Source organism: Brienomyrus brachyistius, unplaced genomic scaffold (assembly GCF_023856365.1).
Source record: "Brienomyrus brachyistius isolate T26 unplaced genomic scaffold, BBRACH_0.4 scaffold63, whole genome shotgun sequence".
NCBI lineage: Eukaryota > Metazoa > Chordata > Actinopteri > Osteoglossiformes > Mormyridae > Brienomyrus > Brienomyrus brachyistius.
The window spans coordinates 1,085,358-1,660,030 of NW_026042338.1; the positions used below are offsets into that span (position 1 = coordinate 1,085,358).

The 574,673-nt window shown below is 44.9% G+C and overlaps 16 protein-coding genes and 5 long non-coding RNA genes across 56 annotated transcripts; 11 read left to right on the forward strand and 10 right to left on the reverse strand.

Annotated features, from left to right (window-relative positions):
* Positions 1–7,302: 7,302 nt before the first annotated feature.
* Positions 7,303–50,397, reverse strand: LOC125725228 (NACHT, LRR and PYD domains-containing protein 3-like). 5 transcript variants are annotated; one of them, XM_049001988.1, is made up of 10 exons: positions 50,250–50,397; positions 43,157–43,258; positions 42,515–42,628; positions 35,239–35,302; positions 34,827–35,055; positions 32,184–33,903; positions 23,358–23,531; positions 9,923–10,096; positions 9,762–9,808; positions 7,303–8,142 (listed from the first exon to the last, which is right to left on the reverse strand). In XM_049001988.1, exons 2-10 carry the CDS (start codon positions 43,216–43,218, stop codon positions 7,625–7,627), a joined length of 3,102 nt encoding a protein of 1,033 aa, XP_048857945.1. In that variant the 5' UTR covers positions 43,219–43,258; positions 50,250–50,397; the 3' UTR covers positions 7,303–7,624. The 5 variants fall into 5 exon arrangements, with proteins under 5 accessions (XP_048857945.1, XP_048857944.1, XP_048857947.1 ...); XM_049001987.1 differs by lacking the exon at positions 50,250–50,397 and adding an exon at positions 49,505–49,874; XM_049001990.1 differs by lacking the exon at positions 50,250–50,397 and adding an exon at positions 43,758–44,019.
* Positions 50,398–77,400: 27,003 nt separating this feature from the next.
* Positions 77,401–96,605, forward strand: LOC125725245 (interferon-induced protein 44-like). The gene is made up of 4 exons (XM_049002021.1): positions 77,401–77,559; positions 88,410–88,527; positions 94,751–94,946; positions 96,536–96,605. Exons 2-4 carry the CDS (start codon positions 88,433–88,435, stop codon positions 96,548–96,550), a joined length of 306 nt encoding a protein of 101 aa, XP_048857978.1. The 5' UTR covers positions 77,401–77,559; positions 88,410–88,432; the 3' UTR covers positions 96,551–96,605.
* A 1,166-nt stretch (positions 96,606–97,771) lies between these two features.
* LOC125725232 (uncharacterized) lies at positions 97,772–99,565 on the reverse strand. The gene is made up of 4 exons (XM_049002000.1): positions 99,550–99,565; positions 99,273–99,483; positions 98,869–99,151; positions 97,772–98,748 (listed from the first exon to the last, which is right to left on the reverse strand). Exons 2-4 carry the CDS (start codon positions 99,353–99,355, stop codon positions 98,098–98,100), a joined length of 1,017 nt encoding a protein of 338 aa, XP_048857957.1. The 5' UTR covers positions 99,356–99,483; positions 99,550–99,565; the 3' UTR covers positions 97,772–98,097.
* A 12,104-nt stretch (positions 99,566–111,669) lies between these two features.
* LOC125725259 (interferon-induced protein 44-like) lies at positions 111,670–113,685 on the reverse strand. Its single transcript, XM_049002028.1, has 4 exons — positions 113,567–113,685; positions 112,906–113,101; positions 112,060–112,212; positions 111,670–111,849 (listed from the first exon to the last, which is right to left on the reverse strand). The coding sequence occupies exons 1-4, from the start codon at positions 113,653–113,655 to the stop codon at positions 111,670–111,672; spliced, it is 618 nt and encodes a 205-aa protein (XP_048857985.1). The 5' UTR covers positions 113,656–113,685.
* Positions 113,686–115,719: 2,034 nt separating this feature from the next.
* Positions 115,720–318,398, reverse strand: LOC125725260 (uncharacterized). The gene is made up of 16 exons (XM_049002029.1): positions 318,286–318,398; positions 317,726–317,826; positions 315,343–315,499; positions 312,703–312,814; positions 311,888–312,083; positions 311,048–311,200; positions 310,665–310,836; positions 310,207–310,307; positions 131,290–131,446; positions 127,417–127,528; positions 126,605–126,800; positions 125,759–125,911; positions 125,375–125,546; positions 122,463–122,563; positions 116,747–116,985; positions 115,720–115,735 (listed from the first exon to the last, which is right to left on the reverse strand). The coding sequence occupies exons 1-16, from the start codon at positions 318,341–318,343 to the stop codon at positions 115,720–115,722; spliced, it is 2,196 nt and encodes a 731-aa protein (XP_048857986.1). The 5' UTR covers positions 318,344–318,398.
* On the reverse strand, positions 138,849–145,959 carry LOC125725266 (interferon-induced protein 44-like). The gene is made up of 5 exons (XM_049002033.1): positions 145,780–145,959; positions 140,146–140,298; positions 139,564–139,729; positions 138,976–139,076; positions 138,849–138,863 (listed from the first exon to the last, which is right to left on the reverse strand). The coding sequence occupies exons 1-5, from the start codon at positions 145,957–145,959 to the stop codon at positions 138,849–138,851; spliced, it is 615 nt and encodes a 204-aa protein (XP_048857990.1).
* LOC125725222 (NACHT, LRR and PYD domains-containing protein 3-like) lies at positions 197,211–251,055 on the forward strand. 8 transcript variants are annotated; one of them, XM_049001965.1, is made up of 12 exons: positions 198,554–198,826; positions 201,872–201,973; positions 206,818–206,931; positions 208,935–208,998; positions 209,146–209,374; positions 209,555–211,406; positions 228,339–228,512; positions 229,159–229,332; positions 229,783–229,956; positions 247,982–248,155; positions 248,273–248,319; positions 249,709–251,055. In XM_049001965.1, exons 2-12 carry the CDS (start codon positions 201,912–201,914, stop codon positions 250,230–250,232), a joined length of 3,588 nt encoding a protein of 1,195 aa, XP_048857922.1. In that variant the 5' UTR covers positions 198,554–198,826; positions 201,872–201,911; the 3' UTR covers positions 250,233–251,055. The 8 variants fall into 8 exon arrangements, with proteins under 8 accessions (XP_048857924.1, XP_048857922.1, XP_048857925.1 ...); XM_049001968.1 differs by lacking the exon at positions 198,554–198,826 and adding an exon at positions 199,559–199,738; XM_049001966.1 differs by lacking the exon at positions 198,554–198,826 and adding an exon at positions 199,559–199,697.
* Positions 263,009–265,582, forward strand: LOC125725239 (uncharacterized). The gene is made up of 2 exons (XM_049002014.1): positions 263,009–263,118; positions 264,652–265,582. Exons 1-2 carry the CDS (start codon positions 263,111–263,113, stop codon positions 265,415–265,417), a joined length of 774 nt encoding a protein of 257 aa, XP_048857971.1. The 5' UTR covers positions 263,009–263,110; the 3' UTR covers positions 265,418–265,582.
* Positions 273,990–275,394, reverse strand: LOC125725234 (G-protein coupled receptor family C group 5 member B-like). The gene is made up of 2 exons (XM_049002002.1): positions 274,349–275,394; positions 273,990–274,051 (listed from the first exon to the last, which is right to left on the reverse strand). Exon 1 carries the CDS (start codon positions 275,205–275,207, stop codon positions 274,392–274,394), a length of 816 nt encoding a protein of 271 aa, XP_048857959.1. The 5' UTR covers positions 275,208–275,394; the 3' UTR covers positions 273,990–274,051; positions 274,349–274,391.
* Positions 282,024–284,054, forward strand: LOC125725253 (uncharacterized). Its single transcript, XR_007387390.1, has 3 exons — positions 282,024–282,095; positions 282,269–282,291; positions 284,002–284,054. It is a non-coding gene; the product is annotated as an uncharacterized LOC125725253 (long non-coding RNA).
* LOC125725237 (uncharacterized) lies at positions 287,961–291,076 on the forward strand. The gene is made up of 2 exons (XM_049002006.1): positions 287,961–288,660; positions 290,188–291,076. Exons 1-2 carry the CDS (start codon positions 288,623–288,625, stop codon positions 290,951–290,953), a joined length of 804 nt encoding a protein of 267 aa, XP_048857963.1. The 5' UTR covers positions 287,961–288,622; the 3' UTR covers positions 290,954–291,076.
* A 147-nt stretch (positions 318,399–318,545) lies between the features above and the next one.
* LOC125725251 (uncharacterized) lies at positions 318,546–335,269 on the reverse strand. Its single transcript, XR_007387388.1, has 3 exons — positions 335,117–335,269; positions 332,463–332,493; positions 318,546–319,101 (listed from the first exon to the last, which is right to left on the reverse strand). It is a non-coding gene; the product is annotated as an uncharacterized LOC125725251 (long non-coding RNA).
* Positions 335,270–342,972: 7,703 nt separating this feature from the next.
* Positions 342,973–344,573, reverse strand: LOC125725250 (uncharacterized). Its single transcript, XR_007387387.1, has 3 exons — positions 344,096–344,573; positions 343,776–343,878; positions 342,973–343,285 (listed from the first exon to the last, which is right to left on the reverse strand). It is a non-coding gene; the product is annotated as an uncharacterized LOC125725250 (long non-coding RNA).
* Positions 344,574–354,971: 10,398 nt separating this feature from the next.
* LOC125725220 (histone-lysine N-methyltransferase SETD5-like) lies at positions 354,972–368,149 on the forward strand. 10 transcript variants are annotated; one of them, XM_049001955.1, is made up of 15 exons: positions 354,972–355,420; positions 356,544–356,667; positions 356,811–356,973; positions 357,113–357,305; positions 357,482–357,535; positions 357,964–358,050; positions 360,229–360,300; positions 360,510–360,596; positions 362,034–362,105; positions 362,248–362,356; positions 363,594–363,664; positions 363,750–366,006; positions 366,183–366,269; positions 366,391–366,453; positions 367,604–368,149. In XM_049001955.1, the coding sequence occupies exons 2-15, from the start codon at positions 356,550–356,552 to the stop codon at positions 367,855–367,857; spliced, it is 3,687 nt and encodes a 1,228-aa protein (XP_048857912.1). In that variant the 5' UTR covers positions 354,972–355,420; positions 356,544–356,549; the 3' UTR covers positions 367,858–368,149. The 10 variants fall into 10 exon arrangements, with proteins under 10 accessions (XP_048857912.1, XP_048857911.1, XP_048857910.1 ...); XM_049001954.1 differs by lacking the exon at positions 357,964–358,050 and adding an exon at positions 359,238–359,324; XM_049001953.1 differs by lacking the exon at positions 357,964–358,050 and adding an exon at positions 359,875–359,961.
* Positions 368,150–372,775: 4,626 nt separating this feature from the next.
* On the forward strand, positions 372,776–395,491 carry LOC125725226 (NLR family CARD domain-containing protein 3-like). 9 transcript variants are annotated; one of them, XM_049001979.1, is made up of 10 exons: positions 372,789–372,900; positions 376,122–376,223; positions 376,753–376,866; positions 378,592–378,705; positions 385,239–385,302; positions 385,486–385,714; positions 386,334–388,179; positions 393,368–393,541; positions 393,873–394,046; positions 394,753–395,181. In XM_049001979.1, the coding sequence occupies exons 2-10, from the start codon at positions 376,162–376,164 to the stop codon at positions 394,934–394,936; spliced, it is 2,961 nt and encodes a 986-aa protein (XP_048857936.1). In that variant the 5' UTR covers positions 372,789–372,900; positions 376,122–376,161; the 3' UTR covers positions 394,937–395,181. The 9 variants fall into 9 exon arrangements, 8 of the variants coding, with proteins under 8 accessions (XP_048857939.1, XP_048857936.1, XP_048857937.1 ...); XM_049001986.1 differs by lacking the exon at positions 372,789–372,900 and adding an exon at positions 373,507–373,638; XR_007387379.1 differs by lacking the exons at positions 393,873–394,046; positions 394,753–395,181 and adding an exon at positions 390,126–390,218 and having other exon boundaries at positions 372,776–372,900; positions 393,368–393,474.
* Positions 395,492–448,501: 53,010 nt separating this feature from the next.
* Positions 448,502–449,629, reverse strand: LOC125725261 (granzyme K-like). The gene is made up of 3 exons (XM_049002030.1): positions 449,513–449,629; positions 448,804–448,954; positions 448,502–448,670 (listed from the first exon to the last, which is right to left on the reverse strand). Exons 1-3 carry the CDS (start codon positions 449,565–449,567, stop codon positions 448,502–448,504), a joined length of 375 nt encoding a protein of 124 aa, XP_048857987.1. The 5' UTR covers positions 449,568–449,629.
* Positions 449,630–475,747: 26,118 nt separating this feature from the next.
* Positions 475,748–513,340, reverse strand: LOC125725224 (NACHT, LRR and PYD domains-containing protein 12-like). Of its 5 annotated transcripts, XM_049001972.1 has the most exons (14): positions 513,236–513,260; positions 512,511–512,575; positions 512,355–512,425; positions 507,299–507,400; positions 506,656–506,769; positions 495,370–495,433; positions 494,962–495,190; positions 492,613–494,332; positions 488,946–489,119; positions 488,032–488,205; positions 487,411–487,584; positions 478,766–478,939; positions 478,605–478,651; positions 475,748–476,972 (listed from the first exon to the last, which is right to left on the reverse strand). In XM_049001972.1, the coding sequence occupies exons 1-14, from the start codon at positions 513,243–513,245 to the stop codon at positions 476,455–476,457; spliced, it is 3,636 nt and encodes a 1,211-aa protein (XP_048857929.1). In that variant the 5' UTR covers positions 513,246–513,260; the 3' UTR covers positions 475,748–476,454. The 5 variants fall into 5 exon arrangements, with proteins under 5 accessions (XP_048857929.1, XP_048857930.1, XP_048857931.1 ...); XM_049001973.1 differs by lacking the exon at positions 488,032–488,205; XM_049001974.1 differs by lacking the exons at positions 512,355–512,425; positions 512,511–512,575 and having other exon boundaries at positions 513,236–513,340.
* A 7,742-nt stretch (positions 513,341–521,082) lies between these two features.
* LOC125725262 (uncharacterized) lies at positions 521,083–530,661 on the forward strand. The gene is made up of 6 exons (XM_049002031.1): positions 521,083–521,204; positions 521,395–521,564; positions 521,656–521,706; positions 529,292–529,755; positions 530,070–530,394; positions 530,536–530,661. Exons 2-6 carry the CDS (start codon positions 521,475–521,477, stop codon positions 530,659–530,661), a joined length of 1,056 nt encoding a protein of 351 aa, XP_048857988.1. The 5' UTR covers positions 521,083–521,204; positions 521,395–521,474.
* On the forward strand, positions 523,768–532,732 carry LOC125725236 (uncharacterized). 3 transcript variants are annotated; one of them, XM_049002005.1, is made up of 5 exons: positions 523,768–524,453; positions 524,563–524,737; positions 524,848–525,224; positions 525,423–525,678; positions 532,634–532,732. In XM_049002005.1, the coding sequence occupies exons 1-2, from the start codon at positions 523,795–523,797 to the stop codon at positions 524,708–524,710; spliced, it is 807 nt and encodes a 268-aa protein (XP_048857962.1). In that variant the 5' UTR covers positions 523,768–523,794; the 3' UTR covers positions 524,711–524,737; positions 524,848–525,224; positions 525,423–525,678; positions 532,634–532,732. The 3 variants fall into 3 exon arrangements, with proteins under 3 accessions (XP_048857962.1, XP_048857961.1, XP_048857960.1); XM_049002004.1 differs by lacking the exon at positions 532,634–532,732 and adding an exon at positions 525,783–525,881; XM_049002003.1 differs by lacking the exon at positions 532,634–532,732 and having other exon boundaries at positions 525,423–525,869.
* Positions 532,733–539,609: 6,877 nt separating this feature from the next.
* On the forward strand, positions 539,610–540,816 carry LOC125725252 (uncharacterized). The gene is made up of 3 exons (XR_007387389.1): positions 539,610–539,656; positions 540,056–540,124; positions 540,612–540,816. It is a non-coding gene; the product is annotated as an uncharacterized LOC125725252 (long non-coding RNA).
* Positions 540,817–565,987: 25,171 nt separating this feature from the next.
* Positions 565,988–571,260, forward strand: LOC125725265 (uncharacterized). 2 transcript variants are annotated; one of them, XR_007387396.1, is made up of 6 exons: positions 565,988–566,036; positions 566,802–566,914; positions 567,508–567,723; positions 568,430–568,585; positions 569,869–570,493; positions 570,738–571,260. It is a non-coding gene; the product is annotated as an uncharacterized LOC125725265 (long non-coding RNA). The 2 variants fall into 2 exon arrangements; XR_007387397.1 differs by having other exon boundaries at positions 570,752–571,260.
* The last annotated feature ends 3,413 nt before the right edge of the window (positions 571,261–574,673 follow it).

A 574,673-nucleotide genomic window follows, 5' to 3' on the forward strand; every position in this document is an offset into this window, starting at 1 on the left:
TCCGACGGGGGAGCAACCAGACCTTTTACAGTGGGGTGGGGGTGGCAAGGCTGCCTGGGAACCTGCCTGTTCTGTCTGACGGGGAGTAACCAGACCTTTTACAGTGGGGTAGGGGTGGCAAGGCTGCCTGGGCACCTGCCCGTTCTGTCCGACGGGGGAGCAACCAGACCATTTACAGTGGGTGGGGGTGGCAAGGCTGCCTGGGCACCTGGCCTTTCTGTATGACGGGGGCATAACCAGACCTATTACAGTGGGTGGGGGTGGCAAGGCTGCCTGGGCACCTGCCTGTTATATACGACGGGGAAGCAAAAAGACCTTTCACAGTGGGGTGGGGGTGGCAAGGCTGCCTGGGCACCTGCCTGTTCTTTCCGACGGTGGAATAATCAGACCTTTTACAGTGGGGTGGGGGTGGCAAGGTTTCCTGGGTACCTGCCCGTTCTGTCCGATGTGGGAGTAATCAGACGTTTCACAGTGGGGTGGGGGTGGCAAGGCTGCCTGGGCACCTGCCCGTTCTGTCCGACGGGGGAGCAACCAGACCATTTACAGTGGATGGGGGTGGCAAGGCTGCCTGGGCACCTGCCAATTCTGTCCGACGGGGGAGCAACCAGACCTTTTACAGTGGGGTGGGGGTGGCAAGGCTGCCTGAGAACCTGCCCGTTCTGTCCGACAGGGAGTAATCGGACCATTTACAGTGGGGTGGGGGTGGCAAGGTTGCCTGGGTACCTGCCCGTTCTGTCCAACAGGGGAGTAAGCAAACCTTTTAATGTGGGGTGGGGGTGGCAAGGCTGCCTGGGCACCTGCCCGTTCTGTCCGACGGGGGTGCAACCAGACCTTTTACAGTGGGGTGGGGGTGGCAAGGCTGCCTGGGCACCTGCCCGTTCTGTCCGACGGGGGAGCAACCAGACCATTTACAGTGGGGTGGGGGTGGCAAGGCTGCCTGGGCACCTGTCCGTTCTGTCCGAAGGGGAGTAACCAAACCTTTTACAGTGGGGTGGGGGTGGCAAGGCTGCCTGTGTACCTGCCCGTTCTGTCCGATGGGGGAGTAACCAGACCTTTTACAGTGGGGTGGGGGTGGCAAGGCTGCCTGGGAACCTGCCCGTTCTGTCCGATGGGGGAGTAATCAGACCTTTTACAGTGGGGTGGGGGTGGCAAGGCTGCCTGGGTACCTGCCCGTTCTGTCCGATGGGGGAGTAACCAGACCTTTAACAGTGGGTGGGGGTGGCAAGGCTGCCTGGGCACCTGCCCGTTCTGTCCGATGGGGGAGTAATCAGACCTTTTACAGTGGGTGGGGGTGGCAAGGCTGCCTGGGCACCTGCCCGTTCTGTCCGACGGGGGGGCAACCAGACCATTTACAGTGGGGTGGGGGTGGCAAGGCTGCCTGGGCACCTGCCCGTTCTGTCCGACGGGGGAGCAACCAGACCTTTTACAGTGGGGTGGGGGTGGCAAGGCTGCCTGGGCACCTGCCCGTTCTGTCCGACGGGGGAGCAACCAGACCATTTACAGTGGGGTGGGGGTGGCAAGGCTGCCTGGGCACCTGCTTGTTCTTTCCGACCGTGGAATAATCAGACCTTTTACAGTGGGGTGGGGGTGGCAAGGCTGCCTGGGTACCTGCCCGTTCTGTCCGATGGGGAGTAATCAGACCTTTTACAGTGGGGTGGGGGTGGCAAGGCTGCCTGGGCACCTGCCCGTTTTGTCCGACGGGGGAGCAACCAGACCTTTTACAGTGGGTGGGGGTGGCAAGGCTGCCTGGGAACCTGCCTGTTCTGTCTGACGGGGAGTAACCAGACCTTTTACAGTGGGGTGGGGGTGGCAAGGCTGCCTGGGCACCTGCCCGTTCTGTCCGACGGGGGAGCAACCAGACCATTTACAGTGGGTGGGGGTGGCAAGGCTGCCTGGGCACCTGGCCTTTCTGTATGACGGGGGCATAACCAGACCTATTACAGTGGGTGGGAGTGGCAAGGTTGCCTGGGCACCTGCCTGTTATATACGACGGGGAAGCAAAAAGACCTTTCACAGTGGGGTGGGGGTGGCAAGGCTGCCTGGGCACCTGCCTGTTCTTTCCGACGGTGGAATAATCAGACCTTTTACAGTGGGGTGGGGGTGGCAAGGTTTCCTGGGTACCTGCCCGTTCTGTCCGATGTGGGAGTAATCAGACGTTTTACAGTGGGGTGGGGGTGGCAAGGCTGCCTGGGCACCTGCCCGTTCTGTCCGACGGGGGAGCAACCAGACCATTTACAGTGGATGGGGGTGGCAAGGCTGCCTGGGCACCTGCCCATTCTGTCCGACGGGGGAGCAACCAGACCTTTTACAGTGGGGTGGGGGTGGCAAGGCTGCCTGAGAACCTGCCCGTTCTGTCCGACGGGCAGTAATCGGACCATTTACAGTGGGGTGGGGGTGGCAAGGTTGCCTGGGTACCTGCCCGTTCTGTCCAACAGGGGAGTAAGCAAACCTTTTAATGTGGGGTGGGGGTGGCAAGGCTGCCTGGGCACCTGCCCGTTCTGTCCGACGGGGGTGCAACCAGACCTTTTACAGTGGGGTGGGTGTGGCAAAGTTGCCTGGGCACCTGCCCGTTCTGTCCGACGGGGGAGCAACCAGACCTATTATAGTGGGGTGGGGGTGGCAAGGCTGCCTGAGAACCTGCCCGTTCTGTCCGACGGGGGAGCAACCAGACCATTTACAGTGGGTGGGGGTGGCAAGGCTGCCTGGGCACCTGGCCTTTCTGTATGACGGGGGCATAACCAGACCTATTACAGTGGGTGGGGGTGGCAAGGCTGCCTGGGCACCTGCCTGTTCTTTCCGACGGTGGAATAATCAGACCTTTTACAGTGGGGTGGGGGTGGCAAGGTTTCCTGGGTACCTGCCCGTTCTGTCCGATGTGGGAGTAATCAGACGTTTTACAGTGGGGTTGGGGTGCCAAGGTTGCCTGGGCACCTGCCCGTTCTGTCCGACGGGGGAGCAACCAGACCTTTTACTGTGGGGTGGGGGTGGCAAGGCTGCCTGGGCACCTTCCCGTTCTGTCCGACGGGGGAGCAACCAGACCTTTTACAGTGGGGTGGGGGAGGCAAGGCTGCCTGGGCACCTGCCTGTTCTTTCCGACGGTGGAATAATCAGACCTTTTACAGTGGGGTGGGGTTGGCAAGGTTTCCTGGGTACCTGCCCGTTCTGTCCGACGGGGGGCAACCAGACCATTTACAGTGGGGTGGGGGTGGCAAGGCTGCCTGGGCACCTGCCCGTTCTGTCCGACGGGGGAGCAACCAGACCTTTTACTGTGGGGTGGGGGTGGCAAGGCTGCCTGGGCACCTTCCCGTTCTGTCCGACGGGGGAGCAACCAGACCTTTTACAGTGGGGTGGGGGAGGCAAGGCTGCCTGGGCACCTGCCTGTTCTTTCCGACGGTGGAATAATCAGACCTTTTACAGTGGGGTGGGGTTGGCAAGGTTTCCTGGGTACCTGCCCGTTCTGTCCGACGGGGGGCAACCAGACCATTTACAGTGGGGTGGGGGGTGGCAAGGCTGCCTGGGCACCTGCCCGTTCTGTCCGACGGGGGAGCAACCAGACCTTTTACAGTGGGGTGGGGGTGGCAAGGCTGCCTGGGCACCTGCCCGTTCTGTCCGACGGGGGAGCAACCAGACCTATTACAGTGGGGTGGGGGTGGCAAGGCTGCCTGAGAACCTGCCCGTTCTGTCCGACGGGGAGTAATCGGACCATTTACAGTGGGGTGGGGGTGGCAAGGCTGCCTGGGCACCTGCCCGTTCTGTCCGACGGGGGAGCAACCAGACCATTTACAGTGGGTGGGGGTGGCAAGGCTGCCTGGGCACCTGGCCTTTCTGTATGACGGGGGCATAACCAGACCTATTACAGTGGGTGGGGGTGGCAAGGTTTCCTGGGTACCTGCCCGTTCTGTCCGATGTGGGAGTAATCAGACGTTTTACAGTGGGGTGGGTGTGGCAAGGCTGCCTGGGCACCTGCCCGTTCTGTCCGACGGGGAGTAATCAGACCTTTTACAGTGGGGTGGAGGTGGCAAGGCTGCCTGGGCACCTGCCCGTTTTGTCCGACGGGGGGGCAACCAGACCTTTTACAGTGGGTGGGGGTGGCAAGGCTGCCTGGGAACCTGCCTGTTCTGTCTGACGGGGAGTAACCAGACCTTTTACAGTGGGGTGGGGGGTGGCAAGGCTGCCTGGGCACCTGCCCGTTCTGTCCGACGGGGGAGCAACCAGACCATTTACAGTGGGTGGGGGTGGCAAGGCTGCCTGGGCACCTGGCCTTTCTGTATGACGGGGGCATAACCAGACCTTTTACAGTGGGTGGGGGTGGCAAGGCTGCCTGGGCGACTGCCCTATCTGTCAGAGGGGGGCATAACCAGACGTTTTTCAGTGGGGTGGGGGTGGCAAGGCTGCCTGGGCACCTGCCCGTTCTGTCTGATGGGGGCATAACCAGACCATTTACAGTGGGGTGGGGGTGGCAAGGCTGCCTGGGCACCTGGCCTTTCTGTATGACGTGGGCATAACCAGACCTATTACAGTGGGTGGGGGTGGCAAGGTTGCCTGGGCACCTGCCTGTTATATACGACGGGGAAGCAAAAAGACCTTTCACAGTGGGGTAGGGGTGGCAAGGCTGCCTGGGCACCTGCCTGTTCTTTCCGACGGTGGAATAATCAGACCTTTTACAGTGGGGTGGGGGTGGCAAGGTTTCCTGGGTACCTGCCCGTTCTGTCCGATGTGGGAGTAATCAGACGTTTTACAGTGGGGTGGGGGTGGCAAGGCTGCCTGGGCACCTGCCCGTTCTGTCCGACGGGGGAGCAACCAGACCATTTACAGTGGATGGGGGTGGCAAGGCTGCCTGAGAACCTGCCCGTTCTGTCCGACGGGCAGTAATCGGACCATTTACAGTGGGGTGGGGGTGGCAAGGTTGCCTGGGTACCTGCCCGTTCTGTCCAACAGGGGAGTAAGCAAACCTTTTAATGTGGGGTGGGGGTGGCAAGGCTGCCTGGGCACCTGCCCGTTCTGTCCGACGGGGGTGCAACCAGACCTTTTACAGTGGGGTGGGTGTGGCAAAGTTGCCTGGGCACCTGCCCGTTCTGTCCGACGGGGGAGCAACCAGACCTATTACAGTGGGGTGGGGGTGGCAAGGCTGCCTGAGAACCTGCCCGTTCTGTCCGACGGGGAGTAATCGGACCATTTACAGTGGGGTGGGGGGTGGCAAGGCTGCCTGGGCACCTGCCCGTTCTGTCCGACGGGGGAGCAACCAGACCATTTACAGTGGGTGGGGGTGGCAAGGCTGCCTGGGCACCTGGCCTTTCTGTATGACGGGGGCATAACCAGACCTATTACAGTGGGTGGGGGTGGCAAGGCTGCCTGGGCACCTGCCTGTTATATACGACGGGGAAGCAAAAAGACCTTTCACAGTGGGGTGGGGGTGGCAAGGCTGCCTGGGCACCTGCCTGTTCTTTCCGACGGTGGAATAATCAGACCTTTTACAGTGGGGTGGGGGTGGCAAGGTTTCCTGGGTACCTGCCCGTTCTGTCCGATGTGGGAGTAATCAGACGTTTTACAGTGGGGTGGGGGTGGCAAGGCTGCCTGGGCACCTGCCCGTTCTGTCCGACGGGGGAGCAACCAGACCATTTACAGTGGATGGGGGTGGCAAGGCTGCCTGGGCACCTGCCCATTCTGTCCGACGGGGGAGCAACCAGACCTTTTACAGTGGGGTGGGGGTGGCAAGGCTGCCTGAGAACCTGCCCGTTCTGTCCGACGGGCAGTAATCGGACCATTTACAGTGGGGTGGGGGTGGCAAGGTTGCCTGGGTACCTGCCCGTTCTGTCCAACAGGGGAGTAAGCAAACCTTTTAATGTGGGGTGGGGGTGGCAAGGCTGCCTGGGCACCTGCCCGTTCTGTCCGACGGGGGTGCAACCAGACCTTTTACAGTGGGGTGGGGGTGGCAAGGCTGCCTGAGAACCTGCCCGTTCTGTCCGACGGGCAGTAATCGGACCATTTACAGTGGGGTGGGGGTGGCAAGGTTGCCTGGGTACCTGCCCGTTCTGTCCAACAGGGGAGTAAGCAAACCTTTTAATGTGGGGTGGGGGTGGCAAGGCTGCCTGGGCACCTGCCCATTCTGTCCGACGGGGGCATAACCAGACCTTTTGCAGTGGGGGGGGGGGGGGGGGTAAGGGTGCCTGGGAAACTGCCCGTCTTGTCTGACGGGGCTTTAACTAGACCTTTTACAGTGGGGTGGGGGTGGCAAGGTTTCCTGGGTACCTGCCCGTTCTGTCCGATGTGGGAGTAATCAGACGTTTTACAGTGGGGTGGGGGTGGCAAGGGTGCCTGGGCACCTGCCCGTTGTGTCTGACGGGGGCATAACCAGACCTTTTACAGTGGGGTGGGGGTGGCAAGGGTGTCTGATTAGCTGCGCCTTTTGCACGATGGGGGAAAACCAGACCTTATTCAGTGGGGAGGGGGTGGCAAGGTTGCCTGGGAAACTGCCCGTCTTGTCTGACGGGGCTTTAACCAGACCTTTTACAGGTGGGTGGGGCTGGCAAGGGTGCCTGGGCACATGCCTTTTTTGTCTGACGGGGAGTACCCAGTTCTTTTACATTGTGGTGGGGGGGGGGGGGGGGGGGGGGTAAGGGATCCTGGGCACCTGCCCGTTGTCTGACGGGGGCATAACCAGACCTTTCACAGTGGGGTGGGGGTGGCAAGGTTGCCTGGGCACCTGCCCCTTCTATCCTACGGGGGAGTAATCAGACCTTTTACAGTTGGGTGGGGTGGCAAGGGTGTTAATTATTTAACAAATCAAATTTCTTTATTTATTTAAATATATTAATAATAATTTTATTTACTTTAATTCACTGAACCAGGACATAATTATATTTTCCAGGTTTTTTCAGTCTGTTATGTCTCTAGTTAGATGATTATTTTATACACTGATTGACAGTCATTGTGTCAGCTTTGTTCAGCTGCAGTAATACAGTGAATTTAACTTAATCCAGCAGACTGTGGTTTCATTATGTTACTCAGTTATGCTTTGGGTGACGCTGAAGCAGGACATTAATAGGACAGAACAGAAAGCCTTTATTGTCACTGTACAGGGAGGGAATACAGTAAATGGACATAAATATATAAAATGTACATATACAAGAGAAGGGGATAGCCCCCCCGAATCAGGATTACATTTAATTACATTTTAGTCAGAGAGAAAACGTATAAAAAACTATATTTTTCATGTTATTCAGCTCACTGAACACAGTCATTTATTTTTTGTCAAACATACAGTCCTGTGCAAAAGTCTTAGGACCAACAGCTGAATTAAATCATTAAATATATCAGTTTAAAAAGTCAGTGAGAGATTGACTAGCTGTATGAGGTGTGTTAGTGGCCAAGTCAAAAAATGCATGGCTGCACTGGACGGTCGCTGCAAATACTGGGATGATTTTAGCAGAGGTTCTGAAATGGTGAAGCTGACACACTTTGACAGGCATCATATCATAGTTTCACACCAACAGGAGGATAATCTAAACATCATTTTCTTTGCCTGCCTCAGACTTTTGCACAGTTCTGTACATTTCAGAGTGAAAAGGATTATAAAGGTTAAAAAGCAGAGATTTTACCTTTTTGCAGGAGAACCAGCAACACGTCACAGTGACACTGAGGAGTTTCTATAAACCCCAAACCCTGGATAGAGGGACTCAGTGAATGAGGAGGTGAATCTGTGCAGGGGGGTCAGTCCATCAGAGGAGACTCTGTAGAAGGACAGAGCACCAGCCCCCCAGTCCAGATACACTCCTACTCTGCGGGAGCCTGAGGGCTTTATGGGTATGAGAGTCTGTTTATTATTGTGCAGGACAGAGTATCTGTCAGTATTACAGCACAGACTCCATGACTTGTCATTGTATCCAAGCCCACAGCCCCTCAGTCCTTTCCTCCCGATCCCTTTATAAGTCACTCCTATCTCAGCTCCATATCCATCCCACTCAGCCTCCCAGTACCAGCGACCAGTCAGACTCTCTCTGCACAGAACTTGGGGCCAGCTGTCAAATCTCTCTGGATGATCAGGATATGGCTGCTCTGCCCCCCATGTCACCTTCCTGTTCCCCCCTGACAGAGACAGGAATCTGTTTGCTGTGTTGGGGTCCAGCGTCAGCTGGCAGGAGTCTGTAGGCAGGAGGAAGAATTATTAATCCCATCAGGCCGCCTGTACTTTATGTTTCTGTACGATATAAAAACAGCACAGCTTCCCCTAACGAAGCGGGAACTGAAGTTTATGAAACATAAAGTGGGCGCGCGACGGCGGCGGGAAGAGCCGCCAAAATGGGCACGAGCTAAACTAACAGCTTAATTAATTTAATTAAAAAATGACAAAGCAGCGACATTCATCAGACATATTCATCACAAGCATATTTACCACAAAACGGCACCAGAGATCAATACTAAAGTCAGTGTCTTTCCTTCAAACCGCTAATTCCGGCGCATCCGGCTCGAAAATGGCCATCAATAACAGAATATTTAAGTAATATTATTACACGTTTAAAGTGATATTTAATAAACATTTGGATCTGGATTCTGATATAAACGATAATTCCGGCACAGATCGTGCGCGCATCATAAAAAACAGGAAGGTTTTCATTAATTCAGAAAAATATTGCTCTGAAAAACGGGATTATTATCTCATTAATTCGGAAAAACAGAATTAATTTCCCCCAGATGAATGCAATACGCTTCCATAGAGAACCGCTTACCGCGCGCGTGACTGTAGATGCTGCGCCGCTGCCGCGAGGCGTGAGCCCCGCATCTCGCGCACGCACGCGGCCGCTCTAATCTGTTAACATGGGCGCCGAAATGAAATTTGATATTTTCCGCCGCACATCCAGTGTGTCCTGGGCGCTAATTTCTTTTAGCACCGTGGATCAGCAGAACTTTTTAATTCATGAGTGAAGCCCTACACGATTGGCTGGCTGATTAATATTTATGAGAGGGGCACTACCTCATTGGCCAGTTAACATCGACTTGTGCTGCCTGTTTCTTCTACCTAAAGCAGGGGTGTCCAAATCCAGTCCTGGGGGGCCGGTGCCCTGTGTAGCAAAGTTCTTTCCCTGTTCCACCATAAATAATTCAGCTCAAGAGCTGTGTGGTTATTAGCACAAGGAGATGAATCAGGTGTGTTAAATGAGGGGAAACGCAAAAATGTGCAGGACTGGATTTGGGCTCCCCTGGTTTAAGGGATTCAGTGACCAATCAGTAATATTCTCTCATGAATTTTAAGGAATGTTCCAGAACCACCCTGTAAAAATGCAAATTCACATTTTGCACTTGAGGAGAGAGTCCGGTCTCTCTGCCTACAGGTGCCTCCTTAGGACAATACTAACGAATCTCTCACAGAAAACACATACACTCACGGCATCCGCAAAAAGAACAAATGCAAAGGATTCTTTTTTTGTGAAATTAAATATGTATAACTAATTCAGAATATATTTAACCATCCTACACTCCCACACAAACACGAAGATAATACAAGCAGCTTTGCAAATAAAGCATTTGCAAAAAATATTTTAAAAACCGATTAAATTAATTGATAGTGTTTTGGTGATGATTTTGATTTTAAGTTTCGCGTTTGGATTTTTGTCTAAAATGACATGAAACTCACCTAAACACAAACATGGAAATCCATCTACACACAGTGCAAAAAGCCACTCATCACAACAATTGTGTGAATACAACCAAAACATACAGTAGTATTCATGGTATTATTAATAAAAACATGCAAAGACACTTACATTTCTGTAAGCCTGGTCTGGTCCTGCACTCTCCACCGTGATCCACACTATAGGAGAAGCAGAATGACATAGTACTGCTGTATCCATTTATTTATTGGTGCCTCTTCTTCACATACATGCATAAGTATCTGTAGCGTGTCAGACACACACTCTGTACTCACTTCAGCTTCTCCAGTTTACAGCTGGGATCCTCCAGTACAGCAGAGAGCAGCTTCACTCCTGAGTCTCCTGGGTGATTGTAGCTCAGATCCAGCTCTCTCAGGTGTGAGGGGTTTGACCTCAGAGCTGAAGCCAGGGAAGAACAGCCTTCTTCTGTGACTCTACAGCCTGACAGTCTGCAGAAAGATGGGAAAAAAATCTACAATAAATAAGATCACCTGACCATTACAAGCATTACTTTTAAGCAAAAGTGACTCCTCTAATAAATATTTCAATAATCACGCAAAATTAACATCTTTTGAACATTTTATAAGAACCTATACTTCTCAGAACCAGATCCAGTTGATATAGAATCATTTAAAAATAATCTAGACTTACCCATATTAACCAATGAAACAGCAAATGCCCTTGATGCCAGAGGTGGAGATTTCAGGTCCAGAGAGTACAAATCCAGACCAAGATTTTGTTTCAACCAACCAGATGAATATAAAGAGTCACAGTCACAGAGACTCAACTGGTTTGTTGAAACAAAATCTTGGTCTGGATTTGTACTCCCTGGACCTGAAATCTCTACCTCTGCTTGATGCACCATTAACATCAAAAGAACTCCATAAGGTCCTCAACCAAATGCCTAACAACCAATCGCCAGACCGGATGGTTACCCTGCAGAAATGTATAGGCCATTACAGTGTTATTGAAACCTGATAAAGACCCAACACAACCCTCCAGTTACCCGCCACTCTCATTAATGAATAACTTGATGAAATCTGTCTGATCAGGATGGATTATAGTAGGAATGACTGTCTGTAACTGAGTGGCGAGAGCTTTTGTAATGATTTTCAAGACAAGACATGCCTCGGACAACATCCATAGATTATTTAATTTAGTCAGTACTGCTCAGCATACCCATACTAAAACCATGATTACATCATTAGATGCAGAAACGGCATCTGACAGTCAGTTGGACATTCCTCTTTAATACATTGCATAGATTTGGCTTCGGAGAGTCGTTCACCCACTGGGTTAAAATACTGTACACCTCAGCCAAAGATACAGTGTCACAGATGGGATCACATCACCTGCATTCACACTCCGACGGGGAAGACGGCCTGCATGCCCACTCTCTCCTTCACTGTTTGCCATCTTCATAGAAACAATTGTGGCAGCAATACGACAGAACAGTGAAATAAATGGAATTCATACTAATAACAACACAAAATTAATCTCTATTCAGATGATATCTTGCTGTTTTTATGAAACCCTCAAAATATGAAATATTAATTTTATTAATACCTTTTCAAATCTATCAAACTACACAATAAACTGGAAAAAAACCCATAATATTCTCACTGTCTGACGATGCCTGGGATTCAGCTGATCAGGATGGTCCATTTCACACTGGAAATATCCGGTACTTGGGTATCTACATCTCCCACAGGCTGTCTGACTTGGTTACCCTCAACTATGCCCCCTTATTCAAAACAATAGATGAGTCTCCCACTTAAATCAATAAAAATAAAATTACTCGTCCAGAATAAATTCAGAAAAATTCTTTCAAACTCATTAATGTCACATTTTTGCTGGAAAAACAAAAACTCAAAATCAAACATTCCACATTACAGAAAAGTAAATCTCAAGTTGGATTACAAGCTCATTTTTCTTAATTATTACTTAGCAAATCAACTGCAAGACTTAACTAAATGGTCACACTACAGCAGTAACAGCAGCTCATGGTTACAGCAGGAGCAGCTGTACTGTAAAAATCTCAGACATGCAGACTTACTCAAAATGTCATTAAAGAAACAAAACTGCTTTAACAACACAGTGCTGCCATTTCCACAGCACTGACAGCCCAGAGGAAAGCCATTAAAATCACTAACTGTACTCTCAGACCCTGTAAATACACGCCAATCTGGAATGATCTGGCCTTCCTACTTCACAATATCACTATTCACTATCACTCACGGGAACAGAAAGGGATTACACATCTCCACCTCCTTTTCAGTAACAGTCATTTCATGACATTCGAAGACTTAATCCATAAATACGAGTTCAGAATAAGCAATTTTTCTAATATTCACTAACTGAATCCAGCATCAAAACCAAAATGGACCTCACACATAATACACTGAATCCTCCTCAGATGAGACAACATTCTGCAACTTAAAAATAAAAAGAAACCTCTAGAATATATAATCCTCCATCTGCGACAGACACATTGATATTTGTACCAAAAATTAATTGGAATAAGGACCTTATCTTTTCCCCCAGCTCTGATTTCTGGATGGACGTCTGCAACAACATATTCACAGTGACAAATACTGGCCTTCAGTTCAGTACAAAGTAATTCACATAAAACATGTGACTCAATATAAAAAGTAGTCAGTACTGATACCTGCTCACAGTGTACAAGGGGTGTCACAGATAATTATCTGCATACTCTGTTGGCCTGTATACCTGCTCACAGTGCACCATGGGTGTCACAGATAATTATCTGCATGCTCTGTTGGCCTGTATACCTGCTCACAGTGCACCATGGGTGTCACAGATAATTATCTGCATGCTCTGTTGGCCTGTATACCTGCTCACAGTGCACCATGGGTGTCACAGATAATTATCGGCATGCTCTGTGGGCCTGTATACCTGCTCACAGTGTACAATGGGTGTCACAGATAATTATCTGCATGCTCTGTTGGCCTGTATACCTGCTTACAGTGCACCATGGGTGTCACAGATAATTATCTGCATGCTCTGTTGGCCTGTATACCTGCTCACAGTGTACAATGGGTGTCACAGATAATTATCTGCATACTCTGTTGGCCTGTATACCTGCTCACAGTGCACCATGGGTGTCACAGATAATTATCTGCATGCTCTGTTGGCCTGTATACCTGCTCACAGTGCACCATGGGTGTCACAGATAATTATCTGCATGCTCTGTGGGCCTGTATACCTGCTCACAGTGCACCATGGGTGTCACAGGTAATTACTGTATGTTCTCTATAGGACTCTTCTCCGACGAAGCCATGTGGTTGTAATAGCTGCAGTATGTGGTTTTGCATTGTCCTGCTGAAATACACAAGGCCTTCCCTGAAACAGACATCCTCTGGAGGGGAGCATGTGTTATTCTAAAACCTTTATATACCTTTCCGCATCCATAGTTCCTTCCAAAACATGCAAGCTGCCCATACCGTATGCACTTATGCACCCCCATACCATCAGAGATGCTGGCTTTTGAACTGAACACTGATAACACGCTGGAAGGTCTCCCTCCTCTTTAGCCCGGAGGACAGGGCGCCCTTGATTACCAACAAGAATGTCACATTTGGACTCGTCTGACCATAGAACACTTTCCCTCTTTGAAACAGTCCATTTCAAATGAGTCTTGGCCCACAGGACACGACGGCGCTTCTGGACCATGTTCAGATATGGCTTCCTTTTTGCATGATAGAGCTTTAGCTGGCATCTGCAGATGGCACGGCGGATTGTGCTTACCGACTGTGCTTTCTGGAAGTATTCCTGGGCCCATTTAGTAATGTCATTGGCACAATCATGCCGATGAGTGATGCAGAGTCGTCTGAGGGCCCGAAGACCACGGGCATCCAATACAGGTCTTCGGCCTTTGAACATTTGTAATATTATCTATGTTCTGTTGTGAATAAAATATAGGCTCATGTGATTTGAAAGTGTTTTATTTGTTATTTCATTCAAATATTAAGTACTTTTCTAGAATTCTGGTTGTTTGTATGTTTGCTGGGGGTGGCAAGGTGGTGCAGTGGTTAGCACTATTGCCTAACACCTCTGGGACCTGGGTTCGAGTCTCCGCCTGGGTCACATGTGTGTGGAGTTTGCATGTTCTCCCCATGTCGTTGTGGGATTTTCTCTGGGTACTCCGGTTTCCCCCACAGTCCAAAAACATGCTGAGGCTAATTGGACTTGCTAAATTGCCCAACTGGTATGTGAATGTGCCCTGCGATGGGTTGGCCCCCCATCCTGGGTTGTTCCCTACCTTTTGCCTATTGCTTCCGGGATAGGCTCCGGACCCCCAGCGACCCAGTAGGATAAGCGGTTTGGAAAATGGATGGATGGATGTATGTTTGCAGCAAACTATTTTGTGAATAAAAGCTACCTCAACGCCCACCGCCCCCTTACTTTTTTGCAGTTATTTTTATTAATTATTATTATTACTGTTTAATTCATGTATTGTATGTTTCAATCATTACAGATATGTATGAAAGTGTGTCTGTGTATGTATGGACATTCATATCTATGTATTAATATATACTGCTCAAAAAAATTGAAGGAACACTTTTTAATCAGGGTATAGCATCAAGTCTATTAAACTTCTGGGATATTGATCAGGTCAGTTAAGTAGCGGAGGGGGCTGTTAATCAGTTTCAGCCGCTTTACTGTTAATGAAATTATCAACAGGTGAACTAGAGGGGCAACAATGAGACGACCCCCAAACCAGGAATGGTTTAACAGGTGGAGGCCACTGGCATTTTTCCCTCCTCATCTTTTCTGACAGTTTTTTCACTAGTTTTGCATTTGGTGACGGTCAGTGTCACTACTGGTAGCATGAGGCGATACCTGGACCCTACAGAGGTTGCACAGGTAGTCCAACTCCTCCAGGATGGCGCATCAATACGTGCCATTGCCAGAAGGTTTGCTGTGTTTCCCAGCACAATCTCAAGGGCATGGAGGAGATTCCAGGAGACAGGCAGATACTCAAGGAGAGCTGACAGGGCCGTAGAAGGTCCTTAACATTTCAGCAGGACCAGTATCTGCTCCTTTGTGCAAGGAGGAACAGGATGAACACTGCTGGAGCCCTACAAAATGACCTCCATCAGGCCACTGGTGTGAATGTCTCTCAGCAAACAATCAGAAACAGACATCATAAGGGTGCCCTGAGGACCCAATGTCCTCTAGTGGACCCTGTGCTCACTGCCCAGCACCATGGAGCTCGATTGGCATTTGCCATAGATTACCAGAATTTGCAGGTCTGCTACTGGTGCCCTGTGCTTTTCACAGATGAGAGCAGGTTCACCCTCAGCACATGTGACAGACGTGAAAGGGTCTGGAGAAGCCATGGAGAACGTCATGCTGCCTGCAGCATTGTTCAGCATGACTGGTTTGGTGGTGGGTCAGTGATGGTCTGGGGAGGCTTATCCATGGAGGGACGCACAGTCCTCTACAGGCTAGACAACGGCACCTTGACTGCCATTAGGTATCAGGATGAAATCCTTGAACCCATTGTCAGACCCTATGCTGGTGCGGTGGGTCCTGGGTTCCTCCTGGTGCACGACAATGTGGCAAGAGCATATAGGCAGTTCCTGGAGGATGAAGGAATTGATACCATTGACTGCCCCCCACGGACATTATGTTTCGTGCCACCAGGTTGCACCTCAGACTGTCCAGAAGCTCAGTGATACCCTGGTCCAGATGTGAGAGGAGATCCCCCAGGACATCATCTATGGTCTCATTAGGACCATGCCCCGACATTGTCAGGCATGCATACAACCACGTGGGGACCATACAAACTACTGAGTATGATTCTGAGTTACTGTAATGAAATTTCAACAAAATGGACTAGTCTGCCACATAATTTTTCACTTTGATTTTCGGGGTGTCTTTGAATTCAGCCCTCTGTAGGTTGATAATTTCATTTCCATCAAACGATGTGGCATCCTTTCGTTCCTAACACATTACCCAGTCAACATCAGTATAGATATCCAGCATGATTTTTTTTCCCCCATTGATATCTGATGTGTTTTCAAAGTGTTCCTTTAATATTTTTGAGGAGTGTATATGTGTGATAATTTTTTATTTACTAATTTCTTTTTGACAATTACGGCTCCAATCATCCACAATCATCATATATAAATAGAATCCTTCGTTTTTTACTTTTTTGCATTTATCTCCTTTTCTTTTCCTCTCCCCTCTACGACTGCTCACATTAAATACTGACTTCATTCGCCCCCCCATTCCTGCCACTTCAACTAGCCTCTACTTTGGGGTAGTGGTTCTTTTCACCTGTGCCTCTGGGTGGGGCAGGTCACCTAATGCACTGGGGGTGGGGTGTCACAGACACTCTCACAGACAGATACCCTGTCACAGACACTCTCACAGACACATACACTGTCACAGACAATCTCACACATGCGTACCCTGCCACAGACACTGTCACACACACGTACCCTGTCACAGACACTCTCACACACACGTATCCTATCGCAGACACTCACACACGCGTACCCTGTCACAGACACTCTCACACACACGTACCCTGCCGCAGACACTCTCACACACACGTACCCTGCCTCAGACACTCTCACACACTTACCGTCACAGACACTCTCACACACACGTACCCTGCCACAGACACTCTCACACACACGTACCCTGCCTCAGACACTCTCACACACACTTACCGTCACAGACACTCTCACACACACGTACCCTGCCACAGACACTCTCACACACACGTACCCTGCCACAGACACTCTCACACACATGTACCCTGCCTCAGACACTCTCACACATACGTACCCTGCCACAGACACTCTCGCACACACATACCCTGCCTCAGACACTCTCACACACGCGTACACTGTCACAGACACTCTCACACACGCGTACCCTGCCACAGACACTCTCACAGACACGTACCCTTCCACAGACAAACTAACACACACATACCCTGCCACAGACACTCTCACACACGCGTACACTGTCACAGACACTCTCACACACGCGTACACTGTCACAGACACTCTCACAGACACGTACCCTTCCACAGACACACTAACACACACATACCCTGCTGCAGACACTCACACACACATACCCTGCCAGACACTCTCACACACACATACCCTGCCAGACACTCTCACACACACATACCCTGCCGCAGACACTCTCACACACGCGTACCCTGCCTCAGACACTCTCACACATGCGTACCCTGCCACAGACACTCTCACACACACGTATCCTGCCGCAGACACTCTCGCACACACGTACCCTGCCTCAGACACTCTCACACACACTTACCGTCACAGACACTCTCACACACACGTATCCTGCCGCAGACACTCTCGCACACACGTACCCTTCCACAGACACACTAACACACACATACCCTGCCACAGACACTCTCACACACACATACCCTGCCACAGACACTCTCACACACGCGTACCCTGTCACAGACACCCTCTCACACACGTACCCTGTCACAGACACTCTCACACACACATACCCTGCCAGACACTCTCACACACACGTACCCTGCCGCAGACACTCTCACACACACGTACCCTGCCGCAGACACTCTCACACACGCGTACACTGTCACAGACACTCTCACACACATACCCTGCCAGACACTCTCACACACACATACCCTGCCAGACACTCTCACACACACATACCCTGCCACAGACACTCTCACACACACGTACCCTGCCGCAGACACTCTCACACACGCGTACACTGTCACAGACACTCTCACACACATACCCTGCCAGACACTCTCACACACACATACCCTGCCAGACACTCTCACACACACTTACCGTCACAGACACTCTCACACACACGTACCCTGCCACAGACACTCTCACACACACGTACCCTGCCACAGACACTCTCACACACATGTACCCTGCCTCAGACACTCTCACACATACGTACCCTGCCACAGACACTCTCGCACACACATACCCTGCCTCAGACACTCTCACACACGCGTACACTGTCACAGACACTCTCACACACGCGTACCCTGCCACAGACACTCTCACAGACACGTACCCTTCCACAGACAAACTAACACACACATACCCTGCCACAGACACTCTCACACACGCGTACACTGTCACAGACACTCTCACACACGCGTACACTGTCACAGACACTCTCACAGACACGTACCCTTCCACAGACACACTAACACACACATACCCTGCTGCAGACACTCACACACACATACCCTGCCAGACACTCTCACACACACATACCCTGCCAGACACTCTCACACACACATACCCTGCCACAGACACTCTCACACACGCGTACCCTGCCTCAGACACTCTCACACATGCGTACCCTGCCACAGACACTCTCACACACACGTATCCTGCCGCAGACACTCTCGCACACACGTACCCTGCCTCAGACACTCTCACACACACTTACCGTCACAGACACTCTCACACACACGTATCCTGCCGCAGACACTCTCGCACACACGTACCCTTCCACAGACACACTAACACACACATACCCTGCCACAGACACTCTCACACACACATACCCTGCCACAGACACTCTCACACACGCGTACCCTGTCACAGACACCCTCTCACACACGTACCCTGTCACAGACACTCTCACACACACATACCCTGCCAGACACTCTCACACACACGTACCCTGCCGCAGACACTCTCACACACACGTACCCTGCCGCAGACACTCTCACACACGCGTACACTGTCACAGACACTCTCACACACATACCCTGCCAGACACTCTCACACACACATACCCTGCCAGACACTCTCACACACACATACCCTGCCACAGACACTCTCACACACACGTACCCTGCCTCAGACACTCTCACACATGCGTACCCTGCCACAGACACTCTCACACACATACCCTGCCCCAGACACTCTCACACACACATACCCTGCCGCAGACACTCTCACACACACGTACCCTGCCAGACACTCTCACACACACATACCCTGCCAGACACTCTCACACACATGTATCCTGCCGCAGACACACGGCAAATGACAAATGGGACCAAACTGTTTGTCCGTTATAAGCGAAATTCCATTGTATGTGAGTTCGCTATATGCGATGCTTTTTCTGCAGGTTCTTAAAGGCGCACGGCCAGCGGACCTTGTCTGTTACAGATGATATTCCGTTATAAGCGAGTTCGTTATAATGGGATTATACTGCACCTCCAACTCCACCTAGCAGACATACCTATGAGGGGATTGAGGTATGGATTGATTCTGACAATGTATGGACTAAACACTCCGGGATTCAAATACATCGTCCACCGTGATTCACCCACATTGTTGTTGTGCCACAGGTGAACTGCACAAACATGTTTTTTCATTGATCACTTATATAACTTGTTTCTCACAGAAAGAGCTAGAACACCTATCTCGCCTTTCCCAGCGGAAAGGGAGGCTTATCTTTTCTCTCCCAGGGGAAAAGGGAAAGCCTTGCCCAAAATGCTTCATAACCGCAAGCGCAAAACAGCCTCACCTGGACAGGAATTGGAGAATAAAGAGCACATTCCCTGAGGGGAAGGGTGAGCCTGGCCAGCTCGCCCCCTCCCCGCACGCGTACCACTCCAGATTTAGCATAAAGGAAGGGGGAGAGCTCAGCACTGACCGGAGATCAGCCATGGGATAGAGCGCGCATCGCCCGGAACTTCTCAGGAATCACGTGTTGGTCTCCTGCCAGGACTGAAAGGGGCTCCCCGGTCCGTGTGTGAAGGTGGGTGATTATAGCACATCCGAGTGTAGATGGCTTGTGGCTACTTTTTCATTTTATTAATTAGTGGGATTACCTATCATCCATCCATCCATCCATTATCCAAACCACTTATCCTACTGGGTCGCGGGGGGTCCGGAGCCTATCCCGGAAGCAATGGGCACGAGGCAGGGAACAACCCAGGATGGGGGGCCAGCCCATCGCAGGGCACACTCACACACCATGCACTCACACACGCATTCCTATGGGCAATTTAGCAAGTCCAATTAGCCTCAGCATGTTTTTGGACTGTGGGGGGAAACCGGAGTACCCGGAGGAAACCCCACGACGACATGGGGAGAACATGCAATCTCCATACACATGTGACCCAGGCGGAGACTCGAACCCGGGTCCCAGAGGTGTGAGGTAACAGTGCTACCCACTGCACCACCATGCTGCCCCCGATTACCTATCAATGCTTATGAAATATATCATAATTTTGTGTATATTTTAAGAAATATTTCTGAACGGACCAAAGCGAACCTGATTGTTCCTTCGACATCCCTATATCCCCCTCTCACATTAAAACAATATTCTAGGTGGGGTCTTACCAAGGAATTGTATAATCTTAGCATCACCTCATTTAAATTAAACTCCACACACCTAGAGATGTAACCCAACATCCTATTGGCCTTTTTAATTGCTTCCCCACACTGGCGAGAGTGGAACATGGAAGCATCAACATACACACAGAGGTCTTTCTCATAATCAGCTACCTTTATTTCAGAGGAACCCATAAAAAATCTGTACTTTATATTTCTGCTCCCTGCATGGATTACCTTACATTTATCTACATTAAATTTGATCTGCCAGGTATCAGCCCAGTCGCTAATTAAATCAAGATCCCGTTGTAGCCTCTCCGCTGCTAGATCAGTATTTGCTACGTCCTCCACCTTGGTGTCGTCTGCAAATTTAACTAGTTTACTGTATGTATTGGTGTCAATATCATTAATGTAAAATAGGAACAATAGTGGTCCTAAAATTGAACCCTGCGGTACCCCACTATGAACGTAGGCCCACTGTGACATTGTGCCTCTAATAACTACCTGCTGCTTCCTGTCTGTTAACCAGTTTTCAATCCAAGATGCTACAGTTCCTAAAATCCCTGCAGCTTTGAGCTTAAGCAAGAGCTGTTTGAGGGGGACAACATCAAAGGCCTTCTGCAAATCTAAGTACATTTTGTGACCAAGTTCTATTTTTGCTTCCTCAAAGAACTCAAGTAGATTAGTTAAACAGGATCTACTTCTCCTAAATCCAGGTTGGCTACCCCTCAGAATGTTATTTGTATCCAGGTTATTTGTATCCATAACTTTTCCAGTTATGCAAGTTAAAGTAATTGGCCTATAGTTTACTGGATTACATCTATCCCCTTTTTTGAATATGGGTGTTATATTAGCATACTTCCAATCATAAGGTACCACACGTGCAAATAAGGATTTCGGAAACAGTAAAGTTATAGGCTGGCTAATAATATCCCTCATCTCTTTTAAAACTATAGGTAAGATGCCACCAGGACCCTGTGATTTATTTATTTTGAGCTTAGCCAGGCTTTGTACCACATCAGCCTCAGTTATACATACATGCCCTCTGCAATTATTGGCAGCCCTTTGTACAAGGGGTAAGAAAAAATCCACCTTCTGGTGAAGTTGCTTCATCTCACATGGAAAAAATGAGAAAAATCCAACCTTTACTTAAAATCAATTTATTTGAAGGAAAATCAAATCCTTCATCAATAACTAATTATTTTTAACAAAAACACATGAGCCACGATTATTGGCAGCCCTGCAAATTATAGTGAACACTGTGACGCCCGCTCCGTCCGCTCCTCGTGTGTGCCACGCCCCTAATTACCCACGTGTGATTCCCTGATTGTGCCCAGTCGCGTCATGTTCTTTTCTGATTAGTTCCCTGTATTTAAGTCTCTGTTGTACACTAACCCGTTGTCTGTCATTGACGTTATCTGCCGTTTGTCCCTGCCTGCGTTTCCGTCCTGCCCTATTCCCAATTAAACCCTCGTTTGCCCCGTTTACCGCCTTCCTGCCTGGTCCTTCCTGCCCACCTGCCTTACCCGAATTTACGTAGCGTGACAAACACAATGTAACTGAAGCATGTTTCCCATGTAAATTATACATATTTGAGTTGATTGAAGTGAATAGGAACCTTCAAGCTGTAATCCATGACTTCCTGAGTAACTGGGGTACAAACATGAGGAGACACAGAGCCCAAATTCCCTTAGTCATCCATGAACATGGGAAAGATAAGAGACACACAGACCAAATGAGGGAGAAGTGTGCTGACCTTCAGAAGTCAGGGAATGGGTATTAAAAAATAGCTACTCGCCTTAAAATGCCCATTTCTACTGTTAGGGCAATAATTAAAAAGTGGACATCAACTGGAACTGTTAGAAACCTGCCTGAAAGAGGACCCAAGTTTATTTTGCCCCCACATACAGTGAGGAGGATCGTAAGAGAGGCAAAAAGTCCCCAAGGATGACTGTTAGTCAATTACCAGACAAAGAAAAATCTTGGGGTTACCACGTCTCCAAAAACCATCAGATGCCCCCTTCATGCTAACAGACATTTTGAAAGTTATGACAGAAAGAAGCTTTTTCTGTCGGTTAATTAAAATGTTAGTGCCAGGAGTTTGCAAAACATTATACAACTTTGACTGGAATGAAATTCAATGATCAGATGAAACAAAAATGGAGCTTTTGGGCAATAAACATTCAAGGTGAGTTTAGCATAAAAAGAAGGATGGTTATAATGAAATGAACCTTATCCCAACTGTAAGATATGGTGGAGGTTCTGTGATGTTGTGGAGCTGATTTTCCTCCAAAAACCCTGGAAACCTCGTTAGGGTACATGGCACTATGGGGTCCATGAAATACCAGGACATTTTATATCAAAATTTGGCTGCTGCTGCCAGGAAACAAAAACTGGGCCTTCATTGGATCTTCCAGCAGGACGGTGATCCTAAGCACATGGTCCTAACCAAAATGGTCAGCTGACCGCAGAATCAAGCTTCTGCCATGGCCATCTCAGTCCCCTGACCTGAACCCCACTGAAAACCTGTGGGCTGAGCTGAAGAGGAGAGTGCACAAGAGAGGGCCGAGGACCCTGGGTGATCTGGAGAGATTCTGTAAAGAGGAATGGTCTCAGATGCCCTGGTCTGTATTCTCCAACCTTATAAAATGTTATAGGAGACTCAGTGCTGTTATACTGGCAAAGGGAGGCTGTACAGAGTATTAAAAGCAGGGCTGCCAATAATCGTGGCTCATGTGTGTTTGTTGAAAATAATTATTTCTTGATGAAGGATTTGTTTTTCTTTGAATAAATTTATTTCAATGAAAGGTTGGATTTTTCTCATTTTTTTTCAGTGTGAGATGAAGCTGCTTCGCCAAAAGGTGGATTTTTTTCTAACCTTTTTACAAATCTTTACAAGGGGGCCAATAATTGTGCAGGGACTGTATATTGTTTATATACGACACTGTATTTGTACTAAATGGTGGTAAGTTAATCATGTCCTCTACTGTGAACACCCGTGTAAAATAATCATTAGACTCATTTACTATATCAATTTTCATTTTCAATTATAAGGCCGTTACTATCCTGCAGATGAGTGATTTCAGCTAAAATATTGGAAGAAACTTTTAATGTCATCCTTAACATCCAATGCAGTCTTACTTTCGACATTCCACTTACTGTAGCAAGTCTAATGTTATTTTTTAAGTCAACCCCTAGACTTAGATACTCCTGCTTTATTTTGAAATCATTAGTTATTTTCTACCTTAGTATTTCCAGCGTACAGTGTGAAATACCCAGTAATACTCACCTCACTACCCCCAGTTTACAGTGTGGAATACCCAGTCAGACTGACCTCAGTATCTCCAGGTTGCAGTGTAAGTCCCCCAGTCCAGCAGAGAGCAGCTTCACTCCCGAGTCCTGCAGGTCATTGTCACTCAGGTCCAGCTCTCTCACAGGAGACGAGTTTGATCTTAGAGCTGAAGACAGCACTTCACAGTGTTTATCTATGAGATCACAGCTGTTCAGCCTAAAACAGGAAACACTTTAAGACACAGACATATACACATCCTACACATTAGTAAAATACAAAGCATTACAATAAGCATTTGTTTTCAGTATAATTAGCAGCACAGCTTACACTTCAAAATGAATTATAGTCTGCAGAGTGTTCTGTGCGTCCTGACAATCTGCTGCAGTCATATGATCACTAATTGTGAGTCAGTGCATCTTTGCTCAAAACTAGAGGTAAAAACATTAAGTACAAGCTACAGCCAAAAATCACAGAATATACAGGAATATATAGGAACACATGAACAGCAAGATGGACGTGAACCTCCCATAACAGTCAGACCAGTGCTTCCAGTGCAGTCCTTAGCCATCTTTCTGCCAGGTGTCCCTACACTCGACACGTATCACTGAAAGGAGGAGATGTGAACTTTCCCAGCAGCTAATGCAGCAGCAACTGGCACTTGGATTCCTGATCCCATGAGTAAAATCCTTTTTCTCCCTGTATTGTTATACCTGGGAACATGTCAAATCACCAATTACGTCTGGGTGATATGACGATATTGTCGGTAATGAGCGTAATCAGACAAGTATGCCGGTGTCGATATCTGACAGTGACTAACCGGCGATTATCCTCTTTGCTGAGGAAACGCGCTTAGGCTACATACAAAGCAAGATAACAAAAGGATTCATGATTTGCTTTCAGTTCAGCTTTTTAGCCTAAGATTCTGAAGCAGTTAAAAAGAAACATTGCACAGAATTTCACAAGCATTGTCCCTTGCAGTAACCATGCGTTCGCCATTCTTGTAAGTTCAGTATTGTCACATCACAAACTTCTATCTCTGAGTCAGCAGCCAGAATGTCAGTCATTCAAGTGCAGCTTTCTGGTGGGAATTTTGAGCTTCCCAACTCAGTTTTTCGTATCTTAGTCTCAGGCACGGCTTTAAGTGTGTCCCTGACCCCGCCAGGGCTGTGATTAGCATTGGTTGCTAACTGTTTAATAAAGGTGGTAAAAAGTAAACTCTCTCTCATCTATCTATCTGAATCAATCAATCATTATTTATATAGCGCATTTTAGCCACAGCGTTTATAAAGAATTTTGCAAACATTTAAAAAGAAGAAAAAGAAATTCAAATAAGCTCAGAATAAATAACAATAAGCGCAAAAGAAATAAAAATAGAGTAAAAATGTTTAAAAAAAATAAAATTAAAAACCATCATAAAGGACTTTAACCACCCATGTCCTCTTTAAGGGCCCCTCCTCAAAGGGGCCTCTAGCCCCTATGTCTTCTGGGGGAAGCGACCGCCCCCCCACAATTACTGATATTAATAAAAGCTTAAAATAATAAAACTGATTATCATAGATTATTATATGCGTTGGTGAATAGATGCGTTTTCAGCCTAGTTTTGAAAGTACTGAGACATTCAGTAGCTCTCAGGTTTTCTGGGAGAGAGTTCCAGAGTTTGGCCCCATAGTGACTAAAAGCTGCCCCCTCCCTCCCCAGCCGGGTTTTAGGAATAATCAGTAAATTACTGCCGGATGATCTGACTGATCTGCCTGGGACATACCTTACAGTCATATTACTGAGGCAGGACAGAGCTAATCCACGTAAATATTTACAAATTAGCAAATGAACTTTAAAATCAATCCTAGAAGACAGAGGAAGCCAGTGCAGGGATGTGAGAGCAGGTGTGATGTGATCCCTGTGCCTGGTGCGTGTTAACACTCCGCCAGCGGCAGTCTGGGCCTGTTGTAGATGTGATCCCTGTGACTGGTGCGTGTTAACACTCCGCCAGCGGCATTCTGGGCCCGTTGTAGATGTGATCCCTGTGACTGGTGCGTGTTAACACTCCGCCAGCGGCATTCTGGGCCCGTTGTAGATGTGATCCCTGTGACTGGTGCGTGTTAACACTCCGCCAGCGGCATTCTGGGCCCGTTGTAGATGTGATCCCTGTGACTGGTGCGTGTTAACACTCCGCCAGCGGCATTCTGGGCCCGTTGTAGATGTGATCCCTGTGACTGGTGCGTGTTAACACTCCGCCAGCGGCATTCTGGGCCCGTTGTAGATGTGATCCCTGCGACTGGTGCGTGTTAACACTCCGCCAGCGGCATTCTGGGCCCGTTGTAGATGTGATCCCTGTGACTGGTGCGTGTTAACACTCCGCCAGCAGCATTCTGGGCCCGTTGTAGATGTGATCCCTGTGACTGGTGCGTGTTAACACTCCGCCAGCGGCATTCTGGGCCCATTGTAGATGTGATCCCTGTGACTGGTGCGTGTTAACACTCCGCCAGCGGCATTCTGGGCCCATTGTAGATGTGATCCCTGTGACTGGTGCGTGTTAACACTCCGCCAGCGGCATTCTGGGCCCATTGTAGATGTGATCCCTGTGACTGGTGCGTGTTAACACTCCGCCAGCGGCATTCTGGGCCCGTTGTAGATGTGATCCCTGTGACTGGTGCGTGTTAACACTCCGCCAGCGGCATTCTGGGCCCGTTGTAGATGTGATCCCTGTGACTGGTGCGTGTTAACACTCCGCCAGCGGCATTCTGGGCCCGTTGTAGATGTGATCCCTGCGACTGGTGCGTGTTAACACTCCGCCAGCGGCATTCTGGGCCCGTTGTAGATGTGATCCCTGCGACTGGTGCGTGTTAACACTCCGCCAGCGGCATTCTGGGCCCGTTGTAGATGTGATCCCTGTGACTGGTGCGTGTTAACACTCCGCCAGCGGCATTCTGGGCCCGTTGTAGATGTGATCCCTGTGACTGGTGCGTGTTAACACTCCGCCAGCGGCATTCTGGGCCCGTTGTAGATGTGATCCCTGCGACTGGTGCGTGTTAACACTCCGCCAGCGGCATTCTGGGCCCGTTGTAGATGTGATCCCTGTGACTGGTGCGTGTTAACACTCCGCCAGCGGCATTCTGGGCCCGTTGTAGATGTGATCCCTGTGACTGGTGCGTGTTAACACTCCGCCAGCGGCATTCTGGGCCCGTTGTAGATGTGATCCCTGCGACTGGTGCGTGTTAACACTCCGCCAGCGGCATTCTGGGCCCGTTGTAGATGTGATCCCTGTGACTGGTGCGTGTTAACACTCCGCCAGCAGCATTCTGGGCCCGTTGTAGATGTGATCCCTGTGACTGGTGCGTGTTAACACTCCGCCAGCAGCATTCTGGGCCCGTTGTAGATGTGATCCCTGTGACTGGTGCGTGTTAACACTCCGCCAGCGGCATTCTGGGCCCGTCGTAGATGTGATCCCTGTGACTGGTGCGTGTTAACACTCCGCCAGCAGCATTCTGGGCCCGTTGTAGATGTGATCCCTGTGACTGGTGCGTGTTAACACTCCGCCAGCAGCATTCTGGGCCCGTTGTAGATGTGATCCCCGTGACTGGTGCGTGTTAACACTCCGCCAGTGGCATTCTGGGCCCGTCGTAGATGTGATCCCTGTGACTGGTGCGTGTTAACACTCCGCCAGCGGCATTCTGGGCCCATTGTAGATGTGATCCCTGTGACTGGTGCGTGTTAACACTCCGCCAGCGGCATTCTGGGCCCGTTGTAGATGTGATCCCTGTGACTGGTGCGTGTTAACACTCCGCCAGCGGCATTCTGGGCCCGTTGTAGATGTGATCCCTGCGACTGGTGCGTGTTAACACTCCGCCAGCGGCATTCTGGGCCCGTTGTAGATGTGATCCCTGTGACTGGTGCGTGTTAACACTCCGCCAGCGGCATTCTGGGCCCGTTGTAGATGTGATCCCTGTGACTGGTGCGTGTTAACACTCCTCCAGCGGCATTCTGGGCCCGTTGTAGATGTGATCCCTGTGACTGGTGCGTGTTAACACTCCGCCAGCGGCATTCTGGGCCCGTTGTAGATGTGATCCCTGAGACTGGTGCGTGTTAACACTCTGCCAGCGGCATTCTGGGGCCTTTGTAGATGTGATCCCTGTGACTGGTGCGTGTTAACACTCCGCCAGCGGCATTACAGTAATCTATTCTACTAGAAAGAAAAGCAGGTATTATTTAATTCTGCCAAGACCCCCTCCACTCTGCAAACAAGTAAATCAGCTTCCTTTCATTCTAACAACCTAAGCAGTTCTGTTAACCTGCTTTATGACTTTATGGTCGTGTTTCCACAAACTGTGCTTGCTTTGCAGAACAGTATTTCCCTTTTAAGGTTACCCATTTTAAATCTGGTGTAGGATCACACTTGCACATATCACAAAGCTTAAATTCCAGGTGGCCTGAGACAAGGCCTACCCTGGTACGAGAGGCACACATTGGCCTAGGCCTCAAAAGGGGGGTTTGTGACCCCACACACATAGATAACAAGGGAGGCCAGCACTCCAACTTTTATTGCTCAAAGTTTTAACGACCTACAGACAGCAGAGTGGACCCCAAGGACAGGGGTCCCTCGACTTGTCACACAACCCCCTCCCCATACATCCTGCCTTACATACCACTCACCCAACACCCTAAAGAAAGTTTCTTTTAAGTTTGGCTGTTGTACAGTATATCTGTATATTTATTTACCCATGACTACTAGTCTCAATATACAGACAGGTTATGTTTGTAATGTGTCCTAACTTTCAAAGATTCTTTTTCTTTGACTGACTAACCTTCCCCCCCTTTTCTTTTCCACATTCCTCAGCAGCCCTTATCTGATCTTTGTATTCTACCACGCCTATCTAAGGGTAAGATGTGCTGCTGACATGAGAATATGTCATATAATGTCTGTATAAAGGGCAACCTCTGATTGAGGTGCAACCTAGACCACTTAGACCAGGGACTGGTGTGAGTAATATAACATAATGACATAATATAGTAATCATTAATTAATCATTACAGATGGTATTCGGTGTGAACCGCTAGGCTGGTACGGCATGTTTGGTATCAAACCGATGGAAAATCACTCCAGTTTTACACCACTTCAGCCTCTGTTCACTGAGTGCTCACAATAGTCCCTGCCTCTGTGCGATTTGGCTACTAAGCTCTAAAACCTCAAACTCGACTGAAATATTGTGAGACTCTCTCATCGGCCGTGAGGGGAGCTTCACTACCGATCGTTTACATTACCTGCTGATGCAGCTCGCTGGACGAACCTTCTAACCCAGGTTACTAAGCGATACTGGTAACTATTGAATCCCATGTAAGTCTCACATTAACAGACTCACGGGGATTCGTAATTGAGTTTGGAGGAACCAACCATTCGGCATAACAATTAGTTCATAAACATCATTAAATAATGATTAATTCAAATGTAATTATTTTCAAAACATATTGGTGGAGATATTAAAATTTACCTGAGCTAAATATTCCTACAATGGTGTCCCTCAGGGATCAGTGCTGGGCCCACTACTGTACACTGTATATATTGGTCACATCAGAAATCATGGTGTTGGGTTTCATTGTTTTGCTGATGATACAAAGTTATATATATCTGTTACGCCGGATGATGCATCACAGCTCTCGGTTAGACGACTGTCGACTAGATATCCGGTAATGGATGGCAAATAATTTCTTTATGTTAAAGACAGAAAAACAGAAGTACTGTTAACTGGTCCGAAGGTGGCTCAAAATAAGTTTGACAACCTCAACCTTGGTGGTCTTCCTACCCAACCTAACACAGTGGTCAGAGATCTTGGTCTTCTGGTTGATTCAGATTTATGTTTCGATGTTCATATAAAAAGCATCACTAAAGCTGTGTTCTATCCTGTACGGAACCTAGCCAAGCTTCGGAAGATGCTCTCCTTTCATGAAGCGGAAACACTAACACCTTTATAACTTCCAGGCTGGATACTGTAATGCCTTCCTTTCTGGGTGCCCATCTGGTGCCTCACATAAACTTCAGCTGGTACAAAATGCAGCAGCCAGAGTTCTTACAAACACTAATAAATGTGATTATATTAGCCCTGTTCTATGCTCCCTTCACTGGCTTCCAGTTAAGTCTCGGATTAACTACAAAATACTGCTATTGATTTATAAAACACTGAATGGCCTTGCACCAGAATACCTTAGTAACCTGCTGGCCTTATACAACCCTCCTGGCTTTCTTCCATCATAAAGAGCAGGATATCTGTTAGTACCCAAGGCAGAAAGAGCTATAGCAGGCTGCAGAGCTTTCTCTTATAGAGCTCTTCAGCTGTGGAATAGTCTTCCAGAGGATGTGCGGGATTCAGGCTGACTTTCAATATTCAAGTCTAGACTAAAATCACACCTGTATAGTTTAGCTTGTAGGGACTCTAGTTCTAGCTCTAGCTAACTGCTCACTCCCAGTCAGACCTATAGTGTGAGGTGTAGAGCTGGGTGGGGATCGGTGCCATTAGCTTTGGATAAACTGAACTGTCAGTCTGTCACTTTAGCTTCACACCCCCTTGTGGAACTGGAGTGCTGACATTCAGGGACTCCCAATGCCTGCGTTCCCACCTGCCTCTCCCTCCTGCTTATGCTGCCATAGCCATATCTGCCGGAGCTTACATACTGCACTCACCTAACTGTTTGCACTGCCTCTAGTCTCCCCTACTTTGGCTAACTGCACATTTTATTTCCCCTACTCCCCCTGGGCTGTGCTGCCTGGAGACCCCACATTTTCAAGATATTCTGCCTACCCTGCTGCCTGCGACGTCTCCACTACCTGTGACGTCCTTCTGGCCTGCTGCTGCCCCCTGGAGGATGGGCTCCCCCTTTGAGTCTGGTTAGGGTTAGGGCTTCCTCTGCTGCCCCCTGGAGGATGGGCTCCCCCTTTGAGTCTGGTTAGGGTTAGGGCTTCCTCTGCTGCCCCCTGGAGGATGGGCTCCCCCTTTCATTCTGGTTAGGGTTAGGGCTTCCTCTGCTGCCCCCTGGAGGATGGGCTCCCCCTTTGTATCTGGTTAGGATTAGGGCTTCCTCTGCTGCCCCCTGGAGGATGGGCTCCCCCTTTGTATCTGGTTAGGATTAGGGCTTCCTCTGCTGCCCCCTGGAGGATGGGCTCCGCCTCTGAGTCTGGTTCCTCCCAAGTTTTCGTCTTTCTAGGGAGCTATTCCTTGCCACTGTCCCCTCTGACTTGCTCACTGGGGGCTTTGGGCAGGGATGCTGTAAAGTGCTTTGAGATGATATAATGTTGTGAAAATACACTATACAAATAAATCTGAACTGAACTGAAATTGCACTCAGTGTTTAAGGGGAGGACTCAAAATGATTGTTTATTACGATATTTTTATACTAAATGACACATACACATTTTTTAACATCACCCAGCCCTAACCAACTATACACTAATTGGAGAGCTATCAGTCCTGTGAAATAGGCTTTTAGAAAAATGTTTGTTTGAATGATTTATGAATAATGATACTTCATTCAGGGGCGGCATGGTGGTGCAGTGGTTAGCACTGTCGCCTCACACCTCTGGGACCCGGGTTCGTGTCTCCGCCTGGGTCACATGTGTGTGGAGTTTGCATGTTCTCCCCATGTCGTTGTGGGGTTTCCTCTGGGTACTCCGGTTTCCCCCCACAGTCCAAAAACATGCTGGGGCTAATTGGAGTTGCTGAATTGCCCGTAGGTGTGTGTGTGTGAGTGGATGGTGTGTGAGTGTGCCCTGCGATGGGCTGGCCCCCCATTCTGGGTTGTTCCCTGCCTCGTGCCCATTGATTCTGGGATAGGCTCCGGACCCCCCGCGACCCAATAGGATAAGCGGTTTGGAAAATGGATGGATGGATGGATGGATACTTCATTCACCCCCATTGGGAAATTGTCTTTTCGCCCCTCCCATCTTGCTCTCCAAGAGACACACAGACACATATACAGGTGAGAGGAAGTTTGGGGGTCGCAGCGCAGGATCGGCCAGCACCCCTGGAGCTTAAGGACCCAGCGATGACATCACTCTGCCGGCCAGGAGATCTGAACCAGTGACCTTCCGCTCATGGACACAGAGTCCGAACCCAAAGAGTCACACACCACACCCAGTATTTACAGAAATGCTTCCTACAGCATCCAGAACTGAAACAAATATGAGTGGTTTTTCCACTATTAGTGAAAACCGGACCATTCTGTATGATGTTGTATCTTTGGTTATTTGTTACACAAAGGATGGTCGTGGAAATCTTGTCTTTTTGTTTTTACTACATCACTACCTTCAGTTAATATAAACCAGATTAAAAAGGAACCTTGTTGATAAAAGACGGGAAATAAATTACATATATACATATTCATTTTATATTTTAAACAATGTTTATTTATGTCTGCCAGACTACATGTGTCGTCACATCCTCAACAAGGTGCAGCTGAGGCCAGCAGAGGGCGCCAGTGAGCAGCCAGAGACAGCAGTCATACGGAAGCTCCCAGCTCTGGGCTCCATCACATGAACACGCCTGCTGACAATAACACTCACATACCACTGATACACCCTGTGGATAAAGAGCCCTCACTGTTTCTATAGCAGGTTAGGATGCTGTGCCTGTGATCAGAAGGCAGACTGGATGGGAATGGAAACGTAGTAACAAACAAAAAGTGACATCACTACCTTCAGTCATTATAAAGTCTGTGGTCAAGATTAGCTACTGCTATACAAACAGCTATAGCTGTGATTATCAAAATAAAACCCACTTATTAATCCATGAGGAGAAATATATAATATATATTACACATTTCAAACAATATTCATGTATTACTACCAGACCAGACATGATTTCCCATCCCCACGTCACTTACAGAGCCGTCCTGGAGTTCTTGACCACAGGCAGCAGCCTGCAGTGCTGTTTATCTCGTCTGATGTATTTCTTCAGGTCAAACACATCCAGCTCCTCATCTGACATCAGCATCACAAAGGCCAGAGCTGAGTACTGTGCAGGTGAGAGGTCATCTGCTGAAATGTTTCCTGAATTCAGGTATCTTTGTACTTCCTCTACTAGAGAATTGTCACCCAGTTCAGTCAGACAGTGGAAAAGATTGATGGTCCTTTCTGGAGATAAATTCTCCTGTATTTTCTCCTTGATGTATTGGGCTGTTTCCTTAATGGTATGTGAGCTGATTCTTGTCGGCCCCAGTAGCCTTTGTAACAGAGTCTTACTGGAGTCTGTTGAGAGGCCCAGGAGGAAGCGGAGGTAGAGGTCCAAGTGTCCATTCTTGCTCTCTAATGCCTGATTCACTGCAGTCTTCAGCAGGTCAGCTGATGAGTTTGACAGAAACACATATAAAGCAGCGAGATATTCCTGGATACTCAGATGCACAAAGCAGTACACCTTCTCCTGGTACAACCCATACTCCTCTTTAAAGACTTCTGTGCACACTCCAGAGTAAACTGAAGCTTCAGTGACATCAATGTCATTCTCTGAAAGATCTTGCTTATAAAATATGAGATTGCCTTTCTCAAGGTTGTCAAAAGCAAGTTTACCAAGTGTCAAAAGAAATTCCTTGCTGTATTCCTTAAGCTTAGTTTCATGGTTTTTCATATACTTGTCATTTTTTAAACTTATCTGAAAGATCAGGAAGTGTGTGTACATTTCAGTCAGAGTCTTTGGAATTTCTCCCCTGTCAGTCTCACTAAAAAGCCTCTTAAGCACAGTGGCTGAAATCCAGCAGAACACAGGTATGTGGCACATGATGAAGAGGCTCCTTGATGATTTCACATGTGTGATAATCCTGCTGGCCAGGCTCTGATCATTAAATCTCTTCTTGAAATACTCCTCCTTCTGGGCATCACTGAACCCTCGTATCTCTGTCACCTGGTGGACACACTCAGGAGGTATCTGATTGGCTGCTGCTGGCCGGGAGGTTATCCAGAGGAGAGCGGATGGCAGCAGATTCCCCTTAATAAGGTTAGTCAACAGCACATCCAGTGACGTTTTCTTTGTTACATCAAACCAGCTCTCATTGTTCTGAAAATCGAGAGGAAGGCGACGCTCATCCAGACCATCAAAGATGAACAAGACTTTGTACCTAAACAGGTCAGTGGATTGAAATGATTTCAGTTCTGGGACAAAGTGGTGAAGCAGTTCAATCAGACTGTATTCTTCCTTAATCAAATTCAGGTTCCGGAAAGGAAGAGCAAATATGAAGTGAACATCCTGGTTTGCTTTTCCTTCTGCCCAATCGAGAATGAATTTCTGCACAGAGACTGTTTTCCCGATACCTGCCACCCCTTTCGTGAGTACAGTTCTGATCGGTGTCACACGCCCACATAAGGGTTTAAATATATCATTGTACTTGACTGTAGTATCTTCTGTTCGCCTTTTCTTGGATGCTGTTTCAATCTGTCTCACTTCATGTTCATCATTGACTGCTCCAGTCCCACCTTCAGTTATGTAGAGTTCTGTGTAAATCTCACTGAGAAGTGTTGGCTGTCCTTCCTTAGCTTTCCCTTCAAATACACACTCAAATTGCTTCTTAAGTTTACATTTCATTTCCTGTTGATGTTGCAGCATGAGCTGTCCTGAAAAGAAATGAGAGAAAAATGCACTAATTCTCACCGTGATCCTGACCAATATGAGAGGAAGAATATTTTCCAAAAACACACTTTTTTGCACATACATATCCAGATATTTCCCTGTGACTGTGAATGTGAAACTGAAAGTTTTATCATGCAAATTTTACTGGAACACCGCATACAGGACCGTGAATAAGCCTTAGGCAGCCAAAGGAAATGTTTAAAGCCATTTATCTGGGTAGTAAGTGTATATCTGCTCAGAACCAAAAAAAACACAAAACCCCTTTTCATTTCCCAAACCTCTCCTCAGGGGCACCATGTCATGACCCGGCTCGTCGGCTCCTCGTGTGTGCCACGCCCCCTGATTACCCACGTGTGCTTCCCTGATTGTTTCCAGCGTTGTCTGATTACTTTGCTTAGTCTTGTCCTATTTAAGTCCTGGTCTGACCTGTTCCCCTTGTCCGTCATTGTGGATTCGGTGTGGTGTGTGTTTCAAGCTCCTGTCCCGTCGTAAATAAACCCCAGTTTAGCCCTGATCACTGCCTGCCTGCCTCTCCTTACCTGCCGACCCGCACGATCGCCACTTCCCGCGAACACGATCGTGACACACCACAGCCAGTCCATGTATTTGTTAAATTTCACCACCAGCTCACTTCATTAATTAATTGAATTAGTTTAAAACTCAAGAAGATATTGATCAGCCACATGAGGTGTGTTAGTGGTCAAGTAAAAAAATAAGTGGATATACTGCACGATTTCTGCAAATATTAGGGTGATTTTGGGAGAGGTTCTGAAATGGCAAACACAGTTTGACATACATATTATAGTAGTTCTACACCAACATGAAGACCATTTAAACATCCTTTTCTCTGCCTGCCTAAGGCTTTTGCACAATATTGTACATGTACATAATGTTATAAAGCTCTTACTCTTCTCCAGCAGGTCAGCAAGATCATTTTGCTTCATGGTCCTCAGGATGTACAGTGTGATCTTCAGAGCTACCTCTCTAACACTGGTCTTCTGCATCTGACCATCACAGTCCAGGTCATTGTCCTCCTCCAGCTGAGGCTCAGAGCATTCTGGGTAATTCTGATCTAGGTGCCTCACAAACGTCTTCAGTTCCTCCTTTAGGAACTTCATGGCTTTTTCTTCTAGCGACTAAAATAAACAGTCAGAGTTAATTATTGCTACTTACACCAAACCTTTTCAGAGTCTCACTTGTGAATCATAGATTAAAACATATTTTCTTTAAGATGATGAATTTCTTATTATACAGCTATATAAAATATAAGCTAATTGCCATAACAGCCAAGAAAATATATATCAGCAATAAATACAAACCTTCAATATGGATGATAAACCTGATTTATCATGTAGATTTGAACTGCATTCTTCCATTTGGTCTCTGTGAATTAGGCAGAAACAAAAAGACCTCAATTCATCTACAGAAATGTAACAGAAATACCAAAAAGTTCCCCATTATAATTGCTGTTACTGCAGATAAAGAATAACATTGTGCTATATTACAACACCTATTCCAAAAAGTTGGGACACTGTGCAAATTGTAAATAAAAACAGAATGTAATGATATGGAAATCTCATAAACCTGTATTATATTCATAACAAAGTATAGAAAACATATAAGACGTTTAAACTGAGACATTTTGTTATTTCATGAAAAATATTGGCTCATTTTGAATTTCATGACAGCAACATATCTCAAAAAAGTTGGGATCAGGGCAATAGGAGGCTGGAAAAGTTAGTGGTACAAAAACCCAACAGCTGGAGGAACAATTTGCAAATAATTATGTCAATTGGCAACAGGTCAGTAACATGACTGGGTATAAAAAGAGCATCTTAGAGCTGCAGTGTCTCTCTGAAGTAAAGATGGGCAGAGGGTCACAATCCCCCTAATACTGCACTGACAAATAGTGGAGCAATTTCAGAAAGAAGTTCCTCAGTATAAAACTGCAAAGAGGTTGAATATTTCATCATCTACAGCACATAAATGAATTCCCTTGTATTCTTCTTATTCCTATTTATTCTATTTATCCCTTTTGTATATTTTATTTGTATTTGTATCTATATATGTGTATATATATATAACATTTGCTCACGTTGTGTAATTTCTGTCGGTGCTGTGCTCTTGGAAACCGAATTTCCCAGAGGAATCTACCCGAGGGATTAATAAAGTTTCTATCTATCTATCTATCTATCTATCTATCTATCTATCTATATATCTATCTATCTATCTATCTATCTATATAATGTAATCAAAAGAATCTGAGAATCTGGAGAAATCTCTGTGAAAAACCAGACTAGATGCCTGTGATATTTTGGCCCTTAGGCAGCACTGCATCACAAACAGACACGATTCTGTAATGGAATCACTAAATAGGCTCAGGAATATTTCCCAAAAACATTGTCAGTGAACACAATTCGCGCTGCCATGCACAGATGCCAGTTAAAACTCTATCATTCAAAGAAGAAGCCGTATATGAACATGATCCAGAATCACCGACGTCGTCTCTGGGCCAAAGCTAATTTAAAATGGACTGCGGCTGAGTGGAAAACTGTTCTGTGGTCAGTCGGATCTAAATTTAAAATTCCCTTTGGAAACGAGGGACACCATGTCATCTAGACTAAAGAGGAGAAGGACCACCCAGCGTGCTATCAGCACTCAGTTCAAAAGCCAGCATCTCTGATGGTGTGGGGGTGCATTAGTACATATGGCAGGGGCAGCCTGCATATCTGGAAAGGCACCATCAATGCTGAAAGGTATATCCAGGTTCTAGAGCAACAGATGCTCCCATCCAGACGACGTCTCTTTCAGTGAAGACCTTGCATTTTCCCACATGACAATGCCAAACCACACACTGCATCAATTACAACATGATGGATTCGTAGAAGAAGGGTCCCGATACTGAACTGGCCTGCCAGCGGTCCAGATCTTTCAGCCTTTGAGAACATTTGGTGCATCATAAAAGGAAAAATATGACACAGAAGATCTAGGACAGTTGAGCAACTAGAATCCTGTATCAGACAAGAATGGGACAACATTCCTCTCCCAAAACTCAAACAACTGATCTCCTCAGTGCCCAGGCATTTACAGACTGTTGTTAAAAGAAGAGGAGATGCCACACAGTGGTAAACATGGCCTTGTCCCAACTTTTGTGAGATGTGTTGCTGCTGCGACATTCAAAATTTTTCCTTACAATGATGCATTTTCTCAGTTTGAACATTTGATATGTTTTCTGTTCTGTTATGAATAAAATACAGGTTTATCAGATTTCCATATCACTGCATTATGATTTTATTTACAACTTGCAGAACATCCCACCATTTTTGGAATTGGGGTGGTAGTTTGGAAAGATGTATCTGCCATGTTAAGCTTTATTCACTGGGGCGGCTTCCTGATTCTCTCATGACAGCAGAAGAGAACCAGTGACATCAGGCTCCAGCACATAGAGACACAGCAGGCAGGAAGGACAGTTTTCTATGCAGCCCTTTGTACCCAGTGACATTTACAGTGATTCACTTGTTTAGCAGAGCTAAATACCAGCATTTGATTCACAATCCTCAGTCAAGAAACTGGTTAAACTGGTTGTAACTGGTTGGTTAAATTCAGCACCTACGGGACTAATGGGCCGAATCTGTCCTTCAGCACCCACAGGGTTATCCCCCCCCCCCCCCCCCCCCAGAGTGATCACACAGCTTCCTATGCAACCAGCAAACAGTGAATCTCCCCCGCTACCCCACCCCTCAATAAGGCTCTGCTTTGCTTATCAATGGAGCTGCCTGCTCTGTGAGCGACTGGCCCACAGCCGCACCGGCCTGGGACTCGCAGGTGAGCAGGGAGCGTCAAACGGGGGGGGGGGCGCCTATCAGCTTGTTGCCCGCATCCCTGCCTCCCCGCTTCTGTACCAGCTGGTCCCCGGGCCCCCACTAGCCGGGGTGATACTGCTGCCTAAATATGATGAAACATTACGCATCATCATCCTGCACCTGTTCTCCATCCCAGTGGACATAATGTGCATGATGTCATCAGCGTGCGCCACTCAATCTAGTATGTCCTACTGTCTTACAGAATAGTAACCGCTTCAGGGGTCATCGTTTGTCTGTCAGCCAGCAGCAGTGAGGGAAAACACACACACAGCTGTCCATGAACTCAAGTCCTGATGATGCTGCCTCAAACCTTCAGAACGTTCTTATCCCATTAGGATGTGATGGGGATTTGCTGACCAGGGACAGGGGGAAGCGTGAGAGCGGGTGAGAAGGGGAGTGAGCAGTATGAGCGGAGGCAGGCCTCTCAGCTTACACCACCCAGCTGTCGGGGCCCAGCGCCCCCTGGTGTCCATTACCACAAGCGCAACCCAAGACAAACACAGTATCTGCCGGTGCTATAGCGCCCCCCGGTGTCCATTACCACAGGCGCAACCCAAGACAAACACAGTATCTGCCGGTGCTATAGCGCCCCCCGGTGTCCATTACCACAGGCGCAACCCAAGGCAAACACAGTATCTGCCGGTGCTATAGCGCCCCCCAGTGTCCATTACCACAGGCGCAACCCAAGGCAAACACAGTATCTGCCGGTGCTATAGCGCCCCCCGGTGTCCATTACCACAGGCGCAACCCAAGACAAACACAGTATCTGCCGGCGCTATAGCGCCCCCCAGTGTCCATTACCACAGGCGCAACCCAAGACAAACACAGTATCTGCCGGCGCTATAGCGCCCCCCAGTGTCCGTTACCACAGGCGCAACCCAAGACAAACACAGTATCTGCCGGTGTTATAGCGCCCCCCGGTGTTCATTATCACAGGCGCAACCCAAGACAAACACAGTATCTGCCGGTGCTGTAGCGCCCCCCGGTGTCCATTACCACAGGCGCAACACAAGGCAAACACAGTATCTGCCGGCGCTATAGCGCCCCCCCGGTGTCCATTACCACAGGCGCGACCCAAGGCAAACACAGTATCTGCCGGTGCTATAGCGCCCCCCGGTGTCCATGACCACAGGCGCAACACAAGGCAAACACAGTATCTGCCGGTGCTATAGCGCCCCCCGGTATCCATTACCACAGGCACGACACAAGACAAACACAGTATCTGCCGGTGCTATAGCGCCCCCCGGTGTCCATTACCACAGGCGCGACACAAGACAAACACAGCATCTGCCGGTGCTATAGCGCCCCACGGTGTCCATTACAACAGGCGCAACCCAAGGCAAACACAGTATCTGCCGGTGCTATAGCGCCCCCCGGTGTCCATTACCACAGGCGCAACCCAAGGCAAACACGGTATCTGCCGGTGCTATAGCGCCCCCCGGTGTCCATTACCACAGGCGCAACCCAAGACAAACACAGTATCTGCCGGTGCTATAGCGCCCCCCGGTGTCCATTACCACAGGCGCAACCCAAGGCAAACACAGTATCTGCCGGTGCTATAGCGCCCCCCGGTGTCCATTACCACAGGCGCAACCCAAGACAAACACAGTATCTGCCGGCGCTATAGCGCCCCCCGGTGTCCATTACCACAGGCGCAACCCAAGGCAAACACAGTATCTGCCGGCGCTATAGCGCCCCCCAGTGTCCGTTACCACAGGCGCAACCCAAGACAAACACAGTATCTGCCGGCGCTATAGCGCCCCCCGGTGTCCATTACCACAGGCGCAACCCAAGACAAACACAGTATCTGCCGGTGCTATAGCGCCCCCCGGTATCCATTACCACAGGCACGACACAAGACAAACACAGTATCTGCCGGTGCTATAGCGCCCCCCGGTGTCCATTACCACAGGCGCGACACAAGACAAACACAGCATCTGCCGGTGCTATAGCGCCCCACGGTGTCCATTACCACAGGCGCAACCCAAGGCAAACACAGTATCTGCCGGTGCTATAGCGCCCCCCGGTGTCCATTACCACAGGCGCAACCCAAGGCAAACACGGTATCTGCCGGTGCTATAGAGAGATCAGCACAAGTCATACATACTGTGATGAGCTATTACACAGGCAGTAACTCTGCCAGGGGCTGATCTGGGCAGCTAGAGGCCCATTGGGGAGGAGCAAAGGAAGGGGGGGCAGTTAGACTTCCTCCTGACCTGGCGGGGCAGAGTCTGGCAGAGGAACACACCTGACCTCTTATCTGCAGCCGCATAACTGGCCCGGCTGCGCATGCAGGGCAGGCAGCCTGAGAGCTGACAGGGCCTGGGGGGGCAGAGTCTGGCAGAGGAACACACCTGACCTCTTATCTGCAGCCGCATAACTGGCCCGGCTGCGCATGCAGGGCAGGCAGCCTGAGAGCTGACAGGGCCTGGCAGGGCTGCGCGCTTTAGGAGCTCGATGGCTACCTCCAGGTCAGAATTCCGACTCTTGCGGCCCCCTCCATCCGCTTAATCGGATCGGATGCTAGTGAGCAGCAGCACAGCCTCAGTCGGAACACTCTGGGTCGCCCTCCGCGGCCGTAACGCTCTGGGTCGCCCTCCGCGGCCGTAACGCTCTGGGTCGCCCTCCGCGGCCGCAACGCTCTGGGTCGCCCTCCGCGTCCGTAACGCTCTGGGTCGCCCTCCGCGTCCGTAACGCTCTGGGTCGCCCTCCGCGGCCGTAACGCTCTGGGTCGCCCTCCGCGGCAGTAATGCTGTTGGTCACGCCTGCTGGGGGGAAAGTATGACTTATTTTGACAAGTCTGGCTCATTTAAGTGGGAATTCCGTTCCATCAACGTGTCTTAAATTAATCCCTGCTGAGCTGCCATGGTAACTTAGGTGAGTGAACAAGTTTGGTCCGGACCAGGTTAACTGTCTCGCTTAGTTAAACGGTGTCTCAAAGAACGTCCGACGTGTGGGAACAGATTCCCAAAAGATTGTTTCGTCGGACGAGATCATTGGCTTCCGCAAAACGTCGAAAAACAGGGCGCAATTTTTCACGCAATCCGAGCAGGACCTTTTATTAGAGGGTATGACGAATTCAAAGATTTAGTATCTACTAAAGGAAACGCATCAAAAGCGACGCAAACCAGAAAAGACGGCTGGCAAAAAGTGTCCGACAAATTAAATGTGTAAGTAGATTTTAGTTATTATATTTATCACTTGAATGTAGTATTATGGTTCCAATGTTTCATTATTATTTTATTATCAAAATTACAGATAAAATAGAAGCACAATCATGCAGGACATAGGAACAAGTTAAAGTGAAGTACAAACACAACATTTCATTCATATATATATATGTTTGTATGTATGAGTTTGTGTGTGTATGTATGTGTTTGTTGATTTTACGTATATGAATGGTGAGGCCATGACTGAACGGATTTCCATGCACGGACACCATTAAGTCTGTGAGCTAATCCTAGTTTACACAGAACAAACCTGCTCTGAGCAGGTCTGAGGATTTGGATGTGCTGCTATGACAACACATCCAGCAAGAGTTTCAAAAAACCGCGCCAAGTGCCCTAGGTGGCTGGCATGTACCAACTACCCCAGGCAGCCGGCGTATACCAACTACCCCAGGCGGCCAGCGTGTGCCAAGTGTCCCAGGCGGCTGGCATGTACCAACTACCCCAGGCAGCCGGCGTATACCAACTACCCCAGGCGGCAGGTGTGTGCCAAGTGCCCTATGGCCTGACTATAGACCCAGAGAGACATGCATGCTAGTGGGCTGTAACACTGTTACCTCTCAGGGCTCTTTCTCTTACACCCCACAGGGGGGCGCATTTCATGGTTTGCACTATAAATGTTGCCACTCACAGCTTCTAATGTCCTGAGGCCCCAGGGCACTGGCCCCACTGTCCCGGTCCATAACCCAGCCGAGGCTCCAGGGGGCGCTATCTTGGGGCACCTTCAGCCACCGGCTCATTCCCCCACCGTGAGCTAAGAAGCGCTACTGGGGATCTTTCCTGCCTGCTGCCGTTAGACACCACAATGCCTGCTGTCGATGTGCAGCCCCCACAGCCAGCCTTAACGTCCCATTTTTAACTATTTAAAAAAATATATATATTTATTGATTGAACTATACTGTATGGAATTTTCAGGATTTTTTCTGTGTGTACTGTGTACTTTTTAAACTTGTTATCCTACAGAAATTTCATTTACTTCTAAAAATCTTTAATTATATTTGCACTGAATCAGCAAAATTTAATTGTCACCTTTGGCAAACAAACCAGTAGTCTTTCTCTTTTTTGTCTGATGATACTGCCTCATTATTAAGCCACATTGTTCCATTAAACATGTTAAACTAAAGCCTTAGTCTGAGCATAATCTAATGAATTCATGAGAGTGAAATTATTTATTAAAACAAGCATCCATCTCGCATGTTGACAATCTATTGTTGAGTCATTCTTTAATGGACATGCAGGGGGGAAACACGCAAGCCATTTTTTTCCAACTCTGTGCTGAGGACTGAAATTTAAAATCCACTTTGCAATTAAATAACTTCCAATTCGAGCTCGCAGAAAGTCAGGTTTTACAGTAATCCTCATCCATTTACCTCGGATGTTATTTATATAGAAAATTGGTGCGTTCATTATAAATATGTTATTTCCATATAGCTTGTATGTGTCTCTGTGCCATTTGACTGAGAGTCTGATTGTCATTAACAGTGTTTGTTTAAATGCACACTTACCTTTGATCTATATGAAAAGGTCCCTCTCTGAATTTGAGTGGTTCATGCATTGATGCGTCACTCTTCAGGGAAACGCAGCTGGGTACAGGGGAGTCTGCTCTCTTCACCAGGACACTGTGGGCAGCGAGAGGAAACAAACCCTCATGGTATAAATATAATTCATACAATGGGGACGACATCACACTGCTGTTTAGCCTTCTGCTCTGCCTTCATGTACTTTGATATGCTGTGAAGCTCTTGATGTAAACAGACTTATTTACAGTCAGCTTTTAAGGAAATTGTCTCACCTAAAATTTAGATATTATATGAAACTTTTAGTATGACCGTTAAAAACCTCCACAACTAGACTTGACTGATGTTCCTTTTTACCTGTTTATATATGTTTTTGTTTGTTTGTTTAGTTCTGTTATGTGGTCATTTTGGTAGGAGGGATGGTCTGTTGCTCGCCTCTAGTATAAAAGAACTGGCTGATTGTGGAAGAAGACGGTGAAGACAGAAGATGGCGAGGTCTTTTTATTAAGCTACACATATTAAAGTGCTGCCCACTGACCAGCCCTAGCTAGGAGCCCAGTTTACTTTTATGTTATGGCCTGACTATAGACCCAGAGAGACATGCAAGCTAGTGGGCTGTAACACTGTTACCTCTCAGGGCTCTTTCTGTTACACCCCACAGGGGGGCGCATTTCAGAAGCAGATCCGTCCATTTCTATGCTGATCCAGACCAGATGATTCCTGCTGGGGCCTCTGTGAACATGAAGGGTAAGTAGATACATAGATAAATACACAATATCGAGGACTCAGCATTTTTACATCAAACTGATGAATTGTGTCTCCATTCTGTTATGTTCCATGTGTAGAATTACACATAGTAAAGAGGTTTAATGCAAACTTTCAATGCCACATTTTTTATAAATAATTATATGTATCAACATCCTCTCCTGGAGATGACACCTTATGGTGGTGGAGGGGTTTCGTGTTCCAGTGATCCCAGGAGCTAAGCTGCCCGGGGCTTTATGCCTCTGGTAGGGTCACCCATGGCAAACAGGTCCTGGGTGAGGAACCAGACGAACTGCGGCTCATTAGACCCCTTATGATGAGTAAAACATAGATTTACATTTTCCCTCCCCCGGATGTGGGTCACTGGGCCCTCCCTTCCCCCCCACAGCCAGGCCTGTACCCATGGGGCCTGGTCGGGCTAAGCCTGAAGAAGGCACGTAGGCTCCCCCTCCAGTGGGCTCATCACCTGTAGGAGGGGCCAAAGGGGTCAGGTGCAGTGTGAGTTGGGCAGTGGCCGAAGGCAGGGACCTTCGCTTGGATCCTCAGCTGCAGAAGTTGGCTCTAGGGAGATGGAATATCACCTCTCTGGTGGAGAAGAAGCCTGAGCTGGTGTGTGAGGTTGCAAGGTTCTGACTAGACTTTTATGGATGGAATTTCTAGGCACAGCCAGGGCACTGAGGGTTTGGTGACCTCAGGATTGGGTCTCTGCTTTTTGCAGATGATGTGGTTCAGTTGGCTTCACTGAACTCTGACCTTCGGCTCTCACTGGAGCAGTTCGCAGCCAAGTGTGAAGCGGCTGGGATGAGGCTCAGCACCTCTAAATCCGAGACCATGGTCCTCAGCCGGAAAAGGGTGGAGTGCTCTCTGGGTCGCGGAGGAGGTACTTCTCCAAGTGGAGGAGATTAAGTATTTCGGGGGCTTGTTCATGAGTGTGGGAAGGATGGAGTGGGAGATCGACAGGCAGATCAGTGCAGAGTTAGCAGTGATGCGGGCACTGCATCGGTCCGTCATAGTGAAGGAGTTGAACCAAAAGGCGTAGCTCTCGATTTACCAGTCAATTCACTTTCCTACCCTCACCTGTGGTCATGAGCTATGGGTAGTGACTGAAAGAACGAGGTCGCGAATACAAGTGGCTGAAATGGATTTCCTCTGCAGGATGGCTGGGCTCTCCCTTAGAGACAGGGTGAGGAGCTCGGTCATTCAGGAGGGACTCAGAGTAGAGCTGCTGCTTCTCCGCAGGGTGGCTGGGCTCTCCCTTAGAGATATGGTGAGGAGCTCAGTCATTCGGAGGGGACTCAGAGTAGAGCCGCTGCTCCTCTGCATTGAGAGATGACTGCAGTGGGTGCATGTATACAGCAGTGATATTCCAGCAGACCAGGGGAGGGCAGATGTACTTAAACAAAGTACATCTACACAGTACAGTACAAAAACAATGACCTCCATCACACCTATCACCCCCCTACCCTCCCCCCTGGAACTCAGAATACATGAAGCGGATGTGAGCCGGCTGTTCCAGAAACAGGAATCCAAGAAGCCCCCGGACCAGACGGTGTCTCCCCCTCCTGCCTCAGAACCTGTGCTGATCAGCTGGCTCCCATCTTCACCCGCATCGTCAATAGATCCCTGGAGCTGTGTGAAGTTCCCTCCTGCTTCAAACGCTCCACCATTATCCTGGTCCCCAAGAAACCCACCATCACAGGACTGAATGACTACAGACCTGTCGCCTTGACGACTGTGGTCATGAAATCCTTTGAACGTCTGGTTTTAGCCCATCTGAAGGACATTACAGGACAGGTCGGTGGATGATGCAGTGAATATGGGGCTGCATTATATATTGCAACATCTCAACCGTCCAGGAACTTATGCCAGGATCCTGTTTGTGGACTTTAGTTCGGCTTTTGACACCATTGTGCCTAATCTCCTCTCCTCCAAACTCTCCCAGCTCAGTGTGTCACCAGCTACCTGCCAGTGGATCACCAGCTTCCTGACAGACAGGAAGCAGCAAGTAAGGCTGGGGGGGTCACTTCTGAAACACGGTCCCTCAGTATCGGTGCCCCTGAAGGATGTGTCCTCTCCCCACTGCTCTTCTCCCTCTACAGCAATGACTGCACCTCCAGGAACTCAGCTGTAAAACTCCTGAAGTTTGCAAACGACACCATCATTGGACTCATTCAGGATGGTGATGAGTCTGCATACCGGCAGGAAGTGGAGCGGCTGGTACTCTGGTGCAGTCAGCACAACCTGGAGCTGAACACGCACAAGACTGTAGAGATGACAGTGGACTTCAGGAGACGTCCGTCATCATTGCTCCCCCTCAGCATATCAGACAGCCCGGTGTCTACTGTGGAGTTCTTCAAGTTCCTGGGTACCACCATCTCCCAGGACCTAAAGTGGGAGACCAACATCTCCTCCATCCTCAAAAAGGCCCAACAGAGGATGTACTTCCTGAGACAACTGAGGAAGTACAGTCTTCCACAAGAGCTGCTGATCCAGTTCTACACTGTAGTCATTGAGTCTGTCCTCTGCTCCTCCATCACAGTCTGGTATGGAGCAGCCACCAAACAGGACAGGAAGAGACTGCAGCGGACCGTACGGACAGCAGAAAGATCATCGGTGCCCCCCTGCCCTCCATCACAGTCTGGCATGGAGCAGCCACCAAACAGGACAGGAAGAGACTGCAGTGGACCGTACTGACAGCAGAAAGATCATCGGTGCCCCCTGCCCTCCATCACAGTCTGGCATGGAGCAGCCACCAAACAGGACAGGAAGAGACTGCAGCGGACCGTACGGACAGCAGAAAAGATCATCGGTGCCCCCCTGCCCTCCATCCAGGACCTGTCTCTCTCTCAAGATCCAGGAAAAGGGCAGGAGAATCATCACAGATCCCGGACACCCTGGACACAGACTTTCTGAGCTGCTGCCCTCTGGCAGACGATATAGGAGCCTGCAGACCAGGACACCCGACACAGGAACAGCTTCTCTCCCCTCGCCATCTCCCTCCTAAACAGCTGATCTGTCACAGTGCTAAACACCTACAGCACTGCAACTGCGCTTTATGTACAGTCTGTGGCAGGGCTCGCAAAATCGCTAGCCCGACGTCCCGGGGCTACTGTGTCTTCCAGTCGGGCTACCAAAATCTATCTCAGCCCTGCCCGTCGGGCTATCATATGAATTCTTTCGCAAACGTAGCTGGGTAATTATGTCATTTTCGGGCATCGATGAGCCACTGTCAATATGTGATATATTGAAATCGCGTTTGAATTCGCGTTTGTTTTTTACTTTCACTTTGCGATCGTGAAACTGTGTATAGAGAGCGGCAGTACAGATTAGTCAGTGACGGATTAATTGCGCACCAATTCCACTGACATCGTTTTATCATACATTAGCTTACTATTAAAACGTGACAAGTGAAATCTCCCGCAGCAAGCTTAAACATGTGATAGAGGTTGATTGCGCAGAGAAAAATAATAAAAATAAATGGATTTACGCAGGTATTTTCGTTCTGCTGAACCAAATAAGACAGGTCAGGGTGAAGAAGGGACAGCCAAAGAAAAGCCTACCACAGAGCAGAAAAGTTATGGCAAATCAGACTATGAGGCAGAAAGAAAGCGCAGCCTTTTGGTTTCATTGACAAAAGAATTTCTGTGGCTGGAATATGACAAGCTAAATAACATAATGTTCTGCCGGGTGTGTCGTGAATTTCCCTCGATTTCTGACTCGGCAAGCGCCTTTGTTACTGGGACCAGTAATTTTAGGAAAGACCCCATCAGAACCCATGAGAAATCTCTGCATCACAAGAAATGCATTGGTGCTCAGTCTGCAGCATCTTTCCCAGAACAAACACAAATTGCAAAAAACATACTAAAAATAAACCAAGCACAACAAGAAGTCCTGAAAAAGCTGTTTAGAACAGCGTACTATGTTGCAAAGAGTGAACTACCATTGGCAAAATTTAGCAGCCTTTGCAAACTTCAAAAAGCAAATGGCCAAGATCTTGGTTCCACTTACATCAATGACCATGCTTGCAGAGAGTTTATTGGAGCAATAGCACAAACTTCAAGAAACCAGATCGAAAAGGAAATTCAAGAATGCAGGTTCTTATCCATTCGTGCAGATGGCAGTACAGAGACTGGTATAATAGAACAGGAGTTGGTTCATGTCAGGTATGTGAGAGATAATGGTGACATATCCACATACCTGATCAAATGTCAGCCAGTCAAGAGTGCAAATGCTGCAGGTATTTTAGAGGCTATTGATGGAGCAGTGAACACCATGGGTATAAGAGAAGACATATGGAAAAAGAAAGTAGCGTGTGCAAATTTTGATGGTGCTGCAGTGATGATGGGTGAGAAAACAGGAGTAACTGGGAGACTGAAACAGAGGATACCCCACATCATAACAATCTACTTTGTGGTACACTGAATGACTGCATGCAACTCTCCATTAATGGGGAAACAGTTCAATCTTTTTGCTCTGAGAAGTCAATTAGTTTCTGGATGTTTTCTGGAAAAGGTTCAAGACACCTGGATCATAAAACCCCGACAAGAACAAAGAGAAATGAAATGGAGGCCAATGCACAGAAAGAGAAAGCTGATGAAGGAGATGCTATGCCCTCAACGTCGAGTGGCATTTTCTCATCCATGACTTCAGTGGAAATTTCAGATTCAGAATCTGACAGACTGATTCATGTTCTACACAGTTCTTACAAGTTCATAGAAATTTCTGTTTAATTAGAACCAAATATTTGAGTAATTGTAATTTGTGTTTTAACAATTTTTTGATTGATGTTTTGTTTTACAATATTATACATTAAAAATAATCTATTATTTATTTGGGCTACTTAAATTTATTTTGGGCTACCAAAAACTAAAGAGTGCCTGCCCGAAGGACTACCAAGGATTTTGAAATTTTGCGAGCCCTGTGTGGGATATATTTCTGTAATCTTGTCTGTATATAAAATTTACGTTGCTTACTATATCGTATTGTTCATTTACACACTTTGTGTATATGTGTGTGTGTGTGTATATATATGTACATATGTACACATGTATATATGTATATACAGTATCCATAAATATATTTACATTTATAAACAGTATAAACATATACATACAAATAACACTTTTATACATTTTTTTAACATTTACCTTTATATGTATAAATATAAATCCATAATACATATTCATATTGTAGATTGTTGTTGGTTTTACACTGTTGTGCTTGAGACCATCGACCGGAATCTAATTCCTTGTATGTGTTCGCTCACATACTTGGCCAATAAACCCGATTCTGATTCTGAGACTGATTTCCAAGGGACCTAAAAGTATGACAAGTCCAAATCGCTATTACAATAGTTCCGAATATACTTTAACCATGTCGAAGTCACAAAGATTTTCCCATTTTTTCCTCAACTCGTTCTCACTGACAAGAAAAAAAAAATTAATTAATCAGCTCGACAAGTATCCGCTGGTCAGGCAGACGATGACTCCCATTCTATCGTGGGCGGTGCCGATTCTGTGCTGACCGGATTTTGGCTCGTATCAATGGTATTGAAAAATCTCTAAACACCTTGGACGATATAAAATCATCAGTTTCCTCCATTGAGAGATCTCTTTCTAGCTTATTACTGTTAATGATTTGTTGTGATTGGTCGGCTCCACTACTCACGGTTTGGCGGAGTAAGTGACACCACCTTCAGTCATTCAGCTGCGCTGTGGGTTGCGTTTGACTTATTCTTTACCGATTATTAAAATCAGACTTGCGTACTATTTGCATTAAAGAGTTTAAATACGACTGCAAAGTATGACTACAATTAAGATCAGCACATTTCAGATTGGAGAACACAGAACAGATCCGTAGTAAAACCTTTGATTTAATAAAATGTTAAACATTTAGTTTAACCCGGATGTTTCGGCACACTGGCATTAATCCCCAACACTTAATAAAAGAAAAACTTAATATAGCTTCAAAACATTACAGCCTACGTCCCGGTACATAATTACGCAGCACAGCATATTAGGCCAACTCATGGCTGAGCGTAAGTAATTAAATATTATTGATGTTAATTTGAAAACTCTTCTGATACGCGTACAGTAACCTACTGTGCTGTACGGACGTATATTTAATGTTCAATTATATTGAAAATTTTAAATTTCGCTGTATATGTAGGCTGTGTTAAACATATCAATTTTATTATTATTAATTTAATCTTACCTTGAAACATAGAATATCTTTACATTATTCCAGAATCTTGATAAAATGTTTCTTGATAAAATGGCGACTCTGCCTTTAAAATCCCGACACTTAATTTCACTTTCGTTTACAGGCAGGAAATGATCAGCTCCGTCTCATGCAAAAAAATGGACACGGACTCAGCGGCACTTCGTAGGGTTTTGGGGGGATATTATCTATGTGTCTATGTTGCACACTTGGACAAGGTGAATAAATTCCAGGCATGCATAGGGTTTTTTTTACAATGATGTGATGATTTTTACTTCACCGGAAAAACACTGAAACACAAGCACAAAAACCCGCTTGTTAAACAGGACTGTATGCGGCGATCCTTGTCAAGTGTTCTGCATGACGCATGCGTTCTTTGCACTCCACTCGCACTCATTCCATTTTTACACATACAATTACTTTTAAACATTTATGTCGATTTAAACATTTATTCGCTTCGAAACAACTTAACACAGAGATAAACACATTCGTTCTTATACATATAAACAATCAATAATCCCACAATTTACTTTCCTCAATACGCACACTGATAATGTTCGGGCGAGCTCGTACAACTGTATGGTCTGAGTAGCTACAGGTTTTCCCTTACTGATATTCATTAATATTTCTGTATTACTCATTCGTAACTGTTCTGATCGATTTACATTTATCCTAAAACAGTTACGTGAGTATCACACAGTACGTTTCACTTTGCTTTCTTTTGAACAGTTTCGCTCACCTGAAACACAAGCACAAAAACCCGCTTGTTAAACAGGACTGTATGCGGCGATCCTTGTCGAGTGCTCTGCATGACGCATGCGCTCTTTGCACTCCACTCAGTGGACCCCCCCGCGAGCTGGCCAAAGTGCCTGTGTGTGCTCCGCTCCTGTTACCCTGCCTGCCTGAATCGCACCACAGTTGTCCCTGCCTTAAACCCATCAGCCACGCAGTACATTGCACTAGAGATGAACACAAGAGATGTTCATCACAAGAGATGAACAATGCAAATAACAGTGCAAAATAATAACATTGAACACAATATTTATCATATGGGAAACTAACAAGGGGTCCACATCTATTAGTAACAATAACCGTAATTCGGTTAGGCCACTTAAAAAAAATGGTTCTCGTTCCCTCCCGACCCGCCGAAATGCCTCTGACCCGAATTTTTTCAATTTCGTAAAAATCGCATGGAAAATGCCCAAGAATGACGAAATTTGAATTTCCCGCGCATTCCATATCAACGATTGATCCACATTGTGTAATCCTAGTCTTGGAATGGTTTCATGAACCTAAATTTGTCTCTACCTGAGATGGGCTGGTGCAAAGATTTAAATCTGGGGAAGTGATGTGGTACATGTTCTTAAGTACATGTTTGTAGAGTTGCATTTCCTTGTTCAACCATTCAGGTTCCTGTATTTTGTAAATTCCTCGTGTTTTAACATGTTCTAATACACTTTCTTTCTAGATATATATTTTAAAATCTTGGTTGTTCATTTAGAATGGGAATGACAAACAGAATATTGGTTTCAAATAGTATCATTTTTATATTCACGAATGAAACATCCGCATAAAGTATCCAAATCAATAGTTGGGAAGGCATTTATGAGATACACATGGATCAAGGAATTTACATTCTTGTATTTTCTTACATTTAATATATTTGAAACGCAACAAACTGGAAGAACTGAGGAGGCGTACTAAGTAGGTCTGCTCTCTTCGGTATGTATTTTCAAATATGTATTTTCTTACATATTTGAAAGTCCAAACAGTCAATCAAAATTTGTAAAAAAAAAATAATAATAATAATAATAATAAAAAATCCCTCCACCCCCCCTCCCCGACAAACCCCCTCCAAAAAAAAGGACGAGAACCAATTTTTTTTTTAAGTGGCCTTATAACACAGATTAAGGATGATCTGTAAAAAGCGGTACTTAAATCATTAACAGAGGCGATTTGAGAAATTTAGAAATGGAGGAATCCAAGGTATTTGGGGGGGGGGGGTCAAAGACAAAACTGTGTAATTTTATAATTTCATGAAAATATATTAACTGGTGTAGCGAAGTAAAGGTCAAACTAAACACTTGAATCACACTTTTAAAAAAAAATTCCAATACTCAACAAGTACAGGTAATATATTTTACAGACAGAATATTAAACAAAACAAAAACAAAAAATTATATTCAGACAGAGTTATTACAAAGTAAAAGATACCATCTCAATACCAAATATGACAGAACATTTTAGCACTATGTCTATACATCAAGTAAAAACGCATCAAATCAGGATACAGTTCTGATTGTTTTTTATTTTTAGACTTTCTGATTAGATTAATATAATTTATTAGGTCTAATTTGTGAACAAGGAAAAATAGGTTAGATTTATTGTATTTACATTTATGAATATAAAATTTGTAGTATTAAATTTATCTGTATTGTCACGCTCGGCTCGTACGATCTTCCTGTGTGCCGCGCCCCCTCGTTAACCTCATATGGAACCCCGATGTTATCAGATGTTTCTTGTTTCATTCATCCATCCATCCATCCATCCATCATCTCCCGCTTAATCCGGAGTCGGGTCGCGGGGGCAGCAGCCTCAGCAGGGAGACCCAGACTTCCCTCTCCCCGGCCACTTCGTCTAGCTCCTCTGGGGGGACCCCGAGGCGTTCCCAGGCCAGCCGAGAGACATAGTCTCTCCAGCGTGTCCTGGGTCTTCCCCGGGGCCTCCTCCCAGTGGGACATGCCCGGAATACCTCCCCAGGGAGGCGTCCCGGAGGCATCCTGATCAGATGCCCGAGCCACCTCATCTGGCTCCTCTCGATGCGGAGGAGCAGCGGCTCTACTCTGAGTCCCTCCCGAATGACTGAGCTCCTCACCCTATCTCTAAGGGAGAGCCCAGCCACCCTGCGGAGGAAACTCATTTCGGCCGCTTGTACCCGCGATCTCGTTCTTTCGGTCACTACCCAAAGCTCATGACCATAGGTGAGGGTAGGAACGTAGATCGACTGGTAAATCGAGAGCTTCACCTTTTGGCTCAGCTCTCTCTTCACCATGACAGACCGATGCAGCGCCCGCATGACTGCTGACGCCGCACCGATCCGCCTGTCGATCTCCCGCTCCATCGTTCCCCCACTCGTGAACAAGATCCCGAGATACTTAAACTCCTCCACTTGGGGGAGGACCCCATCCCCAACCCGGAGAGAGCACTCTACCCTTTTCCGGCTGAGAACCATGGTCTCGGATTTGGAGGTGCTGATTCTCATCCCAGCCGCTTCGCACTCGGCTGCGAACTGCTCCAGTGAGAGCTGAAGGTCACGGCTCGATGAGGCCAATAGAACCACATCATCCGCAAAAAGCAGAGACCTAATCCTGAGGTCACCGAACCGGACGCCCTCAACGCCCTGGCTGCGCCTAGAAATTCTGTCCATAAAAACTATGAACAGAATCGGTGACAAAGGGCAGCCCTGACGGAGTCCAACCCTCACCGGAAACGAGTCCGACTTATTGCCGCCCATGCGGACCAAACTCTGGCACCGGTCATACAGGGACCGAACCGCCCTTAAAAGGGAGCCCGGTACCCCATACTCCCGGAGCACTCCCCACAGGACCCCACGAGGGACACGGTCGAATGCCTTTTCCAAGTCCACAAAACACATGTAGACTGGTCGGGCAAACTCCCATGAACCCTCCAGAACCCTGCTGAGAGTATAGAGCTGGTCCACTGTTCCACGGCCAGGGCGAAAACCACACTGCTCCTCCTGAATCCGAGGTTCGACAATCCGGCGGACCCTCCTTTCCAGGACCCCCGAATAGACCTTACCAGGGAGGCTGAGGAGTGTGATCCCCCTGTAGTTGGAGCACACCCTCCGGTCCCCCTTCTTAAAGAGGGGGACCACCACCCCGGTCTGCCAGTCCAGAGGTACTGCCCCCGATGTCCACGCGATGCTGCAGATGCGTGTCAACCAGGACAGCCCCGCAGCATCCAGAGCCTTGAGGAACTCTGGGCGAATCTCGTCCACCCCCGGGGCCCGGCCACCGAGGAGCTTTTTGACCACCTCAGTGACCTCCGCCCCCGGGATAGGCGAGTCCACCCCCAAGTCCCCACACTCTGCTTCCATATTGGAAGGCGTGTCGGTGGGATTGAGGAGGTCTTCGAAGTACTCCCTCCACCGACCCAAAACGTCCCGAGCTGAGGTCAGCAGCGCACCATCCCCACCATAAATAGTGTTGATGCTGCACCGCTTTCCCGCCCGGAGCCGCCGGATGGTGGACCAGAATCTCCTCGAAGCCGTCCGGAAGTCGTTCTCCATGGCCTCACCAAACTCCTCCCACACCCGAGTTTTTGCCTCAGCGACCGCCAAAGCCGCATTCCGCTTGGCCTGCCAGTAGCCGTCAGCTGCGTCTGGAGTCCCACAGGCCAGAAAGGCCCGATAAGACTCCTTCTTCAGCTTGACGGCATCCCTTACCACCGGTGTCCACCAGCGGGTTCGGGGATTACCGCCGCGACAGGCACCGACCACCTTGCGGCCGCAGCTCCGGTCAGCCGCCTCCACAATGGAGGCACGGAACATGGCCCATTCGGACTCAATGTCCCCCGCCTCCCCTGGGATATGGGAGAAGTTCTGCTGGAGGTAGGAGTTGAAACTCTCCCTGACAGGGGATTCCACCAGACGTTCCCAGCAGACCCTCACTATACGCTTGGGCCTGCCAGGCCTGGCCGGCTTCCTCCCCCACCAGCGGAGCCAACCCACCACCAGGTAGTGATCGGTTGACAGCTCCGCCCCTCTCTTCACCCGAGTGTCCAAAACATGCGGCCGCAAGTCCGACGACACGACTACAAAGTCGATCATCGAACTGCGGCCTAGGGTGTCCTGGTGCCAAGTGCACATATGGACACCCTTATGCTTGAACATGGTGTTCATTATGGACAATCCGTGACGAGCACAGAAGTCTAATAACAAAACACCGCTCGGGTTCAGATCGGGGGGGCCATTCCTCCCAATCACGCCCCTCCAGGTCTCACTGTCGCTGCCCACGTGAGCATTGAAATCCCCCAGCAGAACAAGGGAGTCCCCAGGAGGAGCGCTCTCCAACACCCCTTCCAAGGACTCCAAAAAGGGTGGGTATTCCGAACTGCTGTTTGGCGCATAAGCGCAAACAACAGTCAGGACCCGTCCCCCCACCCGAAGGCGGAGGGAGGCTACCCTCTCGTCCACTGCGGTAAACCCCAATGTACAGGCGCCCAGCCTGGGGGCAATAAGTATGCCCACGCCCGCTCGGCGCCTCTCCCCGCGGGCAACTCCAGAGTGGAAAAGGGTCCAACCCCCCTCAAGGAGACTGGTTCCAGAGCCCAAGCCGTGCGTCGAGGTGAGTCCGACTATATCTAGCCGGAACTTCACAACCTCGCGCACCAGCTCAGGCTCTTTCCCCATCAGAGAGGTGACATTCCATGTCCCTAGAGCTAGCTTCTGTAGCCGAGGATCGGACCGCCAAGGTCCCCGCCTTTGGCCGCCGCCCAGATCACTTCGCACCCGACCCCTATGGCCCCTCCCATGGGTGGTGAGCCCATTCATTCAGTCCTGTGTATTTAAGTCCACGTCAGAGTACGTATCCCCAGTTCCGTCATAGACGTCGTGCTCCGTGTTTCGCCTCGTCTGTTTGTTCTACCTAATAAGCCGGAGTTCCTGATTCTCCGCTCCCTGCTCGCCCGACGCCGATCGTGACATGTATTCTTCCAGTCACAAAAACCCGCAAAAAACATCTTTACAAGAAAACTGAAAATTATGACATACATTTGTTTGTATCATGTTAAGCATATCAGAGCAGAATTTTTCAGCACAAGGGCAAAACCAAAATAAACGAACATTAGTTTTGCAGTCACATTCACAGAAAGAACAGCTGGTGTCAATCTCTCTCATCCTTTTAGATTGAAAATATTTGGACGGATAAACTTTATGTGACAATTTAAAGGTGACTTCTACATTATTTGTTAATAAAAACTTAGAAGGTAAAGTCCACATCTTTTTCCAAGGTATATTATCCACTATGCCATTCCAGTATGAAACAACATATGGAACGAAGGTGTAGTTTTGGGTAAAGAATGTCCTGATTTTTTTATTATTTCTTGAAAAGCATGTATAGAAAAACACACCAACAGCAGATTCAACAGGATCCATAGATGGAACAAAATTCTTCAACAACATAACTACTCCATCAGGGATTGTATCAAAAACAATGGCAAACTTTAGCGCTTATTGGGATTTCAAAAACTGACAGAAACTCTGAATAGCTATAAAGCTGCCCAGCTCTGCTAAATAGTTGACTTATTAAAAGTACACAGCAAATGTGCCAGTGATAAATTAACACTGCATGGTGTCTATATGGGTTCACACCATACCAGGAGCTGCACAGAAAAGGGCATCACAACTGTCCTAACACCTTTCCACATATGCTAAACATTCAAGAGCAGGACCGGCAATCAAATACACCCCCACCCCATTAAAACATACACCACTCTGGAGACGTGTGCTGTCGGTTTCCAAGAGATTTTTGCTGACTTCACACCAACATACTATAAAGCCACCAGCACCACAGCTCTCTAACCTTCAGGATCAGCCAGAACTGAGCCAGCAAACCTTCAATATAAACCAAGAAACAGCTGTAAGGTCCTGTTTGGTCAGAGTCTTTCTCATGATGGTGGGTAAATGTGGGACGGCTCTTCTAATCCTCATGACTTCTTGTGCGCATATTAAAATGGGGCAGATATGTGGGGATGGAGACTCGGTGACTTACAGTAACACCCTATGGTGTAAATTGAACACTATAAGAGTTAATAAAGATTAACACTGTAAAAACAACACTAAAGGCACTCTGTAAAGTGTGAAAGATAACACTGGACCCATATAAACACCATGCAGTGTTAATTTAACACTGGCACATTTGCTGTGTAGTGAGCGGCATTTAGCAACCAGCATCAAAAACATTTTAGCTGTATTTTGTTAGTGTATTTTAAATAAGTCGCCCCCGGTTTATTTAATTACATGTATTAGCTATAGGAACTAGTGCCCGGTATTTACAGTAGTGACATACATTAAAAACATTTTAAAACTTTGGTAGAATAATGCCTTAGTTATTTTAATAAACAAGCTTTTTCAGTAAATGTTTGTTCACACTCATGCGAGCGCACACACACACACGCACACACACACAGACACACACAGACACACGCACACACACAGACACACGCACACACACAGACACACACACACACGCACAGATAAGATAAGATAAGAAAAAACTTTATCCCGAGGGAAATTCTTTTGTCCTTTACATGCTCAGTGCAACAATAGGAATAAAGGTAAGGTAAAGAAAATAACAGTGCAAATAACTATGAGTAATACTTTGTATTATAACTATATAAATACTCATAAATACTCATACTCTGTACAAAGTAAAAAAAACTGTAACTAAGCTATAACAAATATAAAATAACAGATTATTAGTGCATGTGGTAATGAAAAGTGTCTTAGTGTTGTGCCTTGAATAATTGAGATAGCGGCATGTGATGATGGATAAAACAAACATTCAATACCAAACAGACGTGTAATATTGCACAATCCAAATAAGGATTAATGACAGTTCTGAAAAAGATCACCTACAAAAAGAGGAAGAGTTATACAGTCTTATTGCCACCGGTAGAAAGGATTTCCTGTGTCGTTCGGTTCTGCATTTGGAGGCAGTTAGTCTTTTGCTGTGGGAGCTCTGATGACCCATCATGGCTGCGTACATGGGGTGGGAGGGGCTGTCCATGATACTGAGAAGCTTTTTCAGCATTCTCCTCTCAGACACCTCCGCCAGGTTCTCCTGTTTGACCCCCAGGACACAGGCACAGACACACACACACAGACACACACGCACACACACAGACACACACACAGACACACACACACACACAGACACACACACAGACACACAGGCACAGACACACACGCACACACACAGACACACACACAGACACACACACACAGACACACAGGCACAGACACACACGCACACACACAGACACACACACAGACACACACACACAGACACACACACACAGACACACACGCAGACACACACGCACACACACACACAGACACACACGCACACACACACAGACACACACACACACAGACACACACACACAAAACCCCAGACACGCACACAAGTGCACACCCCAAGGACTGACCTTTAGAGTTTGATAATCAAACTCAATCAAAAATCACCAGGCATATATACAATGTACTGTAGTTAAAATTTTTTCTTAATATGTATAAGGATCATTTTGTTAAAGCAAAAAGAAATGCTGTAGGTGACGTCAGACGCCGGAGACTTGGCGGAAAATCGGAATGAACAGCGAGGACAGCAAGGGGAATTTGGAATCTCTTCAGGAATACATCGACTGGTACTTCGACATTATAGTCATGAAGAAGAACGCAAATGCATCTTCTCCAGCCAAAAGTGAGACGCCGTCCTCCAAAAGAAGTCGCCCGGCAGACTCCCCCGGCACAGCATCGCCGACTGGTAAAGACTTTGCCGACATCCTGGATTCAATCGACAAGCGATTGTCCAGCTTCGACGCGAGGTTGGCTCTGGTCGAGATTCTACATCAGGAATTCAAATCCCTGAGGGAATCTTTGGAGTTCAGCCAGCAGCAGGTGGAAACTCTCTGCTGAAAACGGTTAAGTCTCTAACTGAAAATGTGACCCATCTAAATGAAGAAAATAAAAAACGAAAGAGACTGTCATTGATCTACAGGCCTGTAACATGAGTGATAACCTGGTGTTTTCAGGCATCTCGGAATTTGCCGAAGAGGACGCAGAAGTTACTGTTAAAACCTTTATGAAGACCCACCTGAAAAACATCTGCTTTGAGAGAGTCCATCGGCTGGGAGCCAAGAGGCCTGGTGCACTGAGACCGCGTCCTATTGTGGCTAAATTTGGACATTTTAAGCAGAAGGAGCAGGTGAAGAGCCGCGGCAGGGAGCTGAAAGGAACGGACTTTGGCGTAAACGACCAGTTCCCCAAAGAGATCCTGGAGCGACGCAGAGTTCTGTTCCCAATCCGACGTAACTTCATTCAGAAGGGCTCCCGAGCTGTCATCGCCGTAGACCGGCTCTACGTGGATGGGCAGCTGTACCGCGACCCCAGTACCACTCCCTGGTTATATTAATGCCAGTCCAGATAAGAACCCGTTATATATTTTTCTTATTTCCTCTAATCCTCTTCCATTAACATCTCTCTAGCTTATACATGTCAATCTGCTAATTTAACGTGATGTCATACTGAATACATTCCCGTCAGTCTCCGCAGCACTATAGTACTAGCGATGTTTACGCTTTTCTCTTGTCCCCATGTATACCCTCACCAACTTGCCCCTTTGTATGTCTCTCTTACCCCTTTGTATGTCTCTCTCACTTCCCCCTTCTTTCACTACACCAATCACCTGCTTTTCTACTCTGTCACACACAATACCTTCAGTCGTTACGCATCTGCACGGCACGACCACGTACATATGCAGTCAGCGTCAACACAACCACTCCGACCTCATAGCGCACACAGACACATAGGACACACACACACACAAGCGTGTACACGCTCGCTTATACCTCATTCATTTGCATGTGCAAATGTCAGTTTCACAATTATAGATCCAGAGGGTAGATTTATAATCATTAAATTATCTATACTTAACAAAAAGTTATGTATTGTTAGTATATATGGTCCAAATGTTGATAACCCCTCATTCTTCCACATTTTCTTTACCAAACTCTCTGAATACCAAGATTGCACACTTGTTCTGGGGGGCGACCTCAACTTCGGACTAGATAAAGAAATGGACAGGCTCAGTACAGCTGCTCAGCGCAATTGGGAATCCATAAATATAGTTAAACAGTACATGAGCGACTACGGACTTTGCGATGCATGGCATTCTCTTCATCCCACCCGTAGGGAATATACTTTCTTCTCACATGTCCATCATTTTTACTCTCGTCTGGATTATTTCCTAGTCAGTAGCTCACTGCTGAGTGACATTTCAGACTCAGAGATACACCCTATAGCTGTCAGCGATCATGCTCCTGTTTCTTTAACCCTAATAAATAGGAAGGCCACTCCACCAAGTAGAAACTGGAGATTTAATACATCATTGCTTAAAGATGGAGACTTTATTAACTATTTTAAAAAAGAGTGGGCTTTATATTTAGACTATAATGACCTGCCTGGAACATCAGCATCTGTTCTCTGGGAAGCAGGCAAAGCTGTGATGAGAGGTAAAATAATCTCATTCTCATCACATAAAAAGAAAAAAGAAAACAAGTGTATCCAGGAATAATAACAAACCATCAAATCCTTAGAAGAAGCCTACGTATCATCCCAGGAACAGGAAATGCTGAATAAAATACGTAAAGCAAAACTAGAATTAAATGAAATTATTAATAAAAAAACTCAATTCTTAGCACAAAGGCTTCGCTGACAAAATTATGAACATGGTAACAAATCAGGTAAATTTTTAGCTAATCAGTTAAAAATAAATAAGAAAAAACAGCTATATGTGCTGTTAAAGACTCAAATGGGGATACAGTATATGATCCTGACAGAATAAGCAACACTTTCAGGGACTTTTACAAATCTTTATATTCACCACAGATAAACCCATCTAAAGACGAAATTGATCAGTTTCTTGATAGTGTAACCCTTATTTCTTGACACTGGGTAGCGTGTGCCAGTCTCTTCTGTGGGCTGTGGGTAATGAGCGGGCTACAGTTCCTTATTACAATTCTCTTTAATAAGCACCACTCGGCAATACAGTACTGACAACCTTCCAGCCGCGCTCCACTCTCCGTCTCCACTCCGCGCTACACTCTAAACTGTCCCCCGTGTACCAGGGCAAGTAGGAACTAATATTACAATTAACTAAGGGAACATACTGAACGATAATGTAATACATGAAATAATACAGTACTGTAACTGAGAATAAATAAGATAATAATTAAATCTAATCATTCAACACAACATTGTAAATAAATATTAACATTAAATAAAATTACTGTAAAGCATAATAATCATATATAACATAAATCAGTGACACACTTAATTGAAATAATCCAAAATATCATGTGCACAATAACTACGATTACAGTATTTCCCTGCTGGGCTAGAAATGTCCTCATTTCAACACAACACGTACAAACAGAACAATGAAAGATAAACCCTATATACAGCCATCAACGACTAACTATCCCGTACCTAACAACTCAACATACATACATTCCGTGGACTTCATTAAAGTAGGTCTTGGTTGTCTAACACAACACTACAGAAAACATTGATAACGAAAACAGAGCATCTGCGCTGGAGGAAAAAAATAATAATAATCCACGGCCTGAAACACACGCAAATATTTCCGGCATGTGCAGACGGTACAATATGTAACCACAACACAAAAAAACATGTAGGGACCATACGTGTCCCACCAAAACCTTCTAAGTAACAAAGGCCTTGTATTTAGCTGGTCGTCGAATCCAGCGTCCACAGCGGGACGTGACGTGCAGGGGCACCTGAGGTGATGAACTGGGCGTACTACCATCCATTGGGGCAACCGATGATGCCGGGACAGAGGGGCAAGGACTGGGGGGTTGCGAACAGGAGGGGACATGGTTCAGAGGAGCAGCCCTGGGCAGATTGGACACTGGCTGCCTTCTGGCCGAAGCAGAAACCTGTGGGGAAACAGGGGGGCAAAAAGGCAGGGCACCTGACAAAGCAGTAAGAGGAGGAGCTGAGATCACTGCCCTATCCCCATCAGTTGGCACAGAGGGTGCCAGAGTACCGGTAGGAGGGGTTGGCAAAGTCCCTTTGTAGGCTTTTAGCCGATTATGATGAACAATCCATGTCCGGGAGCAAGCGTTCCCCGGGTTGGTGATCTCATAGGTGACACCGGGGTGTCTGTTTCGGCTCAACCGACGCTGGACCACAAATGGCCCCTTCCACCTGGGAGCAAGCTTGTTCATCTTCTGCGCTGGGTCATCCAAGAGAACCAGGTCACCCGGCTGATGAGGATGAAACACCACTTTCCTGTCATACTGAGTCTTTTGGTGCTGTTTGTTCGCATCACTGTTCAGGGCTGCCTCCTTGAAAGCACATGACAACCGCACAGCAATCAGCTTGGCATATTCTGCTGGTGAACCAGGTGTGGGGGAAGTCACAGCTGGACTACAGTTCAACACAATATCGAGAGGCAAATTTAGTTCTCTGCCATGAACTAGGAAGAAGGGGGAAAATCCGGTGCTTGTATGAACACTTGAGTTGTAAGCGAGTTCAGCTTGTGGCAAATACTGATCCCATTCACCACCAGAATGCGATATATACTTTGCAAGCTGATCTTTCAGTGTCCGGTTCAGTCTCTCTACCATACCATCGGACTGCGCATGATATGGAGATGTGCGTGTTTTGGTAATACCCAGTAAGGAACAGAGATGCTTAATGAGGTCTGATTCAAACTGCCGTCCTTGGTCTGTGTGGATAGACTGCGGCAAGCCATGTTGTCTTATGTAGTCCTCAAAAATGCACTTTGCCACGGTAGTTGCACGCTGATCCTTTAATGGGAAGAGGTTAACATATCGTGTGAAATAGTCCATTACTGCCAGCACATACCTGTTACCTTGTGTGGTGACAGGCAGCTCAGTGATGTCTGCAGCAACCTTCTGGAAGGGTCGCTCCACTTGAATGGGCTGTAGTGGGGCTCTTTCACGTGGAACAGGAGATCCTCGTTTTTGGCATGGCAAGCATTCTGTGCAAAACTTTTGGATGTCACGGGACATATATGGCCAGTAGCAGAGGCGTCTGGCCCTCAACAGTGTACGCTCTGCACCCTGGTGACCACTAAATGGGTTACCATGCAACGTTGCGAGAGCTGTGGGGATGAGAGTAGCAGGCAGAACAACTTGGAAAGAAGCAGGTGCGTATGGGCCTGTTTTAAACTTCCTGCACAGGATCCCATGCTGAAGTACCAATCTAGGGAACTCATGCCAAAGTTTCCGCAAGGTGGGAGAGGAGTGTCTCAAATGGCCTATCGGTGGTTTGGACTCACTTCCCTCTAACCATGCAATAACTTCCATGAGACATCTATCCTCCCTTTGCTGGTCCCGCAACTCTGCGAAGTCCACTGAAAAGGTGTGACGCACTTCAGAGAAAACTGAGGCAGTGTTGTCATTCCTGTCACTCTGAACAGGGGGAATAATCCTGTCTGTGGAGGTGATAGTGGAGATGACACACTGAACAGCTTTGCTTTGAGTTTCAGTGTTGGGACGCCGGGACATGGCATCTGCATTGGCGTGTTGTTTACCTTCCCGGTGTACAATGTTGTAGTCATATACGTCCAGCTCGAGTATCCATCGACTGCGTCTGCCAGTCGGATCATTATCCACTGAAGCTTTCTTCAGACTCAGGAGGGGTTTATGATCCGTGACCACTGTGAAAGAGCTACCGGACAAAAAGTGTTTAAAATGCCTCACAGACCAAACAACTGCCCAAAGTTCACGGTCAAAAGTAGACCATCTTCTTTCAGAAGAGCTGAGCGTGTGACTTGCATAGGCTATAACACGTTCCTTATTGTCTTGTCTTTGAGCCAGCACTGAGCCAATATTGTCCTGTGAAGCATCAGTGTACAGCAAGAAGGGCTGAGTGAATATGGGGTGTGCTACAATAGGCGGTTGAGTGAGAGCATGTTTCAGCGACTGAAAAGCATCGTCACATTCGACAGTCCAGTTGAATATTGCCCCTTTTTGGGTGAGAGCATGTAGTGGGGCAGCAATGGAAGAGAAGTTCCTGACAAATCTACGGTAATAGGAACACAATCCAATAAATGCTCTCACCTCTGTAGTTGTTCTGGGTGTAGGCCATCCACAAACCTTTTCAAGGTTCCTTGCATCCGGCTGGAGTCCACAGCTGGAGACCACGTGTCCCAGGAAGGTGACTTGTGATCGTGCTATTTGGCACTTCCTGGCTTTCAACTTGAGACCAGCAGCACGGAACCGGCTGAACACCTCTCCAAGGCTGTGTAGATGGTCCACAAAGGAACGACTGAACACAAGGACATCGTCCAGGTAAATTAAACATTCTTTCCAATGCAGACCCTGAAGCACTAACTCCATCAGTCTTTGGAAAGTAGGTGGGGCATTAGTAAGACCCATGGGCATAACTTTAAATTGATATAGGCCACTTCCTGTGTTGAATGCAGTTTTCTCCTTGTCATGTGGATCAAGCTTGACCTGCCAATACCCACTTGATAAGTCCATTGTGCTGAACCAGCATGCGCCGGACAGGCTGTCAAGTGCATCTGCCGGGCGTGGCAGGGGGTATGAATCTTTAATGGTCACTGCATTCAATTTTCTGTAATCAATACAGAATCTGTAGCTGCCATCCTTCTTCCGGACAAGAACAACTGGCGAGGACCAAGGGCTACAACTTTCCTCAATGATGTCCTGTGAAAGGAGCAGCTGCACTTGCCTGTCTATCTCTGTTCTCATGTTTGGAGAGGTTCTGTATGCTCTTTGTTTGATAGGTGGAACCTCCGCGGTTTTGATGCGATGTTGGACTACGTCAGTGCGTCCATAGTCATGATCATCAACACTGAAAATGTCACTGTAAGTCAGCAGCAAAGCGTCAAGCTGTTGTCTCTGCTCAGGAGTAAGTTCTGTCTGATTCAGGTCGACATTTGGCACTGACTGCTGAAGGGAGGGTCCTGTTTTTGAAGTAACTGTGGCTACTTTAGCTTCTACTACACAGTAGTCATGATCACTGTCTGTTCCCAGCGGATGGAAATCTCCTAGCCTAGTTTCACCTGGAATCTGAAGGTCAGTATTAGTTGGATTCATCACTCTGACGTAAATCAGTCCTGCCTGTACAGGAGCAAGCGTACGTGCCACCAACAGACCTTGGTAGCCTGGTGGTTCTGGCTCTAGAATACCCGTATAATCGGCTTCAACATCAGACATGCCAACAGCTGGCCGAACCTTAGCTAGAACGGTCATCTGTGACATGGCGGAAACTAAGACAGGAGCTAGGGTGACAGCACTGCAGCTCAGAAGAGCTGTCTCTGTATCGCACAGGAGGGGGACACTAGTGCGATTCCCTACCTTAAAAACAGCTGTACGCAAGTCAATAACAGCATGGTGCAGGAGTAGGAAGTCCCACCCTAAGATTACCGGCTGTGTAATGTTTCTGATTACTTGGACTGAGTGGGTGAAAACCTCATTACAGAGTCTGATCGTGATGGAAAGCGTGCCAAGGTTGTCTAAATAGTCACCAGTCACCGACCGGGGAAAGAGTTGAGAGCGCTGCATGGGCTTTGTTCGGAGAGATGGAATAGACATTCTAAAGGCCTCACTAATCAGTGATATGTCTGAACCTGTGTCCAGGTATACTCTAGTGGCAACGTTCTCAATAACCGTCATCACATAACGTGTTGGAGTCCTGCATTCGGAAGGCAACACCTGATGTTGGGCCTTAACACCCGTAGTAGCAGCCACTTGGCCCTCAGTACCTGCTACCAGTCTTTTCCCGACTCAGAGGGATCTTCCGTGAAACTCACACGACGGCTCCTTTCCCCATTCACAAGGTATCGTTCTCTAGATGAGCGTGCCTGGGGTGAGTCATATCTGGGTTTCCTAGCGTAACGTGGAGGAGAATAAGAGGCATATCTAGAGGAATCGCCTCGGGGTGCTTCCCTTTCCCTGTAGGGGTCAGGAGAGCGATGCCTATCTGTGCTGTAGTTTCTGTAATAACTATGGCTGTTGGTAGAGCGATCGTCATATTGATGATATGGGGAAGGTGGGGGTGTAGGAGAGCGATGTCCATCACGGCGCGAGTACCTGGGGTTGCGATGTTCGCCGTATGATCCACTGGATCTATGGTAGTTAGATGCAGAGGAGTAGATACCCCGTTCAGGAGACACAGATGGGGAGCGTCGAGAACGTTCTCTTCCACGCTCATGCCTCAGTTCAGATGCCAGATCGTACTTGTGTCTGGGAAAATCAGCATGGGGACCACAAGGACTGGCCGAGAAGGGACGATATCTCCCAAGCTGAGTGACTTCCAATTTAAGTGCACGGACATCATCTGAAAGTTGTTTAACAACATTAAAAAGGTCTGCAGATTGGTCTGACTGACGATGGTCATGTTTGGTATGTACCATAGCTGAGAGTGGTTCCCCTTGAGATGCAAGGGAGGTGGTAGGAGATGAAGGCGTTTGTGAAACCATTGGTGGAGGAAGGAGTTTTAAAGCTTCCTGTGCACGTTCCCACTTACATGCCACAGCTAATGCCTCTTCCAGAGTAGCAGCACCATGTTCATGGCATTTAGCTTGAAGGACCGGATCCAGACCAGCGACAAATCTTCTAAAACGTTCCATAGTAACAGCTGGCTTACCGTAATTAGGAAATGCTTCCAACACCAGCCTTGTGATTTCTGCAGCGTAGACCTCTAAAGGCTCCTTAGGCGCACGCTGTCGGGCATTCACAAAGGTCTGGAAGTGAAGCAAAAATTCCTTCCGGCCAAAAACCTCATTCAGCTTAGCTGCACACTCCTCATAGTCCTGCTGTACGTGTGGTGGCAAAGATAGCCAGTAGGCTAATGCGTCCCCACTAAGACGAGTGGGAAGAATAGTGGCAATATCTAGGGGTTGTCCGTCTGCGCAAGCTTTAACGGCTAGCTCCAGCCTAGTCTTCCACAGAGAAAAACTGTCCTTGTCCTTACCGTCTCCATGAAAACATGGCGGCAGCTCCACCCTGTAATGTATCGCAGCCTTCGGTGTCGCGCCTCGCTGGGCCGCTCTGTGCGCGCCGTCGGTTCGAAGCATATCGTCGTCCTCGAGATCATTAACCAACGACTGCAGCGACATAGTTCAGTACTACGCAACTCAAGATTAACGGGAAAAAGAATACGTTCCACTTTTTGTACTACAGGCGGTGCCCGATTAACTGCGCAAGAGTCCGTGTCACTACACAAACGACTCACAAAATACGCGCGTACACCGCGGCCATTTTCCGCGCCAAAAAAAAAAAAGAGTTGAATGCCTTGGCGAATTATTCTGAATTACAGAAACACCGCTGCCACCAGCCTGTAACCCTTATTTCTTGACACTGGGTAGCGTGTGCCAGTCTCTTCTGTGGGCTGTGGGTAATGAGCGGGCTACAGTTCCTTATTACAATTCTCTTTAATAAGCACCACTCGGCAATACAGTACTGACAACCTTCCAGCCGCGCTCCACTCTCCGTCTCCACTCCGCGCTACACTCTAAACTGTCCCCCGTGTACCAGGGCAAGTAGGAACTAATATTACAATTAACTAAGGGAACATACTGAACGATAATGTAATACATGAAATAATACAGTACTGTAACTGAGAATAAATAAGATAATAATTAAATCTAATCATTCAACACAACATTGTAAATAAATATTAACATTAAATAAAATTACTGTAAAGCATAATAATCATATATAACATAAATCAGTGACACACTTAATTGAAATAATCCAAAATATCATGTGCACAATAACTACGATTACAATAGTATAACCCTTCCGAAATTATCAGACAATCAAGCGATGGCACTGGACTCTCCGCTGACTCCAGGTGAACTCCAGGAAGCCCTGAACGGTATGCCCAATAAAAAGGCTCCAGGTCCAGATGGATTTCCAGCAGAATTCTATAAAGAATTCTGGACAAATCTGGCACCAACATTCTACAGAATGTTGCAAGAAACCAGGGAAAATGATAGGCTACCACCAAATATGAATTCTGCTAACATTAGTCTCTTGCTAAAACCAGGCAAAGACCCTACATTGCCTACCAGCTATCGTCCAATATCCCTTATTAACGTTGACCTTAAAATAATCTGCAAAGCTCTCTCAAAAAGAATAGAGAAGATAACCCCTCTCATAATTCATCCTGACCAGACTGGTTTCATAAAAGGGAGGCACTCATCAACAAATACACAAAGATTACTTAATCTGATAGACTATTCATGCAATAAAAACCTTCAAAATACAATATTGTCTCTAGATGCAGAAAAAGCATTTGATAGAGTTAACCATTCTCTGTTATTTGCAGCTTTACGCAAATTTGGTTTCGGAAATTCTTTCATAAACTGGTTAAAAATATTATATAGTTCCCCAACAGCATATGTCAGGACGAATGACCAAACATCCTCCAGTTTCTGTCTCAAGAGGGGCACCAGGCTGGGATGCCCTCTCTCCCCCTCACTATTTGCAACTTTTATTGAACCACTAGCAGCAGCAATTAGACAGGCTATAGTGATCAAAGGCATTAAACGCAGGAATGTAGAACATAAGGTAAGTCTTTATGCGGATGATGTGTTACTTTTTCTCTAGCATTCACAAACCACTCTTTCTGAGGTAATTACATTAATAAACTCTTTCTCAAGAGTCTCAGATTATTCGATAAATTGGTTAAAATCTACAGTTCTCCAATTAATTGCTCCTTCCAGAATAATTCTCCCACTCTGGAGATATTAAATATTTAGGTATTAACGTTTCACCTAGGCTGGCAGATTTAACTAAACTAAACCATACCCCACTTTTAAAAAAGTAGAGGATGATCTGGTTAGGTGGAAGTCCCTACCCATATCACTTATGGGAAGGGTCGCCTCAATAAAAATGATGGTTTTGCCAAGAATTAATTATTTATTTGCAATGATCCCGAGCAAACCACCACCTGACTGGTTTAGATCTCTGGACTACGCCATCTCTAAATTCCTCTAGAAAGATAAACCCCCACGTATTAGCGTAAAAACACTGCAAAGGACTAAGGACAAAGGAGGACTAGATCTGCCTAACTTTCACCACTATTTCTTAGCCAACAGCCTCCAAAACATCTCAGGGTGGTTAAAACATACCCTCCTAGATGAGCCTTGGCTAGACGTAGAACAAGCACTATGCAATAATATAAAGATTTCGGATCTACCATTCATTAGCTCAAACATTAAACGACACGAATACTTCAAAAGCATCAGTATCAGCTCTAGTTTCTAAAAGCGACTGAGTCTTCATTAATCCCATGCAAACGTACTCCCATCTGGAACAACCCTGATGTACTACTAAATAATAATATGATAAACTTCCCAGATTGGAGTTGTAAAGGTATTAAATACTTGGAACATATATTCGAAGGAATAGACTTTATTCCCTTTGACATATTAGTTAAACAATATGGGATTAACAAGAATAGATTTTTAGAATATCAAAAAGTTAAATCTATAGTAAAAAAGAAATTAAGGTCTAATCAAATCAAATTACAAATACCACCAAGTGTGGCAGAATTCCTTAATCTGAAAACCCCCAAATTACTGCCTAAAATATACAGGACACTTTCTGAAATGTACCATTCCAGCCTCTCCTTCAGTCATGGGCGACCTAGATCGTGTCACTACAGAGATTAACACAACCCACATGGCTTTCACCACCTTATGCATTGCTAAGAAGACTGTCCTTATCCATCCATCCATCCATTTTCCAAACCGCTTATCCTACTGGGTTGCGGGGGGTCCGGAGCCTATCCTGGAAGCAATGGGCACGAGGCAGGGAACAACCCAGGATGGGGCCAGCCCATTGCAGGGCACACTCACACACCATTCACACACACATGCACACCTATGGGCAATTTAGCAAGTTCAATTAGCCTCAGCATGTTCTTGGACTGTGGGGGGAAACCGGAGTACCCGGAGGAAACTCCATGACGACATGGGGAGAACATGCAAACTCCACACACATGTGACCCAGGTGGAGACTCGAACCCATGTCCCAGAGGTGTTAGGCAACAGTGCTAACCACTGCACCACCATGCCGCCCCTGACTGTCCTTATGAACTGGAAAAATAAAAATAATCTTAATATCAACCAATATAGAGACAGTTTGTTGAACCATATTAGTCTTGATACAGCTTCTGCCGCCACATTAGATCAATCTCTCTGGGCTCCTTTGATCAGCTCCATCACCTAGTGGGGGTGGGGGGGTCACGGTTTTGTCCCGCTCTGGTCATTGCTGTTGGCGTGGGGGGGGGGCATATTGGCTTGGGGCGTCTGGGGGTTCCCTGGGGGTGGGTTGCTGGGGGGGTTCGGTGCTGGGTCTGTGGTCCTGGCCTGGATGGGGCTTTGGTGGCTCTTGGGTGGGGTCCTTCTGGCGGCTGCAGGCGGCGCTGCTGGGGGAGCCTGTGCCGGCGGACGTAGGTTACCGGCCTGGTGGCCGTGCTGCTGCTGGGTAGATCCGGGGCGGGCTTGGGGTTCTGGGGGCGCTCTGCCTCCGGGCTGGGGTTCCGGCTGGGCTGGGGGGGCTTGGGTCCTGGTGGGTGTGTTGCTGGGGTGTGGGTTGGTGCGTGCACGGGGGCATCTGTCCGCAGGGGGTCCCTGCTTTTGGGGTATCCACTCTGCGGGGGGGGGGGGGGGGGGAATCCAATAGAGGAGGAGGATGGACTCAACCTGGATGTCTTTTGTCTTATGCAATCTGGGAGTTAACAGACTGTTGGGGCGGGGGTAGTTTTTCCTCTGTGGTGGGTTCTGGTGAGCTGCCCTGGGCCCCGGGGGGCCCGGTGGGGCGCCTTGGGCTCTGTGGGGCCCGGTGGTGCCGCTGCCTTGGGCCACAGTCTGGATGGGCCTGGGCCCCCCGCCCTGGGTGGATTTCAGGGAATGGGGGTGCCTATGGGGGTCAGCGGGGGGAGCTGGCTCCGGGGGGGGAGGTACTTTGCCCCCCCCCCCATTCCTTTCCTCCCCATCCCTAAATGCTTCCCTCCTCCCGCTCCATCACACCACCACACATGTAGGGCTTTGAGGTGTAGGTGCGTTGCTGGGATGCAGGGTAGGTATTCCTCCTCTGTCCCCTCGCGACCACCTGTACCTCATTCATACACTACAACGTAGACACTCTCATTACTTACTCTCTCATGACACATACATTTAGGGCGTTGGGGATGGGCACACAGAATGGCATCCAGAGGGCGGTCTGTTCATTCAGCCTTACCTCTGGTGCCAGGGCCCACATCTCAATTTTAATCACACATAGACATTGAGGGCTCTGGGGAGAGGCCGAGCTAACACCAGCTGTTGGTCGGCAGGGGGTGGTTAGTGCCATGCCCTTCACCTGTTTTAAAAGCACTTTAGAACAACACACACCAACACCACATCTGAGCGGGCGAAGGGGGGCATGGGGTCTTTTCACACCCCTGTTCTCTGTTTGCCATTTGGAGCTGGGGGCTGAGAGGAAGAGCTGGCCGTCTGGTCGGGGTCTGGGCTGGTGGGCTTCTCGGCTGCGGGGTCCGGGGTGATCTTCTGGTCTCCTCGCCAGAGGAAAAATAGGGGTCCACATAGAGTATACATGGGGAGTGAGAGTATGTGTACAGCGTTCATTTCTGTGTGTCTCTGTGTTTGGTGAATGTGTGAATATTTGTTTATGTGGGAACATATGCTTGTATATGTGTGCGCCTGTTTGTCTATACGCATATGTCAGATTGGGTCCTAGACTCCACCTGAGAACATCTCGGGCTCCATTCCCCCCCGCCACACTCCCTGCCGGTGGATGGGGCCACCGGCCGCTGGTGCGTTGGTGGTTCTCGATGTCCGGGGCTGGATGCTCGGGTGGGTGCTGGCTCACCCTCGACAGTTGCCTGACGGGGTCCGGCCCTCCTGGCTCTGTCGAGCCCTTGCTGGGGGGTGGGGGGGCCCTTGGATCTCTGGGCCCGGGGCCCGGTCTGCCCTGGTGGGGCCGGCTGCCGGCAGAGCCTGCGGGCTCGCCGCCACGGCCCCCTGGGGCTCCTGCACTGTGGCTGCCGGATGGCCTCCCTCCGGAGCTCTCCTCTGCCCTTTTCTGGGTGAGGGGCTGCTATTCTCCCTGCGGTGGTCCTCTGGGGGCTCCCATGCCCTGGGGGGCCTCTGGATGTCTGGGGTCCGGGTTCACACTCAGGAGTACAAACAGGTTCTCACAGACACATACAGGAGTACAAACAGGATCTCACAGACACATACAGGTCTACAAACAGGTTCTCATAGACACATACAGGTGTACAAACAGGTTCTCACAGACACATACAGGTGTACACACAGGTTCTTACAGACACATACAGGTGTACACACAGGTACTCACAGACACATACAGGTGTACAAACAGGTTCTCACAGACACATACAGGTGTACACACAGGTTCTCACAGACACATACAGGTGTACAAACAGGTTCTCACAGACACAAACAGGTGTACAAACAGGTTCTCACAGACACATACAGGTGTACAAACAGGTTCTCACAGACACAAACAGGTGTACAAACAGGTTCTCACAGACACATACAGGTGTACACACAGGTACTCACAGACACACACAGGTGTACAAACAGGTTCTCACAGACACACACAGGTGTACACACAGGTACTCACAGACACACACAGGTGTACAAACAGGTTCTCACAGACACACACAGGTGTACACACAGGTACTCACAGACACACACAGGTGTACAAACAGGTTCTCACAGACACACACAGGTGTACAAACAGGTTCTCACAGACACACACAGGTGTACAAACAGGTTCTCACAGACACATACAGGTGTACACACAGGTTCTCACAGACACATACAGGTGTACAAACAGGTTCTCACAGACACACACAGGTGTACACACAGGTACTCACAGACACACACAGGTGTACAAACAGGTTCTCACAGACACACACAGGTGTACAAACAGGTTCTCACAGACACACACAGGTGTACAAACAGGTTCTCACAGACACACACAGGTGTACAAACAGGTTCTCACAGACACACACAGGTGTACAAACAGGTTCTCACAGACACACACAGGAGTACAAACAGGTTCTCACAGACACACACAGGTGTACAAACAGGTTCTCACAGACACACACAGGAGTACAAACAGGTTCTCACAGACACACACAGGTGTACAAACAGGTTCTCACAGACACATACAGGTGTACACACAGGTTCTCACAGACACACGCAGGTTGTCACAGACACACACTGTCTTGTTCTGCTGTTGCTTCTGTTCATTGTGATTCGTACAGATGTTGGTTGTTGTTTTCTCTCATCAGCAGGTATTAAAGCAGATTATCTGTGTTTTTTTTCTCTTTTCTCTCCCTCTATCTCTATCTCCCCTCTTTTCTGTTTTCTTCCTTCTTTCCCTCCCTCTCCTGAGGAAATAAATAAAACTAAATAAATTAATAGAAATAAAGCAGTCCTCCGCAGAGGGGGGAGGGGAAAAAAATCTTTTAACTGAACAAGTAATGTTATATTTTAGAAGATCCATTTTTCAAACAGCTTATCCTACTGGGTCGCGGGAGGTCTGGAGCCTATCCCGGAAGCAATGGGCACGAGGCAGGGAACAACCCAGGATGGGGGGCCAGCCCATTGCAGGGCACACTCACACACCATGCACTCACACACGCACTCCTATGGGCAATTTAGCAAGTCCAATTAGCCTCAGCATGTTTTTGGACTGTGGGGGGAAACCGGAGTACCCGGAGGAAACCCCACGACAACATGGGGAGAACATGCAAACTCTGCACACATGTGTGTGAGGCAACAGTGCTAACCACTGCACCACCATGCTGCCCCATGCAGTTACATGACTTTGTGAATTCAAAGAAGTTTTTCGACGTGTTGTCAGTTCCAGACTCATTTTGTTCAAAGTGCTCCTGAGACTTGGATAACCAACGACGACTATTTGAAGGCTGAGGAAACTGTATGGGTGCTGTGGGTGACAAATGACACTGCAGAGAGAGGCATGTCTATGATACAGGAGTACAGTGATTTACTGACAAATAGTGAAGAACAAACACAGTTTGTTTGCTGAGCATGGAAAGCTTTTCCCAGACAGTAACAAGATGTCTGTACTTCAGGGATTTTCTGCGTCTACGAGTAAACCATCAACCCTTGCATGAATGACAATTATGACGTCGATTACTTTAGTTAACACTAGCTACCTCAGATTTCTGAATAGAAATGTAGCCTGACATAATAAATTGCACAATGTAGCAATGACATTACGGAACAGTTGTTTGTTAGTGACTTTCGAATTTACCGCTTAATGCCAATCATAGCCTATTAATCGGGTTTTTGGGAAAAAAATGAATATTTCAGAATGCTTCAGCACACCCTAAATGTCAACTGAACTCAATAAATTTTTGCACATCTTTTTTTTTTTGAGTTGATTGACAGGGTTGAAAAAATGATCACCCTATTAAACACATTTTTTTTAATAGACCAAACAAGAGATTGGAGGAGCTGGGCCTTGGCTGCGGCAGCGTAGCTGTAAACATGTCCATCCCCACCCAAACCTCCTCCTCGTCCAGCATTCACCTCTACGCCCGAACACGCTTCATCCTCTTCTGAACAACCTCCTTCTTCTCCTACTGCTGCATGTTCAGAGTCTCCTCAGCCAGCAGTAACTGAGCCACCAATGACTTCTGTGACAGCAGTATCACAGAACAGTCAACGTTATTCAACCTCAGAGCTCATTACAGGTACGGTTGCAAATGGTTTGTTACAAAGTAATCCCATCCCATAATGCACAAGAGGTGGCTATATTGTTATTGTACAATAACCCTAAAAACAACAACAACAATAATAATAATAATGATGCTAGCAAAAACAGTAGTGTTCTAAAGTAGTACGTGTTAGATGTCCAATTTTGTTACGTGACGTGTAGAATAGTTATGGTTTTGGCTATTAAGACTGAAAACGTTCATACAATTTAAAGGTTTACTATGTGCATGTCATAATACTTGCATACCATGCACTTATTTCAACCTCTGTGCACTAAATTTAAAAAGTCAGCCAACATGAATGATCAGGCCAGAATTAAATAATTTCTTCATCAATAGACAGTAGTGTATGTTAAATGTCTGAATACACATCGCAGTCCTATACTTTCACAGACCTAAGTTAAATTCTAAAGCCCCCCAGGCCACCGGTATGTGTGTGTTTGTGCACATGAGCGTAAACAAACATTTACTGAAAAAAAAGTGTGTTTATCAAAATATCTAAGTCTTCATTCTGTCAAAGTTTTAAAAAAAATAAATAAATAAATAAATAAAGACCAGCGGTTAAATCGGGCATATAGTCACTGTCTGGTCTCACTGCATAGTGGATGACTAAGTTAGGGTGCTTTTGGGTTTGGTCACACATCGCGATCACCAACCTAAAGTTAAACTCTAAAGCCCCCTGACGGTTGTCGGTTACCTTCCATATTGGAATGTTGAAGATATTTTTGATGAATGTTGCTAAATACTGCTCACTAGTTCCTACAGCTACTAAATCAATAATAAACTGGGAGCATCTTATTTAAAATAAAACTAACAAACTACAACTAAATTGTTTTATTCCTTAGATCATATTGGTTTAAAATTTATACTAAATTGTCATACAACCGTTTAAGTTATTGGACTTTATCCCTCCGATTAAACAATTGTAGTTAGATACTTCATCCAACGCCCCAGGCCTGCAGCGGGGCGTCCGGGCCCATGCCAGAGCCCCAGAGCTGTGGTGTTAGAGATTGACCTTTATTTAAATTTGAAATATATTATGTTATAATATTTACAAATAAGACAGATTGATAGTGGTAATGTGCTTTCTGACTGTTTGGGGGTGCTGGCTGTGTGCTTCTCACACCCAGGACCATCGGTTAAACGAGATGTTACAGTCACTCTGTAGACACCCCGCAGCCATTTTGTTTCATTGACGCTTCCTTCTCATAGGCTTATCGCTCACGGCTCCAAAAGCTCTTGCGCCGACGCCCTGTTCCCCAAGGCCACGGACATTAGCAGACCGACATGTCTAGACATGCAATATGCATAAATCCCCCTAAAAATAGGATGGCAGTGTTTTTACCGATATAAAATAGTGCATTTTGTTTAAAAAAATACCCCGTTAGCAAAACACAACTACTGCTTTTACCATTCAAAACTGCCAGACCCTCTTTCCTCTCTAGCTAGAAAAGCTTGATGCATCCGGTGACCCCGTAAAAATTATTGTTAAAAATTGTATTATGCCTTAAAACATATTTAAAATATCGCATTAATAAATCCATGTAATGTATTTTATTCTTTTAAAGACTACTGATTCCAATTTGGTGCCATATGCTTTTATCTTGTAGGCCGTAGGATAGTTCCATTTCTACCAGCTATAGGCCATGGTACGTCTGGGATATTTTGCTTAAATTCTTTATTAATTGTCGTTGGCTATATGCTTTATAACACATTTTATACTTATTTTACATGTTTACTTATTGTATACACACTTTAAAGTTCAGAAAACGACTTGCCTCAGCTGTTTTCAATAAAAGACAGTGGTGTGTGGGGATCGTGGCTCTACGCACAAGTGCGACATGGCGAGAGAGCGACAGTTATTTTAACAAGGATCGCCCGCGAAAAAGGGATATGTCCCCCTCCCGCTTATGACATCATAGACGGGGAGAGAATTAAGCTCCGCCCAATGTACCACCTAATATTTTTTAACCTTCCACTCATAAAATACTTTTTTAATGAAATCAGTTAATCATAAGTTGTTAGTACAGTTTGACTGAGTTAAAAAGTGACATAAAAAGTTAAGTGAAGTAAGACTACACAGAAAATGTGCCAGTGTTAAATTAACACTGTTTATATATTGGAGTGTTTATATGGGTCCACAGCATTCGGTGTTACCTTTAACACTTTACAGTGTGCCTTGAGTGTGTTGTTTTTACAGCAGTTATCTTTATTAACTCTAATAGTGTTAAATTTACACCATAGGGTGTTAAGTCAATGAGTCTCCACCTCCACATATCTGCCCCATTTTAATCCTCTGGGGTCTAAGGGTAGGGGACACACTTTCACTGACTGGAGCATTTAACACTTTACAGAGTACAATGAGTGTTGTTGTATAGTTTTAAATTTATTAGCTATTTTAGTGTTCAGTTGACACCATAGATCAAGTGAGTTAAATGATGAAAAACCCAAAAGTGGGGTGCAGGGCTCATACTGCACATAATGCAGTATACCATCTAATGTGCCCACATCATTCCCATATGTGGCATTGGGGGACTGCTTGCTTCAGGTTCATATAGTTTTTTATTATTGTCTTCCTACATTTATCCATACATTCCATTTTCATCCATCCATCCATATAATAGAATAAAACTGGATGCCGTGATACTTGTATTGTTATGTACTGTGTGCGGGATGAGTGAGCGGGAAGCGAGGAAATCAGGATCGGGCTCACGGAAATCAAAAAGACGGGGTGTATTGCAAGATGAACACCACACAGTAGGACAATGTTAATGACCGGACTGGGGAAAGTAACTGGAACGCGGACTAAATACATTGGACTAAGGACGGCAACAGGAAACAGCGGGTGGGCACGGGGAATCCACACGGGGTTAATGAGGGGGCGTGGCACACGGGAGGAGCGGACGATCGGGGCATGACATGTATGTATTTTTATTCAAAGATCAACAGCATGTAATACACAGATGTTTTCTGTACCAGACAAAATGGCTACAATTAACAGTGCATGTATATGACATGATAATAAATATATATGATCTTGCTTAATTTATTAAAATGATTTCTTGACACACCTCTGTGGAGAGCGATATCTGCAGGGGACTAAGGACATATAGGGAGGCTCTCTGCACACCAAAGTTAATCTATTCACGCAGGCTGTGGTGACAGTCGCTAGGCAAATGATATAGGGGTGACGCAATAACTAGGAACATACAGAACAACATGTTGCAGCAGATAAGACGAAATTGCCTGAAAGTGGAAAAGTATGGCCAGGGGCGGGGGCTGCTTGTAGAATGCCCCCGGGTGATCTTCTCATCCACGGACCCGGTGGAGACGGCGAACTCCAACAATCTGGGGGCTCGGGTTCGAGATAGAGGTCGGCATTCGGCAAATACCAGACGAGACCTGAATGGGCACGGAAGGCTGCAGGCGCCACTAACAAAAGGTAAGCAGAGCCTGTTATATCAAAATCTGCATATATGGCTATACTAAATAAAGTAGTCCGAAGTGTCCATCAGGGCCGTCAGTACATTGAGGCGGCGAATGAGGGTAGGTAAAAGAATATTAAGGCTGGGTTGGAGTCCCACTGTGGTGTCCTTGGTGTGGCAGCCCCACTATTCGCTGACGAGCAAATAGAAGCACTGGGTTAGAGTCCCAGTGAGCTGGGTTAGAGTCCCGGGGAATTCAGGTTACCGGGTGGGAGTCCCGGTAAAGGTTGGGTCAGAGGCCCAGGGTCAGGGACCCCGGATTCTGAGGTTTTATTTTGGGTTAGAGGCCCAGGGGTCAGGGACCCCAGATTCTGAAGTTTATTATTTTGGGTTAGAGACCCAGGGGTCAGGGACCCCGGATTCTGAGGTTATTATTTTGGGTTAGAGGCCGAGGGGTCAGGGACCCCAGATTCTGAAGTTTATTATTTTGGGTTAGAGACCCAGGGGTCAGGGACCCCGGATTCTGAGGTAATTATTTTGGGTTAGAGACCCAGGGGTCAGGGACCCCGGATTCTGAGGTAATTATTTTGGGTTAAAGACCCAGGGGTCAGGGACCACGGATTCTGAAGTTTACTATTTTGGGTCAGAGGCCCAGGGGTCAGGGACCCCGGATTCTGAGGTAATTATTTTGGGTTAGAGACCCAGGGGTCAGGGACCCCGGATTCTGAGGTAATTATTTTGGGTTAAAGACCCAGGGGTCAGGGACCACGGATTCTGAAGTTTACTATTTTGGGTCAGAGGCCCAGGGGTCAGGGACCCCGGATTCTGAGATAAAGGTTGGGTCAGAGGCCCAGGGTCAGGGACCCCGGATTCTGAGGTAAAGGTTGAGTCAGAGGACGAGGGGTCAGGGACCTTGGATTCTGAAGTTTATTATTTTGGGTTAGAGGCCCAGGGGTCAGGGACCCTGGATTCTGAGGTAATTATTTTGGGTTAGAGGCCCGGGGACCGAGGGCGAAATTGGCCCTGTTTAGGCAGGGAACAGATCATTTACATCGTGAGGGTCAGAGCAGAGGAGAGGGCCAGCCGGAACCCGAGAAGGGGGAACCGAGAGAGGGAGACAGGCCCTCTGCCTATACGTGTAAAAAGGTCGCTCCTTCTGCCCCGCCTGCCCATATGTGCCCTATGATCACAGTTACGTCCGGGGCGATAAATGTACAAGGGGGGCATCCGGCTGGGGGGGAGACCTCGACTCCCTCAGACGCTGGATTAGGTGGGAGACCGGAGGCGGACTCGAACGTAGATACAGAGTGTAGGGAACCCAAGGAGAGACAGGCAAGCAGGGAGGAGAAAAGGAAAAAGCAAAAAGCGGCGGGGGCGGAAGGCAGACAGGACCAGGTGGCGTTTGCAGCTCGAGTAAGGAGGGAGCAGTTAGAGGAACAAGGGGGAGTAGATTCGCCTGGTCAGCGGGCAGGGACCAACACAGGGAAACTAGAGGAGGGTAAAAAGGTGGAAATGTGGGGTCACGTTTCGGGGGTATGGAAGGACGACCCAGAGGACAGGGCTCGTAGGGCCCTCGCAGACCAGGTAGAGGAGCGGATGGCCGAAATAGAGGCGGCACTACAACGGGAAACCTCACTCTTAGAGGAAAGGGTGAGGGCTCAGGGCTTTGCCCTCGATGAAGAGGGAGAGAGCGAGGGGGAGTGTCATTGCAAGGTCTCAAGGCCCCCAAAGCATCAACTACCTCTGCTAAGAGGGACGGGCCAGACACCGGATAAATATAGACCTTTCTCGATAGGAGACGTGCAGGCACTGGCTGATAAAATGTTACCCCCAGCAGAAGGAGGGGGACCGTGGATGGATAAGCTAGACCAGCTCACTCAGGGGACGATGTTGGCACTGGGAGATTTCCGGGCAGTGGCAGCCAGATGTCTGACTAAACACTCATTGCTGGAGGTGGAAGAGAGGGCAGGGACACTGACGCATCCTGATGACGTTAGCTTGACAGCTGTAGTACTGCGCATTGGGAACGCCATGAGAGAAATGTTTCCTCCTCCTACTGGAGCAGGCATCCCGAAGCTGGCGTGGGATAAAACCCTGCACCCCAGGGAATACCTGGATAAGTGTAAGGAGGATTGGACGGCGAACCGGGTGTCACCCCAGACAGGAGGGGGTGCAGCGAGAATGGAGGGGGTTCCAGAGGGGGTGTGGGCTGCGATCCTCGACAACCCAGACTTACCAGGTGCGGACTCCCACGTGTGGGATAGGCATGTGATACACCACCTACAGAGGGCCAAGGACGAGGCAGGGAAGGAGGAGAGTGACCTTAAAGAGCTCCAAGCCCAATTGCTGAAGTTGCAGGTGGGGGAGGCTAGACAGAGGGCCAACGAGAGTAAGAAGAGGGGGGCTGGGAAGCAGATGGACGATCTGTTTTAATATGAAACTAATATATATATTAGTTTCATATTAAAATGTATAACAGTCCTATATAACAAAAATCAGTGGAATAATGTGTACATTAACTATGGTTACATAACATAAACCGGTTTATTTTAAAATGTCAACTACAAAAAGAAGATTCCATTTGACATTTTTTTCACTTTTAAGCAATTTATACGACATGTAAGTGCTTTTCTGTTTACATTAGGCTGTTGTACAGCATTTTAAGTCAATAATTGTACGGCAAGCCGGAAATGAGAATTGCTGCAATATTCAATATTCATGAACTGTGGTGTGGCCACCAATATCTGTGACTATATAAAACGCTGTGAGCTCATACTTTCATTTTTACAATTGTCTGTAGAACTGAAGCTTTCGAAGGTCATTTGGAAAAGGTGAGTTTGGTTAATGAAAAAGGCAAATATACCGTACAAACCGTAGGCTAGTAATCCTAATAACTCGTTCATTTTGTCCGTCTGTGGAAATAACTGTTAGTTACTCTTGTTCTCGAATCATGTTATTCCCAGGAGACTCATGCAGATGTACAGAAGATGTCAATTTCTGTATTAATATATAAGAACTTATTCTAGTAATTATATAACTGGTAAATCACAAATGTATTCATATTTTACCATTTATCACTGTTGTCTGTGTGACTAAAATGCTTTTGAACTTCTTTCACTTTCACAATCGTCTATAAGAACTGAAAAAAGTGATTTTGTCTGACAAATACAGTGCTTTCCCTAGGTATACAGCTTGGGGGGGGGGGGGTTCATGTGTTTTTTTTAATGACAGCAGTCAATATAACAACTGAACTAAACATCAGAACGTTTCTTTTTATGACAGTTACCCACAAAGTGTGCAGCTTTTGTCACTGCAGTGCATCTTACTGGGCTTCTGGAAGAACATTTCTAGAGCCTCTTGATATGCAAAGTCAGAGACGTCTGGCTATACTTTATCTTCAGGACTTAACAAACACGTACGTGCCAAACCGTAGTGATGGACAAAATGACGCTTTCGGACCATTTTGCTATTTTTTCTGTGCCCACTAGATGGAGCTCTCTATTCAAAAAGGGGCTCAAAGTATCCCGCAAATGAAACAAAAGCGCCGCGTCTAACAAATAGCATTTCGCATTTCACAAGTCTGAGATAGAAGATGAGCAGGTCATTTTAGCCATCGGAATGCTGCAGTCTCCCTTCCTCCTATCCTTTCTTAATTCTCTGTGGATTATTACCAGAGTTGGGTAATTCAGGTCCAGAGAGTGTGCTCATCTGTGTGTGACAATGCATAGGCCTGTTCTATAGGAAAGGTAACCTTAAATGACTTCTGTTGTGATCTGGCACTGTATAGAAAATAAAATAAAATTAACTTGACCTTCAAGGGAGGCGGGAGGCGCCGTTGGGGGGGCGGGGCGCCCCCTAATATAATGGTAGGGGAAACACTGAAATATCTATAGAATATATCTCAGTAGCGTACAAAAAAACTCCATAAATAGTTAATTTACTGGGTTTGTGAAAAGTCCTAGTCAACAATGTGTATTGAAACACCTTTGGCTAGAATGAACAGTAACCGACCTTCTCAGGGGATCTTCCTGGGGAACTCATAAATGTGAAGTAAGATTTCAGCAGCTGTATCAATATTATAATTTAGGCTCAATTCTAGAAATTCTTTCACTATTAAATATCCACTGTACTTATTGTTAGGTTTGGGGATTGGACGGGCGAGCAGGAAGCGGGGAAAGACCAGGCGGGCAGGATCTTCGGGAAAACGTGGGTTTATTTGGGAACGGGAGAGCCAGGGCAGACGGTGACAAACTGACATCAACTGACATCAACTGACATCAACTGACATCAACTGACATCAACTAACATTAATGACAAGTCTGGGGAAGAAGGACTCAGACACGGACTAAATACACAAGACAAGCCGAAAATAACAGGAAACAGCTGGGCATGATCGGGGAAGCACATGTGGATGATCAGGGGGCGTGGCACACACGAGGATCGGACGAGCTGGGCGTGACACTTATATTGTTCCTTTGTAAAAAGAAAGAAAAAAGAGTTCATTTTAATATACCAGATACAAAAACAGGAGAATCCACTTGTCAAGTGTTTTACTTTAAGGCAGTTTATAAGATAATGTGTATATGCCTTCATGTTCATAGCACAGCGTTTTAAGTCAACGACTGTATGACAACTCTAAAATGAGATTTGTTGCAATATTTACTGTGGTGTGGCCACAGTAATCTGTTTGATTAAAAAATTCTGATGTAAAAAAAACCTATCAACTCCTAAATTCACTTTCACAATTGTCTGTAAAGAGGCAGCTTTTGTGGGCCATTTGGAAAAAGTGAGTTTGTTCACAAAGATATACAGACACGGAGTGGGACTAATTTTCAGCCCAGAATTTTTATGCCAAAGACCAGGGCCCACTTTCTTGATATCGGTGACTCTTAGCATCTTACAAAGACTCTAAAGAGCGCAAGGATGAAATCTAATGAAGATTGTAGTCATGTATCAGACAAAGTAATGTTACCATATAGACCAGTAATTTTTTAATTAAGTGATGTTTGGTTATGAAACTGTACCCTTAATGATTTCAGTCTTATTTTAAATGAGCAATATGAGTCAATAACAGTGATAAGAGACTAAGAGAGACTCAGACCATCTTCACGGAAGATATACTTAATTAAAAATGTTTCGGGAAACACAGTGGAGCTGTAAGAGAATTAATGTAGAACTTATGAACGACGTAGCATTAAGGGACTAACATACTAAGGGGTAACGAGACTAACACTGGACAGGTGAGGCTAATTAACAGACTGAGAAAACAAATGAAAACTAATTAACTCAAAGGAACTAAAACAGGGAAACTAAAAACTAAGCAAGGAACAGGGAAACAGAATCTAACACTGGGGAATTAGGCAGGTAGGAACACAAGCAGGGGCACAAGGAACGAAAGCAAAACCAACTACAAAATCACCAGACACAGGAACTAGAAAAACTCACACAAATGAAACACTATGGAGTGAAATACAAACAAAGAGGAAGCAGGATTTGAACACATGACAAAGGGATTTGCAAGTAGTCACATGCTCAACATGTTGAGCCATGCGGCTGACAGAAAACAAGGGAGACAAAGACTGACAAGAGGGACAGGATGGCCAGCGATGCCGGCTGGCCAAACGGGGAAGGGACACAAAAGACTGAGACAACAGGGGCTGAATCTGACAGTTAAGAAGGTTTCAGGAAACTGGGCCCATCCAATTTTGTCTTTGTTCTGGGGGAACTTTCATAAATGATGCTACAGTATTCTGATATTTCAAGAAGAAAAAAAATAATAAATAGCATATGGAAATAAATAATTGTATACTGAACTGGGGTGGCTTTCCCAAAAGTTTTGTTACGCTAAATAGTTTATCTATTACTTAAGATTGATTACACTGCACAACAATTTTTTTTTTTAAGTTTTTCTTCCTGAAAAGTTTTTGCTGATTGTAACAGGTACCTGGAGGGCATGCACAAATATAGTTTTGGTTTTGTTGTTTCACATAGGAAATAGACAGTTAACTGTTTTCTGGCAATAACGTATTTAATCGCATTTATGTTTCACATATGCTATTGTGTTTACCATAGTTAGAAATGTATTGCTCTTGATTTTCATTTGTATTCAATGTCAGGTGCATCACATTGCAGTGTTAAACAGTAGTCAGCAGAAATATTTGTATCTGGTGACAGCATTCCTGCAGTCTCGAACCCAACAATTCGGCTTTGCTTTTGACATATCCAAATCTCTGACCAGGTCATTTAATTCCGACTGTGTTATGAGATGTGGATCGCCTGATGAGTACGGTTCAAAATCCGGATCATTGTCCCTGCCAGTTCCTGCATTGCAGTTTTTTCATCTGGCTTATCTAAGGTCCATTCCTCTGGTGGTTTCGGAATTGGAAGACTGTGGTCATGTGGCACAGGTCTCATTGCTGAACGCAGATTAGGGTATTCAATTGGCTTCATGTTTTTGGCAGAGAAACCAGAGACATTAGTCAAACAGTAGTAACAGTCTGTTACCCGGTCTTTCTGTTCTCGCCATATCATTGGGACAGCAAACGACATTGTCTTTCGAGTGCCTCTGAGCCAGGCTCTCAGACAGACAACACATGTCACACAACAAATGTGAGGCGGTCATTCCTTGTCTTGATCACCGATTTTACAGCCGAAGCACAGATTATATGCTTTATTCACAAGAGCAGTCATTGAGCATCTTTGAGGAGCAAGCGTATATTCACCACAAATGTAGCAGTGGACGAGAGGGTAGCCTCCCTTCGCCTTCGGGTGGGGGGACGGGTCCTGACTGTTGCTTTTGCTTATGCGCCAAATGGCAGCTCAGAATACCCACCCTTTTTGGAGTCCTTGGGAGGGGTGTTGGAGAACGCTCCTACTGGGGACTCTCTTGTTCTGCTGAGGGACTTCAATGCTCACGTGGTCAATGACAGTGAGAACTGGAGGGGTGTGATTGGGAGGAATTGCCCCCCCAATCTGAACCCGAGCGGTGCTTTGTTATTGGACTTCTGTGCTCGTCACGGACTGTCCATAATGAACACCATGTTCAGGCATAAGGGTGTCCATATATGCACTTGGCACCAGGACACCCTAGGCCGCAGTTCAATGATGAGCATGACCTCAGGATTAGATCTCTGCTTTTTGCAAATGATGTGGTTCTGTTGGCTTCATCAGACCGTGACCTTTGGGTCTCACTGGAGCAGTTTGCAGCCGAGTGTGAAGCAGCTGGGATAAGAATCAGCACCTCCAAATCCGAGACCATGGTCCTCAACCAGAAAAGGGTGGAGTGCTCTCTCCGGGTCGGGGAGGAGGTCCTTCCCCAAGTGGAGGAATTTAAGTATCTCGGGGTCTTGTTCATGGGTGAGGGAAGGATGGAGTGAGAGATCGACAGGCGGATCGGTGCGGCGTCAGCAGTGATGCGGGCGGTGCATCGGTCTGTCATGGTGAAGAAGGAGCTGAGCCAAAAGGCAAAGCTCTTGATTTAACAGTCGATTTACGTTCCTCACCTATGGTCACGAGCTGTGGGTAGTGACCGAAAGAACGAGATCGCGGGTGCAAGCAGCCGAAATGAGTTTCCTCCGCAGGGTGGCTGGGCTCTCCATTAGAGGGTGAGGAGTTCAGTCATTCGGGAGGGACTCGGAGTAGAGCCGCTGCTCCTCATTGAGAGGAGCCAGATGAGGTGGCTCGGGCATATAATTAGGATGCTCCCTGGACGTCTCCCTGGTAAGGTGTTCCGGGCATGTCCCACTGGGAGGAGGCCCCGGGGAAGGCCCAGGACACGCTGGAGGGACTATGTCTCTCGGCTGGCCTGGGAACGCCTTGGGATCCGCCCAGAGGAGCTGGATGAAATGGCTGGGAAGAGGGAAGTCTGGGCCTCCCTACTGAGACTGCTGCCCCCGCGACCCAACATCGGATTAAGCGGGAGATAATGGATGGATGGATGTAACGCAGCTGCTACGACATTGACAAGACATATCGACTGACACAAATCGTCCTGCAAATGTCTATAGCATCTAGCTTACTTGTTACATTGCTATTGAGGCAATGCTATATTATGAAACAATACATACACACTATCAGGTCAATTTTAACCCAATGAGCAGCATCTGTGTATGCAAGTCGCTTTTTTGGACACAAATATAACAAAAATATATGACAAACCTGAAGATTTCACCCATCAATCACCGAGCAAAGCTGCGAGTAAAATGTCCCCCTCAACATGACATCACTCACCGTAGTCAGAGCAAACACTGAGACAACAGATAAGACACCCAAGGAGGGCCTTAGCCTGAGTCTCATGATACGCTCCTTGAAAGGAGTGACGTCAGACACCATAGGGAAGAGCCGTTAGCAATAGCAACACCCTGAGTATGGCAGCATTCAGAATGACCAGACCATCAGCAGGTATCCGCACGTGCAGAGATCTGGCCACTTCCTGGTCTGCATGCTTCAGAGTGCCACCACCGAAATGTGGACTTTACGACGCTTCCCCGACAGTAGAGTAAGATGGACATCTTGCCAGAGAGACAACCCAGATAGCGAAATGATTCGGTGCCGGATCCAGCAGGAGGATCTGGAACAGATCCGCAGAACTGGTCTGGATCGGAGTCCACTTGCTCAGCAGGACGGATCCAAAACAGTTAAAGATCACTGGATCCAGGCCAGACTCTACCCATATTTGCCAGTATCATAGTTCACCCAGCCTTACAAATAACATGTTAAATATAAGGAAATTTAATAATTACCTTCTGGTCTTACGTAACGTTTGTTGTATGTATTAAATAAAACTTACATTAATCAAATCAAGCCTATTTTTTAAGGTCGTGGAATCTTACATGATATAAATATATTAATTAATAATTATTTGTGATTTCTAATTAATATTTATTCCATCCTCTCCACCTATCTACCTACCTACACTAAAAATATATTGTTGGATGGATTGTTGGAAGTACACAAAGTTAAATTATCTAAGAACGGATGTACATTTTGAGTTCACAGTTCAATTTTATGTTATATAAACTAAACAAATTTTAGAAGACTGGGATTAATTATTTTAAATGAATTCAATAGCACTCATGTTCAGTCTACTTAAATCTAATTTGTATGTGGGGTTGCAATTTATCTATGAATTTTAATTATCTAGTACTGAATCATTTTGCTACCTGAGAAGACGTTCTACATACCTACCCGGATGGGCCGCCTCAAATTGGGACCCAAGTACTGTCATGCAGCAGGTGACGCCCCAGCACCACACCAGCCCCAATCCCCAGTAGGCCTGACACTATTAGCTCTCCGAAGGTTTCGACTCGCCCGGGGATGAGGCTCACGAGGGCTTTGCTCCCCCATCCACTTTATGATGCATGCAGTCTACCTGTGGGCGGCTGCAGCAGAGCTACGCCTGTGCAGAGCAGAAGGGTGTCGTGTCTGTTTAGACTGAGCTGCTGTGAAGTGTTTTATAATGACTGGAGTGTCAGTCCCACCACTAACCTCCGAAAATTTTTCCCTGCAAGTTGAAGATCCACTCGCAGGTCCGGATGCAGTTTAACGTCAAACCCAGGACAGTAGCTACTGTACTATAATACACACCCAGTACTCTACAGCAAATAATAATGTAAATATAAAATCATAACAGTTTATAATAAAAAGTGATACATCCATTAACATCCTGCTACATCCTCATTTAGTCGTCTTTCGATTGCTGTATATAATTTACTATGAACCTTGGACGTAAATGCAATCAGTCGCTACTCGATCAGACATAAGGCGACAGATACCTGTCTTTTTTAATACATTTATATTTATGAAGTAGTATTATGACTTGTTCACGTTTAGTCTTTTTGTGAAAAGTTCAGCTGAATGATGGTGTATGAGGCCTGTGAGTTTAGAAATGTAAGTTTACGATTTTCTCAAACCATTGGGGTTGGTAGTAATATATTGTAAGTAGCCCAAAGAAAGAACATGTTGCTGTAAATAAAATAAAAAATATCATTCAACTAATATGTGCCAGCAAGCTTGGCAAAATTCACCTGAAGAAGTAGCAGAAGCAGACTGGTCCTCACCATACCGGCCAGGGGTGGATTTCCAAGTTCCCCTGACTGACAGGGGCCCTGAAAATCTTCAAACATAATTGGATTGGTCTGTGTTGAGCAGCTGAAATTATATGCTTTCATGGGGCCCAAAGTCTCTAGCAGCACCCCTGATACTACCACTTCTTGAAAATTTGTACATTGGTAGAACTGGGGGGCGGCATGGTGGTGCAGTGGTTAGCTGTTGCCTCACACCTCTGAGATCTGGGTTCGAGTCTCCGCCTGGATCACATGTGTGTGGAGTTTGCATGTTCTCCCCATGTCGTCGTGGGGTTTCCTCTGGGTACTCCGGTTTCCCCCCACAGTCCAAAGACATGCTAAGGCTAATTGGAGTTCCTAAATTGTGTGAGTGTGCCCTGCAATGGGCTGGCCCCCCATCCTGGGTTGTTCCCTGCCTTGTGCCCTTTGCTTCCGGGATAGGCTCCAGACCCCCCCCCCCCCCCCCCCCCCCCGCGACCCAGTAGGATAAGCGGTTTGGAAAATGGATGGATGGTAGAAATGGTCAATATCAATGGATAATGCGGCTGTGTGTGACTCACCAGTTAGGACTCTGTGCCTGTAATTGGCTGGTTGCCGATCCTGTGATGGGTTAAGTGTTTTTCCGCACTGGAGCCTTACGCAATAGTCTTAACCCTAGTTTCACCAAGGAATGGCTGATCATGCTTTCTAAACTGTGTCACTTTGGATTAAACCATATGGTAAAGAAATGTCATTTATAATTTGTTGTTAAATGTAATTTGCGTTTAAATGGATGAGGAAAATACAATGCATTCATTGAACAGGTCTGGAAGTTGGTGTTTGGAAAATGGGAGTCGGCAGCAGTACTGAACTTGTGGTGGAACAGGAGAGGAGACCAGAGCTCCTTAAAGACCCATGGAGGAATGTTGAGTGGAACTCTAGGTATGAAGCCCGTTTTTGTTCAATATAATCAACTGATTTGTTTTTTTACTAGTATCACGTAATTTTATGCATGAGTCTGACTTGTTTGTGTGAACGCTGGCGCGAACTGACTGCCGCTGCTCGCCGGTAAATTCTAACCTTTGATTTCTAATTCTAACTCTGGTAATTTGTTTTATGTGCATTTGGTCTCGACTGGAAGAGTTATTTTTCTGCTTTTACTGATCTTACTTTTTTGCAAGACCGATGTTTTAGCCCTCCTGTTCTGTTTGGGCTATTGAGTCTTCCCTAGATCTAGATCTACCCACTGGACATTTAAGTTGCCCGAGTCCTCACCCACAATGTGGATCAGTTGCATTTTTGTTTGGTTTGTGTTTATCTGGACTCCACTGTCGCTTGTTTTCCAAGCTGCGACGGGTCTGCTCCAGTATTCAGCAGCTGAGCTCCTCCAACTGCGTTTCCACCTGTCTGAGCATTCGCTGACTGTACTGCAGCTTTATCCGGACATCGCTTTCTGCTCTCGCCGGAAATACATTCACTGTGGATCCCGCAGGGGTTTCCAGACTGACACCTCGAAAACAATAAACTCCATCTAATCCAGCTCCCGTCATCCTCCACATAACTCCAGCAGGACTGTCGACCACAGTGTGCTAGCAAGCCAAGCTCGGTCGACTGACACTTCTACTCTACGTGAAACTTCAACTGTCAACTTCGGTCTGTTAAACATCCACTCACTTAAGAGCAAGGGACATCTCATCCAGTAGCTCTTGATCGACACTCAGTTGTGTCTAACTGAAACATGGCAACTACCTGATGACTTTTCTCAGCTTAATGAATCTACTCCTGTGGGGTTTGCTTACATCTCTGAACCCCGTGGCTCCGGCCGTGGAGGAGGTCTCACGATAATTTAGCATGAGAAATGGAGAGTCTCGCCGGTGTCTGTTCAGGCATTCGGCTCTTTTGAATCCACTGTATGCCAAGTGTCTGGACCTACTCCTACCATCACTGCAACTGTTTACCGTCCCCCTTAATCAAATATTGACTTTTTAAATGACTTTGCTATTTTTATAACTCACTTATCTACATTATCATCAAATATAATAATATAATAGTTGTTGGGGGATTTTAATATACACATGGACAATAATAATAATCCTTTTACAAGATTCAATTCATCCATTCAATTTTATTTATATAGTGCTTTTAACAACAGTCATTGTCACGAAGCACTTAACTTAGTACTACATTTAACCGGCCAGAACCCCACCAAGCAAACCTGAGACGACAGTGGCAAGGAAAAACTCCCTCTAGCAGGAAGAAACCTTGAGAGGAACCTAGGCTCGGAAGGAGACCCCATCCTCCTCTGGGCCACCGGGGAACATGGAACTGCATTTATACTGAGATTCATTAGAGTTCATATAGTTATGAAGTCCCAGTTGGTTTCATGTTGTTCTCTCCAGGAGTCCAGGTGCGGGATCACATGGTGTAGAGTCGGCTTGGTATCAGCTCAGAAAAAGAGAAGATGGAGAAGAGTTATTGCCCTACACCTAACCTAACCTCCAGCAGGACTAGAGTAACTATGGCAGCCTGGCTAAAAGAGAGACCTGGAAGGAAGCACAGACATGAGGGTTTCCAGGGGTTTTGGCGTCAAGCCAACCCGCCGTCCACAGCTTAAGTGATCGGCGAGAGTGGCAGGACGACAGCACCAATCCCCCCTTTCACCTTTAATATCAAATGACTATGAATCTCCAGATTTCCCTTCACCTTAGAAAAGGGGATTTAACTATTCAAAAGACTGGCTAAAGAGGTACGTCTTAAGCCTTGACTTAAATGCAGAGATTGTGTCTGAGTTCCGAACACTAATAGGAAGTTTATTCCATAGCTGTGGTGCTTTATGAGCAAATGCTCTTACCCCAAAAGTAAAGTTCTTTATTCTGGGTATGGATAGAAGACCTGCATCTTGTGATCTAAGCGTATGATTCAGAATGTAGTTGCAAATGAGGTCACTCACATACAGCAGTGCAAGACCATTTAAAGCTAGGTTAAGAGCAGTATTTTGTAATTAACACGAAATCTAACTGGCAGCCAGTGCAGTGAAGATAAATTTGGGGTAATATGATCACATTTTTTAGTTTTGGTGAGGACTCTGGTTGCTGCATTCTGGACTAGCTGGAGTTTATTTAATGACCTCTTTGGACAGCCGGAGAATAAGACATTAAAGTAATCGAGCCTGGAGGTAATAAACACATGAACCAATTTCTCTGCACCTTGAAAGGAGAGCGTGTTTCTTAACTTGGCAATATTACGCAGGTGAAAGTAGGCGGTACGGCTAATGTTAGAAGCATGTACATCGAACAAAAGATCAGAGTCTAGAATAACACCAAGGTTTTTAACAACAGTACTTGGTGTAATAGGTAGTCCATCCAGATTGACTGTGATGTCCGATAGTTTACTTCTGGTGGCTTTAGTGCCAGTAAGAAGAACCTCAGTCTTGTCTAAGTTCAGCTGGAGGAAGTTGTCTGAGATCCACTTTTTGATATGCATTAAACATTCTTCCATTCTCTGAAGTTGCTGTCTATCTTCTAGTTTGGCTGATATATATAATTGTATATCATCTGCAAAGCAATGAAAGCTAATTCCATGCTTACGAATAACTAAGCCTAAGGGTAACATAGTGAAAATAGTAGGGGAGTTAGAACTGAACCTTGTGACACTCCGTATCTGACCATGACATGTTCTGAGGAATCACTATTTAGATTCACATACTGATAGCGATCTGTCAGGTAAGATTTAAACCAAGAGAGTGTCACTCCCCTTATGCCTACAGTATGTTCAAGCCTATGTAGGAGAATGGCATGGATTTACTTTTTTCTAGCATTAACTCCCTTATGGACATTCCCAATATATCCACCCCAGAAGAGTTAGTTTCCTATTATAACTCTGGGCTTCACGACATTCTTAACTCTGTTGCCCCATTAAAAACCAGATCTATCTCTTTTTGTATTTCTGCTCCCTGGTTTACATCTGAACTTCGGCTTTTGAAAGCCAAAGGTTGCCAACTAGAGAGGCTTTACAGAAAGACTGGACTCACTGTTCACAAAGAGATGTTCAAAGACCATATATCATACTACAGGGATTCAAATGCTTAAACCAAATCCAACTATTATTCCCATATAATTTCATCCGATAAGGGTAATACTAAGGCATTGTTTTCGATACTCAACAATATTATCCAACCCCCAGATTTTCTACCATCCCCTCTTTATTCAGCTAATCGCTGTAATTCCCTTATGTCCTTCTTTAATGAAAAATACAGAGGATCCACTGGGACCTTGGATCAACCTCATTTGAACTCATTTGAGCTCCACTCCCCTACTCTGACATTTTCATCCTTTCAGCTTCCCACCCTTTCAGAAATTTCAAGTCATCCACCTGTCAGTTAGACCCTCTGCCCTCAGATTTGGTTGAGGCCTGTCTCCCTTCTCTGGTTCCCCTCATTTCGTCTCTCATTTACTCTTCTCTCACCACTGGAACTGTTCCTCCATCGTTCAAAACTTCTGTCATAACTCCAATACTGACGACCTGGTGCTGAGCCTACTGACTTCAATAACTTCCGTTCAATTTCTAACTTACCTTTTATCTCTAAAATTCTTGAAAAAACAGTAGCTATTCAACTTCATTCCCACTTATCTCACAATAATTTGTATGAACAGTTCCAGTCTGGTTTTTGCCCTCTTCATAGCACAGAAACTGCACTTATAAAAATCACTAACGACATACTTATGGCTGCTGACTCTGGTTTACTAACTATTCTCATTCTTCTTGACCTGAGTGCAGCCTTTGATACTATTTGTCACAACACCCTTGTAAATAGATTATCTTCCATTGGTATCAGAAACACTCCATTACACTGGATCAAATCTTACCTCTCTGGCCGCACTCAGTTCATTCAGCTCAAATCTTTCACATCTCAGCCCTCCACTGTCACTTCAGGTGTGGCCCAGGGCTCTGTCCTGAGGCCCCTCCTCTTCATTATCTACCTCCTTCCCCTAGGCAAAATCTTTCACATCTCAGCCCTCCATTGTCACTTCAGGTGTGCCCCAGGGCTCTGTCCTGAGGCCCCTCCTCTTCATTATCTACCTCCTTCCTCTAGGCAAAATCTTTCACAAGTACAATATCAATTTCCACTGTTATGCAGATGACACCCAGCTCTACTTCAGTAGCAAACCCAACTCTTCCATTTTACCTTCCTCCCTCATTGATTGTTTAGCAGAAATTAAGTCCTGGTTCTCTTTAAACTTTCTCAAATTAAATAAATTGGATGTCATCCTCGACAGAACCTTATCCTTCCAGTCTCATATCAATAACATCACTCATATTTCCTAGTATAGTACCTATGTAATATTAATCATTTACGTCCTTCCCTTACTCCACATACCACTGCTATTCCTGTTAACAGTCTTGTTACCACTCGCTTACATTACTGCAACTCTCTCCTCTTTGGTCTCTCTAAGAAATCCCTTCATAAGCTTCAATTGGTTCAGCTGCCCGTATTATCACCCGAACCTCCTCCATCCACCACATCACTCCCGTTCTGCAGCAGCTTCACTGGCTGCCAGTTGAGTTCCGTATTAACTTTAACATCTTGCTGTTAACATTTAAGGCCATCCACAACCTTGCTCCTCCATATCTGTCCGACCTCCTACAAATTGCCACTCCCCCTCGCACCCTCAGATCCTCATCCTCCATCCATTTCACTGTCCCCCTCGCTCGTCTTCCCACCATGGGGAGCAGAGCTTTCAGTCGCTCAGCTCCTCGCCTCTGGAACTCATTACCATCACAGCTCAGAAACACTGACTCACTTCCACTCTTCAAATCGAAACTTAAAACCCATCTGTTCAAGCTGGCTTTCTCTCTCTGCTTTGTCTAATTTAACCTATATTTTATATTCTTGTATTTTTTTGTATTTTATGGTTTTATGATTTATATTGTTTTTTTGCATTCACTGTACAGTGTCCTTGAGTGTCCAGGAAGGTGCTTATAAATAAAATGTATTATTATTATTATTATTATTATTATTATTATATACCTGTATTTGTAAAATACTGTAAACCTTCTGCTATCAAACACACCCAGACACACATACAGCCTGCATATGGTGGTGTGTGGCACTGCAGGTTAGGTCTCTGCACCCATGATAAAACGTTCACTAGTTGTAATCCCATGGCTGGTAGTGATTTCACCAGTGGGCCCATGAGTATGGCTATTATTGTAGCAAAATTATTTGCAAATGCGTGTGGAGAGTACATTTGTGTGTGTAATGAGATTTGTAAATGTGCAAAAAAATCTTAATGAGATTTAAAGTTTTAGTTCTGGAAGCATATTACATTATTCTTGGAAAAAAAGATCTGTTTTTCCAAAATAAGGACATAAGAACCCTGTTTTTATAAGTAAAATTTTCAGTTTTTCTGAAATAATGAGATAACCATCCTGTTTTTCTGAGTAATATTTTCTGTTTTGAAACCAATCACTTGAAACAGTACGCCATACTTCATGGACATAAGCTGATGCATCGAAAAAGCATTCAGGTTTATGATTCCACATGCCATAAAAAGTTTGGACCTATATTCTAATACAAACATCTCTGAAGATGATTCCAGCACCAGAGTTGCGTTCCATGAGGATCCAGTAGGCTTATTTTCAGGAATTGTCTTGAGTCACAACAAAGCCGGCCTGAATGCATTTTATATTTCCATGCAGCATGTCATATTGTTTCAAATGATCCAGGATAAACACTCCATGGTTTAAATAAATAATCAAGCAAGTATTATTCGTTATGGCTTATTGGTGTTAACCTACAAATGCCACTTGGAATGTTGTATAAAAGCAATATCATACTCAAAGTTGTGTGTTAGTACTACATTATATGACGGCTGTGATTATCTTCAGCACTCGGCTGCATGACCGAATCATAGCGATGATATATTGGAGTACAACCACATTCCTTCTCATATGTTATTGCTTAATGGTTTTTAGATACACCTGTAAAGCGGAATGATACATCTGATGTGAAATGTCCAAGTGTGGTTATACTCTAACAGCACTCATAAAAAACATTTTGTCAAATCAGATTTCTTGGTCGAAACTAACTGTTGTATATTAGATATAGGAAGGACTATTTGTGTTTCTTATAAATTTTGACTAATTCCCATTTCCATTCCTATAGCACAAGAAAGGACCTTGTGAAATACATACAGGATTACAAGCCCCTTATTGATTCAGTGCCTCAGGCTCGGATTCTTCTCATTGGTCAGATTACAGCTGGAAAATCAAGCTTCTTCAACTCCATCAACTCTATCTTCCGTGGCAACATAACAAGCCAAGCTGACGTAGGATTTGTAGGAACAAGCCTGACCTTGAAGGTAATGTGATTATGCGAGTCTTCATTTCACATGAAAGACTACCTTATACAGCTGTCCACCATTCTGGTCAGTGTTTGTTCCACATCTGCTATGTTTATTTGCAGTTTGTTACTCGTTGCTCTTTGTTGCCCTCATTTAGGACAGTACTGAATCCCTTGAATGAAATTTAGTTTGAGCCCATTGTCACAAAAATTTTACCCAGAGACATAGTTCTGAAGTGATGGGAAATTATTTCTTCTTGCAAAAGGGAAGCAGAGTGATACACAAGGGATGATCACAGACAGCTTCAATGAAAAGGAGGTGCAATGTTCTAATTTATACAATGGGACAAGCTATATATAAATGGTCTACTCTCCATAAGTATTCCAGTCATTCTTTCTTTTCTTTGCTAAGTTCAATTCTTTGTGTTGTACACCAGGGCAAAAGACTTGGGGAGCAGGTGGGGAGGGGGGGGGGGCAAAGAAAAGGTGGTTGACTAATAGAAATGGAACTGGCAAACAGGATTACAGGGGAAGAAACAGGGAGGTGTGGATATGGACAACAGGCAAACAACGTTAATGATGGAACTGGGGACCACAAGACTGGGAAGCAGTTAAATACTGAGTTAATGAGGGCCCAGACAAGAGGCAGTTGGGAATTGCTAACCTGAGGGCAAGAACAAGAGGTGAAAAACGTGCACCAGTTGTGGTTTGTTAGAGCAGTGGCAGGGAGGAAACTGGAGGATTAGGCAGACATCATGGGCAGGGAAGGACTGTACCCCACCCCTCCCCAGAATCGGGATGGGACAGGACAAACACTGACAGGGGCACAGACCAGGCAGGGACCAGGCCAGGAATGGACAGCAAATGACCAAGGAGACCCAGGAAAGAGATGGGGGCAAATAAAACAGGTCACACCTGGACAGGACAGATTTTGCTACAGAGGGGCAGAACCCATGGACAAAACAGAACTGGACAGGAACACACCACCCTAGGGCTTTGACCGTGGAGTCTACAACCAGGATAGACATACAAAGTCCCCAGATACAAGGACAAGATCAGGGACACAGGACCAGACACCATTAGGAACACAGAGCAGACAAAAAGGACCACAAGGGACACAGATTAGGGAAGAGCACGGTTGGGAAGGGGCAACAGGGCAAAAGCAGGGCAGAGCAGAAGGGGCTTGGCAGGGGATCATCCAGACCCTGTGATGTGGGGGGCAGACTAAAGGACGCAGAGCCTCCTGGGGTTGGAGAACTTGTGGGACCAGGTGGCACTGAGGGGTTAGAGTGGCTAGGTGGCACCAAGAAGACAGCAGGGCCAGGGTCAGATGGTGCTGCAGAGACAGTGGAACCAGACCAGGGGGGCACTTAGGAGACAGGATAGGAACAGGAGGATAAGGGACCTGCAGGGTGAGAGATGGAGGGACAGGAGGGCATTGAGGAGCTTGAAGGGCATGACGACTGGGACAGCTGAAGATGAGCAGGACATGCTGGAGGGAACCTGGAGGCCTAGACACAGGCAGAACGGATCCAGGACGTCCAGATATGGGCAGAACAGAACAGCTCTCACTGGCCTGGCAGCTGAGAGTGAAGCTATATCCAACAGGACACCATGCAGTGAGCGGGGTAGAACCAGGCCTTCCAGAAATGGGCAAGGCAGATGACCTGGCATGTTGGGAGCATGGGCAAAGTGGCGCCCTTGGAGCCGGGAGCAGCAGAAAGCTCATCTGTGGTGGCCACTGCGGGTGCAAGGTGGGCAGCCCTCTCGGGGCTGGAAGCCTTGGGCCAGGTGCTAACAGAGTGGGCAGGCCTCTCCTGGGCTGGGGGCTAGTGGAGCGACAAAGGCCTCTCCTGCATCTAGTGCAGTAGCAACTTCTCCTGGCCCAGGCATGGTGCAGGCCTCTCCTGGGTTGGGAGCTTAGGGTGCTCCCCAGTAAGGATCATTACATGTACATCTGTATATTCTATTTATTGTTATTTATTGCCACTCAACTCCTTATTCTTCTATACCACGGCATTTTTGCACAGCATTTTTGCACAAATAACCCTCGCTGCTACCATACAGTAACTCAAATACTGTATCCAGACTGATACCACCATTAATTCGGCGCTTATGATGTTGCTCGGTCTTTGTCCTACTCTGTGTTGCATCATTGTCCTGGAGGAACGGTAACTCATTTCTCTATATACTGTGTGTATGGCTGAAATGACAATAAAACCTACTTGACTTGACTACTTGACTTGATCCGCAAGGAGGCCAAGCCAGGTACAAAGCAGCAGCGTGTCCAAGCAATAGAGTTATTATGGGAGAGGAGAGTGACCCAAGATATGTGTAACAGACTAATTACAGGCCTAAACAAAGTAATAAGATTGATTGTGGAGAATAAAGGTGGACAGAGTGGAAAATGACACATTCCTTAGTGTGTTCTGTCTGGCTAACAGTCTGAAAGGCTGCTGATGGCTGCATATTCACGGGGTGGGGGTGGGGGGCAGTCACAATGACGTGTGAATGTGTCATTACAGTTTTTTACGATTGTTTACACACAATTTTGAAAAGCAGGTTCTTTTTGTCAAAACCTAATCACAATTATCCAAACACCACACTCAATTTGCAGAATTCCTAGATTGTTTGCAAAATGACACACTTCAGTCAAAACATACACATATCAGTCAAAACATAAACACATATTTGTGAAAATGCTATTAGTTTTCATTTAACCAACACAGTCCTCAATGATCAGACACTATTTCAGACAGTTTCACACTGCTGTGATAAATAAAAAACACATGTGTAGAAAAACTAATTTTAGGAAATAGCATGTGCTAGATTTTTGGGCAGATGTTATGTAAGGGATCATTTCGATGACAAAAAATAGTGACAAACCCACAACATTCTTCATGATTAGTTTGAGATATAGGGAGAATGTACACAAATAGGCCTACTATAAACTTACCAAGCACTGCACAACACTGATGCTGCAGACTGAATATTTCAAGTACCGGTATTTATTTCAATTCAAGAAATACAGTATTTCTTACCATAATCAGTTACAGTAATCAACCAACAATGAAATCAATGAAACAAATAAAATCTGTAGACAAATAAAAATTACTGCCTGAAGTACATACAGTTTGACTCTGGAAAAAAAAGCAACACAAATACTGTAACTATTCCTCATCTCTCCGTCTGGCTGGATCAGGCCATAAGATTTCATCCACATCACAGGCTATGTCTTCATTGGCAAGGCACCGTTGGAAGAATCGCCTTGAGTGACGAATCCACCCCTGCACAGAAGCTGCGTCGATTTGATCACATGCCTGCTCCATGGCCTGAATGAGGGGCAAACGGTCATAGGGCCGCAGGTCGTATACCTTCCACCGCCACGCTGAAAAAAACTCTTCGATTGGATTCAGGAAGGGGGAGTATGGGGGAAGGTATAACACTTCAAAATCAGGGTGACCATGGAACCAATTCTGGACCAGAGCAGCCCGATGGAATGAGACATTGTCCCAAACGACAATGTACCGCATCTGGTCCACTTTGTTTAATGCTGTGACAATCTCGTGCAATCTGTCAAGAAATGCAAGTATTAGATTTGCATTATAGGGTCCCAGATTTGCATGGTGGTGGAGGACCCCATTTTGTGTGATAGCAGCGCAGAGGGTGATGTTACCCCCTCGCTGCCCTGGCACATTGGTGATTGCCCTGTGTCCAATTACATTTCTCCCTCGTCTTCGTGTTTTTGCAAGGTTAAATCCAGCCTCATCCACATATATAAATTCATGCTGAATTTGTTCTGCATCCATTTGCAAGACTCTCTGAAACACAGTAAAAGACAATAGGATGCTATTCAATATCTATTGCACATTTTTTTTGTGCCAGAACATTATGAGCAGTGCACAATACCACACCATAGCAGTAAAATGAACAATACATACCTCCACATATTCAGAGCGCAGATGTTTCACTCTCTCTGAATTTCTGTCAAATGGTACCCGATATAGTTGCTTCATGTGTACTTGCTTTTTCTTGAGGATTCGAGCTAATGTTGACAGAGAGACTCGGTGGATGTTATTGAAAATACGGTCATCGTTGATGATATTGGCTTGGATTTCTCGCAGCCTGATACAATTATTGGCCACAACCATGTTCACTATGGCGGCCTCTTGTGCACGGGTGAACATAGGGCCCCTTCCACCTTGGTGTCCTCGACCCTCAATCCTATGTGAAAAATATACTGTATATATAAAAAAATACACATGCAGCCTCAAATGTCACAGTAAACAATATTGATGACAAGTACAGCAAGCTTAAGTTTCAATGTACTGTGTGGTTAGCTTACCTGTTTTCTCGATGAAATGTCCGAATTACTGACGCAACAGTATTTCTGCTGAGATTTGGTTGAACTCTTTGTCCAGCTTCCATCAGTGTCAGTCCATGGTTGAGAACATGGTCAATAAGTGTTGCACGGATTTCTTGAGTCAAATTTGGTCCTCGTCTTCTTTGTTCAGGTTCTGTCAACTCTTCAAGTTCTTCTCTACCTCTTCCTCTATCTCCTCCTTCTCCTCTTCCTCTACCTAGGCCTCTTCCTCTATCTCCTCCTTCTCCTCTTCCTCTACCTAGGCCTCTTCCTCTATCTCCTCCTTCTCCTCTTCCTCTACCTAGGCCTCTTCCTCTATCTCCTCCTTCTCCTCTTCCTCTACCTAGGCCTCTTCCTCTATCTCCTCCTTCTCCTCTTCCTCTACCTAGGCCTCTTCCTCTATCTCCTCCTTCTCCTCTTCCTCTACCTAGGCCTCTTCCTCTACCTTCTTCTTCTCCTCTTCCTCTACCTAGGCCTCTTCCTCTATCTCCTCCTTCTCCTCTTCCTCTACCTAGGCCTCTTCCTCTACCTTCTTCTTCTCCTCTTTGAGCTCCCCCTCTCATTCTCACTCTTCTTCTAGCTCCTTCCATTTTTGATGAATACAGGTGAACTCACCTGCTGCCTTTTATAGCACACCTGAGTGCTGCGTTTTCTAATTAGCACATGTGTGCTTCCACACCTTGTGGATGTGCTTATCCAATTAGTTCATTAGTGTGGTCATTGGCAATCTGGGGCTTTGTAATGACAAGGAAGTAACCTCACAATCCTTATCTGTGTCTAAGCTGTCGAAATGTGTGTAGAGTTTTACAAATCACTGTGTGTAATGTTTTGCAAAAAGAGTGAAGCAGACATTGTGTGTAATGTTGTGCAAATCTGTGGCGGTGTTTTGCTCCTTGGAGTAGACCTTTGCAAATTGTGTGGAAATTTTTATTTTACAGTGTAAACAATCGTAAAAAACTGTAATAATCTGTAATTGATGATTTTAACTATTTGTGTGTTTTAAATGCACGATAGCGTTAAATTCATAAAATATAAATTATCGTGTTTGGGGGGAGCTTCATGTTCATCCCCTCTCTCTTAGTATGTCTTCTGGGGCACTAAAGAAAACGGCCAGTCAATGCAGCAGCGCCTAATTGCTGACACAAGATAGGCACATAGCAACATGAATTCAGCCAATCATGGGTAATGGCCACAATCCACTCACCTACAGTAGAGGGGAGCTTCTCCAACTGCAGTCGTCTATCACCTCATGGCCGGCAGTTGCTCTTCCTCCGGAGTTTCATCTGAGGAAAAGAGGTAGGTGAGGAGGTGTACGCTCCAGACTGGGGAGGTGACCCTTCAGACCACCGCTACTCCCCATCATACTGGCCAATGTATGTTCACTCCAGAATAAAATGGACTTATTGCATGCCAAGTGTCGGGTGGAGCGGTATCACCTGTGTTATTGTCCTGACTGAAACCTGGCTTGATGACACCATCTCAGACTCTGAGGTTAGTCTCTATAATTGTATGATCTGGCGGACTGACAGGATGTCTCAGTCAGGTAAGAAGTGGGGTGGTAGGGTCGGCATCTTTGTCAACAAGCAGTGGTACACGAATATTAAAGTACACCGCATTGTTTGTACACCTGACAGAGATGCTGATTCTATCTATACGCCCCTTCTACCTTCCGTAAGAATTCCCTACTGTAGTAATTAGCTGTGTCTACATTCCACCAAGCGCCAACACCAAGGCAGCGGCGGAGCTAGTGTGTGAATACGCCAGGCACATGACGGCAAGATATCCCGACGCCCCAGAGTTTACTGTGAGTGATTTTAACAACTATGATCTTAACGCTGTTTTGCCATCTTTTTATCAGTATGTGGATATTCCCACTAGGAAGCTTAATACTCTGGGCTTACAGTAACATCTCTGACACCTTCATCGCGCGTGTACATCCTCCACTTGGCCACTCTGACCACAATGTTGTGTTCCTGCTACCTCACTGCAAACCAGAACTGAAGCGCATTAAACCGCATGTGCACCTGGCCACCCTCTGGTCGGAGGAGGCAATTGAACGACTATAAGGTTCACTTGCATGTACAGATTGGGACGTTTTCCAGGGTGATCAGAACCATAAAGTTTCTGTAATTACAGACTACATCAAGTTTTGTATTTATTCCAATATTCCCACCAGAACTTTCTGGAGATATCCTACCTACAGACCCAGTATCACTTCCCATGTTAAGCACAGCTTGAAGGAAAAACACAAAGCATTTCTATGCAAGGATTGGTCTTCTGTCCAGTCACTTAGTAGACAAGTAAAGAATGAGATAATCAATGCCAAAGTCAAATATAAGGGTTGGCTGGAGCAGGAGTTCAGTACAATGAACACCAAACAGGCCTTTTGGTTACTCACTGGTCAAATACCTACCATGACCTTCATCCCATAGGCACTGATCTTACAACTTTTGTTGACTCCTTAAACTCCTTCTATACAATGTTCGATAAGCAGGACTACTCTGCTGTCTGTGAGGAGCTGCTCAATGGCCTTCCCTCTGACGATCCTACAAACCCTCCCTTTACTGTAGAGGACGTGAGGAAGCAGCTAAGCAGATGCAAAGCTGGCAAGGCTGCCGAGCCTGATCGTGTACCAGCTAAAGTTTTGAAGCTATTCGCCACAGAACAAGCTCCCATCCTTCATTCCATCCTCTGAAACTCATATAGATTGGTGATCATTCCTACAATTTGGAAAACTTCTACCATCGTCCCGGGTGCTAAGAAACCTCGTCCCTCTGAGCTAAATCATTACTGGCCAGTAGCACTCACATCGATAATAATGAAATGCCTAAAGAAAATTATACTTCATATCATCCAGCCAGCTGTCAGACCGCAGCTGGACTCATACCAGTTTGCCTCCTGTGTGAAGAGCGGAACAGAGGGTACTGTAGTATGTCTCCTCCACTCCCTTCTCCAACACCTTGAATCTCCAGGCATCTTCGCTACTGTCCTCTTCATTAACTCCAGTTAAGCTTTTAATATTATTCAACGGCACCAGATGATCAAGAAGCTTCTTCAATGGAACATATCCCCATCTCTCATCCGTTGGGTCCATAATTTCCTCAGCAATAGACCACAGGTTGTAAGGATAGGCACAGCCAAATCAGCAACTGTGATCAACAACACTGGACCCTCTCAAGGGTGTGTCCTCAGCCCCTTCCTCTTTACACTCTATACCAATGACTGCATTATTTTTCTAACTTTTTCAGTGTAAGATGAAGCTACTTCAGAAAATGTACATTTTTTCTAACCCTTTTCACAAATATTTACAAGGGGTGCAAATAATTGTGGAGGGTGCTGTAGCTTCTCTAGCTATATTTTTATCAGTGAGCTACCTTTCCTGCAAATTTTCTTTTACATATTCTGCAATACCACCTCCTTTCTTGCTTATCTGGTCCCTACTATGTAAATGATTCTCACTGACTGAACAACATTGAAATAATTGCTGTAGTTATGTTACAGTTTACTATGAAATGTTTCTGTGCAACAGGTCAGCAAAAGAAATGGGTGTGCAGAGGCCTAACAGTGAGGATACGTAAAGACCACCATCCTCAGCCTCAGCAAGTGGTCCATCAATGTCAAGCGGATGACAGTGAACAGCAAACCCCAGTTCTGCCAACCATAGTTACCCCATCAGCTTGGAGGGAATCAGTGGCTGAGGAGATGAGGAGATCCACGGGGCAGGAGGACCCATTCTCTGTGCCTGAGTACGAGATCCACCACTGGTCCGGAGTGAGATACTGGTCACGACAGCCAGAGAAGACATCTGTAAATGAAAAATCCATTCTGGACCTTTGTAATGCCCTGCAGTCGTTTACTCTCTCTTGAGGGGGAGCATTATAGATTTCTAAGCCTAACAAGATGTCCAACACCCAGAATTGTATTTAAACCTTTAAAATTATAAAATAAATTCAGTCTGATATTGTGTCAGCCAAATAGTGTCATCAATGTGCATCATAAATAAAACACATAGCTTATGGTGGACCTAAATTTTCCAAACAAACCAGAAATCATATGAATCATGTCAGTGCACTTCGTACTGAATTGCACTAGTATAGTGATGTATGCAGGGTTTCATCTATTCCCTTACATAGTCATGTGTGACGTATTGCTGTAATGCAAATGTTTTTTTTTAAACTTCCCATTCATTTGTGTTCCTGCCACTCTATAGCTAAGTACAAACATTAAATGCCAAAGGCATAGCGGAAACTCGATTGCCGCATTTGAGTGAGATCCAGTGATGGATGTCATCTTCTCCTGGACTGTGAGTGTTAATGTCTCGGCACCAAGATGCATTTTACCATAGATTACACAGATCCATTCATGTCACTTTTGCAGACTTGTTTATAATTTGCTGAGCTTCCATTGTGAGTCAAGTGTCCCGGTCATAAGCTCAGGTCTGCCGGTTGCCCCACTGGCCAAACGCCCACGGCCCTGACTTTCTGAGCTGGATATCGTGGTTTTAAGTCCCATCTGGGGTGATTCTTTTTTTACTTTTCCCTGCTGCCTTCTACTCTGTGATATAATAAATATTGCAATAACTTTCATCTTCATTTTCAATTAATCAAACTGTATGAAAACTATATTTGCAGCAATTACAGCTTTGCAGTCCTTTGCCATTAGAGCTGTCCGTTTATGACAATATTAGGGGAAATTTCAATCCTGCTATTCCCAGAGGTGGGACTGGCTTGGTATTTTCTCTGACCTCAAGGTGAAGCTGGTCTCACATGAGCTTGATAGGCTGGAGATGTGATGATTCTGTAGGCCAGTCAAGCAGGACAGTTCTCTGGATTCCTCACCTTTCACCAGTGTGCTTTGAATCAGCCTTGCTGCTTGATAGAAGTGCTGATCACAGAGGGTGGCATGAGTTGTAAAACAGAGCGGTAACCTTGCAGGTTCACTGCACCTTGTACTCTGTGTAAATCACCCACCTTACCAGCACCAAAGCAGTCCCATACCATTTTACTCCCTCTGCCATGCTAGACAGAAGCATGGCAGCTATTCTTTGAAGTTGTGATTCTAAGGCCAGCATACAAGTTGCATTTTCCCTGTTGAAAAAAACAATGGTAGAGATGGTACGAGGCACTGAAGGTTTGAGCCTTTTTAACCATTGTATTGAAAACTGGTTCACTACTCGAAGACACAGTGCACATGGGTGACATTTCGTGGTGAAAGTACCACTCCTGATATATATATATACAGGTATGAATGCATTTGACTGTGTGTGTGTGTGTGTGTGTGTGTGTGTGTGTGTGTGTGTGTGTGTGTGTGTGCGTGCAAACTGACAGACTGGTAAAATGAATTCAGAAGTTTTGTTCTGCTAAAAGTAAATTCTTTTTTAGAGAAAATTAGTCACAAACGAAAACAAAAGAAACTGATGGATTTTTCTCTCTTTCCTATCAAGAGAAACAATAATAAAAGCAGACTTAGTTATTGAATTTATATAAAGAATAACAAACTATCCGCCATTCTTTACGGTCACTTTTGCCAAGTTTAATGCCCTTTCTTATCAATGACCATCATGAGCCTGCAAGTATATAAGATTCTAACAGGTCGAGATGCTGTTCAGCCTAATGGCTGCTTCAATATTAGTTAAAATACTAGAAATCATGGCCATAGGTGGAAATTAGTGGGAGAACATTTTAAACTGAACTTGAGAAAACACTTTTACACAGCGTGTAGTTAGAGTATGGAACAGTCTTCCTGTTCATGTAGCGCAAGCTAAAACCCTGGGTTCCTTTAAATCAGTGCTAGATAAGATTTAAAAAATTCTGAGCTATTAGTTAAGTTCTCCCCAAACGTACTTGATGAGCCGAATGGCCTCCTCTTGTTTGTAAATTTCTTATGCTCTTATTATTTTTCAGTCCAAACTTGGTACCTATTTGGAATAATAGATATATTACCCACAGAAATCAGTCTCCGTACCATGAACGTTGGGTAGAGAAGAACATCTGGTCAGTTTTGCATCTATTGGACATCACAGGAAATGTTATGTTTTTTGAAAACTTTTGTTTAAAACATAATACAGTTTATTAAAAAAGAATTTGATATTGTTCTAAAAGCTATTCCAGCTGCACATTTAATGTTGGTCAGGAACCTTTTAAACAATTCTCCCCTTGTCCTATTTCATAGCCTCCCTCCTCTCCAATACAATGGTATTATTTTTAAGGAGGGTAAATTCCTAAATAAAATTATTGGACATAATTTTATTAGACATTACTTATGAACTATTTCGTCACCTTTCCAATAAAAATTCAAATTAACCAGTAAACACATTTGCACTAAATATATTTATTATCCAATACCCCCCAAAGTCAGAGTTACACTTTAAAGTATTCAATGCTATATATCCCTGTAATGAATTTCTTCATGCTAAGTTTAAGTTTGATAATAATACTTGCACCTTTTAAAATAATAACATAGAAACTTTGGACCACTTGTTCTTCTCTTGTTGCTTCTCAACAGGTACAAAATTTCATTTCTTGACTTCCTTTACTTGTAATGATATTATCTTTGGTGTTGTCCTAAATGATGATACGCTTTATCTTTTACTCAATAAAATTATATTGTTGGGAAAATCTATATTCATAAAACAAGATTCTTCAAAACTCCTCCAAACTTTTTTTATCTTCAAAAAAGAACTTTCTCAGGTCTTCACAGTTTTGACGTTAATGAGGAGAAAAAGCTGCAGTGAAACTTTTGCAGGATAAGGGGCCAAACTTTTAGTACGTAGTACATTTTACCGATTTTTAGGACTCTCCCCCCTGCCCCTCCACCGTACACACACATACGCTGGGTAGTTGACCCCCCCCGCACGCACGCACGCACGCATAGGCAATCGTCAGTGCACTGCTTTTTGGAGCTACAAACATTCCTATTAACTTTAGGGATAAGAAAAGAATGATGTCATGAGATTTACTGTAATAAAATCACTTTCAAATATTAACGAAATGCAACAAATAAGACTTCTTTAATTCTTATACATGTATTTCAGTCGGCACTTGGAGGAATAATCTATATGGACTAACGTATTCCTCTAAAGGAATGGCAGATGCACTTGTCAAGAACAGTTGTTACAGACATGAATAATAATGGTTAGTGTTGCATGCTTCTGCTTGCGTGTTGATTCGATGTTGACGTACTATCCGCCGGCCGGCCGGCTGATGATCGGGAGATGAACTAAAGACGTTTTGAGTTGTATGCACGTATGGAATGCAATCCAGCAGGTCAGGTATCGTGAACGAAACACTTAATTTTGAAATTTCTCAAGTTGATTCACCCCCCCCCCCCCCCCCAGCATACGCACACGTACGCAAAATTCTGTCAAATTTTTAGACCCCCACCCCTTCCGTGCAGTAATGTGAATTACTGTTTATGTTTGGTTCCACATAGGATTGTGTTACAGCACGGACGGTTTAGTGTGACACACAAGAGAGCTGAAGCGGGATGTTTTGGCTGTATGTTGAGATTGCACGTGGTGTAAGACCAATCTGAGTCGCATGACTTACTAATAAATCTTACTACCCCCGTTGGGTAGGAAATAGATATTCTGGAGTTGTCGTGAATGAGACCAGAATATAACATTCCGTGCGGAGGCACTAAAATGTGTGGCCCCTAAAAGATCTGGGTTTTCCTTCATTTTCTGTTATTTCTTTTAGTTAAAAAAAGTGCTTCGAAGCTCTATTTTGTATGTTCACCATCGTTTGTCTTTTCTTTATTTTCCCCTTTTATATGCTCAGGGTTTTGTGATACTGCTACTTATATATTAATTGTTGCATCGTTTGTACATTTCTAAAAAAAAAAAGAAAAGAAAAAAAAAGTGGCCGGAGTTCTAGAACGCATTGCGTCAAACTGTCACTCACGTCTTTGCCCCTTCCTATACATGCTCTCTTTCTCTGGATGTTACCCATTATTTCCACACCTCTTGAATGACATTCATGACTGATACATTGTAGTAGATGGTGGAGTGTTATATCAAGAATCAGCCCAGACTGTAGGGGGCAATATTAATATATTGATAGAAAGGTAAACACGGTGGAGTTAATCTATGGCTGTTAAAAAGTGTATCCATGTTCAGTGACAATGTGGTCTCGATATAAAGTTGGATTATACCTCCATACTCTGGGGTCCGCATTATCCTTAAATGAAAAGAATATTACAAATAATTAATTGTTGGTGGTGTATTTGATTGCCAGTCCTGCCCTTGGATGATTAGCATATGTGGAAAGGTGTTAGGACAGTTGATACCCTTTTCGGTGTAGTTCCTGGTACCACCCACTCCCCTGTAGACCAATGGTGCTGGATGTATATTTGCATAACATGACACAGTACTGTTTTTGACTTAACAGTTTTTTTTTAATTCACCACGATTGTGATGAATAGGGCAAGAGAACAAAAACCACAGAAATGGCTGTTATATGTTAGCCAGTGACTACGTGAGACGGTATAGCCTCTATGGTTTAACTAGAGAAGCTGGGAGGAAAATGCTGTGGAAAACCAACTATTTTGTTTCTCTTGTAAGACTGGGCTCTCTAGGAAAAACATCAAGTCCATATGTACTTCTATAATTGAGGAGATTTCTTTGGGGATACACATATATAAAGGATATATTGAATTTATATTATATAGATTATATCTAAGCATCATTCATACTCAATTGAGAAGACAATTATAAATCCAGGTTATGAAAAGTTTTCTGTGTCAGAAAGGTACAGAAAGAGCCTAACGCAGGTTTACAGGAAACAAATGTGTGGTGTAGAACACAAGGACATGGACAGAGAAAGGCAACGGCACAACCCCTCAATATGATCAATTCATCTACTCTGTGTTTTCCTCCCAGCTGTCAAAGTAATTGTCAGCAAAGTCCAGCATCTGCTTCATGGCCTTGAGGAGCAGGATGTCACAGGTGTCACTCAGCTCACTCTCATCATGGTAATTCTTCACTGGAATCACATTTGATGGTAGGATGCCCAGACACCCGCTAGCTCTGTAGATCTGCAGAGAGACACATACATTCATGTATATATTATATAGCTGCTGTATCACAAGATTAGTGTCAAACAGGGTTGTAATAACTCTCAACTGAAATGGTATAAATCTGCCTTTAGCAGATGCTGCCGAATGTGAATGTACAGTAGAACCTCGGAACTCGAATAACTCTGATATCAAACGGGTATTTTTTTTCAATGCAATGTCTTGGATCTCAACCTTTCCTACTAGAACTTCTATGAGTCGAGAAGCGTTCAACTGTACAAATTCGGACCTCGAAAGGGTCTATGGCGTTTAATTAGTCTCAAAACTCACACACATACAAACCACGCTTGCATATGCACTCGCCAGCAGAAATATCATCCTCACTATACGCTTGACTCTACACAATACTCACTTGCTCAATCAGTATTAAATTATTACTCTCAAAATGTGAGGCACGCGTGTATGCGCTCGTGAGCAGAAAACCCATCCTGTCTACGCGCTCGCTGCACCCTCTTATGGAAGCCCTTTAGGGCCAAAACGTCTCAAACTTTTCGCATAGAGACGGAATTATCTCACGGCTACAGACGTTATATTTTTATCTCTAAAGACAGATATATAACTTCACATACAGATGGCATTTTGCAACGTGTCTTGTTGCCAACAAACTGATCTTTCAAAATAAAAGCACCGTTAACTTCTAACCACAAACAACATAACAAAATCAAATTCTTCACCCTTTGGTTATTATTCTCTGTGGCTTCTCTTATGTGCAATGAAATAGACCAGGGTGACAAAATAAGTATTATATACAATGTTGTCATGGAAATAAATCAATACTTATGTTTAATCAATTAGCCTATGATTACGGTTTAAAAGAAAATTGCGAAGAGCCATTTTCCTTTGCGTCCTAATAATTTTGATTTCATACATCATAAATAAAACCACATATTTGTTGATAGTGATGTATTTGTGATTTTTTTCTACAGATCATCTGCAGTATATGGAGTCAGGGTGAGAAAATATATTTTTTAATTGTTTTGTGTTCCCTCACAATGCTTTTCCACTACTAATAATAACTTTACTATGTCCATTTAACGTACAAAAGATAGAATCAATGGATTAATAAGTACAGTATAAACCAAAATAATACAGACATGTCTAGTTAAATGTACTTTACTGTTTACAGCAACTGGCAGTCATTGGGCACAGTGCAATTATTATCATCATCATCATCATTATTATTATTGTCATAAATAATAATAATAACAATAATGATGATGATTATAATAATAAATATGTATATAAACATAATATTAAAGTTGCATGGTGTACATTGTCCCCCATAGTTTAATGCTGAAAGCACACAGGACATGTCTGTATTACATTACAGCAAATCACAAGTGGGCAAGTGCAGTGGGATCACAAATCTATTGTGTGGCAACACTAAAGTATTGTGAGAGAACAGAAAATTACTTAGGAAATATTTTCCCACCCTGACCTCTTAGGGGCAATTTACACAGAAATCCACAGATAAACAGGATGGAAGCCAGAAATGTAACGGTCTAAAAATAGGCAGGACGTGAAGCACAAATGTGCAAAACACATTTCATGTGTACAAATCGCTCTGTATCTTTCTGGATATGATTTTAAACAACACAAACTTAAAAAATACAAATGTGTGGATATTTGTGGCTCACGGTACATATCTGTCAGTTGTCTTCTGTGGGTTACAAATGATAAAGTCCCATAAAAACTTCCATAAAAGTGCCACATCCCATGCGGTGGCGTGTAACAACTTATTTAAAGCAAACTGTCATCCAAATAATGAATAAATGCCACCATAAACAGTGCATTTCGTGCCACCAATATGGCGTAACATGAAATGACAGACATTATTGTTTCGCCATCCGATATATATATCGTCATATCACACAGCCATATATATAATAATGAAATGCATTCTGTTTATGCATTTTCAACATATATAAGTATGTATGTGGAAGGAATACAACTGCGAAGTCTCTCGCCAATGTTGTTTCAACAAAATGATAAGGCCATAAATTGTCATTTATTTCATGGTTATTGCTTTTGTATGTGTGGTTTTTCACGTCTGTATGAGTTCATCAGTTGTTGAATGATTGTATCATTAGTTTGCTAGGTTGATGGTTTTAATAGGTAAACATGGGGCTTCTGCAACGTATTAAATTCATTTACATCATTTCTTATGGAGAAATTTGACTTAGAACTCAACTAAATCCTAAGTCGACTAGCCTTCTGCAATGAAGTAAGTTTGTGTTCCAAGGTACCACTGAATAACTAAAGTTCTAAAGCTCCTGAGGGAAATTAAATGTCAAAAAACTGTACTACTTGCCGATAGAGTTTTTTAGTGTGATAGTATTCATAACCGACTTCTACTGAATCAGTATCAGAATGTAATCACTGATAAGACTTCTACCCACTTATGTAAGTCGCTCTGGCTAAGGGCATCTGGCAAATGCAGTAAATGTAAATCTAAATTTTGGACACAAATTTGTCATCCATCCATCCATAACCCCCAATCCCAGGAAACAGAGGACCTGAAGAAGGAGACACCCAGGCCAGCATCCTGGTTTATGGAGGCGTGAGGCCACAGTGCTGCCCAAAGGGTCATTTTGCTGCCTGAAAATATGTTTTAGAAAATAAAATTGAGATAAAGGTTTGTGAGCCATTGGAATATAATAAACCAAAGGTTCAGACCCCCCAGGGCTGTGGGCTCGATCCCTGCCGCTGGTTGCATGTGTGACGTTTGCTTGTTCACTCTGTTTCCTCCTACAGCCCACAAACATTCACCCAGATGAACTGCTATCTCTCACTTGTTTACTGTGTGTGTGTCTGCTGCAAGCTTTTAGTACTGATTCCAGTGTTAGACCCTGAAACTTACCATATCCTTTATGTAGCAGCTGTGATACACCTTCTTCAGGTCCTTTGCCACATGTGGGCACGCTCTGTCCACCTTGGTCAGTAGCACCAATAGAGGTACGTCTACAAACAGCAACAGAAACGTCTCACTAGTTACATGTTACATGTTCTATGCCAAAGGCACGGAAAACATTCAGCTTGCCATGTTCCAGTCCGGTAAACTGAACTTATCTGTGTTCATACTGAATATCCAAATACATTACTAAAGTCATTAGTTCGCAGGGGTGAACTTACATTACTTTCCCGTATGATTGTTCAGTATTATTCATGGTTCAGGAAAAGCAGGTGTTAAAGCATATTACAACATGTATATAAATAGTTGCTTGTGAATTGTGACCCCCAGATCCACCCCCTCCCCCACTGACACACACTCCGTCATAGATGCCACCTCCCTCCCTGTTCTCCACACTCACTGACCTGCCGAGTTAGTTCTCTTTCTGATTTCATCAATTTTATTCTTCATTTCTTGGTCCACAACTGCAATTGTGGAGGCGTCTATCACATACACCACACAGTGGATCCTGTCCTTAAGAGCCAATGTGCTCCATGCCTGACAGTTATCAGCTTTCATTGGCTGCACAGGGTTGAACTAAACAAACAAAGAGGTGTGAATTACAAAGACATGCATTGACTGTGAGATCATAAGAAACTAAAGCGAAAAGCAATGCGAGTCCTTTCATATGACACTTATGTAACAACAGTACATTATTTATGCCAAAAACAATCAGTGAATGAGATTTAATTTCCTGTATTCATATAGCAGTAGTTTTTGAGGTGTGGTTAGATACACAGTTCTTACCTGGTACTTGTCTGGAACGTAGCCCTTCAGGATGCTCTCAATATCTTCAGTTCTCACCCCTCCATCCTCCCTTGCTTCCAGTCCCATGGTGTCACACAGTAGGAATCCCAGAGGCTGTCCGCCTCGGCCCGCTTTCACCTGGTAAGTGCGATACTGGAAGAAAACACATGATGTCATTCACCTTCTACCTGCTTATCCAGTTCAGCAGGCATCTCAAAATGATGTAACTTGGTGGCCACTGGTGAGGAGGTCTTCAGCTCAGGCCACCCACTTTATTTAAACAATACAAGGATAATGGACTTAACAACCAGCATTAAAATGGGGGTGTGGGGAGATTCACTAAGCTTGGTGACACTGCTGATTAGTTTTTTATTTTTCAGGGAGACCAATCACTTGATTGGTGGGCTGGATTTAATAACCATTAAGAATCACATTATGTGCTCAGCCGGTACCATGTGATTTCATATCACGGAAAATACATTTCAGCACCACATGTCCTGTAGGTAATGGCAATAAGAACATGATGAGGGCGGGACAGTGGCTCAGTGGATGGTGCTGCAACTTCATACTTCTAGGGCTGGAAGCTCAAATCGTGCCTCTGTCTCTGTGTATATGGAGGTTGCATGTTCTTGCTGTGTTATGTGGGTTTTCCATAGGTTCAAACTAAATATCCTGCCATAGAGTCAATCCCTTCCTAAATCACAATGAGGATAACAAACAGCAACTGAAACAGAGTGAAGCTAAAAATAACAGAATATTGTCCTTCCTCTCAAGCAAGAACATCATATAAAGACATCTGGATACACGAATGTTATACCAGGAAATGAAGTTAGACAATCACATTACCTTCAAGGTCAGGCTGGTTTTCATTTCTCCTACTGCAGCTTGGCTTGTAATGTTGCCACGGAAGATAGAGTTGATGGAGTTGAAGAAGCTTGATTTTCCAGCTTTAATCTGACCAATTAGAAGTATCCGAGCCTGAGGCACTGATTCGATAGTGGGCTTGTAATCTTGCAGGTATTGCATGAGATCAGTTTGTGTGCTAAAAGAACAGACATTGGAATTGGAAATAGGAATTAGTCAGAATTCATAAGGAATATAAACGATCCCATAATAGCATATTACTATGGCTTCCTTTACATCTCATTAGTCATCTGCAACTGAAACCACTTAATGAAGTATCATACATGCTAATTAGAAAGTGTTTGTTTATTTTTTATTTACAGGTGCTAACCAAAGCTATGCAAGGGTCTTGTTCAAGGGCCCAATGGTGACATCACTCTGCGGAACATAAAATCAGAATCTTCAAAATCTTTATTGCAACATAAAATAAAACTTGCCTTGGCACAGCTTGTTACAATTGGAGACGCCCATTACAATAGACCATTAACAATTAGGGTATAAGCCTAAATTCATATTTTAAATATATATATCCATAAAATTATGTGATGCTAGTAAAAAATTAACAAAACAAGTTGATTATGTTGGATAAAAACGGGCTTCATACCTGTGGTCCCACACAACATCCCTCCAAGCTTTATCAAGGAGCTCTGGTTTGTTCTCCTCTGTCACTGGGGTACTGCTCCCACTTCCCATTTTCCAAACATCAACGTCCAGACCTGTTCAATGAAAGCATTGTGTTTTCATTATCGGTCCACCAGTCCCTGGATAAACTGGGGTTAAGGGCCTTGTTCACAGGATCTGAACCAGCAACCTGCTGACTACAGACACAGAACCCTAACCGACTGAGCCACACAGTGACCCATTACCCTTTTGCATGAACCTTTTTAACAATATACTTTATACATTTTCAATATGCCTTATGCCACAGCTGGCTTTGGAGTTTCTTAAATGGATTTTTACAGTGCTTGAAGTAGGGACAATCGGGTGCCGGTTCTCCCCTTGTTATCTTTTACTGTTACTAGCAAATCAAACATGGTAGAAATGTTGCCGGTTCTCTGAAAAGAGAGACAGAGGTGCTGGTACAGCCTCTCTCTGAACAGCCCACTTCAAGCACCGAATTTGTACTAATACCTATTATACCTGGTACATTCAGGGCTGGTCCTCACTCATGTGGCGACCTGGGCAGGAATTACCGGCAGTGCCCCCCCTCCCCAGTGCAAACTCCAAAATAAATGCATAAATAATAAGGTGGAGAAATAAAGATGCTGGTGACTAAACAGTGCCTAAAGCAATCCACAACAATAAATAATGGCATTTTTTATTGTGAAGGGAAATTTGAATGTCAGATTGAACAATAAATTAACTTAAATATATAAATATATATAAATACAGAACATTTAACAAATTTACACAACACGATGCATCCATTTGCTTTTAAGTGTATTCATGCAATGCCAGATGCGTCATTAAATTTGAGGTGCAGTGATGCTTCTGCTGTCTGAGCAAAAGTGGGCAAATATTTCAATAAACAGTTCAGGCATTTAAGTGACACCAAAATAAGGCAACGAAATCTACACTTCAGTACCGGTACATACTGATCGGTACCCATCCCTATTGTTCATTGTTTAATATTGATTAAATTTGTCTGCCTAATGCAATAAGTGATTTGCAACATTTGCATATTATATGAGTAGTGCTGCACGATGAATGGTTTTTGAATTGCAATGTCGATCAATATCATTATGCTTTACAGGAGAACAATTCTGCCACTCTCTTCTCAATATCATGGAAAATTCATACTCCTATAAAATCTGATATTAACATGACACAGATTCTGCTGCATTTGCAGTAGCAGGGTATTCACTGCACCAAACCAAGTGCTCCCTTTTGCAGGGCCTGAATAAATCATTTGTTCTCCACTGCATATAATGGCTGGTCATTCAATCCAATCATTTCATTTTACGTATTTCAAGTGTTGTGTCTAACTTTGAAAACTGATACAGTTTAAACTTCAACGGACTGATATTGGACTAATGCTGATTTCTTGATTTTTAACAAATATTAGCCAATACCGATTTGTTAACCAGTATATTGTGTATCATTACATATTGTTTGTTCAAAAAAATATTTTGTACAATGGTAATCAAATGCATCAAAGATCAAATGATCCTGTGTGATCCTGTTCACAATCATCTCACCCATCTCTTTGTTGTCACTAAGTACCACTGCCTTAATTTTTGGAGCAGTTTGTCTCAAAATTTGATCAGGTTCAGATCTTCCACCTTACAATATGTCTGCAAAGTTTTAAAAGGGAATTACTGTTTCAGTTATCGCACTACTGGGATCAAATTCCAACTACTACTACTGTTTTTTTTTTTGCTTTCATTATGCTGTTTGAAAAAGATCCATAAAATCAAATGTAGTCTGCTGTTGTGACGCCCGCTCCGTCCGCTCCTCGTGTGTGCCACGCCCCCTAATTACCCACGTGTGATTTCCTGATCGTGCCCAGTCGTGTCTTGTTTCCTGCTGCCTTGTTCCATGTATTTAAGTTCCTGTTTTGTACTAACCCGTTGTCTGTCATTGATGTTAGTTGGCGTCTTCTGTTCCCTGCCCCGTTATTCGTAATAAACCCCTTGTTTGCCCTGATTACGGCTTGTCTGCCCGTTTCTGCCTGCTCGCCCGCACGATCGCCGCTCTGCCCGCGATCGAGCGTGACAGCTGTCACCCTTCGTTTTGCTGCCACTAAGCTGAATTGCTTCAAATTTGGGGTGATCTGTGTCAAAATTTAATCAGTGCCAGTTGGCGCCCAAAATTTGAACAACACCCAGCAAATAGTTTTTTAGTTATCATCTTAAGGGGATGAAATGTCAAGACTCCCTTTTTTCTTACCAAATGAACGCTAATGAGGAGCCCAAGGTAACATTTTGTCAGATGTCGCATAATATCTAGGTATCCCCTAGATGTAGCATATTAAATAAACTCCTCATCTGTGATAAATACAATTGAATTTGACCAGCATATTTTTTAAGACTGAGACAGACAGTGACCAATGCTGGAATGAGCAGGTCATTTTATTAGCATAGCATCTAATCTAGTGCAGGGTTAAATGTGTACTTGAATGTGAAATTATACAGCTCTGTAAAAAATTAAGACCATTCTATATTTTTTAATCTGCATTTTTAAATCCTGATTTATTCCTGCTTCTACTGCAGAAGGCTATACTACGAGCCAGGTTACTTCCAGGCTCAAAGTTTGTAAGACAGCAGTAAACAAGAATAAGGTGAAGTAAGAGGCAATAACCAAAAACTAGACAGTCAGAAGGTAGAAGCTACTTTCTATCGCCAAAGTTGGCCGTCAATTAATCCGGCAGTGCCTCATAAATCGGAGGATGACCTCAAGTGACCTTAAAAAGGAATGGGAAAAACATTAAGTATAGGTGTGAAGTGCACTGCTAGGGTTAGGATCATATCAGGCTCCTAGAAGCAGGACTGAAGTCCCATAAAGCAAGGAAGAAGCTCTTCATTAATGAGAAACAGAGAAGAACCAGGCTGGAGTTTGCAATAAAATATGTATATTTTATACAGGCACGTACCCATAAATTGAGAAATGAGTGACACACAAAATTTTGCTGTGGTCTCAATTTTTTTCCAGGGCTGTATATCAGATTATATTTAAGCATTATTCATCCTCATGTTAAAAGACAATTATAAATTCAGGTTATGTAAAGGTTTGTGTGTCAGGAAAGATCCCAAAACAGCCTAATGCAGGTTTATAGGGACCTAACCTGTGGCGTAAAACACAGGAACATGGACAGATTGAGGCAACGGCAAAACCTCTCAGTATGATCAATTCTGTGTTTTCCTCACAGTTGTCAAAGTAATTGTCAGCAAAGTCCAGCATCTGCTTCATGGCCTTGAGGAGCAGGATGTCACAGGTGTCATTCAGCTGACTCTCATCATGGTAATTCTTCACTGGAATCACATTTGATGGTAGGATGCCCAGACACTCGCTAGCTCTGTAGATCTGCAGATAGACACATACATTCATGTATATTTTCCAGCTGCTGTATCACATGATTTGTGTCAAACAGGGTTATAATAAGTCACAACTGAAATGGTATAACTCTGCCTTTAGCAGATGCTGCCAAATGAGAATGTACAGTAGAACCTTGGAACTCGAATAACTCTGATATCAAACGTGTCACGCTAAGTACCGAACGGGTGATCGCTCAGGGAGTGAGCAAGCAGGAACAGGCAGGCAGGCGGAAAACGGGGCAAACTGGGGGTTTATTAGGAAATAAGGGTCGAATTAAACACAGGCAGTGACAAACACCAGGTAATATCAATAACAGACAAGGGAAACAGGTAAGACCAGGACTTAAATACAACAGGACTAAGCAACATAATCAGACAGGGCTGGAAACAATCAGGGAAGCACACGTGGGTAATCAGGGGGCGTGGCACACATGAGGAGCCGACGAGCAGGTCATGACAGAACCCCCCCCCCCCCCCAAAGGCGCGCTGCACCGGGCGTGCCAGGGAGGAGGCGACAGACGGGACATGGGAACCGGGACCTGGAACAAAGGAACAGAACAATTAACGAAGGACAGGAAACAAAACAGAGACGCAGAACAAGGCAAGGGATAAGACAAAAGACAGGGCATGACAAAGGGCAGGGAACGCAGAGAGACAGACCTGAAAGGGCGGAACAGAGGGAACAGGCGGAACAAAAGGAGCGGGAGTGACGGGAGGGAACGTCGGGAAACCAGGAGCGGAGCGGGGCAGAATAAAGGGACCAGGAACAGAGGACAGCGGGACATAGGTGGGAAGAGGAACGAACACCGGAGGGACCGGGGCAGGAAAGGAGGGAGAGAAGGAGGGGGAACTAAGGGGAGCCCGAGGGAGCCCGAGCGGGTGACGGGAGGCAGCCGGAGGGGCTGCAGGCGGCCGGGAGGCCGGAGCCGGAGGGGACCTCAGAGGGGCAGAGGAGGCAGGGCGGGTGGGACCCCGGGTGGGACCTCAGCCCTGCGTCTGTGTCCCCTCCCCTTACGGGACACAGACATTACAACCCTCGGTCGGGGTCGAGTCCGCCAGAGTGAGGGCGTCGGAGTCACAGGGGTTATAGTCACACAGGCACGTAGTGGAGGGGGCACCAGCCCGGGATCTGCAGACTGCTACAGAAGGGGTGCCTCGGGCGTGGTAGTTGCAGGCAGGGGCGGCTGCGCAGGGGGCAGCGGAGGCGGCTGCACGTGCTCTAAAGCCGCTGGCAGAGGAAGCTGCGCAGACTCGTCGGGCAGCGGAGATAGCTGCTCCGGCCGCGCATGGTTGCAGAGGGGGTGGCTGCGCTGGTAGCGCAGGTTGCAGCGAATGCGGCTGCGCTGGTAGCGCAGGCGGCAGTAGCAGCGGTTGCTCCGGCGCGGGGTCCGCCGGCAAAGGCGGTTGCTCCGGCGCAGGGTCCGAAGCCCTCTGAAGCCGGCGTAGCTTCTGCAGGTCCGAAGCGAGGCTCTCAAGGGCCGCTCGACCAGAGGAGGGAGCGAAAACCTCGAAGCCTCCCTTGAGCCGAGCGATGAGCTGCTCGGCCTCAGGTCCTTTTGATGCCGCTGGGTCCTCCATCACCCTCAGAAATAGCCCTTGGAGGGTGAAGAACTGATTGGCCAAGGTTGCTGTTTCCTTGGGTAGAGACGAGGGGAGCGTCTCTGGGATGACTGCCGCGGGAGGCGGAACTGGCAAATCCCGGGAGGGGGAGACGGGCGCGGTCCTTCTCGGGACCCGGGGCACTCGAGGGATCGAGTTCCGTACAGCCCTAAAACCTCCCCAATTACACAGTCTCTCGGGCCGGTAATCGTACTGGTCAAGGGGCGGTAGCTGCTCTGGGGGAACGGGCTCCCTGTCCGGGAAGTAGATAGGCTCTTCCTCCTCGTCATCACTGTGAGGCCCTAGCCTAGCCAGGGAGCAGGCTCCCAGACAGGGAGCAGGCTCCCAGACAGGGAGCAGGCTCCCAGACAGGGAGCAGGCTCCCAGACAGAGCGGTTCTGGGTAGCCGCCCGGAATGAATTCCTCCTCCTCGCCCTCTGTGAGAAGCCACGGGTTGGCAAGCGAGCAGGAGCCCAGATTGATCGGCTCGTCCGGGTGCTTCTTCCTCCTCTGCTTCTTCTTCTTCCTTTTGGGGTCTGTCATTCTGTCACGCTAAGTACCGAACGGGTGATCGCTCAGGCAGCGCGAGCGAGCAGGAACAGGCAGGCAGGCGGAAAACAGGGCAAACTGGGGGTTTATTAGGAAATAAGGGTCGAACTAAACACAGGCAGCGACAAACACCAGGTAACATCAATGACAGAGAAGGGAAACAGGTAAGACCAGGACTTAAATATAACAGGACTAAGCAACATAATCAGACAGGGCTGGAAACAATCAGGGAAGCACACGTGAGTAATCAGGGGGCGTGGCACACATGAGGAGCCGACGAGCCGGGTCATGACAAAACGGGTCTGTCAAAATTTTTTTCAAGGCAATATCCTTTCCTATCCTTATGTGCAATGAAATAGACCAGGGTGACAAAATAAGTATCACTATATATACAATATTGTCATGGAAATAAATCAATACTTATGTTTAATCAATTAGCCTATGATTACAGTTTAAAAGAAAATTGCGAAGAGCCAATAATTTTGATTTCATACATCATAAATAAAACCACATATTTGTTGATAGTGATGTATTTGTGATTTTTTTCTATAGATCATCTGCAGTATATGGAGTCCCTTAGATGTCAGGGTGAGAAAATATATTTTTTTATTGTTTTGTGTTTCCTCTCAATAGTTTTGCGTTCCCTCACAATATTTTCCGCTACTAATAATAACTGTATAATAATAATAATAACTGTAGTTTAATGCTTAAAGCACACAGGACATGTCTGTATTACATTAAATATCATCCTCACTATGCACTTGACTCTACACAATACTCGCTTGCTCAATCAGTATTAAATTATTACTCTCAAAATGTGAGGCACGCGTGTATGCGCTCGTGAGCAGAAAACCCATCCTGTCTACGCGCTCGCTGGACCCTCTTGTGGAAACCCTTTAGGGCCAAAACGTCTTAAACTTTTCGCATAGAGACGGAATTATCTCACGGCTACAGACGTTATATTTTTATCTCTAAAGACAGATATATAACTTCACATACAGATGGCATTTTGCAACGTGTCTTGTTGCCAACAAACTGATCTTTCAAAATAAAAGCACCGTTAACTTCTAACCACAAACACCATAACAAAATCAAATTCTTCACCCTTTGGTTATTATTCTCTGTGGCTTCTCTTATGTGCAATTAAATAGACCAGGGTGACAAAATAAGTATTACTGTATATACAATATTGTCATGGAAATAAATCAATACTTATGTTTAATCAATTAGCCTATGATTATGGTTTAAAAGAAAATTGCGAAGAGCCATTTTCCTTTGCGTCCCAATGATTTTGATTTCATACATCATAAATAAAACCACATATTTCTTGATAGTGATGTATGTGTGATTTTTTTCTGCAGATCATCTGCAGTATATGGAGTCCCTTAGATGTCAGGGTGAGAAAATATATTTTTTAATTGTTTTGTGTTCCCTCACAATACTTTTCCACTACTAATAATAACTTTACTATGTCCATTTAAAGAACAAAACATAGAATCAATAGATTAATAAGTACAGTATGAACCAAAATAATACAGAAATGTCTAGTTAAATGTACTTTACTGTTTACAGCAACTGGCGGTCATTGGGCACAGTGCAATTATTATCATCATCATCATCATCATTATTATTGTCATAAATAATAATAATAATAACAATAATGATGATGATTATAATAATAAATATGTATATAAACATAATATTAAAGTTGCATGGTGTACATTGTCCCCCATAGTTTAATGCTTAAAGCACACAGGACATGTCTGTATTACATTACAGCAAATCACAAGTGGGCAAGTGCAGTGGGATCACAAATCTATTGTGTGGCAACACTAAAGTATTGTGAGAGAACAGAAAATTACTTAGGAAATATTTTCCCACCCTGACCTCTTAGGGGCAATTTACACAGAAATCCACAGATGAACAGGATGGAAGCCAGAAATGTAACGGTGTAAAAATAGGCAGGACGTGAAGCACAAATGTGCAAAACACATTTCATGTGTACAAATCGCTCTGTATCTTTCTGGATATGATTTTAAACAACACAAACTTAAAAAATACAAATGTGTGGATATTTGTGGCTCACGGTACATATCTGTCAGTTGTCTTCTGTGGGTTACAAATGATAAAGTCCCATAAAAACTTCCATAAAAGTGCCACATCCCATGCGGTGGCGTGTAACAACTTATTTAAAGCAAACTGTCATCCAAATAATGAATAAATGCCACCATAAACAGTGCATTTCGTGCCACAATGAAATAAACAATATGGCGTAACATGAAATGACAGACGTTTTTGTTTCACCATCTGATATATATTGTCATATCACACAGCCATATATATAATAATGAAATGCATTCTGTTTATGCATTTTCAAAATATGTAAGTATGTATGTGGAAGGAATACAACTGCGAAGTCTCTCGCCAATGTTGTTTCAACAAAATGATAAGGCCATAAATTGTCATTTATTTCATGGTTATTGCTTTTGTATGTGTGGTTTTTCACGTCTGTATGAGTTCATCAGTTGTTGAATGATTGTATCATTAGTTCGCTAGGTTGATGGTTTTAATAGGTAAACATGGGGCTTCTGCAACGTATTAAATTCATTTACATCATTTCTTATGGGGAAATTTGACTTGGAACTCAACTAAATCCTAAGTCGACTAGCCTTCTGCAATGAAGTAAGTTTGTGTTCCAAGGTACCACTGAATAACTAAAGTTCTAAAGCTCCTGAGGGAAATTAAATGTCAAAAAACTGTACTACTTGCCGATAGAGTTTTTTAGTGTGATAGTATTCATAACCGACTTCTACTGAATCAGTATCAGAATGTAATCACTGATAAGACTTCTACCCACTTATGTAAGTCGTTCTGGCTAAGGGCATCTGCCAAATGCAGTAAATGTAAATCAAAATTTTGGACACAAATTTGTCATCCATCCATCCATAACCCCCAATCCCAGGAAACAGAGGACCTGAGGAAGGAGACACCCAGGCCAGCATCCTGGTTTATGGAGGCGTGAGGCCACAGTGCTGCCCACAGGGTCATTTTGCTGCCTGAAAATATGTTTTAGAAAATAAAATTGAGATAAAGTTTTGTGAGCCACTGGAATATAATAAACCGAAGGTTCAGACCCCCCAGGGTTGTGGGCTCGATCCCTGCCGCTGGTTGCATGAGTGATGTTTGCTTGTTCACTCTGTTTCCTCCTACAGCCCACAAACATTCACCCAGATGAACTGCTATCTCTCACTTGTTTACTGTGTGTGTGTCTGCTGCAAGCTTTTAGTACTGATTCCAGTGTTAGACCCTGAAACTTACCATATCCTTTATGTAGCAGCTGTGATACACCTTCTTCAGGTCCTTTGCCACATGTGGGCACGCTCTGTCCACCTTGGTCAGTAGCACCAATAGAGGTACGTCTATAAACAGCAACAGAAACGTCTCACTAGTTACATATTACATGTTCTATGCCAAAGGCATGGAAAACATTCAGCTTGCCATGTTCCAGTCCCGTAAACTGAACTTATCTGTGTTCATACTGAATATCCAAATACATTACCCAGTGTTTTAGGAAACTATAGACCTATCTCAAATCTTCCTTTCATTTCAAAGATCATGGAAAAGGTTATAGTTCGTCAGTTGTCCTCTTTCCTACAAAAAACTAATGAATTATATCAGTCTGGCTTTAGACCAAACCATAGCACAGAAACTGCTCTAGTCAAAGTAATGAATGATTTACATTTGGCTTCTGACCGTGGCTGTGTATCTCTGTTGGTATTGCTAGATTTAACTGCAGCGTTCGATACTGTGGACCATAATATCCTCTTGGACCGGTTAGAAGGTGTAGTTGGCATTACAGGGACAGCACTTTCTTGGTTCCGCTCATATTTGTCTGATCGCTATCAGTATGCCCATGTGAACAATGAATCATCCAAGGCCACTAAAGTTGAATATGGTGTCCCACAGGGATCAGTCCTGGGCCCGCTACTGTTTACCCTATACATGCTACCTCTTGGTAACATTATTAGAAATCATGGTATTGGGTTTCATTGTTATGCAGATGATACACAGTTGTACATATCTGTTAACCCTGATGATATATCACTGCTATCTCGGTTAGAAGACTGTCTATTAGATATCCAGTGCTGGATGGCAAAAAAATTCCTTATGTTAAACACAGAAAAAACAGAAGTTCTGGTAATTGGTCCCAAAGCTGCTAGAAATAAGTTCCACCACCTCAACGTTGGTAACCTTCCTACACAACCTAACATGGTAGTTAGAAATCTTGGCGTTCTTGTCGATTCAGATCTATGCTTTGATGCTCACATAAGAAGTATTACTAGAACTGCATTTTATCATCTACGGAACATAGCCAAGCTTCGTAAGATGCTCTCACTTAATGATGCAGAAAAACTAATACATGCCTTCGTAAGTTCCAGACTGGATTACTGTAATGCCCTCCTATCAGGTTGCCCGTCTGGATCCTTGCATAAACTTCAGATGGTACAGAATGCTGCAGCCAGAGTTCTAACAAACACTAAAAAATTTGATCATATTACACCGGTCTTATCCTCTCTTCATTGGCTGCCAGTTAAGTCTCGAATTGACTATAAAATACTGCTATTAACTTATAAAGCACTAAATGGCCTTGCGGGGCAGCATGGTGGTGCAGTGGTTAGCACTGTTGCCTCACGCCTCTGGGACCCGGGTTCGAATCTCCGCCTGGGTCACATGTGTGTGGAGTTTGCATGTTCTCCCCATGTCGTCGTGGGGTTTCCTCTGGGTACTCCGGTTTCCCCCCACAGTCCAAAAACATGCTGAGGCTAATTGGAGTTGCTAAATTGCCCTTAGGTGTGCGTGTGCGAGTGACTGGTGTATGAGTGTGCCCTGCGATGGGCTGGCCCCCCATCCTGGGTTGTTCCCAGCCTCGTGCCCATTGCTTCCGGGATAGGCTCTGGACCACCCGTGACCCAGTAGGATAAGCGGTTTGGAAAATGGATGGATGGATAAATGGCCTTGCACCAGAATACCTTAGTGAACTGCTGACCACATACAACCCTCCACGCTTGCTTCGCTCTCAAGCCATGGGATATCTGTTAGTGCCTAGGGTAGAAAGAGCTACGGCAGGCTGCAGAGCTTTCTCCTACAAAGCTCCTCAGCTGTGGAATGGTCTTCCACCGGATGTGCGGGTTTCAGGTTCACTCTCAATATTCAAGTCCAGACTAAAAACACACCTGTTTAGTTTAGCGTATAGGGCCACTAGTTCTAGCCCTAGCTAACTCTTCACTCCCAGTCAGACCTGTAGTGTGAGGTGTAGAGCTGGGTGGGGATCGGTGCCATTGGCTTTGGATGAACTGGATTGTCAGTGCTGTCACTCTAGCTTTGCAATCTCTTGTGGAACTGGAGTGCTGACATTTCAGGGACTCCCCATGCCGGCATTCCCACTTGCCTCTCCCTCCTACTGATGCTGCCATAGCCATATCTGCCGGAGCTTGCAGATTGCACTTCATATTGTACTCACCTAGCTTTTAGCACTGCCAATAGCCTCCTCTACTATGCCTAATTGTACATTTTATTTCCCCCACTCCTCCTGGGGGGTGATGCCTGGAGACCTCAATCTATCAAGATATCCAGCACACCCGGCCACATGTGACGTCGCCACCACCAGTGATGTCCCTGCATCCAGCTCGCCGTTCTGATATTCCATGTATGACCCGCTGCCTTACATCTGGTTGCCTGGCAATTGGAAGAAGACTCGGCTTCGGCATTGGCTTGTCATCTTCCTTGCTCTCCTCTCTCTATTTGACTATCCCTGCCGGCCCCTGGAGGATGGGCTCCCCCTTTGAGTCTGGTCCCTCTCAATGTTTCTTCCTTCTAGGGAGTTTTTCCTTGCCACTGTCGCCTATGGCTTACTCACTGGGGGCTTTGGGTGAGGATACTGTAAAGCGCTTTGAGACAATGTAATGTTGTGATAATGCGCTATATAAAAATAAATTTGTTGTTGTTGTATTACTAAAGTCATTAGTTCTCAGGGGTGAACTTACATTTCTACTTTCCCGTATGATTGTTCAGTATTATTCATGGCTCAGGAAAAGCAGGTGTTAAAGCATATTACAACATGTATATAAATAGTTGCTTGTGAATTGTGACCCCCAGATCCACCCCCTCCCCCACTGACACACACTCCGTCATAGATGCCACCTCCCTCCCTGTTCTCCACACTCACTGACCTGCTGAGTTAGTTCTCTTTCTGATTTCATTAATTTTATTCTTCATTTCTTGGTCCACAACTGCAATTGTGGAGGCGTCTATCACATACACCACACAGTGGATCCTGTCCTTAAGAGCCAATGTGCTCCATGCCTGACAGTTATCAGCTTTCATTGGCCGCACAGGGTTGAACTAAACAAACAAAAAGGTGTGAATGACATACAGACATGCATTGACTCTGAGATCATAAGAAACTAAAGCGAAAAGCAATGCGAGACCTTTCATATGACACTTATGTAACAACAGTACATTATTTATGCCAAAAACAATCAGTGAATGAGATTTAATTTCCTGTATTCATATAGCAGTAGTTTTTGAGGTGTGGTTAGATACACAGTTCTTACCTGGTACTTGTCTGGAACGTGGCCCTTCAGGATGCTCTCAATATCTTCAGTTCTCACCCCTCCATCCTCCCTTGCTTCCAGTCCCATGGTGTCACACAGTAGGAATCCCAGAGGCTGTCCGCCTCGGCCCGCTTTCACCTGGTAAGTGCGATACTGGAACAAGACACATGATGTCATTCACCTTCTACCTGCTTATCCAGTTCAGCAGGCATCTCAAAATGATGTAACTTGGTGGCCACTGGTGAGGAGGTCTTCAGCTCAGGCGACCCACTTTATTTAAACAATACAAGGATAATGGACTTAACAACCAGCATTAAAATGGGGGTGTGGGGAGATTCACTAAGCTTGGTGACACTGCTGATTAGTTTTTTATTTTTCAGGGAGACCAATCACTTGATTGGTGGGCTGGATTTAATAACCATTAAGAATCACATTATGTGCTCAACCGGTACGATGTGATTTCATATCACGGAAAATACATTTCAGCACCACATGTCCTGTAGGTAATGGCAATAAGAACATGATGAGGGCGGGACAGTGGCTCAGTGGATGGTGCTGCAACTTCATACTTCTAGAGCTGGAAGCTCAAATCATGCCTCTGGCTCTGTGTATGTGGAGGTTGCATGTTCTTGCTGTGTTATGTGGGTTTTCCATAGGTTCAAACTAAATATCCTGCCATAGAGTCAATCCCTTCCTAAATCACAATGAGAATAACAAACAGCAACTGAAACAGAGTGAAGCTAAAAATAACAGAATATTGTCCTTCCTCTCAAGCAAGAACATCATATAAAGACATCTGGATACACGAATGTTATACCAGGAAATGAAGTTAGACAATCACATTACCTTCAAGGTCAGGCTGGTTTTCATTTCTCCTACTCCAGCTTGGCTTGTAATGTTGCCACGGAAGATAGAGTTGATGGAGTTGAAGAAGCTTGATTTTCCAGCTTTAATCTGACCAGTTAGAAGAATCCGAGCCTGAGGCACTGAATCAATAGTGGGCTTGTAATCTTGCAGGTATTGCATGAGATCAGTTTGTGTGCTAAAAGAACAGACATTGGAATTGGAAATAGGGATTAGCCAGAATTCATAAGGAATATAAACGATCCCATAATAGCATATTACTATAGCTTCCTTTACATCTCATTAGTCATCTGCAACTGAAACCTCTTAATGAAGTGTCATACATGCTTATTAGAAAGTGTTTATTTATTGTTTATTTACAGATGCTAACCAAAGCTATGCAAGGGTCTTGTTCAAGGGCCCAATGGTGACATCACTCTGCGGAACATAAAATCAGAATCTTCAGAATCTTTATTGCAACATAAAATAAAACTTGCTTTGGCACAGCTTGTTACAATTGGAGGAGCCCATTACAATAGACCATTAACAATTAGGGCATAAGCAGACAGATTAAATATGAGGCAAAAGATACCCAGCAGAGATATATAAATGCAGTGTAGGTGATAAATGCAGTTACCAGCTGGTGAGCTAACCTGCAGGGCTGCACACTGCCCAGTGTTTATATGTGTGTTTGTGTGGGAGGGGAAGGTTATAGAACTTATTCATATTTTAAACATATATCCATAAAATTATGTGATGCTAGTAAAAAATTAACAAAACAAGTTGATTATGTTGGATAAAAACGGGCTTCATACCTGTGGTCCCACACAACATCCCTCCAAGCTTTACCAAGGAGCTCTGGTTTGTTCTCCTCTGTCACTGGGGTACTGCTCCCACTTCCCATTTTCCCAACACCAACTTTCTGACCTGTTCAAGGAAAGCATTGTGTTTTCATTATCGGTCCACCGGTCCCTGAAGAAACTGGGGTTAAGGGCCTTGTTCACAGGATCTGAACCAGCAACCTGCTGACTACAGACACAGAGCCCTAACCGACTGAGCCACACACTGACCCATTACCCTTTTGCATGAACCTTTTTAACAATATACTTTATACATTTTCAATATGCCTTATGCTACAGCTGGCTTTGGAGTAAAATGTTTCTTACATGGATTTTTACAGTGCTTGAAGTAGGGAAAATCGGGTGCCGGTCCTCCCCTTGTTATCTTTTACTGTTACTAGCAAATCAAACATGGTAGAAATGTTGCCGGTTCTCTGAAAAGAGAGACAAAGAGGTGCTGGTACAGCCTCTCTCTGAACAGCCCACTTCAAGCACCGAATTTGTACTAATACCTATTATACTTGGTACATTCAGGGCTGGTCCTCACTCATGTGGCGACCTGGGCAGGAATTACCGGCAGTGCCCCCCCTCCCCAGTGCAAACTCCAAAATAAATGCATAAATAATAAGGTGGAGAAATAAAGATGCTGGTGACTAAACAGTGCCTAAAGCAATCCACAACAATAAATAATGGCCTTTTTTATTGTGAACGGAAATTTGAATGTCAGATTGAACAATAAATTAACTTAAATATATAAATATATATAAATACAGAACATTTAACAAATTTACACAACACGATGCATCCATTTGCTTTTAAGTGTATCCATGCAATGCCAGATGCGTCATTAAATTTGAGGTGCAGTGATGCTTCTGCTGTCTGAGCAAAAGTGGGCAAATATTTCAATAAACAGTTCAGGCATTTAAGTGACACCAACATAAGGCAACGAAATCTACACTTCAGTACCGGTACATACTGATCGGTACCCATCCCTATTGTTCATTGTTTAATATTGATTAAATTTGTCTGCCTAATGCAATAAGTGATTTGTAACATTTTCATACTATATGAGTAGTGCTGCACGATGAATGGTTTTTGAATCGCAATGTCGATCAATATCATTATGCTTTACAGGAGAACAATTCTGCCACTCTCTTCTCAATATCATGGAAAATTCATACTCCTATAAAATCTGATATTAACATGACACAGATTCTGCTGCATTTGCAGTAGCAGGGTATTCACTGCACCAAACCAAGTGCTCCCTTTTGCAGGGCCTGAATAAATAATTTGTTCTCCACTACATATAATGTCTGGTCATTCAATCCAATCATTTCATTTTATGTATTTCAAGTGTTGTGTCTAACTTTGAAAACTGATACAGTTTAAACTTCAACGGACTGATATTGGACTAATGCTGATTTCTTGATTTTTAACAAATACTAGCCAATACTGATTTGTTAACCAGTATATTGTGTATCATTACTTATACTACGGGACCGTTGAATGCTTGAATCTGATTGGCTGACGAACGTTCTCAGGTGTGCAATTATTTACAGATAAACGCACGGCGAACGTAGTTCCAGGCAGCTCTCTTGACCGCATTACAGTTCCATATCACTTTGCATAGTTAACTGTAATAATATTGCAATAAATAGAAAAATGCAACGAACGAATAAATAATTAAATGAATAAATATACATGCACAAGCTTTTCTGTCTCATTAGTGCAATCACACGTCCTTGCACTCGCACACTACTGTTGCACACTCACACAAAAACGTTTGGTCAGCGCTGCCCTGACGATTTTATCAGTTAGCCTAGTATAGCAACTTAAAGGCTACACATGACATTTCTCACTAGCGAGGTAATAACAGCGCTGCATCTTAAAGTAGACTTACAGTTTAGAGATGGTGCTTCAGAACACTGTTGAGGGACACACAGAGGTAGCCTAATTCATACAAGCTCTCTCTCTCTGTTTCTCTTTCTCTGTGTCTCTGTCTCTCTCGCTCTCTTTCTAATAACTTCAGTATTAACTGCATTAGTCTGCTATCAACGACTGAAGCCTCCATTGCCAGCTTTAAAATGACGTTTTGGAACTAGCAAAAGAGTCGTTGGATGAGATGCGGAAGAAATAATCCTACTCACAATAGCGATTTAAGTAGAAAAACCAGACGAATCCCTTGAAATATATCATCTGATCGATGTCTTGAGGTGTGGCAACCGTAGTATAAGCGGAATAATTGACTCCGGACCGTTGAATTATTAAAAAATAATGCACACCCGAGGTGTAACGGCCACGACGCGAAGCGGAGTGCACACCTCGGGTGTGCATTATTTTTTAATAATTCAACGGTCCGGAGTCAATTATTCCTTACATATTGTTTGTTCAAAAAAATATTTTGTACAATGGTAATCAAATGCATCAAAGATTAAATGATCCTGTGTGATCCTGTTCACAATCATCTCACCCATCTCTTTGTTGTCACTAAGTACCACTGCCTTAATTTTTGGAGCAGTTTGTCTCAAAATTTGATCAGGTTCAGATCTTCCACCTTACAATATGTCTGCAAAGTTTTAAAAGGGAATTACTGTTTCAGTTATCGCACTACTGGGATCAAATTCCAACTACTACTACTGTTTTTTTTTTTGCTTTCATTATGCTGTTTGAAAAAGATCCATAAAATCAAATGTAGTCTGCTGTCACCCTTCGTTTTGCTGCCACTAAGCTGAATTGCTTCAAATTTGGGGTGATCTGTGTCAAAATTTAATCAGTGCCAGTTGGCGCCCAAAATTTGAACAACACCCAGCAAATAGTTTTTTAGTTATCATCTTAAGGGGATGAAATGTCAAGACTCCCTTTTTTCTTACCAAATGAACGCTAATGAGGAGCCCAAGGTAACATTTTGTCAGATGTCGCATAATATCTAGGTATCCCCTAGATGTAGCATATTAAATAAACTCCTCATCTGTGATAAATACAATTGAATTTGACCAGCATATTTTTTAAGACTGAGACAGACAGTGACCAATGCTGGAATGAGCAGGTCATTTTATTAGCATAGCATCTAATCTAGTGCAGGGTTAAATGTGTACTTGAATGTGAAATTATACAGCTCTGTAAAAAATTAAGAGACCATTCTATATTTTTTAATCTGCATTTTTAAATCCTGATTTATTCCTGCTTCTACTGCAGAAGGCTATACTACGAGCCAGGCTACTTCCAGGCTCAAAGTTTGTAAGACAGCAGTAAACAAGAATAAGGTGAAGTAGGAGGCAATAACCAAAAACTAGACAGTCAAAAAGTAGAAGCTACTTTCTAACGCCAAAGATGGCCGTCAATTAATCCGGCAGTGCCTCATAAATCGGAGGATGACCTCAAGTGACCTTAAAAAGGTATGGGAAAAACATTAAGTGTAGGTGTGAAGTGCACTGCTAGGGTTAGGATCATATCAGGCTCCTAGAAGCAGGACTGAAGTCCCATAAAGCAAGGAAGAAGCTTTTCATTAATGAGAAACAGAGAAGAACCAGGCTGGAGTTTGTAAAAAAATATGTATATTTTACACAGGCACGTACCCATAAATTGAGAAATGAGTGACACACAAAATTTTGCTGTGGTCTCAATTTTTTTCCAGGGCTGTATATCAGATTATATTTAAGCATTATTCATCCTCATGTTAAAAGACAATTATAAATTCAGGTTATGTAAAGGTTTGTGTGTCAGGAAAGATCCCAAAACAGCCTAATGCAGGTTTATAGGGACCTAACCTGTGGCGTAAAACACAGGAACATGGACAGATTGAGGCAACGGCAAAACCTCTCAGTATGATCAATTCTGTGTTTTCCTCACAGTTGTCAAAGTAATTGTCAGCAAAGTCCAGCATCTGCTTCATGGCCTTGAGGAGCAGGATGTCACAGGTATTATTCAGCTCACTCTCATCATGGTAATTCTTCACTGGAATCACATTTGATGGTAGGATGCCAAGACACTCGCTAGCTCTGTAGATCTGCAGATAGACACATACATTCATGTATATTTTCCAGCTGCTGTATCACAAGACTTGTGTCAAACAGGGTTGTAATAAGTTACAACTGAAATGGTATAAATCTGCCTTTAGCAGATGCTGCTGAATGTGAATGCACAGTAGAACCTCGGAACTCGAATAACTCTGATATCAAACGTGTATTTTTTTTCAATGCAATGTCTTGGAACTCACCCTTTCCTACTAGAACTTCAATGGGTCGAGAAGCGTTCAACTGTACAAATTTGGACCTTGAAGGGGTCTATGGCGTTTAATTAGTCTCAAAACTCACGCACATAAAAACCACGCTTGCATATGCACTCGCCAGCAGAAATATCATCTTCACTATACGCTTGACTCTACACAATCCTCGCTTGCTCACTCAGTATTAAATTATTACTCTCAAAATATGAGGCACGCGTGTATGCGCTCGTGAGCAGAAAACCCATCCTATCTACGCGCTCGCTGCACCCTCTTGTGGAAGCCCTTTAGGGCCAAAACATCTTAAATTTTTTGCGTAGAGACGGAATTATCTTACAGCTACAGACGTTATATTTTTACCTCTAAAGACAGATATATAACTTCACATACAGACGGCATTTTGCAATGTGTCTTGATGTCAACAAAGTGATCTTTCAAAATAAAAGCACCATTAACTTCTAACCACAAACATCCATCCATCCATCCATCCATCATCTCCCGCTTAATCCGGAGTCGGGTCGCGGGGGCAGCAGCCTCAGCAGGGAGACCCAGACTTCCCTCTCCCCGGCCACTTCGTCTAGCTCCTCTGGGGGGACCCCGAGGCGTTCCCAGGCCAGCCGAGAGACATAGTCTCTCCAGCGTGTCCTGGGTCTTCCCCGGGGCCTCCTCCCAGTGGGACATGCCCGGAATACCTCCCCAGGGAGGCGTCCCGGAGGCATCCTGATCAGATGCCCGAGCCACCTCATCTGGCTCCTCTCGATGCGGAGGAGCAGCGGCTCTACTCTGAGTCCCTCCTGAATGACTGAGCTCCTCACCCTATCTCTAAGGGAGAGCCCAGCCACCCTGCGGAGGAAACTCATTTCGGCCGCTTGTACCCGCGATCTCGTTCTTTCGGTCACTACCCAAAGCTCATGACCATAGGTGAGGGTAGGAACGTAGATCGACTGGTAAATCGAGAGCTTCGCCTTTTGGCTCAGCTCTCTCTTCACCATGACAGACCGATGCAGCGCCCGCATGACTGCTGACGCCGCACCGATCCGCCTGTCGATCTCCCGCTCCATCGTTCCCCCACTCGTGAACAAGATCCCGAGATACTTAAACTCCTCCACTTGGGGGAGGACCCCATCCCCAACCCGGAGAGAGCACTCTACCCTTTTCCGGCTGAGAACCATGGTCTCGGATTTGGAGGTGCTGATTCTCATCCCAGCCGCTTCGCACTCGGCTGCGAACTGCTCCAGTGAGAGCTGAAGGTCACGGCTCGATGAGGCCAACAGAACCACATCATCCGCAAAAAGCAGAGACCTAATCCTGAGGTCACCGAACCGGACGCCCTCAACGCCCTGGCTGCGCCTAGAAATTCTGTCCATAAAAACTATGAACAGAATCGGTGACAAAGGGCAGCCCTGACGGAGTCCAACCCTCACCGGAAACGAGTCTGACTTATTGCCGCCCATGCGGACCAAACTCTGGCACCGGTCATACAGGGACCGAACCGCCCTTAAAAGGGAGCCCGGTACCCCATACTCCCGGAGCACTCCCCACAGGACCCCACGAGGGACACGGTCGAATGCCTTTTCCAAGTCCACAAAACACATGTAGACTGGTCGGGCAAACTCCCATGAACCCTCCAGAACCCTGCTGAGAGTATAGAGCTGGTCCACTGTTCCACGGCCAGGGCGAAAACCACACTGCTCCTCCTGAATCCGAGGTTCGACAATCCGGCGGACCCTCCTTTCCAGGACCCCCGAATAGACCTTACCAGGGAGGCTGAGGAGTGTGATCCCCCTGTAGTTGGAGCACACCCTCCGGTCCCCCTTCTTAAAGAGGGGGACCACCACCCCGGTCTGCCAGTCCAGAGGTACTGCCCCCGATGTCCACGCGATGCTGCAGATGCGTGTCAACCAGGACAGCCCCGCAGCATCCAGAGCCTTGAGGAACTCTGGGCGAATCTCGTCCACCCCCGGGGCCCAGCCACCGAGGAGCTTTTTGACCACCTCAGCGACCTCCACCCCCGAGATAGGCGAGTCCACCCCCAAGTCCCCACACTCTGCTTCCATATCGGAAGGCGTGTCGGTGGGATTGAGGAGGTCTTCGAAGTACTCCCTCCACCGACCCAAAACGTCCCGAGCTGAGGTCAGCAGCGCACCATCCCCACCATAAATAGTGTCGATGCTGCACCGCTTTCCTGCCCGGAGCCGCCGGATGGTGGACCAGAATCTCTTCGAAGCCGTCCGGAAGTCGTTCTCCATGGCCTCACCAAACTCCTCCCACACCCGAGTTTTTGCCTCAGCGACCGCCAAAGCCGCATTCCGCTTGGCCTGCCGGTAGCCGTCAGCTGCGTCTGGAGTCCCACAGGCCAGAAAGGCCCGATAAGACTCCTTCTTCAGCTTGACGGCATCCCTTACCACCGGTGTCCACCAGCGGGTTCGGGGATTACCGCCGCGACAGGCACCGACCACCTTGCGGCCGCAGCTCCGGTCAGCCGCCTCCACAATGGAGGCACGGAACATGGCCCATTCGGACTCAATGTCCCCCGCCTCCCCCGGGATATGGGAGAAGTTCTGCCGGAGGTAGGAGTTGAAACTCTCCCTGACAGGGGATTCCGCCAGATGTTCCCAGCAGACCCTCACTATACGCTTGGGCCTGCCAGGCCTGGCCGGCTTCCTCCCCCACCAGCGGAGCCAACCCACCACCAGGTAGTGATCGGTTGACAGCTCCGCCCCTCTCTTCACCCGAGTGTCCAAAACATGCGGCCGCAAGTCCGACGACACGACTACAAAGTCGATCATCGAACTGCGGCCTAGGGTGTCCTGGTGCCAAGTGCACATATGGACACCCTTATGCTTGAACATGGTGTTCATTATGGACAGTCCGTGACGAGCACAGAAGTCCAATAACAAAACACCGCTCGGGTTCAGATCGGGGGGGCCGTTCCTCCCAATCACGCCCCTCCAGGTCTCACTGTCGCTGCCCACGTGAGCATTGAAGTCCCCCAGCAGAACAAAGGAGTCCCCAGGAGGAGCGCTCTCCAACACCCCTTCCAAGGACTCCAAAAAGGGTGGGTATTCCGAACTGCTGTTTGGCGCATAAGCGCAAACAACAGTCAGGACCCGTCCCCCCACCCGAAGGCGGAGGGAGGCTACCCTCTCGTCCACTGCGGTAAACCCCAACGTACAGGCGCCCAGCCTGGGGGCGATAAGTATGCCCACGCCCGCTCAGCGCCTCTCCCCGCGGGCAACTCCAGAGTGGAAAAGGGTCCAACCCCCCTCAAGGAGACTGGTTCCAGAGCCCAAGCCGTGCGTCGAGGTGAGTCCGACTATATCTAGCCGGAACTTCACAACCTCGTGCACCAGCTCAGGCTCTTTCCCCATCAGAGAGGTGACATTCCATGTCCCTAGAGCTAGCTTCTGCAGCCGAGGATCGGACCGCCAAGGTCCCCGCCTTTGGCCGCCGCCCAGATCACCTCGCACCCGACCCCTATGGCCCCTCCCATGGGTGGTGAGCCCATTGGAGGGGGGACCCACGTGCCTTGTTCGGGCTGCGCCCGACCAGGCCCCATGGGTGTAGGCCTGGCCGCCAGGCGCTCGCCATCGAGCCCCACCCCCAGGCCTGGCTCCAGGGGGGGGCCCCGGTGACCCGCGTCCGGGCAAGGGAAACCGTGAATCCAAGATTTTTCTCATCATAAAGGGGTTTTTGAGCCGTACTTCGTCTGGTTCCTCACCCAGGACCTGTTTGCCTTGGGTGACCCTACCAGGGGCATAAAGCCCCAGACAACATAGCTCCTGGGATCATTGTAACACGCAAACCCCTCCACCACGATAAGGTGTCGGCTCAAGGAGGGGCTAACCACAAACACCATAACAAAATCAAATTCTTCACCCTTTGGTTATTATTCTCTGTGACTTTCCTTATGTGCAATGAAATAGACCAGGGTGACAAAATAAGTATTACTGTATATACAATATTGTCATGGAAATTAATCAATACTAATGTTTAATCAATTAGCCTATGATTACGGTTTAAAAGAAAATTGCGAAGAGCTATTTTTGTTTGAGTCCCAATGATTTGAATTTCATACATCATAAATAAAACTATATATTTGTTAATACTGTAGTGATGTATTTATGTATTTTTTTTCTATAGATTATCTGCAGTATATGGAGTCCCTAAGGGTGAGAAAATATATTTTTTAATTGTTTTGTGTTTCCTCTCAATAGTTTTGCGTTCCCTCACAATACTTTTCCGCTACTAATAATAACTGTAGTTTAATGCTTAAAGCACACAGGACATGTGTGACACCTGACCCGTCCGCTCCTCATGTGTGCCACGCCCCCTGATTACCCACGTGTGCTTCCCCGATTGTTTCCAGCCCTGTCCGATTATGTTGCCCAGCTTTGGTGTATTTAAGCCCTGGTCTCCCCTGTTTCCGTGTCTGTCATTGTGATGTTACTGGTCTTAGTGGATGTCCGTGCCTGTCCTGAATAAACCCCTGTTTGACCCGTTTTCTGCCTGCCTGCCTGTTCCTGATCGCTCGCGCTGCCTGAGCGATCTTCCGTCCGGCAATTCGCGTGACAACATGTCTGTATTACAGTACAGCAAATCACAAGCGGGCAAGTGCAGTGGGATCACAAATCTATTGTGTGGAAACACTGAAGTATTGTGAGAGAATGCAAAATTACTTAGGAAATGTTTTCCCACCCTGACCTCTTAGGGGCAATTTAGTGGTACGAACTGTACAGAAATCCACAGATAAACAGGATGGAAGCCACAAATGTAACGATCTACAAATAGGCAGAACGTGACCCACAAATATACATATCTGTCAGTTGTCTTCTGTGGGTTACAAATAATAAAGTCCCATAAAAACTTCCATATAAGTGCCACATCCCATGCGGTGGCGTGTAACAACTTATTTAAAGCAAACTGTCATCCGAATAATGAATAAATGCCACCATAAACAGTGCATTTCGTGCCACAATGAAATAAACAATATGGCGTAACATGAAATGACAGACGTTTTTGTTTCACCATCTGATATATATTGTCATATCACACAGCCATATATATATAATAATGAAATGCATTCTGTTCATGCATTTTCAAAATATATAAGTATGTATGTGGAAGGAATACAACTGCGAAGTCTCTCGCCAATGTTGTTTCAACAAAATGATAAGGCCATAAATTGTCATTTATTTCATGGTTATTGCTTTTGTATGTGTGGTTTTTCACGTCTGTATGAGTTCATCAGTTGTTGAATGATTGTATCATTAGTTCGCTAGGTTGATGGTTTTAATAGGTAAACATGGGGCTTCTGCAACGTATTAAATTCATTTACATCATTTCTTATGGGGAAATTTGACTTGGAACTCAACTAAATCCTAAGTCAACCAGCCTTCTGCAATGAAGTAAGTTTGTGTTCCAAGGTACCACTGTATAACTAAAGTTCTAAAGCTCCTGAGGGCAATTAAATGTCAAAAAACTGAACTACTTGCCGATAGAGTTTTTTAGTGTGATAGTATTCATAACCGACTTCTACTGAATCAGGACAGCGTTCCGATGTCCTGGTCTCCCCGTAGCTGTCTTCCCCTTAAGCCCCAGTTTTCCCCGACTTTCGGCTACCTATTTCGATCTTCCCTGCCTGCCTACCAGTCCGCACCCACGAATCCTGACAACTATACACTGATGACGGTATGAATGTTAATAAACACGACGCGATATTTCACGGCCCAGCCCAGTCGGATGCCGTTTCATCTCCACCGTATTTTCCTTAGTTAACTAGGCATATCATACTTTCAAAAAGTGCTATTAAGGTCCCTTCTGGTGTCTTCGCCGACATCGTGGATCTGTCAGTCTCCAAGTCGAGTACTATCCCATCCCAACTACCTAGCTGGCCAGCTTGCAAGCTAGCGGACCTTGTAGGTGCCCGCAGGCATCTTACGTTAGCAAGATAAGTTTGGTGATAATTAGTGCAGCTAGCGAATTACATACATAAAAACTTATTACTTGGGGGTGCATATATATATATATATATATAAGATATATAAGTTATCGGATTGACTAGTAAACGACAAGAAACATAAATAACACAATCAACGAAAATCTGCTGCCAAGTCAATCAGTACTTGTATTTCCCGCTTGCTCCATTTTGTACAGCAGTTAGACGAACTCTATCTGCAGTCTATTAGCCATCCTGCTAGTCCCGGATGTAGAGGGTTGAATTTCGGACCGTATTTTAAACCACTGGAATTCTGGCAGCGTATTTGAAACAGCGAAAACAACGGGACTGAATATTGTAAAGCACAAATAAGACGACTGAACATTACTGCTTGAATAATAAAGATGCGAATAAAACACATGGAATATTTTCAACTGAATTTCTTCTTTTCAAATTTATTTTGAGGCGAAATTAAATTAACTGAATTCATGTGGTTGAATTATAAACATGCACTTTAAAATACGTATGTTTTGGAACTGAATTCTGGAAGCCGAATATTTTTCTACTGAATATTTAAGTAATGAAATTACAATTGGAATGTTTGCAGTTGAAATGTTCAATGTTTAAATGTATACACATTTTAAATTACAGTCCCCAAAAATTCAAAGCATCAATAATGCAATGCTTTTTTATTTGATAAGTGTAATTCAACGTGTTTTTTTTCATCAACGACTTTTGTCATTAATTTACTTCCATAGGTACCACTGTATAACTAAAGTTCTAAAGCTCCTGAGGGCAATTAAATGTCAAAAAACTGTACTACTTGCCGATAGAGTTTTTTAGTGTGATAGTATTCATAACCGACTTCCACTGAATCAGTATCAGAATGTAATCACTGATAAGACTTCTACCCACTTATGCAAGTCGCTCTGGCTAAGGGCATCGGGCAAATGCAGTAAATGTAAATCTAAATATTGGACACAAATTGTCATCCATCCATCCATAACCCCCAATCCCAGGAAACAGAGGACCTGAGGAAGGAGACACCCAGGCCAGCATCTTGGTTTATGGAGGCGTGAGGCCACAGTGCTACCCACAGGGTCATTTTGCTGCCTGAAAATATGTTTTAGAAAATAAAATTGAGATAAAGGTTTGTGAGCCATTGGAATATAATAAACCAAAGGTTCAGACCCCCCAGGGCTGTGGGCTCCATCCCTGCCGCTGGTTGCATGTATGACGTTTGCTTGTTCACTCTGTTTCCTCCTACAGCCCACAAACATTCACCCAGATGAACTGCTATCTCTCACTTGTTTACTGTGTGTGTGTCTGCTGCAAGCTTTTAGTACTGATTCCAGTGTTAGACCCTGAAACTCACCATATCCTTTATGTAGCAGCTGTGATACACCTTTTTCAAGTCCTTTTCCACATGTGGGCACGCTCTGTCCACGTGGGTCAGTAGCACCATTAGAGGGACTCCTAAAAACAGCAACAGAAATTTCTCATTAGTGACATATTATATGTTGTATGGAATAAGCCATCATCAGGTGACAGTTTCTTAAGCAAACTCATAGCAATCAGCACACTGATGTCTGTCTTACTCAGAAGCACCTGCCAGCATCACTCTGCTCTTCCTCAATCCACATGTGTTCAGCTCAGCTCATGTTCATACCCTAACCTTCAGTCCCAACCCTTTAAAAGTGGGCCCTATGTGACAGAAAGCCCTCCAGCTTCTCACAGATGGAGCGGCTCTGTGTGGAGGAGCATCCAGGAGCTCCTTCAGTTACAGCATGAATACTGTTTCTGCCAAAGCCCCGGAAAACATGGTTTGCCATTTTCCGTTCCAGAAAGCTGCTCTTGTTTTTACTTTGTCAGGTTCCTGTGTGATTATTCTGTGTTATTCATGTACCCCTGCCCAACAACACACACTTAATAACAGATGCCACATTCCTCCCCACTCACTAACCTTGAAAACTAGTTTTCTTTCGGATTTCCTCAACTTTCTTCTTCATTTCTGTAGCCATGATTCCTAATGTTGAGCTGTCTATCACATACACCACACAGTGGATCCTGTCCTTAAGTTGTAACTCTGTCTGACCATCACGAGGTTGCCATGGTGATGCAGGGTTCAACTAAACAGACAAAACGTTGTTAATGACACATACAGACATGCACTGACTGAGAAACTGAAGCAAAATGTTGTGTATCTCATATGACATCTGTGTAATACCTTATTTATGTCAGAACAAATCAATGGATAAGATTTAATTTTGTCATAAGAGAATGTAGGGAGAAGACGACCAGTATCTGTAAACATGTGACTGTTATAAGCCATTAATGGGATCAGACATGCATGCATTCATATGGCAGTTGTTACTGAGGCCTGCTTAGATACACAGCTCTTACCCAGTACCTTTTTTTTAATGCAGCCCTTCAGGATGCTCTCAATATCTTCAATGTTCACCCCTTCGTTTGCTTTTTTGAGATTTAGTTTCCTGTATTCATATGGCAGTTGTTTTTGAGGCCTGGTTAGATACACAGCTCTTACCTGGTAATCGTCCGGTATGTAGCCATTCAGGATCCTCTCAATATCTTCAATTTTCACCCCTCCATCCTCCCTTGCTTCCAGTCCCATGGTGTCACACAGTAGGAATCCCAGAGGCTGTCCGCCTCGGCCCGCCCTCACCTCGTAAGTGCGATACTGGAAGAAGACACATGATGTCATTCATCTTCTTGGTGCTAATACACTTCAGCAGGCATCTCAAGCTCAAATAACATGGGGGCACTGATGTGGAGGTCTTCAGCTCAGGTAGCCCACTCAGATTTGCTTAAGAAAAACACCAAATGCAGATAATCTACTACAGTTTTTTACAATCGCTATGACAGTTTTTGCAATACATTTAACAAGTTTTCTAAACTCTTAACACAGTTAGCACAACATCCGTCATTGTAGGCTATACAATTAACACATTTATTGTTGCTATCATACAAAATGCATAGTTAACACCAATTTAAAATGCTTGAACTTCTTTTACACACAAGCTCAACCAAGACCAAAACAATGTAATTTTACAGTCAAATCTACAAATGCTTTCACACTGTATGTCAGAACAGATAACATCATGTTCTAAACATAATTTATATAGGCTAAAGTCAAAGTGAACAGCTGTTCATATTGTGAATTGAAACACAAATATATTCCCTGTATTTTATTCCATTGCCAATTAGAAACAGCTTATTGCAGTTATGGAAATATATAAATCACAGCTGATTCCCATCTAGGAACCACAATCAGGTGTTGAGGTTTTTCCAATCACATGATCATATGTTCTAAAAGAGGACTCTTTGGGCTGATCTTGTATGGAAAAGGAACAATATAGAGCAACAGAAAGAAAGAAAGAAAGAAAGAAAGAAAGAAAGAAAGAAAGAAAGAAAGAAAGAAAGAAAGCCTGCACAAGGGAGAGGAAGACGAGTACCAGGACAATTGAGAGGAGTGGGGCAAGGTAGAGGGAGAGGAGTTAGAATGCAAATAAAAGTCTGTACTGCAGCAGTTCTGTGTCTGTATTTCTTTTACATAAACTGTACATTTTATAAAGCTACTCTGAGATGGTCATTAATTTTTTTGTATTGAATTTCTGCAGCAAAGGAAACAAAATGCATGCATTTACTAAACCCAACAAAACAAAAATGTAGAAAGGCTTCAAATATAAGGGCAGACCTGACACATAAAATAATGCAGCTGATGATAGTGTTTTTTTGTCAGTATGTAATGATTGACTAAAAGTTCTGGTGGAAGAGAACATGTGTTAGTGTTTTCAATAATTATTTGATTTTAAAACATGTTTGCAGTGTTTTGCTAGACATAGTGTACTGTGGTAGTTTATTATTGTATTTTGAAAATTAGTTTTGAGGTTTAGTTTACAACGTGCGATTTTGAGCATGAAGTTAACCGTTTTACCAATTGTGTGTTTTAGGTGTGTTGGTGCGTTAAGAGTTTAGGGAACTTGTTAAATGTATTGCAAAAACTGTCATAGCGATTGTAAAAAACTAGTTATCAGTTATAACTGTACAGTATACAAATATTTTGGGTAATCGACCATACTTTTTTTTTTTACTATAGTCTTGCGGTATCTAATTTACAATCCAACAACAGTTTTGACTGGTAGTGTTTTAATTTTTTTGTGAGCTTGAATTTTGGCATTGTGCTTAGTGATTTGATTAGTTTTTCCCAATTGTTTGCACACATTTCCTGAAAGCATGCCCCATATTGTCAGAACTCTACACACATATAAAAAAACACACACACAATGGGCAAAACCCTTCAATTCTCTTTCAAAATGAAACTTTACATTCATAACAATGTAATTTCTTCTCAAAATGGTATTTTGTTTTCAAATGACACACACAAACCATCATATGAATAGACATTTATAAGAACCAGTTGATTACTGATGTGCTTAATGTAAAACACTATGACAACTTCTTCTCCATTCATCATAATGACTTTATGTGACTGTAAGACTGTAAGTCTTTTTTTGAATTTAAATTCCAAGAATTTACTGAATACAGTAAAACAAACAAAAAAAACAACTCTGCTGCATCCTCTCTTCTGTTTCGGTCTGGCCACAGCACCTCATCCACATCACAAGCAATGTTTGCCCTGGCCAAGCAGCAGCAGAAACATCGCCTAGCATGGCGAATCCAGCCATGAAAACCATCAACTGCCATATCTCCACATGCATCTTCCATAGCTTGGAGAAGGGGTATACGTGTGTGGATTTCAGTCATATACTTTCCATCTCCATGTAGAAAAAAAATCCTGAATAGGATTGAGGAATGGAGAATATGGAGCAGCCCGGTGGAAACTTATGTTGTCCCAAATGACAACATACCTGAGCTGCTCTGGGCCATCTATCTGATCTGGTGGAATGAGTGTGTTGTGTAGGATTTCCAGGAATGTGATCAGATGGGCAGTGTTGTAGGGGCCAATTACTTCACACATTATAATTACTGCACACATTGTGATGTTCCCACTAGGCTGGCCAGAGACTTCAACTCTCTTTGCCCAGCCTCCCTCATTGTTAGACCATGGTTGACCACATGGGCAACCAAAGTGGCTTTGATCTCATCAAAGATTACGTTCCATGGCCTTCCTCGTCCTCCCTGTCCTCCTTCTCTTACTCTCACTCCTCTGGCTCTGCCTCTTTTTCCAACGTTGGCATCCATTGTTCCAAAACAGAAAAGCTCACCTGTTGGCCTTTCATAAAGCTCTGATTTCTAAATTTCAATTATGTGTGACAGGTGTTTACCCATGTGATGAGTTAGTATGCAAAGTAGGGCAACTGCAATTTTCAATGACAGTGTGTTCCTTGTGAAAACAAGAGATTTTCTTCATGAAAATTGTGCCAAATGCAGAGAATTGTGTGTAGTGTTTTGAAAAAAGTATGTTTTAAAACTGCAATTTGAGTGTAAAGCAGGAATTGTGCTTGTAGTTTAGCAGAATTGGTTCAGGAGGTTGGTGCATCAGTTACATGTTGTAGTCATTGTGTCTTAAGTACAAGTAATTGTGTGTAAACAACTAAGAAAAACTGTTTAAGGAGAGGAATTCAGAAAAACTGCAAAATGTCAAGGCATGTCAGACTACTTTGAAAGTGGGTGAGAGGCCTCAGACTCCAAAGGGTTACAGTAAATACTTATTACACTATGTTTCTTTTAAATTCCTCTTTTCCCAATTCCCAATCTATCTATCCAGTGCTACTTCATCATTCCATCCTCTTTGTACAATGTAGTGATGTACAGTAGTGTCAGCAAAACAGCATGATACTACCACCACTCTGCTTGACCATTGGTTCAGTGTTCTTAGGTTAAGAAAACAACCTCACCTTGACCCCTGCAAACATATCTCTTTTCATTGTGGCCAAGCAGAGAAGATAATGATATATTCACACGTCATTGTGACTGCCCTCCACCCCCACCCCGTGAATATGCAGCCATCAGCAGCCTTTCAGACTGTTAGCCAGACATAACACACTAAGGAATGTGTCTGTTTTATTCAAGCACAGTACAGAACCATATGTTTTTTATTTTTCATTTTCCACTCTGTCCACCTTTATTCTCCACAATCAACCGTATTACTTTGTTTAGGCCTGTAATTAGTCTGTTACACACATCTTGGGTCACTCTCCTCTCCCAACATAACTCTTGCTTGGACACGCTGCTGCTTTGTATCTGGCTTGGCCTCCTTGCAGATGAAGTATTTCATCATGTGCCAAACAATCTTAAAATCTGTTTAATTTTCATATACCACACTGTTCCTCATTACTGAACAATATCAATCTTATTACTTTGTTTAAGTCTGTAATTATTATACTGCACACATCTTGGGTCCGCCTCATCTCCAAAAAAATACAAAATCCTAATTTCATCAATCAACTGACTAAAAACACATTTTTGCTAGTTTTAGGCCATCTATGCCTCACAAGAGCAACAATTTCTTAAATTTCACAGGCCATTTATTATATTATATATAGTCAGTTTATTAATGAAATTGGAATTTTGTTTAAATATAAGAAAATTATACTTGCTTAGATTTTCATTTTTTGTAGTGAAGTTGGTGGCATGGTGGCATGGTGGTGCAGCGGTTAGCACTGTTACCTCACACCTCTGGGACCCGCGTTCAAGTCTCTGCATGGGTCACGTGTGCGGAGTTTGCATGTTCTCCCCATGTCATCGTGGGGTTTCCTCCAGGTACTCTGGTTTCCCGCCACAGTCCAAAAATATGCTGAGGCTAATTGGACTTGCTAAATTGCCCATAGGTGTGCATGTGTGCCCTGTGATGGACTGGCCCCCCATACTGGGTTGTTCCCTTCTTTGTGCCCATTGCTTCCGGGATAGCCTTTGTCCAGCCAAGGACCAGCCAAGGCTCCCTCATGGAAACAGGGGAAAATTCAAGTGGCTGTAAGTGTCTTGTTTTTAGACATATTTACAATTACCCATGGTATTGAAAACAATAAAAAATAAGGTAAAGGTGTCATGTCCTGCCCACCATGCTGCCTGTTCCTCTTGTTTCCTCCCTGACGTGGTTCTAAAAAGCCATGTTTGGTGCTTGTTTGAGGGCCGGCATGGTGGTGCAGTGGTTAGCACTGTCGCCTCACACCTCTGGGACCCAGGTTCGAGTCTCCGCCTGGGTCACATGTGTGTGGAGTTTGCATGTTCTCCCCGTGTCGTCGTGGGGTTTCCTCCGGGTACGCCGGTTTCCCCCCACAGTCCAAAAACATGCTGAGGCTAATTGGAGTTGCTAAATTGCCCATAGGTGTGCATGTGTAAGAGTGAATGGTGTGTGAGTGTGCCCTGCGATGGGCTGGTCCCACATCCTGGGTTGTTCCCTGCCTCGTGCCCATTGCTTCCGGGATAGGCTCCGGACCTTCGTGACCCAGTAGGATAAGTGGTTTGGAAAATGGATGGATGGATGGATGGATGGTGCTTGTTTGTCTCACCTCTCGTTCATGCTCTCCTATTAACCTTTACTAACTGCCTCTTGTCTGGGCCCTCATTAACTCAGTATTTAAGTGCTTCCCAGTCTTGTGGTCCCCAATTCCATCATTAACGTTGTTTGCCTGTTGTCCATATCCACACCTCCCTGTTTCTTCCCCTGTGATCCTGTTTGCCAGTTCCATTTCTATTACTCAACCACCCTTTCTTTGCCCCTCCCCACCTGCTCCCCAAGTCTTTTGCCCTGGTGTACAACACAAGGAATTGAACTTAGCAAAGAAAAGTGCAATGACTGGAATATTTATGAGAGTACACCATTTATATATAGCTTGTCCCAATGTATAAATTAGAACATTGCACCTCCTTTTTAATTGAAGCTGTCTGTGATCATCCCTTGTGTATCACTCTGCTTCCCTTTCGCAAAAAGAAATAATTTCCCATCACTTCTGACTTATGTCTCCGGGTAAAAGTTTTGTGACAATGGGCTCAAACTAAATTTCATACAAGGGCTCAAACTAAATTTCATACAAGGGATTCAGTACTGTCCTAAATGAGGACAACAAAGAGCAACGAGTAACAAACTGCAACTAAACATAGCAGATGTGGCACAAACACTGAACCAGAATGGTGGACAGTTGTACAGTATAAGCTAGTCTTTCATGTGAAATGAAGACTCGCATAATCACATTACCTTCACGGTCAGGCTTTCTCCTATAAATCCTACATCAGCTTGGCTTGTTATGTTGCCACGGAAGATAGAGTTGATGGAGTTGAAGAAGCTCGATTTTCCAGCTGTAATTTGACCAATAAGAAGAATCCGAGCCTGAGGCACTGAATCGATAAGGGGCTTGTAATCCTGTATGTATTTCATGAGGTTGTTTCTTGTGCTATAGGAATGGAAATGGGAATTAGTCAAAATTTATAAGAAACACAAATAGTCCTATATCTAATATACAACAGTTAGTTCCGACGAAGAAATCTGATTGGACAAAATGTTTTTTATGAGTGCTGTTAGAGTATAACCGCACTTGGACATTTCAAATCAGATGTATCACTCTGCTTTACAGGTGTATCTAAAAACCATTAAGCAATAACATATGAGAAGGAATGTGGTTGTACTCCAATATATCATCGCTGTGATTCGGTCATGCAGCCGAGTGCTGAAGATAATCACAGCCGTCATATAATGTAGTACTAACACACAATTTTGAGTATGATGTTGTTTTTATACAACATTTCTGGAATTTGTAGGGTAACACTAATAAGCCATAATGAATAATACCTGCTTGATTATTTATTTAAACCATGGAGTGTTTGTCCTGGATCAGTTGAAATAGTATGCATTCAGGCCGGCTTTGTTGTGACTCAAGAAAATTCCTGCAAATAGGCCTACTGGATCTTCATCAAACGCAACTCTGGTGCCGGAATCATCTTCAGAGATGTTTGTATTAGAATATAGGTCCAAACTTTTTATGGCATGCGGAATCATAATCCTGAATGCTTTTTCGATGCATCAGTTTATATCCATGAAGTATGCCGTACTGTTTCAAGTGATCGGTTTCAAAACAGAAAATATTACTCAGAAAAACAGGATGGTTATCTCAGTATTTCAGAGAAAAACCGAAAATTTAACTTATATAAACAGGGTTCTTATGTCCTTATTTTGGAAAAACAGAACTGTTTTTCCCAGAATAATGTAACTTGTAAATCTCATTAAACATTTAGAGATTTTTTTTTGCACATTTACAAATCTCATTACACACACAAATGTTCTGAATACACATTTACAGATTCTTATACACTTTTGTAAATCTCAGTATGCATTTACAGATTCTTTTACATTTACAAATCTGATGACGCACACACTGATTGAGATACAGTCACACAACTCTCCAAACACATTTGCAAATAATTTTGCTACAATAACAGGCATACTCATGGGCCCACTGGTGAAATCATTACCAGCCATGGGATTACAACTAGTGAACATTTTATCATGGGTGCAGAGACCTAACCTGCAGTGCCACACACCACCATATGCAGGCTGTATGTGTGTCTGGGTGTGTTTGATAGCAGAAGGTTTACAGTATATTACTCATGAATATTTTTAAAATACAGGTATATAATAAAAAAAATAAAAATAAATAATAATAATAATAATAATAATAATAATAATAATAATAATAATAATAATAAGCGGCATGGTGGTGCAGTGGTTAGCACTGTTGCCTCACACCTCTGGGACCCGGGTTCGAGTCTCCGTCTGGGTCACATGTGTGCAGAGTTTGCATGTTCTCCCCATGTCGTCGTGGGGTTTCCTCTGGGTACTCCGGTTTCCCCCCACAGTCCAAAGACATGCTGAGGCTAATTGGAGTTACTAAATCTGCTCCCCATGGTGGCAAGAGGGGCAAGGGGGACAGTGATATGGATCGAGGACGAGGATCTGAGAGTATGGGAGGGAGTGGCAACTTGTAGTAGATCAGACAGATATGGAGGGGCAAGGTTGTGGATGGCCTTAAATGTTAACAGCAAGATCTTAAAATTATACGGAACTCAACTGGCAGCCAGTGACGCTGCTGTAGAACGAGAGTGATGTGGTGGATGGACGGGGTTCGGGTGATAATACGGGCAGCTGAACCAATTGAAGCTTATGAAGGGATTTCTTAGAGAGACCAAAGAGGAGAGAGTTGCAGTAATCTAAGCGAGTGGTAAAAAGACTGTTAAAAAGAATAGCAGTGGTATGTGGAGTAAGGGAAGGACGTAGATGATTAATATTATGTAGGTGGAAATATGAAGGAAATATGAGTGATGTTATTGATGTGAGACTGGAAGGGTAAGGTACTGTAGAGGATGACACCCAATTTATTTAATTTGAGAAAGTTTAAAGAGAACCAGGACTTAATTTCTGCTAAACAGTCAGAGAAGGAGGAAGGTAAAATAGAAGAGTTGGGTTTCTTACTGAAGTAGAGCTGGGTGTCATCTGCATAACAGTGGAAATTGATATTATACTTGTGAAAGATTTTGCCTAGAGGAAGGAGGTAGATAATGAAGAGGAGGGGCCTCAGGACAGAGCCCTGGGGCACACCTGAAGTGACAGTGGAGGGCTGAGATGTGAAAGATTTTGCCTAGGGGAAGGAGGTAGATAATGAAGAGGAGGGGCCTCAGGACAGAGCCCTGGGACACACCTGAAGTGACAGTGGAGGGCTGAGATGTGGAAGATTTTGCCTAGGGGAAGGAGGTAGATAATGAAGAGGAGGGGCCTCAGGACAGAGCCCTGGGACACACCTGAAGTGACAGTGGAGGGCTGAGATGTGATAGATTTGAGCTGAATGAACTGAGTGCGGCCAGAGAGGTAAGATTTGATCCAGTGTAATGGAGTGTTTCTGATACCAGTGGAAGATAATCTATTTACAAGGGTGTTGTGACAAATAGTACCAAAGGCTGCACTCAGGTCAAGAAGAATGAGAATAGTTAGTAAACCAGAGTCAGCAGCCATAAGTAGGTCGTTAGTGATTTTTATAAGTGCAGTTTCTGTGCTATGAAGAGGGTGAAAACCAGACTGGAACTGTTCATACAAATTATTGTGAGGTAAGTGGGAATGAAGCTGAATAGCTACTGTTTTTTCAAGAATTTTAGAGATAAAAGGTAAGTAAGAAATTGGACGGAATTTATTGAAGTCAGTACAATCAGCACCAGGTCGTTTCAGTTATGGAGTTATGACAGAAGTTTTGAACGATGGAGGAACAGTTCCAGTGGTGAGAGAAGAGTAAATGATAGACAAAATGAGGGGAACCAGAGAAGGGAGACAGGCCTTAACCAAATCTGAGGGCAGAGGGTCTAACTGACAGGTGGATGACTTAGACTTACAGATAATATCTGAAATTTCTGAAAGGGTGGGAAGCTGAAAGGATGAAAATGTCAGAGTAGGGGAGTGGAGCTCAAATGAGTTCAAATGAGGTTGATCCAAGGTCCCAATGGATCCTCTGTATTTTTTCATTAAAGAAGGACATAAGGGAATTACAGCGATTAGCTGAATAAAGATGGGATGGTAGAAAATCTGGGTGTTGGATAATATTGTTGAGTATCGAAACCAATGCCTTAGTATTACCCTTATCGGATGAAATTATATGGGAATAATAGTTGGATTTGGTTTAAGCATTTGAATCCCATGTAGTATGATATATGGTCTTTGAACATCTCTTTGTGAACAGTGAGTCCAGTCTTTCTGTAAAGCCTCTCTAGTTGGCAACCTTTGGCTTTCAAAAGCCGAAGTTCAGATGTAAACCAGGGAGCAGAAATACAAAAGAGACAGATCTGGTTTTTAATGGGGCAACAGAGTTAAGAATATCACAAAGCCCACAGTTATAATAGGAAACTAACTCTTCTGGGGTGGATATATTGGGAATGTCCATAAGGGAGTTAATGCTAGAAAAAAGTAAATCTAAGCTGATACTTTTAATATTGTGAAAGGAAATGAAATGAGGGAGCTTATGACCGGAAAATGTGAGTTCAACTGCTGTACAATCAGAGGGGCTAACACCAGAGCAGCAAATTAATCCAAAATATGCCCTTTAGAGTGAGTCGGAATATCAGTGTACTGCTGAAGTCCAGAACTCTCAAGACAAGATGTAAAGTCTCTTGTAAAAGGGCTATTATTATTGTCCATGTGTATATTAAAATCTCCCAACAATATTATATTTGATGATAACATAGATAAGTGAGTTAGAAAAATAGCAAAGTCATTTAAAAATTCATCATTTGATCTAGGGAGACGGTAAACAGTTGCAATGATGGTAGGAGTAGGTCCAGAAACTTGGCATACAGTGGATTCAAAAGAGTCGAATGCCTGAACAGACACTGGCGAGACTCTCCATTTCTCATGCTAAATTATCGTGAGACCTCCTCCACGGCCGGAGCCACGGGGTTCAGAGATGTAAACAAACCCCGCAGGAGTAGATTCATTAAGCTGAGAAAAGTCATCAGACAGTTGCCATGTTTCAGTTAGACACAACTGACTGTCGATCAAGAGCTACGCTACTGGATGAGATGTCCCTTGCTCTTAAGTGAGCGGATGTTTAACAGACCGAAGTTGACAGTTGAAGTTTCACGTAGAGTAGAAGTGTTAGCCGAACCGAGCTAGGATTGCTAGCACACTGTGGTCGACAGTCCTGCTGGAGTTATGTGGAGGATGACGGGAGCTGGATTAGATGGAGTTTATTGTTTTCGAGGGGTCAGTCTGGAAACCCCTGCGGGACCCACAGTGAATGTATTTCCGGCGAGGGCAGAAAGCGATCTCCGGATAAAGCTGCAGTATAGTCAGCAAATGCTCAGACAGGTGGAAACGCAGTTGGAGGAGCTCAGCTGCTGAATACTGGAGCAGACCCGTCGCAGCTTGGAAAACAAGCGACAGTGGAGTCCAGATAAACACAAACCAGGTAAAAATGCAACTGATCCACATTGTGGGCGAGGACTCGGACAACTTAAATGTCCAGTGGGCAGATCTAGATCCAGGGAAGACTCAATAGCCCAAACAGAACAGGTGGGCTAAAACATCGTCTTGCAAAAAAGTAAGATCAGTAAAAGCAGAAAAATAACTCTTCCAGTTGAGACCAAATGCACATAAAACAAATTACCAGAGTTAGAATTAGAAATCAAAGGTTAGAATTTACCGGTGAGCAGCGGCAATCAGTTTGCACCAGCGTTCGCACAAACAAGTCAGACTCATGCATAAAATTATGTGATACTAGTAAAAAAACAAACCAGTTGATTATATTTAACAAAAACGGGCTTCATACCTAAGGTTCCACACAACATTCCTCCATGGGTCTTTAAGGAGCTCTGGTGTCCTCTCCTGTTCCACCACAAGTTCAGTACTGCTGCCGCCTCCCATTTTCCAAACACCAACTTCCAGACCTGTTCAATGAATGCATTGTATTTTCCTCATACATTTAAACGGAAATTACATTTAACAACAAATTATAAATGACATTTCTTTACCAGATGGTTTAATCCAAAGTGACACAGTTTAGAAAGCATGATCAGCCACTCCTTGGTGAAACTAGGGTTAAGACTATTGCTTAAGGCTCCAGTGCGGAAAAACACTTAACCCATCACAGGATCGGCAACCGGCCAATTACAGGCAGTCCTAACTGGCTGAGTCACACACAGCCGCATTATCCATTGACATTGACCATTTCTACCAATGTACAAATTTTCAAGAAGTGCTAGTACCAGGGGTGCTGCTAGAGAGTTTAGGCCCCATGAAAGCATATCATTTTGGCCCCTCAACACAGCTTGCTGGCACATATTAGTTGAATGATGTTTTTTATTTTATTTACATTTACATTTACAGGATTTGGCAGACGCCCTTAGCCAGAGCGACTTACATAAGTGCTTTGAGACATTGCAATGAATTTCCGATGCTAGCTCAATAAGGACCCAAGCTATGAATACTATCTCTGAGAACTCCGTTGAGTAGTGCAGAATTTTATTTATTTATTTATTTTTTAAAACACACACCAAAAAAAGAGTCGAGTAAGAATACAGAAGTCCAACGTCAGGTATTTCTGAAAAAGAAAAGTTTTGAGTCGTCGCTTGAAGACATTCAAAGATTCAGCTGTTCGGACATCTAGGGGGAGTTCATTCCACCAATTACACACGTGGACAAAATTGTTGGTACCCTTCAGTCAATGAAAGAAAAACTCACAATGGTCACAGAAATAACTTTAATCTGACAAAAGTAATAATAAATAAAAATTCTATGAAATTTAACTAATAAAAGTCAGACATTGATTTTCAACCATGCTTCAACATAATTAATAAAAAAAAAAAAACTCATGAAACAGGTCTGGACAAAAATGATGGTACCCTTAGAAAAGACTGAAAATAATGTGACCAAAGGGACATGTTAATCCAAGATGTGTCCACTAATTAGCATCACAGGTGTCTACAATCTTGTAATCAGTCAGTGGACCTATATATAGGGCTCCAGGTAGTCACTGTGTTGTTTGGTGACATGGTGTGTACCACACTCAACATGGACCAGAGGAAGCGAAGGAAAGAGTTGTCTCAGGAGATTAGAAAGAAAATTATAGACAAGCATGTCAAAGGTAAAGGCTATAAGACCATCTCGAAGCAGCTTGATGTTCCTGTGACTACAGTTGCACATATTTTTCAGAAATTTAAGATCCATGGGACTGTAGCCAACCTCCCTGGACGTGGCCGCAGGAGGAAAATTGATGACAAATCAAAGAGACGGATAATACGAATGGTAACAAAAGAGCCCAGAAAAACTTCTAAAGAGATCCAAGGTGAACTTCAAGCTCAAGGAACATCAGTGTCAGATCGCACCATCCGTCGTTGTTTGAGCCAAAGTGGACTTCATGGGAGACGACCAAGGAGGACACCATTATTGAAAACAAGTCATAAAAAAGCCAGACTGGAATTTGCCAAACTACATGTAGACAAGCCACAAAGATTCTGGGAGAATGTCCTATGGACAGATGAGACAAAAATTGAACTTTTTGCCAAGGCACATCAGCTCTATGTTCACAGACGGAAAAATGAAGCATATCAAGAAAAGAACACGGTCCCTTCTGTGAAACATGGAGGAGGCTCTGTTATGTTCTGGGGCTGCTTTGCTGCATCTGGCACAGGGTGTCTTGAATCTGTGCAGGGTACAATGAAATCTCAAGACTATCAAGGGATTCTAGAGAGAAATGTGCTGGCCAGTGTCAGAAAGCTTGGTCTCAGTCGCAGGTCATGGGTCTTGCAACAGGACAATGACCCAAAACACACAGCTAAAAACACCCAAGAATGGCTACGAGGAAAACATTGGACTATTCTAAAGTGGCCTTCTATGAGCCCTGACCTCAATCCTATTGAGCATCTTTGGAAAGAGCTGAAACATGCCGTCTGGAAAAGGCACCCTTCAAACCTGAGACAACTGGAGCAGTTTGCTCATGAGGAGTGGGCCAAAATACCTGCTGAGAAGTGCACAAGTCTCATTGACAGTTACAGGAATCGTTTGATTGCAGTGATTGCCTCAAAAGGTTGTGCAACAAAATATTAAGTTAGGGGTACCATCATTTTTGTCCAGGCCTGTTTCATGAGTTTTTTTTTTTATTAATTCTGTTGAAGCATGGTTGAAAATCAATGTCTGACTTTTATTAGTTAAATTTCATAGAATTTTTATTTATTATTACTTTTGTCAGATTAAAGTTATTTCTGTGACCATTGTGAGTTTTTCTTTCATTGACTGAAGGGTACCAACAATTTTGTCCACGTGTGTAGGTGCCAGGACAGAGAAGAGCCGAGATGCGTGTCTTCCTTGTGCCTTGAGGGGAGGTGGGACCAGTCGAGCAGTGCTGGAGGATCGGAGAGATCGTGGTGCAGAGCAACATGTTCTTTCTTTGGGCTACTTACAATATATTACTACTAACCCCAATGGTTTAAAGAAATCAGAAACTTCCATTTCTAAATTCACAGGCCTCATACACCATCATTCAGCTGAATTTTTCACAAAACGACTAAACATAAACAAGTTATGCGGTTTACTAGACTTTGCACACATTTGAAGTATAGATATATTCAGGCTGGAGTTGCCAGTCAGGAGGCTCCGGAGAATTCCGAGTGGGCCACTAAAGCTTTGCAGTTACATTTCACAGGTTTTACAAATATTCACTCTCATTTCTTGTTTAGACTGTCTTGCTTCCACAAGAATAATAAGTTAACAACAAAAAAAAAATTTTAACCAGCTGAAACAACTCGACCACCCAGCATCCCTGCATTAAGAGTCCGTTAAGAGCTTGTTTGTTTCACCTGTTTCCAGCACACGAAATTTTTGCCCATATACAGTCAGGTCCATAAATATTGGGACATCGACACAATTCTAATCTTTTTGGCTCTATACACCACCACAATGGATTTGAAATGAAACGAACAAGATGTGCTTTAACTGCAGACTTTCAGCTTTAATTTGAGGGTACTTACATACAAATCAGGTGAACGGTGTAGGAATTACAGCAGTTTGTATATCTGCCACCCACTTTTTAAGGGACCAAAAGTAATGGGACAATTGGCTGCTCAGCTGTTCCATGGCCAAGTGTGCGTCATTCCCTCATTATCTAATTTACAAGGGGCAGATAAAAGGTCTAGAGTTCATTTCAAGTGTGCTATTTGCATTTGGAATCCGTTGCTGTCAACTCTCAATATGAGATGCAAAGAGCTGTCACTATCAGTGAAGCAAGCCGTCATTAGGCTGAAAAATAAAAACAAACCCATCAGAGAGATAGCAAATACATTAGGTGTAGCCATATCAACTGTTTGGAACATTCTTAAAAAGAAAGATCGCACCGGTGAGCTCAGCAACACCAAAAGAGTTGCAAGACCACGGAAAACAACTGTGGTGGATGACCGAAGAAATCTTCCCCTGGTGAAGAAAAACCCCTTCAGAACAGTTGGCCAGATCAAGGACACTCTCCAGGAGGTAGGTGTATGTGTGTCAAGGTCAACAATCAAGAGAAGACTTCACCAGAGTGAATACAGAGGGTTCAACTAAAGATGTAAACCATTGGTGAGCCTCAAAAACAGGAAGGCCAGATTAGAGTTTGCCAAACAACATCTAAAAAAGCCTTTACAGTTCTGGAACAACATCCTATGGACAGATGAGACAAAGATCAACTTGTACCAGAGTGATTGGAAGAGAAGAGTATGGAGAAGGAAAGGAACTGCTCACGATCCAAAACATACCACATCATCAGTGAAGTATGGTGGTGGTAGTGTCATGGCGTGGGCATGTATGGCTGCCACTGGAACTGGTTCCCTTGTATTTATTGATGATGTGCCTGCTGACAAAAGCAGCAGGTTGAATTCTGAAGTGTTTCGGGCAATATTATCTGCTCATATTCAGCCAAATGCTTCAGAACTCATTGGACGGTGCTTCATAGTGCAGATGGACAATGACCTGAAGCATACTGCGAAAGCAACCAAAGAGTTTTTTAAGGCAAAGAAGTGGAATATTATGCAATGGCCAAGTCAATCACCTGACCTGAATCCGATTGAGCATGTATTTCACTTGCTAAAGACAAAACTGAAGGGGAAATGCCCCAAGAACAAGCAGGAACAGAAGACAGTTGCAGTAGAGGCCTGGCAGAGCATCACTAGGGATGTAACCCAGCGTTTGATGATGCCTGTGCATTCCGGACTTCAGGCTGTAATTGACTGCAAAGGATTTGCAACCAAGTATTAAAAAGTGAAAGTTTCATTTATGATTGTTAATTTGTCCCATTACTTTTGGTCCCTTAAAAAGTGGGTGGCAGATATACAAACTGCTGTAATTCCTACACCGTTCACCTGATTTGTATGTAAATACACTCAAATTAAAGCTGAAAGTCTGCAGTTAAAGCACATCTGTTCATTCCATTTCAAATCCATTGAGGTGGTGTATAGAGCCAAAAAGATTAGAATTGTGTCGATGTCCCAATATTTATGGACCAGACTGTATATAAAGGTAAATAATAATAACAGCAATAATAATATATAATGCATTTATTTCAGACCCAAGTAACATACAAATTTAGGAGGGGCCACAGGGGGGCCATGCATGTTGTCACAGTGGCATTTTATTATATATTGATCGTAATACTACTTCATAAATATAAATGTATTAAAAAAGACAGGTATCTGTTGCCTTATGTCTGATCGAGTAGCGACTGATTGCATTTACGTCCAAGGTTCATAGTAAATTATATACAGCAATCCAAAGACGACTAAATGAGGATGTAGCAGGATGTTAATGGATGTATCACTTTTTATTATAAACTGTTATGATTTTATATTTACATTATTATTTGCTGTAGAGTACTGAGTGTATATTATAGTACTGTAGCTACTGTCCTGGGTTTGACGTTAACCTGCATCCGGACCTGCGAGTGGATCTTCAACTTGCAGGGAAAAATTTTCGGAGGTTGGTGGTGGGACTGGCACTCCAGTCATCATAAAACACTTCACAGCAGCTCAGTCTAAACAGACACGACACCCTTCTGTTCTCCACAGGAGTAGCTCCGCTGCAGCCGCCCACAGGTAGACTGCATGCATCATAAAGTGGATGGGGGGGCAAAGCCCTCGCGAGCCTCATCCCCAGGCGAGTCGAAACCTTCGGAGAGCTAATAGTGTCAGGCCTGCTGGGGATTGGGGCTGGTGTGGTGCTGGGGCGTCACCTGCTGCATGGCAGTACTTGGGTCCCAATTTGAGGCGGCCCACCCGGGTAGGTATGTAGAACGTCTTCTCAGATAGCAAAATGATTCAGTACTAGATAATTAAAATTCATAGATAAATTTCAACCCCAAATACAAATTAGATTTAAGTAGACTGAACACGAGTGCTATTGAATTCATTTACAATAATTAATCCCAGTCTTCTAAAATTTGTTTAGTTTACATAACATAAAATTGAACTGTGAACTCAAAATGTACATCTGTTCTTAGATAATATAACTTTGTGTAACTAATGATCTTAATAAAATTACTTACATCCAACAATATATTTTTAGTGTAGGTAGGCAGATAGGTGGAGAGGATGAAATAAATATTAATTAACATATTTATATAATGTAAGATTCCACGACCTTAAAAAATAGGCTTGATTTTATTAATGTAAGTTTTATTTAATACATACAACAAAGTAAATATTACATAATTATTAAATTTCCTTATATTTAACATGTTATTTGTAAGGCTGGGTGAACTATGATACTGGCAAATATGGGTAGAGTCTGGCCTGTATTCAGTGATCTTTAACTGTTTTGGATCCGTCCTGCTGTGCAAGTGGACTCCGATCCAGACCAGTTTTTTGACTCAGCTCCTTTTTCACCATGACAGAGCAATGCAGCTCCCGCATCACTGCTGACACTGCACCGATCCTCCTGTCGATCTCCCACTCCATAGTTCCCTCACTCATGAACAAGACCACACTGCTCCTCCTGAATCTGAGGTTCGAGAATCCGGCGGACCTTCCTCTCCAGAACCCCCGAATAGACCTTACCTGGGAGGCTGAGGAGTGTGATCACCCTATAGTTGGAGCACACCCTCCGGTCCCCTTTCTTAAAGAGGGGGACCACCACCCCGGTCTGCCAGTCCAGAGGCACTGCCTCCGATGTCCACGCGATGCTACAGATGCGTGTCAACCAAGACAGTCCCGCAACATCCAGGGCCTTGAGGAACTCTGGGCGAGTCTCGTCCACCCCCGATCCCAGCCACTGAAGAACTTTTTAACCACCTCAGCAACCTCCGCCCCAGAGATAGGTGAGTCCACCCCCAAGTCCCCACACTCTGCTTCCTCATTGGAAGGCATGTCGGTGGGATTGAGGAGGTCTTCGAAGTATTCCTTCCACCGACCCAAAACTTCCCGAGTTGAGGTCAGCAGCGCACCATCCCCACTCTGGATGGTGGACCAGAATCTTCTCAAAGCCGTCCGGAAGTCATTTTCCATGGCCTCACCAAACTCCTCCCACACCCGAGTTTTTGCCTCAGCAACCACCGAAGCCCTATCCCGCTTGGCCTGCCGGTAGCCGTCAGTTGCCTCTGGAGTCCCACAGGCCAAAAATGCCAGATAGTACTCCTTCTTCAGCTTGACGGTATCCCTCACCACCGGTGTCCACCAGTGGGTTCGGGGATTGCCGCCACGACAGGCACCGACCACCTTACGGCCGCAGCTCCGGTCAGCTGCCTCCACAATGGAGGGGGTCCTGGTGCTAAGTGCCCATATGGACACCCTTATGCTTGAACATGGTGTTCATTATGGATAATCCGTGACGTCAACAGAAGTCCAATAACAAAGCACTGCTCGGGTTCAGATTGGGGGGGGCATTCCTCCCAATCACGCCACTCCAGGTCTCACTGTCATTACCCACGTGAGCATTGATGTCCCCCAGCAGAACAAGAGAGTCCCCAGGAGGAGCGCTCTCCAACACCCCATCCAAGGACTCCAAAAAGGGTGGGTATTCTGAGCTGCCGTTTGGCGCATAAGCACAAACAACAGTCAGGACCCGTCCCCCCACCCAAAGGCAAAGGGAGGCTACCCTCTCGTCCACTGCTACATTTGCGGCTAATATACGCTTGCGCCCAAAAGATGCTCAATGACTGCTCTTGTGAATAAAGCATATCATCTGTGCTTCGGCTGTAAAATCGGTGATCAAGACAAGTAATGGCCGCCTCACATTTGTTGTGCGACATGCTTGGCTCAGAAGCACTTGAAAGACAATGTCGTTTGCTGTCCCGATGATATGGCGAGAACAGAAAGACCGGGTAACAGACTGTTACTTCTGTTTGACTAATGTGTCGGGTTTCTCTGCCAAAAACATGAAGTCAATTGAATACCCTAATCTGCCTTCAGCAATGAGACCCGTGCCACATGACCACAGTCTTCCAATTCCGAAACCACCAGAGGAATGGACCTTAGATAAGCCAGATGAAGAAACTGCAATGCAGGGAACTGGCAGGGACAATGATCCGGATTTTGAACCGTTCTCATCAGGTGATCCACATCTCATAACACAGTCAGAATTAAACGATCCGGTCAGAGATTTGGATCTGTCAAAAGCAGAAGCCGAATTGTTGGGTTCAGGACTGCAGGAATGCTGTCACGAGATACAAATATTTCTGCTGACTACTGTTTAATACTGCAACGTGATGCACCTGACATTGAATACAAATGAAAATCAAGAGCAATACACTTCTAACTATGGTGAACACAATAGCATATGTGAAACATAAATGCGATTAAATACGTTATTGCCAGTAAACAGTTAACTTTCTATTTCCTACATGAAACAGCAAAACCAAAACTATATTTGTGCATGCCCTCCAGGTACCTGTCATAATCAGCAAAAACTTTTCAGGAAGAAAAGCTTAAAAAACAATTGTTGTGCAGTATAATCGATAAACTATTTAGTGTAACAAAGCTTTTGGGAATGCGATTATTTATTTCCATATGTTATTTATAATTTTTTTTCTTCTTTAAATATCAGTAATTTATCAGGATAATTTCGACACAATAAGACTTTAAACTGTAGCATCATTTATGAAAGTTCCCCCAGAACAAAGACAAAATTGGCTGGGCCCAGTTTCCTGAAACCTTCTTAACTGTCAGATTCCGCCCCTGTTGTCTCAGTCTTTTGTGTCCCTTCATCGTTTGGCCAGCCGGCATCGCTGGCCATCCGGTCCCTCTTGTCAGTCTTTGTCTCCCTTGTTTTCTGTCAGCCGCATGGCTCAACATGTTGAGCATGTGACTACTTGCAAATCCCTTTGTCATGTGTTCAAATCCTGCTTCCTCTGTGTTTGTATTTCACTCCCTAGCGTTTCATTTGTATGACTTTTACTAGGTCTTGTGTCTGGTGATTTTGTAGTTGGTTTTGGTTTCGTTTCTTGTGCCCGTGCTTGTGTTCCTACCTCCCTAATTCCCCAGTGTTAGATTCTGTTTCCCTGTTCGTTCCCTTTTCAGTCTCATGACCCCTTAGTATTTTAGTCCCTTAATGCTACGTAGTTCATAAGTTCTACCTTAATTCTCTTACAGCTCCATTGTTTCCCGAAACATTTTTAATGAAGTACATCTTCCGGAAGATATCTTTCGTGAAGATGGTCTGAGTCTCTCTTAGCTGTCTCTTATCACTGTTATCGACTCATACTGCTCATTTAAAATAAGACTGAAATCATTAAGGGTACAGTTTCGTAACCAAACATCACTTAATTAAAAAATGACTGGTCCATATGGTAAAATTATTTTGTCTGATACATGACTACAATCTTCATTAGGTTTCATTCTTGCGCTCTGTGCAGCGAATTGGTCTCAGTAATGTGCGGATTCATAATGAAGATAAGGAACGTGCTGTTGATTATGTATTTATTTATTAATTTGGAAGGAAGGGGGAGTTCCGCCGATACTGGAGTGGATGCATTCCCCCTATTTCCGATGCCCCTGGAATGCACACACCTCTCTAAATGCACCAAAGTCACAGTATATCAAAACTTTGGTTCATGAGGTTAATAAGAGCCAACACTGCAGGTTCATTTTCATGCAAGTCTATTAAATTTTCTCCCAAAAATCTCCCTGGAATAGAACTTAGTAGGTAATACTGAAACACATAAGACTTTATTTTATATTGAGACAGTAACGCAATAATAGCTTTTCTTTTGGCTATTGTGCCATTGCTCACCCCAATATCAAGGACATGCACATATATTGGTGCATGCAGGAGTTTTATAAAACAAATAACCATAAACTGGTGATACTACAGTCTGGGGAGGTGGGTTCATGCACCCATTTAGCAAAAGCCATATTTACAGTTAGATGATTCAATTTGTTAATTGTGTATTTTATTTTTAGGTTCACCCCAGTTCTGATTAATGCGATATTTTGAAGCATTCCTGCAGTGTAATATTGATAAAGAACATCACTTTCTCTCAATCCAAGCAGTTGCTGCATGGAGAGAATAATCAATTCTCCAGCCATCGATGTCAACCAATCAGGTGTTCCAGTGCGTATTAAGGTTGCACTTAAGAAGCTCTCCCTTGAGCAATTTCTTAAGCGACTTTTTGGGAAACATACATAGGAAAACAAATACCTTCCAAAACATATACCTTTAGAGTCTTTGTAGGATGCTAAGAGTAACCGATATCGAGAAAGTGGGCCCTGGTCTTTGGCATAAAAATTCTGGGCTGAAAATTAGTCCCACTCCTGTATATCTTTGTGAACAAACTCACTTTTTCCAAATGGCCCACAAAAGCTGCATCTTTACAGACAATTGTGAAAGTGAATTTAGGAGTTCATGGTTTTTTTTTTACATCAGAATTTTTTTATCACACAGATTACTGTGGCCATACCACAGCAAATATTGCAGCAAATCTCATTGTAGAGTTGCCATACAGTCGTTGACTTAAAACGCTGTGCTATGAACACGAAGGCATAATACACATTATCTTATAAACTGCCTGAAAGTAAAACACTTGACAAGTGGATTCTTCTGTTTTTGTATCCGGTATATTAAAATAAACCCGTTTGTGTTTCCTTTTACAAAGGAATAATATAAGTGTCACGCCCAGCTCGTCCGATCCTCATGTGTGCCATGCCCCCTGATCATCCACGTGTGCTTCCCTGATCATGCCCAGCTGTTTCCAGTTATTTTCGACTTGTCTTGTGTATTTAGTCCGCGTCTGAGTCCGTCTTCCCCAGACTTGTCATTAATGTTATTTAATGTTAGTTGATGTCAGTTTGTCGCCGTCTGCCCTGGCTCTCCCATTCCCAAATAATCCCACGTTTTCCCGAAGATCCTGCCTGCCTGCCTGGTCTTTCCCCGCTTCCTGCTCTCCCGTCCAATCCCCAAACCTGACAGAATGACAAGTCTCTGTGAGAAGGTACCCCTGCTGGCCGATGACGTCTACGTCGGTCTAGTTAACATGGTCCTTTACTGGCTGGCCCAGCCGGAGGTCCGAGAGGACCCAGAGGCAAGGAGATTAACCAGCCGCAGCAGGGACATCATGGAGGGAATGTCCCTTGCTGAAGACGCGCATTTAGCGGAGGTTGTGCGTGAGAACTTCCGGCTTCTGGTGCAGCGCATGTCTGAGAGGAGAGCTCAGCTGGACGCACTGCACTATGAGAGGGTTGCAGAGCCGCTGTCTGTCGCTTCGGAAATGGCCCGACCTCCGCAGACAGCCAAAAGCCGGAGGAAGAGAATGAAGAGGAGAGAGGGGAGTTCAGGAGAGGATCTGACGATCTTCCTAGGGGCTGTCTCCCTCGTCGCTTCTGACTCTGCTGGAGATCGGGAGGAACCCCTCTGCCTCCGCCCGAGCTGCCACCTTCGCCCATGACTCCACCCGAGGCCCCTCTGCCTCCGCCCGCGGCTCTGCCCACGTCTGTGATCACTGTTCCTGTGGGCCAAGTCCCAGTCCCTGACCCTACTCCAGTTCCCCCCAGCTCCAGCCCTCGAGGAGGTCCCGGACAAGCTGACCGTCACTCCTTCCTCCTTGGAGGAGGAGGAGCTCGAATGGGACCCCTCAGGGACCTTCCTGATGAAGCCTCTTCCCTAGCCCCGGTGAGGTCAACCCCGGCGTGAACCTCGCATGTCTGTGTCCCAGAAGGGGAGAGGACACAGGCGCAAGACTAGGATCCCACCGGGTCCCACCTGCCCTGCCCCCTGGTTTTCCCTCGCTCGCCTTGGCTGGGGGTCAGGGGGAGCCTACGGATCCTGGGGCTCCGGGTCGGCGGTTGCCTGCGGGTTCCCCTCCGACGCCTCGTCGCACTGCCTCCGTCCCGCCTCCCCCTCCCTCCTTGCCTTTGCCGGTGTCCCCTCCCTGGCTTCCTCTTCGCCTCCCCTGGTGCCCCCTCCAACTCCCTACTCATCCCCTTTGCCTGTCCCTCAGCCTGTCTCCTCAGCCCCTCCGAGGTCCCCTCCTGCTCTGGCCTCCCGGTTGCCTGCAGCCCCTCCAGCTGCTGCCCGTCAGCCGCTGTGGCTTCCTCAGGCTCCCCTTTCTCCTCCAGCCTTTCCCATCTGGCCTCCCGTCTCTGTTCCTCTTGTGTTTGTTCCTCCTCCCTTTGCTCCTCCTGCCTCTGCTCCTTGTCCCTCTGTCGCCTCCCATGTTCACTCCCGGCCCTTTTGTTCCGCTTGTTCCCTCCATGTCCCCTTTCCTCATCTGTCTGTCTGCGTTCCCTGTCCTGTCCCTGTCAGGTCATGTCCTGGTTTTTGCCCTTGTGCCTGTTTTGTCTGTCCGTTCTGTTCCCGGTTCCCCGTTAATGGTCTTGTTCTTGTCTTCCAGATCCTGTATCCCCAGCCTCATCTCGTCCGTCACCTCCCCTATTGGGGGGGGGGGGGGTTCTGTCATGGCCAGCTCATCCGATCCTCGTGTGTGCCACGCCCCCTGATCATCCACGTGTGCTTCCCAGATCATGCCCAGCTGTTTCCTGTTATTTTCGGCTTGTCTTGTGTATTTAGTTTGCGTCTGAGTCCGTCTTCCCCAGACTTGTCATTAATGTTAGTTAATTATTTAATGTTATTTAATGTTAGTTGATGTCAGTTCGTCACGGTCTGCCCTGGCTCTCCCGTTCCCAAATAAACCCACGTTTTCCCGAAGATCCTGCCTGCCTGCCTGCCTGGTCTTTCCCCGCTTCCTGCTCGCCCGTCCAATCCCCAAACCTAACAATAAGTACAGTGGATATTTAATAGTTAAAGAATTTCTAGAATTGAGCCTAAATTATAATACTGATACAGCTGCTGAAATCTTACTTCACATTTATGAGTTCCATAGGAAGATCCCCTGAGAAGGTCGGTTACTGTTCATTCTAGCCAAAGGTGTTTCAATACACATTGTTGACTAGGACTTTTCACAAACTCAGTAAATGAACTTTTTATGGAGTTTTTTGCACGCTACTGAAATATATTCTATAGATATTTCAGTGTTTCCCCTACCATTATATTAGGGGGCGCTCTGCCCCCCCAAAGGCACCTCCCGCCCCCCTTGAAAGTCAAGTTAATTTTATTTTATTTACTATACAGTGCCAGATCACAACAGAAGTCATTTAAGGTTACCTTTCCTATAGAACAGGTCTATGCATTGTCACACACAGATGAGCACACTCTCTGGACCTGAATTACCCAACTCTGGTAATAATCCACAGAGAATTAAGAAAGGATAGGAAGAAGGGAGGCTGCAGCATTCCGATGGCTAAAATGACCTGCTCATCTTCTATCTCAGACTTGTGAAATGCGAAATGCTATTTGGTAGACGCGGCGCTTTTGTTTCATTTTCGGGATACTTTGAGCCCCTTTTTGAATAGAGAGCTCCATCTAGTGGGGACAGAAAAAAATTGAAAAATGTTCAGGAAGCGTCATTTTGTCTTTCACTACTGTTTGGCACGTAGGTGTTTGTTAAGCTCTGAAGATAAAGTATAGCCAGACGTCTCTGACTTCTCATATCAAGAGGCTCTAGAAATGTTCTTCCAGAAGCCCAGGAAGATGCACTGCAGTGACAAAAGCGGCACACTTTGTGGGTAATTGTCATAAAAAGAAACGTTCTGATGTTTAGTTCAGTTGTTATATTGACTGCTGTCATAAAAAAAAAAAAAACACATGAACCCGTGTCCGTTTGCCCCCCCAAGCTGTAAACCTAGGGAAAACACTGTATTTGTTAGACAAAATCACTTTTTTCCCAAACGACCATCGACCGCTTCAGTTCTTATAGACGATTGTGAAAGTGAAAGAAGTTCAAAAGCATTTTAGTCACACAGACAACAGTGATAAATGGTAAAATATGAATACATTTGTGATTTACCAGTTATATAATTACTAGAATAAGTTCTTATATATTAATACAGAAATTGACATCTTCTATACATCTGCATGAGTCTCCTGGGAATAACATGATTTGAAAACAACAGTAACTAACAGTTAAAAATATATTAAAATATTTCCACAGACGGACAAAATGAACGAGTTATTAGGATTACTAGCCTACAGTTTGTATGGTATATATGCCTTTTTCATTAAACAGACTCACCTTTTCCAAATGACCTTTGAAAGCTTCAGTTTTACAGACAATTGTAAAAATGAAAGTATGAGTTCACAGCGTTTTATATAGTCACAGATATTGGTGGCCACACCACAGTTCATGAATATTGAATATTGCAGCAATTCTCATTTTCGGCTTGCCGTACAATTATTGACTTAAAATGCTGTACAACAGCCTAATGTAAACAGAAAAGCACTTACATGTGGTATAAATTGCTTAAAAGTGAAACAAACGGCAAATGGAATCTTCTTTTTGTAGTTTACATTTTAAAATAAACCGGTTTCCATTATGTAACCATAGTTAATGTACACATTATTCCACTGATTTATGTTATATAGGCCTATTATACATTGTAATATAAAAGTAATATATATAATGTATCAATGTTAAGTTGAATGATCAAATTTTATTATTTATATTTATATTGATAATGGGAGGCATGGTGGTGCAGTGGTTAGCACTGTTGCCTCACACCTCTGGGACCCGGGTTCGAGTCTCTGCCTGTGTTACATGTGTGTGGAGTTTGCATGTTCTCCCCATGTCGTCGTGGGGTTTCCTCTGGGTACTCCGGTTTCCCCCCACAGTCCAAAAACATGCTGAGGCTAATTGGAGTTGCTAAATTGCCCATAGGTGTGCATGCGTGAGTGACTGGTGTGTGAATGTGCCCTGCGATGGGCTGGCCCCCCATCCTGGGTTGTTCCCTGCCTATTGCTTCCGGGATAGGCTCCGGACCCCCGCGACCCAGTAGGATAAGTGGTTTGGAAAATGGATGTGTCACGCCCCGGACGACGGGGTCCGCCGACAGCTCCGCCTAATCCCCGCCCGTGGGTGGGTCTAACCGGGTGTTTCACATGAGACCAATGACAGAACAGTTTTAAGCACGGAACACCCGAGAAACCATGCGAAGTATTGAGCCATACCCATGTGCCTTACTGAGCGATTGCCTGTCCTCCGTGTTCCCTTTGCTTCCGCCCTCTCTTGTCTACCTTGTGTACTTACCTCTTCCTATTCCTTTCCTCTCCCCAGACCCGATCCCGCACCTGAACCGCCTTCCCCGCCGAGTCTGGCTCCTCTCGTGCCCCAGTCCCTTTGTGCTCGTGTTCCGTGCCTTGTTGGACAGACCTCCCGGCTTCAGACCCTTGCTCTCCGTTACCGACCTTCCTATTTGCCTAGCCCTACTTGTACATTTGTTCCCGGACACCTATTAAAGATTTGGGCTGCACGCACGTCTGGATCCTTGCTCCCTATCCTTGACCGGCGTAACAGGATGGATGGATATATTGATAATTTTATTCATTATCAGTTAGAGCACTTTATTATTTTATTTATATTTACACGTGTCAAATTTAAGTTCTGTATGTTCCCTTGGTTAACAGGACCATTACTTCCTATCCGCCCAGGCTCATAGGGGACAGTTTAAAGTGCAACTCAAGGTGAAAAAAAATAAGAAGAAAAAAAAACCTCGGGGAAGGAAGGCGTTCATAAAAGTTGGAAAGGACTGTGTTGCTGTGTTACTGTTTATTTAAGAGGATTAATACACATTTTTATATTAACGTTCCCCTTTGTCGATAATTCTATGGAACGGATTTAAGCAGCGCCAAAACGGGTAAAAATGAAGATTCGGCATCCCAGCTAACAATGTACGCTATCTTCTGGCTTCTTGATCAGCACAGAGAGGCACTTGCAACTGACTTTAGAAATACTTTTAGTTCGTTAGAAACTAAAGTAGACCAAGTCCGGTTTGCAATGGACTCTAGTTTCAGTGAAAACAACTCCAAGTTTATGGCTTTCTAAGGTAATCAACCTAGAAGACCGGAGCAGGCAACAAAACTTGCGTGTTTTGGGTGTGCCGGAATCTATAGAAGGAGGGTGCACTACAGAATTTTTCTCAGCATTGTTATGCGATGTTTTCAGGAAGGAGATGTTACCAAATGCAACAGAGATCGACAGAACCCATCGCTCACTGGCAACCAAGCCAGCCCTGGGACAGAGGCTGCGACCTGTCATCATTCAAATACATCGGTACCAGATGACAGACCTTTTGATCCTGGAGGCTCAGCGGAGAGGGAAGCTGGACAGAGAGGTTAAGTGGTACCTATTTGTGGGCGGAGCTTACTACGGGTTCTCGTTTATGATGTCATAAGCAGGATGGGGCGTATCCCTTTATTCTGATTTGTCCAGGGGTTATATCCATGTATGGTAACGGACATGCTTGTGCCACGTGTTGCAGATAGGGGCCCATATGGTTTGGGGGGTCATTAAACTTTAATAGAATAAAAATACATTTACATGTATTTATTAATGTGTTATTTTTAGTTACGTTTTAAGGAATATAAAGCATATAGCAGGATGAATGTAAGCTAGCGCATACACGTCCCACATGCTGTTAGGAGTAGGCACAAACGTCCTGGCACTTTCCGTATTTTAAAACAAGAAAGCACTTAAATTCATTATATTCAACCAACATGTTTAAAGAAGAAGAATAAGAAAAACTTTAGCGGAATTTACCAGTGTTTTATTTCATTGTTAGGTTGAAAAAAGTATTTAACCAGCAAACGTTTATGAGGAATCACCTAGTTTTGACGCCGACGGGATTGAAAGTGAAATGAGCAAGCCATGCAATTGATTAGACTGTAGCGCATGCGCGTAGAGACACACAACATTTTCTTTAAAGAGCCGACTCACGGCATCAAGCAGCTGTCAAATTAGAAACAAAATGGCTACCAGCTGTCAAATTGTTGCCGATTTCATACAGACACAAGGACCCCAAGGAGTACGACGGTCCCAACAATGCATCCTCCCAGCAACTTACCAGATAGCAAACTGACTCCGGACCGGATCCGATCCAGAGGTAGCATAATCTTTGGAACAGAGCCGCAAAACTGACCCGGATCGGAGTCCACTTGCACAGTGGAACAGATCTGGAACAGATAATGATCACAGATCCAGATCGGATCTGGGCCGGACCCTAAACGGATCCACTCATTAAGCGTCTCATCCGGCTTGGATCCTGTTTGGACCCGTTTATGATACCCGTATCTGATCTGGACTCACTTGGTCCAGGACCTTTATTTATAAATGATTAATTGCCAAAAGTAGCTACAGACAAAAACTTAATTGCTTACCAGCTATAGATTGCTCTATAAAAGTCAGCACCTCCCACCAGTATAACTTTAAAGACATTAAAATGCTTTTTATGGTGAAGCAGCAAAAGCAGTAAAGTTGGGTTAATATTATCAGGAAATGAATACAGTTCTGATAGGGCTATAGCCACTGTATATCAGCATGATGTCAAATAGAAACACTAACAGCCGAGGAATATAAATGCCATTTACCGTAAATCACTAATGCAGACCAACTTTTGACAACAACAACAACAACAAATTTATTTTTATATAGCACATTATCACAACATTAAATTGTCTCAAAGCGCTTTACAGCATCCTCACCCAAAGCCCCCAGTGAGTAAGCCATAGGCGACAGTGGCAAGGAAAAACTCCCTAGAAGGAAGAAACCTTGGGAGGGACCAGACTCAAAGGGGGAGCCCATCCTCCAGGGGCCGGCAGGGATAGTCAAATAGAGAGATGGTTAAGTGCCAGAGATGGGCCAAGTCACATTGTCCCAATCATAAGATTTGGGAAATAACTGGAGAGCAAGGAAGATGAGAAGCCGATGCCGATGCCGAGTCTTCTTCCAATTGCCAGCCACAAAGCAAGAGGTGGAGGGATCTACATTTATATCAATTCGGACTGGTGTGTGAACGCTGCGCTGATCTCGAACCACTGTTCACCGCTGCTGGAGTTTATGACAGTCAGATGCAGACCTTTTTATTTACCGAGGGAACAGTCCCGACGGACTGTTTATCATCGCTGGTGACTTTAATCATGCAAATCTCAAGACAGTTCTCCCAAAATTCTAGCAGCATGTGGACTTTCTGACGAGGGGGGTGAACACGCTGGACTGTGTTTATACAAATATCCCTGGCGCGTTCCGGGCTGAGCCTCGCCCCCACCTCGGATTCTCTGATCACGTGTCAATCATGCTCATCCCAGCCTACAGACCTCTCGTCAGACACGTAAAACCCGTCCAGAAGCAAACAAAGATCTGGCCCCCAGGAGCCATCTCTGCTCTTCAAGACAGCGCACTGACTGGGACATGTTCAGGGAAGCTGCAACCTACGGTAACTCTACCAACCTGGAGGAGTACACAACATCGGACACTGGCTACATCAGTAAGTGCATCGATGATGTCACCATCTCCAAGAACATCACCACACGCTCCAACCGGAAGCCCTGGATGACTACGGAGGTGCGCATGCTGCTGAGAACCCGTGACACGGCCTTCAAATCAGGTGACCAGGCTGCCCTGAGAACAGCGAGGGCCAACCTGTCCAGGGCCATCAGAGCGGCGAAGCGTGCCCACGCCCAGATACTACACAGCCACTTCAAAGACACTGGGGATGTTCGGTGCATGTGGCAGGGCATCCAGGCCATCGCCAACTACAGGGCATCTCCACCTGCCTGTGACGGTGAGGCCTCCCTTCCAGACCTCCTTCGATTCCACGATTTTGTTAAATTTCACCAACAGCTCAATTAAATTATTTAATATATCGAAAAAGCACATGTGGGGTATTGCTTGAGAATGTTTGACATCAGTGCTGCAAATCCAGAAGTGTGATGGATGTGGGGTAAAAACTGTTACTCAGCCAGGCTGTGCATGTGTTCAGGGTTCTGTAGCGTCTATCAGATGGCAGAGTTGGAAAGAGTTTGTGTCCCGGGTGGGTTGGGTCCTTGATTATTTTCTCAGCTCTGCGGCTGCACCAGGTGTAATGGATTTCTTCCAGTGATGGAAGCTGGGTGCCAGTAATTCGCTGGGCTATTTTAATGATACGCTGCAGGGTCTTGCTGATCTCCAAGGTGCATCCAGAGTACTATGCAGTGATGCAGTATGTGATTACTGACTCTATGGTGCACCTCTAGAAGTTCACCAGGAGCTGCTGTGGAAGACATGCTGTCTTCAGGCTCCACAGGAAGTGGAGTCTCTGAAGTCCTTTTTTGGCAATGGCTGAAGTGTTTGTGGTCCATGACAGATCACTGCTGATCTGAACCCCCAGGAATCGAAAGCTCTGAACCACCTCCACCTTTTCACCACCGATGCTGATGGGGTGGTGGCCCCCGTGCTTCTATCTCCTAAAGTCCAGGATAATTTTGTAACCCAGGTATATTCTTGTCACCTGTAAAAAGAAAAAGAAAAAAAAAAGTTTAATTTGTATTGAATTAATTTAAATTTATATTAGAATATATTAATGAATATGTTGTATAAATACAAAATAATTCATAAAAAAATAATGCAGCAAATAAATAATAATAATAATCCATCCATCCATCATCTCCCGCTTAATCCGGGGTCGGGTCGCGGGGGCAGCAGTCTCAGCAGGGAGACCCAGACTTCCCTCTCCCCGGCCACTTCATCCAGCTCCTCTGGGGGGATCCCGAGGCGTTCCCAGGCCAGCCGAGAGATAGTCTCTCCATCGTGTCCTGGGTCTTCCCCGGGGTATCCTCCCAGTGGGACATGATCGGAATACCTCCCCAGGGAGGCGTCCCGGAGGCATCCTGATCAGATGCCCGAGCCACCTCATCTGGCTCCTCTCGATGCGGAGGAGCAGCGGCTCTACTCTGAGTCCCTCCCGAATGACCGAGCTCCTTACCCTATCTCTAAGGGAGAGCCCAGCCACCCTGCGGAGGAAACTCATTTCGGCCTCTTGTACCCGCGATCTCGTTCTTTCGGTCACTTCCCATAGCTCATGACCATAGGTGAGGGTAGGAACGTAGATCGACTCCACGGTTCCACGGCCATGACAGACCGATGCAGCGCCCGCATGACTGCTGATGCCGCACCGATCCGCCTGTCGATCTCCCGCTCCATCGTTCCCCCTCTCGTGAACAAGATGCCGAGATACTTAAACTCCTCCACTTGGGGGAGGACCCCATCCCCAACCCGGAGAGAGCATTCTACCCTTTTCCGGCTGAGAACCATGGTCTCGGATTTGGAGGTGCTGATTCTCATCCCAGCCGCTTCACACTCGGCTGCGAACTGCTCCAGTGAGAGCTGAAGGTCACGGTCCGATGAGGCCAACAGAACCACATTGTCTGCAAAAATCAGAGACCTAATCCTGAGGTCACCAAACCGGACACCCTCAACGCCCTGGCTGCACCTAGAAATTCTGTCCATAAAAGCTATGAACAGAATCGGTGACAAAGGGCAGCCCTGACAGAGTCCAACCCTCACCGGAAACAAGTCCAACTTATTGCTGCCCATGCGGACCAAACTTTGGCACCGGTCATACAGGGACCGAACCACCCTTAAAAGGAAGCCCCATACTCCATACCCCATACTCCTGGAGCACTCCCCACAGGACTCCCCGAGGGACACGGTCGAATGCCTTCTCCAAGTCCACAAAGCACATGTAGACTGGTCGGGCAAACTCCCATGAACCCTCCAGAACCCTGCTGAGAGTATAGAGCTGGTCCACTGTTCCACGGCCAGGGCGAAAACCACACTGCTCCTCCTGAATCCGAGGTTCGACAATCCGGCGGACCCTCCTCTCCAGGACCCCTGAATAGACCTTGCCAGGGAGGCTGAGGAGTGTGATCCCCCTGTAGTTGGAGCACACCCTCCGGTCCCCGTTCTTAAAGAGGGGGACCACCACCCCGGTCTGCCAGTCCAGAGGTACTGCCCCCGATGTCCACGCGATGCTGCAGATGCGTGTCAACCAGGACAGCCCCGCAGCATCCAGAGCCTTGAGGAACTCCGGGTGAATCTCATCCACCCCTGGGGCCCGGCCACCGAGGAGCTTTTTGACCACCTCAGCGACCTCCATCCCCGAGATAGGCGAGTCCACCCCCAAGTCCCCACACTCTGCTTCCATATCGGAAGGCGTGTCGGTGGGATTGAGGAGGTCTTCGAAGTATTCCCTCCACCAACCCAAAACGTCCCGAGCTGAGGTCAGCAGCGTACCAACCCCACCATAAATAGTGTTCATGCTGTACCGCTTTCCCGCCCTGAGCCGCCGGATGGTGGACCAGAATCTCCTCGAAGCCGTCCAGAAGTCGTTCTACATGGCCTCACCAAACTCCTCCCACACCCGAGTTTTTGCCTCAGCGACCGCCAAAGCCGCATCCCGCTTGGCCTGCCGGTAGCTGTCAGCTGCGTCTGGAGTCCCACAGGCCAAAAAGGCTCGATAGGACTCTTTTTTCAGCTTGACGACATCTCTTACTACCGGTGTCCTCCAGCAGGTTCGGGGATTGCCGCAGCGACAGGCACCAACCACCTTACGGCCGCAGCTCCGGTCAGCTGCCTCCACAATGGAGGCACGGAACATGGCCCATTCGGACTCAATGTCCCCCGCCTTGGGAGAAGTTCTGCCGGAGGTAGGAGTTGAAACTCTCCCTGACAGGGGATTCTGCCAGACGTTCCCAGCAGACCCTCACTATACGCTTAGGCCTGCCAGGCCTGGCCGCCTTCCTCCCCCACCAGCGGAGCCAACCCACCACCAGGTAGTGATCAGTTGACAGCTCCGCCCCTCTCTTCACCCGAGTGTCCAAAACATGCGGCCGCAAGTCTGACGACACAACTACAAAGTCGATCATCGAACTGCGGCCTAGGGTGTCCTGGTGCCAAGTGCACATATGGACACCCTTATGCTTGAACATGGTGTTCATTATGGACAATCCGTGATGAGCACCCATGGGTGGTGAGCCCATTGGAGGGGGGACCCACGTGCCTTGTTCGGGCTGCGCCCGACCAGGCCTCATGAGTGTAGGCCTGGCCACCAGGCGCTTGCCATCGAGCCCCACCCCCAGGCCTGGCTCCAGGGGGGGGCCCCGGTGACCCGCGTCCGGGCAAGGGAAATTGTGGGTCCAAAATTTTCTTCTTCATAGGTGTCTTTTGAGCCACACTTCGTCTGGTTCCTCACCCAGGACCTGTTTGCCTTGGGTGACCTTACCAGGGGCATAAAGCCCCAGACAACATAGCTCCTGAGATCACTGGAACACGCAAACCTCTCCACCACGATAAGGTGTCGGCTCCAGGAGAGAATCCTCACACTTGGAACAGAAATCAAGATGGCGAGCCTCCCAAACTGAATAATAACAATAATAATAATAATAATAATAATAATAATAATAAAATAAATAAATAAATAAGTGAGTTAACTTTAACCTAAAAGTAGTCTTCCGGAAGTGATCTCAAAGGCGGGAGATGAAAAAGTAAGAGAGAGAGAAGAGACGTACTCCTAATGCGGTGCGACAGATTTCGGAACAGAATAAAACAATAAATTAGGAATCGAATTTTACTGTAGTACTTACCTTAGGTTGCATGTAGAATAAGAAAAAAAGGTTTGAAATCTATGATCGCAAGCCCTAAAAAAGTAGAAAAGGGAAGAGTCATTATTATTAATTTTTTGCAACTTTAAGCCGTTTCATTTAAGACGCTCAAGCTAAAAGATCTACGGAAGAAAACGTGGCTTATGTAATTTTACTGAAGGGATTGTTTTTTTTCCTTTCGTGTTTTTTTATTTAATTGCTGAAACTGTTGAGTGCACTTGTGGACGGCGAAATCCTCACACTTGGAACAGAAATCAAGATGGCGAGCCTCCCAAACTGGACAAGCGACGTGGAGACGGTTGGATGACTTTCTTTTTTCTTTTCCTTCTTTGATCAGGATCTTAATACGTTTATTTTTCTTGAAAAAAAAGACTTGTTTGTTTTATTTTCACAATCTAACTAAACTAAACTCTGGTGAGAAGAGGGAAAGTTTACCGTTTGTTGGTTTTCATTATGTGGGCACATATTTGGACCCAAATGTAAATGTGTTGAAGAGAGCTTATGTTTAAGGGTTCATTACTTGATGTCAGAAAGAGTAAATTGCATTTGTTTTTGTTTTTAATGTTGGGTGTTGACAAGCTAAAACCATTTAAGAAGTCAAAATAAACATCTATACGGAATTAAACCTTTAAATGGTTACCTTATACGCAGTCAAATGGTAGATATAAATTAAATAATTAGTTTCCTTTTAACTAGGAGAAATTAATTAGTGTTAAATTAGTAAATGATACTCTGACTGGACTCTATAACTAAAATCCGTTTGGATAACATAAGTATTAACAGAAAAAAAAGCTATAAATTTAAATTAGATCCCAACAAAATACGACAAACCAACTAAATAACCCAAATCATTTCAATTGCTGGTTTTCCATCCATCCATCCATTTTCCAAACCGCTTATCCTACTGGGTCGCGGGGGGTCCGGAGCCTATCCCGGAAGCAATGGGCACGAGGCAGGGAACAACCTAGGATGGGGGGCCAGCCCATCGCAGGGCACACTCACACGCCATTCATTAATTGCTGGTTTTGTTTTGTTAATTTCTGTATGTGACAAAGCTCTAGGATTGAATCCATATTATTTTTTTTTCCCTATAAACTTCAGTTTTAATTCAAACTGTGTTGTTGTTAATTACTGCCTCCCATTCAGTACCTAGAGTCTGGCCCATGGACTAGTGTGGCATTATTAGAAGGCGGATCCAAGCAAAAGAGAGGTTTTGTCAATCCTTGGTAGGTAGGCGCCACCCAGGTGTTACAATTTCTTTAATCTTTTTGGAGTTCATGACGAGGCTGTTGTCTCTGCTCCAGCGCTCCAGGTTCCCGACCTCTTCCCTGTAGGCTGACTCTTTGTTGTCTGAGATCAGACCTATCACAGTTGTATTGTCTGCAAACTTAATGATGATGTTAGAATCATGGGTGGGTTTGCAGTTGTGTGTGAAGAGGGAGTAGAGGAGGGGGCTGAGCACACAGCCCTGAGGTGCTCCAGTGTTGAGAGTAATGGAGGTTGAGGTGTGGTTACTCATGCGCGCTGTCTGTACGCTGTTGGTCAGAAAGTCCAAGACCCAGTTGCACAGGTGTGTATGCAGTCCAAGGTTGTGCAGTTTGATGGCCAGCTTGGTGGGGGGATGGTGTTAAAGGCGGAGCTGTAGTCAATAAACAGCATCCGCTCGTAGCTGTCCTGCTGCTCCAGGTGTGATAGGGCAGTGTGGAGGGCCAATGTAATGGCATCCTCTGCTGACCCGTTTGACCGGTAGGCAAACTGTCGTTGGTCCAGGGAGGGAGGTATGTTCTTCTTGATGTGTGCTAAGACCAGCCGCTCAAAGTACTTCATAACAATGGGGGTCAGGGCCACTGGACTGTAGTCGTTCAGGTTCCTGACCACTGCCTGTTTAGGGACGGAGATGATGGTGGCAGACTCAGGAGGGGACGGTGTCCTGTTTCAAGGAGATGTTGAACAGACTGGTGAGGACTGCGTACAGCTGACTAGTGTATTCAGGGTATTCAGGGGAGCCTCCTGCACAGTCAACCTGGTATGATGGTGTTTGGTGTCCTTGTCAAACCGAGCGAAGAACTGGTTCAGATCATCAGGTAGGGATGAGGTCGCTGTGCTGGTTTGATGGGTGTTGTTGCTGTTATAGTCGGTAATGGACCTGATTCCCTGCCACATGAGCCGGGGGTCGTTGTTGCCAAAGTGCTCCTCGGTTTTGTCTTTGTAGGAGCACTTTGCCTCTCTGATGCCTCTCCTCAGGTTGGGCCTGGCTGCTGAGTAGGCTTCTCGGTCGCCGGTGTGGAAAGCCTCATCGCGTGACTTCCGCAGCTTTTGAACTTCCCTGTTCATCTACGGTTTGCAGTTGGGGAAAGTGCAAATGTCCCTGAAAGTGGTAACAGTGTCCATGCAGAAGTTTATGTAGAAAACAACAGAGGATGCATATACATTCAAGTCGATGTGGTTGTCCTTTGTGGATTCCAGTTTAAACAATTTCCAGTCATCAAAACACCCCTGTAGTCTGGTCATGGCTCCATAGGGTCAGACTCTGATGGTCTGTACAGTGGGCTTTGTTCTGGCAGTGAGGGGTTTGTATGCAGGGGTCAGGGACAAAGAGATGTGATCAGACTGACTGGTGTGGGGGGAGGGGGACGCTTTGTAGGCGTTTGCTATGTTGCACATGATCCGACGTGTTATTTCCTCTGGTTGGAAAACCAACAAACTGGCAGAATTTAAAATCCCCCCACAATGATCAATGCAGCGTCTGGGTGGTTGTTTTGCAGTACGTTTGAAGCATCATGCAGCTTAGGGAGTGCTAGCTTGGCAATAGCTTGAGGGGGGATGCAGACGGCGGTGAGACACACTTCGCTGAATTCCCTCGGTAGATAAAACGGTCTGCACTTCAGCATAATAAATTCCAGGTCTGGTGAACAGTATTGTTCTCTAATGTTCGTGGACGTACAACAAGAGTTACTCACATAGATGCACACGCCGCCGCCTTTGTCTTGTCTGGATTGAGCAGTGCGATCCACCCAGTACACAGTCTGGTCAGCTAACTTTATAGGCGAGTCGGGGATGTTAGCATTCAGGCAGGTATCCGTGAAAACTGAAGTGCAACTGTTCAGCTTTTGTGACAAAATCTTCAGCCTCAACTCATCTATCTTGTTAGCTATAGACTGGGTATTCACAGGCTGGGTAGAGGAGCTTTGTTCGGGGAGCTCTTTAGCCTAGCATGAATGCCGGCTCTCTTACCCCATGTCTGCTTTCTCTCCCATATCCGCCTGTGCCGTCTCTTTGTCCAGGTGGTGATCCAGGCAGGCACCGATGTACAGAGTATCTCCTCCTGGATGTTGGGAGGTGGAGCCAGGAGAAAACCTTTTAAACCGATATTCCGAATTTCCTGTGGACTGTATGTTGCATGACCCTGTCATAACTGCAAACCGTGGCTCACTGTGACTAAAACTAAACTAAAATTCACAAAATAAATGAAAAAGTGGCATCTACATGGGGGCTCTGGGCCGCTGCATCTGCGAACGCCACCATGATAGTGTGTGTGTGTTTGTCCCCCCTTGAAGGTCAAGTAAATTTTATTTAAATTTATTTTCTATATAGCGCCAGATTACAGCAGAAGTTATTTAAGGTTACCTTTCCTATAGAACAGGTCTATACATTGTCCTTTTATTAAACAAACTAAATAGCCTTATGTTATTTATCTGATTTGCAGAACATTTTTGTCTCTACACGGTCACGTTTACAATTCTCCTCTTCTCTCTGTATCAGTCATGGCGGAGTTCCGCCCTGATGCACACACACAGACACATGCGTGCACACACAGGTGAGCACACTCCCACCAGCTGACAGAGAGCGCGCGTTGGAAAATATGTCGCATCAACCACTTGAAAAGCAGACAAAAAAAAATGTTTTTTTTATTATTAATTTGCAGCTCAAGACAAACATCCACAATAGGCTCCAATGAGACCATCTTGCAGCCTGCATGCGGATCTCAATAAATGGGCCAGACGTCTCTGACTTTGCATATCAAGAGGCTCTAGAAATGTTCTTCCAGAAGCCCAGAAAGATACACTGCAGTGACAAAAGCTGCACACTTTGTGGGTAACTGTCATAAAAAGAAATGTTGTGATGTTTAGTTCAGCCTCTTGTTATATTGACTGTTGTCATTAAAAGACTGTTGTCATTAAAAGAACACCATGAATTCTGTTGGTGTCCATCTGCCGCCCCCCCCCCCCCCCCCCAACTCTGTATGTCATTTTAGTTTGACTTGTACAGATGAGGAGGCAGATATTCTTTCTGTGATGCAAAAAAGTGTGACAAAACACAACAATGTAACTATCTTTCAATGAAAGTGAAACTGAAACTACAGCAAAACTTGATTTATTGGTCTGAACTCCATGACCTCATTCTCACTCATTCTGTTTAGAATATAACTCAGTGTTTTTATAATGAAACATCATTAAAACTAAACTTAATGTTAATATCTGAATTACCATGGACTGTAATCAAATTTAGTTTTCTGTCCAGTAATAAAATTGATACAAACTTGTTGCTTGTACAGAAAACATCTGTTTATTAATGCACAAGTAAATGTACCGGTTTACTTCCTTTCCCCGCCCTTCTGACAAAGTAATGCTGTTTAGCCTGCTGCACTGTATCAATAAGCAGGCAGCAGTCTGCTTTACTGCAGACATGGAAGCCTCTCAAACCTGCTGGGATACAGTATGTTTATGTATGTTAATACCTATGAAAACAATAATAATAAAATGAATCAGCAGTCCTCCTGACCTTTTCAGCTAGTTTTTTATACATGCTCTGTATGTAGCAGTAGACATTCCTCCTCCCCCACTAACATGTCAGGACCAGTTCGTACCAACCCTGATGTCACCAGCCATTCAAGATTCCACGGCTGTTACGCACTGAGTACTACTTCAGTACAAAGGACAAATAGCCAATTGGTACAAACCTGTTAGCTCACATAATAACATAAGAAAGTATGTATTAACATTTTTACCTCATGGAAACTGTGCAAGTAAAATATGTAAATGACAAAGTAAGCGTGTCCATGTAAATATTCAATCATTTATTTAAGGCTAATGCAGAAGTCTTGTGGAGCCCATACCTTGATGAGTCACACCTGCTTGGGAGGCACAATATTACACAATATTAGCCAAAAGGTTTTAACCCTTTGAAGCCTGTCCATTTTGAGTGTTTTTTATCCCTTTGATTTCAGGCATATTACATGGCATGTATATGAGTTACCCACATATGCTGTATATCTTTGTTTTCTGGACATTCTGGGCTGCTCAGATCTCTCAGTTTATTAAGGCACAAGTAAACTTACTGGTTTGCACAGGGAAGCTTGGCCATATTTGTAGATGACTTTTTCGCATTTTTTGAATCCCGTTTGGAGCATGACATAAGGAGAGGTAGGAGGACATACATCATGTACCATGGTACCACCCTAAGAGCTGCATTACATATTCCAAAGCACAGAATTCGGCCGTCCAGAGATGGCTTGCTTGGACCTGGAGTCTATGTCAGTCAGAACTTTCAGAAGACCAAAGCCTACGCAATATATCTACCCTCCAATGAGCGGAAAGCTGTACTCAAGCTGAGGGTAAAGTAAAGAAGGTAAAGAAGATTCACTACCAGGGACACCCCCTCCAAAATACATCCCTACCTAAAATATAATGTCCCCCCTCTCTTTTATTATTAGTAAGAGAAGATTATAAAGAACTACACAAAGATTATCCCTCATCCTCAAATACTGACCTTACAGGATGTTCTCTGTTTGTAACCAACATGGAACAGTTGTGGTTGTTCAAGAAGTTCTTCCCTGTGGGTGGTGTGTTTATTGATGTCAGGCTGTTTTGCTTGCCAGGTTGACATCCCATTCTAAATCATTAGGCATCAATATTGAGCCCCCCTTTGGAGATATAACTGCTGCCACTCATCAAGGAAGGCTTTTCAAAAGATTTTGGAGGGTGTCTGTGCAAATAAGCCCCTTAATCTGCAAGAGAATTTATGAGGTCCGGCACTGATGTTGGATATGAAGGCCTGACTCGTAATCCCCATTCTGGTTCATCCCAAAGGAGTGTGATGGGGTTGACGTCAGAGCTCCGTCTGGGCCAGTCTATTTGTTACACACCAAACTCACTCGATCATGTTTTTATGTCATGCTGGAACAGAAAAGGTCATTCCCCAATGTGGGACTGTCAAAAACATATGGTGAAGCATTAAGAGTTCCCTTCACTGGAACTAAGGGGCCTATGCCAACCCCTGATAAACAACCCCATACCATTATCTCTCCTCCACCAAACGGTACAGCTGGCACAATTCAGTCAGGCAGGTAACATTCTCCTGCCATCTGCCTAATCCAGATGCATCCATAAAATTGCCATACAGAGAAGCATGAATTGTCACTCCACAGAATGTTTCCACTGCTCCAGAGTCCATTGGCAGAGTGCTGTACCCCACTCCCTCCAAAGCTGGGTACTGTGCCTGGTGATCGCAGATTTTGGTATGGGTGACATGAGCAGCCACCCTGGGCAGCATCTTGATTGGGACAGCACAGGGTGCCCACCTAACCCTCTCTATGTGAAACAGGCATGGCATGAAGTGGCAGTGAGTGTGTCCTTATTTTCTAGCCTTACCAGATCATCCACACAGTACCAAAGGCAGTATAATGATGTCAGAAGGCGAGGAAAACAGAAGCTCGCTGCTGAATGAGAGCAGCAGCTGGCAATGTGGACTTAATCATGCTTGGTGTTTTTAATTTTGGGTCTGCAGCTTGTAAAATGTAAATAAAAGTGCAATCTTTGTTCAAACAAAGCACAACCTACAGTTTTTAAGGTGTTTTAAATTCTACCAATAAAAGACAATAGGGCTGTTATTTTTCTACATCTCACAATTTAGATTCCTTACGAAGCTACAGATGATTCAGCTCTTCTGCCAGCTGACCCTCCTTGCCCGTGCTGCTACCAGTGTCCACTCCATTGTTGCCATCAGTGCATGCAGTTCAGCATCATGCCTCCTAAAGTCCTCTAATGTGTCCTCATCAATGTCCAACAGGAATCCGTCACACATGGCAATGTTATGCAACATACAACATGTCACAAATAATGCCACGACCTTCTGCTGGCTGTATTGTAATGGTCCACCTCACTTAACTAAATATGTGAAAAGCATATTCAGCAATCCAAATGTCCTTTCAATTACAGTATGTGCTTAACTGTGGTAATGATTGATTTTTTTATTATATGGTTTGTTACTTAATATATGAATATTTTTCTTTAGATGCTTCATTAAACAGTATGAAAGAAACAGTTGTATTCTATAATAAATTGCATATATATGAAATAAAAGAACAAAATACCATTAGTGCACTTCCAGCACGTATCTGTGCTTCTCTGTGTCAATTACAAGCATCATGCACCCGCACATTTATAAAACGCGCCGCCTAAATACCGTGTAACAATATGCCACTGACTTTGGACGTGATTTCTGTTGCCTCAAGTCTCCCCCATGGTTGCATGAGTGTGGAGTCTGCATGTTCTCCCCATGTCATCGTAGGGTTTCCTCCAAGTACTCCGGACTCCCCCCACAGTCCAAAAACACGATGAGGTTAATTGGAGTTACCATATTGTGGTGTGTTGGTGTGCTTGCGTGTGTGTGAATCAGTTAATTGATAGTTTAGGTTACAGAAAGTTAGGTCGAGCTGTTATATGATTGTGTCTTACTGAATGAATGTAGGTCTATATCATAAGAACATTACATAGCAGTAAAATATTATGGGTATGAAGCATGTAATTTAAGATTATTTATAATCATATATAAGGATAAAAATGAAAGGAATGCTTGATATTAACCATTACAAGCTAACATGAAATATACGTATTTTGATATCCAAATTCAGCTTTGTAGTGTTTCCGTGGGGGGTGGCACGGTGGGTAACACTGTCAGCTCATACTGTGGGGACCCAGGTTCAAGTCTCCCCCAGGATTCCCTGTGTGTGGAGTGTGCATGCCCTCCCTGTGTCGTCATGGGCTTTCCTCTGGGTATTCCAGTCTCCCCCAGGATTCCCTGTGTGTGGAGTGTGCATGCCCTCCCTGTGTCGTCATGGGCTTTCCTCTGGGTATTCCAGTCTCCCCGCACAATCATGCAGTGGTGAACTGGAGTCACCAAACTGTGCATTGTTGTAAATGGTGTATGAATGTGCCCCCTTATCCTTGTACAGGAGAAGCAGGAACAGACAATGGATAGAAAGTAGGTGGTGCCTCATTTTATTAAGCCATTGGATCCTTTTTCAGTGCACATTCAGTTTGGTTAGTTCTGTTTAATACATACAAGAAGATAAATGTTACTCAAGACCATGTGGATTCCAGCTGTGATTCCATTGCTGGAAGATCTGAGAGCAACGTGACAATGGGGAAGTGGCCTGCATCTTTGAAGGCAGCAAACGGGAGTGGGAGCTTGTCAGTGGTGAAACAGAAACCCTGATATCTGTCCAGCATCGAGTTACACTGTCAGGTTACGAATGGGAGACCTTGGATTATATTGTTATGCTGAAACAGAGCAACGTGACAATGGTGAAGTGGCCTGCATCTTTGAAGGCAGCAAACGGGAGTGGGAGCTTGTCAGTGGTGAAACAGAAACCCTGATATCTGTCCAGCATCGAGTGACACTGTCAGGCTACGAATGGGAGACCTTGGATTATATTGTTATGCTGAAACAGAGCAACGAGTCCGACAGTCACTCGAGTTTTACTGAAACCGAAACTGAATACAAAAAATAAGCAAAACAAAGACAATGATAAGTTGCAGCACTAAAGACTAAAGCTATTTTCAAGTAAACAAATTTAGATACTAGTGCCATAATGAATATCCTTTATGAGGTGTAGGTGCAGTAGATAATATACCATCTAATGTACCCACATCATTCCCATATATGGCATTGGTGGAGAGGTTGCGTCAGGTTTACATCTGGAGTTTCACTGCGGTACAGGAAAAGAAGTTGTTCATATTGTGTTTTTTATTATTGTCTTATTGTGTTTTTTTATTATTGTCTTCCTACATTCATACATATATTCCATGTTCATCCATCCATCCATATAATCGAATAAAGCTGGATGCTGTAATACTTGTATGGATTTTTCCTATGATTAATCAAAGATCAACAGTGTCTTACTAAAGAAACCAACCTCCATAGAAGATTATTGTATTTGATCAAAATAAACATTTATGTACTGAGTTTTAAAGAACAATGCATTCCCTAAACTGTTAAAAAGAAGGAAGTGACCGAGAATAAATATGAGTAATACAATTATATTAACAATTCCAAAATGACATTGAAGATTATAAAGAACTATACTGAGTTTATAGATAAAACTTCAATCCTGCTGGGATCCCAAACACAATCTTCCTCCAAACCACTGGGAACCATTCCGCAGTTGGGGGGCACCCAGGCTGTGTCATACCCATGCTGATGCCAGGATTTTTGGAGGGGGTGTCCCTGCCAGTCGATCTTCTTTACTTTTCCTACGCGAACCCTCAGCTTGAGTACAGCTCACCTCTCGTTGTAGGGTAGATTTTTTGGGTAGACTCTGGCCTTCTGAAAGCTCCGACTGACATAGACTCCAGGTCCAAGCATGCCGCCACTGGACCGCTGAAATCCGTGATTTTGAATATTATATGCAGCTGTCAGGGTGGTACCATGGTACATGATGTACCTCCTCCTACCTCTCCTTATGTCACGCTCCAAATGGGATTCAAATGGTGCACCAAAGTCGTCACAAAAGTTTGCCATACTTTCTTCTGCCAACTAGTCCCTTTGCTTCTGGAGTAATACACTGATGTTTTCTGTACCAGACCTACAAAATAGTTACAATTAACAGTGCTGGTACATGACATGATAATAAACATAATTATATGATCTTGCTATACATTTATTTAAATGATTTTTTTGTCATACTGATGCTCACCTTATGGTGTATTATAATCAAATAAAGAGAATTATATTTTGGGGTTTCACACTTACCTCTTCGACTGAAAATCCACTTAAATCAGTTCATTCAGAGCGATGAATTAAGTGTTCCCTGTACTTTAATTTTCATTGAAAGATAAATGTAGATGCACTGGTTTTGTCACGCCCATATTGTGTTACAGTAAAGAATTTCTTCCCCCTCAACACAAACCAATACACTAAAAATAAAATATAAAACCAGTTTGCCTTCATAACAATATATTTTTGTGTTCATTATTCTGAAGCAAGCTAGAAACTCGGATTTGATTTTGTGCGCTCTTGCTAAAAGTAAGGCATACATACATAATGTAAATCATTAAAATCTGCAGAGTAAGTTTTGCATGGAGTTTCGCTTTTCATGTTACAGAGAACATGAGTCACAGAAAAACTGTAAAAGAAAAAGATAAAAATATAACCACATGAGAGGGGTGCTGTTATGAACCACAGGTGAAGACGGGCAGGTAGGCAGGCGGGAGGGAGGAGTGAGGAGCGGTGGTCGGACTGTCCGAGACCTCCTCGGGGACTAGGGCAGGAAAGACTGGAGCTGGGTCAGGGACAGGAGTGGGGCCAGGAACAAGAGCCCCTTGAGGGTCACTTGAGGCGGAGGGAGCACCTTGGGTGTGGGCGCGGGAGCTGAGGCAGAGGGAGTGCCTGCTCGGGAGCTGCAGGCAGAGGGAGTGCCTGCTCGGGAGCTGAGGCAGAGGGAGTGCCTGCTCGGGAGCTGAGGCAGAGGGAGTGCCTGCTCGGGAGCTGAGGCAGAGGGAGTGCCTGCTCGGGAGCTGCAGGCAGAGGGAGTGCCTGCGCGGGAGCTGAGGCAGAGGGAGTGCCTGCTCGGGAGCTGCAGGCAGAGGGAGTGCCTGCGCGGGAGCTGCAGGCAGAGGGAGTGCCTGCTCGGGAGCTGAGGCAGAGGGAGTGCCTGCTCGGGAGCTGAGGCAGAGGGAGTGCCTGCTCGGGAGCTGAGGCAGAGGGAGTGCCTGCTCGGGAGCTGCAGGCAGAGGGAGTGCCTGCTCGGGAGCTGAGGCAGAGGGAGTGCCTGCTCGGGAGCTGAGGCAGAGGGAGTGCCTGCGCGGGAGCTGAGGCAGAAGGAGCGCCTCCTTGGGCTGCGCTGGCGACAGCGGAGGCGGCTGCTCGGACTGCGCTGGAGCCGCAGGCAAAGGAGGCGGCTGCTCGGACTGCGCTGGAGCCATGGGCAAAGGAGCTGGAGCTGCGCTGGAGCCGCAGCAGCGGACGGAGGCAGAGGGAACGCCTCGAGCGTAGCTCCTTTACGAGTCCGAGGAACATGTGGAATATTGTCCAACACAGCCCTGGCCCCTTTAAGGGCCAGGCGCGTTCCCCAGAAGGGGAAAGCTGCCTGCGCAGGGAGCTTAGCGGCGGTGGTGGCAACGTCCAGGGTGATCGGGGATCTTCCCCGGTTATCGGTAGCGAGCGAAGTCGGGGAGAGGGAAGCAGCTCCCAGGACGCGCGTCGGGACTGGCGCCGGCTTTCTCTTCTTCCTCCTCTTGCTCGCGGTCGCTGCGGGAGGCTGCTCCAGGTCTGACGGCGGGGAAACCGCCTCTGGGGCGTGCGGCGTGGCCAGCACGAACCTCCGCTCTGTTATGCACTGGGTCAGCCGCCGGAGATTTTCGGGATGTCCCTTCAGGATGTCCCGGCTCTGGCTTGCCAGGTTCCACGCCTGGGGATCTTCCCGGACGTCGGGCTGGGTGATCCAGTACAGCACCTCTTCGACGAGACCGAGGTAACATTCCTCGGTCACGGGGGATGCTTTCATTGTCAGGTCAGTCATTCTGTTATGAACCGCAGGTGAAGACGGGCAGGTAGGCAGGCTGGAGGTAGGGAAGGACGACGCAGGCAGGCAAAAGACGGGGAAAACCGGGGATTTATTGGGGAAACAACAAGGGAACATGGTAACAGGAACACAACGTCAATGACCGACCAGAAACCAGGGTAAGACACAGACTGAAATAGACAAGACTGGGCGAAAATAATAGGACACAGCTGGGCAAGATCGGGAAAGCACACGTGGATAATCAGGGGGCGTGGCACACACGAGGATCAGACGAGCCGGGCATGACAGGTGCAGTGATTAGCACTGTTGCCTCACACCTCTGGGACCAGGTTTTGAGTCTCTAATAGGATTCCATGTGGGTGGAGTTTGTATCTCCTCCCTGTGTTGTTCTGGGGTTTCCTCTAGGTACTCCAGTTTCCTCCCCCAGTCCAAAAACATGGTGAGGCTAACCAAATTGCCCATAGGTGGGAGTGTGCCCTGCATTGGTTGGCCCCCACCCTGGGTTGTTCCCTGCGTTGCACCTGCAGCCTCCACAATAGGCTCTGGCCCCCCCTGCAACCCTGACTAGGACAAGGAGTTTCAGGAAATGTATGGATAGACAGATAACCATAAGAGAGAACAGAGTCAAGGCTGGTTTACTATGGACACAAAAGGGCACAAAAACCATCACATCTGTCTTCAGTATTTTGCAGGATCATCCTTCTCACGGTTGTTTGGTACAAACCCTCAACCCTGACGGTGTGAGGTGACAGAATGCACCCCCCCCCCCCAAGAGTTATGGTACAAACAGATTCTTGAAAATCATTCAAATTAATCAAACAATTCAATCTGAATTCATTTAGTAGGTACTTTTATCTAAATTGAGTTGCATGTTTGATAAAACAGGGTCAGACATTCCCTGGAATGATTAGGAGGGTAAGTGTATGGCCCAGGAGCCCAACAGGGATAGATTTGAACCGGTGACTTTCCACAGAGACACATCATTCTAACCCATTTATCCACACTTCACAGCTCCGATTCAAACTAGAGATAGAGTAATAAAAATGAAAACTTTACTGATCCCTGTGGAGAAGAATTTCTATTGTACTGTACTGTACCAAAGATGCGGGACATGAAGCTGGCAAGGAAATGAGGGTGACAATCCACTGAACGTTCCCAGACAAATGGGATTTATTAACATAACTGAATACAACCAGGAATAACTACAAAATAAAGAGACCACGAGGGGTGAGAACAAACAGAAAAAATAAAGGACAAAGTAAAACCATTAGGGAAACCAGACAATACAGGGAGCAGGACTAGGAAACAAGGCAAACTATGACATACAGTAAAAAAAATTCAATGACTTACTGAGGAACTGAACACAAGCACTTAAATATGGAGAAACACCAGGGCAAACAGGGAAGAGGTGCAAAGTATAATCAAAGTAACAAATCAAAAAGGACTCGGGACAACAAGGAACAGGTGGGGCAGATTACAGTGAAACAAGCATGAAACTAACAAAGCTTAACATAAACCAAAACCAGGAACTAGGAGGCATAACACCGAGTGCTGAGTGCACTAGACAAAAGCCAAACTGAAACAGGGCACATGCACGGCAAACCAAACAGGGAAGGACAATAACGACAACAAACACTTTTACAACAAAAGCTAATATTTAAACAAAACAGGTGAGGCTGCTTCCAGTGAAATGCTTGTTAGAGAAATGTGTACTTTTTTATTGTCATTTTGCTAGATGCCATTTCTTAGAAATAACACCCTGCAGCAGCATGATCTTAATTTAGCAATAACACGTCTTAAGAACTGTCGCTTGAATATTTCCACCCCATACATGGTGATAAACAATGTTGAATGTTATTTGCATATCCTGTTTGGGTACGTCAATAAAAGACACTGCAAGGGGAGTTCCTCCTTTGAAGTTGGCTGAGTTCGACTGAGAGGCTGACACCTCAAGGTCGAGACCGGACTTCCGTTGCAGCAAGTAAAAAGTCATCACAGCTATCTGTGTTGTTCTGTGTTCAGAGACTGGTTGGTTTCCAGCGTATCTTCAGAAGAAGATAACCCTAACAATGGTGGAGAAGAGGATGGCCAGCAGGTGGATGACCTGCAACACCTGCTAGCCAAGTAGGGAGGAGACACAAAGGGCAGCGCAGGACGGGCCTTGATGCTGACATACACTATTACACCTATATGGCTGCTTTTGAGAATTTGTAAATTTAGCTTGTGCCTCCAGACTAACTAGTCAATTATTTTCCTATGCTTTTCTGTATTTCTCATTGTTTTTGACTGTATATAGGCCTGTCACTATTTTATGAATGTTAGGAATTCAGTTTATCAGGCCCTGATGCAACCCATGTACTATGCTCTGTAGGGTATAGGGCTTAGAAGTCAAAAGCGCTACGATATGAAATAGAAATGATAAAGATGCATTAATCTTCTATTTGAACATACATGTCTCATTTTAAAGAAGAAAAAAAATAAGCTATTTCCTCTTACCCGCTGTCTTGCATTGTGCTAGGGATGATGGATGCTTCTTAATTCTTTGGCCACTTTACTCTCAGGGGCCTTAATCCTCTTTGTGGACAGATAGCCCATCGTTATTTATCGACCAAAGGACGATGCAGTCTGGGACAACAGTAATAATGTTTAATTATACATATAAAGGACAGTGTGTGTGTATTTGTGAATTAGTGCAGTTAATGTGTAATTTAGAAATCACTGCAAATGTGGAAAAAAATACAACTTCCTTTGTGTTTTGTTTAGTAATTATGTAATGAAGGCATGCATTAAGAAATGCTGTAATGTACTCTGTTGACAAACCAACATGTTTTTAGGTTTACACTGTTCAAGGAAATGCATGTACAAACTGCAATTTCCTAAGTGTTAATTTAATGCCTTACTTTGTTCATAAGTAAGCAGATTAATATTCATTTTAAAATTAGCACCGCATTGAATTTTAACAGCATCACTAGTAGTATCAGACGGATAGTATAATTTACCGCAGCCACTAGCTGTACCTTTAGCCACTTCCACCTTCAATTGGCCATCAGGGCACAAGTCCCTTCCAAGACTCTGATCAGCACACCGCCCCTGTACATTCCTCTCTGAAAACCCACGTCTCGTCCCAAAATGAGTGTATAACACCAATGCAATTTCAGCACATGATCTTTCATTTCTGATTTTTTCAAGAATAAAAAATTGAATTTGTGCAAAAACAGGTTGTTCGGCTCCCCATTAGACTGCTAACTTCTGCGCCATTGGTCTGTGAAGCGAAACTGGAGTACCTGGTGGAAACCTCACAACAAAGTTGGGAGATCATGCAAACTCCACACACATGGGACACTGGTGGAAACTCAAACCCGGATCCTAGCGGTAGGAGATGATAAGTGATAACCATTGCACCACTATGCCGCCCCTTTACTATCGTACTACTGTAAGATTTTCACAATCTTATCATCAAAACAAAAAACAGGTTGTTTCCCGATTCTGGTTTTTCCCACTTTAAAATAAAAATCCATTGGCCGTCATATACACAGACCAACGGTTATGGCCAAAAGTTTTGGCAGTGACACAAATGATGTGTTTTGCAAACTGTTGCGTCCAGTTGCACGAGCAGGAAGCGGGGAAACAGATTCAGGAGACGAGGATTACAAAAGCGGGGTTTGTTGACAAAGCTGGGAGCAGCACAGGACAAACGTTAATGACTGATCTGGGGAAACAGACTAGCACACAGCCTAAATACACAAAGCTGAGGGAGGGAAAAGCAGAACAACTGAAAAGGATCAGGTTCACACGAGGTTGCTGAGGGGCGTGGCACACAGGAGGTTGCTGAGGGGCGTGGCACACAGGAGGGTGCTGAGGGGGCGTGGCACACAGGAGGTTGCTGAGGGGCGTGGCACACAGGAGGTTGCTGAGGGGCGTGGCACACAGGAGGGTGCTGAGGGGCGTGGCACACAGGAGGGTGCTGAGGGGCGTGGCACACAGGAGGGTGCTGAGGGGCGTGGCACACAGGAGCACTGTACCAGCAGGTCATGACACGAACTTTGCTGCTTCCGCACTTTTAGTTTTTTTTGTAGCACTGCTGTGCTCTTTGCTGCACAGCACTATCAGTCTCAAATGTCTCTCTTTGTACTCTTCTTCTACTCTTCTGCATACCTGTCATTAATGCATTCTTGCTACCTACTTGTTAATGAATAGAACACAAGATTTTCCCTTCACATAATAAGAGTATGAATTATAAGAATGCGGTGGACAACAGGACAGCAGTTCTATAGAACCGATCATTAAAAATACTGCATAACTTTAGCATACACTCGAAAGATCAACAGTAGTATGCACCATATCCTTTGTTACTAGAAATGTACATGGAATAGTAAATAGAGCATTTAATACTCAACAGTATCACCAGTAAAATAAGAATTGAAATGCAAGAGTAAAAGCTCAACCATCTGAAATATCAGTAACCAATCAACAATGAACATTTCACAGGCTAATACTCTTTAAGTATGTGTAATGGGTATAAACACCTGTAGTCCTTTATTAAAATCTGTTATTAATCTTTGGGCTCAGTGGATTTTGTTGTCATGTATAGCCAATGAGTAGCCTTGGTGGGCGGGTCTTAGTTTGGGAGACGTTACGTTGACATCAGAGCGGCGCCTAAAGAAGATGGTTGGATAATGGCAGACGGGTGAAATGGTTGTAGGGAGCCGCCCACTGGCCCAATGGGGCAGCCGAAGGCTGTGAATGCATGTTGGTCCTTCCAAGCGCTCCTGGGAATTACTTACCCTTTTTAATATATAAAGTATTCTTTTAGGCACATATCTGACTCCATTTTATTAAAGACCTTATTTCAGTATATTGTAGTCATGACATTTATGTTGTTCGGATTACTTCGGGATTCTCCTTTAGATTACCAACTCTAATTTACCCCTGACAAAGGAGTCCGCCAGATTATCCTCGGCCGACAGGGCGATCCGCAGGCCTGCTACACAGGGTTTGTCTTGGAGGTACGGAAATCACCACCATTTAAGACAATGTCAGCCTCTGATTATTCGGGTCCCTCGACCTATATAACTTCCCAAAGGCTCAGTGTCTGCCAATCACTGAGCTTGTGGGTGCCTCGGAGATTAAGCCGACGTTTACCCAAACCACACGTACATCCACCTCAGGGGCACCTCATCTGCAGAACTGCTCAGAGTGGATCCTGAGGGCACCCTAGTGAGGCAATTTTCCATGCAGTACAGGGTCCCTGCTCTACACAGCTTATAGCACATTGATGGAAATCACAATCTCGAAGGGCCAAGCTCTGTGTCAACTTCTTCCGGTCCTCTGTCAACTCTATGGACCCTTTCAACTGTCAATCATAAAGTTACAACTCAGCAAAGAGAGAAAAACTACTGAACTGTGCAATTCTTGGTAAATAGCAAGTCTGTAGCAGAGACTGCCTCCCTGACTCCTGTATCGCAGCAGCCTTCCGTGTCAGTGGAGACCTTTTCAGGCTTCCACCACTCACAATGTGGACAACAGCTGGGCTTAGACCAGTCAGACAAGGACCACAGTGTAAAACTTAATGGCTCGCTTACCTTCCAATCTGAAACAAATGAAGACTTTAAATAAGTGATTCTAAAGGCTGAACTCTGCTTTAAACCATGGGGTGTCTAATGAAACTGCATTTAAGAAAACAAGTACATATTTATAAAACTGTGTGTGCACATGGCTCCACATAACTTGTTTATACTTCACCAAAAACTTGAAAATATACGCTTTAAAAAAAGCTCAGTCCCACCCAATACACTCCCGCACAATTCAGTACAAATAGTTATAATCAATATTAAGGCATTTGTGCTTTTCTAAATGTTTATATACATATAAACAAGTTTGCACATTATTGCACTCCAATGACATTAAATGGAAGATCAAAAATTTGCTCTAAAAACCTGTTTATGCAATAGTATAAATTTTATTCCCCCCTTCACTTTGTTGGGACAAAGCACAGCAGGTGTCTGTGTGTAGGAGATATAAAAACAACTGAAGATTAATTCATAAATAAAAACATCTTAAAAACATTACATTTACAGTTGCTGTAAAATGGGTCTTTTTTTCAGTGTAATAGTTCCCGATCCTTATCACGACCACCACAATTTTTGCAAAGTCCTGAACTATCTGTCATCTTGGTACAATTTTTATGTAAATGCTTCTTCTTCATGGCTCCATGTGTGCGGAGTTTGCACGTTCCCCCCATGTCGCTGTGGGGTTTCCTCTGAGTACTCCGGTTTCCCCCCATGTCGTCGTGGGGTTTCCTCTGAGTACTCCGGTTTCCCCCCATGTCGTCGTGGGGTTTCCTCTGAGTACTCCGGTTTCCCCCCATGTCGTCGTGGGGTTTCCTCTGAGTACTCCGGTTTCCCCCCATGTCGTCGTGGGGTTTCCTCTGAGTACTCCGGTTTCCCCCCATGTCGTCGTGGGGTTTCCTCTGAGTACTCCGGTTTCCCCCCATGTCGTCGTGGGGTTTCCTCTGAGTACTCCGGTTTCCCCCCATGTCGCTGTGGGGTTTCCTCTGAGTACTCCGGTTTCCCCCCATGTCGTCGTGGGGTTTCCTCTGAGTACTCCGGTTTCCCCCCATGTCGTCGTGGGGTTTCCTCTGAGTACTCCGGTTTCCCCCCATAGTCCAAAAACATGCTGAGGCTTGGAGTTACCGAACTGCCCACAGGTGTGCGTGTGTGTGTGAATAGTGCATGAGGGTGCCCTGTGATGGGCCAGCGTCCCATACTGGGTTGTTCCCTGACTAGCACCCATAGCCTCTGGAATAGGCTCCAGACCCCCTGCAATCCTGAATAGGACAATGAATGGATTCTCTTTTGATACCATAGTCATTGTCCGATAGTCATTACAAATCACGATATCAGCATCGGTCGGGTATGTTAGACTTGGCTGATATTACCGGCTGATGTTAAAACATTATCGAAAAAGCATCCATTTTCTGTATTTGCTTGTCCCATTCAGGGCTCTGTTAATTCATCATTTCATCTGGGCTGCACATTGTTCTTACAATTTCCACAGAATAAAAAAAATGATGTACAGTGAGGGAAATAATTATTTGACCCCCTGCTGAATTCTTAAGTTGACCCATTAATAAAGAAATGAGAAGTCTGTAATTTCACTGGTATGTTTATTTAAACAGCAAAAGGTAGATTATTAACAAAAGAAACAAGAAAAAATAATTAGGTAACACTTACAAACCAATTTGCCATTTATCTAGGGAAATAAGTATTTGATCCCTTGTAACACAGGCTTTAGTACCTGGCAGAGTAACTATTGTCGGCAAGCACAGCTGTCAGAGTCTCTTGTAGTTGGTCACCAGGTTTGCACACAGCTCAGCAGGAATTCTCATCCACCGCTCTTTGCAGATCTCTGAAATCTTTAAGGATGTTAGGTTGCCGCTCTCTGGTTTTCTATGGGATTAAGGTCCAGAGACTGGCTACTCCGTGACCTTAATGTGCTTCTTCTTGAACCGCTCCTTTGTTATCTTAGCCGTATGTTTAGGGTTATTGTCTTGCTGGAAGACCCTCCTGCATTTTCAAGGCCCTGGCTGAAGGAAGGATGCACTCATCCAAGATTTTATGGTACATGGCCCTGTCCATCTTTCCTTCGATGTGGAACAGCCATCCTGTATCCATGGCAGAAAAACACCCCCAAAGCATAATGCTTCCACCTCCATGTTTGGCAGTACGGATGGTGTTCCTGGGGTAAGAGTAAGGATTATTTTCCCTCCAAATACGGTGAGTAGAGTTAAAGCCAAAAAGCTTGATTTTGGTCTCATTTGACCACATTTTTCTAAGCCTCACTGGAATTATCCAGGTGCCCACTGGCATACTTCATACGGGCCTGAACATGGGCCCTCATGAACAGCGGTACTTTGCGAGCACTGCAGGATTTCAAACTAACGGCATAATGTGTAATTGATGGTTTTCATGGTGACTGTGGTCCCTACTGCTTTGAGATAATTACCAAGCTCCTCCTGTGTAGCTCTGGGGTTAGCCCTCACCATTCTTAAGATCACTGATACTACTCAAGATGAGATCTTCCTTGGGGTCCCTGACCGAGGGTGATTGACAGTTATATTGTCATTCTTCCATTTGCAAGTAATTGCATCAACAGTTGTAATCTTCTCATCAAGCTGTTTGCTGATGGTCATGTAGGGAGCCGCCCACTGGCCCAATGGCGGAATCCAATGGCGCAGCCGAAGGCTGTGAATGCGTGTTGGTCCTTCCAAGCGCTCCTGGGAATTACTTACCCTTTTTAATATACAAGGTATTCTTTTAGACACACATCTGACTCCATTTTATTAATGACCTTATTTCAGTATATTGTAGTCATGACGTTTATGTTGTTCAGATTACTTCGGGACTCTCCTTTAGATTACCAACTCTAGTTTACCCCTGACGAAGGAGTCCGCCAGATTCGTCTCGGCCGACAGGGCGATCCGTGGGCTCGTCCCACAGGGTTTGTCTTAGAGGTACGGAAACCGCCACCATTTAAGACAATGTCAGCCTCTGATTATTCGGGTCCCTCGACCTATATAATTTCCCAAAGGCTCAGTGTCTGCCAATTACTGAGCATGTGGGTGCCTCGGAGATTAAGCCGATGTTTACCTGAACCACACGTACGTTCACCTCAGAGGCTCAGCCGGGGGCAGCCCATATCATAACATGTGTCAACCTCAGCGGCTGTGACGGCGCACCTTTTGTTGCGGTAGTTTGTACGAGGCTTACTTTGGGCTCGTCTCAGGGACTCCGCCGATGCCGCCCATTGTCTTACCATGTGAGCGTCTCAGGGACTATGCCCGGTGCCTAGGAACATAGTGTGTACGCCCCTCAGAGGGTAGACCGGTACAGCGTGTGTTGACCTCAGAGGTTAAGTCGGCCCATAACTGAGCGTGTGCGAACTCCAGAGGTGTAGTTTTGGTATCCACCTAACTTAACTTGGGCAGTCGAGTTTGGGACCCGGATAAAGGGGATTTAACCCAGAGGCTGCAAGATAGTATTTACCACTTTAGTCCTAATCAGGATCGAAGCCCAATCTGGAAAGTTTATAAAAGGTTAGCAAATCAGACAGTCATGAAGTAATCAAGACAACATTTATTAAACATATTACAATATACAATTATTGACATGTGGCCACATACTTGTAAATACATTTGGACAAATACAATATTAAACAATCACATTCCTCAGCTGAGAGTGCACAAGTATCTGACTATAGATGGACTTTCGCACAGTTCTCTGTGGGAGCTCTGATTACAGAGTGACTCCCCTACTTCTTCTGAGGCCCTTCCTTAAGTATCCCAACCAGGTGATGGCATGTCTCTGAAGATTGACCAATTTCGGTCAATGGTTAATTTTAGGGGCATTGTTGGCCTTGGTTCTCAGGTCCCCAGCCAAACAGATCACTTTAGGAGGTGGTCAAAGTTCTCTTGTTCTACCATGTGAGAGGCTCTCTCAGTTTGGTAGGTTTAGCCAAAGTTTCTATATTTCTCTTAGGGAAAGTTATACTGCCTTAAATCTGAGAGTGTAATACTCGCCGTCTCATGCCTATTCAAACAAGACCAAACACGCGTGTATTTGTCCCTAACATCTATGTGTGGTGAGTTATCCTGTTTATAGTGGAAAAGGTGTCAGTGTATGGAGACTGACAGCTGTTGTTCTGTGGATTGACTGTGGAACTCCGGCCACTCCAGGGGTGAAAGGTCTTGCTTTTCCTGTGTTTCTCCAGTTATTCCTATCCAGTGACAGCCGCTCAAAGCCCCACTAGGCTGGCCGGAATGATTGATGGAGTGGGCAGAGCTGTTAGCACTCAGACTGTGAAACTGGATAACATCATGGAGAAGCTCACAGCTTTGCAAAAATTATTGGATGGCGGAGACCAGCGTGGACATTAGTGGAGCTGGAAATTACAGCTTTTCGCACGGAAACCCAAACAACCCTATTCTATCAGGTTTTGGCTCCCCCCAATCAGCACTGGCCTCGGCCAAGGCCGCTGCTGCACTAACAACCCCCCCAGGAGAACAAGGCAGTGAGACTCTCTTGCATTCCTCTCCCCCAATCCCAAGGACTGCCCGCACCCTCCTCCCATCCCACGCCTTCGCCGCTTCATACCCCCAGCGTGAACAGGCGGGTCTGTGACCAGCGCCCTCGTGGCTGCAGGACCGGATGGCTGTCTGTCTCTGCTGGACTACCTCCACCACCCCTTTCCCCCACCCGTTGGAAGTCGTGTCATTTTTATATTGTAAGGCGTAGTGACCATGTGCTTATGTTGCTGAGGTGTTTTTTTCGGTTCCCACAATGTCCTCCCCACTGGAGTACAGTCTGGGGGCTGTTTTTTTATTCTCCTCCTCTCTCCTCATGTTATTCTGTTTCTTTTCTTCTCTCTTCCCCTGTCTCCCGACTGGTCTACCCCCTACTGTGATGTTTGTGTATATGTATGGTCGGTTGATGGCCTGTTTTTCGCTGGTACTCGTGACTAGTGACATGGTATATTGCAACAGCAATAAAGGGTTTTCATCATCATCATCATACTGGCCTCTGCCTGGAAGTGTTTACATTACAGCATTTAAGGCCTTTGCTCCATAAATTTTGGGCCATGCATCAAAAGAAATCACATCAGTTTTATATGTAATACAGAAATGAACATAATAAAATGTATATAATAAAACATTTCAGTACAATGGTATATTGCGTCTAAGGATAAACATTTTTGTTCATTAGTAGAATTATAAGCTACAGAGACGGACAGATAATTCAGAATTGTGTTTCTCAGAGTTTGCGTTTCTCTGTCTCTCTCTCTTTTTTTTAATAAAGTACACACAAACTATTACTGAAAATGCCCAGATATGTACTTTCCTCAAAGTGGTAACAAGTCAATCCAATTATTATTAATCGAAAGCCAAATGAAGTTCTGAAGGTAAGTCTCGGTAAATGAGTCAGGCGCCATCACGTCATTGCATTCGGCTGCGCAGCATTTAAGGTGGACCGGAAAATATATTTTTTTAAGCCGGTAGCCATGGAGAGGTCCCATATTCTCCGGTTGGTTGGTAATGAAACTGACTACTCGCTCAGGCTCACTATAATTTCTCCGACGGTATAACAGCACATTTCTGATCCTCCTTCTCAAATGACAAACACTAAGGCCACTTAAAGAAAAAATTGGTTCTTGTCCCCGCCTGACCCACCGAAATGCCTCCGACCCGAATTTTTTTTAATTTTTTATTTAGTAAAAATCGCATGGAAAATGCCCAAGAATGATGAAATTTGAATTTCCTGCGCATTCCACATCGACGATTGATCCACATTGTGTAATCCTAGTCTTGGAATGGTTTCATGAACCTAAATTTGTCTCTACCTGAGATGGGCTGGTGCAAAGATTTAAATCTGGGGAAGTGATGTGGTACATGTTCTTAAGTACTTGTTTGTAGAGTTGCATTTCCTTGTTCAACCATTTAGGTTCCTGTATTTTGTAAATTCCTCGTGTTTTAACATGTTTAAATACACTTTCTTTCTAGATATATATTTTAAAATCTTGGTTGTTCATTTAGAATGGGAATGACAAACAGAATATTGGTTTCAAATAGTATCATTTTTATATTCACGAATGAAACATCAGCATAAAGTATCCAAATCTATAGTTGGGAAGGCATTTATGAGATACACATGGATCAAGGAATTTACATTTTTGTATTTTCTTACATTTAATATATTTGAAATGCAACAAACGAAGAACTGAGGAGGCGTACTAAGTAGGTCTGCTCTCTTCGGTATGTATTTTCAAATATGTATTTTCTTACATATTTGAAAGTCCAAACAGTCAATCAAAATTTGTAAAAAAATAAAAAATAATTAAAAAAAAATCCCGCCCGCCTGACCCACCCCCTCCAAAAAAAAGGACGAGAACCAAGGACAAGGTTATGGTCAAGCAAACCTATATTTTGTGCATGATAATTAACTACCTGTACATACTACTGAGCCAATATCTGTATAATAATGCATAATCAATCCATACCATCCATCCATTTTCCAACCCGCTTATCCTACTGGGTCGTGGGGGGGGGGGTCCGGAGCCTATCCTGGAAGCAATGGGCACGAAGCAGGGAACAACCCAGGATGGGGGGGCAGCCCGTCGCAGATAATGCATAATATGTCTCCCATTTCATCTTTGTCTTATTCTACTAGACCTGCCACATGTACACATAACGTTTCAGACAATTCTGTAGCAGAAATGAGGCGGGAAATACACTATTGTCATTCCAACAGCGTCTAGGTCTATGTAAAAGTGTTGATTATTAGATATTGTATTTTTATGTGTTTATTTACCTTTCATGTTCACAGAGACCTCGGCAAGAATCATCTGCTCTGGATCAGCAACAAAATGGAGGAACCTGCTTCGGAAATGAGCCCCTCTGTGGAGCGTAAAACAAAGGGGACTGAGAGGTAGCAGTGTTACAGCCCAATTAGTTAGTAGCCTAATATGACATTTTTCTAGCACCGACAGACAGTGTTATTTCCTCGTGTCCATGATTTGGTGCAATATACCTCGATATTTCCCACAGTTTGAAGTCTAACTTGGTTTTACAAACAAGTGCAAAATGCTTTTACTTTACTGGGCAATATACACTTTTCCTGTAACCTTTGGACAAAGGCACTTTAGATTCCTGTGCAGAGATTTTATCCAGAGATTTTGTCCGGAGGCTATCCCGGAAGCAATGGGCACGAGGCTGGAAACAACCCAGGATTTGGGGCCAGCCCATCGCAGGGCACACTCACACACCATGCACTCACACATGCACACCTATGGGCAATTTAGCGACTCCAATTAGCCTCAGCATGTTTCTGGACTGTGGGGGGAAACCGGAGTACCCGGAGGAAACCCCACGACGACATGGGGAGAACATGCAAACTCCACACACATGTGACCCAGGCGGAGACTCGAACCCGGGTCCCAGAGGTGTGAGGCAACAGTGCTAACCACTGCACCACCATGCTGCCCCTCAGAGATTTTATATCTTATTTTATTTAAAAAATTAATAATTTAATTATTCTAATGTTTAGCAGTGCAGTGATTTGTTTTATACTTAATTCCTATTTTTATACTTATATTGTATTGTTCTTGTCTGCGTGTTTATATGTGATTGTGCAGTCGCAATGTGAGCAATTTCCTCCGGGATTAATAAAGTCTAATGATTATGATTCTGATTGGGACAGTCCACGATCTAAGTAAAATCTGCTGCATTCGTTCATGAGGATAATACTGAACCTCGAGATCATGGGAAAGTGACACGGGTTATGTCGAGATCACAAGAAAAAAAATAAGTTGTGATTTCGAGAAAATGAAAAGAAAAAAAAATGCATGTCCTCTACAGACTTCTGTAAAAAGTTACCCCCCGTAACTATCCTTCCTCGCCCTCAACACACGTACTGCCGCAGCCTAAAAACCTCATCAACACAAAGCCACATACACATTCACATGAAGTTCGGCTTTTTAAAGGACGTTAACTTGCCCTGGAATGAAGTAACACCAGCCTCCCCGGGAGAGGATCCGCCCCGCTGTGACACACCGACCACAAGCCCCGGCTTCAAAGCTCGACCCGCCCCGCTGCCAGTACAATAGACAACACGGAGCCCCATCTTCCCGACACACTTACGCCCCCCGGCAATCGGCAGCCAGTGAAAAAGGGGTCGCTGTGTTAAACAGCCGCACTTCTTATTGCGCACCGGTCCGGCACCCCGTCCCTGAGATACTGAGATCCTGAGATACTCAGTAGACATTCCCCCGCCCCACCAAGTCCAGCTAGTCAGTTACCGGAGGGCAGGTATTCTCCACACCCGCACCACAGGACGAAGCTGATAATTCCTTTTCTGTAAATGAAAGTGAAAGGGATTTCAAGCCAGATTCACCAAGAAACACGAATAAGATTCTGGAATAATACAAAGGCATTTGCATTGCAAGGTAAGAATATAATCAACAGATTCAACTAATAAAATAAGTATGTTTAACCTGCGGCTCTGGTGAAAATTTTGATTGGGTGGCCATCAGGGGCCAGTTATATTTATGGGGGCGGCTGCGCCTCACCGTGTCTGTTCTGTGCTTCCGCTTTGAAAATAAAATACAGATTTTTTTTTTATTATTTTGATGTGGGGTGGTGGCCTCTTAAATCCGCCCCTGTTTAACACACATACTGGGATATAACAGCAGAATTAGACGCTTATTATAATTCGATACACTGTAAGTGATTGCATGGAGTAAATGAGTTCGTCTTAAATACAATGTTACCTAAACATGGAGCGCGGGACACTATGGGAATAAACTAGACAGTATTTTGAAACTTTACGGTAAGGAGCCCTAAAGTCCCATAGGGTGACTTTTCCACACAAGTTACGCCTATTTACCTTCCTGGAATAAGATCATTTGCTATAAATTTGTATGCATCTCTAAGGACTTCAGATACACACAGACACCATATAATTGGCAGAATTCATCTAATCGAGTCTTATTTTCACATTGGAATGTAATGCAATGAAATTCTTGCTTCTCTTGTATGGGGCACCAAGTGTGAAGCGCTCATTTTCATGCACAAAATACATTATATGCCACAAAAGCATTATTTAATGACGTGACCATGCAATGCCTTGCTGTGACTATTCTCAGGTAAATTCCACCAAACCTGTTATACCTGAAATACCTGTTCCTGGAATGTACCTGAGAACTTGTGGCTCATCAGAAGCCAAGTAAGACAGAAACCTATCGGATAGTAGCTCTCTGGGACTGGAGCTGGAGACCTTTAGAGTAGCTGGTTTGTGTGAGGTGTGTGACTCAACAGGTCAGTACCTGTGACCGTAAGATCGCCGTTTTAAATCCCAGGTGGGTCTCTGTATTTAATCAGTCATTTACGTAGTAGCAGGTCAGTGCCTGTGACCGAAAGATTGCCGTTTTAAATCCAAGGCGGGTCTCTGTATTTAATCAGTCATTTACGTAGTAGCAGGTCAGTACCTGTGACCGAAAGATCGCCGTTTTAAATCCCAGGCTGGGCTCTGTATTTAATCAGTCATTTACGTAGTAGCAGGTCAGTGCCTGTGACCGAAAGATCGCCGTTTTAAATCCCAGGTGGGTCTCTGTATTTAATCAGTCATTTACGTAGTAGCAGGTCAGTGCCTGTGACCGAAAGATCGCCGTTTTAAATCCCAGGCTGGGCTCTGTATTTAATCAGTCATTTACGTAGTAGCAGGTCAGTACCTGTGACCGAAAGATCGCCGTTTTAAATCCCAGGTTGGGCTCTGTATTTAATCAGTCATTTACGCAGTAGCAGGTCAGTACCTGTGACCGAAAGATCGCCGTTTTAAATCCCAGGCGGGTCTCTGTATTTAATCAGTCATTTATGTAGTAGCAGGTCAGTACCTGTGACCGAAAGATCGCCGTTTTAAATCCCAGGTTGGGCTCTGTATTTAATCAGTCATTTACGTAGTAGCAGGTCAGTACCTGTGACCGAAAAATCGCCGTTTTAAATCCCAGGTTGGGCTCTGTATTTAATCAGTCATTTACGTAGTAGCAGGTCAGTACCTGTGACTGAAAGATCGCCGTTTTAAATCCCAGGCTGGGCTCTGTATTTAATCAGTCATTTACGTAGTAGCAGGTCAGTACCTGTGACCGAAAGATCGCCGTTTTAAATCCCAGGCTGGGCTCTGTATTTAATCAGTCATTTACGTAGTAGCAGGTCAGATAACTAGATGCTACGGAGCCTGTAGGGGGCACGAACAGTGAGGAAAAGTAAACCATGCTTGATTTAGTATTTCCTGGGCATGATAAATTAAATTGAGTGTATGATGTAGTACATCGTGTGCATGAAAAACAAACCCTGTCTGTGACCGTCTGTGGCACAGGGTTTGTGGCACAGGGTCTGTGGTACAGGGCTCCGTAAGATGCTGTCGGAATGAGTTTGCATGTGTGTGAATACTAGGGTTTTGCAGTAATAAATTTATTTGCTCAAATCTCTGTAATAAAGCATAATATATGTTATATTCAAACCTGAAAATGCTCTTTCATATCTGACAATGTGCCGTGGGCGTTGTTAGGTCCGATCACTCAGGCATATAGTATTTTAAGCTGAACACAGAGTATTTTAGCCTCAATGTCGATATTCCTTCAAAAACAAAAACACTCAAGCCCCAGTAAACTTGACTTAGCCCCTGATTTTTTCAGTAGCTAGAAACTCCCCTGCAAGTAGCCACACAAAGCTGCATTCAGCTCCATGGTGGAAAGATGGGGTTATAGACAATAAAACCTATATTTTGTGCATGATAATTAACTACCTGTACATACTACTGAGCCAATATCTGTATAATTACATTCTTGTATTTTCTTACATTTAATATATTTGAAATGCAACAAACGAATAACTGAGGAGGCGTACTAAGTAGGTCTGCTCTCTTCGGTATGTATTTTCAAATATGTATTTTCTTACATATTTGAAAGTCCAAACAGTCAATCAAAATTTGTAAAAAAATAAAAAATAATAAAAAAAAAATCCCGCCCGCCCGACCCACCCCCTCCAAAAAAAAGGACGAGAACCAAGGACGAGGTTATGGTCAAGCAAACCTATATTTTGTGCATGATAATTAACTACTTGTACATACCACTGAGCCAATATCTGTATAATAATGCATAATCAATCCATACCATCCATCCATTTTCCAACCCGCTTATCCTACTGGGTCGTGGGGGGTCCGGAGCCTATCCTGGAAGCAATGGGCACGAAGCAGGGAACAACCCAGGATGGGGGGGCAGCCCGTCGCAGATAATGCATAATATGTCTCCCATTTCATCTTTGTCTTATTCTACTAGACCTGCCACATGTACACATAACGTTTCAGACAATTCTGTAGCAGAAATGAGGCGGGAAATACACTATTGTCATTCCAACAGCGTCTAGGTCTATGTAAAAGTGTTGATTATTAGATATTGTATTTTTATGTGTTTATTTACCTTTCATGTTCACAGAGACCTCAGCAAGAATCATCTGCTCTGGATCAGCAACAAAATGGAGGAACCTGCTTCGGAAATGAGCCCCTCTGTGGAGCGTAAAACAAAGGCGACTGAGAGGTAACAGTGTTACAGCCCATTAGCATGCATGGCTCTGTGGGTCTATAGTCAGGCCATAGTTTCCCTTTCCTCCAACATCAGCCAGTTCTTCTATTCTAGAGGCAACCATCACATCATCCCTCCTGCCCAAAACAACCACATATTGTAAGGTGGTAGAGAACAAATAGCGCGTCAACGCGAATTCATTATAACGTGACTAACTTTTTTGATGCCATTAACGCGTGTCAGATGGCAGCTCGGGAAAAATAATGAAGAGAGAAAAAGGTATTTTGAATGGCAGGTTCAGCTTCAAAACTATGTCAGATGGGTCCATCGACAAGACCAAAGTTATTTGCAGTCACTGTAGATGTGAAATGAGTTACCACCAAAGTACATCTGGTCTTAAATACCATACCAGGTTGCGGCTCTTCTCAGAATGATAGATGCATTTTCATGTCTTACTATATTATGATAATACTTTCATAAATATAAGTAATTTATTTATGGGTTAATGTTATTTTTTATTTAGGTATTTATTTAGCTATATATGAGTGAGGCGCTCCGTCGCGCGCTTCTGTGACGTCTTAACTGCCTAATTCATCTTCCTCAAAGTCATTCTCCACGAGAGAATGTCTCTGGTCAAATGATGTGGTTTCCGGAGTTTTCCTCAGTGTCCAAGATTGGATGTAGGCTTATTAAGTTTATTGGGATTCCTAATTCTTCCTAATAATATACTTTTTGTAGTAAATCGCATTCGGAGTGCTGAGGACATTTTGCATTGTTCAGTCAGCACAGTTATAAGTAGGGAAGTGGAGAGTGAAAGGCAGACAACTGCAGAGCCAAACCAACTTGGCTGAGGGTTAATCTTTGGTCAGACATTTAGGATAAAATGGCTTTTCGCTTCAAAAAGCTTGCTATCTCTGATCTATACTTAGTTATATGACTAAGTAATATGTAATATTTACTAGGTCAATGTGCCGATCTGTTGTTGGGTTTTTCTTAAGTGATGAAGTGTCTCTGATGACCTTTGGCCAATTTTGTTGTTGCTTATTGTTGGTAATTGATTTCCAATAATACATGCATACATTTGCATAACGCAATCATGCCTTACCAACTATAATATTGATAAGAATATTAACACCTGAAAAAATCCCTTTACGGTAAATGTTAAATAAATTCATGATTTAATTTGTGATTAATTTGTGATTAATTTGTGATTATCTATGGACAGTTGTGCAATTAATCACGATTAAATATTGTAATCTATTGATAGCCCTAAAATATACAAACAAAAAAACTGGAAAAAAGCAACAGCAGCCAAGTCTAGTAACAGAGGCTGTAATTGTCACATCTGTGTTCTGGGCGAGTGAGCAAGGAGTCAGGATTAGGCAGCAGAGGTGCAGGAAACGGGGTTTATTCAGGACAAACAGGCAGACAAAATAAAACATGGTGAAGACTTCAATGACGGAACTGGGGATACAGACTCTGACGTGAACTTATACACAGGACAAGTCGAAATAACAGGAGACAACTGATAACAATTAGGAATTCACACGAGGTTAATGAGGGGGCGTGGCACATGAGAGGATCGAACGAGCAGGTCATGACAGAACCCCCCCCAAGTGACGGACGAGACGGGGCCAGGGATACGGGACCTGGAAAACAAAAGCAAAACTATCAACGAGACACTGGAAACAGGACGGACACAAAGAACAGACACAACGGCAGAAGTCAGGATAATACCTGACACAAGCGCACGATAAAAGGACACACCAGGGAAACACTGACCAGAGGAACCCAGGGACCAAGGGGGAACACCGGAGACACAAGAGGATGAGGAACAGACACAGGAGGCACAAAACAAGGAGGCAGGACGGCAGAGGATGGGGGAAAATGGGGAGTCCAAGGGAACAGCAGCGGGCGAGGGTTTGTAGCCGAAGGGGCCGCAGGCGACCATAAGGCCGGAGCCGAAGGGGACACTGCAAGGGGAGAGGAGATAGGCGAAGGGACAGGCGGAAAGGTGAGGAGGAAGTCAGAGTGGGGCACCAGGGGAGGCAAGGAGGGAGATAGAGGGGACCACGGGGCAGGGAAGGAGGCGAAGGCGCCATCCACCAACGAGCTGGAGTGGTGGGAACCACAGGCGACCGAGGAGTCGATGCAGGGGAACCCACCGGCGACCAACAAGGTTCGAAGGCAGAACCAAAGGCTGCCGACAAGTCTTTGGAGGGAGACCCGCAGGCGACCGCTAAACAGGAACCAGAGCACCCGTTGACGCCGCCTGAGCCCCAGACAAGACGAGTGAGGGCGAGTCAGGGGCAGGGTGGGCGTGTCCTCTTCCCTTTCGGGACACTGAAAGATGGAGAACTGGCCGGGATCCACCGCGCTGGGGTGATGGTGAAGGAGTCGTTCCCCTGGAGGGGTTCATTGGGGCCATCAACAAAATCCCCAAGCGGTTCCATTCGAGCTCCTCCTCTCCCTCCATCAAGGAAGAAGGAGCGATGGTCAGGCAGCCTGGGACCTCTTTGGGGACAGGGACTGGAGTCCTAGGAGCTGGTGGTGCCGGAGCTGGGTCAGGAACTGGGGAGACTGGAGCAGGAGGTACAATGGGTGGATCAGGCACGAGTGGAGCAAGGACGTCAGCTACTGGGGCCGGAGCCTCTATGGGAGGCGTGTCAGCAGGCGGGCCGGAGCCTCTGTGGGAGGCGTGTCAGTAGGCGGGGCCGGAGCCTCTGTGGGAGGCGTGTCAGCTACCGGGGCCGGAGCCTCTGTGGGAGGCGTGTCAGCTACTGGGGCCGGAGCCTCTATGGGAGGCGTGTCAGCTACTGGGGCCGGAGCCTCTGTGGGAGGCGTGTCAGCAGGCGGGGCCGGAGCCTCTGTGGGAGGCGTGTCAGCCGGCGGGGCCGGAGCCTCTGTGGGAGGCGTGTCAGCCGGCGGGGCCGGAGCCTCTGTGGGAGGCGTGTCAGCAGGCGGGGCCGGAGCCTCTGTGGGCGGCGTGTCAACAGGTGGGCTGGAGCCTCTGTGGGAGGCGTGTCAGCAGGCGGGGCCGGAGCCTCTGTGGGAGGCGTGTCAGCAGGCGGGGCCGGAGCCTCTGTGGGAGGCGTGTCAGCAGGCGGGGCCGGAGCCTCTGTGGGAGGCGTGTCAGTAGGCGGGGCCGGAGCCTCTGTGGGAGGCGTATCAGCTGCCGGGGCCGGAGCTTCGGTGGGAGACGTGTCAGCCAGCGAGGCCGGAGCCTCTGTGGGCGGGGCATCAGCTGCTGGGACTGGAGCCTCTGTGGGCAGGTCAGGCAGGCTAGGAACCGCGGGGGGCAGAACGTCGGCCACCAGGACTGGAACTCCGTCGGATGGCGCAGCATGGGCCTCTGAGAGTACCGTTGCAGCAGCTGTGACTGGAACTCCGTTGGGGCGGCGCTTAAGCTGCCGGGGTTGGAGCCTCACTGGGTGGTGTGTTAGCCGCCAGGCCTAGCAGGTGAGGAACTTTAGAAACTGGTAGGACAGGCAGGTCAGGAACGGATTGAACAGTCAAGTCACACAGAAAATTTGCCAGTGTTAAATTGACACTCTATGGTGTCAATTGAACACTATAAGAGCTAATAAAACTTAACACTATACAACAACACTCATTCCACTCTGTAAAATGTTAAATATAACACTGATTTGGTGAGAATGATATAAACACCATGCAGTGTTAATTTAACACTGGAAAACTTGTTGTGCTGGGACATCAACTATTGCCTCCAGAGTTGGCACCGTAAGAGTAGGCGCTGCCCCTTTTAGAGCCATCGGGACATGCAGGATAGTATCCCATACTGCCCTGGCCCCCTAATTAGCCAGGCCTGCCTCCCGGAAGTGGTAAGCTGCTAGCGGCGGCAGCTCTGTGAGGGCGATGCGGGCTTTGGGCACCTGCAGGATAGTATCCCATACTGCCCTGGCCCCCTAATTAGCCAGGCCTGCCCCCCGGAAGTGGTAAGCTGCTAGCGGCGGCAGCTCTGTGAGGGCGATGCGGGCTTTGGGCACCTGCAGGATAGTATCCCATACTGCCCTGGCCCCCTAATTAGCCAGGCCTGCCCCCCGGAAGTGGTAAGCTGCTAGCGGCGGCAGCTCTGTGAGGGCGATGCAGGCTTTGGGCACCTGCAGGATAGTATCCCATACTGCCCCGGCCCCCTAATTAGCCAGGCCTGCCTCCCGGAAGTGGTAAGCTGCTAGCGGCGGCAGCTCTGTGAGGGCGATGCAGGCTTTGGGCACCTGCAGGATAGTATCCCATACTGCCCTGGCCCCCTAATTAGCCAGGCCTGCCTCCCGGAAGTGGTAAGCTGCTAGCGGTGGCAGCTCTGTGAGGGCGATGCAGGCTTTGGGCACCTGCAGGATAGTATCCCATACTGCCCCGGCCCCCTAATTAGCCAGGCCTGCCTCCCGGAAGTGGTAAGCTGCTAGCGGCGGCAGCTCTGTGAGGGCGATGCGGGCTTTGGGCACCTGCAGGATAGTATCCCATACTGCCCTGGCCCCCTAATTAGCCAGGCCTCCCTCCCGGAAGTGGTAAGCTGCTAGCGGTGGCAGCTCTGTGAGGGCGATGCAGGCTTTGGGCACCTGCAGGATAGTATCCCATACTGCCATGGCCCCCTAATTAGCCAGGCCTGCCTCCCGGAAGTGGTAAGCTGCTAGCGGCAGCTCTGTGAGGGCGATGCGGGCTTTGGGCACCTGCAGGATAGTATCCCATACTGCCCCGGACCCCTAATTAGCCAGGCCTGCCCCCCGGAAGTGGTAAGCTGCTAGCGGCGGCAGCTCTGAGGGTGATGCAGGCTTTGGGCACCTGCAGGATAGTATCCTATATTTATATAATGAAGGTTTGTTTCCTCTCACTGTCCACAGTGTCCTGATGAAGAGAGCAGACTCCCCTGTACCCAGCTGTCTTTCCATGAAGAGTGACAGGTCAATGGAGCCCCCACTCGACTTCAGAGAGGGACCTTTTGCTCCAGATCAAATGTAAATGTGTGTTTTAACAAACATTGTTTAAAACACCCAGACTCTCACTTAAAAGGCACACAGGCACATTCAAGCTATGATAAAAACAATTTTAACTTTTACAAATCCTATTATCTTTGAGAATTTAAGGTTAGTCTGTATTCTATACAGTATATAAAGTACATCAGAGGTAAAAGGAAGAGGATTACTGTAAAGACTGACTTCCTTTGAGCCAAAATTGAAAATTGGATTAAAAATTTAAATTCTCAGTATAAAGTTTAAAAAATCAGACTGACCTGCACAATGCTGGATGTACATTAAGAAAGACTAGACAAAAAATCCTCTTCTTCTGGGGGGGGGGGTGTTTTTGTTTTAGTTGTTCAGTTTAGTTGTTTACGTGTGACAGTTACACATGGTCCTGACATATCTGTATAATTAATATTACACTCATTAATCATTGGAGACTGATTTCAGTTGTGCCAGTTGATTTTTATAGTACAGTATTTCCTTCTCATTTAGATGTGATTACTACAGTTAGTCAATATGCTGGGCAAACTCAAACATGCTGTTGTAATCAGTTACCTAGGAGTTTTTAATTGGAATATTTTTACATTGAATCCATAATTGAACTATGGACAGAAGATAAACACTATGGCCTCCTTTCCACCAACGTGATGCCGGTTCCGGACTTTTTACTGATCCAGAATTTGTTCCGAATTTGGACCCGTAATATCAGTGAAAGTGGGCAGACTATCATGTCCAAACCTGCCTCATTCCCAGAACATTCAGCCCATAACTGGTATAGTTTTGTCTAACATCAGCAGAGCCGGAGTTGTGCACAACAGCAGCAGTGAAACATGCTGTCAGCTTATTAGCAGAACAGCGTTACATCTTTTTTTATTTTGTGAAAAACAAAAGATGGATCTGCTGGCCAGATTTAATAACAAATTATAAACATTTTGCAGGTCTAATACATAAGATATTGTGCTGCTTGACTGGCGAAGAGATAATGACAGTGGCAGTTCTAGACCGGGGGCCAGACTAGTGCCAGTTGTTCTGTTAGGGAGGGCAGATGCATTTGACCATAATGTCCTTCAGGAACTACTTACACTAGATTACCAGCATTTAGAAGCAAAAGACGATCTCAATAACCGAGGTTATTTATGCAGTGCTTTGCAGTCACATTTTACGTTGTTTATAAATATGTAACTCGTTTTGATTTCTTAGACTGTCTTGCTTCAATGAACTTAATTATTTTGTCAGTTTTTAACTTTGCTTTTCACCACCTGAAGCGTCTCGCCCCCCCCAGCATACCCACGTTAGGAGGCCATCAAAAAATGCTTACATTTGTGTTATACCTGTTCCCAGCACACAGAGGTTTAGCCTACATATTTAAAGGTAAATAATAATAATAATAATAATAATAATAATAATAATAATACAGAATAAAACAGAAACTCGTGGAAACACTGGCAGGTTCTCATAAAGCACCAAGCCAGAACCAGCCCTGCACTGGTCTCAGCATCCCTGTTGGTGGAAACGAGAGCTGTGTACCTCAGTGTCAAAATGTGTTTCTGAAACTGCTGATGTTGAGCTTCCTGTCAAAAACCATCGTAAATTCTTAGGCTGTTTACAGAGTTTGTTAACTATGGATAGTGAATCAAATGCTGTTAGTTAGCTCTGCTAATTAAGCTGAATTCTGTTTCAAAATTAAGTTAATCTGTCTAAATGTCACTTGGTCAAAAGGGCTGAATAGCAAACTGTCTGTCCTGCCTGCTGTGTGTCTCTCCGTGGTGGAGCAGGATGTCACTGGTTCTCTTCTGCTGTTAGGAGAAGGTTGATATTCTGAAGCCGCCTTAATGAATAAAGCTTAAAATGGCATCTTACATCTTTACACATTAAAATATACAACTAGGTTATTCTTTGTCGGCAGCAAGAGCACTTTTAATGGGGACCATTACAGACTTTCTGTTATATTTGTGTAGATGATTTGAGGTTTTAGTATTTTTCTGCCTTATTGACAGAGAGCAAATGGATGAATGCAGATCAGATCTACAGGATAAATCGGGTTTATCATCCATATTGAAGGTTTGTATTTATTGCTGATATATATTTTCTTAAGTATCATGTGAATTGGCTTACATTTTATACAGTTGTACAAGAGGAAACTAATTCAAATGAAACTGAAAAGGTTTGGTGTAACGAGCAGTAGTTAACTGTGACTGTGGATTTTAGTCAGTAGAGGAAAATGCTGTGAAGTTCCTGAAGGATGAGCTGAAGAAGATCATGAGGTACCTAGATCAGAATTACCCAGAATCCTCTGGGCCTCAGCTGGAGGAGGACAATGACCTGGACTGTGATGGTCAGATGCAGAAGACCTGTGGTAGAGAGGGAGCTCTGAAGATCACACTGTACATCCTGAGGACCATGAAGCAAAATGATCTTGCTGACCTGCTGGACAAGAGTAAGAGCTGTATCTCATTCTGTGTGTGTTTGTTTTGCCACAGAAAAATAGTCTATAATAAAAACATGCAATAAACTTCAGTTTATCATTTAACCTCATTTTATTTAGTTTCGCTTATCTGAGTAAAAAATGTGTTTTTTGAAAACTCTGTGCATTTACGTTACTTTAATTTAATTTCAGGGCATCTTCTGTCGCAATGTCAGCGCAGAATCAAATGCAACTTGACGAAGCAATTTGAGTGTGTATTTGAAGGGAAAGCTAAGGAAGGACAGCCAATACTTCTCAGGGAGATTTACACAGAACTCTACATAACTGAAGGTGGGACTGGAGCAGTCAATGAGGAACATGAAGTGAGACAGATTGAAACAGCATCCAAGAAAAGGCGAACAGAAGATACTACAGTCAAGTGCAATGATATATTTAAACCCTTATGTGGGCGTGAGACACCTATCAGAACTGTACTCACTAAAGGGGTGGCAGGTATCGGGAAAACAGTCTCTGTGCAGAAATTTATTCTCGAATGGGCAGAAGGAAAAGCAAACCAGGATGTTCACTTCATATTTGCTCTTCCTTTCCGGGACCTGAATTTGATTAAGGGTGAATACAGTCTGATTGAACTGCTTCACCACTTTGTCCCAGAACTGAAATTATTTCAATCCACTGAGCTGTTTAGGTACAAAGTCTTGTTCATCTTTGATGGCCTGGATGAGTGTCGCCTTCCTCTGGATTTTCACAACAATGAGAGCTGGTTTGATGTAACAAAGAAAACATCACTGGATGGGCTGTTGACTAACCTCATCAAGGGGAATCTGCTGCCATCCGCTCTCCTCTGGATAACCTCCCGGCCAGCAGCAGCCAATCAGATACCTGCTAAGTGTGTCCACCAGGTGACAGAGATACGAGGGTTCAGTGATGCCCAGAAGGAGGAGTATTTCAAGAAGAGATTTAATGATCAGAGCCTGGCCAGCAGGATTATCACACATGTGAAATCATCAAGGAGCCTCTTCACCATGTGCCACATACCTGTGTTCTGCTGGATTTCAGCCACTGTGCTTAAGAGGCTTTTTACTGAGAATGACAGGGGAGAAATTCCAAGGACTCTGACTGAAATGTACACACACTTCCTGATCTTTCAGACAAGTTTAAAAAATGACAAGAATATGAAAAAACATGAAACTAAGCTTAAGCAAAACAGCAAGCAATTCCTTTTAAAACTTGGTAAACTTGCTTTTGACAACCTTGAGAAAGGCCATCTCATATTTTATGAGCAAGATCTGACAGAGAATGACATTGATGTCGCTGAAACTTCAGTTTACTCTGGAGTCTGCACAGAAGTCTTTAAAGAGGAGTATGGGTTGTACCAGGAGAAGGTGTACTGCTTTGTGCATCTGAGCATCCAGGAGTATCTCGCTGCTTTATATGTGTTTCTGTCAAACTCATCAACTGACCTGCTGAAGACTGCAGTGGATCAGGCATTAGAGAGCAAGAATGGACACTTGGACCTCTACCTCCGCTTCCTCCTGGGCCTCTCAACAGACTCCAGTAAGACTCTGTTACAAAAACTACTGGGGCCGACAGAAACCAGCTCACATACCATTATGGAAACAGTCCAATACATCCATCCATCCATTTGCCAAACCGCTTATCCGTCAGGGTTGCGGGGAGTCTGGAGCCTATTCCGGAAGCAATGGGCACAAGGCAGGGAACAACCCAGGACGGGGGGCCAGTCCATCATAGTACCCCAATACATCAAGGAGAAAATACAGGAGAATTTATCTCCAGAAAGGACCATCAACCTGTTCCACTGTCTGACTGAACTGGGTGACAATTCTCTAGTAGAGGAAGTACAAAGATACCTGAATTCAGGAAACATTTCAGCAAATGACCTCTCACCTGCACAGTACTCAGCTCTGGCCTTTGTGATGCTGATGTCAGATGAGGAGCTGGATGTGTTTGACCTGAAGAAATACATCAGATCGGATAAACAGCACTGCAGGCTGCTGCCTGTGGTCAAGAACTCCAGGACGGCTCTGTAAGTGACGTGGGGATGGGAAATCATGTCTGGTCTGGCAGTAATACATGAATATTGTTTGAAATGTGTAATATATATTATATATTTCTCCTCATGGATTAATAGGTGGGTTTTATTTTGATAATCACAGCTATAGCTGTTTGTATAGCAGTAGCTAATCTTGACCACAGACTTTATAATGACTGAAGGTAGTGATGTCACTTTTTGTTTGTTACTACGTTTCCATTCCCATCCAGTCTGCCTTCTGATCACAGGCACAGCATCCTAACCTGCTATAGAAACAGTGAGGGCTCTTTATCCACAGGGTGTATCAGTGGTATGTGAGTGTTATTGTCAGCAGGCGTGTTCATGTGATGGAGCCCAGAGCTGGGAGCTTCTGTATGACTGCTGTCTCTGGCTGCTCACTGGCGCCCTCTGCTGGCCTCAGTTGCACCTGGCTGAGGATGTGACGACACATCTAGTCCAGCAGAAATAAATATACATTGTTTAAAATATAAAATGAATATGTATATATGTAGGGGCAGCATGATGGTGCAGTGGTTAGCTCTGTTGCCTCACACCTCTGGGACCCTGGTTCGAGTCTCCACCTGGGTCACATGTGTGCGGAGTTTGCATGTTCTCCCCCTGTCATCGTGGGGTTTCCTCCGGGTACTCCAGTTTCCCCCCACAGTCCAAAAACATGCTGAGACTAATTGGAGTTACTAAATTCAATTGGAGTTACTAAGTCCAAAAACATGCTGAGGCTAATTGGAGCTACTAAATTGCCCGTAGGTGTGTGGGTGAATGGTGTGTGAGTGTGCCCTGCGATGGACTGGCCCCCCCATCCTGGGTTGTTCCCTGCCTCGTACCTATTGCTTCTGGGATAGGCTCCGGACCCCCCGCGACCCAGTAGGATAAGCGGTTTGGAAAATGGATGAATGAATGTATATATGTAATTTATTTCCCCTCTTTTATCAACAAGGTTCCATTTTAATCTAGTTTATATTAACTGAAGGTAGTGATGTAGTAAAAACAAAAAGACAAGATTTCCACGACCATCCTTTGTGTAACAAATAACCAAAGATACAGCATCATACAGAATGGTCCAGTTTTCATTAATAGTGGGAAAACCACTCATATTTGTTTCAGTTCTGGATGCTGTAGGAAGCATTTCTGTAAATACTGCGTGTGGTGTGTGACTCTTTGGGTTCGGACTCTGTGTCCATGAGCTGGCTCAGATCTCCTGGCCGGCAGAGTGATGTCATCGCTAAGCTCTTGAGGTGCAGGGGTGCTGGATGCTGACTGATCCTGCGCTGCGACCCCCAAACTTCCTCTCACCTGTATATGTGTCGCGTGTCTCTTGGAGAGCAAGATGGGAGGGGCAAAAAGATAATTTCCCCATGGGGATGAATCATTATTCATAAATCATTCAAACAAACAATTTTCCTAAAACCCTATTTCACAGGACTGATAGCTCTCCGATTAGTGTATTGTTGATTAGGGCTGGGTGATAAGTAAAAAAAATGTGTATGTGTCATTTAGTTTAAAAAATATCTAAATTAATAATCATTTTGAGCACCCCCCCCCCTCCAAAACACTGAATGCAATTTCAGTTCAGTTCAGTTTTATTTGTATAGTGTGTTTTCACAACATTACATCATCTCAAAGCACTTTACAGCATCCCTGCCCAAAGCCCCCAGTGAGCAAGTCAGAGGGGACAGTGACAAGGAAAAACTCCCTAGACGGAAGAATCCTTGGGAGGAATCATAGTCAAAGGGGGAGCCCATCCTCCAGGGGGCAGCAGAGGAAGCCCTAACCCTAACCAGATACAAAGGGGGAGCCCATCCTCCAGGGGGCAGCAGAGGAAGCCATAACCCTAACCAGACTCAAAGGGGATCCCATCCTCCAGGGGGCAGCAGCAGGCCAGAAGGACGTCACAGGTAGTGGAGATGTCGCAGGCAGCAGGGTAGGCAGGACATCTTGAAAATTTGGGGTCTCCAGGCAGCACAGCCCAGGGGGAGTAGGGGAAATAAAATGTGCAGTTAGCCAAAGTAGGGGAGACTAGAGGCAGTGCAAACAGTTAGGTGAGTGCAGTATGTAAGCTCCAGCAGATATGGCTATGGCAACATAAGTAGGAGGGAGAGGCAGGTGGGAATGCAGGCATTGGGAGTCCCTGAATGTCAGCACTCCAATTCCACAAGGGGGTGTGAAGCTAAAGTGACAGACTGACAGTTCAGTTTATCCAAAGCCAATGGCACCGATACCCACCCAGCTCTACACCTCACACTATAGGTCTGACTGGGAGAGAGCAGTTACTGTAGCTAGAGCTAGAACTAGTGTCCCTATAAGCTAAACTAAACAGGTGTGATTTTAGTCTAGACTTGAATATTGAGAGTCAGCCTGAATCCCGCTCATCCACTGGAAAACCATTCCCCAGCTGAAGAGCTCTATAAGAGAAAGCTCTGCAGCCTGCCGTAGCTCTTTCTACCCTGGGTACTAACAGATATCCTGCTCCTTGAGATCGAAGAAAGTGAGGAGGGTTGTATAAGGCCAGCAGGTTACTAAGGTATTCTGGTGCAAAGCCATTCAGTGTTTTATAAGTCAATAGCAGTATTTTGTAGTTAATCCGAGACTTAACTGGAAGCCAATGAAGGGAGCATAGAACAGGGCTAATATAATCACATTTATTAGTGTTTGTAAGAACTCTGGCTGCTGCATTTTGTACCAGCTGAAGTTTATGTGAGGATCCAGATGGGCACCCAGAAAGGAAGGCATTACAGTATCCTGCCTGGAAGTTATAAAGGTGTTAGTGTTTCCGCTTCATGACAGGAGAGCATCTTCCGAAGCTTGGCGAGGTTCCGTACATGATAGAACACAGCTTTAGTGATGCTTTTTATGTGAGCATCGAAACATAAATCTGAATCAACCAGAAGACCAAGATCTCTGACCACTGTGTTAGGTTGGGTAGGAAGACCACCAAGGTTGAGGTTGTCAAACTTATTTCGAGTCGCCTTCGGACCAGTTAACAGTACTTCTGTTTTTCTGTGTTTAACACAAAGAAATTATTTGCCATCCAGCACCGGATATCTAGTCGACAGTCTTCTAACCGAGAGCTGTGATGCATCATCCGGCTTAACAGATATATATAACTGTGTATCATCAGTAAAACAATGAAACCCAATACCATGATTTCTGATAATGTGACCAATATATACAGTGTACAGTAGCGGGCCCAGCACTGATCCCTGTGGGACACCATTGTAGGAATATTTAGCTCAGGTAAATTTTAATATCTCCACTAATATGTTTTGAAATTAATTACCATTTTAATTAATTATTATTTAATGATGTTTATTACCTAATTGTTATGCCGAATGGTTGGTTCCTCCAAACTCAATTGCGAATCCCCATGAGTCGGTTAATGTGAGACTTGTGAGACAGATGTACCCGCTTGAATTTTCCCCTCCCAGCCGGCTGCCTGCCAAAAGCCAGCCAAAGGGACTGACCCCCCTCCTTCTGAGGGTGAGCCTAAATTCTTGTCTAAACCCGCCCATTTATTCACTTGCAGGGTGTTACCATGAGATGGTGCTTTCTTTACAAAAACACATTTTAGTTGTGGTCACAAGTTTACATACAACAGGTATCAACCAGAATCTGTCTTAGCAATTGAAAAAAACTGTAAAATTCACACTGCCTTTCCAAACTGATTGGTGTGAGGAGCAGTGACAGACATTCCAGACTGATGGGCCATTGACAGTATGCAAAGGTCTGGTGACTCCAAAGTCACTTCAAAGTTGTAACACTTTAGTAATCAAACCTCACACAATTCTTTGAATGTCTCATTCACCTTTGTGTAGCCAGCCCCTATGTCTATAAGCTTCAGAGCTCAAACGTCTTGGCTAGAAATGTTTATAATGTGATTTTTTTTTACAATTTCTCAGCACCACTGAAAATAGGTTTTTGAAAAGTTTATGTTGAACTAGAACCAAGGCTGCACAAATTTGCACAGGCCTTCAGCTCCATTGTCCTCCTGCCTCTGTTGGTGCAAACACACTGTGAACCCTGGCACATTTGCATTTACTCAGACTGCTAGCTCAAATCCAAGGCAGCCCAAACCTATGTTTGTGACATGGAAACCTTCACAAAAGCCTGCCATATACAGTACTGTGCAAAAGTTTTAGACAGGCAAAGAAAATGATGTTTAGATTATCCTCCTGTTGGTGTAAAACTATGATATGATGCCTGTCAAAGTGTGTCAGCTTCGCCATTTCAGAACCTCTGCTAAAATCATCCTGGTATTTGCAGCAACCGTCCACTGCAGCCATGTATTTTTTGACTTGGCCACTAGCAGACCTCATACAGCTAGTCAGTCTGTCACTGACTTTTTAAACCAATATATTTAATTATTTAATTGAGCTGTTGGTGAAATTTAACAAAATCATGGAACGGCTGAGGTGCCACTGAGGAGAAATTATCTTATCTAATAATGTTCTTGCATGTAGGCATATTGTCTTCCTTTAGAAAATCTTACCAAATATAACTATCTTATTGCACTGGCAGATTATTTTACTAGTTTTAAGCCATCTTTGGGATTTTGTCTAAATATAAGAAAATTATTCTTGCTTAGATTTTCATTTTGTGCAGTGGAGTTACAATACCTGATTTCAGGTATCTCACCTGATTTCACCAGGTGAATAGGAGCTGAATTTCGACGTCAAGGTACAAATGGGTCACAAAGAGGATTCTTTCTTTCCGTGAATCTGGCTTGGCAGTTTCACAACATTTTACTGTAATACGCCTCTCATTTGTTTATTTTTTGGTTTTGTTCTTTACAGTAACTTTTCTGGAGAACTGAATACGGCAAACATGACTGATAACTAATAAGTAACAACTGAAGGCAGCTAGGCCCTGTGCTAAACTTTTTCAGCCTGAGAAATGGGAACAAACTGGAACATAGGCAGGAAATAGAGGGGGGGGGGGGGGGGGGCGCTGGGCCGCCTCGTAATGCCAGTAAATTTCGAAAAGCCGAAGGTACACGGATAGGGTCAGGGTGACATTAAGCTGATGCTGCGGAATTCCAGCATAACAAGAGGGAGTGGGGACTAACGGCAGAATTCTCAAAACAACAGTTGTATGTTACGTCAACTGGAACGGTACCAACAAGGAGGGCAGATGCCCTGTTTGGGTTATAAAAACAGACACTGACCATAGAGAGAGAGCTTCCCTTGGTGTATACTTTTGTGCATCTGAGAGTGGCTCCCGGATCGATCTGTACAACAAATAAAGAGAGCTGACGTGCAACTATCCTTCGCCTCCAGAGTGCATCTTTTTCTCATCAACGGACTCGGTGGAGTCTAACTCCAACACAACTGTACAGTATATAAATGTTTTTGGTAGACGACCATACTTTTTTTTTATTATAGTCTTACAGTTTCTACTTTGCATGCCAACAACTATTTTGAGTGGTAGTGTTTTCATTTCTTTGTGAGTTTAGCTAAAATTTTAGGGTTTGTGCTTAGTGGATTGATTAAAGGACAGGAGATTTTAGGAAATGTTTTAGCAATTCAGAAAAACTGTAAAACGTTAAGGCATGTCAGACTACTTTGAAAGTAGGTGAGAGGCCTCAGACTCCAAAGGGTTACAGTAAATACTTATTATGCTATGTTTCTTTTATGTTCCTCTTTTTGTGTCTGGTACTATGACCAAAATCCCAATCTATCTATCCAGTGCTACTTTATCATTCCATCCTCTTTGTGCAATGTAGTGATGTAAAGTGCTGTCAGCAAAACAGCATGATACTACTGTTCCACCACCCTGCTTGACCATTGGTTCAGTGTTCTTAGGTTAAGAAAGCAACCTCACCTTGATCCCCTGCAAACATATCTCTTTTCATTGTGGCCAAGCAGAGAAGTTAATGACACATTCACACGTCATTGTGACTGCCCCCCACCCCCACCCCGTGAATATGCAGCCATCAGCAGCCTTTCAGACTGTTAGCCAGACAGAAAGACAGAACACACTAAGGAATGTGTCTGTTTTATTCAAGCACAGTACAGAACCATATGTTTTTTTCATTTTTCATTTTCCACTCTGTCCACCTTTATTCTCCACAATCAACCATATTACTTTGTTTAGGCCTGTGATTAGTCTGTTACACACATCTTGGGTCACTCTCCTCTCCCAAAATAACTCTATTGCTTGGACACGCTGCTGCTTTGTATCTGGCTTGGCCTCCTTGCAGATGACGTATTTCATCATGTGCCAAACAAGCTCAATGGGCTTCAAATCTGATTAATTTTCATATACCACACTGTCCCTCATTGCTTGACAATATCAATCTTATTACTTTGTTTAGGTCTGTAATTATTATACTGCACACATCATGGGTCCACCTCATCTCCAAAAGGTGAAATAAAATACAAAATTCTAATTTCATCAGTAAACTGACTAAAAAAACATATTGCTAGTTTTAGGCCATCTTTGCCTCACAACAGAAACAATTTCTTAAATCTCACAGGCCATTAATTGCAGTGTAGTCAGTTTATTAATGAAATTGGAATTTTATCTAAATATAAGAAAATTAAACTTGCTTAGATTTTCATTTTTTTGTAATGAAGGTAAGATACCTGAAATCAGGTGTTCTACCTGATTTCAGGTAAGTCACTTCAGCTTTCATAATCACTGCTCCCCCTGGTGGATGGATAAATCATTGGAAGTACTTTACACACAGAGTGGTAAGGGGCGGATCATGCCGGCCCACTTGTTCATTACATCATTGTGGGGAATCTCATTACAGCCAAGGACCAGCCAAGGTCCCATCATGGAAACTGGGTAAAATTCAAGCGGCTACATCTGTATATGGGATTCACTAGTTACCAGTATCGCTTAATAACCTGGGTTAGAAGGCTCGTCCAGCGAGCTGCATCACCAGGTAATGTAAACGATCGGTAGCGAAGCTCCCCTCACGGCCAATGAGAGAGAGTCTCGTGATATTTCAGGCGAGTTTGACATTACACTTAACATAAACAACAAACACAAAATAACGGAATAGAACCAAACAGAATGTAACATGAAAATGCAGTGATCAGATTTAAAATGGGTTACCTTAAAAGGGAAATACTGTTCTGTAAAGCAAGCACAGTTTGTGGAAACACGACCCTAAAGTCATAAAGCAGGCTAACAGAACAGCTTAGGTTGTTAGAATGAAAGGAAGCTGGTTTACTTGTTGGCAGAGTGGAGGGGGTCTTGGCAGTAGGTTGCAGAGGTGATGAGCTGAGGGAATGGTAGCACCCAAGGAGGCGCGGCGTCTGGAGCGGTTGTTGGAGTGGAGCCCCTTGGATTCTCTCTCCTTGTGAAGCTTTAAGGTGAAAGGCTCTGTCTTGGTTGCAGTTCTCTGTTGGGTAGCAGGCCTTCACCGGCAGGCTTCAGGAGGGCTTCTCATAGGCTGATCTTCTCCCGGGGCTTCTCTTCTCCTCCCTCTGTGGGGCTGATGTTCTCCTCTGCTCCTCTCTCTTCTTCCCCCTGCTTTGTTCTGAGGTGCCATGTTTTATGGTCTAATGTTCATGAATAGGGATGACCAGGAATTCGACACCTGAAGCAATGGCTGATCATCTAGTTGACAGGTTTTCAGTCCTTTTGGTATTTATGACTAGACTGGTATCACTTTACCGATGATTTTCATTAAACTGCTGTAACTTTTGATACATACAGTTTCATAGTAACCACTGAGCGTATTTGGAATCAGGAGTGATTTTCCATCAGATTAACACCAAACATGCCATAACAGCCTGGCGGGTCACACCTCATACCATCTGTATTAATTGATTAACTATTTCTGATATTATGCATGTTAATAAATCGCATCCAAATACATCAACAGAGGTTGCTACTTTGGATCATTTGTATGGACATTACATTACATATTCACATTTAAATAGCACATCTTACCCTTAGATAGGCGTGACCATTAGCTTGTGATAATACCAATTTAAATTGCACATGTGGGAACAACGTATTTTGGTCGGTGTGGCTTATCCCAATTATCTGCTCTCCAGAATCGATAATATACACATTAATTCAGTCTTTTACTGCAGAACAGTAGAGGACAAAGAAGTGCTAACGGACCACAAAGATCAGATAAGGGCCACAGAGGAATGTGGGAAAGGGGGGGTTGTTAAACAAAGAAAGAAAGAACCTCTGATAGTTAGGAGCCACACTAAGATACCTGGTTACATTATTTAATTTTCAAGATTCCTCTGGGATAATCATGAGAGCATGTATGCAGGGGTAGCTAAACACTAAGACTGTCTGAGGACTCACACAAACAAAACCTATCTGGGTATCGAGACTAGTAGTCATGAGTAAATCAATATATAGGGAATACAAAGGCTGAACCTTCAATAGAAACTTTCTTTAGGGTGTTGGGTGAATGCGTGGTATGTAAGGCAGGATGTATGGGGAGGGGGTTGCGTGCCAAGTTGAGGGGCCTCTATCCTTGAGGTCCACTCTGCTGTCTGTAGGTCCCTAAATCTTTGGGCAATAAAAGATGGAATGCTGGCCTCCCTTGTTATCTGTGTGTATCTGTGTGTGTGTGTATCTGTGTGCGTGTGTGGGGTCACTGACCCCCCTTTTGTGCCTAGGCCAGCGAGTACCTCTCATACCAAACTAGGCCTTGTCTCAGGCAGCCTGGAATCTCAGCCCTGTCGTATGTGCGTCTGTGATACTACACCATATTTGACTTTAGTGATCTTGGAAGATTCATTGTTAATGTGGACAAACTGATAATGATCAGTTAAATAGGAGCCAAACCAAGAGAGGGCTGTCTCCTTAATGCCAACCACAGATTCTAGCCGCTCCAAGAGGATATTATGGTCCACAGTATCGAATGCTGCAGTTAAGTCTAGTAATACCAACACAGATATACAGCCACTGTCAGAAGCCATAAGTAAATCATTCACTACTTTGCCTGAAGCTGTTTCTGTGCTGTGGTTTGGTCTAAAGCCAGACTGATATAATTCATCAGCATTATTTTTCTGTAGTAAAGAAGACAGCTGGCGAGCAACAGCTTTTCCAGGATCTTTGGAATGAATGGAGATTGGCCTATAATTTCCTAAATCACTAGGTTCAAGATTTTAAAGGTTTCTTTACAACTGGTCTAATGGCTAATTTAAAAGGTTTTGGATCATATCCAAGCCTAAGAGACGAGTCTAACACATTTAACAGGATGGTGCTAATCAGTGGTCGAATTTCCTTCAGGAATTTTGTAGGAATTGGGTCTACGAGGCTAGTAGAGGATTTGCAGGAGGAGACTAATAGCAAAATCAGTAATCATTTCATTTATTAGTAGCACCTTAGGAGCCAGTGATCTTACATTCAAAGGTCCAAGTTTTAGCCTTCCATTACACCTATTATCTAATAATGGATTTGGTTTAAATATTATTAAGTTATTATGACATCCACTACGGTGGAATTGAGCTCCTTGATTAAAAGTGCGGGGAACAGACACAGTCCCAGTAACATGAACCCTAGGTGACGACTCTAAGCGACTAGCAGGCGGTCGGTTATGCCGGTTTGCCTGCCGCCTGGACTTGGCTCTGGCTAGTCAGCGATTTGCCTGTAGACTATGAGCTATGCTTTTGGACAGGAGATCGGCACCAGCCCACGAGGGGTGAATACCGTCCCTCTTCAAAAGCCCAGGCCTACCCCCAAACTTTTGCCAATTGTCTGTATAACCCACAGCATTTATCGGGCACCATTCTGACAGCCAGCGATGCAACGACGATAATCTGCTGTATATTTCATCAGCACGTCTAGCAGGGATGGGGCCAGAGCGCGTTACTGACACACACATCTTCTTCACAAGGCTGCACACCTCTATGAAATTTGTCTATGTAACTATTGACTATGAATTGCAGAATCATGCACAGACAATAGTTATAGCTCTACATTAATTTTATCATTATTTTCTTTTTTTAAGATGTGAACAGAATGCGCAACTGTGTTGGGGTGTAACGTCGGTTCCCTGACTATGAAACTTGATAGGGGGGGTGACCTATAATATATTTTGCCGAACTCAGGGGTGGGAACGGACAACGGACAAGCTTTTAAAACTAATTAATAGTCAGGCGGAGTTCATTTAAAAGCTATTAATGATTCTTTACAAGTTTTGATCGTAATGGAAGGATCTGCAAAGAAGGGATTCATAGCTGGGTTATCAAGGCTCTCTGCAATTTTCTTACTTTGTACAGAAATTAAAATTCGTAAGTGCTTGTTTTGCTCGTCCCTCCAGATGAGTTATGGGGTCTTCTGTCATATGCTGGCTGGGGAAAAGTAATACCTGCTTTTGTTTCGAGTAGAATAGATTACTGTAATGCCCTCTTGTCTGGTCGGCCTAAGAAATCTATTTCACATCTACAACAGACTCAGAATGCCGCTGGTGGAGTGTTAGCTTGCAACAGTCACAGGGATGCCGCTGGAGGAGTGTTAACACGCACCAGGCACAGGTATCACATCTACAACGGGCCCAGAATGCCGCTGGTGGAGTGTTAACACGCTCCAATCAGAGGGATCACATCTACAACGGACCCAGAATGCCGCTGGAGGAGTGTTAACACGCACCAGGCACAGGGATCACATCTACAACGGGCCCAGAATGCCGCTGGCGGAGTGTTAACACGCTCCAATCAGAGGGATCACATCTACAACGGGCCCAGAATGCCGCTGGTGGAGTGTTAACACGCTCCAATCAGAGGGATCACATCTACAACGGACCCAGAATGCCGCTGGAGGAGTGTTAACACGCACCAGGCACAGGGATCACATCTACAACGGGCCCAGAATGCCGCTGGCGGAGTGTTAACACGCTCCAATCAGAGGGATCACATCTACAACGGGCCCAGAATGCCGCTGGCGGATTGTTAACATGCTCCAATCACAGGGATCACATCTACAACGGGCCCAGAATACCGCTGGCGGAGTGTTAGCTTGCAACAGTAACAGGGATCACATGTACAACGGACCCAGAATGCCGCTGGCGGAGTGTTAACACGCAACAGTCACAGGGATCAGATCTACAACGGGCCCAGAATGCCGCTGGCGGAGTGTTAGCTTGCAACAGTAACAGGGATCACATCTACAACGGGCCCAGAATGCCGCTGGCGGAGTGTTAGCTTGCAACAGTAACAGGGATCACATCTACAACGGACCCAGAATGCCGCTGGCGGAATGTTAACACGCACCAGTCACAGGGATCAAATCTACAACGGGCCCAGAATGCCGCTGGCGGAGTGTTAACACGCACCAGTCACAGGGATCACATCTACAACGGGCCCAGAATGCCGCTGGCGGAGTGTTAACACGCACCAGTCACAGGGATCAGATCTACAACGGACCCAGAATGCCGCTGGCGGAGTGTTAACACGCACCAGTCAGAGGGATCACATCTACAACGGACCCAGAATGCCGCTGGAGGAGTGTTAACACGCACCAGGCACAGGGATCACATCTACAACGGGCCCAGAATGCCGCTGGCGGAGTGTTAACACGCACCAGTCACAGGGATCAGATCTACAACGGACCCAGAATGCCGCTGGCGGAGTGTTAACACGCACCAGTCACAGGGATCACATCTACAACGGGCCCAGAATGCCGCTGGCGGAGTGTTAACACGCACCAGTCACAGGGATCACATCTACAACGGGCCCAGAATGCCACTGGCGGAGTGTTAGCTTGCAACAGTAACAGGGATCACATCTACAACGGACCCAGAATGCCGCTGGCGGAGTGTTAGCTTGCAACAGTAACAGGGATCACATCTACAACGGACCCAGAATGCCGCTGGCGGAGTGTTAACACGCACAAGTCACAGGGATCACATCTACAACGGGCCCAGAATGCCGCTGGCGTAGTGTTAACACGCACCAGTCACAGGAATCACATCTACAACGGGCCCAGAATGCCGCTGGCGTAGTGTTAACACGCACCAGTCACAGGAATCACATCTACAACGGGCCCAGAATGCCGCTGGCGGAGTGTTAATACGCACCAGTCACAGGAATCACATCTACAACGGGCCCAGAATGCCGCTGGCGGAGTGTTAACACGCACCAGTCACAGGGATCACATCTACAACGGGCCCAGAATGCCGCTGGCGGAGTGTTAATACGCACCAGTCACAGGGATCACATCTACAACGGGCCCAGAATGCCGCTGGCGGAGTGTTAACACGCACCAGTCACAGGGATCACATCTACAACGGGCCCAGAATGCCGCTGGCGGAGTGTTAATACGCACCAGTCACAGGGATCACATCTACAACGGGCCCAGAATGCCGCTGGCGGAGTGTTAATACGCACCAGTCACAGGAATCACATCTACAACGGGCCCAGAATGCCGCTGGCGGAGTGTTAACACGCACCAGTCACAGGGATCACATCTACAACGGGCCCAGAATGCCGCTGGCGGAGTGTTAACACGCACCAGTCACAGGGATCACATCTACAACGGGCCCAGAATGCCGCTGGCGGAGTGTTAACACGCACCAGTCACAGGGATCACATCTACAACGGGCCCAGAATGCCGCTGGCGGAGTGTTAACACGCACCAGTCACAGGGATCACATCTACAACGGGCCCAGAATGCCGCTGGCGGAGTGTTAACACGCACCAGTCACAGGGATCACATCTACAACGGGCCCAGAATGCCGCTGGCGTAGTGTTAACACGCACCAGTCACAGGAATCACATCTACAACGGGCCCAGAATGCCGCTGGCGGAGTGTTAATACGCACCAGTCACAGGGATCACATCTACAACGGGCCTAGAATGCCGCTGGCGTAGTGTTAACACGCACCAGTCACAGGGATCACATCTACAACGGGCCCAGAATGCCGCTGGCGTAGTGTTAACACGCACCAGTCACAGGAATCACATCTACAACGGGCCCAGAATGCCGCTGGCGGAGTGTTAATACGCACCAGTCACTGGGATCACATCTACAACGGGCCCAGAATGCCGCTGGCGTAGTGTTAACACGCACCAGTCACAGGAATCACATCTACAACGGGCCCAGAATGCCGCTGGCGGAGTGTTAATACGCACCAGTCACAGGGATCACATCTACAACGGGCCTAGAATGCCGCTGGCGGAGTGTTAACACGCACCAGTCACAGGGATCACATCTACAACGGGCCTAGAATGCCGCTGGCGGAGTGTTAACACGCACCAGTCACAGGGATCACATCTACAACGGGCCCAGAATGCCGCTGGCGGAGTGTTAGCTTGCAACAGTAACAGGGATCACATCTACAACGGGCTCAGAATGCCACTGGCGGAGTGTTAACACGCACCAGTCACTGGGATCACATCTACAACGGGCTCAGAATGCCGCTGGCGGAGTGTTAACACGCACCAGTCACAGGAATCACATCTACAACGGGCCCAGAATGCCGCTGGCGGAGTGTTAATACGCACCAGTCACAGGGATCACATCTACAACGGGCCTAGAATGCCGCTGGCGGAGTGTTAACACGCACCAGGCACAGGGATCACATCTACAACGGGCCTAGAATGCCGCTGGCGGAGTGTTAACACGCACCAGGCACAGGGATCACATCTACAACGGGCCTAGAATGCCGCTGGCGGAGTGTTAACACGCACCGGTCACAGCGATCACATCTACAACGGCCCCAGAATGCCGCTGACGGGGTGTTAACATGCACCAGTCACAGGGATCACATCTACAACGGGCCCAGAATTCCGCTGGCGGAGTGTTAACACGCACCAGTCACTGGGATCCCATCTACAACGGCCCCAGAATTCCACCGGCGGAGTGTTAACACGCACCAGTCACAGGGATCACATCTACAACGCCCCCAGAATGCCGCTGGCGGAGTGTTAACACGCACCAGTCACAGGGATCACATCTACAACGCCCCCAGAATGCCGCTGGCGGAGTGTTAACACGCACCAGTCACAGGGATCACATCTACAACGGGTCCAGAATGCCGCTGGCGGAGTGTTAACATGCACCGGTCACAGCGATCACATCTACAACGGCCCCAGAATGCCGCCGGCGGTGTGTTAACACGCACCAGTCAGAGGGATCACATCTACAACGGACCCAGAATGCCGCTGGCGGAGTGTTAACACGCACCAGTCACAGGGATCACATCTACAACGCCCCCAGAATGCCGCTGGTGGAGTGTTAACACGCACCAGTCACAGGGATCACATCTACAACGGGCCCAGAATGCCGCTGACGGGGTGTTAACATGCACCAGTCACAGGGATCACATCTACAACGGGCCCAGTATTCCGCTGGCGGAGTGTTAACACGCACCAGTCACTGGGATCCCATCTACAACTGCCCCAGAATGCCACCGGCGGAGTGTTAACACGCACCAGTCACAGGGATCACATCTACAACGCCCCCAGAATGCCGCTGGCGGAGTGTTAACACGCACCAGTCACAGGGATCACATCTACAACGCCCCCAGAATGCCGCTGGCGGAGTGTTAACACGCACCAGTCACAGGGATCACATCTACAACGCCCCCAGAATGCCGCTGGCGGAGTGTTAACACGCACCAGTCACAGGGATCACATCTACAACGCCCCCAGAATGCCGCTGGCGGAGTGTTAATACGCACCAGTCACAGGGATCACATCTACAACGGGCCCAGAATTCCGCTGGCGGAGTGTTAACATGCACCAGTCACAGGGATCACATCTACAACGAGCCCAGAGTGCCGCTGGAGGAGTGTTAACACGCACCAGTCACAGGGATCACATCTACAACGGGCCCAGAATGCCGCAGGCGGAGTGTTAACATGCACCAGTCACAGGGATCACATCTACAACGGGCCCAGAATGCCGCTGGCGGAGTGTTAACACGCACCAGTCACAGGGATCACATCTACAACGGGCCCAGAATGCCGCTGCCGGAGTGTTAACACGCACCAGTCACAGGGATCACATCTACAACGGGCCCAGAATGCCGCTGGCGGAGTGTTAACACGCACCAGTCACAGGGATCACATCTACAACGGGCCCAGAATGCCGCTGCCAGAGTGTTAACATGCACTAGTCACAGGGACCACATCTACAACGTCCCTGGCAGATCAGTCAGATCATCCGGCAGTAATTTACTGATTATTCCTAAAACCCGGCTGGGGAGGGAGGGGGCAGCTTTTAGTCACTATGGGCCCAAACTCTGGAACTCTCTCCCAGAAAACCTGAGAGCTACTGAATGTCTCAGTTCTTTCAAAACTGAGCTGAAAACGCAGCTTTTCACCACCGCATATAATAATCTATCATAATCAGTTTTATTATTTTACACATTTATTATTATCAGTTATTGTGTGTGTGTGTGTGTGTGTGTGTGTGTGTGGGGGGGGGACGCTCCCCCCAGAAGACATACCTGTAGGGGCTAGAGGCTCCTATGAAGAAGGGGCCCTTAAAGAGGACATGGGTATTTAAAGTCCTTTATGATGATTTTTTAATTTAATTTTTTTTAAACATTTTTACTCTATTTTTATTCCTTTTGCACTTATTGTCATTTATCCTGAGCTTATTTGAATTGATAATTTTTTTCTTCTTTTTAAATGTTTGAAAAACATTTTATAAACGCTTTGGTTAAAACACGCTTTATAAATAATGATGGATTGATTGATTGATTCAGGGGGCGGCTTGATGGTGCAGTGGTTAGCACTGTTACCTCATACCTCTGGGACCTGGGTTCGAGTCACATGTGTCTGGAGTTTGCATGTTCTCCTCATGTCGTCGTGGGGTTTCCTCTGGGTACTCCAGTTTCCCCCAACAGCCCAAAGACATGCTGAGACTAATTGGAGTTACTAAATTGCCCGTACAGTAGGAGTGAATGCATGAGTGACTGGCGTGTGAGTGTGCCCTGCGATGGGCTGGCCCCCCATCCTGGGTTGTTCCCTGCCTCATGCCCATTGCTTCCGGGATAGGCTCCGGACCCCCCATGACCCAGTAGAATAAGCGGTTTGGAAAATAGATAGATGGATGGATGATTGATTCAGATAGATAGGTAAGATTGAGAGAGAGAGAGAGAGAGAGAAAGAGTTGAGAAGCTCAAAATTCCCACCAGAAAGCTATACTTGAATGGCTGACATTCTGGCTGGTGACTCAAAGAGTTGGTGATGTGACAATACTGAACTTACAAGAATGGCAAACGCATGGTTACTGCAAGGAACAATGCTTGTGAAATCCTGTGTAATGTTTCTTTTTAAGTGCTTCAGAATATTAGGCTAGAAAGCTGAACTGAAAGCAAATCATGAATCCTTTGTATGTAGCCTAAGCGCGTTTCCCCAGCAGAGACGATAATCGCCGGTCAGTCACTGTCAGATATCGGCACCGGGATACTTGTCTGATTACGCTCATTACCGATAATATCGTCATATCACCCAGATGTAATTGGTGATTTGACATGTTCCCAGGTATAACAATACAGGGAGAAAAAGGATTTTACTCATGGGATCAGGAATCCAAGTGCCAGTTGCTGCTGCATTAGCTGCTGGGAATGTTCACATCTCCTCCTTTCAGTGATACGTGTCGAGTGTAGGGACACCTGGCAGAAAGATGGCTAAGGACTACACTGGAAGCACTGGCCTGACTGTTATGGGAGGTTCACGTCCATCTTGCTGTTGATGTGTTCCTATATATTCCTGTATATTCTGTGATTTTTGACTGTAGCTTGTACTTAATGTTTTTACCTGTAGCTTTGAGCAAAGATGCACTGACTCACAATTAATGATCATATGACTGCAGCAGATTGTCAGGACGCACAGAACACTCTGCAGACTATAATTCATTTTGAAGTGTAAGCTGTGCTGCTAATTATACTGAAAACAAATGCTTATTGTAATGCTTTGTATTTTACTAATGTGTAGGATGTGTATATGTCTGTGTCTTAAAGTGTTTTCTGTTTCAGGCTGAACAGCTGTGACCTCATAGATAAACACTGTGAAGTGCTGACTTCAGCTCTAAGATCAAACTCTTCCCCCCTGAGAGAGCTGGACCTGAGTGACAATAACCTGGAGGATTCAGGAGTGAAGCTGCTCTCTGCTGCACTGGAGGATTTACACTGCATACTGGAGATACTGAGGTCAGTATTACTGGGTATTCCACACTGTAAACTAGGGCTAATGTGGTCAGTATTACTGGGTATTCCACACTGTAAACTGGGGGTAATGTGGTCAGTATTACTGGCTATTCCACACTGTAAACTAGGGGTAATGCAGTAAGTATTGCTGGGTATTCCACACTGTAAACTGGGATACTGTGGTAGGTATTACTGGGCATTCCACACTGTAAACTGGGGGTAATGAGGTCAGTATTGCTGGGTATTCCACACTGTAAACTAGGGGTACTGAGGGCAGTATTACTGGGTATTCCACACTGTAAACTGGGGGTACTGAGGTCAGTATTACTGGGTATTCCACACTGTAAACTGGGGATACTGAGGCCAGTATTGCTGGGTATTCCACACCGAAAACTGGGGGTACTGAGGTCAGTATTACTGGGTATTCCACACTGTAAACTGGAGATACTGAGGTCAGTATTACTGTGTATTCCACACTATAAAGAGGAGATAGTGAGAAATTAGCTAAGGGAAAGGAAGGAGGCGAGCTTGCCTTGTCTTAGACACTAAACTGTAATTCTTGAATTATTTATTAGAGCATCACGTTTATTTAATAATTATAATGGTGAGGTGATATTATTTATTGGGGAGTTTCTGTCTTTCTCTGCAGGCTGTCAGGCTGTAGAGTCACAGAAGAAGGCTGTTCTTCCCTGGCTTCAGCTCTGAGGTCAAACCCCTCACACCTGAGAGAGCTGGACCTGAGCTACAATCACCCAGGAGACTCAGGAGTGAAGCTACTCTCTGCTCTACTGGTGGATCCCAGCTGTAAACTGGAGAAGTTGCAGTGAGTACAGAATATGCATTTTACAGAAAAGTAACTGGACACCAAGAAAACCCACAATGCCTTTCAGCAGTTACATAATAAACAAACACAAACATCTTCTGTTTTCTTCTCCTACTTCCTTGTATCCCACAATCTTATCTCCCCTCGATCCATGATAGAAATAATTAAGCAGTGAAGCAGGAAACATCCATTCAACCATATACTGTAATCCATGCAAAACATTTGTGTTGGTTAGCAAAGTTAAGAGCACTGTTACAGTTAAACATGCCGACAAAACGTGTTATGAACAAAAAAATAATGGACACCAAGCAGAATTGGGATGATTGTTCAATGATTTTTAGTAATTTCATTGTTTTCTGAAAATCCATTATATCATGGTCCCTAATCTCCTCATTTGAATACAGTGCTGCAGTGTAAAAAGTGGATTTAAAAGTGTTTAATTTTTTTAAGGGTGTGCTGGTGTGAACTCACAGAGAAATGCTGTGAGGCACTGGCTTCAGCTCTCAGATCAAACTCCTCACCCCTGAGAGAGCTGGACCTGAGTGACAATGACCTGCAGGACTCAGGAGTGAAGCTGCTCTCTGCTGGACTGGGGGACTTACACTGTAAACTGGAGATACTGAGGTCAGTCTGACTGGGTATTCCACACTGTAAACTGTGGGTAGTGGAGTATTGCTGGGTATTTAACACTGTATGCTGGAGATACTAAGGTAGAAAATAACTAATGATTTCAAAATAAAGCAGGAGTATCTAAGTCTACAGGTTGACTTAAAAAATAACATTTGACTCACTAAGTGGAATGTCGAAAGGAAGATTGCATTGGAGGCTAATGATGACATTAAAAGTTTCTTCCAATATTTTAACTCCAAAAGAGCTCTAAAAGCTGAAATCACTCATCTGCAGGATAGTAAGGGCCATATAATTGAAAATAAAAATTGATATAGTAAATGAGCTTTATGATTATTTTACACGGGTGTTCACAGTAGAGGACATGATTAACTTACCACCATTTAGTACAAATACAGCGTCGTATATAAACAATATACAGTCCCTCCACAATTATTGGCCCCCCTTGTGAAGATTTGTAAAAAGGGTTAGAAAAAAATCCACCTTTTGGCGAAGCAGCTTCATCTCACACTGAAAAAGTGAGAAAAATCCAACCTTTCATTGAAATAAATGTATTCAAAGAAAAACAAATCCTTCATCAAGAAATAATTATTTTCAAGAAAAACACATGTGCCACAATTATTGGCAGCCCTGCTTTTAATACTCTGTACAGCCTCCCTTTGCCAGTATAACAGCACTGAGTCTCCTATAACATTTTATAAGGTTGAAGAATACAGAGCAGGGCATCTGAGACCATTCCTCTTTACAGAATCTCTCCAGATCACCCAGGGTCATCGGCCCTCTCTTGTGCACTCTCCTCTTCAGCTCAGCCCACAGGTTTTCAATGGGGTTCAGGTCAGTGTAGATTAATAATCCAAGTGAAAATGGTAGATTGCCTGGATACAAATAACATTCTGAGGGGTAGCCAACATGGATTTAGGAGAAATATGTCCTGTTTAACTAATCTACTTGAGTTCTTTGAGGAAGTTACAAGAGAAATTGGTCACAAAATGTACTTAGATTTGCAGAAGGCCTTTGATGTTGTCCCCCTCAAACAGATCTTGCTTAAGCTCAAAGCTGCAGGGATTTTAGGAACTGTAGCAACTTGGATTGAAAACTGGTTAACAGACAGGAAGCAGCAGGTAGTTATTAGAGGCACAATGTCACAGTGGGCCTGCGTTCATAGTGGGGTACTGCAGGGTTCAATATTAGGACCACTATTGTTCCTATTTTACATTAATGATATTGACACCAATACATACAGTAAACTAGTTAAATTTGCAGATGACACCAAGGTGAATGATGTAGCAAATACTGATCTAGCAGCGTAGAGGCTACAATGGGATCTTGATTTAATTAGCGACTGGACTGATACCTGGCAGATTAAATTTAACGTAGATAAATCCATGTAATCCATGCAGAGAGCAGAAATATAAAGTACAGATATTTTATGGGTTACACTGAAATAAAGGTAGCTGATTATGAGAAAGACCTCGGTGTGAATGTTGATGCTTCCATGTCCCACTCTCACCAGTGTGGGGAAGCAATTAAAAAGGCCAGTAGGATGGTGGGTTTCATCTCTAGGTGCGTGGACTTTAAGTTAAATAAGGTGATGCTACGATTATACAATTCCTTGGTAAGACCCCACCTAGAATATTGTTTTAATGTGAGAGGGGGATATAGGGCTGTTGAAGGAACAAACAGGTTCGCTTTGGTCCGTTCAGAAATATTTATTAAATTATACACAAAATGATGATATATTTCATAAGCATTCATAGGTAATCCCATTAATTAATAAAATGAAAAAGTAGCCACAAGCCATCTACACTCAGACGTGCTATAATCACCCACCTTCACACACGGACTGGGGAGCCCCTTTCAGTCCTGGAAGGAGACCAACACGTGATTCCTGAGAAGTGCCGGGCGATGCGCGTTCTGTCCCACGGCTGATCTCCGGTCAGTGCTGAGCTCTCCCCCTTCCTTTATACTAAATCTGGAGCAGTACGCGTGCGGGCAGGGGGCGAGCTGGCCAGGCTCACCCCTCCCTCAGGGAATGTGCTCTTTATTCTCCAATTCCTGTCCAGGTGAGGCTATTTGCGCTTGTGGTTGCGAAGCATTTTAGGCAAGGCTTTCTCTTTTCCCCTGGGAGAGAAACGATAAGCCTCCCTTTCCGCTGGGAAAGGCAAGATAGGTGTTCTAGCTCTTTCTGTGAGAAACAAGTTATATAAGTGATCAGTGAAAAAACATGTTTGTGCAGTTCACCTGTGGCACAACAATAATGTGGGTGAATCACGGTGGACGATGTAATTGAATCCCGGAGTGTTTAGTCCAAGCACAATCAGAATCAATCCATACCTCAATCCCCTCATAGGTATGTCTGCTACGTGGAGTTGGAGGTGCAGTATAATCCCGTTATAATGGACTCGCTTATAACGGAATATCGTCTATAACAGACGAGGTCCGCTGGCCGTGCGCCTTAAAGAACATTCAGAAAAAGCATTGGATATAGCTGACTCGCATATAATGGAATTTCGCTTATAACGGACAAACAGTTTGATCCCGTTTGTCGCTTGCCGTGTGTCTGCGGCAGGATATGTGTGTGTAAGAGTGTCTGGCAGGGTACGCGTGTGTGAGAGTGTCTGCAACAGGGTACGCGTGTGTGAGAGTGTCTGCGGCAGGGTACGCGTGTGTGAGAGTGTCTGCAGCAGGGTACGTGTGTGTGAGAGTGTCTGCGGCAGGGTACGTGTGTGTAAGAGTGTCTGCGGCAGGGTACGCGTGTGTGAGAGTGTCTGCGGCAGGGTACGCGTGTGTGAGAGTGTCTGCGGCAGTGTACGCATGTGTGAGAGTGTCTGCGGCAGTGTACGTGTGTGTGAGAGTGTCTGCGGCAGGGTACGCGTGTGTGAGAGTGTCTGCGGCAGGGTGCGTGTATGAGAGTGTCTGCGGTAGGGTACGCGTCTGTGAGAGTGTCTGCGGCAGGGTACGCGTGTGTGAGAGTGTCTGCGACAGTGTACGCATGTGTGAGAGTGTCTGCGGCAGGGTACGCGTGTGTGAGAGTGTCTGCGGCAGGGTACGCGTGTGTGAGAGTGTCTGCGACAGTGTACGCGTGTGTGAGAGTGTCTGCGGCAGGGTACGCGTGTGTGAGAGTGTCTGCGACAGTGTACGCGTGTGTGAGAGTGTCTGCGACAGTGTACGCGTGTGTGAGAGTGTCTGCGGCAGGGTACGCGTGTGTGAGAGTGTCTGCGGCAGGGTATGCGTGTGTGAGAGTGTCTGCGACAGTGTACGTGTGTGTGAGAGTGTCTGCGGCAGGGTGCGTGTGTGAAAGTGTCTGCGGCAGGGTACGCGTGTGTGAGAGTGTCTGCGGCAGTGAACGTGTGTGTGAGAGTGTCTGCGGCAGTGTACGCGTGTGTGAGAGTGTCTGCGGCATGGTGCGCGTGTGTGAGAGTGTCTGCGGCAGGGTGCGCGTGTGTGAGAGTGTCTGCGGCAGGGTACGCGTGTGTGAGAGTGTCTGCGGCAGGGTACGCGTGTGTGAGAGTGTCTGTGATAGTGTATGTGTGTGAGAGAGTGTCTGTGGCAGGGTACGCGTGTGTGAGAGTGTCTGCGGCAGGGTACGCGTGTGTGAGACTGTCTGCGGCAGGGTTCATGTCTGTGAGAGTGTCTGTGATAGTGTATGTGTGTGTGAGAGTGTCTGCGGCAGTGTACGTGTGTGTGAGAGTGTCTGCGGCAGGGTACGTGTGTGTGAGAGTGTCTGCGGCAGGGTGCGTGTGTGAGAGTGTCTGCGGCAGGGTGCGCGTGTGTGAGAGTGTCTGCGGCAGGGTACGCGTGTGTGAGAGTGTCTGCGGCAGGGTACGCGTGTGTGAGAGTGTCTGTGATAGTGTATGTGTGTGAGAGAGTGTCTGTGGCAGGGTACGCGTGTGTGAGAGTGTCTGCGGCAGGGTACGCGTGTGTGAGACTGTCTGCGGCAGGGTTCATGTCTGTGAGAGTGTCTGTGATAGTGTATGTGTGTGTGAGAGTGTCTGCGGCAGTGTACGTGTGTGTGAGAGTGTCTGCGGCAGGGTACGTGTGTGTGAGAGTGTCTGCGGCAGGGTGCGTGTGTGAGAGTGTCTGCGGCAGGGTGCGCGTGTGTGAGAGTGTCTGCGGCAGGGTGCGCGTGTGTGAGAGTGTCTGCGGCAGGGTGCGCGTGTGTGAGAGTGTCTGCGGCAGGGTACGCGTGTGTGAGAGTGTCTGCGGCAGGGTACGCGTGTGTGAGATTGTCTGTGATAGTGTATGTGTGTGTGAGAGTGTCTGTGGCAGGGTACGCGTGTGTGAGACTGTCTGCGGCAGGGTTCATGTCTGTGAGAGTGTCTGTGATAGTGTATGTGTGTGTGAGAGTGTCTGCGGCAGTGTACGTGTGTGTGAGAGTGTCTGCGGCAGGGTACGCGTGTGTGAGAGTGTCTGCGGCAGGGTACGCGTGTGTGAGAGTGTCTGTGATAGTGTATGTGTGTGTGAGAGTGTCTGTGGAAGGGTACGCGTGTGTGAGAGTGTCTGCGGCAGGGTACGCGTGTGTGAGAGTGTCTGCGGCAGGGTACGCGTGTGTGAGAGTGTCTGCGGCAGGGTACGTGTGTGTGAGACTGTCTGCGGCAGGGTTCATGTCTGTGAGAGTGTCTGTGATAGTGTATGTGTGTGTGAGAGTGTCTGCGGCAGTGTACGTGTGTGTGAGAGTGTCTGCGGCAGGGTACGTGTGTGTGAGACTGTCTGCGACAGGGTACGCGTGTGTGAGAGTGTCTGCGGCAGGGTACGCGTGTGTGAGAGTGTCTGCGGCAGGGTACGCGTGTGTGAGAGTTTCTGCGACAGTGTACGTGTGTGTGAGAGTGTCTGCGGCAGGGTGCGTGTGTGAGAGTGTCTGCGGCAGGGTACGCGTGTGTGAGAGTGTCTGTGATAGTGTATGTGTGTGAGAGAGTGTTTGCGGCAGGGTACGCGTGTGTGAGAGTGTCTGCGGCAGGGTACGCGTGTGTGAGAGTGTCTGCGGCAGGGTACGCGTGTGTGAGACTGTCTGCGGCAGGGTTCATGTCTGTGAGAGTGTCTGTGATAGTGTATGTGTGTGTGAGAGTGTCTGCGGCAGTGTACGTGTGTGTGAGAGTGTCTGCGGCAGGGTACGTGTGTGTGAGAGTGTCTGCGGCAGGGTGCGTGTGTGAGAGTGTCTGCGGCAGGGTGCGCGTGTGTGAGAGTGTCTGCGGCAGGGTGCGCGTGTGTGAGAGTGTCTGCGGCAGGGTGCGCGTGTGTGAGAGTGTCTGCGGCAGGGTGCGCGTGTGTGAGAGTGTCTGCGGCAGGGTACGCGTGTGTGAGAGTGTCTGTGATAGTGTATGTGTGTGAGAGAGTGTCTGTGGCAGGGTACGCGTGTGTGAGAGTGTCTGCGGCAGGGTACGCGTGTGTGAGACTGTCTGCGGCAGGGTTCATGTCTGTGAGAGTGTCTGTGATAGTGTATGTGTGTGTGAGAGTGTCTGCGGCAGTGTACGTGTGTGTGAGAGTGACTGCGGCAGGGTACGCGTGTGTGAGAGTGTCTGCGGCAGGGTACGCGTGTGTGAGAGTGTCTGCGACAGTGTACGCATGTGTGAGAGTGTCTGCGGCAGGGTACGCGTGTGTGAGAGTGTCTGCGGCAGGGTACGCGTGTGTGAGAGTGTCTGCGACAGTGTACGCGTGTGTGAGAGTGTCTGCGGCAGGGTACGCGTGTGTGAGAGTGTCTGCGACAGTGTACGCGTGTGTGAGAGTGTCTGCGACAGTGTACGCGTGTGTGAGAGTGTCTGCGGCAGGGTACGCGTGTGTGAGAGTGTCTGCGGCAGGGTACGCGTGTGTGAGAGTGTCTGCGACAGTGTACGTGTGTGTGAGAGTGTCTGCGGCAGGGTGCGTGTGTGAAAGTGTCTGCGGCAGGGTACGCGTGTGTGAGAGTGTCTGCGGCAGTGAACGCGTGTGTGAGAGTGTCTGCGGCAGTGTACGCGTGTGTGAGAGTGTCTGCGGCATGGTGCGCGTGTGTGAGAGTGTCTGCGGCAGGGTGCGCGTGTGTGAGAGTGTCTGCGGCAGGGTACGCGTGTGTGAGAGTGTCTGCGGCAGGGTACGCGTGTGTGAGAGTGTCTGTGATAGTGTATGTGTGTGAGAGAGTGTCTGTGGCAGGGTACGCGTGTGTGAGAGTGTCTGCGGCAGGGTACGCGTGTGTGAGACTGTCTGCGGCAGGGTTCATGTCTGTGAGAGTGTCTGTGATAGTGTATGTGTGTGTGAGAGTGTCTGCGGCAGTGTACGTGTGTGTGAGAGTGTCTGCGGCAGGGTACGTGTGTGTGAGAGTGTCTGCGGCAGGGTGCGTGTGTGAGAGTGTCTGCGGCAGGGTGCGCGTGTGTGAGAGTGTCTGCGGCAGGGTGCGCGTGTGTGAGAGTGTCTGCGGCAGGGTGCGCGTGTGTGAGAGTGTCTGCGGCAGGGTACGCGTGTGTGAGATTGTCTGCGGCAGGGTACGCGTGTGTGAGAGTGTCTGCGGCAGGGTACGCGTGTGTGAGATTGTCTGTGATAGTGTATGTGTGTGTGAGAGTGTCTGTGGCAGGGTACGCGTGTGTGAGACTGTCTGCGGCAGGGTTCATGTCTGTGAGAGTGTCTGTGATAGTGTATGTGTGTGTGAGAGTGTCTGCGGCAGTGTACGTGTGTGTGAGAGTGTCTGCGGCAGGGTACGCGTGTGTGAGAGTGTCTGCGGCAGGGTACGCGTGTGTGAGAGTGTCTGTGATAGTGTATGTGTGTGTGAGAGTGTCTGTGGAAGGGTACGCGTGTGTGAGAGTGTCTGCGGCAGGGTACGCGTGTGTGAGAGTGTCTGCGGCAGGGTACGCGTGTGTGAGAGTGTCTGCGGCAGGGTACGTGTGTGTGAGACTGTCTGCGGCAGGGTTCATGTCTGTGAGAGTGTCTGTGATAGTGTATGTGTGTGTGAGAGTGTCTGCGGCAGTGTACGTGTGTGTGAGAGTGTCTGCGGCAGGGTACGTGTGTGTGAGACTGTCTGCGACAGGGTACGCGTGTGTGAGAGTGTCTGCGGCAGGGTACGCGTGTGTGAGAGTGTCTGCGGCAGGGTACGCGTGTGTGAGAGTTTCTGCGACAGTGTACGTGTGTGTGAGAGTGTCTGCGGCAGGGTGCGTGTGTGAGAGTGTCTGCGGCAGGGTACGCGTGTGTGAGAGTGTCTGTGATAGTGTATGTGTGTGAGAGAGTGTCTGTGGCAGGGTACGCGTGTGTGAGAGTGTCTGCGGCAGGGTACGCGTGTGTGAGAGTGTCTGCGGCAGGGTACGCGTGTGTGAGACTGTCTGCGGCAGGGTTCATGTCTGTGAGAGTGTCTGTGATAGTGTATGTGTGTGTGAGAGTGTCTGCGGCAGTGTACGTGTGTGTGAGAGTGTCTGCGGCAGGGTACGTGTGTGTGAGAGTGTCTGCGGCAGGGTGCGTGTGTGAGAGTGTCTGCGGCAGGGTGCGCGTGTGTGAGAGTGTCTGCGGCAGGGTGCGCGTGTGTGAGAGTGTCTGCGGCAGGGTGCGCGTGTGTGAGAGTGTCTGCGGCAGGGTACGCGTGTGTGAGAGTGTCTGCGGCAGGGTACGCGTGTGTGAGAGTGTCTGCGGCAGGGTACGCGTGTGTGAGACTGTCTGCGGCAGGGTTCATGTCTGTGAGAGTGTCTGTGATAGTGTATGTGTGTGTGAGAGTGTCTGCGGCAGTGTACGTGTGTGTGAGAGTGTCTGCGGCAGGGTACGCGTGTGTGAGAGTGTCTGCGGCAGGGTACGCGTGTGTGAGAGTGTCTGCGGCAGGGTACGCGTGTGTGAGAGTTTCTGCGACAGTGTACGTGTGTGTGAGAGTGTCTGCGGCAGGGTGCGTGTGTGAGAGTGTCTGCGGCAGGGTACGCGTGTGTGAGAGTGTCTGCGGCAGTGTACGTGTGTGTGAGAGTGTCTGCGGCAGTGTACGCGTGTGTGAGAGTGTCTGCGGCAGGGTACGCGTGTGTGAGAGTGTCTGCAGCAGGGTGCGCGTGTGTGAGAGTGTCTGCCGCAGGGTGTGCGTGTGTGAGAGTGTCTGCGGCAGGGTTCGTGTCTGATAGTGTATGTGTTTGTGAGAGTGTCTGCGGCAGGGTACTCATGTGTGAGAGTGTCTGCGGCAGGGTACGCGTGTGTGAGAGTGTCTGCGGCAGGGTACGCATGTGTGAGAGTGTCTGTGATAGTGTATGTGTGTGTGAGAGTGTCTGTGATAGTGTATGTGTGTGTGAGAGTGTCTGTGGCAGGGTACGCGTGTGTGAGAGTGTCTGCGGCAGGGTTCGTGTCTGTGATAGTGTATGTGTGTGTGAGAGTGTCTGTGGCAGGGTACGCGTGTGTGAGAGTGTCTGCGGCAGGGTACGCGTGTGTGAGACTGTCTGCGGCAGGGTTCATGTCTGTGAGAGTGTCTGTGGCAGGGTACGTGTGTCTGAGAGTGTCTGCGGCAGGGTACGTGTCTGTGAGAGTGTCTGTGATAGTGTATGTGTGTGTGAGAGTGTCTGTGGCAGGGTACGTGTCTGTGAGAGTGTCTGTGATAGTGTATGTGTGTGTGAGAGTGTCTGTGGCAGGGTACGTGTCTGTGAGAGTGTCTGTGATAGTGTACGTGTGTGTGAGAGTGTCTGTGACACCCCACCCCCAGTGCATTAGGTGACCTGCCCCACCCAGAGGCACAGGGGAAAAGAACCACTATCCCAAACTAGAGGCTAGTGGACGTGGCAGGACTGGGGGGCGAGTGAAGTCAGTATTTAATGTGAGGAGTCGTAGAGGGGAGAGGAAAAGAAAAGGAGAAAAACGCAAAGAAGAACCTGAATTCCAGAAAAGTTCTTTAAATTTGAATGAAATAACAAATAAAACACTTTCAAATCACATGAGCCTATATTTTATTCACAACAGAACATAGATAATATAACAAATGTTCAAACTGGGAAATTGTACACCTTTATCCATTAAATGAGCTCATTTCAAATTTGATGCCTGCTACATGTCCCAAAAAAGTCGGTACAGGGACAACAAATGGCTGAAAAAGCAAGAAAGTTTAAAAAGATTCAGCTGGGAGAACATCTAGCAACTAATTAAGTTAATTGATATCAGGTCTGTAACTTGATTAGCATTAAAAGGGATGTCAGAGAGGCAGAGTCTCTCAGAAGTAAAGATGGGCTGTTAGGAGAAAGCGCCGTAGCTTTCACTCCTACAATCTAGTTATGTCAGGAGAAAGCGCCGTAGCTTTCACTCCTACAATCTCCTGTGTGAGGAAGCGCCGCAGCTTACTACTCACACACTTCCACTTTTAGGACCCAGGAATAACGAGACAGCACACGTCTTTCTGTTTTACTTGCGCAAGGGTGCCCACTTCAGGTGCAACAGACAGTATCTGCGCCTCTGTTGAGTGTCACACCGGACAGTCCCTTGGCTTCTTTATTTATAGGGTAGGGGAGGGGTTACATGGGTCTTGTCTTTAACTAGTCAATGCTGTGTGAGGCCTCCGTGAAACAGGGTTAATACAAAGCATTACATATCTCAAGGTGGGCCCCCTGCTATGTTGACAGAATCTGTTTCCTTTCTCAAGGTCTCTTATTCCTGCGTCACAATCTGGTAGGCCCCTGTGAGGACATCTTGTCTGCAACCCTTTCTGGGCCATGGGTTAGTTGTTAAGGGTTGCACATACACATATAGGAGGATAATAATATGATAAAATACACAGATACACTCTAACAGTCCCTCCTGTTTATCATGTTAATTATACATTTGCTTGTGAACAGACAGGAGCGAGGGTGTTGCGCCAGTTTGCTTCAGGATCGGGCCATGCCGTTGAGGATTTCGGCTCGTCCGTCATGGTGCGTCATGCATCCACCCCTGCTCCTCTTCATCTGCATCTGTTTCCATGTTTTGGGTGAGGGACAAAAACATATTCTCCTGGGCTCGGAAAGCAGAGCTCAGGGCAGAATTAATCATTATACGAAAACAAGGTATCACTGTGATACAACAACAGAAGAACATCACAAAGAATGCAAAAAATGGTATACTCAATTTGAGTAATATGGACCACCAAGCCCCGGTAGTGAACCAGGACATCCAATAGTCGTTCTGCGTCCTTGTGTCGGTGGTCGTAGCAATTTGCAAGTCCTTCAGCCTTTGCATTGCCTTAGTCATGTTGGGTGAATGCACATTGTCAGGAATGTATGTACAACAGGTTTGGTTCAACAGCACGCACACTCCTCCTTGCGCTGCAGTGAGGAGATCTAGCGCCATGCGATTCTCTATCACCATTTGCCTTTGTAGCAGTTAGTCAAATTCTTATTGGATACCACATCATATACATATCGATACCAATAGTTCCGTAGGAATGGATGGGTTTCGTCTCCTTTTATGCTAGTGAGGTGCACTCCGTCCGGAGTCCACCTTTTCTTCTCCCGCACCTCAGTGCCTGGTACCAGCCATAGAATCAATATTACCATAAGACAGAAAAGACTTCCTAATATTCCCTTAGCCCACCACGGACACCCTACCAGAGCCATCCTAAAGGAGTACAGTTCAGCTGTTTTCTTCACCGGGTTGAGACAACGAAAACCTATTGTTTCTTCGTGCCTTTGTAGCGGACTTCCACTGTTACTCCGCGAGTGAGGCGTCTGGTAAGGGCAGAATGAGCTTACAGTGACTCTTGTGGATCCAGGAAGGTCTTTCTGCAATCTTCAATGCAGTTGGTGTAGTCAGGAGGACTTGGTATGGCCCGTCCCCCCGAGGTGAAGTCCAGTCTTTCCATTGTAGGACTTTTATCAACACCCAATCACCTGGCTTTACCGTTTCCTGCAAAGTAGACACAGATGCTTCTGGCAGATTACCAGGGTGCTGGATATTCTGTTTGGAGATCAGCTTACGCATCCAATCGGCAAGTGTGTGTTCATGAGCTGCCTTTCCTACATCAGTTGCTTCCCCTAGCAGTGGAAATGGCCTTCCGTGCACGATTTCAAAAGGGGTTAACCCATTCGTTGTGGGTGTTATTCTCATCCACAGTTTTACTAATGCTAAGCATTCTGGCCACGGTCTGCCTGTTTCTTCCATAGTTTTTCTCAATCTATTTTTTACTGTCCCGTTTGTTCTTTCCACCAAACCTGCACTTTGCGGATGATATGCACAGTGATTTTTTAATACAAAACCCAATGTTTGTGAGCATAAATCTAGCACCTTGTTCACAAAATGAGATCCGTTATCTGACCGTATTACTTCCGGTATTCCATATGTGGGGAAGAAATGGGACACCAGACACTTGGCCACTGTGACTGCATCACAGTGTTTTACTGGGTATATCTCCACCCACTTTGAAAAAGTGTCTATTATCACTAGGCAGTATTTCACTCCCTGTGACCATGTTAATTCCACAAAGTCCATATGTATTGCCTGAAACGGTTGTGTAGGGTTAGGGAATTGGCTTCGTTTGGGTCTTAGATTGCCCTGCGCATTATGTTTACAACATATAAGGCATGCTCTACAGTAGTTTTTTGCAAAATTGGAAAAATTTATAGTGTAAAAATGTTGTTGTATTATATGTACCATCCCTCCTGTTGAGACATGGGTTACCCCATGACTCACAACCGCGGCGGTTTTATACAGGCTGCGGGGTAAGATAGGTTTTCCGTCTAACTTGAATAGGTCTTTCTCTTGTGTGGCTCCTCGCGAAATCCACTTGTCTTTCTCTGACGTAGGAGCTTGTTGTTGTGCATCATATAGTACATCTTGTTCTATAAGGAATAACCCCTTCTCTGTTTTTTCTGGCGTTTGCTGGGCTGCTGCCTTTGCGGCTTGGTCAGCAAACGCATTGCCTTTCGTTTCCTCTGAATTATCAGTCTGGTGTGCTTTGCATTTACATAACGCGAGTGTCTTTGGTTTTTGTACAACGTCTAACAATCGAAGTAGAAGTGCTGCGTGTGTCAAGGTTGTTCCTTGAGAACTTTTAAACCCTCTGTTTTTCCACACTGCTGCGTGGTGGTGCACTGCAGAGAACACGTATTGACTGTCCGTATATATTGTAATCTCCTGTCCTTCATGTATTTCACAGACTCTGATTACAGCATATAATTCTGCTGCTTGGGCTGAGCATGTGGATGGTAAGGCTCCTGCCTCTATTACTTTGTCTTTAGTCACAACTGCGTATCCAACCTTATTTTCCCCGTATCTGTCTTTGGCTGCAGAGCCATCGACAAATAAGGTTATGGCGCTTGGAATTGGAGTTAGTGCAATGTCAGCGCGAGGTTTTGTCTGTTCCTGTATTTCAGTTTTGCATACGCCACTATTTGATCTCCTCGGGCTACGAATGTTGCTTCTGGTTTAGTTTTTTTTAGCTTTCTGAGCGTGTTGGGCATACTCAACGGCTTGCTGCACTGTACCTGTGTTTTGATGGACCCAGTATTTATCAATATACTTCTTTATTTCAGGTTTTAACCCTGCTAGGAAAGCCCATTTTAATTGTTGTTGGTACACCCCGTTCTCGTCCTCCCCATGAGGAATCCCAGAGTTTGTCCTGAACAACGGGCGTACCCTGTCCAAGAAATCCTCTGGCTCTTCGCCTTCCTTTTGCTTACATTGGGCTATTCTCCCGTAATCAACTCGTCTTGTAAATGTTGTTTCTAGTCTCTGTCTCAAGTCGCCCAATGCTTGTTGTAATTGTGGGTCATCGTGACCGAGGGGCAAATTGTTTGCTCCTTGTCCAGTAAAGTCTCCAGCCACCCGGCCCCATTTATGATTAAGTAATTGTCTAAAACAGCAGAATAGCTCTCTTCCATTTAAGTGAAAACTGGCCTGTAACTCAGTCATAGCGGACCAGAATTCAGGCACTCCGTCCTCTATGGGTGGGGTGCCTTTCAGAGCGGCTGCCCTATCTTCTGCTGTCCAGGGGCGGTATACTAATATTGTGGCTGGTGGGGCCTGGCCCTCTTCACCTGGGGCTGTACGGGGATTTGCAACCTCTACCATGGGAGCAAGCAATTCGGATTCATCTTCGGATTCCGATCGGTGCCATTGTGTTTTTTTATTTTCAGGATTTATTCGCATTCGTAAATGCGGGTCTGTTGCCCTAGTTTGGCGTGGTCTTGATCCCCCTCCTTCCGCTTCCTGCACAGCAGGGAGTGGGAGTTCTGGCCTATTGTGATATGGTGGGGGTTGTTGCAGAACCGATGGCCCAGCCGCCGGTATCTGTGGGGGAGCGGGAGCAGACGGCGGTGTTTCCTCGTCTATATTAACAAGGGCCGCTTGCAACTTCCCCTTTTTCTCCTCCTGTTTCTTTTTTCTGGCTATATCACGGAGTTTGCTTTGTTCTAACCAAACATCGGATAAGACATATTCTCGTCTTTTCTGTACTTTGTCCTTGCCTGTACAGCGGCCGGACATCATTTCTAATTTCAATTCTGTCTGTAATCTCAGAATATTTTCTGTACTCAGAGTTCCTGAAAACCCATGCTTTTTCTGCCACTTTTGGTTGCTTATTATTCCTGCCCCCTCCTTATATTTTTCCATGAATTTTTCATCACCCGCCAATTCTACCTTGCTTTGACTCTGTCCCATTATTGTATATACAAAAAATAATAACCCCTAAGTGCAAGTCCCTGGCATGAGACCTCGGGAGGACACTGGCACGGCCTTCTACTGTCCTCTAAAGAGACAGCGGTGTCAGTTTTCAGGGATGAAACCCGTCCTTTTTCCCTTGGTCACCAGTATGTTGTTGCACCTAGGTCGGGTGTATGGGGCCACTAATGCCCTCTCACTCACACCCGCTTTCCCTGCTGCAGCGTCGTGCTTCTCACCTGGTCCTTCCTTTATGACGAAGTGGTTCTAGTTCTTGTCCGGGGACCCGTCAGGCGCCAGCCCAGCCGTCAGGGAACGGTTCTAACCACCGGCCTGTGGCGAATTCACGTCGCAGGTCTTTCACTCACTCCCTATGAGCGAGACTGTTGACAGCTTTCGGTGTCGTTCGTCGGCGGACTGGTCGGCGCCCTCTGGTATCTCTCTCCGGATCCGGCTCGAAGGACCAATTTATGTTAGGAGAAAGCGCCGTAGCTTTCACTCCTACAATCTAGTTATGTTGGAGAAAGCGCCGTAGCTTTCACTCCTACAATCTCCTGTGTGAGGAAGCGCCGCAGCTTACTACTCACACACTTCCACTTCTAGGACCCAGGAATAATCGAGACAGCACACGTCTTTCTGTTTTACTTGCGCAAGGGTGCCCACTTCAGGTGCAACAGACAGTATCTGCGCCTCTGTTGAGTGTCACACCGGACAGTCCCTTGGCTTCTTTATTTATAGGGTAGGGGAGGGGTTACATGGGTCTTGTCTTTAACTAGTCAATGCTGTGTGAGGCCTCTGTGAAACAGGGTTAATACAAAGCATTACATATCTCAAGGTGGGCCCCCTGCTATGTTGACAGAATCTGTTTCCTTTCTCAAGGTCTCTTATTCCTGCGTCACAATCTGGTAGGCCCCTGTGAGGACATCTTGTCTGCAACCCTTTCTGGGCCATGGGTTAGTTGTTAAGGGTTGCACGTACACATATAGGAGGATAATAATATGATAAAATACACAGATACACTCTAACATGGGCAGAGGCTCTCCAATCTGTGAAAGAGTGAATAAAAAGATTGTGGGATACTTTAAAAACAATGTTCCTCAACGTGAAATGCAAAAGATTTGCAAATCTCATCATCTATCAAAAAAATTGAGAAAAACTGGAGATATCTCTGTGCGAACGGGACAAGGCCGAAGACCTGTATTGGATGCCCGTGGTCTTCGGGCCCTCAGATGACTCTGCATCACTCATCGGCATGATTGTGTCAATGACATTACTAAATGGGCCCAGGAATACTTCCAGAAGGCACAGTCGGTAAACACAATCCGCCGTGCCATCTGCAGATGCCAGCTAAAGCTCTATCATGCAAAAAGGAAGTCATATCTGAACATGGTCCAGAAGTGCCGTCGTGTCCTGTGGGCCAAGACTCATGTGAAATGGACTGTTTCAAAGTGGGAAAGTGTTCTATGGTCAGACGAGTCCAAATGTGACATTCTTGTTGGTAATGAAGGGCGCCGTGTCCTCCGGGCTAAAGAGGAGGGAGACCTTCCAGCGTGTTATCAGCGTTCAGTTCAAAAGCCAGCATCTCTGATGGTATGGGGGTGCATAAGTGCATACGGTATGGGCAGCTTGCATGTTTTGGAAGGAACTATGAATGCTGAAAGGTATATAAAGGTTTTAGAGCAACACATGCTCCCCTCCAGAGGACGTCTGTTTCAGGGAAGGCCTTGTGTATTTCAGCAGGACAATGCAAAACCACATACTGCAGCTATTACAACCACATGGCTTCGTCGGAGAAGAGCCCGGGTGCTGAATTGGCCTGTCTGCAGTCCAGATCTTTCACCTATAGAGAACATACAGTAATTATCTGTGACACCCATGGTGCACTGTGAGCAGGTATACAGGCCCACAGAGCATGCAGATAATTATCTGTGACACCCATGGTGCACTGTGAGCAGGTATACAGGCCAACAGAGCATGCAGATAATTATCTGTGACACCCATGGTGCACTGTGAGCAGGTATACAGGCCAACAGAGCATGCAGATAATTATCTGTGACACCCATGGTGCACTGTGAGCAGGTATACAGGCCAACAGAGCATGCAGATAATTATCTGTGACACCCATGGTGCACTGTGAGCAGGTATACAGGCCCACAGAGCATGCAGATAATTATCTGTGACACCTATGGTGCATTGTGAACAGGTATACAGGCTAACAGAGCATGCAGATAATTATCTGTGACACCCATTGTACACTGTGAGCAGGTATACAGGCCCACAGAGCATGCAGATAATTATCTGTGACACCCATTGTACACTGTGAGCAGGTATTAGTACTGACTACTTTTTATATTGAGTCACATGTTTTATGTGAATTACTTTGTACTGAACTGAAGGCCAGTATTTGTCACTGTGAATATGTTGTTGCAGACGTCCATCCAGAAATCAGAGCTGGGGGAAAAGATAAGGTCCTTATTCCAATTAATTTTTGGTACAAATATCAATGTGTCTGTCGCAGATGGAGGATTATATATTTTAGAGGTTAGTTTTTATTTTTAAGTTGCAGAATGTTGTCTCATCTGAAGAGGATTCAGTGTATTATGTGTGAGATCCATTTTGGATTTGATGCTGGATTCAGTTAGTAAATATTAGAAAAATTGCATATTCTTCAGTTAGTAAATATTAGAAAAATTGCATATTCTCAATTCGTATTTATGGATTGTCTTTGAATGTCATAAAATGACTGTTACTGAAAAGGAGGTGGAGATGTGTAATCCCTTTTTGTTCCCGTTAGTGATAGTGAATAGTGATATTGTGAAGTAGGAAGTCCAGATTATTCCAGATTGGCGTGTATTTACAGGGTACGTGTCACGCTTCGGTTTGCAAGCAAGCGGCGAACGGGCAGGAAGCAGGCGGACAAGCAGAAGTCGGGGTAAACTAGGGCTTTTAATGAAGACACAGGGCACGGAAGACAGGAAACACCGACTAACCTCACCAACATTACTAACATCAATGACAGACAATGGATTAGTACACAGCAGGAACTTAAATACAGGAAACAAGACACGACTGGGCACGATCAGGTAATCACACGTGGATAATTAGGGGGGCGTGGCACACACGAGGAGCGGACGAGCAGGGCGTAACAGTATGAGAGTACAGTTAGTGATTTTACTGGCTTTCCACTGGGCTGTCAGTGTTGTGGAAATGGCAGCACTGTGTTGTTAAAGCAGTTTTGTTTCTTTAATGACATTTTGAGTAAGTCTGCATGTCTGAGATTTTTACAGTACAGCTGCTCCTGCTGTAAGCATGAGCTGCTGTTACTGCTGTAGTGTGACCATTTAGTTAAGTCTTGCAGTTGATTTGCTAAGTAATAATTAAGAAAAATGAGCTTGTAATCCACCTTGAGATTTACTTTTCTGTGATGTGGAATGTTTGATTTTGTGTGTTTGTTTTTCCAGCAAAAACGTGACATTAATGAGTTAAGAATTTGAAAGAATTTTTCTGAAATTATTCTGGACGAGTAATTTTTATTTTTATTGATTTAAGTGGGAGACTCATCTATTGTTTTGAATAAGGGGGTGTAGTTAGGGGTAACCAAGTCAGACAGCCTGTGGTAGATGTAGATACCCAAGTACCGGATATTTCCAGTGTGAAATGAACCATCCTGATCAGCTGAATCCTAGGCATCTTCAGACAGTGAAAATATTATGTGTTTTTTCCAGTTTATTGTGTAGTTTGATAGATTTGAAAAGGTATTAATGAAATTTAAATTTCATATATTGAGGGTTTCATAAAAACATTGTAATGGCCGGTAACTGGAGGGTTGTGTTTGGTCTTTATCAGGTTTCAATAACACTATAATGGCCAGTAACTGGAGGGTTGTGTTTGGTCTTTATCAGGTTTCAATAACACTGTAATGGCCGGTAACTGGAGGGTTGTGTTGGGTCTTTATCAGGTTTCAATAACACTGTAATGGCTTATAGATTTCTGCAGGGTAACCATCCGGTCTGGCGATTGGTTGTTAGGCATTTGGTTGAGGACCTTATGGAGTTCTTCTGATGTTAATGGTGCATCAAGCAGAGGTGGAGAGTTCAGGTGTAAGGAGTACAAATCCAGACCAAGATTTTGTTTCAACAAACCAGTTGAGTCTCTGACTGTGGTACTTTATATTCAACTGGTTGGTTGAAACAAAATCTTGGTCTGGATTTGTACTCTCTGGACCTGAAATCTCCACCTCTGGCATCAAGGGCATCTGCTGTTTCATTGGTTAATATGGGTAAGTCTAGATTATTTTTAAATGATTCTATATCAACTGGATCTGGTTTTTCTTCTGAGAAGTATAGGTTCTTATAAAATGTTCGAAAGATGTTAATTTTGCGTGATTATTGAAATATTTATTAGAGGAGTCACTTTTGCTTAAAAGTAATGCTTGTAATGGTCAGGTGATCTTATTTATTGTGGATTTTTTTCCATCTTTCTGCAGACTGTCAGGCTGTAGAGTCACAGAAGAAGGCTGTTCTTCCCTGGCTTCAGCCCTGAGGTCAAACCCCTCATACCTGAGAGAGCTGGATCTGAGCTACAATCACCCAGGAGACTCAGGAGTGAAGCTGCTCTCTGCTGTACTGAAGGATCCCAGCTGTAAACTGGAGAAGCTGCAGTGAGTACAGAGTGTGTGTCTGACACGCTACAGATACTTATGCATGTATGTGAAGAAGAGGCACCAATAAATAAATGGATACAGCAGTAGTACTATGTCATTCTGCTTCTCCTATAGTGTGGATCACGGTGGAGAGTGCAGGACCAGACCAGGCTTACAGAAATGTAAGTGTCTTTGCATGTTTTTATTAATAATACCATGAATGCTATGTTATGGTTGTATTCACACAGTTGTTGTGATGAGTCTGGCTTTTTGCACTGTGTGTAGATGGATTTCCATGTTTGTGTTAAGGTGAGTTTCATGTCATTTTAGACAAACATCCAAACGAGAAACAAAATATCAGAATCATCACCAAAAACACTATCAATTCATTTAATCGTTTTTAAAAACATTTTTTACAAATGCTTTATAGCTGCTTGTATTATCTTCGTGTTTGTGTGGGAGTGTAGGGTGGTTAAATATATTCTGAATTAATTATACATCTTTAATTTCACAAAAAAAGAATCCTTTGCATTTGTTCTTTTTGTGGATGCTGTGAGTGTATGTGTTTTCTGTGTGAGATTCGTTAGTATTGTCCTAAGGAGGCACCTGTAGGCAGTGAGACCGGACTCTCTCCTCAAGTGCAAAATGTGAATTTGCATTTTTACAGGGTGGTTCTGGAACATACCTTAATATTCATGAGAGAATATTACTGATTGGTCACTGAATCCCTTAAACCAGGGGAGCCCAAATCCAGTCCTGGAGGGCCAGAGTCCTGCACATTTTTGGGTTTCTCCTCATTTAACACACCTGATTCATCTCCTTGTGCTAATAACCACACAGCTCTTGAGCTGAATCATTTATGGTGGATCAGGGAAAGAACTTTGCTACACAGGCTCCGGCCCCCCAGGACTGGATTTGGACACCCCTACCTTAGGCAGAAGAAACAGGCAGCACATGTCGATGTTCAATGGCCAATGAGGTAGTGCCCCTCTCATAAATATTAATCAGCCAGCCAATCGTGTAGGGCTTCACTCATGAATATTAAAAGGAAAAGCAGGTAAGGGATTGGTCCGTGGCAACCCCATTTGCACATGCGCAGCTCATTCACATCCATGTCAGCTGCCGTTCGGTCACAGGAATATGCTGCTCCTTTCAGCCGGAGCTAGCGCTCACTGATCAGAGCAGACACAGGGAGGTGAGTAACTGTACCGGGAAAGCAAGACCTCACGCTTACAGGACAGTGCTGGCGACATTTGGAAAGTTGCTAAGGTTTGTCCAAAAGTCACTAGATTTGTTGCTAGGCGCTTTTTGGAAGAAAAGTCGTCAAGGGGGTCTGAAAAGTCGCTAAGTTGGCAACACTGGCTTTGTAATTTTATTTCTCCGTAATTAAGCTGTTAGTTTAGCTCGCGCCCCATTTTGGCGGCTCTTCCCACCGCCGTCGCGCGCCCACTTCATGTTTCATAAACTTCAGTTCCCGCTTCGTTAGGGGAAGCTGTGCTGTTTTTATATCGTACAGAAACATAAAGTACAGGCGGCCTGATGGGATTAATAATTCTTCCTCCTGCCTACAGACTCCTGCCACCTGACGCTGGACCCCAACACAGCAAACAGATTCCTGTCTCTGTCAGGGGGGAACAGGAAGGTGACACGGGGGGCAGAGCAGCCATATCCTGATCATCCAGAGAGATTTGATGACTGGTGCCCTCAAGTTCTGTGCAGAGAGAGTCTGACTGGCCGCTGTTACTGGGAGACTGAGTGGGATGGAGATGAAGGCTGGATAGGAGTGACTTATAAAGGGATCGGGAGGAAAGGAGGGAGTTATGACTGTCAGCTTGGAGACAGTGACAAGTCATGGTGTCTGTACTGTGATACTGTCAGTTATTCTGTCTGGCACAATAATAAAGAGACTCTCATATCCATAGAGCCCTCAGGCTCCCGCAGAGTAGGAGTGTATCTGGACTGGGGGGCTGGTGCTCTGTCCTTCTACAGAGTCTCCTCTGATGGACTGACCCCCCTGCACAGATTCACCTCCTCATTCACTGAGTCCCTCTATCCAGGGTTTGGGGTTTATAGAAACTCCTCAGTATCACTGTGATGTGTTGCTGGTTCTCCTGGCAAAAAGGTAAAATCTCTGCTTTTTAACCTTTATTATCCTTTTTACTCTGAAATGTACAGAACTGTGCAAAAGTCTTAGGCAGGCAAAGAAAATGATGTTTAGATTATCCTCCTGTTGGTGTAAAACTATGATATGATGCCTGTCAAAGTGTGTCAGCTTCGCCATTTCAGAAGCTCTGCTAAAATCATCAGTATTTGCAGCGACCGTCCAGTGCAGCCATGTATTTTTTGACTTGGCCACTAGCAGACCTCATACAGCTAGTCAATCTCTCACTGACTTTTTGAATCGATATATTCAATTATTTAATTGAGCTTTTGGGGAAATTTAACAAAATCGTAGAACGGCTGATGTGCCCCTGAAGACAAGTTTGGGAACTGAAGCGGTGTTCATCTAGCCATCCAACTAGATATCAGTAACTTTTTAGAACACAGAAAAAATTATTACTAGTTTTTATTGTGTTACTTTTAATTTGCACACATTCTAATATTAAATTGTGTTTTTTGTTCTAAGCCAAAGTACACTTGCTACCCAGATAAACAGCTTTAAACATTTCTTTGGACTGACTAAGACTTTTGCACAGTACTGTGTGTTTGACAAACAATAAATGACTGTCTTCAGTGAGCTGAATAACATCAAAAATATAGTTTCATAGTTTTTTTCTTTGACTAAAATGTAACTAAATGTAATCCTGATTGAGGGGGGGCTTTCCCTCTCCCCTGTATATGTACATTTTATATATTTTTGTCCATTTACTGTATTCCCTCCCTGTACAATGACAGTAAAGGCTTTCTGTTCTGTCCTATTAATGTCCTGCTTCAGCGTCACCCAAAGCATAACTGAGTAACATAATGAAACCACAGTCTGCTGGATTAAGTTAAATTCACTGTATTACTGCAGCTGAACATAACTGACACAATGACAATCAATCAATGTGTATAATAATCATTTAACTGGAGACATAACAGACCGAAAAAAAAACTGGAAAATATAATTATGTCCTGGTTCAGTGGATTAAAGTAAATAAAATTATTATTAATATATTTAAATAAATAAAGAAATTTGATTTGTTAAATAATTAACACCCTTGCCACCCCCACCCCCCAGTAATAGGTCTGGTTGCTCCCCAGTTGGACAGAACAGGCGGGTGCCCAGGCAGCCTTGCCACCCCCACCCCACTGTAAAAGGTCTAGTTATGCCCCCATCAGACAACGGGCAGGTGTCCAGGCACCCTTACCCCCCCCCCCCCCACCACACTGTAAAAGGTCTGGTTACTCCCCCATCGGACAGAAGGGGCAGGTACCCAGAGACCCTTGCCACCCCCACCCCACTCTAAAAGGTCTGGTTGCTCCCCCGTCATACAGAATAGGCAGGTGCCCAGGCACCCTTACCCCCCCCCCACCCCACTGTAAAAGGTCTGATTACTCCCCCATAGGATAGAAGGGGCAGGTGCCCAGGGAGCCTTGCCACCCCCATCCCACTGTAAAAGGTCTGGTTATGCCCCCCTCAGACAGGATGGGCAGGTGTCCAGGGTCCCTTACCTCCCCCCCCACCCCACTGAAATAGGTCTGGTAGTTCCACCGTCGGACAGAATAGGGAGGTGCCCAGACAACCTTGCCACCCCCACCCCACTGTAAAAGATATGGTTATGCCCTCTTCGGACAGAACGGGCAGGTGCCCAGGCACCCTTGCCACCCACAGCCCACTGTAAATGGTCTGGTTATGCCCCTGTCAGACAGAACGGGCAGGAGCCCAGGCAGCCTTGCCACCCCCACCCCACTGTAAAAGGTCTGGTTATTCCCCCCTCAGACGGAAAAGGCATGTTCCCAAGCACCTTAGCCACCCCCACCCCACTGTGAAAGGTCTGGCTACTCCCCCGTCGGACACAAGGGGCAGCTACCCAGACAAACTTGCCACCCCCAACCCACTGTAAAAGGTCTGGTTATGCCCCCGTCAGACAGAACGGGCAGGTGCCCAGGCACACATACCCCCGCGCACCCCACTGTAAAAGATCTGGCTACTCCCCGTCAGACAGATAAGGCAGGTGCCCAGACACCCTTGCCACCCCCCACCCCATTGTAAAAGGTCTGGTTATGACCCTGTCAGACAGAACGGACAGGTGCCCAGGCAGCTTTTCAACACCCCCACCACACTGTAAAAGTTCTGGGTGCTCCTCCCTCGGACAGAAGGGGCAGGTGCCCAGACAACCTTGCCACCCCCACCCCACTGTAAAAGGTCTGGTTATGCCCTCCTCAGACAGGACGGACAGGTGCCCAGGCAGCCTTGCCACCACCAGCCCACTGTAAAAGGTCTGGTTATGCCCCCGTAAGACAGTAAAGGCATGTGCCCATGCACCCTTGCCACGCCCATTTAAACAAAGATGGCTGCGTCCCGGAGCCGAGTGTAAACAAAGATGGCCGCGCCCTGTGGCCTGTACTACGAAGCGGGGTATCTGGCTTATCGGGGTAACTTTGCGAGTAACTTGATGACGTGTGGTGTAATTTCGCGATTAACCCGTACAACGAAAGGTAGGTAGGTTTTAGTCGAGAAATGTTACTATGGTAATTTACGCTAAGTCTCAAAACTTTCGAGCAGTTTTTGTTCTTGGTTAAGTCAATGTTTCTGCGTAAGTCAGCCATATATGAGCACCGCCCCTCCAACTACATTAGCGCACGAATCGTGAGGGACTCTCTCTGTCAATATGTATGAAATGGAGCAGTGGCATATAATATGCATACAATGTATTAATTAATAACTGTTAGAGAGAAAGTTATTCTGAAACCCAAGAGGTGTGCATTGTTCCCTGTTGTCCAATGATCAAAGCACACTTTGTCCAATGACCAGGCAGACAATGTGCCTGTCTTGTCTAGTTTCAAAGTTATTAACCCATTCATGTATTGATCCATTGCACATTATACGGATACATTCGAACATAAACGAATTAATTAAAATTCATATGTAAAGCAATCTGGGAAACAAAGGGGTGTGCAGCAGTCGCCATGAGGCCAAAATGCTAAACCACCATGTCATTACAGCTGACAGGACCTATTATATTACCTATAAATACGATTTTGCACAAATCACGAAATGGTTTGAAGCGCAAAAATAATCCGTGTACATCGTTGTCTGTGTACTGGACATCACAATTCTGTAATTAAAACGCCCCACATTACTTCTGTTAAATGTTATTAAAGCCAGAAAACTGAATATCGAATATGTTAACTGCGGTGACGGACTCCTAGTCGTTTTTTCACTACACATATGCTTATGTTTTGTCCTGTTGTAAATCATTTGTTTGTTAAACAATGGCTCATCTTCCATTAAGTGTAATATTAACATACACCTTTTTCTATTACTACTATTGCATGTGAAATCGTACCAGTTAAGTTATTGTTAACATTAGGTTTACATTATGAGTAACATCACAGTAATGGAATTTTAAGGAGCATTGCATTACTTAACAGCAAATAATAGGCTTACTTCTTAATTGTGTCGCATCTGTGATGCTCTGTATTTATTAACAGTATTTTAATTCTTTTCAGACAATACTTCATAGTCTAATACTTGGTTGTGAGATATTTTATTTTATTTATGCATTTACTCGGTCGGCAATACCTGTGCCAACAAGCCTGCCTGCTTTTCTTGGCTGCAGTGGTATTGGACCTTTTTTGCAACATTGATTTAAACTCCTCATAGCCCTGATTACGGTACGGTGTCCCCATCACTGCACTGAGACATTGGGATCCACACAGACCACAGTATGGGGTAAAATGTTGGCCACAGCAGCACATCAGTAACATGGTCATCCTAAGAATGTACCCAATAAAGGACATTGAGCTGGCCCTCCAAAGGGCATCCCCAGGCTGTCCCTTGTTTATGTCCCTAGCATTACTGGCAAAATGTCAAATATTAATTATTTAGAAAAAGGGATTTACCTGGGCTTAATGCACATAATATGTTCACAGAATGTCCTGAAAATGTCCTTAAAAGGTCCATAACTGGTCCTCTAGACGTCCTTAGGATGTCCCTAAAAGTCATCTTAGGAGAGCTGTTCACAAGCAGCGCCCGTCAATTTTAAATTCATCTTAGTTTCTCAACAGTCATACTCACTCCTACACTACATACAGTCTCATACATCTCCACACGCATCCAACACTCTACCTCTGAGTGAGTGGGCACGCACGCTAGCCTGCATCTCGCCTACACAATTGAGCACACATGTACATACACTTGCACGCACCCATCCAAGCACATACTAAGATTTTATATGCTTGTATAGTTGTGTTACTTTCTGCACGCTATAATTTTGTTTATTCCTTTCTGAATCTATCCACTCCTTTTTTTATTTTTCCTGTCTTTTTTTTCTCCTTTTCCTTCTTTTTTCCCCTCCTAATATGTCCCTCCACTACGGCCAGCTCACCCACTGCAATGTTTTTACATGATGAAACTGAAATAAATAAATAAAATTCAAATAAAAAGAAATAGATCAACATGAGGGGCCTATACGGAGTTTATAGAGCCCCTCATGGTAAAGCAAGCATGTTTGGCACAGCAGTGCATTCATACCATGATTCTGCTAAAGCTGCCGGACAGGACAAGGGGAAAAAAGAGAAGAACATTTCTAGAGCCTCTTGACATGAGAAGTCAGAAACGTCAGGCCTATTTATTGAGATCCGCATGCAAGCTACAAGATGGTCTCCTGGCAGCCTATTGCGGATGTTTGGCTTGAGCTGAAAATATATTAACTGTTAGGCTTTAAAAACGATAGCTGATAGCATAAAATGGTGATAGTTTAAAGCAGAAAATTCCATTGTGAAACATCTTTATCACCCTGGGAGCGTTTGAAAAATGCAGATATTTTTCTCTGCTTTTCAGGTGGCTGACGCTACATATTTTCTGACGCGCGCTCTGTCTGCTGGTGGGAGTGTGCTCACCTGTGTGTGCGCGCACGTGTCTGTGAGCGCGCATCGGGACGGAACTCCGCCATGCGCGAAAGTGTAGAGCAGGGGTGTCCACACTTTTTCAGCTTGCGAGCTACTTATAAATGACCAAGTCAAAATGATCTGCACGCTCACCAAGCGATCGCGAGCGTCCCGTGACAGAATGACGGACCCAAAGAAGAAAAGTAAGCGGAGAGGGAGGAGGATCCCGGAAGAGCCGATCCGCCTGGGAGCCTGCTCGCTCTCCAAGCTTTGGCTCCCTTCAGAGGACAAGACGAGGGTACCCGTCCTAGCCCCAGTCCTGGGGCCGATCCCTAGGAAAACCTGCCCAGTGTACTGTACTGTTCAGTGTAATGTTCTGGCCATCAAGCGAGGACGAAGAGGAGGAGGAACCCTACCTCTTCCCTTACCTGGAGCCGGAAGCCTTTCTTCCGCCGTCCGTTTTCACGGACGTCGCGCCGCTTCCCGCCAGGCGCCAGAGGAGGAGGAGGAGGAAGAGACCGGCGATCGCCGATGCGGAGGAGCTCCCTCCGTTACTGCCGGCGGACCCCGCTCCCGTGCAGCCGCCGCCGCCCCGCGGACCCCGCTCCCGTGCAGCCGCCTGCGCAGCCGCCTGCGCTGCCGCCTGCACAGCCGCCTGCGCAGCCGCCGCTGCCACCAGCGCAGCCGCCCCTGCTGCCTGCGCAGCTGCTTCCTCTTCAGCCTGCAGCTCCCGGGCAGGCGCCCCCACTGCAGCAGCCTGCAGCTCCCGGGCAGGTGCCCCCACAGCCTGCAGCTCCAGTTCCCGACCGCGCTCCAGCTCCCGACCGCGCTCCAGCTCCCGAGGCGCCCCCTCCGCCTGCAGCAGCTCCCGAGGCGCCCCCTCCGCCTGCAGCAGCTCCCGAGGCGCCCCCTCCGCCTGCAGCAGCTCCCGAGGCGCCCCCTCCGCCTGCAGCAGCTCCAGAGGCGCCCCCTCCGCCTATTGCCCCGGTTCCTTTCGCCCTAGTCCCCGAGGTGGTCCCGGAAGACTCCATCTTGGCTCCTCCCTCTTGGAGGTGGAGGAGCTTGAATGGGACCCCTCGGGGACCGCACTATTGAATCCTTTGTCCTCACCCCGGAGACGTCGACCCCGAGCAGGGGTCGGCATGTCTGTGTCCCGCAAGGGGAGGGGACACAGACGCAGGGCTGGGGTCCCGCCCGCCCTGCCCCCTGGCTCGCCCTGCCTCGCCTGCGCTGGGGCTCGGTTGGCTCCCGTGGGTCCTGGCCCTCCGGGTCGGCTGTCGCCTGCGGGTCCCTCTCCGGTGCCTCGTCGCCCTGCCTCGCTCCCCTCTCCGGTGCCTGGTCGGTCGCCGGGGGGCTCCCCGACGGCGGCTCCTCGGTCGCCTGCGGGGCCCCCACCTTCGGCCCATCGGAGGACGTCGCCGCCTGTGGCGGCTCCCCCCCTCGCCTTGCCTTCGCCCTGGCCCCTTCCAGCTCCCTCGTCCCCTTCCCCGGTGCTCCCTCCTGCTCCCTCCCTGGCCCCTCCGCGGGTCCCTCGCCCTGCCTCCTCTGCCCCTCCGAGGTCCCCTCCGGCTCCGGCCTCCCGGCCGTCTGCGGCCCCTCCGGCTGCCGCCCGTCGCCCGCTGGGTCTCCCTCGGGCTCCCCTTTGTTCCTCCTGTCTCTGCTCCTCGTCCTCCTCTGTTCCCTTCGTTCACTCCTGGTCCTTTTGTTCCTCCTGTTCCCGCTGTGTCCCCTTTCCTGGTTTGTCTTTCTGCATTCCCTGTCCTTTGTCAGCTCCTGTCTCATGTCCTGTCGCTTGCCCTGTTTTGTGCCTCAGTCCTGTTTCCCGTCTCTCGTTGATGGTTCTGTTTTTTTTGCTCCAGGTCCCGGTTCCCGTGTCCCGTCTGTCGCCTCCTCCCTGGCGCGCCCGGTGAAGCGCGCCTTTGGGGGGAGTTCTGTCATGCCCTGCTCGTCGGCTCCTCGTGTGTGCCACGCCCCCGGATTACCCACGTGTTCTTTCCCGATTTGTATCCAGCTGTGTCTATTTTCAATCAGTCCTTTGTATTTCAGTCCGTGTCTTACCGAGTCCTTCGTCCGTCAATGATGTCAGTCAGTGTCTGCTGTATCCTGGTCCCCGTCTCCCAATTAAACCCCGGTTTACCAAACTTTGCCTGCTTGCCTGTTCCTGCTCGTCGCCCGCCTGCACGCTCACCGAGCGATCGCGAGCGTCCCGTGATAGTTATTATTTATTGTTGTTATTATTATTGTTATCATTTAATATTGTTTATCATTATTATTAATTTCCCTTTGGCATAAATGCATTATTTTTTAATTGAACTGGGATTTTAGTTCCTTCACCTTTCTCTTTCTAGCTCGCTTTTCGGAAGGAAGTTAATGCCATAGTTTTTATGAGCAGTCCGAAAACGCCGCTCCACATTTCCCTTCTTCGGAATAGCAATGGTAGACTGACAGATGAAACAAACGCACTTCGAATATGACCTTGTGGGGAAAAAATACTCCTCCTTTCATTCCGTATGGAAGTGGTAGGTTATTGGCTTCGTACTTGGTCCTGCTCCCCCATTCAGTTTTATACCCTCTCTTAAGTTTAGTAGAAATAAATTGGAGGCGACTTGGTTGCTTACTGGAGTTTCACAGCAGCTGGCGCGGTTGATCGCATCATCCTTCCTCTATTTTTTATGTCATGCGATCTACTCACTCTTTGCGATCGACCAGTAGATCGCGATCGATGTATTGGGCACCTCTGGTATAGAGACAAAAATGACAAGCTGTTGTGCAAATAAGATAAATAACAAAAGGCTATTTAATCTGTTTATTAAAAGGACAATGTATAGAGCTCTTCTATAGTAAAGGTAACCTTACAGTAAATGACTTCTGCTGTGATCTGACGCTATATAGAAAATGTAATTAAATAAGATGAACTTGACCTTCTGCAGGGGGGCACCCTAATATAATGATAGGGGAAACACTGCTGTCTGTCTGCCATAAAATAAATAAAAGGGGGAATTGGAATTGCATATGACTATGGAGAGAATGGTTGGCTATAGTGAAAAAGGTGTGGAAATTTTTACTAATTCACATAAGGGACAGCATGAAGGGTTGTTTAATTCAGCATCGGAGGAATTCATATATTTGTGTGATTATGATAATCACACTATTATAACTTGATTGTACATCTCTTGAATTAATTACAGTGTCATGTATAACACTACACTTTTTAATACATTGTTTGGCAGAACAGACTGCAAAACTGTAGTGCAGGGGCGATTCTAGGTTCAGAGCTTTGGGGGTTCTGAGCACCCAGGGAGCTGCCCAGCAAGGCAAGATACACTTTACTCGTCACAATGAGACTTTTTCCCTGCCTCTTTCAGTCCCCGCATCCTTAAATGTCTCCAGTTGTCCCGAGTTCTATCTGACTGTCTCCTTTGTGCATTTAAACCCCTGTTCCTCCCTGTCCTTTTCGTCTGTTGTCTTCGTCTCCGTCATCAGTCATCATTTTACCATTTCTGTGCAAGTCTGCAAATTTCTTTATTAAATCCTAAGAGTTTCTCTGTGCCTGGGTCCTTGTCAAAAAACATGACATGACTGTTTTGTACATTTTAACATTTTAATTCCAACATTTGTGTAAGAAAAGCAAAACACTTTTTGGAAAAGTCTTTAACAAGACCATCAAATTTGATAAAGGTTTTTTAAAAAATGCTGCAAAAGACCACAACTGCAAAAGAAGAATGGATTGGAATAAAAAAATACACATCCTAACCTTAATTACCGGAGGAGAGTAATGAATGATGCTAATAGTGAGTAAAAAGTAAACGGAGTGCATTTTTTGGACAGGGATTCACTTTTAATGTGTATGTATAATATAATATGAATATAGAATGGAGTCTTTATACATCCATTTACTGAATGCTGAAGCAGCCCCAAAAATGGGCTAAAATCGCCCCTGGGAAGGACCCTGTTAACCCTAATCCAGGCAAAGTTTCAGGGTCCTCTCTGTTTCTCTTCATAGGGGTCTTTGCAGACATCCAGACATGAGCTTGTTTTGTATAATGTTGCAAGTTTTCTGTGTTCACTAGTTTCCATCAACAGACTGTGTGAACTATGACTGTGTGTATACTACTCTGGGTACCTGGGGTCCTGTTGTAAGCTCCCAGCACAGCAGTTCCCTGTACTGGAGAAGCAGTAATGGAATATGAATGGGAATCTACAGTAGATGTACTGTTTACAGTGAAATGTAGTTCAGAAAAAGAGAGAATGTCAACCTTGAGAGGATCACTTACCTCAGCAGTGACATTCATGTCTCTCGTGCCTCTTCCTATCATGTCAGTAGATGGATTGGGAGAGCATGGGGGTCATGTAGTCGCTGGAATGGGGTCTGTGGCACTCCTGATATTTTTGTAAAACGGTGAAGGTCTTTAGACTCCTGGTGCTCCTTATTTTGCTGTGTGGCTGCTAGACATGGAAGTTATCCAGTGACCAGAGATGAAGACTGGACTCCTTTGGTACTGTGTCTCTTCGGAGAATCCTTGGGTACCACTGGTTTGACTTCGTGTCAAATGAGTGGTTGCTCAGGGAGTCCCGCGTGAGTCAGGTTACCTGCATTGTAAGTGTCAGGTACAGCACTATGACCATGTGACATGATTCCCTGAGGGTGATCCAGCTCGCAAGGTCCCTACTACCCTATTCCAGTGCAATCTCCCCAACCTGACCTGACCTGATCTGAAATTAAGGTAGTGGTCCAAGCTGTAGGTTTACTGACAGACCACTGTAGGTCCTTATCAATGAAGTGTACCATTCTATCAAGACTGAGGATAATAAGTAATATAATTCAAGTGCTATAATAGTACCCTCAAACAGTGATCCTCCTTTATTGGTCTGTAACATACAATATTGCCTGCCCAAGAGCCCACTGCAGCAGGCTCGCAGGAAATATGAAAGAGCTTTGTGGGTGGAGATGTGATCTTTCCACATGATTTCAAGTGAAAACATGAAAAGTCATCTTTAAAACGAAGGCTTTCGCTATTGCAAATGTCACACTATTTAAGGTCTCAGGAAGTCTAGGGGAAGCACAAATATATAGTGCATATAGCTGTGTCTCACATAAAAAGGTTGTGCATACTCTGCTCATATTGTTCAAAATGGAGTAACACTTTGCCATGAATTTTTAATTTTAGTATGAGCCCATATAGTTAAGTCTTGACTGTTTACACGTAAACACTTAAAAAAGATATAGCTGAGGTCCTGGATTCAGTCTCCTGCATTTTCTCTCTAACCCCCTCAAAGAATTTCTTGCAGGGATTAATTCAGTATGTTTTAACAACATATAAAAAGATCAGATGAGTTAGGAGCAACACTTTACTTGAGGGGGCACAAATAATGTAGTAGTACATCCATCCATCTATTTTCCAAACCGCTTATCCTACTGGGTCGCGGGGGGTCCGGAGCCTATCCCGGAAGCAATGTGCACAAGGCAGGGAACAACCCAGGATGAGGGGCCAGCCTGTCGCAGGGCACACTCACACACCATTCATTCTGACACACACACCTACGGGCAATTTAGCAACTCCAGTTAGCCTCAGCATGTTTTTGGACTGTGGGGGGAAACCCCACGACGACATGGGGAGAACATGCAAATTCCACACACATATGACCCAGGCGGAGACTCGAACCCGGGTCCCAGAGGTGTGAGGCAACAGAGCTAACCAGTGCACCTGTCAGAGTCCGCTGGTTAAAGCGGGTAGTGCGCACAGTCTGAGAAGCGGGCAGGAAGCAGGCGGAGTACGGGGAAAACGAGGATTTATTCGGGATCGGGACGGAGCAGACAGCACTAAGACTAACTAACATCAATGACAGACCAGAAATTAAGGCAAGACATGGACTGAAATAGATGAGATTGGGCGAAAATAAGTGGACACAGCTGGGCAAGATCAGGGAAGCACACGTGGGTAATCAGGGGGCGTGGCACACACGAGGATCGTACGAGCCGGGCATGACAGCACCACCATGCCGCCCCTGAAGTAGTACACTCTTACTTAATTTATTAATTAACCAGAAAGTATTAGTTATATACTGATCCCACGTTCGTTCATTCTTAATCATAACAGTTACTGTATTTGTTCATCATTTGTACTTGAGTAGTTACTGAGTTATTACTGAGTAATGTATATTTGAATAAATGCACTCACTCACACACTGTGGGCAATTTAGAGATGACAGTCTATTATTATTAGGATACCTATAGTTTTTAGTAGTTTTCACTATTATTATGCTTTTTGCCATGGGAGTCTATGGCAGCCCATAGAGCTGAACTTTTTTTAAATTTGGCACATCGATAGAGGTCAGTTCCAACTATTCATACCAAATTTGGGTTCAATCCATCCATCACTCTAGTGCCACCCTCAGGCCAAATTTCAAGAAATGTTTTTGCCTTATTCTCTTTCTTATCATTGTATGATTATGCTATTTACTTTTAAGTATTAGCATTACCTGTCTTGGTGACATCCCATAATACAGCTCTGATGAGCTGATCACATATAAAACACTTCCCACGCAGCACATTATGCTTTATTATCTATTTATTATTCAAACATCAAACTTTGATGACGTCAATGTATATCCCTGACATAAATCACTGACGTGAAGCTATGGACATCATACTTAACTAGCTGACGTTTTAGTATTTTATATAGCATGATGGCTGCAGATCTAACTTAGTGTATAACTTAGTTTTGGCAGTGGTTTTGCTATATAGAGTCCATCGTCATGATCCCATAGTTAGCGGAAGCGAAAATAGTGTAATTAGTACAAGTACTAAAGAAATGTAATGTAATACCGAACAGCTTTCAAAAATGCGGTACCGCAAATACCTTTTTGGCACCGGTATCCCGCGCAGCATCAGTCTGCCTGAGATATTTGATAAAGTGTGGATCTTCCTATACGTGCAACACGAATAAATAAAAACCTCTGCTTTGTATACTTGACAAATCTGTGTGTGTCATCATACTCAAAACCGCGCCAAATAAGCCACGAAATTAACCATGAATTCTACCCTACTGTGGTACACAGCTTTGCTTCTTATGTTTCTTTCACACAAAAAGTTGCAGGTTGATGACAAAACGTGCTCGCGTCCGGACCAGTAAGTGCAACAGGGGGGCAGAACTGGGGAGGGGGGGCGGGATGCGATCGTGCTCGGTTGCCGTATAAGGCAGCCGGGCCCAGTGTTGTACGCGCTTAGTCTAATTACAGGTTCTTGTGGGAAGCTTGTGTGATGTTGTTCGTGTCAGGTTTTGGGCTGGTTGCGAGCGCGATCGCACGGGCAGGAAACAGGCAGGCAGAACACGGGGAAACTGGGATTTATTAGCACTAAAACGGGACGAAACACGAACATCGACTAACTAACATCAATGACCGACCAGGAACGAAAGCAAGACATGGACTATAATAATCGAAAATAATCAGACACAGCTGGGTATAATGGGGAAGCACACGTGGATAATCAGGGGGGCGTGGCACACATGAGGATCGTACGAGCTGGGCGTGACAGTTCGACATACTGATCGCTATGTATCGCGATACAACAGTTTGAAATGTTACCAAAGTGTCATTTTATAATTCCCATATTAAACAAGTTACCGTGCATAGTGCTTTGGGGAGAGACAGACTCCAAGAGTGCAGTTCATTTCACGTGTCTTTAAGTCATTGTCTGATATTATCCAGAGCTGAATGTGTGATTCATGCTTACTACTATATTCTTGCTTTGCAGTTCTTACACAATTTTTTTTCTTATTTACTTAAAAACTTATAAAACTGTCATTATTATATAACAACTATACGTATTATGATGTTATTATTTAGTTATGTTGTTGCTTGGTTACATTTGATGCCTCCGCACGTGGGAAGCTACCGGTTTGAAAGACGCGGCTTCACTTGCTTTTCTGCACCAAGATGGCAAGGTACGTTGCATTTCTGCTCCCATTTTATCGTATAACTTATCTTATTATTTAGTATCTGTCTTTGTATGTACAGTGGTACCTCGACCCACGAACAGTCCTGATCACGAATAAATCGGGTTACGAACCAGATGTTCCAAAATGTTTCGTATCGGTTGTCGAAACGTGTTTCGGGCCGCGAACACACAAACGTCCCGAAAAGGGTCCAATGAAAGCTCCCCAAAGAACCACCCGAAACGCGAAGAAATGTCCAGTATAATAATAAAAAAAAATCATATTTTCGAAATTACTGCATTTGACTGTTACTTAGTCTTTTAATGTTGATTGTTTAGTTTTTTGGGGGGATGTTTTGTGGTTCTTTTCCGTGTTTTGGCGTCTTTCGAGCGACCAGCGTATGCTCAGTTTTAATGTTTTATTTAATTTAGCATTTGTTAGCATGTAAATGTAAATGTATGCTCTCAGTTATATGTGCACAGTCTGTCATAATTTGATTGTACGGTAGGGGGTGTTGAGTTGTACTGCGCGTGCTCGAAGTGTATATATGTATGTATAGAGTGACCTAAAGAGAAAGTCGGCGATATGTCCTAGTTCATGGTGAATAACGTGTTGTGTGAACTTATTTTTCCATGTATAAATCCTCTATTATTGTTAGTCTTCTCCCGATTTTCTTACCGCTGCACCGACAGTTTGACGTGCCAACAGCATTATTTGTTACAAGTAAGGTTATTTTAATTTAAGTCTATATTCTTGGTCGCGTTCTCCCCATGTCGTCGTGGGCTTTCCTCCGGGTACTTGCTAAATTGCCCGTAGGAGTGCATGTGTGAGTGAATGGTGTGTGAGTGTGCCCTGCAATGGGCTGCCCCCCCATCCTCGATTTTTCCCTGCCTCGTGCCCATTGCTTCCAGGATAGGCAACCCAGTAGGATAAGCGGTTTGGAAAATGGATGGATGGATTCTTGATCACAGAAAAATATTAAAAATTGAAGAAAATGCAGCGTTTCTGAGGTTTAAACATATTGAACATAATACATATTTACATTATTTGAAATGGGAGAAATTGATTGAGGTCACGCACTTTTCAGGTCAGGAACTAAGTTCATGAGCCGAGGTATGACTGTATATTGAAATATGTTTGTGTAAAATTCAGTATATTGTTTGGATTATATTTAAATTTTATGTGCAGGTTAGTTAGTGTCATATGCAGGGTTGCCAACCCTCACTCAAGATGTCTTGTAGTCAATCTGTTTTGTTCCATTATAAACCTAAAATTAGCTCCATCAAAAGTGTTGGGGTAGTCTGCAAACCCTCCAGACTATTTACAAGGTAGTAAGACTGTTACACATATGGAGATGAATGTGCAGACTTGTCTGGAATTGAGAATCTCACGCCAGCCAGCTGACCAAAGATAGCAGCTCTGCCTGTGCAGTAATGCGGTTGTTGATTGGGAAGGTGTGGGTCAGTGCAGAAGTGTAGTCCACATGTCAGGAGTGACTGACAGCTCCATTGCATTGCCTGTATGTTGTTTTTCCTCATTCAGAATCAGACGATTTGAGAAAGCTGTTTGCTGGAGCGACGACAGATACTGGGCAACTTGGGACAAGTGGGGAGAGGTGATTGACTGGGGAGATGAGAAAGAGCTGTGCTCCCCAGCAGAATCACCTTCTGACCAGGCTGACAGTTCCACTGAGTCACATTCCCGAAGGCGAATTGCCAAGGCAGTTAGCTGGACGGATGATGCTTATTGGGCAGCCTGGGACAAGTGGGAAGAGATCATCTGCTGGGGTGATGAAGAGGAGTGCTCCCAAGTAACTCCACCCACTAGCCAGCTTGGGAGGGATAAGGGGATAGATGTACATGGGTTGGAGGCTTTTGTGATGAATAACAGGACAATCTCCATAAAGCCTGTAGACAACCATCGAGACAGTCTGGAGATAGGAGCTGTGCTGGTTGACCTCTGCCAGTTTGATCTCGAATATTTAGATCAAAGTAAATTTGATTTTGAAATTGTACAAGTACAAATTGGAGAAGTCAAAGTGGAGGAGACTAGAGAAAAGGCTTTTGAAAAAGCATTTGAATTGGAAATTGTGGATGTGGCAGTAGAAGTTATAAACAGTGAATTCCAACTGAATGCAATAAATTTGGATATTGTTGAGACTAAGGTGGACAAATTATTATTGGAAGAACTGATCGTTGGCGATTTAGAAGCAGGCAATGTGAAGGTGTCAGTGTCAAATGGCAATGTGGTGAAGGTACCCTTAAGGTACCCTTCACCACAGAGGAACAGAAGGACCAGGCAACCTTAGACCATACTCTCTGGTGGTTGACTCGTGGCAACTGGACTTGTCTCTGAAAGTTAGAAACATTTCGCTGCTCATCCAATCAGCTTCTTCAGACTGAGGGAGGTAGTAAGTGTCCACATATTTATCCTCCTGGGTAAGTAGTATAAGGGGGCTCGTTGAGTGAAACAAAGTGGGGGGGGGGGGAGTTGCGGGTATATGTATCCAGTCCCTCCTACTCCAATAGAGTGGGTCGTTAAGGGTGGTCCACCTGGTGGAGGTGTGAATTGGGTCTGTTTTTTTCCTGGGAATAATTTTTGTTTTGGCAAATGATGAGAGGGCCGCAGGTTAAATTGGAGACAGGTTGTGCCTAATGCCTCTACCTCTGTTGATGCACATGCAAAGCTGCTTGGACGAGCGGTGAAACGTTTCTACCTTTCAGAGAGGTACAATGTCTTTGGATGTCTTTTGTCTTGTGCAGTCTGGGAGTTGACTGAATGCTGGGGCGGGGGTAGCTTTTCCTTTGTAGTGGGGTCCGGTGGGGCGCCTTGGGCTCTGTGGGGCCCGGTGGTGCTGCTGCCTTGGGCCCCGGTCTGGATGGGCCTGGGCCCCCCTCCCTGGATGGATTTCGAGGAACGGGGAGTGCCTATGGGGGTCAGCGGGGGAGCTGGCTCCGGGGGGGGGAGGTATTTTGCCCCCCCCCATTCCTTTCCTCCCCATCCCTAAATGCTTCCCTCCTCCCGCTCCATCACACCACCACACATGTAGGGCTTTGAGGTGTAGGTGCGTTGCTGGGATGCAGGGTAGGTATTCCTCCTCTGTCCCCCTCGCGACCACCTGTACCTCATTCATACACTACAACGTAGACACTCTCATTACTTACTCTCTCATGACACATACATTTAGGGCATTGGGGATGGACACACAGGAATGACATCCAGAGGGCGGTCTGTTCATTCAGCCTTACCTCTGGTGCCAGGGCCCACATCTCAATTTTAATCACACATAGACATTGAGGGCTCTGGGGAGAGGCGGAGCTAACACCAGCTGTTGGTGGGCAGGGGGTGGTTAGTGCCATGCCCTTCACCTGTTTTAAAAGCACTTTAGAACAACACACCACATCTGAGCGGGCGAAGGGGGGCATGGGGTCTTTTCACACCCCCGTTCCCTGTTCGCCATTTGGGGCTGGGGGCTGAGAGGAAGAGCTGGCCGTCTGGTCGGGGTCTGGGGCTGGTGGGCTTCTCGGCTACTGCGGGGTCCGGGGTGATCTTCTGGTCTCCTCGCCAGAGGAAAAATAGGGGTCCACATAGAGTATATATGGGGAGTGAGAGTATGTGTACAGCGTTCATTTCTGTGGTGTGTAAATGTTGGGTGAATGTGTAAATATTTGTTTATGTCTGCATGAGGGTGGAACGTATGCTTGTATATGTGTGTGCCTGTTTGTCTATACACACGTGTCAGGTTGGGTCCTAGACTCCACCTGAAATAACATCTCGGGCACAATAAAGTGGGTCCCTCCGCAGAGGGGGGGTGGTGGCGGGAAAAAAAAAAAAAAAGCTTGTGACCCACCGACCGATTTCTTATTTGATTACTGTTGTTCCTTGTCTTGTTTTTGACCCCTCGTGGTCTGCTTTTGTTTTTATTAGTGTCTCAGGTGTTTTTCCCCTTTCCTCCTTTGAATCCCTGAGTGAGTCGTCCACTCTCTGTTTCTGCTTGCTCCATGACACGCTGTCGCTCTCAATCCACCCTGGACCTGTGACAGTATTTCTGTTTTTGCTTTTGTTTGGACGTACTGAGTTTAGGATACCTAGCTTAGAAGGAATAGTTTAGCCTGTCATGTGTAACGTTGTTAAATGCGCTGATATCAGTGTTATGTCACAGTACCAGAAACTTAAAATGGTACATTTTGTTTTCTTTTTGTTTTCTTGCAATTACTACATACAAATGTTTAATGTTTTGCTGACATCTAATTAGAAAATAAATGCATTTATGCTTTAAATGATCTTTTTGTTGTCTTCAATCATTTCAACAGGTGAAAATGACCTGAAATCAATGAGTTTGAACACTGGACACTACATTCCGTGTTTGTGTATAAAGTCATGTTTAGCGGACATGCGAGTTCATTCGTATCCTTTTCCCCAGAGACAAAAAGTAGGCTAGGCTAATGGGAAAAAAACACACAAATATATAGACCTAATGTCAGTGTATTATTCATGAGGTTTTCTAACATCTGAGACCAAATTAATCTTAATCTGTGTATTTAATGGATTTATGTGCTATTGCTACGGGTTTAATTGGTAAATAGGCCTTTTTCCAAGCAATTGAATATTTAAATGGGAATGTTTTACGTTATTGATTTAGCTTTAATCATGAAGTACCAAGCTTGATATCAATCCATGTCTAATGTGACATATTCAGGACACGCAAAGTCTATACACATAGGCACAGACTATGGCTGGGATTCATGTGGCCTACCCTGCAGATGGGAGGCCAACACTGCATGGTATATATTCTTTAAATTTATTTAATATTAGTTACATAATTACTCATATAGACCATGTTAATACTTAATATTGCATATTATATATAGTGAAAATTATACTCTCATATACTATACTGTGTGAAGTGTATGTAAGTATGGAATATCCATCCATTGGCTGTAGCACTTATCCTATTCAAGGTCAAAGCCAGAAGCTATGGATGCAAGACTGGGACAACAGGAGCTGACCCTGACAGGAAGCTCATCTCATAATGATATTCCCCACACCGTGCTACTTCTTGCAGAGCTTTGCTGGGGTAGGTGGTGTGGCTATCATACCAGCCGGCAACGCATCCAGTTAGGATGCTCTTGATGACACAGTTATAAAGTGTCCTGAGGATAAGGGGACTTGTGCCACACCTTTTAGCTCGTCGGAGGTAGAAGGGCCGCTGCTATGCATTTAAATTTTTCCCAATATGATAAATGTAGCGTGGAAAAAGTAACCATATCAGTTTACATGGGCTTCTACAGGGGGTTAAGTATCCATCCATCCATTTTCTGAAGCCACTTAATTCCAACTGGGGTTGCCTGGGGACTGGAACCTATCCCAAGAACACTGGGCACAAGTGGGAACCAACCCTGGGGAATCACCAACACACCACAGGGTGCACACACAACTACAGGACCAATTTAGACTCACCATTCAACCCCTCTTGAATGCTTTTGGACCGTGGGAGGAAACTACAGCGCCTGGTGAAAACTCAGACAAACAGAGGGAGAGCGTGCAAACTCCACGCAGAAAGGACTTGGGATTGAACACAGGACAAGGCAGCAGGGCAAACCACTGCGCCACCATGCTGCCCCCGTGTTAAGTATGATAAGTAATATGACAAATGTCATAGCTTAGCTATAGATATGCATAAAATGTACGGAAAGACGATATAAACATCTTGTTACTGGTTCATAATCATAGTGAGAATATCTTATTGTTATGCAAACGTTAGTGCTTCCTTTGTTTCTGATTTGTGTCTTCAGGATCTCCAGGGCAGCTTGTGGACAAACAGGAGGTGATGCCTATGAAAGGAGACACTGTCAGTATTCAGTGTCACTATACTGACATTTACATTGACATGATGTGGTGTAGGATGGGCAGGGGCTCCTGTGTAGAGAATTCTGGGAGTTTGGATGGGAGGCCTGTGGAGCTCAGTGATGAAAGAGTTAATAAAGTGCTCAGCGTCACAATGAGGCGACTGGAGAGGAAGGACACGGGCTGGTACCTGTGTGTGGCAGAAAACCTGCAGACACTCCTTCCTATTAAAGTCAATGCACAACCACACACAGCACTGAATGTAAGTAATTAATTAAAATATGTGAGTCGTTTATACTCTATTAGAAATAAATAAAGGCTAAATGGATCCCAAATCTTTCCCTTGTGAAGGAAGTTTTTTTGGGAAGAATCTGTTTGGGGGAGTGGGCGTGCACTGTACTCACTGGGGTATTACCAACAAGCACCAGGGTGAACAAAATACTCAGCTAAAGTCAGAGCAAAGCTAAAAAGAATGAAATTAAGCAGTTTTAGCTGACTTTAGCGGACATTCTTATAATAAACTCATTTCTTACGGGTATTATACTTGATATATGAAGTATGTTAACACCCCTTGGACTAGATTTGTGATCTTTCATTCCTCTGAATCCTTTGATCATCCCCATTCAAATTCATCCATTGCCGTTAATTTCCTTATTGGATTTTCTGTCATTCTGAATTTTTCAGAAAACCTACTTATTTTGCACAGGCCAAAAATTTTGTCCAATCTTCTACTTTGTAATTTGGCACCCTGTCAGAGGCCCATCCAAAATACTGGCTCACCAAATTTGGGTTTAATCCATTCATTCCTGTAGCAACACCATCAGGTCAAATTTCAAGATATGTTTCTGCATGTAAATTCTGAATTCTTAAGCCTGGGATTATGATCTTTGGTGTGTTTAAAGCCATGGCTTGTCTAACTTTGATTGCACTCATTAATTAAGTCTGTCATATTGTCATTTTGAATTTTCCTGAAAAAAAAGTTTTTTGGAAACCTAGGCTGTTGATCAAATCATCATCAAATTTGGGGTGCATCATCTAGAAGGGATTGTGACCAAAAGTTACTAAAAGTCAGATGCTATGGCCACTATCATCCAATGAATTTGATGACAAAGCCACTGAACAGGATGTGTGGCCATATCTCAACAAAACTTTGGTTAAAATTGATTTGGTGACTGGACTTGGGGCCCAATTCTGAGGAATAAGAACAAAAATAGTGTCATTCCACCACTAGGTGGTGTTGCAATAAGTAAACATGCCTTGTGGCTAATAACTGTTGAATGGATTGACCTAGGGGGGCGGCATGGTGGTGCAGTGGTCAGCACTGATGCCTCACACCTCTGGGACCCGGGTTCGAGTCTCCGCCTGGGTCACATGTGTGTGGAGTTTGCATGTTCTCCCCATGTCGTCGTGGGGTTTCCTCCGGGTACTCCGGTATCCCCCCACAGTCCAAAAACATGCTGAGGCTAATTGGAGTTGCTAAATTGCCCGTAGGTGTGCATGTGTGAGAGCATGGTGTGTGAGTGTGCCCTGCGATGGGCTGGCCCCCCATCCTGGGTTGTTCCCTGCCTCGTGCCCATTGTTTCCGGGATAGGCTCCGGACCCCCCGCGACCCAATAGGATAAGCGGTTTGGAAAATGGATGGATGGATGGATGGATTGACCTAGGGGGGCGGCATGGTGGTGCAGTGGTCAGCAATGTTGCCTCACACCTCTGGGACCCTGGTTCGAGTCTCCGCCTGGGTCACATGTGTGTGGAGTTTGCATGTTCTCCCCATGTCGTCGTGGGGTTTCCTCCGGGTACTCCGGTATCCCCCCACAGTCCAAAAACATGCTGAGGCTAATTGGAGTTGCTAAATTGCCCGTAGGTGTGCATGTGTGAGAGCATGGTGTGTGAGTGTGCCCTGCGATGGGCTGGCCCCCCATCCTGGGTTGTTCCCTGCCTCGTGCCCATTGTTTCCGGGATAGGCTCCGGACCCCCCGCGACCCAATAGGATAAGCGGTTTGGAAAATGGATGGATGGATGGATGGATTGACCTAGGGGGGCGGCATGGTGGTGCAGTGGTCAGCAATGTTGCCTCACACCTCTGGGACCCGGGTTCGAGTCTCCACCTGGGTTACGTGTGTGTGGAGTTTGCATGTTCTCCCCATGTCGTCGTGGGGTTTCCTCCAGGTACTCCAGTTTCCTCCCACAGTCCAAATACATGCTGAGCCTAATTGGACTTGCTAAATTGCCCATAGGTAATTTATACATGTTATATAAGGGGAAAAAAATGCAAACAAGTGACACTATAAATGTATAAATGCAAAATGTTATGTGCTCAGAGCCAGGCTTGTTTAAAAAACTGATTTTAAACATGAATTTCCCAAGTTACCCAAAATGAATTAATAACAAATGTATGAAAAGCACTTCAACTGTACATGGAAAGCAGAACACCACAAACATGCAATTCACACACTGTTATCAGAGCTTCATTTTCTCTGAAGTAGAGTTCATGATATTTGGAGACAATTAACAGCTACACAACAAAGACAAATGACCCATACGAGTATAACAGCATAGAAATGGTATTCCTAAGTAAAGTCCAACTTCACAATTAAGTTGCATCTGTACTGATAAAACGGACAAACTATATTACTTCAATGATGCATTGTTCAGCTTTATTTGCTCTTCTTGACAAAAAAGAATGTCCTTTATTTTACTGTGGGAGAAATAAACACAGTAGTATGATACATATATTTTAAAAAAAAAATGACACAAACAAAAACATCAGTCCAGTTCCTGAAAATCTGATTTAGAAAAATACACCCCACAATTATGATTAAATTTTTTTATATACAGTATATAATGCTATATATCAGGGTTCCCCAATTCCAGTCCTGGAGAACCAGTTTGCAAGGACCTGTCAAATACACCTACTAAACCTGGCAATTGGCTGGTGAGCTGAATAAGGTGTTTGAGTATTAAAATTTGGGTGCAGACTAGGCCTGCAGGACTGGAACTGGGGAATCCTGGGGAATTGAAAGTTACCATCACCAAAAATAACTTTTATTTTAAAGTTTCATAATGAAATTAATTTGCTCATCAGGATGTTCTGTTTGGCAAAGTATTCCAGTACTTGGGTTTTAAATTATCCATCGTAAATCTTTGTCACCAGATGCACAGTAATCATCCCGCTAAAGCAGAACTACACTGTCATCGTATTAAAGGGGTGAGTGTGCACACAGAATCGGTTGCTCCAGCATCCACAGTGTCATTCTCCCAAGTTACTATACAGCAATTAACAATCACTGACAGCCGCTAGTAATTAAATGCCTAATAACCATCATGTAGTGATTGAAAGTGATTCAGTCTCAGCCATGGCAAATGTAATCTTATGCATAGCTTTAAATGTGCAACAACATGGATTATTTGTGACTGTGAAAGTCATGACAGCCAGCTGATCGGCAGATTTATTTGCAAAGCCTTCACTACATAATGTTCATACCTTAATTCTTTTCATCTTTCCCAGCTAACGGCCTCCAGATTCTACCAGTAGTACAGAAGTACAGAGTAGCACTTGGTCACACTTTAAAGTGCAGTTCAGTCTTTAAAAAATCAACTAGCTAAAGTGTGATTTTGATGATGTTACCACGTTATATAGTAGTTAAGAAATTGAAGTCATTTTGTATAGAAGCGTCTGTTAAATGCTGCACATGTAAACCGAATGAATGTAAACCTAAATTAAATAATAAGACAGTGCCCTAACTTAAAAACTAATAGACGGAGGAGTGTAATTGCCGTTAGGATCAGTTATGCTGCTTTAAATTTATTTAATTAATTTAAATATAAGAATGATATAAACATAACTGAATCCGTAGCATTATTTGATTTAAATGAAGAATTTAGTAATTAACATGATTATAATTAAAGGCATACGTTTGTAAGGAGCTTTCTAGTATTTCTATAGAGGAACTAATCTGGCGTTTGAGTTGCGGTCTGGTCAGTTTTGCTGGTGACATTTTCGTTTCGCTCAGGTAAACGCGGGACGTGTTATGCGGCAGAGAAAGTGTTTTAATTTATAAGTGTCAATATTCATGGAGATTGGAGTTATTGTATAAGCTGCAGTCATAAGTTTTCTTTCTTTAACTCCTCTTGAATTATCACGGCCAATGAGGTATGAGATTTTATGTCCAATTTGCAAGTTAATGGCGTGAGCGAGCTGTATTCTTGTTTGTCTTTGGTTATTTTTAGGAGGATGCCTGTGTTTTTGCCGATTAATTTTATGATTTACGTGCTTTTTTTATCTAGTTCTCATGGCATGCCTGACCGGATGGATATGCGAATAAATGCCCGTGATCAGAGATCAACTTGTGTTCGTGATTGAGGGCAGTTACAAGTGGAGGGGGGGGGGGGGGGCTCATAGGAAAGTTACGCATCATCATCGTCATCATCATCATCATCCATCCATCCATCCATTTTCCAAACCGCTTATCCTACTGGGTCGCGGGGGGACCGGAGCCTATCCCGTAAGCAATAGGCATGAGGCAGGGAATAACCCAGGATGGGGGGCCAGCCCATCGCAGGGCACACTCACACACCATTCACTCTTACACATGCACACCTATGGGCAATTTAGCAATTCCAATTAGCCTCAGCATGTTTTTGGGCTGTGGGGGGAAACCGGAGTACCTGGAGGAAACCCCACGACGACACGGGGAGAACATGCAAACTCCACACACATGTGACACAGGCGGAGATTCGAACCCGGGTCCCAGAGGTGTGAGGCAACAGTGCTAACCACTGCAGGACCATGCCGCCTGTTGTATGAGTAATATAATGTAAAAATTAAATTCTATTTTATGTCCTTCATAAAGTACAAAAGGCAAGCATATCACACAGGTAAAACACCCACATTAAAAAAATGTTTTTATGAAAGTCTGTAACAGTAGAGTGAAGGAACTGACCAGTGGCTGGGCTACTGATATATGGTATGATGATGACCATTGAATGTTTCTCAACTTCTTAACCGTAAAAAAACACACCACTTCCAGAGATGATATATATATATATATAATTTATTTAAAATGTAGTGTTTCCTGGGGGCTGGGGAGGACACCTGCAGGAGAGAGACAGATATTGATCATGTAAACATCCTTCAGCAGTGCAGTAGTCATACTTCACATTTTTTATTGGGATTGTTGTGGGGGGGGGGGGCACATGCAGCCATGGTACCTAAGCTCTGCTCAAGTGAGATCTGAGTTACAGGGAAAGGTCCATAGACCTTGTTTATATGCTGCTGTTCCACAGACTTCCAGTAGGGGCTCCATGTGAGGAAAGAGCGAGGGCTATGCTCTCTCTCAAGTACACACAGAGTCACAGAGTAGGTCAAAGAAGCGAAAACAAAGTACCATACCTGAGTTGTTGTCACTGAACACGAAGTCCCGGTTTGCTCCAAACTACACGTGAGAAAGGCCCTCCTCTAAACTGGCCTCTCTCATGCGGGACGGGGGCCGTAAGGTGGCGTGGAGCTCAGGAGCAGCGTGCAGCAGTATGAGCAGCCATGCCTGTGCCAGCAGCACCACTGCCTGTACCCGGTTGTCCCATGTTGGGGACAGGCCAAGCGCCGCGTTGCCATACAGGCAGAAGGTGATCCAGGCCACCCACAGCAGGACTGAGGCCAGGCAGGTTATGAGCAGCCACGTGGTCCTGCACCTCCACCGTGGCTGCTGCCTCCACAGACTGCAGGCCGCCCCCACCAGTGCTGCCAGGAGCAGGACCAGCACATACGTGGTGGCCAGCGCAAAGTCCAGCGGCTGGTATTCACAGGCTGGCTGGCACGTGGACATCGTGGCGAGAAGGATCCACTCCGGATCCAACACGGCCAAGGCCACCGCCAGCCCCATCAGTTGACCTGTGCTGGGGCTATGAGCACCTTGTCCCAACCGGCGCAGTCGCAGACCCTGGAACACTAGGCAGGTGTTGCAGACAGCAAGCAACACCCCCCTCAGGACACGCCGGGCGAAGCAGAGGCTCTCTTGGTGCTCAGCGATGTATCCCAGGCTGAGGCCACAGAGCCCAAATATGGCAGCGAGCAGCAGGAGTAGCGGCGCCACCACCACCACCAAGCCCCACACCGCATCCAGCTCACACAAGGCCGTGTAGGGCCTTGTCAGGATGGAGCCGGATCCGCAAGGCGAAGCTTCGTCCCATGAAGAGCTGCCCCCCACCAGGGACAGGACGAGGAAGGTGAAGAGATTGATAGAGGGAGCCATCACTGGCAGGGAGAGAGAAAGGAATCATTTAATGGGTTGAAGAAGTATTAGTCCATTAAACGCAATGTAGCCTGCTGCTGTGCAGGACACATCACAGGCGACACGCTGAGCATGCTGACAACTGAGCAATGGACTTCTACAGTGTGAGACTACATGCACTTTCTTAAAAAGCAGTAATCAATGCCATGCCAACCAGCTGAACAACTTCACAAGTAAATCGGCACATTATATAGGTCACCATCATTGTAAAAATTAATTATTATTTAAATTCAGGGGTCTCAAAGAAATTACTGTATCTGGCCGGCCGATATCAGAGAAAAATTAAAACCATGTAATGTCATTCCAGCGCAATTGACATCCGCCAGTCTGCATGTTTTGCGGTCGGGAGTTTAGCATCTCCCAGCGTTTTTTTTACTTTAAGACCTTTGATCTAAGTGAAGTATACATTTTGAAGGGGAGGCCTTACCTTAACTGTCAATGTCTTTCAGCTTCACTTGCTCTTACAACACGTACGATGCACTCACAAATCGTTTGTGTTTGCTTCTCCCTTATCAAACAGATTATTTATAAGCCGTGCATCATGACGTAGTACTGCATTTTTACGTAATGGAACGCCTAACGTTCTAAATAGGGTGGGGGCATTAAGTGTAATCCTTTTTGTGTTTACTTTTGAAAAATTGAGATATAACCTTTAAAAAGCACGGATATAATGTAAGAAACTTTTTAAAAAATAAATACAAATAAAAACGAGCAAATGCATTCAATCCCATTTCTTGTAGCTAGTGCTGGAAACTTTGGTGGACACCAATAACGATATATTTTTGTCCAGTAATATTACCAATACCTATGGTTTGTCCAAACCCATGCAGCGCTCTAAGAAACTCCAGCTTCTGCGATTCCCCCTGCAGACCGCTACGGCTGATACAAAGACAAATGCGCAAAAGATGCTAGTAAGATACAGAGAGACAAATGCGCAAAAGATGCTAGTAAGATACAGAGATTGGTCATTGGTTAATATTATATAAATACGCAATTAATAATATGACAAGTGGCAGTATTGCTACACGATTAAATAAACGACAAAAACAATAATAATGACTGATAAGTCATAACGCGTTTTTTTCTTTGATGGTGATAACATGTACATGCAGTACACCGATACCGAAATAAGAGAATTAATGCTATTAGCAGAAAATTATTACTGGAGACATAATTGTTAGGACACCCTCGGCAGGGAAACGCGGACCCAGGAATGCGGAACAGAGCGATCTTTATTAGATCGAGCAGGTAACAGGCTTTCAATGGGCCAGGCAAGAAGAATGGTCGGGGACAGAAGGTAGATTCGGTAGCCGGGGAAATCCAGTCCAACAGGCAGGCACAGGACACGGAGACGAAGGGAAGGGGAGACGAGAGATCCTGGGGCTGGCAGGGAAGGCAGGACGGGGGAAGTTCAGGGACGAGGGCTGCTCTGGGAAAGATAATAAGATAATAAGATTCTATTTGTTCTGCCTGCCAATTTTTATATTAGATGAAACAAAAAATTGAGAAATATCTATATGCACAAGTAGTTTTTCCTGATAAGAAGGATAATATCAAGACTGTCAGCATTTACAAATCGAATTATGACACATCTGAGTAGCCCAGACTGTCCGGAAAACAAAGCCATACAGCATATGTGGCTGACTAATGTACATACAGTGTAATAAGCTTATAATCAAATGGATTGAAAAACGCTCAATAATGGACAGGATTCAAAGGGTAAATAAGGTGCATCATGTGGAAGAGAAGTTAGGTGGCGTTGGGGTGCATTGTGAGTTTCATCTGGTAGCTAGAAGGGAACAAACAGGGCTTTGGGGGGGGGGGGGGGACTTCTCCTGGGGCTACATCGCTCTACCTTAAAAAAAAAATTATTTAAAAAAAAATCTTTTCTCCTTACACTATAATGGCAGGTTTAGGACTAATACAGTACAGTCATAACCAGTGCCAAGGATTCTATGCATCGCTACACAGAGACAAGTCCAGATATTGAGCCCAAGGCTAAAATTGTGGTTTACTTACAAGTGCACTTTGCTGGGCAGTGGGGGTGTTTGTCCTTCTCTGCTCACATTTTCCCCTCTTATCCTGTCTTCTCCTCCGCAGCCCTTCCTCCTTCTCTCTGTTGCTCCTATATTCCCTCCCCTCCAGTCATCTATGTTCTCCTTCCTCTGCGGTCTCTCCTCTTCTCCCATTCTTCAGTTATACTGTCTTCTCCGCTCTCCCTGTATCCCTCCTGTCTTCTGGTCCTGTCGTCTTTTCTCCAGTCATCCCCTGCTTCTCAGTCATCTCTGCATCTTTTCTCTCATTTGTTTGCTTATTCTTTGATTGTTTGTGTTATTCGTTAACCCACCACCCCATGCTGGATGAGTCTTGATGTTTTTTGTTCTTTTTAAAGTTAGGCTTCTTCCGTTTTTGTGCCATATCTTCTGCCCTTTTCTGGTTGCGGCAGTGCATGACACGGGTGGAAAATAGGGTTTTTTACAACACACACATCAAAACCAAAAGGATCAGGATGGATCCAAAATAAACAGCAAATGACCAGGAATGAACTAAATGGTGGAATAAACACAACTAGAGAACTATATACATACATACAACATACAGCTATAATGAAGCATCAAAGAACAGAAGCAGAACAGGCACTTAAATTCACAGCTAACAAGACACAATGCAGGACAGTGAGAATCATAACTAATAACAAGGACTGAGGGCAACCCAGGAACAGGCGTTACAGTTAAACAGCACTGGTGAAATCAAAGTGGCCTTTCAGCCACATGGTCAGCTCTGCATGGCCCTCTGCTGTTTGCATTAGAAGCTGCTTGAAATTCCCACTCTCCTTACCAACACCTCGAAAAGCCAGGCCTTGCCGTGCCAAGTACTTAACTTCAGAAGATTTTTTCTCACTTGCTGCTGCTCTTTCCAGCTCATCTGAAGGTTGAATATTAACAGGATTGATCTTCTGAATCCATGTCATCAGTGCTAATCTGTGGCACTGCCTGTCTTTATGTGCACTGAATTTATCTAGTGCCTGTTCCAGTTTCACATGCCAATCTTCACAAGAGCTGAATCTGTCTCTCATGCCAGTTTAGACATTTGTGTTACAAATAATTTTGCACAGTAGAAACAAATAGAATCTTATAAATGCTGAGATTAGAGTATCTACGATGCAGGAATGCAGGGGTTTCATTGGGGACCTTTCTATGGCTTAGTACTGTGAAGGAATACATGGTTAGTGCCAGGCGCAAAGGAATATCTTTGATTTTGCATCCATTTGGTAACTTGTTGAAGTTGTCTGATAGTCAGTAATGCATGGTTTAATTATTATGATTTTTTTATTTATTATTTTAAAACATCTGAAAGAATCTGAAATAGAAAAGCATATTTTAGTTTATGGTCCACTGGATAAACACAGACATTACAGACGGTTTTAGAATCTAATGCTGAATGTTTTTTGCTATCATTATTCTGCCTGGATATGCTGTGATTGGTACAGTGAAATCTGAGAATGTGTTTGTGGTCAGTATCATAGCCTCAGACAACAAACCAACGCTGTAGCGCGTCACTGTGTTTACATGTGGGAGGGGTTCCAGTTACATAATGGGCTCGTTCTAATTCAACTGTTTTGACGGAGTTCGACAAACCTAAAAAATAAATGCTGGTGTTATGAAAAACTATGTCATATAGCTATATTTGAGATTTATTATAGCCAAACACATCTCGGAGCTCCGAGGAACCTCCTTCTCCTTACATTTGGGGAGATGGTGGCGCAGGAGGTAGTGCTATCGTTTAGCAACCGGAGAGTTGCAGGTTCGAGTCCTGGTTTCTCCTACCCCATCAAATTGTCCTTGAGCAAGACACTGAACCCCAAATTGCTCCCGGCGTGCAAGTTGGCGCCTTGCATGGCAGCCTCCGCCCCCGGTGTGTGGATGGGTGAATGTGAGGCATGAACTGTAAAGCGCTTTCAGTTCTCATAAAAGTATCCATAAAAGCACATCTCATAAAAGCACATTTACCATGTGTGTTTTGGATTTGGATTGTATTGGTCTGTAGTCAGTCGCTCATGTACATGCTCAATCGCAGTAACATTTTCACAGGAATTTGGGAGATTGAAATGCTAATTCTATGGGGGTGTATTCAGTGGGAAAGGTGTGTATGTAGGGCATGTCCCCCCCCCCCCCCCTTCGTGGTGTTAGATATTCTGTTTCCCCCCCCGTGTGTTAAGGTTTGCTCTTGCATGTTTAATAAAAGATTGTACTACCCTGCTTGTCCTGGCGTATTGCCTGTGGTTTGGGGGGAGGTTAATCTGTGTGTGTGACCATGAGTGACGCGACATGTGTGCTACAGTATACATCCAGTATGTAACTGTATAAAGTAAAACTCACTGTGTAATATAAAATGCAAATGGATACTGTAATATGAAGCATTGCAGTAAGAGGACAATATTACAGTACAGGGCACATTGTTGGATTACATACCTGTTGGCTCTATTAAATGTTTGAATGGTTGAGGACATGGTTGTTCTCCCATCATTCGGCCGACCAGCCTCAGCCATTGTAAGGCCATGATTGAGGACCTAAATATATATATACAGTACTGTGCAAAAGTCTTAGGCAGGCAAAGAAAATGATGTTTAGATTATCCTCGTGTTGGTATAAAACTATGATATGATGCCTGTCAAAGTGTGTCAGCTTCACCATTTCAGAACCTCTGCTAAAATCATCCTAGTATTTGCAGCGACCGTCCAGTGCAGCCATGTATTTTTTGACTTGACCACTTAGCAGACCTCATACAGTTAGTCAATCTCTCACTGACTTTTTAAACCAATATATCTAATTATTTAATTGAGCTGTTGGGGAAATTTAACAAAATCATGGAACGACTGAGGTGCCCCTGAGGAGAAGTTTGGGAACTGAAGTTGTGTTCATCTAGCCATCCAACTAGATATCAGTAACTTTTTAGAAAACATAAGAAATTATTACTAGTTTTTATTGTGTTACTCTTAATTTGCACACATTCTAATATTAAATTGTATTTTTTGTTCTAAGCCAAAGTGCACTTGCTACCCAGATAAACAGCTTTAAACATTTCTTTGGACTGCCTAAGACTTTTGCACAGTACTGTACTGTATATGGTAATGCTAGATTGATAACTCCTATCAGTGTTGTGTTTTTGGTAAATATGCTAAATTTGCCTGATGCAGTCTTCTCAGTTGCCCCTTTGTCCGCCTTACTTACTGTTGCTATGCCGGCTATGTGCTCACTCTGCGTGCCTTAATTATATTATGGTGTTTTATTATTAATTTATTTATAATCATTGTTATTTTTTCAACCTCTGTGTGGCCATAATATTTTGGGTTTTATAGTTACAGTTATGTGGATTAATCTATTTTCTCTGTGTTTTTACCATGAAGAACAAGGTGTGACAGGGGATGATTTTGTGGACATTGGGGAACAAGATGTTTACCTTTTGTTCCCCAAAACCTCAGACTGAGGAAATCCCTAATTTCCATTTTAAAACTAAAGGCAAGTAAACTGTCTGTTTGATAGCAAGCTCTGTGTTTTTTGTGGTTTCACAGACATACTGCTGTCAGTTCATGCTTACTGAATATATCATATTTAGTTTCATGATCTTTCCCTCAATCAGTCTGGAGTGGAAGCAGAAGACTTCCTAAAAAATAAGCAGGGAAGTCAGCGGCAACACCTGAACAAAAGAGATTCAGTGTAAGTATCACACAGTCCTGGAAATAGAAACTAAAGTGGACAGAGCTGTTAGAACACAGACAGTGCAGGTGGAAGTAGAATCAGCAGAATAAGTGGTTATCACATCAGAAATACTGCTACCATTCATTCTGCTCATTCTATGTCCACCTGCACTCCTCTCTATTCTAACGTTTTTGGTGCAAAACTGATATCTGTCACGCCCGGCTCGTACGATCCTCTTGTGTGCCACGCCCCCTGATTATCCACGTGTGCTTCCCTGATTGTACTCAGCTGTGTGTGATTATTTTCGCCCAGTCTTGTGTACTTAAGTCCAAGTCTTGCCTGTGTCCCTGGTCCGTCATTGATGTTTGTCGATGCCTGTGTTCCGTCCTGCCCTTACCCCGAATAAACCCCTACTTTGCCCCATATTCCGCCTTCCCGCCTGGTCCTTCTACTGCCTGCCTTCTTTTTGCCCGCTCGCTCGCCAGCCCGCTCGATGGCCCACTTTCCACGGTGATCGTGACAATATCTTTCTTTTTTCTACACATCTCCACCAGGCTGTTATAAGGTCATCCCTGGGTGCATCAAAAATGTGGACCATTGCCTGCAAGGGAGCGGAAATTGACTGGACCCTGTCATAAGCAAAGTTTGTGCCTCATAAAATTGTTTAGAATCAATGTCTCTAATCAAATAGTTTAATTTCTCTATTTTATTTTTTTACCACATGAAGCACAATGAGTGCTTAAAATTTCAATTCACAAGGTAAAACGTCAAATAAAGTGTTTTAACAGAATATTTAATGTAATTTCAAGGTCACAGCAGAGTTGCCCTGCAGCCTCGTCGGCAAAGAGCAGGAAATTCGGGAAAAAAGCCTTAAAATGCTCCGAAACAGGAGGGAGGACCTCCGAAGGTCAGGAAAGGTAATACATACTGTACATAGGGAACCTGCAAGCAAGTTAAAATTATTCAAGCCCCCTGCAGTCAAATTAAATCATGAATGTAATGTCTGGAATACAGACCTAGTCAGCCAAGGCTGAATAATGTTCCTGTTCATGTTCTGCTTCACTTTCCTGGCTTCTCATGTCGTGGCAAAACTTAATTTCTACTGATTCCATTGTCTAGAAGAGAGAAGGACTTCAGCTTCACTCCAACGGTATGTAGCGTATCTGTATTTATACCTTATCATTGTGTAATATATATAGTCATACATTTCATAATTTACCTTCTAAAATATTGTGCAGTCACCAGCCCAATTGATATTTTTGCCATCTTAATCCTCCCAGGATCAGTACAGTATATGTGCAAACATATTTTATGTGTTTACAGACGTGTAAGACTGCTGAAAAAAGGTGGGAGAACAGTGGCCCTTGGAGGTAAAATGTGTTTTTACATTTTCCCAGTGCAGCTGCATAATTCACTGTACTGCAGTGTCAGGTTTCCCATTGCCCAGCACACCTAATTTGGCTAAAGAACTTGATGATGTTACAATGATCAGTGTGTTGGCCAGTGAAACTGACAATGTGCTGAATTTTGGGAAATTTTGAAATGTATTATAAACACAGTATATTAATCTGCACAATGTAGCAAAACAGTCTGAAACGTAACTGAGATACAGAGGTTATACACTGATCAGCCATAACATGTGAAGTGAATAACATTGATTATTTGGTTACAGTGGCATCTGGCTGTGGGGGGGTTATACAGGTCCTTCTCAAAACATTAGCATATTGTGAAAAAGTTCATTATTTTCTGTAATGTACTGATAAACATTATACTTTCATATATTTTAGATTCATTACACACAACTGAAGTAGTTCAAGCCTTTTATTGTTTTAATATTGATGACTTTGGCATACAGCTCATGAAAACCCAAAATCTCAAAAAATTAGCATATTTCATCCGACCAATAAAAGAAAAGTGTTTTTTAATACCAAAAAAGTCAACCTTCAAATAATTATGTTCAGTTATGCACTCAATACTTGGTCGGGAATCCTTTTGCAGAAATGACTACTTCAATGCGGCGTGGCATGGAGGCAATCAGCCTGTGGCCTGCTGAGGTGTTATGGAGGTCCAGGATGCTTCAATAGCGGCCTTAAGCTCATCCAGAGTGTTGGGTCTTGCGTCTCTCAACTTTCTCTTCACAATATCCCACAGATTCTCTATGGGGTTCAGGTCAGGAGAGTTGGCAGGCCAATTGAGCACAGTAATACCATGGTCAGTAAACCATTTACCAGTGGTTTTGGCACTGTGAGCAGGTGCCAGGTCGTGCTGAAAAATGAAATCTTCATCTCCATAAAGCTTTTCAGCAGATGGAAGCATGAAGTGCTCCAAAATTTTGATTTCCGAATGACAGAAGCGCCTGACCTGGGCTACAGAGAAGCAGCACTGGACTGTTGCTCAGTGGTCCAAAGTACTTTTTTCGGATGAAAGCAAATTTTGCATGTCATTCGGAAATCAAGTACCCACAGTCAGTGATGGTCTGGGGTGCCATGTCAGCTGCTGGTGTTGGTCCACTGTGTTTTATCAAGGGCAGGGTCAATGCAGCTAGCTATCAGGAGATTTTGGAGCACTTTTTCATGAGCTGTTTGCCGAAATCATCATTATTAAAACAATAAAAGGTTTGAACTACTTCAGTTGTGTGTAATGAATCTAAAATATATGAAAGTCTAATGTTTATCAGTACATTACAGAAAATAATGAACTTTTTCACAATATGCTAATTTTTTGAGAAGGACCTGTACAGTATATAATGTTATATATCAGGCTTCCCCAATTCCAGTCCTGGAGAACCAGTTTGCAAGGACCTGTCAAATACACCTACTAAACCTGGCAATTGGCTGGTGAGCTGAATAAGGTGTTTGAGTATTAAAATCTGGGTGCAGACTAGGCCTGCAGGACTGGAACTGGGGAATCGTGGGGAATTTAAAGTTACCATCACCAAAAATAACTTTTATTTTAAAGTTTCATAATGAAATTAATTTGCTCATCAGGATATTCTGTTTGGCAAAATATTCCAGTACTTGGGTTTTAAATTATCCATCGTAAATCTTTGTCACCAGATGCACAGTAATCATCCCGCTAAAGCAGAACTACACTGTCATCGTATTAAAGGGGTGAGTGTGCACACAGAATCGGTTGCTCCAGCATCCACAGTGTCATTCTCCCAAGTTACTATACAGCAATTAACAATCACTGACAGCCGCTAGTAATTAAATGCCTAATAACCATCATGTAGTGATTGAAAGTGATTCAGTCTCAGCCATGGCAAATGTAATCTTATGCATAGCTATTTAACAACAATAGTATTCCCAGATTGAGGTGAGTACGAGGACAATCTTTTCATAGCTATTTCCTAGCATGGAGTATGGCGTAAGAGGCAAGTTTATGCATGCAGACAATTGCATATTTCAACTGATATGGGAATGCCACTTTGGGGCCAATAACATGCTGACCTCAGTAAAATTCCAGAAGATATTTTTCAGCCTGGATACTTCTCTCCCGTGTAGTAGTTCTCCGCTTAACAGCAACAAGAACTTAACATACATGATGGTACATAAATGTGATCTGCTGATTTCAGATCTGTAAGCATAAATTACCTTTGTTGTATTCCCTGGCCTTCAGGCTAATTGGAGTTGCTAAATTGCCCGTAGGAGTGCATGTGTGCGTGAATGGTGTGTGAGTGTGCCCTGTGATGGGCTGGCCCCCCATCCTGGGTTGTTCCCTGCCTCGTGCCCATTGATTCCGGGATAGGCTCCGGACCCCCCGCGACCCAGTAGGATAAGCGGTTTAGAAAATGGATGGATGGATGGTATTCCCTGGCCTTCAGGGAATACTTTTGGTTTTAGCACTGTTCCCCTGTCGCTGCAGATACTTTGGCATGCAAGCCAATAACTCAAAAACCGTTCGACGAATCCTTTTCAAACTTTGTACAGGTATTGGTGAGGAACTAGAACTGATTTAATTTTGAAACAGTCCCAAAATGGAAGCAGCGCCACATAGTGATAATGAAAAAAGCAGCAGTTTTGATGCTTGACCCTGCTAAGACCATAATTCAATAACCGTTTGATGGATCTTTTTCAGTCTTTGCAGAGGCATTATAGGGGGCTGGAATAGAACTGATAAAATTTTGAGACAGCTCGCCAGCAAATATGAAATATGGCTCTCAGGAAATATGAAAGAGCTTTGTGCGTGGAGATGTGATCTTTCCACATGATTTCAAGTGAAAACATGAAAAGTCATCTTTAAAACGAAGGCTTTCGCTATTGCAAATGTCACACTATTTAAGGTCTCAGGAAGTCTAGGGGAAGCACAAATATACAGTACATATAGCTGTGTCTCACATAAAAAGGTTGTGCATACTCTGCTCATATTGTTCAAAATGGAGTAACACTTTGCCATGAATTTTAAATTTTAGTATGAGCCCATATAGTTAAGTCTTGACTGTTTACAGGTAACCACTTAAAAAAGATATAGCTGAGGTCCTGGATTCAGTCTCCTGCATTTTCTCTCTAACCCACTCAAAGAATTTCTTGCAGGGATTAATTCAGTATGTTTTAACAACATATAAAAAGACCAGATGAGTTAGGAGCAACACTTTACTTGAGGGGGCACAAATAATGTAGTAGTACATCCATCCATCTATTTTCCAAACCGCTTCCAATCCTACTGGGTCGCGGGGGTCCGGAGCCTATCCCGGAAGCAATGTGCACAAGGCAGGGAACAACCCAGGATGAGGGGCCAGCCTGTCGCAGGGCACACACACACCATTCACTCTCACACACACACCTATGGGCAATTTAGCAACTCAAGTTAGCCTCAGCATGTTTTTTGGACTGTGGGGGGAAACCCCACGACGACATGGGGAGAACAAGCAAACTCCACACACATGTGACCCAGGCAGAGACTCGAACCCGGGTCCCAGAGGTGTGAGGCAACAGTGCTAACCAGTGCATCTGTCAGAGTTCGCTGGTTAAAGCGGGTAGTGCGCACAGGCTGACAAGCGGGCAGGAAGCAGGCAAGCAGGCGGAGTACGGGGAAAACGGGGATTTATTCGGGATCGGGACGGAGCAGACAGCACTAAGACTAACTAACATCAATGACGGACCAGAAACTAAGGCAAGACATGGTCTGAAATAGACGAGACTGGGCGAAAATAAGTGGACACAGCTGGGCAAGACCAGGGAAGCACACGTGGGTAATCAGGGGGCGTGGCACACACGAGGATCGTACGAGCCGTGCAAGACAGCACCACCATGCCGCCCCTGAAGTAGTACACTCTTACTTAATTTATTAATTAACCAGAAAGTATTAGTTATATACTGATCCCACGTTCGTTCATTCTTAATCATAACAGTTACTGTATTTGTTCATCATTTGTACTTGAGTAGTTACTGAGTTATTACTGAGTAATGTATATTTGAACAATATAAAATATAATAATATATGTGCTATAAATCAACAAACCATTGTCCTTTCCTTTTATCCACTGCAGGGCTGCAGGAAGCAGCATACAGAGGAAATGCCTTGGGCGGGATGGTAGCCCGGATCAGGGCTCACATACTGGCTCACATGTGGGCAATGAAGAAGTAGCACTTCATGTGTACGGGAGAAAAACAGCAGCCAGAGGAATCCTATGCAATCTCAGTGAGAATAAACTCCCCAGACCCAGGACTGGGGCAGGAATTGCAGGATTCTCCTCTAGCATTTATTTTGGCATACTGTATTTATTGCTATTATCCTTGGTACATGTTTATATTTGCCAATAATTGAAATTGAAATAAACATGATTATTATTCATCCATCCTCGTACCGCATATCCTGGAGACGAGGGCCTGGAGCTTATCCCAGGTAGCATAGGACACAATGGTATACTTTTGGATGGGATGTCAGTCCATTGCAGGGAATGCACTCACTCACACACTTTAAGCAATTTAGAGATGACAGTCTATTATTATTATGATACCTATAGTTTTTAGTAGTTTTCACTATTATTATGCTTTTTGCCATGGGAGTCTATGGCAGCCCATAGAGCTGATTGGCAACTTTTTTTAAATTTGGCACATCAATAGAGGTCAGTTCCAACTATTCATACCAAATTTGGGTTCAATCCATCCATCACTCTAGCGCCACCCTCAGGCCAAATTTCAAGAAATGTTTTTGCCTTATTCTCTTTCTTATCATTGTATGATTATGCTATTTACTTTTAAGTATTAGCATTACCTGTCTTAGTGACATCCCATAATACAGCTCTGATGACCTGATCACATATAAAACACTTCCCACGCAGCACATTATGCTTTATTATCTATTTATTATTCAAACATCAAACTTTGATGACGTCAATGTATATCCCTGACATAAATCACTGACGTGAAGCTATGGACATCATACTTAACTAGCTGACGTTTTAGTATTTTATATAGCATGATGGGTGCAGATCTAACTTAGTGTATAACTTAGTTTCGGCAGTGGTTTTGCTATATAGAGTCCATCGTCATGATCCCATAGTTAGCGGAAGCGAAAATAGTGTAATTAGTACAAGTACTGAAGAAATGTAATGTAATGTAATACCGAACAGCTTTCAAAAATGCGGTACCGCAATACCTTTTTGGCACCGGTATCCCGCACAGCATCAGTCTGCCTGAGATATTTGATAAAGTGTGGATCTTCCTATACGTGCAGCACGAATAAATAAAAACCTCTGCTTTGTATACTTGACAAATCTGTGTGTGTCATCATACTCAAAACCGCCCCAAATAAGCCACGAAATTAACCATGAATTCTACCCTACTGTGGTACACAGCTTTGCTTCTTATGTTTCTTTCTCACAAAAAGTTGCAGGTTGATGACAAAACGTGCTCGCGTCCGGACCAGTAAGTGCAACAGGGGGGCAGAACTGGGGAGGGGGGCGGGATGCGATCGTGCTCGGTTGCCGTATAACGCAGCCGGGCCCAGTGTGGTACGCGCTTAGTCTAATTACAGGTTCTTGTGGGAAGCTTGTGTGATGTTTAACCTTGTTCATGTCAGGTTTCGGGCTGGTTGCGAGCGCGATCGCACGGACAGGAAACAGGCAGGCAGAACACGGGGAAACTGGGATTTATTAGCACTAAAACGGGACGAAGCACGAACATCGACTAACTAACATCAATGACGGACCAGGAACGAAAGCAAGACATGGACTGAAATAGACAGGACTGGGCGAAAATAATCGGACACAGCTGGGTATAATGGGGAAGCACACGTGGATAATCAGGGGGGCATGGCACACATGAGGATCGTACGAGCTGGGCGTGACAGTTCGACATACTGATCGCTATGTATCGCGATACAACAGTTTGCAATGTTACCAAAGTGTCATTTTATAATTCCCATATTAAACAAGTTACCGTGCATAGTGCTTTGGGGAGAGACAGACTCCAAGAGTGCAGTTCATTTCACGTGTCTTTAAGTCATTGTCTGATATTATCCAGAGCTGAATGTGTGATTCATGCTTACTACTATATTCTTGCTTTGCAGTTCTTACACAATTTTTTTTCTTATTTACTTCTAAAAGTAAATAAAAAACTTATAAAACTGTCATTATTATATAACAACTATACGTATTATGATGTTATTATTTAGTTATGTTGTTGCTTGGTTACATTTGATGCCTCCGCACGTGGGAAGCTACCGGTTTGAAAGATGCGGCTTCACTTGCTTTTCTGCACCAAGATGGCAAGGTACGTTGCATTTCTGCTCCCATTTTATCGTATAACTTATCTTATTATTTAGTATCTGTCTTTGTATGTACAGTGGTACCTCGACCCACGAACTGTCCTGATCACGAATAAATCGGGTTACGAACCAAATGTTCCAAAATGTTTTGTACCGGTTGTCGAACCGTGTTTCGGGCCGCGAACCCACAAACGTCCCGAAAAGGGTCCAATGAAAGCTCCCCAAAGAACCACCCGAAACGCGAAGAGATGTCCAGTATAATAATAATTTAAAAAATCATATTTTCGAAATTACTGCATTTGACTGTTACTCAGTCTTTTAATGTTGATTGTTTAGTTTTTTGGGGGGATGTTTTGTGGTTCTTTTCCGTGTTTTGGCGTCTTTCGAGCGACCAGCGTATGCTCAGTTTTAATGTTTTATTTAATTTAGCATTTGTTAGGATGTAAATGTAAATGTATGCTCTCAGTTATATGTGCACAGTCTGTCATAATTTGATTGTACGGTAGGGGGTGTTGAGTTGTACTGCGCGTGCTCGAAGTGTATGTATGTATGTATGTATAGAGTGACCTAAAGAGAAAGACGGCGATATGTCCTAGTTCATGGTGAATAACGTGTTGTTCCATTTATAAATCCTCTATTATTGTTAGTCTTCTCCCGATTTTCTTACCGCTGCACCGACAGTTCGACGTGCCAACAGCATTATTTGTTACAAGTAAGGTTATTTTAATTTAAGTCTATATTCTTGGTCGCGTTCTCCCCATGTCGTCGTGGGCTTTCCTCCGGGTACTTGCTAAATTGCCCGTAGGAGTGCATGTGTGAGTGAATGGTGTGTGAGTGTGCCCTGCAATGGGCTGGCCCCCCCATCCTCGATTTTTCCCTGCCTCGTGCCCATTGCTTCCGGGATAGGCAACCCAGTAGGATAAGCGGTTTGGAAAATGGATGGATGGATTCTTGATCACAGAAAAATATTAAAAATTGAAGAAAATGCAGCGTTTCTGAGGTTTAAACATATTGAACATAATACATATTTACATTATTTGAAATGGGAGAAATTGATTGAGGTCACGCACTTTTCAGGTCAGGAACTAAGTTCGTGAGCCGAGGTATGACTGTATATTGAAATATGTTTGTGTAAAATTCCGTATATTGTTTGGATTATATTTAAATTTTATGTGCAGGTTAGTTAGTGTCATATGCAGGGTTGCCAACCCTCACTCAAGATGTCTTGTAGTCAATCTGTTTTGTTCCATTATAAACCTAAAATTAGCTGCATCAAAAGTGTTGGGGTAGTCTGCAAACACTCCAGACTATTTACAAGGTAGTAAGACTGTTACACATATGGAGATGAATGTGCAGACTTGTCTGGAATTGAGAATCTCACGCCAGCCAGCTGACCAAAGATAGCAGCTCTGCCTGTGCAGTAATGCGGTTGTTGATTGGGAAGGTGTGGGTCAGTGCAGAAGTGTAGTCCACATGTCAGGAGTGACTGACAGCTCCATTGCATTGCCTGCATGTTGTTTTTCCTCATTCAGAATCAGACGATTTGAGAAAGCTGTTTGCTGGAGCGACGACAGATACTGGGCAACTTGGGACAAGTGGGGAGAGGTGATTGACTGGGGAGATGAGAAAGAGCTGTGCTCCCCAGCAGAATCACCTTCTGACCAGGCTGACAGTTCCACTGAGTCACATTCCCGAAGGCGAATTGCCAAGGCAGTTAGCTGGACGGATGATGCTTATTGGGCAGCCTGGGACAAGTGGGAAGAGATCATCTGCTGGGGTGATGAAGAGGAGTGCTCCCAAGTAACTCCACCCACTAGCCAGCTTGGGAGGGATAAGGGGATAGATGTACATGGGTTGGAGGCTTTTGTGATAAATAACAGGACAATCTCCATAAAGCCTGTAGACAACCATCGAGACAGTCTGAAGATAGGAGCTGTGCTGGTAGACCTCTGCCAGTTTGATCTCGAATATTTAGATCAAAGTAAATTTAATTTCGAAATTGTACAAGTACAAATTGGAGAAGTTGAAGTGGAGGAGACTAGAGAAAAGTCTTTTGAAAAAGCATTTGAACTGGAAATTGTGGATGTGGCAGTAGAAGTTGTAAACAGTGAATTCCAGCTGAATGCTATAAATTTGGATATTGTTGAAACTAAGGTGGACAAATTATTATTGGAAGAACTGATCGTTGGCGATTTAGAAGCAGGCAATGTGAAGGTGTCAGTATCAAATGGCAATGTGGTGAAGGTACCCTTAAGGTACCCTTCACCACAGAGGAACAGAAGAACCAGGCAACCTTAGACCATACTCTCTGGTGGTTGACTCGTGGCAACTGGACTTGTCTCTGAAAGTTAGAAATGTTTCGCTGCTCATCCAAGCAGCTTCTTCAGCCTGAGGGAGGTAGTAAGTCTCCACATATTTATCCTCCTGGGTAAGTAGTATAAGGGGGCTCGTTGAGTGAAACAAAGTGGGGGGGGGGGGGGGAGTTGCGGGTAGATGTAACCATCATACCTTAGCAGTCCCTCCTACTCCAATAGAGTGGGTTGTTAAGGGTGGTCCACCTGGTGGAGGTGTGAATTGGGTCTGTTTTTTTCCTGGGAATTATTTTTGTTTTGGCAAATGATGAGAGGGCCGCAGGTTAAATTGGAGACAGGTTGTGCCTAATGCCTCTACCTCTGTTGATTGAGGGGTTGTGCATTTGCACATGCAAAGCTGCTTGGACGAGCGGTGAAACGTTTCTACCTTTCAGAGAGGTACAATGTCTTTGGATGTCTTTTGTCTTGTGCAGTCTGGGAGTTGACTGAATGCTGGGGCGGGGGTAGCTTTTCCTTTGTAGTGGGGTCCGGTGGGGCGCCTTGGGCTCTGTGGGGCCCGGTGGTGCTGCTGCCTTGGGCCCCGGTCTAGATGGGCCTGGGCCCCCCTCCCTGGATGGATTTCGGGGAACGGGGAGTGCCTATGGGGGTCAGCGGGGGAGCTGGCTCCGGGGGGGGAGGTATTTTGCCCCCCCCCCCATTCCTTTCCTCCCCATCCCTAAATGCTTCCCTCCTCCTGCTCCATCACACCACCACACATGTAGGGCTTTGAGGTGTAGGTGCGTTGCTGGGATGCAGGGTAGGTATTCCTCCTCTGTCCCCTCGCGACCACCTGTACCTCATTCATACACTACAACGTAGACACTCTCATTACTTACTCTCTCATGACACATACATTTAGGGCGTTGGGGATGGGCACACAGAATGGCATCCAGAGGGCGGTCTGTTCATTCAGCCTTACCTCTGGTGCCAGGGCCCACGTCTCAATTTTAATCACACATAGACATTGAGGGCTCTGGGGAGAGGCCGAGCTAACACCAGCTGTTGGTCGGCAGGGGGTGGTTAGTGCCATGCCCTTCACCTGTTTTAAAAGCACTTTAGAACAACACACACCAACACCACATCTGAGCGGGCGAAGGGGGGCATGGGGTCTTTTCACACCCCCGTTCCCTGTTCGCCATTTGGGGCTGAGAGGAACAGCTGGTCGGGGTCTGGGCTGGTGGGCTTCTCGGCTACTGCGGGGTCCGGGGTGATCTTCTGGTCTCCTCGCCAGAGGAAAAATAGGGGTCCACATAGAGTATACATGGGGAGTGAGAGTATGTGTACAGCGTTCATTTCTGTGTGTCTAAATGTTGGGTGAATGTGTAAATATTTGTTTATGTCTGCATGAGGGTGGGAACGTATGCTTGTATATGTGTGTGCCTGTTTGTCTATACACACGTGTCAGGTTGGGTCCTAGACTCCACCTGAAATAACATCTCGGGCACAATAAAGTGGTCCTCCGCAGAGGGGGGGTGGTGGAGGGAAAAGAAAAAAAAAAAAGCTTGTGACCCACCGACCGATTTCTTATTTGATTACTGTTGTTCCTTGTCTTGTTTTTGACCCCTCGTGGTCTGCTTTTGTTTTTATTAGTGTCTCTAGTGTTTTTCCCCTTTCCTCCTTTGAATCCCTGAGTGAGTCGTCCACTCTCTGTTTCTGCTTGCTCCATGACACGCTGTCGCTCTCAATCCGCCCTGGACCTGTGACAGTATTTCTGTTTTTGCTTTTGTTTGGACGTACTGAGTTTAGGATACCTAGCTTAGAAGGAATAGTTTAACCTGTCATGTGTAACGTTGTTAAATGCGCTGATATCAGTGTTATGTCACAGTACCAGAAACTTAAAATGGTACATTTTGTTTTCTTTTTGTTTTCTTGCAATTACTACATACAAATGTTTAATGTTTTGCTGACATCTAATTAGAAAATAAATGCATTTATGCTTTAAATGATCTTTTTGTTGTCTTCAATCATTTCAACAGGTGAAAATGACCTGAAATCAATGAGTTTGAACACTGGACACTACATTCCGTGTTTGTGTATAAAGTCATGTTTAGCGTACATGCGAGTTCATTCGTATCCTTTTCCCCAGAGACAAAAAGTAGGCTAGGCTAATGGGGAAAAAAACACACAAATATATAGACCTAATGTCAGTGTATTATTCATGAGGTTTTGTAATATCTTATATCTTATATAGTATTATATTTTGTAATATCTTTGGTGTGTTTAAAGCCATAAAAAAAACTTTTTTAGAAACCTAGGCTGTTGATCAAATCATCATCAAATTTGGGGGGTGGGAGGAAACCGGAGTCCCCGGCGGAAACCCCACGACGACATGGGGAGAACATGCAAACTCCACAGACATGTGACCCAGGTGGAGACTCGAACCCAGGTCCCAGAGGTGTGCGGCAACAGTGCTAACCACCTCACCACCATGCCGCCCCATCATCATCATTATTATTATTATTATTATTATTACTACTACTATATAATAGGCTTTGCTAAGCAGGTAAATTCATGTGGACTTGTTCTTTTCATATTAAGACATTAATACCAACTAGCTTTAAGAATAGTGGAATGTTACACTTTTTTTCTTCCGTTTGTGGCGCCCCCTGGATGGATGTCGCCCTTAGCATTTGCCTATATTGCCTATGCCACGGGCCGCCTTGACTTTAGCCAGAGTGTCTCTTCTCATTTTGAGTCTATTTTAAGAAAAAGAAATTGCTTTTTCAAGACACTTGATGTTCTTTGTTTGATCCCTGTCTTTTTTTTGCTGGTTCTTTGCAGCAGAAAACTTAAGGTAATTTCTAGAGTGTAATATGGACAATTTCATTCATTTTGCTTGTTGTTTGTTTTCAGCAAAACGTTAATGTAATTTCTACCCTCCAATAAAGAAAAAAATCTTTGTGAAAGTTTTTATTGACGTGTAAAATGTACGATGTACAGTGGTAAGGGAATGTGATCTCTACATGTTGGTTAATGACATGCATGTATGTTTGCGTCATTTCATTTTTTGGTAAGACATTTTATTATGAATTTATCCTTGAGTGAACTAAGTATGCTTAATAAAAGTTTGCCTATTTCCAGTTACTTAATGACCCGTACCAATAATAATTGATAGTTTGTTAATTAATGATAATTTCATGACTTTACTTGATGGGGCACATCATTATTAACTAATTGATGAAGTAAGTATGTAATTAAAAGTAAAATATGTGTAACAGAGAATGTAGCAATCTAGACCATGGGTATGTGAATGAGAAGCCAAAATTGCCTGTTTTTTGTGTTGGTGGCAGTTCACTATAATTTGACTTAAAGCAGACGTTTCTGTACAGAACTGCTCCAAGACCTTTGTTTTTGTGCCTTTCCATGTAGCTGATGTGGAACCGTTAAGGGCTGAGTACCAAGTATCTTCCTGTACTAACACATCAAAGCTGCTCTACACCCTCACAAAGGCTTAAGGTATGATATCTGTAGAAAATCCATCCATTTTCCAAACTGCTTATCCTTCTGGGTCACGGGGGTCTGGAGCCTATCCCGGAAGCAATGGGCACGAGGCAGGGAACAACCCAGGATGGGGGGCCAGCCCATAGCAGGGCACACTCACACACCATTCATGCTCATACGCACACCTACGGGCAATTTAGCAAGTCCAATTAGGCTCAGCATGCATTTGGACTGTGGGAGGAAACCGGAGTGCCTGGAGGAAACCCCACGACGACACGGGGAGAACATGCAAACTCCACACACACGTAACCCAGGTGGAGACTCGAACCCGGGTCCCAGAGGTGTGAGGCAACAATGCTAACCACTGCACCACCATGCCGCCCCTACCTTCTCCCAGTTTGAAATAAATGAAGCCTTTTCTGGTTACTGTAATCAGTTTTACACCACACATTTACAAATGAATGAAAACATGAAAGCCGTTGTCTGACTGAATCAGTCACATCTATACAGTCAGTCTAAGGCCATTTGGGCTGCTGCCCCTGTCTGCACTTCGGCTGCTACAGCTGCTGCTTGTTTCATGGTGTGTAGAACAAATTTAGGTATATAGACATATTTATTCAAAGCAAAGCTTTATACATCACAGCTCATCTGAGGCCTTTAAATAAGTGATTCTAAAGGCTGAACTCTGCTTTAAACCCTGGGTGTCTAATGAAACTGCACTTAAGAAAACAAGTCCATATTTATAAAACTGTGTGTGCACATGGCTCCACATAACTTGTTTATATTTCACCAAAAACTTGAAAATATACGCTTTAAAAAAAGCTCAGTCCCACCCAATACACTCCCGCACAATTCAGTACAAATAGTTAATACTAAGGCATTTGTGCTTTTCTAAATGTTGATATATATATAAACAAGTTTGCACATTATTGCACTCCAATGACATTGAATGGAAGATCAAAAATTTGCTCTTAAAAAGGTGTTTATGCAATAGTATAAATTTTATTCCCCCTTGACTTTTGTTGGAACAAAGTACAGCAGGTGTCTGTGTGTAGGAGATATAAAAACAACTGAAGATTTATTCGTAAATAAAAACATCTATCTTAAAAACATTACATTTACAGTTACTGTAAAATGGGTCTTTTTTGCAGTGTAATAGTTGCCGATCCTTATCACGACCACCACAATTTTTGCAAAACCTTTAACTATGTATCAGCTTGGTACAATTTTTATTTAAACGCTTCTTAAAACACTACTTACCTGCAGAATGTGTCTCTGTGTAATTATCTCGGCAAACTGAAACTCACCCCCCAAGGCAGACGTGAAATAAGAGGTCCAGCTGTGTCTGAGGAATGGTTATCCTGTTGGGGTTAAATATATATGTTCAAAGAATACTACAAACGTGTCTGTCTATAGCAGTTTTCATAAAGTCTGATGAATTGAACAGTTTTATGAAATAAAAGGAATGTTACAGGAACCATTCCAAAGATCTGAATGCTAGTATTTCTGCACTCTGACTCCCCAGTTAATATGAGGGAATAAAAAAGAAAAAAGTTTGAGATTAAATTATTTGCAGTGTCTTCTAGCAATACACTACGAACTACATCAGAGAAATTCTATTACTATTATATGGAGGTGGGTAACAAAATATTTCTATTAAGGGAGTCAAATCATTAGAAACCTTGACACATTTTAACTGTCAGAACTGGCAGTGGATTGTTTTTAACAATAATAAGAATGGATGATTTATTTATGTAGCTGCTCTGCAGCCCCCCAGCACTGCATGCTGAGGCATTATGCTTCCTCCCCTGATCACCTGTCAGCGGTGCGACCTCATGTGTATGACTGCTGGTAGAGAGTCTGTTTAAACATTTCCTGAAGCAATTCACTTTTGAGGGCCTGCATGGTGGTGCTGTGGTTATCACTGCTGCCTCACAGTCTTCATGGCTCCATGTGTGTGGAGTTTGCACGTTCCCCCCATGTCGCTGTGGGGTTTCCTCTGAGTACTCCGGTTTCCCCCCATGTCGTCGTGGGGTTTCCTCTGAGTACTCCGGTTTCCCCCCATGTCGTTGTGGGGTTTCCTCTGAGTACTCCGGTTTCCCCCCATGTCGTCGTGGGGTTTCCTCTGAGTACTCCGGTTTCCCCCCATGTCGTTGTGGGGTTTCCTCTGAGTACTCCGGTTTCCCCCCATGTCGTCGTGGGGTTTCCTCTGAGTACTCCGGTTTCCCCCCATGTCGTCGTGGGGTTTCCTCTGAGTACTCCGGTTTCCCCCCATGTCGTCGTGGGGTTTCCTCTGAGTACTCCGGTTTCCCCCCATGTCGCTGTGGGGTTTCCTCTGAGTACTCCGGTTTCCCCCCATGTCGTCGTGGGGTTTCCTCTGAGTACTCCGGTTTCCCCCCACAGTCCAAAAACATGCTGAGGCTTGGAGTTACGGAACTGCCCACAGGTGTGCATGTGTGTGTGAATAGTGCATGAGGGTGCCCTGCGATGGGCCAGCGTCCCATACTGGGTTGTTCCCTGTCTAGCACCCATAGCCTCTGGAATAGACTCCAGACCCCCTGCAATCCTGAATAGGACAATGAATGGATTCACTTTTGATACCATTAATTATGTGAATATGATAACAGGAAACAATAAAATGAATATAATGATGCTACCTAACAATAATAACATTTTCTATGGCGTGTATCCAGTGTTCAGCCTGGTGTCCATTTCTGGAGGCACAGGTACAGTGCTGTGCAAAAGTCTTAGGCAGCCAATGAAAATGTTTACAGCTATTTGTCTGAGTAGAAAGCATGTATTAGCAGTCAAAAAAAGTCAGAACTGAAGCAGTAACCCAATAAAAAGCAACTTGAATTTCTCCTGTTTTCCAAAAAGTGACTGATACCTTGTTGGATGGTTATAAGAACACGGCTTTGGTTCCCAAACCTCTCTTCAGCTCAGCCATTCCATGTGTTTGTTAGATCTCACAACCAGCTCACTTAACTTAGTGTGACTGAGCTGTCACCTGAAAGCACTGTGCTACAGTGAGTTCTGCTATTACATTAAATGCTGGGCAGCACTACACAAATGCATTAACACCAACAGGCTAAATTTAAAATCAGCAACCCCGCCTGCCTTCTTTAGGAAAGCACTGGCCAGGCCATATCTGTGGTGGAGTTATGCCAATTCCAGGGGACCACGAGCACCATCATGGTGGGACATGCCTCCATCACCAACAAAGTCCAGAAAAGACTTTTCTTCCTACATGAACTCAAGAAGCCTGCAACCTTAGGGGGGAGCAAGTGGCTTCGTGGGCTCAACCTTTCAACGTGTGACCAGAAGGTCACTGGTTCAAGCCTGGGCTCAGTTATGTTTGCAGGTTCTTCAGCAAGGCCATTCACCCCCAGCTCCCTAGGTGCTGCTACAGGTGGCTCACATTCACCCATCCACACACAACACATTCATACTCCGGAGGCAGAGGCTGCCATGCAAGGCGCCAACCTGCACGCCGGGAGCAATTTGGGGTTCAGTGTCTTGCTCAAGGACACTTTGATGGGGTCAGGAGAAACCAGGCCTTGAACCTGCAACTCTCTGGTTGCTAAACGATAGCACTACCTCCTGCACCATCATCTTCCCCATAAGATGGGGCAAGTTGGGGGATGTGTGAACAGAATTTGCTCACAGGGAATAATTATTATAATTATTATTAGCACAGGGGGCGGCATGGTGGTGCAGTGGTTAGCATTGTTGCCTCACACCTCTCTTCATCTGGGTTTGAGTCTCTGCCTGGGTTACATGTGTGTGGAGTTTGCATGTTCTCCCCATGTCGTCGTGGGGTTTCCTCCGGGTACTCCGGTTTCCCCCCACAGTCCAAAAACATGCTGAGGCTAATTGGAGTTGCTAAATTGCCCATAGGTGTGCATGTGTGAGTGTGCCCTGCGATGGGCTGGCTCCCCACCCTGGGTTGTCCCCTGCTTCGTGCCCATTGTTTCCGGGAAAGGCTCTGGACCCCCCGCGACCCAGTAGGATAAACGGTTTGGAAAATGGATGGATGGATAGATGGATTATTAGCACATCATGGAATAGTTGAAGATGGACAATATACACTAGTGGCCAAAAATGTGGATATTAAGTAGCATTTCTGGCATTGTGTTTTAAAAATTATTACACAAATATTAATAATAAATAATAATAATACATTTTATTTATAAGCGCCTTTCAAAACACTCAAGGTCGCTGTACAATGCAAAAAATACATAGATTCAATAAAACAAGAAAAAACCTAATGATTAAAAGAAACATGTGTGATTAAGAAAGATAAGACAATCTAAACAGGTAGGTTTTGAGTCTGGATTTAAAAAGCGGAAGAGAATCTAAATTACGGAGATCAGGAGGGAGAGAATTCCAAAGCTGGGGGGCAGAGTAACTGAATGCCCTGTTCCCCATTGTCTTTAAACGAACAGAGGGTACAGTGAGAAGGAAAGAGGAAGAGGAGCGAAGAGTGCGGGCAGGAGCAGCAGAGTGGATGAGGTCAGATATGTATGGAGGAGCGAGGTTATGTAGTGCTTTAAAAGTGGTAATCAATATTTTGAAATTAATTCTATGTTTTATGGGAAGCCAGTGGAGTTGTTGTAAGACAGGAGTGATATGGTGAAAAATAGGAGTCCGTGTTATGACCCGGGCTGCAGAGTTCTGAAGGAGCTGCAATTTCTGGAGGGATTTATTAGGGAGACCAAAGAGAAGAGAATTACAGTAATCGATACGGGAGGTTACAAGGCTGTGAACTAAAATAGCCGTGGTGTGGGGAGTGAGAGAGGGGCGAAGACGAGAAATATTACGTAAGTGGAAGTATGCGGGCCGAGTAACATTATTGATGTGTGAGTGAAAGGAAAGTGTCACCCAAACTCTTAACCTGAGGGGATGGATGGACAATTGAATTGTTGATATTAATTGAGAAGCTGCTAGATTTGGAGATTGCAGAAGGGGTGCCTACTAAGAGGACTTCTGTTTTGGAACTGTTAAGCATGAGAAAGTTAGTGGAGAACCATACATTGAGTTCCTGTAGACAGAGAGTAAGTGAGGATGGAGGAAGTGATGATGAGGGGCTAGAGGAAAGGTAGAGCTGGGTGTCATCCGCGTAACAATGAAAATGAATGTTGTGCTTACGAAAGATAAAACCAAGAGGGAGGATGTAGATAATGAAAAGGAGGGGCCCCAGGACAGAGCCCTGGGGAACCCCAGAGGACAGAGGGAAGGTGTTAGATGTGTGTGATTTTAAGTGTATGTACTGTGTACGGTTGGTGAGGTATGAGGTGAACCAAGTAAGTGGAATGTCCGTGACACCGATAGAAGATAGTCTATGGAGGAGAAGGCTGTGGGAAATAGTGTCAAAGGCAGCGGTTAGATCGAGAAAAATGAGAATGGAAAGCAAACCGGTATCAGCAGCTATAAGAAGGTCATTAGTGATTTTTATAAGTGCTGTTTCTGTACTGTGGAGGGGATGGAAGCCGGATTGAAACTGATCATAAAGATTATTATTATTAAGGTGGGCATGTAATTGAGAAGCAACGATTTTTTCAAGAATTTTGGAGATGAATGGCAAATTAGAAATGGGACGGAAGTTGTTGAAATCATTAGGATCTAAACCAGGTTTTTTAAGAATCGGAGTCACAGTAGCAGTTTTGAGTAATAAGGGAACCGTTCCAGAAGTGAGAGATGAGTGAATAATGTTGGTGATGAGGGGAGCTAGTACTGGAAGGCAAGCTTTTACAAGGACAGTAGGTAGCGGGTCAAGGGGACATGTGGAGGGTTTAGATTTTTTAACCAGTTGAATAATGTCCGTAATAGAGGGGAGGGTAAAGCTGGAAAAAGTGGTACCTGGGTACGAAGGAGACGCACAGATATCCACTCCAAGGACTGCAGCGCCGGAAGATGGGAGGTGTTGGTGAATGTTGCTGATCTTAGATGCGAAAAATGACATGAGTGAATTAGCGAAGTCGGTGGATTGGAGGTGGTAAAAGAGTGAACCAGGGGGTTTGGTGATGCTGTTAAGAAGAGAGAAGAGAGTCCTAGAGTTATGTTGGTTTGACAAGATTAAACCAGAGTAATAATTAGATTTAGAAAGGCAAAGAGTGTCCTTGTACAATTTAATGTGATTATTGTACATTTCTTTATGAATAGTGAGTCCAGTTTTATTGGCAGTAATGTTTCAAAACAATGAAAGAATGTTACACATATTATACATTAGACAATTAAATAAATAACTGGTGTAACAGTTCATAAAATCTTAAAAAATTGCAAGTGTTTCCACAATTTTGGTCATCAGTGTATATATCAGTTAACATATCGGTATTGGCCGATAGTCATTACAAATCAAGATATCAGCATCGGTCGGGTATGTCAGTCAGGCTAATATTACCGGCTGAATTAACTGGAGAATAGGCTATTTCCTTAATAGCCCCCCCTTTCACCAGATCTGCATGTACTTCTCTCACTCCCTCCTCTGCATCTCTAGATAAGGGATACTGGGCCTTGTGAGGCCGAAAGTCAGACTTGGGGTGGACCACCAAAGGCTCAGCTGACACCACTCTGCCAAAATCATTTTTCCCTTTTGCCCACAAGCAATCAGGTACTTCCCATAACCAGTCTGGCAGTGGATGAACACTTTTCTCCCTACATTCTTCTGCATCCCCCATTCTCTGTACCTCTACACAGTGATCTATTTTGTACCTTTGCACCTGTCCATCTCCACACATCCACCTTCCATCCTATAAATACACTTACACGGTCCTTCTCTCACATTCTGCGACTCAGGGTCCTAAGTCCTTCTATTCTAATGACCCCTTTTGCCCATATGATAAATGGGGGACCGAACCTCCCACATATCACTGCTCCTGGGCGGCTGACAAATGGACAGATGCAGCAGACCTGTCCTCTGCCACATAGAGGTGATCAAGCACAACAGTCTCTCCCAGTTTTCCTGCAGCTTCAAAATCCTTTATCCACTCAGCCCCTCCTCTTCCAGAAAACTGAGCAGTGCAATGCAATCTTTCAGGCTGTTCTTGACCTTCAGGGATACGGTCTCTCAGAATTGTATCATCTGCTACCAAGCGGCAAAGTTTTCTTTCTCCTATAAACAAAACAGTCCCAAAGCCTCTGTCCCGGCCTTTGGGTACATGTTCTTCTTCCTCATCATCATTCTCTTGGTCATTGTCCTCATCCTCCTCATCATGGGAAGACTCTTCCTGCTTTACAGAAGGATGTGGCATCGGACCCACTGCCCCCCTTCTGCAGCAGGGGCAGAGGGCTCACCTCTTCCTGGAGGAGGAGGGACCTGGACAGGAGGGCGAGGTGCAGGTGGCAGCGGTGGAAGAGGGGACACTTCAGGCAGGACAGGATACAGGAGATCTGCATTAGGCTTTTTCCTCTTCTCAGCATCAGCATCAGCCACAGGTGGAGAAACAGCAGCAGTCGGATCAGCCCCCCTTTCCTTTCTGCTAACCATTACACGACTTTCCTTATCAATCATGAATCCTCATCAAGGCCACAGACTTAATAATATTCTGGCTTGTACATTCCCATACTACAACAAACATTCCCTCTCCTTTCCAATAACGTTTCACAACATTCTATCTCCAATATGTTTAGAGTGCCCTCCTTTGGTCATCTACCCCCAGTCTGATGGTACCAATTTTTACAAGCCTTCTTTAGTCTCAGGCCAGTCACCCGTTCCATTATTTGCCATGGGGATGGTTTTCCCTTATCCCCCCCTTTTTTTTTTACATTCCCTCATTATCTCTCTCTCGATCTCTGAGTCCCTTTCAGGGGAGTGTGAATGTTTGTAAGGTAGCTGCCGTCTGTACAAAGCACGCAGCTACTGGGTGACCACTAAACTAAACAAGACAACTTGTTACTGGGTGACAAACCCTAAAAGAACCAAGTGTAATTCTAAACATTAGATGTTCTAAAAACACAATTCTATCTTTACTTTTGACACCTGCATGCGTCAGTGTGGAGCAAAATTCCATGTATCAATTTATCTCAATGAGGATACTGCACCTGGGAGGGTACTGCACACCCTTTACCACATACACATTCTCCAAAACCATACACCCTTTATACTCCCGTGGGACCGAGAGTGGACCAAACCCCGAACAGTCCCTCAGCCTGGAGTCAGGGGTCTACGACAGCGCCTGTCTTAGGTTGTCCCTGTCCACACACAGGAATCTTACCCGTCTTTGGCCTGTTACGCAGTGCTGTGCTACTGCATCCAATGCATTCACTGTCCAGCCTCCGCCATACAATGCTGCGCCACACAGTACACACCCCGCCCTGTCCTCTGCCCCTAATGCACCAAGCCTTCACTGTCGTGTCTGGCCTCCTGCGGGGTGACAGCTTCCCTGCTGTCTGACAGCCTCCCTGCCGTCTTGTGCCCCGTCACACAAATACACAGTGGCGCCACTCAAAATCACGGACTTTCCCAAGGTCTTGTCATCCACCTAACCCACGTAATAGGTCACTCAGGTTTCCCCTTGGACCGCACCCTTTCCCTATTACAGGTGGATGAGCGCTCTCCCTACGGCCTTCCTATCCGCATTCAGCGCTTCCCCGTGCTTGGATCCCACAGTCACGGCAGACTCTCACACACTCACACACTATCACAACATAACCTTCAGCATCAAGCAAAGCAGCAGCAAAAATGAATAAACAGAGAAGCCTTTACCTCACCAACACAGGTCCGGCCAAATCAGTCTCAGGAATGTTCAGCTCTGGGACAGCGTGATCTCCGTTGTTCCTTGACGAGGGACTGGGCCAATCCTCAATCTCATCTGGATCTGGTCCCATCAGGCTCTACGCCTTACCTACTTCTATCGCAGGACCCCATCGTCTGGAACAAACAAAGAACTCAGCTGCCCCACGTTGGGCGACAACTGTGGTAGAAAAATTTTAAATATAATACTTAGAATAAAAGTTGGACCTCTCAGTTTGATGAGGTAAAGGAAATCTCTTTTATTCTAGCAAATCAGCAAAGCGCTCTCATCACACTCTGGCATTCGGTACCAAATCCTTGGTGGCAAGGTAAAGTCCACCCATTCTGCTCAGTTTACCAGAACATGTCTCGACTGCTAGGCTCCTACTGGAGATATGAATATAGATATTGATTACATGACATTGAATCACTGTAAATACTTGGTTGTCCTTTGATTTATGATTAACGTATTGACATATTGTCATTGAATCACTGCCAATACATGGTTAACATATGATTAATATGATTAACATGATTACTTATACATTTGCACTACCGCATAGCTTGCTATATATTGTCTGCCGCAACTATTTTATAAAGCTATAACTCGCTGTGCACCAGTTGAGGCAGCTTCGAATATCTTCCTGCAAGTGGTTTCTCCCCCCCTTTGTTCCGCTGTCTGCTTCTCCAAGGCCCGAGCTTTCCTCAGGGTCTGCAGAACTTACTGCAGGCAGCTATCTCGAAGCGAGGTCACACAGTATTCAAAACAATCTCTTCTTGCCTAAGGCCTAAGACACACACAGACCCAATATGCCAACCTCCCGGGCCTACCGATGTCCAATTTTAATTCCACAGTTACCTGAAATAAGAAAGAATTTTATATTCATTTCTATCTTCGACATCGGTATGTAACAAACTCTTCATCATTTATATTCCCATATAATGTTATTTAATATATTTATTTTTCAAGACCTAAAAAAGATGACGTTTTATATGAAAAACTAGAAAGGTTAAAAATATGATTACACTTCTGCAGGTCTTCCTTCAGTCTCTGAGCAAGATCATTCAGGTTCATCTAATTCCAGATTTCAAGCATGACATTGAGAGCTTACCTTGTTAATTTGTTTCATGGGATGCTCACCCTGTTCAAGGACGCTTACCTTGTTAATTTGTTTCACGGGATGCTCACCCTGTTCAAGGATACTTACCTTGTTTTTCTGAGGGGTTTTCCTATGGACAAGAGAAAGTGTTGCGCAATATGTTTCGTAAGCCCCTGATCGGTTCACAGGACACTTGTCTTCAGGAAAGTGGGAAAGCGTTGCTCAAGGACACTTGTCTTATCATTTCTGATTGAAACCGCAAGCAGCATCACCCAGACAAAATTGGAGAATTAAGAGCGCATTGGCTGAGGGGAGGGGTGAGCCTGGCCAGCTTGACCCCGGCCCACATGCAGCGCCAAAATTAGTATAAAGGGAGGGGGAGATCCCGGTGTTGACCGGAGATCAGCCGTGGGATAGAGCGCGCATCGCCCGGCACTTCTCAGGAATCACGTGTTGGTCTCCTGCCAGGACTGAAAGGGGCTCCCCGGTCCGTGTGTGAAGGTGGGTGATTATAGCATGTCCGATTATAAATAGCTCTGCAACTGCTTATGCCTTTCATTGATTCTTGGGAATAATTATCACTGCTCGTGATAATAATTCTTATATTTCATTGCTTCTTTTCTATATATATATTTATTTTCCTACTGTATCTTTGCATCTTTTCTTATTAGCTATATATAAAATAATTCGATATCCATGGTAGTATGGATTATTTTGCATTTGCTTTTGATACGATATCTTGGTATTGCTGTTAAATGCGAGGTTATTTTGTGTTATTTATTAAAGTGTATTTGAGTGAACCTAAGCGTGCCTGTTTGTTCCTTCGAGATGCTGGAACAATTTAAAACGGTCTTACCCTGCTGCCAAGTTTGCATTTCAGCTGGCAAGAAGCACATTGTGGCTGGACCATATGGAAAGCACAAGTGAGCGATTTCAATGCTAGAGAGTTAAAATTCAACGTTTTGAAATGTTCAATTTTATTTTTAAGGTTTTTCCTAAGAAAGGTTGTGAGAGTATTGAGGTTAATACTATTAAAGGTATTAGCTGAAATGTTGCCTGAGATGTCTTCAGTACCAATGGTACACACATTTAAAATCAGCACATTTTAATAACATTGAAGCATTCATATTGACAAAATATTTTGTTCATATGAAAATGTGTGTGTGTGTGTGTGAGAGAGAGAGAGAGAGAGAGAGAGAGCGGGTATACTTATCCTTATGGGGACACAATGTCCCCATAACATGATAAATATTCATTTTTTTTCCTTATGGGGACCAGGAAACTGGGGCGGCATGGTAATGCAGTGGTTAGCACTGTTGCCTCACACCTCTGGGACCCGGGTTCGAGTCTCCGCCTGGGTCACATGTGTGCGGAGTTTGCATGTTCTCCCCATGTTGTCGTGGGGTTTCCTCCGGGTACTCCGGTTTCCCCCCACAGTCCAAAAACATGCTGAGGCTAATTGGCGTCGCTGAATTGCCCATAGGTGTGCATGTGTGAGTGACTGGTGTGTGAGTGTGCCCTGCGATGGGCTGGCCCCCCATCCTGGGTTGTTCCCTGCCTCGTGCCCATTGCTTCTGGGATAGGCTCCGGACCCCCCGCGACCCAATTGGATAAGCGGTTTGGAAAATGGATGGATGGATGGACCAGGAAACTCTATTTTATAAAGGTCAGTGACTGCTATGAAAAAACTAAAAATGCAAAAACTCTTGTATTTTGCTTGGTTACTTATGGTTATGGCAGGGTGGGGGTTAAGGTTGTCATAGTTAGCGTTAGCATTTTTCCCATAGAAGTGAATGAGCGGGCCCCATAAGGATAGGTATACCCTACATGTACATGTGTGTGTGCGTGTGCATGCACGTGTGTAACATGCTGGGACACACAAGCTGGTAGAGTACATGTAGTACAGATAAGCTATGTTGTGAAAAAATAGCATCACTGCTGTAAAGAAAAGTAAAAACTAAAATAAATTTCCTATCCACAGCTGCCACTGGGAAAGAAAAAAAAATTCCTTCCAACCCATGACTGACAACCAACAGGAACCAAACCTTTTTTTTTTCATTGATACTTCTGCACTTCTAAATGAAGACGACAGTTTTGAATTCCAGCTGCCAAAACACCAGCGCTGTGCTTGTAATCTACTAAACCTAGTAGCTAGAGAAGATGGCATAAATGCAACATCCAGTGAGGCATACAGGAAATTGTACCATTCTACATTTAGCAAGTGTAATGGTCTGCGGAACAAATGTGGAAGGTCCACTGTTCCCTCCAGCTTCTCCGACCGAATAAGACAAGGTGGAATTCCTTGTTCCTGGCAGTGGAAAGACTATGTAGGATAATCGAAGACAAGGGTGAGGGGGCAGTAGGAGTAATGTGCACCGGCCTAAAGGTCCCAATGTAAGTAAGAAATATGCTATGTGTTTTATTAGTTAATTAAAATGAATGTGTTCAGTTTTCTTTTTTGTACAATATTCTGATTTAATTCAATGTAAAGGTAGGCTTAAAATTGCGGTGCTGTTTGTTTTGTTTTCATTACAGGTTCAACCCAGCCGACTTGCGTTCCTTACTGAGTATGCTGCTGTAATGAGCCCCGTCGCCCGGGCAACCAACATTCTGCAAGCGGAATCTAATGCCCAAATGGGGTGGATACTTCCGACAATCAACCTCCTGACCATCGAACTTGACAGTCAAGATGCAGCTGAAGTACTGCAAGCCTCTTGTTGATGCGCTACAGACTGGAATTAAGAAGCGTTCTGGGCACATGTTGGGGGATGCTGAGCTGATCGCAGCTTCGATTCCTCTTCAAAAATTCCGAACATAATGGACAAAGGATGATATCACAATCAAAATGGATAAGACAGCATGTGTATACACTGTAAAACCTAACAGTACTTCTTAATAAAAGAAGTTAATATAACAATAATTAATTGTTGGTGGTGTATTTAATTGCCAGTGCTGCCCTTGGATGATTAGCATATGCGGAAAGGTGTTAGGACTGTTGTGATACCCTTTTCGGTGTAGTTCCTGGTACCGCCCACTCCCCTGTAGATCAATGGTGCTGGATGTATATTTGCATAACATGACACAGTACTGTTTTTGACTTAACAGATTTTTTTTAATTCACCACGATTGTGATGAATAGGGCAAGAGAACAAAAACCACAGAAATGGCTATTGTATGTTAGCCAGTGACTACGCGAGATGGAAAAGTCTCTATGGTTTAACTAGAGAAGGCATTGGCCGGGAAGAAAATGCTGTGAAAATCAACTATTTTGTTTCTCTTGTAAGACTGGGCTGTGTAGGAAAAACATCAAGTCCATATGTACTTCTATAATTGAGGAGATTTCTTTGAGGATACACATATATAAAGGATATATCGAATTTATATTGTATAGATTATATCTAAGCATCATTCATACTCAAATGACAAGACAATTATAAATCCAGGTTATGAAAAGGTTTCTGTGTCGGAAAGGTACAGAAAGAGCCTAACGCAGGTTTACAGGAAACAATCATGTGGTGTAGAACACAAGGACATGGACAGAGAAAGGCAATGGCACAACCCCTCAATATGATCAATTCATCTACTCTGTGTCGTCCTCCCAGCTGTCAAAGTAATTGTCAGCAAAGTCCAGCATCTGCTTCATGGCCTTGAGGAGCAGGATGTCACAGGTGTCACTCAGCTCACTCTCATCATGGTAATTCTTCACTGGAATCACATTTGATGGTAGGATGCCCAGACACCCGCTAGCTCTGTAGATCTGCAGAGAGACACATACATTCATGTATAATTTCCTGCTGCTGTATCACATGATTTGTGTCAAACAGGGTTGTAATAAGTCACAACTGAAATGGTATAAATCTGCCTTTAGCAGATGCTGCCAAATGAGAATGTACAGTAGAACCTCGGAACTTTAATAACTCTTAACTCAACCAACTCTGATATCAAACGGGTATTTTTTTTCAAGGCAATATGTTGGATCTCAACCTTTCCTACTAGAACTTCTATGGGTCGAGAAGCGTTCAACTGTACAAATTCGGACCTCGAAAGGGTCTATGGCGTTTAATTAGTCTCAAAACTCACGCACATAAAAACCACGCTTGCATATGCACTCGCCAGCAGAAATATCATCTTCACTATACGCTTGACTCTACACAATACTCACTTGCTCACTCAGTATTTAATTATTACTCTCAAAATATGTGTCACGCCCGGCTCGTCCGATCCTCGTGTGTGCCACGCCCCCCTGATTATCCACGTGTGCTTCCCTGATTATACCCAGCTGTACCCTGTTGTCTTGTCTATTTCAGTCCCCGTCTTGCCTCAGTTTAGGGTCTGTAATTGATATTAGTTTGGTTGCATGATCCTGTCCCGTCCGTAGCTGCCATTAAATTCCCGTTTACCCCGATTTCACCTCCTGCCTCCTTCCTGCCCGCTTGCCTGCCCATGCGCCTTACTCGCACAACCGGCGAAGCGTGACAGAATGGCAGACCCTAGGAAGAAAGCACCTTCCGTGATTGAGGAAGAATACGCCGGTTACGTTGACCAGGTGCTATTCTGGATCGCCCAGCCCGGCATCCGGGAAGATCCCCCGGCATGGGGTCTCGTCAGCCGGAGCTGGGTCATCCTGGACCAGCTGTCCCTAGAGGAGGACGCGCACCTCGCAGAGGAGGTGCGCAATAACTTCCGGCAGCTGGCCGAGCTCCGGACGGAGCGGTGGGTCGCTCCGAGTGAGCCCGGGACTGTCCTCCCGCCGTCTGCCTTTGTGGACAGCGCGCAGCCTCCCATCCCGACGAGGACCCGAAAAAGGAAGAAGCACGCGATCGTCCCGGCGATCGTTCTGGGGACGTGCGCACTCGCCCCCGCCTCCCTCTCAGCCGGGGAACAGGAGGACTCTCCGGCTGTTCCTGAGGTCACCTGCGCAGCTAAGCTGCCTCCCCGGGCAGCTTCTCCCGTCCGGAGAACACGCCGGGCCGCCGCGCAGCCCGAGTGGCCGCCTCCGCTGCCTGCAGGTCCACCGCCCGAGGCGCTCCCTTCGCCTCTGCCTGCTGCAGCTGCTGCACCCCAGCAGGAGGTCCCGGCTACGTCCGCTGCCTGCAGGTCCACCGCCCGAGGCGCTCCCTTCGCCTCTGCCTGCTGCAGCTGCTGCACCCCAGCAGGAGGTCCCGGCTACGCCCGCTGCCTGCAGGTCCACCGCCCGAGGTGCTCCCTTTGCCTCTGCCTGCTGCAGCTGCTGCACCCCAGCCGGAGGTCCCGGCTACGCCCGCTGCCCTCGCTACCAAGTTCTTCACCCTCCAGGAACTATACTGGAGGGTACCACTGTACGACTAAAGTTCTAAAGCTCCTGAGGGCAATTAAATGTCAAAAAACTGTACTACTTGCCGATAGAGTTTTTTAGTGTGATAGTATTCATAACCAGCTTCCACTGAATCAGTATCAGAATGTAATCACTGATAAGACTTCTGCCCACTTATGTAAGTCGCTCTGGCTAAGGGCATCTGCCAAATGCAGTAAATGTAAATCCAAATTTTGGACATAAATTTGTCATCCATCCATCCATAACCCCCAATCCCAGGAAACAGAGGACCTGAGGAAGGAGACACCCAGGCCAGCATCCTGGTTTATGGAGGCGTGAGGCCACAGTGCTGCCCACAGGGTCATTTTGCTGCCTGACAATATGTTTTAGAAAATAAAATTGAGATAAAGGTTTGTGAGCCATTGGAATATAATAAACCAAAGGTTCAGACCCCCCAGGGCTGTGGGCTCGATCCCTGTCGCTGGTTGCATGTGTGACGTTTGCTTGTTCACTCTGTTTCCTCCTACAGCCCACAGACATTCACCCAGATGAACTGCTATCTCTCACTTGTTCACGGTGTGTGTGTCTGCTGCAATCTTTTAGTACTGATTCCAGTGTTAGACCCAGAAACTCACCATATCCTTTATGTAGCAGCTGTGATACACCTTCTTCAAGTCCTTTGCCACATGTGGGCACGCTTTGTCCACATGGGTCAGTAGCACCAATAGAGGGACCTCTAAACACAGCAACAGAAACGTCTCACTAGTGACATATTATATGTTGTCTGCCAAAGGCACGGAAAGCGTTCAGTTTGCCATATTCCAGTCCGGTAAACTGAACTTCTCTGTGTTCATACTGAATATCCAAATACATTATTAAAGTCATTACTTCTCAGGGGTGAACTTACATTTCTACTTTCCCGTATGATTGTTCTGTATTATTCATGGTTCAGGAAAAGCAGGTGTTAAAGCATATTACAACATGTATATAAATAGTTGCTTGTGAATTGTGACCCCCAGATCCACCCCCTCCCCCACTGACACACACTCCGTCATAGATGCCACCTCCCTCCCTGTTCTCCACACTCACTGACCTGCCGAGTTAGTTCTCTTTCTGATTTCATCAATTTTATTCTTCATTCCTTGGTCCACAATTCCAGTTGTGGAGGCATCTATCACATACACCACACAGTGGATCCTGTCCTTAAGAGCCAATGTGCTCCATGCCTGAGAGTTATCAGCTTTCATTGGCTGCACAGGGTTGAACTAAACAAACAAAAAGGTGTGAATGACATACAGACATGCATTGACTATGAGATCATAGGAAACTCAAGCGAACCCAATGTGAGTCCTTTCATATGACACTTATGTAACAACAGCACATTATTTATGCCAAAAACAATCAGTGAATGAGATTTAATTTCCTGTATTCATATAGCAGTAGTTTTTGAGGTGTGGTTAGATACACAGTTCTTACCTGGTACTTGTCTGGAACGTAGCCCTTCAGGATGCTCTCAATATCTTCAGTTCTCACCCCTCCATCCTCCCTTGCTTCCAGTCCCATGGTGTCACACAGTAGGAATCCCAGAGGCTGTCCGCTTCGGCCCGCTTTCACCTGGTAAGTGTGATACTGGAAGAAGACACATGATGTCATTCACCTTCTACCTGCTTATCCAGTTCAGCAGGCATCTCAAAATGATGTAACTTGGTGGCCACTGGTGAGGAGGTCTTCAGCTCAGGCCACCCACTTTATTTAAACAATACAAGGATAATGGACTTAACAACCAGCATTAAAATGGGGGTGTGGGGAGATTCACTAAGCTTGGTGACACTGCTGATTAGTTTTTTATTTTTCAGGGAGACCAATCACTTGGTCTGCGGATTGGATTTAATAACCATTAAGAATCGCATTATGTGCTCAGCCGGTACGATGTCATTTCATATCACGGAAAATACATTTCAGCACCACATGTCCTGTAGGTAATGGCAATAAGAACATGATGAGGGTGGGACAGTGGCTCAGTGGATGGTGCTGCAACTTCACACTTCTAGGGCTGGAAGCTCAAATCGTGCCTCTGGCTCTGTGTATGTGGAGGTTGCATGTTCTTGCTGTGTTATGTGGGTTTTCCATAGGTTCAAACTAAATATCCTGCCATAGGGTCAATCCCTTCCTAAATGAGGATAACAAACAGCAACTGAAACAGAGTGAAGCTAAAAATAACAGAATATCGTCCTTCCTCTCAAGCAAGAACATCATATAAAGACATCTGGATACACGAATGTTATACCAGGAAATGAAGTTAGACAGTCTCATTACCTTCAAGGTCAGGCTGGTTTTCATTTCTCCTACTGCAGCTTGGCTTGTAATGTTGCCACGGAAGATAGAGTTGATGGAGTTGAAGAAGCTTGATTTTCCAGCTGTAATCTGACCAATTAGAAGAATCCGAGCCTGAGGCACTGAATCAATAGTGGGCTTGTAATCTTGCAGGTATTGCTTGAGATCAGTTCGTGTGCTAAAAGAACAGACATTTGAATTGGAAATAGGGATTAGCCAGAATTCATAAGGAATATAAACGATCCCATAATAGCATATTACTATGGCTTCCTTTACATCTCATTAGTCATCTGCAACTGAAACCACTTAATGAAGTATCATACATGCTTATTAGAAAGTGTTTGTTTATTTTTTATTTACAGGTGCTAACCAAAGCTATGCAAGGGTCTTGTTCAAGGGCCCAATGGTGACATCACTCTGCGGAACATAAAATCAGAATCTTCAGAATCTTTATTGCAACATAAAATAAAACTTGCTTTGGCACAGCTTGTTACAATTGGAGACGCCCATTACAATAGACCATTAACAATTAGGGCATAAGCAGACAGATTAAATATGAGGCAAAAGATACCCAGCAGAGATACATAAATGCAGTGTAGGTGATAAATGCAGTTAGCAGCTGGTGAGCTAACCTGCAGGGCTGCACACTGTCCAGTGTTTATATGTGTGTTTGTGTGGGAGGGGAAGGTTATAGAACTTATGCATATTTTAAACATATATCCATAAAATTATGTGATGCTAGTAAAAAATAAACAAAACAAGTTGTTGATTATGTTGGATAAAAACGGGCTTCATACCTGTGGTCCCACACAACATCCCTCCAAGCTTTACCAAGGAGCTCTGGTTTGTTCTCCTCTGTCACTGGGGTACTGCTCCCACTTCCCATTTTCCCAACACCAACTTTCTGACCTGTTCAAGGAAAGCATTATGTTTTCATTATCGGTCCACCAGTCCCTGGAGAAACTGGGGTTAAGGGCCTCGTTCACAGGATCTGAACCAGCAACCTGCTGACTACAGACACAGAGCCCTAACCGACTGAGCCACACACTGACCCATTACCCTTTTGCATGAACCTTTTTAACAATATACTTTATACATTTTCAATATGCCTTATGCTACAGCTGGCTTTGGAGTAAAATGTTTCTTAAATGGATTTTTACAGTGCTTGAAGTAGGGAAAATCGAGTGCCGGTACTCCCCTTGTTATCTTTTACCGTTACTAGCAAATCAAACATAGTAGAAATGTTGCCGGTTCTCTGAAAAGGGAGACAAAGAGGTGCTAGGTACAGCCTCTCTCTGAACAGCCCACTTCAAGCACCGAATTTGTACTTATACCTATTATACCTGGTACATTCAGGGCTGGTCCTCACTCATGTGGCGACCTGGGCAGGAATTACTGGCAGTGCCCCCCCTCCCCAATGCAAACTCCAAAATAAATGTAGAAACAATAAGAGTGAAGAAATAAAGATGCTGGTGACTAAACAGTGCCTAAACCAATATACAACATTAAATAATGGCCGTTTTTATTTTAAAGGGAAATTTGAATGTCAGATTGAACAATAAATTAACTTCAATATATAAATATATATAAATACAGAACATTTAACAAATTTACACAACACTATGCATCCATCTGCTTTTAAGTGTATCCATGCAATGCCAGATGCGTCATTAAATTTGATGCCCCCCCCCCCTTTTGCCCTTACAACATGTCTAGAAAGGTTTAAAAGAATCTGGGAATTACTTTTATCTGTTATCATACAACCGGGATCAAATGTCAAGTACTACAACTGTTTTTTTTTTTTTTTTTTTTGCTTTCATTATGCTGTTTGAAAAAGATCCATAAAATACTTTTAGAGTTATTGTGTTCACAAGACTGAGTATCTTCTATAGCTGTCATTTCCTTCCTTTGCTACCACACGGTGCTGCTGCTTCATTTTTGAGACAATTTATCTGAAAATAAAACCAGGCATAGATCTTCATTTAAATAATGTTTTTGTTACACATTAATAAAACTCATCCATCATTTTTTTTTTTTACAAAATCAAATGTAGTCTGCTTTCACCCTTCATTTTGCTGCCACTAAGCTGCATTGCTTAAATTTTGGGGTGACCTGTGTCAAAATTTAATCAGTGCCAGTTGGCACCCATACAAAGTTTGAACAACACCCAGCAAATAGTTTTTTAGTTATCATCTTAAGGGGATCAAATGTCAAAACTCCATTTTTTCTTAAGAAATGAACCCTAATGAGGGGCTCAAGGTAAAATCTTGTCAGATGTTAGAGGTATCCCCTAGATGTAGCATTTTAAATAAACTCCTCATCCGTGATAAATATAATTTTATATATATTTGCATATATTTTAAGACTGAGACAGAAAGTGACCAATGCTGGAATCATCAGGTAATTTTATTAGCATGGCATCTAATCTAGTGCTGGGTTAAAATGTATACCTGAATGTGAAATTATACAGCTCTGGAAAAAATAAGAAATCATTCTATATTTTTAAATCCTGATTTATTCCTGGGTTTACTGCTGGAGGCTAAACTACGAGGCAGGCTGCTTCCAGGCTCAAAGTTTCTAAGACAGCAACAAACAAGAATAAGGTGAAGCAGGAGGCAATAACCAAAAACTAGACAGTCAGAAGGTAGAAGCTACTTTCTAACGCCAGAGATGACCGTCAATTTATCCGGCAGTGCCTCATAAATCGGAGGATGACCTCAAGTGACCTTAAAAAGGAATGGGAAAAACATTACGTGTAGGTGTGAAGTGCACTGCTAGGGTTAGGATCATATCAGGCTCCTAGAAGCAGGACTGAAGACCCATAAAGCAAGGAAGAAGCTCTTCATTAATGAGAAGCAGGGAAAAACCAGGCTGGAGTTTGCAAAAAAATATGTACATTTTACACAGGCATGTACCCATAAATTGAGAAATGAGTGAAACAGAAAATTTTGCTGTGGTCTCAATTTTTTCTAGGGCTGTGTATGTGTATATATATATATATATATATATATATATATATATATATATATATATATATATATATATATATATATATATATATACACACACACACATACACACACACACAGCCCTGGAAAAATTGAGACCATAGCAAAATTGTTTCAATCATTTCTCAATTATATAATAATAATAATAATTATTATTATTATTATTATTATCATTCATATATATATATATATATATATATATATATATATATATATATATATATATATAAGCATCATTCATACTCAAGTGAAAAGACAATTATAAATCCAGGCTATGAAAAAGTTTGAGTGTCAGGGAAGGTACAAAAACAGCCTAATGCAGGTTTATAGGGACCTAACCTGTGGCGTAAAACACAGGGACATGGACAGATTGAGGCAACGGCACAACCTCTCAATATGGTAAATTTATCTACTTCGTGTTTTCCTCACAGTTGTCAAAGTAATTGTCAGCAAAGTCCAGCATCTGCTTCATGGCCTTGAGGAGCAGGATGTCACAGGTATTATTCAGCTCACTCTCATCATGGTAATTCTTCACTGGAATCACATTTGATGGTCGGATGCCCAGACACCCGCTAGCTCTGTTGATCTGCAGAGAGACACATACATTCATGTATATTTTCCAGCTGCTGTATCACAAGACTTGTGTCAAACAGGGTTGTAATAAGTCACAACTGAAATGGTATAAATCTGCCTTTAGCAGATGCTGCTGAATGTGAATGTACAGTAGAACCTCGGAACTCGAATAACTCTGATATCAAACCTGTATTTTTTTTCAATGCAATGTCTTGGATCTCACCCTTTCCTACTAGAACTTCTATGGGTCGAGAAGCGTTCAACTGTACAAATTCGGACTTCGAAAGGGTCTATGGCGTTTAATTAGTCTCAAAACACACGCACATAAAAACCATGCTTGCATATGCACTCGCCAGCAGAAATATCATCCTCACTATACACTTGACTCTACACAATACTCACTTGCTCAATCAGTATTAAATTATTACTCTCAAAATATGAGGCACGCGTGAGCAGAAAACCCATCCTGTCTACGCGCTCGCTGGACCCTCTTGTGGAAGCCCTTTAGGGCCAAATCGTCTTAAACTTTTCGCATAGAGACGGAATTATCTCACGGCTACAGACGTTATATTTTTATCTCTAAAGACAGACATATAACTTCACATACAGATGGCATTTTGCAACGTGTCTTGTTGCCAACAAACTGATCTTTCAAAATAAAAGCACCGTTAACTTCTAACCACAAACAACATAACAAAATCAAATTCTTCACCCTTTTGGTTATTATTCTCTGTGACTTTCCTTATGTGCAATGAAATAGACCAGGGTGAAAAAACAAGTATTACTGTATATACAATATTGTCATGGAAATAAATCAATACTTATGTTTAATCAATTAGCCTATGATTACGGTTTAAAAGAAAATTGCGAAGAGCCATTTTCCTTTGCGTCCCAATGATTTTGATTTCATACATCATAAATAAAACTATATATTTGTTAATACTGTAGTGATGTATTTATGTATTTTTTTTCTATAGATTATCTGCAGTATATGGAGTCCCTAAGGGTGAGAAAATATATTTTTAATTGTTTTGTGTTTCCTCTCAATAGCTTTGTGTTCCCTCACAATACTTTTCCGCTACTAATAATAACTGTACTCTGTCCATTTAAAATACAAAAGATAGAATTAATGGATTAATAAGTATAAACCAAAATAATACGGACATGTCTAGTTAAATGTACTTTACTGTTTACAGCAACTGGCGGTCATTGGGCACAGTGCAATTATTATAATCATTATTATTATTATTATTATTATCATTATTATTATTATTATCATCATCATCATTATTATTGTCATAAATAATAACAACTGTGATGATGATGATTATAATAATAAATATGTATATAAACATAATATTATAGTTGTCTGGTGTACATTGTCATTTATTTCCTGGTTATTGCTTTTGTATGTGTGGATTTTCACATCTCTATGAGTTTATCAGCTGTTGAATGATTGTATGATTAGTTCACTAGGTTGATAGGTTTTAATAGGCAAACATGGAGGCTCTGCAATGGATTAAACTCATTTACATCATTTCTTATGGGGAAATCTGACTTGGAACTCAACCAAATCCTAAGTCGACCAGCCTTCTGGAATGAAGTAAGTTTGTCTTCCAAGGTACCACTGTATAACTGAAGTTCTAAAGCTCCTGATGGCAATTAAATGTCAAAGAATTGTACTACTTGCCAACAGAGTTTTTTATTGTGATAGTATTCATAACCGACTTCTACTGAATCAGTATCAGAATGTAATCACTGATAAGACTTCTACCCACTTATGCAAGTCGCTCTGGCTAAGGGCATCTGCCAAATGCAGTAAATGTAAATCCAAATTTCGGACACAAATTTGTCATCCATCCATCCATAACCCCCAATCCCAGGAAACAGAGGACCTGAGGAAGGAGACACCCAGGCCAGCATCCTGGTTTATGGAGACGTGAGGCCACAGTGCTGCCCACAGGGTCATTTTGCTGCCTGACAATATGTTTTAGAAAATAAAATTGAGATAAAGTTTTGTGAGCCATTGGAATATAATAAACCAAAGGTTCAGACCCCCCAGGGCTGTGGGCTCGATCCCTGCCGCTGGTTGCATGTGTGACGTTTGCTTGTTCACTCTGTTTCCTCCTACAGCCCACAGACATTCACCCAGATGAACTGCTATCTCTCACTTGTTCACGGTGTGTGTGTCTGCTGCAAGCTTTTAGTACTGATTCCAGTGTTAGACCCTGAAACTCACCATATCCTTTATGTAGCAGCTGTGATACACCTTCTTCAAGTCCTTTTCCACATGCGGGCACGCTCTGTCCACATGGGTCAGTAGCACCAATAGAGGCACATCTAAAAACATCAACAGAAACGTCTCACTAGTGACATATTATATGTTCTATGGAATAAGCCATCATAGCAATCAGCACACTGATGTCTGTCTTACTCAGAAGCACCTGCCAGCATCACTCTGCTCTTCCTCAATCCACATGTGTTCAGCTCAGCTCATGTTCATACCCTAATCTTCAGTCCCAACCCTTTAAAAGTGGGCCCTATGTGACAGAAAGCCCTCCAGCTTCTCACAGATGGAGCGGCTCTGTGTGGAGGAGCATACAGGACCTCCTTCAGTTACAGCATGAATACTGTTCCTGCCAAAGCCCCGGAAAACATTGTTTGCCATTTTCCATTCCAGAAAGCTGCTCTTGTTCTTACTTTGTCAGGTTCCTGTGTGATTATTCTGTGTTATTCATGTACCCCTGCCCATCAACACGCACTCAATAACAGATGCCACATTCCTCCCCACTCACTAACCTTGAAAACTAGTTTTCTTTCGGATTTCATCAACTTTCTTCTTCATTTCTGTAGCCATAATTCCTAATGTTGAGCTGTCTATCACATACACCACACAGTGGATTCTGTCCTTAATTTGTGAAGTTTTTAAACTCAGTCCATTTCTATTAGTCAACCACCTTTTCTTTGCCCCCCCCCCCACCTGCTCCACAAGTCTTTTGCCCTGGTGTACAACACAAAGAATTGAACTTAGCAAAGAAAAGAAAGAATGACTGGAATACTTATGGAGAGTAGACCATTTATATATAGCTTGTCCCAATGTATAAATTAGAACATTGCACCTCCTTTTCATTGAAGCTGTCTGTGATCATCTCTTGTGTATCACTCTGCTTCCCTTTTGCAAGAAGAAATAATTTCCCATCACTTCAGAACTATGTCTCTGGGTAAAATTTTTGTGACAATGGGCTCAAACTAAATTTCATACAAGGGATTCAGTACTGTCCTAAATGAGGACAACAAAGAGCAACGAGTAACAAACTGCAAATAAACATAGCAGATGTGGAACAAACACTGACCAGAATGGTGGACAGCTGTATAAGGTAGTCTTTCATGTGAAATGAAGACTCGCATAATCACATTAACTTCAAGGTCAGGCTTGTTCCTACAAATCCTACGTCAGCTTGGCTTGTTATGTTGCCACGGAAGATAGAGTTGATGGAGTTGAAGAAGCTTGATTTTCCAGCTGTAATCTGACCAATGAGAAGAATCCGAGCCTGAGGCACTGAATCAATAAGGGGCTTGTAATCCTGTATGTATTTCACAAGGTCCTTTCTTGTGCTATAGGAATGGAAATGGGAATTAATCAAAATTTATAAGAAACACAAATAGTCCTTCCTATATCTAATATACAACAGTTAGTTTCGACCAAGAAATCTGATTTGACAAAATGTTTTTTATGAGTGCTGTTAGAGTATAACCACACTTGGACATTTCACATCAGATGTATCATTCCGCTTTACAGGTGTATCTAAAAACCATTAAGCAATAACATATGAGAAGGAATGTGGTTGTACTCCAATATATCATCGCTGTGATTCGGTCATGCAGCCGAGTGCTGAAGATAATCACAGCCGTCATATAATGTAGTACTAACACACAACTTTGAGTATGATATTGCTTTTATACAACATTCCAAGTGGCATTTGTAGGTTAACACCAATAAGCCATAACGAATAATACTTGCTTGATTATTTATTTAAACCATGGAGTGTTTATCCTGGATCATTTGAAACAATAAGACATGCTGCATGGAAATATAAAATGCATTCAGGCCGGCTTTGTTGTGACTCAAGACAATTCCTGAAAATAAGCCTACTGGATCCTCATGGAACGCAACTCTGGTGCTGGAATCATCTTCAGAGATGTTTGTATTAGAATATAGGTCCAAACTTTTTATGGCATGTGGAATCATAAACCTGAATGCTTTTTCGATGCATCAGCTTATGTCCATGAAGTATGGCGTACTGTTTCAAGTGATTGGTTTCAAAACAGAAAATATTACTCAGAAAAACAGGATGGTTATCTCATTATTTCAGAAAAACTGAAAATTTTACTTATAAAAACAGGGTTCTTATGTCCTTATTTTGGAAAAACAGATCTTTTTTTCCAAGAATAATGTAATATGCTTCCAGAACTAAAACTTTAAATCTCATTAAGATTTTTTTGCACATTTACAAATCTCATTACACACACAAATGTACTCTCCACACGCATTTGCAAATAATTTTGCTACAATAATAGCCATACTCATGGGCCCACTGGTGAAATCACTACCAGCCATGGGATTACAACTAGTGAACGTTTTATCATGGGTGCAGAGACCTAACCTGCAGTGCCACACACCACCATATGCAGGCTGTATGTGTGTCTGGGTGTGTTTGATAGCAGAAGGTTTACAGTATTTTACTCATGAATATTTTAAAAATACAGGTATATAATAATAATAATAATAATAATAATACATTTTATTTATAAGCGCCTTCCTGGACACTCAAGGACACTGTACAGTGAATGCAAAAAAACAATATAAATCATAAAACCATAAAATACAAAAAAATACAAGAATATAAAATATAGGTTAAATTAGACAAAGCAGAGAGAGAAAGCCAGCTTGAACAGATGGGTTTTAAGTTTCGATTTGAAGAGTGGAAGTGAGTCAGTGTTTCTGAGCTGTGATGGTAATGAGTTCCAGAGGCGAGGAGCTGAGCGACTGAAAGCTCTGCTCCCCATGGTGGGAAGACGGGCGAGGGGGACAGTGAAATGGATGGAGGATGAGGATCTGAGGGTGCGAGGGGGAGTGGCAATTTGTAGGAGGTCGGACAGATATGGAGGAGCAAGGTTGTGGATGGCCTTAAATGTTAACAGCAAGATGTTAAAGTTAATACGGAACTCAACTGGCAGCCAGTGAAGCTGCTGCAGAACGGGAGTGATGTGGTGGATGGAGGAGGTTCGGGTGATAATACGGGCAGCTGAACCAATTGAAGCTTATGAAGGGATTTCTTAGAGAGACCAAAGAGGAGAGAGTTGCAGTAATCTAAGTGAGTAGTAACAAGACTGTTAACAAGAATAGCAGTGGTATGTGGAGTAAGGGAAGGACGTAGATGATTAATATTACGTAGGTATTATACTAGGAAATATGAGTGATGTTATTGATATGAGACTGGAAGGATAAGGTACTGTCGAGGATGACATCCAATTTATTTAATTTGAGAAAGTTTAAAGAGAACCAGGACTTAATTTCTGCTAAACAATCAATGAGGGAGGAAGGTAAAATGGAAGAGTTGGGTTTGCTACTGAAGTAGAGCTGGGTGTCATCTGCATAACAGTGGAAATTGATATTGTACTTGTGAAAGATTTTGCCTAGAGGAAGGAGGTAGATAATGAAGAGGAGGGGCCTCAGGACAGAGCCCTGGGGCACACCTGAAGTGACAGTGGAGGGCTGAGATGTGAAAGATTTTGCCTAGGGGAAGGAGGTAGATAATGAAGAGGAGGGGCCTCAGGACAGAGCCCTGGGGCACACCTGAAGTGACAGTGGAGGGCTGAGATGTGAAAGATTTGAGCTGAATGAACTGAGTGCGGCCAGAGAGGTAAGATTTGATCCAGTGTAATGGAGTGTTTCTGATACCAATGGAAGATAATCTATTTACAAGGGTGTTGTGACAAATAGTATCAAAGGCTGCACTCAGGTCAAGAAGAATGAGAATAGTTAGTAAACCAGAGTCAGCAGCCATAAGTAGGTCGTTAGTGATTTTTATAAGTGCAGTTTCTGTGCTATGAAGAGGGCAAAAACCAGACTGGAACTGTTCATACAAATTATTGTGAGATAAGTGGGAATGAAGTTGAATAGCTACTGTTTTTTCAAGAATTTTAGAGATAAAAGGTAAGTTAGAAATTGAACGGAAGTTACTGAAGTCAGTAGGCTCAGCACCAGGTCGTCAGTATCGTAGTTATAACAGAAGTTTTGAACGATGGAGGAACAGTTCCAGTGGTGAGAGAAGAGTAAATGAGAGACTAAATGAGGGGAACCAGAGAAGGGAGACAGGCCTTAACCAAATCTGAGGGCAGAGGGTCTAACTGACAGGTGGGTGACTTGAAATTTCTGAAAGGGTGGGAAGCTGAAAGGATGAAAATGTCAGAGTAGGGGAGTGGAGCTCAAATGAGTTCAAATGAGGTTGATCCAAGGTCCCAATGGATCCTCTGTATTTTTTCATTAAAGAAGGACATAAGGGAATTACAGCGATTAGCTGAATAAAGATGGGATGGTAGAAAATCTGGGGGTTGGATAATATTGTTGAGTATCGAAAACAATGCCTTAGTATTACCCTTATCGGATGAAATTATATGGGAATAATAGTTGGATTTGGTTTAAGCATTTGAATCCCTGTAGTATGATATATGGTCTTTGAACATCTCTTTGTGAACAGTGAGTCCAGTCTTTCTGTAAAGCCTCTCTAGTTGGCAACCTTTGGCTTTCAAAAGCCGAAGTTCAGATGTAAACCAGGGAGCAGAAATACAAAAAGAGATAGATCTGGTTTTTAATGGGGCAACAGAGTTAAGAATGTCGTGAAGCCCAGAGTTATAATAGGAAACTAACTCTTCTGGGGTGGATATATTGGGAATGTCCATAAGGGAGTTAATGCTAGAAAAAAGTAAATCCATGCCATTCTCCTACATAGGCTTGAACATACTGTAGGCATAAGGGGAGTGACACTCTCTTGGTTTAAATCTTACCTGTCAGATCGCTATCAGTATGTGAATCTAAATAGTGATTCCTCAGAACATGTCATGGTCAGATACGGAGTGTCACAAGGTTCAGTTCTAACTCCCCTACTATTTTCACTATGTTACCCTTAGGCTTAGTTATTCGTAAGCATGGAATTAGCTTTCATTGCTTTGCAGATGATATACAATTATATATATCAGCCAAACTAGAAGATAGACAGCAACTTCAGAGAATGGAAGAATGTTTAATGCATATCAAAAAGTGGATCTCAGACAACTTCCTCCAGCTGAACTTAGACAAGACTGAGGTTCTTCTTATTGGCACTAAAGCCACCAGAAGTAAACTATCGGACATCACAGTCAATCTGGATGGACTACCTATTACACCAAGTACTGTTGTTAAAAACCTTGGTGTTATTCTAGACTCTGATCTTTTGTTCGATGTACATGCTTCTAACATTAGCCGTACCGCCTACTTTCACCTACGTTATATTGCCAAGTTAAGAAACACGCTCTCCTTTCAAGGTGCAGAGAAATTGGTTCATGTGTTTATTACCTCCAGGCTCGATTACTTTAATGTCTTATTCTCCGGCTGTCCAAAGAGGTCATTAAATAAACTCCAGCTAGTCCAGAATGCAGCAACCAGAGTCCTCACCAAAACTAAAAAATGTGATCATATTACCCCAAATTTATCTTCACTGCACTGGCTGCCAGTTAGATTTCGTGTTAATTACAAAATACTGCTCTTAACCTAGCTTTAAATGGTCTTGCACTGCTGTATGTGAGTGACCTCATTTGCAACTACATTCTGAATCGTACGCTTAGATCACAAGATGCAGGTCTTCTATCCATACCCAGAATAAAGAACTTTACTTTTGGGGGAAGAGCATTTGCTCATAAAGCACCACAGCTATGGAATAAACTTCCTATTAGTGTTCGGAACTCAGACACAATCTCTGCATTTAAGTCAAGGCTTAAGACGTACCTCTTTAGCCAGTCTTTTGAATAGTTAAATCCCCTTTTCTAAGGTGAAGGGAAATCTGGAGATTCATAGTCATTTGATATTAAAGGTGAAAGGGGGGATTGGTGCTGTCGTCCTGCCACTCTCGCCGATCACTTAAGCTGTGGACGGCGGGTTGGCTTGACGCCAAAACCCCTGGAAACCCTCATGTCTGTGCTTCCTTCCAGGTCTCTCTTTTAGCCAGGCTGCCATAGTTACTCTAGTCCTGCCGGAGGTTAGGTTAGGTGTAGGGCAATAACTCTTCTCCATCTTCTCTTTTACTGAGCTGATACCGAGCCGACTCTACACCATGTGATCCCGCACCTGGACTCCTGGAGAGAACAACATGAAACCAACTGGGACTTCATAACTATATGAACTCTAATGAATCTCAGTATAAATGCAGTTCCATGCTCCCCGGTGGCCCAGAGGAGGATGGGGTCTCCTTCCGAGCCTAGGTTCCTCTCAAGGTTTCTTCCTGCTAGAGGGAGTTTTTCCTTGCCACTGTCGTCTCAGGTTTGCTTGGTGGGGTTCTGGCCGGTTAAATGTAGTACTAAGTTAAGTGCTTCGTGACAATGACTGTTGTTAAAAGCACTATATAAATAAAATTGAATGGATGAATTGAATCTTGTAAAAGGATTATTATTATTGTCCATGTGTATATTAAAATCCCCCAAAAACTATTATATTATTATATTTGATGATAATGTAGATAAGTGAGTTATAAAAATAGCAAAGTCATTTAAAAAGTCAGCATTTGATTTAGGGGGATGGTAAACAGTTGCAGTGATGGTAGGAGTAGGTCCAGACACTTGGCATACAGTGGATTCAAAAGAGCCGAATGCCTGAACAGACACCGGCGAGACTCTCCATTTCTCATGCTAAATTATCGTGAGACCTCCTCCACGGCCGGAGCCACGGGGTTCAGAGATGTAAGCAAACCCCACAGGAGTAGATTCATTAAGCTGAGAAAAGTCATCAGGCAGTTGGCATGTTTCAGTTAGACACAACTGAGTGTCGATCAAGAGCTACTGGATGAGATGTCCCTTGCTCTTAAGTGAGTGGATGTTTAACAGACCGAAGTTGACAGTTGAAGTTTCACGTAGAGTAGAAGTGTCAGTCGACCGAGCTTGGCTTGCTAGCACACTGTGGTCGACAGTCCTGCTGGAGTTATGTGGAGGATGACGGGAGCTGGATTAGATGGAGTTTATTGTTTTCGAGGTGTCAGTCTGGAAACCCCGGCGGGACCCACAGTGAATGTATTTCCGGCGAGGGCAGAAAGCGATGTCCGGATAAAGCTGCAGAATAGTCAGTAAATGCTCAGACAGGTGGAAACGCAGTTGGAGGAGCTCAGCCGCTGAATACTGGAGCAGACCCGTCGCAGCTTGGAAAACAAGCGACAGTGGAGTCCAGATAAACACAAACCAAGCAAAAATGCAACTGATCCACATTGTGGGCAACAGTGCTAACCACTGCACCACCATGCCGCCCCCCAGTTCTACCAATGTACAAATTTTCAAGAAGTGGTAGTACCAGGGGTGCTGCTAGAGAAAGCATATAATTTCAGCTGCTCAACACAGACCAATCCAATTATGTTTGAAGATTTTCAGGGCCCCTGTCAGTCAGGGGCACTTGGAAATCCACCCCTCCAAGGCACCCCTGGCCGGTATGGAGAGGACCAGTCTGCTTCTGTTACTTCTTCAGGTGAATTTTGCCAAGCTTTCTGGCACATATTAGTTGAATGATATTTTTTATTTTATTTACAGCAACATGTTCTTTCTTTGGGCTACTTACAATATATTACTACCAACCCCAATGGTTTGAGAAAATCGTAAACTTACATTTCTAAACTCACAGGCCTCATACACCATCATTCAGCTGAACTTTTCACAAAAAGACTAAAAGTGAACAAGTCATAATACTACTTCATAAATATAAATGTATTAAAAAAGACAGGTATCTGTCGCCTTATGTCTGATCGAGTAGCGACTGATTGCATTTACGTCCAAGGTTCATAGTAAATTATATACAGCAATCGAAAGACGACTAAATGAGGATGTAGCAGGATGTTAATGGATGTATCACTTTTTATTATAAACTGTTATGATTTTATATTTACATTATTATTTGCTGTAGAGTACTGGGTGTGTATTATAGTACAGTAGCTACTGTCCTGGGTTTGACGTTAAACTGCATCCGGACCTGCGAGTGGATCTTCAACTTGCAGGGAAAAATTTTCGGAGGTTGGTGGTGGGACTGACACTCCAGTCATCATAAAACACTTCACAGCAGCTCAGTCTAAACAGACACGACACCCTTCTGCTCTGCACAGGCGTAGCTCCGCTGCAGCCGCCCACAGGTAGACTGCATGTATCATAAAGTGGATGGGGGAGCAAAGCCCTCGTGAGCCTCATCCCCGGGCGAGTCGAAACCTTCGGAGAGCTAATAGTGTCAGGCCTGTTGGGGATTGGGGCTGGTGTGGTGCTGGGGCGTCACCTGCTGCATGACAGTACTTGGGTCCCAATTTGAGGCGGCCCACCCGGGTAGGTATGTAGAACGTCTTCTCAGGTAGCAAAATGTACTAGATAATTAAAATTCATAGATAAATTGCAACCCCACATACAAATTAGATTTAAGTAGACTGAACATGAGTGCTATTGAATTCATTTAAAATAATTAATCCCAGTCTTCTAAAATTTGTTCAGTTTATATAACATAAAATTGAACTTTGAACTCAAAATGTACATCCATTCTTAGATAATTTAACTTTGTGTACGTACATCCAACAATATATTTTTAGTGTAGGTAGGTAGATAGGTGGAGAGGATGAAATAAATATTAATTAGAAATCACAAATAATTATTAATTAATATATTTATATAATGTAAGATTCCACGACCTTTTATTTAATACATACAACAAACATTACGTAAGACCAGAAGGTAATTATTAAATTTCCTTATATTTAACATGTTATTTGTAAGGCTGGGTGAACTATGATACTGGCAAATATGGGTAGAGTCTGGCCTGGATCTAGTGATCTTTAACTGTTTTGGATCCGTCCTGCTGTGCAAGTGGACTCCGATCCAGACCAGTTATGCGGATCTGTTCCAGATCCTCCTGCCGGATCCGGCACCGAATCATTTCACTGTCTGGGTTGTCTCTCTGGCAAGATGTCCATCTTTCTCTACTGTCGGGGAAGCATCGTAAAGTCCACATTTCGGTGGTGGCACTCTGATGTATGCAGACCAGGAAGTGGCCAGATCTCTGTACGTGCGGATACCTGCTGTTGGTCTGGTCATTCTGAATGCTGCCATACTCAGGGTGTTGCTATTGCTAACGGCTCTTCCCTATGGTGTCTGACGTCACTCCTTTCAAGGAGCGTATCATGAGACTCAGGCTAAGGCCCTCCTTGGGTGTCTTATCTGTTGTCTCAGTGTTTGCTCTGACTGCGGTGAGTGATGTCTTGTTGAGGGGGACATTTTACTCACAGCTTTGCTCGGTGGTTGATGGGTGAAATCTACAGGTTTGTCATATATTTTTGTTATATTTGTGTCCAAAAAAGCGGCTTGCATACACAGATGCTGCTCATTGGGTTAAAATTGACCTGATAGTGTGTATGTATTGTTTCATAATATAGCATTGCCTCAATAGCAATGTAACAAGTAAGCTAGATGCTATAGATGTTTGCAGGACGATTTGTGTCAGTCGATATGCCTTGTCAATGTCGTAGCAGCTGCGTTACATCCATCCATCCATTATCTCCCGCTTAATCCGATGTTGGGTCGCGGGACAGCAGTCTCAGTAGGGAGGCCCAGACTTCCCTCTTCCCAGCCATTTCATCCAGCTCCTCTGGGCGGATCCCAAGGCGTTCCCAGGCCAGCCGAGAGACATAGTCCCTCCAGCGTGTCCTGGGCCTTCCCCGGGGCCTCCTCCCAGTGGGACATGCCCGGAACATCTTACCAGGAAGCATCCTAATTAGATGCCCGAGCCACCTCAACTGGCTCCTCTCAATGAGGAGCAGTGGCTCTACTCTGAGTCCCTCCCGAATGACTGAGCTCCTCACCCTATCTCTAAGGGAGAGCCCAGCCACCCTGCGGAGGAAACCCATTTCAGCCACTTGCACCCGCGATCTCGTTCTTTCGGTCACTACCCACAGCTCGTGACCATAGGTGAGGGTAGGAACGTAAATCGACTGTTAAATCAAGAGCTTTGCCTTTTGGCTCAGCTCCTTCTTCACCATGACAGACCGATGCAGAGCCCGCATCACTGCTGACGCCGCACCGATCCATCTTTGGATCTCCCACTCCATCCTTCCCTCACTTGTGAACAAGACCCCGAGATACTTAAATTCCTCCACTTGGGGAAGGACCCCCTCCCTGACCCGGAGAGAGCACTCCACCCTTTTCCGGCTGAGGACCATGGTCTCGGATTTGGAGGTGCTGATTCTCATCCCAGCTGCTTCACACTTGGCTGCGAACTGCTCTAGTGAGACCCAAAGGTCACGGTCTGATGAAGCCAACAGAACCACATCATCTGCAAAAAGCAGAGACCTAATCCTGAGGTCATGCTCATCATTGAACTGCGGCCTAGGGTGTCCTGGTGCCAAGTGCATATATGGACACCCTTATGCCTGAACATGGTGTTCATTATGGACAATCCGTGACGAGCACAGAAGTCCAATAACAAAGCACCGCTCGGGTTCAGATTGGGGGGGCCATTCCTCCCAATCACGCCCCTCCAGTTCTCACTGTCATTGACCACGTGAGCATTGAAGTCCCCCAGCAGAACAAGAGAGTCCCCAGGAGGAGCGCTCTCCAACACCCCTTCCAAGGACTCCAAAAAGGGTGGGTATTCTGAACTGCTGTTTGGCGCATAAGCGCAAACAACAGTCAGGACCCGTCCCCCCACCCAAAGGCAAAGGGAGGCTACCCTCTCGTCCACTGCTACATTTGTGGTGAATATACGCTTGCTCCTTAAAGATGCTCAATGACTGCTCTTGTGAATAAAGCATATAATCTGTGCTTCGGCTGTAAAATCGGTGATCAAGACAAGGAATGACCGCCTCACATTTGTTGTGTGACATGTGTTGTCTGTCTGAGAGCCTGGCTCAGAGGCACTCGAAAGACAATGTTGTTTGCTGTCCCGATGATATGGCGAGAGCAGAAAGACCAGGTAACAGACTGTTACTTCTGTTTGACCAATGTGTCTGGTTTCTCTGCCAAAAACATGAAGCCAATTGAATACCCTAATCTGCCTTCAGGAATGAGACCTGTGCCACATGACCACAGTCTTCCAATTCCGAAACCACCAGAGGAATGGATCTTAGATAAGCCAGATGAAGAAACTGCAATGCAGGAACTGGCAGGGACAATGATCCGGATTTTGAACCGTACTCATCAGGCGATCCACATCTCATAACACAGTCGGAATTAAATGACCTGGTCAGAGATTTGAATCTGTCAAAAGCAAAGCCGAATTGTTGGGTTCGGGACTGCGGGAATGCTGTCACCAGATACAAATATTTCTGCTGACTACTATTTAACACTGCAATGTGATGCACCTGACATTGAATACAAATGAAAATCAAGAGCAATACATATCTAACTATGGTAAACACAATAGCATATGTGAAACATAAATGCGATTAAATACATTATTGCCAGTAAACAGTTAACTGTCTATTTCCTATGTGAAACAACAAAACCAAAACTATATTTGTGCATGCCCTCCAGGTACCTGTTACAATCAGCAAAAACTTTTCAGGAAGAAAAACTTAAAAAAAAATTGTTGTGCAGTGTAATCAATCTTAAGTAATAGATAAACTATTTAGCATAACAAAACTTTTGGGAAAGCCACCCCAGTTCAGTATACAATTATTTATTTCCATATGCTATTTATTATTTTTTTTCTTCTTGAAATATCAGAATACTGTAGCATCATTTATGAAAGTTCCCCCAGAACAAAGACAAAATTGGATGGGCCCAGTTTCCTGAAACCTTCTTAACTGTCAGATTCAGCCCCTGTTGTCTCAGTCTTTTGTGTCCCTTCCCCGTTTGGCCAGCCGGCATCGCTGGCCATCCTGTCCCTCTTGTCAGTCTTTGTCTCCCTTGTTTTCTGTCAGCCGCATGGCTCAACATGTTGAGCATGTGACTACTTGCAAATCCCTTTGTCATGTGTTCAAATCCTGCTTCCTCTGTGTTTGTATTTCACTCCCTAGTGTTTCATTTGTGTGAGTTTTTCTAGTTCCTGTGTCTGGTGATTTTGTAGTTGGTTTTGCTTTCGTTCCTTGTGCCCCTGCTTGTGTTCCTACCTGCCTAATTCCCCAGTGTTAGATTCTGTTTCCCTGTTCCTTGCTTAGTTTTTAGTTTCCCTGTTTTAGTTCCTTTGAGTTAATTAGTTTTCATTTGTTTTCTCAGTCTGTTAATTAGCCTAATCTGTCCAGTGTTAGTCTCGTTACCCCTTAGTATTTTAGTCCCTTAATGCTACGTCGTTCATAAGTTCTACCTTAATTCTCTTACAGCTCCACTGTGTTTCCCGAAACATTTTTAATTAAGTATATCTTCCGTGAAGATGGTCTGAGTCTCTCTTAGTCTCTTATCACTGTTATTGACTCATATTGCTCATTTAAAATAAGACTGAAATCATTAAGGGTACAGTTTCATAACCAAACATCACTTAATTAAAAAATGACTGGTCTATATGGTAACATTACTTTGTCTGATACATAACTACAATCTTCATTAGATTTCATACTTGCGCTCTTTAGAGTCTTTGTAAGATGCTAAGAGTCACCGATATCAAGAAAGTGGGCCCTGGTCTTTGGCATAAAAATTCTGGGCTGAAAATTAGTCCCACTCCGTGTCTGTATATCTTTGTGAACAACCTCACTTTTTCCAAATGGCCCACAAAAGCTGCCTCTTTACAGACAATTGTGAAAGTGAATTTAGGAGTTAATAGGTTTTTTTTACATCAGAATTTTTTAATCAAACAGATTACTGTGGCCACACCACAGCAAATATTGCAACAAATCTCATTTTAGAGTTGTCATACAGTCGTTGACTTAAAACGCTGTGCTATGAACATGAAGGCATATACACATTATCTTATAAACTGCCTTAAAGTAAAACACTTGACAAGTGGATTCTCCTGTTTTTGTATCTGGTATATTAAAATGAACTCTTTTTACTTTCTTTTTACAAAGGAACAATATAAGTGTCACGCCCAGCTCGTCCGATCCTCGTGTGTGCCACGCCCCCTGATCATCCACGTGTGCTTCCCCGATCATGCCCAGCTGTTTCCTGTTATTTTCGGCTTGTCTTGTGTATTTAGTCCGCGTCTGAGTCCTTCTTCCCCAGACTTGTCATTAATGTTAGTTGATGTTAGTTGATGTTAGTTGATGTCAGTTTGTCACCGTCTGCCCTGGCTCTCCCGTTCCCAAATAAACCCACGTTTTCCCGAAGATCCTGCCTGCCTGCCTGCCTGGTCTTTTCCCGCTTCCTGCTCGCCCGTCCAATCCCCAAACCTAACAATAGGTACAGTGGATATTTAATAGTTAAAGAATTTCTAGAATTGAGCCTACATTATAATATTGATACAGCTGCTGAAATCTTTCTTCACATTTATGAGTTCCCTAGGAAGATCCCCTGAGAAGGTCGGTTACTGTTCATTCTAGCCAAAGGTGTTTCAATACACATTGTTGACTAGGACTTTTCACAAACCCAGTAAATTAACTATTTATGGAGTTTTTTTGCACGCTACTGAGATATATTCTATAGATATTTCAGTGTTTCCCCTACCATTATATTAGGGGGCGCCCCGCCCCCCCCCAACGGCGCCTCCCCGCCCCCCCCAACGGCGCCTCCCCGCACCCCCCAACGGCGCCTCCCCGCCCCCCCCAACGGCGCCTCCCGCCCCCCTTGAAGGTCAAGTTAATTTTATTTTTTTTTCTATACACTGCCAGATCACAACAGAAGTCATTTAAGGTTACCTTTCCTATAGAACAGGCCTATGCATTGTCACACACAGATGAGCACACTCTCTGGACCTGAATTACCCAACTCTGGTAATAATACACAGAGAATTAAGAAAGGATAGGAGGAAGGGAGGCTGCAGCTTTCCGATGGCTAAAATGACCTGCTCATCTTCTATCTCAGACTTGTGAAATGCGAAATGCTATTTGTTAGACGCGGCGCTTTTGTTTCATTTGCGGGATACTTTGAGCCCCTTTTTGAATAGAGAGCTCCATCTAGTGGGGACAGAAAAAATAGCAAAATGGTCCGAAAGCGTCATTTTGTCCATCACTACGGTTTGGCACGTACGTGTTCAAGTTCTGAAGATAAAGTATAGCCAGACGTCTCTGACTTCTCATATCAAGAGGCTCTAGAAATGTTCTTCCAGAAGCCCAGAAAGATACACTGCAGTGACAAAAGCTGCACACTTTGTGGGTAACTGTCATAAAAAGAAACGTTCTGATGTTTAGTTCAGTTGTTATATTGACTGCTGTCATTAAAAAAAACACATGAACCCCCCCCCCCCAAGCTGTATACCTAGGGAAAGCACTGTATTTGTCAGACATAATCACTTTTTTCAGTTCTTATAGATGATTGTGAAAGTGAAAGAAGTTCAAAAGCATTTTAGTCACACAGACAACAGTGATAAATGGTATAATATGAATACATTTGTGATTTACCAGTTATATAATTACTAGAATAAGTTCTTATATATTAATACAGAAATTGACATCTTCTGTACATCTGCATGAGTCTCCTGGGAATAACATGATTCGAGAACAAAAGTAACTAACAGTTAAAAATATATTAAAATATTTCCACAGACGGACAAAATGAACGAGTTATTAGGATTACTAGCCTACAGTTTATATGGTATATATGCCTTTTTCATTAAACAAACTCACCTTTTCCAAATGACCTTCGAAAGCTTCAGTTCTACAGACAATTGTAAAAATGAAAGTATGAGCTCACAGCGTTTTATATAGTCACACATATTGGTGGCCACACCACAGTTCATGAATATTGAATATTGCAGCAATTCTCATTTCCGGCTTGCCGTACAATTATTGACTTAAAATGCTGTACAACAGCCTAATGTAAACAGAAAAGCACTTACATGTCGTATAAATTGCTTAAAAGTGAAACAAATGTCAAATGGAATCTTCTTTTTGTAGTTGACATTTTAAAATAAACCGGTTTATGTTATGTAACCATAGTTAATGTACACATTATTCCACTGATTTTTGTTATATAGGACTGTTATACATTTTAATATAAAACTAATATATATATTAGTTTCATATTAAAACAGATCGTCCATCTGCTTCCCAGCCCCCCTCTTTTTATTCTCGTTGGCCCTGTCTAGCCTCCCCCACCTGCAACTTCAGCAAATGGGCTTGGAGCTCTTTAAGGTCACTCTCCTCCTTCCCTGCCTCGTCCTTGGCCCTCTGTCTAGCCTCCCCCACCTGTAACTATAGTAATTGGGTTTGGAGCTCTTTAAGGTCACTCTCCTCCTTCCCTGCCTCGTCCTTGGCCCTCTGTAGGTGGTGTATCACATGCCTATCCCACATGTGGGAGTCCGCACCTGGTAAGTCTGGGTTGTCGAGGATCGCAGCCCACACCCCCTCTGGAACCCCCTCCATTCTCGCTGCACCCCCTCCTGTCTGGGGTGACACCCGGTTCGCCGTCCAATCCTCCTTACACTTATCCAGGTATTCCCTAGGGTGCAGGGTTTTATCCCACGCCAGCTTTGGGACACCTGCTCCAGTTGGAGGAGGAAACATTTCTCTCATGGCATTTCCAATGCGCAGTACTACAGCTGTCAAGCTAACATCATCAGGATGCGTCAGTGTTCCTGCCCTCTCTTCCACCTCCAGCAATGAGTGTTTAGTCAGACATCTGGCTGCCACTGCCCGGAAATCTCCCAATGCCAACATCGTCCCCTGAGTGAGCTTGTCTAGCTTATCCATCCACTGTCCTCCTCCTTCTGCTGGGGGCGGCATTTTATCAGCCAGTGCCTGCACGTCTCCTATCGGGAAAGGTCTATATTTATCCTGCGTCTGGCCCGTCCCTCTTAGCAGAGGTAGTTGATGCTTTGGGGGCCTTGAGACCATGCAATGACACTCCCCCTCGCTCTCTCCCTCTTCATCGAGGGCAAAGCCCTGAGCCCTCACCCTTTCCTCTAAGCGTGAGGTTTCCCGTTGTAGTGCCGCCTCTATTTCAGCCATCCGCTCCTCTACCTGGTCTGCGAGGGCCCTACGAGCCCTGTCCTCTGGGTCGTCCTTCCATACCCCCGAAACGTGACCCCACATTTCCACCTTTTTACCCTCCTCTAGTTTCCCTGTGTTGGTCCCTGCCCGCTGACCGGGCGAATCTACTCCCCCTTGTTCCTCTAACTGCTCCCTCCTTACTCGAGCTGCAAACGCCACCTGGTCCTGTCTGCCTTCCGCCCCGCCGCTTTTTGCTTTTTCCTTTTCTCCTCCCTGCTTGCCTGTCTCTCCTTGGGTTCCCTACACTCTGTATCTACGTTCGAGTCCGCCTCCGATCTCCCACCTAATCCGGCGTCTGAGGGGGTTGAGGTCTCCCCCCCAGCCGGATGCCCCCCTTGTACATTTATCGCCCCGGACGTAACTGTGATCATAGGGCACATATGGGCAGGCGGGGCAGAAGGAGCGACCTTTTTACACGTATAGGCAGAGGGCCTGTCTCCCTCTCTCGGTTCCCCCTTCTCGGGTTCCGGCTGGCCCTCTCCTCTGCTCTGACCCTCACGATGTAAATGATCTGTTCCCTGCCAAAACAGGGCCAATTTCGCCCTCGGTCCCCGGGCCTCTAACCCAAAATAATTACCTCAGAATCCAGGGTCCCTGACCCCTGGGCCTCTAACCCAAAATAATTACCTCAGAATCCGGGGTCCCTGACCCCTGGGCCTCTAACCCAAAATAATTACCTCAGAATCCGGGATCCCTGACCCCTGGGCCTCTAACCCAAAATAATTACCTCAGAATCCGGGATCCCTGACCCCTGGTCCTCTAATCCAAAATAGTAAACTTCAGAATCCGTGGTCCCTGACCCCTGGGCCTTTAACCCAAAATAATAAACTTCAGAATCCGGGGTCCCTGACCCCTGGGTCTCTAACCCAAAATAATTACCTCAGAATCCGGGGTCCCTGACCCTGGGCCTCTGACCCAAAATAGTAAACTTCAGAATCCGTGGTCCCTGACCCCTGGGTCTCTAACCCAAAATAATTACCTCAGAATCCGGGGTCCCTGACCCTGGGCCTCTGACCCAACCTTTACCGGGACTCCCACCCGGTAACCTGAATTCCCCGGGACTCTAACCCAGCTCACTGGGACTCTAACCCAGTGCTTCTATTTGCTCGTCAGCGAATAGTGGGGCTGCCACACCAAGGACACCACAGTGGGACTCCAACCCAGCCTTAATATTCTTTTACCTACCCTCATTCGCCGCCTCAATGTACTGACGGCCCTGATGGACACTTCGGACTACTTTATTTAGTATAGCCATATATGCAGATTTTGATATAACAGGCTCTGCTTACCTTTTGTTAGTGGCGCCTGCAGCCTTCCGTGCCCATTCAGGTCTCGTCTGGTATTTGCCGAATGCCGACCTCTATCTCGATCCCGAGCCCCCAGATTGTTGGAGTTCGCCGTCTCCACCGGGTCCGTGGATGAGAAGATCACCCGGGGGCATTCTACAAGCAGCCCCCGCCCCTGGCCATACTTTTCCACTTTCAGGCAATTTCGTCTTATCTGCTGCAACATGTTGTTCTGTATGTTCCTAGTTATTGCGTCACCCCTATATCATTTGCCTAGCGACTGTCACCGCAGCCTGCGTGAATAGATTAACCTTGGTGTGCAGAGAGCCTCCCTATATGTCCTTAGTCCCCTGCAGATATCGCTCTCCACAGAGGTGTGTCAAGAAATCATTTTAATAAATTAAGCAAGATCATATATATTTATTATCATGTCATATACATGCACTGTTAATTGTAGCTATTTTGTTTGTCTGGTACAGAAAACATCTGTGTATTACATGCTGTTGATCTTTGAATAAAAATACATACATGTCATGCCCCGATCGTCCGCTCCTCCCGTGTGCCACGCCCCCTCGTTAGCCCCGTGTGGACTCCCCGTGCCCACCCGCTGTTTCCTGTTGCCGTCCTTAGTCCAATGTATTTAGTCCGCGTTCCAGTTAGTTTCCCCAGTCCGGTCATTAACATTGTCCTACTGTGTGGTGTTCATCTTGCAATACACCCCGTCTTTTTGATTTCCGTGAGCCCGATCCTGATTTCCTCGCTTCCCGCTCACTCATCCCGCACACGGTACATAACAATACAAGTATCACGGCATCCAGTTTTATTATATTATATGGATGGATGGATGAAAATGGAATGTATGGATAAATGTAGGAAGACAATAATAAAAAACTATATGAACCTGAAGCAAGCAGTCCCCCAATGCCACATATGGGAATGATGTGGGCACATTAGATGGTATACTGCATTATGTGCAGTATGAGCCCTGCACCCCATTTTTGGGTTTTTCATCATTTAACTCACTTGATCTATGGTGTCAACTGAACACTAAAATAGCTAATAAATTTAAAACTATACAACAACACTCATTGTACTCTGTAAAGTGTTAAATGCTCCAGTCAGTGAAAGTGTGTCCCCTACCCTTAGACCCCAGAGGAGATATGTGGGGGCAGATATGTGGAGGTGGAGACTCATTGACTTAACACCCTATGGTGTAAATTTAACACTATTAGAGTTAATAAAGATAACTGCTGTAAAAACAACACACTCAAGGCACACTGTAAAGTGTTAAAGGTAACACCGAATGCTGTGGACCCATATAAACACTCCAATATATAAACAGTGTTAATTTAACACTGGCACATTTTCTGTGTAGTCTTACTTCACTTAACTTTTTATGTCACTTTTTAACTCAGTCAAACTGTACTAACAACTTATGATTAACTGATTTCATTAAAAAAGTATTTTATGAGTGGAAGGTTAAAAAATATTAGGTGGTACATTGGGCGGAGCTTAATTCTCTCCCCGTCTATGATGTCATAAGCGGGAGGGGGACGTATCCCTTTTTCGCGGGCGATCCTTGTTAAAATAACTGTCGCTCTCTCGCCATGTCGTACTTGTGCGTAGAGCCACAATCCCCACACACCACTGTCTTTTACTGAAAACAGCTGAGGCAAGTCGTTTTCTGAACTTTAAAGTGTGTATACTATAAGTAAACATGTACAATAAGTATAAAATGTGTTATAAAGCATATAGCCAACGACAATTAATAAAGAATTTAAGCAAAATATCCCAGACGTACCATGGCCTATAGCTGGTAGAAATGGAGCTATCCTACGGCCTACAAGATAAAAGCATATGGCACCAAATTGGAATCAGTAGTCTTTAAAAGAATAAAATACATTACATGGATTTATTAATGCGATATTTTAAATATGTTTTAAGGCATAATACAATTATAACAATAATTTTAACGGGGTCACCGGATGCATCAAGCTTTTCTAGCTAGAGAGGAAAGAGGGTCTGGCAGTTTTGAATGGTAAAAGCAGTAGTTGTGTATTGCTAACGGGGTATTTTTTTAAACAAAATGCACTATTTTATATCGGTAAAAACACCGCCATCCTATTTTTAGGGGGATTTATGCATATTCCATGTCTAGACATGTCGGTCTGCTAATGTCTGTGGCCTTGGGGAACAGGGTGTCGGCGCAAGAGCTTTTGGAGCCGCGAGCGATAAGCCCATGAGGAGGAAGCGTCAATGAAACAAAATGGCCGCCGGCTGACAAATTGTTGCGGGGTGTCTACAGAGTGACTGTAACATCTCGTTTAACCGATGGTCCTGGGTGTGAGAAGCACACAGCCAGCACCCCCAAACAGGCAGAAAGCACATTACCACTATCAATCTGTCTTATTTGTAAATATTATAACATAATATATTTCTAATTTAAATAAAGGTCAATCTCTAACACCACAGCTCTGGGGCTCTGGCATGGGCCCGGACACCCCGCTGCAGGCCTGGGGCGTTGGATGAAGTATCTAACTACAATTGTTTAATCGGAGGGATAAAGTCCAATAACTTAAACGGTTGTATGACAATTACAAATTGTCAAATTTTAAACCAATATGATCTAAGGAATAAAACAATTTAGTTGTAGTTTGTTAGTTTTATTTTAAATAAGATGCTCCCAGTTTATTATTGATTTAGTAGCTGTAGGAACTAGTGAGCGGTATTTAGCAACATTCATCAAAAATATCTTCAACATTCCAATATGGAAGGTAACCGACAAAGTTTTCAAGCAGATTTCATAAAACAAGACATCGCAAGGAGTCCGTTCGTTCCAGAGATGGCACCGTACGTGGTCCCGGCTAGGAACTACAGTGAGCGGTATTTAGCTACTGTCATGCCCTGTCATCCAATCCTCGTGTGTGCCACGCCCCCTGATTATCCACGTTTGCTTCCCCGATCTTACTCAGCTGTGTCTGATTATTTTCGCCCAGTCTTGTCTATTTTCGCCCAGTCTTGTCTATTTGAGTCCACGTCTTGCCCTGCCTGGTTGTCCGTCATGGATGTTAGTTAAGGTTAGCTGCTCTGTGTTTGTCGCTGTCTGCCCCATCTTCCCTGTCCCAATTCCGAATAAGCCCCGAATTCCCTGCTTGCCCACCTGGTCTTTTCCCGCTTCCTGCTCGCTCGCTCACCAGCCCAAACTCTGACAGCTACAAACTTCAAAAACATTTTTAAAACTTTGTTAGACTAATACCGTAGTTGTTTTAATAATTTAAGGGATAAAAAACGTTTGTCGTGTTTGTCAATGTATTATTTTAAGTAAATGCATTATTTTCTAACGGCAAAAGCCCTGTCATGTTTTAGGTGCGAAAATTTATGGTCTAGCATTATATGGACTAGCAACTGTCTCTGGGGGAGCAGCCCCGGGTAGGAACTATTAAGCAGCATTTAGTGACAAGCATCAAAAACACATTTTTAAAAACTTTAGCAGAATAAAGCCTTAGTTATTTCAATAAACAAGTTTTTTCAGTAAATTTTTGTTCACGCTCATGCGCACAAACACACACACCCCAGAGGTCAGGGGACTTTAGAGTTTAACTTTAGGTTGGTGATCGCGATGTGTGACCAAACCCAAAAGCACCCTAACTTAGTCATCCACTATGCAGTGAGACCAGACAGTGACTATATGCCCGATTTAACCGCTGGTCTTTATTTATTTATTTTTATTTTTTTTAAAAAACTTTGAAGAATAAAGAATAAAGACTTAGATATTTTGATAAACACACTTTTTTTTCAGTAAATATTTGTTCACGCTCATGTGCACAAACACACACATACCGGTGGCCTGGGGGGCTTTAGAATTTAACTTAGGTCTGTGAAAGTATAGGACTGCGATGTGTATTCAGACATTTAACATACACTACTGTCTATTGATGAAGACATTATTTAATTCTGGCCTGATCATTCATGTTGGCTGACTTTTTAAATTTAGTGCACAGAGGTTGAAATAAGTGCATGGTATGCAAGTATTATGACATGCACATAGTAAACCTTTAAAATGTATGAACGTTTTCAGTCTTAATAGCCAAAACCATAACTATTCTACACGTCACGTAACAAAATTGGACATCTAACACGTACTACTTTAGAACACTACTGTTTTTGCTAGCATCATTATTATTATTATTGTTGTTGTTGTTTTTAGGGTTATTGTACAATAACAATATAGCCACCTCTTGTGCATTATGGGATGGGATTACTTTGTAACAAACCATTTGCAACCGTACCTGTAATGAGCTCTGAGGTTGAATAACGTTGACTGTTCTGTGATACTGCTGTCACAGAAGTCATTGGTGGCTCAGTTTCTGCTGGCTGAGGAGACTCTGAACATGCAGCAGTAGGAGAAGAAGGAGGTTGTTCAGAAGAGGATGAAGTGTGTTCGGGCGTAGAGGTGAATGCTGGACGAGGAGGAGGTTTGGGTGGGGATGGACATGTTTACAGCTACACTGCCGCAGTCAAGGCCCAGCTCCTCCAATCTCTTGTTTGGTCTATTAAAAAAAATGTGTATAATAGGGTGATTATTTTTTCAACCCTGTCAATCAACTCAAAAAAAAAAGATGTGCAAAAATGTATTGAGTTCAGTTGACATTTAAGGTGTGCTGAAGCATTCTGAAATATTCATTTTTTTCCCGAAAACCCGATTAATAGGCTATGATTGACATTAATAAATTCGAAAGTCACTAACAAACAACTCTTCCGTAACATCATTGCTACATTGTGCAATTTATTATGTCAGGCTACATTTCTATTCAGAAATCTGAGGTAGCTAGTGTTAACTAAAGTAATCGATGTCATAATTGTCATTCATGCAAGGGTTGATGGTTTACTCGTAGACGCAGAAAATATTACAGACATCTTGTTACTGTCTGGGAAAAGCTTTCCATGCTCAGCAAACAAACTGTGTTTGTTCTTCACTATTTGTCAGTAAATCACTGTACTCCTGTATCATAGACATGCCTCTCTCTGCAGTGTCATTTGTCACCCACAGCACCCATACAGTTTCCTCAGCCTTCAAATAGTCGACGTTGGTTATCCAAGTATCAGGAGCACTTTGAACAAAATGAGTCTGGAACTGACAACAGGTCAAAAAACTTCTTTGAATTCACAAAGTCATGTAACTGCATGGGGCAGCATGGTGGTGCAGTGGTTAGCACTGCTGCCTCACACCTCTGGGACCCGGGGTTGAGTCTCCGCCTGGGTCACATGTGTGCGGAGTTTGCATGTGCTCCCCATGTCATCGTGGGGTTTCCTCCGGGTACTCCGGTTCCCCCCACAGTCCAAAAACATGCTGAGGCTAATTGGACTTGCTAAACTGCCCGTAGGTGTGCATGTGTGAGTGAATGGTGTGTGAGTGTGCCCTGCGATGGATTGGCCCCCCATCCTGGGTTGTTCCCTGCCTCGTGCCCATTGCTTCCGGGGTAGGCTCCAGACCCCCCACGACCCAGTAGGATAAGCAGTTTGGAAAATGTATGGATGGATGTAACTGAATTTCGTTGATCTGGGTGAAATTAACTGTTATTCATTTTGGTGGATCTTCAGATGCTGGATTCTGAAGCGCTGAAACCATAAACTTTTTCCTCTATGACATAAATATCTCTGTTAAAGAATGACAGTGTAATCAACTCGTCACTAAAGTACCAGAGACAGCCACAGAGCTTTGTTAGGGCACTTCTTGCTGCTTGTGACTCAAGTGAAAACAGTATTTTCAGCAGATGCAGCTCATTTGCTAGAGCAATGATTGGCAGCCAAAACAAGAACCGCAATTGCAGGTAGACCTGAAGGCCAAATATGCAGAGATCTGCCAAGCCTTTTTGTTCACGGTTGGTAAGCTTGAAGTTAGAATATCGAAACAAGAATATTTTGTATGCATATATCAGCTTGGCCATGAAGCGAGCTTGATGCAATGCACCAGGTTTGGTAATATGAACACGGGGAGGCACAGCACCCAGAAACACAATGGCTAGGTCAGGTCGTTCTCTGTAGTCATGACAGGGTTATGCAGTCTGCAACTGAGAAACGTGTGACTTCTGCTCGGAAGTCGGGCACTGCTGCAGCTACTTGTGAGTCGCCAATTCCTGCCTTGTAGTCATTGTGAACTGAACTAGGCCAAAATGACTTGCAACGTTTTAACAGTTCAATTAATGGACCACTTGTTGGACCCATAACTCCTACAAATACTTCGTCTAGCATTAGTTAGTGAATGTGATGACGGTAAGCCAAATACAGCAGGTCTGAATTAATCTTGCCTTCAAACGACACACAGGCACTATTTTTTCGCCCAGTATTGCTCGCTGTGGTATCAAGACTGAGTGCTTTTATACAATCCTTAATTCCCCATGACTCAACCTCTTCCAGCATTGCATTAGCCATTGCTTCACCAGTGCTAGTGCTGTTTGGCAATGCAAAGAAGTCGATCAACTCCAGACCCAGACACAGTGATTGGAAGGTGGTCCACTGTTTGCCTTCAGTTCACTTGCTCTGAGAAAATTATGCTTTTGCATGCATGTTAAATGGAAGAGTGGTTGATATTGATATCGTTGACTTTCTGCCCAGAAGCATGAACAGCAGGGGAGAGTGTGTGCACTGCACTGCGAAAACTTGTTTTGGTACAGCCAAGTGATTCTACAACATCAGCAGTCAGTAAGTTCCTTCCTCTCTTTCAGCTTATTTTGTTTTCTACAGCCGCACGTCCAAACACTCTTTATGTTGAATCAGAAGATTCATAGTGACTTGAGGAGAGCGCAATACTTTGGTTCAACAAATCTAGTTCTGCTTTCTGTTTTTCTTCCCACTTACAGCGTTTATCCGGTTAATGATCAGTTCTGCATTTTTATTTAATAAAACTGAAGCGACTGTTGGTGGTAAAGCATTCTGCTACAGGGACCCTATACTGTGGAATGGCTTACCAGCCTATGTTCGGGATGCTGAATCGGTCTCAGTCTTTAAATCTCGACTGAAGACCTATTACTTTAGTTTAGCTTACCCACAAGTTAGCACTTAACACCGTAATTATGGCTGCTGATGCTGCTGTACGTGCCATTTCTACCTACCGTGCTTGTCCATTAATGTATCAGTGCACTCTTTGACACCTGCACTCTCTGCCTTCCTTCCCACACGTCTGGAGGGTGCCCGAGGGGGCACCTTCTGAGCTGCCATCAGGGTCTACAGAAGGGTGCCATCACAGATGTGACCTGCGATCTATGACGATGTCGGTGCAGCTTCCATCCTGCCACCCGACAGGCCTATGTGGAGGACTGTCTCACTGATGGACTTTAACTAGGACCGGATCACAGTTTACACCTTGCTCTTAGCAAACAATCTGGCTACTTCTCTACCCTCGTCCAGTAATGTTAGCATACCCAGGGGGGTGGGGCTGCCAGTTGACCTTGGACCCCCAGAGGTTTTTTTTCTCCCCACTTGGGAGTTTTTGGTTCCTCTCCTCCGCTGTCATCTGACTTTCTCTTTCATTTTTCCATTTTCACTGTTTCTGTGTTGTGTCGTTATCTCTGTTAAGGATGTTCCGCAACACACTCCTGTAAAGCGCATTGGGGCAACTTTGTTGTAAAAACTGCTATATAAAAATAAATTGAATTGAATTGAATTGAATTGAATTTACCAATGAAATGTTACATGAGTTTGGACATATCACACAGCCATAATAGAAAATTACAATCTTTAGACAACATTCACACAAACCACAGATGCTAATGGATTAAACTGCAGAGAATATACATTTTGATTCTATAATGCAGAAACTGGCCAAAAAGATTCAGAGTGACTTGAGGAGAGCGCAATACTTTGGTTCAACAAATCTAGTTCCACTTTCTGTTTTTCTTCCCACTTACAGCGTTTATCCGGTTAATGATCAGTTCTGCTTTTTTCTTTACCGACGATGCATCCATGCCTGCCATGACACCCTTTCGGCCTTGTTCACGTTGTGCAAGCAGAAAGGCTTTGCCTTCTTCAGCATTAATTAATGACAATGCATCTGGTGAGCAATGTCAAATAAATCACAGAATGTCTCTGTGAAGCCTTCTTCGTCTGCTGTCTGCGATTCAGTCCGACGTCCTTGGTTATTCTTTAGCCTTTTTTCCATTTATAAGGGCCACCCTAGTGCATAATATAATCATAAATAGGGCTGTCCAAAATGAAGGTGTATATTATGTGACGACAGAAAAATGATAACTGTTTTATTAAATATTCTATCATTTATTACATTGTGTTGCAAATCACAGTTAGTGGTAGTACATTTAAGCTATTTTATACATTTGAATGATACACTAGACAAATAAAAGTTAACAAGGCATAAGTTTATCCTTGTGATCATTTTACATAAACTATGCTTTGAACCTACAGAAAATGTGCTATATCCTGATATGTATCAACGAGATATGAAATGACCTAAAATGTCACATGAGTTTGGACATATCACACAGCCATAATAGAAAATTACAATCTTTAGACAACATACACAGAAAACACAGATGCTAATTAAATAAACTGCAGAGAGTATAAAATTTGATTGTATAATGCAGAAATTCTAAGCCTGAAATCTGCGCTTAATTCATTGCAATGAAATGGTGCAGGAAAATGACTGTACCTTCTACAACGATCTCCCCTTTGCAGCTGTCATTTTGGATCACTGAAAAACGAAGAGTCCTCTTCTATCACCTTGGCATTTTTCTTGGCTTTCTCATAACTTTCTACGTACAAAATTTGCAGAGAAAAACAAATACAATCAGTGAATGAAATATAAAAACTTTTTTGGAGCTGAGTGGGTGATATGCCTCAATATAATGGTGCTGTATACTAACAAATTAGTGTTAACAAATGGTCAAGGTTAATTCACTGACACACAAACTTACCTGTTGAATAGGCAATTTCACCTGCATAACACTGCCAGGAAATGTCAGGTTTTACCTGATTGGTTGCAGCTTTTCTTATTTTGTCTGGCGAAACAAATGTTGGCCACGGACACTTCTTCTCCCCCTTCATCCAGTGTTTGCTCACCACTGCTACTTCTTCCTGCTCAGGAAATTCCACCACATAAAATTCTGCCATCTACATGATTAGAAAAAGTGAAATCTAACTGCAACAGCATATTAAACTATCCATCCATCCATCCATTTTCCAAACCGCTTATCCTACTGGGTCACGGGGGGTCCAGAGCCTATCCCGGAAGCAATGGGCACGAGGCAGGGAACAACCCAGGATGGGGGGCCAGCCCATCGCAGGGCACACTCACACACCAGTCACTCTCACATGCATTCCTACGGGCAATTTAGCAAGTCTAATTAGCCTCAGCATGTTTTCGGACTGTGGGGGGAAACCGGAGTACCCGGAGGAAACCCCACGACGACATGGGGAGAACATGCAAACTCCACACACATGTAACCCAGGCGGACACTCGAACCCGGGTCCCAGAAGTTTGAGGCAACAGTGCTAACCACTGCACCACCATGCCACCCCATGCTGTGATTCATTTTCAATAAATGGTAAAAATGCTGACCCTACGCTATTTATTGCAAAAGCTTACACTTCCACACAGCTTTTTGGACAAAAATCCATTGCGACATACATTGTTTTTACAAAATACAATGCATATTTATTCATTAACAAGCTGTGCCTGCATTTTTCTATTATATGTGTGGAATTAGTTTCAGCTGAGACTCATAATAGAGGGTGGTAGGCTGCTCGTGATATGAATTAGTTTCAGCTGAGACTCATAATAGAGGGTTGTAGGCTACTCGTGATATGAATTAGTTTCAGCTGAGACTCATAATAGAGGGTGGTAGGCTACTCGTGATATGAATTAGTTTCAGCTGAGACTCATAATAGAGGGTGATAGGCTACTCGTGATATGAATTAGTTTCAGCTGAGACTCATAATATAGGGTGGTAGGTTACTCGTGATATGAATTAGTTTCAGCTGAGACTCATAATAGAGGGTGGTAGGCTACTTGTGATATGAATTAGTTTCAGCTGAGACTCATAATAGAGGGTTGTAGGCTACTCGTGATATGAATTAGTTTCAGCTGAGACTCATAATAGAGGGTGGTAGGCTACTCGTGATATGAATTAGTTTCAGCTGAGACTCATAATAGAGGGTGGTAGGCTACTCATGATATGAATTAGTTTCAGCTGAGACTCATAATAGAGGGTGGTAGGCTACTCGTGATATGAATTAGTTTCAGCTGAGACTCATAATAGAGGGTGGTAGGCTACTCGTGATATGAATTAGTTTCAGCTGAGACTCATAATAGAGGGTTGTAGGCTACTCGTGATATGAATTAGTTTCAGCTGAGAATCATAATAGAGGGTGGTAGGCTACTCGTGATATAAATTAGTTTCAGCCAAATCATCTAACAATGAACTGTGTTACTCTGTGAGGGGGTGTTGCATCTTGGCTATTTGTGCCCTTGAGAGGTAAAGTGGGCTATCCCACATTTTTGACCCCTACCCCCTTTTTATTGAATATTTTCAATTGGATAAGTTGTTATTATCTAAGTTATATCTCTGTGCTGCCTATGATATATATCAATTGTAGGGTATAGGCACACTGATTTTTAGACAAAAATTCAACTTTGGAGCTCATTTTCTCAAAACCTTGTTTTTGTGGGATAGCCCACTTTACCTCTCAAGGGCACATTTAGCAGGCTAGGTGTTGAGCTTTGATTATACCTTCTGCATCCATGAGTATAACGCTACACTGCAAGGGCATCAACTTCACAAGCACTGGGAAAGCTGTTATCCAACTGTTAGCTTCTGTACTGTTTTAAAAATCCGAAAACCTTATGAAAGTATAAACCAATAAAGAATGACTATGTTTTACATCTTCTCTGAGGTCTTCAATGGAAAACAATCAGTTGTTAATCACAAGCAGCTGCTTGTTAGGAAATTCACTACGCAAATATCACAAGCAGCGCAGTTACAGAAATCTTTGATCCTGTTCTCACCGAGCAGCCACACGCCACTTTCTTGCTTTCCACACTTTTAATGCTTTAATGTTAACGTTTTAACATTGTCAGAATGAACGAACAAACGAATGAATCGATGTCTATGGAATATAATCATATAGTCTTTCCTTTGCAGGTGCTTAAAATGGTTAGCGTTGTGATTTATTGTGCTATGTAATTTTTTCATAGTGTTAAATAGAATGCAAAGTCTTCATATATTATAGACCATAAATTTTCCAAATCCAAGTTCTCTGAAGTGGGTGAATCTGAATACAAAAGAAAGTCAAATGGGAAAGTCAAATGGTAACAAACCTTCACATTATCCAAGACATACGGTAAAGATTAAAAAAAAATCAAATAAAAATGAAACTAGTCTTTTTCAGATGATTTTCTCAGTCGAGTCAGTCAGAAACTATCAATATGGAAATTAATGACTCATTGGCCTAACGCACCCTGATCTTATAACCAAACTATTTCTTTGGTGCAAAAAGCGCCATCTAGCGGTCATTATGTGTCAGTGACAGTGTCCTTATAAAAAGACTTACAGCTAGTGCCCTTATGACCGCCTAGCCGCACTATAAGTAGGTGAAACCAACACGCTGCTTCTAGTGTTAACTGTTTATTTGTGTTACCATTTGTGAGGAGTCTGCAGTAGATTGAGTTTTGGTGGGTTGTCGGATGGACAGGGTTGTGATAGGGTCACTTTTATGACTGCATGAAGTGCTCTTTTACCATGGTCCACAAAATGACAGTAAATTTATTCAATAGTGACACTTCAAATGTGGCGTTTATTATGAGTGTGCAGGCTTCATCATTCACAGGCTTTTCAGACGGGTGCTCAAACAGGGGGGCATGGCCGATGGGTACTTTTTGCCGCTGAAAATATTCGTGATCGCGTGGTGGGGGATATGGGCAGGATTCAGTGTAGTGTAGCACCAGGGAGATCCGCGCATCCCAGCATGCCTTGCGAGCACTCGTGTATGTAGCCCTGTGTCTGTAATTGTAAATAGCCCTTGTATTGTTGTGGTTATGGTCAGTTGTTTTTCTGATCGTGGCGTGTATGTTTACCCATAACCAACATGTCTTGTGTGTGCCCTGTCCAGTCCTCACATGTTCCTAGCTTGTAGAACCATCCCATCATGTGTGCACCTTACAGTTTGCCGTCTGACTGTAGAAATTGATTATATTGACATTGAATTACTGTAAATATTTGGTTGTTCTTTGACTAATGATTGACACAATGACATATTGTCATTGAATCACTGTAAATACTGTACATGGTTAACATATGATTAATATGATTAACGTAAGAACTACTCATACATTTGTACTACCGCATAACATATTGTGTACGGCCTACTGCGACTACTTCATAACTACATAAAAATACTTTGTGCACCAGTTGGGCAGCTTCGAATCCCTTCATCCCCCTCCTTACTCTGCTGTTCATTTCTCCAAAGTCTGATCTCTCTTCAGGGTCTGTGGAACCAAACGCAGGCAGCTCTCATGAGGCAAAGACACTTAGTATTTAAAATAATCTCTTCTTGCTTAAGGCCTAAGACATATATCATTGAACTATATCTACTAAGGAAGTTACTGAAGGAACATGTAACAAATAACAAAGTGAAATACTGATGTCAACAAACATGACTATCACCTCAAGTATCAACTATATTTGTTAATGATTTGTAGTTCAGTGGTAACAGTGTTACTGCTAAGTATCTGTGTCCCCTCAAGCAAAGTGTGATCTCAGTTTCTTTAATTTGTGATTTTGAGTTTATCAGACAAAGTATTCAATTATTTAATTATCATAAACAGGTGTCACAATATTAGAAAATGTTGTATTCACATAATTTCGCTCCTCGCAATAGTCCTCTTTGGAATAATAGATATTTTTACGGAGGACTGACATTATATTCAATAATCATTGGATAGAAAGGGATAGCTGGCCTATTTTTCATTTAGTGGATCATAATTATGATTTGTTATATCATAGTCTATTTGTTCTAAAATAGGGGGCGGCATGGTGGTGCAGTGGTTAGCACTGTTGCCTCACACACATGTGTGTGGAGTTTGCATGTTCTCCCCATGTCGTCGTGGGGTTTCCTCCGGGTACTCCGGTTTCCCCCCACAGTCCAAAAACATGCTGAGGCTAATTGGACTTGCTAAATTGCCCATAGGAGTGCATGTGTGAGTGAATGGTGAGTGAGTGTGCCCTGCGATGGGCTGGCCCCCCATCCTGGGTTGTTCCCTGCCTCGTGCCCATTGCTTCCGGGATAGGCTCCGGACCCCCCGCGACCCAGTAGGAGAAGCAGCTTGGAAAATGGATGGATGGATGGATAAGGACAGTCTTCTTAGCAATGCATAAGGTGGTGAAAGCCATGTGGGTTGTGTTAATCTCTGTAGTGACACGATCTAGGTCGCCCATGACTGAAGGAGAGGCTGGAATGGTACATTTCAGAAAGTGTCCTGTATATTTTAGGCAGTAATTTGGGGGTTTTGAGATTAAGGAATTCTGCCACACTTGGTGGTATTTGTAATTTGATTTGTTTAGACCTTAATTTCTTTTTTACTATAGATTTAACTTTTTGATATTCTAAAAATCTATTCTTGTTAATCCCATATTGTTTAACTAATATGTCAAAGGGAGTAAAGTCTATTCCTTATCCTCTATTCCTTCCTTATTCCTTCCTATATCCTTCGAATATATGTTCCAAGTATTTAATACCTTTACAACTCCAATCTGGGAAGTTTATCATATTATTATTTAGTAGTACATCAGTGTTAGGTTGAAGAAACTGTTAGTAATCATTTGTTATCATTTCTGTATAATCAGCAATGAGTGTAAATATGTATATACATTATTTTGTTTTCCTTTACCTTCATACTTTAGATTATATTAGTTTACACGTATCCTGAGCACGTGTTTAAATAGTTGTCCACCTGAGTAAAACCAGAAGTTCTTCTTACTCTCACAGTCTTTTCTTTGTTCTCACTCCAAGACCCCTGCCCCCCATTGACTATAAATAAAGGTGCCAAGGGGAACCACCCTTTGTAACACATTCCTTTGTAGCCTAGCATGCAGAGAGTGTGGTTACCCTTGTGCAAGTAAAACTCTAAGTGTGTTGTCTCGTAATTAATGGTGTGTACAGAGTTGGAGTGGAAAGCCTGTCGCTTTCTCCAACATATACTGTATTGTAGTTTGGTCCTGTGTGCAGAGTTGGAGTGGAAAGCCTGACGCTTTCTCCAACATATAATTTGGTCCTTCGAGCCGGATCCGAGGACACCTGACGACATCGCCAGCACACCGAGAGGAGCGACACTGAAGCCTGCCGGCAGCCACTCGGAGACGGGTGCAAGAAAGACCTGTGACGTGAATTCGTCATCAGGCCGGTGGTTAGAACTGCGCTCGACGTCTGGTGATGTCTGACGGACCTCGGTGGCGGAACACAGGCACACGGGACAGGTGAGACAACAAAGGTTATTCAGCGAAATAACCGGGTCAATTGACGTGGGTTAGGCTTAGCCGTAATTAAGCAGAAAAGGGGTTAGGCTTAGCCGTAATTAAGCAGAAAAGGGGTTAGGCTTAGCCGTAATTAAGCGAAATATGAACATGCATGTATTGTGTGAATGACTGGACTAAGACTATTATAGAGGCTTAGAGTTGCTTCTGTCAGTCCATTTCTTATTTTGCCTGGTGGGAAAGAAGTACTGGTGATTGAAGGATCAAGGACGGGTTTCATCCCTGAAAACCGATACCGCTGCACGAACAGCGTGTAGTAGAAGGCCGTATTGGTGTCCTCCCATATATCTCGTACCAGTGAATTTCCACCCAGGACCTGTGTAGTGCGGAGACGGGAAAAAAAAAAAAAAAAATGGGAAAGAATCAGAGTAAGAGGATTGAACTAGAGGGAGATGAGAAGTTTATGGAAGGATATAAACCAGGTTCAGGACAAATAAGTAATCAGAGGTGGAGAAAAAAAACATGGGTTTGAAGGGAAACTCCACACTCCAGATATCTTAAAATTACAAGGAAATTTAAGACTAGAAATGTTACAAACCTTGAAGAAAGGAAAATTGGAGAAAAGGAAAAAAGAATATAAGTATTCAGATAATTGGTTGGAACAAAGTAAGTTAAGAGATGTACGTAGAAAGCAGAAAAAGGATGATAGAAAGGATAAATTAACTGCAGCCGCTCTAGTCACTTTAGATGATGAGACGGTGGCCAAAATAAAACATAGAGAAAATAGACCACCAGCACCGCCACTATTGCCTGCCCTCATGCAACCCGTAGATAGAAGGGAAATAAAACAACCATCAGCTACGGGCACAATACCAAAGAAGCCATCAGCTCTTCCTTCTTCCCCCATTATAACTAGGAGTAGAGATCCTACGTTATATCCTGTGTGCAGAGTTGGAGTGGAAAGCCTGACGCTTTCTCCAACAATCAGGGTTGTTCCAGATGGGAGTACGTTTGCATGGGATTAATGAAGACTCAGTCGCTTTTAGAAACTCCCACCACGCTGTCAGAGAAGAGCTGATACTGATGCTTTTGAAGTATTCGTGTCGTTTAATGTTTGAGCTAATGAATGGTAGATCCGAAATCTTTATATTATTGCATAGTGCTTGTTCTACGTCTAGCCAAGGCTCATCTAAGAGGGTATGTTTTAACCACCCTGAGATGTTTTGGAGCCTGTTGGCTAAGAAATAGTGGTGAAAGTTAGGCAGATCTTAGGCAGATCTAGTCCTCCTTTGTCCTTAGTCCTTTGCAGTGTTTTTAAGCTAATACGTGGGGGTTTATCTTTCCAGAGGAATTTAGAGATGGTGGAGTCCAGAGATCTAAACCAGTCAGGTGGTGGTTTAACCAATTTATCGAATAATCTGAGACTCTTGAGAAAGAGTTTATTAATGCAATTACCTCAGAAAGAGTGGTTTGTGAATGCTGGAGAAAAAGTAACACATCATCCGCATGAAGACTTACCTTATGTTCTATATTCCTGCATTTAATGCCTTTGATCACTATAGCCTGTCTAATTGCTGCTGCTAGTGGTTCAATAAAAATTGCAAATAGTGAGGGGGAGAGAGGGCATCCCTGCCTGGTGCCCCTCTTGAGACAGAAACTGGAGGATGTTTGGTCATTCGTCCTGACATATGCTGTTGGGGAACTATATAATATTTTTAACCAGTTTTTGAAAGAGTTTCCGAAACCAAATTTGCGTAAAGCTGCAAATAAAAAAATTCCAGTTAACTCTATCAAATGCTTTTTCTGCATCTAGAGACAATATTGTAATTTGAAGGTTTTTATTGCATGAATAGTGTCATGCCCGGCTCGTCCGCTCCTCCTGTGTGCCACGCCCCCGGATTACCCACGTGTTCTTTCCCGATTGTACCCAGCTGTGTCTGCTTCTTTTCAATCAGTCCTGTGTATTTCAGTCCGTGTCTTACCTTAGTCCTTCGTCCGTCATTGATGTTAGTTCGTGTGAGATGTTTCCTGTTCCCGTCTGCCTTAATAAATCCCCGTTTGCCCTGCTTTCGCCTGTCTGCCTGCTTCCTGTTGGCTCGCCTGCCTGTTCGCCTTACCGGCTTCCAGCGTCCCGTGACAAATAGTCTATCAGGTTTAGTTATTTTTGTTTATTTGTTGAGTGCCTCCCTTTTATGAAACCAGTCTGGTCAAGATGAATTATGAAAGGGGTTATTTTCTCCATTCTTTTTGAGAGAGCTTTGCAGATTATTTTAAGGTCAACGTTAATAAGGGATATTGGACGATAGCTGGTAGGCAATGTAGGGTCTTTGCCTGGTTTTAGCAAGAGACTAATGTTAGCAGAATTCATATTTGGTGGTAGCCTACCATTTTCCCTGGTCTCTTGCAACATTCTGTGGAATGTTGGTGCCAGAGTTGTCCAGAATTCTTTATAGAATTCTGCTGGAAATCCATCTGGACCTGGCGCCTTTTTATTGGGCATACCGTTCAGGGCTTCCTGGAGTTCACCTGGAGTCAGCGGAGAGTCCAGTGCCATCGCTTGATTGTCTGATAATTTCGGGTTATACTATCAAGAAACTGATCAATTTCGTCTTTAGATGGGTTTATCTGTGGTGAATATAAAGATTTGTAAAAAAAAAAAGAATATAAAGATTTTCAGTCCCTGAAAATGTTGCTTATTCTGTCAGGATCATATACTTTATCCCCATTTGAGTCTTTAACAGCACATATAGCTGTTTTTTCTTATTTATTTTTAACTGATTAGCTAAAAATTTACCTGATTTGTTACCATGTTCATAATTTTGTCAGCGAAGCCTTTGTGCTAAGAATTGAGTTTTTTTATTAATAATTTCATTTAATTCTAGTTTTGCTTTGCGTATTTTATTCAGCATTTCCTGTTCCTGGGATGATATGTAGGCTTCTTCTAAGGATTTGATGGTTTCTTCTAATTCCTGGATACACTTGTTTTCTCTTCTTTTTATATGATAAGAATGAGATTATTTTACCTCTCATCACAGCTTTGCCTGCTTCCCAGAGAACAGATGCTGATGTTCCAGGCAGGTCGTTATAGTCTAAATATAAAGCCCACTCTTTTTTTAAATAGTTAATAAAATCTCCATCTTTAAGCAATGATGTATTAAATCTCCAGTTTCTGCTTGGTGGAGTGGCCTTCTTATTTATTAGGGTTAAAGATACAGGAGCATGATCGCTGACAGCTATAGGGTGTATCTCTGTGTCTGAAATGTCACTCAGCAGTGAGCTACTGACTAGGAAATAATCCAGACGAGAGTAAGAGTGATGGACATGTGAGAAGAAAGTATATTCCCTACGGGTGGGGTGAAGAGAACGCCATGCATCGTAAAGTCCGTAGTCGCTCATGCACTGTTTACCTATATTAGTGGATTCCCAATTGCGCTGAGCAGCTGTACTGAGCCTGTCCATTTCTTCATCTAGTCCAAAGTTGAGGTCGCCCCCCAGAACAAGTGCACAATCTAGGTGTTCGGAGAGTGCGGTAAATAAAACGTGGAAGAATGAGGGGTTATCAACATTTGGACCATATATACTAACAATACATAACTTTTTGTTAAGTATAGATAATTTAATAATTATAAATCTACCCTCTGGATCTATAACTGTGAAACTGACATTTGCACATGCAAATGAATGAGGTATAAGCGAGCGTGTACACGCTTGTGTGTGTGTGTGTCCTATGTGTCTGTGTGCGCTATGAGGTCGGAGTGGTTGTGTTGACGCTGAGTGCATATGTACGTGGTCGTGCCGTGCAGATGCGTAACGACTGAGGGTTTTGTGTGTGACACAGTAGAAAAGCAGGTGATCGGTGCAGTGAAAGAAGGGGGAAGTGAGAGAGACATACAAAGGGGTGAGAGAGACATACAAAGGGGTGAGAGAGACATACAAAGGGGTGAGAGAGACATACAAAGGGGAAGCTGGTGAGGGTTTACATGGGGACAAGAGAGAAGCGGAAACATCGCTAGTACTGTAGCGCTGCGGAGACTGACGGGAATGTATTCAATATGACATCACGTTAAATTAGCAGATTGACATGTATAAGCTAGAGAGATGTTATTGGAAAAGGATTAGAGGAAATAAGAAAAATATATAACGGGTTCTTATCTGGACTGGCATTAATATAAGCAGGGAGTGGTACTGGGGTCGCGGTACAGCTGCCCATCCACGTAGAGCCGGTCTACGGCGATGACAGCTCGGGAGCCCTTCTGAATGAAGTTACGTCGGATTGGGAACAGAACTCTGCGTCGCTCCAGGATCTCTTTGAGGAACTGGTCGTTTACGCCAAAGTCCGTTCCTTTCAGCTCCCTGCCGCGGCTCTTCACCTGCTCCTTCTGCTTAAAATGTCCAAATTTAGCCACAATAGGACGCGGTCTCAGTGCACCAGGCCTCTTGGCTCCCAGCCGATGGACTCTCTCAAAGCAGATGTTTTTCAGGTGGGTCTTCATAAAGGTTTTAACAGTAACTTCTGCGTCCTCTTCGGCAGATTCCGAGATGCCTGAAAACACCAGGTTATCGCTCATGTTACGGGCCTGTAGATCGATGACAGTCTCTTTAGTTTTTTATGTTCTTCATTTAGATGGGTCACATTTTCAGTTAGAGACTTAACCGTTTTCAGCAGAGAGTTTCCACCTGCTGCTGGCTGAACTCCAAAGATTCCCTCAGGGATTTGAATTCCTGATGTAGAATCTCGACCAGAGCCAACCTCGCGTCGAAGCTGGACAATCGCTTGTCGATTGAATCCAGGATGTCGGCAAAGTCTTTACCAGTCGGCGATGCTGTGCCGGGGGAGTCTGCCGGGCGACTTCTCTTGGAGGACGGCGTCTCGCTTTTGGCTGGAGAAGATGCATTTGCGTTCTTCTTCATGACTATAATGTCGAAGTACCAGTCGATGTATTCCTGAAGAGATTCCAAATTCCCCTTGCTGTCCTCGCTGTTCATTCAGATTTTCCGCCAAGTCTCCGGTGTCTGACGTCACCTACAGCATTTCTTTTTGCTTTAACAAAATGATCCTTATACATATTAAGAAAAAATGTTAACTACAGTACATTGTATATATGCCTGGTGATTTTTGATTGAGTTTGATTATCAAACTCTAAAGGTCAGTCCTTGGGGTGTGCACTTGTGTGCATGTCTGGGGTTTTGTGTGTGTCTGTGTGTGTGTGCGTGTGTTTCTGTGTGTGTGTCTGTGTGTGCGTGTCTGTGTGTCTGTGTGTGTGCGTGTGTCTGTGTGTCTGTGTGTGTCTGTGTGTGTGTGTGTGCGTGTGTGTCTGTGTGTGTGTCTGTGTGTGTGTCTGTATGTGTGTGTCTGTGTGTGTGCGTGTGTCTGTGTGTGTGCGTTGGTTTTTATGATTTATCAGGACTTTTCACCTGATTACGTGCCGACATTATCGGGACATTTGGGATTATGAGGACAGGGACGGTGTCCTCATAATTCCTGTAATACAGATGCATTTATCTAAGTTAGAAAACCCCCCCTGCAAACTTTGGGGCCAAGTCCTCTTACACCACAAAACCACGAAAACCAGTTCACACAGTGTAAACTCTGCATTCAGCATCGCGCCCTCTGTAGGCTGGAGCCGGAGAAACACCAGAATAACACTTGCGTTAAGATTTACGGCTGCTGATTGGCTAGTTCTGGACTAGCCATCTAAGGTTGTGATTGGCTGAGAGGTATGTCATTCACTGCGAATCCTCGTTTCTATCGGTGGACTTCAGCAGGAGACTAAGAGGACACTACAATATCCTGTAATATCCAAGTCGTGGAACAGACTGTAATCAGGTAAGAAAATTGTTTTTATAATAGAATAATAGACTAAGTTTTCTTTTCAAATTGCTGGAGTTAAATGCAAATTCCAAGGGGTGTACCCATACATAAAATGCACGGTTCGATACAAACTTCGGTTTTGGATTCATGGTTCGGTGAAATTTCGGTACAGCAGGGAAAACAGAATATGTTTTTAAATTATTTATTTTTAATACTGAGACCACCAACTCATTTATAAGATTAAAATCTGTCGACGTGTCTGATTAACAAAACCCAAGAGACTTTTATTCGCACATTGTAAAAATAAATATGTAAAATAAATAAAAACATCTAAAATAAAACATCATAACTATAATGAAAAACTTCGGTTTTGGATTCGTGGTTCGGTGCAATTTCTTTACAGCAGGGAAAACACAATCCAATTGTCGCCTACTTCCGAGTATGGCCGCAGTTACGTAGCGATAATTTTTATGCCAGGTTAGAATTTTCTGGCAGAGCTGCTTAAATGCCATACGGAGAATAACTTGCGGAGGTTGTTTCTGCCTTTCTCTGGTCGCACATACACTTGGATGATGTCGTCTCAAATCAGTTAGCATGTCGGATATGTTTCCAGCAACCGAGTTGGGTATAACGGAGCCGGGAGACTGTCTTGGTCTCGCCGATTATACACTCTCCAGTGCTGGTGTACCGAAGTGATGTACCGAACTCTACGTGACGAATACGTGCACCGGCACTGCCTACACATTCCTAATCCCTGTTAATACGGAAGCATTATCTGCATTGCTTCGAAATTTACAATAAATACCAGATTGTCGATCGTATTCTGTTTCAAAGGTGAACACTATGTAGTCATTAAGTGCAGATAAAGCGATTTCATTGTGTAAATATTGCACCGAGGATGATTCGGTGTCGTGCGATAAGTCCTTAGGATAGTATGGCTGTATCTGTGCTCTTTAGGTTAGCTCATATCCAGAATTCATTTGGTAAATTCGATTTCCCAACAAACTTTATTAGTCATTCGTTCTTACTGAATTACATTTGTAGAATAAAAGGGATGTCATGCATTAAATATCTGCTTAAAACATAAACTAAATAATATAAACTGAATATATGAATAAACATCAATCATTCTTCACAGGAGGAGATGGCTTCTTCGAAGTTGAGAAGTAGAAAACTTTCTCCAAAACAAGAGGCTGCATATTTTATATCTGCATGTAAAGACAAAGATGGACTTTATGTGAAATATATAAATTCATATAAAGGTAAATTTAAAGTTTGTGTACGAATATTTGATTTTATCCAGGGTTTTTTTGTGTATTAATGTTATGGTGCTTATTGTTAACAGGGATCATCGTGCAGGAGCATTCGAGGCTGATCTTAATCTAGTGTTTGCTATCTCTTGTAGGCCGTGGGGTATACAGCAGATTCCATTTTGAGAGGGGAGATTTTCTTCTGGAATACAGAGGGCAACTCATCAGCAGGCATGAATGTGAAAGTAGACAGAAAATATATCATGATGCCCTCAAAGTGTTCATGTTTGAATTTTATTTCAATGGAAAATTGTTTTGGTACGTATGACATTGCATGTTCTTTAACATAATATAAGCCTTTGGTGACTGCTGACATACTCATTTTTAAATGTCTTTAGTGCTCTGATATTTACTAGAATATGGTAGTTTTTCTGACTTTTCACTTTATGTGATACAGCATTGATGCTGCCCGAGACGATGGCTCCCTTGGGAGACTGGTGAATGATGACCATGTTAGCCCAAACAGCAAAATGAAAAAAATAACCATATCAGGAAAGCCCCATCTATGTTTATTCGCAACCAGAAGCATTAGTCCTGGAGAAGAAATTACATATAACTACGGTGACTCTGACTGGCCATGGAGATGCAAGGTATTTAGACATGAAAGAACCATTTAGAAATAATCATCCTTCTGCAAAAGAAGGGTGAAATCCAGATATGTTACTTAAGTGATTAAAAGTATTTTCATTAGTTTATATTCTTTTTCTCAAGCCTTTCTCATTGACAATGATTATCGTATATCATAATATATAACTAATATTTACAGGTGGCTACTGAAAAAGACCAACTGCACCCAAAAGAGCAGAGCACATCAAGTGAGGTAGGGAGGACAGGGAAAGTAATTCAGTTAAACTCTTGTATGTGTGATTATTAGGTTTAAGTAGTTGGAGATATAGATGTGTGTTGAATGAGGATATGCAGAGAGAATGCTGGTAATTCTCTGTCCCTGCAAAAGGGAGATCAGCGTGTGAAAGTGTGCTTGACAAAAGCATTGTCTGTGAGGATATGGTGTTGATGAGAACTGCAGAGATTACTGGGATTTTGTGTTTCAACATTGTGTGAAACAATGCTTAGATATTAGAAATGCAGTTCTGTCAATGATAGTTTTATGTAATTTTTTTTGTACTGATTTAGTTGTATAGTTTTGCTTATGTGTGGTAGGAGCATTTAATTGACTGTTAACATTCTGCTCTCTCCAGCATTCCTACCATGTGCAGTATGGAATTATATTTTTATTTGTGTTTCTAGAACATAACCGATGTGGGAATGACTACGAATGTCCAGTTGTTGCCAGAAGGACAGCATGCAGATGTCCTAAGAGAAGAGACAGAAGAGGTAAGTGTGTAAACACAAACCTAGTTTGGCGGTACACTAGGTTTTAAGAGGACCCTGCAAATGTGTTTCGGCGTAGAGTTTTATCAGTTGTGTGTGTATATAGTGTTTGACAGAAACATGGACTCGGGGGTCTTCTTAATATGAAGCTGTAATTTATGTCATAGATGGCCTTTTGCTGTGTTTTTGAGCGGGTTCACCACACTGGAACATAGACCACTTATAGCAAGCAGTGTTTTGCATGAAATATTGTTCTGAAAACTATTTTGTAGGCTGTTTCTGAGGGAGACCCCTGTGCCAATACTCTGATGGATACCTCATCACTTAGCAAAGAAATGGAACAGGTAATTTGCATTATGTGCCATGCATTAGGAGCTTAGATATTAGAAATGCAGTTCTGTCAATGATAGTTTTATGTAATTTTTTTGTACTGATTTAGTTGTATAGTTTTGCTTATGTGTGGTAGGAGCATTTCATTTACTGTTAACATTCTGCTCTCTCCAGCATAACTACCATGTGCAGTATGGAATTATATTTTTATTTGTGTTTCTAGAACATTACCGATGTGGGAATGACTACGAATGTCCAGTTGTTGCCAGAAGGACAGCATGCAGATGTCCTAAGAGAAGAGACAGAAGAGGTAAGTGTGTAAACACAAACCTAGTTTGGCGGTACACTAGGTTTTAAGAGGACCCTGCAAATGTGTTTCGGCGTAGAGTTTTATCAGTTGTGTGTGTATATAGTGTTTGACAGAAACATGGACTCGGGGGTCTTCTTAATATGAAGCTGTAATTTATGTCATAGATGGCCTTTTGCTGTGTTTTTGAGCGGGTTCACCACACTGGAACATAGACCACTTATAGCAAGCAGTGTTTTGCATGAAATATTGTTCTGAAAACTATTTTGTAGGCTGTTTCTGAGGGAGACCCCTGTGCCAATACTCTGATGGATACCTCATCACTTAGCAAAGAAATGGAACAGGTAATTTGCATTATGTGCCATGCATTAGGAGCTTAGATATTAGAAATGCAGTTCTGTCAATGATAGTTTTATGTAATTTTTTTGTACTGATTTAGTTGTATAGTTTTGCTTATGTGTGGTAGGAGCATTTCATTTACTGTTAACATTCTGCTCTCTCCAGCATAACTACTATGTGCAGTATGGAATTATATTTTTATTTGTGTTTCTAGAACATAACCGATGTGGGAATGACTACGAATGTCCAGTTGTTGCCAGAAGGACAGCATGCAGATGTCCTAAGAGAAGAGACAGAAGAGGTAAGTGTGTAAACACAAACCTAGTTTGGCGGTACACTAGGTTTTAAGAGGACCCTGCAAATGTGTTTCGGCGTAGAGTTTTATCAGTTGTGTGTGTATATAGTGTTTGACAGAAACATGGACTCGGGGGTCTTCTTAATATGAAGCTGTAATTTATGTCATAGATGGCCTTTTGCTGTGTTTTTGAGCGGGTTCACCACACTGGAACATAGACCACTTATAGCAAGCAGTGTTTTGCATGAAATATTGTTCTGAAAACTATTTTGTAGGCTGTTTCTGAGGGAGACCCCTGTGCCAATACTCTGATGGATACCTCATCACTTAGCAAAGAAATGGAACAGGTAATTTGCATTATGTGCCATGCATTAGGAGCTTAGATATTAGAAATGCAGTTCTGTCAATGATAGTTTTATGTAATTTTTTTGTACTGATTTAGTTGTATAGTTTTGCTTATGTGTGGTAGGAGCATTTCATTTACTGTTAACATTCTGCTCTCTCCAGCATAACTACTATGTGCAGTATGGAATTATATTTTTATTTGTGTTTCTAGAACATAACCGATGTGGGAATGACTACGAATGTCCAGTTGTTGCCAGAAGGACAGCATGCAGATGTCCTAAGAGAAGAGACAGAAGAGGTAAGTGTGTAAACACAAACCTAGTTTGGCGGTACACTAGGTTTTAAGAGGACCCTGCAAATGTGTTTCGGCGTAGAGTTTTATCAGTTGTGTGTATATAGTGTTTGACAGAAACATGGACTCGGGGGTCTTCTTTATATGAAGCTGTAATTTATGTCATAGATGGCCTTTTGCTGTGTTTTTGAGTGGGTTCACCACACTGGAACATAGACCACTTATAGCAAGCAGTGTTTTGCATGAAATATTGTTCTGAAAACTATTTTGTAGGCTGTTTCTGAGGGAGACCCCTGTGCCAATACTCTGATGGATAACTCATCACTTAGCAAAGAAATGGAACAGGTAATTTGCATTATGTGCCATGCATTAGGAGCTTAGATATTAGAAATGCAGTTCTGTCAATGATAGTTTTATGTAATTTTTTTGTATTGATTTAGTTGTATAGTTTTGCTTATGTGTGGTAGGAGCATTTCATTTACTGTTAACATTCTGCTCTCTCCAGCATAACTACTATGTGCAGTATGGAATTATATTTTTATTTGTGTTTCTAGAACATAACCGATGTGGGAATGACTACGAATGTCCAGTTGTTTCCAGAAGGACAGCATGCAGATGTCCTAAGAGAAGAGACAGAAGAGGTAAGTGTGTAAACACAAACCTAGTTTGGCGGTACACTAGGTTTTAAGAGGACCCTGCAAATGTGTTTCGGCGTAGAGTTTTATCAGTTGTGTGTGTATATAGTGTTTGACAGAAACATGGACTCGGGGGTCTTCTTTATATGAAGCTGTAATTTATGTCATAGATGGCCTTTTGCTGTGTTTTTGAGCGGGTTCACCACACTGGAGCATATACTACTTATAGAAAGTAGTGTTTTGCATGTACATTAGGTTTTAAGAGCATCGTGCAAATGTTTCAGCATGTCATAAATGGTCTTGTACAGTGGTTTTAAATAAGTTCGCAACAATAATGCCATAAGGATGCACTGGATGGTCATGGAGAATACTAGATTACTGATGAGTGACTTTAATTATTAATTCCACTAGTTGCTACTTAGAATATATATAATATTCCTTAGTTTTCTGTAATTAAAATAGCTTTTGATGAGTGGCACAAATTTAAAAATAGAAATAGATCTGCAAGACCTAAGTCTTACAGTACTATTGTTCAACTGATTCAATCACGTGAACTTCAGCTGATTATCTATGGGTCACCAGATCAGCAACCATAAGCATCTACTGTGTTTAGGAATAAGCATCTACTGTGTTTAGCTTATTTAGTTTATTTTAGTTTATTTTGCACTTTGTGTATTGTAGGAGCACAAAACGCCAAACTGATTCTCAGTTGAATTGGGACAGTGGGGAGGTACAGACACCATTTAATTGAAGCTGTTGAACTGTATGTTACATGTTATAGTTTTCTAGTTTTTGTAAACGATTTCATGACCTCTCTATATCTCCTTAATGATTCACTAAGTTTATTTATTCATATACTCCAATGAGTAGAAATATTACTTCAAGAAGCTGGCACATGGGGCGGTATGGTGGTGCAGTGGTTAGCACTGTTGCCTCACACCTCTGGGACCCAGGTTTGAATCTCCACCTGGGTCACATGTGTGCGGAGTTTGCATGTTCTCCCCATGTCGTCGTGGGGTTTCCTCCGGGTACTCCGGTTTCCCCCCACAGTCCAAAAACATGCTGAGGCTAATTGGAGTTGCTAAATTGCCCATAGGTGAGCATGAGTGAATGGTGTGTGAATGTGCGCTGCGATGGGCTGGCCCCCCATCCTGGGTTGTTCCCTGCCTCGTGCCCATTGATTCTGGGATAGGCTCCGGGCGACCCAGTAGGATAAGTGGTTTGGAAAATGGATGGAAGCTGGCACAAATAATTGCAAGAGTTGTTTCTGTTCCCATAAGCATGTGTTTTATGCATTGACATTGTCTGAGAGGTCAGTGATCTTGGTCCTAAGCCTGCCCAAATTATGAATTATGACAATGATTCTAGCAGTTTTTATTGACTGCTGGTCTAGATATTATTTTTTGTGTTTATCTGAACTTCTTCATTTAATCTGTTTTGAAGGTAGCCACCAAACTTGATTTTTGCAAGACAGGGGGTCACAGATCATCATTTCCAAATGAGAATGTTGAGAAGGTAATGCAAGGTTTTAATTATACTTGACATGTAGGTGTGCCATCTACAGAATTATAGTGAGATATTGTGATTTTTAGTGTCATTTTTAAAAAGCCTTTAAGAATTCCCACTCAGAATGTAATTTCCTTTTTGTTTTGTTCAGCAGCCCTGTAAGCATGAGGTCATCCATGCAAATTTTTCAAGCATGGACAAATGTTCTGCATGTTTTGGACCTGTGGCGCCACTCAAGTGGATTGGTCTGAGGTGTAAAGGTCAGTAACAGTCCTTGCAAGTATTTAAGATAGTAAGTAATATTATGCAGGTTTTTTTAAAGTGTTTCTTATGCAGTATTTGTCAAATTGTTACTTTGCTAGATTAGTGTCATTGAAGGTGATTTTGGATTGGTGGAGAAAAACTGGAAGGTGTAATTCAGGTAGTAAAGGTAGCATTTGCCCTGTGTTCTCTGACTTTGAATTGGGAATGTTAACACTAAATTAATTAATGATCGCCAAAGTTCAGATTGTCTGATCACCAGTCTCAGTTAGATGATTCATTTCCCATAAACACAAAGTGATATGAAGAGGTTTTATCATTCAAGCCAGGAATGTTTTTACTTGTGTATATGAAGGCACAGTAGTAGGAATATACCACAAGAATGCACCATAATAATACACAGAAACACCTCCAACAATGAAAAAAGGAATGCTGCTTTATCTGACAGTTATGCCATGCATTGCAAAATGTGCAGTGCAGAGTAACATTTGTATGGGTTAATGAGCCCTCAAATACAAGCATAAACAATGTGTTGTTTATATACTTAACTAATTTAACACCATAAACAAGTATACCTTTTCTATCACAAATAATGAAAAACCCCATATCTGAAGTCTCTCTACAGGCTTTTTATATAACCCAGGTTACTGCCAGTTATCTTCTTTGCAGTGCACTTTGTCTTGTAGAGTAGTTGAGTACAAACTTCCCATTCAAATATTTGTTACTTCACAGCATCCTAAAGATAACTCACTATTTGCAAACATGATTGCTGTTAAGACCTGGCATTAGCTATTCATCAAAAAACTTTACTTTTCTGTCTCAAAATTACTTGGTAATATTGAGACAATGTATTGAGAGGTAATATTGAGAGGTAATATTACTTGTGTTTCATGAATCCTAATTGTGAGGAAGTGTATAAGCCCTGGAATCATCGCTTATGACTAAACTGTTTTATATTGTTACATATGTAATTATCATCCATAGACCCAATGTTAAACTGGCACTTTTTTAGCTAGGGCATTCTTTGTTTTTACATTTTTATTTATATAGTGCTTTTACATAAACTCAAAGACGCTTTGGTATTTTGTGTGTGTGTTTTTGTTATGCCTATCAGTTAAGGGTTTATCTAATCATGGCCTAATAGGGGTTGATTGTGGATTAAAGGAATTAGCCACAATTTGTGTCCCTATTTTAAATACATTTGAAATATGAGTACAATTTATTTCTCTCTTATAGTGTGCTCTAAATTTTGGCACAAGAACTGCTTTGCAAAATTTGAAAAGAATGATGAAGAACCACTTTCATGGGTGAGTACAGTATATTTACAGTTTTACTTATGAACCATCTCTCTTCACAAATGCTACATAGTGATTTTCTCTTTTCTGATACTAGGATATAGGATTTTCAAGTTCTGATGAGGAAGTGTCACTCTCAGATGAGGAATATGTCCCAGACTCAGACAGTGAATCGTGCAGTTCAGTGGAGTTAGCAGCAGGATATGTAAACAATGTCCAAAACAAATGTTCCTCAAATGAACAGAACGTGAAAGTTGCCACCTCAGAGTGCACCAAATCTCAGAAAACAAAGTTGAACCAGGAAGGTGTAAGCAAAGGTTCACAGTATTTGAAGGCCAGGGAAGTGTCTTGTTTAAATGAGGATGATTTATTTTGTTGTCTGGAGGAGTTGACAAGTGGAGAATCAGACAATGAGTCAGACAGTTCTGCAGAAGGGACAGATTTACTTTCAAGCACCAGTCAAGTTAAACGCCTTTCAGAGATCAAAAGATCATCAAAAGTTGACGTTTTAATTAATAGATCAGATCGTGTTTCTTTGCCCAGAAAAGACCATAAAACACCTACAAGTGAACAGCAGTTGGAAATAATAGGTGGTACTAGTGCACTTGATTTGCCTGGAGATTATAAGGATGTATCAGTGGCAGGAGCAAAGGGTAACATGGCTGGAGCTGAGAAATGTCTTCAATCATCAGACATTTCTTGTTCTGAAAATAAGAATTACTGTTACATTTGTGGGAAACCACAGTCAAAAATATCTCGTCATTTAAAAACCCATTTGACTGAAGTTGAAGTTGCAGAAGCACTGTCATTTCCAAAACGCTCAAAAGAACGCAAAAGACTACTAGAAAAAATTCGGAACAAGGGGAACTATCGGCATAATTCCAATGTATTAGAGAAAGGAAATGGGTTGCTTAAAGTAAAACGAAGGCCAAACAAAGATTGTGATTCAAAACAGTTTGTGCATTGTATGTACTGCAAAGCAATGTTTGGGCGTAAAGAACTATGGCGACATGTGAGAAGATGTTCCTCAAAGCCAGGTTCAGTAAGTGAACATCAGGGACGGACCAGAGTGTTGGGTTTGGCTGCCATGGCAGAGTCTACATCTTTGCAGCAGATATCTGGAGGAGTTTGGAAGCTCTTGAGTGCAATGAAGCAAGATGACATATCTTCTGTTGTACGCAATGACTTCTGCATTCTTCAGCTAGCGCAGTCATTCTTCAACAAACATGGAAATGACCCTACCAAGTTTGAATATATTCGTCAGAAGCTTCGAGAAATTGGGAGGTTTTTGATAACATTGCGCAGTGAGTCCTCTATATACAGCCTTGAGGAAGCTATAAAACCAGCTAATTTCCAGCATGTTATTGAAGCTGTGAAGAAAGTGTCAGGTCATGACGAAGAAAAAAACTACTACCAAAGGCCAAGCCTAGCATTGAAATTGGGCCACACATTGCAAAAGGTCTGCGAGCTCATCCACTGCAGAGGTCTAATGGCAGAAGATGAAGAGTTAATTAAGTCAACTGAGACATTCAGAAAGCTATATACCACCAAGTGGTCTGAGCTAATATCACACAGGGCTTTAAGCACAATGAATGAAGCAAAATTCAATAAACCGTCAACACTGCCTTTCACTCATGATGTTCAGCTCCTTCATAAACACCTGGAAACTACTGCCAATGCAGCATCTGAAAACCTGAAAAAAACATCATCATCACAAAGTTATGCAGAACTTGCAAAAGCTACCCTTGCAAGGGTAATTATTTTCAATCGTAGGCGTGCCGGTGAAGTATCTAAAATGCAGCTCAAAAGCTTCCAGGAAAGAGAGAACACACTACTTCACGCAGATGTTGCAGTAGGTCTTTCCAAATTTGAGCAGAAACTCTGTAGTCATTTTAGTAGAGTTGAAATCAGAGGTAAAAGAGGTCGAAAGGTTGCTGTCCTCCTCACACCAGATATGGTAGATGCCCTAACACTTCTGGTGAATAAAAGAACAGAGTGTGCGGTTCAGGATAACTGCTTCTTGTTTGCTAGACCCAAATGCCAGAGTCATTACAGAGGTCAAGATTGCTTGCGGCTCTATGCAACTCAGTGTGGTGCTCAAAATCCACAACATCTCAGGTCAACACATTTGCGCAAACACGTGGCCACTCTATCACAAATTCTTAATTTGAAAAACAATGAATTAGATCAAGTTGCTGACTTCTTGGGGCACGATATTCGTGTACACCGTGAGTATTACAGGCTTCCAGAAGCGACAACTCAGCTGGCAAAAATATCCAAACTTCTGCTTGCTATGGAAAAAGGGTGTCTCCCTAACTTTCAAGGCAAATCACTCGATGAAATTGAAATTGAAGGTACGCTTTTGTACAGTATCTACTTCTATGTCCTTTTCATGATAAATATGTGAAATCTGAGCACATTCATCTGGATTGGTTAACTATATGCACCTCAGATACTTTTAAAACATGAGCATAATATGTTTTGTAGCATCATTGTCCCAGTTTAGTTCAATTTGATTTCTTTGTTTAAGATGAGATCAACTTAACTGATGGCAGTGATGGAACTGAACCTGACAGTGATACAGAGGATGCTACCTTGGGCACACCAAGACTGAATGGTATTTTTAAAGTATTTTCATGCATTCTGCAGTGTTAGCAGCATATTCAGTTTATTTTTCTTCCATGTTCTACTAGTATTGTTTGCATGTATACTGACTGAGCAGTTCCATATTCTTACAGAAAGTCAAAGCATTCAGCCAGCTACAGAAGATAATGCTGGAGGCTCAACAGATTCCATCAGTGGTAACTTTCAGTATAATTCCGATTTTTTTATGGAAAGAAGCTTGATTACCGAGACAATAAGTTTGTCCACTGCTAAGTGGTATATTTGGCTGGCGTTGTGGCACATCTTACACGTTGCCATAGATTCTGATGCTTTTGGGACTTGTGGCAACATGAATGGTGTTCCCCAAAGCCATTTGTAGTAAAGGAGTGAGGAAGGGTCTGGGTTTTTGGTTTGCCTGCCAGAATCTCACAGGAGATGTCTCAAGGGGTTCGTATAGCTAGAGAAGACAATGCAACAGTTGTGACGTGTAGGATGGAGACTGGCAGTGGTGAACTCTTGTCTGTAAGATTCTCATCCTTCCTCCAAGGTTTATAGCTGGTATCAGCATCTATATATTAAAGACCAATTTAACTATGCCCAAGTTCTTGTTCAGGCATGCCCTACTAGGAAGTGAATCTATGTTGGGATTTTTTGGCAGGTGATCAGTGGCAAGAAAACCTTGTAGTCTGTACAATCATCATAAGAGTAAAGCAACACAACTGAGTCAGGACTTTTGTCACAGGTCTCTAGGGAGGTCATTTTTCTCAGTGAGTTTTAGTGGTGGGGGACCTTTGCTGAAAAAGAGCCATATGGAGAGCTACTCTGGATCAATCTGGATTTCCCTCTGTCTCCCATCAAGTAACATTCATGTAGTGACATTCATGCTGTTTCTCTTATTTGCAATATTCTATGTGTTGAATTCTTGCCTTATTTAGCCAGTTAATATGTGTAATTAATTTGGGTATGACCTGGGTATGAATCCATCTTTAAACCATTGTGAAGCTCAGCTTTCTAAACCTTGGATAACATAACTTTTAAATGTCTGTGTGCTAATTAAATGGAATAATGTTAAGTTTAACATTACTACAGATTATAGCACAGGAATTCTGGTGTCATTCTTCATAAATGACTATTTTTATATCCTTTGTAATTAATACACAAATTTAGCTTTTCGATACAGGTTGTATGCATTCTTTACTGAAAGAACTGCCCTACACATGCAACTGTAGTAAATTATATCCCAGCTCAACATTATCATTCTCAGCAATCTCATGTATAACTACTTCAGTTATTTGTATGTGTTTGCATCTAAATAATACTGACTGATTTGTTTTTTTTCTGTGACAGTGGGCCAGGTTTTTACAGCAGCAATTAAAACCTCAAAGAAGAAGTCGCGAACACAGTGGTCAAAACAGGAGGTGACAGCTGTATTGAAACATTTTAAAGATCATATAACCAAAGGAAAACTGGCAACAATGGCAGAGTGTCAGCAGTGCAAGTCAGCTGAGGACCCTGTTCTGGCAGGGCGCACTGTACAAAATATAAGAGATTTTGTTAGAAATAGAGGGATCACACTAAAAAGGAAAACCATGTCTAATTGAATATATATTATTTTCTATAGAGGCAAAAATGCCAAGGAGAAAAATATTGTTTATTTCTAATTTTTGGGGAGTAAAGAATTTGCCCTCGTGTCATGCACTCTTAAGTTGCAGAAAGTCTTTTGTTACAAGTTATAATAAAAAATTAATTATTTTAATATTAATATTTTAATTTCACGTTAGTACTTGTGCATAAGTAATCTGCATTTCATTAATCAGGAAAAAAGTCATTTTTGTTTTTGTGCATATTCGAGGTCCAATAAAACATCACTGACCTTCTAGCACAGTGAATGGACATGTTTGTGTGTGTGTTCATTTGATGTCCTGGAAAATCATGTATGACCTCACAAACAATGTTCTCGTCGTAGGAGGGAGTTTCTTGGGAGGTTCCCATATGCTACCATAGTGTCAGGTGGTAATGTAAAGAGCTTCATTTACTTTAGAATTAATATGAAGTGATATTTGTGTTGTGCAAAGCAAAATAATTTTTTTGATGTTTACAGCACTTCTCTAGAGCAAAGGGAAAGGTGGGTCCCCTAAAACCATGTTTCAACTGGTTTGGGAGGCAAAGTCCTCTTAAGACTTAAAAACCCGTATGTGTGTGTCTGTGTGTGTGTGTGTCTGTGTGTGTGTCTGTGTGTGTGTGTGTCTGTGTGTGTGTGTCTGTGTGTGTGCGTGTGTGTCTGTGTGTGTGTGTGTGCGTGTGTGTGTGTGTGTCTGTGTGTCTGTGTGTGTGTCTGTGTGTGTCTGTGTGTGTGTCTGTGTGTGTCTGTGTGTGTGCGTGTGTGTGTCTGTGTGTGTGTCTGTGTGTGTGTGTGTGTCTGTGTGTCTGTGTGTGTGTCTGTGTGTGTGCGTGTGTGTCTGTGTGTCTGTGTGTGTGTGTGTGCGTGTGTGTCTGTGAGTGTGTGTGTGTGTGTGTGTGTGTGTGTGTGTGTGTGTGTGTGTCTGTGTCCTGGGGGTCAGACTGGAGAACCTGGCGGAGGTGTCTGAGAGGAGAATGCTGAAAAAGCTTCTCAGCATCATGGACAACCCCTCCCACCCCATGTACGCAGACATGATGGGTCATCAGAGCTCCCACAGCAAAAGACTAACTGCCTCCAAATGCAGAACCGAACGACACAGGAAATCCTTCTTACCTGTGGCAATAAGACTGTATAACTCTTCCTCATTTTGTAGGTGATTTTTTCAGAACTAATCCTTATTTGGATTGTGCAATATTACACATCTGTTTGGTATTGAATGTTTGTTCTATCCCATCATCACATGCTGCTATCTCAATTATTCAAGGCACTACACTAAGACACTTTCCATTACCACATGCACTAATAATCTGTTATTTTATATTTGTTATAGCTTAGTTACAGTTTTTTTTTTTTTTTTACTTTGTACAGAGTATGAGTATTTAGGAGTATTTATATAGTTATAATACAAAGTATTACTCATAGTTATTTGCACTATTATTTTCTTTACCTTACCTTTATTCCTATTGTTGCACTGAGCATGTAAAGGACAAAAGAATTTCCCTCTGGATAAATAAAGTTTTTTCTTATCTTATCTTATCTGTGCGTGTGTGTGTGTGTCTGTGTGTGTGTCTGTGTGTGTGCGTGTGTCTGTGTGTGTGCGTGTGTGTGTCTGTGCGTGTGTGTGTGTGTGTGTCTGTGCGTGTGTGTGTGTGCGCTCGCATGAGTGTGAACAAACATTTACTGAAAAAGCTTGTTTATTAAAATAACTAAGGCATTATTCTACCAAAGTTTTAAAATGTTTTTCATGTATGTCACTACTGTAAACACCGGGCACTAGTTCCTATAGCTAATACTTGTAATTAAATAAACCGGGGGCGACTTATTTAAAATAAACTAACAAAATACAGCTAAAATGTTTTTGATGCTGGTTGCTAAATGCTGCTCACTACACAGCAAATGTGCCAGTGTTAAATGAACACCGCATGGTGTTTATATGGGTCCAGTGTTATCTTTCACACTTTACAGAGTGCTTTGAGTGTTGTTTTTACAGTGTTAATCTTTATTAACTCAAATAGTGTTCAATTTACACCATAGGGTGTTACTGTAAGTCACCGAGTCTCCATCCCCACATATCTGCCCTATTTTAATATGCGCACAAGAAGTCATGAGGACCAGAAGAGCTGTCCCACATTTACCCCCCATCATGAGAAAGACTCTGACCAAGAAGGACCTTACAGCTGTTTCTTGGTTTATATTGAAGGTTTGCTGGCTCAGTTCTGGCTGATCCTGAAGGTTAGAGAGCTGTGGTGCTGGTGGCTTTATAGCATGTTGGTGTGAAGTCAGCAAAAATCTCTTGGAAACCGGCAGCACACGTCTCCAGAGTGGTGTATGTTTTAATGGGGTGGGGGTGTATTTGATTGCCGGTCCTGCTCTTGAATGTTTAGCATATGTGGAAGGGTGTTAGGACAGTTGTGATGCCCTTTTCTGTGCAGCTCCTGGTATGGTGTGAACCCATATAGACCCCATGCAGTGTTAATTTAACACTGGCACATTTGCTGTGTACTTTTAATATGTATACTATGTAGCAGAGCTGGGCAGCTTTATAGCTATTCAGAGTTTCTGTCAGTTTTTGAAATCCCAATAAGCGCTAAAGTTTGCCATTGTTTTTGATACAATCCCTGATGGAGTAGTTATGTTCTTGAAGAATTTTGTTCCATCTATGGATCCTGTTGAATCTGCTGTTGGTAAGGTGTGTTTTTCTATACATGCTTTTCAAGAAATAATAGTTAAAAAATCAGGACATTCTTTACCCAAAACTACACCTTCGTTCCATATGTTGTTTCATACTGGAATGGCATAGTGGATAATATACCTTGGAAAAAGGTGTGGACTTTACCATGTAAGATTTTATTAACAAATAATGTAGAAGAAGTCACCTTTAAATTGTCACATAAAGTTTGTCCGTCCAAATATTTTCAATCTAAAAGGATGAGAGAGATTGACACCAGCTGTTCTTTCTGTGAATGTGACTGCAAAACTAATGTTCGTTTATTTTGGTCTTGCCCTTTTTCTGAAAAATTCTACTCTGATATGCTTAACATGATACAAACAAATGTATGTCATAATTTTCAGTTTTCTTGTAAAGATGTTTTTGCGGGTTTTTGTGACTGGAAGAATACCTGTCACGATCGCCGTCGGGCGAGCAGTGAGCGGAGAATCAGGAACTCCGGCTTATTAGGTAGAACAAACAGACGAGGCGGAGCATGACGTCTATGACGGAACTGGGGATACGTACTCTGACGTGGACTTAAATACACAGGACTGAATGAAACAACAAGAAACATCTGATAACGTCGGGGTTCCATATGAGGTTAACGAGGGGGCGTAGCACACAGGCAGATCGTACGAGCCGAGCGTGACAATACAGATAAATTTAATACTACTAATTTTATATTCATAAATGTAAATACAATAAATCTAACCTATTTTTCCTTGTTCACAAATTAGACCTAATAAATTATATTAATCTAATCAGAAAGTCTAAAAATAAAAAACAATCAGAACTGTATCCTGATTTGATGCGTTTTTACCTGATGTATAGACATAGTGCTAAAATGTTCTGTCATATTTGGTATTGAGATGGTAATCTTTTACTTTGTAATAACTCTGTCTGAATATCATTTTTTTTTGTTTTGTTTAATGTTCTGTCTGTAAAATATATTACCTGTACTTGTTGAGTATTGGAAATTTTTTTTTAAAAAGTGTGATTCAAGTGTTTAGTTTGACCTTTACTTCGCTACACCAGTCAATATATTTTGATGAAATTATAAAATTACACAGTTTTGTCTTTGACCCCCCCAAATAGCTTGGATCCCCCCATTTCTAAATTAATCAAATCGCCACTGTTAATGATTTAAGTGTTACTGCAGTACCGCTTTTTACACGCACGATCATCCTGAATCTGTGTTATAAGGCCACTTAAAAAAAAAAAAATGGTTCTCGTCCTTTTTTTTGGAGGGGGTGGGTCGGGGGGGAGGGATTTTTTTTATTACTATATATATATATTTGTTTTTTTTTTTTTTTTTTTTTTGATTGACTGTTTGGACTTTCAAATATGTAAGAAAAAACCGAAGAGAGCAGACCTACTTAGTACGCCTCCTCAGTTCTTCCAGTTTGTTGCGTTTCAAATATATTAAATGTAAGAAAATACAAGAATGTAAATTCCTTGATCCATGTGTATCTTATAAATGCCTTCCTAACTATTGATTTGGATACTTTATGCTGATGTTTCATTCGTGAATATAAAAATGATACTATTTGAAACCAATATTCTGTTTGTCATTCCCATTCTAAATGAACAACCAAGATTTTAAAATATATATCTAGAAAGAAAGTGTATTAAAATATGTTAAAACACGAGGAACTTACAAAATACAGGAACCTGAATGGTTGAACAAGGAAATGCAACTCTACAAACATGTACCACATCACTTCCCCAGATTTAAATCTTTGCACCAGCCCATCTCAGGTAGAGACAAATTTAGGTTCATGAAACCATTCCAAGACTAGGATTACACAATGATCAATCGTCGATGTGGAATGCGCCGGAAATTCAAATTTTGTCATTCTTGGGCATTTTCCATGCGATTTTTACCAAATAAAAAATAATAAAAAAATTCGGGTCAGAGGCATTTCGGCGGGTCGGGAGGGGACGAGAACCAAATTTTTTTTTAAGTGGCCTAAACGAATTACGGTTATTGTTACTAATAGATGTGGAGCCCTTGTTAGTTTCCCATATGCTAAATATTGTGTTCAATGTTATTATTTTGCATTGTTATTTGCATTGTTCATCTCTTGTGATAGTGTAATGTACTGCGTGGCTGATGGGTTTAGGGCAGGGACAACTGTGGTGCGATTCAGGCAGGCAGGGTAACAGGAGCGGAGCACACACAGGCACTTTGGCCAGCTCGCGGGGGGGTCCACTGAGTGGAGTGCAAAGAGCGCATGCGTCATGCAGAGCACTCGACAAGGATCGCCGCATACAGTCCTGTTTAACAAGCGGGTTTTTGTGCTTGTGTTTCAGGTGAGCGAAACTGTGCAAAAGAAGGGGCAAAGTGAAACTTACTGTGTGATACTCACGTAACTGTTTTAGGATAAACGTAAATCGATCAGAACAGTTACGAATGAGTAATACAGAAATAGTAATGAATATCAGTAAGTGAAAACCTGTAGCTACTAAGACCATACAGTTGTACGAGCTCGCCCGAACATCAGCGTGCGTATTGAGGAAAGTAAATTGTGGGATTATTGATTGTTTATATGTATAAGAACGAATGTGTTTATCTGTGTGTTAAGTAGTTGTTTCGAAGCGAATGTAAATCGACATAAATGTTTAAAAGTAATTGTATGTGTAAAAATGGAATGAGCGCGAGTGGAGTGCAAAGAACGCATGCGTCATGCAGAACACTCGACAAGGATCGCCGCATACAGTCCTGTTTAACAAGCGGGTTTTTGTGCTTGTGTTTCAGTGTTTTCCGGTGAAGTAAAAATCATCACATTATTGAAAAAGAACCCTATGCATGCCTGGAATTTATTCACTTTGTCCAAGTGTGCAACATAGACACATAGATAATATCTCCCCAAAACCCTACGAAGTGCCGCTGAGTCCGTGTCCATTTTTTGCATGAGACGGAGCTGATCATTTCCTGCCTGTAAACGAAAGTGAAATTAAGTGTCGGCATTTTAAAGGCAGAGTCGCCATTTTATCAAGAAACATTTTATCAAGATTCTGGAGTAATGTAAAGATATTCTATGTTTCAAGGTAAGATTAAATTAATAATAAAATTGATATGTTTAACACAGCCTACATATACAGCGGAATTTAAAAATTTCAATATAATTAAACATTAAATATACGTCCGTACAGCACAGTAGGTACGTGTATCAGAAGATTTTTCAAAGATCTTGCCTGAAGAGTTTTCAAATTAACATCAATAATATTTAATTACTTACGCTCAGCCATGAGTTGGCCTAATATACTGTGCTGCGTAACTATGGACCGGGACGTAGGCTGTAATATTTTGAAGCTATATTAAGTTTTTCTTTTATTAAGTGTTGGGGATTAATGCCAGTGTGCTGAAACATCCGGGTTAAACTCTATGCTTAACATTTTGTTAAATCAAAGGTTTTACTACGGATCTGTTCTGTGTTCTCCAATCTGAAATGTGCTGATCTTAATTGTAGTCATACTTTGCAGTCGTATTTAAACTGTTTAATGCAAATAGTACGCAAGTCTGATTTTAATAATCGGTAAAGAATAAGTCAAACGCAACCCACAGCGCAGCTAAATGACAGAAGGTAGTGTCACTTACTCCGCCAAACCGTGAGTAGTGGAGCCGACCAATCACAACAAATCATTAACAGTAATAAGCTAGAAAGAGATCTCTCAATGGAGGAAATTGATGATTTTATATCGTCCAAGGCGTTTAGAGATTTTTCAATACCATCGATACGAGCCAAAATCCGGTCCAGCACAGAATCGGCGCCGCCCGCGATAGAATGGGAGTCGTCGTCTTCCTGACCAGCGGAGACTTGTCGAGCTGATTAATTTTTTTTTTCTTGTCAGTGTGAGAACGAGTTGAGGAAAAAAATGGGAACATCTTTGTGACTTCGACATGGTTAAAGTATATTCGGAACTGTTGTAATAGCGATTTGGACTTGTCATACTTTTAGGTCCCTTGGAAATCAGTCTCAGAATCAGAATCGGGTTTATTGGCCAAGTATGTGAGCGAACACATACAAGGAATTAGATTCTGGTCGATGGTCTCAAGCACTACAGTGTAAAAACAACAATCTACAATATGAATATGTATTATGGATTTATATTTATAAATATAAAGGTAAATGTTAAAAAAATGTATAAAAGTTATTTGTACGTATAATATGTTTATACTATTTATAAATGTAAATATATTTATGGATACTGTATATATATACATGTGTACATATATACATACATATATACATACACACACATATATACATAAAGTGTGTAACTGAACAATACGATATAGTAAGCAACGTAAATCTTATATACAGAAAATACAAATGTTGCAGAAATATATCCCACAGACTGTACATACAGTGCAGTTGCAGTGCTGTAGGTGTTTAGCAGTGTGACAGATCAGGTGTTTAGGAGGGAGATGGCGAGGGGAGAGAAGTTGTTCCTGTGTCGGGTGTCCTGGTCTGCAGGCTTCTATATCGTCTGCCAGAGGGCAGCAGGTCAGAGAGTCTGTGTCCAGGCTGTGTGGGATCTGTGATTATTTTCCTGCTATTTTCCTGGATCTTGAGAGATCCGAGATACTTAATCTCCTCCACTTGGAGAAGTACCTCCTCCCCGACCCAGAGAGCACTCCACCCTTTTCCGGCTGAGGACCATGGTCTCGGATTTAGAGGTGCTGATCCTCATCCCAGCCTCTTCACACTTGGCTGCGAACTGCTCCAGTGAGAGCCGAAGGTCACAGTCCAGTGAAGCCAACTGAACCACATCATCTGCAAAAAGCAGAGACCCAATCCTGAGGTCACCAAACCCTCAGTGCCCTGGCTGTGCCTAGAAATTCCATCCATAAAAGTCTAGTCAGAACCTCACAACCTCACACACCAGCTCAGGCTTCTTCTCCACCAGAGAGATGACATTCCATCTCCCTAGAGCCAACTTCTGCAGCTGAGGATCCCAGTGAAAGTCCCCGCCTTCGACCACTGCCCAATTCACACTGCACCCGACCCCTTTGGTCCCTCCTACAGGTGATGAGCCCACTGGAGGGGGAACCTATGTGCCTTCTTCAGGCTGTGCCCGACCAGGCCCCATGGGTGCAGGCCTGGCTGTGGGGGGGAAGGGAGGGCCCGGTGACCCACATCCGGGGGAGGGAAAACGTGAATCTATGTTTTTCCTCATCATAAGGGGTCTAATGAGCCGCAGTTCGTCTGGTTCCTCACCCAGGACCTGTTTGCCTTGGGTGACCCTACCAGGGGCATAAATCCCTGGGCAGCTTAGCTCCTGGGATCACTGGAACACGCAAACCCCTCCACCACCATTAGGTGTCATCTCCAAGAGAGGATGTTGATACATATAATTATTTATAAAAAATGTGGCATTGAAAGTTTGCATTAAACCTCTTTACTATGTGTAATTCTACACATGGAACATAACAGAATGGAGACACAATTCATCAGTTTGATGTAAAAATGCTGAGTACTCGATATTGTGTATTTATCTATATATCTACTTACCATTCATGTTCATAGAGGCCCCAGCAGGAATCATCTGGTCTGGATCAGCATAAAAATGGATGGATCTGCTTCTGAAATGCGGCCCCCTGTGGGGTGTAACAGAAAGAGCCCTGAGAGGTAACAGTGTTACAGACCACTAGCATGCATGTCTCTCTGGGTCTATAGTCAGGCCATAACATAAAAGTAAACTGGGCTCCTAGCTAGGGCTGGTCAGTGGGCAGCACTTTAATATGTGTAGCTTAATAAAAAGACCTCGCCATCTTCTGTCTTCACCGTCTTCTTCCACAATCAGCCAGTTCTTTTATACTAGAGGCGAGCAACAGACCATCCCTCCTGTACAAAATGGCCACATAACAAAACTAAACAAACAAACAAAAACATATATAAACAGGTAAAAAGGAACATCAGTCAAGTGTAGTTGTGGAGGTTTTTAACGGTCATACTAAAAGTTTCATATAATATCTAAATTTTAGATGAGACAATTTCCTTAACAGCTGACTGTAAATAAGTCTGTTTACATCAAGAGCTTCACAGCATATCAAAGTACATGAAGGCAGAGCAGAAGGCTAAACAGCAGTGTGATGTCGTCCCCATTGTATGAATTATATTTATACCATGAGGGTTTGTTTCCTCTCGCTGCCCACAGTGTCCTGATGAAGAGAGCAGACTCCCCTGTACCCAGCTGTGTCTCCATGAAGAGTGACAGGTCAATGGACCCCCCACCCCACTTCAGAGAGGGACCTTTTCCTATAGATCAAAGGTAAATGTGCATTTAAACAAACACTGTTAATGACATTCAGACTCTCAGTCAAATGGCACAGAGACACATACAAGCTGTGAGGAAATAACATATTTATAATGAATGCACCATTTTTTACCTTTAACAGATTCCATCACCTTGAGAATTTAAACAAAAGTTTTGTCTGTATTCTATATAAATCACATCTGAGGTAAATGGCTGAGGATTACTGTAACACCTGACTTCCTGCGAGCTGGAATTGGAAGTTATTTAATCGCAAAGTGGATTTTAAATTTCAGTCCTCAGCACAGAGCTGGAAAAAACTGGTTTGCCTGTTTCCCCCCCTGCATGTCCATTAAAGAATGACTCGACAATAGATTGTCGTCTTGTGAGACGGATGTTTCTGTTTTGATAACAAATAATTTCACTCTCATGAATTCATTAGATCATACTCAGACGAAGGCTTTAGTTTGACATGTTTAATCGAACTATGTGGCTTGAACAATAAACTACTATCATCAGACAAAAATAGAGAAAGACTCTTGGTTCCTTTGCCAAAGGTGATGTTTAAATACTTGCTGATTTAGATCATAATTAATGTGACACTGTAGTGGTTCTCATCCCCTGAGTATAAAATAAGATGATTTGTTGATCCCAGGGTTAAATTCTCTTGCGTTCAGCAGCAAAGTGCACAGATACAAACATACAATGTAAAACAAAGACAACGTGCAAAGACAGCAGATATAGTGCAAGTGAGTAAACATTTATAGAAGTAAACAAAATTTCTGTAGGTTAACAAGTTTAAGAAGGACACAGTGCATAATGAAAAAATCCTGAAAATACAATATTGTTCAAGAAATAAATAGAAATGTATATTATTTATATGATTATAAACAGAGAGCAGCTTTTACCACATTAAAAATGGGACGTTAAGGCTGGCTGTGGGGGCTGCACATCGACAGCAGGCATTGTGGTGTCTAACGGCAGCAGGCAGGAAAGATCACCAGTAGCGCTTCTTAGCTCACGGTGGGGAAATGAGCCGGTGGCTGAAGGTGCCCCAAGATAGCGCCTCCTGGAGCCTCGGCTGGGTTATGGACCGGGCCAGTGGGGCCAGTGCCCTGGGGCCTCAGGACATTAGTGGCTGTGAGTGGCAGCATTTATAGTGCAAGCCATGAAATGCGCCCCCCTGTGGGGTGTAAGAGAAAGAGCCCTGAGAGGTAACAGTGTTACAGCCCACTAGCATGCATGTCTCTCTGGGTCTATAGTCAGGCCATAACATAAAAGTAAACTGGGCTCCTAGCTAGGGCTGGTCAGTGGGCAGCACTTTAATATGTGTAGCTTAATAAAAAGACCTCGCCATCTTCTGTCTTCACCGTCTTCTTCCACAGTCAGCCAGTTCTTTTATACTAGAGGCGAGTAACAGACCATCCCTCCTATCCAAAATGGCCACATAACAAAACTAAACAAACAAACAAAAACATATATAAACAGGTAAAAAGGAACATCAGTCAAGTGTAGTTGTGGAGGTTTTTAACGGTCATACTAAAAGTTTCATATAATATCTAAATTTTAGATGAGACAATTTCCTTAACAGCTGACTGTAAATAAGTCTGTTTACATCAAGAGCTTCACAGCATATCAAAGTACATGAAGGCAGAGCAGAAGGCTAAACAGCAGTGTGATGTCGTCCCCATTGTATGAATTATATTTATACCATGAGGGTTTGTTTCCTCTCGCTGCCCACAGTGTCCCGATGAAGAGAGCAGACTCCCCTGTACCCAGCTGTGTTTCCATGAAGAGTGACAGGTCAATGGACCCCCCACCCCACTTCAGAGAGGGACCTTTTCCTATAGATCAAAGGTAAAGGTGCATTTAAACAAACACTGTTAATGACATTCAGACTCTCAGTCAAATGGCACAGAGACACATACAAGCTATGAGGAAATAACATATTTATAATGAATGCACCAATTTTTACCTTTAACAGATTCCATCACCTTGAGAATTTAAACAAAGGTTTTGTCTGTATTCTATATAAATAACATCTGAGGTAAATGGATGAGGATTACTGTAACACCTGACTTCCTGCGAGCTGGAATTGGAAGTTATTTAATCGCAAAGTGGATTTTAAATTTCAGTCCTCAGCACAGAGCTGGAAAAAACTGGTTTGCCTGTTTCCCCCTGCATGTCCATTAAAGAATGACTCGACAATAGATTGTCGCCTCGTGAGAGGGATGTTTCTGTTTTGATAACAAATAATTTCACTCCCATGAATTCATTAGATCAGACTCAGACGAAGGCTTCAGTTTAACATGTTTAATCGAACTGTGGCTTGAACAATAAACTATCATCAGACAAAAATAGAGAAAGACTATTGGTTCCTTTACCAAAGGTGACGTTTAAATACTTGCTGATTCAGATCCTAATTAATGTGACACTGTAGTGGTTCTCATCCCCTGACTATAAAATAAGATGATTTGTTGATCCCAGGGTTAAATTCTCTTGCGTTCAGCAGCAAAGTGCACAGATACAAACATACAATGTAAAACAAAGACAACGTGCAAAGACAGCAGATATAGTGCAAGTGAGTAACCATTTATAGAAGTAAACAAAATTTCTGTAGATTAACAAGTTTAAGAAGGACACAGTGCATAATGAAAAAATCCTGAAAATACAATATTGTTCAAGAAATAAATAGAAATGTATATTATTTATATGATTATAAACAGAGAGCAGCTTTTACCACATTAAAAATGGGATGTTAAGGCTGGCTGTGGGGGCTGCACATCGACAGCAGGCATTGTGGTGTCTAACGGCAGCAGGCAGGAAAGATCCCCAGTAGCGCTTCTTAGCTCACGGTGGGGGAATGAGCCGGTGGCTGAAGGTGCCCCAAGATAGCGCCCCCTGGAGCCTTGGCTGGGTTATGGACCGGGCCAGTGGGGCCAGTGCCCTGGGGCCTCAGGACATTAGTGGCTGTGAGTGGCAGCATTTATAGTGTAAGTCATGAAATGCCCCCCCTGTGGGGTGTAAGAGAAAGAGCCCTGAGAGGTAACAGTGTTACAGCCCACTAGCATGCATGTCTCTCTGGGTCTATAGTCAGGCCATAACATAAAAGTAAACTGGGCTCCTAGCTAGGGCTGGTCAGTGGGCAGCACTTTAATATGTGTAGCTTAATAAAAAGACCTCGCCATCTTCTGTCTTCACCGTCTTCTTCCACAGTCAGCCAGTTCTTTTATACTAGAGGCGAGTAACAGACCATCCTTCCTATCCAAAATGGCCACATAACAAAACTAAACAAACAAACAAAAACATATATAAACAGGTAAAAAGGAACATCAGTCAAGTGTAGTTGTGGAGGTTTTTAACGGTGATACTAAAAGTGTCATATAATATCTAAATTTTAGATGAGACAATTTCCTTAACAGCTGACTGTAAATAAGTCTGTTTACATCAAGAGCTTCACAGCATATCAAAGTACATGAAGACAGAGGAGAAGGCTAAACAGCAGTGTGATGCCGTCCCCATTGTATGAATTATATTTATACTATGAGGGTTAACATTTGATGTTATTTATATAGAATACAGACAAAACTAAAGATAGTGCCCCCTGGAGCCTTGCCTGGGTCATGGACCAGACCAGCAGGGCAAATTAACCATGAGGGCCCCTGCAGATAGAGCTCATGCTGACCACCTGGGCCCCTGGGGCCCTTTACACATACAGCGAGCATTAACTCCCAAGGCCCTCAGGCCTCCTGGGGTACTTGGTAGACGCCGGCCACCTGGGGTACTTGGTAGACGTCGGCCACCTGGGGTACTTGGTAGACGCCGGCCACCTGGGGTACTTGGTACACGCCGGCCACCTGGGGTACTTGGTAGACGCCGGCCCCCTGGGGTACTTGGTAGACGCCGGCCGCCTGGGGTACTTGGTAGACGCCGGCCACCTGGGGTACTTGGTAGACGCCGGCCACCTGGGGTCATGGACCAGACCAGCAGGGCAAATTAACCATGAGGGCCCCTGCAGATAGAGCTCATGCTGACCACCTGGGCCCCTGGGGCCCTTTACACATACAGCGAGCATTAACTCCCAAGGCCCTCAGGCCTCCTGGGGTACTTGGTAGACGCCGGCCACCTGGGGTACTTGGTAGACGTCGGCCACCTGGGGTACTTGGTAGACGCCGGCCACCTGGGGTACTTGGTACACGCCGGCCACCTGGGGTACTTGGTAGACGCCGGCCCCCTGGGGTACTTGGTAGACGCCGGCCGCCTGGGGTACTTGGTAGACGCCGGCCCCCTGGGGTACTTGGTAGACGCCGGCCACCTGGGGTACTTGGTACACGCCGGCCACCTGGGGTCCTTGGTAGACGCCGGCCACCTGGGGTACTTGGTAGACGCCGGCCACCTGGGGTACTTGGTAGACGCCGGCCACCTGGGGTACTTGGTAGACGCCGGCCCCCTGGGGTACTTGGTAGACGCCGGCCACCTGGGGTCCTTGGTAGACGCCGGCCACCTGGGGTACTTGGTAGACGCCGGCCACCTGGGGTACTTGGTAGATGCCGGCCACCTGGGGTACTTGGTAGACGCCGGCCACCTGGGGTACTTGGTAGACGCCGGCCCCCTGGGGTACTTGGTAGACGCCGGCCGCCTGGGGTACTTGGTAGACGCCGGCCGCCTGGGGTACTTGGTAGACGCCGGCCACCTGGGGTACTTGGTAGACGCCGGCCACCTGGGGTACTTGGTAGACGCCGGCCACCTGGGGTACTTGGTAGACGCCGGCCACCTGGGGTACTTGATAGACGCCGGCCACCTGGGGTACTTGGTAGACGCCGGCCACCTGGGGTACTTGGTAGACGCCGGCCACCTGGGGTACTTGGTAGACGCCGGCCACCTGGGGTACTTGATAGACGCCGGCCACCTGGGGCACTTGGTAGACGCCGGCCACCTGGGGTACTTGGTAGACGCCGGCCACCTGGGGTACTTGGTAGACGCCGGCCACCTGGGGTACTTGGTAGACGCCGGCCCCCTGGGGTACTTGGTAGACGCCGGCCACCTGGGGTACTTGGTAGACGCCGGCCACCTGGGGTACTTGGTAGACGCCGGCCACCTGGGGTACTTGGTAGACGCTGGCCACCTGGGGTACTTGGTAGACGCCGGCCACCTGGGGTACTTGGTAGACGCCGGCCCCCTGGGGTACTTGGTACACGCCTTTCGTGGAACACCCCCCCCCAACAGGCCGCGGAGGGAGACCCAGAGTGTTCCGACTGAGACTGTGCTGGTGTTCACAAGCATCTGATCTAATTAAGCAGACAGAGGGGGCCGCATGAGTCGGAACTCTGACCTGGAGGTAGCCATCGAGCTCCTAAAGCGCACAGCCCTGCCAGGCCATGTCAGCTCTCAGGCTGCCTGCCCTGCATGTGCAGCTTCCCTCACTGCTGCTGGCTGACAGACAAACTGTGATCCCTGAAGCGGTTAGTATTCTGTAATACAGTAGGACATTTCAGAGGGAGTGGCGCACGCTGATGACATCATGCACATTATGTCCACTGGGATGGAGAGCAGGTGCAGGATCATGACACGTTTAATGTTTCTGCATTTTTGCCAGCAATATCGCCCCGGCTAGTGGGGGTGTGGGGACAAGCTGGTACAGAAGCGGGGGGGCAGGGATGCGGGGAACAAGCTGATAGGCTGAAATTTACTCTGCTAATCAAGTGAATGACTCTAAATGTCACTGGGTACAAAGGGCTGCATAGAAAACTGTCCTTCCTGCCTGCTGTGTCTCTGTGTGCTGGAGCCTGATGTCACTGGTTCTCTTCTGCTGTCATGAGAGAATCAGGAAGCCGCCCCAGTGAATAAAGCTTAACATGGCAGATACATCTTTCCAAACTACAGCCCCAATTCCAAAAATGTTGGGACGTTCTGCAAATTGTAAATAAAATCAGAATGCAGTGATATGGAAATCTCATAAACCTATATTTTATTCATAACAGAACACAGAAAACATATCAAATGTTTAAACTGAGAAAATGCATCATTGTAAGCAAACATTTGAATGTTGCAGCAACAACACATCTCACAAAAGTTGGGACAAGGCCATGTTTACCACTGTGTGGCATCTCCTCTTCTTTTAACAACAGTCGGTAAATGTCTGGGCACTGAGGAGATCAGTTGTTTGAGTTTTGGGAGAGGAATGTTGTCCCATTCTTGTCTGATACAGGATTTTAGTTGTTCAACTGTCCTAGATCTTCTGTGTCATATTTATCCTTTTATGATGCACCAAATGTTCTCAATGGCTGAAAGATCTGGACCTCTGGTGTGGTAGAAAAATGTAAAATATAACACTCAGAATAAAAGTCGGACCTCTCAGTCTGATGAGGTAAAGGAAATCTCTTTTATTCCAGCAACTCAGCAAAGCCTCCCGTCACACTCTGGCACTTGGTACCAAGTCACCCGGAGCACACAGCAACCAGTTGATAAACCATAACTCCCACTTCACAGTAAGGGTGTCTAAATCCTGATTGGTCACAAAACACCAATGAACTGAGCTCAAACGTATAACAAACACAATTCTCGAATTCTATTGGTTCACCTTGGTGGCAAGGTAAAGTCTACCCATTCTGCTCAGTTTACCAGAACAGGTCTCGACTGCTAGGCTCCTACTGGAGATATGAATATAAATATTGATTACATGACATTGAATCACTGTAAATACTCGGTTGTCCTTTGATTAATGATTAACGTATTGACGTATTGTCATTGAATCACTGCCAATACATGGTTAACATGTGATTAATATGATTAACATGATTACTTATACATTTGCACTGCCGCATAGCTTGCTATATATTGTCTGCCACAACTATTCTATAAAGCTATAACTCGCTGTGCACCAGTTGGGGCAGCTTCGAAGCTCTTCCTGCAGGTGGTTTCTCCCCCCCTTTGTTCCACTGTCTGCTTCTCCAAGGCCCGAGCTTTCCTCAGGGTCTGCGGAACTTACTGCAGGCAGCTATAACGAAGCGAGGTCACACAGTATTCAAAACAATCTCTTCTTGCCTAAGGCCTAAAACACACACAGACCCAATATGCCAACCTCCCGGGCCTACCGATGTCCAATTTTAATTCCACACTGGCAGGCCAGTTCAGTACCCGGACCCTTCTTCTACGAATCCATCATGTTGTAATTGATGCAGTGTGTGGTTTGGCATTGTCATGTGGAAAATGCAAGGTCTTCACTGAAAGAGACGATGTATGGATGGGAGCATTTGTTGCTCTAGAACCTGGATATACCTTTAAGCACTGATGGTGCCTTTCCAGATATGCAGGCTGCCCCTGCCATATGTACTAATGCACCCCCACACCATCAGAGATGCTGGCTTTTGAACTGAGTGCTGATAACACGCTGGGTGGTCCTTCTCCTCTTTAGTCCGGATGACATGGTGTCCCTGGTTTCCAAAAAGAATCTCAAATGTAGATTCGACTGACCACAGAACAGTTTTCCACTCAGCCGCAGTCCATTTTAAATGAGCTTTGGCCCAGAGACGACATCGGTGATTCTGGATCATGTTCATATACGGCTTCTTCTTTGAATGATAGAGTTTTAACTGGCATCTGTGCATGGCAGCGCGAATTGTGTTCACTGACAGTGTTTGTGGGAAATATTCCTGAGCCTATTTAGTGATTCCATTACAGAATCATGCCTGTTTGTGATGCAGTGCTGCCTAAGGGCCAAAATATCACAGGCATCTAGTCTGGTTTTCACAGAGATTTCTCCAGATTCTCAGAATCATTTGATTACATTATGTGCTGTAGATGATGAAATATTCAACCTCTTTGCAGTTTCATACTGAGGAGCTTCTTTCTGAAATTGCTCCACTATTTGTCAGTGCAGTATTAGGGGGATTGTGACCCTCTGCCCATCTTTACTTCAGAGAGACACTGCAACTCTAAGATGTTCTTTTTATACCCAGTCATGTTACTGACCTGTTGCCAATTGACATAATTATTTGCAAATTGTTCCTCCAGCTGTTGGGTTTTTGTACCACTAACTTTTCCAGCCTCCTATTGCCCCCGTCCCAACGTTTTTGAGACGTGTTGCTGTCATGAAATTCAAAATCAGCCAGTATTTTTCATGAAATAGCAAAATGTCTCAGTTTAAACATTTGATATGTTTTCTATACTTTGTTATGAATATAATACAGGTTTATGAGATTTCCATATCATTGCATTCTGTTTTTATTTACAATTTGCACAATCTCCCAACTTTTTGGAATTGGTGTTGTAATATACCACAATGTTATTCTTTATCTGCAGTAACAGCAATTTTAATGGGGAACTTTTCAGTCTTTCTGTTACATTTGTGTAGATGAATTGAGGACATTATGTTTCTGCCTAATTCACAGAGACCAAATGGAAGATTGCAGTTCAGATCTACATGATAAATCGGGTTTATCATCCATATTGAAGGTTTGTATTTATTGCTGATATATCTTTTCTTGGCTGTTATGTCAATTAGCTTATATTTTATACAGCTGTATAATAAGAAATTCATCATGTTAAAGAAAATATGTTTTAAACTATGATTCACAAGTGAAATTCTGAAAAGGTTTGGTGTAAGTAGCAATAATAAACTGTCACTGTTTATTTTAGTCGCTAGAGGAAAAAGCCATGAAGTTCCTAAAGGAGGAACTGAAGACGTTTGTGAGGTACCTAGATCAGAATTACCCAGAATGCTCTGAGCCTCAGCTGGAGGAGGACAATGACCTGGACTGTGATGGTCAGATGCAGAAGACCAGTGTTAGAGAGGTAGCTCTGAAGATCACACTGTACATCCTGAGGACCATGAAGCAAAATGATCTTGCTGACCTGCTGGACAAGAGTAAGAACTTTATAATATTATGTACATGTACAATATTGTGTAAACGTCTTAGGCAGCCAAAGAAAATGATGTTTAAATGGTCTTCATGTTGGTGTAGAACTACTATAATATGTATGTCAAAGTGTGTTTGCTATTTCAGAACCTCTCCCAACATCACCTTAATATTTTGTGCCGTATATCCATGTATTTTTTTACTTGACCACTAACACACCTCATGTGGCTGATCAATATCTCACTGAGTTTTAAACTAATTTAATTAATTCATGAAGTGAGCTGGTGGTGAAATTTAGCAAATACATGGACTGGCTGTGGTGCCGCTGAGGAGAGGTTTGGGAAATGAAAAGGGGTTTTGTGTGTTTTTTGGTTGTGAGCAGATATACACTTACTACCCAGATAAATGGCTTTAAACATTTCCTTTGGCTGCCTAAGGCTTATTCACGGTCCTGTATGCGGTGTTCCAGTAAAATACGCATGATAAAACTTTCAGTTTCACATTCAGTCACAGGGAAATATCTGGATATGTATGTGTGAAAAAGTGTGTTTTTGGAAAATATTCTTCCTCTCATACTTCTCAGGATCTCGGTCAGAATTAGTGTATTTTCCTCTCATTTCCTTTCAGGACAGCTCATGCTGCAACAGGAAACCAAAGGTAAACTTAAGAAGCAATTTGAGTGTGTATTTGAAGGGAAAGCTAAGGAAGGACAGCCAACACTTCTCAGTGAGATTTACACAGAACTCTACATAACTGAAGGTGGGACTGAAGCAGTCAATGATGAACATGAAGTGAGACAGATTGAAACAGCATCCAAGAAAAGTCGAACAGAAGATACTACAGTCAAGTGCAAAGATATATTTAAGCCCTTATGTGGGCGTGAGACACCTATCAGAACTGTACTCACTAAAGGGGTGGCAGGTATCGGGAAAACAGTCTCTGTGCAGAAATTTATTCTCGACTGGGCAGAAGGAAAAGCAAACCAGGATGTTCACTTCATATTTGCTCTTCCTTTCCGGGACTTGAACTTGATTAAGGGTGAATACAGTCTGATTAAACTGCTTCACCGCTTTGTCCCAGAACTGAAATCATTTCAATCCACTGAGCTGTTTAGGTACAAAGTTTTGTTGATCTTTGATGGTCTGGATGAGTGTAGCCTTCCTCTGGATTTTCAGAACAATGAGAGCTGGTTTGATGTAACAAAGAAAACGTCACTGGATGTGCTGTTGACTAACCTCATTAAGGGGAATCTGCTCCCATCCGCTCTCCTCTGGATAACCTCCCGGCCAGCAGCAGCCAATCAGATACCTGCTGAGTGTGTCCACCAGGTGACAGAGATACGAGGGTTCAGTGATGCCCAGAAGGAGGAGTATTTCAGGAGGAGATTCAGTGATGAGAGCCTGGCCAGCAGGATTATCACACATGTGAAATCATCAAAGAGCCTCTTCATCATGTGCCACATACCTGTGTTCTGCTGGATTTCAGCCACTGTGCTTAAGAGGCTTTTTAGTGAGACTGACAGGGGAGAAATTCCAAGGACTCTGACTGAAATGTACACACACTTCCTGATCTTTCAGATAAGTTTAAAAAATGACAAGTATATGAAAAACCAAGAAACTAAGCTTAAGGAATACAGTAAGCAATTCCTTTTAAAACTTGGTAAACTTGCTTTTGACAACCTGGAGAAAGGAAATCTCATATTTTATAAGCAAGATCTGACAGGGAATGGCATTGATGTCACTGAAACTTCAGTTTACTCTGGAGTGTGCACAGAAGTCTTTAAAGAGGAGTATGGGTTGTACCAGGAGAAGGTGTACTGCTTTGTGCATCTGAGCATCCAGGAGTATCTCGCTGCTTTATACGTGTTTCTATCAAACTCATCAGCTGACCTGCTGAAGACTGCAGTGAATGAGGCATTAGAGAGTAAGAATGGACACTTGGACCTCTACCTCCGCTTCCTCCTGGGCCTCTCAACAGACTCCAGTAAGACTCTGTTACAAAAGCTACTGGGGCCGACAGAAACCAGCTCACATACCATTATGGAAACAGTCCAATACATCCATCCATCCATTTGCCAAACCGCTTATCCGTCAGGGTTGCGGGGAGTCTGGAGCCTATTCCGGAAGCAATGGGCACAAGGCAGGGAACAACCCAGGACGGGGGGCCAGTCCATCACAGTAGCCCAATACATCAAGGAGAAAATACAGGAGAATTTAACTCCAGAAAGGACCATCAACCTGTTCCACTGTCTGACTGAACTTGGTGACAATTCTCTAGTAGAGGAAGTACAAAGATACCTGAATTCAGGAAACATTTCAGCAGATCACCTCTCACCTGCACAGTACTCAGCTCTGGCCTTTGTGATGCTGATGTCAGATGAGGAGCTGGATGTGTTTGACCTGAAGAAATACATCAGATCAGATGAAGAGCACTGCAGGCTGCTGCCTGTGGTCAAGAACTCCAGGACGGCTCTGTAAGTGACGTGGGGATGGGAAATCATGTCTGGTCTGGCAGTAATACATGAATATTGTTTGAAATGTGTAATATATATTATATATTTCTCCTCATGGATTAATAAGTGGGTTTTATTTTGATAATCACAGCTATAGCTGTTTGTATAGCAGTAGCTAATCTTGACCACAGCCTTTATAATGACTGAAGGTAGTGATGTCACTTTTTGTTTGTTACTACGTTTCCATTCCCATCCAGTCTGCCTTCTGATCACAGCACAGCATCCTAACCTGCTATAGAAACAGTGAGGGCTCTTTATCCACAGGGTGTATCAGTGGAATGTGAGTGTTATTGTCAGCAGGCGTGTTCATGTGATGGAGCCCAGAGCTGGGAGCTTCCGTATGACTGCTGTCTCTGGCTGCTCACTGGCGCCCTCTGCTGGCCTCAGCTGCACCTGACTGATGATGTGACGACACATCTAGTCCGGCAGACATAGATCAACATTGTTTAAAATATAAAATGAATATGTATATATGTAATTTATTTCCCCTCTTTTATCAACAAGGTTCCTTTTTAATCTAGTTTATATTAACTGAAGGTAGTGATGTAGTAAAAAAGACAAGATTTCCATCCTTTGTGTAACAAATAACCAAAGATACAGCATCATACAGAATGGTCCAGTTTTCATTAATAGTGGGAAAACCACTCATATTCGTTTCAGTTCTGGATGCTGTAGGAAGCGTTTCTGTAAATACTGGGTGTGGTGCGTGACTCTTTGGGTTTGGACTCTGTGTCCATGAGCGGAAGGTTGCTGGTTCAGATCTCTTGGCCGGCAGAGTGATGTCATCGCTGAGTCCTTGAGCTGCAGGGGTGCTGGATGCTGGTCGATCCTGCGCTGCAACCCCCAAACTTCCTCTCATCTGTATATGTGTCTGTGTGTCTCTTGGAGAGCAGGATGGGAGGGGCGAAAAGACAATTTCCCCATGGGGGTGAATGAAGTATCATTATTCATAAATCATTCAAACAAACATTTTTTCTAAAAGCCTATTTCACAGGACTGATAGCTCTCCGATTAGTGTATTGTTGATTAGGGCTGGGTGATAAGTTAAAAAATGTGTATGTCATTTAGTATAAAAATATCGCAATAAACAATCATTTTGAGTCTCCCCCCTCCCCCAAACACTGAATGCAATTTCAGTTCAGTTCAGTTTTATTTGTATAGTGTGTTTTCACAACATTACATCATCTCAAAGCACTTTACAGCATCCCTGCCCAAAGCCCCCAGTGAGCAAGTCAGAGGGGACAGTGGCAAGGAATAGCTCCCTAGAAAGAAGAATCCTTGGGAGGAGCCAGACTGAAAGGGGGAGCCCATCCTCCAGGGGGCAGCAGAGGAAGCCCTAACCCTAACCAGACTCAAAGGGGGAGCCCATCCTCCAGGGGGCAGCAGAGGAAGCCCTAACCCTAACCAGACTCAAAGGGGGAGCCCATCCTCCAGGGGGCAGCAGAGGAAGCCCTAACCCTAACCAGACTCAAAGGGGGAGCCCATCCTCCAGGGGGCAGCAGAGGAAGCCCTAACCCTAACCAGACTGAAAGGGGGAGCACATCCTCCAGGGGGCAGCAGAGGAAGCCCTAACCCTAACCAGACTCAAAGGGGGAGCCCATCCTCCAGGGGGCAGCAGAGGAAGCCCTAACCCTAACCAGACTCAAAGGGGGAGCCCATCCTCCAGGGGGCAGCAGAGGAAGCCCTAACCCTAACCAGACTGAAAGGGGGAGCCCATCCTCCAGGGGGCAGCAGCAGGCCAGAAGGACGTCACAGATAGTGGAGACATCACAGGCAGCAGGGTAGGCAGGATATCTTGAAAATGTGGGGTCTCCAGGCAGCACAACCCAGGGGGAGCATAGAACAGGGCTAATATAATCAATTTTTTTAGTGTTTGTATGAACTCTGGCTGCTGCATTTTGTACCAGCTGACGTTTATGTGAGGATCCAGATGGGCACCCAGAAAGGAAGGCATTACAGTATCCAGCCTGGAAGTTATAAAGGTGTTACTGCATCACCAGGTAATGTAAACGATCGGTAGCGAAGCTCCTCTCACGGCCAATGAGAGGGAGTCTCACAATATTTCAGTCGAGTTTGAGGTTTTAGAGCTTAGTAGCCAAATCGCACAGAGGCAGGGACTATTGTGAGCACTCAGTGAACAGAGGCTGAAGTGGTGTAAAACTGGAGTGATTTTCCATCGGTTTGATACCAAACACGCCATACCAGCCTAGCGGTTCACACCGAATACCATCTGTAATGATTAATTAATGATTACTTATATTATGTCATTATGTTATATTACTCACACCAGTCCCTGGACTAAGTGGTCTAGGTTGCACCTCAATCAGAGGTTACCCTTTATACAGACATTATATGACATATTCTCATGTCAGCAGCACATCTTACCCTTAGATAGACATGGTAGAATACAAGGATCAGATAAGGGCTGCTGAGGAATGTGGAAAAGAAAAGGGGGGGAAGGTTAGTCAGTCAAAGAAAAAGAGTCTTTGAAAGTTAGGACACATTACAAACATAACCTGTCTGTATAATGAGACTAGTAGTCATGGGTAAATAAATATACAGATATACAACAGCCAAACTTAACAGAAACTTTCTTTAGGGTGTTGGATGAGTGGTATGTAAGGCAGGATGTCTGGGGAGGGGGTTGTGTGCCAAGTCGAGGGACCCCTGTCCTTGAGGTCCACTCTGCTGTCTGTAGGTCGTTAAAACTTTGAGCAATAAAAGTTGGAGTGCTGGCCCCCCTTGTTATCTGTGTGTGTTTAAGTGTGTCTGTGTGTGTGGGGTCACGAACCCCCCTTTGAGGCCTAGGCCAATGTGTGCCTCTCGTACCAGGGTAGGCCTTGTCTCAGGCCACCTGGAATTTAAGCTTTGTGATATGTGCATGTGTGATCCTACACCAGATTTAAAATGGGTAACCTTAAAAGGGAAATACTGTTCTGCAAAGCAAGCACAGTTTGTGGAAACACGACCATAAAGTCATAAAGCAGGTTAACAGAACTGCTTAGGTTGTTAAAAAGAAAGGAAGTTGGTTTACTTGTTTGCAGAGTGGAGGGGGTCTTGGCAGTATTAAATAATACCCAGAATGCCGCTGGCGGAGTGTTAACACGCACCAGTCACAGGGATCACATCTACAACGGGCCCAGAATGCCGCTGGCGGAGTGTTAACACGCACCAGTCACAGGGATCACATCTACAACGGGCCCAGAATGCCGACGGCGGAGTGTTAACACGCACCAGTCACAGGGATCACATCTACAACGGGCCCAGAATGCCGCTGGCGGAGTGTTAACACGCACCAGTCACAGGGATCACATCTACAACGGGCCCAGAATGCCGCTGGTGGAGTGTTAACACGCACCAGTCACAGGGATCACATCTACAACGGGCCCAGAATGCCGCTGGCGGAGTGTTAACACGCACCAGTCACAGGGATCACATCTACAACGGGCCCAGAATGCCGCTGGCGGAGTGTTAACATGCACCAGTCACAGGGATCACATCTACAACGGGCCCAGAATGCCGCTGGCGGAGTGTTAACACGCACCAGTCACAGGGATCACATCTACACCTGCTCTCACATCCCTGCACTGGCTTCCTCTGGCTTCTAGGATTGATTTTAAAGTTCATTTGCTAATTTGTAAATATTTACGTGGTTTAGCTCTGTCCTGCCTCAGTAACATGACTGTAAGGTATGTCCCAGGCAGATCAGTCTGATCATCCGGCAGTAATTTACTGATTATTGCTAAAACCCGGCTGGGGTGGGAGGGGGCAGCTTTTAGTCACTATGAGCCCAAACTCTGGAACTCTCTCCCAGAAAACCTGAGAGCTACTGAATGTCTCAGTACTTACAAAACTAGGCTGAAAAGGCATCTTTTTACCACCGCATATAATAATCTATGATAATCAGTTTTATTATTTTATGCTTTTATTAATATCAGTAATTGTGGGGGGGCGGGGGGGCGGTCGCTTCCCCCAGAAGACATAGGGGCTAGAGGCCCCTTTGAGGAGGGGCCCTTAAAGAGGACATGAGTGGTTAAAGTCCTTTATGATGGTTTTTAATTTTATTTTTTTAAAACATTTTTACTCTATTTTTATTTCTTTTGCGCTTATTGTTATTTATTCTGAGCTTATTTGAATTTCTTTTTCTTCTTTTTAAATGTTTGCAAAATTCTTTATAAACGCTGTGGCTAAAATGCGCTATATAAATAATGATTGATTGATTCAGATAGATAGATGAGAGAGAGAGTTTACTTTTAACCACCTTTATTAAACAGTTAGCAACCAATCCTAATCACAGCCCTGGCGGGGTCAGGGACACACTTAAAGCCGTGCCTGAGACTAAGATATGAAAAACTGAGTTGGGAAGCTCAAAATTCCCACCAGAAAGCTGCACTTGAATGGCTGACATTCTGGCTGCTGACTCAGAGATAGAAGTTTGTGATGTGACAATACTGAACTGCTTCAGAATCTTTGGCTAGAAAGCTGAACTGAAAGCAAATCATGAATCTTTCTGTTATCTTGCTTTGTATGTAGCCTAAGCGCGTTTCCCCAGCAAAGACGATAATCGCCGGTTAGTCACTGTCAGATATCGACACCGGGATACTTGTCTGATTACGCTCATTACCGATAATATCATCATATCACCCAGACGTAATTGGTGATTTGACATGTTCCCAGGTATAACAATACAGGGAGAAAAAGGATTTTACTCATGGGATCAAGAATCCAAGTGCCAGTTGCTGCTGCATTAGCTGCTGGGAATGTTCACATCTCCTCCTTTCAGTGATACGTGTCGAGTGTAGGGACACCTGGCAGAAAGATGGCTAAGGACTGCACTGGAAGCACTGGTCTGACTGTTATGGGAGGTTCACGTCCATCTTGCTGTTGATGTGTTCCTATGTATTCCTATAGCTTGTACTTAATGTTTTTACCTCTAGTTTTTAGCAAAGATGCGCTGACTCACAATTAGTGATCATGTGACTGCAGCAGATTGTCAGGACGCACAGAACACTCTGCAGACTATAATTCATTTTGAAGTGTAAGCTGTGCTGCTAATTATAATGAAAACAAATGCTTATTGTAATGCTTTGTATTTTACTAATGTGTAGGATGTGTATATGCTTGTGTCTTAAAGTGTTTTCTGTTTCAGGCTGAACAGCTGTGATCTCATAGATAAACACTGTGAAGTGCTGTCTTCAGCTCTCAGATCAAACTCCTCACCCCTGAGAGAGCTGGACCTGAGTGACAATGACCTGCAGGACTCAGGAGTGAAGCTGCTCTCTGCTGGACTGGGGGACTTACACTGTAAACTGGAGATACTGAGGTCAGTATTACTGGGTATTCCACACTGTAAACTGGGGATACTGAGGCCAGTATTGCTGGGTATTTCAAACCACAAACTGGAGATACTGAGGTCAGTAATATTGGGTATTCCACACTGTACGCTTTAGATACTGAGGTCAGTATTACTGTGTATTCCACACTATAAAGAGGAGATAGTGAGCAATTAGCTAAGGGAAAGAGAGAAGGGGTCCTGCCTTGTCTTAGACACTAAACTGTAATTCTTGAATTATTTATTAGAGCATCACATTTATTTAATAATTATAATGGTGAGGTGATATTATTTACTGGGGAGTTTCTGTCTTTCTCTGCAGACTGTCAGGCTGTAGAGTCACAGAAGAAGGCTGTTCTTCCCTGGCTTCAGCTCTGAAGTTAAACCCCTCACACCTGAGAGAGCTGGATCTGAGCTACAATCACCCAGGAGATTCAGGAGTGAAGCTACTCTCTGCTGTACTGGAGGATCTCAGCTGTAAACTGGAGAAGCTGCAGTGAGTACAGAATATGCATTTTACACAAAAGTAACTGGACAGCAAGAAAACCCACAATGCCTTTCAGCAGTTACATAATAAACAAACACAAACAGCTTCTGTTTTCTTCTCCTACGTCCTTATATCCCACAATCTTATCAGCCCTCGATCCATGCTAGAAATAATTAAGCAGGGAAGCAGGAAACATCCATTCAACCATACTGTGATGTCCGCTGAGCGGAGGAGCAGGCAGACAGGGCAGTGGAGCCGTGAAGACGAGCAAACGGGGTTTATTAAGGGCAGACGAGGAAACACGGCTCACAACATCAATGACAGATCTAGGGAAACAGACCTGAACACGGACTGAAATACACAAGACAAGCCGAAATAACAGAAACAGCTGGTCAGAATCGGGGCAGCAGACGTGGTTAATGAGGGGGCGTGGCACACGAGGATCACACGAGCTGGGCGTGACACATATAATGCATGCAAAACATTTGTGTTGGTTAGCAAAGTTAACAGCACTGTTACAGATAAACATGCTGACTTTAACGTGTTATGGACAAAAAAATAATGGACACCAAACAGAATCGGAATGATTGTTAAAAGATTTTTTAATAATTTAATTGTTTTCTGAAAATCCATTATGTCATGACCCTTATCCTCCTCATTTGAATACAGTGCTGCAGTGTAAAAAGTGGATTTAAAAGTGTTTAATCTTTTTAAGGGTGGGCCGGTGTGAACTCACAGAGAAATGCTGTGAGGCACTGGCTTCAGCTCTCAGATCAAACTCCTCACCCCTGAGAGAGCTGGACCTGAGTGACAATGACCTGCAGGACTCAGGAGTGAAGCTGCTCTCTGCTGGACTGGGGGACTTACACTGCAACCTGGAGATACTGAGGTCAGTCTGACTGGGTATTCCACACTGTAAACTGGGGGTAGTGAGGTGAGTATTACTGGGTATTTCACACTGTACGCTGGAAATACTAAGGTAGAAAATAACTAATGATTTCAAAATAAAGCAGGAGTATCTAAGTCTAGGGGTTGACTTAAAAAATAACATTAGATTCGCTACAGTAAGTGGAATGTCGAAAGTAAGACTGCATTGGAGGTTAAGGATGACATTAAAAGTTTCTTCCAATATTTTAACTCCCAAAGAGCTCTAAAAGCTGAACTCACTCATCTGCAGGATAGTAAGGGCCTTATAATTGAAAATGAAAATTGATATAGTAAATGAGTTTAATGATTATTTTACACGGGTGTTCACAGTAGAGGACATGATTAACTTACCACCATTTAGTACAAATACAGTGTCGTATATAAACAATATACAGTCCCTCCACAATTATTGGCCCCCTTGTAAAGATTTGTAAAAAGGGTTAGAAAAAAATCCACCTTTTGGCGAAGCAGCTTCATCTCACACTGAAAAAAATGAGAAAAATCCAACCTTTCATTGAAATAAATGTATTCAAAGAAAAACAAATCCTTCATCAAGAAATAATTATTTTTAACAAAAACACACGATTATTGGCAGCCCTGCTTTTAATACTCTGTACAGCCTCCCTTTGCCAGTATAACAGCACTGAGTCTCCTATAACATTTTATAAGGTTGGAGAATACAGAGCAGGACATCTGAGACCATTCCTCTTTACAGAATCTCCCCAGATCACCCAGGGTCCTCGGCCCTCTCTTGTGCACTCTCCTCTTTAGCTCAGCCCACAGGTTTTCAGTGGGGTTCAGGTCAGGGGACTGAGGTGGCCATGGCAGAAGCTTGATTCTGCGGTCAGCTGACCATTTTAATGTTTATTTGGACATGTGCTTAGGATCATCGTCCTGCTGGAAGATCCAATGAAGGCCCAGTTTTTGTTTCCTGGCAGCAGCAGCCAAATTTTGATATAAAATGTCCTGGTATTTCATGGACCCCATAGTGCCATGTACCCTAACGAGGTTTCCAGGGTATTTGGAGGAAAAACAGCTCCACAACATCACAGAACCTCCACCATATCTTACAGCTGGGATAAGGTTCATTTCATTATAACCATCCTTCTTTTTACGCCAAACCCACCTTGAATGTTTATTGCCCAAAAGCTCCATTTTTGTTTCATCTGATCATTGAATTTCATTCCAGTCAAAGTTGTATAATGTTTTGCAAACTCCTGGCTCTAACATTTTAAGTAACTGACAGAAAAAGCTTCTTTCTGTCATAACTTTCAAAACGTCTGTTAGCATGAAGGGGGCATCTGATGGTTTTTTGGAGACGTGGTAACCCCAAGATTTTACTTTGTCTGGTAATTGACTAACAGTCATCCTTGGGGATTTTTGTCTCTCTTACGATCATCCTCACTGTATGTGGGGGCAAAATAAACTTGGGTCCTCTTTCAGGCAGGTTTCTAACAGTTCCAGTTGATGTCCACTTTTTAATTATTGCCCTAACAGTAGAAATGGGCATTTTAAGGCGAGTAGCTATTTTTTAATACCCATTCCCTGACTTATGAAGGTCAGCACACTTCTCCCTCATTTGGTCTGTGTGTCTCTTATCTTTCCCATGTTGATGGATGACTAAGGGAATTTGGGCTCTGTGTCTCCTCATGTTTGTACCCCAGTTACTCAGGAAGTCATGGATTACAGCTTGAAGGTTCCTATTCACTTCAATCAACTCAAATATGTATAATTTACATGGGAAACATGCTTCAGTTACATTGTGTTTGTCACGCTACGTAAATTCGGGTAAGGCAGGTGGGCAGGAAGGACCAGGCAGGAAGGCGGTAAACGGGGCAAACGAGGGTTTAATTGGGAATAGGGCAGGACGGAAACGCAGGCAGGGACAAACGGCAGGTAACGTCAATGACAGACAACGGGTTAGTGTACAACAGAGACTTAAATACAGGGAACTAATCAGAAAAGAACATGACGCGACTGGGCACAATCAGGGAATCACACGTGGGTAATTAGGGGCGTGGCACACACGAGGAGCGGACGGAGCGGGCGTCACAGTGTTCACTATAATTTGCAGGGCTGCCAATAATCGTGGCTCATGTGTTTTTGTTAAAAATAATTATTTATTGATGAAGGATTTGATTTTCCTTCAAATAAATTGATTTTAAGTAAAGGTTGGATTTTTCTCATTTTTTTCCGTGTGAGATGAAGCAACTTCACCAGAAGGTGGATTTTTTCTTACCCCTTGTACAAAGGGGTGCCAATAATTGTGGAGGGACTGTATGTATAACTGAGGCTGATGTGGTACAAAACCTAGCTAAGCTCAAAATAAATAAATCACAGGGTCCTGATGGCATCTTACCTATAGTTTTAAAATAGATGAGGGTTATTATTAGCCAACCTTTAACTTTACTGTTTCCGAAATCCTTATTTGCACATGTGGTACCTTATGATTGGAAGTATGCTAATATAACACCCATATTCAAAAAAGGGGATAGATGTAATCCAGTAAACTATAGGCCAATTACTTTAACTTGCATAACTGGAAAAGTTATGGATACAAATAACCTGGATACAAATAACATTCTGAGGGGTAGCCAACCTGGATTTAGGAGAAGTAGATCCTGTTTAACTAATCTACTTGAGTTCTTTGAGGAAGCAAAAATAGAACTTGGTCACAAAAAGTACTTACATTTGCAGAAGACCTTTGATGTTGTCCCCCTCAAACAGCTCTTGCTTAAGCTCAAAGCTGCAGGGATTTTAGGAACTGTAGCATCTTGGATTGAAAACTGGTTAACAGACAGGAAGCAGCAGGTAGTTATTAGAGGCACAATGTCACAGTGGGCCTGCGTTCATAGTGGGGTACCGCAGGGTTCAATTTTAGGACCACTATTGTTCCTATTTTACATTAATGATATTGACACCAATACATACAGTAAACAAGTTAAATTTGCAGACAACACCAAGGTGGATGATGTAGCAAATACTGATCTAGCAGCGGAGAGGCTACAACGGGATCTTGATTTAATTAGCGACTGGGCTGATACCTGGCAGATCAAATTTAATGTAGATAAATGTAAGGTAATCCATGCAGGGAGCAGAAATATAAAGTACAGATTTTTTATGGGTTCCTCGGAAATAAAGGTAGCTGATTACGAGAAAGACCTCGGTGTGTATGTTGATGCTTCCATGTCCCACTCTCGCCAGTGTGGGGAAGCAATTAAAAAGGCCAATAGGATGTTGGGTTACATCTCTAGGTGTGTGGAGTTTAATTTAAATGAAGTGATGCTAAGATTATACAATTCCTTGGTAAGACCCCACCTAGAATATTGTTTTAATGTGAGAGGGGGATATAGGGCTGTCGAAGGAACAATCAGGTTCGCTTTGGTCCATTCAGAAATATTTCTTAAAATATACACAAAATTATAATATATTTCATAAGCATTGATAGGTAATCGGGGGCAGCATGGTGGTGCAGTGGTTAGCACTGTTACCTCACACCTCTGGGACCCGGGTTCGAGTCTCCGCCTGGGTCACATGTGTATGGAGATTGCATGTTCTCCCCATGTCGTCGTGGGGTTTCCTCCGGGTACTCCGGTTTCCCCCCACAGTCCAAAAACATGCTGAGGCTAATTGGACTTGCTAAATTGCCCATAGGAATGCGTGTGTGAGTGCATGGTGTGTGAGTGTGCCCTGCGATGGGCTGGCCCCCCATCCTGGGTTGTTCCCTGCCTCGTGCCCATTGCTTCCGGGATAGGCTCCGGACCCCCCGCGACCCAGTAGGATAAGTGGTTTGGAAAATGGATGGATGGATGGATGATAGGTAATCCCACTAATTAATAAAATGAAAAAGTAGCCACAAGCCATCTACACTCGGACGTGCTATAATCACCCACCTTCACACACGGACTGGGGAGCCCCTTTCAGTCCTGGCAGGAGACCAACACATAATTCCTGAGAAGTGCCGGGCGATGCGCGCTCTATCCCACGGCTGATCTCCGGTCAGTGCTGAGCTCTCCCCCTTCCTTTATGCTAAATCTGGAGTGGTACGCGTGCGGGGAGGGGGCGAGCTGGCCAGGGTCACCCCTCCCTCAGGGACTGTGCTCTTTATTCTCCAATTCCTGTCCAGGTGAGGCTGTTTTGCGCTTGCGGTTATGAAGCATTTTGGGCAAGACTTTCCCTTTTCCCCTGGGAGAGAAAAGATAAGCCTCCCTTTCCGCTGGGAAAGGCAAGATAGGTGTTCTAGCTCTTTCTGTGAGAAACAAGTTATATAAGTGATCAGTGAAAAAACATGTTTGCGCAGTTCACCTGTAGCACAACAATAATGTGGGTGAATCACGGTGGACGATGTATTTGAATCCCGGGGTGTTTAGTCCAAACACGATCAGAATCAATCCATACCTCAATCCCCTCATAGGTATGTCTGCTAGGTGGAGTTGGAGGTGCAGTATAATCCCATTATAACGAACTCGCTTATAACGGAATATCATATGTAACAGACAAGGTCCGCTGGCCGTGTGCCTTTAAGAACCTGCAGAAAAAGCATCGCATATAGCGGACTCACATACAATGGAATTTCGCTTATAACGGACAAACAGTTTGGTCCCATTTGTCATTTGCCGTTTGTCTGCGGCAGGATACATGTATGTGAGAGTGTCTGGCAGGGTATGTGTGTTTGAGAGTGTCTGTGACCGGGTACGCGTGTGTGTGAGTGTCTGCGGCAGGGTACGTGTGTATGAGAGTGTCTGTGGCAGGGTACATGTGTGTGAGAGTGTCTGTGGCAGGGTACGTGTGTGTGAGAGTGTCTGTGACCGGGTATGCGTGTGTGTGAGTGTCTGCGGCAGGGTACGTGTGTGTGAGAGTGTCTGTGGCAGGGTACATGTGTGTGAGAGTGTCTGTGGCAGGGTACGTGTGTGTGAGTGTCTGTGGCAGGGTATGTGTGTGTGTGAGAGTGTCTGGCAGGGTATGTGTGTGTGAGAGTGTCTGTGGCAGGGTACGCATGTGTGAGAGTGTCTGTGGAAGGGTACGTGTGTGTGAGAGTGTCTGGCAGGGTATGTGTGTGAGAGTGTCTGTGACAGGGTACATGTGTGTGAGAGTGTCTGTGGCAGGGTACGTGTGTGCGAGAGTGTCTGTGGAAGGGTACGTGTGTGCGAGAGTGTCTGCGGCAGGATACGTGTGTGTGAGAGTGTCTGTGGCAGGGTACACGTGTATGAGAGTGTCTGTGGCAGGGTACATGTGTGTGAGAGTGTCTGCGGCAGGGTACGCGTGTGTGAAAGTGTCTGTGACAGGGTACGTGTGTGTGAGAGTGTCTGCGGCAGGATACGTGTGTGTGAGAGTGTCTGTGACAGGGTACGTGTGTGTGAGAGTGTCTGAGGCAGGGTACGTGTGTGCGAGAGTGTCTGCGACAGGGTACGTGTGTGTGAGAGTGTCTGCGGCAGGGTACGTGTGCTTGAGAGTGTCTGTGACAGGGTACGTGTGCGTGAGAGTGTCTGTGACAGGGTACGTGTGTGTGAGAGTGTCTGCGACAGGGTACGTGTGTGTGAGAGTGTCTGTGACAGAGTACGTGTGTGCGAGAGTGTCTGTGACAGGGTACGCGTGTGTGAGAGTGTCTGCGGCAGGGTACGTGTGTGTGAGTGTGTCTGCGGCAGGATATGTGTGTGAGTGTCTGTGACGGTAAGTGTGTGTGAGAGTGTCTGTGGCAGGGTACACGTGTATGAGAGTGTCTGCAGCAGGGTACGTGTGTATGAGTGTGTCTGCGGCAGGATATGTGTGTGAGTGTCTGTGACAGGGTATGTGTGTGTTAGTGTGTCTGTGGAAGGGTACGTGTGTGCGAGAGTGTCTGCGGCAGGATACGTGTGTGCGAGAGTGTCTGTGGCAGGGTACGTATGTGTGAGTGTGTCTGCGGCAGGATATGTGTGTGAGTGTCTGTGACAGTAAGTGTGTGTGAGAGTGTTTGTGGCAGGGTACACGTGTATGAGAGTGTCTGCAGCAGGGTACGTGTGTATGAGTCTGTCTGCGGCAGGATATGTGTGTGAGTGTCTGTGACAGGGTATGTATGTGTTAGTGTATCTGTGGAAGGGTACGTGTGTGCGAGAGTGTCTGCGGCAGGATACGTGTGTGCGAGAGTGTCTGTGACAGGGTACGCGTGTATGAGAGTGTCTGCGGCAGGGTACGTGTGTGTGAGTGTGTCTGCGGCAGGATATGTGTGTGAGTGTCTGTGACGGTAAGTGTGTGTGAGAGTGTTTGTGGCAGGGTACACGTGTATGAGAGTGTCTGCAGCAGGGTACGTGTGTGTGAGTGTGTCTGCGGCAGGATATGTGTGTGAGTGTCTGTGACGGTAAGTGTGTGTGAGAGTGTCTGTGGCAGGGTACATGTGTGTGAGAGTGTCTGTGGCAGGGTACGTGTGTGTGAGTGTCTGTGGCAGGGTATGTGTGTGTGTGAGAGTGTCTGGCAGGGTATGTGTGTGTGAGAGTGTCTGTGGCAGGGTACGCGTGTGTGAGAGTGTCTGTGGAAGGGTACGTGTGTGTGAGAGTGTCTGTGGCAGGGTACGTGTGTGTGAGAGAGTGTCTGCGACAGGGTACGTGTGTGTGTGAGTGTCTGTGACAGGGTACGTGTGTGTGAGAGTGTCTGCGACAGGGTACGTGTGTGTGAGAGTGTCTGTGGAAGGGTACGTGTGTGTGAGAGTGTCTGTGGCAGGGTACGTGTGTGTGAGAGTGTCTGGCAGGGTATGTGTGTGAGAGTGTCTGTGACAGAGTACATGTGTGTGAGAGTGTCTGTGGCAGGGTACGTGTGTGCGAGAGTGTCTGTGGAAGGGTACGTGTGTGCGAGAGTGTCTGCGGCAGGATACGTGTGTGTGAGAGTGTGTATGAGAGTGTCTGTGGCAGGGTACATGTGTGTGAGAGTGTCTGCGGCAGGGTACGCGTGTGTGAAAGTGTCTGTGACAGGGTACGTGTGTGTGAGAGTGTCTGCGGCAGGATACGTGTGTGTGAGAGTGTCTGTGACAGGGTACGTGTGTGTGAGAGTGTCTGAGGCAGGGTACGTGTGTGCGAGAGTGTCTGCGACAGGGTACGTGTGTGTGAGAGTGTCTGCGGCAGGGTACGTGTGCTTGAGAGTGTCTGTGACAGGGTACTTGTGCGTGAGAGTGTCTGCGACAGGGTACGTTTGTGTGAGAGTGTCTGTGACAGAGTACGTGTGTGCGAGAGTGTCTGTGACAGGGTACGCGTGTGTGAGAGTGTCTGCGGCACGGTACGTGTGTGTGAGTGTGTCTGCGGCAGGATATGTGTGTGAGTGTCTGTGACGGTAAGTGTGTGTGAGAGTGTCTGTGGCAGGGTACACGTGTATGAGAGTGTCTGCAGCAGGGTACGTGTGTATGAGTGTGTCTGCGGCAGGATATGTGTGTGAGTGTCTGTGACAGGGTATGTGTGTGTTAGTGTGTCTGTGGAAGGGTACGTGTGTGCGAGAGTGTCTGCGGCAGGATACGTGTGTGCGAGAGTGTCTGTGGCAGGGTACGTATGTGTGAGAGTGTCTGAGGCAGGGTACGTGTGTGTGAGTGTGTCTGCGGCAGGATATGTGTGTGAGTGTCTGTGACAGTAAGTGTGTGTGACAGTGTTTGTGGCAGGGTACACGTGTATGAGAGTGTCTGCAGCAGGGTACGTGTGTATGAGTGTGTCTGCGGCAGGATATGTGTGTGAGTGTCTGTGACAGGGTATGTATGTGTTAGTGTATCTGTGGAAGGGTACGTGTGTGCGAGAGTGTCTGCGGCAGGATACGTGTGTGCGAGAGTGTCTGTGACAGGGTACGCGTGTATGAGAGTGTCTGCGGCAGGGTACGTGTGTGTGAGTGTGTCTGCGGCAGGATATGTGTGTGAGTGTCTGTGACGGTAAGTGTGTGTGAGAGTGTTTGTGGCAGGGTACACGTGTATGAGAGTGTCTGCAGCAGGGTACGTGTGTGTGAGTGTGTCTGCGGCAGGATATGTGTGTGAGTGTCTGTGACGGTAAGTGTGTGTGAGAGTGTCTGTGGCAGGGTACACGTGTATGAGAGTGTCTGCAGCAGGGTACGTGTGTATGAGTGTGTCTGCGGCAGGATATGTGTGTGAGTGTCTGTGACAGGGTATGTGTGTGTTAGTGAGTCTGTGGAAGGGTACGTGTGTGCGAGAGTGTCTGCGGCAGGATACGTGTGTGCGAGAGTGTCTGTGGCAGGGTACGTATGTGTGAGAGTGTCTGAGGCAGGGTACGTGTGTGTGAGTGTGTCTGCGGCAGGATATGTGTGTGAGAGTGTCTGTGACAGGGTACATGTGTGTGAGAGTGTCTGTGGCAGGGTACGTGTGTGCGAGAGTGTCTGTGGCAGGGTACACGTGTATGAGAGTGTCTGTGGCAGGGTACATGTGTGTGAGAGTGTCTGCGGCAGGGTACGCGTGTGTGAAAGTGTCTGTGACAGGGTACGTGTGTGTGAGAGTGTCTGCGGCAGGATACGTGTGTGCGAGAGTGTCTGTGACAGGGTACGTGTGTGCGAGAGTGTCTGAGGCAGGGTACGTGTGTGCGAGAGTGTCTGCGACAGGGTACGTGTGTGTGAGAGTGTCTGCGGCAGGGTACGTGTGCTTGAGAGTGTCTGTGACAGGGTACGTGTGCGTGAGAGTGTCTGTGACAGGGTACGTGTGTGTGAGAGTGTCTGCGACAGGGTACGTGTGTGTGAGAGTGTCTGTGACAGAGTACGTGTGTGCGAGAGTGTCTGTGACAGGGTACGCGTGTGTGAGAGTGTCTGCGGCAGGGTACGTGTGTGTGAGTGTGTCTGCGGCAGGATATGTGTGTGAGTGTCTGTGACGGTAAGTGTGTGTGAGAGTGTCTGTGGCAGGGTACACGTGTATGAGAGTGTCTGCAGCAGGGTACGTGTGTGTGAGTGTGTCTGCGGCAGGATATGTGTGTGAGTGTCTGTGACGGTAAGTGTGTGTGAGAGTGTTTGTGGCAGGGTACACGTGTATGAGAGTGTCTGCAGCAGGGTACGTGTGTGTGAGTGTGTCTGCGGCAGGATATGTGTGTGAGTGTCTGTGACGGTAAGTGTGTGTGAGAGTGTCTGTGGCAGGGTACATGTGTGTGAGAGTGTCTGTGGCAGGGTACATGTGTGTGAGTGTCTGTGGCAGGGTATGTGTGTGTGAGAGTGTCTGGCAGGGTATGTGTGTGTGAGAGTGTCTGTGGCAGGGTACGCGTGTGTGAGAGTGTCTGTGGAAGGGTACGTGTGTGTGAGAGTGTCTGCGGCAGGGTACGTGTGTGTGAGAGAGTGTCTGCGACAGGGTACGTGTGTGTGTGAGTGTCTGTGACAGGGTACGTGTGTGTGAGAGTGTCTGCGACAGGGTACGTGTGTGTGAGAGTGTCTGTGGAAGGGTACGTGTGTGTGAGTGTCTGTGGCAGGGTACGTGTGTGTGAGAGTGTCTGTGACAGGGTACATGTGTGTGAGAGTGTCTGTGGCAGGGTACGTGTGTGCGAGAGTGTCTGTGGAAGGGTACGTGTGTGCGAGAGTGTCTGCGGCAGGATACGTGTGTGTGAGAGTGTGTATGAGAGTGTCTGTGGCAGGGTACATGTGTTTGAGAGTGTCTGCGGCAGGGTACGCGTGTGTGAAAGTGTCTGTGACAGGGTACGTGTGTGTGAGAGTGTCTGCGGCAGGATACGTGTGTGTGAGAGTGTCTGTGACAGGGTACGTGTGTGTGAGAGTGTCTGAGGCAGGGTACGTGTGTGCGAGAGTGTCTGCTACAGGGTACGTGTGTGTGAGAGTGTCTGCGGCAGGGTACGTGTGCTTGAGAGTGTCTGTGACAGGGTACGTGTGCGTGAGAGTGTCTGCGACAGGGTACGTTTGTGTGAGAGTGTCTGTGACAGAGTACGTGTGTGCGAGAGTGTCTGTGACAGGGTACGCGTGTGTGAGAGTGTCTGCGGCAGGGTACGTGTGTGTGAGTGTGTCTGCGGCAGGATATGTGTGTGAGTGTCTGTGACGGTAAGTGTGTGTGAGAGTGTCTGTGGCAGGGTACACGTGTATGAGAGTGTCTGCAGCAGGGTACGTGTGTATGAGTGTGTCTGCGGCAGGATATGTGTGTGAGTGTCTGTGACAGGGTATGTGTGTGTTAGTGTGTCTGTGGAAGGGTACGTGTGTGCGAGAGTGTCTGCGGCAGGATACGTGTGTGCGAGAGTGTCTGTGGCAGGGTACGTATGTGTGAGAGTGTCTGAGGCAGGGTACGTGTGTGTGAGTGTGTCTGCGGCAGGATATGTGTGTGAGTGTCTGTGACAGTAAGTGTGTGTGAGAGTGTTTGTGGCAGGGTACACGTGTATGAGAGTGTCTGCAGCAGGGTACGTGTGTATGAGTCTGTCTGCGGCAGGATATGTGTGTGAGTGTCTGTGACAGGGTATGTATGTGTTAGTGTATCTGTGGAAGGGTACGTGTGTGCGAGAGTGTCTGCGGCAGGATACGTGTGTGCGAGAGTGTCTGTGACAGGGTACGCGTGTATGAGAGTGTCTGCGGCAGGGTACGTGTGTGTGAGTGTGTCTGCGGCAGGATATGTGTGTGAGTGTCTGTGACGGTAAGTGTGTGTGAGAGTGTTTGTGGCAGGGTACACGTGTATGAGAGTGTCTGCAGCAGGGTACGTGTGTGTGAGTGTGTCTGCGGCAGGATATGTGTGTGAGTGTCTGTGACGGTAAGTGTGTGTGAGAGTGTCTGTGGCAGGGTACATGTGTGTGAGAGTGTCTGTGGCAGGGTACGTGTGTGTGAGTGTCTGTGGCAGGGTATGTGTGTGTGTGAGAGTGTCTGGCAGGGTATGTGTGTGTGAGAGTGTCTGTGGCAGGGTACGCGTGTGTGAGAGTGTCTGTGGAAGGGTACGTGTGTGTGAGAGTGTCTGTGGCAGGGTACGTGTGTGTGAGAGAGTGTCTGCGACAGGGTACGTGTGTGTGTGAGTGTCTGTGACAGGGTACGTGTGTGTGAGAGTGTCTGCGACAGGGTACGTGTGTGTGAGAGTGTCTGTGGAAGGGTACGTGTGTGTGAGAGTGTCTGTGGCAGGGTACGTGTGTGTGAGAGTGTCTGGCAGGGTATGTGTGTGAGAGTGTCTGTGACAGAGTACATGTGTGTGAGAGTGTCTGTGGCAGGGTACGTGTGTGCGAGAGTGTCTGTGGAAGGGTACGTGTGTGCGAGAGTGTCTGCGGCAGGATACGTGTGTGTGAGAGTGTGTATGAGAGTGTCTGTGGCAGGGTACATGTGTGTGAGAGTGTCTGCGGCAGGGTACGCGTGTGTGAAAGTGTCTGTGACAGGGTACGTGTGTGTGAGAGTGTCTGCGGCAGGATACGTGTGTGTGAGAGTGTCTGTGACAGGGTACGTGTGTGTGAGAGTGTCTGAGGCAGGGTACGTGTGTGCGAGAGTGTCTGCGACAGGGTACGTGTGTGTGAGAGTGTCTGCGGCAGGGTACGTGTGCTTGAGAGTGTCTGTGACAGGGTACTTGTGCGTGAGAGTGTCTGCGACAGGGTACGTTTGTGTGAGAGTGTCTGTGACAGAGTACGTGTGTGCGAGAGTGTCTGTGACAGGGTACGCGTGTGTGAGAGTGTCTGCGGCACGGTACGTGTGTGTGAGTGTGTCTGCGGCAGGATATGTGTGTGAGTGTCTGTGACGGTAAGTGTGTGTGAGAGTGTCTGTGGCAGGGTACACGTGTATGAGAGTGTCTGCAGCAGGGTACGTGTGTATGAGTGTGTCTGCGGCAGGATATGTGTGTGAGTGTCTGTGACAGGGTATGTGTGTGTTAGTGTGTCTGTGGAAGGGTACGTGTGTGCGAGAGTGTCTGCGGCAGGATACGTGTGTGCGAGAGTGTCTGTGGCAGGGTACGTATGTGTGAGAGTGTCTGAGGCAGGGTACGTGTGTGTGAGTGTGTCTGCGGCAGGATATGTGTGTGAGTGTCTGTGACAGTAAGTGTGTGTGACAGTGTTTGTGGCAGGGTACACGTGTATGAGAGTGTCTGCAGCAGGGTACGTGTGTATGAGTGTGTCTGCGGCAGGATATGTGTGTGAGTGTCTGTGACAGGGTATGTATGTGTTAGTGTATCTGTGGAAGGGTACGTGTGTGCGAGAGTGTCTGCGGCAGGATACGTGTGTGCGAGAGTGTCTGTGACAGGGTACGCGTGTATGAGAGTGTCTGCGGCAGGGTACGTGTGTGTGAGTGTGTCTGCGGCAGGATATGTGTGTGAGTGTCTGTGACGGTAAGTGTGTGTGAGAGTGTTTGTGGCAGGGTACACGTGTATGAGAGTGTCTGCAGCAGGGTACGTGTGTGTGAGTGTGTCTGCGGCAGGATATGTGTGTGAGTGTCTGTGACGGTAAGTGTGTGTGAGAGTGTCTGTGGCAGGGTACACGTGTATGAGAGTGTCTGCAGCAGGGTACGTGTGTATGAGTGTGTCTGCGGCAGGATATGTGTGTGAGTGTCTGTGACAGGGTATGTGTGTGTTAGTGAGTCTGTGGAAGGGTACGTGTGTGCGAGAGTGTCTGCGGCAGGATACGTGTGTGCGAGAGTGTCTGTGGCAGGGTACGTATGTGTGAGAGTGTCTGAGGCAGGGTACGTGTGTGTGAGTGTGTCTGCGGCAGGATATGTGTGTGAGAGTGTCTGTGACAGGGTACATGTGTGTGAGAGTGTCTGTGGCAGGGTACGTGTGTGCGAGAGTGTCTGTGGCAGGGTACACGTGTATGAGAGTGTCTGTGGCAGGGTACATGTGTGTGAGAGTGTCTGCGGCAGGGTACGCGTGTGTGAAAGTGTCTGTGACAGGGTACGTGTGTGTGAGAGTGTCTGCGGCAGGATACGTGTGTGCGAGAGTGTCTGTGACAGGGTACGTGTGTGCGAGAGTGTCTGAGGCAGGGTACGTGTGTGCGAGAGTGTCTGCGACAGGGTACGTGTGTGTGAGAGTGTCTGCGGCAGGGTACGTGTGCTTGAGAGTGTCTGTGACAGGGTACGTGTGCGTGAGAGTGTCTGTGACAGGGTACGTGTGTGTGAGAGTGTCTGCGACAGGGTACGTGTGTGTGAGAGTGTCTGTGACAGAGTACGTGTGTGCGAGAGTGTCTGTGACAGGGTACGCGTGTGTGAGAGTGTCTGCGGCAGGGTACGTGTGTGTGAGTGTGTCTGCGGCAGGATATGTGTGTGAGTGTCTGTGACGGTAAGTGTGTGTGAGAGTGTCTGTGGCAGGGTACACGTGTATGAGAGTGTCTGCAGCAGGGTACGTGTGTGTGAGTGTGTCTGCGGCAGGATATGTGTGTGAGTGTCTGTGACGGTAAGTGTGTGTGAGAGTGTTTGTGGCAGGGTACACGTGTATGAGAGTGTCTGCAGCAGGGTACGTGTGTGTGAGTGTGTCTGCGGCAGGATATGTGTGTGAGTGTCTGTGACGGTAAGTGTGTGTGAGAGTGTCTGTGGCAGGGTACATGTGTGTGAGAGTGTCTGTGGCAGGGTACATGTGTGTGAGTGTCTGTGGCAGGGTATGTGTGTGTGAGAGTGTCTGGCAGGGTATGTGTGTGTGAGAGTGTCTGTGGCAGGGTACGCGTGTGTGAGAGTGTCTGTGGAAGGGTACGTGTGTGTGAGAGTGTCTGCGGCAGGGTACGTGTGTGTGAGAGAGTGTCTGCGACAGGGTACGTGTGTGTGTGAGTGTCTGTGACAGGGTACGTGTGTGTGAGAGTGTCTGCGACAGGGTACGTGTGTGTGAGAGTGTCTGTGGAAGGGTACGTGTGTGTGAGTGTCTGTGGCAGGGTACGTGTGTGTGAGAGTGTCTGTGACAGGGTACATGTGTGTGAGAGTGTCTGTGGCAGGGTACGTGTGTGCGAGAGTGTCTGTGGAAGGGTACGTGTGTGCGAGAGTGTCTGCGGCAGGATACGTGTGTGTGAGAGTGTGTATGAGAGTGTCTGTGGCAGGGTACATGTGTTTGAGAGTGTCTGCGGCAGGGTACGCGTGTGTGAAAGTGTCTGTGACAGGGTACGTGTGTGTGAGAGTGTCTGCGGCAGGATACGTGTGTGTGAGAGTGTCTGTGACAGGGTACGTGTGTGTGAGAGTGTCTGAGGCAGGGTACGTGTGTGCGAGAGTGTCTGCTACAGGGTACGTGTGTGTGAGAGTGTCTGCGGCAGGGTACGTGTGCTTGAGAGTGTCTGTGACAGGGTACGTGTGCGTGAGAGTGTCTGCGACAGGGTACGTTTGTGTGAGAGTGTCTGTGACAGAGTACGTGTGTGCGAGAGTGTCTGTGACAGGGTACGCGTGTGTGAGAGTGTCTGCGGCAGGGTACGTGTGTGTGAGTGTGTCTGCGGCAGGATATGTGTGTGAGTGTCTGTGACGGTAAGTGTGTGTGAGAGTGTCTGTGGCAGGGTACACGTGTATGAGAGTGTCTGCAGCAGGGTACGTGTGTATGAGTGTGTCTGCGGCAGGATATGTGTGTGAGTGTCTGTGACAGGGTATGTGTGTGTTAGTGTGTCTGTGGAAGGGTACGTGTGTGCGAGAGTGTCTGCGGCAGGATACGTGTGTGCGAGAGTGTCTGTGGCAGGGTACGTATGTGTGAGAGTGTCTGAGGCAGGGTACGTGTGTGTGAGTGTGTCTGCGGCAGGATATGTGTGTGAGTGTCTGTGACAGTAAGTGTGTGTGAGAGTGTTTGTGGCAGGGTACACGTGTATGAGAGTGTCTGCAGCAGGGTACGTGTGTATGAGTGTGTCTGCGGCAGGATATGTGTGTGAGTGTCTGTGACAGGGTATGTATGTGTTAGTGTATCTGTGGAAGGGTACGTGTGTGCGAGAGTGTCTGCGGCAGGATACGTGTGTGCGAGAGTGTCTGTGACAGGGTACGCGTGTATGAGAGTGTCTGCGGCAGGGTACGTGTGTGTGAGTGTGTCTGCGGCAGGATATGTGTGTGAGTGTCTGTGACGGTAAGTGTGTGTGAGAGTGTCTGTGGCAGGGTACACGTGTATGAGAGTGTCTGCAGCAGGGTACGTGTGTATGAGTGTGTCTGCGGCAGGATATGTGTGTGAGTGTCTGTGACAGGGTATGTGTGTGTTAGTGAGTCTGTGGAAGGGTACGTGTGTGCGAGAGTGTCTGCGGCAGGATACGTGTGTGCGAGAGTGTCTGTGGCAGGGTACGTATGTGTGAGAGTGTCTGAGGCAGGGTACGTGTGTGTGAGAGTGTCTGTGGCAGGGTACGTGTGTGTGAGAGTGTCTGAGGCAGGGTACGTGTGTGTGAGAGTGTCTGTGACAGGGTATGTGTGTGTTAGTGTGTCTGTGGAAGGGTACGTGTGTGTGAGAGTGTCTGTGGCAGGGTACGTGTGTGTGAGAGTGTCTGGCAGGGTATGTGTGTGAGAGTGTCTGTGACAGGGTACATGTGTATGAGAGTGTCTGTGGCAGGGTACGTGTGTGTGAGAGTGTCTGTGGCAGGGTACGTGTGTGTGAGAGTGTCTGAGGCAGGGTACGTGTGTGTGAGAGTGTCTGTGGCAGGGTACGTGTGTGTGAGAGTGTCTGCGACAGGGTACGTGTGTGTGAGAGTGTCTGCGACAGGGTACGTGTGTGTGAGAGTGTCTGCGACAGGGTACGTGTGTGTGAGAGTGTCTGTGGAAGGGTACGTGTGTGTGAGAGTGTCTGTGGCAGGGTACGTGTGTGTGAGAGAGTGTCTGCGACAGGGTACGTATGTGTGAGAGTGTCTGTGACAGGGTACGTGTGTGTGAGAGTGTCTGCGACAGGGTACGTGTGTGTGAGAGTGTCTGTGGAAGAGTACGTGTGTGTGAGAGTGTCTGTGGCAAGGTACGTGTGTGTGAGAGTGTCTGGCAGGGTATGTGTGTGAGAGTGTCTGTGACAGGGTACATGTGTGTGAGAGTGTCTGTGGCAGGGTACGTGTGTGTGAGAGTGTCTGTGGCAGGGTACGTGTGTGTGAGAGTGTCTGTGGCAGGGTACGTGTGTATGAGAGTGTCTGTGACAGGGTATGCGTGTGTGAGTGTCTGCGACACCCCACCCCCAGTGCACTAGGTGACCTGCCCCACCCAGAGGCACAGGTGAAAAGAACCACTACCCCAAAGTAGAGGCTAGTTGAAGTGGCAGGAATGGGGGGGCGAATGAAGTCAGTATTTAATCTGAGGAGTCGTAGAGGGGAGAGGAAAAGAAAAGGAGATAAATGCAAAAAAGTAAAAAACGAAGGATTCTATTTATATATGATGATTGTGGATGATTGGAGCCGTAATTGTCAAAAAGAAATTAGTAAATAAAAAATTATCACACATATACACTCCTCAAAAAAATTAAAGGAACACTTTGAAAACACATCAGATATCAATGGGGAAAAAAATCATGCTGGATATCTATACTGATGTAGACTGGGTAATGTGTTAGGAATGAAAGGATGCCACATCGTTTGATGGAAATGAAATTATCAACCTACAGAGGGCTGAATTCAAAGACACCCCGAAAATCAAAGTGAAAAATGATGTGGCAGACTAGTCCATTTTGTTGAAATTTCATTACAGTAACTCAGAATCATACTCAGTAGTTTGTATCGTCCCCACGTGGTTGTATGCATGCCTGACAATGTCGGGGCATGGTCCTAATGAGACCATGGATGATGTCCTGGGGGATCTCCTCTCACATCTGGACCAGGGTATCACTGAGCTTCTGGACAGTCTGAGGTGCAACCTGGTGGCATCGAATGGACGAAACATAATGTCCGTGGGGGGCAGTCAATGGTATCAATTCCTTCATCCTCCAGGAACTGCCTATATGCTCTTGCCACATTGTCGTGCACCAGGAGGAACCCAGGACCCACCGCATCAGCATAGGGTCTGACAATGGGTTCAAGAATTTCATCCTGATATCTAATGGCAGTCAAGGTGCCGTTGTCTAGCCTGTAGAGGTCTGTGCGTCCCTCCATGGATATGCCTCCCCAGACCATCACTGACCCACCACCAAACCGGTCATGCTGAACAATGCTGCAGGCAGCATAACGTTCTCCATGGCTTCTCCAGACCCTTTCACGTCTGTCACATGTGCTCAGGGTGAACCTGCTCTCATCTGTGAAAAGCACAGGGCACCAGTAGCAGACCTGCAAATTCTGGTAATCTATGGCAAATGCCAATCGAGCTCCATGGTGCTGGGCAGTGAGCACAGGGTCCACTAGAGGACGTTGGGCCCTCAAGCCACCCTCATGAAGTCTGTCTCTGACCAAACAATCAGAAACATTCACACCAGTGGCCTGATGGAGGTCATTTTGTAGGGCTCCAGCAGTGTTCATCCTGTTCCTCCTTGCACAAAGGAGCAGATACCGGTCCTGCTGATGGGTTAAGGACCTTCTATGGCCCTGTTCAGCTCTCCTTGAATAACTGCCTGTCTCCTGGAATCTCCTCCATGCCCTTGAGACTGTGCTGGGAGACACAGCAAACCTTCTGGCAATGGCACGTATTGATGCGCCATCCTGGAGGAGTTGGACTACCTGTGCAACCTCTGTAGGGTCCAGGTATCGCCTCATGCTACCAGTAGTGACACTGACCGTCGCCAAATGCAAAACTAGTGAAAAAACCGTCAGAAAAGATGAGGAGGGAAAAATGCCAGTGGCCTCCACCTGTTAAACCATTCCTGGTTTGGGGGTCGTCTCATTGTTGCCCCTCTATTTCACCTGTTGATAATTTCATTAACACTAAAGCGGCTGAAACTGATTAACAACCCCCTCCGCTACTTAACTGACCTGGTCAATATCCCAGAAGTTTAATAGACTTGATGCTATACTCTGATTAAAAAGTGTTCCTTCAATTTTTTTAAGCAGTATATATTAATACATAGATATGAATGTCCATACATTCACGGACACACTTTCATACATATCTGTAATGACTGAAACATACAATACATGAATCAAACAGTAATAATAATAATTAATTAAAATAACAGCAAAAAAGTAGGGGGGCGGTGGGCATTGAGGTAGCTTTTATTCACAAAATAGTTTGCTGCAAACATACATCCATCCATCCATCCATTTTCCAAACCGCTTATCCTACTGGGTCGCAGGGGGTCCGGAGCCTATCCCGGAAGCAATAGGCAAAAGGTAGGGAACAACCCAGGATGGGGGGCCAACCCATCACAGGGCACATTCACATACCAGTCGGGCAATTTAGCAACTCCAATTAGCCTCAGCATGTTTTTGGACTGTGGGGGAAACCAGAGTACCCGGAGAAAATCCCACGACGACATGGGGAGAACATGCAAACTCCACACACATGTGACCCAGGCGGAGACTTGAACCCGGGTCCCAGAGGTGTGAGGCAACAGTGCTAACCACTGCACCACCATGCCGCCCCCAGCAAACATACAAACAACCAGAATTCTAGAAAAGTTCTTTATATTTGAATGAAATAACAAATAAAACACTTTCAAATCACATGAGCCTATATTTTATTCACAACAGAACATAGATGATATTACAAATGTTCAAAGGCCGAAGACCTGTATTGGATGCCCGTGGTCTTCGGGCCCTCAGACGACTCTGCATCACTCATCGGCATGATTGTGTCAATGACATTACTAAATGGGCCCAGGAATACTTCCAGAAAGCACAGTCGGTAAACACAATCCGCCGTGCCATCTGCAGATGCCAGCTAAAGCTCTATCATGCAAAAAGGAATCCATGTCTGAACATGGTCCAGAAGCGCCGTCGTGTCCTGTGGGCCAAGACTCATTTGAAATGGACTGTTTCAAAGTGGGAAAGTGTTCTGTGGTCAGAGTCCAAATGTGACATTCTTGTTGGTAATCAAGGGCACCGTGTCCTCCGGGCTAAAGAGGAGGGAGACCTTCCAGCGTGTTATCAGCGTTCAGTTCAAAAGCCAGCATCTCTGATGGTATGGGGGTGCATAAGTGCATACGGTATGGGCAACTTGCATGTTTTGGAAGGAACTATGAATGCTGAAAGGTATATAAAGGTTTTAGAGCAACACATGCTCCCCTCCAGAGGACGTCTGTTTCAGGGAAGGCCTGGTGTATTTCAGCAGGACAATGCAAAACCACATACTGCAGCTATTACAAGCACATGGCTTCGTCGGAGAAGAGCCCGGGTGCTGAATTGGCCTGTCTGCAGTCCAGATCTTTCACCTATAGAGAACATACAGTAATTATCTGTGACACCCATGGTGCACTGTGAGCAGGTATACAGGCCCACAGAGCATGCAGATAATTATCTGTGACACCCATTGTACACTGTGAGCAGGTATACAGGCCCACAGAGCATGCAGATAAATATCTGTGACACCCATGGTGCACTGTGAGCAGGTATACAGGCCAACAGAGCATGCAGATAATTATCTGCGACACCCATTGTACACTGTGAGCAGGTATGCAGGCCAACAGAGCATGCAGATAATTATCTGTGACACCCATGGTGCACTGTGAGCAGGTATACAGGCCCACAGAGCATGCAGATAATTATCTGCGACACCCATTGTACACTGTGAGCAGGTATACAGGCCAACAGAGCATGCAGATAATTATCTGTGACACCCATGGTGCACTGTGAGCAGGTATACAGGCCAACAGAGCATGCAGATAATTATCTGTGACACCCATTGTACACTGTGAGCAGGTATACAGGCCCACAGAGCATGCAGATAATTATCTGCGACACCCATTGTACACTGTGAGCAGGTATACAGGCCAACAGAGCATGCAGATAATTACCTGTGACACCCATTGTACACTGTGAGCAGGTATACAGGCCCACAGAGCATGCAGATAATTATCTGTGACACCCATTGTACACTGTGAGCAGGTATACAGGCCAACAGAGCATGCAGATAATTATCTGTGACACCCATGGTGCACTGTGAGCAGGTATACAGGCCAACAGAGCATGCAGATAATTATCTGTGACACCCATGGTGCACTGTGAGCAGGTATACAGGCCCACAGAGCATGCAGATAATTATCTTTGACACCCATGGTGCACTGTGAGCAGGTATACAGGCCCACAAAGCATGCAGATAATTACCTGTGACACCCATTGTGCACTGTGAGCAGGTATACAGGCCCACAGAGCATGCAGAAAATTATCTGTGACACCCCTTGTACACTGTGAGCAGGTATACAGGCCCACAGAGCATGCAGATAATTATCTGTGACACCCACGGTGCACTGTGAGCAGGTATACAGGCCCACAGAGTATGCAGATAATTATCTGTGACACCCCTTGTACACTGTGAGCAGGTATCAGTACTGACTACTTTTTATATTGAGTCACATGTTTTATGTGAATTACTTTGTACTGAACTGAAGGCCAGTATTTGTCACTGTGAATATGTTGTTGCAGACGTCCATCCAGAAATCAGAGCTGGGGGAAAAGATAAGGTCCTTATTCCAGTTAATTTTTGGTACAAATATCAATGTGTCTGTCGCAGATGGAGGATTATATATTCTAGAGGTTTCTTTTTATTTTTAAGTTGCAGAATGTTGTCTCATCTGAGGAGGATTCAGTGTATTATGTGTGAGGTCCATTTTGGTTCTGATGCTAGATTCAGTTAGTAAATATTAGAAAAATTGCATATTCTCAACTCGCATTTATGGATTAAGTCTTTGAATGTCATGAAATGACTGTTACTGAAAAGGAGGTGGAGATGTGTAATCCCTTTCTGTCCCCGTGGGTGATAGTGAATGGTGATATTGTGAAGTAGGAAGTCCAGATTATTCCAGATTGGCGTGTATTTACAGGGTCTGAGAGTACAGTTAGTGATTTTAATGGCTTTCCACTGGGCTGTCAGTGCTGTGGAAATGGCAGCACTGTGTTGTTAAAGCAGTTTTGTTTTGCTAAGAAGTAATTAAGAAAAATGAGCTTGTAATCCACCTTGAGATTTACTTTTCTGTAATGTGGAATGTTTGATTTTGTGTTTTTGTTTTTCCAGCAAAAATGTGACATTAATGAGTTTGAAAGAATTTTTCTGAAATTATTCTGGACGAGTAATTTTATTTTTATTGATTCAAGTGGGAGACTCATCTATTGTTTTGAATAAGGGGGTGTAGTTGAGGGTAACCAAGTCTAGCCTGTGGGAGATGTAGATACCCAAGTACCGGATATTTCCAGTGTGAAATGGACCATCCTGATCAGCTGAATCCCAGGCATCGTCAGACAGTGAGAATATTATGTGTTTTTTTCCAGTTTATTGTGTAGTTTGATATGTTTTGAAAAGGTATTAATAAAATTAAAATTTCATATATTGAGGGTTTCATAAAAACAGCAAGATATCATCTGCATAGAGACTAATTTTGTGTTGACTTATTAGTATGAATTCTATTTATTTCACTGTTCTGTCGTATTGCTGCCACAATTGTTTCTATGAAGATGGCAAACAGTGAAGGAGAGAGTGGGCATGCAGGCCGTCTTCCCCGTCGGAGTGTGAATGCAGGTGATGTGATCCCATCTGTGACACTGTAGCTTTGGCTGAGGTGTACAGTATTTTAACCCAGTGGGTGAACGACTCTCCGAAGCCAAATCTATGCAATATATTAAAGAAGAATGTCCAACTGACTGTCAGATGTCGTTTCTGCATCTAATGATGTAATCGTGGTTTTAGTGTGGGTATGCTGAGCAGTACTGACTAAATTAAATAATCTATGGATGTTGTCCGAGGCATGTCTTGTCTTGATGAAATCTGTCTGATCAGGATGGATTATAGTAGGAATGACTGTCTGTAACTGAGTGGCGAGAGCTTTTGTAATGATTTTCAAGTCTGTATTCATTAGTGAGAGTGGCGGGTAACTGGAGGGTTGTGTTGGGTCTGTAGGGAGCCGCCCACTGGCCCAATGGCGGAATCCAATGGCGCAGCCGAAGGCTGAGAATGCGTGTCGGTCCTTCCAAGCGCTCCTGGGAATTACTTACCCTTTTTAATATACAAAATATTCTTTTAGACACATATCTGACTCAATTTTATTAATGACCTTATTTCAGTATATTGTAGTCATGACGTTTATGTTGTTCAGATTACTTCGAGACTCTCCTTTAGATTACCAACTCTAGTTTTACCCCTGACGAAGGAGTCCGCCAGATTCGCCTCGGCCGACAGGGCGGTCTGTGGGCTTGTTCCACAGGGTTTGTCCTAAAGGTACAGAAATCGCCACCATTTAAGACAATGTCAGCCTCTGATTATTCGGGTCCCTCGACCTATATAATTCCCCAAAGGCTCAGTGTCTGCCAATTACTGAGCATGTGGGTGCCTCGGAGATTAAGCCGATGTTTACCCGAACCACACGTACGTCCACCTCAGAGGCTCAGCCGGGGGCAGCCCATATCATAACATGTGTCAACCTCAGCGGCAGTGAAGGCGCACCTTTTGTTGCGGTAGTTTGTACGAGGTTTACTTTTGGCTCGTCTCAGGGACTCCGCCGATGCCGCCCATTGTCTTACCATGTGAATGTCTCAGAGACTATGCCCGGTGCCTAGGAACATAGTGTGTACGCCGGCCCGTAACTGAGCGTGTGTGAACTCCAGAGGTGTGGTTCTGGTATCCACCTAACTTAACTTGGGCAGTCGAGTTTGGGACCCGGATAAAGGGGATTTAACCCAGAGGCTACAAGATAGTATTTACCACTTTTGTCCTAATAAGGATAGAAGTCCAATCTGGAAAGTTTATAAAGAAGTTAGCAAATCAGACAGCCATAAAATAATCGAAACAACATTTATTAAACATACTACAATATACAATTATTGACATGTGGCCACATACTTGTAAATACAATTTGACAAATACAATATTAAACCATCCCATACCTCAGCGGAGAGTGCACAAAGTTCTGCGGAAAGCATCTGACTACAGATGGACTTTCGCTCAGTTCTCTGTGGGAGCTCTGATTACAGAGTGACTCCCTGAATTCTTCTGAGGCCCTTCCTTAAGTATCCAACCCAGGTGATGGCATGTCTCTGAAGACTGACCAATTTCGGTCAATAGTTAATTTTAGGGCCATTGCTGGCCTTGGTTCTCAAGTCCCCAGCCAATCAGATCACTTTAGGGGGCGGTTATAATTCCCTTGTTCTACCATATGGGAGGCTCGCTCATTTTTGTAGATTTAGCCAAATTATCTATATTTCCCTTGGGGAAAGTTATACTGCCTTAAATCTGAGAGTATAGTATTTGCCATCTCATGCCCATTCAAACGAGACCAAACATGCGTGTATTTGTCCCTAACATCTATGTGTGGTGAGTTATCCTGTTTATAGTGGAAAAGGTGTCAGTGTATGAAGACTGACAGCTGTTGTTGCTGTGAATTGACTATGGAACTCCGGTCACTCCGGGGGTGAAAGGTCTTGCTTCTTCTGCGTTGCTCCAGTTATTCCTATCCAGTCTCTCAGGAGCCGGCAGGCCTTTGCCTTCCTTAAAAGGGGTGGTTTGAAGAGTTGAGTCCAGTCTTGCCTGGGTCAGCGGAGCTCTGAAATAGACTGATGCAGGCTGATCAGAGTTGGGGCCTGCAGGACCTATAAGTTTTATGTCCTTACAGGTCTTTATCAGGTCTCAATAACACTGTAATGGCCGGTAACTGGAGGGTTGTGTTGGGTGTTTATCAGGTCTCAATAACACTGTAATGGTCACTGCGCTCATGTTTGATGGGATTTGTGATGCATGTTTAATTTCTCTTACCAGTCTATTGAAGAGTGGAGAAAATATGTCCCAAAAATGTGTATAGATTTCTGCAGGGTAACCATCCGGTCTGGCGATTGGTTGTTAGGCATTTGGTTGAGGACCTTATGGAGTTCTTCTGATGTTAATGGTGCATCAAGCAGAGGTGGAGATTTCAGGTGTAGGGAGTACAAATCCAGACCAAGATTTTGTTTCAACAAACCAGTTGAGTCTCTGACTGTGACTCTTTATATTCAACTGGTTTGTTGAAACAAAATCTTGGTCTGGATTTGTACTCTCTGGACCTGAAATCTCCACCTCTGGCATCAAGGGCATCTGCTGTTTCATTGGTTAATATGGGTAAGTCTAGATTATTTTTAAATGATTCTATATCAACAGGGTCTGGTTCTTGTTCTGAGAAGTATAGGTTCTTATAAAATGTTCAAAAGATGTTAATTTTGCGTGATTATTGAAATATTTATTAGAGGAGTCACTTTTGCTTAAAAATAATGCTTGTAATGGTCAGGTGATCTTATTTACTGGGGAGTTTTTGTCTGTCTCTTTGCAGGCTGTCAGGCTGTAGAGTCACAACAGAAGGCTGTTCTTCCTTGGCTTCAGCTCTGAGGTCAAACCCCTCACACCTGAGAGAGCTGGACCTGAGCTACAATCACCCAGGAGACTCAGGAGTGAAGCTGCTCTCTGCTGTACTGGAGGATCCCAGCTGTAAACTGGAGAAGCTGAAGTGAGTACAGAGTGTGTGTCTGACACGCTACAGATACTTATGCATGTATGTGAAGAAGAGGCACCAATTAATAAATGGATACAGCAGTACTATGTCATTCTGCTTCTCCTGTAGTGTGGATCACGGTGGAGAGTGCAGGACCAGACCAGGCTTACAGAAATGTAAGTGTCTTTGCATGTTTTTTATTAATAATACCATGCTATGTTATGGTTGTATTCACACAATTGTTGTGATGAGTGTGGCTTTTTGCACTGTGTGTAGATGGATTTCCATGTTTGAGTTTAGGTGAGTTTCATGTCATTTTAGACAAACATCCAAACGAGAAACAAAATATCAGAATCATCACCAAAAACATTATCAATTCATTTAATCGTTTTTAAAAATATTTTTTACAAATGCTTTATAGCTGCTTGTATTATCTTTGTGTTTGTGTGGGAGCGTAGGATGGTTAAAATATATTCTGAATTAGTTATACAAGTTTAATTTCACAAAAAAATAATCCTTTGCATTTGTTCTTTTTGCGGATGCCGTGAGTGTATGTGTTTTCTGTGTGAGATTTGTTAGTATTGTCCTAAGACGGCACCTGTAGGCAGTGAGTGAATTTGCATTTTTACAGGGTGGTTCTGTAACATTCATTAATATTCATGAGAAAATATTACTGATTGGTCACTGAATCCCTTAAACCAGAGGAGCCCAAATCCTGTCCTGCACATTTTTGGGTTTCCCCTCATTTAACACACCTAATTCATCTCCTTGTGCAAATAACCACACAGCTCTTGAGCTGAATTATTAAATAATAATCAGCCAGGCAATCATGTAGGGCTTCGCTCATGAATATTAAAAAGTTCTCCTGATCCACGGCGCTAAAAGAATTTTGCACCCGGGACGTATTGGATGTGCGGCGGAAAATATCAAATTTCATTTCGGCGCCCATGTTAACAGATTAGAGCGGCCGCGTGCGTGCGCGAGATGCGGGGCTCACACCTCGTGGCAGCAGCGCAGCATCTACAGTCACGCGCGCGGTAAGCGGTTCTCTATGGAAGCGTATTGCATTCATCTGGGAAAAATTAATTCTGTTTCTTCCGGATTAATGAGATAATAATCCAGTTTTTCAGTGCAATTTTTTTCTGAATTAATCAGAACCTTCCTGTTTTTTATGATGCACGATCTGTGCCGGAATCATCGTTTATATCAGAATCCAGGTCCAAATGTTTATTAAATATCACTTTAAACATGTAATAATATTACTTAAATATTCTGTTATTGATGGCCATTTTCAAGCCGCACGCGCCGGAATTAGCGGTTAGAAGAAAAGACACTGACTTTAGTATTGATCTCTGGTGCCGTTTTGTGGTAAATATGCTTGTGATGAATATGTCTGATGAATGTCGCTGCTTTGTCATTTTTTAATTAAATTAATTAAGCTGTTAGTTTAGCTCGTGCCCATTTTGGCGGCTCTTCCCGCCGCCGTCGCGCGCCCTCCTTATGTTTCATAAACTTCAGTTCCCGCTTCGTTAGGGGAAGCTGTGCTGTTTTTATATCGTACAGAAACATAAAGTACAGGCGGCCTGATGGGATTAATAATTCTTCCTCCTGCCTACAGACTCCTGCCAGCTGACGCTGGACCCCAACACTGCAAACAGATTCCTGTCTCTGTCAGGGGGGAACAGGAAGGTGACAGGGGGGGCAGAGCAGCCATATCCTGATCATCCAGAGAGATTTGACAGCTGGTACCAAGTTCTGTGCAGAGAGAGTCTGACTGGCCGCTGTTACTGGGAGGCTGAGTGGAGTGGAGATGGAGCTGAGATAGCAGTGACTTATAAAGGGATCAGGAGGAAAGGAGGGAGTGACTGTGAGCTTGGATACAGTGACAAGTCATGGGGTCTGTGCTGTTATACTGACAGATACTCTGTCCGGCACAATAATAAACAGACTCTCATACCCATAAAGCCCTCAGGCTCCCGCAGAGTAGGAGTGTATCTGGACTGGGGGGCTGGTGCTCTGTACTTCTACAGAGTCTCCTCTGATGGACTGACCCCCCTGCACAGATTCACCTCCTCATTCACTGAGTCCCTCTATCCAGGGTTTTATGTTGATAGAAACTCCTCAGTGTCACTTTAATGTGTTGCTGGTTCTCCTGGCAAAAAGGTAAAATCTCTGCTTTTTAACCTTTATTATCCTTTTTCCTCTGAAATGTACAGAACTGTGCAAAAGTCTTAGGCAGGCAAAGAAAATGACGTTTAGATTATCCTCCTGTTGGTGTAAAACTATGATATGATGCCTGTCAAAGTGTGTCAGCTTCGCCATTTCAGATCCTCTGCTAAAATCATCCCAGTATTTGCAGCGACCGTCCAGTGCAGCCATGTATTTTTTGACTTGGCCGCTAGCAGACGTCATACAGCTAGTCAATCTCTCACTGACTTTTTAAACCAATATATTTAATTATTTAATTGATAATGGTGAAATTTAACAAAATCGTGGAACGGCTGAGGTGCCCCTGAGGAGAAGTTTGGGAACTGAAGTTGTGTTCATCTAGCCATCCAACTAGATATCAGAAACTTTTTAGAAAACAGAAGAAATTATTACTAGTTTTTATTGTGTTACTCTTAATTTGCACACGTTCTAATGTTAAATTGTGTATTTTGTTCTAAGCCAAAGTACACTTGCTACCCAGATAAACAGCTTTAAACATTTCTTTGGACGGCCTAAGACTTTTGCACAGTACTGTGTGTTTAACAGAAAATAAATGACTGTCTTCAGTGAGCTGAATAACATCAAAAATATAGTTTAATAGTTTTTTTCTTTGACTAAAATGTAATTAAATGTAATCCTGATTGGGGGGGGTTATCCCCTTCTCCTGTATATGTACATTTTATATATTATATATTTATGTCCATTTACTGTATTTCCTCCCTGTACAGTGACAATAAAGGCTTTCTGTTCTGTCCTATTAATGTCCTGCTTCAGCGTCACCCAAAGCATAACTGAGTAACATAATGAAACCACAGTTATCTGCTGGATTAAGTTAAATTCACTGTATTACTGCAGCTGAACATAACTGACATAATGACTGTCAATCAATGTGTATAATAATCATTTAACTAGAGATATAACGGACTGAAAAAAACTGGAAAATATAATTGTCCTGGTTCAGTGGATTAAAGTAAATAAAATTATTATTAATATATTTAAATGAATAAAGAAATTTGATTTGTTAAATAATTAACACCCTTGCCACCCCCACCCCCCCAGTAATAGGTCTGGTTGCTCCCCCGTTGGACAGAACAGGCAGGTGCCCAGAGACCCTTGCCACCCCCATCCCACTGAAAAAGGTCTGGTTGCTCCCCCGTCGGACAGAATGGGCAGGTGCCCAGGCACCCTTACCCCCCACCCCACTGTAAAAGGTCAGATTACTCCCCCGTAGGATAGAAGAGGCAGGTGCCCAGGCAGCCTTGCCACCCCACTGTAAAAGGTCTGGTTATGCCCCCCTCAGACAGGATGGGCAGGTGCCCAGGGTCCCTTACCCCCCCACACCCCACTGTAAAAGGTCAGATTACTCCCCCGTCGGACAGAATAGGGAGGTGCCCAGACGCCCTTGCCACCCCCAACCCTACTGTAAAAGATCTGGTTGCTGCCCCCCTCAGACGGAACGGGCAGGTGCCCAGGCACCTTAGCCACCCACACCCCACTATAAAAGGTCTGGTTATGCCCCCGTCAGACAGAACGGGCAGGTGCCCAGGCACCCATACCCCCCCTCCCACCCCACTGTAAAAGGTCAGATTACTCCCCCGTCAGACAGAACGGGCAGGTGCCCAGGCACCTTAGCCACCCACACCCCACTATAAAAGGTCTGGTTATGCCCCCGTCAGACAGAAGAGGCAGGTGCCCAGACACCCTTGCCACCCCCACCGCACTGCAAAAGGTCTGGCTGCTCCCCCGTCATACAGAATAGGCAGGTGCCCAGACACCCTTGCCACCCCCACCGCACTGTAAAAGGTCTGGTTATACCCCCGTTAGACAGAACGGGCAGGAGCCCAGGCAGCCTTGCCACCCCCACCCCACTGTAAAAGGTCTGGTTATGCCCTCCTCAGACGGAAAAGGCATGTGCCCAGGCACCTTGCCACCCCCACCCCACTGTGAAAGGTCTGGTAATGCCCCCATCAAACAGAACGGGCAGGTGCCCAGACACCATTGTCACCCCCACCCACTGTAAAAGATCCGGTTATGCACCCCTCAGATAGGATGGGCAGGTGCCCAGGGTCCCTTGCCACCCCCACCTCACAGTAAAAGGACTGATTTCTCCCCCATAGGATAGAAGGGGCATGTGCTCAGGCACCCTTGCCACCCCACCCCACTGAAATAGGTCTGGTTACTCCCCCATCGGACAGAAAGGGCAGGTGCCTAGACACTCTTGCCACCCCCACCCCACTGTAAAATGTCTGGTAATGCCCCCGTCAAACAGAACGGATTGGAGTCCAGGCAGCTTTGCCACCCCCACCCCACTGTGAAACGTCTGGCTACTCCCCCGTAGGATAGACGGGGCAGGTGCCCAGGCAGCCTTGCCACCCCCACCCCACTGTATAAGGCCTGGTTATGCCCCCGTCAGACAGAACAGGCAGGTGCCCAGGCACCCTTGCCACCCCCACCCCACTGTAAAAGGTCTGGTTACTCCCCCATAGGACAGAAGGGGCAGGTGCCCAGGCACCTTTGCCACCCCCACCCCACTGTAAAAGGTCTGGTTACTCCCCCATAGGACAGAAGGGGCAGGTGCCCAGGCACCTTTGCCACCCCCACCCCCCTGTAAAAGGTCTGGTTAAAGCCCTGTCAGACAAGACGGGCAGTTTCCCAGGCAACCTTACCACCCCCTCCCCACTGAAAAAGGTCTGGTTCTCCCCCGTCGGAAAAAAAGGGCAGCTACCCAGACACCCTTGCCACCCCCACCCCACTGTGAAATGTCTGGTTATGCCCCCGTCAGACAGAACGGGCAGGTGACCAGGCACCCTTGCCACCCCCACCCCCCGCAAAGGGTCTGGTTAAAGACCTGTCAGACAGGACGGGCAGTTTCCCAGGCAACCTTGCCACCCCCACCCAACTGAAAAAGGTCTGGTTCTCCCCCGTAGGAGCAAAAGGGCAGCTACCCAGACACCCTTGCCACCCCCACCCCACAGTGAAAGGTCTGATTATGCCCCCGTCAGACAGAATGGGCAGGTGCCCAGGCACCCTTGCCTGCCTAACACACTGTAAAAGGTCTGGATATGCCCCCGTCAGACAAGACGGGCAGTTTCCCAGGCAACCTTGCCACCCCCACCCAACTGAAAAAGGTCTGGTTCTCCCCCGTAGGAGCAAAAGGGCAGCTACCCAGACACCCTTGCCACCCCCACCCCACTCTGAAAGGTCTGGTTATGCCCCCGTCAGACAGAACGGACAGGTGCCCAGGCACCCTTGCCACCCCCACCCCACTGTAAAAGGTCTGGTTATGCCCCCGTCAGACAGAACGGGCAGGTGCCCAGGCACCCTTGCCACCCTCACCCCACTGTAAAAGGTCTGGTTATGCCCCCGTCAGACAGAACGGACAGGTGCCCAGGCACCCTTGCCACCCCCACCCCACTGTAAAAGGTCTGGTTATGCCCCCGTCAGACAGAAGTGGCAGGTGCACAGGCACCCTTGCCACCCCCACCCCACTGTAAAAGGTCTGGTTATGCCCCCGTTAGACAGAATGGGCAGGTGCCCAGGCACCCCTTGCCACCCCCACCCCACAGAGAAAGGTCTGGTTATGCCCCCATTAGACAACGGGCAGGTGCCCAGGATCCCTTACCCCCCCCCCCCCCCCACCACAATTTAAAAGAACTGGGTACTCCCCATCAGAGAAAAAAGGCATGTGCCCAGGCACCCTTGCCACCCCCACCTTACTGTAAAAGGTCTGGTTATGCCCCCGTCAGACAGAATGGGCAGGTGCCCAGGCACCCTTGCCTCCCCAACACACTGTAAAAGGTCTAGTTACTCCCCGGTAGGATCGAAGGGGCAGGTGCCCAGGCAGCCTTGCAACCCCCACCCCACTGTAAAAGGTCTGGTTATGCCCCCGTTGGCAGAATGGGCAGGTGCCCAGTCACCCTTGCCTCCCCAACACACTGTAAAAGGTCTGGTTATGCCCCCGTCAGACAGAATGGGCAGGTGCCCAGGCAGCCTTGCAACCCCCACCCCACTGTAAAAGGTCTGGTTATGCCCCCGTTGGCAGAATGGGCAGGTGCCCAGTCACCCTTGCCTCCCCAACACACTGTAAAAGGTCTGGTTATGCCCCCGTCAGACAGAAAAGGCAGTTTCCCAGGCACCCTTGCCACCCCCACCCCACTGTAAACGGTCTAGTTACTCCCCGGTAGGACCGAAGGGGCTGGTGGCCAGGCAGCATTGCCACCCCCACCCCCCTGCAAAAGGTCTGGTTAAAGCCCCGTCAGACAGGACGGGCAGTTTCCCAGGCAACCTTGCCACCCCCACCCCACTGTGAAAGGTCTGGTTATGCCCCCGTCAGACAACGGGCAGGTGCCCAGGATCCCTTACCCCCCCCCCCCCCACCACACTGTAAAAGATCTGGGTACTCCCCGTCAGACAAAAAAGGCATGTGCCCAGGCACCCTTGCCACCCCCACCTCACTGTAATAGGTCTGCTTACTCCCCCGTAGGACAGAAGGGGCAGGTGCCCAGGCAGCCTTTCCACCCCCCCCCCAACCCCACTGTAAAAGATCTGGTTATGCCCCCGTCAGACAGAACGGGCAGGTGCCCAGGCACACATACCCCCGCGACACGTATATCGAAAGACTGGAACAATATTGCTTAGCTAACAACATTGAAAATGAGAGAAAAGTGGCAGTCTTGCTGAGTGTTATGGGCGCAAAGACATACAACTTACTGAGGAGTTTAACCGCGCCGCAAAATCCTGCTCAGAAATCGTTCAAAGATATAACCAAACTGTTGCAGGAGCACTTTAATCCGAGGCCACTTGTTATTGCAGAGAGATTCAGGTTTCATAACCGAAATCAGCAAAAGAACGAATCAATTCCCAACTACATGGCAGAGCTCAGGAAGCTCGCAGAACATTGTCAGTTTGGCGCGGGCTTGTCTGACGCACTCAGACAGGCTTGTTTGCGGTATGCATAACGAAAGCATACAAAGACGACTCCTAACCGAAAAAGACTTGACATTAGCCAAAGCATTAGAAATTGCAGTGGCAATGGAAACTGCCTCAAAGGATGCATCACAGTTATAAAAGAAAATGACAAGTGAGACTCATAATGTTAACAAATTCTCAACCAAGCCAGTCAAGGCAGCTGTATGCTTCCGATGTGGGAAAAGTTCTCATGACCAAGCAGACTGCTGGTTTCGTGATAAGATCTGCAAACACTGTAATAAAAAGGGCTACATACAGAGAATGTGTAAAATGAAGCAAAATGAGGAAAAACAAAGATTCCAGAAAAGAGATAAAAGAGTGAATGAAATGAATGACACCGATACAAGTGGTTCAACCTCAGATGATACTGACACAGGGTTGGGGCATATAGCACTCCATTCAGTGTCAGGCAGTGATAAGAGGATGATATGGGTGACCCCAGAGATTGAAGGAAAGAAAGTAAAAATGGAACTAGACACTGGATCAGCACTTTCTCTTATATCGCTGAAAGATTACAAAGAGAAGTTTGCAAATATTAAATTGAAACGTACACCACTGTTACTGAAAACATATACAGGAGAAAAGGTGGCACCGGTGGGAAAAATTAAAGTAAAACATGAAGAGAAAATGAAAACTTTGGATTTGTATGTGCTGCAATGCGGAAGTGTACCATTATCTGGACGCGACTGGCTGCATATGATTAAGCTCAATTGGCAGTCTATTAAGGTAATGCAGCCCATTGAGAATGAAAGCAGTAAAGCCACACAGGAAGAGCTGAAAATTTTACTTCAACAGACAGCATCAGTCTTCCAAGAGGGCATAGGAACTTTAAAACACATGAAAGCACACCTCACAGTGGATGAGCGCGCCTCAGCCAAGTTTTTGAAAGCTCGTCCTGTCCCCTATGCGTTGCGTCCAAGAGTAGAGACAGAACTAAAGTGACTAGAGGACCAGGGTATTTTGTCCAAAGTTGAATGGTCAGACTGGGCAACACCAATTGTACCAGTTGTGAAGAAAAATGGCGCGATAAGGCTATGCGGCGACTTTAAGGTAACAATCAACCCAGTTCTCCATGCAGATCAATACCCGTTACCACGTATAGAAGACATTTTTGCTTCATTAGCTGAAGGGCAACATTTTTCAAAGATTGATTTGGCTCAAGCATATTTATAAATGGAAATGGATGCTGAATCAAAAAAGTACCTAACAATTAATACCCACAAAGGCCTCTTTCGGTACAATCGGCTAGTGTTTGGTACTGCATCCGCACCTGCGGTGTGGCAGCGTGCTATCGATCAAGTGCTACAGCATTCCAGGCACACAGTGCTACTTAGATGACATTATTGTGACAGGTCATGACGACAGCTCCCACTTGGCTAATCTAGAGGCTGTCCTAATGAGGCTAGCTGAGTGTGGACTTAGAGCCAATAAGGACAAATGTGAGTTCTTTAAAGACTCCATTGAGTTCTGTGGGCACAGAATAGACAGAGAGGGTCTCCACAAATCACGAGACAAAATTGATGCCGTCCTGAAGGCTCCAAAACCCACCAATGTTTCCCAGCTTCGCTCATTTTTGGGACTGGTCGATTACTATCACAAATTCCTGCTAAATCTTGCAACTGTGCTTCATCCATTGAACAGCCTCCTACAAGCAAAAGTGACCTGGAAATGGAAAAAAAGTTGTGACCTGGCATTCCAGACTGCGAAAGAACTTATCCCATCCGAAAAAGTCTTGACTCACTGTAACCCAGATTTACCTCTTCGCTTGGCTTGTGATGCCTCGCCATATGGCACAGGTGCTGTCCTTTCACACTAAATGCCGGACGGCTCTGAACGCCCTATTGCCTTTGCATCCAGATCTTTATGAGCTGCTGAAAAGAACTATGCACAAATTGACAGAGAAGGGCTTAGCCTTGTTTGGGGTGTCAAGAAATTCAACCAATACCTATATGGCAAATGTTTCACATTAATTACAGATCACCAACCCCTAGTGGCCATTTTTAACCCTAGGAAATCTATTCCGGCTATGACTGTAGCACATTTACAAAGATGGGCATTGTTTTTAGGTGGACACAGATACGTGATTGAGTACAAAGGCACAACACGGCATGGTAATGCTGATGGACTCTCTCGTTTACCATGTGAACCTGAAGTCAATGCCACTGCAGACTCAGCTGAGATGTTCCATACAACCCTTCTGGAGAACCTACCTGTCACAAGCGCACAGGTCAAACAGGAAACATCCAGAGATCCAACTATGGCAAAGGTCTTTGAGTTAACTGTGAAGGGGTGGCCTGACAAAAACACAGTGGCCTTGCCTGAATACTTCATTCGACGCGAGCAGTTATCCGTGTGTCATGGGTGCATCATGTGGGGTACAAGAGTTGTTGTGCCACCCAAGCTGCGATCCCGAGTCCTGGGAGCACTTCATGATGGACACCTGGGTGTGGTAAAAATGAAAAGTCTTGCAAGAAGCTATATATGGTGGCCAGGCATTGATCAACAGATAGAGGAAATGGCCAAATTATGTCCTGAATGTCAGCAGACGCAAAAACAGCCTCCATCTGCCCCTGTCCACAGCTGGGAGTGGCCAACTGCCCCTTGGTAAAGGATCCACGTGGACTACGCTGCGCCTTTCCTAGATCGTATGTTTCTTGTGGTGATTGATGCATATTCAAAGTGGCCAGAGGTCTTCATAGTGAAAAATGCCACAAGCACAAAAACAGTGGAACTACTCCACACACTGTTTGCAAGAACAGGATTGCCTGAACGACTTGTCAGTGACAACGGCAGTCAATTCACATCCGAGGAATTTCAGTCCTTCCTCCAGAGAAATGGCATCAAACACACCACAGCTGTACCTTACCACCCCGCCACGAACGGGCTAGCTGAACGATTTGTTCAGTCATTTAAACAGTCAATGAAAACAATGTCAAATGCTCAAGTGTCACTACAAGAGAAGATGGCAAATTTCTTACTTGCATACAGAAATGCTGACCATAATACCACAGGTCAAGCTCCTGCCGTATTGTTCATGGGAAGAAGACTGAGGTCACGTCTTGATTTGCTAAAGCCTGACCTGCGTAGAGATGTCATGCAAAAACAATCCATCAAAGCAAAGACTGGTCATGTTAGAAACTTTGTGATTGGACAACAAGTTCTGGCAAGAGACTACCGTCATTCTAAGCAGAAATGGCAGCATGGTGAAATACTGTCCAAGACAGGCCCTCTAACATACACTGTGAGAGTTGGGGAAAGTGTTATCTGGCGTCGACACGTCGATCAATTGCTGGAAGCAACCGCTCAACGTTCAGCCAATAAGAGCACAGAGGATGACCTTCATAACCCTGAGGACTCTGATGAGCTCGTGTACACAGCCTCAGAGCCGCCGCCTCCTGATCATGGAAATGCTGCACTTGTTAATGCGGGAATTCCTGAGGTTCCTGTTCAGGGCTCTGACCCTCACGAGAGACGCTATCCTGAAAGAGCTCATCATCCTCCCCAAAGACTGGACCTATAGAAATGCATTGCGTTGTTTTTGCTATGTTTAATGAGTGTTAGGTGTGTTACGTGTTCAGCACGAATGTCGAAGTGTTCAGGACTATTTGGTTGTAATTGTAAAGTTGTAATTGCCAGTACTGTAGTTGTGGGGTTTATTATTGTTTCGTTTTCCTTTTATATGAGATAAACATCAATGCTGTAAGGGAGGAAATGTTATGTTCACATTAGATATAGGAACTACTTTTCTGGTATGTACCACAATAATTAACATACAGACTGGCTAGCGTAGGAATACGCAGAGTTAGAGAACTACAGTCAGGTCCATAAATATTGGGACATCGACACAATTCTAATCTTTTTGGCTCTATACACCACCTCAATGGATTTGAAATGGAATGAACAAGATGTGCTTTAACTGCAGACTTTCAGCTTTAATTTGAGGGTATTTACATACAAATCAGGTGAACGGTGTAGGAATTACAGCAGTTTGTATATCTGCCACCCACTTTTTAAGGGACCAAAAGTAATGGGACAATTGGCTGCTCAGCTGTTCCATGGCCAAGTGTGTGTCATTCCCTCATTATCTTATTTACAAGGAGCAGATAAAAGGTCTAGAGTTCATTCCAAGTGTGCTATTTGCATTTGGAATCCGTTGCTGTCAACTCTCAATATGAGATGCAAAGACCTATCACTATCAGTGAAGCAAGCCATCATTAGGCTGAAAAATAAAAACAAACCCATCAGAGAGATAGCACATACATTAGGTGTAGCCAAATCAACTGTTTGGAACATTCTTAAAAAGAAAGATCGCACCGGTGAGCTCAGCAACACCAAAAGAGTTGCAAGACCACGGAAAACAACTGTGGTGGATGACCGAAGAAATCTTTCCCTGGTGAAGAAAAACCCCTTCAGAACAGTTGGCTAGATCAAGAACACTCTCCAGGAAGTAGGTGTATGTGTGTCAAGGTCAACAATCAAGAGAAGACTTCACCAGAGTGAATACAGAGGGTTCAACTAAAGATGTAAACCATTGGTGAGCCTCAAAAACAGGAAGGCCAGTTTAGAGTTTGCCAAACAACATCTAAAAAAGCCTTTACAGTTCTGGAACAACATCCTATGGACAGATGAGACAAAGATCAACTTGTACCAGAGTGATGGGAAGAGAAGAGTATGGAGAAGGAAAGGAACTGCTCACGATCCAAAACATACCACCTCATCAGTGAAGCATGGTGGTGGTAGTGTCATGGCGTGGGCATGTATGGCTGCCACTGGAACTGGTTCCCTTGTATTTATTGATGATTTGCCTGCTGACAAAAGCAGCAGGATGAATTCTGAAGTATTTCGGGCCATATTATCTGCTCATATTCAGCCAAATGCTTCAGAACTCATTGGACGGTGCTTCATAGTGCAGATGGACAATGACCTGAAGCATACTGCGAAAGCAACCAAAGAGTTTTTTAAGGCAAAGAAGTGGAATATTATGCAATGGCCAAGTCAATCACCTGACCTGAATCCGATTGAGTGTGTATTTCACTTACTAGACAAAACTGTAGGGGAAATGCCCCAAGAACAAGCAGGAACAGAAGACAGTTGCAGTAGAGGCCTGGCAGAGCATCACTAGGGATGTAACCCAGCGTTTGATGATGCCTGTGCATTCCGGACTTCAGGCTGTAATTGACTGCAAAGGTTTTGCAACCAAGTATTAAAAAGTGAAAGTTTGATTTATGATTGTTAATTTGTCCCATTACTTTTGGTCCCTTAAAAAGTGGGTGGCAGATATACAAACTGCTGTAATTCCTACACCGTTCACCTGATTTGTATGTAAATACCCTCAAATTAAAGCTGAAAGTCTGCAGTTAAAGCACATCTTGTTCATTCCATTTCAAATCCATTGAGGTGGTGTATAGAGCCAAAAAGATTAGAATTGTGTCGATGTCCCAATATTTATGGACCTGACTGTATATAGTCCTACACTGAGAAGTGACATGCGATGCAGTACAATTCCTAGTAAAGACATTGCTAACTTTACTTTGGTGTCTGTTGGATGTATGTTGTGAAAGTGAGAAACACAACAATGTACATTCAGAGCTTCCCGATGTCACAGTGGAAGGTGTACATGATGTTGCTCCCGGCTGTGTAGCAATACCATGTAACGCAGCGCGAACACCTGCCAAAACTGCATGTTCTATGGCCTCTAAGTGAGCAGAATTCGCCATGTTGTCCCGCATCAGCCCTAACCTGCGCTCTCGTCGGTACCGCCCATTTTACACAAATGGGCGTGGCTAATTTGCATACGTTCTCTACATTTAGATTTAACATTTAGATTTAACATTTAGATTTAACATTTATATTTAAGTTTTATATTTAACATTTATATTTATAATTACATTTAACATTTATATTTATATTAAAGTTTTATATTTAACATTTATATTTACATTTAACATTTATATATAGACAAACCATTTATGATAAACAATTTTGAACATAATTTACAAACCTGATAATCCACAACACCATTGACTTCTAGCTAAATGTCAAAAAATTGCACTAAATGTTGAAAAAGTGGCAAGTACAAAAATGTTTGCTACCTTTACAAACAGCGCCCCATACCAACTAATTCCAATAACCGCTTATCCAGTACAGGGTTATGGGACACACACATCACAGGAAGCACAGGGCACAAGGCAGAGACACCCTGGATGGGATGCCAGTCCATCACAAGGCAAACACTCACTCACATGCTGAGGACAATTTAGTGACACTAATTCACCAAACTGCATGATCTTGGACAGCAGGAAGAAACCTAAGGAAACCCACAGGAACACGGGGAGAATATGAAAGCTGTACATGCAGAACCAGGAGTGGGAACCACACCCACAAGCCTGGAGGTGTGAAGTGAGAGCAGCTGGTCTGAAGTCCTGAAGGGAGCTGGAGCGCCATTTCTTTGGAACAGTGTGGAGCCGTCCTGCATTACTGCTTATCCTGTACGGGGGGGTGGGGAGCCTGGAGCCTGTCCCAGGTGGCACAGGGCGGGGGACACAATGGACAGGATACTAGTTTATAGCAGAGCACAAACTCACACATACAGACTCACACTAAGGGCAGCTTAGAGATCCCAATCGGCTGATCGCAGTTTCATGTTCTCCAAAGTAGGAGGAGAAAGCCCACATTGGAAGAACATGCAGACTTCACACATACAGCAGGAGGGACAGGAAACAAGCCAAGAGACAGAGGTTACACCCCGAGACCCCACACCCCCCCACAATCACACATACTGTTAGGATTTATTTAAAAGTTACATTATAATACTACAAAATGATGACTGACTATGAACTTCATATTCCAGAACTGTGTTGGAATCTATGCTGACTGTAAGAATGTTACCTTACAGGATTTACCCGTTTCTGTGCCCTGTACCTACAGTAAGGAGCTGGGATCTCTGCTCCTTCAAAGCAGACAGACTCACTCACATATGATTACAGTTCTAGTACATAGCAGATACTGTTGCTGAAAGTGGTGAACAAGTGAGGCAAACATGACACTGCAAACATGCTGCTGTCAAGGTGCTGCCTGGGCACTAGTGCAGCTAGGCTGATATTTCTGGGCTCCACAGACATCACTGGTGGTTGGTGTCGTGGTCACCGGGATGAAAGACTCGTGCAGCAGGTGTTTCTCAGACAACAAACAGGGACTTACTGGGATCAGGATGGGAGGCTATGGAACCGGCAACACGTAAGGCACAACATCAGTGATCGAACTGGGGAACACAGGACCAGGAAGCACTTAAATGGAGGACTAATGATGGAAGAGACTGGAGACAGCTGGGAGTGTTTAACACGAGGGCTGGAACGAGACGTGAGACCAACAAGCAGCAAACATGTCCTGTTAGAGCCACGTCAGGGAGGAGGCGGGACATTTAATTTCATTTTTATATAGCGCCTCACAGAGTCGTCCCAAGGCACTTTACATAGATGTGTAGTCATACATTACAACATCATTAAAGACAGTAATACACAACGGGAAAAAGGAAAGAAAGATATTAAATAAAGAAAGCCAGATGACAACGGAGGAGAGGAACCAAAACTCCCAAGTAAGGAGAAAAAAAGACCTCCGGGGGTCCATGGACAACTGGCTGCCCAACCCCCCCGGCAGACTAATATTACTGAGAACAGAAAAGAGTGGAGCTGCTTGCTAAAGGCCAGGTGTGAGGTGTGATTAAAGTCTGTCAATAAGCCCGTTCTCCACGCTGGCCTGTGTAGGGTGACACTCAAGGCTGCACCCAGGATGACACAGTTAGCAGGTCCAATTCGCAGTGTCACCCCTCCATGGGACAGAACCAGGACTCCAGCTGAGATGGTGCCCCCCCCCCCCGGGCAGCACCTGGAAATGTGGGGAGGCAGAGAGCATGGATGGTCAGAACATGCATCGACACATAAATGGACAAGCATAGTGGATAAAAATGGCATTGCTTAATGTGACAGTACCCCCCCCCCCCCCCTCACCCACCAAAAGCATGTGCTCCGGCCATGAAGTCCAAAGGGGTTAGACAACAGGGATGGAACCAGACTGGACTCTGGACTAGACAGGGGACGACAGAACAGATGGTAGACAGGACAAGACCAGACAAGACTAGACAGAACACTAGACAGACAGCAACACCAGACATAAGAGCAGTTGCAGGACATCACTAAGGACATGGAGCGGATAAAGGAAAAGCTAGGAACCACAGGTACAGCAGTCCTGTCAGACCCCAAAACAGGACGGACAGGTGGAGGGTCAACAAGAACAGGGGCACAGGATGCACAAGACAAGGAGAAATGGGGCATCCAGGGAAGCCAGGCGAAGACTCGGGGCTGGGGACCCTCCTAGGCCCCTTTCCAGGTGAGGCTGAACTCCGCCGAATCACAGGACCAGAGGGTCTGGGGGGGCCAGCAGGGCCGGAGGACGTGAGGGGTTGGCGGGCGATGAGAGAACCGCAGAGCAGTAGAGCAGTAAGGAGACAACAGGACAGGAACAGGAAGATGGCAAGGGACATACAGGGCAAGAGCAGAGACTGGAAAACCCTCTCTGGGAGACAGACATTCTGCCTGCCGCTTTCTTGGACTCCTGTTGATACTGGTGACCACCCAAGAAACTGGGACCAGAGTAATCGGAGTCTGGGATGAAGGAGGGACCCACGTAGCAGGACCCAGGGCACTCCAGCAGGACATCCTCTGGATCCATCTTCTCTGGGCTGGTGGCAGCCTGCAGGCATGTGCCCATGGGACGTCAGAATAGAAAGTGGGCACCAGCAGGCCGTCAGGAGATGAGGTCGGCGCCGGCTGGACGTCTGGGGACATTGAGGTGGGTGCTGGCCAGGCATCAGGGGACAGAGAGGTGGACGCTGGCCTGACATTATGGAGCAGTGTGGCAGGTGTCGGCTGGTTACCAGGGAACCGTGTCAGATCAGAGTTGTGGGGGTTGGGTGCAATGTGGATGAGGTGGCAGTGTATGCAGGGGCCTAGGCGGACCCATCATCGGCTACCAGTTCTGGTTCTAGGAACATGGAATGTAACCTCTCTGGTGGGAAAGGAACCTGAGCTGGTTGGGGAGGTAGAGAGATACCGACTAAATATATGCACATGTTGGGCTTGAGAGGGGCTGGACTCCCCTCTATTCCACTCTTGACTTGCCCCCGGTGAGAGGCACTAGGCAGGTGTGGGTCTACTTATGTGCTGATTTCACACGGCCGCCATTTTGAATGGAAAGCGAGGCAGAGGAGGGAGTCACCCCAAGTGGAAGCCTGGAAGTACAGTCACATAACAACAGCTTGGACCGTAAACTTTGAGCTGGTGCCACATTTTACCATAAACGATGCTGAAAAATGGGCTGAGGAGGGATGTTGAATATCAAGAGCAGTTCTGTTAAAAGGATACAGCGACTGAATAGAGGGTAACATTACTGATATTAAAGGTAAGTTAAGGATTTTGACAGGCGTAGCCTAAGTGTCAATGTACTAGCTAATCAGCAAATATCAAAATATTCTTTGCAGCGTGAATAACTAACGTTAGTCATTAACAAGCTTGATTTATTTTCTGAGTTTACAATTTTCTGAGACAACAAGCACTATTATCCTGAGATAGGCTGAAAATGCTGGATACATATTACTAAACATATATGGTACATTACAGCGTTAATCAAAGGGGTATGAATATATTTTAGGTCCAAGCAGAGTCAGGTACTTCACCTCAAATGGATCATGGGTTTTCACATAGAAAATAAAAATCTTCAGCCCCACTGTGAGGAATTATAGCAGGAGGCAGCTTGGTTATATGAAACATCCTCACTACTGTAAATCCATGATTCTGCAAAAGTGTGTTTTCTAAATTTGAACTGAGCTTCTAAGTGTCCCGGTTACAAGGAAATCAAGGGAAAGACAAACCTTGATCACATTCTCGTCTTTGATAAGATGTACATCCTGGTTCACAAGAATATGCCATACTAGCATCAACGAATTTTGTGGAATTCATCCCACCTCAGCCTCGTTTTCATTTTGAAAATGGTGACCTCTGTGAAATAAGCTAATAGCCCCCCAATTCAGTGCCAGAACGTTGGAGTTTACCCCAGTGAGCGAGAGGGTTACCTCCCTTCTCCTTCGAGTTGGGGGACGGGGTCTGACTGTTTATGCGTATGCACCGAACACCAGCTCAGAGTACCTGGCCTGCTTCGAGACCTGAGAGGGGGGGCTGGGAGGTGCCCCCCCGTGGGGACTGCATCGTCCTGCTGGGAGACATTAACGCTGATGTGCGTAGCGACAGTGAAACCTGGAAGGGTGTGATTGGGAGGAACGGCCTGGCCGATCTGAATCCCTGTGCTGCCCACAGTGTGTCCATAACGAACAGCATGGTGGAACATAAGTGCTCCTGTCACCGGAGCACCCTGGGCCGCAGGTCGATGACCGATGGCCGTCTGATGGGACTGGTAATTTGCCACTTTTAATATCTCTCCTTATATGTTTCATGTTCTTTTAATTTAATGTTTTATCCATCCATTTTCCAAACTGCTTATCCTACTGGGTCGTGGGGGGTCCGGAGCCTATCCCGGAAGCAATGGGCACGAGGCAGGGAATAACCCAGGATGGGGGGCCAGCCCATCGCAGGGCACACTCACACACCAGTTACTCACACACCAGTCACTCACACATGCACTAAATGTTTTATTTTCATATGTATTCCCACGATTTTACTTTGTGCATTATGCATTTTATTTTTTATCATCTTTTCTGGAAAGCACTTTGAATGACCTTCTTGTATGAAGATGTGCTATACAAATAAACTTGACTTAAACCGACATAAAATATTCATTCTCTACTCACTTCAGCTTCTCCAGTTTACAGCTGGGATTCTCCAGTACAGCAGAGAGCAGCTTCACTCCTGAGTCTCCTGGGTGATTGTAGCTCAGATCCAGCTTTCTGAGGTTTGACTTCAGAGCTGAAGTCAGGGAAGAACAGCCTCTCTGTGACTCTACAGCCTGACAGCCTATTGAAAGGAAACCACAAAATTTCAGACAAAATACAGGCAGCAGTGACCTGTCAAAACACCAGTGCTGACGTTGCCAGTGACTGGCCTGGACCCACCAGAGCAAACAGCCCTTCAGCACCCCCCCACCCCACCCTTCCCCCATCCCAGGTCTCCCTGTTGCTGATAAAAAGCTGCCATTCGGGGGTAATATTCTGCACTTGGGTTTGCCTGAGTGCCTCTGTTCCTGCAGCTGCCACAAACTGTTCACTGAAGCTCACCTTTTAGCGTCACTGACTGTAATAACAGACATAAATGATTGGCTTCTAAATTAGACCATCCAGTGAGAGGGACCCACTGCATCAAACAACTGGACTCTCTCATCCCAAGTCCTGCCAGAAGAAGAGAGGATGAGACCCTGGACTGATGTCAAGATCAAATGGTGTGACGTCATAGAAACCGCAAGATGCCCAGGGTCGAGCACAGAACCAACCGTGAGGAATGCAAAGAAGAAGCGGTTGGTATTAGATCAGTGGGTAATGCTGGTAGAGTAACCAGTGCTCCCACCCACTCCTTATTTTCTACATCCTTTTTTGCCTGCTGTCGTGTCACAGAGACACAGAGTTTGGCCAAAACACACTGATGCTCTTCTGACTGTACATTAAGCCGGTCAGTCCCCACAAGCCGTAGTGAGGAATTGTCTCTACGAAAAATGACCCTTTTCACAGAGACCCCTCTGTGTTGTCCTGTGTGTGACGCAGCTCCTGATCCCCTGCCCAGTCAGCATGATCCCCAATCCCCATTTATCCCCAGTTGTCACTTTGCGAGGCTGCAGAAGTCCTGCCATTTCCTGCAGACTTCAATCCCAGATCACTGCTGGCCACAGTAGCCTTTCATCCTGGCAGAGATTTCCCTCCATTGTTTTCTCCACATCCTTCATTAGAAGGAGATGTGAACATCCCCAGCAACTACTGCAGGCCTGTCTGGCTTTAAATTACGCAAATTATAAAGATAAGTTAATTGCAAAAAACTTTATGGATGGAACAGTATTTTCAGAAATTCTGTTTGAGAGCCCTTAGCACATGAACATTTTAAAGCCTGTGGTCCACACAGATCTGTACAGTACAGTGAGAGCTGATTATAGGAGAGATTCATCTCTCATAGCTGACAGGTGGCTGATATGACACAGAATTGTGGTCATGCAGCAGATTTCTAAAATAATAGAGTATTTTATTTGATGTAATTCCAAGGAAATGTGATTTAGCTTCTTCTAAGGGACTGTGAATAGTCCAGCCCATGCATTTATTCTAGTGTCCAGCAGAACAATATTACAGGTTTTCTCGGTCGCTTTGGTACATTTCTCAGATCAGAAATGAAATTCTCATAACTACTTGTACAACCTCCACATCATTGAGTCCCTTTTGCACATCATAAATGCAAAGTCTCATTCTTTTGGTCAAATTGCAAATGCTTTGGTTCAGTCATGCGAATAATTATGTACAATCCAACATTTTCAATTGTTCATGACATGTTGGTCAAAATATATTATACTGGTTCTCTGTTGAAAAGTCTGACATCTGGTGTTAGTTCATTATATGACTCATTACCTGCAAAATGGTCGTCATAATCGCTCAAGCATGTTCTCTATACATCTGTACAACTGTGCATGTATATATATCCAGTACTGTCCAAAAGTCTTAGGCAGTCCAAAGAAATGTTTGAAGCTGTTTATCTGGGTAGCAAGTGTACTTTAGCTTAGAAAAAAAAGCACAATTTAACATTAGAACGGGTGCAAATTAAGAGTAACACAATAAAAACTAGTAATAATTTCTTAAGTTTTCTAAAAAGTTACTGATATCTAGTTGGATGGCTAGATGAACACCGCTTCAGTTCCCAATCTTCTCCTCAGGGGGACCTCAGCCGTTCCATGATTTTGTTAAATTTCACAAATAGCTCAATTAAATATATAAATATATTGGTTTAAAAAGTCAGTGACAGATTGACTAGCTGTATGAGGTAGGCTAGTGGCCAAGTCAAAAAATGCATGGCTGCACTGGACGGTCACTGCAAATACTAGGATAATTTTAGCAGAGGTTCTGAAATGGCGAAGCTGACACACTTTGACAGGCATCATATCATAGTTTTATACCAACACGAGGATAATCTAAACATCATTTTCTTTGCCTACCTAAGACTTTTGCACAGTACTGTATATATATATTTAGGTCCTCAATCATGGCCTTACAATGGCTGAGGCTGGTCGACCAAATGATGGGAGAACAACCATGTCCACAACCATTCAAACATTTAATAGAGCCAACAGGTATGTAATCCAACAATGTGCCCTGTACTGTAATATTGTCCTCTTACTGCAATGCTTCATATTACAGTATTCCATTTGCATTTTATATTACACAGTGAGTTTTACTTTATACAGTTACATACTGGATGTATACTGTAGCACACATGTCGCGTCACTCATGGTCACACACACAGATTAACCTCCCCCCAAACCACAGGAGAGAGAGATGCAATACCGCTTTCGTCAAAATGACAGGTCGGGTCAAAGGTCACGTTCAAAAGTTCAGTGGGCGGAGCTTATGTTGTAGTGGGTTGAGCTTGGTTGTGTAACTGACGCAATAGCATGTGGATTTAATTATTTATTTAAATATTTTTTTTTGTCTTCTTCTTCCCCGGGGGTTGGTTGTGTAACTGCTGCAATGGTATTTGTATTTAATTATTTATTTATTATTTTAAATGATTGTGGCTTAGGGGGCATGGGTTGGTTGTGTTAGTGATGCAATGGTATTTGGATTTAATTATTTATTATTTTAAATGCTTATTTTAAATGTTTATTATTTTAAAATGATATTGAGGAGAGTGCTTATGAGTGTGTATTATTTTAAAAATGATATTGATGAGAGTGCTTATGAGCGTGTGTTATTTGAATAAGTTATTATTATTATTATTTTGTGGGGCGCGGGCGGGAGTGAGCGTGGCTGGGTTACCTGATGGAGCGCGAGCGTACGGTGTGCGGTAGCGTGGTAAGGTACCCGGGCTTCGGAGAATCAGCAAAGGACTTATTCACATACTGGTGCGGTAGCGCGGAAAGGTCCGCACGGCTTTGGATAATCCTCGGAGAGAGCGATGCGGGAGAGCTGAGAGGCGTGCTGCTGCGCGAGTCTGAGAGAAACTGTGAGAGACTGTGGGATAAAATGGTAAAGTTGGAGCAAAGAATGAGAGGAGGAGGTGCAGGGTCTATCGTCCAATAAAAACGCTCGGCGCTAGTTTTGACCGTGTGTTTTTTCCTCACGCGAGCGTTTGTATCACATCGGCGTATGGCGCCAATTTGTAAAGGTCATAAGTCGAGACATACATCGAGTCTGTCAATTTGTCCGCCAGTAAATTCTGCAGGGCCGTGCCACCTGGCCATCGAGGCGCCCCCCTACCCGGCCACGCGGGCCATACATCGAGTCTGACACTTTTGCCCTCCAGTAAATTCTGTTTAAAGTTTTGTTTTCACATACGTCCCAAATTACAGATAATTTTCTTACACAGGCACGAGTAGCATCATCAAGGCCGTACCACCTGGTCATACATCAAGTCTGACAATTTGCCCGCCAGTAAATTCTGTTTATAGTTTTGTTTGTCATACATGACCGTGCAGATATGGGGTGACAGAGACAATTAAATTGTATTACGTCGAGCGGGGGGCCTTTTCCTCCTCCTAGAGGCACAACGCCTTACCAAAGTTTCATCGAGACCTTACCCGGTAAGTATATTATTTCTTTTATTCCTGTTATAAAAATGCTATTCAATTAAAAAATAACATTCTAATAATAGGTATTCTCTTTTTTTTTTTTTTTCTATGTACGAGAGAGAGAGAGAGACTACGCCGACCGGTCAAGAGAAAATCTGCGAGAGAATCAACAGGTATGGACGGAGCAACACCCCCAGCGGCTATACCCGAAGCCTTATTAAATGAAATAGCCATTATCAACAATGCTAATAATGAAAATGATGCGGATTACTCTGCTCAACACGACTCGCCACCAGCGGCGTCTGCTGAAACACTGGCCCAGGACCCCTGTTTTCTCCCATCCTTAGAGACATTAACAAGCATGTTAAATGAAAGGGGTTCTGAAGCAGAAGCGGGGCTACCCCCCACCGACGAGGTCGCATGGTCCCCCGCGGATTCTGAATTGTGGGAGGCCTTGTCAGACGTGGAATTTCTTCTCGATGCTGAGGAGATTGAAAATGAATTTGGGCTGGGACAATTTGAAAATGTTCAACAGGAAGGTGGCGGTGCCGTCGGTGACGTGGATCCCCAGCCTGACGGGGTCCTTCATCGCCGCAGATTCAATAACGTACAGATTAGGCGGATTCTAAATATCCCGCGACCTAGAAACGAAGGCAATTTCCGCGAGTACTATGAAAATGTAATCGAGGGGTTTCAAAATATTGTGAATGAGGCGATTCCTTACGCCGTATGGGGAGCCTATATACAGGTCACCCTGCGCGCTGACTTTTTAAACGACGAGCTGTCGCAAATTGTACGGTATGGGGTGGGGGAGCTGACAGACTTGCAGCAGCTGCTGGATCGCCTGGTACAGTCTAATCAAGAGATTTTAAACGATTCCAACCTAGAAGTAATCGTAGACGTAATAAATATCCCACGCGGCGGTGCGAACAAACGTAAACTACAGACCATGTTAGCTTCAGAAATAATTTCTAAAAAAGCCAGACACATGTTTATCATTAATAACAACACCAACGCGTGTTTCGCCATAAACTTGGCGCATCTGCTGCACGAAAACTTCACTGACGCCGAGGCTGAAAAGCTCGGCCTGGAGTTACAGGAGAAAGCGGGATTCACCCCCGATCACGCAGTCGCTTTGAGTGACATTATCAATTTCGAGAAAATCATTGATTGCAAAGCAGTGGTGTATTATCAACAACCTTATTCAAACAATCTCCAAATTTACCAGACACCCACGCCTAGCGACGGTAGACGGGCGGTGTATTTCTTTTTACACAATCAGCATTTTTACGGCATTAAAAGCGTAAAGGGCTTCTTAGGCGTGGGGTACGTTTGCCCGAGCTGTTTCAAAGGGTACGATTCGCCTCACTCTCATCAATGCGAAAAATTTTGTAGCGTCTGTCAGACTAATTGCAGAGAAGGTGAAAGCACACCGGCGATACTATGTGAGCGTTGTAATTTCAGATGTTTAAATGACACCTGCTTTGAGCGCCACCGTACGCCTAGGGTCTGCCCAGTTAGGGGGGAGCTCGCTACCCCCTGTGACAAGTTCAGAAAATGCAAAGCCTGCGGGCTCAGATACTACCTCACTCCCGAGAACCCAAAACCGCACTCGTGTAAAGCGGAAAAATGTAATATCTGCGACGCTAAACTCCACACGGCCGTGTCAGACATATCCACCCCACATCTCTGCTATCTAAATCCACCCGAGAAGCCTAACATAGGGGAACGGGCCGAAAGGGGTGAGGGGCGTAAAAAGGCCACCGAATATGTGTTTTTTGACTTTGAAACATCTCAGAGGTCGGGTACCCATATCCCGGTGTACGTCTGCGCCATCTCCGATCAGAACGAGACAATGACCGCCGAGGGGCCCGACTGCGCGCTACAGTTTCTCAGACATTTCAGGGCGCCCTGTTATAGAGGCGTCTGTTTCATTAGTCACTACGGTAAGGCATTCGATAATTACATCATACTGAACGCGATGGTGAAGGAAGGCGTGGAACCGCGTGTGGTATCGCAGGGGAATAAAATCATTCTCATCCTGGACAGCCTGTTTGAGCAGAGGTACATCGACAGTCACTCCTTTCTAAGCATGCCGTTGAGAAAAATCCCCGATGCGATGGGATGCTCGACTCAGATGCGAAAAGGCTATTTTCCGCATCATTTCACAGACGTGGAAAACTTTAGTTACGTGGGACCCTACCCCCCTCCCGATCAATTTGGGCCCGATCAAATGTCCACCAAAGAACGCGACAAGTTTTATCAATGGTACGACGCTGTAAAGCACCAGACCTTTAATTTTCACAAAGAGATGATCGCTTACTGTAAGAACGACGTGGAGATTCTGAGAGAGGGCTGCTTGCGCTTCCTGCGGGAGTTTAAAACGCTCACGGGTTGCGATCCCTTCTCCGCGGCCACCATCGCTTCGGCCGCGTTGCTAGTTTACAGGACAAATTTCCTGCCCAGAGATACGATCGCGATCCCGGATGTATGGGATTACAGGAGGCAATACAAAAGTTATTCGAGCGTGTCCATCCAGTGGCTGGAATTCATCGGGCGCGCGTGCGGCATCGAAATTCGACACGCGCTGCGCGGGGGTGAAGTGAGTGTGGGGCGCTTTCACTTAGACGGATACGCCGAGATAGAGGGGGAGAAATGGGCTTTCGAGTTTCTAGGTTGTCAGTTTCACGGCTGTCCTACCTGCAACAACGAACACGATATCTGCCCCCTGACCCGCGAGAGCTTCGGTGCCCTGTACGTTAAAACAAGGGAAAAACTCGAGTCGTTGCGCCAAGAGTTTAATATGAACGTGGAATCCATCTGGGAACACGAATGGGCTCACGCTAAAACTCACGACCCACAGGTACAGCGTTTCCTGTCAGACTTTGAGCCCCCTGAGCCCCTAAGGCCGCGAGAAGCTCTGTTTGGGGGTCGGACGTCGGCCATTCGCCTGCGTTACGACGTCACGGGGCAAGAGCGCGTCCGCTACGTGGATTTCACGTCGCTGTACCCGTACACTCTGGCTAAATGTGAATTCCCCGTGGGGCACCCGGAAATCATTCATTCGAATTTTAAGCCTCTGAATGAATACTTTGGCCTGATCAAAGCCACGGTCAACACCCCGCGCGAGCTGTTTTTCCCCGTCCTACCCAGCAGACTGCCAAATGGGAAACTGGTGTTTACACTGTGCAGGACGTGCGCGATCGAGAACAGACAGGAGGGGGCGTGCGGGCATTCCGACGCAGAGCGGGCATTGATAGGCGTGTGGGTAACTGCGGAGCTAAATCTGGCTTTAGACAGGGGGTACTCGCTCGTTAAAATTCACGAAGTGTGGCATTTTCCCCAGACCAGCGGCGACCTGTTTAGAGATTACATTAAAACCTTTCTCAAAGTGAAGCAGCAGGCTTCGGGCTACCCCGACGACGCGACCGATGACGTGGGTCGCAGGGAGTACATAAAAAACTATCTCGAGCGTGAGGGGATCGAATTGGAGCCCGATCAGATAGTGTCCAATGAAGGGAAGCGGCAAGTGTCCAAACTTCTGCTTAACTCTCTGTGGGGTAAACTGGCGCAGAGGAGCAACATGCTCCAGACATGTATAGTGTCTGACCCGGGGGAATTTTTTAATTTTTTCTGCTCGGACCTGTACGAGATTTCCAGCTTCGCGTTTGTCAACGACGAGGTCGCCCTCATCCGCTGGCGTTTCAAGTCTTCCTACAAAGTGCCGCCGGGAAAGACTAACATATTCATAGCGTGTCAAACTACCGCGTGGGGTCGGTTGACGCTTTACAAAGAACTGGAAAGATTGGGGCGGAGGGTGCTGTATCACGACACCGACAGCATCGTGTACATAAGCAGGCCTGGTGAATATGACCCGACCTTAGGCAATTACCTGGGCGAGCTGACGTCCGAATTAGCCCCCGACGAATACATTGCTTCGTGGGGTGCGCTGGGACCAAAAAGTTACTGTTACCGACTCAACAACGGGAAAACACAAATGAAATGTAAGGGTATAACTCTAAATTACGAAACCTGTCAAAAGGTAAACTTTGACAGTATGATCGGATTGATTGAAAACTACATCGGAGGTTGTAGGAATAACCCCGCTATAATGGCGCAGTACAACAAAATCGAACGCGACATGAAAAGCTTTCGCCTGTTTAATAGGCCTCTAGATAAAAAGGTCAGGGTCGTCTACGACAAACGCAGATTGCTGGCTAGCGGGGAAACTCTGCCTTTCGGTTACTGAAATGTAAAACTAGCAGCATCGCAAAAGGGCTTTTAAAGTTTTTTCTAAAAATCAAAGATGTTCATTTGTTTTAAAATGAAAAGTTTTTTTCAAAGATGTTTTTTAAAATCAAAGTAAGATGTACAAATGTTTTAAACTGAGAAATGTTCCTAGTAAGATGTTTTTAAAAATGAAAAGTTTTTTACAAAGATGTTTTCTAAAAATCAAAGATGTTTTTAAAATGATCATAGTATGATGTTTTTAAAATGTTCATAGTAAGATGTTTTTAAAAATGAAAGATGTTTTAAGATGTTTTTAAAATGTTCCTAGTAAGATGTTTTTTATTTTCAAACTTGTGTACTGAAATGTTTTGTACATTTATCACAAGAGTTTTTATTAAAAACTTACCCATGCACTCTGTGTCTGTGAAAGCTGACACCCCTCCAGCAGTGGTTTGCACGTGTGTGTGTGTGTGTGTGTGTGTGTGTGTGTGTGTGTGCGTGTGTGTGTGTGTGTGTGTGTGTGTGTGTGTGTGTGTGTGTGTGTCCTCGGAAAGATTTAAAAGATTAGGGCAGTATTTACCGTTTCGTCAGTGTGTTTTTTTTTTTTTGCAAAATGATGGGTAGCGGCGTGAGAGAGGTCGACTTTGATCACCGTTTAGAACTCCCGTTTACGGCTATAATCGCAGGGGCAAGTTCTTCGGGGAAAACCTATTTCACTAAAGAAATGCTTTTAAATCAGAGTCACTGTTTCATAGGGGGCCCCGTTAAAAAAATTGTGTGGTGTTTCGCTTCCCATCAGCCGCTTTATGATGAACTACGCGATCGGATCAGCGAAATTGAATTTATACAAGGGCTTCCCAAAAGCTGGGAGGATGAGGAGCGCTTCCCCTCAGGCTCCTTGATAATCATCGATGATTTGATGGACACCGCGTCCGAAAACAAACTCGTGGCAGAAGCTTTCACGAGGTTCAGACATCACCGTCAAATCTCGGTCATCTACCTGGTGCAGAACGTATTTCACCAGGGCAAGTACAGCAGGACTATAGCCCTAAATACGACTTATTATTGTCTGTTTAAGAATGTGCGAGACAGAATGCAAATCAAAGTTTCAGCTCAGCAAATGTTTCCTTGGCAGAAAAAGTTTTTTCTAGATGCCTACCATGAGGCCACAGGGCCCGCGCACGGCTATTTATTGGTCGATTTGAGAGCCACGTGCCCAGAAGAGTTCCGACTCAGGACCGGATTATTACCGGGGTCGTTACCCATCGTCTTTCTACCGGCGAGCCATTGATTTATCACTACTAAGCTATGTCCGAACATCTCAGGAAACACCTGCCGACCCTTAAAGTTTTACAGAGGACGAGGGGGGTGAAACGTAAAAAGATTCTTACGGCTGACCCATCTAACGACATAATTTTGGCTCTCTCCGAAATCTGTCTCAATCTCATAAGAGGTCGCATACCTTTAACCGTAGCTCAATTTACCAAACTCAAGAAACAGAAAAGATTGATTAAACTTTTCGCATGTAAGAAAAACAGCGTCGCTAGGAAACGCGTGGCAATTCTTCAAAAAGGAGGATTCTTATTACCGCTCTTATCAGTGGCTCTGCCATTCGTTACAAGCCTGTTTGCCGGTAAGACGGCTAACTAGCCTTTTCCAGCAACATGAGCCAAGTCAAGAAAATGTTTATGCTCAGCCCCCAGCAACTGCGTACGCTGACCCAGAGGGCGACCCCGCATACCATCGGGGAATCGGCCCTGGGTGAACTCGAACACCAGATGCAGGGTTTAATAAATCAGCCGGCTATGCATCTGGATGAAAAAGTGAAGAGATACAACCAATTGCTACAGAGGTATCTGAATCTAGCCCGAAAAGAGGAAAATGGGCTTTAAGTAGGATGACGGAATTATGTCATACATAGCAATACATTTTAAGAATAATTCTAACTGATTCCAGGGAAATGTATTTCTGTAAATATTCCTGTTAGCATAATGTTTATTTTGCTTGATCTTGTGTTTTTAGTTAATAAAGTCATTGCCACTTATACATTGGTAAGCCAAGTTGCAAAATATGAAAAACGGATTTCATCTTGGAGTGCTCTTGCTTGTGATTTTCAAGCTGAGAGGTAATTGTGCTTTATTTAATTCCTTCCTCAGAATATATTACCCTTGACGTTAACATTCAATATTATGTTGATCAACAAACATATCACATAATTAGCAATACATCTATTAATTCTCATGTAATACAGCATTTACTTAATTTAATGAATAGTCAAAGAGAATAATGACAATTACATTTAATACTGGATCTAATTATCCAACTGAAAGTACCAAGCAGTTATATTTTGGGGCTCTAGTAATCACCATTCCCACTTGTGAAAGGTGAAATGAGAAAGGTCAGCAATAGCTGTGAGGACAAAGGTTGGGGATGAAGGCATCAAATGTACTGTAAGGAACTTTCTTTATAATTCCTGATTCTACAAAACAGATAGGTTACCCCACTTTGAAATAGCTGTAGTGATACTAACATAGAAATTTAAAAATACAATGTGCTTCCACTATTTACTTTCGGTTCAGTCCTGCATTCCTCTCATCTCGAACATATCTGCCTTTATCATATGCATGTATGCAAAGAAATTAAGTAAACTGTTTTAAATCCATTTTTAAAATATTTTTTTCAGGAACATTTGAGCAAAGAATTATTGGAGGGCAAGAAGTTGATCCTTACTCCATCAAATACCAAGCATCGATTCAGTACAACCATCGCCATTACTGTGGAGGTACACTTATCCAGGCTCAGTGGGTTGTTTCAGCTGCCCATTGCTGGAGACCGTGAGTACTAAATCTTGTAAGAAAGGAAAGGAGAAAGAAAAAATTGAATGCAATACAATTGTACAAAAAACTGGTATTATCTTCTACCTGGAATTAGTCTAAAATGAGAAATAAATGGATTTTTTTTCAACAGGAGTTCTCTGATCAAAGTGGTTTTAAGTGAACATAGTTTCTCCAAAGAAGAAGTCCTTGAAAAAGGTGTACTGTAATACATTTTTTGATTAAACAAGTTCAATTGATTTTCTTACTTTTATCAGCATAATGTCATTGTTGAAAGTCTTGTAGTTGTAGTTGAAATGAACAAATATTTTGGAGACATTTAACTCTTGCTCAAATCCTTCTTCTTTGGAGAAACTATGTTCACTTAAAACCACTTTGATCAGAGAACTCCTGTTGAAAAAAAATCCATTTATTTCTCATTTTAGACTAATTCCAGGTAGAAGATAATACCAGTTTTTTGTACAATTGTATTGCATTCAATTTTTTCTTTCTCCTTTCCTTTCTTACAAGATTTAGTACTCACGGTCTCCAGCAATGGGCAGCTGAAACAACCCACTGAGCCTGGATAAGTGTACCTCCACAGTAATGGCGATGGTTGTACTGAATCGATGCTTGGTATTTGATGGAGTAAGGATCAACTTCTTGCCCTCCAATAATTCTTTGCTCAAATGTTCCTGAAAAAAATATTTTAAAAATGGATTTAAAACAGTTTACTTAATTTCTTTGCATACATGCATATGATAAAGGCAGATATGTTCGAGATGAGAGGAATGCAGGACTGAACCGAAAGTAAATAGTGGAAGCACATTGTATTTTTAAATTTCTATGTTAGTATCACTACAGCTATTTCAAAGTGGGGTAACCTATCTGTTTTGTAGAATCAGGAATTATAAAGAAAGTTCCTTACAGTACATTTGATGCCTTCATCCCCAACCTTTGTCCTCACAGCTATTGCTGACCTTTCTCATTTCACCTTTCACAAGTGGGAATGGTGATTACTAGAGCCCCAAAATATAACTGCTTGGTACTTTCAGTTGGATAATTAGATCCAGTATTAAATGTAATTGTCATTATTCTCTTTGACTATTCATTAAATTAAGTAAATGCTGTATTACATGAGAATTAATAGATGTATTGCTAATTATGTGATATGTTTGTTGATCAACATAATATTGAATGTTAACGTCAAGGGTAATATATTCTGAGGAAGGAATTAAATAAAGCACAATTACCTCTCAGCTTGAAAATCACAAGCAAGAGCACTCCAAGATGAAATCCGTTTTTCATATTTTGCAACTTGGCTTACCAATGTATAAGTGGCAATGACTTTATTAACTAAAAACACAAGATCAAGCAAAATAAACATTATGCTAACAGGAATATTTACAGAAATACATTTCCCTGGAATCAGTTAGAATTATTCTTAAAATGTATTGCTATGTATGACATAATTCCGTCATCCTACTTAAAGCCCATTTTCCTCTTTTCGGGCTAGATTCAGATACCTCTGTAGCAATTGGTTGTATCTCTTCACTTTTTCATCCAGATGCATAGCCGGCTGATTTATTAAACCCTGCATCTGGTGTTCGAGTTCACCCAGGGCCGATTCCCCGATGGTATGCGGGGTCGCCCTCTGGGTCAGCGTACGCAGTTGCTGGGGGCTGAGCATAAACATTTTCTTGACTTGGCTCATGTTGCTGGAAAAGGCTAGTTAGCCGTCTTACCGGCAAACAGGCTTGTAACGAATGGCAGAGCCACTGATAAGAGCGGTAATAAGAATCCTCCTTTTTGAAGAATTGCCACGCGTTTCCTAGCGACGCTGTTTTTCTTACATGCAAAAAGTTTAATCAATCTTTTCTGTTTCTTGAGTTTGGTAAATTGAGCTACGGTTAAAGGTATGCGACCTCTTATGAGATTGAGACAGATTTCGGAGAGAGCCAAAATTATGTCGTTAGATGGGTCAGCCGTAAGAATCTTTTTACGTTTCACCCCCCTCGTCCTCTGTAAAACTTTAAGGGTCGGCAGGTGTTTCCTGAGATGTTCGGACATAGCTTAGTAGTGATAAATCAATGGCTCGCCGGTAGAAAGACGATGGGTAACGACCCCGGTAATAATCCGGTCCTGAGTCGGAACTCTTCTGGGCACGTGGCTCTCAAATCGACCAATAAATAGCCGTGCGCGGGCCCTGTGGCCTCATGGTAGGCATCTAGAAAAAACTTTTTCTGCCAAGGAAACATTTGCTGAGCTGAAACTTTGATTTGCATTCTGTCTCGCACATTCTTAAACAGACAATAATAAGTCGTATTTAGGGCTATAGTCCTGCTGTACTTGCCCTGGTGAAATACGTTCTGCACCAGGTAGATGACCGAGATTTGACGGTGATGTCTGAACCTCGTGAAAGCTTCTGCCACGAGTTTGTTTTCGGACGCGGTGTCCATCAAATCATCGATGATTATCAAGGAGCCTGAGGGGAAGCGCTCCTCATCCTCCCAGCTTTTGGGAAGCCCTTGTATAAATTCAATTTCGCTGATCCGATCGCGTAGTTCATCATAAAGCGGCTGATGGGAAGCGAAACACCACACAATTTTTTTAACGGGGCCCCCTATGAAACAGTGACTCTGATTTAAAAGCATTTCTTTAGTGAAATAGGTTTTCCCCGAAGAACTTGCCCCTGCGATTATAGCCGTAAACGGGAGTTCTAAACGGTGATCAAAGTCGACCTCTCTCACGCCGCTACCCATCATTTTGCAAAAAAAAAAAAACACACTGACGAAACGGTAAATACTGCCCTAATCTTTTAAATCTTTCCGAGGACACACACACACACACACACACACACACACACACACACACACACACACACGTGCAAACCACTGCTGGAGGGGTGTCAGCTTTCACAGACACAGAGTGCATGGGTAAGTTTTTAATAAAAACTCTTGTGATAAATGTACAAAACATTTCAGTACACAAGTTTGAAAATAAAAAACATCTTACTAGGAACATTTTAAAAACATCTTAAAACATCTTTCATTTTTAAAAACATCTTACTATGAACATTTTAAAAACATCATACTATGATCATTTTAAAAACATCTTTGATTTTTAGAAAACATCTTTGTAAAAAACTTTTCATTTTTAAAAACATCTTACTAGGAACATTTCTCAGTTTAAAACATTTGTACATCTTACTTTGATTTTAAAAAACATCTTTGAAAAAAACTTTTCATTTTAAAACAAATGAACATCTTTGATTTTTAGAAAAAACTTTAAAAGCCCTTTTGCGATGCTGCTAGTTTTACATTTCAGTAACCGAAAGGCAGAGTTTCCCCGCTAGCCAGCAATCTGCGTTTGTCGTAGACGACCCTGACCTTTTTATCTAGAGGCCTATTAAACAGGCGAAAGCTTTTCATGTCGCGTTCGATTTTGTTGTACTGCGCCATTATAGCGGGGTTATTCCTACAACCTCCGATGTAGTTTTCAATCAATCCGATCATACTGTCAAAGTTTACCTTTTGACAGGTTTCGTAATTTAGAGTTATACCCTTACATTTCATTTGTGTTTTCCCGTTGTTGAGTCGGTAACAGTAACTTTTTGGTCCCAGCGCACCCCACGAAGCAATGTATTCGTCGGGGGCTAATTCGGACGTCAGCTCGCCCAGGTAATTGCCTAAGGTCGGGTCATATTCACCAGGCCTGCTTATGTACACGATGCTGTCGGTGTCGTGATACAGCACCCTCCGCCCCAATCTTTCCAGTTCTTTGTAAAGCGTCAACCGACCCCACGCGGTAGTTTGACACGCTATGAATATGTTAGTCTTTCCCGGCGGCACTTTGTAGGAAGACTTGAAACGCCAGCGGATGAGGGCGACCTCGTCGTTGACAAACGCGAAGCTGGAAATCTCGTACAGGTCCGAGCAGAAAAAATTAAAAAATTCCCCCGGGTCAGACACTATACATGTCTGGAGCATGTTGCTCCTCTGCGCCAGTTTACCCCACAGAGAGTTAAGCAGAAGTTTGGACACTTGCCGCTTCCCTTCATTAGACACTATCTGATCGGGCTCCAATTCGATCCCCTCACGCTCGAGATAGTTTTTTATGTACTCCCTGCGACCCACGTCATCGGTCGCGTCGTCGGGGTAGCCCGAAGCCTGCTGCTTCACTTTGAGAAAGGTTTTAATGTAATCTCTAAACAGGTCGCCGCTGGTCTGGGGAAAATGCCACACTTCGTGAATTTTAACGAGCGAGTACCCCCTGTCTAAAGCCAGATTTAGCTCCGCAGTTACCCACACGCCTATCAATGCCCGCTCTGCGTCGGAATGCCCGCAGGTCCCCTCCTGTCTGTTCTCGATCGCGCATGTCCTGCAGAGGGTAAACACTAGTTTCCCATTTGGCAGTCTGCTGGGTAGGACGGGGAAAAACAGCTCGCGCGGGGTGTTGACCGTGGCTTTGATCAGGCCAAAGTATTCATTCAGAGGCTTAAAATTCGAATGAATGATTTCCGGGTGCCCCACGGGGAATTCACATTTAGCCAGAGTGTACGGGTACAGCGACGTGAAATCCACGTAGCGGACGCGCTCTTGCCCCGTGACGTCGTAACGCAGGCGAATGGCCGACGTCCGACCCCCAAACAGAGCTTCTCGCGGCCTTAGGGGCTCAGGGGGCTCAAAGTCTGACAGGAAACGCTGTACCTGTGGGTCGTGAGTTTTAGCGTGACCCCATTCGTGTTCCCAGATAGATTCCACGTTCATATTAAACTCTTGGCGCAACGACTCGAGTTTTTCCCTTGTTTTAACGTACAGGGCACCGAAGCTCTCGCGGGTCAGGGGGCAGATATCGTGTTCGTTGTTGCAGGTAGGACAGCCGTGAAACTGACAACCTAGAAACTCGAAAGCCCATTTCTCCCCCTCTATCTCGGCGTATCCGTCTAAGTGAAAGCGCCCCACACTCACTTCACCCCCGCGCAGCGCGTGTCGAATTTCGATGCCGCGCGCGCGCCCGATGAATTCCAGCCACTGGATGGACACGCTCGAATAACTTTTGTATTGCCTCCTGTAATCCCATACATCCGGGATCGCGATCGTATCTCTGGGCAGGAAATTTGTCCTGTAAACTAGCAACGCGGCCGAAGCGATGGTGGCCGCGGAGAAGGGATCGCAACCCGTGAGCGTTTTAAACTCCCGCAGGAAGCGCAAGCAGCCCTCTCTCAGAATCTCCACGTCGTTCTTACAGTAAGCGATCATCTCTTTGTGAAAATTAAAGGTCTGGTGCTTTACAGCGTCGTACCATTGATAAAACTTGTCGCGTTCTTTGGTGGACATTTGATCGGGCCCAAATTGATCGGGAGGGGGGTAGGGTCCCACGTAACTAAAGTTTTCCACGTCTGTGAAATGATGCGGAAAATAGCCTTTTCGCATCTGAGTCGAGCATCCCATCGCATCGGGGATTTTTCTCAACGGCATGCTTAGAAAGGAGTGACTGTCGATGTACCTCTGCTCAAACAGGCTGTCCAGGATGAGAATGATTTTATTCCCCTGCGATACCACACGCGGTTCCACGCCTTCCTTCACCATCGCGTTCAGTATGATGTAATTATCGAATGCCTTACCGTAGTGACTAATGAAACAGACGCCTCTATAACAGGGCGCCCTGAAATGTCTGAGAAACTGTAGCGCGCAGTCGGGCCCCTCGGCGGTCATTGTCTCGTTCTGATCGGAGATGGCGCAGACGTACACCGGGATATGGGTACCCGACCTCTGAGATGTTTCAAAGTCAAAAAACACATATTCGGTGGCCTTTTTACGCCCCTCACCCCTTTCGGCCCGTTCCCCTATGTTAGGCTTCTCGGGTGGATTTAGATAGCAGAGATGTGGGGTGGATATGTCTGACACGGCCGTGTGGAGTTTAGCGTCGCAGATATTACATTTTTCCGCTTTACACGAGTGCGGTTTTGGGTTCTCGGGAGTGAGGTAGTATCTGAGCCCGCAGGCTTTGCATTTTCTGAACTTGTCACAGGGGGTAGCGAGCTCCCCCCTAACTGGGCAGACCCTAGGCGTACGGTGGCGCTCAAAGCAGGTGTCATTTAAACATCTGAAATTACAACGCTCACATAGTATCGCCGGTGTGCTTTCACCTTCTCTGCAATTAGTCTGACAGACGCTACAAAATTTTTCGCATTGATGAGAGTGAGGCGAATCGTACCCTTTGAAACAGCTCGGGCAAACGTACCCCACGCCTAAGAAGCCCTTTACGCTTTTAATGCCGTAAAAATGCTGATTGTGTAAAAAGAAATACACCGCCCGTCTACCGTCGCTAGGCGTGGGTGTCTGGTAAATTTGGAGATTGTTTGAATAAGGTTGTTGATAATACACCACTGCTTTGCAATCAATGATTTTCTCGAAATTGATAATGTCATTCAAAGCGACTGCGTGATCGGGGGTGAATCCCGCTTTCTCCTGTAACTCCAGGCCGAGCTTTTCAGCCTCGGCGTCAGTGAAGTTTTCGTGCAGCAGATGCGCCAAGTTTATGGCGAAACACGCGTTGGTGTTGTTATTAATGATAAACATGTGTCTGGCTTTTTTAGAAATTATTTCTGAAGCTAACATGGTCTGTAGTTTACGTTTGTTCGCACCGCCGCGTGGGATATTTATTACGTCTACGATTACTTCTAGGTTGGAATCGTTTAAAATCTCTTGATTAGACTGTACCAGGCGATCCAGCAGCTGCTGCAAGTCTGTCAGCTCCCCCACCCCATACCGTACAATTTGCGACAGCTCGTCGTTTAAAAAGTCAGCGCGCAGGGTGACCTGTATATAGGCTCCCCATACGGCGTAAGGAATCGCCTCATTCACAATATTTTGAAACCCCTCGATTACATTTTCATAGTACTCGCGGAAATTGCCTTCGTTTCTAGGTCGCGGGATATTTAGAATCCGCCTAATCTGTACGTTATTGAATCTGCGGCGATGAAGGACCCCGTCAGGCTGGGGATCCACGTCACCGACGGCACCGCCACCTTCCTGTTGAACATTTTCAAATTGTCCCAGCCCAAATTCATTTTCAATCTCCTCAGCATCGAGAAGAAATTCCACGTCTGACAAGGCCTCCCACAATTCAGAATCCGCGGGGGACCATGCGACCTCGTCGGTGGGGGGTAGCCCCGCTTCTGCTTCAGAACCCCTTTCATTTAACATGCTTGTTAATGTCTCTAAGGATGGGAGAAAACAGGGGTCCTGGGCCAGTGTTTCAGCAGACGCCGCTGGTGGCGAGTCGTGTTGAGCAGAGTAATCCGCATCATTTTCATTATTAGCATTGTTGATAATGGCTATTTCATTTAATAAGGCTTCGGGTATAGCCGCTGGGGGTGTTGCTCCGTCCATACCTGTTGATTCTCTCGCAGATTTTCTCTTGACCGGTCGGCGTAGTCTCTCTCTCTCTCTCGTACATAGAAAAAAAAAAAAAAAGAGAATACCTATTATTAGAATGTTATTTTTTAATTGAATAGCATTTTTATAACAGGAATAAAAGAAATAATATACTTACCGGGTAAGGTCTCGATGAAACTTTGGTAAGGCGTTGTGCCTCTAGGAGGAGGAAAAGGCCCCCCGCTCGACGTAATACAATTTAATTGTCTCTGTCACCCCATATCTGCACGGTCATGTATGACAAACAAAACTATAAACAGAATTTACTGGCGGGCAAATTGTCAGACTTGATGTATGACCAGGTGGTACGGCCTTGATGATGCTACTCGTGCCTGTGTAAGAAAATTATCTGTAATTTGGGACGTATGTGAAAACAAAACTTTAAACAGAATTTACTGGTGGGCAAAAGTGTCAGACTCGATGTATGGCCCGCGTGGCCGGGTAGGGGGGCGCCTCGATGGCCAGGTGGCACGGCCCTGCAGAATTTACTGGCGGACAAATTGACAGACTCGATGTATGTCTCGACTTATGACCTTTACAAATTGGCGCCATACGCCGATGTGATACAAACGCTCGCGTGAGGAAAAAACACACGGTCAAAACTAGCGCCGAGCGTTTTTATTGGACGATAGACCCTGCACCTCCTCCTCTCATTCTTTGCTCCAACTTTACCATTTTATCCCACAGTCTCTCACAGTTTCTCTCAGACTCGCGCAGCAGCACGCCTCTCAGCTCTCCCGCATCGCTCTCTCCGAGGATTATCCAAAGCCGTGCGGACCTTTCCGCGCTACCGCACCAGTATGTGAATAAGTCCTTTGCTGATTCTCCGAAGCCCGGGTACCTTACCACGCTACCGCACACCGTACGCTCGCGCTCCATCAGGTAACCCAGCCACGCTCACTCCCGCCCGCGCCCCACAAAATAATAATAATAATAACTTATTCAAATAACACACGCTCATAAGCACTCTCATCAATATCATTTTTAAAATAATACACACTCATAAGCACTCTCCTCAATATCATTTTAAAATAATAAACATTTAAAATAAGCATTTAAAATAATAAATAATTAAATCCAAATACCATTGCATCACTAACACAACCAACCCATGCCCCCTAAGCCACAATCATTTAAAATAATAAATAAATAATTAAATACAAATACCATTGCAGCAGTTACACAACCAACCCCCGGGGAAGAAGAAGACAAAAAAAAATATTTAAATAAATAATTAAATCCACATGCTATTGCGTCAGTTACACAACCAAGCTCAACCCACTACAACATAAGCTCCGCCCACTGAACTTTTGAACGTGACCTTTGACCCGACCTGTCATTTTGACGAAAGCGGTATTGCATCTCTCTCTCACAGGCAATATGTAATAAATCTGGAATATAGCTATATGACATAGTTTTTGATAACACCAGCATTTATTTTTTAGGCAAAAATGGCAGGCAGATCAGAACTGGCCAGATTTGATGTTGCAGCTTTTAATGAAAGACAAAACAAAATTAAAAAGTGGTGAAGTTTGAATGATTGTGTGTTTATTTCAGTTGTTGATGTTGATAAGATTGGTTTCCTCATACAAATACAACACACATGATGTTTACTTGAAATGACTGAAAAGTGATACCAGGATCAGGGGGTCAATAAGCTTTTAAGTAATAATGTGGATTGTGCTTGGGATAGAAGCTGCATGTTGTGTTGAAGAAAAGTATAGATTTTCATTTTACAAAATATTCAAATTAATTGTAATAATAATATTAGTGATGTTCATTTTTAGATGACATTAATTACATAACTAATAATACATTGAGAAGAAATGTTTTGATATTGTGTAGATGGAAAGACATGAAAGTGATGTGGAAAATCGCATCTTACCACTGAAACACATTGGTATGGGTGGTGCTAATAATAGTACTGCAGCCAGCCAGTAGGGGGCGCTTGACATGTAGTGTTTTCACCTTTTAGAGACATTTTGGTCTCCATGTTTTTTACAGTCAATGCTTTGATGACAGATTTGAAAGCAGTATGCATAATGCATCAGGACTCACACTGAAATTGCCTATATGTGGATATATTATGTAACATGGTTCTGTAGGAATGCTGGTACCTTGGAAACACACATATACAAATATACCTTATATGTGAGTTTGGATATGGGTGTGGCTGCAACTGGAGAGGCTTGTAGTACATATTCTGCAAAATTTTCATAATGGTTGTTGCTAATATTATGTAGAAAATATGACAGAGACTTGAATGCAAACATGGGTTTTGTTGGGAAAATATCAGTTCATGAAATACATTACTGAGGAAACTTTTACTTCTATTTAATACTTTTAGGCACACGTACATCACGAGGAAAATAAATATTATTTATAATAATTTATATACCGTGCAATGATTAAACATAAAAAAACTATAGCATAGAAAAATCGAATGATACTATCGGACAAAATGGCCATGGAAATGTAAGAGAGAGCGGTGAGCTGGAGACCAGAGTCTTGACCCTGAGGAGTGAAATAAAATATTTAATTTCTCTGTTGTGTCGCAAACCTGACAGATACACTACTTGTCAAAAAGAAAAGAACTTACTTCCTCACGCATTTCTAAAAGGATGCTTTTGTCAAATCCCTCCAACTCACTGAAAAACCACAGATCAAGATCACATATTATGGCCTAAATAAAAATATAATATAGATATATAATATACACAGTTCATGGTGCATTTTGTAATACTCAAGACACACCAAGGCCATGCACAGTGTATACTGATAAAAGGGAGGGGAAAAACACTTCAATACATTCTCTGTATCACAAGTGTTACGTCCAACAATTCAAGGTGGTCTCTCTTACAATTGTCACGCGCGCTCGTCCGATCCTCCCGTGTGCCACGCCCCCTCGTTAACCTCGTGTGGAATCTCCATGTCATTCGCTGTTTCCAGTTGTTTTCATTAGTTCTATGTATTTAACTCCGCGTCAAAATATATTTTCCCCGTCCAGTCATTTAAGTCCCTACTTCTATTGTCCTGTGTTCCTAGCTGGTTTCCAGATTCTCCATCTTCCTGCTCCTGCTTCTCCGATCCGTGACGTGACAACAATCAACATGAACGCGCCACAGTCCACAGAACCAATCTGTTGAGGAACATCCTGCAAAATACAAAATAACACTAACGAAAACATTTCTTACAATTCTAATACAAATGTGACGACAGAAAATGCTGAAATCCACTTTACCATGTTTTTCAAGTATTTTCCAGTGTCCTGGGCTTATTCGGTTTGTCAGTTTGCTGCAAATAGAAATTTGGAATTGTCAGGGGCAACATAACTACAGCTTTTCGTGAAACGGGATTAAAACTCTATGTATGAATTAATGGACACACAGAAGACCTTTTGTCACATTTGTAAATGTTTCACTGTTGTGCTACATCTGGTTGTGAGTGTTACCGAGAGCGTATGACAGTCTCTGCCCCAATTGTCGTCAGGAATGAAAGAAGAAAATGATGATTAAAATATTAAAAAACAACAAACGATACGACTTAAATATTATAGCATTTATTGTACAATATACTATACATATGATCAGGAGCGCACATAACTGCATGGTGCGCAAGTACGCATTCCCCGTACACGCGGGGCAACTCCTTGTTGTAGCAGCGGAAATGCGTATTTATTTTATGTGCATTCACGCTGTTATGACAAGAAATTACCGTGCATCTTAACATTTAGGCTAATTTGTAATTCTTTCGCGGCATGAAGGCTAAAATACACAATGATTTCTTGTCATAACAGCGCGAATGCACATAAAGTAAATACGCATTTGCGCTGCTACAAGACATTACCACGCGTATCGCTTTAGACAGCGAATGAGTACTTTCATATCAGTTATGTGCCCCCTGCATATGATCATTTTTGCATATAAAATAAGGGGGGCGACTTACGCAGGGTTGCCAACTTGGGTCAGCTTGTTGGCATGAGATTTTCAATTCGGGACAAGCCTACACACGTATTCACATTTATATAACAGTTTCATTACTTTGTAAATAGTCTTTATGGTTTGCAAACTGCCGAAACGCTTCTGATGCAGCCAGTTTTAGGTTTTAAATGGATTAATGGAGATTCTCCATAAGATTTATTGCTGTGAGCGTTTGAGTCGGAAAGCCCGAGTCTCGCGCCACATACGTCAGAGTGGCAATCTGCTTACAGTCGAATCAGAGCCGAACGCGGCCGAAAGTCGCCGACGAGCTGCATAGTATCGCATTGTCTGTTATGGTACGAATGGGCGTCCGTGACAACAACTTGATTGCTTTTGAATCACATGTACTTATCTTCTCAAACTGCTTTCGAGCATCTTAACGACTGGTTGCATTTTGAAGTGTCTTGCCATCTAAAGAATGGAGAACAAAGAAATAAACATAGTTAAGATTAAAATTAAACTTACAATTAAAGTAAAAATAACAACGAAGGAAGGTGTCATTAAGAAGACAGATGACACAGACAAGCCCCGATCGACACGGAGGGTGCCTGACATGCCGAAGGTAAAGCCCTGGCTTAAGAGACCTTATTAGAACACGTTAATTATAGCATAAAATGTGTTATATCAATAATCTTTCCTTGTTTTAACAATCGGCTGTCCAGACTGGAAGAGAAGAAAATCACCAGGGCCAGAGGGTTCGTCCGTGGAGCGGGAGGGACAGGCTACCCACGCTGGAGGAAGAAGGAGCGACGAGGAGGAGGCCCCAGCTGAAGTTCCTCCGTCGTCCGGACAGCAACGGCTCCTGCGATCTACAACCAGAGAGAGGCCAGGGGCAGCGTCAGCGATCGGCGGAACAGCAACTCCTGACAAGAATACATGGACTCATGGGATATGGCCGGAGAAGGAGGACTGACTGCAGAGACATTGTTCCTGATGGACTTGTGGGTTATGGGCGGGGACAGAGGGATAATAGCGATGTTGTTGATGGACTTGTGGGTTATGGGCGGGGACGGAGGGATAATAGAGATACTGTTTAAGTGTTAATGTACAAAAGAGATAGGATAAGATAAGATAAGATAGGATAAGTTAAAATAGGATAAGATATGCTAAGTTAAAATATCATAAGATAGGCTAAGTTAAAATAGGATAAGAGCTTTACAATAAAACATATACTTACTTTTCAAACTGTGTCTTTGTCATCTCTTCATTGTTGTGTCTGTCTTTGATAATTTCGCACCGTTAATTTATATCTGACACTCTCCTAAATGTCAATAAGCAGAGACAGAGGAATGGGAGGTAGGTACGGTTAAGTTAAAGGAAATGATAAAGTATCAAAATTACAGAGTTACCTTATTTTGACGCAGAAAGAGTCATTTCCGTGTTACTACCACCTATAAGTTAATGGCTGCAAATGTTTTATAGATTTAGTCCGGTGCACTCTGTATCCATGCTAACTAGCTAGCTAATGTTAACATGACGCAGTACAGTCTTCCAGCTTGGGGATTCCCACCCCGGTCCGTGGCCAGTATTCCGCAGGGGGGTTTGCGGAGGGGTTGGTTGCAAATGCAAACGCATCCCTTCATGTTCGTGCGTTGTGTTCGGATGTGAAAATAAAAAAATCAAATTCAATGTTTATGTCATATTATACAAGATAAGACTGTAAAATAGTTTGCCCTGCATATGGATGCCATGCAGTCAGAGTATGATCAAGATAGGGTGTGAGTGTGGAAAAAAGACAAATGTAACAGTATTTGAGGGAAGAGTGAGAAGGAGGGAAATGTAAGGAGAAGGAGGTTCTTCGGAGCTCCGAGATGTGATTGGCTGTAATAAATCTGGAATATAGCTATATGACAGTTTTTGATAACACCAGCACTTGTTTTTAGGCAAAAATGGCAGGCAGATCAGAACTGGCCGGATTTGATGCTGCAGCTTTTATTGAAAGACAAAGTGCTGAAGTTTGCATGACTGTGTGTTTATTTCAGTTATTTTATATTGGACTCAAGGATTGGTTTCATCATACAAATACAGCACAGATAATGTTTACTTGAAATTACTGAAAAGTAAGTGATACCAGAATCAGAGGGTCAATAAGCTTTTAAGTAATAATGTGGATTGTGCTTGGGATAGAAGCTGCACGTTGTGTTGAAGAAAAGTATAGATTTTCATTTGACAAAATATGCTAATGAATTGTAAAAACAATATTAGTGACATTCATCTTTAGATGACATTAATTACATAACTAATAATACTTTGAGAAGAAATGTTTTGTCATTATTTTCTATTATCATTGCTTCTTACAGTAAATTATTCTTGATGCCCCCAGTCGGTAGCCCATGTATGTAAAATATGTGGGTAGGATGCCGGTTAAACCCCCCGATTCACGTGCAGCATTTGATCACAGTTGACCCCATTCATGCTGGGCAGAGTCATCCCGTCTTAGCAGAGTCCTACTGAAGCTGTCTGTGAGCTTATTCTCCAGGTCTCACTGGCTTTTGTGTGGCTCCCCACACTTCTGTCACAGTAGACAGTCCTGCCTGCCTGCAGCTTAATCAATGAAGCGGCTCTTTCCTTGCATATAATTAATGCAGCAGCTATTTACTTGCATCTATCACTCAGGCGGCTGCTTCCCTGCATGTGACCTACTACAGTGTTTTATAAGGTGTTTCCTTTGCTGTTCTCAGTCTCTGCCCCAATTCCCCAGTTTCTTTCGCAGTTTTTCCTGCCATCTCTGCCACAGCTTCAGCTGCATTGTCTGCAGTCTCTCCTGCACTGTCTGCTCTGGCTGCAGCTCTGCCTCTTTCAGCCCCCCCCCCCCCCTCCTATGGCTCCTGCTGCAGCCAAACCCCCCGCAGTTACACCCACTATTCCTACTACTGCTCCTGCCCCTAATTCCCAACGGCCCCAGCATCAGCATCTCCTGCTGCCCCTAATGCCCCAGCTCACTCTCTCTCTTGCTCTTCTCCTGATCTCAGACTCCCCTGCTTCCTCTCCTCTCTCCTCCATCTCTTCTTTTGTCATTTTCACCTCCATTTCTGCTATGACCTGGAGTGATTTATTTGTGTAATTACTGCTGCCATTGTTTGCCACCATGTTCTCTATAGTTGTCAGCAGCTGTTTAATCTGAAGGCTGTTACTCCTGTACTCTGATTCATCCAGGTTTCCATCAGAGCTTGAAGGTCTTCCTGACCCTTGGCCTGGTTCCTGATCAGGTGTGATGAACTTTGTTCTAACAGCCAGTTCTTCCAGTGTCTGAACAGCCTGTGATTCCCCAGCTTCTCTCCTCTCTATCATCACTTGCTGTAGTTGTTCCATGATCTGCAGACTGAGCATTTTTATCTTTTCTGTTCCAGTGCTTAGAGTGAATGACATGGACTCGGCCTCCACACTTATCAACAAGTTCCTTCAGATCCTTGTTCTCCTTCACATATTCCTCAGTGGTTTGGTTTTCTTTAAGCTCATCAGCCTGTGTGAAGAGGACACCTGTGTGTTTCAGGGCTTCCTCCCCAAACCACTTCAGTACCATCTTCACTGACTCGTTCTCTTCCCCCAGGATAACATTTCCTGTGCTGCTCTTCCCAGATCCTGTTTTTCCCAAAAGCACAATTCTTACTTCAGAAGGTGCTTTGGGAGAGAAACACGATATCAGTTACCATGAATATTATACATTTGTGTCAGTTTGATTGAAGACTCATAGCAATGTGCTACAATCAAGCCTGTCAGCAGGAGGCACCGTGAATGTGGTTATAATGAACATGAACATGCCATATTACTGTGGAAATTCTCCAGCAGGTCTTTAGCATGTCTTGGGTGCAGCTACTTTATTCTGTCAGCAGATGGCAGTGCAGAGCCACACAAAGTATGAGCGCATGGGAAAGAGACTGACAGTCAGAGGTACTTATTCAACTCATTTTATTACTGAACACAGATATTTCATCTGTCTGCTTATCCAAAGGAAAACCTCATTTCTATACATAGTTTGTTTACCTGAACACTGACAGAAAAGCTTAGACATGCAGCCACTCTTAGCAATTTCACGACAGATGCTTCTGTCCAGCTCAGTGGATGTCAGTCTGGCTCAGGGGTCGGCAACCGAATTAAGAAGAGCCACTTTTCGGAAAAGAAGCCAGAGAATTTTACTGGAAACAAACATTTATTCCAAACAGATTAGCGACTTTTTATACATACCAACGACAGAGTAAAACAATTTTCAATGTTTCATGGACTTTTTAAGAAAAACGGCATGTTTGCCCTAATTTTATTAATTATATCGTTATAAGCCTATAAATTAAGGAATGGAAATTCACTCAAAAAATGCAATATGCTGTTTATTAAGAAGATAATTCCTTCATATTTTTGCATTATGTATTCAAAAAAGTTTATAAAAACAGTTGAAAACAGTTGAATTAGATCGAGCCCATTATGTAACTGGAACCCCTCCCACATGTAAACACATTGACGCGCTACAGCGTTGGTTTGTTGTCTGAGGCTGTGATACTGACCACAAACACATTCTCAAATTTCACTGCACCAATCACAGCATATGCAGGCAGAAAAATGACAGCAAACAACATTCAGCATTAGACTCTAAAACCGTCTGTAATGTCTGTGTTTATCCAGTGGACCATAAACTAAAATAAGCTTTTTATTGCCCAATTTTTATATTAGATGAGACTAAAAATTGAGAAATATCTATATGCACAAGTAGTTTTTCCTGATAAGGATATCAAGACTGTCAGCATTTACACATCAAATTATGACATATCTGAGTAGCCCAGACTGTCCGGAAAACAAAGCCGTACAGCATATGTGGCTGACTAATGTACATACAGTGTCCATCCATCCACATGCGGGTCATTGTTGCAGGGGAGCCTGGGCCCATCCCAGCCAGTACAGGGCAGGGGTTCACCCTGGGTGTGACGTGCATCAGAAATACAAATTTAAAGTGATCGATATATTAAACAGTCTGGGACATTTCGAATATTACTGTATATTTCCAAAATTTAATGATAAATTAAGCTTTCTTTTGCTTTGAGAAATTTAAACAGAAAGTTATAACTCTTTTCTGTTATGTTTCAGTGTGAGCCTCTTTTGTCTGTGAATATACTTTGACCCATCGACTGTATAAAACATGGACACTTGTCTGCATACACACAGGTGCATCCTGCCATTCTGACACTATTCTTTGGTAAGTTTTATATTTACAGAAGACATAAAAATGACAGGGCTGAATTATTCTGTTGCCGGCCGGGGGGTTGGGTTTGATTATAACCACCACCAAGTGTTATAACAGAACCATGTCAGGACACTAGGGGGCACTAAAGCATTGGGTAAGGGGAGATACAGGAAAAGGAGAGGATACAGAAGTAAAAGGCTGAGCCTGAATGCATCTGTGGTAGTGGTCTGTTGGAAATTCTAAGATTCACAGCAGAATATTATACATGGGGTCAGAAGATCGGCAGCAGGAGCCCGTGAGTAGAAAACCAACATTAGTTTGAAGGTCAGAGGAAATACAGAGGATCTGGCAATACTAGGGCCTGCTACAGTAAGTGAGGGAGCTGGCCAGCTTACAGATGCGTTTCCAAGAGGGGGAGCAAAGAAAATAACATGAGAGGTGGAGCAGATATTTTCAGTAGAACCTCTAGGAAGCTTCAATTTTGACAGGCCAAGCAGCTGGACTTAGTTCCTACGATGCTCTGAGTGACTTTGAGGAGCTTCAGGAATATCTGAAAAGACTGAGGAAGACCATTCAACTCGCTGCTGTACATGACTGGGGAGAAAAGCAATGACATGCTGGTTTTGTCTGAAGAACTGAAATAGTTTGCAGAGACATTTACATTTACATTTACAGTATTTGGCAGACGCCCTTAGCCAGAGCGACTTACATAAGTGCTTTAAGACGCTGCGATGAATTTTTCCGATACTAGCTCAATAAGGACCCAGGCTATGAATACCATCTATCTGAACACTGTTGAGAAAGTGCAACAATAATTAATTTTTTTTGTACACATACACACACACGGAAAAGAGCTGAGTAAGAATACAGAGTACTACTTCAGGTATTTCTGAAAAAGGAAAGCTTTGAGTTGTCGCTTGAAGACAGCCAAGGTTTCTGCTGTTCGGACATCAAGGGGGAGTTCATTCCACCAACTAGGCGCCAGGACAGAGAAGAGCCGAGATGTGTGTCGTCCTTGTGCCTTGAGGGGTGGTGGGACCAGTCTAACAGTGCTGGAGGATCGGAGAGATGGGGGTGCAGTACGGGGTGTGATGAGGTCTTTTAGGTAGGATGGTGCCAGACCATGTTTGGCTTTGTATGTGAGCATCAGTGTTTTAAATTTGATGCGGGCAGCTACAGGAAGCCAGTGGAGAGAGCGCAGCAAAGGAATGGTGTGGGAACTTTGGAAGGTTGAAAACAAGTCGAGCAGCTGCATTCTGAAGCAGTTGGAGGGGACAGATGGCACGCAGTGGTAAACCCGCTAGAAGCGAGTTGCAGTAGTCCAGGCGTGAGATGACGAGGGACTGGACGAGTATCTGGGTAGCCTGAGTGGAAAGAAATGGACGTATCCAAAACCAAAAGCCCTGGCTGAGTATTTTATTATTAAACACATTATAATATATGTGAGAGCAAATTTTAACAGCCGAAATCAACAGGCAGGTGAATCAGCAGGAAGTTGTATTATAAGACAGAGTTAGCTGAGGTGGCATCACCATATGCACTGTCAGCCCCTGGACATGGAGCTCTGTACACATGGAGGTGAGAGTCAGCTTGGCAGCAAAGGGCAGCCACCTGCAGTGGCACCTATGGAGCTGGGAGTTAAGGGCTCTGCTCAAGGGCCCAGAGACATGTGGCTGTTCTGCCAAAGCCAGGCTGGATCGAGCAACCTTCCGATCTTCCGAGGCTTAGCCCACTCTGCCTCATATTAGGATCTGTGTGGACCTAACAAGACTCAATGGAAGTGTCTGCTGAAAGAGGCACATACTCCCAGCTGTGGATGACACACTTGCCAAACTGGACGGGGCAGTAGCGATCTCCAAACGGGATGCCTGATCGGGATTCTGGCAGATACCCTCATATAAAGACTCCCAGCCCTTGATGACCTTCATTACACTCCTTCAGCAGGTACTGTTTTAACAGACTGCCTTTCGGGATCTCCTCGGCACTCGAGCACTTCCAGCTGAGAATCTCTCGGATTGTTTCAGGCTCACCTAGAACAATGTGCTATACTGATGACATTTTGGTAATTGGCAAATATATGCAAAGTTCCCCAGAAGTTTGAGAATGCAGACCTCACTCTAAATGAACACTGTGAGGTCAGAGTGAATGAGTGAAGTTCCTGGGACATAAAATAAGCGTAACAGGGACTGGGGTGAATCCCGACAACATTAAAGCCATTATCAACATGCTCAAACCTCAGAGTACTGAAGGAGTGAGACGCATCGTGGGGATGGTGAACTACATTGGCAGGTTTTCTCCCTGCCTGCCCCCAGCCAGATGGAGAATACAGACCAGTGATGTACATGTCTGTGTAGGAGTCTGACTCCCAGTGAAACCCGATACGCACTGATCAAAAAAGAGAAACTCCTGTGTCAGCAGATGCATCGTCATACAGCCTTGGAGGAGGGCTAATGCAGAGGCAGCCAGATGGAGAATACAGACCAGTGATGTACATGTCTGTGTAGGAGTCTGACTCCCAGTGAAACCCGATACGCACTGATCAAAAAAGAGGCCCTTGATGTGACACGGGCCTGTAAGTGAATGATCATATGTCTCTTGGGATTGGACGTCACGGTGCATACAGACCACAAGCTCCTGATCTCCTTGATAGGTTCTTGACCACTTGATGACTTTCCTCGAGGAACTCAGACTCAGACTGAGGATGAAAAGATTAAAATAAAGAATCATTCATGTTACAGGAAAACAACAGGTGGCAGCTGGTGTGTAACCACAAGCTCCACTCGGATCCGAAAACACAAAGGAGAGTGACACACTGGGAAGGGAGTGTGACACACTGGAAAGGGAGAGTGACACACTGGAAAGGGAGAGTGACACACTGGAAAGGGAGAGTGTGGAGTCCATATCGATTATGTCATGGAGCACATACCTGTGACAGAAAGAGTTTTTTTGTCTCTTAATTCTTGCAATTCCATTTCACATTTTCTCAGCTCAATGTTTTTCTTGGGAGGAAACATGTGCTGATTCCAGAGTTTTAATTTTCTGTTCTAGTTCTGTCTCGAGAGCTTTTCCCTTTTTCCTTTTGTGTGCTGAATATGAAATTATTCTACCTCCAGTTACAGCCTTTGACGTCTCCCAGAGTCTGTAAGCAGAGATACCAGGCAGGTCATTTTTTTCAATAAATGTTGTCCAATCTTTTTTAATAACTTCTAGAGACTCTGAGTCCGTTAGTAATGATGTATTCAGTCTCCACCGTGTAAAAGGTGGTGCACTAACTTTTACAGTGACCACATTTTTCTTAAGACGCCTTAAGGCGACGGTTGTTGTGCTGAGCAGCAGAACATTTCATAAACATCTACATTAAGTGCTTTTGCAGGCAGGTTCTCAGTGCTGAGATCAGCTAGATTCCACAGACGCTCATCTGCCATGGCTGATCGCTGGTGATTTTTTACAAATTTCAACGCTGAAAAGCTGCACTCACACCCTGCAGTCCTCACTGGCAAAACAACAGCAATCTGACACAGAGGATAAAGTCCAAAGAAGACGTCCCTAAAGGAGCCAGGATCCTCACTGACTCTGTCAGACTGCATGGCTTCACTTTACTATCTGCTCTGTTTCTTTCCAGTCTTTATATCTGCTGTATCTCACTTTCCAAGCCTTGCAGATCAGAGCCACCTGCCTGAGCCACTAACAAAAGCAGCTCCTCCTTTAAGAGTCGTTGTCTGATGGCTTAGTGCTTGTATGCCGCTCATTATGTTACAGCTGGAGTTTGAGAAGCACCTGTCCATCTCCCTCATCATGGACTCCATGGCGGAAATAAATGCTCCTTTTCTGAAGGCGTCTTTGCTGTTAGCATGTCTTTGCTGTCCAGGTGTAGATGTGACAAGACGATCATGTGGTCTGCTTGAGGTGTGTTTGGTTCTTTTTGGTTTGACAGTGGCAGGAATGTGGCAATCACTGCATGTTTCAGTCACTGTACCCACAGCTCAGTAAAGCTGTCCTCTTTGCTATGTTCTCCAAAGGTCTGTCTGAGGGTGTCAGTCAGGTCGGCTGCTTTGCGAAGATCAGCCTTAGGTGACTGCAGCACGTCTGGCAGAAACTCTGCTTGACCGAGCACCTTTCTGAACACTACAAGGAGCCCTACAAAACTCAAGTCAATCTGAGACTGCAGTCCTCTGGCTTCTGCAGCTCTCTGGGGATTCGGCATCATCTAAAATCTCACCTGGCAGCCTTAGTCCAGCACTCAGCCTCTCTGTAAGGTTTCTACACGCAGCACGACAGCAGGCCCATCTAGTCTCACTGAGCCTTTGCAGTTCCCCTGGGCCCCACTGAACATTTCTTTCTGTACATCCAGCCATGTCTTGTGAACATATGAGCCTGACATGAACACATACAGTCTTTCCAGCAAAGAGAAGAAAACATGCAGCTACAGGGACATTTTTCACATAGTCAACAATGACAAGATGCAAACAGTGTGGGCTGCAGTGAACATAAAATGCATATCTGGCAACCTCTCTAACTCCTGTTTGGACCCCAGAGCATCTGCAACTCATGACCTTCACTGCTTTGGCCACCAGCTTCTCTCTGTATTCCAGCCCATACTTATCCAGACATAGAATAGAATAGAATAGAATAGAATAGAATAGAATAGAATAGCTACTTCATTGTCATTCAGAACATACACTGGTTAGTGCACATCAGAGCAAAATTACATTGCATTGACTCATCATCGGCCCAGTAGAGTGTATAAAAAAAATATAAAGTGGAATTAACATAGAATATCCATAAAAATATATTAACAGCACTATAGCAGCAAACACCAGTGTACATCGCCGTTTCAGACATATTGCAGTAGACAATTAAAAAAAAAGCAATTCTTGAAAGTGACGTGTGGATGGATGGAGAGAGGCGGAGTGTGTGTGTGTGTGTGGGGGGGGGGGGGCTGCCATGAGGTATTGAGAGTTCAGGAGTGTAAAGCTTGAGTAATTAATCTATTACAGAATCTGATTGTCCTGGTCCTGATGCTGCAAAGCCTCTTCCCAGAGGGCAGCAGGGCGAACAGTCCGTGGTGGGGGTGGGCGGAGTCTCTGATGATGTCACAGGCTCTGCTGAGACAGTGTTTGTGCGCAATGTCCTGGATGGATGGAAGAGAAGTCCCGATGATCCTCTCTGCAGGCCTCACCACTCTCTGCAGCCATTTCCTGTCTTAGGCTTTCGAGCTGCCAAACCAGATGGAGATACAGCTGGTCAGCACGCTCTCTATGGTGCCTCGGTAGAAGGTGCTGAGGATGGGAGAGGAAAGCTCTCTTCATCCGGCGCAGGAAGTGCAAACGCTGCTGAGCCCGTTTAACCGGTGATGTTGTGTTTGGTGACCAGTCCAGATTGTCAGTTATCTGCACCCTCAGGAATCTGACGCTGCTGACCACCTCCACAGCACTGTTGTCAGTGACGAGTGCTGAATGACTGGGCTGTTTCCTCCTGAAGTCCATGATCATCTCCCTGGTCTTCTCCACATTCAGGATCAGGCTGTTGTCACTGCACCATCCCACCAGTCTCTTCACCTTCTCTCTACAGGGCAAGTCGTCGCTGTTCCTAATGAGACCCACTAATCTACTTTGGATTAAGCCTGAACACCACCTCTCACCCCCCATCACAGACGCCCCGCCATAACACTGCCTTAATATATTACCTGCACTGAAGCCCGTTTGGAGCGAGGTGTTTCAGTGCTGCTCCGGTCTCCTCCCACAGTCCAAAGGCGTGCAGGGTTGGCTGATCGGTGTCTCTGAATTGGCCCTGAACTTGTGTGAGTGTGGCTGTGTGAGTGTGTGCTCCCTGCGGTGTGTTGGTTCCCAGCCAGGGTTGGTTCCCGGCCAGGGTTGGTTCCTGCCGAGGGTTGGTTCCCCCCGGGGTTGGTTCCCGCCCAGGGTTGGTTCCCGCACAGGGTTGGTTCCCGCCTGCGCCTGTTGTTCCTGGGATAGGCAAATCTATATTATTCTATTATAAATTTATAATTAGTTACATCAAAGGCATTTGGGTAGCTTGCAAACCCTACAGACTATTTACAAGGTAATAAAACTTTTACATACATGTAAATGCGTGTGCAGATTTGTCTCGAATTGAAAATGTCACAGCAGCCAGGAGACCAAAGCTGGCAGCCCTGTGAACCTCTGACATATATGTAAATAAGCGGGAAACCTTTTCCTGCCACTGAATTAGCTTTCATTAGTGTGTCATTCAGGCCACACACTGGTTTGTGTTAAATTTGCCAGACAAAAAATAAAGATCAGGTTAAATAAAGATGCGACTCAAAAATGCCTGAGTGATTCGGTGTCCAAGGCCTGTGAGATACTGGCACCATATCCAAGGGGCCCCATCGCGGGGACCCAGATAAACAGCTTTTGGAAATGGATTCATGCATTTCATCTAACTCAGTACAGAAAATCACCTCCAGACATCCAGACAGGAAGGGCCATGCTGCATTTAATCGTAAGCTTGTTAAGGTATAGAGGCCTTCATAAATGTCAAGTTTTGCAAAAACAATGAGGTCAATCCTCTTTGAAAGCTGCCAGCTGGGAAAGTATGTTGGATTATTGAACAATTCATACAGTAATAACTGCTTAAACAAGCTGATTTATCAATCTGTTTTATAATAATACACTTGTCCTTCCTGAATAACCCCTCACCCTGTTGAATACAGTGATCTGATGCCCATTGCTAATGTATGGCGTGCAGCACTTGATACTCACAGGATGCTAATTCATTGCATGGAGATTTCGGTTCACTAAAATTTTCTTCATATTGTGTGCGGTAAGTGCAATAACCAGAGGAAACCTGGTAATCTACTCAAACACGTCTAGGTCTGATTTACAGTCAAGATAAAATGTTATTTACTGATTTTCAAAGTGTTCTCTCATCGGTAACACTTTATAAGCACAAATAATGTAGTATTATGCTGTTACTTTTGTATTAATTAACCACAAACTAAGTCTTAGTCAGCAGCTTGATTTTGTCCGTAAATATGACCGCTGCACACGCTGCATCGTACCGCAGCTGTCATGGATTTTTAAAGGTCGCCAGCAGGAAACGGCAACATCACGTTCATCTAAAACGGGAAAGTGCTGAACTTCAGCGGCGCGATGTCTGTTCCTGTAAAATATATGGATGATTTATGGCTCATAATATTATTATTTTTTTTATTATTATGAAAGAATGCAAATGACTGCTAGTTACAAACTTGCATAAAAAGAAATGTCCCGTTAAAATGGAGTAATCATGGTATTTCATATCGCGCATAGATCCGCTTTCTTATAATTTAATTCTGATCCTATTTTATTTAGTAATCTGTGTTTTTTCTCCCCCTAGTGGCGTCCATGAAAAGTACACATTGTTTCCGGAATGATCGCTTTTCTGTGAATTGACGTGACCAGTGGATGTAAGAAATATGACAGCAGTTTGATAGAGAGACATTATAACTGACTACAGTCATTTTATAGAATGTTAATCTGCAAAAGCAAATGAATCCAATGGTGGATTGTCAATGGATGTCTGTGTATATTTTTACACGTCTATTATTAATGATAATGCATGCAGAAAAACTTAGTGGCTTTTGCCAGCGGGGGAGGGGTTCTATCTATGTATCAATTTATCTGAGTCAGACAGATAAGTGGGGGCAGAGGAGTAAGGGTGCATGGGCATGTGCCCCCTCTGTCTGAAGGAGGAGCATCCAGACATACAGTGGGCTGGGGGTGGCAAGGGTGCCTGGGCACCTGTCCGTCCTGTCTGACGGGGGCAAAACCAGACCTTTTACATTGGGGTGGGGGTGGCAAGGGTGCCTGGACACCTGTCCGTTCTGTCTGAGGGGGGAGTAACCAGACCTTTTTCAGTGGGGTGGGGGTGGCAAGGCTGCCTGGGCACCTTGTTGTTTTGTCCGACAGGGGAGCAACCATACCCTTTTCAGTGGAGTGGGGGGGTAAGGCTGCCTGGGCCCCTGTCCCATCTGCCTGACGGGGGCAAAACCAGACCTTTTACAGTGGGGTGGGGGTGGCAAGGCTGCCTGGGCACCTGCCCGTTCTGTCCGACGGGGGCATAACCAGACCTTTTACATTGGGGTGGGGGTGTCAAGGCTGCCTAGGCACTTGCCCATTCTGTCTGACGGGGGAGTAACCAGACCTTTTCCAGTGGGGTGGGGGTGGGAAGGCTGCCTGTGCACCTGCCCGTTCTGTCTAAGGGGGGAGTAACCAGACCTTTTCCAGTGGGGTGGGGGTGGCAAGGCTGCCTGGGCACCTGCCCCTTCTGTCCTACGGGGGAGTAGTCAGACCTTACACAGTGGGGAGCGGTTGGCAAGGGTGCCTGGGCACCTGCCCGTTCTGTCTGACGGGGGCATAACCAGACCTTACACAGTGGGGAGCGGTTGGCAAGGGTGCCTGGGCACCTGTCCGTTCTGTCTGACGGGGGCATAACCAGACCATTTACAGTGGGGAGGGGGTGGCAAGAATGTTTGGGCACATGCCTTTTCTGTCTGACAGGGTATAACCAGCCTTTTTTCAGTGGGGTGGGGGTGGCAAGGGTGCCAGGGCACCTGCATATTCTGTCCGACAGGGGAGCAACCAGACCTTTTACAGTGGGGTGGGGGTGGAAAAATTCCTGGGCTCCTGCCCGTTCCGTCCAACGGGGGCATTACCAGACCTTTTACAGTGGTGTTGGGGTAACAAGGGTGCCTGGGCACCAGCCCGTCCTGTCTGAGGGGGGCATAACCAGACCTTTTACATTGGGGTGGGGGTGGGAAGGGTGCCTGGGCACCTGCCCGTTCTGTCTGACGGGGGCATAACCAGACCTTTTACAGTGGGGTGGGGGTGGCAAGGGTGCCTGGGCACCTGCCCGTTCTGTCCGATGGGGGAGCAACCAGACCTTTTTCAGTGGGGTGGGGGTGGCAAGGGTGCCTGGGCACCTTCCTGTTCTGTCCGACAGGGGAGCAACCAGACCTTTAACAGTGGGGTGGGGGTGGCAAGGGTGCCTGGGCACCTGTCCGTTCTGTCTGAGGGGGGAGTAACCAGACCTTTTTCAGTGGGGTGGGGGTGGCAAGGGTGCCTGGGCACCTGCATATTCTGTCCGACAGGGGAGCAACCAGACCTTTAACAGTGGGGTGGGGGTGGCAAGGGTGCCTGGGCACCTGCCCGCTCTGTCTGAGGGGGGAGTAACCAGACCTTTTTCAGTGGGGTGGGGGTGGCAAGGGTGCCTGGGCACCTGCCTATTCTATCCGACAGGGGAGCAACCAGACCTTTTACAGTGGGGTGGGGGTGGCAAGGGTGCCTGGGCACCTGCCCGCTCTGTCTGACGGGGGCATAACCAGACCTTTTACAGTGGTTTGGGGGTGGCAAGGCTGCCTGGGCATCTGCCTATTCTATCCGACAGGGGAGCAACCAGACCTTTTAAAGTGGGGTGGGGGTGGCAAGGGTGCCTGGGCACCTGCCTATTCTATCCGACAGGGGAGCAACCAGACCTTTTACAGTGGGGTGGGGGTGGCAAGGGTGCCTGGGCACCTGCCTATTCTATCCGACAGGGGAGCAACCAGACCTTTTACAGTGGGGTGGGGGTGGCAAGGGTGCCTGGGCACCTACCCATTCTGTCTGACGGGGGCATAACCAGACCTTTTACAGTGGTTTGGGGGTGGCAAGGCTGCCTGGGCATCTGCGCCTTCTGTCCGACGGGGGCATTACCAGACCTTTTAAAGTGGGGTGGGGGTGGAAAGGCTGCCTGGGCATCTGCCCATTCTGTCTGACGGGGGCATAGCCAGACCTTTTAAGGTGGGGTGGGGGTGGCAAGGGTGCCTGGGTACCTGCATATTCTGTCCGACAGGGGAGCAACCAGACCTTTTACAGTGGGGTGGGGGTGGCAAGGGTGCCTGGACACCTGCCCCTTCTGTCCTATGGGGGAGTAACCAGACCTTTTACAGTGGGGTGGGGGTGGCAAGGGTGCCTGGACACCTGCCCCTTCTGTCCTATGGGGGAGTAACCAGACCTTTTACAGTGGGGTGGGGGTGGCAAGGGTGCCTGGGCACCTGCCCCTTCTGTCCTATGGAGGAGTGCCAAGATCTTTTACATTGTAGTGGGGGGGGGGGGGGGGGGTATGGGATCCTGGGCACCTGCCTGTTCTGTCTGATGAGGGCATAACCAGACCTTTCACAGTGGGGTGTGGGTGGCAAGGCTGCCTGGGCACCTGCCTCTTCTATCCTACGGGGGAGTAATCAGACCTTTTACAGTGGGGTGGGGGTGGCAAGGCTGCCTGGTCATCTGCCCATTCTGTCCGACGGGGGAGCAACCAGACCTTTTTCAGTGGGGTTGGGCTGGCAAGGGTCTCTGGGCACCTGCCCCTTCTATCATACGGGGGAGTAATCAGACCTTTTACAGTGGGGTGGGGGGGGGTGGCAAGGCTGCCTGGGCACCCGCCTGTTCTGTCCAACGGGGGAGCAACCAGACCTATTACTGGGGGGTGGGGGTGGCAAGGGTGTTAATTATTTAACAAATCAAATTTCTTTATTTAAATATATTAATAATAATTTTATTTACTTTAATCCACTGAACCAGGACATAATTATATTTTCCAGTTTTTTTCAGTCTGTTATGTCTCTAGTTAAATGATTATTTCATACACTGATTGACAGTCATTGTGTCAGTTATGTTCAGCTGCAGTAATACAGTGAATTTAACTTAATCCAGCAGACTGTGGTTTCATTATGTTACTCAGTTATGCTTTGGGTGACGCTGAAGCAGGACATTAATAGGACAGAACAGAAAGCCTTTATTGTCACTGTACAGGGAGGAAATACTGTAAAAGGACATAAATATATAATATATAAAATGTACATATACAGGAGAAGGGGATACCCCCCCCCCCCCCGAATCAGCATTACATTTAATTACATTTTAGTTAAAGAAAAAAACTATTAAACTATATTTTTCATGTTATTCAGCTCACTGAAGACAGTCATTTATTTTTTGTCAAACATACAAAAGTCTTAGGCCGTCCAAAGAAATGTTTAAAGCTGTTTATCTGGGTAACAAGTGTACTTTGGCTTAGAACAAAAAACACAATTTAATATTAGAATGTGTGCAAATTAAAAGTAACACAATAAAAACTAGTAATAATTTCTTCTGTCTTCTAAAAAGTTACTGATATCTAGTTGGATGGCTAGATGAACACCGCTTCAGTTCCCAAACTTCTCCTCAGGGGCACCTCAGCCGTTCCATGATTTTGTTAAATTTCACCAACAGCCCAATTAAATAATTAAATATATTGGTTTAAAAAGTCAGTGACAGATTGACCAGCTGTATGAGGTCTGCTAGTGGCCAAGTCAAAAAATGCATGGCTGCACTGGACGGTCGCTGCAAATACTGGGATGATTTTAGCAGAGGTTCTGAAATGGTGAAGCTGACACACTTTGACAGGCATCATATCATAGTTTTACACCAACAGGAGGATAATCTAAACATCATTTTCTTTGTCTGCCTAAGACTTTTGCACAGTTCTGTACATTTCAGAGTAAAAAGGATTATAAAGGTTAAAAAGCAGAGATTTTACCTTTTTGCAGGAGAACCAGCAACACGTCACAGTGACACTGAGGAGTTTCTATAAACCCGAAACCCTGGATAGAGGGACTCAGTGAATGAGGAGGTGAATCTGTGCAGGGGGGTCAGTCCATCAGAGGAGACTCTGTAGAAGGACAGAGCACCAGCCCCCCAGTCCAGATACACTCCTACTCTGCGGGGGCCTGAGGGCCGTATGGGTATGAGAGTCTGTTTATTATTGTGACAGACAGAGTAACTGTCAGTATTACAGCACAGACTCCATGACTTGTCATTGTATCCAAGCCCACAGCCCCTCAGTCCTTTCCTCCCGATCCCTTTATAAGTCACTCCTATCTCAGCTCCATCTCCATCCCACTCAGCCTCCCAGTAACAGCGGCCAGTCAGACTCTCTCTGCACAGAACTTGGAGGCAGCAGTCAAATCTCTCTGGATGATCAGGATATGGCTGCTCTGCCCCCCATGTCACCTTCCTGTTCCCCCCTGACAGAGACAGGAGTCTGTTTGCTGTGTTGGGGTCCAGCGTCAGCTGGCAGGAGTCTGTAGGCAGGAGGAAGAATTATTAATCCCATCAGGCCGCCTGTACTTTATGTTTCTGTACGATATAAAAACAGCACAGCTTCCCCTAACGAAGCGGAAACTGAAGTTTATGAAACATAAAGTGGGCACGCGACGGCGGCGGGAAGAGCCGCCAAAATGGGGCGCGAACTAAACTAACAGCTCAATTAATTTAATTAAAAAATGACAAAGCAGCGACATTCATCAGACATATTCATCACAAGCATATTTACCACAAAACGGCACCAGAGATAAATACTAAAGTCAGTGTCTTTCCTTCTAACCGCTAATTCCGGCGCATCCGGCTCGAAAATGGCCATCAATAACAGAATATTTAAGTAATATTATTACACGTTTAAAGTGATATTTAATAAACATTTGGATCTGGATTCTGATATAAACGATGATTTCGGCACAGATCGTGCGCGCATCATAAAAAACAGGAAGGTTTTCATTAATTCAGAAAAATATTGCTCTGAAAAACGGGATTATTATCTCATTATTTCGGAAAAACATAATTAATTTTTCAAAGATGAATGCAATACGCTTCCATAGAGAACCGCTTACCGCGCGCGTGACTGTAGATGCTGCGCCGCTACCGCGAGGCGTGAGCCCCGCATCTCGCGCACGCACGCGGCCGCTGTAATCTGTTAACATGGGCGCCGAAATGAAATTTCATATTTTCCGCCGCACATCCAGTGTGTCCCGGGCGCTAATTTCTTTTAGCACCGTGGATCAGGAGAACTTTTTAATATTCACGAGTGAAGCCCTACACGATTGGCTGGCTGATTAATATTTATGAGAGGGGCACTACCTCATTGGCCAGTTAACATCGACTTGTGCTGCCTGTTTCTTCTACCTAAGGCAGGGGTGTCCAAATCCAGTCCTGGGGGGCCGGTGCCCTGTGTAGCAAAGTTCTTTCCCTGTTCCACCATAAATAATTCAGCTCAAGAGCTGTGTGGTTATTAGCACAAGGAGATGAATCAGGTGTGTTAAATGAGGGGAAACCCAAAAATGTGCAGGACTCTGGCCCTCCAGGACTGGATTTGGGCTCCCCTGGTTTAAGGGATTCAGTGACCAATCAGTAATATTCTCTCATGAATTTTAAGGAATGTTCCAGAACCACCCTGTAAAAATGCAAATTCACATTTTGCACTTGAGGAGAGAGTCCGGTCTCACTGCCTACAGGTGCCTCCTTAGGACAATACTAACGAATCTCTCACAGAAAACACATACACTCACGGCATCCGCAAAAAGAACAAATGCAAAGGATTCTTTTTTTGTGAAATTAAATATGTATAACTAATTCAGAATATATTTAACCATCCTACACTCCCACACAAACACGAAGATAATACAAGCAGCTATAAAGCATTTGCAAAAAATATTTTAAAAACCGATTAAATTAATTGATAGTGTTTTGGTGATGATTTTGATTTTTTTTTTCGCGTTTGGATGTTTGTCTAAAATGACATGAAACTCACCTAAACACAAACATGGAAATCCATCTACACACAGTGCAAAAAGCCACTTATCACAACAATTGTGTGAATACAACCATAACATACAGTAGTATTCATGGTATTATTAATAAAAACATGCAAAGACACTTACATTTCTGTAAGCCTGCTCTGGTCCTGCACTCTCCACCGTAATCCACACTACAGGAGAAGCAGAATGATATAGTACTACTGTATGCATTTATTTATTGGTGCCTCTTCTTCACATACATGCATAAGTATCTGTAGCGTGTCAGACAAACACTCTGTACTCACTGCAGCTTCTCCAGTTTACAGCTGGGATCCTCCAGTACAGCAGAAAGCAGCTTCACTCCTGAGTCTCCTGGGTGATTGTAGCTCAGGTCCAGCTCTCTCAGGTGTGAGGGGTTTGATCTCAGAGCTGAAGCCAGGGAAGAACAGCCTTCTTCTGTGACTCTACAGCCTGACAGTCTGCAGAAACATGGAAAAAAAATCCACAATAAATAAGATCACCTGACCATTACAAGCATTACTTTTAAGCAAAAGTGATTCCTCTAATAAATATTTCAATAATCACACAAAATTAACATCTTTTGAACATTTTATAAGAACCTATACTTCTCAGAACCAGATCCAGTTGATATAGAATCATTTAAAAATAATCTAGACTTACCCATATTAACCAATGAAACAGCAGATGCCCTTGATGCCAGAGGTGGAGATTTCAGGTCCAGAGAGTACAAATCCAGACCAAGATTTTGTTTCAACCAACCAGATGAATATAAAGAGTCACAGTCACAGAGACTCAACTGGTTTGTTGAAACAAAATCTTGGTCTGGATTTGTACTCCCTGGACCTGAAATCTCCACCTCTGCTTGATGCACCATTAACATCAGAAGAACTCCATAATGTCCTCAACCAAATGCCTAACAACCAATCGCCAGACCGGATGGTTACCCTGCAGAAATCTATAGGCCATTACAGTGTTATTGAAACCTGATAAAGACCAAACACAGCCCTCCAGTTACCGGCCATTACAGTGTTATTGAGACCTGATAAAGACCCAACACAACCCTCCAGTTACCCGGCACTCTCATTAATGAATAACTTGAAAATCATTACAAAAGCTCTCGCCACTCAGTTACAGACAGTCATTCCTACTATAATCCATCCTGATCAGACAGATTTCATCAAGACCAGACATGCCTCGGACAACATCTATAGATTATTTAATTTAGTCTAGACTGCTCAGCATACCCATACTAAAACCATGATTACATCATTAGATGCAGAAACGGCATCTGACAGTCAGTTTGACATTCCTCTTTAATACGTTGCATAGATTTGGCTTCGGAGAGTCGTTCACCCACTGGGTTAAAATACTGTACACCTCAGCCAAAGCTACAGTGTCACAGATGGGATGACATCACCTGCATTCACACTCCGACGGGGAAGACGGCCTGCATGCCCACTCTCTCCTTCATTGTTTGCCATCTTCATAGAAACAATTGTGGCAGCAATACGACAGAACAGTGAAATAAATGGAATTCATACCAATAACAACACAAAATTAATCTCTATGCAGATGATATCTTGCTGTTTTTATGAAACCCTCAAAATATGAAATTTTAATTTTATTAATACCTTTTCAAATCTATCAAACTACACAATAAACTGGAAAAAAACCCATAATATTCTCACTGTCTGAAGATGCCTGGGATTCAGCCGATCAGGATGGTCCATTTCACACTGGAAATATCCGGTACTTGGGTATCTACATCTCCCACAGGCTGTCTGACTTGGTTACTCTCAACTACACCCCCTTATTCAAAACAATAGATGAGTCTCCCACTTCAATCAATAAAAATAAAATTACTCGTCCAGAATAAATTCAGAAAAATTCTTTCAAACTCATTAATGTCACATTTTTGCTGGAAAAACAAAAACTCAAAATCAAACATTCCACATTACAGAAAAGTAAATCTCAAGTTGGATTACAAGCTCATTTTTCTTAATTATTACTTAGCAAATCAACTGCAAGACTTAACTGAATGGTCACACTACAGCAGTAACAGCAGCTCATGGTTACAGCAGGAGCAGCTGTACTGTAAAAATCTCAGACATGCAGACTTACTCAAAATATCATTAAAGAAACAAAACTGCTTTAACAACACAGTGCTGCCATTTCCACAGCACTGACAGCCCAGTGGAAAGTCATTAAAATCACTAACTGTACTCTCAGACCCTGTAAATACACGCCAATCTGGAATGATCTGGACTTCCTACTTCACAATATCACCATTCACTATCACTCACGGGGACAGAAAGGGATTACACATCTCCACCTCCTTTTCAGTAACAGTCATTTCATGACATTCAAAGACTTAATCCATAAATACGAGTTGAGAATAAGCAATTTTTCTAATATTTACTAACTGAATCCAGCATCAAAACCAAAATGAACCTCACACATAATACACTGAATCCTCCTCAGATGAGACAACATTCTGCAACTTAAAAATAAAAAGAAACCTCTAGAATATATAATCCTCCATCTGCGACAGACACATTGATATTTGTACCAAAAATTAATTGGAATAAGGACCTTATCTTTTCCCCCAGCTCTGATTTCTGGATGGACGTCTGCAACAACATATTCACAGTGACAAATACTGGCCTTCAGTTCAGTACAAAGTAATTCACATAAAACATGTGACTCAATATAAAAAGTAGTCAGTACTGATACCTGCTCACAGTGTACAATGGGTGTCACAGATAATTATCTGCATGCTCTGTGGGCCTGTATACCTGCTCACAGTGCACCATGGGTGTCACAGATAATTATCTGCATGCTCTGTTGGCCTGTATACCTGCTCACAGTGTACAATGGGTGTCACAGATAATTATCTGCATGCTCTGCGGGACTGTATACCTGCTCACAGTGCACCATGGGTGTCACAGATAATTATCTGCATGCTCTGTTGGCCTGTATATTACTGTATGTTCTCTATAGGTGAAAGATCTGGACTGCAGACAGGCCAATTCAGCACCCGGGCTCTTCTCCGACGAAGCCATGTGCTTGTAATAGCTGCAGTATGTGGTTTTGCATTGTCCTGCTGAAATACACAAAGCCTTCCCTGAAACAGACGTCCTCTGGAGGGGAGCATGTGTTGCTCTAAAACCTTTATATACCTTTCAGCATTCATAGTTCCTTCCAAAACATGCAAGCTGCCCATACCGTATGCACTTATGCACCCCCATACCATCAGAGATGCTGGCTTTTGAACTGAACGCTGATAACACGCTGGAAGGTCTCCCTCCTCTTTAGCCCGGAGGACACGGCGCCCTTCATTACCAACAAGAATGTCACATTTGGACTCGTCTGACCATAGAACACTTTCCCACTTTGAAACAGTCCATTTCACATGAGTCTTGGCCCACAGGACACGACGGCGCTTCTGGACCATGTTCAGATATGGCTTCCTTTTTGCATGATAGAGCTTTAGCTGGCATCTGCAGATGGCACGGCGGATTGTGTTTACCGACTGTGCTTTCTGGAAGTATTCCTGGGCCCATTTATTAATGTCATTGACACAATCATGCCGATGAGTGATGCAGAGTCGTCTGAGGGCCCGAAGACCACGGGCATCCAATACAGGTCTTCGGCCTTTGAACATCTGTAATATTATCTATGTTCTGTTGTGAATAAAATATAGGCTCATGTGACTTGAAAGTGTTTTATTTGTTATTTCATTCAAATATAAAGTACTTTTCTAGAATTCTGGTTGTTTGTATGTTTGCTGGGGGGCGGCATGGTGGCGCAGTGGTTAGCACTGTTGCCTCACACCTCTGGGACCCGGGTTCAAATCTCCACCTGGGTCACAAGTGTGTGGAGTTTGCATGTTCTCTCCATGTCGTCGTGGGGTTTCCTCCGGGTACTCCAGTTTCCCCCACAGTCCAAAAACATGCTGAGGCTAATTGGAGTTGCTAAATTGCCCGACTGGTATGTGAATGTGCCCTGCGATGGGTTGGCCCCCCTCCTGGGTTGTTCCCTACCTTTTGCCTATTGCTTCCGGGATAGGACCCCCTGCGACCCAGTAGGATAAGCGGTTTGGAAAATGGATGGATGGATGTATGTTTGCAGCAAACTATTTTGTGAATAAAAGCTACCTCAACACCCACCGCCCCCTTACTTTTTTGCAGTTATTTTTATTAATTATTATTATTACTGTTTAATTCATGTATTGTATGTTTCAATCATTACAGATATGTATGAAAGTGTGTCTGTATGTATGGACATTCATATCTATGTATTAATATACACTGCTCAAAAAAATTGAAGGAACACTTTTTAATCAGAGTATAGCATCAAGTCTATTAAACTTCTGGGATATTGATCAGGTCAGTTAAGTAGCGGAGGGGGTTGTTAATCAGTTTCAGCCGCTTTAGTGTTAATGAAATTATCAACAGGTGAACTAGAGGGGCAACAATGAGACGACCCCCAAACCAGGAATGGTTTAACAGGTGGAGGCCACTGGCATTTTTCCCTCCTCATCTTTTCTGACAGTTTTTTCACTAGTTTTGCATTTAGCGACGGTCAGTGTCACTACTGGTAGCATGAGGCGATATCTGGACCCTACAGAGGTTGCACAGGTAGTCCAACTCCTCCAGGATGGCGCATCAATACGTGTCATTGCCAGAAGGTTTGCTGTGTCTCCCAGCACAGTCTCAAGGGCATGGAGGAGATTCCAGGAGACAGGCAGTTATTCAAGGAGAGCTGAACAGGGCCATAGAAGGTCCTTAACCCATCAGCAGGACCGGTATCTGCTCCTTTGTGCAAGGAGGAACAGGATGAACACTGCAGGAGCCCTACAAAATGACCTCCATCAGGCCACTGGTGTGAATGTTTCTGATTGTTTGGTCAGAGACAGACTTCATGAGGGTGGCTTGAGGGCCCAACGTCCTCTAGCGGGCCCTGTGCTCACTGCCCAGCACCATGGAGCTCGATTGGCATTTGCCATAGATTACCAGAATTTGCAGGTCTGCTACTGGTGCCCTGTGCTTTTCACAGATGAGAGCAGGTTCACCCTCATCACATGTGACAGATGTGAAAGGGTCTGGAGAAGCCATGGAGAACGTTATGCTGCCTGCAGCATTGTTCAGCATGACCGGTTTGGTGGTGGGTCAGTGATGGTCTGGGGAGGCATATCCATGGAGGGACACACAGACCTCTACAGGCTAGACAACGGCACCTTGACAGCCATTAGGTATCAGGATGAAATCCTTGAACCCATTGTCAGACCCTATGCTGGTGCAGTGGGTCCTGGGTTCCTCCTGGTGCACGACAATGTGGCAAGAGCATATAGGCAGTTCCTGGAGGATGAAGGAATTGATACCATTGACTGCCCCCCCACACTCGCCTGACCTAAATCCAATAGAACACCTCTGGGACATTATGTTTCGTCTATTCGATGCCACCAGGTTGCACCTCAGACTGTCCAGAAGCTCAGTGATACCCTGGTCCAGATGTGAGAGGAGATCCCCCAGGACATCATCCATGGTCTCATTAGGACCATGCCCCGACATTGTCAGGCATGCATACAACCACGTGGGGACCATACAAACTACTGAGTATGATTCTGAGTTACTGTAATGAAATTTCAACAAAATGGACTAGCCTGCCGCATCATTTTTCACTTTGATTTTCGGGGTGTCTTTGAATTCAGCCTTCTGTAGGTTGATAATTTCATTTCCATCAAACGATGTGGCATCCTTTCATTCCTAACACATTACCCAGTCTACATCAGTATAGATATCCAGCATGATTTTTTTTCCCCATTGATATCTGATGTGTTTTCAAAGTGTTCCTTTAATTTTTTTGAGGAGTGTATATGTGTGATAATTTTTTATTTACTAATTTCTTTTTGGCAATTACGGCTCCAATCATCCACAATCATCATATATAAATAGAATCCTTCGTTTTTTACTTTTTTGCATTTATCTCCTTTTCTTTTCCTCTCCCCTCTACGACTCCTCACATTAAATACTGACTTCATTCGCCCCCCCCATTCCTGCCACTTCAACTAGCCTCTACTCTGGGGTAGTGGTTCTTTTCACCTGTGCCTCTGGGTGGGGCAGGTCACCTAGTGCACTGGGGGTGGGGTGTCACAGACACTCTCACAGACACATACGATGTCACAGACACTCTCACAGACACATACACTGTCACAGACACTGTCACACACACGTACCCTGTCACAGACACTCTCACACACACGTACCCTGCCGCAGACACTCTCACACACACGTACCCTGTCACAGACACTCTCACACACACGTACCCTGCCACAGACACTCTCACACACACATACATTGTCACAGACACTCTCACACACACGTACCCTGCCACAGACACTCTCACACACACATACACTATCACAGACACTCTCACACACACGTACCCTGCCACAGACACTCTCACACACACGTATCCTGCCACAGACACTCTCACACACACATACACTATCACAGACACTCTCACACACACGTACCCTGCCACAGACACTCTCACACACACGTACCCTGTCACAGACACTCTCACACACACGTACCCTGCCGCAGACACTCTCACACACACGTACCCTGCCGCAGACACTCTCACACACACGTACCCTGCCGCAGACACTCTCACACACACATACACTGTCACAGACACTCTCAAACACACGTACCCTGTCGCAGACACTCTCACACACACGTACCCTGTCGCAGACACTCTCACACACACGTACCCTGTCGCAGACACTCTCACACACACATACCCTGTCACAGACACTCTCAAACACACGTACCCTGCCACAGACACTCTCACACACACGTACCCTGTCGCAGACACTCTCACACACACGTACCCTGCCGCAGACACTCTCACACACACGTACCCTGCCGCAGACACTCTCACACACACGTACCCTGCCGCAGACACTCTCACACACACATACACTGTCACAGACACTCTCAAACACACGTACCCTGTCGCAGACACTCTCACACACACGTACCCTGTCACAGACACTCTCACACACACGTACCCTGTCGCAGACACTCTCACACACACGTACCCTGTCACAGACACTCTCACACACACGTACCCTGTCGCAGACACTCTCACACACACATACCCTGTCACAGACACTCTCAAACACACGTACCCTGCCGCAGACACTCTCACACACACGTACCCTGTCGCAGACACTCTCACACACACGTACCCTGCCGCAGACAGTCTCACACACACGTACCCTGTCACAGACACTCTCACACATACGTACCCTGTCACAGACACTCTCACACACATGTACCCTGCCACAGACACTCTCACACACGCGTACCCTGCCACAGACACTCTCACACACACTGCATTATATGCGAGTCCGCTATATCCGATGCTTTTTCTGCATGTAATTAAAGGTGCACAACCGGCAGTCCTCGTCTGTTATAGACGATATTCCGTTACAAGCGAGTCCATTATAACAGGATTATACTGCACCTTCGACTCCACCTAGCAGACATACTTATGAGGGGATTGAGGTATGGACGTTTTGAAAGGTATGACAGAAAGAAGCTTTTTCTGTCAGTTACTTAAAATGTTAGTGCCAGGAGTTTTCAAAACATTATACAACATTGACTGGAATCAAATTCAACTACCTGATTAAACAAAAATGCTTTTGTGGCAATAAACATTAAAGGTGGATTTAGCGTAAAAAGAAGGATGGTTATAATGAAATGAACCTTATCCCAACTGTAAGATATGGTGGAGGTTCCTGATTTTCCTCCAAAAACCCTGGAAACCTCGTTAGGGTACATGGCACTATGGGGTCCATGAGATACCAGGACATTTTATATCAAAATTTGGCTGCTGCTGCCAAGAAACAAACACTGGGCCTTCATTGGATCTTCCAGCAGGACGGTGATCCTAAGCACATGTCCAAATCAACATTAAAATGGTCAGCTGACCGCAGAATCAAGCTTCTGCCATGGCCATCTCAGTCCCCTGACCTGAACCCCACTGAAAACCTGTGGGCTGAGCTGAAGAGGAGAGTGTACAAGAGAGGGCCGAGGACCCTGGGTGATCTGGAGAGATTCTGTAAAGAGGAATGGTCTCAGATGCCCTGCTCTGTATTCTCCAACCTTATAAAATGTCATAGGAGACTCAGTGCTGTTATACTGGCAAAGGGAGGCTGTACAGAGTATTAAAAGCAGGGCTGCCAATAATCGTGTGTGTTTGTTGAAAATAATTATTTCTTGATGAAGGATTTGTTTTTCTTTGAATAAATTTATTTCAATGAAAGGTTGGATTTTTCTCATTTTTTTTCAGTGTGAGATGAAGCTGCTTCGCCAAAAGGTGGATTTTTGTCTAACCCTTTTTACAAATCTTTACAAGGGGCCAATAATTGTGGAGGGACTGTATATTGTTTATATACGACACTGTATTTGTACTAAATGGTGGTAAGTTAAGCATGTCCTCTACTGTGAACACCCGTGTAAAATAATCATTAAACTCATTTACTATATGAATTTTCATTTTCAATTATAAGGCCCTTACTATCCTGCAGATGAGTGATTTCAGCTTTTAGAGCTCTTTTGGAGTTAAAATATTGGAAGAAACTTTTAATGTCATACTTAACATCCAATGCAGTCTTACTTTCGACATTCCACTTACTGTAGTGAGTCTAATGTTATTTTTTAAGTCAACCTATAGACTTTGATACTCCTGCTTTATTTTGAAATCACTAGCTATGTTCCACCTTATTATCTCCAGCGTACAGTGTGAAATACCCAGTAATACTCACCTCACTACCCACAATTTACAGTGTGGAATACCCAGTAAGACTGACCTCAGTAACTCCAGTTTACAGTGTGGAATACCCAGTCAGACTGACCGCAGTATCTCCAGTTTACAGTGTAAGTCCCCCAGTCCAGCAGAAAGCAGCTTCACTCCTGAGTCCTGCAGGTCATTGTCACTCAGGTCCAGCTCTCTCAGGGGTGAGGAGTTTGATCTGAGAGCTGAAGCCAGTGCCTCACAGCATTTCTCTGTGAGTTCACACCAGCCCACCCTTAAAAAAATGAAACACTTTTAAATCCACTTTTTACACTGCAGCACTGTATTCAAATGAGGAGAATAGGGACCATGACATAATGGATTTTCAGAAAACAATTAAATTATTAAAAATCATTTTAACAATCATTCCGATTCTGTTTGGTGTCCATTATTTTTTTGTCCATAACACGTTAAAGTCAACATGTTTATCTGTAACAGTGCCGTTAACTTTGCTAACCAACACAAATGTTTTGCATGGATTATATGGTTGAATGGATATTTCCTGCTTCACTGCTTAATTATTTCTAGCATGGATCGAGGGCTGATAAGATTGTGGGATATAAGGAAGTAGGATAAGAAAACAGAAGCTGTTTGTGTTTGTTTATTATGTAACTGCTGAAAGGCATTGTGGGTTTTCTTACTGTCCAGTTACGTTTGTGTAAAATGCATATTCTGTACTCACTGCAGCTTCTCCAGTTTACAGCTGAGATCCTCCAGTACAGCAGAGAGCAGCTTCACTCCTGAGTGTCCTGGGTGATTGTAGCTCAGATCCAGTTCTCTCAGGTGTGAGGGGTTTAACTTCAGAGCTGAAGCCAGGGAAGAACAGCCTTCTTCTGTGACCCTACAGCCTGACAACCTGCAGAGAGAGAGAGACAGAAACTCCCCAATAAATAATATCACCTCACCATTATAATTATTAAATAAATGTGATGCTCTAATAAATAATTCAAGAATTACAGTTTAGTGTCTAAGACAAGGCAGGACCCCTCCTCTCTTTCCCTTAGCTAATTGCTCACTATCTCCTCTTTATAGTGTGGAATACACAGTAATACTGACCTCAGTATCTAAAGCGTACAGTGTGGAATACCCAATATTACTGACCTCAGTATCTCCAGTTTGTGGTTTGGAATACCCAGCAATACTGGCCTCAGTATCCCCAGTTTACAGTGTGGAATATCCAGTAATACTGGCCTCAGTATCTTCAGTTTGCGGTGTGGAATACCCAGCAATACTGGCCTCAGTATCCTCAGTTTACAGTGTGGAATATCCAGTAATACTGACCTCAGTACCTGCAGTTTACAGTGTGGAATACCCAGTAATACTGGCCTCAGTATCTCCAGTTTACAGTGTGAATTACCCAGCAATACTGGCCTCAGTATCCTCAGTTTACAGTGTGGAATATCCAGTAATACTGACCTCAGTACCTGCAGTTTACAGTGTGGAATACCCAGTAATACTGGCCTCAGTATCTCCAGTTTACAGTGTGAATTACCCAGTAATGCTGGCCTCAGTACCCCCAGTTTACAGTGTGGAATACCCAGTAATACTGGCCTCAGTATCCCCAGTTTACAGTGTGGAATACCCAGTAATACTGACCTCAATATCTTCAGTTTACAGTGTAAATCCCCCAGTGCAGCAGAGAGCAGCTTCACTCCTGAATCCTTCAGGTTATTGTCACTCAGGTCCAGCTCTCTCAGGGGGGAAGAGTTTGATCTTAGAGCTGAAGACAGCACTTCAAAGTGTTTATCTATGAGATCACAGCTGTTCAGCCTGAAACAGAAAACACTTTAAGACACAGACATACACACATCCTACACATTAGTAAAATACAAAGCATTACAATAAGCATTTGTTTTCAGTATAATTAGCAGCATAGCTTACACCTCAAAATGAATTATAGTCTGCAGAATGTTCTGTGCGTCTGACAATCTGCTGCAGTTATATGATCACTAATTGTGAGTCAGTGCATCTTTGCTCAAAACTAGAGGTAAAAACATTAAGTAGAAGCTACAGCCAAAAATCACAGAATATACAGGAATATATAGGAACACATCAACAGCAAGATGCACGTGAACCCTCCCATAACAGTCAGACCAGTGCTTCCAGTGCAGTCCTTACCCATCTTTCTGCCAGGTGTCCCTACACTCGACACGTATCACTGAAAGGAGGAGATGTGAACATTCTCAGCAGCTAATGCAGCAGCAACTGGCACTTGGATTCCTGATCCCATGAGTAAAATCCTTTTTCTCCCTGTATTGTTATACCTGGGAAGATGTCAAATCACCAATTACGTCTGGGTGATATGACGATATTGTCGGTAATGAGCGTAATAAGACAAGTATCCCGGTGTCTATATCTGACAGTGACTAACCGGCAATTATTGTCTTTGCTGGGGAAACGTGCTTAGGCTACATACAAAGCAAGATAACAGAAGGATCCATGATTTGCTTTCAGTTCAGCCTTCTAGCCAAAGATTCTGAAGCAGTTAAAAAGAAACATTGCGCAGAATTTCACAAGCATTGTCCCTTGTAGTAACCATGCGTTCGCCATTCTTGTAAGTTCAGTATTGTCACATCACCAACTTCTATCTCTGAGTCAGCAGCCAGAATGTCAGTCATTCAAGTGCAGCTTTCTGGTGGGAATTTTGAGCTTCCCAACTCAGTTTTTCGTGTCTGAGTCTCAGGCACAGCTTTAAGTGTGTCCCTGACCCGCCGTCTCGGTGGAGGACTGTCTGCTCGCGGCCGGTGGTTTTGGGCATGTGCGGCAGGCCTGCCCACGAGGGGAGCTCCCCCCGGGGGAGCGCGAGGAGGGACGCGAGGCCCCGGCGCTGGTGCGGGACACCGAGCACCGCAGGGGCGCCGATACTGTAGTAACGGACCTGGACTCAGACCGTGGGGACCGGGAGGACGAGCCCCCCCTGCCCGTAGTCACTGCCCCCACCCCCGCTCCCGAGCCACGCCGGGATGGCCGGCTGACAGAGGAGCCCGGGCCGGACGCAGCAGGGCCTGCTGGCGGCGGCGCGGTGAGTGACTCCGCTCCCGCTGAGCCCGGCACTGACCCACCTGTAGACACACCGCAGTGGAACATCCCGAGTCTGAGCTGGACCTGCACTTACTGGATTCTGATAAAGATCATGAGGACGTAGAGAGTTTGGCTGATGACTTGGAGGACTCACAGGCCTCCATGGACTCCAGCACCCCTGTAGGTAGGACCAAGGTTTACTCTCTTGAGCAGATCTGTTTCTTTCTGGACAGCACTAAAGGCCAGAGAAAACCTAAGATAGAGTGCTATGCCCCTGATTGGAAACTGTTTTACCTTCATGTACGATGGCGATGAGGAAATTTACTTTGGACGAGCTTGATAAACAGAAGTGGTGCAGATTAAAGAAGCTTCACACCCCCTTGTGGAATTTGAGTGCTGACATTCAGGGACTCCCCATGCCTGTGTTCCCACCTGCCTCTCCCTCCTACTTATGCTGCCATAGCCATATCTGTCGGAGCTTACATACTGCACTCACCTAACTGTTTGCACTGCCTCTAGTCTCCCCTACTTTGGCTAACTGCACATTTTATTTTTCCTACTCCCCCTGGCTGTGCTGCCTGGAGACCCACATTTTTAAGATATCCTGTCTACCCTGCTGCAGGTCTCCACTACCTGTGACATCCTTCCGGCCTGCTCACCCTTCTGCCTGTGACATCTCCCCTGTTTACCCTGCTGCCGTACTACTGTTCGCCCCCCCATCTGAAGCAGCTCCAGCACTTGCTGTCATCACCTCCCTGCCCCCCACTTTGTGACTGAAATGTTAAGATTGGGATAATGTGAATTAGGACTTTGCCATCTTGATCATTTGACTTCCTCTGCTGCCCCCTGGAGGATGGGCTCCCCCTTTCAGTCTGGTTAGGGTTAGGGCTTCCTCTGCTGCCCCCTGGAGGATGGGCTCCCCCTTTGAGTCTGGTTCCTCCCAAGGATTCTTCTTTCTAGGGTAATTTTCCTTGCCACTGTCCCCTCTGACTTGCTCACTGGGGGCTTTGGGCAGGGATGCTGTAAAGTGCTTTGAGATGATCTAATGTTGTGAAAACACACTATATAAATAAAACTGAACTGAACTGAAATTGCATTCAGTGTTTGGTGGGGGGGATGACTCAAAATGAGATCTGAACCAGCAACCTTCTGCTCATGGACACAGAGTCCGAGCCCAAAGAGTCACGCACCACACCCAGTATTTACAGAAATGCGTCCTACAGCATCCAGAACTGAAACGAATATGAGTGGTTTTCCCACTATTAATGAAAACTGGACCATTCTGTATGATGCTGTATCTTTGGTTATTTGTTACACAAAGGATGGTCGTGGAAATCTTGTCTTTTTTGTTTTTACTACATCACTACCTTCAGTTAATATAAACTAGATTAAAAAGGAACCTTGTTGTTAAAAGAGGGGAAATAAATTTTATATATATATATATATATATATATATATATATATATATATATATATATATATATATATTAATTTAATATTTTAAACAATGTTTATCTATTTCTGCCGGACTAGATGTGCCGTCACATCCTCAGCCAGGTGCAGCTGAGGCCAGCAGAGGGCGCCAGTGAGCAGCCAGAGACAGCAGTCATACGGAAGCTCCCAGCTCTGGGCTCCATCACATGAACACGCCTGCTGACAATAACACTCACATACCACTTATACACCCTGTGGATAAAGAGCCCTCACTGTTTCTATAGCAGGTTAGGATGCTGTGCCTGTGATCAGAAGGCAAACTGGATGGGAATGGAAACGTAGTAACAAACAAAAAGTGACATCACTACCTTCAGTCATTAATAATAATAATAACCGACACTTTTATTGTCCCTGTAGGGAAATTGTCTTTACGCCTCCCACAACTTGCTCTTTTTTCATAGAGGAAGTTGTCTGCGAAGGGCTGCCAGCCGTAGCGGCGCCCAGGGAGCTGGGAGTTAAGGGCCTTGCTCAAGGACCCACAGTCTGCGGCGGGGTTTGAACCTGCGACCTTCTGATTACAGGCACACAGGTTTAGCCCACAGAGCCACACACCGCTCCCTCAATATCAATTATAAAGGCTGTGGTCAAGATTACCTACTGCTATACAAACAGCTATAGCTGTGATTATCAAAATAAAACTCACTTATTGATCCATGAGGAGAAATATATAATATATATTACACATTTCAAACAATATTCATGTATTACTGCCAGACCAGACATGATTTCCCATCCCCACGTAACTTACAGAGCCGTCCTGGAGTTCTTGACCACAGGCAGCAGCCTGCAGTGCTGTTTATCTCGTCTGATATATTTCTTCAGGTCAAACACATCCAGCTCCTCATCTGACATCAGCATCACAAAGGCCAGAGCTGAGTACTGTGCAGGTGAAAGGTCATCTACTGAAATGTTTCCTGAATTCAGGTATCTTTGTACTTCCTCTACTAGAGAGTTGTCCCCCAGTTCAGTCAGACAGTGGAACAGGTTGATGGTCCTTTCTGGAGATAAATTCTCCTGTATTTTCTCCTTGATGTATTGGGCTGTTTCCTTAATGGTTTGTGAGCAGGTTTCTGTTGGCCCCAGTAGCCTTTGTAACAGAGTCTTACTGGAGTCTGTTGAGAGGCCCAGGAGGAAGCGGAGGTAGAGGTCCAAGTGTCCATTCTTGCTCTCTAATGCCTGATTCACTGCAGTCTTCAGCAGGTCAGCTGATGAGTTTGACAGAAACACATATAAAGCAGCGAGATACTCCTGGATGCTCAGATGCACAAAGCAGTACACCTTCTGCTGGTACAACCCATACTCCTCTTTAAAGACTTCTGTGCACACTCCAGAGTAAATTGAAGTTTCAGTGACATCAATGCCATTCCCTGTCAGATCTTGCTCATAAAATATGAGATTGCCTTTCTCAAGGTTGTCAAAAGCAAGTTTACCAAGTTTTAAAAGGAATTCCTTGCTGTATTCTTTAAGCTTAGTTTCTTGTTTTTTCATATACTTGTCATTTGTTAAACTTGTCTGAAAGATCAGGAAGTGTGTGTACATTTCAGTCAGAGTCCTTGGAATTTCTCCCCTGTCAGTCTCACTAAAAAACCTCTTAAGCACAGTGGCTGAAATCCAGCAGAACACAGGTATGTGGCACATGATGAAGAGGCTCCTTGATGATTTCACATGTGTGATAATCCTGCTGGCCAGGCTCTGATCCCTAAATCTCCTCCTGAAATACTCCTCCTTCTGGGCATCACTGAACCCTCGTATCTCTGTCACCTGGTGGACACACTTAGCAGGTATCTGATTGACTGCTGCTGGCCGGGAGGTTATCCAGAGGAGAGCGGATGGGAGCAGATTCCCCTTAATGAGGTTAGTCAACAGCACATCCAGTGATGTTTTCTTTGTTACATCAAACCAGCTCTCATTGTTCTGAAAATCGAAAGGAAGGCGACACTCGTCCAGACCATCAAAGATGAACAAGATTTTGTACATAAACAGCTCAGTGGATTCAAGAGATTTCAGTTCTGGGACAAAGTGGCAAAGCAGTTCAATGAGACTGTATTCACCCTTAATCAAATTCAGGTCCCGGAAAGGAAGAGCAAATATGAAGTGAACATCCTGGTTTGCTTTTCCTTCTGCCCAGTCGAGAATAAATTTCTGCACAGAGACTGTTTTCCCGATACCTGCCACCCCTTTAGTGAGTACAGTTCTGATAGGTGTCTCACGCCCACATAAGGGTTTAAATATATCATTGCACTTGACTGTAGTATCTTCTGTTCGCCTTTTCTTGGATGCTGTTTCAATCTGTCTCACTTCATGTTCATCATTGACTGCTCCAGTCCCACCTTCAGTTATGTAGAGTTCTGTGTAAATCTCACTGAGAAGTGTTGGCTGTCCTTCCTTAGCTTTCCCTTCAAATACACACTCAAATTGCTTCTTAAGTTTACATTTAATTTCCTGTTGATGTTGCAGCATGAGCTGTCCTGAAAAGAAATGAGAGGAAAATGCACTAATTCTCACCGTGATCCTGACCAATATGAGAGGAAGAATATTTTCCAAGAACACACTTTTTTGCACATACATATCCTGATATTTCCCTGTGACTGTGAATGTGAAACTGAAAGTTTTATCATGCGTATTTTACTGGAACACCAAATACAGGACCGTGAATAAGCCTTAGGCAGCCAAAGGAAATGTTTAAAGCCATTTATCTGGGTAGTAAGTGTATATCTGCTCAGAACCAAAAAAAACACAAAACCCCTTTTCATTTCCCAAACCTCTCCTCAGGGGCACCACAGCCTGTCCACGAATTTGTTAAATTTCACCACCAGCTCACTTCATTCATTAATTAAATAAGTTTAAAACTCAATGAGATATTGATCAGCCACATGAGGTGTGTTAGTGGTCAAGTAAAAAAATACAGGGATATACTGCACGATTTCTGCAAATATTAAGGTGATGTTGGGAGAGGTTCTGAAATGGCAAACACACTTTGACATACATATTATAGTAGTTCTACACCAACATGAAGACCATTTAAACATCCTTTTCTCTGGCTGCCTAAGACGTTTACACAATATTGTACATGTACATAATATTATAAAGTTCTTACTCTTGTCCAGCAGGTCAGCAAGATCATTATGTTTCATGATCCTCAGGATGTACACTGTGATCTTCAGAGCTACCTCTCTAACACTGGTCGTCTGCATCTGACCATCACAGTCCAGGTCATTGTCCTCCTCCAGCTGAGGCTCAGAGCATTCTGGATAATTCTGATCTAGGTACCTCACAAACGTCTTCAGTTCCTCCTTTAGGAACTTCATGGCTTTTTCCTCTAGCGACTAAAATAAACAGAGTTAATTATTGCTACTTACACCAAACCTTTTCAGAGTTTCACTTGTGAATCATAGTTTAAAACATATTTTCTTTAAGATGATGAATTTATTATTATGCAGCTGTATAAAATATAAGCTAATTCACATAACAGCCAAGAAAATATATATCAGCAATAAATACAAACCTTCAATATGGATGATAAACCCGATTTATCATGTAGATCTGAACTGCAATCTTCCATTTGGTCTCTGTGAATTAGGCAGAAACATAAAGACCTCAATTCATCTACACAAATGTAACAGAAAGGCTGAAAAGTTCCCCATTAAAATTGCTGTTACTGCAGATAAAGAATAACACTGTGGTATATTACAACACCAATTCCAAAAAGTTGGACATTGCGCAAATTGTAAATAAAAACAGAATGTAATGATATGGAAATCTCATAAACCTGTATTATATTCATAACAAAGAATAGAAAACATATCAGATGTTTAAACTGAGACATTTTGCTATTTCATGAAAAATATTGGCTCATTTTGAATTTCATGACAGCAACGTATCTCAAAAAAGTTGGGACAGGGGCAATAGGAGGCTGGAAAAGTTAGTGGTACAAAATCCCAATGTTAAGATCGCTGGTGAACGGGGAAGGTGCACGGACAGGCAGGCAGGCAAGGATCAGGCAGGCCGGTAGAATAAGGGGGAAACGGGGTTTAATCACAGGACTAAGGGCAGGAAACATCAGACGCCAACTAACATGAATGACAGACCAGGAACCAGGGCAAGACATGGACTCAAATAGACAGGACTGATTGAAAATAATCGGACACAGGTGGGTACGATCCGGGAAGCACACATGGATAATCAGGGGGGCGTGGCACACACGTGGATAATCAGGGGGGCGTGGCACACACGAGGATCGTACGTGCCGGGTATGACAGACCCCCCCCCCCTCAGAGGAGGCGACGGACGAGACGAGGGAAACGGGACCTGGAAAAGAAGAACAAAACCATTCAAGGGACACCGGAAACATGACCGAGACACAGAACAGGCACAGAGACAAGAAGTAGGACAAAACCTGACAAAGGACAGGGAGGGCAGACAGACTAGGAAAGGAGACACAGCGGGAACAGGCGGGACAAAAGGACCAGGAGTGAACGGAGGAGGAACAAAGGGACGAGGAAGGGAGACAGGAGAGACAAAGCCGGGAGGAGGAGCAAACGAAGGAGGGAGACAGGCAGGGGAGTAGGGAGAGAAGGAGGGGGAACCAAGGGGAGTCCGAGGGAGCCCCAGCGGGCGACGGGTGGCCGTCAGAGGGGCCGCAGGAGGCCGGGAGGCCGGAGCCGAAGGGGACCTCAGAGCAGCAGAGGAGGCAGGGCGAGGGACTGATGGAGGGGCCGAGGAGGGAGGTGGAGGGAGAGCCAGAGAAGGGGACGAGGGAGCTGGAGGGGACCTAGGCGAGGGCAAGGAGAGGGGGGGAGCCGCAGCAGGCGGCGACGTCCTCCGACGCGCAGGAGCGGAGGGAACCGCAGGCAACTGAGGAGCTGCAGCAGGGGAGTCCGCAGGCGACCAACGAGGCACCGGAGCAGGGAGCAAGACAGGGCGACGAGGCTGCAGAGGGGGACCCGCAGGCAACAGCCAACCCGGAGGGCGAGGACCCGCAGGCGCCGACCAAGCCCCAGCGCAGGCAAGGGAGGGCGAGCCAGGGGGCAGGGTGGGTGGGACCCCAGCCCTGCGTCTGTGTCCTCTCCCCTTACGGGACACAGACATAAGGACCCTTGGTGGGGGGTCGAGCTCGCCGGGGCGAGGGCAGAGGAGTCACCAGGATCGGGTCTGGGGCAGTTGGGACCGGCATGGGGCAAGGAACGGGAGTCACAAGGGGCACAGTCACTGGCAGAGGGAGCGCCTCCGGCGTGGGCGCAGGAGCTGCAGGCAGAGGGGGCGGCTGCTCGGGCCCCCCCCCGCTACCCCACCCCTCGATACGGCTCTGCTTTGCTTATCAATGGAGCTGCCTGCTCTGTGAGCGACTGGCCCACGGCCACGCCGGCCTGGGACTCGTGGGTGAGCAGGGAGCGTCAGACGGGGGGGGGGGGGGGTCGCCTATCAGCTTGTTTCCCACATCCCTGCCCCCAGGCTTCTGTACCAGCTGGTCCCGGGGCCCCCACTAGCCGGGGCGATACTGCTACCTAAATATGACGAAACATGTCATCATCCTGCACCTGTTCTCCATCCCAGTGGACATAATGTGCATGATGTAATCAGCGTGCGCCACTCCCTCTGGAATGTCCTACTGTATTACAGAATACTAACCGGTTCAAGGATCACCTTTTGTCTGTTAGCCACAGCAGTGAAGGAAGTTGCGCATGCAGTCTCCGCCTGGGTCACATGTGTGTGGAGTTTGCATGTTCTCCCCATGTCGTCGTGGGGTTTCCTCCGGGTACTCCGGTTTCCCCCCACGGTCCAAAAACATGCTAAGGCTAATTGGACTTGCTAAATTGCCTGTAGGTGTGCGTGCGAGAGTCAATGGTGTGTGAGTGTGCCCTGCGATGGGCTGGCCCCCCATCCTGGGTTGTTCCCTGCTTTGTGCCCATTGCTTCCAGGATAGGCTCCGGACCCCCCGCGACCCAGTAGGATAAGCGGTTTGGAAAATGGATGGATGGATGGATGGATGGATGGATGGATGGCCAGACCTTTAAGTTTGACTACAAAGCACCTATTACAGACATCAGCCTTCGCATGATGTCACAACACCATCCCTCACTGATGTGTCTTACCTGGCTCAAGCTATTCAGAACAGCAAAGCCATTAACAGGCTCCCAGTGCCAGAGCCTGCGATGTTTAATGGGGATCCAATTCATTTTATTGAATGGAAGGCATCCTTTATGTACTCATTCAGAGAACAGGTATCTCTTCAGCAGATAAGCTGTATTACCTTAAGAAATATATCAGTGGTTCTGCTCATAAATGTCTTGAGGGCACGTTCTACCGAAGTGATGATGAGGCATGCAAAGATGCTTGGAATAAGCTTGGTCAGCGATATGGTCAGCGATGCGGTCAGTGATACAGTCAGCGATATGGTCAGTGATACGGTCAGTGATATGGTCAGTGATACGGTCAGCCATACGGTCAGCCATACGGTCAGCCATACGGTCAGTGATACGGTCAGCCATACGGTCAACCATACGGTCAGCGTTACGGTCATCCATAAAGTCAGCCATACGGTCAGTCATACGGTCAACCATACGGTCAGCGTTATGGTGATCCATAAAGTCAGCGATACGGTCAGCCACACGGTCAGCCATATGGTCAGTGATACGGTCAGCCATACGGTCAGCGATACGGTCAGCCATATGGTCAACCATACGGTCAGCGTTATGGTGATCCATAAAGTCAGCGATACGGTCAGCCACACGGTCAGCCATACGGTCAGCCATACGGTCAGCCATACGGTCAGGAATACGGTAAGTGATATTGTCAGCGATACGGTCAGCCATACGGTCAGCCATACGGTCAGCGATACGGTCAGCCATACGGTCAGCCATACGGTGATACGGTCAACCATACGGTCAGCCATACGGTCAGCCATACGGTCAACCATACGGTCAGCCACACGGTCAGCCATACGGTCAGGAATACGGTCAGCCACACGGTAAGTGATACGGTCAGCGATACGGTCAGCGATACGGTCAGCCATACGGTCAGCCACACGGTCAGCCATACGGTCAGCCACACGGTCAGCCATACGGTCAGCCATACGGTAAGTGATACGGTCAGCGATACAGTCAGCCATACAGTCAGCCACACGGTCAGCCATACGGTCAGCCACACGGTCAGCCATACGGTCAGCCATACGGTAAGTGATACGGTCAGCGATACGGTCAGCCATACAGTCAGCGATACGGTCAGCCATACGGTCAGCCACACGGTCAGCCATACGGTCAGGAATACGGTAAGTGATACGGTCAGCCATACGGTCAGCGATACGGTCAGCCATACGGTCAGCGATAAGGTCAGCCATACGGTCAGCCACACGGTCAGCCATACGGTCAGGAATACGGTAAGTGATACGGTCAGCCATACGGTCAGCGATACGGTCAGCGATACGGTCAGCCATACGGTCAGCGATACGGTCAGCGATAAGGTCAGCCATACGGTCAGTGATACGGTCAGCCATACGGTCAACCATACGGTCAGCGTTACGGTCATCCATAAAGTCAGCCATACGGTCAGCCACACGGTCAGCCATACGGTCAGCGATACGGTCAGCGATAAGGTCAGCCATACGGTCAGCCATACGGTCAGCCACACGGTCAGCCATACGGTCAGGAATACGGTAAGTGATACGGTCAGCCATACGGTCAGCGATACGGTCAGCGATACGGTCAGCCATACGGTCAGCGATACGGTCAGCGATAAGGTCAGCCATACGGTCAGCCATACGGTCAGCCACACGGTCAGCCATACGGTCAGGAATACGGTAAGTGATACGGTCAGCCATATGGTCAGCGATATGGTCATTGATACGGTCAGCCATACGGTCAGCCATACGTTCAGCCATTCATCATCCAAAGGGCATTTCCGGAGAGGCTCTCAAAATGGCCACAAATACGGTCCAAAGATGCCGAAGGGCTACAGACATTTTCTGATTTTTAAATGCCTGTTTGCAAACTATGCCTCATGCAAAGGGCCTAGACATACTGAGTGACTGTGGGGAAAATCAAACATTAATTCAGAAGCTACCTGACTAGTTAGCATTGCGCTGGAATCGTCGGGTTACTGTAGCTCTCATGGAAGGTGGCGAATTCCCATCTTTCCAAGACTTTGCCAGATTCATATCAGTTGAGGCAGAAATTGCATGCAATCCTGTCACCTGCCTACATGCACTTCACTCAGTGGATTCACACCAGGATAAAATAATCACAAGGGAACCTAAAAGAAACAGGGCTAATGTTCTCAGCACTCAAGCCACTGTTGGCAGGGATAAAGAGACATCAACTAACGACAGAGTATGGGCTCCATGCATCTGATGCCAGTGTAACAAGCATCAACTCCACAGATGTCCTGATCTTATGAAAACGTCTCCTGAGAACCAAAGTTCATATGTAAAGGACAATAAGCTGAGCTATGCTTGTTTAAAACCAGGTCACTGTGCAAAGGAATGCCGTCGTCGCCATAGCTGTGAGGTATGCAGGAGAAGGCGCCCCACTAGTCTTCATGATTACAGCTATGAGAAGAATGGAAGTAGAGACCAACCGGTGCCTGATATAATCAGAGCTACAAGCAATGTTAGGAAACTACAGCTGCTATGTCACTTAATGCCACCAGTCAAGAACAGTCACATAGCACCTCCATGATTGTACCGGTGTGGGTATCCTGTGTCAAAGATCCAGCAAAGGAACAACTTGCATATGCTTTATTAGACACGAACAGTGACAGCACTTTCACTGACAAAGAGGTGAGCAATGAATTACAAATGGACACTTACCCAGTGCAGCTGAAACTCACCACCATGTTGGGAGAGAATATGGTGATGAAGAGTGAGAGAGTATCAGGACTCTGTGTAAGGGGTTACAATTCATCGGTGCACATTGCTCTCCCTCCTGCATACACCAAAGACTGCATACCTCTCAATCGTGATCACATTCTAACGCACGAAACTGCTAAACGCTGGACTCACCTTGCTGCAATAACTGATAAGATACCACCCCTCCTCAGCTGTGATGTTTGACTCTTAATTGGGTACAACTGTTCAGGATCGCTGGCGCCTAGACAGGTGATACTAGGTGGAGACAATGAACCATATGCTGTGCTGACAGACTTAGGATGGAGTGTCGTTGGCTGCCCAACATCTTAGCTTGATACAACCGCAGAATTCGCCTTAGTCACCGAGCTGCGGTACAGGAGCTGCGTCTAATAACACCAACAGATATACTTCAAGTCCTGGAGTTGGATTTCAAGGATGTCAGAGGAGAGTTTAAGGCAAACTCTCAAAAGGATCCAATTATCCTGGACAGGCTCAAGGAAGGTATAAAGAAAACCTACCAAGGACGTTATGAAATGCCACTTCCTTTTATACAACGGCCACATTTACCTGATAACAGGCAGCTTGCTGAAGTCAGGCTCAGACATTTAGGGCGTAAATTCTGCAAGGATGAGAAATATAAACAAGATTACACTGCAAACATGAAGGATATCATTGAGAGAGGTGATGATGAAGAGGTCCATGATTTTGGCACTCATGGTGAACGATGGTTCATTCCCCACCATGGTGTCTACCATCCAAAAAAGCCAGATAAGTTGTGTGTTGTGTTCGACTGCTCTGCAAAGGACAATGGTACCAGCCTAAACGAACATCTACTTCCAGGTTCAGACATGATTAATAATCTAACTGACGTTCTCATAAGGTTCCGGCAGCATCACATTGCTCTGACATGTGACACAGAGAAAATGTTTCATCAGTTCCATGTCAAGGAGAACGACCGCAACTATCTGCGCTTCCTGTGGTGGAAAGATGGAGACATGAGTCCACAGCCAAAAGAATACCGAATGAAGGAACATCTTTTTGGAGCAGTATCGTCTCCTGGTTGTGCAAACTATGGACTTAAACGTTTAGCTAATGAGAGCAGATACTCTCATCCATTAGGGTCCCAGTTTATTGATAAAAACTTCTACGTGGATGATGGAGTCACAAGCATGGAAACTGTGGAGAAGGCCATTCAGTTAGCACAGGAGGCAAGAGAGGTATGTGCAAAGGGTGGCCTTCGTCTTCACAAGTTTGTGTCAAACACCCATGCTGTTTAACAGAGCACACCCTCATCAGAGCGTGCTACAGGTGGTAAGGCAAAGGAAATCACTTTCAATGACAGCCCCCTGGAACGAGCGCTGGGGATTCAGTGGAAGACAGAAAGTGATTGCTTTAAGTTTAAGATCACTCTAAAGGAACCACCAATGACACGGCGGGAAGTACTGTCTACCATTGCTTCTATATTCGATCCTCTTGGGTTCCTTGTTCCATATTTCCTTAAAGGGAAAAGGATCCTCCAGGAAATGTGTCGCCAAGGTACTGGCTGAGACGACCCACTGCCAGAGGAGCTGGAGAGCTGGCAAAGGGACCTTGTCAAGTTAAAGACCATGAACATAGATAGATGCTACTTACCTCTCAATTTTGGAAGGGTTATGAGGAGAGGTTTACACCACTTCTCTGATGCAAGCACCTTAGGGTATGGTCAGTGCTCCTATCCGAGAGTCAAGAATGAGAAAGGAAAGGTCCATTGTGCTCTCATCATAGGAAAGTCCCATGTAGCTCCCACAAAGGTGACCACCATACCAAGACTAGAATTATCAGCGGCAGTAGTCTCAGTTACAGTCAGCAATATGCTTAGAGAAGAGCTTAGCTATTTGAATGTGGAGGAGTTCTTCTGGACTGACTCCAAAGTAGTTCCGGGCTACATAAATAATGATGCATGACTCTTTCACACGTTTGTAGCCAATAGGGTTCAGACATTTCGCCACAGTACAAATCCTCAACAATGGCTTTATGTCTCAACGGAAGAGAATCCAGCAGACACTGCCTCTAGAGGGAAAACCATAAATGAGTTGTTTTCCTCAAATTGGTTTGGTGGTTCTGTGTTCCTCTGGAAACAGGAAATACCGATAATAACAGATGTAGTATTGGAACCTCTAATAGGTGATCCAGAGGTGAGAAGAACTGGAACACTGCATACAGGGGTGTAGTGTTGCTGACCGCTTGTCCGAGTTCTCATCATGGTTGCAGGCTACTAAGGCCATTTCATGCCTTTTGCGAGGAGTTAAAGGAAAAACAAATGGCCCCGCTGATGTAAGTGCATTGGAAAGTGCAGGGCGTGTCATGGTCAAACACCTCCAAAAGCAGGTGTACAAACAAGAAATACAGTTACTGAAGAAGGGAGGTCGGCTGCCAGATCATCCCAAGGTGCAGCACCTACAGTAGATGCCTTTTTAGATGCAGATGGCAGAATCAGGGGGGGAGGAAGGCTCAGTCGATCATCCTTCTCCAACTTACTCAGACACCCAGTGATCTTATCAAAAAACCATCATCTGACTAAGCTGATAATTAGTCATTATCATGAAAGAGTAAAACATCAAGGCGAGGGCTTTACCATCAATGAAATCAGATCCAATGGCTATTGGACTCCTGGAATAAGCAGAGCAGTTGCATCTTTTATCCGGCAGTGTGTCACTTGCCAGAGACTCAGAAGACCTCCAGAAGGTCAAAGGATGAGTGACCTTCCAAAGGAAGGTGTAGAGCCCTCCCCACCTTTCTCATAGTGTGGCATGGACTGTTTGGTCCCTTTACCACTAGAGAGGGAAGAAAGCAGCATAAAAGATATGGTTTGCTTTTCACTTGCTTCTGCTCACGAGCGATCATAGTGAAATGTTAGAGGATGTGTCCACTGGTGCCTTTATAAATGGTCTGAGATATTTCATTGCAATTCGTGGTGCTGTTAGACAAATCCAATGTGATCAAGGCACCAACTTTGTGGGGGCAAAGAACGAATTGAACAAAGCTTTACAAGAACTTGACACTCCCAGACTCACCACCTTTCTATATGAAAACCATTGTGATTTTGTTTTCAACGCACCTCACTCCTGTCACGCCGGAGGTGTGTGGGAGTGCCAGATAAGGACCATAAGGAGTGTGTTGAACTCCACATTATCATTGGCCTCTTGCAGACTCAACGGTACTTCTCTGTGAACTTTGTTTTATGAAGTTATGGCTATACTCAACAGTCGCCCACTTACTGTGGACAACCTGTACAACCCTGATAGTATGGAACCACTCACAGCCAATCATCTACTTACAATGAAGTCCAACATGGCTTTACCTCCACCAGGGAAGTGTGTTAGGGAGGACCTTTATGGACAAAGGAGATGGCGCAGAGTACAGTATCTGGCGGAACAATTTTGGAGTCACTGGAAAGGGAGTATCTCCACATTATTATTGCAAGACAGCGTTGGCACACACCGAAGAGAAATGTACAAGCGGGAGATACAGTGATGCTTGTGGATGACTGGATACCCAGATGTGAATGGAAACTGGGACGGATTTTAGAGACTGTCACTGATGAAGATGGACTGGTAAGAAAGGGTAAAATATGTATAGGAGATAGGAGACTTAGCGAGAAAGGGGAATGCCTTGGTAAGCTGTCAGTGCTAGAACGTCCAGTGCAGAGGTTAGTCTTGTTATTAGAAGCTACTTAAGTACATTTCACTGATGTTTATGCTTTATTTTCCAAATGATACAGATTTGAAAATTATTTGTGTTTGTGGGTATTGCTTGGAACACACGTAATTTTGGTGGGAGTGTAAATAACCCCAAGGTTTGACATGAGACTAATTAATGTTACAAAACATATTGAGTTGCGTATTGCATATTTTTAATATACGTTTGTATTCTGTATTCATTTGTATACATTCATTTATACTTATGTAGTTTTATTTAGTGGGACCCTTTTTTTGAGGGACTTCCGTTTTTTTCGGTTACCAGAACATCGTTAAGCTAAGCTAAGCGAAGAACGTGTTTGTGTTTTGCTTTATGATATTTTGTAAATGGTTTAAGCCCCCACCCACCCCCCCCCCCCCCCCCCCCGGTAAAGGCACAAGCTGTTACGTTGGCTACGTTTTTTTTGGTAATTAATTTATTTTAAATAAATCGTGAACCATCAGTCAAGTCTTTCGGCCGTCAATCCGAGGGGAATGCTACAGAGGAGTATGATGAATTCAAAGATTTAGTATCTACTAAAGGAAACACATCAAAAGCGACCCAAACCAGAAAAGACGGCTGGCAAATAGTGTCCGACAAATTAAATGTGTAAGTAGTTTTTAGTTATTGTATTTATCACTTGAATGTAGTATTACGTCTCCAGTGCTTCATCATTCTTTTATTGTCATAATTACAGATAAAATACAAGCACAATCATGCAGGATATGAGAACAAGTTAAAGTGAAGTACAAACACAACATTTCATTCATATATATATATATGTTTGTATGTATGAGTTTGTGCGTGTATGTATGTGTTTGTTGATTTTATGTATATGAAAGGCGAGGCCATGACTGAACCCATTTCCATGCACAGACACTATTAAGTCTGTGATCTAATCCTAGTTTATGCAGAACAAACCTGCTCTGAGCAGGTTTGAGGATTTGGATGTGCTGCTATGACAACACATCCAGCAAGAGTTTCGAAAAACCATGCCAAGTACCCCAGGCGGCCAGCGTGTACCAAGTGCCCCAGGCGGCTGGCGTCTGCCAAGTGCCCTATGGCCGGACTAAAGACCCAGAAAGACATGCCTGCTAGTGGGCTGTAACACTGTTACCTCTCAGGGCTCTTTCTGTTACACCCCACAGGGGGGCGCATTTCATGGCTTGCACTATAAATGTTTTTCAACACACAGCCACTAATGTCCTGAGGCCCCAGGGCACTGGCCCCACTGGCCCGGTCCATAACCCAGCCGAGGCTCCAGGGGGCGCTATCTTGGGGCACCTTCAGCCACCGGCTCATTCCCCGACCGTGAGCTAAGAAGCGCTACTGGGGATCTTTCCTGTCTGCTGCCGTTAGACACCACAATGCCTGCTGTCGATGTGCAGCCCCCACAGCCAGCCTTAATGTCTACCGTATACTGTATGGCATTTTCAGGATTTTTTCTTTATGTACTGTGTACTTTTTAAACTTGTTATCCTACAGAAATTTCATTTACTTCTAAAAATGTTTACTTATATTTGTACTGAATCAGCAAAATTTAATTGTCACCTTTGGCCAGGGGCGCCGCTAAGGGGGGGAAAGTTGGGACAATTCTAAGGGCCCACGCCCTTTAGGGGCCCCCAGAGATCTGAATGGGTGTGGTAGGGGGGCCCAACCTCATATTTTGTCATAGGGCCCAAAATTGCTAGCGGCGTCCCTGCCTTTGGCAAACAAACCAATAGTCTTTCTCTTTTTTGTCTGATGATACTGGTTCATTATTAAGCCACATAGTTCCATTAAACATGTTAAACTGAAGCCTTCGTCTGAGCATAATCTAATGGATTCATGAGAGTGAAATGATTTAATAAAACAGAAGCATCCGTCTCACGAGACGACAATCTGTTGTTGAGTCATTCCTTAATGGACATGCGGGGGGGAAACAGGCAAACCAGTTTTTTCCAGCTCTGTGCTGAGGACTGAAATTTAAAATCCACTTTGCAATTAAATGACTTCCAATTCCAGCTCACAAAAAGTCAGGTTTTACAGTAATCCTCATCCATGTACCTCAGATGTTATTTATATAGAATACAGACAAAACTTTTAAATTCTCAAGGTGATGGAATCTGTTAAAGGTAAAAATTGGTGCATTAATTATAAATATGTTATTTCCTCATAGCTTGTATGTGTCTCTGTGCCATTTGACTGAGAGTCTGAATGTCATTAACAGTGTTTGTTTAAATGCACATTTACCTTTGATCTGTATGAAAAGGTCCCTCTCTGAAGGCATGTGGATGCTCCATTGACGCGTCACTCTTCAGGGAAACACAGCTGGGTACAGGGGAGTCTGCTCTCTTCATCAGGACACTGTGGGCAGCGAGAGGAAACAAACCCTCATGGTATAAATATAATTCATACAATGGGGACGGCATCACACTGCTGTTTATCTTTCTGCTCTGCCTTCATGTACTTTGATATGCTGTGAAGCTCTTGATGTAAACAGACTTATTTACAGTCAGCTGTTAAGGAAATTGTCTCATCTAAAATTTAGATATTATATGAAACTTTTAGTATGACCGTTAAAAACCTCCATAACTAGACTTGACTGATGTTCCTTTTTACCTGTTTATATATGTTTTTGTTTGTTTGTTTAGTTTTGTTATGTGGCCATTTTGTACAGGAGGGATGGTCTGTTGCTCGCCTCTAGTATAAATGAACTGGCTGATTGTGGAAGAAGACGGTGAAGACAGAAGATGGCGAGGTCTTTTTATTAAGCTACACATATTAAAGTGCTGCCCACTGACCAGCCCCAGCTAGGAGCCCAGTTTACTTTTATGTTATGGCCTGACTATAGACCCAGAGAGACATGCATGCTAGTGGGCTGTAACACTGTTACCTCTCAGGGCTCTTTCCGTTACACCCCACAGGGGGGCGCATTTCAGAAGCAGATCCATCCATTTTTATGCTGATCCAGACCAGATGATTCCTGCTGGGGCCTCTGTGAACATGAAGGGTAAGTAGATATATAGATAAATACACAATATCGAGTACTCAGCATTTTTACATCAAACTGATGAATTGTGTCTCCATTCTGTTATGTTCTATGTGTAGAATTACACATAGTAAAGAGGTTTAATGCAAACTTTCAATGCCACATTTTTTATAAATAATTATATGTATCAACATCCTCTCCTGGAGCCGACACCTTATCGTGGTGGAGGGGTTTGCGTGTTCCAGTGATCCCAGGAGCTAAGCTGCCCGGGGCTTTATGCCCCTGGTAGGGTCACCCAAGGCAAACAGGTCCTGGGTGAGGAACCAGACGAACTGCGGCTCATTAGACCCCTTATGATGAGGAAAAACATAGATTCACGTTTTCCCTCGCCCGGATGTGGGTCACCGGGCCCTCCCTTCCCCCCCCACAGCCAGGCCTGCACCCATGGGCGGAGATGTTGGCTCTAGGGAGATGGAATATCACCTCTCTGGTGGAGAAGAAGCCTGAGCTGGTGTGTGAGATTGTGAGGTTCTGACTAGACTTTTATGGATGGAATTTCTAGGCACAGCCAGGGTACTGAGGGTTTGGTGACCTCAGGATTGGGTCTCTGCTTTTTGCAGATGATGTGGTTCAGTTGGCTTCACTGGACTGTGACCTTCGGTTCTCACTGGAGCAGTTCGCAGCCAAGTGTGAAGCGGCTGGGATGAGGATCAGTACCTCTAAATCCGAGACCATGGTCCTCAGCCGGAAAAGGGTGGAGTGCTCTCTGGGTCGGGGATGAGGTACTTGTGGAGGAGATTAAGTATCTCGGGGGCTTGTTCATGAGTGTGGGAAGGATGGAGCGGAAGATCAACAGGCAGATCAGTGCAGCGTTAGCAGTGATGCGGGCACTGCATCGGTCCGTCATGATGAAGAAGGAGTTGAACCAAAAGGCAAAGCTCTCAATTTACCAGTCAATTTACTTTCCTACCCTCACCTGTGGTCATGAGCTATGGGTAGTGACTGAAAGAACGAGATCGCGAATACAAGTGGCTGAAATGGGTTTCCTCTGTAGGATGGCTGGGCTCTCCCTTGGAGATAGGGTGAGGAGCTCGGTCATTCGGGAGGGACTCAGAGTAGAGCTGCTGCTCCTCCGCAGGGTGGCTGGGCTCTCCCTTGGAGACAGGGTGAGGAGCTCAGTCATTCGGGAGGGACTCAGAGTAGAGCTGCTGCTTCTCTGCAGGGTGGCTGGGCTCTCCCTTAGAGACAGGGTGAGGAGCTCAGTCATTCGCGGGGGACTCAGAGTAGAGCCGCTGCTCCTCCGCATTGAGAGATGACTGCAGTGGGTGCATGTATACAGCAGTGATATTCCAGCAGACCTGGGGAGGGCAGATGTACTTAAACAAAGTACATCTACACAGTACAGTACAAAAACCACGACCTCCATCACACCTATCACCCCCCCTACCCTCCCCCCTGGAACTCAGAATACACAAAGCAGATGTGAGCCGGCTGTTCCAGAAACAGAAATCCAAGAAGCCCCCAGACCAGACGGTGTCTCCCCCTCCTGCTTCAAACCCTGTGCTGATCAGCTGGCTCCCATCTTCACCCGCATCTTCAATAGATCCCTGGAGCTGTGTGAAGTTCCCTCCTGCTTCAAACGCTCCACCATTATCCCGTCCCCAAGAAACCCACCATCACAGGACTGAATGACTACAGACCTGTCGCCTTGACGTCTGTGGTCATGAAATCCTTTGAACGCCTGGTTTTAGCCCATCTGAAGGACATTACAGGACACCAGCTGGACCCCCTGCAGTTTGCCTACCGGGCAAACAGGTCGGTGGATGATGCAGTGAATATGGGGCTGCATTATATCCTGCAACATCCCGACCGTCCAGGAACTTATGCCAGGATCCTGTTTGTGGACTTTAGTTCGGCTTTCGACACCATTGTGCCTAATCTCCTCTGCTCCAAACTCTCCCAGCTCAACGTTTCATCAGCTACCTGCCAGTGGATCACCAGCTTCCTGACAGACAGGAAGCAGCAAGTAAGGCTGGGGGGGTCACTTCTGAAACACGGTCCCTCAGTATTGGTGCCCCTGAAGGATGTGTCCTCTCCCCACTGCGCTTCTCCCTCTACACCAATGACTGCACCTCCAGGAACTAAGCTGTAAAACTCCTGGAGTTTGCAGACGCCACCATCATTGGACTCATTCAGGATGGTGATGAGTCTGCATACCGGCAGGAAGTGGAGCGGCTGGTACTCTGGTGCAGTCAGCACAACCTGGAGCTGAACACGCACAAGACTGTAGAGATGACAGTGGACTTCAGGAGACGTCTGTCATCACTGCTCCCCCTCAGCATATCAGACAGCCCGCTGTCTACTGTGGAGTTCTTCAAGTTCCTGGGTACCACCATCTCCCAGGACCTGAAGTGGGAGACCAACATCTCGTCCATCCTCAAAAAGGCCCAGCAGAGGATGTACTTCCTGAGACAACTGAGGAAGTACAGTCTTCCACAGGAGCTGCTGATCCAGTTCTACACTGCAGTCACTGAGTCTGTCCTCTGCTCCTCCATCACAGTCTGGTATGGAGCAGCCACCAAACAGGACAGGAAGAGACTGCAGCGGACCGTAGGGACAGCAGAAAGATCATCGGTGCCCCCCTGCCCTCCATCACAGTCTGGTATGGAGCAGCCACCAAACAGGACAGGAAGAGACTGCAGCGGACCGTACAGACAGCAGAAAGATCATCGGTGCCCCCTGCCCTCCATCACAGTCTGGTATGGAGCAGCCACCAAACAGGACAGGAAGAGACTGCAGCGGACCGTACGGACAGCAGAAAAGATCATCGGTGCCCCCCTGCCCTCCATCACAGTCTGGTATGGAGCAGCCACCAAACAGGACAGGAAGAGACTGCAGCGGACCGTACGGACAGCAGAAAAGATCATAGGCGCCCCCCTGCCCTCCATCCAGGACCTGTCTCTCTCTCAAGATCCAGGAAAATGGCAGGAAAATCATCACAGATCCCGGACACCCTGGACACAGACTTTCTGAGCTGCTGCCCTCTGGCAGACGATATAGAAGCCTGCAGACCAGGACACCCGACACAGGAACAGCTTCTCTCCCCTCGCCATCTCCCTCCTAAACACCTGATCTGTCACACTGCTAAACACCTACAGCACTGCAACTGCACTGTATGTACAGTCTGTGGGATATATTTCTGCAACATTTGTATTTTCTGTATATAAGATTTACATTGCTTACTATATCGTATTGTTCATTTACACACTTTATGTGTATATGTGTGTATGTGTATATATATATATATATATATATATATATATATATATATATATATATATATCCAAAAATATATTTACATTTATAAATAGTATAAACATATTATACGTACAAATAATATTTTTATACATTTTAATATTTTCCTCTATATTTATAAATATAAATCCATGTTACATATTCATATTGTAGATTGTTGTTGTTTTTACACTGTTGTGCTTGAGACCATCGACCGGAATCTAATTCCTTCTGATTCTGATTCTGGCAAAGGCTGAATTCCAAGGACCTAAAAGTATGACAAGTTCGGAGATAGAATTCAATGCTTTATTTCCAGTAGGTTGTGTCTGTTTGTAACATTACAAAGTGTTTTTATAAAAATTTGATCATAATTTGAAAACCATATCAAACACTGTACACCAGGGGTCTCCATCTCCGGTCCTGCAGAGCTACTGTCCAGTAAGTTTTTCTATCCTACCTGGATAGTTACCTGAGAACAGGTGTGACTCATCAGAAGCCAAGAAGTCACGTGAGCTCGTACAGAACGACCGCTTAGAGTCTTGCTCAGCTCCCAACTATTTGATTTCTCCACCATTTGACCTCCAAATCGCTATTACAAGAGTTCCGAATATACTTTAACCATGTCGAAGTCACAAAGATTTTTCCATTTTTTCCTCAGCTCGTTCTCACACTGACAAGAAAAAAATAAAATAAATCGGCTCGACAAGTAGCCGCTAGTCAGGAAGACGAAGACTTCGTGGGCGGTGCCGATTCTGTGCTGGACCGGATTTTGGCTCGTATCGATGGTACTGAAAAATCCCTAGACACCTTGGACGATATAAAATTGTAATCGTAGTTATTGTGCACATGATATTTTGGATTATTTCAATTAAGTGTATGTCACTGATTTATGTTATATATGATTATTATGCTTTACAGTAATTTTATTTAATGTTAATATTTATTTATTTACAATGTTGTGTTGAATGATTAGATTTAATTATTATCTTATCTTATTTATTCTCAGTTACAGTACTGTATTATTTCATGTATTACATTATCGTTCAGTATGTTCCCTTAGTTAATTTTAATATTAGTTCCTACTTGCCCTGGTACACGGGAGACAGTTTAGAGTGTAGCGCGGAGTGGAGAGGGAGAGTGGAGCGCGGCTGGAAGGTTGTAAGTACTGTATTGCCGAGTGGTGATTGTTAAAGAAGAATTGTAATCAGGAACTGTAGCCCGGTCATTACCCACAGCCCACAGAAGAGACTGGCACACGCTACCCAGTGTCGAGAAATAAGGGTTACAAAATCATCAATCTCCTCCATTGAGAGATCTCTTTCTAGCTTATTACTGTTAATGATTTGTTGTGATTGTTTGGCTCCACTACTCACGGTTTGGCGGAGTGGCCCCAACCCCCCCCCCACAGTAGACATACTGTGACATAGACATACCTGTCATGGGGTGATTGATGTATGGATTGATTCTGATCGTGTATGGATTAATCACACCGAGATTCATTTACGTCGTCCACGATTCACCTATAATATTATTGTGCCATGGTTGAACTGCACAAACATGTTTTTCATTGATCACTTATAAAACTTGTTTTTCAAGAATAACTTCTCACAGAAAGAGTTAGAACACCTGTCCTGTCTTGTATTTCTCTGGGGAAAGGGACGCTTACCTTGCTTCTCCCAGGGGAAAAGGAGAAACGTTGCTCAAAATGCTTCGTTGCCACAAGCGCAAACCCGCCGTCTGTGTAAAAGTGAAGTTTGTGTCTCTAAAATCACACCGTGTGTTTATTTTCCGGTAAAATGTGTCACCCCCCCTCCGCATTTACCCCGGTTGGTGTCCGCGATGTGTGATTTATTCCTGCTCGATGGCTCTGCTGCGCCCTTTTCGGGACTGATAATAAAGAGCTCACACTTATACACACACACAACACAATTAACCCTGTGTGCATGTGTGTGTGTGTGTGTGTGTGTGTGTATATATATATATATATATATATATATATATATATATATATATATATATATATACATACCCCACCTTCTGTAATTCAGCTGCACTGTGGGTTGCGTTTGGCTTATTCTTTGCCGATTATTAAATTCAGACTTGCTTACTATTTGCATTAAACAGTTTAAATACGACTGCAAAGTATGACTACAATTAATTAGCACATTTCAGATTGGAGAGCACAGAACAGATCCGTGGTAAAACCTTTGATTTAATAAAATGATAAGCATTGAGTTTAACCCGGATGTTTCGGCACACTGGCATTAATCCCCAACACTTAATAAAAGAAAAACTTAATATAGCTTCAAAATATTACAGCCTACGTCCCGGTCCATAATTACGCAGCACAGCATATTAGGCGAACTCATGGCTGAGCGTAAGTAATTAAATATAATTGATGTTAATTTGAAAACTCTGCTGATACACGTACCTACTGTGCTGTACGGACGTATATTTAATGTTTAATTATATTGAAAATTTTAAATTCCGCTGTATATGTAGGCTGTGTTAAACATATCAATTGTATTATTATTAATTTAATCTTACCTTGAAACATAGAATATCTTTACATTATTCCAGAATCTTGATAAAATGGCGACTCTGCCTTTAAAATCCCGACACTTAATTTCACTTTCGTTTACAGGCAGGAAATGATCAGCTCCGTTTCATGCAAAAAAATGGACATCGTAGGGTTTTGGGGGGATATTATCTATGTGACTTAATAATTAGTAACAATATCCGTAATTCGGTTATAACACACATTCAGGATGATCGTGCGTGTAAAAAGCGGTACTGCAGTAACACTTAAATCATTAACAGTGGCGATTTGAGAAATTTAGAAATGGGGGGATCCAAGCTATTTGGGGGGGGGGGGGGGGTCAAAGACAAAACTGTGTAATTTTATAATTTCATCAAAATATATTAACTGGTGTAGCGAAGTAAAGGTCAAACTAAACACTTGAATCACACTTTTAAAAAAATTTCCAATATTCAACAAGTACAGGTAATATATTTTACAGACAGAACATCAAACAAAACAAAAACAAAAAATGATATTCAGACAGAGTTATTACAAAGTAAAAGATACCATCTCAATACCAAATATGACAGAACATTTTAGCACTATGTCTATACATCAGGTAAAAACGCATCAAATCAGGATACAGTTCTGATTGTTTTTTATTTTTAGACTTTCTGATTAGATTAATATAATTTATTAGGTCTAATTTGTGAACAGGGAAAAATAGCTTAGATTTATTGTATTTACATTTATGAATATAAAATTAATAGTATTAAATTTATCTGTATTGTCGCGCCCGGCTCGTACGATCCTCCTGTGTGCCACGCCCCCTTGTTAACCTCATATGGAACCCCGACGTTATTGGTTGTTTCTTGTTGTTTCCTTCAGTCCTGTGTATTTAAATCCAAGTCAGAGTACGTATCCCCAGTTCTGTCATTGACGTCGTGCTCCGTGTTTCGCCTCGTCTGTTTGTTCTACCTAATAAGCCGGAGTTCCTGATTCTCCGCTCCCTGCTCGTGACATGTATTCTTCCGGGTACAAAAAACCCGCAAAAAACATCTTTACAAGAAAACTGAAAATTATGACATACATTTGTTTGTATCATGTTAAGCATATCAGAGCAGAATTTTTCAGAAAAAGGGCAAGACCAAAATAAACGAACATTAGTTTTGCAGTCACATTCACAGAAAGAACAGCTGGTGTCAATCTCTCTCATCCTTTTAGATTGAAAATATTTGGACGGATAAACTTTATGTGTCAATTTAAAGGTGACTTCTTCTACATTATTTGTTAATAAAAACTTACATGGTAAAGTCCACACCTTTTTCCAGGGTATATTATCCACTATGCCATTCCAGTATGAAAAAACATATGGAACAAAGGTGTAGTTTTGGGTAAAGAATGTCCTGATTTTTTAATTATTATTTCTTGAAAAGCATGTATAGAAAAACACACCTTACCAACAGCAGATTCAACAGGATCCATAGATGGAACAAAATTCTTCAACAACATAACTACTCCATCAGGGATTGTATAAAAAACAATGGCAAACTTTAGCGCTTATTGGGATTTCAAAAACTGACAGAAACTCTGAATAGCTATAAAGCTGCCCAGCTCTGCTAAATAGTTGACTTATTAAAAGTACACAGCAAATGTACCAGTGTTAAATTAACACTGCATGGTCTCTATATGGGTTCACAGCCATATAATATCAAACAGTGTGTCATGAATTTCTGAAGGCATGATATATATGACCATTTGTTGGATACGTCCCTTGTAGTTGCAGTTTGTCAGGACAAAAGACTGTTTGGCTAATATGACATGGTGAACAAGTCCTGTGATTAAAGCATATCTGCTGCTTAAAACATTGTGTTGTATGCTGAATATTTCTTGCTGGTAGAGTACATGTTGAATTACCGTTCCATTAGAATATTCTTGAATAATTAGTGTATGTACTGAATGAAAAATACAGCAAGCTTTAAAAGCAGCTAAAAATGTTATTGCTAGCCAGCTCCCTCCTGGCGTTGACAGCAGCATTAAGAGCAAATATACACGAACCTGGCTAAAGTGTCTCGGGGATAGTTAGCCGCATCTTAAAAACGTAAGAGCCCCACTGTTCGCAGCGTTACATCAGCTAGCAGCTCGTGCCACACCGCACACTCCCTCGCGCTCAGTGCCATTGACGTGTCCGACATATTACCGACCGATAGGTGGTAAAGTAAGAAAATGAAACTTCGCTCACTTTTCGCTCAGAAATCTCACTGCAAAGTGGATGACGACTGGTTCTGTTGAATTAGGACTAAGTTTCATTAAGTGTGACACATGGTGCAGCTCAGTTACCGGTGTTAACATGGCATCCTCAGTAAGCATCTCAAATCAGGCACCCGGATGCTATAAGCATAGGCCTCGGGGGTCACCTTGTAGGAAAGCCAACATTTACTGAAAAGCCATCTTTATTAAAAAATAATTAAGGCTTTATTCTTTAAAGTCTTTAATGTGTTTTAATGCGACTGCTAAATGCAGTTTACTAGCTCCTACTGTTATAAATTAAGTAAGGAATAATTGTCGACGGGCCATTGAATTATTAAAAAATAATGCACACCCGAGGTGGTGATGCGGCCACGACGCGAAGCGGAGTTACACCTCAGGTGTGCATTATTTTTTAGTAATTCAACGGTCCGGAGTCAATTATTCCGCTTATACTACGGTTGCCACACCTCAAGACATCGATCAGATGATATATTTCAAGGGATTCGTCCGATTTTTCTACTTAAATCGCTATTGTGAGTAGGATTATTTCTTCCGCATCTCATCCAACGACTCTTTTGCTAGTTCCAAAACGTCATTTTAAAGCTGCCAATGGAGGCTTGAGCCGTTGATAGCAGACTAATGCAGTTAATAATGAAGTTATTAGAAAGAGAGCGAGAGAGACAGAGACACAGAGAAAGAGAAACAGAGAGAGAGAGCTTGTATGAATTAGGCTACCTCTGTGTGTCCCTCAACAGTGTTCTGAAGCACCGTCTCTAAACTGTAAGTCTGCTTTAAGATGCAGCGCTGTTATTACTTCGCTAGTGAGAAATGTCATGTGTAGCCTTTAAGTTGCTACACTAGGCTAACTGATAAAATCGTCAGGGCAGCGCTGACAACACGTTTTTGTGTGTTTGTAACCGTAGTGTGCGTGTGCAAGGACGTGTGATTGCAGTAATGAGACAGAAAAGCTTGTGCATATATATTTATTCATTTAATTATTTATTTGTTCGTTGCATTTTTCTATTTATTGCAATATTATTACAGTTAACTATGCGAAGTGATATGGAACTGTAATGCGGTCAAGAGAGCTGCCTGGAACTACGTTCGGCGTGCGTTTCCCTGAAAATAATTGCACACCTCAGAACGTTCGTCAGCCAATCAGATTCAAGCATTCAACGGTCCCGTAGTATAAATGCTATTAACCAGGTGCACTCATAGTTCTCTGGACCTGACCCTACACTGGGTACATGCATGGGGACCATTGCTGACATAAGGATCTAATGCCTAGGTGTCGAGTCACGGTTATAACCCCCAGTCCCCGTGTGGCTCAGGGTTCATCAGCTGGTAAAAGATTGGTAGATTCCATGAGAGGTACCCCTTTAAATACACTTTATTCCCACCACCCCCCAAAATTAGTACATTTTAAAAACACGACCGTGCTGCATACATATAACAAAACATATGTGCAACTTTTATTTTGAATAATAAAACACCCGGTCATGTTACATTTTTAAAAACTTTGATAAATGTACACAAACATTTTTGTACCAGCTTGAAAAATACAACAGACATATACATGATACATTTTAAAACACTTGTGCAAATCTGAAAATAAAAAAAACTTCGTGTTACATTAACAAAATCTCCTTTGATAAAAAGCCTACAAAATTTTTACAACTTTGCTCTTGTAAAATAAAAGCCATGTTCATATTAGATTTCAAAACTAATTCACAGAATGAATGCATAAAACTTTGTACATTTTAAAAATACGCTTGGGTTGCAAACACATAACAAAATGTTCTTGTAAAAACGCCTCTGGAAAATATAACACCCAAACATCTTACATCTTAAAACATCTTTACATCTTACTTTGAAAAAACTTTCATGTTACATTTTAAAACATTTGTACATCTTACTTTGAAAAACTTTCATGTTACATTTTAAAACATCTGTACATCTTACTTTGAAAAACTTTCATGTTACTTCTTAAAACATTTGTGCGACTAAAAATCTATGGTCGTTATATTACCAAAAAAAAACTCATCTGATAAATTTATACAATTTGTGTAACATGTTTGAAAAATAAACAATGTATAACTATGTTCAAGGTAAATTAACAAATTAACAACACATTTGATAAATGCATACATTTGGTGTAACATCTGTAAAATGATACACTACTTGATAATGGTTGTCTGTTCTTCCCCATTGCTAGCATTCCGATCTTTTGCTCACCCCAGACATGGATATTACATTACACGTTTTTTCAACGCTTGCATCTCCTTACGCCCCCGACTATCCTTGAACAGCGAGTGGAAGAAATCCCCCTTTTCTTCAAACATCCGCATCCAAATCACAAACGGTATTCTCAACCCAAAACAGTCGCATTTAGGCCGCTGACATATATTCAGCATTCTGTCCCGCAGCTCCCCGGTCACGTCCCACTTTATAAAGGTCCTCCGATCTGTACCTTCGTCAGGATTTTTAAACTGCATGGCCATATTGTAGATGTTCCCCCGATTGTCAGGGTTGGAGGTCGCTTTCATCATTGGGATGCCGATAGACTTCAAGTTTTCCCGTTCATCTTCAGAGAAACTCAGCAGATGCAGGTCTTTCGCAGGGTCTGTGCCGTCTACGGCGATCTGAAACATGTGCAGTTCCTCCTCATCGTAGTCAAACAGCCAGATCAGTTTATCCCCGTTGGGCATCTCCCAGGTAGCCCTCAGGTATCCTGACGCTCGCATCGTAGGTACCCATCTACATGCCGTACGAATCTTCCTGGGAGCCGTACACCATCCTCCTCCTCCTGAATCTTTGACCGTGCCGTAGAATCTTTCATTTCGGGCGTGTCGGACATGTCTGTATCTATATTCTCTGTATTACTTCTTATTGTTAGGCCTACTGCTCGAAGCTTGTTATATTACCCACGGCCCTCTGGGGGGCGGGCGTGGTACTCCCGACATGCATCTTTTGCATTAGACAAACTTTTTTTTTTTTCTTAGGATTCTTTAATGTCGTGTCAAGTTTTAGGTGACCGGGGATTCCTAATTTTTTTTTTGATCGTCACGGTGTTTATTTCGTTTGTAGTTATGCGCAGACACCGACGGTAAGCTCGACCCAGGGATGATCTATGACGTGGGAAAATAACAGGTGCATGGGAAAAACTAAACAGGGTATGTGTAAAACTACCGGACCCCCCAACTTCAAACAAAAAATAGCTTGTTATATACTGTAAGACAAAATGTCAATTTGATGTGTGGCTTTTCTATTCTGTCACTTAGCCGACAGACAGGTGCACAAACGTGGGAGCGCTGCGGAGGTGGGGGTCACGCACTACCCCCACCCACACTCCCCCTCCCCTCCCCGGCACTTTTCACAGACACACATCCGAACCGTTGCAGGAGGGAGGGTGCAAAGCGTTCATTGGAGGAGGATAACGTCGGACACACCTCCTCTCATTCTACGCTCTCTCACTTTCACAGGGTTTCTTTCATACTCATACAACACTCGCTCCAACACAGAATGTCCGAGTCTTTTGCAGACACAACCAGCCTACAGAGGGTCAGCCTACAGAGACCCAGCCTACAGAGGGTCAGCCTACAGAGGGTCAGCCTACAGAGATCCAGCCTACAGAGATCCAGCCTACAGAGGGTCAGCCTACAGAGGGTCAGCCTACAGAGGGTCAGCCTACAGAGACCCAGCCTACAGAGGGTCAGCCTACAGAGGGTCAGCCTACAGAGGGTCAGCCTACAGAGATCCAGCCTACAGAGACCCAGCCTACAGAGGGTCAGCCTACAGAGGGTCAGCCTATAGAGATCCAGCCTACAGAGATCCAGCCTACAGAGGGTCAGCCTACAGAGGGTCAGCCTACAGAGGGTCAGCCTACAGAGGGTCAGCCTACAGAGGGTTACTGCGTGGACGATCTTCGGCTTTAAGTGAAACAACTGTTCCAACTGTAACGGCTCACCATTGGCCGGCACCGCTGAAATGTTTCAGGACTGTCCCCCGCGCGATTGGCAGAGTACGCGACTGTTTCCCTGCGCCATTGGCCGGCACGGCTATATCCCGCCTCACTCTGGGACGAAATGTTTCACCGAGATGTCTCAAAATTTCCTCCACTGATTGGCCGAGCCGCGAGTGCACCCCGCCCGCCTCCCTGCCGGCGCGCTTATATGAATGGGGACTAAGGCTGCGGGGACATTATCGTCGCATCTGTCAGCACTTTTGCTTCGTCTTTGGCGTTTTACACAGCTCTTACAGGTAAGCTTCTAACGGACTTTGTGCAGAAATCTCGCCCCGTTATTCTTGTTTTTTCGGGTCTTTCACCGATCGATTTTGTACATTGCAGGTCATCATTTTGATGTTGATCCGATATGTCATATTTCATAAGAGTGCCGCTGCTCAGAATGTAATTTTAAAAAAATAATTCGTACAGAACATTTTTTTCCTTTGTCATTAGTAATACTTCTTGCAAGTAATTTAATATAGAAGCAGTTCTCCTGTTTGATTAAAAAGATTAAAAAAAAAACTCCCAAGGAAGCATTATATTAATATATCAACAAATTTCTATTCAATTATTTCTTGCGTTATGCTTGCATTGATTATTCTTAATTTTTTTTTGCTAGGAATGCAGTTTTAACACAGACACAGCCGTTTGATTAAAATTATAAAATACAATTCTCAAGGAAGCATTTTAATATATCAATATGTATTTTTTTTTTTAATTTTGTCTATCATTATGCTTGCATTTATTGAGCCGTTTGTTATTTTTTATTTTTTTCTAAGAATGCACTTTTAACATAGGCACAGCCCTGTTTGCTTAAAATTATTAATTCTCCAGCAAGCATCATGTTAATATATCAATATGTATTTTTTTTATTTAATTATGTCTTGCGTTATGCTTGCATTTCTTGAGCCATTTATTATTATTTTTTTGCTAAGACTGCAGGTTTAACATAGACACAGCCCTGTTTGATTAAAATTATAAAATAAAAATTCTTCAAGACTGCATGTTAATATATCAATATATATATTTTTTATTTTTATTTAATTATGTCTTGCGTTATGCTTGCATTTATTGAGCCGTTTGTTATTTTTTCCCCTATCAGAAATGGATTCTGCGCCAGCTTTCCGGTTTGAGCACAGTGGGGAGCTCACCCTGCGCCCCTCACCCGAGGCACTGGCCACCCAGAGAGCCCTCGTGGGCCAGACTGGGACGACCCCGAGCCAGGCCAAGGATCCAGCGGCAGTATTGACGGAGGCCAGGAACAGAGTGGCGGCTCGAGGAGGAGACCCCCGGGACCAGGGGCTGGTGGCAAGCGAGTGTGCTATCCAGTTTGGCCAGTACCGGGGGAAAACCTTCAAGTGGCTCCTGTCCAATGACGTTGGATATGCTGCCATGGTCCTGGCTGGGCATCAGGCGGAGAAGGAGTCCGGCAACCTGAGCGACACTGCAGCGGCGAGCGGTGTCACGCGCAACAAGGATGTGTTCCTCAGGTAAGCGATTAGACCACGAGGCAGAAAATCACCACATCCCACACATTTCAGTACAAAAGTCCCATGTTAACCAATCTCTTATTCCATTTATGCACACAGGTATGCCAGCTCCTTCCCCCGCATGAGCGAGGTCATCAGGCAGCGTCGGCGCCAGGAGGCTCCGTCGCACAAGACTCTCGTGGGGTTCGGCGCACACAAGAATTGCACTTACAAGGACCTGTACGAGTCGAAGGACAGGGAGAGGAGGAGGTAAAGTCTTTGCTTTACATATTGTAGTCTGTGCAAAGTTTTATTTAAAGTTCATGTATAGGACGTGAGCACTCACTCTTAGTAGTGGCCTGCTAAATGTGCTTGTAATAGTAATGGTTATAATTCTTAATAATGACGACTGATGAATCATGTCCTGTCCCCCCCCCCCCCACCCCCGCCTGTCATCCAGCTATGTCCAGTGGGTTAGGGGGCAGTCGAGCAAGCCAGGGACCAGAATGGATGTACTGAAGAAGTACATCCAGATGAGGGATGCGCAGCAGGCACCGCCCAGCTCTGCGCCCTCCGAGGTCCCCCTTGCCGTTCCGGGCTCCTCTAAGGAGGCGCCCACCACAGCTCCTGGTAAACTTTAAATATAGTTCATGCAGAACTAACTCCAGTGTACTTTTATTCAGACTTGTATACTCAGATATTTTCCACTCGTGTTTGTCAGAGTCCTCAGACGCCGAGCTCCTGGCCTGCGCAGCGGAGCACGAGACGTCAGGTGAGTCTAAATGTATTTTTGAATAAATGAGATTATTGTGAATTGCGCACAAATCTGTCAAATGGTACAAAAACTATGAACTCTATATTTACTGTCATTGTCGTTGCTGTTATTATTTATCTCTGTTAGCCCTAAATGCTGAAGTGGGTTAAGGTAAGCAGCAAAGCTGAACATTAGCCTTATTGTCCTTGGTGCTGGTAGCCTAGGCTGCATTGGCCTGCATGTTCTGTCTGCCTGTCTGCCGTAGTAGGATAATTACATAGAGAACTTTGTACTCACACCAGCTTTTCTTTACGTGCCTGTGGCCCTGTGCTTAAGCTTGCCTTTCAATTTAATTAATCATTCATTCATTCATTCATTCATTGACTTGCTCATCTTGTCAATCAATCTCTATTTACTTTTTAATCATTTAGTGCAATCAAATAACAGTACGGCTTCTGCTAGTCGCTTTGTAACACTGCTCGCAATAAACTAAAAGAAATGCTGTATGTCATGTTTCCAACAACACTGGCATGTAGCTGCCAGTCTGTCCGCGCCCCCCACCCCCCACCCCCAAAGCGGTCGCTTCACGCTCCTCTCCTCGGAAAGCCCCCGCGAAGGGAGAGGTTTCCCGTGCTGCTTCTGAGGTGAGATGTTCCCATGACTGCATTCTTCTTTATTTATTTCATGCTAAAAATGCGGAATAGAACGAGGTAGTATTGACATTATTATTATTGTTGTCCTCGTCTTTGTAGGACGTCCCCCTTCCAGAAGCCTGGAAGGCCCAGCTTCCAAAGGAGCAGCACGAGTGGCTCAGCCGCGCCCTGTTTAGGAGGAATAAGGACGGAAGGCCCGTTCTTATTGACTCCTTGCAGTTGTGGTGGCACCCGCCCGCACCACGCCCTGTGTTCCACCAGCCGCCAGCTTCACCCGCCCCCTTCTTCACCCGCCCCTTCTTCCTGTGGATGCCCTACCGCATTTGGTCGTTCAGGCTCCTGTGCAGGCAGCCCAACTGCCACCGGGCCGGGCAGCGTCTCACGTCCTGCGGCCTGTACAAGACGGTCAGGAGGGTGCTGGACATAGACGGCTGGTACTTCATGGCCACGGAGTACCTGGAATGCCGTCTGTGTAAGAAGAAGGTGGCGGGCTGGTCACGGGACGTCTTGGAGCAGCTGGACCCTGCGCACCGCGCAGAGTTTCCGGCCATCCTGACGTATAGGTAAGCATTTCTCTCTTGACGATGCGTCGGGACGCAAACATCTCGGAGCCCCGGTGTCTGCTGCGATCTCTCTGATCTGGCAGCTTGGCCGCTTTGATCTGCTGTCACCACTCGCTGGCTTGCTACGTGTGAAGTCGTTAGCACCCATTGTTCTGGCCTAGGTCCCGCAGACCCCCTACTGTGCTCTTTCACACCTCCTCAATTGCCCCCCTGAGAGAGACACACACACCTGCCTCTTGGTGTAGTTCAAAGGTTGGTGATTTTGAATGAACCTTTAACTCTGGGTGTGTTTGTTTGTTTGTTTGTGCTTACAGGTTGTCCTGTGACCTGAAGGTGGTGAGGCTGATGCGTCAGCGCTCCCTGGGCAACAGCGTGTCCATGCTGTATAACAAGCTGAGGGAGCAGCACAGTGAGACCTGGATGGCACGCACACTGCAATATCTGGCAGTGTGCGACAGGTTTCAGGTCCCTGGCGCTGACGCACGGCAGGTGGCACCACCACCGGCCATGGTGCCCGTCCCCTCACCCCAGTGGCTCCTCACGGTGCATGCCGAGGATGTCAGGGCTCGCATCGGGGAGATGAAGGCCAGGGTCACCTCCATTTTTGGATCCGTCTTGAAGATGGATTCCACAAAGAAGGTAATTTTCACCACGTTCTCTCTCTCTCTCTCTCTCTCTCTCTCTCTCTCTGTCTCTCTCTCACACACACACACAGGCTTTCGAGAAAAGTGGACGATGCGATGGATGGTGACATTTTTTTTGTTTTTCTCTCTCTTTCAGGTGACCAAGAAGCTGGCGGGCGCGGTGGCTAGAACCATGGCCTGGGCAACCAACGTGGGCAACGAGCACGGGCAAGTCCTCATGCCCATGAGGGTGATGGGCTGTTGCCCATGGCGACGGGGCTGATGCGGCGCTACCGCGAAGCTGGAGTCCCTCCGCCCAAGCTCCTGTACGTGGACAGGGACTGCTGCTCGCCGGTGGGGAAGTCCAGAGCAGCAGCCATGTTCTGCGAATGGGAGGAGCTGGTCGTCAGGCTGGACGTGTGGCACCCGATGAGAAGATTCGCTGTGGGCGTCACCACCGACAGCCACCAGCTCTACGGCCTGTTCATGGCGAAGCTGTTGTCATGCATCTCCGAGTGGGACAGTGCAGACGTGGCTCGCCTGATGCAGGCTGTTCGGGCGGAACTGGAGGGGAAGCAGGGCATCGTGGGCCTGAGCGAAGACCAGCTGACTGGCAGGCTGACCGCGAAGATGCTGGCTCGGCACTGTCGCCGCCGTACCCGCGGGGCCCAGGAGACCGAGCAGCTCATCGCTCAGCTGCTGGCGGCCTTCAGGGACGTGAAGGACACGATGGGCATCCCCCTGCTGGACAACCAAAGGATGGACGCCATGTGGGACACCCAGAGGCATCCAAGACCCTCCTGGATTCCAGCTGTACATGGAGACGGGGCAGCTGACCAAGGGAGGCACCGTCCTCCCCACCTACCGCTGCGCGCGTGGCTCCACCTCGGAGTCGTTCCACCTCCACCTCAACCGCTTCATCCCTGGTGAGCATGTCCTCCTTACGGTTTCCGCGCGTGCCTTTTGCCGTCGGATGAGTGCGCGTGTGTGCGTCAATCGGCAACTTAAACACGCGCGCTTCCTTATTTTTTACAGGCACCTCTGCGAACGCGGAGAATTTCCAGGCCTACTTGCTGGAAGGGTTGGCGCAGTGGAACGAGGACAGAGCGGCGGCAGCGGTAGACCAGCCGGAGCAGGTGCTGCGTTGTTACGGTGGGCGGCTGCTGGGCCGCAAGCTGGTTGAGGACTACAGAGCCGGGGGAGTACACAGGTAGGTGTGGCTATGTGGACCATCACCAAGTTCTGACCATCTACCCTGTCACGTAAGGGTTACGGCTTTGTATGATCTGCCGTAATTCTGTAACCCTCATTCCGCTGCAGGAGAGCTCATCAGGGTGGAGTACCTCTACTCCCAGCAGTGCTTGGTGCTGAGGGAGGACATCGGCCATGACCCTGACGCCCCCGATGGCACCCCCGATGTCCTGGAGAGCCTGGAGGATGAGGGCTTTGAAGAGGGAGGCCCGGAAGAGGAACATGACCCCACCATTTCCTCTCTGCACTTAATGGGCAGCTCCCTCACTCAGCTCTCCTCACCCGCTGTGGCAGAGATCCCCTCCTCTCACGCACGGCTGCCCGCGGACCCAGGCCCCAGCACTCCAAGCACTGCTGCTCCTGCTCCAGCTCCTCCTGCTCCTGCTCCTGTAGCTGCAGCTGCTGACGACGACGACAGAGATGATAATGATGATGGCGGCGATGATGTAAGCCCCAAACCGGAGAAGCAGAATCTATGTTCATTGAGTTTTTTTAATTAATTATAATTTATTAATTTATTTAATTCAGTTATTAATTTGTCAATTAATTAATTAATTGATTTATTTATTTAGTTATTCGCCTAATGGAAATTTGAAGTGCTGTTTCACTCCACTCACACTTTACTCCCTTTGTCATCCTGTCAGGTTTTCAGAGGCCTGACGGAGCCCCGGGGTACGACCGCGTGGTCAGGCTGGCGAGGTACCTGGTGGGGCTACGCGACGAGCCCTGTGTCGCGGAGAGTCACGTTGCCATGATCGTCTCTCTCTGGAACAACCTGCCGGAGAGAGACAGGCAGCGTGTCTCCTACCCACCGAGGCACAGGGAGCAGCTCCTTCAGGGCGGGTTCAAGGCCAGCCACTCTAAAACGTCAGTGTGCGCAGGGAAGGAAAGCCTGAAGCGGTGAGTTAATCGTTTGTGTAGACCAATGATATTACAGATTTCCAGGCATGCATACTCTGCCGCTGGGTTACGCTTGGCCTAACTTCTAAATTCTTTTTGGGCAGCTGCCTGCTGGGCCAAGGCACCAGGCCTGCACAGTGGCCTCACGTGAGCAGACTGGTGGAGGCCATCTGCTTGGAGCTCTGCTCACTTCACCCAGCTGGTCAGATTTTCTTGAACATTTTCACAAGATTGCTCGTAAGTCTTGCCAAGGTAAGGGGTAAGACAATTTAGGGGCATCTTTCGGAAGTTTTCGGAAGCGCGGCCGAGGCCGGATTCGAACACGCAACCTCCCGCTCCGCAGCCCCGTCTCGTAGCCCTAGACGGCCGTCTTAAAGCGGCGACGGCGCCCGGGTACGCCTGTGGGGCGGGGCGGTAGAACCCGCCGGGACGGGGCCTCCGGGGGAAAGTAGGGGTGCCCCTCGGGTGGGGGGGCCGGACCCTCTGACGCCCGGGGGCCCGCGCGGGGCCCGCAGAGAACATCGCGCGCCACCTTGAGGGTTACTGCGTGGACGATCTTCGGCTTTAAGTGAAACAACTGTTCCAACTGTAACGGCTCACCATTGGCCGGCACCGCTGAAATGTTTCAGGACTGTCCCCGCGCGATTGGCAGAGTACGCGACTGTTTCCCTGCGCCATTGGCCGGCACGGCTATATCCCGCCTCACTCTGGGACGAAATGTTTCACCGAGATGTCTCAAAATTTCCTCCACTGATTGGCCGAGCCGCGAGTGCACCCCGCCCGCCTCCCTGCCGGCGCGCTTATATGAATGGGGACTAAGGCTGCGGGGACATTATCGTCGCATCTGTCAGCACTTTTGCTTCGTCTTTGGCGTTTTACACAGCTCTTACAGGTAAGCTTCTAACGGACTTTGTGCAGAAATCTCGCCCCGTTATTCTTGTTTTTTCGGGTCTTTCACCGATCGATTTTGTACATTGCAGGTCATCATTTTGATGTTGATCCGATATGTCATATTTCATAAGAGTGCCGCTGCTCAGAATGTAATTTTAAAAAAATAATTCGTACAGAACATTTTTTTCCTTTGTCATTAGTAATACTTCTTGCAAGTAATTTAATATAGAAGCAGTTCTCCTGTTTGATTAAAAAGATTAAAAAAAAAACTCCCAAGGAAGCATTATATTAATATATCAACAAATTTCTATTCAATTATTTCTTGCGTTATGCTTGCATTGATTATTCTTAATTTTTTTTTGCTAGGAATGCAGTTTTAACACAGACACAGCCGTTTGATTAAAATTATAAAATACAATTCTCAAGGAAGCATTTTAATATATCAATATGTATTTTTTTTTTTAATTTTGTCTATCATTATGCTTGCATTTATTGAGCCGTTTGTTATTTTTTATTTTTTTCTAAGAATGCACTTTTAACATAGGCACAGCCCTGTTTGCTTAAAATTATTAATTCTCCAGCAAGCATCATGTTAATATATCAATATGTATTTTTTTTATTTAATTATGTCTTGCGTTATGCTTGCATTTCTTGAGCCATTTATTATTATTTTTTTGCTAAGACTGCAGGTTTAACATAGACACAGCCCTGTTTGATTAAAATTATAAAATAAAAATTCTTCAAGACTGCATGTTAATATATCAATATATATATTTTTTATTTTTATTTAATTATGTCTTGCGTTATGCTTGCATTTATTGAGCCGTTTGTTATTTTTTCCCCTATCAGAAATGGATTCTGCGCCAGCTTTCCGGTTTGAGCACAGTGGGGAGCTCACCCTGCGCCCCTCACCCGAGGCACTGGCCACCCAGAGAGCCCTCGTGGGCCAGACTGGGACGACCCCGAGCCAGGCCAAGGATCCAGCGGCAGTATTGACGGAGGCCAGGAACAGAGTGGCGGCTCGAGGAGGAGACCCCCGGGACCAGGGGCTGGTGGCAAGCGAGTGTGCTATCCAGTTTGGCCAGTACCGGGGGAAAACCTTCAAGTGGCTCCTGTCCAATGACGTTGGATATGCTGCCATGGTCCTGGCTGGGCATCAGGCGGAGAAGGAGTCCGGCAACCTGAGCGACACTGCAGCGGCGAGCGGTGTCACGCGCAACAAGGATGTGTTCCTCAGGTAAGCGATTAGACCACGAGGCAGAAAATCACCACATCCCACACATTTCAGTACAAAAGTCCCATGTTAACCAATCTCTTATTCCATTTATGCACACAGGTATGCCAGCTCCTTCCCCCGCATGAGCGAGGTCATCAGGCAGCGTCGGCGCCAGGAGGCTCCGTCGCACAAGACTCTCGTGGGGTTCGGCGCACACAAGAATTGCACTTACAAGGACCTGTACGAGTCGAAGGACAGGGAGAGGAGGAGGTAAAGTCTTTGCTTTACATATTGTAGTCTGTGCAAAGTTTTATTTAAAGTTCATGTATAGGACGTGAGCACTCACTCTTAGTAGTGGCCTGCTAAATGTGCTTGTAATAGTAATGGTTATAATTCTTAATAATGACGACTGATGAATCATGTCCTGTCCCCCCCCCCCCCACCCCCGCCTGTCATCCAGCTATGTCCAGTGGGTTAGGGGGCAGTCGAGCAAGCCAGGGACCAGAATGGATGTACTGAAGAAGTACATCCAGATGAGGGATGCGCAGCAGGCACCGCCCAGCTCTGCGCCCTCCGAGGTCCCCCTTGCCGTTCCGGGCTCCTCTAAGGAGGCGCCCACCACAGCTCCTGGTAAACTTTAAATATAGTTCATGCAGAACTAACTCCAGTGTACTTTTATTCAGACTTGTATACTCAGATATTTTCCACTCGTGTTTGTCAGAGTCCTCAGACGCCGAGCTCCTGGCCTGCGCAGCGGAGCACGAGACGTCAGGTGAGTCTAAATGTATTTTTGAATAAATGAGATTATTGTGAATTGCGCACAAATCTGTCAAATGGTACAAAAACTATGAACTCTATATTTACTGTCATTGTCGTTGCTGTTATTATTTATCTCTGTTAGCCCTAAATGCTGAAGTGGGTTAAGGTAAGCAGCAAAGCTGAACATTAGCCTTATTGTCCTTGGTGCTGGTAGCCTAGGCTGCATTGGCCTGCATGTTCTGTCTGCCTGTCTGCCGTAGTAGGATAATTACATAGAGAACTTTGTACTCACACCAGCTTTTCTTTACGTGCCTGTGGCCCTGTGCTTAAGCTTGCCTTTCAATTTAATTAATCATTCATTCATTCATTCATTCATTGACTTGCTCATCTTGTCAATCAATCTCTATTTACTTTTTAATCATTTAGTGCAATCAAATAACAGTACGGCTTCTGCTAGTCGCTTTGTAACACTGCTCGCAATAAACTAAAAGAAATGCTGTATGTCATGTTTCCAACAACACTGGCATGTAGCTGCCAGTCTGTCCGCGCCCCCCACCCCCCACCCCCAAAGCGGTCGCTTCACGCTCCTCTCCTCGGAAAGCCCCCGCGAAGGGAGAGGTTTCCCGTGCTGCTTCTGAGGTGAGATGTTCCCATGACTGCATTCTTCTTTATTTATTTCATGCTAAAAATGCGGAATAGAACGAGGTAGTATTGACATTATTATTATTGTTGTCCTCGTCTTTGTAGGACGTCCCCCTTCCAGAAGCCTGGAAGGCCCAGCTTCCAAAGGAGCAGCACGAGTGGCTCAGCCGCGCCCTGTTTAGGAGGAATAAGGACGGAAGGCCCGTTCTTATTGACTCCTTGCAGTTGTGGTGGCACCCGCCCGCACCACGCCCTGTGTTCCACCAGCCGCCAGCTTCACCCGCCCCCTTCTTCACCCGCCCCTTCTTCCTGTGGATGCCCTACCGCATTTGGTCGTTCAGGCTCCTGTGCAGGCAGCCCAACTGCCACCGGGCCGGGCAGCGTCTCACGTCCTGCGGCCTGTACAAGACGGTCAGGAGGGTGCTGGACATAGACGGCTGGTACTTCATGGCCACGGAGTACCTGGAATGCCGTCTGTGTAAGAAGAAGGTGGCGGGCTGGTCACGGGACGTCTTGGAGCAGCTGGACCCTGCGCACCGCGCAGAGTTTCCGGCCATCCTGACGTATAGGTAAGCATTTCTCTCTTGACGATGCGTCGGGACGCAAACATCTCGGAGCCCCGGTGTCTGCTGCGATCTCTCTGATCTGGCAGCTTGGCCGCTTTGATCTGCTGTCACCACTCGCTGGCTTGCTACGTGTGAAGTCGTTAGCACCCATTGTTCTGGCCTAGGTCCCGCAGACCCCCTACTGTGCTCTTTCACACCTCCTCAATTGCCCCCCTGAGAGAGACACACACACCTGCCTCTTGGTGTAGTTCAAAGGTTGGTGATTTTGAATGAACCTTTAACTCTGGGTGTGTTTGTTTGTTTGTTTGTGCTTACAGGTTGTCCTGTGACCTGAAGGTGGTGAGGCTGATGCGTCAGCGCTCCCTGGGCAACAGCGTGTCCATGCTGTATAACAAGCTGAGGGAGCAGCACAGTGAGACCTGGATGGCACGCACACTGCAATATCTGGCAGTGTGCGACAGGTTTCAGGTCCCTGGCGCTGACGCACGGCAGGTGGCACCACCACCGGCCATGGTGCCCGTCCCCTCACCCCAGTGGCTCCTCACGGTGCATGCCGAGGATGTCAGGGCTCGCATCGGGGAGATGAAGGCCAGGGTCACCTCCATTTTTGGATCCGTCTTGAAGATGGATTCCACAAAGAAGGTAATTTTCACCACGTTCTCTCTCTCTCTCTCTCTCTCTCTCTCTCTCTCTGTCTCTCTCTCACACACACACACAGGCTTTCGAGAAAAGTGGACGATGCGATGGATGGTGACATTTTTTTTGTTTTTCTCTCTCTTTCAGGTGACCAAGAAGCTGGCGGGCGCGGTGGCTAGAACCATGGCCTGGGCAACCAACGTGGGCAACGAGCACGGGCAAGTCCTCATGCCCATGAGGGTGATGGGCTGTTGCCCATGGCGACGGGGCTGATGCGGCGCTACCGCGAAGCTGGAGTCCCTCCGCCCAAGCTCCTGTACGTGGACAGGGACTGCTGCTCGCCGGTGGGGAAGTCCAGAGCAGCAGCCATGTTCTGCGAATGGGAGGAGCTGGTCGTCAGGCTGGACGTGTGGCACCCGATGAGAAGATTCGCTGTGGGCGTCACCACCGACAGCCACCAGCTCTACGGCCTGTTCATGGCGAAGCTGTTGTCATGCATCTCCGAGTGGGACAGTGCAGACGTGGCTCGCCTGATGCAGGCTGTTCGGGCGGAACTGGAGGGGAAGCAGGGCATCGTGGGCCTGAGCGAAGACCAGCTGACTGGCAGGCTGACCGCGAAGATGCTGGCTCGGCACTGTCGCCGCCGTACCCGCGGGGCCCAGGAGACCGAGCAGCTCATCGCTCAGCTGCTGGCGGCCTTCAGGGACGTGAAGGACACGATGGGCATCCCCCTGCTGGACAACCAAAGGATGGACGCCATGTGGGACACCCAGAGGCATCCAAGACCCTCCTGGATTCCAGCTGTACATGGAGACGGGGCAGCTGACCAAGGGAGGCACCGTCCTCCCCACCTACCGCTGCGCGCGTGGCTCCACCTCGGAGTCGTTCCACCTCCACCTCAACCGCTTCATCCCTGGTGAGCATGTCCTCCTTACGGTTTCCGCGCGTGCCTTTTGCCGTCGGATGAGTGCGCGTGTGTGCGTCAATCGGCAACTTAAACACGCGCGCTTCCTTATTTTTTACAGGCACCTCTGCGAACGCGGAGAATTTCCAGGCCTACTTGCTGGAAGGGTTGGCGCAGTGGAACGAGGACAGAGCGGCGGCAGCGGTAGACCAGCCGGAGCAGGTGCTGCGTTGTTACGGTGGGCGGCTGCTGGGCCGCAAGCTGGTTGAGGACTACAGAGCCGGGGGAGTACACAGGTAGGTGTGGCTATGTGGACCATCACCAAGTTCTGACCATCTACCCTGTCACGTAAGGGTTACGGCTTTGTATGATCTGCCGTAATTCTGTAACCCTCATTCCGCTGCAGGAGAGCTCATCAGGGTGGAGTACCTCTACTCCCAGCAGTGCTTGGTGCTGAGGGAGGACATCGGCCATGACCCTGACGCCCCCGATGGCACCCCCGATGTCCTGGAGAGCCTGGAGGATGAGGGCTTTGAAGAGGGAGGCCCGGAAGAGGAACATGACCCCACCATTTCCTCTCTGCACTTAATGGGCAGCTCCCTCACTCAGCTCTCCTCACCCGCTGTGGCAGAGATCCCCTCCTCTCACGCACGGCTGCCCGCGGACCCAGGCCCCAGCACTCCAAGCACTGCTGCTCCTGCTCCAGCTCCTCCTGCTCCTGCTCCTGTAGCTGCAGCTGCTGACGACGACGACAGAGATGATAATGATGATGGCGGCGATGATGTAAGCCCCAAACCGGAGAAGCAGAATCTATGTTCATTGAGTTTTTTTAATTAATTATAATTTATTAATTTATTTAATTCAGTTATTAATTTGTCAATTAATTAATTAATTGATTTATTTATTTAGTTATTCGCCTAATGGAAATTTGAAGTGCTGTTTCACTCCACTCACACTTTACTCCCTTTGTCATCCTGTCAGGTTTTCAGAGGCCTGACGGAGCCCCGGGGTACGACCGCGTGGTCAGGCTGGCGAGGTACCTGGTGGGGCTACGCGACGAGCCCTGTGTCGCGGAGAGTCACGTTGCCATGATCGTCTCTCTCTGGAACAACCTGCCGGAGAGAGACAGGCAGCGTGTCTCCTACCCACCGAGGCACAGGGAGCAGCTCCTTCAGGGCGGGTTCAAGGCCAGCCACTCTAAAACGTCAGTGTGCGCAGGGAAGGAAAGCCTGAAGCGGTGAGTTAATCGTTTGTGTAGACCAATGATATTACAGATTTCCAGGCATGCATACTCTGCCGCTGGGTTACGCTTGGCCTAACTTCTAAATTCTTTTTGGGCAGCTGCCTGCTGGGCCAAGGCACCAGGCCTGCACAGTGGCCTCACGTGAGCAGACTGGTGGAGGCCATCTGCTTGGAGCTCTGCTCACTTCACCCAGCTGGTCAGATTTTCTTGAACATTTTCACAAGATTGCTCGTAAGTCTTGCCAAGGTAAGGGGTAAGACAATTTAGGGGCATCTTTCGGAAGTTTTCGGAAGCGCGGCCGAGGCCGGATTCGAACACGCAACCTCCCGCTCCGCAGCCCCGTCTCGTAGCCCTAGACGGCCGTCTTAAAGCGGCGACGGCGCCCGGGTACGCCTGTGGGGCGGGGCGGTAGAACCCGCCGGGACGGGGCCTCCGGGGGAAAGTAGGGGTGCCCCTCGGGTGGGGGGGCCGGACCCTCTGACGCCCGGGGGCCCGCGCGGGGCCCGCAGAGAACATCGCGCGCCACCTTAACCTCAAGTGGATGCCCGATGTTATCGGCTGTTTCTTCTTGTTTCATTCAGTCCTGTGTATTTAAGTCCACGTCAGAGTACGTATGCCTAGTTCCGTCATTGACGTCGTGCTCCGCCTCGTCAGTTTGTTCTACTGAAGGGGGGCTAGGTTGCGTGCTAAACTTTGTCACACTGAGAAAGGGGAACAAACTGGAACGCAGGCAGGAAGAGAAGGGGGGCTCCAGCCCTCCTCGTAGGGTAAGTAAATTCTGGAAAGCAGAAGGTACATTGACAGGGTCGTGGTGACAGTAAGCTTACGCTTGACCTGCGGGGACATAACAAGGGAGGGGGTCGCTGACGCTGCTAAATTGCAACATAAGACAAGGTAAAAGGGAACGGGTGTGGGGACTAACGCCAGCAATGTCCAAACAATAGTTGTATGTTACGCCAACTGGAAAGATACCAACAAGAACAGTAGACGCCCTAAATGGGGTATAAAAGCTAGACACAGACAACAGGGAGCTGAGCTTCCCTTGGTGTGTACTTTTGTGCATCTGAGAGTGGCTCCCAGATCGATCTGTACAACAAATAAAGAGAGCTGACTTACAACCATCCTTTGCCTCACGAATGCATCTTTTCCTCATCAACGGACTCGGTGGAGTCTAACTCCAACACTACCTAATAAGCCGGAGCTCCTGATTCTCCGCTCCCTGCTCGTCCGACGGCGATCGTGACATGTATTCTAACAGTCACAAAAACCCGCAAAAAACATCTTTACAAGAAAACTGAAAATTATGACATACATTTGTTTGTATCATGTTAAGCATATCAGAGCAGAATTTTTCAGCAAAAGGACAAGACCAAAATAAACGAACATTAGTTTTGCAGTCACATTCACAGAAATAACAGCTGGTGTCAATCTCTCTGATCCTTTTAGATTGAAAATATTTGGATGGATAAACTTTATGTGTCAATTTAAAGGTGACTTCTTCTACATTATTTGTTAATAAAAACTTAGAAGGTAAAGTCCACACCTTTTTCCAAGGTATATTAACAGGTGTTGTGCCGAATTCTGCACCCCTGCCGTGAAATGCACCCCCTGTCGGGAGCGCGCACCGCTCTTTTCTTCTATTAGAAGTGGGAAAATGCGCAGTTCCGTCATTCTAAATATGCAACAGAAATATTAAATTGCGTTTGCACATTTAGAAGACCACTGTCCTACTTCACGAAGGCTGCATTTAACCCATATAAAACTGATAAACTGTAACGTAAACGATGAGCTCCGAACGAGAACGTAGGTGATTTATTTGTCTCGTCGTCAGTTTACTAGTTTGACAACAAGGAAGTCCTTCGCTTTAAGAATCAAAGCAAATTACACAATATTATTCCCAATACATATCTAGTAATTATCTTTCTCCACAATGAAGAGAGTGTTCTGGTACAGTGATCCGAAATACCTAAACAAAAAAGATATTTATCTTTATGACGGCTAACCTGGCAGGAAGTTCATTTCCAATCTCCCCTTTGATTCTATCATGAAATGCTGCTAGCAAGCGACATATTTAAAGAAATAGATATTATAATTTCATGAATGCCATATCACGTGCAGCGCGCGTGGGGGGGGCGCATTTTACGGCAGCTTACTTGTTTCGTATTTAAGAAACTGGCTCAGTACCTGTGTTATTAGTACCTTACAAAGTTTGCACTGTTTATTGATCTTTTTCTATTGTGCAGGTTTATGGAAAGCATATTAGGAGGAGGTGAACTGACAGGAACATGCAGGGGTGGAAGGGGGTGTGTCCTTTAGCATAAGGCTATGCACCCTTTTCAAATCTATCTGCTAAGATAACAACTTTAGGGGACCTGCCGGGAATTGCACCCCCTTTGAATTCTGGGTCTGAATGTCCTACATAAATTAAATTTGCTCAGGTAGTACTATTTGTTACTGTTAGTAGTATTCTTTTCTTTTTTTCTCGGAACTTTTTTAAAAAGCTGTATGATTTATTTTTCATGTTTTGACTGTAAATCAATTAGAATCAATAAAAGTGATGACACGGAATATTGTTGTCTACAAGGCTGTGCCCTTTATTTTTGCACTCATCATCAGGACTCCGTGTCTAAATCTAAATAGATGAGACCTATAACTGCAACACAATGCATAATAATCATGTTCCAAATCTGGCTATTGGCTGTGTAAGTTCCCAGTTTCCCTGTGATGTGCTAAAGATTATTAACTGGATATGTGGGTTAGTACTGTTCGGCATTACTTCATCATTCGTATATATGTTTTTGTCTAAAATATAGCTTCAGAATTACATTACTTATCAACTATTTAATACTGACATTTTGAATATTTAAAAAGATTTCAGTTTTTTTATGTTACACGTACACCTTTAAGGCGCTCTTTGACATCAGCCAATTAGGCAAGGTCCTCGACTCAGAGACTCTGTGCTAGAGAACCGGTTAGTTACATTTCAACTACATAAAATCACATAATCTAGCCATGGATACTGAAATTTATCAGAAGATTTTTATTTATAAAACTAAAGGACAATACCCACCAGGTTTTTCTAAAGCCCAAAAAGGTGATCTTCGACGCAAAGTGTCTAAATATTGTGTATAAGGCAAGTATGAAGTTGTGCGCACTAAATTGGCATTTAGTCAGAATTTCGTTATGTACAACCATAAATAATTTTTAATTGAGGCATATGTGGATTATGACCTTAGAGCTGAGTGATTTTTAGGGGTCCAAGCGATTTATATGGTAGGCCTATTTGGCAGCAACATTAATGTCCAAAAAGATTTAGGATTGCGTGCTAATTTTTATCGATTTGTATTTAAATGTTATTCTTAGAATATTTGGTACCACTTTACAATAAGGCTCCCCTTCACCACTTATAATTGGTAGGAATGCATTGAAAATGTCATGATCGGGGCTAGCAGAACGGCGATCGTGCAGGCAGGCAAGCAACAAACAGGCTGGAAGCTGAAAATCAGGGCAAACGAGGGGTTTATTCGGAGACGAAGCACGAACATCGACTAACATCCGGGAGGCCGGAGCCGGAGGGGACCTCGGAATGGCCGAGGAGGCAGGGCGAGGGACAGACAGAGGGGACGAGAAGGGAGTCGGAGGGGACCCTGGTGAGGGCAAGGAGAGGGGGCGAGCTGCAGCAGGTGGCGACGTCCTCCGACGAGCCGGAGCAGGAGGACCCGCAGGCGACCGCCGAGGAGTCGGCGGAGGGAGCGAGGCAGGGCGACGAGGGTGTGAAGGGGGACCCACAGGCGATTGCCGACCCGGGGGACCAGGACCTGCAGGCGCCGACCTAGCCGCAGCGCTGGCGAGGGAGGACGAGCCAGGAGTAGGGCGGGAGGGACCCCAGTCCTTCGTCTGTGTCCCGTAAAGGGAGGGGCACAGACGATATGATCCCCGGTCGGGGTCGAGTTCGCCGAGGTGCGGGCCAAAGAGTCATTAGAAGGGTCCCCGAGGGGTCCCATTCGAGCTCCTCCACCTCTGAGGAGGGAGGAGCGACGGTGGGGTCCTCCGGGACCTCCTCGGGGACTGGGGCAGAAGGGACTGGAGAGGGGTCAGGGACAGGAGTCACCGGGGTAGAAGGGACTAGAGTGGGGCCAGGAACAAGGGCCCCAGGGGTCACAGTTACAGGAGGCGGAAGGAGCGCCTCGGGCGTGGGAGCTGCAGGCAGAGGGGGCACCTGCCCGGGAGCTGCAGGCTGCTACAGAGGGGGCGCCTGCCCGGGAGCTGCAGGCAGCGTAGGCAGGGGAGTCTGCGCAGGCGGCGGCTGCGCAGGCGGCGGGAGCGGGGTCCGAAGGCAGAGGCGGCTGCACGGGAGCGGGGTCCGTAGGCAGAGGCGGCTGCACGGGAGCGGGGTCCGAAGGCAGAGGCGGCGGCTCCGGAGCAGGGTCCGCGGGTAGGGGCGGCTGCGCCGGCGCTGTGAGCAGAGGCAGTAGCTCGGAAGTAGGCGCCGCAGCCTTCCGGAGCTGGATCAGCCTCCTTACACCCTCTGCCAAGCGCTCGAGGTCCCCTTGATCAGAGGAGGGGGTGAAGGCATCAAAGTCCCTCCTGAGCTGTCCGGTGAGCTTGTCTAGCTCCGGGCTACCCGGGGTGGCCGAATCTGCAATCACCCTCCAGTAGAGCCCTTGGAGGGTGAAGAATCGATTGGCCAGGGCAGCCTTTGCGTCTGGCGGAGGCGTGGGGAGCGCCTCAGGGGCGGCTGCCGCTCTAATGCCTCCCCCGTTGGCCAGTGGCTCAGGCCGGAATAAATACCGCTCGGGGGGCGGTAGATGTCCCGGGGGGAATGGCTCCGGGTCCGGGAACATGAAGGGCTCTTCCTCTTCGTCGTCACTTGCGAACCCCAGCCGGGCCAATGAGCAGGCTCCCAGACGTATCGGTCCTGGGTCTGGGAGCGAGACAGGTTCCTCCTCGGTCGGGAGCCATAGCTTGGAGAGCAAGCGAGCTCCCAGGTAGATCTCCGGCTCCTCCGGGATCCTCCCTCTCCTCTGTCTCCTCTTTTTTTTGGGGTCTGTCATTCTGTCACGATCGGGGCTAGCAGAACGGCGATCGTGCGGGCAGGCAAGCAAGAAACAGGCTGGAAGCCGAAAATCAGGGCAAACGAGGGGTTTATTCGGAGACGAAGCACGAACATCGACTAACATCAATGACAGACAAGGGAAACAGGTAAGACCAGGACTTAAAATAGGACAGGACTAATCAAAGTAATCGGACACAGCAGGAGACGATCAGGGAATCACACATGGCTAATCAGGGGGCGTGGCACACACGAGGAGCGGACGAGCCGGGCATGACAGAAAACTGTGGTATAACTTGTTTATAATTGTCTATTAATGATTTACGAAGTGGTACAACCTAATTTATAACCTGCTTATAAACAATCCATAACCCCTTTATAAAGGTAGCCTTATTGTAAAGTGGCACCGAATACTTTGTTATACTTGGGAAATTCTCTTTTCACCTCCCCCATTTTGCGCTCTGAGAGCAAAAGACGGCTTTCTGATGTAGTACCTCAGGGACGTAAAGGCCTTGTTTTAAGGACCCACAAACATGCCGAGAGTAGATTTGAACCAGCGACTTTCTGATCATGAGCACTGAGGTTTAACTTGCTGAGCCAAACACTGCCTCCGGACGTTTTGTGTGCGAAGTACCTTTCTACATCTTTTTTTTTTCATTATTATATGCGCAACCATCATAATGTGCGCTCCAGACTTTGTCACATGCGCATTCACCCGTGACTGGTGCGCACAACTCGCGTGACTAAAATACATCTCCCTATAACTACTTTAAAGTAAAACCTGTTAATCAATTAAGACTACAAGGTGTGAACGTGAAAAAAATAAATGTGACCACCTCGTTTTCATTCTTGATTACTATATTTCAGTGTATTAGCAATCCTATGTGCAGTATTTGTTAAAATACAACCAAAAATACCTGATTAAACGTAACTGTTTCACAATCAAATGAACCAAACCTGGAGGAGAACATGCCAGGACATCAAAATCTGATAAAGAGTTGGGATTATTCAGCAATATATTGATTGACCCACAGGCAGCCAAATGCGCCCATCCCCCACCCCCTGAATGACTGTTTTTGTGAAACAGTATCCACCCCCCTGAATGACTGTCTTCTAAGCAGCACTATGCATAGGGCAGGTCATTAAGCACACACTACTTTGACTGACATATTGTACACATTGCACTCAGACACTCGTACTGTAATAGGATGTCTGTCTCTTTTTGTGTTGTTCTTATTTCTCTTATTTATTACTCTACTGTAACTTATGTTGCTAAATAGGGAGCCACTGGACTGTTTTTTCACTCTTTCTGTAATAGTGACAATAAAGATCTTATCTTAAATTCTTCCTTAGGAGAAATATAGTTATTATATTATACAATAATGAATATACTTTTGTTTAGTGTGAATTATTGAAGGTATGATATAATATTATTGCATGTATGTGTACCATGTAAGTATTGTGTGACATGCATGTAAAGGAATAGATGGCTGCTGTAAAATTACTCCCTTATTATTTAAGTATTATGAACATGCATTTTGAAATGTATAGGTGTGTATGTGTACGTACGCGTGTGTCTTTCTGTGTGTCTGTTTTCATATGTATATAAACAATTGAGGACCTTGTGCCTCAGTTATGTTTCTAAAAGGCACAATAAAGACTGACAGCTGCAGAACTGCACAGGCAGCTGCTGATTCTTGATTAGCACAGAGGAAGAAAAACCTTGACAATATTCGCCCACTACACTTCGCAACAGGAAACAGTGCCCTTGTTACTATCTCCGGGTATGTCTTTGTTGCTGTATTGGTGTGAAGTGTTTATTTTTAATAAAAATTATTTCATTTGATATTTTTAGGTGGATCACTATACTATATAAAAGGACAAGCAAGCAAAGCAAAGGACAAGCAAGGCCAGTCAAAATAAAGGTGGTCTGTGGTGCTGAAGAAGCGAATACAATATTCATCGATTTCCAAGTTCCACCGGAGCTCACACTGGCCAAAAAAAAACAAGAGATGCAATTTCTAAGAGATTCTTCTGGCCTGGAATGTCAGCTGACATTGATAAATGGGTGAGTAAATTTCACAAGCTATGTTCTCTTGCAGGTTTCTCAAATGTGACACTGTTCTTTTTCTATTAATATAGGTAGATAATAGGTTCATATTTATTCATTCTCTGGTCATCACAAATTAAGATCCAGTAAGGTATCTTAATAAGATACAACTGAATTTAAATGGTTTTAAAAGCAATTTTTCATGTTAGTAATGTAGCAAATTGTAATCATTCTGTTTCAGTTTTAAGAAATGCAGATTTTTGCAGATATGTGTTTTCTCTTTGACAGTGATGGTTTAAATCTTTTTCTTCTATTTTTTGTCAATTCATTCAATCTTTAATGCAGAACAATTTATTTGATGAGTGTCAATTGATTGTGGCAGTTGATTTCAACTATTTTATGTCTATGTTTTTATAGGTGTCAGAGTGTGTGACATGCCAGGCCAGTCAGAATGTAATAAAACAAGTGCAATATACACCCATAAAGGTAAGTATAGTTTGTTCTTTTAACTTATAGTTCTCAAACTAGAATAGATGCACCACCACAACAGTCAAAGTTGCTCATTAATGAAATATACTGTATGTATACTATGATATATTCTATTCATTTGGATAAGCCAAATGTTTACCTTTTTAGTTTAGTTTAGCTTTTCTGAATGTTCTGAATGCAACACTAGATGTGTCAGAGAAATATGAACTCTAATCTGAGAGCCTCACGTCATCAAATATGACATTAAATTTCCATCTGATTTTACTGGCACCCAGTGAGCAAATGCACAGGCATTTACATTTGCATAATTCAGCAGATTCATTTCTAAATTGACTCCCTGTAGCACAAGGATCAACATGATGGTAAAGTTAGGATACAGCCAGTGTTTAACTACTGACATTTGTGAACATAACTACGCATTCCACCACCACAGACAATAATCACATTCCGTTATTTGTTATATAATTTTACTCTTCTTTTTAAGGTCACGGAACCATTTGAGCTGGTGGGGATGGACCTGATAGGGCAATTGGTGACAACAACACAGGACCATAAATATATATGTGTCCTTGTGGATTATTTTACCAAGTGGTCACAAGCCTACCCGCTAAAATCCAAATGTGCAGAGGACGTCACCACATGCATTTTGAAATTTGTTTATCAGTTTGGGGCTCCGAAAAGAATCCTGACTGACCAAGGAAGGGAATTCGTCAATGCGGTAAATTGGATTGATCAAATAAGTGACTTTAATGGATAGAGAATATGATACTTAAATTGCAAACACATTCCTTATTATACTGTCTGTACACTTTTTTAGCTTTATTACGTATTAATCTTTATTAACAGATCAACAAGCGAGTCTGCACAAAACTGTCAATTGAACGAAGTTTATGCTCTCCTTATCATCCGCAAACCAATGACTTGGTGGAGAATCTTCCTGATGTGATTGCCTTCAAAATTCACTGTCCACTGAGTCACTGTTACATGTCTTTAGTACATATATAACTTAATAAAACTTGTTTGGGTTGAAAAGTGTTACTTCGGTATAAAATAAAGCAGCATTCTTGGTGTTTCTTACGCAGGTCATGTACCCCCATGAGAATCGGCCCCTTTATTTGGATCCTTTGGGAGAGTCTCCAGTTAAAATGAGGAAATGCTTAGAATCGACAAGGTACTTTCTGCTGTAACATTTTCTCCATAATAATAATAATTATTATTCATGTAATAACATATGATAAAATCGACTGATCTAAATTTGGTGTTCAAGGGCATTCCTGCTCAGCAAAGGCTGCAGTCTTCCTAGGTGGACCTGCAGTACCCTCCCTCACAAACTTCAGAAAGACAGCACATCCTGTGGAGTCTTGGCTTTGAAAGTAAGTATTGAATAGTTGTTTCCATGGGCAATTTGTACCGAAATGGTACTTGACGTTGGAGTACTTAAGTGTTTGTACTAAAACACTAGATCTTGTCCTGAAAGTCTGATTTGAATAAAATCTTTTCCAGTTTGCTGAGAGCATTTTGAAAGGGGAGGACATTAATATCAGTACTGACCAAAAGGCAGCTGAGAAGCTGAGGCTGGTTATTGCCATGACTCTCATCCGAGAATCTGGTACGTGATCAGCGAGACTCTTCTTCTGAACTGTGTTCCTTATTAAAAGGACAGTATAAAACCCCGTACCTGTTATGTACAGGATGTTTAACCTTACACCGCATTTGTTTGTATATGTTATTGATGTATTTACTAAACTGAAGTGTTTGCTTTCTTTACAGACAGTCTCAGCAACCTCTGCCATTTTTGTGGGTTGAAGGAGTCTGGCAAACTATGGGTAATTTCTACAATATTGCAATACATTAGTGATAAGCGTACTTATAAGATTCATTTCTTTGATAATAATATAGTAAAACGAGGTATTGCTTTTCTTTTCATGGGTGTGGATTGAGTATTCAGGGGTCAGTAGCTGCTGGTTCTAGCTCTAGGAGCAGAGCGCTAACTTGACGTACGTGTCTAGTGTTTTTCATTATTAGCAAATTTCTGCTTCTGTTTTGTGTAATGCTGTATACATTTATCAAGTTGGTGGCTGCCTTTTTAAACCATAAGCAATACTGAGTGGATCTGGGCATTTATAAAGCATCTCACTGTGCTCTTTCCTCCTAGATTTGCTGAATCATTTATTTTTATTGTTTTTTTTCCCTTTTGGAGAGAAACTTTGTCTTTCAGTCAAAAATGTACAGGCAAATGGATTTAACTTAATCAGTCAGGCTGCTGTTTGGATGAAAAGGGTGTTTTGCTAGATAACACAGATAAGAAATTCACTGTTTCTCAAGTGAGTGCAAGTGAGTTTCCAGCTGTAACCTGCACAAGTAATTTGATGAAACACTGGACACTGACTCCAACAGGAGTCACTGGGAGAGTATTTACCTGTCAGATAGTCAGTGAGGATATGAGGGCAGATGGTGAACCAGCTGTATTGGTGTTTGCACAATGTTTACAGCTATAAGTTGAGCAGTTATATCAACGGCCTGTCATCCTTATTCTGCTCATCTGTTTTTTCTATATACTGATGTTTTAGGACATCAACTGCTATTATATGTAGACAGCAATCTTCCCTGAATTTCCTATTATGATTACATTAATTGCTATGAATATTAAATGTGAAAAGTGTAAACTATACTACACTGGAAACACTCTCCCTTCCCTGTAGATCTGCTGTGATGTTTGCAGCAGATGGTACCACCATGACTGCGTGCAGAATCCTCCTGTTGATCAGGACTATATTTGTCCAGCATGCACATAAGGAATTGTCAGTTTATTAGTTTTGTGTTTCATGGAGGATTATTTATTTATTTATTTGACAATGTGACTAATTTTACTTATTTATTTGCTTATTGCTTTTATTTGAATCATATTGCCTTACTTGTTTGTTTTCTAATATTATTACTATCCATAATAATCAGTTCGTTTTTGATGTTAAGCCTTTAGTTTGTAGTCATTGTTCGAATTGTTAATTGTATTATTAAAGTTATTAAAGTTTCTATGCCTTCACAAATAATTTACCTATTGAATCTCAGATGATATCTATAGGAAAACTTTAATGTTGAAATTAATAATTACAACTAGAACGTTAAGTTCCTACATTATATCCCATTTCATGCCCACTTGACATCAGCAAGGTCTGTTTCATAATCTGTGTAAGTACAGTGCATTATATGTGTTGCCATGAGACAACATATTCATTTTTTGGCATTCAAGATCATTGGCGTTCAAACTGTAATTTTAACTACAAATCATGATGCAAACTTGGTACCAAAACATATATGGCAGGTTGTTACATTCCGTGCGTGGATGGGGGGTGAGGAAGCAACTCCAGGAGCCAGGAATCTAGATAGGCAGATTTATTTAGGGGGGGACGAAAAGGATCGGGGAGACAGCAACAAACATCAATGACAGATATCGGGAAACTGACTTGAACGTTGACTTGAATTGTTTGACTGTACAATTTTTTAAAAAGTTCTGTAAAATACCTTAAATGATAATACTGTAAATATCAATCAGGTAAAATAATTTTTATAATATATAAAATGTTTGTAAATATAAAATTTATCTTTAATACGATTTTGAATTGTAACATTATTTTTTTTTGCTTCAGTTACTGGTGTAATCTGTAACATGATAAATACATGAGTATACGTATTAAAATACAGTTTTAAATATGCAGTTTACAGTTCATGGAAACAAAGTAAGCTGTTATACATTAAACAGTACTGCTGTAATTTTACAGCAGAATTTATACTGTGGCGTTGGTGAGCCAATCGCCGGCTGGCCTATTTGCATGTGTCCCAGCATGCCGCACTGTCATGCTGAGAATAGCCGATGTCTATGTCATGCATGTAGTTCATGTTCCAGGTTCCATGCGTTACGAATAAAAGAGCTTTAACCAGACTGCATTTCTGACACGGCATCATGGCAGGAAACAACAGATATTGCAATGCAGTAGAAAACCTCCACCTGTACGTTTTATGGTTTTTAACTGCTAGTTTTACAAAAAAAAAAAAAAAACATAATACTTTAATCTGAAAATATTTGGAAAGATATGGATTCAAACAATTTATTATACAGAATAATATGTACCTTATCACATTAAATGGCACTACTGTAGTAGTACCATATATGTTGAGTATACTTTGATAGAGAATGTGAAGCACCAGGGGGAACTTCAGTAGTGGCAAAGGCCAAAATTATAAACAAAACAAGTGTGAACACTGGGTCGGGATGATTTTGGAGGCCAAAAAGCTTCCTTTTTTGAATCTTACAGTTGTCCCCCTCATGCTCTTTGCTACCCTAAAAGTTTTATGTGCTTTTTATGGAGGCTTGTTACCAAAATAAGGTATAATACGGGTCAAGTTCAAGGAGACTTTGCCTCCACATGCAGGGCCCACGTCGCCTTTTTCCTGTACCAGCGCTTCAAGGGACTTTCATTTCAACAGAGTATGGGGTTCTACTCTGATGATGTAAAGAAAGACTATGCTTTAGTGTCCAAGTCTATTAAGAAATATTCAACGTGTATTACCCGTGTTAATGTTAAACTTTCAAAGCTACAAAAGGCATCCCAGATACCACACATATGTTGAAATGACATTGATTCCATATTAAAAAACATTGATCTTCAATGTTCATTTAGCATTGATCTTGCTCGTTGAAAAGGCCGTCTATCCAACATTGAAAAGTCAACCATTTGCGATAAGGATTCAACGTTGTTTCAACACTTGTTTCACAACTTCTTCATTCATTGATTTAATGTTGAATTAGTGTATGTCAAATCAATATTGGGTTATAATTGCTTCACAAGTGAATTAATGCTGAAATTATGTTATATCCAGCAGGGCTTTCTAAAGCTAAATAAAAAATAGCATGTACAGATATTCAAATTGAATTTATTATTCATTTATAATTGAATTTATTATTCACATTATATATGTCACGATCTGGGGCGGGCGCTGGATAGCGCACAGGCGGTAAAGCTGGCAAGGAACAGGCGAGCAGGCGAACTCGGGGAAAATGAGGATTTATTCAAACGGGAACGGGACAACGGAAGGTACACAGGCACTGACATCTACTAACATCAATGACAGACACTGAACTCTGGTAAGACATGGACTCAAATAGACAGGACTGATTGAAAATAATCAGACACAGCTGGGTACGATCAGGGAAGCACACGTGGATAATTAGGGAGGCGTGGCACACATGAGGATCGTACGAGCCGGGCGTGACAATATATACATTCACAGAAAAATAGCACAATGGTGGTAATTTTATAGTAATTTGATAACAATCACAAAAACATTGAAGTGCAAATTGACCCCCCCCAAGCGGCCCACACCCACTTCTGTTCATTTTCTCTTTGCACCTCCCTGACGTTCTGCTGCATATCGGAGCCATTTCGTCACAGCATCACTGAAGATATGATGGTTCACTTTCTTGTAGTGGTGCTGTAGAGCTTCTGATATTGAAGAGAAAATAAGCTGTCATTAAAGATTTAACAGAGCTAAAGATTTACAGTTAAATGATCAACAGTACATAGCTGAATTGTTTGATCCAGTTACTAAAATGGATCAGCGTCTCCCTTTCAATTTGTATTTAAAGGACAAAATCACCATCCATCCATCCATCCATCCATCATCTCCCTCTTAATCCGGAGTCGGGTCGCGGGGGCAGCAGCCTCAGCAGGGAGACCCAGACTTCCCTCTCCCCGGCCACTTCGTCCAGCTCCTCTGGGGGGACCCCGAGGCGTTCCCAGGCCAGCCGAGAGACATAGTCTCTCCAGCGTGTCCTGGGTCTTCCCCGGGGCCTCCTCCCAGTGGGACATGCCCGGAATACCTCCCCAGGGAGGCGTCCCGGAGGCATCCTGATCAGATGCCCGAGCCACCTCATCTGTCTCCTCTCGATGCGGAGGAGCAGCGGCTCTACTCTGAGTCCTTCCCGAATGACTGAGCTCCTCACCCTATCTCTAAGGGAGAGCCCAGCCACCCTGCGGAGGAAACTCATTTCGGCCGCTTGTACCCGCGATCTCGTTCTTTCGGTCACTACCCAAAGCTCATGACCATAGGTGAGGGTAGGAACGTAGATTGACTGGTAAATCGAGAGCTTCGCCTTTTGGCTCAGCTCTCTCTTCACCATGACAGACCGATGCAGCGCCCGCATGACTGCTGACGCCGCACCGATCCGCCTGTCGATCTCCCGCTCCATCGTTCCCCCACTCGTGAACAAGATCCCGAGATACTTAAACTCCTCCACTTGGGGGAGGACCCCATCCCCAACCCGGAGAGAGCACTCTACCCTTTTCCGGCTGAGAACCATGGTCTCAGATTTGGAGGTGCTGATTCTCATCCCAGCCGCTTCGCACTCGGCTGCGAACTGCTCCAGTGAAAGCTGAAGGTCACGGCTCGATGAGGCCAACAGAACCACATCATCCGCAAAAAGCAGAGACCTAATCCTGAGGTCACCGAACCGGACGCCCTCAACGCCCTGGCTGCGCCTAGAAATTCTGTCCATAAAAACCATGAACAGAATCGGTGACAAAGGGCAGCCCTGACGGAATCCAACCCTCACCGGAAACGAGTCCGACTTATTGCCGCCCATGCGGACCAAACTCTGGCACCGGTCATACAGGGACCGAACTGCCCTTAAAAGGGAGCCCGGTACCCCATACTCCCGGAGCACTCCCCACAGGACCCCCCGAGGGACACGGTCGTATGCCTTTTCCAAGTCCACAAAACACATGTAGACTGGTCGGGCAAACTCCCATGAACCCTCCAGAACCCTGCTGAGAGTATAGAGCTGGTCCACTGTTCCACGGTCAGGGCGAAAACCACACTGCTCCTCCTGAATCCGAGGTTCGACAATCCGGCGGACCCTCCTTTCCAGGACCCCCGAATAGACCTTACCAGGGAGGCTGAGGAGTGTGATCCCCCTGTAGTTGGAGCACACCCTCCGGTCCCCCTTCTTAAAAAGGGGGACCACCACCCCGGTCTGCCAATCCAGAGGCACTGCCCCTGATGTCCACGCGATGCTGCAGATGTGTGTCAGCCAGGACAGCCCCGCAGCATCCAGAGCCTTGAGGAACTCTGGGCGAATCTCGTTCCACCCCCGGGGCCCGGCCACCAAGGAGCTTTTTGACCACCTCAGCGACCTCCACCCCCGAGATAGGCGAGTCCACCCCCAAGTCCCCACATTCTGCTTCCATAGTGGAAGGCGTGTCGGTGGGATTGAGGAGGTCTTCGAAGTACTCCCTCCACCGACCCAAAACGTCCCGAGCTGAGGTCAGCAGCGCACCATCCCCATCATAAATAGTGTTGATGCTGCACCGCTTTCCCGCCCGGAGCCGCCGGATGGTGGACCAGAATTTCCTCGAAGCCGTCCGGAAGTCGTTCTCCATGGCCTCACCAAACTCCTCCCACACCCGAGTTTTTGCCTCAGCAACCGCCAAAGCCGCATTCCGCTTGGCCTGCCGATAGCTGTCAGCTGCGTCTGGAGTCCCACAGGCCAGAAAGGCCCGATAAGACTCCTTCTTTAGCTTGACGGCATCCCTTACCACCGGTGTCCACCAGCGGGTTCGGGGATTGCCGCCGCGACAGGCACCGACCACCTTACGGCCGCAGCGCCGGTCAGCCGCCTCCACAATGGAGGCACGGAACATGGCCCATTCGGACTCAATGTCCCCCGCCTCCCCCGGGATATGGGAGAAGTTCTGCTGGAGGTAGGAGTTGAAACTCTCCCTGACAGGGGATTCCGCCAGACGTTCCCAGCAGACCCTCACTATACGCTTGGGCCTGCCAGGCCTGGCCGGCTTCCTCCCCCACCAGCAGAGCCAACCCACCACCAGGTAGTGATCGGTTGACAGCTCCGCCCCTCTCTTCACCCGAGTGTCCAAAACATGCGGCCGCAAGTCCGATGACACGACTACAAAGTCGATCATCGAACTGCGGCCTAGGGTGTCCTGGTGCCAAGTGCACATATGGACACCCTTATGCTTGAACATGGTGTTCATTATGGACAGTCCGTGACGAGCACAGAAGTCCAATAACAAAACACCACTCGGGTTCAGATCAGGGGGGCCATTCCTCCCAATCACGCCCCTCCAGGTCTCACTGTCGCTGCCCACGTGAGCATTGAAGTCCCCCAGCAGAACAAGAGAGTCCCCAGGAGGAGAGCTCTCCAACACCCCTTCCAAGGACTCCAAAAAGGGTGGGTATTCTGAACTGCTGTTTGGCGCATAAGTGCAAACAACAGTCAAGACCCGTCCCCCCACCTGAAGGCGGAGGGAGGCTACCCTCTCGTCCACTGCGGTAAACCCCAATGTACAGGCACCCAGCCTGGGGGCAATAAGTATGCCCACGCCCGCTCGGTGCCTCTCCCCGCGGGCAACTCCAGAGTGGAAAAGGGTCCAACCCCCCTCAAGGAGACTGGTTCCAGAGCCCAAGCCGTGCGTCGAGGTGAGTCCGACTATATCTAGCCGGAACTTCACAACCTCGCGCACCAGCTCAGGCTCTTTCCCCATCAGAGAGGTGACATTCCATGTCCCTAGAGCTAGCTTCTGCAGCCGAGGATCGGACCGCCAAGGTCCCCGCCTTTGGCCGCCGCCCAGATCACCTCGCACCTGACCCCTATGGCCCCTCCCATGGGTGGTGAGCCCATTGGAGGGGGGACCCACGTGCCTTGTTCGGGCTGCGCCCGACCAGGCCCCATGGGTGTAGGCCTGGCCGCCAGGCGCTCGCCATCGAGCCCCACCCCCAGGCCTGGCTCCGGGGGGGGCCCCGGTGACCCGCGTCCGGGCAAGGGAAAACGTGGTTCCAAAATTTTTTTCATCATAAGGGGTTTTGAGCCGCACTTCGTCTGGTTCCTCACCCAGGACCTGTTTGCCTTGGGTTACCCTACCAGGGGCATAAAGCCCCAGACAACATAGCTCCTGGGATTATTGTAACACGCAAACCCCTCCACCACGATAAGGTGTCGGTTCTAGGAGGACAAAATGACTGTAAATACAAATTACAATTATTATAATCAAGCAATTGATTTTTACAAGAATTGTAATACAAATCCCATTTACAGAACTGTTGGGATGGCATGTAAAATGTAAAGACACTTTGACATTTTGAAAGAGCTGTGAAATCTAACAGTGGAAGTGGAAGTACAGTAATTCTTTGATCTCTGAAAACAGAAAAAATAAAGAAAATATGATTATGCAAACCTTTTAAACATGCAAGATTTTTAAGCAACTGTAAATAGTATTTTTGAAGTTTAAACTAATAAGTCTGTCAAAGTGAAAATAAACTCTAGTCATCTCAGCTACATATGAGACCAGAACACATGGTTCCAGTTATTACAGAGTACAAGAATTTTTATAAATAAATTACAAATATCAACTCTAAACACAAACAGCTTACAATGGGTATTTTAGACATCCAGAATTTGTGCAAATGTTGCAAAAGCAGTCGAAAACAATTTGAATAGTGGAACGTAATTGTCTACATTATATGTGTGTATGATCAGCAGGGTTTAAATATGAGCACAGTAAATCTATTTTAATACATCTATATTGCACAGCACAATACGATATACAGCACTATACACTATACACATAGTATCTAAGTAGTATTGCATTTGTAAAATGCAACTAGAAAACCCCTTGTCTCATGCTGTCTTGCCATGCTTCCCTGAAGATAATACTTGTCAAATTGGACAAGGACAGGTCCACAAGAGACGTTTCTGAGGTTTTCGTTCCTATTCATCACAATCTCGGTGGATTAAAAAAACTTAAAAACAGTACTGTGTCATGTTATGCAAATATACATCCAACACCATTGGTCTACAGGGCAGTGGGCGGTACCAGGAACTACAACAAAAAGGGCATCACCACTGTCCTAACACCGTTCCGCATATGTTAATCATCCAAGGGCAGGGCTGACACTCAAATACATCCCCAAACCATTAAAATATGTACCACTCTGGAGAGGTGTCCCATATGTCACTGAGAGTTTTTCTCTGACCACATAGCAGGAAAAAAACCACATCACACTAATTGTCAAGTTCAGTCAGAACTAACCCATCAAAACTTCAATATAAAACAAGAAAAAGCTGTAAGATCTTTCTCATGATGGTGGGTAAATGTGGGACGGCTCTTCTGATCCTCATGACTTCTTGTGTGCATATTAAAATGGGGCAGATATGTGGGGATGGAGACTCGGTGACTTACAGTAACACCCTATGGTGTAAAGTGATCACTATTAGAGTTAATAAAGATTAACACTGTAAAAACAACAGCCATTGCACACTGTAAAGTGTTAAAGGTAACAGTCAATGGTGGGCCCATTTAAATACCATGCAGTAATTTAACACTGGCACATTTGCTGTGTAAGGTTTAAGGCAATGAACTAAGTAGCCAGAACTAGGTTAAAAGTTAGAATGTACTAATAAATCTTAAAGGAAGAAAACGGAATAAACAAAACTTAAATGGTAGCATTTGCATAAGGAGGATGCATTTAAGATTTTGTTACTCAAGCCATTTAAATGAAACTAATGAATGCAGCTGATGCAAATTAAGTTGCTTAAATTATAAATACTTAAGTTATTTTTACTCAATACAAAAAGTATTTTTACTTTAACTGTTTGAGTTAAATATAAAAATATGGGTCATTCTCTCAAATTTAAGAATCATTCAAAAAATGTTATGGTGAAGTACAGTGTTTGTTTTTTGTGTTGAGCAATAGGCGTCACCTTAGGTATATTAAATTTAAGTTATTTGTACCTCCGATTTCCTGATTTTTTTTTTGCAATGTGTATGTTTATGTGTGTGTGTGAGAGAGAGATCAATTTTTAGCATGATAGATAAGAGAAGATTATAAAGAACTACACATAGACTATATCTAAAATCTTGATCCTCCTGGGATCCCAAACACAATCTTCCTCCAAGCCGCTAAGAGCCATTCCGCAGTTGGGTGGCACTGACAGGGCGCATGTACCAGAATACCCTGTGTACAACTGTAAATCGCCCTTGATGTTGTTGTGAATGTTAATGGCTGCATTTCCCTATTGTCGTGCGTGTATTTTCCCGTGTCTTGTGTGCACCCTGTCCGATCCTCGTGTGTATTTAGCTTGTGTGAATCTCCCACTGTGTTTGCATCTTACAGTTCCACGTCTGACAACCTTGTATTTCCCGTCTGTGTATTTAGCTTCTGTGAATCTCCCACTGTGTTTGCATCTTACAGTTCCGCGTCTGACAACCTTGTATTTCCCGTCTGTGTATTTAGCTTCTGTGAATCTCCCACTGTGTTTGCATCTTACAGTTCCGCTTCTGACAGCCTTGTGTTTCGCGTCTGTGTATTTAGCTTGTGTGAATCTCCCACTGTGTTTGCATCTTACAGTTTCGCGTCTGACAACCTTGTGTTTCGCGTCTGTGTATTTAGCTTGTGTGAATCTCCCACTGTGTTTGCATCTTACAGTTCCGCTTCTGACAACCTTGTATTTCCCGTCTGTGTATTTAGCTTGTGTGAATCTCCCACTGTGTTTGCATCTTACAGTTTCGCGTCTGACAACCTTGTGTTTCGCGTCTGTGTATTTAGCTTGTGTGAATCTCCCACTGTGTTTGCATCTTACAGTTCCGTGTCTGACAACCTTGTGTTTCGCGTCTGTGTATTTAGTTTAGTGCTCGTTGGATGCCTGCTATAGTTCTTCTAAAGACTGCAATAAAAAAGCATGTTTCCTCGCTCTACTCAGCTCCCATAATGCCTCAGTCCACCCGGCGCCTCAATACTTTTCTTTAATACAAATAATAATTTTTATTCCAAGTACAATCCACATCATTTCTTGAAAGCTTATTACCCATCCTTTGATTGTGGTATCACTTACTTTTCAATGATTTCACGTAAACATTATTTCTGTTATACAAACATGATGAAACCAGTCGGGGTCATTTTGACCCCAACATCAATCAATTGAAATAAAAACACACTCATCCAAACTTCAACACTTTAAAATTTTATTTTGTCTTTCAGTACAAAGCTACAACACCAAATCTGGCCAATTTTGATCTGCTTGCCATTTTGCCTAAATTTGCCCACCAAATGCTGGTGTTATCAATAACTACATTATATCGTTGTATATATTTTAGATTTATTACAGCCAAAGACATCTTGGAGCTGTGAGAAACCTCCTTCTCCTTACATATCCCTCCTTCCCACCCTCCGGTTTTCAAACATGTCGCGAACATAAACATAAAAGAGTATAAAAAAATGCATCCATAACCCATAAATAGCTCCATACTTTATAACTTTTATACTTTTATATCCCACAGCAAACATGATCTTTTGAAATTTATGATAACTGCACAGGCAGAATTTGGCACTTTTGACTGGGGTTCCCTGGGACCCCAAAACATTTGTGTTTTTAAAAAGCACCAATCAAAGCAGAAATAGAAAAGAATTATGTGACATCATTAGGAAGAAATTGATTGGCAGTCATAAAACGTAATTATTTAAAGAAAAAAAATGTGAGGTATGAGAACAATATACCTCTGGGATGTGCAGGGACCCTGTCGGTAGGATGTGGGTTACATCCCTAATTAAATTACAATGCCTCCTCTCTTCTATTATTGGTATCTTTTCATGAAGCCTTTTTGAAAGCATTCAAATAAAACGTTTTGTTGGGAATAAATTACGTGTACAAGTTTAAATTTAAACAATTTAACAAATATTAAAATATACGTCATTCTCACTAATTTAAGAATCTTTTGAAAAAATGTTATGGTGAAATAGTTTCAGTTTTATTAAAATTATGTTATTTGTTCCTCTGATTTCATGATTTTTTAGCAATATATGTGTGCTTATGTGTGTGTGTGTGTGTGTGTGTGTGTGTGTGTGTGTGTGAATGTAAGATTAAGAGATTAATTTTTAACATGATAGGTAAGAGATTATAAAAAATTACATATAGATTATATTTAGATCTCTCGATTTCTTTATTCACTTTCTGTCCTTCCCTTTTCCCGTTCTGTTTCTCTAATTATTTTTTATGGATCAAAACACAACCCTGATTAGTGCTCTGGGTAAATTATATCTAAAACTTCAATCCTGCTGGGATCCCAAACACAATCTTCCTCCAAACCACTGGGAACCATTCCGCACTTGGGGGGCACCCAGGCTGTGTCATATCCATGGTCATGCCAGGTTTTTTGGAGGGGGTGTCCCTGCCGGTCGATCTTCTTTACTTTTCCAACTCGAATCCTCAGCTTGAGTACAGCTCGCTGCTCATTGTAGGGTAGATTTTTTGGGTAGACTCTGGCCTTCCGAAAGCTCCGACTGACATAGACTCCACGTCCAAGCATGCCATCGCTGGACTGCTGAAATCCGTGCTTTTTAATATTTAATGCGGCTGTCCGTGTGGTACCATGGTACATGATGTATGTCCTACTACCCCTCCTTACATCAGGCTCCAAATGGGATTCAAAAAGTGAGCAGAAGTCATCTCCAAATTCAGGGAGGCTTGCCATACTGTACTTTACTCTGCAAACCATGAAAATTGGCTTCAATAAGCAGATGTTTTATGTACAAGCAAGAACAATTTGGTGTCAGTTTTATTACAGGAAAGAAAGCTAAATTTTAATACGGTCCATGTTAATTCAGATATCAAGTATAATAAGTTTAAGAAGTTTAATGATCATGTTTTATTATAAAAATTCTGTTTTATATTTAAAACAGAATAAGACCATGGAGTAGCAGACTTACCTCTTGTACTGAAAATCCACTTCAGAGTAAAATTACTTCAGACCAGTGAATCAAGGTTTTGCTGTAGTTTCAGTTTCACCTAAACTGAAAGACAGATACGTTATATAGACGGCTTTGTCACACCTTTTTCCGTCACAGAAAGAATTTCTGCCTACTCGTCTATACAAGACTAAAAACATATAAAACAAGTTTACATGGCTGATTTCATAAAACAGAAGATAGAAAAATAACCTAAGATGAAATTATTTCTTTAATTAAAGGTGAGAATTGATCTCAACGGTTTTATTTACTATTCACAAGTAAACTATAAGGTAGGATTCGGATCTGTATGCTTTCGCAAAAAGTAAAGAAAGTTTCTGTAATATATATATTGTTCATAATGAGAATCACTAAAATCAGGTCTTATTGGGTGTGGAGTTTCCCTTCCCGTGCTTACAGGGATGGGCAGGAACATGAAGGTCACACAAAATCATAAAAAGGAAGGATAGACTTGTAACTGAGTCATTTCAGGTGAGGAAAATGAGCCACATGAGACAGTATGGGATCAAGGCTGTTTTACTGGGGTTTCAATGATCACAAACATAGAATTAGATGTAACTTTGTGTGGCTACTTGTCAGATATGGAAGAACGTTCTCAAGCTTGAATATAAGAATATTGTGTCTTATTACAAAGATTTGCGTGAATAAATTTATTGCCACAAATCCCTAGTATTCATGCACACAAACTCATTCCCACAGCATCTTAATTACGGAGCCCTGGTAGTGTCTCAGACAGGGTTTCTTCATACTACATCAGGCGCACAATTTAGTTTAATGTGCTCATGAAATACTACATCGAGTTCATGAAATCCCTAAAATGTGCAGACAGTTTACTTTTCCTCACTGTTCGTGGCCCCTACAGGCTCCGCAGCATCTAGTTACCTGAACTGCTATTCTGTAAATGACTGATTAAATACAGAGCCCAGCCTGGGATTTACAACATTTATCTTTCGGTCACAGGTACAGAGTCCTGGCCCACTGAGTCACACAGGAGTTATTTCCAACCTTTTCTTTTTGATTATTATGAACATGCGATACAGCTTCAAAATACTATTCAGTTAATTCCCCTAGTGTCCCAAAATTGTTCTTAAGTCATTAAATATTATTCTATACAAATGTGTTAATTCACTTAACATTTGACAAAATATTCTAAAGCATTTACTCTATGCAACTAGTTACAGTGTTTAATTACGTTAAATGTCTAATTATGCTTAGAAGTATTGAATCCCAGTATGTGTGTTAAACAGGGGTGGATTTAAGGGGCGGCCACCCCACATCTAAATAATAGAAAATGAAATATAGATTATCTAATTTTTGAAGCTGAAGCATAGAACAGGCCCAGTGCAGTTCGGCTGCCCCCATAAATGTAACTGAGCCCTGAGGGCCACCCAAAGCAAAATGTTTCTGCTGATGCCTCAGGTTAAACATTCTCATTTTATCAGTTACAGTACATCTGTTGACTTTAGTCATGCCTTGCAATGGTAATATCTTTAAATCATTCCGGAATCTTATTTGTGCTTCTTGCTGAAATGACGACTCTGGCTTTAAATCTCTTTCACTTTCATTTACAGACAGGGAATGATCAGCTTCCTCCCAAATGCGGAAGCGGTCTGTAGCCCGGTGTGTGATATTTGGGTACATTATCCATTATCCATCTTCTGCCCCCAGATAATTTGGTCACAGCTCCAGGGCCGTGCAGAGACCTTTAGAGGGGCAGGTGCTCAGATTTAAAGAGGGGCGCATGGATGAAGATCTCAGAACATCAGCTACAGCGTAACCTGCTGAACCACAGCAACCGACATTCAAAAAGAAGATAAATCCTATAACAAACCGCATCATACTTTATCGTTACACCTTAGCAGAGTTTTATCACAGTCTCATTGTAATTATTATTTGAGCCCTTATTCTCAGAGTTGCAGATTACTGTCAGGCGGTTAGAGGACATGGTCAGCTGGTGCACCTGGACAATGCTGTTTATCAGTATCTGCTAGGGCTGTCAGCAGACAGGAATTTATACCAGAGAGCACTGCTGTACACAGAGCATATGATAGAAATTAATGACAGAAATATGAAACAAAATGTCATTTATTACACAAAACAACAAAGTCATGCTAATAACAAATAACACCAGTTTGTAATCTACAGCTGCTTATTTGTTTTGTACCAAAAGCTGATTTATTTCTCACTGATGGTGTCCCAGCTGCCTCAGCAGATCGCTGCTGTGGCCAAGCTCTGGGTCACGGGCCCCTGCAGTCAGCCCTGTCTCAGTGCCTTCCTACATGGACACACAGGAAGAGACAGCATCTTATAATGACTACTGAGGGTTCAGTGCTACTGAATAACTGCCCAGCCAAAACAGCCACACAAGCAATATAACTGTGTGTTAACAAATGATGTTCAATAGAAGCATAACAGAGCAGACAGACGTACTGATCTGGAAAATGTCTGTTGGGGTTCATTGGAACATCTTTCTCAATCAGGTCTCCGCTGACTGAACCCCACTGTTTTCCAGCTGTTACGTCTCTTGTCTTCCTGCTCCTTTAAAAATAAAAAAAAAACTTTTTTTTTTTTTTTAAAGTTTTAATCAAAACAAAACATTAAGAAAAAAGCATAAAAATAAAGGACCACAAAGGGTCAGAACTAAACAGAGTTAAACACTGCTTACAGAAGCATAAATGACCTACAGTACAAAGGAAAACCAGTAACAAAGGGAACAGAGTAACACACACAAAAACATGAACAATGACCTGCTAAAAAAATGAATAAAGGCAGGTGTTAGAGAAATATGTATTTTATTCTTGTCATTTTGCTAGTTGCCATTTCTTGGAAATAACACCCTGCAGCAGCCTGATCTATAATTTAGCAATAACAGTTCTGAAGAAACTGTCGCTTGTACATTTCCATCTCATATATGGTGATAAGTAATGTTGAATGTCATTTGCATATCCTGTTTGTGTACCTCAATAAAAGAAACTGCAAGGGGAGTTTTTCTTTGAAGTTGGCTGTGTCCTACTGAGAGGCTAACACCTCGATGTGGGGACCGGACTTCCCTTGCAGCAAGTAAAAGATTGTCACAGCTGTTTGTGTTGTTCTGTGTTCAGAGACTGGTTGGTTTTCAGCGTATATTTAGGGGAAAAATACCCAACATCTTGGTCCTTCGAGCCAGATCCCACAACTCGCCGTCTGAGGAGGAGGGACTCGACACACCGAAATCTGTCGACAGTCAGGCTTGCCCGGGGCGCCTGTGGAAAGTCCCGGAGCGTGAATTCGCGACTGGGCCGGTGCCATAGCGTCGTTTCTCCCCTCTGAGGACGTCAGTCGACGGGATTCCGAAGAACCCCTCTGAACCCACAACAAACGTGAGTAAAAGGTAGAGAGTTGGACTCTCCCGACTACGATTAGTGAATCGTAGGGCGTCCGGGACGTCAATTGCGCAGTATAGGAATCCTTTAGCGAAGTCGGCTATGTCCCGCTGAGAGGTTGGTACCTCAGTCAGTAGACTGGACTTCTGGAAGTTGGCTGTGTCATACTGGGAGGCTAATACTTCGTACCTCCATGTGGTTACCGGACGTCCCTTGAAGGGTCTAAAACGTCGGCTGAGTCCACTTGAATACCTAGTGCTTCACCGTGGTTGACCGGACTTCCCGAAGTTGGCTGTGTCCAACTGGGGGGCTAATACCTCGACGCGTGGACCGGACTTCTAGTGAATGGTTTAAAAAGATAAGACTGAATGTGTGACTGCCACTGGTGGAATCAACGCATAGGAGGTAAACCTAACGGTGCCAACTGATCCTGTGGACTGTTGAAGTACACAAGCAGTGGATTCTATGTTATTACCTTGTCTGAGGCCTCACTAACATTGACAACGAGTATAGGGAACAAAACAAGTAAGACTGCCCTGAAGGGAGATTCAAAGTACGTGGAGTGTCATGCTCCGGGCAGCACACAGTTTTACCTAAATGGGAACATAAGTATAATTTCAGGGGAATCCTATCTGAAATGGATTGTTAAACTCTGGTAGAGAAAGAGATGAACGCCCTTATTTGGGGAATGGGGCATTCAGGCCAATAGGTACTAGAGGACATGCGAAAAGAACTTGGGGTGAGACACCCCAGATAGAAATATATCCCTCCCTGGTGCAAGTAAAAAAGGATTATGGGATAATTGAGGAAGACAAGAAAAAGAGTAACTTAGGGACCCACATCTTCCCCCTCGTTGAGGTAGCTAACCCACATTTCGGTGTAGGGGGAGATCAAGACAGGACACTCTTAGTGTACAGGAACCGAGTGCGCTGAAGCATGCAGAAGTTTAGGGGACCCGGTGACGGATCCAGAAGGGTTTATTACTAAACACCGACAGTTATGTGATTCATACCGTCTAAACGGGATTTTACTGAGGGAACTTTTAGGAAGCATTAAACATATAATTGGAACAGGGTAAGAGGACAATATACGGGCAGGGAGCAAAATAATTACCCCATGGCCTACAATGATGCAGTCCTTATAGGTCAGATAAACGATGTTTATGAGAGAATTAGACAAGTGTTCCGTGTCACACCAGACTATACTAAAATAGGACAGTGCAAACAAAGGAAGGAGAGGACCTATTTGAGTATAGGGGAAGAGTGCACGGCGGGTTAGAAGAGTGCAGAAGCCCGCAGCCCCTACCAACAGCAGTTGGAAAATGCACTTTTAAACGGGATGCACCAAGCACTCTCCCACTTTGTTTGGAAACAAAATGTTAATTGTGCACAGATGGTGCCGACCAAACTATGAACTGGGCTAGACATGCCCAGGATGTCATTCAACGGAAAAAGAAAAAGGCGGTCCAAACCCAGGCAGCCACTCTCCTCCTAGATGACGTACCCGAGACCCAGATCTTTTTACAAAGTAATCAGAGACGGGGATGAGGAGGAGGTTGTCCTGATTGGATTCTGAGACGAGGTCTTGTGGACTCGGACAGCCACGGGGGCACCCAACAATAAGGTAGGCAGAGCCTGTTTTATCGAAATCTGCATATTGGCGATTGCTAAATCAAGTGGCTGGAAGTGTCCCAGGATTGGTGTTTCCGCCGATGCACCACGTTACACCCGGCCACACTAATACCCACCACCGAGGATGGCACACCACAGTCCTGCACTGAGGCCGTAGAAAAAAATTGTAAACCTAGAGAGAATTTAAAAGGTGTCCAACTTGGAGATGGGTGTTGGTGATGTGGCAAGCCAGGGCCAGAAGAGTATGAGAAACCTCCCCCATACAACCCCACTAGGAAGCAATGACTAACCGATCAAGCCTCACCCCTTAAGGGTGAAGGTGGCCAGGGAAAGGAGGAAGTGCCTATAATGGATTTAACTGAAGTATTGGTAGCATTATCAGGGACTGAAACAAAACCAGTAAGAACCATAATAGTACAAGGGAAATAAGTCATTTTTTCTCTGTGACTCAGGGGCAGATAGAACGGTGCTAAAAGAGCACATCCCTGGAGTGACCCCCTCCAATGGGACAATTTATGTCAAATCAGCAAACGGTCAGTTAAATCAACATAGAATATCCAAACCAATGTGGTTCAGAGATCCGAATACTGAAACCTCAGCACAAGGAACAGTAGTTCTGTGCCCAACATGCCCTGTTAATCTGTTAGGCAGGGACTTAATGAAGAAATTACAAATCTCTGTTGTACCTCTATCTACAGGGATGGTAGCCGTAGGCAAAGGGGAAGCGGCTCAAACCATGGTAGTAGAAGGAAGGACGGGAATAAACTATTATTGGACATTAGACCTGCCAGCCGAGGACCCAAATCAGATGGGCCTTACACTTCTAAACAAAGCAAAGAAGCAAAAGGCCTTACAGTCACAATATATACCGACAGCCAATATGCCGATGCCACAGATGCAGAGAAGAAAGTAGGGCTCCAGCAAGGAGCCCAAATGCGAGATAATCTTGGTATAATTCATAATAAGCCCATCCTCCCTAAAAACATGTATAAGATTGCGGCAATTTTGAACCATGGGCCATGCCATGTCTCAACAGGAGGGATGGTAGAGATAATCAAAAAGTATTTCCATGCACCAGGATGCAATACCTTTACAAAAACTTTTTGCAGAACCTACATGATCTGTTGTAGACACAATTCACAGGGGAATGTTAGACCTACAGTAAGTGAGGTTCTCTCCCCAAAGCCGAGTATCCGTTCCAGATGCTACACATAGACTTTATTGAGCTAACACATTGTCAGGGCTGTAAGTACTGTCTCGTGCTGCTTTGTCCATTCTCTAAATGTGTGGAAGTAATTCCCTCCAGAAAAGCAGATGCGCTCACAGTAGCAAAAGCCATATGCAAAGGGATTATTCTAGAACATGGGATTCCGGAGGTTATCTACAGTGATAATGGACCACATTTTGTAAATGAGATAATAGATAGGCTAACAGAGCATTTGGATATCAACCTGAAACATCATTGCTCTTACCACCCGCAAAGTGCCGGACTGGTTGAGAGAACAAACGGCACAGTGAAACTAAGATTAAGGAGGAGACAGGGAGACCGTGGGTAGATTGTTTACCGCTGGTTAAGTTGTATATGAGAATAGTGCCAACTGACAAAGGCTTGACCCCATTTGAAATAGTACATGGTAGGCCATTCCGGTTACCCATCCTACATGAGGGGAAAAATAGGGCGGAAAACGAGACCACCCTTGCAGACTGGATGAGGGAAATGTTACAATTGAAAGACATTGTGAGTGTACAAAAGCTGCCAGAAGGTTCCTCTTTTCTACAGGAAAGCCAGCTAATGGTCGGAGACCTAGTCCTCGTTAAGGTGATAAAGAGGAAGTGTTGGACGGCTCCGCGTTGGGGGGGACCCTACAGGGTACTGCTGACCACCCCCACCGCCATTAAGATAGCTGAGCGATCTACCTGGATACATCAGTCCCATTGTAAGAAGGTAGTACATTTCCAGGCCACCGACGAGAAGTGGTGGAAGTCCGGTAACAAAGGGCAGAGAGGTCAATAGGATGCTCTGGTCTCAACCCGGTGAAGAAATCGTCTGAACCACGCTCACTAATATGGCCTGGACAGGGCTGCTCTACCTGAGACTTATCTCCTTTTGGGGGACAAGTAACGCTCAGCAGAAAATGGGAAACCACTCACAGTACCCACATGGGTTCTCCACCAATGAGTGGTAGCAATTGATGAAAACTACAGCTAACCCGGGGGCTGGGGTCCGGAGAGACCACTGGTGCCTGGACTTTTTTCTTTTTAGCGGTCAGCTCCTCCAGCTGCATCTGATTCAGTTTCTTTGTCAGCTCCCTCTCACGCTCTTTAGCAGAGTCCTCCTCCTCTCTGTACAAGTCAATAGCGTGAATCAGCTGCTCACGGTACTGCTCCTCAGGCATAGTAATAAGTCCCACAACTTGCCTTAGCCTGCTTCTCACTGGCTTAGGGAGCGCGTCCTGCAGTGCCCTCCGGTACAGACCTCTGAATGCCGGATTCTGCAGGTCCTGCTCTGTCTCAGTGCGCCACCGTTTTTCTTGAGCTTGCAGATAGGCAGCTGGGCTCTCCCCCTCCTTTATGGGCTCCACCTTCATTTCAGCCACACTCAGCCGTGGAGGAAACATTAATCGCAGCTGGTGCCAGAGGTTAGCGCGGTAACCGTCAAAGGGACATGCATCATTCACAGGAGTCCCTGTCGCCGCTGCCAGGCCACTGCTTCGCAGCAATCTCTCCATTCCATCTACCCCCAAAGCGCGAGCCATAACTGCCTTTATGTCCCCTATCGCCAGGAGCCGACCCATAGTTTCCTCCTCTAATGCTTTTATCCACTTTCCGGCCCCTTCTGCCAGAACTGGGAGTCTGAGAAGCAGGCCCTCCAGATCCTGTCCTGCCCACGGCACATATTGTGTCTGTGCTCCTTTCACCATTAACGGAAGCATCGGAGTGTACCTGGTGGGGGCCCTTACAGCCCTCCTGCTTCTCACTACTCTATCCTCTACTCCTTCCTCACTTTCTGTTTCTGTCTCCTTCTCCTGAAACTGACTCCATCCTTTAGATGGAGGGTTAGGGGTGTCCAGCAGGTGCATCAGCCCTTCTGCATCACTACCACTACTTACTCCATACCCCACCTTTTTAGCACTTCCCTTTTTCTCAGACCCACATAGCTGACCTTCTGTTATTAGCTCACTCCCTCGCAGTCCTTCCTCCACAGCCTGCCACAGCAATGCACTCACTTCCCTGTATCCATCTAAACAACCTGCCGTTCCTTTCTGCTCCCTTCCTGCTTCCTCCGTCTGTGTCACCTCACCTTTGAATTCTACCTTCCCCTCTATTACTGGAAACTGACCCTTGTATGAAGGAGGTGGGGCTTCCACTAACGGGTACTGACTTTGATAAGACGGTGGCCATATTCCTTCCTGCCTCATCTCTTCTTTCTCACTTACTGCCTTTCTCATTGCTTTCTGGTCCCTTCTCCAGGTCTCTCCCTTTACTTTAAACAACCTCAGAACTTCCAGTTCCTTACGCCTTTTCTTTTTACGCCTTTCTGTGTTCTTATTAGCCTTATGATACTTTATCAGAGTCTCCATCTCCTCACACACTGCCACATCCCATGTGCCCCCTTTAGGCCACTTAGTTACCAGGGCCTTTGTTCTATTCTCCCACTTTTTAGACATCTTTTCTATCTTTGTTTTAAGCAGGGGGGGCTCCCTCCCCAGCTGCTGTACTGGTGTGTCTGCTGCCTTTACTGGGCCCTTACTGTTTTCCTCCATTATACTGTCACTTGGGCTGTTTTCCTGTCTGATATAAAAATGAACAAATTTCCTCACAGCCAACCCGTGTTCTATTGTTTTCCTTTCTTTTCCTTAATAAGAATTCTCTCCCTGACTGAACCTACTTCACCTTGAAGTGTCGCTGCCTCTAAATTATTTTCTACTTACTCCTAACGTTGCACCCAATTATCTACAGGCACATATACCAAAGCTTCCCTTGTGCTAGATCCTCAAAAACTTCCCTTCTCTCCTTTTTATCAGCCTGATTTTACGTTTGTCTGTCCACCGTGCACACGAGCCTCCTCACACTTTCTCTGTTAAACTCCCTAATTCCATGGAAAGTCACGAAACCCCTTGTCTATGACCTGTTGTTCTTCCACAAAGATGTGCTTTAATACCCTTTATCTCTAAACTTAGTCTCTATAGTCCATAGAATCTTCTAATCACATTTTATTCAAAAACATTATTTTATGATTTGTCAAAATTCTAAACTCACCTACCCGCACTTCCACTACTATAAATGATTTTCTATAGAAATGCACAAATGCTCTATCCAGTTTCCCTGCTAGATTGATCCCTTTTTAATTTTAGTGTTTTTACCTCTGGGGTACTTATTTCTGCTTTATGCACCTTAACACTCAACTTATCCGTCAAAAATATATGTGTTTTTCCTCTGGTTCAACTCAAAATTGCATACAGTATATGACCATTTTCCCCACTTCTACATAACAAAACCAGTCTGATCCAGCAGACCTTTAAAATCCCCACAACTTCTAATGCTTAGGCTCTCTCTGGCCTTATTACTTTACCAATATTTTTAATTGCAACACAACATAACCTTTGCTTAAAACAATTCCTTTGCAACTTAACAATATCTTTGCATCACGACATAACAGCACTTTTCCCCCACAACTTAAAACACATGGGCCCCTCCCTTAGGACAACCCAACCTTTACTTTAGAACAAGGAGACCCCCCTCTCTTAGGGCGATGTCTCTGACTCACACTAATTAAAGAACCTGCAGCACAAACACTGGCCCTCTCTCAGGGCAGTACCTTTAAATCACTTATTAAACCTTCAAGGCCTCTCCGCCTCGCAACAGTATATCAAGCCCTCAGGGTAAACAGTCCCCTTCTTCAAGACGCTTATCTCTGAGGGAATATCCACACGTGACCCTTCCTTTAGGGATTTCTCTCACATCACACACACACTGGGCCCACTGGACACTGCACAAACAGCTCTCTTATCTTTAGTTCTTCTAATCGGCGAGTGCCCTTACCGGGAGGCCCTGCCTGGCGGCGTATGTCCCCAGACACCCCCGTCTCCGTCTCCTTATTCTCCCTGATCCGTCTCCGTTCAATCAAGAAGGTGCTTCAAGCCTTAGAGCCTCAGTTTTCCCATTTACTGTAAGTACAAAGCCGTGTCTCCTATTCTGTGTTCTGAGTGCAATATGTTTAGCTATTCTTCTCCAGTCATTAGCGGGACTTATACTGTACATGTGAGAAGTGTCAGTTAGTCGCTAGGCTGACGGAGAAGATTGTAGTGTTAGAGGGACGTATCTGGACGTTACATAACATTCAGGAGAATGAGAGTTTTATTGACTCAGTGTTAGCGGCTCCGGATATGTCCGCGATAGCTAGTCAGTCTCCCCCCGCTCCGGCAGCAGAGCCTTCGCTGCAAGGCGAGTGGGTGACGACCCGGCGGCTTAGCCGTAAATGCAAACCAAACTCACACCGGCGCCATTCGCCTATTCGCGTTTCCAACAGGTTCTCCCCACTCAGTGAAACTCCCTCTGAGACACCTGTGGCACCTAGTGCTCTAGTAATTGGTGATTCTATTCTAAGAAACGTGAGAGTAGCGACTCCAGCGACCATTGTAAATTGTCTCCCAGGTGCCAGAGCGACCGACATCTCGGCAAAGTTAAAAGTGCTGGCTAAAAGTAAAAGTAAATACTCTCAGATAGTTATCCACGTCGGCACTAATGATGTCCGATTGAGGCAATCGGAGATCACTAAGGCAAATTTTAAAGAGGTGTGCAGCCTTCCGAAGAAGATGTGTGTGTCAGTAACGTGCTCTGGCCCCATCCCTGCTAGGCGTGGCGATGAAATGTACAGCAGATTATCGTCGCTACATCGCTGGCTGTCAGAATGGTGCCTGATAAATGGTGTGTGTTATATAGGCAACTGGTGGATGTTCTGAGGTAGGCCTGGGCTTTTGAAGAGGGACGGTATTCACCCCTCGCGGGCTGGTGCCGACCTCCTGTCCAAAAGCATAGCTCATAGTCTCCAGGCAAATCGCTGACTAGCCAGAGCCAAGTCCAGCCGGCAGGCAAACCGGCATAATCGACCGCCTGCTAGTCGCTTAGAGTCGTCACCTAGGGTTCATTTTATTGGTGTCTGTTCCCTGTGTCTTTTATCATGGAAGATTATTCCACCGTAGAGTGTGCCATAATAACGTAATAAAAATCACAATGAATCCATTACTAGAAAACAGTTGTGATGCAATATTTAAACTTAAACTTGGACTTCAGAATATAAGATCACTGGTGTCACGATCGCTGGGTAAACGGGTGATCGCACGGACAGGCAGACAGGCAAGGAGGAAGCAGGTAGCCGTAAGTCGGGGTAAACGGGGTTTGTTCGGGGAATAAGGCTACGAGCAGAACAGAACATCGACGAACATCAATGACGGACCAAGAACTAAGGCAAGACACGGACTGAAATAGACAGGACTGGGTGAAAATAATCAGCCACAGCTGGGCTAGATCGGGGAAGCACACGTGGATAATCAGGGGGCGTGGCACACACGAGCTGGGCATGGCAACTGGCTCCTAAAGCACTATTAATAAATGAAATAATTATTGATTTTAGTCTTGATGCCCTGTGCCTTACTGAGACCTGGCTTAAACCGGATGAATTCATGGCACTAAATGAATCTACTCCAGTGGAATACAGTTATAAGCATAACCCTCGACCAAATCGCAAAGGTGGTGGGGTTGCTGCAATTTTTCAGTCCAACTTAGGAGTGTCTGAGAAATGCGGTTTGAGTTTCAGCACATTTGAAACTCTTGTTCTTAGCCTTGCTGGCTCATCTCTTTTTTCGTACTGTTTACTTATTTGATTGTCACTGTAAATAAACACAGGAATACTAAGTAAATTGTCATTTAAAAATTAATACCGCATTTGAATTGGCATATGCGCACTTTTGACATCCAAATACGCATGCGTAGATTCAAACTCAGTATGCGTTTTAGATACCCGCGTTTTCATCACAAATCTGAAGTTTGGCGTTCGAACCTGTTGGAAGAAGCAGCGTGCCTGGACTATCCCCTGCTTAAGTTATTACCGTTTATTTTAGAATAATAATTGTGCCCGTGTGCATTTTGATAGTCCGGTAATTTAGCTCGTGATGGTTTTAATATGTGCTGCTAAACATACTGTAATTGCTAGGCTGGTGTATGCCGACTATTAAACACAGTGCGACCGTTCATGCTTTTGTTAAAACCAATCGGTGCAGCGAGTAGGTCTAACAGTTGGACATAACCTATGCATAAAGTCAACGTTTTAAAACCACGTCGTACTGTAAAGATAGCAGTGCAGTCCATCCTGCCGTTATGATTGGCGTCATGAAAATAATTTTCTTTATCCAGCTTGTGGAATTTAAGGGGATTTATCAGAAAACTAATCTAAATTTCATAATTAGAATATACCGTACTGTACAATAACCTGGAATTAAGAATCGTGTGTCTTTTTTAAGTTTAGAATGAGCCTTTCATATCCTCATAACGAGCGAGTCCTGTTACACAAAGTCCACCATGTTCCTACAGCAGTATAAAACAACTATTGATGGGTTTAAATGAAATGTCTAAGTAAAATTAATTTTGCTAACCTAATATGCCACCTAAAGCACAACTATTTACAGTATACAATTTTCTACTCAGTATTTACTTTATTTTGCTGCTTTTGATATTACATTTAACTTAATTGAGCAGTCAACCAAACGGAAAACCCCTAATGCAAGTCAAATCAGTCACTTTTATTACTCAATAAGTGTTTTTTTTAAATAAATGTTATTAAAATAAAGCATATGGTTTTATTAACAGGAACCAGAACAGCACAGCAGCGGGTTGTTATTGTGTCAAGCCAGGATAGGCTGCAGGATAAGCCAGTGGTGTGTAATTTGATTTGTCCAACGTTCAACATTAGCTTCATTTAGGTACGTATGAATCTATATGTAGATTTGCAGAATATTGTATCGCTTATGTGTTTCCTTATTCTTAACTGCATAACATAGCATATAATTGCAGTTAAATGTTTTGTGGTTTTAATATCACAAATTGTTTTTCATTTACATGGTGGCCCTACTCATTGGACAGGACAGTTGAGGTCTAGGGAGGACAGGTTTCTAGGCAGGTGTCCTCAGGGAAAAGCAGTAGGCCTCATATTAAAATGATATGGCCATGCAAAAACTGCAATTTTAGGACATCAAAGTGTTTAGAGCTTTTAAGGCATTATACATTGGAACATTTACATGCTGGTCAGGGCGGGCACTACCCTGTTTGTACACAGACTGTCCTTGTTCATTTAAAAGTTGGGGTGCACTTTGCACCCATTTGTCTAGAGATCATACACAGACTGAACAGACAGGGCAGATTGTTTCCTTTTCATGTCATGTATGTAATTCGTGTAGTTTTCACACAGAGGCGCAATATTTTGAACATCTTGGAGCTTATCTGAAAAAGTATGAAACTGTTCATTGTGTTTTTAAAGATTGTGACTACAGTACTAATGTATATTCAACTTTTGCAGGGTTAACGATCTTCCACCACATCCAAGTGGTGAAACTAATGACACACTGGAAATGGAGAGACAGGAGCTTCTTAACGAGGTAAAGAAGAACAACCGTAGGGTGATTCAAGAAAAAATGGCCAAAACATTCTCCTATCGAAGGCTTGAGGTTGTGAGTGGTAGTCCAGGAGCCGATGACTGCAAAGAGAGATGGCCTGCTTTTTTTGTGAAGCTGAGGTAAATACATTTTTAAATCCTTAAAGTTGTGTAGGCCAGTTACAATTTTAGAATGATATATTATGAACTAGGGGTGGCATGGTGGTGCAGTGGTTAGCACTGTTGCCTTACACCTTTGGGACCTGGGTTCGAGTCTCTGCCTGGGTCACATGTGTGTGGAGTTTGCATGTTCTTCCCATGTCGTCGTGGGGTTTCCTCCGGGTACTCCGGTTTCCCCCCATAGTCCAAAAACATGCTGAGGCTAACTGGAGTTGCTAAATTGCCCGTAGGTGTGTGTGTGTGTGTGAATGGTGTGTGAGTGTGCCCTGCAATGGGCTGGCCCCCCCATCCTGGATTGTTCCCTGCCTCGTGCCCATTGCTTCCGGGATAGGCTCCGGAACCCCCCGCGACCCAGTAGGATAAGCGGTTTGGAAAATGGATGGATGGATATTATGAACTACCGTTATATAATATATACTGGAAATGTACTTGTTTCCCAGTTACAACTGTAGACCAAATTACTCTTTTGAGCATCATATGTGCACCTTTATGCAGAATTTACCCTTCCTTTACTTCGCATCAGATTATTTGGCCTGGTTCCTAATGTGTGTGTGAGAGAGAGACTGCAAGTGTGTGAGAGCGAGTGAGTGTGTGTGAGAGAGAAAGTGATGAGTGTGTATTTGACCTGGTTCTTAATTTTGTACTTTTGAATCTTTTGTCAATTCAGGTCAAGGAGGAATTTAGAAGAATAACAACAGTTTCCCTGGAGCAGAGGTTCATGTTTAAACTTGAGCACTACACACCAAAACTTACTGCCCTGATGAAGGCCAAGGGAGGTGTCATGGGGACCAAGCTGAGGCCCATCCTGGACAAACTGAGCCAGGTAAGTTTGTTCAAAATTTGGCTGTTTATATTTTTATGAACAGAGAAGAACCTGTTGTCTCTCTCTCAAACACACATGGAGCAAGAGCCATGTTTGAAAAGATGACGTGCAGGGGCAGAGAAGCTATAGAGCGCAAAGATTCATGCTTTATATGCAGTATGTCCACATGCATAGCACAAGCCCTTAGACTCTGTAACTTTAGCTTTTCACATGCAGAAATCACTGCTCTTTGCACATGTCTGCTCTCAGTTGACTGTTCATTGCATGTAAATAGTTGTTTAGTGTTGACATCATAAATTGTTCACAGAACCAAAGACTTGAGGTCAGACCTGAAGCTGTTATCTGTAGCCTTGTAGACTCAATTCCTACAAAATTCTTCAAGGAAATTGCACCGCAGATCAGCACCACCCTGTTAAATGTGTTAAACTCTTCTCTTAGGCTTGGATATGTTCCAAAACCTTTTAAAATGGCTGTCATCAGACCCGTCCTAAAGAAACCAAATCTTGAACCTAGTGTTTTAGGAAACTATAGACCTATCTCAAATCTTCCCTTCATTTCAAAGATCATGGAAAAAGTGGTAGTTCGTCAGTTGTCCTCTTTCCTACAAAAAACTAATGCCAATGAATTATATCAGTCTGGCTTTAGACCAAACCATAGCACAGAAACTGCTCTAGTCAAAGTAATGAATGATTTACTTGTGGCTTCTGACCGTGGCTGTGTATCTGTGTAGCTGATATTGCTAGAACCCTTATGTTCAACTCAAATGTCTGTGCAACTCGTAGACAATCTGAGTCCTGAGAACCCAATTTTAATAGTTTTATTAATATATATTTTTTTTTATTTGCGAATACAAACATTGTCGTCTTCACTGCAAAATGTCATCCATTATGTGTAATGTAATGCATTTTTTTGACCACTGGATGTCGACAGAGACCATGGAAAGTCAGTGCGACACCTAGCGGTAATTACAATTTTTTTTTTCAGGCAATGTAAAAAAATTCTAAATATTTAAAATGTAATGACTTGTGCTTTTTATGAATTTGGATCTCTTTAGAGCAAATATATTCAAGTGGCAACACTCTAACTGCGCAAGCCCCTCAATGTGCCTTATGCCCCCCGCTTCCCATTCATTTCAATGGGCTTTCCCGACATTTGGGCAATTGTTTGTTCCATTTGAAAAACAAAGAAGCGTGTTTATGCTGGAGCGAACCCTGAGGAGAGGGTTACTTGGAGTTCAAACATGGCAGGATACAGTGCTCAAGAAGTCGTCGATTTTTTTACAGGTCTTGAAACCAGCAGCTCGGAGGAGGACAGTACACAGCCCAGCAGTATAACACATGAGGTGTGCGTCCAGGACGAGATCTTTGCGTCCCGCAATAGCGACATTTCCTGGACAAGCAGAGCAGAAGATCGTGCAGGAGGCAGACTGCCAGCACGACATATCCTGAGGACACCTCCAGGACCAACGAGGCTGTGCAGGGGACATTCTTTCTGCCTTCAAGGCATTCATGCCAAGACGAGTAGAAAGAATCATTGTCACTATGACAAACCTAGAAGGGAGAAAGCAGTTTTCCAGCAGCTGGGTGGAACTGACCTCCATAGAATTTGATGCCTTCCTCGGCGTCTGCATTCTCGCAGGCGTCTTCAAATGAAAAGGAGAGTCAATCGCTAGCCTTTGGGACTTGAACGTTGGGAGACCAATCTTCCCAGCGGTCATGAACAGGGTGCGGTTCGGGCAGCTGACATCGGCCCTCAGATTTGACCACAAAAGATCACGGCAAGCAAGAAGGACGATGGACAGGCTTGCACCCATCAGAGACATCTGGGACCTGTGGTCAGCAAATCTCCCTGTCATGTATAATCTCGGCCACGACTTGACAATGGACGAGCGCCAGGTACCATTCAAAGGTACGTAAAATGCGTTATTACTGCTCTACAGTTATATACATTGTTATAAGTTTTTAGTTCAAATATAGATCTCATGTTCATTAGCAATGAATCGTAATGTATCATTTATTTTGACCAGTTACCGTGTTCATGATTTGTACCCGAGTAGTTACTAAATTACTTAGGAATTAGATTGTAATGGGTTACTAAAAATGTATACGTTGTATCCGATTACTTCATATGACATCAAATTGGTATTCCCTAGATGCGTTCTTGCAGGACGCTGCTCCTTCAGGCAATATATGCCTCGCAAGCCCGGGAGGTACGGACTGAAACTCTGGGTGCTGTGCGACGCCAGGACGAGCTACTGCCGGCGAGTGAAGTTGTACACGTGGAAGCCTCCGGGGGAGGCACGGGAAGTCGACGTGGCGAAAAATGTGGTGCTGGAACTGTCTGAGGGGCTGAGGGGGCACAACATTACTTTTGATAATTTCTTTACCTCCTTCAGTCTGGGACAGGAGCTCCTCCAGCGTCACCTTACGATGGTAGGCACTGTGCGCCGAAATCGTCCAGAGCTGCCGCCTGCTCTGCTAACAACTAGGGGCAGGCGGCTACACTCCTCCAAATTTGCATTTTCCCACAATACGACACTCGTGACTTACATCCCCAAAAACAACAAAAACATGCTTCTAATGAGCACGTTCCACAATAAGCCAAACATCACCCAACGGCAAGACAGAAAGCTGGAAATCATAATTGATTATAACAAAACTAAGAGGGGGGGGGGGGGGGGGTTGACACCATGGATCAGCTAATTTCCAATTATTCATGCAAAAGGGAAACCGCTCGCTGGCCCCTTGCGTTATTTTATAACATTCTGGACATTTCGGCGCACGATGGCTACATCGTGTGGAAGGAGCTCAATCCCGGATGGAAGGCACGACTGAAACAGAGACGCAGGCTGTTCCTGCAGGAGCTGGGCGAAGCCCTAATCGGTCCCACTGTTCCGCAACAAATGCATCTTCCTCGAGGGTCCCATGCTGCTGCAACGGTGAGAGCAATCAGGGACGCCCAGATCAGCCAGGCCCACCCCTCAGACGTCCAGTGCACCCAATCCCAACCCAGTGCAGTCCCACCTCCCCCGGAAGAGAAATCCAAAAGGAAGAGGGTGCAGCCTGTGCCATTATTCTACTGACCGTAAAGCGAACGCGCAGTGTTGCAAGTGTGGGGCACAAGTGTGCAAGGAGCATTATGACATTGTCTGTAAAAAATGCTAAATATAAGCTGTAAATATAACTGTAAATAGTTTAGTTCTTTATTATTTATAGTGTATAGTGTAGTTGTTTGCCGCACTTGTTTGTGTTCTGTGTTCCCGTGTGTTCCTCTTTTCCCGTTTTACCAGGAGTTATCATCTCATCACTCCAATTTCCCACTTTTATGTAACCATACTTGTGTTCTGAGTTCCCGTTTTACCCGCAATTGTGTGTTCTCTAAAGTTCTGTAATTCTTTTTTTGTTTTTTAAAATTTGTTATTTCACAAGGTTCATGTCTTTTGATAAAGTTTCATCCCTTTAGTACTGGCTGGCCCATTGCCTTCATTATTGATTAGGATTCAGGTGAAGTGAATGCTGGGACCCAGATTGTGTGTAAACATTTTGCTCGTTTATTATAAATTCTGCTGTTTATTACTAGCTAGCATTTTTTCTAGCGTTCATACCTTTAGCCCCATCCCTTTTGCACTGCCTGGTCATTTGGCCATTTGGAGCTGCAAATACAAAAAACACATGCAACTTCTAAAATGCGCTGCAAATACAAAAAACACATGCAACTTCTAAAACATGCTGCAAATACAGAAAACACATGCAACTTCTAAAATGCATTACATTTGAAAGTTAAAAACGCGCTGCAAATACAAAAAACACATGCAACTTCTAAAACGTGCTGCAAATACAAAAAACACATGCAACTTATAAAATGCACTCCATTTGAAAATTAAAAACGTGCTGCAAATACAAAAAACACATGCAACTTCTAAAACGCACTGCAAATACAGAAAACACATGCAACTTTTAAAATGCGCTGCAAATACAGAAAACACATGCAACTTCTAAAACGCGCTGCAAATACAGAAAACATGCAACTTCTAAAACGCGCTGCAAATACAGAAAACATGCAACTTCTAAAACACGCTGCAAATACAGAAAACACATGCAACTTATAAAACGCGCTGCTAATACAGAAAACACATGCAACTTCTAAAACACGCTGCAAATACAGAAAACACATGCAACTTCTAAAACACGCTGCTAATACAGAAAACACATGAAACTTCTAAAACACGCTGCTAATACAGAAAACACATGCAACTTCTAAAATACACTCCATTTGAAAGTTAAAAACGCGCTGCAAATACAAAAAACACATGCAACTTCTAAAACGTGCTGCAAATACAAAAAACACATGCAACTTTTAAAATGCGCTGCAAATACAGAAAACACATGCAACTTCTAAAACGCGCTGCAAATACAGAAAACATGCAACTTCTAAAACGCGCTGCAAATACAGAAAACATGCAACTTCTAAAACACGCTGCAAATACAGAAAACACATGCAACTTCTAAAACGCGCTGCTAATACAGAAAACACATGCAACTTCTAAAACACGCTGCAAATACAGAAAACACATGCAACTTCTAAAACACGCTGCTAATACAGAAAACACATGCAACTTCTAAAATACACTCCATTTGAAAGTTAAAAACGCGCTGCAAATACAAAAAACACATGCAACTTCTAAAACGTGCTGTAAATACAGGAAACACATGCAACTTCTAAAATGCACTCCATTTGAAAGTTAAAAACGCGCTGCAAATACAAAAAACACATGCAACTTCTAAAATGCGCTGCAAATACAGAAAACACAAGCAACTTTTAAAACGCGCTGCAAGTAGCCACAACACAACCAAATGGAGCCAAAAGACAACAGAAGTGTTTGTGGAGGACGCTTTTTTACGCCGTACTCTTCGAAGGAACCACTGGCGATAATTTACAGGTCAAAGGTTCTCTTATACTGACTGTTAAAACAGAAGCTGTGTGGTAAATGGTAAAGGTGATGCGTATGACTGTAACTTCCGTAGTGTAAGCTAGAATTGCTAGTCAGGTTAATCATAAAACAGCAGCCAATGATTGATTACTCTGCATAGATTTTTCTTGAACAATGCAGTTTTCCCGATTAAAAGCAAAGTTTTGATATTTAAAACATTATTTTATACAGCCAAAGTAGACTTCGTGAGTTAAAGCAGCTTTCACTCTGTTTTATCAGATCATGTTTTTCCCATTTTGTGGTTCTGCTTTGCAGAATATCCCAACATTTTGTGGCTCCTTTCTACAAACCGCACATGCTATTGGTACGTTTAACTTAAATTTATTTTGCTTAGTCATATATACTTTAATATTATTTGCTCACCTTGATTAATTAAGGAGTTTAACACAATCCTTAAAACTCCAAAATAAAAGGCAAGTCATTCCATAATTATCAAAAGTATCAGCATCCAAAGGTAAAATTAAATGTTTGGCTTGGGAAGTCCTGATTTTAGTTAATGTATTAGCTTGATTTCTGTTAATCAGGCTACCCGCAGTCATGGAAAACCTGGAAAAGTTTTGGAATTTTGAAAAAAAATTTCCAGGCCCTGAATAAGTTTTGGAATTCTTGGATAGAGAGAAAAAGTTTTGGAAACTAGCCTTGTTAATTTTGTATTCTGCCAGGATTGGGGGAACCTGCTTAATGTATCAGCTTTATGTCTGAGCATCAAGACTAATTACCCAGTTCAGGCTCATGCAGTCATTTGTCTCATTTCTCAGGTCAAGGACTTATGTCTGACGTACCCTCAGAAGATGAACTTATTAACAAGTATTTCAAAGATTACTTTCTGTAGATGAAATACCACTGAATATAATCGACTATCACTTTATCCTCGTCTTCCAGAGTCTTCGTGAAATAAAAACATGCAGCTGTTTGGATCATGCTGGAGGGCCTGTTAATACATCTCTGCAGCTCACTCAAGGATGTTGCACTGGAAATCTAGACCATAAAGCTTACATTGAAGTGTATTTATATACTGGTACAGCAAACTTTATCAATAATTCTAACTTTATATTTTAAGAACACATTACTCAATGCCCTTTTACCATAATTTTCATC

What these genes read in the sequence shown, in the direction of transcription:
- LOC125725220 (XM_049001955.1), top strand. Translation starts at nt 356,550, where the DNA reads ATGGCTTCTTCGAAGTTGAGAAGTAGAAAACTTTCTCCAAAACAAGAG. An exon ending in AGCAGAGCACATCAAGTGAG is followed by an intron (nt 357,536 to 357,963) that starts GTAGGGAGGACA and finishes TTGTGTTTCTAG; the next exon opens with AACATAACCGATGTGGGAAT. An exon ending in ATGAAGAACCACTTTCATGG is followed by an intron (nt 363,665 to 363,749) that starts GTGAGTACAGTA and finishes TTCTGATACTAG; the next exon opens with GATATAGGATTTTCAAGTTC.
- LOC125725232 (XM_049002000.1), bottom strand. Translation starts at nt 99,355, where the DNA reads ATGGAAGCTGGACAAAGAGTTCAACCAAATCTCAGCAGAAATACTGTT. An exon ending in ACATTTCATCGAGAAAACAG is followed by an intron (nt 99,152 to 99,272) that starts GTAAGCTAACCA and finishes TTTTTCACATAG; the next exon opens with GATTGAGGGTCGAGGACACC. An exon ending in TGCGCTCTGAATATGTGGAG is followed by an intron (nt 98,749 to 98,868) that starts GTATGTATTGTT and finishes ACTGTGTTTCAG; the next exon opens with AGAGTCTTGCAAATGGATGC.
- LOC125725259 (XM_049002028.1), bottom strand. Translation starts at nt 113,655, where the DNA reads ATGGGAAGTGGGAGCAGTACCCCAGTGACAGAGGAGAACAAACCAGAG. An exon ending in GATGTTGTGTGGGACCACAG is followed by an intron (nt 113,102 to 113,566) that starts GTATGAAGCCCG and finishes CTGTTCTTTTAG; the next exon opens with CACACAAACTGATCTCATGC. An exon ending in ACGTTCCAGACAAGTACCAG is followed by an intron (nt 111,850 to 112,059) that starts GTAAGAACTGTG and finishes TTGTTTGTTTAG; the next exon opens with TTCAACCCTGTGCAGCCAAT.
- LOC125725228 (XM_049001988.1), bottom strand. Translation starts at nt 43,218, where the DNA reads ATGGACGGATCTGCTTCTGAAATGCGCCCCCCTGTGGGGTGTAACAGA. An exon ending in TGCAACCTGGAGATACTGAG is followed by an intron (nt 10,097 to 23,357) that starts GTCAGTCTGACT and finishes ATCTTTCTGCAG; the next exon opens with ACTGTCAGGCTGTAGAGTCA. An exon ending in TGTAAACTGGAGAAGCTGAA is followed by an intron (nt 9,809 to 9,922) that starts GTGAGTACAGAG and finishes CTTCTCCTATAG; the next exon opens with TGTGGATCACGGTGGAGAGT.
- LOC125725222 (XM_049001964.1), top strand. Translation starts at nt 202,002, where the DNA reads ATGGCTCTGTGGGTCTATAGTCAGGCCATAGTTTCCCTTTCCTCCAAC. An exon ending in TGCATACTGGAGATACTGAG is followed by an intron (nt 228,513 to 229,158) that starts GTCAGTATTACT and finishes CTTTCTCTGCAG; the next exon opens with GCTGTCAGGCTGTAGAGTCA. An exon ending in TGTAAACTGGAGAAGCTGCA is followed by an intron (nt 248,156 to 248,272) that starts GTGAGTACAGAG and finishes CTTCTCCTATAG; the next exon opens with TGTGGATCACGGTGGAGAGT.
- LOC125725236 (XM_049002005.1), top strand. Translation starts at nt 523,795, where the DNA reads ATGGCGACGGGGCTGATGCGGCGCTACCGCGAAGCTGGAGTCCCTCCG. An exon ending in CCTCAACCGCTTCATCCCTG is followed by an intron (nt 524,454 to 524,562) that starts GTGAGCATGTCC and finishes TATTTTTTACAG; the next exon opens with GCACCTCTGCGAACGCGGAG.
- LOC125725224 (XM_049001972.1), bottom strand. An exon ending in CCTTTTCATACAGATCAAAG is followed by an intron (nt 495,434 to 506,655) that starts GTAAATGTGCAT and finishes CCTAATTCACAG; the next exon opens with AGACCAAATGGAAGATTGCA. An exon ending in CAGAGCAGGCTTACAGAAAT is followed by an intron (nt 476,973 to 478,604) that starts GTAAGTGTCTTT and finishes TCCTGCCTACAG; the next exon opens with ACTCCTGCCAGCTGACGCTG.
- LOC125725226 (XM_049001979.1), top strand. Translation starts at nt 376,162, where the DNA reads ATGGATGGATCTGCTTCTGAAATGCGGCCCCCTGTGGGGTGTAACAGA. An exon ending in CCTTTTCCTATAGATCAAAG is followed by an intron (nt 378,706 to 385,238) that starts GTAAAGGTGCAT and finishes CCTAATTCACAG; the next exon opens with AGACCAAATGGAAGATTGCA. An exon ending in TGTAAACTGGAGATACTGAG is followed by an intron (nt 393,542 to 393,872) that starts GTCAGTATTACT and finishes CTTTCTCTGCAG; the next exon opens with ACTGTCAGGCTGTAGAGTCA.
- LOC125725245 (XM_049002021.1), top strand. Translation starts at nt 88,433, where the DNA reads ATGGGAGTCGGCAGCAGTACTGAACTTGTGGTGGAACAGGAGAGGAGA. An exon ending in AATGTTGAGTGGAACTCTAG is followed by an intron (nt 88,528 to 94,750) that starts GTATGAAGCCCG and finishes CCATTCCTATAG; the next exon opens with CACAAGAAAGGACCTTGTGA.
- LOC125725261 (XM_049002030.1), bottom strand. Translation starts at nt 449,567, where the DNA reads ATGAAAAACGGATTTCATCTTGGAGTGCTCTTGCTTGTGATTTTCAAG. An exon ending in TGTGATTTTCAAGCTGAGAG is followed by an intron (nt 448,955 to 449,512) that starts GTAATTGTGCTT and finishes TATTTTTTTCAG; the next exon opens with GAACATTTGAGCAAAGAATT. An exon ending in GCTGCCCATTGCTGGAGACC is followed by an intron (nt 448,671 to 448,803) that starts GTGAGTACTAAA and finishes TTTTTTCAACAG; the next exon opens with GAGTTCTCTGATCAAAGTGG.
- LOC125725260 (XM_049002029.1), bottom strand. Translation starts at nt 318,343, where the DNA reads ATGGCTACAGAAATGAAGAAGAAAGTTGATGAAATCCGAAAGAAAACT. An exon ending in GATGTTGTGTGGGACCACAG is followed by an intron (nt 312,084 to 312,702) that starts GTATGAAGCCCG and finishes CTGTTCTTTTAG; the next exon opens with CACACGAACTGATCTCAAGC. An exon ending in ACGTTCCAGACAAGTACCAG is followed by an intron (nt 310,837 to 311,047) that starts GTAAGAACTGTG and finishes TTGTTTGTTTAG; the next exon opens with TTCAACCCTGTGCAGCCAAT.
- LOC125725237 (XM_049002006.1), top strand. Translation starts at nt 288,623, where the DNA reads ATGCGGCTTCACTTGCTTTTCTGCACCAAGATGGCAAG. An exon ending in TTCTGCACCAAGATGGCAAG is followed by an intron (nt 288,661 to 290,187) that starts GTACGTTGCATT and finishes TTCCTCATTCAG; the next exon opens with AATCAGACGATTTGAGAAAG.
- LOC125725234 (XM_049002002.1), bottom strand. Translation starts at nt 275,207, where the DNA reads ATGGCTCCCTCTATCAATCTCTTCACCTTCCTCGTCCTGTCCCTGGTG.
- LOC125725266 (XM_049002033.1), bottom strand. Translation starts at nt 145,959, where the DNA reads ATGAAATACATACAGGATTACAAGCCCCTTATCGATTCAGTGCCTCAG. An exon ending in GAGAAAGCCTGACCGTGAAG is followed by an intron (nt 140,299 to 145,779) that starts GTAATGTGATTA and finishes GTCTTCTTCCAG; the next exon opens with TATCGCACTTACGAGGTGAG. An exon ending in AAAGAAAACTAGTTTTCAAG is followed by an intron (nt 139,077 to 139,563) that starts GTTAGTGAGTGG and finishes TGCTGTTTTTAG; the next exon opens with GAGTCCCTCTAATGGTGCTA.
- LOC125725262 (XM_049002031.1), top strand. Translation starts at nt 521,475, where the DNA reads ATGCGCAGCAGGCACCGCCCAGCTCTGCGCCCTCCGAGGTCCCCCTTG. An exon ending in GGCGCCCACCACAGCTCCTG is followed by an intron (nt 521,565 to 521,655) that starts GTAAACTTTAAA and finishes CGTGTTTGTCAG; the next exon opens with AGTCCTCAGACGCCGAGCTC. An exon ending in AGCGGAGCACGAGACGTCAG is followed by an intron (nt 521,707 to 529,291) that starts GTGAGTCTAAAT and finishes TCGTCTTTGTAG; the next exon opens with GACGTCCCCCTTCCAGAAGC.